The sequence below is a fragment of the Tyto alba genome, unplaced genomic scaffold (genome assembly GCF_018691265.1).
Source record: "Tyto alba isolate M040663 unplaced genomic scaffold, T.alba_DEE_v4.0 Super-Scaffold_38, whole genome shotgun sequence".
Lineage (NCBI taxonomy): Eukaryota > Metazoa > Chordata > Aves > Strigiformes > Tytonidae > Tyto > Tyto alba.
This window is the reverse complement of record NW_024881313.1, coordinates 19,759,809-20,336,524: the sequence shown is the minus strand read 5'-3', so window position 1 is coordinate 20,336,524 and position 576,716 is coordinate 19,759,809. Positions and strand designations below refer to the sequence as shown.

General features: G+C 36.8%; 5 protein-coding genes across 30 annotated transcripts in view; 1 reads left to right on the top strand and 4 right to left on the bottom strand.

Moving 5' to 3' along the window:
- The window catches only part of MALRD1 (MAM and LDL receptor class A domain containing 1), a 274,148-nt gene extending 170,882 nt beyond the window's left edge, over positions 1-103,266 (bottom strand). The window contains exons 1-20 of the mRNA XM_032991470.2: positions 103,107-103,266; positions 98,872-99,012; positions 95,292-95,383; positions 95,050-95,211; positions 89,411-89,504; positions 82,940-83,083; positions 77,861-78,018; positions 71,628-71,720; positions 69,225-69,432; positions 60,818-60,964; positions 57,611-57,720; positions 52,246-52,413; positions 51,558-51,678; positions 39,818-39,970; positions 39,561-39,666; positions 38,015-38,382; positions 35,988-36,400; positions 19,458-19,545; positions 16,031-16,207; positions 13,403-13,580 (exon numbers count right to left, since the gene is read on the bottom strand). Of these exons, the coding sequence (XP_032847361.2) occupies positions 13,403-13,580; positions 16,031-16,207; positions 19,458-19,545; positions 35,988-36,400; positions 38,015-38,382; positions 39,561-39,666; positions 39,818-39,970; positions 51,558-51,678; positions 52,246-52,413; positions 57,611-57,720; positions 60,818-60,964; positions 69,225-69,432; positions 71,628-71,720; positions 77,861-78,018; positions 82,940-83,083; positions 89,411-89,504; positions 95,050-95,211; positions 95,292-95,383; positions 98,872-99,012; positions 103,107-103,266 (3,281 nt within the window). The remainder of the gene's footprint in view (positions 1-13,402; positions 13,581-16,030; positions 16,208-19,457; positions 19,546-35,987; positions 36,401-38,014; positions 38,383-39,560; positions 39,667-39,817; positions 39,971-51,557; positions 51,679-52,245; positions 52,414-57,610; positions 57,721-60,817; positions 60,965-69,224; positions 69,433-71,627; positions 71,721-77,860; positions 78,019-82,939; positions 83,084-89,410; positions 89,505-95,049; positions 95,212-95,291; positions 95,384-98,871; positions 99,013-103,106) is intronic.
- Positions 103,267-195,946: 92,680 nt separating this feature from the next.
- On the bottom strand, positions 195,947-218,384 carry ARL5B (ADP ribosylation factor like GTPase 5B). 7 transcript variants are annotated; one of them, XM_032991761.2, is made up of 9 exons: positions 218,169-218,384; positions 210,151-210,211; positions 207,706-207,853; positions 205,126-205,209; positions 203,269-203,420; positions 201,241-201,280; positions 198,678-198,702; positions 197,907-197,983; positions 195,947-196,293 (listed from the first exon to the last, which is right to left on the bottom strand). In XM_032991761.2, the coding sequence occupies exons 1-8, from the start codon at positions 218,212-218,214 to the stop codon at positions 197,946-197,948; spliced, it is 594 nt and encodes a 197-aa protein (XP_032847652.2). In that variant the 5' UTR covers positions 218,215-218,384; the 3' UTR covers positions 195,947-196,293; positions 197,907-197,945. The 7 variants fall into 7 exon arrangements, with proteins under 7 accessions (XP_032847652.2, XP_032847649.2, XP_032847651.2 ...); XM_032991760.2 differs by lacking the exon at positions 195,947-196,293 and adding an exon at positions 196,733-196,880; XM_032991759.2 differs by lacking the exon at positions 195,947-196,293 and adding an exon at positions 196,919-197,022.
- A 797-nt stretch (positions 218,385-219,181) lies between these two features.
- NSUN6 (NOP2/Sun RNA methyltransferase 6) lies at positions 219,182-243,511 on the top strand. 3 transcript variants are annotated; one of them, XM_032991579.2, is made up of 13 exons: positions 219,182-219,221; positions 219,641-219,824; positions 222,892-222,989; positions 223,723-223,878; positions 225,549-225,628; positions 226,813-226,922; positions 229,622-229,775; positions 231,395-231,476; positions 232,718-232,837; positions 235,729-235,873; positions 237,726-237,874; positions 238,822-238,947; positions 241,873-243,511. In XM_032991579.2, the coding sequence occupies exons 3-13, from the start codon at positions 222,915-222,917 to the stop codon at positions 242,083-242,085; spliced, it is 1,410 nt and encodes a 469-aa protein (XP_032847470.1). In that variant the 5' UTR covers positions 219,182-219,221; positions 219,641-219,824; positions 222,892-222,914; the 3' UTR covers positions 242,086-243,511. The 3 variants fall into 3 exon arrangements, with proteins under 3 accessions (XP_032847470.1, XP_032847471.1, XP_032847472.1); XM_032991580.2 differs by having other exon boundaries at positions 219,188-219,221; positions 219,663-219,824; XM_032991581.2 differs by lacking the exon at positions 219,641-219,824 and having other exon boundaries at positions 219,199-219,221.
- Positions 243,512-249,505: 5,994 nt separating this feature from the next.
- Positions 249,506-506,754, bottom strand: CACNB2 (calcium voltage-gated channel auxiliary subunit beta 2). 10 transcript variants are annotated; one of them, XM_042802216.1, is made up of 15 exons: positions 506,619-506,754; positions 494,712-494,804; positions 336,377-336,496; positions 289,832-289,954; positions 285,310-285,446; positions 283,439-283,515; positions 279,442-279,575; positions 275,931-276,011; positions 275,545-275,603; positions 272,345-272,454; positions 265,336-265,344; positions 257,022-257,173; positions 256,192-256,287; positions 254,745-254,930; positions 249,506-250,385 (listed from the first exon to the last, which is right to left on the bottom strand). In XM_042802216.1, the coding sequence occupies exons 1-15, from the start codon at positions 506,712-506,714 to the stop codon at positions 249,894-249,896; spliced, it is 1,965 nt and encodes a 654-aa protein (XP_042658150.1). In that variant the 5' UTR covers positions 506,715-506,754; the 3' UTR covers positions 249,506-249,893. The 10 variants fall into 10 exon arrangements, with proteins under 10 accessions (XP_042658150.1, XP_042658152.1, XP_042658153.1 ...); XM_042802218.1 differs by lacking the exon at positions 265,336-265,344; XM_042802219.1 differs by lacking the exon at positions 265,336-265,344 and having other exon boundaries at positions 249,506-250,382; positions 506,619-506,753.
- A 29,790-nt stretch (positions 506,755-536,544) lies between these two features.
- SLC39A12 (solute carrier family 39 member 12) lies at positions 536,545-572,976 on the bottom strand. Of its 9 annotated transcripts, XM_032991744.2 has the most exons (14): positions 572,792-572,975; positions 571,560-571,678; positions 571,326-571,435; positions 567,147-567,428; positions 564,541-564,748; positions 561,908-562,110; positions 556,115-556,286; positions 553,260-553,432; positions 551,871-552,023; positions 550,535-550,645; positions 548,123-548,186; positions 544,276-544,434; positions 542,671-542,858; positions 536,545-537,552 (listed from the first exon to the last, which is right to left on the bottom strand). In XM_032991744.2, exons 3-14 carry the CDS (start codon positions 571,413-571,415, stop codon positions 537,424-537,426), a joined length of 1,932 nt encoding a protein of 643 aa, XP_032847635.1. In that variant the 5' UTR covers positions 571,416-571,435; positions 571,560-571,678; positions 572,792-572,975; the 3' UTR covers positions 536,545-537,423. The 9 variants fall into 9 exon arrangements, with proteins under 9 accessions (XP_032847635.1, XP_032847632.1, XP_032847630.1 ...); XM_032991741.2 differs by having other exon boundaries at positions 544,327-544,434; positions 571,326-571,678; positions 572,792-572,976; XM_032991739.2 differs by having other exon boundaries at positions 571,326-571,678.
- Between the last annotated feature and the right edge of the window lie 3,740 nt (positions 572,977-576,716).

Sequence of the window (576,716 nt, the reverse complement as noted above, 5' to 3'; positions counted from 1 at the left end):
GCCTATGCACATAGTCTTAGGTAGAAATTAAATACATGTAGTAAAGTAGCAGTCATGATCAGAGTTAACATTTCTACTGCCACCTATAAATAGAAAAAACTACTCAGAAGAATTATAATCTTTCTTTCTTATAAAATAAATGCCCAGTAGTTTATAGTATAATTTTGTCTTCCTGAGCCATATACAAGTAGATATTTTTGAAGGAGATATAATATGTTTTTAAATATATTTTAAAATGTGGGGCAGACCTTCAGTTGGTATAGGAAAGGCATGTTAAATGCGAAATCACTGAGGACTGTTAATAAAGCCAAGATGGACCAAATTCAGTCTGGTGGGATTCTAGAGGGAAGAGTAATGATCTGGGGAAATTGAGATGTCCACAATCATATTTTTCTTTACATTCATAAGCAGATGAGAGAAGTGTTGCTGAAGCTTTTATCACAGTATCCTGGCAGTTCAGACATCTTTATAATTACTACAAGCATTTACATCATCCTTGAGACAGTAGCTTAAATATTCGGAAGTGAACTGTTGCAGAAAACAAGCACAAAATAGGGTAATACATATGCAAGCCTTAGGGCAATTAGGTAAAAATAATCCCAAAATAAAAAGTAATAGAGCATTTTTGATAAAACAGCTTTTCTTAATAAACTGCATGTACTATAAGTGATAATTGAAAACTAAATAGTTACAGAACTTTCAAGCAAGTCTGCATTTGGATTGTTCATTTATTTCCCTCCTTTCTACTGAAGAAAGCTGTTATTTCAATGTAGAAATTTTTAGTTTCTTTTTTATCTTGGCGCTGAACATTCTACCAGAGTCTTGCCTGGAGGTAAAAGAATACCCAGTTCTCTTAAGGTTTTCAAAAACATTTAAAAATTCAGAATTTACTCAGCTTCTGGGAAGTCATGCCTTCAGTGGTCCAAGAATGTCAGCACTGTATTTACAGTAGCATTCAAGAGGCCTATAAGAATCAGAATGATAAAAAGCTCTGAAAAGCAATAGCACTTAAAGCCCTCGTATTTCCCAGAGTATTCAGTATTATGTCCAGGCCTCTCAGTGAGATTAGTTTGAAACAGTGGTAGGGTACGATCAGTACTATGATGGTAGTTAAACATCCATCTCTTATTTGGTGTTTTCTTTCAGATACATCTTTGACATGAAGGCATGTCAAAATCATATTTCTGACTAGATACTACTGGTTTCATAGCACATCCCAAGAAGGCAAGTGTCATTGTAAGGATTTTTGCCTTTGTTTCAGTGTTTGCTATAATGTTACATTTAAAACTAGTAAACCAGATGAAGTCTCCTGTATGATAAACTTCATGGACTTCTAATCATTAAACACGGTGGTAGTATGTGATTGCAAGAATATTAAGGATGTGTGGGAAAGTAAGGGGAAATGGAAGGATCAGAAGGGGCTGGATAAGTATGTGTAGAGCATCTGTGTTCACTTCTATCACGGAAACTTTTACACTTAGGACTGTGAGTGATATACTCATGACCTATCCATGTTGCTGTTTAAAAGGAAAACTTTCTTCTAGTGTCTGTAGCTAACATAAACCTGCACCATGTTTGCTCACAGAGCAAAGCAATCTCTCTGTCTTGAATTCTTTAAGCTTTCTGGTATAACAATCTGTGTGGAATTTTACAGAGATGCACATGCTATAGGGGAAAGAGTTTGAAGAAAGTAATAAGAAAACATTCTGTATATAGTTTACATGCTAGAGAACCTGCACATTCTATGGATAAATCTTTTGTAGAAAAGCCAGTTAACATACATGCAATCATCTGTTCAGTTTGTCAAGCTGTAACTTTTAAAGTAAAATATTTCTGAGCTAGCTTACATATATTTTAAACCAGTAACTATTATACAGTCACGAGGTATTCCAAAACTTTCTATAAACCTAAATTAACACTCTCTCTTATTCTGCTCAGAAGTTGTTCTCACTCCCCATCTTTGTTCTTTGAGTGATCTTCAGACAAGGTAGTAGTTTCTTCAATGTGTTATTTAATCATCTGACCCCTCCTTAAATTCCTTTCTTAGTACTCCATAAAAGTACTCCCCCTCTTTTTTTTTTGTTTTTCTTTTCAAATAAGACCTCAAGAAGTCTATGATAACAAGTGTAAAACAAGATATTGTTCAACATGAATAAATCTGGCTCTCAATGTAGATCTTATGTAAGTGCTGAAATTCAGCAGAATATATACAGGCTCCCCTGCCAGTAGCTGCAAGATCTCAGGCTCATTTGGAAAATTATCCCATGGAAAACCTCTTAGTTGGCAGCTACAATATGTGCCATTAAAACCTTGATATTTACCCTTTGAAAATAATTAATTTTACCTCTGTACTGCAAGCATTCCGTATATGGAGACATTCCTGTGCCAGTGCAATAATCCTAATTAATTTCAGAGGGAAATTCACAACATTTTAATGACTACAAAAAATTCAACATAAGCAACTGAGCTACATTTCGATACTTGACTTTGTTACCTGCTTAATATTTCAGGTATCTTTTAAAATGTAGTTAACAAAGAAGGGGCATTCATAAAAGAATCTTCACTGTATTTCCCCCTTCAAAGCATTCAGAAGAACATAGGGAACTGAATATACTGAATGGGAATAGGTACTGAGGGAAAGATTAGGTGTATTAAAAAGAAGTTGGAGCCTATCCAAACAATTAGGCCCAACTTAAATCTGAAATTGTTATCAGGTAAAGTCTCACACTATGAATTACTCATTTCACAGTAGTAATTGTTTATTGCTGTAATGTCTGAAAGTGGATCAAAAATGAATCAGCTGAACTTTCTCTTGCAGAAAGTTGAAGCTCTGATTTAATTAATTGTTGGATATCTATCAGTTTTTAAAGTGTTTATTCCTTTATGTATCTTCTACAGATTGTTTGATAATCCTTGATTAAGCACTTAGATTGATTTAAAAAATACCCTTTGCTCTTTATTTTTCATTTAGAGTGAAAACTAAATCTGGTTAGAAAACAAACAAGTCCATTTCATTAAAGAGTTCTGATTTCCTTCCAAATCTCACCAAAAATGAGAAAAATAAACAAACAAAAAGGCAAACCAGAGAGGGAAATTGCTGTTTCCTTAGAGTGATAAGCATCCCAGTGATTAACGCACCATACTAAAATTTGAAATTCAAGAAGCAGCAGCTCCCACATTCCTTTCCATTTTTCCTGCATATATATGTCCATAAACACTGTGTATCATCTATATAGCAAATCAGAGCCCTATAGACATGTTGGACCTATTATGTGTTCAAAGCATTATTCTTCAGCTCTCCAACATCATCTGTCCAGGATCTGCCAAGTTAGTGACCTGCTATTAGTCCACATGGGTTTCTGTACAAAGAGAAACCCCAAGCTACCGGTCAAAAACACAATAGGGCACTAGATGACATCCAAAACAAGCGCTCTCTTGACCAAAGGGGAAGGATTGTGGGATACTAGTTATATCAGGAAAATGTGGGACATCAAAGCTTAAGTTGATGGTTTGAATCAGACAAGGCAGTGGCTTCATTTTGCCTTTATCATATTCTGCACATCCTTTATCAGGGTAGTGGGGCTGAGGGAGATCAGTTTCTTCTCTATTCCATTTCCTTCAAGAGCATAGGAACCAGATGACAGTTTTGCCAAAGTTAAGATGTTTGCAGGAGAATTTTAGTTTTAGATTAGATAGGTTTTCCTAACTAGAAAATATTTAATCCAAAGGTTTCTCTGAAAATTTTTTAGATTATTGTTTCATGAGCTGAGAGGGAGTTAAATTCTCCCCTTTTTCTTCCTAACATCCATATTTATGAGAAAATATTTATACTGGTGACATTTTTTTTCTTGTACCATGTCGTCATAGTATTGGTATTTTAATGCCTTATGTATTTGACACAAGATGGTTGTAAACTGTGATACTTTGATCTTTCCATCATGCTAGCTCCATTTTATGTTGATTACTATTATTTCTTGTTTATAGTGTCAGAAACCAAGTGATATGAAAGTTCTGGCAAAATTTTAAGCAGGTATAAAAATAAAAATCTATATTAAAAATCTTTGAAAATATGCTAACATTTCATATTTTCTAGCATTGTTAACAAAGTTGCAATAGAAATACAAAGTATCCAAAAGTCATTATCATTACAGTATTCCTAAAGAAACAGGCAAGGAACAAGGAAGGCTTAAGCTTTATCTTTGTATGTGTCCATATAGGGTACAATGTAACTTCAATATATGAACTGTAAAATAGGAAGGCTGTGTACACATTGTGCCTATAGCATTGCTTACTTGAAGTTTGGTTTTACGGTGGGAAACCGCTGAAAGGTGAGTAGAAGCAATGTAGAAATACTACAGAAAGTATTATAAAAATATACAGAAAGGGTAAGGTTAATGTAAAAAAAAAAAAAAACAAAAAAAAAAACAACCCACAAGAAAACAAAGTAAAGCAAACACTAACAGTTCCCTCAACATTGCATCTCCTTGTGGAAAACACAAAAAGATGCTAACAAATTTCAGAAGTGAAAGAAAATTTAATATTCAAGCACTCATTCAGGAAGAAATTTATCACCCCCTTTATACTCTAGGTAACAGCTACTCAATGCACTGCCCGTTATACCCATTGTTTCAGCCAGAAAACAACATGTGATGTAGGAAGGAAGGAGAGGGTATTCTATGGACAATGGCCTAGGTTTTACTCAAGATGTATAATTATTGTGAATCTGAAAGAAATGTGGCAGAGCACACTTCTCTAGGAAGCATAAGCTTTATGAGGAGAAAGAATGAGAAAAAATTTACCTTGTTTCTTTAGTGTTTGTATTTGCTAGATATTCAATGTCTGCACCAGAAATAGTCTGACTGCTTATCCTTCTGTAGATAATATAGGATGCCCTATTACAGGTCACAATATATGAATGGATCTTTAACAACCCCTGTCTTGCAGTGACCTGCACATATCCATTGGCTTAATTCTTTCCTGAATAAAGCATTACAGCTGTGAGGATATTACTGCAGAAAAAGAATCTATATACAAAATTAAAATTCCATAAAATGTGTAACTTTCAGTAATCTTAAAGAACAATAAGAACTCCAACATCCTAATTAATTCTACTATGTATCAGAGAAAGATTTTCTCCACTGAACACTTCTAACTACTTAAATATTAATAAGCTTTAAATAGTTAGTAACTCAAATCTGTATTTATCAACTAGAAAGAAAAGAAAAATGAAGGTTTCAATTAAATTTAAGTATTTCTGTAAACATTAAAAAAAAAAAAAAAAAAAAAAATTGAAAACAAACAGTGGTCAGGAATTCAGATCTTCACTTACAGCAATATGTGATAAATTTTCAAACAGTGGTAATTCTGAAAATAAGTTCTTTTACCATGATTCAAAACATATTTTTTATCTAGTAACCTCCCACCTCCATTAACATTTAACTCTAACACATAATAAACTCAGAATCAAAAAGTAATATGATTGCCATTCCATAACAAAGTAGAAGTAAATTTTTTGGATGACTCCTTTCTGAAAGGGTTTAATAGAGCTTTTTCCTTTGCAAAAATCATCTAGCTGTTTTTACAGACAACTGTCTATAAATTGCTGGATGCCAACAGACCTAGTTATTTTCACAGTGCTAGAGACAAAATTTTCTGTCTTGAGCATCTAAACTTTGGCACATGAATACTGGATTGAGCTTCAATGGTTAATTCAAATTGAACAGAAACAAAGGTGCTTAAGACACCAAAGCACTAGCCACATGCTGAGACCTGTAATTGGGCACTGAGATTAGAAAGGTACTCCAGAATAAAACAGCACAAATGTGAGAAGGAATTCTTGCACTAAATCAAAGTGTATTATATTTATTTTAACACTCTAAGAGCCAAAATTCCAAAATAACCCTGCTATCTTTGACCATGATACAAGCATACCACATAAAGCTTTAAGTACAACTTTGATGCCTTATTTTATGTAACATATATGAATTCCAGAACGAAATGTGCTGGTAAAGTTTTACCCCCACAAAATGATTAAATTCTTCACAGTTCAATCTATTTTCATTATGAGATTAATCCCATGCTCTGGCATCCTAATATATAGAGCTGAAAAATACTTTGACTACAATTTCTTTCTTCATACAAAATTAGGTTTGATTAAATTAAAATTACTTGAAATAGACTAGCTATTTGACATAATCGTGCAAATTGTTTATTACCATTAGTTTCTTTTTAAAAGTAAATAATATTTAACTACATATTTAAGTTGGACACACAAGTAATATGAATACTTTTGCTCCCCAACTGGATGGCGCAAAACTTAGAATTACTTTTTCATCAATTTCAAACCCAAACTTCTCTTTTCCTAAAAAATAATGATTATATTTGCTTCAGTTTCATTAAACACACAGTACAGAGATTTCTATTATAAAAATATAAAATATATAGTCTTTAGTGTTTAGTTTTTAATCAGTATATTGCTTCAGGTGATATTGATGTGTGTTATCTATGTTACTGTGATTGCTGTGTGTACTTCCTTATTATTTAACCACATGCATTCATCTGAACTTTGCCACTAACAGTGTAACCAGACACTAACCAATGGATTATGACAAAGTCAAAAGATAATATTAACCTGAAGTCTGACGAGACTCCAGGCTTCTTTAATGAAGGTGGCTCATATCTTATAACTGATGATGGAGTCATCTGATCTTCAAAATTGAATTTATTGTTCCAGTTCTAATGAGACAAGAGGAGGGTGGAGAAACCTTATGCACAGTGTTACAGAGGAATTCTTCTCAGACTGTACTGCTACAATACTTAACCTTCCATTTTTTCACTAGGTGTAACAAGAGGAAATATTAGATATTCTCAGAAAGTGCTTTTAAAGTTGGGGAGGGGGATGAAAGTATGTGAATGAATAAATCTATAAATATATAAAAATTAAATCTGTTTTTTGTTCTTTATTGTTACCTTATTCCTCTAGATGTCCTCAAGTCTTTATTCTGATCAAATCTACACCCATTCAACTCAAGAATCTCAAGATTTGCACATATAGAAGCACAATGCCCATCAGAGCCTGTGATAGATAGGAACACGGTAACGTGCTAAATAAACTCATCTTTACAAGGCTGAAGTATCTCTTCCCTCATTCTCCATTGGCTTTAAGAGTATTATAAGCATTTTCTTAGACAGCTGTGGAGCCTATGGGGCTTAATGCTGTGTTTCACTTTCCTGTCAATAAATTCTCAGACATGCACATGCATTTGTCTAAAGTAAATAATCTACTGAGAACAGATCTGTGGTGTGTAAAAGCATCACATAAAGCTCATACTTTTCCTCCACTTCTACATAAGTGTAACAAACTATAGTACTCTCAGGTATCATTTATACTCTCCATATCTAAAAGGCTCATTTAAAAGCATTGTCATTAGTTTCAGTGTCTTCAAGCAATTCCTGCCTAAAGCACATTAGTCAGCACAGATGAAATGGAATGAGACAGCAAGTCCAACATAAATATATGGTAGTGAAGTATGTCGAACTCTTCGGACACTCATCCTTATACAATGACAAACACAGAATCTGTGTATTAAGCATTTATTGTGGTGTATTGCAACCAGGCTTGGTTTGTGCCTTCAGAAGGTGTTTTCTCTCAGGAGCTTTTTTTATCCTTTTGGTTGGAATAACGAATACAGCTTTGTGTTAATGTCCATCAGTCCTTTAAAAATTATTCCATACATTATAAACACTTTTAAGATGTTTTTGGGATTTCCTTTACAAAGTAGAGATTCTCATTACATGATAAAAATTTAGATATTTGTTTTTAAAGGAATTCATGGGGAAAAAAAGCTATATGGTAATTCCATTGCTCTGTTAATTAATACATCATTTGCTAGAGGCTCAAGAAAAGCATAAATCTTCTTTATAAGAGTTTTGATAAAGAAATTTAAAACAGAAAGCACATATAAACTGCCCAGAGTATATTCTGAACAAGGCTTTACAGGAGAAACCAGAATTTTATAAATGAATCTTTATTACTTCTTGCACATTCATCTGGCAGTATTCAGCTATGGGGAAAAGAATACAAATGATTCTGCAGACTTGGTTGGAGAACAGACTGGAAAATTGGTGCACATCAACGTAAATCCAGTGTGTTAGAGATATAGTGTAATCACAGCAGAGTAGAGTGAGGTGTAACCAACCAAGTCTTTGTTTAGCACTCCAGGACAATTCTGTGTAGCATGCTGAGTGGCACACTCCCATACTACGTCAATCAGAACCAGTGGTAGCTAAAATTGGGCTAGAGCAGGTGTATCCACATCTAATCTAATCATACCTGAACTGTAGCACAGACACAGTTTATAATCAGAGGAAAGTGCACAATGCCAATGGACTGTAAATCTGATGAAGCACTTCAAATCCCATTTTCCTTCTCTTACTAACTGAGCAGAACAACATTTTTGAAGTAGCAAAAACTGTTTAAAAAAACAGTTTTCTTGCTCAGACAAAACATCATCACTGCACACTCCTTAAATACAGATGCGCTTTTCTGTATGGATCATGCATTTGCAAATTTTGCAAATCTCTACATCTCTGAGCTGTAGGTATGTCACAGATGTGTCTGTAGAAGAGCAGAAAGTGCTGGGTCCTTTAAAGCAGAAATTACATCACTGGTCTGAGGCTACCTTAAAATATCAGAAGGTTAAAATAACAGAACAGCTGATATTGAAAACCAAAGCCTCATGAACTTAACTGCAAACAAATAAACCTTTGTAGTTGAACAGTAGAGCACAGATTAATATGTTATTAACAAGTCTAATCTCCTTTTTTTTTTTTCCTTTGTTCTGTCAGCATCATTATTCTCAGAGAATCTCTGTTCAAACTCTCTCAAGACTTACCAGTGACACTTAAAAGCATTGCAGCATACCAAGCACCACACAAAACAAATGGCATCAGAGATGAAAGATTCCATGTTTTGATCATAACACAACAGTCAGTGACTGTTAGTTGGATTTTCTCCATTGGAGATTTTAGTCTGATGGCTTCTGACTGACACAGGGCTGAGAATAATCCATGGTGTTTCCATGGCTCATATGAACCTGCTACATCTCATTAGCATTCTGTCATATCTCTGTAAATTCTGTGAGGTTAAAGGCAAAAGGAAAAAAAAATAATGAGTTTCCTTCTCAAATAACCAAGTTTGAGGTGAAGAGGCCACCAAAATTTCTAATCACAATGGACTTTAGTTTTAATTAGCAATTTTCTGCATTACAGTTTAGTATAAAATTGTGTGTTATTGTAGAAAATTCCTTAGTAACTACATTTTTACTTAGCATCAAATGTCTAATATCTATGGTCTTGTTTCTTGCCTTATCATGGCCCTGGATATTTACTGGTGTGCACAATAAAGTATTTTATTACCTGTCATGTTTTGCTAATACTTTAATGAAGTACGGACACAAATTATTCCATATTTCACAACCACTTAGAGAACAAGCATATACTAAGCTGAATCTTGTTCAAAGAAGACTGGAAAGGAAAACCTGTTTTCCGAACCTTGATTACCTGAATTCTTACTCTCTGAAAAAATCCTAATTAATGAAAAAATGATTATAGAATAAATTGTCACAGATATTTTTATTTTTTTGCAAATGACCTAGTCCAGACTTTCAACAAATCTTTAATTATTTGTGGTAATATAAATATAATAATAAATATAAAAATAACAATACGTTACTTTGGTCTACCTGGGTAGATAGAAAGGCTAACTTTCTGGGTTTGGAAAAATATTTTTCTGAATCACTTTTATAAGAGAATATATGCTTTAAATATCTGCTGGGCTAACTGTAAGCATCTTCCTGTAACTTCTGCACTGTAAGTCACTCTAGAGAAGATACTGTCTCCATATGAGTACATGCGTTTTTGAGACACATGTAGGATGATCCAAAAAGACATCTTCTAGCCTTTGAATGAGATATCAGCATAAAGCACACAAGTGTTTCAACGGCTATATCGAAATATCCCATGGACAAAGATATCCCAATATTGAGAAAGGATTTTAAAAGGTTTGCTTTTGGATATAAAGCAATCCTTGAACCAAGAAGGTGACTGGAATGAAGAATGAAGTACTGTCATGAAGCTAGGGGGAAGACAAGACAACTTCAGGAAAGCTCTCCTACAACAGTCAAAGAAGTAGCTGCTATGCTGAGAGTGTTGGGAGGACTGAGAGTTCCAGCTGTCTTTTTGGTAGCACAAAACAGCTACTGAAGTGACTGGAGGAGCCTTGCTCCTCTCATCCTCCCATTTGTAAAACTACAGTTTGCCTTTGACTTCCAACTTTGCACCCTTCCAGCTAGGCACTAGGAGGCTGCTCCAGCAATGATGTTCCCTTTGCTGTTCTTATCAGCTGTTTCATGCCCTCGCACCTCACAAATCCTGAGACAGTTCAGTCCTGATGAAAACTATATAGCTGTTATGGAAAAAGAGTTATAGGGGGAAATATGCTGTACTGGAGAGAATCCTCATCTGTGAAACAGCTTGTTGCTTCTCTTCATCTCCGGCCACTGGAGACAGTTTTACTTCTAAGTCTTTTGCTTTTTACAAAGAGAAAATCTTACCATTAGAGTCAACATATCCATCTACGGATGCTCCAAATAAAGCTTTGTGCATATAAGACTGAGTCATTTTTCCTTGCACAACACTTTCCAGGTCATAGCTGATCATGTCTCTGACCTGTTCACACAAGCTGTTCCTTAACTGGACTTAATTATTTTGGAGACTACCTAGTATTTACCATATACTTAAAAATGCATTCCAATGTGGATTTCAGTGCTCCTTTTATCATCTCTTCTCTGTCAGGCTCAGTGGCACAGAACAAGGGCGATTTGTAGATACAATATAATAGAAATGCTTTTGTGTTGTGCTTATATCAGCTAAGTGAAATGCAATATGCAAAAAAGATGTGCCTTCAAGTAGTTAAATTCAGCTTTCTCCTTTGCAATGTTTTATGAGTAGTGTCTTGTGGGTTTACAATTTTTTTCACCCAATTTGAAGTTCTTAGACTCTCAACTTTAAAACATTTCTTGACTGCTGAAAAAACTACAGGGCTTAAGTATATTACTTAAAGCCTCTAATTTTTCCTAATTTTTCCTGTGCTAAATTCTGTTAACGATTGTCAGAAAAGCAGACGCGAGAGCAAGACAGATGTGTTAAACATATGGTTATCAAGGGAGCTATTTACACAGCAATAATTATCATGTGAGCTTAGAATTTTAGTTCCACATCCTTCTTTGCTTTGATTCATTAGTTTTGATGACAGATATGGGTATGAATTATTATATCAATTAAGTGTTACAAAGTTTTCAAGTAACAGTTGTACCCAAATATCATTAATAACGTCAAAGAATTTGCTACATCACTAACCAGTTTCTCTAATATGGAAATAAATTTATGGAGTTATCCATTTGGTGACTTGTCTAAGCCTAAACAAAGTGATGCTTTCATTATTATATAATTTAGAAGCTTAACTGCAAAAGAGAATTCCCATTTTTTAAGTGCAGAATCATGCCATTCATATACACATAACAGTTTTTCAGTGCACAATGCCAATGTCACCTAGTTCTGTGCAAAACATGTGCCAGCCTTTCTCCAACATAAGCCAAGGACTGTCAGGCTGCTATAGCAGATTCACATAACGGCTTCCATTCCTCCAGCGTTGGGCTTATATACTCACATTGTTTTGTCCTCCATTTCTGAAGTAATTATTTTTGCTCAATTAGTGTAATTACAGCTTCAAAGACTCACATCTAAATCTTACAACTCATCAGCCTACATGTGACTAGCCCAAATACATATTCTGTGGGAAGCAGATGGTTTGAATCTCCACCTATTCACAGGTATTTCTGCTGAAAGAACTCACTGTAAGCTTCATGGTCACCCACTCTTGCATCAGAATGTATCTAAACATTTCTATATATAATCCTGTATGTTTTATTTAATAAGCAAACACACGAGATTACAGGATTACAATTTCTCTCATCTAACTCTTTGGAAATTTGGGGAAAATGGACGAGAAAATAAAACGAAGTGTTGCAGAGTTTTGGTTCAGCAAAAATGCTGCTCCACATCTCCTTCTGTAATTGGAAAGCATCATGCTTCCGTTCTCTTCTATAGGCCAATAAACAAAGGGAATGGCAAAACAGTACAACCAATTTACATCTCGTGAAAGATCACAACAGCAACACATTTCAATGTTGCCTGAAAAATGCAATCTTTATGGATCATTTACTTTCCCTTTTCACCAGTCCTTTTCAATATACTGTTAATTGCATTAAACCCTGAAAATAAGTTGAGGAATGGTAATACAATTTCATGTATCACTGTGTCAATGAAAATCTCTAGTGGAAAGGCTACGAGATTTACTAAGTACACATACAGAGCTGGTATCAGCAGATATACAACAATTAAATAGCAGTCAAAGAAAGATTTGACAGCCAATTTATCATAAAGAGTTGCTCTTTTTTATGGAATACATTTCTTTTATACATATAACGTAAAGACCTTGAAACAATTAGGTAGTACTGTAATTATTTTCTGTTATTCTTGAATTGGGATTTTTTGTGATTTTTCCTTTTTTGCTAAAAATATACAGCAATTTTAATGAAGTACGCAGTGAAACTTATATATATTGAGCTGATTCTTTTATAGTGATAGAAATATTCTCAGGCTGAGTAAATGCAATATAATCTCATTTTAAACTAGTAGAAATATAACAAAGATTCTGTTGGAGTGATTTTAATTTAAAGTTCATATTTGCACTCTGTGGACTATTGTCACAAAAAGTAAACATGCCTGACACTAGAACTGGGCAAGTATTTTTCTCTTCAGAATAATGATGCTGTACAGAAATTTCCTTATTAAATGAATTGAAGTTGTATGACATTGAAAATTGTTTGTACTTAATACATTTGCTAGTCACCTGTAAGGATTTTATTTCTATATATCTGAACTGTTACTTTTAACTGGAATATAAATTGCCATAATGCATTTTTTAAAATCACATTTCTTTCTTTAAAAAAATAACCCGTAAGTAAACCCAGCTCTCCATGGAAACACGTGTCCTCTGGGAGAAGGAGTGCACATGTGCTTCTCTGGATGGGGAGGTATGGAAACTTTGGGGAATTATTTATAGAAGGGTAATTAGAAACTTGTACCTGTTTATTAACATTTTGTATTTTGATTAATCTGTTGTATTGATGATATTGATTCTGCATATCTACTTCACTGCTTGCCAGTTAATTACATGCCTCAATACTTTGAACTGAGCGATTTTTCCCCCTGACAATCCATACATGGCTAAACTCACACCACCCAAGAAAGATTCAAGTACCTGAATAATTGTACTCACGTAGAATGATCGATTAATGGGCAGTGTTTTTCTTGGCCAGGATAGAGATTTGCCCCTCTTCCAAGTTCCCACTGGAATATGTTTGTGGTATGGATGGAATAATTTCCTGACATCTGTTCCAAGGCTGGTTGATACCATCCACACTGGTTTTTATCTTCAAAGTTGCAGACCTCCATAACTTTAGATATGAAGAGTGAATAGTTCATGTTTATATAAAAATTTGAAATAATTAATTGCTGTTGCAATAAATTAAACAACATGGCAATAAAAAAGATTCAATTTATAACATCCATGAATACTGCCACAGTAGTAACAGGCATAGTTTTTCCTCTGCAGATAAAATATCAATTATACTTCCTATCTTCTCTTCTATTAGGCAGATTCTAGTTTTGGGAATATACCAATTCTTTTGCACCTCCATATCTACCTTCCTATGCATTCTGACCAGCTTTCAGGTCATTCTAATAATGTTATGTGATATATACTGAAATGCATGTAAAATTCATCAGCCACAAATCTGCCAACAGCTGCATCATTACTTCTTCAGTCCTGCAGACTGATTACATTAACAACTCATTGCACATTGTGTACAAAGTCCATGACCAAAACCCTAAAGAAACAAATCAATATTTTAAGCAGTCCTCACAATACCTGAAAACCACATAATAATCCAGTTATTTGGTATTGGTGTCAAATACTGAATTGTTATCTTACTAAATAAATATGCAGCTGACTGTGCCTCAGTTTTTGCTTCTTGAACAACTGGACAAGAAAAGTGATTTCACTTCTCTTCCTCCCTCACAATGCATCCCCCTGTAAGAATATTTAGAGGAAAGAAACCCACTTATTTTTAATTTCTGCAATGAATATTTATTCTCCAGTACATCTTCCTGAATATTTTGCAGAAACTTTGTCTAGGTGATCCAAGGTGATTTTTGTCACTTGCCAGAAATTTGAAACAGATTATTACAGTCAAGTCTAAGCAACTGCTGTGAGAATTGTGAAGGGAAACAAAAATTTGTTTTAACTCACAAAGCTCAAATGCTAGCATAGCTGAGGTAACCTACATCAAGAAATCATAGTGTGTTAAGACAATGTGCATGATGCTTCCTTCCTTGGGGGCTTAAAATGGTAGACTAAAGAGGGAGGGAGTTTTGATTTATAGCTTGTATATTTCCAGTAAGGAAGCAAACCACAGCCAGTGTGATTTCATGAGTTACCCGTATAAGATTTGTGATGGTTCCTTAGAATGATGAGTGGCACAGTATCAAGTGTTTATTCCACCTTTTAAATATGTTTTATAAACTTTATGTTTCAAATGTCTCTGAGAAAGATAACACCTTCCTGAGAACATATTTCTGCCCTCAGTCAGGACATCCTCAACTCCTATTCCAACACTGTCATTTGAGTGATAAATTGCCATCATTGCTATAGTGATGGGAGACTTCAGACAGAGCAAATATGTAAAGGCGTATTCTCCACAGCATTTATCTCTCTCAGAAAGAAAGGATGTTTTGTAAGACAATGTAATTTTCTGAGGGGAAAAAAAAAAAAGAATATATACAAATGACTCTGCATTTATTTTTCAGTGAAGAATTTCAATGGTTGGTGTATTTTCACACTACAGGAAATTACCCAGTAATATTTATATATTAGATTAATTTCTTCCAGAGTTATTTCCACATAGGAAATAGACAGATGGAGTCTAACATTACTCTTCCTCATTGAGCCCTCAGACCTGAGTGAGGTGATTGAGTTCCCTACACAATGTATAATGAATACATTTTTGATCTTCAGTGAGAATAGTTTAGCTTGCAAAGGCTGATGAGGTCACTGTCTCTAGGTGTCTGTCCCCTTCATTAAGCAGCTTCAGTGCAGCAGTATTTTGAAGTACTGGCTTCAAGGCAAAACAAAGTCATGTACAGTCTCTTCTAAAATGCTATAGTGTGAACTGCCACTGCAGCTCAGAAGCTATCAAGAAATGTCTTAGAACTCTACAGAGAACATGTCGTGACCCCGTCCGTTGTTCCAGTTCCAGTGTTCCCATCTGATGACCAGAACTTTAGGAATTTACAGGCTGGACTCAATTCTGTGTGAAGCAGGCTGAATTTCACAGTCATTGCTGCTGATGAAAATACTTTGCATTTAAAAATACCCAATACCCATATTCACTGAAGTAAGAAAAAAGTGGACCCAAGTCTCTGAAATGTGCACCCCAAACTTGAGATTGTAAAGTTATTTGCTCTTTTGGTCTGGAATAGTGAACATTTGAAAAAAAAAAAAAAAAAATATGTCATAAGTCATCTAATTTGAGAAACTATGCTCACTTTAAAAAGTTGTCATGTATAGCTACCAATCACTGGGGAACTGAGTTTTCCTCCCCCCACACCCTAGTTCAGTAGTATATTGAATTGGAATGTCAAATCTGAATCAACCCATTAGAAGGCAGAGAGCACATAACATCTCAGATTCCCACATTAAGAGCAAAATGTTATTATTTAGGGGGGGTGTGGGGGGGAAATCACCTTAAAAATATCATCTACATGCTAATACTAAATTACAAAAGTAAATACACTGTAGTTAAAGCAATGTGTTTAACAGCTGCAAAGCAAGGTTTGGTACACTCACCACAAGCTGATTCATCAGACTTATCAGAGCAGTCAGGTCTAAAATCACACTTCTGGATCACCTGAATGCAATGGCCAGAAGTTCTACAGACAAACTCCTTCTCTGTGCAGTTGTTCATGGGAAGTGTGGGAGGAACTGATGTTCCTGAAGTAGTTGTAGAGATTGTTGGCAAGTTTCCTTTGAAAAACAAACAAATAAAATTTTGAGTGATGGGACAGAGGAATTCTAGTTTTGTAATTTATTTCTCCCCTTGTCAAACCCACCCTTTGTCAAGGGTACAGCTATACTGGAAACATGTCTGGGTGGCCAAATTGAATGACATAAAGGCTGCCCATCAGGAACTGAATTGAGAATTTCCTTGGTGGAAAGCACTAGGTTGGTCATGCTAGCCAATCACCATTCATACATTCCTCAACACTTGCAGGAATTTGTTTATACCTCTTACCTATCTTTCAAATTTGGAAAATTTCAAAGAATTAATGCCACAGAGACTGACAAAACAATCATAAAAACCTAATTTCCCTGTGAATCAAGGGCTAACAGATTATTCTAATGATAATGGATTTTTTTTAACACATCTGTTATTGCAAGTGACTGTGGAAATTATTATGTAACATTCTTACCTGGTAATTTCATCATTGAAAAAAAATATTTTTTTTTCTCATTATAAAATTTATTCTGAGGTCATCATCCTGTTCCACCACTTTCTTTATGTTTCATTCAAACTCATTACCACTTCTTTCAAACCCACTGTCTTTATGTTCCTCCTGTTCTTTACTAGGCACCTTTCCTAGGCTTACTCTTGTTTCTTGAAAACCCTTTCTATTATTGTCCATAAAAGGAATTTTCACTATATAACTCCTTTAAATTTAAACATTAATGAAATTATTAGCTGTAGTGCACAATGCTCATGAGTAATACATCTGAGTTAATTACAAAGTACATATGAAGACTTTTTATATAAAACAACTCTGGAACTGCAAAGATTATTTTTTTTTTTTTCCCCCAGGAGACCTGGAGCACTAAGACTGATAATAAATACTCCATGAGCAGGAACTATTTATATTTCGTCATCTATGACATCAGATGAATGATAATCTTATAATATCCTAGACTAAAACAAAAGACTTAGGGGAAGGAATATTTTGAAGGAAAAATTGCATGGTATAATAAATGTATCTACAACTGATAATAAAAGGAAGGATCTTATTGGTCAGAAATTTTTAAATATAAATTCCACATTCAAGTCTCTGCTTCTAACTCACTGGAACACGAGAAGAAATTTTGAAGTACCATAACCTTCCCAAAACCTCGAAAGAAAGAAGAATATGCTCCTTTCTCTCTTTTGAAATAATTTACTTTCTCTAATTTATGAAATATCATTTTGTCCAGAGCAAGCATCATTGAATAGCCTTTGATTAGGGCATTCAAATGATGGCATCGGAGCAGTACACTCAAGTTTTGACATATTTAATATTACTTATGAGAGACTTTACCACCAAGATATCATGTCCATCTCTCCCTGGTCAGTATTTGGTTATTTGAAGCGGAACAAGAGCAACTGGACAGTTACGGCTTAATTCTAGGTTGTGGAGACATGGGAGCTCTGATTATTTTCCTTGATCCAACTTGTGTTAAATACGGTAGAATATGCCATAGCTATTGAGTATTTTGCAGACTATTCCCACAGTCTCTTTGATTCTTTTATTGTTGGTATTTTTTTATGGTGTGGAGGAAGTAAAATAGAGACAGGACCCTGGAGGATGTCATCCAGAGGGACCTTGACAGGTTTGAGAGGTGGGCCTGTGCAAGCCTCATGAAATTCAACAAAGCCAGGTGCAAGGTCCTGCACATGGGCTGAGTCAATCCCAAGCACAAATACAGGCTGGAGGGGCTGAAGGACCTCTCTTATGAGGACAGGCTGAGAGAGTCTGGGTTGTTCAGATTGGAGAAAAGAAGGCTCTGGAGAGACTTTATGGAGGCCTTTCAGTACTTAGAGGAGGCTACAGGAAAGATAGGGAGGAACTCTTTATCAGGGGGTGTAGTGATAGAAGAAGGAGCAACAGTTTTAAACTGAAAGAGGGTAGATTTAGATTAGATAGAAGGAAGAAATTCTTCAATATGAGGGTGGTAAGACACCGGAATAAGTTGTCCAGAGAGGTTGTGGCTGCCCCCACCCTGGAAGTGTTCAAGGTCAGGTTAGACAGGGCTGTGAGTGACTTGACTGACTGGAAGGTGTCCCTGCCCATGGCAGGGGGGTTGTAATTGGATGATTTTTGAGGTCCCTTCCGACCCAAACCATTCTATAATTCTATGAGTGTCTCAATAATTTCTCTCAATACTAAAAAAATTTTAAAAATATACAGAAAACCGAAACTGTTTCCAATTCCGATCTGACCACCATTATACTGGAGTATTTTTGTTTTATCTTTCCACACAAAATGAGGGCTTTTTTTCTTATTTATGAACTTGGAAGCTCTGACCATCTATACTTTCCTACTTTCTTGTTTATTTTTAAAACCCTTTTTCACATCTCATTTGAAATGTTTTCTTCCTTGAATATAAGGCATTGTACATTAACTGAGTATTTACAAAAACTTCATATTCAAAATGTTTAAATGTTTTAACAAATTTTGTATACTCTATAAACTTGGCAAAATGTGAGATAATTATCTGTAGAAGAAACATGCCATGCACACTTGATATTCTTAGTAGACCTAATTATATCTACAAGAAATTTTTGGAGTACCAGAATAAAATACATCTGCACTAGGGAATTTTAGAGTTACTGCTAGGATATGAATATTCAGACACTTTTCTAAATTGTTTGCTATTCTACAGCCCTATTATGACTGTACATCAACTGTCACACCATATATAACATGGTAATGCCTGCTGCAGCTAGCACTAGTTCTCTTAAAAACCCTTCTGTGATGAAGTGACAGGTCTGGAATACCTGTGTCTTGGAGCACATGTATTTTGGGATATAATATTTTACAATTATGTAGGTATTGTACTACCCAAGGTAGCAATCACTTCTTAGGACAGGCTGCACTATCATCTGAATTGTTTGTGTGCCGTAACGTGAGAGCAATTGGCACAGAAGAAAACATTAAGAATTATTGGTGGGAGGCACCAGGCTGTATCAAACTGAGTTTGCTGAACGAAAGGCCAGTTTGTTTACATACAATTAAGTTTCTTTTTCCTTCTAGGAATCAAGATCTCAAATTGTTTGGAAGCTGCACACTTCTTACTGAGGGTCTTTTTTGGACCTTAAGTGCACAGCAAAACCTATTTTGTGCTGATGACTTTGTCAAGCATGAGTCACAGTTTGATCTCATTTTTGCTTTTCCAGTAACAATATTTACAAATAACAGCAAAGAATGATCTCACAGCTGGGAGATGTACACTTTCACTCTGTTCTTACCACTGTAAAGAGTACAGCCTAGAAAAGACATGTCATCAAGGCCAATGTCTCCAGTGAAACCATCTCCTACAGTACCTTTCACCAAGATCTGGGGAAACAAAAATTACAAAAGCATTTTTCAGTGTATAGGAGACTTCCACTTCTCATTAAATATTTCATATCCGTTGACAGAGGAGTTACTTACCACATTTCACACCTAAAATAAGATTAAATTTGTTCTAGGGGATATATTCTATTTAGTGACACTTTAAGAAGGAGACTAATTATTATCAGCTTTCACTGGTGGTCACATAAATCATAGCGAACCATAACAAAATGGTTGGTTTCACAATCATGTAAATCCACTGAAACATCATTGTGATATGAAATGATGGCAAGACATTATCATAAGTGGCACATTATGATTAGCTCCTTTGGTACTTATTGTAATAATATTAGTTATGATTAATTATAATAACATTCATGTGAATAAATTATATACCCTTATACAAATCCCACTGTGATGAAAACAATTAAGTAGGTTAGAGATGTGCTATGGAACTTTTTAAAGAAAAACATTCTACTATTTCATTAGAGTTTTCAACGCTGTATAGCTTACTCTCTCATTATTGCCTATTGCCAAGGAATGTGAGAAGTTAGTATTTGTGAAATAATCTCTGGATCACTGAAAAAGCCTCTTTTGTCCTGACACTTGCTGAATAATAAAAATCCAAACAGGTGATTAGAGTAAGATTTAGTAAGAATTTTCTTAATTTAACTATTTTACAAATCCTTATTCATACAAGAAATAAAGCCTCCTCAAACCGTACATTTTAAAAAAGAAAAGTAAAAGTTTTTGCTGATCCAGTGGAGTTCAGATGTTGAAGTTATTTATTTTCTCTCTTTTTTTTTAAAAAATACTTATGTCACATCTTACAGACACACACACATTCAAGCTTCCAGATTATTCTGGAATGCTCTATAAAATTTCAAATACATTTTTCACCGTTTGTTCCTCAGTTCAATCGATAATTTCTACAAAGCACTGAAGTATAAATAGTGGCAAAAATACTGAAATACTGTTTCAAAGTAGTGTTACTTCTAATATTTTTGTTGTAATTTACTTATTTGCAACTTTATTTGTAAAAAAAGCTTACTTTCAACAAGTAATGAAGGACTACTCCAAAGTCAAAGATGCAAAGATGTAGATAGGTATCTCAATTCTTCTAATCATTGATAATTCGGAAGTGTCCTCACATCAAATGCCATTTCAAAAATATATGCTTGGATTTAATATTTCAGTATTTATTTTGTCCTATAATAAATGAAGTCCTGTAAAGGATTCACAGTTTCAGAAATCAGCACTGTGTATTAGACAAGCTTCTCAACTTGAGAGAAATACGAGAATTCTACACACTAAGAACCATTGTTCACCTGGTACATATGCAGAGCTTTTATGAGTCACACTTTAAATTTATTAACATGTAACGGGAGAAAAAATATTTAAAAGGTGCAAGGAATGGCCTTAACCCTATAAAAATAAGAGAATAATATCAGTCTTAATATGTTAACCCTGACAAATTTGTTTCTGCCATTCTGAAGTTGCATGTGAATAGCAGATTTATTACTGATGCTGGCTTCACCAGCATAAATAAATAAAAACTATTATACTTAATTTATAATCTAGGTTCGTTAGACAAAATAAATGAGTATGCTAAAAGAAGATGGATATATGTCCCTTTACTAACGATATGCTGAAGACAGGTTATTTTAGCATAAAGTATATCTAATGTGAATGACAACAGTAAATGACAATACTGCTTCTTACTGATCTCATCTCAGTATGAGATTCTTATTTTTCTCTCAGAATATCCACAGATTTTTACAATATTACCCAGTCTTTTGTTTCCTGTTTAGGTTAAATGGAAGCAGTGCTACAGTATTGGTACCAATACAATAAAATGTGTTTAGAAACAGGACAAACCAAGACATCTATTATTTGGAAATGTCATGCCAGAAAATCTGTTGTTCCAAAATGACAAAATTCCTTTCAGTATAATTTTGACTGGCAAACACACAGCAGTTTAAATAAAATTTTGACTTTTTTTTTTTTTTCAAAGCATGAATGATTAACTACTCATAAATAATTACTCATAAATGAGCTAAAATTCAAAGAGGCAGAGGATTTTCTAACTCAACTTACATATTTATTACTAAGACAAACCTAAGGCCTCTCAAAACTACACTATTTTTCTATGGGATTGTGTTATACTCTGATGGATGTTAACCAGTAGGTCGAGGCCTTCTCTGCTCGTAGCTCCCTGTGTTCATCTCTCCAGCTATAACATTCACATGGTCTGAGGCCACTCTTATGTATCATCTTCCACCAACATTTTCCTGGAGGATGTTGCACTCCTTCACCTTGAAAACAAATACTCTTATCAAGAGCATAAAAATATCTAAAGAAAGAAGTGGCAGGACACAGTTCTGCAGGAGTAATTCAATTCAGAATTTGAATTACTTAAAATCTCCCCAGCCAAATTATTTATTTATTTATTTATTTATTTATTTATTTATTTATTTATTTATTTACTTACCTGGGGAGTCTGAAACTTTGGCATATAGCATAAACTCAGTAAGTAACACAGAAAGTGTAACAGGGGTGTAGGTATAGACTTAAAACTGAAAATAGGACCATTTTATGAGTTAGTGCTGCAGTATAAAACTTAGTCTCCCTGCAGCTGTGTTTAAATGTTGACCACTTGAATTAACTTGTCAGATGAAATTCTGCAAACTTCATAAGCTGTTATTAAACAACCTCCAGGGAACTCATCTACCATGAAGTTTATTTCACATCTCATTTGTTATTTGAATGAGGATAAATAGTTTTCAGTTTATCCAGTTTTCAGAACTCTAGAGGTCTAGTCTCAATGAAATCTATAAAGGTAGCAAAGGTATGTTACATAAAGAAAGGGGAAGAAAGAACACCATGAAAAGCAAAATGTATTAGAATGATGCCTTGTATACATAAAAGGATGGATCCCTTCGGATTTTGAACCAAATAGTTTTTTGAAGAGAGAAGGGCTATTATGACAAGCTATGACATTAGTTCTAATGTATTTACCTTGTAATATATCCAAACAACATCTCAAGTTTGTCACAGAAAGTGTCAACCGTGTTACTTATTGATTTTAATGGTAGTTAGAGCATGCTCATTTTGACTAAGTTTGCTATGATTATTTATGGCAAGAAACCCTGTAATTGGTTTTCAGAGGAAAGAACAACCGCACAAGTGGATAATTGCACAAATAACCTACAGAACACTTTGTCATCAGAAACTTCTGTCATAACTTACCAAAAGGAAATACATGATTGAAAATCATATACATTTATCTCCATATCTCTAAAGTAAACTGCTCCTATGTTTTAATGCTATGTATAAAGAAAGAAAAATGTCTTATAACTTTTCATCAAGAGAAAACCCCAATTTCTTAAGAGATAATGGTACTTTTGTAATTATAGATAAAGGACAAGCCATAGAAACATGAATTGTATGAAATCTGTATCAAAATTTCTTGCTTCAAAATTTCTTTTATCTTCATCCAACAATCATGTCACAATAAGTCTTCATTATAGGATGATTTTTTTCAAGAACACATGAATATATTCCTATAATGATATCTCAAGTACATAAAAAAGCGAAACAGTTTACCAAACACATTTTTTTCATAAAAATTGTGATTTAAAAAAGTCTGATAAATTTAGATTTAATTTTGACTTCTTGAGTTTTTAGTTCATGTCAAATAAGACTTACTGTCTTTGATAAGTGGGTCCAAACATGGTAATTTATTCCTCCCTGGTTTTGTTTCTCTGCTTTCTCAGCTGCCATCAAAGTAGGCACTGTGGGACCAGAGACCATTTCTGAAACCTCTTGTCTAGGTGTCCAGTAGTTACATCCTGACTACATGGCACTGAAATTTTCCTCTGTACCTTCCAACCATGGTTTCTCTTGGGAAAAAAACTGGGTGCAGTGGCAGAAGGGGTGTCACAGTATGTTCCAGCTTTCCCCCTCATGAGCGGAATGACTAGGCAACCAGGGCTGCTACGTGTAGTGTGGAGCCTTTCTGCCCCAAAAAGCAAGCACAAGTGGAGACAGCCCATCAACTGCTGGAAAGATTATCAACATTAGGTCACCAGAACATTTTAACAATACACATAGAAGAGCTCAAGACTTCACTGCCCATCTTCAGAGCCCATTAGCCCCTTCCTTTTGTATCTATCCGAAATGCATTAGCAGTTAATGTCTCAAGACTTCAAAAGTTGAAATAAAGTCTTTTCACACAGATGTCCAAATGAATTCTTGCCAATGTTCTTAAGATTATACACATAAACTATAAAAAATCTTATGTCAAATATTTGATGTTTTACAGCGCTTGGTTTTACAAGACACTGAAAAACAGTAGTTCTAGTTCAGTAAAGCATTCTATCACACTTCACTATAGGCTTGTGAACCCTCATTCTGATTTATGATATTTTTCCAAGCATTTCTTTAAAGTACAGGGAAGAATCACACTTCTATCCTGTTTCAGACTCCTCACTGATGTCAGTGGGACTGCAGAAAAGCATAGTATTAATAGTTGTTTGCATATTCTCAGAGTCAGTATTTTGCTGTATAAAGGGCTCAAAAGATCATTCGAGAATAGATCCTGTTTTCACTTCACAATATTAACATTAGAAGAATTATTGCAGGAGTAGTATGTAGTCAGTGCCTAAAAATTTCTGCAGATTCTAGCTTTATAAAACAGCATGGTTAGCCTGCTCACTTGGGAAATATCTATATAGAAATTATGATTATAAATTTATATTTAATGGAATTTAAGGTCATGGTTAATTTTGACTTCATCTACAAAGACATACAGAGGTGTCCTCTATTTCACAAGGCTATGGCAGAATGAGATTATTTTCAAAAGCAACCCAGATTATAAATATGAAGTGTTAAAAAGCAAAATAAAACAAAACAAAAACAAAAAACAAAACAAAACAACACACCAAACCCCACAAAACCCACAGAAAAATGGACAAAGCTCCCTTTTGATATGAAGATATTTTTCAGTCTCAAAATTATTTTAATTTCTGTTTCTATATATTCTTCAACAATTCTACTTTTTGTAATATTAAAAATGTAATTATTTTTTCCTTAAGGAGGATGGATAATGATTTTTTTTTTTTTTTTATTACTTAAAAATCACTAAGTAATGAAAATACTTGACAGATAGGGATATACTCACAGACAATACTAAAACATCCATGGTAAACTGGGCAAGGCCAAATCTAGTCCAAAATAAACCCTCAAAAGATGCTGTAAATTTCTCCCACATCTTAAGTACAAGCCCCTTTAGTGTTCCTGTATGGATTTATGGGGTCTTTTTAGACCATCAGTAATTTTTGATAGCCTTGTAGTTGATTATTCAGACAGTTTAAGGATTCAAAGGCTGGATCTAACTGATAGACAGTTTTGACAAGGATACATAGAAATTAAGTTGTAGTATAGGAATAGTAAAGCAATGACAAGGCTGATGATGTTCTTTCATGATCAGCATTTACTGACTCTAATCATATTACAGTACCCTGAACTACTTTTAAATGAAATCTCATCACCAATCCTTTACCTTAAATATGTTTTTGCTGCTAGGATGATCTTCCATGACAGGTATATGCAGGTTCAGTAGTTTACACACATATTCACTTATACACTCCATGGATTCTTTCTTTCTCCTCAACCATCATTTCTACAGATTTAATAGATAGATAGGTAGGTAGATAGATAGATAACAGGATTTTGGCTAACTATCTCAAATTCCTGGTACTTACATCCCTAAAAGATGTGTCCCACATTGACCAGGATGGCTTGCTATGACCTGAGTACTCTTGTCCCTCCCTCTTGTATCCTTGAGAAGGTCAAGATGTCAAGGGCTGCATAAAGATATCTCTACATCTCTATCCAGAGAAGCCTGAATAGGGCCTTTGTGGACAGACTTGTATCTGACCCATGCAATGCTTACTGCTAAGGCAAGTCTTCCATACTGACCTAAGGAGTATCCTGAGAGAAGACATGCTTCACTTTCTTTTCAATGCTTATGAAAACATTTGTGCCAGCAACTGAGTCAATTATCTGTTTAGCAGCAAATGCTAGTAAGCAAGGGGATCACTATTACATCTTTTGCCTAAATATACGGGCCATTCCTTATCCAAAGGATTTTGCCTGACTGAATTAGTAAGTTAGACAGAACTGCTGTTCCTACATCAACATATATGGCCTTAACATCCCAAAGTAAAAAAACAATAACATAGGGATATCTTTGTAACATATGACTTGACATGAAATCCTGTCTTCACTAAAGATAATGGAAGTTTTACTCTGTACTTCAGAGGGAGTAGAATTTCTGCACTGTTTCTTAATTCTGCTATAAGCATATTCAATAAAAATAGGAAGATTATAAAAAAAATATAAAACCACCCTGTGTTTGATGTAAAGCATAAAACAATGTAAGAAGACTTAATTAAAGCTTCAGTGAAGTGCTGCTTTCATCTGATCTTCTTACCTTTTCAAAGATGGCTTCTAGATCCAGTAAAGGACTGATAAAAACGTTACTAACATTTTCCTTTTATTTGCAAAATTGTTCAAGTCTCATTTTCCTGTTCATCAATTCCTAATAAGTAATATAGTAATATCAGTAGCAAATTTAAGGCACTACTCTTAATTTTCAGGAAAGCAAAATTCCTACTTTACATGATTCCCTTCAAATTCAAATGACTCAACACAGTCTCTCAGTGGGTTGTGAGTTGTGAAAGGTAGTGAAAACCTGCCATTAATTCAGGGTTTCTGCATTTAAAATGTGGGCAGTACTTGACAGTTCACTGTCATATAGAAAAGTTATTTTTACTTTGTGCAATTTCTTTTGAGCTTCCTGCATATAAATAGGGAACAAAAGTAAAACACACTCACCTCTAACCCCTTTGTATATTTCTCTTCCCCGCCTCCAAAAAGAAAATTGCAAGAAAATGACAGATGTGAAATTAAGAATACAATTTTGACTGGAAAAGGTATTGTTAAGATAGCTTAAAAATTCATATCCTTGGTCCCCTTTGTGCATACACTGTGACTTGATGACATCATGACAAGTGTTCCACTGCATACCAATAAAACAATAGCACAAAGAATAAATTATTTCTATTGCCACAGAGTGGATTATAGCTTCATAATATTAAGTACTGTAATTGCACTGAACAAAAGGGCAATTTCTTTCCCAAGGAACTTAACTAAATCCATTAAATTATCCCTGAAGGTTTGCACAATGGACAATATATTTTTCTGGCTTCTCATGTGATTTCCTTGTTTTCACACTGTTTTCTCTACTCTGAAAACCTCTTGTCAAAATTGACAATACTGATGTTTAGAAATGACTTTTTTAAAAATCACACTACTTTTTGCCTTTCAAATATACTGCATAGGACCACACATATTTTCAAGATAGAAGTTCTCTGTATTTCACTTCATACTGTAGGTACTGAATAGTCTTCACTATCAACACAAATTTCACCACCAACAGCAAAGGTCTCGTGATTGTTTTTTCCTGTTTTCTACAAGTGTCCCAGTTCCTTTATTGTTCACTCTACATACATATTGTTTCTCATCTAGATTGTGGACTGTTGAAGAAACCTGAGTATGAATTTTCCAAACTAGAGTCTACACAAATTCTGCACGAAGTATGAACATGAGATATGTCAGCTTTTGTTCCTGGCCCACTACAGCCCTCCAAGGCAGTCCTTGATCCTAGTCATGAGGAGGGACGATAGTAAAGGACCCTAGGTCATACAAGTATTAGAACTGTCATATCAAAAGGCATTGCAACTTCAACACTACAGACAGGAAGTAATCCACATGATTTGGCCTGACATCAGCATCCTCTGGCACAGCTCCCAGACACCCTGTAACCATTTCTGCACACCACATACTGCCAGGACACATTCTAACAAGACCTGAGAGTTAAATATGAGTAACACAGCGACTCTTGGGTTTGGGTGAATTTTTTTTAACCAGCCTACAGAGATAATGTAGGCTATGACCTGGGCTGCGTAAAAAATGCTAGGCCAGCAGGTCAATGGAGGTGATTCTGTGTCTGTACTCTGTGCTCATGAGAACCACCTGGAATACTGCATCCAGCGCTGAGGCCCAGACATAAAAAGACATGAACCTGTTAGACTGAGTCCAGAGGAGGGCCACAAAAATGATCAGGGAACTGCAACATCTCTCCTATGATGAAAGGCTGAGACAGTTGGAGTTGTTCAGCCTGGGCAAAAGAAGGCTCTGGGGAGACCTTATTGCAGCCTCAGTACTTAAAGGGCGGTCATAAGAAAGGTGAGGACTAACATTTAGCAGGGCCTGTAGCAATAAGACAAGGGGCAATGGTTTTAAACTGGAAGAGGTTGGATTTAGATTAGACATAAGGAAGAAATTTTTATGATGATGGTGGTGAGACATTGGAACAGGTTGACAAGAGAAGTGATGGATGTCCCATCATTGGAAGTGTTCAAGGTCTGATTGGACGGGTTGGTCTGGTTGCATCTACTGCAAGATGTCCCTTCCCATATCAGTGATGTTGGACTGGATGACCATTAAATGTCCCTTCCAATGCAACCCAATTTGTGATTCTATGATCAATAAAGAATTAAAAAGTGTGAATAGCACTTCCCTGCCAACATTAATTTATTAGGCAATTAATAAACAATTTCTCCAGAGGCAACTGCACACTAAACTGTATAGGTGAGCCAGGAACAACAGACTTTATATTGCTACTGTGAAAATAAAACTGAGGATGATGACTATAATCAGATCAGAAAACAACAGCACAATATAAATATGAAAACCAGAGTAGCATGCAATATACAAGCAGGTATCAGGGATGAAAGATGCCAACACACAGATCAGAAATGAAGAAAAATAGTGCCTAGAAGGAGAGCTATCAAGCTGCAGCAAATATAGCTAGATATCCATAAATTTGGACTAGAATTTGAACAGTAAGAAACAACAGAAGCATGTGGTAACCTTTAAAGCACAAAAAAAACCCAAAACAAAACACCAAAAACCAAAAGAATCCCAACCCCTCCCCACCCCCCCCAACAAAAAACAAAACAAAACAAAAAAAATAGAATCCCTGAATACCCTGAATACAAAGCTTAGCAGATTATTACAGAAAGTGCAAAGGAGAAGAGTAAGAGAGGGAAAATGAGGAGTCACAAATTGAAAGTTGAAATTGAAGCTGTTGCTAGAGTGGAAATCCATGATGAATAAAACTTTGTGTGAAAATTGCTACCAGGGAATGGATCAAAAGCAATAATAGAAAAATGATCACAAGTGAGTATTAGAGGTGTAATAAACATCTTCGATAAGTCCTTTATAAATTCAGAGATGCTTCAACACCATATTTTAATGAAAGATATGTATCTGACCAACTAAATATTAACAAACTGTTGCTAGTGTGTCAGCATGCTCTGAAAATGAGGTCCTGAACAAGGAAGCAAGCAGACAATCAAATCAAGACATAAGGCTAACAACACTTGACAGCAATAAACCTGGTTCAATAGGGGTGAAAATGGCTGCGGAAAATCTGAAACCTTAGAATATCAAAAAAGGTGAACCTCTCAATGAACCAAAAGCTGTCTACAGAACAATGGCTCAGAACATGAGGACAGATGTACCAGAGGTTAGGTGAGCTGTCCAGCTAACTGCCATGTGTGCCTCCCAATAGGTTGCTGCCACATCCACAGTGACAATAAAACGCATGCAGTGGTAGCTCCCACACTCTTGGCAGTATATCACAGGTGGGAGGTTACAACCACATTGTTGTGCTTAACAGACCTTTCTTTCAATAATTTACCAAGGTACTTATTGATCCCATTTATACTTCCTCATACCCAAAACATCCCTTGGCAATTATTTGTAACAGTGTTTCCTTTTGTTTTAACTGTGTTGCCTAATAATTTCACAGAGTAGCTCTCATTATTTTTATTCAGAGAAACCATTAATGATCATTCTGTGTGCAGCTTCTCTATGGCACTGTTGATTTGATGTTTCTCTGTTACATCTCAATCATCTCTCTTTTTAAGAGGAACACTCTTTATCAAAGTATTTGAGAAAGGGTCAAACATTTATACTTTTATTTTATTTTATTTTCCAGCTTGAAGTTCCTAACTTAAGGGCAAATACACAATTACTTTAATTTGTTTTCTTAGAATATATAGAAGAAAAGGCACAAACTGTTCAGAAACAATTCCCCTCTAACAACTCTAAGTGGTAAGGATAAGTCCTAGCTGCATGTGATGATATGTAACTGTAATAGGCTGAAATATGGTCTTGTCACATTGTTCTTAATATTAAGAAACAGTACTCGTCTTTGGGACAATAAAAACATATGCACATTCTTTCAACAAAGCTGCAGGCAAGAAGTAGAATATGACTAATGTTGGTCAGCTCCATTTTCTGGAGTATACCAGTATAAGTCCAAAATTTCAACCTGACACCAGTTAATGATTAGAGAAGTCTGAAAAACTCCCACACTTAAGTTGATCTACAGAAGTATTGACATTACAAACCCCACTGAAAATTTCTCTCAGAGGTGCTGTGAAAGGTGATATGAGATCTAGAACTAGTAATTTTAATAGTTCTGTTGCTTGTTATGTAGGAAATTACTTTTGAAATGTTCTAACTTTAAGGATATTATAGCTGATGAGGAAGCCTAGCAAGTCATTATCTTTTCTTAAATTGATACAAAGGGTATTTAGTCTACTGTAACAAGCCATGTTATATTATTTATGTATGAAATATAATTATCACCACTAGAGATGCATGAAATAAAAACAATAAATTCTGAAATCTCACAGTTGGTCATAGCACAGGCTTTTTGTTTGAAACAGAACTCAAAACCAGTTTAAAAATAGATTTTGAAGTAGAATTATGTCAAAAAGTCCATTTTCCACTATAACCCTGATTTTTTAAGTACAGAAATGGTAGAGGGGTGGGGTGTTGGTCAACCTGTTTTCTTCTCAGAAAAGTAATTATAGGAAACAGCTAGAATTGTAGAAATAACTGAAGAATAAGATTTGTAAACCTGTTTCACTTATTAAATATCAGATCATCAGAATCAGTGAAGAGGAATCACTATCTCATCTCACTGGGGAATGAAACGGGAAAGAGTAAAGAGTGAGAGAGTAGATACTGCCTATTTGATTGTGACCAGCTACCTGCTAGTGCCTTAAATACATTTTTTTTAGCCCTTCCCATCTCTCTTTACATATGAATGGCAAAAGTCTGGATGCAAATAACCTATGTTTACCACACACACATTTGACACCAAACTGATCTTATGTCAAGGGCTTATTAAAACCATAATACAAGAAGTAGATGGGTATAATTAAGGAAAACCTAACTCAACGCTATAATTAGGGTTAAAAAACTTAACTGTAACTCTGCACCTCCACAACTAATTCTATGGATAAAAGATAAAAGTAACTGAAAATAAAATGTGCTCGTAGTGAGCTAATTTGCCTTTGAATTTGAAAATTTTTGTAAGAAAAGGTATAATATGCCCTATATCTCCATAACAGAAATTAAAAGATGAAAAATCAAGATTTAAATTAATGTATTAAAACACAATCACCTTAATCTAGCATCTCAGAAATTAAGAAAACTTCCTTTAGATTCTTTTCTGTCTTTAGACAAATTCTGCTGCTAAAAAATAGTCAGTTCTTGATTTAGCACCATTCAAGAAGTATACTTGAAGATTGATGTGTTGGAACTAATTATGAGTAACGCTTCACTCTTCTCATTTGAACAGCCATACAACTGATGTTATATTTGATGATTTTGTCACAGATGACAAAAAATACATTATTAGGGTTGTGACTAACTTAGAAAATAATTTCAGAAGCAATTTTCTCTTTCATCTAAAGTGTTGTGAAATACATTAATTTTATTAAGGATTTCGTTGGAAGTGACCCAAGGCTTCCTCTTCAACAAACTAACAGCTCTTAGGGGTTAAATTCACAAGGTGGCTGTCTGTCTAAATTAGGACTGATGAGCCTTGTAATGTTTTACTCGGTGAATATTCTGTTGTAGAAAAGTAAAACAAAGCCTTCCCGAAGGCTGGCCTTCATTGCTTCATGTCTGCAAGGGTAAGGGGTCCATACCGATTCTCAAAGATGTTTCCCATTATCTGATCTAGAAATGATGCTCAGTGATTGTAACAGGGAATGCCTCCCAGTTCAGCACCAGGTGGCTACAACATCAGATCTTATAAGCTAAGGAACTTAAAAAGGATATGGCATGTGGGAATCCCTAGAGGTTCTAGGATTTACAACAACAACAACAACAAATCCCCAAAACTTTAACTAAAGTGATATTGAATCTTTCTACCTTGCAGATGCTGCAAGAGATGGCTCACATCATACTATGTAACACCAAATGAGACAAATGGATTTTACAAGACAACTAAGTTAATTCTTTCTGATACATTTACAACCCATAGTAAAATGCCAACATCAAAGTCCTTTATGTGAGATTATCTGAAATAGGCCTGGTCAGCACTTGTGCTTTAATAGCTCAGCCTACATAAGAGATGGGGGTATTCAGAACAGCAGAAGAATGTAAAATTGTCTGTCTTCCCATGTTTGGGAAGCTATTTCCAAGCCATTATATCTAGATTAAATACCACTCAAGAGCTTGAGAAATTCAATTTGCACCATTATCAATATAGTCTGGCATACATGCTTCAGAATCAGGCCCTTAAAATATAAACAGTTTGGATTCTACACTGAGAAGAACATAAAAATAGCACAATAGGTACTAAAAATAGTAGCTGGAGAAAGAAGGTTGGCTTGTATTTGTGTTTGTAGAATATAGTGCCATTCTATATTCATAGCAAATGTATCATTCTAATTTTCAATCAATATTCCATTACTTTCTAAGCTAATACCTAATTGATAATAAAAGTAAAATTATTACGGTGGATTTGGTTGTTTACTTTTCTTAACCACTTGTGAAATAAGAAAATACCAAATGCATTTTATATCTACTTAACTGAAATATTATTTTGCATATAAACTTCCATAAGCTAGTAATTTTCAATAACTTTTCATTATTTATTTTATCCTGATTTTGGTCCTTGCTTTTCACACTTAAAGGGGAAACCCATCTATATTTAAAGAGAGATGTAATATTTTATATATGATACTCAAAATACTACAATTCTTCATAATTATAATCAATATAGCATTAATAAATTATCATGTAATTAAACAGTATATTTGCATTTTTAAGTTTCATAACAGTCAACTTGAAAAAACTAGACTGATAATTATAAATTAATCACAGTGCATTGGACTCCTTTATGTATTACTTATGCTTTGGAGTATCAAAGACCTATAACCATCCTTGTTTACAGAGATAAAAATACCTATTGTAGATGAGTCAAAAAGTGAATTGGATTGGGGTAATTTTTTGGTTGGTGGGTTGGTTTATTTGTTTGTTTGTTTGTTTTTTAATAATAGGTTTTGCAATATAGTAAAGTTACCCAAGGTATCTTGTGACTGACATGGTAGATATGTGGTTTATGTCATGACTATAAGGAGATTACATTGCCCAAACGGATTGAGATACAGAATTTTGCTGTTATTCACACAATATCACCATTTCCTTTTTCTGTTTCCACATAAATTTGAATGAATAAAGGAAGCTAAGACAGCAACATTTATCTAAGATGTTAAAATAGTCTTTGCACCTTCTTTCAAGCAGAAACTATCTCAGCTATTACGATTATTCAAGAAAGATAAAAGCAAACACTATTCATCATCAATATAAGTAGGCTAGCAGAGACAGGTTCCTTTTTTACTACCTTTTCAAATATACTTTTAAGGGAAAGACATGTAAGTAAACTTCTCAGGGAGATGAAAACAAATGTAGATCAAGTAAAGAGACAAGTACACTGAACAGTATTCTTTTTCATGTTTAAACAATTGTCACATATAATAAAGAGGAATATCTTGAAAATGAATATATTTTTTACTTGAAATTATATATATATTTTAAAAAGTGTAATTTCTTGCAGATAATTAAATCCTGTGCAGATTTCTGTCTCATGTCAGTTCTGAATTCAAAGGAAAACTCTAGATCACTAAAACTGCAAAACTGAGTTTTATAAGCATGTGTATTTTGGACTGGTTTTGTTACTTGTCTGTATTAGTATTTGAGAGAGGTGCTTAATCTTAGCTCAGAAAACTGCATTCCTTTTGTTTAAATAAGTTACCTTTAAATTTCCCTTTTCACTCATCCAGCTACTCCTGTTCTGCTCAATGATGTCACATTTAACACTGATTTAAAGCATCTGATGGAACAGCAACAAACTTCAGCCATGGTTTGATGGCAGCTAGAACAAGTGTTTCCTGAGAAATTTAAGATTCTGAGACTTAGTGGGAGCTGGTGCAAGCAAAGGAAGCCTCCATGTACTGTTCCCTTTGGCTTTCTGCCAGAGCATTTGGTTAAAAGCCCTACAGTTTCATATCATAGCTTTCCAGAGGATCCCAAGTATTTTTCTTTGCTGTTTTGAATTTTTGGCTGAGAACTCCTTTTCCTAACAGTCAGTATATAGGCACAATTGCTTATAGGCTCCCAAAGTTGGCTTATCATGCTAGTAAATAAACTAATAATGTGAATTTGAGGGATTTACTATTCATAGTGATTCTTTCTTGGAATATGGTAAACAAATAACAGAGTTACATAGATGGAAAAAGAGGTGGTATGAGGCATCTCAGATATATGATCATCTCTTACATTTAGAAAAGAAAAAGCAAAACAAAGGTCTGTGTTACAGAGACTTAGGCCACCTTCAGTCCTTGAATCTAAGGTTTTCTATTCAGTAGGAATCTCTGAAAGCCCTAAAAGATCTGTTGAGACGTTGTGCGGAACACAACATAGTAAACATAGAGGCGACAACTTTAATACTGTTATCCAGACAGCAGACAGCCAAAAACTAACTGGGAGGCTATTCTAGCACACATTTCAGTAGAAATACTTCAGAGAAAAAGTGGTAACAGAATGTGAAAACCTTTCCACTGACTCGTCTTTGGCCCTGGAAGCATCCAAACACTAGGCACTTAAAAGGAGGACTGGAAAGAGGTCAGCACTTGGCAACTTATTGGCAACAGAATAACAACTTGTTCTCAAAATTTCTGAGTTTTGAAGGGTCATAGGCTGTGATACAGCAAGCTCCATCATAACAAATACAATACACAATAAAGAACATCAGATCTTGATCTCTTTCTTCAGAACAAACTATCAAATTATACCTTACACCTCATGGCCCTCCAAAATGACTACGAAAAACAAGACTACATCAAAAGAATAGAAGATCTTTGCATTCCCTGCACAGAACTGGGCAAATACAATAGAAAACCATACAATGTTAACACATTAAAAAAATTTTCAGTTACTGAACAGACCTTCCTAACCCGCAGGAGGTCAAATATAGGGAATGAGGGCTCATAGGTTCTTTAGACAAACTACCAGACATAGGATATGTTCTCTTACTTTTTTTCCTTTTTCAAAAAAAAAGAAGAAGAAAAAAAGGCCTTCTTAGCATTATGTTGATACTCCTTTGCATTTCTACAAAGAGTCTTGACAAAAAACAAGCACTCTCCTTCCAGCTGTCTCCATGTAACCACAGTAATGTTAAGGCCTTTTCCTCCAAAGAGGATAGAACTTCTCCATCTAAAAATGATCTTTTGAGAATTAAATGTGGGACAATGGAAATAAAATATTTCATTATATCAGATTTAAAAAGAAGGTGTTTCTTTTTATAATATATTTTGAGGGGTTTTTAAGTTAATTTTATAACCAATTAGTAGACAACTGTAGTAATGTCTCCTCTAAAAACTTGCAGGTTCATCAACCTGACCAGAATAAACAGACTACACATAGTGAAAGGTAAATAGCATAGATAATTTTAGAAAGGTGAGAAAATAAATCAATTTATCCAAATTATATTTGATTGTTTACCTAGCCTTGCACCCAAATATTTTGAACTGACATTCTTTTCTGGCATCATACAATTCAAGATTAACATGTAAGTCTGTAAAGTAAGGCAGAGAAGAGGATATTCTTTTTCACGAATGAATCAAAATTTTTGCCAAGCTGTTCTGTAACAAATTTAGATAAGTTTTCTTCACCAAATGCTTGAAAAATAAGAATAGCATGTATTTTAAACACCAGAGGTTCCTTTTCAAACATAAATTTCAAGTGTTTTAAGGGGGAAAGGTAAAGTCAACAAAAAATAAATATTTGAGACATATTTCATAAAAATCCCCCAAACCCTACAAATGTATTTCAAAGGAAATTTGACCGGACAGTTACAAATAACTTTGAGATTGCACAGTCAATTATATACTCACAGTGTTCTACAATGCAGCAGATAAGCACTTTGCAACCTAGAAGAATCATACCTGAAATGGCTTAGAGCTGCTAATGTAGAGTGTCTGTCTGATCCATCTGTTTCCTTGATTTCCAAACTTGTACCACAACAGCCATCCCTTGGTATTGCTCACAGTTCTCTGAAAGACCGACAGCTGGTAAACTTGCTTTCCAAACATATGATAATGAAAGCGGAAAACGCAGGTTCTGTTGCCAGAAGGGTTGAAGAGAGGACTAAGCAAAACTGCTTTATCTTGGAATTGGTGTGGTTCAGAGGATTCCATGTAGAGGTAGTGTCCCCCAGCTGTGCCTGTCGTGTGATCCTTTAATGGCCCTGTATTAACCGTGGGGGATGGACCCTGAATTCTGATCCAGTCAAAGTCATCCTCAACATCCTGCTCCCAATTGCACAGCCCATTTTCAAAGTCACACTGTAGGTCAGGGTCTGAAATGTAAGCAGAACAGACTGTCAAGTGAAAGCAGTATCAAAAAGGTGATCCTGTTTTAGCATCTTTTTCTCCTTGAAAAAATTTCTTTCTAATATAGAAAAAAACATGTATCATCTTCTCCTTGCAAAAATCCCCCTTTGAAGAATAAATATACACTTGCCTTGTCAAAAAAAAGTAGAATAAATCTTTACTTAATGACATCCTCTTTCAATACATATTTGCAAACTGTACATAATTAATTTATTGACTAAACAAAACTATGAAAAACATGTTATTGTCCATATTATTAAATTTATGCATCTTTATAATTAAAGCATGCAAAGTTCTTTAACTGAAATATAACAAAAAAAAGGAATTAAAACTGTGGTTAACTGGATGAAATAAATCACAGAATACAGCCCTGTAGATATGTGCAATAAGTGACCCAATATGCTTTTGCATGGCAGAAGGAGTCTTAAAAATGGGCTGTGTTTTAGATCTTTATTATCCTCAATAATAGTAACATGACAGCTTTATCAAAGCTAAGTTCAAGAGAGGCATTTATAACACAACTGCACTTTATTATTTGATATGAAGGCAAAATATGTTGATGAGACCAATTATTTCTAATGTGAAAAATAAGATGTGTATCAGAGGTGGAGAACTTACATTTCATCTTTGCATATGCCCTTCATGAGCAGTAACTGACATAATAGCAAATTCTTTTTTTTAATTAAGCTATTATTTTTTATGATATTTACAACTGCAAGTCATATAGTATTTTCTTATTACAGAACTCAAAATGGATTATAAGGAAGATAGACATTTTACAAGTGGGAAAACTGAGATAGGCTGGAAAGCCTTCACTTTCTTCTAAATTTGGATCAATTTTAAGTTGATATTCAGCAAATATCAGTGCAGGCTGGTATCCCCTCAAGCATGTAAAGTGACCCCTGTTTCTCAATCTCCTTGTGATTTGCATAATTTAGTAACTTCAAGATGTGATAAAGCAACTGCTAGTTAATTTTATTTTATATTAATGTTCTTGAGTTCTTAAAATTGACGGGTGCATGCTTCAGGGAGAAAATCATCAACAACACCCTTCAGCACTGCAAGGTGAATGTCAAACATGTGAAAAACCCATAGCCTTCCTCAGTATGTACAAGTTCTTTCTTTGAAAAGGACAATTATTTTTTAATGTTTTCTAGATAGAAAGGCTATAAGTCACAAAAATACATAGGATATACACTTATATATGGACTCCCAGTCCATATATGTCTTCTGCTATACTTCCATCGGTAAAATCAAAGACAACATGTTAATCCAAATCAGCTGGAAGACCGTAAATTCTCCCTTTTAAAATAAACTTGTAATGCATATGTGTGTTTTACAAAAGTTAAATATGATTCATCCGGATAAAAGAGATTTAATTCCATTTACCCTCAGTGGTAACTCATGATATGAATTTAAGTTAAAAATTTTCAGCCTGTTTCATCGGTAACTATGTTCAGTTGAATCACTGGCTGTAACATTGATAAGCTGTAACAATACTATGGTTTTTTACTCCAGGGATGAATTTGGCAATTAAATTTTGATTTGATATAAAGTAAGCAATAAAGGGAAGTACTTACTACAGTTGTCTTCATCTGATCCATCTCCACAGTTATCCACAAGATCACAGACCAATAAATTGTCAATACATGCTTTTGTGACTCTGCACCAGAAACTATTAGGACCTTCACAACTTAATGCTGGAGGTGGAAGAGCACAATTTTCAAATGTAATATCATCAATTGCTGAGATGCCATCATAAAATCCCAGACTGATTTTATCAAGTGATAATTGAAAAGGATGTGGAAGGCGTCCAAGCTGAATGACTGCCTTCAACCATTGATTTCCCTCGTTGTAATATGCCCTCCAAAGGACAGTAGGCTGTTTCAGCCCATCCACAAGCAATTGCATCTCTGCTGCCCCAACTGACTGTCCGTAATTGTAATACCTAAAATGATCAAATAAAAAAAATTCAGGGTGGGAATTGTGAGGATGGACCACATCACCTATAGTGGCCAATATCTTTTCTGTCATAGCTCAGCGAAATATAGGAAGTCCACAGCATCTATTTCCAACTTACTGTAATTCAATCCACTTTCTGTATGATGGTAGTGTAGGCTGTTGTATCAGTCTAGGGCTCATTTCAAGAATTGAAGATTATGAGAGAAGTATATTTCATTAAATTAAACCCCACAAGTGAAGAGACACATGTGCTTTCATATTAAGCAACACTGCTCACTCAAATGCATAATATGTTTTTTATAAATTTAATTCAATACATAATTGTGAAGTTTCAAGAAGGAAAACCAGAACACACACTGAATGCAAAAGTACACCTTCTATCTATGTTAGTTACTGTTAACATGTTGCATTTCACAGCATTTTTGGAGGATCTCAAAGCATTTAAAAATCACATATACTTAGGTGAGCAATCGTACAACGCAACTGGGAACAGAACCAGGAACAGAACCATCAACTTGTAATTTCCAGACCTATACTCCAACGTCAAGTCTTGAGTCTTTGATAAAAATACGTTTCCTCTTTCTATGGTAAATGTATTTGACATTACTGAGAAAAACTGCACTTAATATCAAAGTCATGCCAAACATTTATTTAAACAGTAGCACCACTTTTGACCTTGGTAAACAAATTATCACAGGTTACTTTTTCTGTCTATCTCTGACAAGATTGTGTAAATACTGAGATAAGACAGTAACTGAAAGTTGGGTTTTTTTCTTATATATATAAAGCAAGCTTTTGCTAAAAGATGATACAATCTGATTTTGGATACTGTAGGTGACTCGAGGAGCTACTAGATTTTTGGATGTTTTCCTGTTCTTGAGCAAAATTCCACAACATTTTCAAATTTATCTAAGGAAAGTAGAGATGTTAGCAAAATGACTGTGATATTTGTCTCTGTATACGCAGACACAATTCTTTGCTATAATTTTGCTCAAAGCCTGACAACAAAGTCATCCCATGTTTCAGTCTGTTCTCCAAATACTTCAGCTTATTTCTGCATATTGTTCAATACTGTGGAGGAAGGTGCAAACTATAACCTCAGTTTCAATCCAAGACACACAATGTGAGATGATCCATGATTTTTAAATCTAAGTTATTTCATACCAAAAGGCCAATGTGCAATTTGATCCAGTTTGCCTGAACTTTGGGCTTCGTAGACGAGCTACCTGTGAAATGCTGCTGCTGTTTTTCAGAACGAACATAAAATGACCTATCAAAATAAAACAGAAAACAACTTTTCAGGCTAAAGAAATTAAGTATTTCTAAAGGTTTTTAAAGCATTCATGTCCTCCATTTAAAATCTAATTAAAGATCAGGTATATCTATTCCACTTCTCTGTTTCTAGGCCTGGTTTGTCTTACCTTCAGATTTGTTGTAGGTGTGATCATGCAGAGGAGCTTGCTTCTGAAAATCGGGTGCAAGAGCACTACTGGAACTTCTTACCCAGTCAAATTCATCTGCATTTGCAGTTTCAGTCCAACCACAGCTCTCTCTTTCAAAGTCACATACAGCAGCTGAAATGAAGAAAAAGACACTTTATCTCTGTACATGGCATTACTAAACAAGCTTTGCAGTATGAAAAGAAAGAAAATGTTTCTAATATGTCACCAATATTCTAGAAAGAAGCCTAGGAAAAGGGCATGGGAAGGCAGAGTACAGGATATGGTATATGTTTGGCAACAGTTGGGTAAAACAGCAGTCCCACAGGAACAACCAAGCCATCATTATATACAATGTGTTCAGTAAAACCAGTCCTTCACTCTAAAGGCACTGCAGCCAAAACACTCAAAGCAGGCAGGGAGGGGCTGAAGACAGACCTCACAATCCTCCTGTTACAGAGCCAGAACAGAGAGCACACAAAGTAGTAACAAAATCAATGTTGGAGCCAGAAATCAAATCCCTTATTTCCTGAATCTCAGCGAGTATGCTAATGATAACAAACCCCTTCCTCTAGTTATAATTGTAATTAGGTTAAATATCAGTCATTACTGAGACACTATGACATTGGTAAAAGGAGGAAATCTCTGGAACAAACTACTGCAGTGGAAAAGATCTGAAAACAGTCAGCTGTATTCTTCAATTCTTCATTTAAAAGAGCAGGAAAATTTTAGAAATTGTGTATAATACAAAATAAAATAGTTTAAGGGCATCCTGTATGAATGACTGTAAATTAACAAATATTTATTATGTTAAAATGAAGAAACATCAGGTTTTCCTCTTCTGCACTTTAAAAAAATCCTCTTTAAATCACAGAATTATATTTCTGAGTCCTGTAATTATAACAGGCTTTTAATGGAAAACATTAAGAAAATTATTTCAATATTTTTAAGCATTAACTTATTAATTGTATACATAGAATAAATTTAAAAACATATTCAGACATGACTGTCAGAATTCTACAATTATTTTATAATGTCTTATCATAACTTCCAGTGGTCATATCTTTACAGTATAAAAAATGCACACTTCAGAATCAAATATAGTCTCTTTGGAGAATAGGTTTACATAAATATTTATTTATGGAAAATATAGGAAGTTTTTTGATTATTCTTTTTTCTTTAAAAACTGTGTCACATTAAGCTAGACATCTTTTGTTAGAAAGAATGAAAAAATTACTAACCAGGGAAGTTAGTATTATTGTTGGTTAGGGCTTCTAAAAGCCAAGATTTTGTGGATTGTTAAGCAAAGCACAAAGAAATCCACAGTTATTAATGCTGCTCCAAAAAAATCATTACACAAATAAGGAAGACCAAATAACATTTAATAGATCAAAGCAAATATAAGTTGGCTACACATATGGTGTATAAGGGTGAGAAATGTCAATGATAAAATGATGTAGATCAAATGTGAGAAAAAAAAAAAAAGAAGGAAGAAATTTTTTGATAGAATATTTTGATAGACTAAAATGAAGACAAAAATTATTTGCAAATACTCACAGAACTAGGCATGGCAGAAATGACTAAAAATCCACCAAAATAAAATAACAATAAGGGAATATGGAGAGCTATTTCTGTTTTGCTTTTTGCTCAGTAGAAGAAACTCCCATATTCCCAGGAGAACTGCAACAAATGGGCAGAGATGGGTACACCAAAAGAGGCAATAAAAAAGATAAAACTGTTAGGTCTGAGACCAAACTTCTTACTTCTGTAACTTGTAGAAGAGTCAAAACATAAAAGAAAGGATGCACCTGACCATGAATTTAACTTAAGTATGGTTTAATACACTGAGATAAAATAACCCTGAAACCTTCAACTAAATCTTGAACAATTTAACACCTAGGGAAGATGTAAGAATAGAGCAAGCTAGCAGATGATGGGTGAAATGCATTGGTTCTTGATGCTTGACAATACTTAAATTACCTAACTGTGCCATAACCTCTCTGAATGGCACTTCCATTTCAGACAGATTATGCAGAAAGAGAGGCTGTTGCTTGGGTACCTCTGTAGTTTCTTTCACAGTGAACACACACAAACAAGCCAAAAAAAGGTGCACAAATCAATGGGACCTGATGAGGTGCATCAGCAGGTCCTGAGGGAACCGTCAGATGAACTTTTAAAGCCACTATCCATCATATTTGAAAAGTCATGGCAGTCTGGTGAAGTTCCTGCTTCCCTGGAAAAGGGGAAATGTAACCCTCATTTTTAAAAAGGGGGAAAAAAGAAGACCAAAGCAACTGCAAGCTAGTCAGTGTCACCTCTGTGCCTGATAAGATCATGGACTGGATCCTCCTGGAAAATAGGCTAGGGCTCATGGAAAATAAGGAGGCCATTGGTGACAGCCAACATGGATTTACCAAGGGCAAATCATGCCTGACAAACTTGGTGGCTTTCTATGTTGGTGTTACAACATTGGTGGGTAAGGGAAGAGCAACAGACGTCATCTACCTGGACATGTGCAAAGCATTTCACACTGTTGCACATGACATTCTTGTCTCTAATTGGAGAGACATGGATTTGATGGATGGACCACTCAGTGCATAAGGAACTGTCTGGATGGTCACACTCAAAGGGTTGCAGTCAATGGCTCGATGTCCAAGTGGAGAGCAGTGGTGAGTGGCATTCCTCAGGGGTTGGTACTGGGACCAGCTGTTTCACATCTTTGTTGGTGACATGGACAGTGGGATTGAGTGCACCCTCAACAAGTTTGCACATTGACACCAAGCTGTGCAGTGCAGTTAACACGTTGGAGGGAAGTGATGCCATCCAGAGGAACCTTGAGAGGTGGGTCCATGCAAACCTCATGAAGTTCAACAAGGCCAAGTGCAAGGTCCTGCACATGGGTCAGGGCAATCCCAAGCTCAAATGCAGGTGGGGCAATGAGTGGGCTGAGAGCAGCCCAGTGGAGAAGGACTTGGGGGTATTGGTGGATGGAAAACTGAATATGAGCCAGCAGTGTGCACTCACAGCCCAGAAAGCCAACCATTTTCTAGGCTGCATCAAGAGAATTGTGGCCAGCAGGTTGAGGGAGGGTATTCTCTCTCTCCACTCTGCTCTCATGAGACCCCACCCGGAATACTGTGTCCAGCTCTGGGGCCCCCAACATAAGAAAGACATGGACATGTTGGAGCGAGACTAGATGAGGGCCATGAAGATGATCAGGGGGCTGGAGGACCTATCCTATGAGGACAGGGTGAGAGAGTTGGGGTTGTTCAGCCTGGAGAAGAGAAGGCTCCAGGGACACCTTATAGCATTCTTCTAGTACTTGAAGGGGGCCTACAGGAAGGATGGGGATGGACTGTTGTTCTGTCAAAGCTACTATTTGCTAATGTCATCACCTATTCACACTTAAATAACACTGTTGTTTGTAGGTGCACTGTCCTAAATTTCTACAGTAAAAAATGAAGAATGGTCAATTAAAAAAAATACTGCAGAAGTGCATTGGTAATAAGCAATGCTAGCCAGAAAAAAAAGACAAAATATAAGTTGCTATTTGAAGATCAAACAATTTTGATCTTTACAAAATTCCAGTTAGACTTCTCCTTTCCTCCCTTTCCATCATCAAATATTATCTGCTACAGTTAAAACAACACAAAAACTACTGTCACATAAAGGTTTAGAGTAAAAAACCTGAATGTTAAACTGATTTGCATGATGACATTCTCATATATATAAAAACATAGTTTAAATCTAAAAATTGTTTCAGACAGACAGATATGGTAGTCTCCTCTGTGGGTGTCTAGTGGAAACAAAGCACTTCAAAACATTTTCTTCTGCTAATTTCTGTTGGGAAATCCTTTTTTAATAGCCATGAAACTGCATAGACCTACTTGTGATTTCAGCCATGTGGGCTTTTTAATAAGACAAACGTGACTTGTACATAAGACATAGGTGTATATATCTTGTGAAATGAGTAATAGTTTTACATATAAGACTGGCAAAATAAGCAGAAGCAGAAGTTTTTTTATAAATAAATCTAGTGATTTCACTGTGCACCTGTACTTTTAACAATCTAACTGCGCTACAAGACTTCTAACACTAATTTAGCTGTAGTACTTGCAAAGGTTGAGATTCTTACAGGGGGAAAGTAAAATTCTGTGTGTACACAAACAACACTAATCAAAACCCTGCACCTAACTTAAATATTGCCCACAAAAAATCTGTACTGTCACATATAATTGTTACAATTTCGTTTTCTAAATAATTATATGAAAATCTCCAGAACGCAACTCTGATTTTGATGGCAGTTCATTCTGTGCAGTGAGGCAGATAGGCAATCATCTAAGTAAAGGCAGTTTCATAGCAGCATTTTTAAGTTAAATAGCATCCAAAACCACTGGTTTATTAAATCTGACATTTTTTTGGAAATCTCTGAGTTCATATGATGCTGCCATTTGTAAATGCTTCTCAGGTTCTGAATATGAGTGATTACAGTGTATTGATATGGGAAATAGTCCTAAAATAATAAAAGCCTCCAAAATAAACAAATTACATTTGACTGACATTTTCATTGGCAATATAGCAAATCAGGTCTAAACTTCTCATTCATTCAAAAATATTAATGAAGTCTAAAGAGAATTAAATTTCTTAAACAACACAAAAACCTGGTGATTTAGGCTGATGGATACCCAGGTCCAGGTGAAATAAAATAACAGAAATTCATGTATTCTTTAACAATTAAGTGCTTGGCTTTCTAAGTCCATTTGAAAGCTCTTTCTGTATAACTGAAGGGGAAGGTTCCTGTTTTGACTGAACTAAACAAAAATAAGATCTTGTGGTCATTATTCATGCAATCTTATTTGCCCTGTATTCTCTGCCACTGGACTCATGCAATATTTTTTGTCACAGTAATTTGCAAGAAACTACATAGGAGTAAACATACAACAGTGGAATATACTTTTTGACCAAAAAAATTACATAGATATTTGCTGACAGAAGTAGAAAAGTTAGATTCATGCCTTCTGGGTTCTATAGAAATTCTGGAAGTATGTGGTCTCTGGCAGAAAAATTCCCTTGCTCTTTCCACAGTGTTCTTTCCACAGCCTATTCCCCTTTTTACCTATTCCACAACTGTTCTTCTCTGACCCCTTATCTCAGTTCTACTCTCACTGGAAATCTGGAAATACTTACTGTCTTTCTTCATTTCACCAGACAGCTCCTCGCTCCAGGTTCACTCATGTGGTTTCAGTTCTCTGTCACTTACTGCTATACTTTGTGCTGATCCCTCCCAAAGCATCACTGTTCCACATCTGTATACTTCATTCCCATTCTCTTCGTTTTATTCTTTCTTACCAACTTTTTAATCTTTTATTATTGTTATCTCTCCTGACACTGTATCACCAGCTTTTTGACCAGCTAGTCTTAATCCTTCTCCTGCAGCAGCCTGGGTCCTTCCTGCCCTGGCTGCCTCCAGTCCCCTGGTTACTTTTCTCCCTCACCAACAATCCCAAGCAATGATGCTTTTGCACCTATTCCTTGTTTGCAGCCAAAAGTGGTTTCCTGCCTCTTTAATGTCATTTTAGTCCCATCCCTTCCGCATCTAACTTCCACAAACTGATGCCAATGCAGTTGTCTATGCACTCCCAGTCTTAAGTCCCTTCTCCAGTTTACAAGCTGACAATCTTTTCCCTCCTTGAACTTCAGCCCATCCTTATGAGCTGGCTGTTTTTCCTGGCCTCACCTTTAAAAGCAACTGATTTGTCTGGCTGAAATGAAGGAGAAGCAAGAATACGAGACAAACATTTTGGCATGCAAGATTTTGACTCTAAAACTGAGATTTTGGAAGAGTTACCACATAACTGTAGCAGAAATTTTTGGTTTGGCAAGATTAATAATGGGTAATATGGGGAAACTTTCTCATAATACTAAAGAAATTTTAATTACTTATGCAAAGGTAGGCAGTAGAAACCCAATAATGTTTATAGTTAAACAATTATGCCACAGAAATAGTTTTTAAGAAACAACATATGCATCATTCTCTTTGTTTCCCTTCTAAATCAAATTAAGCTACATAAAATTCTGTACTAACATGCAGAGTACGTTCAGTTTATAAAATACTTAAAGAATAGCCTTATCATGCTTATGTTTCCCTAGATTGTACACGATAGGAATAATAACTGTTAAATGCATATTTCATTTATAAAGACATAACAACAAAGCAATATTTTGTGTATATGTTTTCATCCAAATTTAAATTATTTCCTATTTATTTCATACATAAAATCATACAATTACTGCTGATAATCCTCACCATAAGTAGACAGAGAAAAAAAACACAAAATACAGAGTATGAGGGATAGACTGCCAAAGGTCAGGCAAAATACCAGGGATATATTCGTGTCACCAGACTGCTTTCCAATCTGATCTTATTCCCCATTCCGTCATCATCGTTCTTAGGTTGGAAAAAAGAGAATTTAGATTCCACCAAATGCACAGGATGCACACCTTATAAATTATACTGTACGTTCATCTTCCAGAGGACAAACACACAATGTGATAAGTATGTTATGGCGCTGCTGTAAATTTGTAGCTTGAAAAAGGCAGTTGCTTTTTTCCTCTGTTTTAATGCATGGAAGACATGCATAAGAGCTTTATAGCTGTAGTAAATTCTTCAACAATGGAAGAAAAGCTATGAGCTAATAGTCAGGAGTAGCAACATTCAAGAAAGGGAACATTCAATACTATATATGTTATATTTTTTTTTTTTACTTTTCTCAACTAATTCGAATAAATTTCATTATTTTTTTTTTCAGTCCAAGACATGTATTTTTGTAAAATGCAACTAGAAACTTAGCAGAAAGAATAATCTCATCATGCATCAATATAAAAAAACCTGAATGTGGTTCTAAGAACAAAGTGGAGCAAACAAATTCACTGACATTCTTGTATATGACGAGAAGTAACAAAGATAGTTTCTTGCAAGAACTGGGAGCTCAGAAGTCTACAGTGGGATGAGAAATACAGTGAGAGAAGTGGAGATTTTCAACTGAATTCTTCCAGTCCTGACAGAAAGAACTCATTTGAAAGGTAATGAAAATCAAGAGATGACTCGAGGACTGGTTATGTGAGTTGAAAAAACTGCATGGACACCCTGCTCGTTCAGTGAACTTGGTGGACCCAAGCACCTGAGGAAATCATCTTGTTGGAATTTAAGATAGAAAGATTTAAAAGAAAAATATTTCAAAAGATATTTTAAGCCCGTGTAATATCCTTGCCTGGTTCTCATATCAAGAAAAAAACCTTACATTAAGAAGGTTAAGGAGCATACAGTCACCAGCAGATGGAACGTCATGGAAAAAAAAATGTTAATATTGATGAAAGGAATGATGTAGTTGTAGATAGTGAAGGCAAACAAACATCTGTGCTTAGCCAAACTAAGAAATTAGGAAAAGTGACTGAGAAAAAGTAAATGTTTGCATCCAATTGTAAGAATATACATAACAAATTATAGAAAGTAATGGTACACTACATAAGAACAAAGATGGTGAAATACCATTTGAGAAGAATTATAAGAGCTATTCATTCTAGTGCTGTAGGCTAACACGCCAAAAGGCAAGTTTATTGCTTGGAAACAGTCAACCTGTCAAACTACTTGCAGAGACACTTGCATACCTACATTCTGCTTCCCACATTACAAGCTGCTGTGTTTGCACACATTGAGCCAACTCAGCTGTACAACAATGATTTATAAGTAAGTAATATAGTTAGAGCAAAGATCACCATAAATATACTTATAATGGCTCTCAAGTTTAACCTTTAACATTGTATTGTTAATGTATCATCTGGGCAAGTTAAGCTTGGGTATAATAAAATTTTATTCAATCATGTAATTATAGAAAAAAGAAAGAGAAAAGCAGTTGCCATATGGGAATTTTGTCATTAAGGATAATCTCGGACTGGTTAAAAAACTAACTGGACATTTGTCTTCACTTTTAGGTATAATGTTCAAATGAAAACAGAGGCTGAAGCTAAAAAGAGGGGTGTTTTGAAATAGAAATGAATTATAAATAAATATTTGAAGTGAGAACAGTAGATTTCATTTTTCTTGATTAAAAGCTACCACTTAACTTCTATCTCAGAGTAGTGAAAGAGATGTTGCATGCAGCTAAATGTATTTAGAGTGTTTTTAACTAAACTATTGCTTTGGAAGTGTTATTATTTGGTCAGAGAACAAAATCCTAGTATCTGAGTTTAAGAGCAGTAGTGTGAGAGCAATCCAGACTATCATAACCCAATAATACATAGGATGTATAAGCACATTTAAAAGAAAAGTACAAAAAACATGAAATAAATCAGAAAGTGGTAGAGTGTAATAAGAGTTTTAATATGACTAACATGGGCAAGGAGGGAGTAAAGAATAAAATCTCTTCCCAGTGGTGCCCAGTGAAATGAGCAGAAGCAATAGGAGCTTATGGTTGTTTTACTGTAAGGGTGATCAAACACTGGAACAGGTTGCCCTCAGAAACTGTGCAGTCTCCATCCCCAGAGATATTCAGAACCTACTGGGTCCTGGGCACCCTGCTTGAGTGGACCCTGCTTTGGGCAGGGGGGTTTAACTGGATGATCTTCAGAGATCACTTCCAACCTCAACTATTCTATGGTAACAGCAGAATTTTTTCCCCATTTTCATTCTGGCCCACAAGAGGAAAGATTTTCTCTAATGAACATTTAATAGTTATTTCTGGTTTTAGCTAATCAAACAGTTACCAAATAAATCCGAATGCAGTTTCCTAACTTCCAGCTCTGTATATTATGGATACAAATCTTTCTAAACAAGTAAAACACTGGACACCAGTGCTCCAGCCAAGAAAGATAGGATATAAAAACTGTAGAGAACTGCATGAATACAAATAGAAGATGTAATTATTTATTTTATCTGCTAAAAGTCACATAGAATTTTGTTTATCTGAGGAACGTCTCTCAAATTGCCTAATAAAATCTATAAAGTATAAGCACAGAGCTTGGATTGCATTAGCACCTGTGAAGAAGTTTATGTTTTGTGATGTATGACACAGCACAGTCAGAAAATAGTATAAGGATCCGTTATTTGTGGGAATGCTAGAAAACATAATTCTCTGTGTTTTTTTTTAAAAAAAAGCCTGTACTAAGTATTGCTTATGGCAACTCCCTTTGAAAATGCATCCTGATTTTTATAGCATAGTTGATGTTGATAATTCAATGCAAATGTAAGGGACTCAATTTCAAAGATGGAAAGTATAACCATGATTTCTTATACAGGGCAGGTAATTGAATGAAGCACAAAGACTTTTGAAGCTACATATTAGAGGGCCTGAAACATTTCCAAGCTTCTTTCTGATTGTACAATGAAGAGAGACTCTGAGATGCACTGCCTCCATCTACTTTCCCACGTGTTAGTTTCCATGCAGAGAAAACGCAGGCACGTAGCCCAGACAGGAGTCACAGCACATCCAAACAGAAAATGTTGACACAGCCTAAATTATATCTGTGACCATGTCTGTGCACAGATATCGTATTTACCAGTCCAGCTGGGGGATCTTCGCAGCAAAATTAAGTACACAAAACATACAATTTGAATGCAAGTCTGTGACCACTGCATTTTTCACGTTTCCTGTCTCACTGTTTCTCAGGTCTAACTGACGCACCACCTAACATTTAAGAGGAGGTATCTCACACAGAGCTGCCACAGAATTTCCAAATTTGTACCAGTGTAACATATTTTCCTCTCATGTTTTTAGTATCATTTTGTATGTGTGAGAGCATGTGTGTGAGTGTGTGCACAAGTTCTGTTTGGTTTCTTTTACAATGGCTTCTTCAATCAGCTTTGTTATCTTACAAATACTTGCAAGATACAGTAAGATATCAGATACAGGTACCTGAAATTTAGCATCTTAAGAGTTACAAAATAAAATACTGCATTTAGGAAACTTTTTCTACTAAATAATTAATCAAAGACCTTTTTTCTGGTTTTAATGATAAGAGAGAAGTAGTTGCTACAGAAAATAAAAGTAGAAAAATTCAGAATAGAATCAAAATGAAGTAACTATTTCTCAAGAGCTTTTACTTTTAATTAAATTACAACTTTTATGAAGTCATGAAAGCCTGGCAAATAGGAAAAACAAATATAGTCACAGGAGCCTAACAACCTAGATTTTTAAATTTTCACTTACGGCACTTGGCTTCATCACAGCTATTTGAACAGTCAGGTGTAAAATCACAAAATTTGTCAGATGAGATACATTGTCCATCCCCACATGAAAAAAGTCCCGGTGAACAGTAAAACGATGAAGAATTAGCATATGCAAATTCTGTTTCCCCTTAAAAATCAGAAAAGGAAGCATAAGTAAAAACACACACATATATATAAAATTCTAAGAAGTGCTTTTTATCATCTTTGACCATAGTAATGTATTTAGCACAAGGACCATAGCATCACCTATGAAGTGAGATAGGTTATATCACAACTGATAAAAAAGACAGCTGATATTAATGTCTGATGCGCTTAAACTATATATTATTTCTCCACAATATATTAACTTTTGTGTGAAAAATTATCAAAGCCATCTTAAAGTTACAGGGCCAGGCTCCAGCTCAGATGTGAAGTGCTGTGTACAGCAGCCAGGAGCAGGTCTTTCACAAAAGTTTTCTGCAATAGCAATGGTTTCTCTGCATTCAGCTCACAGTGAAAGTTCCAAGGAGCCAAAAGTTTGATGTGGCACCACTACTAGCTTGCACCACAATCTACACATTACAAAACACCCTAGATTTCAATGAATGGGAAAATAAAAATCTGAGGATTACTGGTTTTACTTCAGTAGATTTCTGGAATGAGAGCAAGTGAGAGGAATGGCAGGCAGTTTTTCATCTTTTTTGTTTAACTTGTTTTTTTTAGATACTCATATTGCTATCCAGACAGAGCTTTTTTAAAAAAGTACTCCCTTCTATAAACAGTGTATTTGTGACTGATCGGTAAATAGGGGAGTTGTAGGGAAAATAATTAAAGCAAATTAATGTTTGTTCAAATACGTAGTTACCATCAGTCAGACTGCATATAGGGATCAGAGAAGCCCTAAAACCACAACACTGAGGGTTTCTATTATGCCTTTAAATTTTCCAATAAAAAAGAAATTTGGGTATCTGCCACTGACTGTGTATGTGCCTACACCATTTTAGAAAATTAGTCATTAATAGTCAAGACCACCAGAAAGAGCAGTCTGACAGAAGGTTGAATTATTTTATATTTCCATCCACTTGCACTTCAAGATTACAAAGTGTGAGTATACAGACAAGTTTGGTGGACATTTACTGTATGTCAGGTATTCGACTATGATAATTGGAGAACCCTCTTGACCTAGGGATAATGCAGTGGAATTTGCCCTTCAGTGGAAGATATAAGACGTTTTGCTTCTGTCTCTATGTCCACGTGTGAATGTGGACAGATACTACGTAGTAAGTGGTATTTGAATATACCCACCACAGTTCACTTCACAGAACTAGTGCAAACTACTTATAGCAGCTACTGTGTAACACAGGATGAGAGTCTTCATTATAGATGATTGATTACAGCATATGGACATTTTCCTCAGATTATCCCCTACTATCTTAGAGGTATCTTGAAGTTGTCAGTCAAATCACAGTTATACATAACAGATGTTGGGGAAAATGTATTCAAAACCACAGAACTTACTTTCATTTTCTTGGCTGACACCTGGAAGTGTTTTATTCACAAATACACACTGCCCTGTTATACTGATGTCGTCAACAGCAACAATAGCATTTGTTGTTAGAATAGTAGCTCGCAAAACAATCTGTAAAGCCAAATAAATAAGTTAGCTCATTAAAGGTGATATGATAAAAAGACATATAGATGACACAGAAAATTAAGAGACCAAAACTAGACTTTTGGTTTGTTGAATCCTTATATTGGAGCTGCTGATTCCCCTAACAGTTCCGTTCTAGGTTTTAGTAGAGTGTAGCAGCCTGAGATTATGTAAAAATAAAATTAAACTCAGAAACTGCTGACTGTTTCTGTGATCAGTGCTGTACATTGAAGTATCTGCACTTCTGCCTTTAGCTGACATAATTAGGCCCTCACTCTGCTCAACAGCTTTTATAGCAAGTTCATTTTTTAAAAGCTACTGCACTATTGCTACTTGATTTTTACTACAAAAAGGTGATTCTAATGCATACAATACTGATACAATGTGATGTTCTTCAATAGCTACATCTATTGAAAGAGCTGAATAGAATTCTTTTTTATATGAGCATTAAAGAAAAGAAATTCTATTTTTATATTTAATTATAAAAGTAAAGTAATTCTAAAGGCCAAATGAGAATAAATTTTTGAAAGCAATGTAAATGTAATTTCTAATTACCTGAAAAGGTAAGTCCTCAGATGTACTTTCTATAGGAATACGCACTTCTGTCCAATGCATCTCAGGTAATCCTAAAATGTCATGCAATTTTTCCCAACTTTGATTGAATGCAGTCCTCTTAAAGACAGAAAGCTGGGAATCCTGAGATAACTGGTACCAAAATCTTACCTGTTGAAAGAATTTTTAATGAAACCCTTTAAAAAGTATATCGTCAATTTGCAATAAATTCAATACCAACTCATATATGTACATTCTAACACAGAATGACATAACAGGTCTAAACACAACCCCGTTAAAAAAGAAAGAGATGTATGAAACTATGGCATGTTGAGCAGTATTACATCTAAAGATAAAACCATAATTAAAAGTATAGTTTATTTTTAAAACTGATTTTTAATTTGTTGTGCTGGGTTTGTGTGAGTGTTGGGGGTTTTTGGTTACAGGGGGGTGGGCCCTCTGAGTTCAAATCATGATACTTTTATCTCTCAACTGATCCAGACCTAATGATATGACCTCCCTTAACTCTTTTTAGTTTAGAAAGGACTTAGAAACATCTAAAAAATTACTTCTCTTCACATATGCTGAATATTGGAAAGCTTCATAAACATGTTAATCTCAGAAGTGCAACAGTTGAGGCACTTGTATGAAAGAAATCTTATGATCTTCTATTTCCACAAGCAATGCAAATGAAAATTATCTGAAGACAAATGTTTAAAATAATCTATTGATCTCCTGAAACAGGTGGATTGACCAATATATGGGAAGAAAAAAAAACTCTAGGTGGATGAGCTTACAAAATACTGCTTGTCAAGCAGAAAAGATCAAAAAACAGTGAGAATACCAGTTCACTATGCCTCCCCTGCAAAACAGAGTAAACCTGATACAATTATTTTTTTTTTTAAACACTACTTGGACAAAAATTCATGTGAGAACTGTAGGGAAGAACAAGATCTTCAAAGACTGTTGTTTGGAGTTGTTTTTGTTTTCTTCTTTTTTTTTTTGTTATTGTTATTTGTTTTGTTTTGTTGTTGTTTGGTTTTGTTTTGTTGCTGTTTGTTTCTGTTTTTTGGTTTTTGTTTTTATTTTTTTCCCCTGAGTCCTTCCTGCTTCTTCACATAGGGAAAGACTAAAATTTCTCCAATGGCAGACTCTACTTCCTTGCAAAAGCCATGATAATACTTGAATCTCCGTGAAGGTAAAACAATAATTTTAAAAATAGAGCTTCCCACCCAGTTCTCTGCCCATCTCTATATGATCTTACTCCTTGAATCTTGGATCATCACACTACAGAGAGAAATTTTCCTTTTATTTTTTCATGTTATATCAACTTTTAAACAGAGTTAAAAAATGCAGACCATTTTGGGCTAACAGACAAATGAAACACATATTTTTTTGCAAGACAGAAACAAATAAGAGAAAACCCATCTTTAGCCTCAGGGCAAACACAGTTGCATGTGTTAGTCAGCTTTCAGTTAGATATGAGACGATTAAGTCTTTGATTTGAGCAAGACAGGTGACACAATAGGCTGTACAGGTCATGGAAAAGCATTATATTAGAGACTGTAACAGGCAAAACACCCTTAGGGTAATGGTATAATTTTTACTTAAATTAATTTATTGTGAAATAATGTAATTTTCTAATCACTGGTTGGGCTACCGAGAAAAAAAAAAAGAAAACAAAACAAAACAAACAAAAAACAAACAAACAAACAAACAAAAAAAAAAAAACCAAAACCAAACCACAAACACTTAAACACAAACTTGAGTAAATACGTTTTCTCCCCTTTTTCCAGGCCAGTTTAAGTCAAACAGTTAGCCTGCCCCTTCCTAGACTTAATTTCCCTACATTTTGTTGCAGGTACTCATTCTAGTCTGATTCCTTTGGTAAGGCAACAGGTAGAGAAGGAGATTGGTCATGTGATTAGTAGTTTGTTTCTGATGCTCCCCATGCATTCCCTTCCTCTGCTCATTGCTTCTTACTCTTCTTAGCCTTCTTCAGCTCAGGGCTTTGAAAGGTCACAGTCCATCTGGGGTGTCCCCACCCCATCATGGGTCACCCACAGTTGCAGTCCTCTCAGAGCCATAACTCCTCAGCATGGACAACCTCCTTCTGTGGATGCATCTCCAGCTGTGTTGCCTTGTCCCCAAGAGATTTTTTTTTTTTTTTTCTTTTTTTAAGGGGAGTAGTAGTTTAAGAGTAACCAGAATTTGAGAGGAGTCTCTTCAGTAAATTATCACGTTAGGGTCTCTGTTAAAGCTGCAGACCCTTAGTGTGCCAAGGAAGTTGAAGAACAGGATTGATGAATTTGAGAACTCCTTATATTCAAATCATTGACTAATAATCTGAAAATCATCATGCATGTGGATTCATTACCTTTCACTTCTGGCCCTGAATTTAATCCGTAAACACCAAAGACACAACATCTGATATGTATGAAGGGAGAGTTTCTTTTTGTTTGTGTTTCATAGTACAAGGTAGATCAATGGTTAGGAAATATTCTTGTTACAATACACGGTTACTATTTTCCAGCTTCATGCCTGGTAGACTTGGTCTCTCAGTTTCCCATAGTGTTTCTTATTTTCCCCACTCATGAAAATCATCTGTTTTATGAAATAATCTCAAGGCTTATTACTAAATTTAAATACTTTCATGTAACTTCCTTTCCCCACTAGAAAGCTTAAGGAATACAAGACAGCAGGTATACAAACACTTTTCAAAATGAGCTGTCTGAAAAACTATACCCTAAACAATCTAGATGTAAGGTTTATGTTTATCAAACAGCTTTTCAAACAAATTTGTGTCTTTATTACATAAGTAAAATTACCCTCCCTCTCTATGTCTCAATTTTCTATTTTACAATGACTACTGTGTCCATTAAAGAGCCATAGAGAGCTAGGACTAGAAGTTTACTTCTACAACTCTAAAACCTTGGGCTAAATGAAGATGTTTCTTAGCTGACATCTACAGAAAGACTCAGCTACAAGAAGCTGCAGAAAGAAGTTACTTCTAAGCCTCAATTAACCAGTAAGGCACAATATAAAACTGTTATCCCTCAACTCCAATCTTCTTTCCTTTTTCTTCTTTTTGTTAGAAAAACAACTGGAGCCAAAGAACTTGTAAAACTATTAATAAACATAGATCTCTTTATGTAGATCCTTTTATCCTCTCAGTGGGACATCCAACAGAGGGCAACATCTCACATTTATACGCAGAGAGCATAACACACCAATACACATCCTAATGAGCAACCCCTAGTCCTTGCTCTTTCCCAGAAATAAAAGTCTGCAGGGAAAATGTGGCAGAAAGCCAGGCTTCCAGTCTTCAAAAACACTCTCTCTTCAGACATGTATAGCTGGATAAGAACTTGCCCTAGTTTTTGTTGAATCTTGGGAACTTTAATACATTCAATACTTTCATACTAAAAATTAAAAACAGTTCCTTCTCTGACTTTGAAATAGAGGAGTGTATGTGCATCTCCACTGCATTTGTATTTCTTTTGAATGTAGACCAAACTCTGCAATAGATATAACCAGAATGATTCAGTGATTTACATACTAGTTGTGCCCAGTTTGCCTGAAGGGGTTCTAAGAAAAATTAATATGAACCTGAAAGGTGCTTATCTACTCAATATCAAAGTCTACAAAAGAGATATGAAACTGCCTGAAAGAATGCACTGCGTGTACAAAGGCTGTTGGTATCCCAGGAGTAATGCAACACACAGGGCTCTGACGGGATGCTGCGAGGCTGCCTGTGTTCCCTGCAGCAGCACTCTGATTGATTTCATTCTGCATCTATTTTATTTCTGATTCTTTACAACACTAAGAAGCTATGTGAAAATTAACAACTGAGAGAGTACAATTAAATGACAGCAAGGTACTGGTTTTAATTGTTAAAGAATCTTCTTCTCCTCTGTTGCAAGTTGTAACTATTCAGCTGAGATCTGGTAATTCATTGACGTGCAGAGTCCATCAGCTAGTCTTAAGTAAAACAGGTTTATCTAAGTCTATATTTGTTTCGGGTCCCTTGCACTAGAAAAAACCTAAGAAGCCTAGGACCCGCTGGAATAAAATTCTGCTATATGTTGGGCCTTCTAAGTGCAACTCCTCCACACATTGTTTTTCTGACATTCTTAGTTTTGAAAAAAAGTTTGCCTAAGTGAAATTACAATTCCCATTCTATAATGACTCTTGAAAAATTAAGTAACTAGTCTAAATTTTATTTTGTTTCTCTAAAGCCTCTGAATGTAATAAAATCATTTTGGCAAACTTTTCCTATCTTTTCCTTTTCTTTTCTGTGACTTCTTAAATCAGGAAGCATTATGCAGAAGCAGAAAAAACATCACATTGTAACTGCACAACTTAACTTCTCCACCAATGTCATAAGCTTTAAAAAATTATGGAATAGAAAACAAAAAACTCCTGAGGGAAAACACCCCAAACTTTACATAACTGTACAGCATCTATTAATTTTATTCAGTGGCCAAAAGGATGAACAAAAATACAGCTAGGAATCTTTTCTTGTATGTATATTTCTTTAATAAAAATATTATATATATATATTTAATATATTTCTTCAAGTTCTATTTTAAAATAATGTATTTTGTTGAAAATTCCAATATTCTAGTTATAAAACTGTATTTTAATTTTTCATCCAAGATTTTTTTGTTTATTAGCCCTCCTGACACATTTTCTCCAGGTAGATTTCCAGTTTCTCAAATCAACTGCCATCCTGGCTGGTTGCTTTTGCATTCCTCTGCAGAACCACAAGACATTTGACAAAAAAAAAAAAAAAGGATTTCAAAGAAAAGTCTCAAGTACTGCACTGATCAGCTTAAAAAGCATCCTCTTCAAACCATCAATTAAAATTTAGTATGTGTCTGGAGTATGGTAGCTAATTGTCTCTGGTCACACCGGCATAGCTAATCTATATAGAGACTTCAAACCACAGGTCTCCTGTTATGGGATGTTGGATGTGAGTCTTTCCTGCCTACAGACAACAGCATGACTTTTCACCAGCTTTTGTTCAAAAGGCAGGCTGCTTTGACTGTGGGTTAAAATGTCCCTGATATTGTTATCCAGCTAGGTTTGTCACAGCATACAAAAACCTGAAGCATATCCTTAAATCTGAGTCACCTAGTAGAGGTTTTAGAAAGAATAATAGTCAGATATAAAAATTTGGCAGCAAAGCAGTAAAAAGCCTGCTGCATCTCCTTCCTCCTGAAGAAATAGTCTGTAACTCCTTCCACTGATACTGAAATGGAGCCAGTTTTTCAGCAGCAACATTTACAGCATGAAGAATATGATATCTGCAGATCAGGTGAGTGATAGCTTACAAAGGTGGGGACAGATAATATCAAACTGTTACCTGACAGCAGGAAAGTCCAGGGGACAGCTTGACAAAGAAAGGGCTCGCCAGATGAGACGTGGTCATTTTTGTATTCATTTGATGTGATCCACTGAAGTAAATAAATGCTCCTGTAAACAAAAATCAAAGAAATACTAGAAACGTGTTATATTCCGATGGCAAATAGCTACCTCAGAGAGGTAACTATGTGCTCCATGTGGCACATAAAGCTTATTCATAAATGTAAATAAATGAAACATCTTTGCCATCAGTTCAGTCTCTGTGGATTATGAGGAGGGTCTTGTAACAGGCTGTGACAACCAGTGTCTATGTAGGCAAAGACACAATAGAATTGTTAAACAATTCTGCCTCTTTCATCTGCAGTAAAATTAACATGACTGAGTCCAAAGATGAGGAAAAAGGGAGAAGAAGAAAAGGGGTTTGGGGAAGTCATTGCTAAGACTATCCTGTCTTGGTGCCCGGCAAGCACTAAACCTGAGGAAATAAATACAGAGCCCTGCAAAGGGAGTTCAGATGTTGCTTCTGTGAGGGTTTCATTGTGCAGACCCATTGGATGTATTTTTCTGTCTGCCCTCTTCATGAAAAAACCTTAAGACCTCCATTCTTCAAACACTACAACTACCCATCAGCTTTGCACGGTGCCCATCCACTCTCCACACAGCTGGGGAAAGAGCGAAGGGACTTCAGAAGCTGCAACACAGAGCACCCTGGAGATCAAACAGCATAGACCTCAGCTGGGATCCCTAAAGGACACATTTTAATTGGCTTAAATAATGTTTCAAACAGAATTTAGAACAAAAATTAATTTCCTTTAGGGTACAGTATTCACTCTCAGCACAGCTCAGCCAGTTTTAAGCATGCTAACAATGTTGCAGACCATGGGAGCCAATGGAATAAGCTATATTTTCTCATGGGGTCCACAGACTTGACATTGTTGTCTGTGCTAGTGGGGATGAAAGCTTAATTAAAGATCTAATCTGAACTCTGGCAAACAAACTGCCTTTGGATTTAAACTACAGCAGATGTGCTTCAGACAAAGGTAGAGAAGGATAAACATCTTCAAGGGGCCCTAAAGCAGCATATTTTGAATGCTGCCAGTGCTGCCTTCACTGAATACTGAGACTTTTTCATGAAAGTCTGTGCAAAGCAAGACTAAAGACTTAGTCTTATTTGCGCATTGATATTACACATATTGCCTTACATCTTGGAAAATCAGCTATTGTGCTGCCACAGTCATACTCCTTAGCCATTTATTTCCCATGGATACATAATGAAGCAGAGGGTTAAGTCCAGCCCCACATGAATAATTGCATCGTTTTAGCAAGGCTGACACAAAGAGGTGACCATTACAGCTTCTTGTACAAACAGGCGTGCTGGGCTCCGCAGCACAAGGGAAGCTCCCCTCATTGGAATGCAAGGGTACTTCAAAGGATCCTCTTTTAATTTGCAGCTGAGGCTCTACAGTAGCTTTGTTAAGATCTTCATTAATCAAAATTTGCTGCTGCCCTCCCCAGGAGAGAAGAGAGACGAACAGTCTGAGGTACCACAATCAACTGCTGTAACCTGAAGGACCTGGATTTAATGTCGGCAAAAACTTGATCAGATTCTGGAAGCCTAATTCTAAAGGTGAGACGTGGCTGTAGCAGGCTCAGTGATGGATACAAAGCACCTCAGAAAGATGTTTTCACTAACTTGTATGTGGAATGCATCATTACTGGGCTAGAGAGGTGCTACATGATAACCTCAAGATCTTCTGGAGGCTTCAACCTGCAGCAACATATAAAAATATGAACTGAACTTGTAATGATTCAGGTATCAAAGCACCTTAAGTGCAGCAGTACGTAGTTCCATATGAGCTAACTCAACATGCTGCTTAGGCTGCAGAGCAGGTGTTTCTGCCAGCAGCCTTCATTATGACCATATTACACCTCAGATCTCACAAGCACCTAGAATAATACACATAAGAAAGATACAAGCATATCAGTGCCCTCCATTGGAGTTCGGAAGCTGTGGCACATTAATGTTTGCAAACAATGAAGCAATGCAGTAATCCAGTGCCACTCTACAGAGACAATAAAAGGAAGTATCGAACAGCTGCTGAGAAAAAGAATAACAGCTTTGATGCACTTCATCACGTGGAGACCAGTGGTAAAAAATACACACAATCATGTAGTTATTCTATAGTATGGAAACACACACTCACACCCCACTAGGGTTTTCTCAGGCAAATTTTAATCCTGGAATTCCTCTATCTTTGAATGCGCAAGGTGTAATACTTAATATTTTATATACCTTTAACATGAACATGAGAGAGAAGTATGGAGGTCTGGCTGTAAGATAATATAGATAATAAAAAAACAAACAAACAAACAAACAAACAACATTGGCCTGCAACCCAGAATTTAAAGTAATCTAACCTCCACTGTAAACAGTGTAATAGATACAATTTAATAAAATTAGAGCTGTGGAATATTTGCCAATATTATTTGTCAATGACAAACATGCTAGGCAGTTTTAGTTTCATGCAGTACTCTGTAATAACAATTTCATTTTTGAAAAATACTTTAAAACATCCCTCTACTGGAATAAACTTTTTCCAACTGAATGCATTTTATGCCAATTATATGCTGAAGTAAGAACTGTTCAAAGTGTACACTCACTCTACTTTTCCAAGACAAAACTGATTAATTTACCGCACTTTATAAAAAGCTACAGTGATATTTTGTCCAAATAATATTTTCAAAAATGGCTTCTGTGTGATTACTGAGTACAAAGGTGCTTATGATATGCATGAACAAAGTTAGCTATGTCAGTTCAAAAGTCAGTATCTCAAAAAATTTAAGGTTGCATCAAGTCTCATACCTCATTGATTGTCCCAGAAGAAAATTAAGGTTACAAAGGCATAGTAACCAAATGACATCTAAAAAAGAGCATCCCCAAAAGACTAGCTTTCTGTAATATGTTACCTATGTTATATACATACTAAATAACATCCACTTCAAATCTGTTTTTATTTTCAGTCTGTCACCATTTACAAGTAGAAATACTCATCACAAAGGGAAGAGAAAAAAAAACAAAAAACCCCAACCAACCACAAATAATAATAATAATAATAATAATAATAATAATAATAATAATAATAATAATAATAATAATAAATAAAATATTAATAATAATAAATATTAATAATAATAATATAAATATCACCATGTCCAGTAATAGTTGTATGACCTCTGTCAGGCAGTCTTTTGTCAAGGAGAGGCTGTTCTTTCATTATGTTCCAGTCAGCATCACCATTGCTTAGTGGCTTCCATCCACAGAAGTCAGTCTCAAAGTCACATATAGTGTAATTAGCTGTTATAAGAACAACAACAGTAAGAGATCATTAAGTTGAATTTGATGCAACAGTTTAACACCACAACTATGACTATTTTGTATTTGGATGTACAAGGAGTCTTAAAGATTATTCAGATGGACAAAAATTTCTATAATACAAGTAATGGATCAGGCAGGTTCTTTGCTTCTTAATCAAACTCATAATCATGAAGGAAACCACATATAAGACAATAAACTATGTTATAGTAAAGATGAGACCTGTACATTGCCTGCTGATAGATTATGAAAGTAATATTATATATATGTTAAAAGATGAATTCTACTGGAAAATTAATTATGAATGTGTGAAAAAAAAATCAAATGTATTTAGTGCTTTAAATACAGTGAAAGTAAAGATGAATTAAGCTTCCACTTAATTTAGTTTTGAAAATGAGATTTAAATTTATGAATAATTTAAGTCTCCTAGGAATTTTTATTGCAAAGTAAAAGCCCATTTTCTCAGTTGATATGGATTAGACCAACTTAAACTATATAAAAATCTCACACACTTTTTCATTTCTTGGGTGCAATTTATTATTTTGCTAAGAAAGTTGTATAATCTGAGAGTTTTCTTTCCTTGTCCAGAACAGCATCACAAAGAGCTACACTTACCTCTTTGGGTCACTTATCGCAACTGTAAACATTATTTTGAACTGTACTTGGCACTTTCCAGACTTCATGGCACATTTATCCTATCATAACATCCTCGGACATGATTATACATATTACTCCTATTTTCAGATTGTACAAAACCAAAATGAAATGCATCTTTGTTGAAGCACCATGGCAGTAATGCCTCACAGTAAAGGTCTTCCTGATATAAAGAAGTTAATTGAGCAGCTAAATTTTATGGTACAAAATATATCACAAATATCAGTAGCTTTTAGATGGACTCACTATATACATTAAAATTCAATGGAGCATGTTTTTCTGTTTAGTGAAGTATATTAGTTAAAACATGAAACTTGGTTAACTTATTTAATTACAGAATTCTCATGCTTTTGACAAGGTACCTTGTTAATTAGACTTCAATTGTTAACATATTAAAGTAGAATATGTAAATTGATATCCAAGTCTAAGCCGTTTTGCTGTACAATAATTAATATTATGTCTAGGTATTGTACTTTCCTTAGTTAAGCAGTCTTGAGAGAACAAACATGACACAAAAAGTAAATATACTTTGCTTAAACAGCTCTTTCCTCTGGCCTCCCTACACAATGCAAAAGGTCTTCTGTGTAAGAAGCTGACTGTAGTGGCTGCATAGTAATAGTAATATCCAAAAAGACATCAATAAATGAAGACACAAAGAATTTCATTTGTTGTTTACAAAGCAACCAAAAATCTGTTCCTGGAAGGAAAATGTCAGGCCAAAGTTAAAATAATGGCTTAAATATGAAAGAGATTCAAGATGGTACTAATGATTAATATTTTAGAGCTCAATAAGGTATTTGGCATGGGTTTGTTTCAGGGTTTCTAATTATTATTTTCTTTCAACTAGACCTACTTAGGACCACAAGAAAACTTGTTATTGCAATAGGAAGAACGTCTTTCATGTGCTGATGACACCAAGTCTGTTGTCATTCCATGTGGCTCAATACCAGGCTCAGGGTTTTTCACCAGCTCATAATGAAAAGTGGACTGCTGAAGCTAAATTTGGAAACTGGACACTAAAAGAACTGGCGAAGCAGTAAAGCTGTGATCAGATGGAGCCCATCACTGCCATTGATGGTCAACAGAAAGAGAGAAGTCTAGTGAAATCACCATTTTCTACATTGGTAGTCACTAGTAGAATTTCTTCTAACACTGTGGATTTAGAAAGAAACATATAAACATCATATTTTAACTTGAATATACAAGCAGTGGCGGAAAAAAAAAATATATATATGCAAACACAGAAAGATGCAATTCCAAATCAAATTATTTTGCCCAGTCATTTTTTCAAACTATTCAAGTCTGAACACAATTATAAATGCAGGAAGAATATTCATGGTGTTGTGCTTTTGGGTTGCTTTAGGTTGCATTGATTTTTTTTTTGGAGGTAGGAGAGGTGGGAATAAAAAAGTAAGGCTCCAGATCACTAAATGTGATAATGTTGCCCATGTCTTAGATGCTACTTTTTTTTTTTTTTTTTTCATTCCACCTGTCCATTAAAATTACAAACTCTATACAAACATGCAGTCATGCAGACACACTGGGTCAGAATCACTTGCCAAACCAAGTGTTCCACCATACATAGTTTCTAGAAGTGATACGTCATTTTTAAAAGTATTAATATGTGAGGGAACTGTTAGGCTGTAAACATGAGTGAAGCCTAATTGTCTGAGCTAACAGTTTGACTTAAATTTTATCTCTACTTAATTCTAAAAACTTTAGGGGTATAAACTATCTGTATGATCAGCAACCAAAGCATTTCTGTGTGGTTACTTTGTCATTAATATTTTGTCATTTCTAGTTAACATTTAATGTTATTTTGGGACAGGGAAGGGCTATGCATACTCTTTCTCACTGACTATCCATGCACATTCTCTATGAGTCTGTGATTATCTTTATTTATTTAGAATTTGTTAAAGGATTAATTCAGAAAGATCTCAGATGGCTACAGTTCATCTACCCTGAACTGCCATATGTCATTAAGTCATTAGACAGATCTCTCATAATATCCTAGTTCCTCAGGTGAGATAGCCTCATCTCCTTCTGAAACTACTCAGTCACTTTGCTTAGCGTTAAGAGTCTGGTGGTGTTAAGAGAAACTCATATTGACTCTAGGTCTGCAGGGGATATGCTGTCTTTGAGTTAATTGTTCTAATGAAACACAAAGGCAACGCTACACACTGTTCAAAAGCAATGAAGAAGTCTATGAAAAGAACATGGGCATAATTTTTTTTTCTCCCCATGTACATACAAGATTGATGAATAGATACTGACAATTCCAGTCAATTAATGTGCCGCAGGAAACTCATAAATGTCTAGTAAAACAAATATTTCAGACTGAAAAATGCTCTTTCTACTTTGAAGTTGAATGATAATAAAAGGATTAGCTTATGTATTCATCTGCTCTAGAAGGTTTCAAGGATCTGTAACTGTAAATTACTATACTGTAAATAAAATGCAGTAAAAGGTACACAGCTTTAAAATTTACAAGTTTCCATCATTCTGCATATTTTCTATTCACAAATTATACAAATCTTATGAAATGCTGAGAATATTTAAGCTAATACTAAAGATACAAAATTAAAACCAGAAGAGTTAGACAGGTGTTTTAAGGAAGCTTTTGATTAAGCTATATGGAAGGTGATGTTCTTTCAGAAACAGCTGTAGGATGTCGCAACCCGAAATCATTTTGAATCTACTTGAACGATGATGAGTAGGTAATTTCCAGAAACATTACTGTATCAAAGTGCAATATCACTTGAAAATAGCAAGCACTTCCTAAACTTCTTGCCAGGTTGCTAAGATTGCTAGCTACTCATTGATTCATGATGTTTTCATATGTATTACGTATGTTACATACAAATTATATATAATCATAAGTGTAATGCCTGAAATATTTGTTATTTGGTATGGCATTTAGTGCATAACTTCCTTTATATTAGGTAGGAAATAAAGAAAATGTACCAGTAGGAAAGGGATCTTTTTAATCCTTCAAATGATGCAAGTACTGTATCTCACTTTCTCTGTTTTGAACATATTAACTAAGTTTTGATAATTTATTATCAGTCACTGTGAAATAAGTTTATTATAAGTGATTTAGAATTGAGAAGTGATCTCAAATAAATGATGTCAAATAAGACATAATGAAAATATAGATTTTAATCCTAAAAATATTAATATCATAATTTGTCACTTCATTAGATTCATTGATTTCAACAAAACTACTCAAATAAAGGTGATTACTCATGTGTTTAAGTGTTTCCTAGACAAGTTCCTAATTTTTTGAGACTCTTCTCATAAACTTAAATATATATTTATATAAGTGGGCAGAGATTAAACAGAAAGTTTTAAGGTTTTTTAAGTTATAAAACATATATATGTTTGTTCTTGTAATAAATTGAGTTGTTATAAAACTGTTCATGCCAAGTTAACATGAAAGAGAATTATTATAATGAAGGAAAAATCCTCAAAGAGAAGGGAAATCCTTCACATTGATAAGTAACACCTGTCTGCCATTGTTTTCATTCAGTATGGAGATCTGTCAGCTCCTTCAGTATGAGAGTACTTCATCAAAGCAAACTACTGAGGATGTGTCCAAGGATAAAAGCTAAAATACCTAAAAGAATAGAGACTAAAATATGCATTATTGTACCAGATAGGAATTTTTACTGAAAATTAATATGAAAAAAAAATGTAGTGCACTCTAAATATCACGGAGAACAATTTCAAGATCATGTAGAAAATGTACATGATGGGAAGAAAAGAACAAGGGACAGAAATAAAGGATGACTTTCATTTAGGTCTCTTGTTAAAGACTACAGAAAGTGTCCGGAAGATTAATCTTTTAAGATGACCAAACTGCTGAAGAGCTAAATTCCACCTTTAGGGTCCTCTTTCCTGATAATGAAGGCATGAAGTAGCCAAGGCAATATTAACCATTAAAATGGATCAACTTTAAAAACAGCTGTTGTTATTTTAAAGATGGAGATTTTTTTTCTTTTCTTTCTTCTCAGACAGTAGTCAGAGCAACATGCCACTGATATGGGTTAATTATATTTTACAAAATCACATTTTTTCATCCTTTTTTGAGAGGATGAATATACTTCTATGCACTGCTACAACAAAATTATACATCTTCAACCTGTGACTACCTCAAAATGGAGAGAAGCACACAATCCTTATGTCTCAGATTCAACTGAGTGTGATACTTTCTTTAAATTGAAATACACCAGGAGTTAGTGGAGAATCAGTGCCACATGGCAAACCAAAGTTAACTGCAGAGGCAGCAACAGGTGGTGGAGCACTAGGCAGAGCTATTGAAGAGGGTTTTGCACTGGCTGGGACTCCTGTTTGTCCTTGACCCAGCACTCTAATTCTGGAGATGACACAAAGGACAGTGTTGAGACTCCCAGGCCATTCTGACTTTTCTTTCTTCTGCCCACTCTCCAGTTTTTCTGACCCATCCACATAAGCATGATAGAAGCAATATTCTCAACAGTGAGTCCCAGCATGATCTTCCTTTAACTCTACAATGCTGACTATATCTAGGATATTTGTTAAAGTTTTGGTTACTCAGTGCCAATATCCAATGTCTGAGACACAGGAACAAAAATAAGGTAAGAAAGTGTAATGCACTGAATGCAAAATATAATTGCCTGTAAGGGTTTAGAGCTATCTTTATTTTTCACTTTGCGTATCACTATTAACAGCTACACTTCAACTGGGACAATTATATTTTATTCTCTTTTTAAACCTTAAAATTATTCTTCTATATTCCCAGTCATTACTCATCACAATTCTCTCACATTGTTACTGAAGTGGGAGCACTAAATTGCTGAGATATGAAGTCCAATATATGAAGTACTATTCCCTTTCATTACATTCCTTCTTCTGAAGAGCATGAGAGGACTCTCCGCACTCCTACCAGCAAAACACAGAGCTAGCAGCATAGGGTCAAGTCTTGTAAGAAAGGAAAACAGATCTCAAAGAGGGAGCCCCTGTAGAGTTCAATGTTGGCTTAGATTCCACCCAGAGATAAAACAGTATAAACCTTCCTATTTAAAATGTTATTTTAACATTTGCACAAATTACATATTTCAGAGATGGCTCCTACATGGTTATTTAAGTAATTAAAAAGATTAAAGGTTCAGACTGGGTTTAAAAAAATACCCTCGTAGTCACAAATAGTTCTAAAGTCTTCTCAAGAAATTAGAAAATAAAACATCAACAGTCTTCTTCATCCTGTTATCTTCAGTGACGCAAAATCTTAATTTGCACCTCCCAGCAGAAATAGATATCATCACTAGTATTTAAAATGAGTACAGTTTTCATCTGCAACACACATTTACTACCACAGGCAAACATACATACAGATCTACACTGTATAATATTCATTTTAGAAGTGATAGGGTCTCTAAAGCTATTTCAACATGGAATACTAAAATGTTTCAGCATTATTATAGACATCATCCAGTAATGTAAATTATTTTCTTTTATTCTTGATTGCACAGAAAAAACTGTGGTTTCTAAGCAAAGTTATGTTCAACTGAAAATATCATGAATAAGATAAGGTTTCTGATCTTAGCCAATTTGTATGGTGATTTATATCAGCACACAAATATCATAGAATGGTTTGGGCTGGAAGGAACCTTAAAGATCATCTAGTTCCAACCTCCCTGCCATGAACAGGGATACCTACCAGTAGATCAGGTTTCTCAAAGCCCCATCCAATATGCTCTTGAACACTTCCAGGGAGAGGGCAGCAACAAGCTCTCTAAGCAACCTGTTCTGGTGACCACCCAACACAGGGAATAATTTCTTCCTTCTAACTAATTTAAATCTACCCTGTTTCAGTTTAAAACTGTTACTCCTCATCCTATTACTACACTCCTTGATAAAGAGTCCCTCCCCATCCTTCCTGCAGGCCCCCTTCAAGTACTAGAAGAATGCTATAAGGTGTCCCTGGAGCCTTCTCTTCTCCAGGCTGAACAACCCCAACTCTCTCACCCTGTCCTCATAGGATAGGTCCTCCAGCCCCCTGATCATCTTCATGGCCCTCATCTAGTCTCGCTCCAACATGTCCATGTCTTTCTTATGTTGGGGGCCCCAGAGCTGGACACATTATTCCAGGTGGGGTCTCATGAGAGCAGAGTGGAGAGAGAGAATACCCTCCCTCAACCTGCTGGCCACAATTCTCTTGATGCAGCCTAGAAAATGGTTGGCTTTCTGGGCTGTGAGTGCACACTGCTGGCTCATATTCAGTTTTCCATCCACCAATACCCCCAAGTCCTTCTCCACTGGGCTGCTCTCAGCCCACTCATTGCCCCACCTGCATTTGAGCTTGGGATTGCCCTGACCCATGTGCAGGACCTTGCACTTGGCCTTGTTGAACTTCATGAGGTTTGCATGGACCCACCTCTCAAGGTTCCTCTGGATGGCATCACTTCCCTCCAACGTGTTAACTGCACTGCACAGCTTGGTGTCAATGTGCAAACTTGTTGAAGGTGTACTCAATCCCACTGTCCATGTCACCAACAAAGATGTGAAACAGCTGGTCCCAGTACCAACCCCTGAGGAATGCCACTCACCACTGCTCTCCACTTGGACATCGAGCCATTGACTGCAACCCTTTGAGTGTGACCATCCAGACAGTTCCTTATGCACTGAGTGGTCCATCCATCAAATCCATGTCTCTCCAATTAGAGACAAGAATGTCATGTGCAACAGTGTGAAATGCTTTGCACATGTCCAGGTAGATGACGTCTGTTGCTCTTCCCTTACCCACCAATGTTGTAACACCAACATAGAAAGCCACCAAGTTTGTCAGGCATGATTTGCCCTTGGTAAATCCATGTTGGCTGTCACCAATGGCCTCCTTATTTTCCATGAGCCCTAGCCTATTTTCCAGGAGGATCCAGTCCATGATCTTATCAGGCACAGAGGTGACACTGACTAGCTTGCAGTTGCTTTGGTCTTCTTTTTTCCCCCTTTTTAAAAATGAGGGTTACATTTCCCCTTTTCCAGGGAAGCAGGAACTTCACCAGACTGCCATGACTTTTCAAATATGATGGATAGTGGCTTTAAAAGTTCATCTGACGGTTCCCTCAGGACCTGCTGATGCACCTCATCAGGTCCCATTGACTTGTGCACCTTATGAATTATCATGTCATCTCCTGTATTTTCTGTCAATAACTCACAGACAGTCTAAATTAGGAAGCTGTTTAAACAACATATACCAAGGCAGATTTCAGTACCTCTCAAATTACGGAAGTAGACATTATAAACATTGTGTGTGGGGAATACACTTAGGCAACAATATTCAAAATGTATTTGTGCAGGTACTTTAAAAATTACGATCTGGATCGAAAACATAGTGCTGAGGCCAGACAGAGAAATAGAAAGCAATGGAAATAAGAAAAATGCATGACAGAAAATGCTATGAACATTGTTATTAACCTATATATCATTAAATATTCTGGGGAAAAGAAGCCATATAAATAAGTTTTCTTGACATTTTTTAGACAGACTTGTTTAGGTTTCATAAAATTTTTCAGCACTGTGTCCTTCTAAAGCTATGTAATTCACTTACAGCAGGCTGCTGGATCCTCATTGCTGCCATCAGAACAATCGGGGTGAGAGTCACAGGCTGATCCATGCTCCCCGGACTGCCCGTCAGTGCAGGTGAATTCTTCTGCGGAGCACAAACCTGGTGGCTCTGATGGTGCAATGTCCAATAGCTGAATGCTACTCAGACAGATGAAACTTTCACTGCTCTGGAGTGTTCCTTTAAACATAAGCTGTGGATCATTACAGTTAAAATATTTGTATTAACAGACAGAAACTGATTTTTATTTACATGAAACAGTAATGCTCTTCATGTAAAAAGCACAGCCTACTATCTACTAAAAAAACATGACAAATTTCAAATCAGAAGCTGAATCTTTGTATGATGACCTCAGGTTGAAATTTCTGAAAATTTCCAACTAAAATGGTTTGACAAATTTCAAGAATGAAGTAAACAACTATTTTAAAGAAAAACTCCATCTCATAACCATTTGGCTAAAACGTTGCAATGCCCTTGTACTTTAGAATAATGACCTGAAATCTAGTAACCTAAGGACTTCATCTTTTGCTCTGAAGTCTCTCCAGAACCTCATTTTGAAGATGTTCAAGAGAAAAATTTCCATTTAAACTCACAGGTGAATAAAATAGGGACTGTCCTCAGACACCAGTTAGCACAGCATAGCTAAAGAACTGATAGCCATTTCATCAGTTAAGAAAAAATGGCTGCATTCAGTATATGCAGTGGGATTGGTCCCTGCCTGCTGGTAACCCTTGAACGGTTCCAGTCACTGTCTGGGAGATGGTCAATCTGTTTGGGTCAAAACCTTGCTAGGGACAATGATAATGTTTCAATTATATGGACTATCACATGTCGATCTTGGGACTGTGTCCTGGCCTTGCTCATTTTGCTGCTGTTTGCATAGACATGGAGATTCAGGGATTATTTCTCTCTCTGACAGAGTTCCCTTGCACTGTTTAGATTTTACACAAGCTGTTTTAGATCAGTGAAGTTTCAGAAGAACATTTCTTGCTCCTGGTCACTGCGGAGCCCAACTCTACTGGGTCTCAAAGCAAGGAGATTACCGCACGTGTGGTCTCCAAGTTTCTTTAACCTGAGCTAAAGCAGCAAACAGGAGGAAGCAAGCTTGGATTCATCAGAAAGATGATGACTGCAATGAAAGAAAGCACTGAGAGACAAGAGCAGGGGTTGGAGGCATAAATCAAAAATGGAGTTGGCGGTTTTGACAGGCCTGGAACATGACCAGAGAGTGAGTCTCAGACAGAAAGCACACTGGAAAGAAAGCCGGACAGGAGTATCCCACAAAACAGAAGGAAACTAGAACAGACATGATTTGGGGCATAAGCAGAATGATCTAACACACACTCTGAAGCCAGGCAATTAGTTTGGAGTGAAATCTCAAGAAACATTTTTCTTTCTAAGAAATAAGAGTTATATATGTAATTATCTTCCACTAGAGACAATTTCTTCAAAATTACAAAAGCCTTCTAATATTATCCATTTTCTACCAATTCAAAAAGCGGATTTCTATGCTGAAAACATTACATCATCACATAATTAAAGATAGTATCTTTCCTTCCCTAAACATGACTGATCCTTGCCATCCTTGCACAAGAATGCATAGTTTCAGCTATCTACATATATATGTATACAACCTCAGTAAACTTTTTTTTATTTATTTTTAGATACTATACATAGTCTTATTACACATCTAGTTGCTTATTCACACTTGTCCTTGTGGGAAAAGGAGAGACAGGCAACAACAGGTATTTACAACCTTGTAGCTTGCTGAAATGCATTCATTCTAATATATGTTAAAATGTCAGTTCCTGCAGTGGGCTTAGTATTTGTCCTTTCACAGAGATTCCATTTTCAGCTGATTGTTGAGACAGTAAAATATGACGGTTATTTACAGAATCATGAAAAGTAAATGTAAATGTAAAATTACTTAAAATAAAAACTTGAAAATTTATTTAAGAATTAAGTAGTTGCAACTTTGTGTTCTTCCCTATGCCTGAAAATTCAAGGGAAAGATATTCTATCACAATTACTGGTTTACATCATTTCACTGAAATCCCACTAACATCATTTACATCATCTCATTTAATAGTATTTATATTTAAATGAATTTCTAACACCTGAGATGGACTCAGATGACTAACTAAAATATGGTGAGATTTATATTATTTTTGTTGCATGTTATTAAAGACCAGCAGCTTCGAACACATGATGTTTGTGTAGAAGTTTTGTTGAGCTAGAAATAGAGCATTACTCACATTGAAGAAATGAAGAACAGCAAGACCTTCAGGATACATATAATTTTAATACATTTTTAAGTTTTCTAGAACATTTATAAACAAAAAGGTAAAGCATCTTCAAAAATTAAACATGTGCATTTTTCATTCATACCTTTAATTTTTCTAGCCTTGTTGGTAGCTGTATATCCATTTTGACCCATTCCTTCTTAGTCATGATGTTGGTTTCCCACAAGACATATTCCTCCTGTGAAATATAGAATACAATGTTATAAACTAATTTTCATTCCTCTATAAATTATCAAGGGATTTTTTGTCTTCAATCTTTTCATATTATAGCCCAATGACCACTACATACAAACTTGCTCTATGTGAGTAAACAGAGCTTCACATGCTCATTTGTAATCTTTGCACTGAGCTTTATGGGAGAGAAGGGAAACAGGACATGTTTACTGTGATTAAACAGGCTAATAATGTAATTATCAGGAGTTGGCCTGGTAGAATTAAAGTGAATTAATATGCAAATTAAATCATGTTATTGCTGAATTTAACAATATGTTTCCATGGTGCTCTCTACATTAGTTTCTTTTTCACAAATAACTTCTTATAATATGTTGTGTTATAATTAGATTTACTTTTCTTAGAACTACATTTGGGGTCTGTCAAAATTACCCAATCAACAGTGTTGTTTTTTTTTTTTTTAACCTGCAAAGCAAGCAGGCAGAGCACTACCTAAAAAATCCTAGTTATTTTCTGAGCTACCTCAATCCTCATTTGCACCCCACCTCCTAAGGATAACACTACGAGTGCCAAATATGGTAAATCTCCCTTTATGTAAGCACTCCAAGCCTTTTTCATTTAATAATCTGACAAAAACAGCTCATGTTCATTTTGCTTCTGGTTAGAATTCCGACTAGAATATGCTGAGGCCAGTATAAAAAAAAATATATATATATCAATGTAAACTCCATATCCCTAAAGGAGATCTTTTCAAGGATCAGTTCCAAAATAGAGCATAACCAGAAAGACAGAAAAAAAAAAAACGCAGGGAAAGGTTATATAGGCTATACATACAAACTAACACTGTTAGAATTATCAATAGTGAGACACCTTTTAAGATACTGTGCAAAGTCCTGGTCATACCTTTTCCACAAAGGATATTACAGAATTAAAGGCAGTTCAGAAAAAGATGTGAAGCAGGATAAGAGAAATAGAAAGTCTCTTTTATGGAGAGAAACTGAAAGGATAAAAACAGTTTACCTTACAGGAGATGAATAAAAGGGGATATGAGAGGTATGTGAAATTTTATCAAGAGAACAAAATGTTATCTTTTTTCCTGTCTTGCAGTATAAACGAAGAAGATGTTATCTATAGTTTGATAGACCAAGAGGTCTGAGCCAGCAGAACAACATTGATATTATTTGTGATGAGTAGCCAATTACTTATGCTCTTTTCCTACTACGTCTTCAACTGTTATGACATATTAACAAACCTGGAAGACTAAATATCTATTGAATATGTGTTTGAAGGTCAGTTTTGGAAAACTGCAAGACAGGGCCAAGCCAAAACCCTAATTCCAAACACTAAATGACATGAGAGATCAAATTTTGATGAATGTTGTGGTTTGAGCCTGGTCAGCAGCTAAACACAACACAGCCACTCACTCCTCCCTTCTCTTCCAATGATAAGAAGGGACAAATGAGCCAGGCTTAGAGTTCGAGATAGGACCAGTAGGGGCAGATCACCTATTATAGTCACGGGCAAAAGGCAGACTCCTTAGGGGAAGGAAAAAAAAGAACATAGATTTCTTACAGATATTAACAACAACACTTAACAGAGTAGGACAGTAAGAAGCATTGCCACATCTTGAGAACACCTTCCTCCCATTCCTCCCTTCTTCCCAGGCTCAGCTCTGCTCCCGATATCTCTACCTCCTCCCCTCAGCAGCACAGGAGCAGGGAATGGGGGGTGCAGTCAGTGCTGCCACTTCTTCCATCTTCAGTGGGGGGAGCTTCTGGAACTTCTTACCCCTGCTCCATCGTGGTCCCCTCTCACAGGAGACAGTCCACCACAAACTTTCTCCAACATGAGTTCCTCCCATGGACCGCAGTGTTTCCTTACACTGCTCTGGCATGAGACACTAACTTTCTCCAACTGGAGTCCCTCCCACAGGCTGCAGACCTTCCCGAGATGCTCTGGCATGGGAACACTCTACATTTGTTGTTTATTTGATTGGATGCATCTGGATACCGTAATTTTGTTCACATTCAATTAACAGCTTAGATACCCATCTCTGTGACCATCTTTCTCCCAAATTTATTTTAATAAAAATAGCTTGCAGTAGTAACCTTGAGTTTTCTGTGCATGTGCCAGTATCCAGACCTTCTAGGGCTGGGGTTTTTTTATGGCACTGAAAGCTGTAAATCACCTCAGGTGCAACAAACTGACTATTGTTCCATGCAACAGACATTAGCCTCTGATTTTATACATCTCTACTAATGGGTTAACCCCTCCAGCACATTCCTTGTGACTCTAGACTTCTTTTAAATGTTGAATGTATTGCTTTTCCAGTACTTTCCCTCAAGATTTATTTTGGTGATGAATGGGAGCAGTTGCTCAAAATACCTTCACTCTATTCCCTTTATTGTGATATATTTCTATCTATAAACAATTTTTTGTAAAGCTAAAATGGGCAAGAATTGTTTCTTTTTCCTGCAATAGTTTTGTGGTTTTTTGTTTTTTTTTTAGATAATTCTACTCAGCTTTGAAGGATGTAAGAGACAATCATGACTTTTTCTTATCAACTGCATTTATAACATATTTTTTTTTTTGACATTTCTCTACAGATACATTAACTGCTGTGCAACTGCACTCATCATTTTGTCCCTGCTTCTTTCATTTCAGAGAGTAATTTGGAACAAATGCTTATTTATTCCCCCACAGTGATTAATAGATAACCTTTAACTTCTGCAGAGGACTATACTTGCATGGTTTTTGCAAGTGTTGTTGAAGACTGACAGAAATTTTAGTGCATTAGGGTACAAATATTCTTTCACATATAAACATCAGTTGAAATTATCTTTTACTGTTTCATTTCCATCTGTTTTGAAGCCATACAAGATGTAAAGTTTAAGAAGCTAAAAGGAAGAAGTATAAGCCCATTACTTAATTGGGAGGAATGAGCAAGTGATGAATGGCAAATGATAGACTGAGGTCAATATTATCTTTTTTGGTTTCAATTTTCACAGGAAAGTTTAAATTTATCAAATAGTTAATAGTTAATATGGTTAATATTTTATGTTATTGTACAGTTAATATTGTCAAATGTGAATGCAAAAATGGACCAGAATAGAACATTATTACAAATATAAGTCAAAAGTACTGAAACTGGAAGGGAATCAGGAAATTTTAAGTAAAGGTTACCTAATGGAAGGAACATCTTACTACCAACATCTCTGAGAACCTGAGGAGAATGTGTGGGAAACTAGAGAACTGGGAGAGCAAAGGATATATATTACAGTTAATGCAAAAATATAGACTATGCAATTATAGCTCATCAGATGAAAGTTTACAACTCATAAGACAGTGGAACAAATTGCTAACAATAATCTTGTAAGCAGCTGGAGAATAAGAAAGTGAGAAATCTACATTAACCGCTTCTGATGAGGAACAAGTCCCATTCAGCCAGTGTAATTTTTTTTTTTTATCATAAACAGACTTGAAAAAGTAAAACTTACTTTACTTTATTAAGGCTTTTAACATAATATCATAGGACATTCCTTAAGCAAATTGAGGAGACTAGGTGCAGAAGGAATTACTGTAAAATGGGTGTACAAATGGCTGTACATATAGGACTGCAACCTTATTTAGAAGAGGAGCTGTCTATAGTTTTCTGCCAAGATAAATGAAAATTATAATGGGGCTCTGCATAGGTCTGTTCCAGGGCCTGACATAATTATAGTCCTGACTGTTTGGATAGTGGAATGAAAAATAAAATTTTTAAAAATGTGGATAACACTGAATCGGGAGGAATTACAAACACTCTGAAGGACTCCATTAGAATTTAAAATCATCTCTGTATACCAAAAAAATCAATTTCAAACCAATAACATAAAGTTCAAAGACATATGAATCACAGTTAGGAAAGAAAAAACAAATGATCAAATGCAGTAGTATTGAATGAAGACCATCTTTGCTAGGCCAGCAATAAAACAGAAAAAGCTGCAGATTATCATAGACTGTAAATTAAATATAAATCAACAACAGGTTACTGTTGATAAAAGAGTCCGTTTTCCCTGTCCTTCTTCATACTCAATAGCAATTTAAATTCCTTGTCTTCCAATTGATGTCATAACGTCTATATTAGAAGATACTTTCACTCCTCTTTGACCTCTCTGTTGAAAGGGTGAGGAAGGCTAGGGATACATTTGCAAAATGTGTGGTGCTTGTCCTCTAAGAACAGTACTGAAACTGTACATTAAATGTAATCCAGTCTCTGTCTGCCTCAAGCCTGGCAATGCTGGGACACAGAAAGAGTTGTTATTCAGAGACAGGAGGTTCTGACCAATAAAAATAGTAAAAGTGGGTGCAGGGAAACTGTATGGTAGTGGACCATGCAATTGAGAAGTTATTTTGAAAGACAGCCTCCGTGACATCATCTCTGTTTTCTTCCAGGGTCAGAACGAGCACTCAGCTCTAACTTCTGTTTCTCAGTATTTGTCTAGTTTTTCATAAATATCCTAATGATTCAGCAGTAAAATGTGTAAGAGTTACCCTTCCCTTAATTTCAGTTTAAGAAGTCTTAAATATGAGTCTGTAGGGTTTTGTTTTTGAAGCTACCAGTAGAAGCTTATGTTTCTGCAGGTGTTTCTGAAAATTTTGCAGTATGAGTAACTCCTATCAGCTTTAAATAAGTCTATGTGCAATAAATACACTTCTGACTGAAAGAGGAATTCAATAACTAAAATATCAAAAGGCTAAGAAAAGTTGTGGAAACAGAGTGGACTGAACTGATGTAATAACTGACAAAAACATTCTTGTAATGCATATGTAAGGAACTGTTTATCAATTAACTCAGTTTAGTCTTCCAATTCTATGGGAGCTCAAATGCCAGTCTTCTTATGGTTTTGGCTCACATAATTTGCTTTATTTTCAGGAATAGGAAACTCTTAAATCAAGTCCATTGATGATATTAGATGAACAACTGAAATCAGTATTCCTAGTCTGTCTCAAGGTTGCATGGGCCTTTATTGGCAATTGGGATTTATGGCACAAATCTCCATTCATTCTGACCAGAACACTGATTATGTTGCAATTCCCTGATATGGTAATGGGTCATAGAAATATACTATTGCCTTTTATAAATGAAAAATGAGCAAGAGCTTGGAGTTGTTTTCATGAATACTTGAAGACACAGTGGGAAAGAAAAAAGGTATTTCCATTACCTATTCCTATATTTAGACCCCTTAGTAGTATTACACTTCAGGTTTTTTGCATCTTAACTTTGTGGATGAAGTGGATCTGTCTTTTTAAATACTTATATTATTGGATTATAATAATTCAACTCCAACATCAAGGTGTGAGAACCATTAACAATGAGACCAGCTGTACTGCTCTTGCTTTCATTAAGTAGTAGTACAATATCATCAATATTAAGTTAGAGTCATAGAATACCATGTTGGAAGGGACCTCAAGGATCATTTGGTCCAACCTTTCCTGGCAAAAGCACAGGCTAGACAAGATGACCCAGCACCCTGTCCAGCTGAATCTTAAAACTGCCCAGAGTTGGGGAATCCACCAAATTTATTAAACAAGACTTTCAAAAGAAAACATTTTAACAGCAGAAAGCCTCAACAAGGCAAGGAAGGTAAGAAAGATGGAAATAGTTATCATTGCTCAATGCATTTGTGTTTCAGTTTGACATGGTTATTTTATCTAGTAATAGGTAGAAAACCAGGAAAATTACTGCTCTAAAACATGAGCACAACAAATCAAGTGGTTAAGCAAGAACTTTCCTTTTTTCTGTGTCTCCATAGAGAAAAGCACTTATTTTCCCATTTCCATAATGGGAAGAAGGCTAGAAAAAGCTGTTACTATAGATTTTTTTCCCCTGAAGTCCCCAAATTCTTTAATTCTGTAATAGCGTGAGTTTGTTCTTCACATCTTTTTTATAGAACATTCACTCATTTAATTAGTTTATAGCTGAGTCAGCAAACACCCAGGCTTTACAGTTGCATAGATCAGTGGAACAATACCAAGTTACTGTTTGGCACAAACTAACTTAGGAGGCAGGCATATGTTAGCAGGCATATTTCCTGGCATTTTGGCTGGTAACACCTGCACTGCCGTATCTTTACCCTTTAAAAATGAATGCAAGTTTCTTCTTACTTGATTAGTAAACAGTACCACTTTGAGAACGCTGTTATCTGCCATGGAGTAATGAAACTGAAAACGGCAATTCTTGCTGGAGCAATGGCACATGGAGCTGTTAAGATAAGTGCTTTTATATAACGCGTTGTCATCAGCTTCTAACCACTCAAAATGTCCTGAAAAATAAAATAAAAGGCACTTTTTCACAAAACATGTATTTTATTTCTTATTCTATTAAAATAAGAACTGCTTTCCTGTAATTAAATGACTGTGGCAACAATGCAATCTAGTCATCGTGCTGATGATGTAACTTGGCTGTCATGTGTTTCCTATTAAAAAGATAGATATACATCTTAATTCAATTCACAGATGGCTCCAGCAACCAAGAATTACATCAGTTGATAGCATCTTGAATCTGTTACTTTGCATGTTAAAAACTGTAAGCAGTCCCACATTCAGCTCAGCCTCCTTACATTTACAACCATTCAATACCTAACCGCAAATATATTTGGAAACCGGGCTTTCTTCCTTCTTCCACTATGGTTTCCAGAAAAATATTCTTTTTACAGAAATACTTCTGTAGACAATTCAAAAATTAAAAAAAAAAAAAAAAAGGTGAAAGGGAACTGTATTTCACCTTAGTGCTACAAGAGGCAGTAGCATGTCCACCATGTAATAAAGGTCTTTATTTCTCAGCTAGAATTTCTGCAGCAAAATGTTGGAACCATATTGTCTTTCTTCTGAAGCAGAAAAGCAATTTGTACTCTTCTTAACCTACTGTCCCTCATAAAAGCGTTCCTGCAGAGATCTAAAAGAATACTCCATCCCCTCAACAGTGTCTTTTATTTGTCAGAAATAAAAAGGCTAAATGCATTTTACCAAATATATCAGGTCTTTTTTTTCCCCATCCTGAGTCACTGACGATTTTCCTGATTTCTGAAGCTATTAAATTAATAAACAAGGACAGATTAAATGTCTTAAGTCTGCTCTTTCTGTGTTCATGTTTCTAAATACAACTTATCTCAAATACAGATGTTACAAAGTTTATTTCAAGCTGAAGGGAGAAAGTGTCATTTTACAAGGAAAACGTTTGGTTTTATTCTTTTCCTTTGGTTGCCATTTTATTCTTTGTGTTATGCAACATTTTACACTGAAATACATGGTTATAATTTCACTGAAATCAGGTTTGCAATTTCATGCCACAGCAGCTAGCCTTGATATAAAGAGACATTATAGATTTAACACAGCATTGTTTGACAGAGATCAAGAAAGCATCTACACTTCTGTGCTTACTTCCTTGTGCAGAAGAGAAATATGCATCAGCATTAAAATTTGCGCTATCAGTTCTTTATCTAACTTCAGAATTCTGTGATATTTTATAATACACGAGCAAACGAATTTATCTTCTGAGCCTAGTGATAATTAACATTCTTTTTCCTCTGTCAGTTTAAATTCCTGAATCTTTAAGAGGGAGAAGTGGAGTTAACATCATTTTTAGATAAGAAAGCAAGTGAACAGCAGTAGATAGACAAAAGTTCTATGAAATGTCCAAAATAATCATGTGTCCACAAGGGATACTGACTGTTCTTCAGGGAATATATTTTACTCAAGTATTGTGAATGTTTCCGAGACAAATTGAGGCCTACTTTCAGAAATGAAGACTCCAGAAGGCTCTTGTCCTGAAAAACACTGATTTTGTATTATTATTTTTTCCCTCTTCTCTACAGCCTGCAAAAGTAGAACCATGTCAGTTTAACTGGACAGACAATAAACTATGCTAAAATACTTATGTTTCCCCTCTGCCAGGGAATTTTTTTTTTTATTACCTTTAGCCAGCATTTATCAAGTATCTTTCTAAAGATGAACAGTATTGGGAAATTTTTCTTTCATTTGCTACAAACTTTGCAGCTCTTCTCTAAGGACTGAATTTCTCTCCGTCCAATACATTCCGTAGCATATTACTTTGTTTATGCTCTGACCTTCTTTAGGTTGTGCTCTCTTAAACTTTCCTGACTTTGATTCTGAAGTGCCAGACTTCCCCATGTTTTTACAAGTAGAACAGGAATCCCACAAAACCCGCTTCATTCCTGAAAATGTGATAGTATGGCTATTGAGTCACAGAAATTTGTGTTTCTGGCAAGATGCAGTGGGATGTTGGCCAGGATAGAGCGTAGAATTAATATTATTCCATAAGGCCTTTTATTTTCCCCACATGGCTGCTTAATCAAGTTTTAGATAGATGGTCTTATTTCTTTCAGTTTTGAAGAAAAATTTTGTCTGTCATAAGCGAAATTTTGGAGTCCTGCAGAAAGATCAGCCACTGACTGCAATGGAACCCCACTACAAGCAGAACTTCCAACTTACTGCTGAAGTGGGCCAGTGTCTTGTTAGACCTGGGGTGGGCTAGTGAACCTGCCTGCATCCTGCTACTCTGAAAACTCAGAGCCTATAAATATTTAGCTGCTTGGCTCCATCTTAACCATTTTCTGACGCAAATCTTTTGTCACTCCTGATTTAATCCATGGCTTGCTTCTTATTTCAAAAACTACAGTACTTTGAATCTATGCTATTAGTTTTATGTAACAATTGAGCCTTCAGTTAAAATTGAGCCACAAATTGTGATCTTTCCTTTTCCGGCAAATTCTCTTCCACAGCAGAGAACCGTTCAGTCTCCGAACTAAAACACCTGCAGCCTTCCCACTCAACCATTTTGAAGAAAGAAGAGGTTAAATCTGAATTGTCATTGTTATTGCTCTCTGAAGGTGAATTTTTATGAACTCACAAGTCGTGGATGAAATCTTGAAGAAAAAAAAAAAAAAAAAGAGGAAAAAAGAGCAATGGTTATATTTTTCATGTTTAAACTTGAAGAAATGTTATAATCAGATACCTGAAATGTTGGGTTTGAAAGCCATGACACTTCCTTTGATTACTTTTTGCATCTCATAATATTTATTTTTATTATGCAGAGAATTGGTTTCATTAGTTTATTATTGAAGAAGTGCTACCCCAGCTGCAGGAAACTAGATTAATCCAATGTAAGAAGAATAAACTATGGAAACTACATAGCACGTCTGAAATATCAGTAAAGAAAACAACAACAACAAAAAATATTTTCTGAACAATATTGCAGGGGAATTTAAAACCTCTGTAAGAACTTCTGACACTACAGAATTCAAAAGAAAATGTTACAGAGAAGGTGCCTACAAATGCAACACAGGAGAAAAGAAGCAATAAAAGAACAAAGGAAAAAAAGTCTGCCAAGGACAGAAGGTATTTTATTAAATTTAAGAATACCAGGAAAGGAGGATTATTCAAAGCCTATAAGCAATCCTTTCTTTATAAATATAATTGTCTAGACTTCTGCTTTATAATTTAGTTTCTTACTTCTATTTATAGTAGTGAAAGCTTTGATCAAAATAAAAAACTAAAGCTTAGTCAAGCTCTATTTGCATTGCAAGTTTGAGCCCTCAGGTATGGTATTTTTGCAGTTTGCATACTATTTCTTTAGTTTTTAGAATTACAGTTAATATTCAGTCTCTTCATTTACACATCTACAAATCTGCATGAATAGAAATACTGAATTTATTGAGAGGTGAGCAATCATAGTTCAGATTTTTCAATACTTTCCAATATTAATGATAAATTGTCTATGTTGTTTCAACACTTATTTCTTCTCATATTTTCTTTTTTCCTTTATGACATGGAAGCACAGGGAATGTCCCCAAGCAGTTGTTTGTGTTATACGTTCAGCCTATTGAGATACCTGGGCGCGTTTATACAATAATGCCTGAGTATCTATACAATAGACATTTCAAAACGTGGTCTGTTTCAATAGACATTGCTTGTGACCTGGCCACTTACAGAATTTCAGTATGTTTTCTGTTAGCACAATATTGCCATAAAGGGGAAATCCATACCCATACTAGCCCTTCAGGTATCATGTTAAGGTATGGGACTAATAAAACAGCTTTCATGAAAGTGTTTAAAATAAAATCAAATTAAAAGTCTAATATTTTCAGATATCCCAGTGGAAATTGAAAGGTGGTGTGACTTCTTTGACTTCTTTTCTTTCTTTTTTTTTTAAAGATGAGAAAAAATCTGCTTTACTAGTCTATATGCTCTCTGTTGTACAAAAATGCTAACATGTAAAACTTTGTCCTAAGAGTGTGTATGCAGTCAAGCACTTTTTCTTGCTATTCCATTATAATTTGAGTTATAGTTACTAGAGTGTGTTGAAATGAATGCCAAAATGTATTTTTAAATATCTTTACAAAATGAAAACAATATCTAAGCATTCATTCAGCTGCTATCAATGAGATGTACTCAATTTCTGTGGGCTCAAAGTTCAAGCAGTAATCTCCACACTATCAGTTCTTCAAAGCTACATCACAAATTATACTATTACAATGAGTTCTACTCAGCCCCTTTGAAGACATTCTCAATAGATAAGCCAAACACTTAGCTGACAAGGTGATTCCATTTCACATTACAACACTTAGACATTTATATCCTTCACAAGCTTTCAAAAACCTTTCCCATAAACCCATAGATAAGCATTACACAACAACTTCAAAAACAAGTGCTGCTCTTTACTTCTGGAAAGTGCAACTGGATTAATTTTGTTGGTTTTGAGAGTAATAAACTATTTTGTGTAACAAATGTTTTTCTACAGATCTCCTATTTAAGAGTTTAAAGTGAAATTTCTGACTGTGCTCAAACATAGTAATACAAGTAAAACTGACAAGTGTCAAAACCAAAACAGAACAGAAAACACACACACAAGGGCTGTGGGCTTAAATGGATTTAATTTAATTTCACTAAATTGTTGCATAGATCTCACACAAGGAATTAACTAGATAATAAATCAATTATTAGTTTATATGGGAATACTTACATTAAAATCTTTCATGTTTCACCAGCACGTGTGTTCACAGCATCTTTACTAAATGGTCAAAGCAAAAGCTAATTTAAGTACAAAATACATACAATTACTTTTCATGTTTTTGTTCTGTTTCTATATTGGGCCACCATCTTGTCCTAAGATGCACCATATGCTTCATGACAGCTAGTAACTGTGCATTAACTTAAATTTCCCACCTTTAGTATTGTTGCTCCAGTTATTCAGGAAGGAACAGGAGGCAATCTTGTGTCCCGCTTGCAGTTGTGCCCATATAGCAAGTTCAGCTAGCCGATCTGAATGCCACTCACACATGCCAAGCTCAAAACTGGAACTCTGTGGTGCTAAAAGAGAGAAAAACAATCAGTTCTTAAGAAGTCATTATTTATGAGACTACTTCCCATTAGAAACATATGCTCATTAAACTACTTGTCAGCCTTTCTGCCTCTGGTTACTTCAAAAGCACTGTGTATCACTGAGTGCTGTCTAGTATTTCAGGCTGCCATCTTTAATGATACCATTTAAAAAAATCATTCCCTAAAGATAAATGCATCTTTCAAAGCAATGGAGTGCTATTTATGCTTGCCAGTTGTTGAAACCTTCATGAATTCACTTCCACAATGAGAGTTGCCAGGAAACATAAAAAATGGCATGTCATAACAAGAAATACTCATTTACTTTTCTAGATGATAGCTACAGAAAAATCACTTCTAACTGAGAGGTTAAACTCAGCAGCATCTCCATAATACTTGCAACAGAATGCTTCCTTGTAGAACCAAAAAGTTTTTGAATACATCACTACATATTTTCAAGAACTTTTTACAGGTAAATCATGCTTGACTAAGCTACTGGCCTTCTACAATGGATGGACTGCATCAGTGAACAGGGGAAGACCTATGGATATCATCTAGCTGGACTTCTAAGGCCTTTGATATGGCCTCCCTCAACACACCTCTAAATTGGGGAGATATGTGTTTGATGAATGGACTGTGAGATGGATAAGGAATTGGCTGGATGGTCGTGTCCAAAGAGTCACAGTCAATGGCTCAATGTTTGTTTGTAAACCAGTAATGAGTGATATCCCCTGAGGGTCTGTGCAGAGATTAATACTATTAAATATCCTCATTATAGCATAGATAATGTGATTGAGTACACCCTCAGCAAGTTTGCAGATGACACCAAGCACAATGGTGCAGGTTATATGCTAGAGGGAAGGGATGCCACCCAGAGGGACCTTGACAGGCTTGAGAGGTGGGCCCATGTAAACCTCATGAAGTTCAACAAGACCAAGTGCCATACACAGAAGGACTTGGGGGTATTGGTGGATGAAAAATTAGACATGAGACAAGAATATGCACTTGTAGCCCAGAAAGCCAATTGCATCCTGGGCTGCATAAAAAGAAATGTGTTGCCAGCAGGTTAAGCGAGGTGATTCTGCCCCTCTATTCCATTCTGAAGAGAGCCTATCTGGAGTACTGCATCCAGCTCTGGGACCCTGGCATAAAAAAGACGTGGACCTATTAGAGTGGGTCTAGAGGAGTGCTACAAAAATTATCAGAGGGCTGAAGCACCTTCCTTATGAAGACAGGCTAAGAGATTTGGAGTTGTTCAGCCTGGAGAAGCAAAGACTCCAGGCAGACCTTATTGCAGCCTTGTTGTGGAAACTCCCAAACCAATAGACAAAAAAAAAAAAAAAAAAACCAAAACTCTTTTTATACACAATTAATCAACACTCTACTGTTGTGGTTTGAGCTCGGTCAGCAGCTAAACGTCACACAGCTGCTCACCCACCTTCCCCCCACTTGGGAATGGGAAGGGAATCGGAGGGACAAAGGGAGACTTGTGGGTTGAGATAAAAACAGTTAAATGACGGTAACAGAATAATACAGTGACAGTATCAACAGGTAATGTAACATACAGCTGCTCACCACCCACCGACCGACACCCACCTGCTCCTGGCCATCGATCCCGAACACAAAGGCCCCACGGCCACACTCCCGGAAGTGAGATCCCCTCCTGGCCCACTCCTGCCTTTATATAGTGAGCACAGTGTCACATTACATGGTATATCAGCCAATCCGGGCCCAGAACTCCAGCTGTGCTCCCCCCAACCCTGCACACAGGCAAGGGCTCTTGGACCTCAAGAACCGCTGGGATCTCAGTGTGCTGCAGCACTCCTCCCGCTGCCAAAATGAACACGAACTCTATTCCAGACCAAACCAGGACATCCGCAAACATACAAACAACAGGTCCAAATGTCCGTAAGAGGAGAACAAACTATCACCACGCAAACTTCCAGGGTTTAACAACAACCCAAAACACCAACCAGGGATATAACAACCACCCAAAACTCTCAATCACTCACCTAAGGTAAGGACTCTCAACCTCAAGGAACATCTCAGGGCAGTGTCCCAACCCATAGGAACCCTGAGGAGTCTCCCTGGGTGGCGTCCCAACCCAAGGGGAGAGTTCTTACCTGCAGCAAGCTGCTGGGGCTGGACTAGCTCAAAATGACTCCCCCTCAGGGACTCCATTTATACCCGAGCCAAATCTGACCTGTGGTCAATATCAGCCCCTGTTGGCAGAGGACCCCAACTACCATAAAGCCCTGAGAACAAGGGCACAGGAAAAGTTCAACAGCCAGGGAGCCACATTTTCATCGGGCAGGTACACCTGCCACAAGCTTTTTAATATTTAAAGGAGGTTTATAAGAAAGATGGAGAGAGACTTTTTACCAAGATCTATAGTGACAAGATAAGGAGCAGTGGTTTAAACTGAGAGTAGATTTGGATTGCATATAAGGAAGAAATTTTTTACAATGACAGCGATAAGGCACTGGAACAGGTTGCCCAGAAAAGTTGGGGACACCCCTTCCCTGGAAGTGTTCAAGACCAGGTTGGGTGGGACTTTGAGCAACCTAATCTAGTGGAAGGTATCTCTGGCCATGGCAGGGGGATTGGACTACATAATTTTTAAATGTCCTTTCCAACCCAAACCATTTTGTGATTTTACGATTCTACAAAGTTTGAGATGCCAGACTGTAGCTGCAAATTTTTGTGTAACTAATAATGACTACAGAAATAAATTATTTTAAGCAGAATTGCACTACCATAATGGAATTTCCACCTCTTAATATTATTGCAGTGGAAAGATAACTTTCTGGTTAAGACAAACTTTTAAATAGCAGTCAGGGTATCTCAGAGAAAACATGGATATTCCTAACTGTACAGGGGAAACAATTTTATGTCAGTATACATTGACATTACTGTCTACTGAATCTCAGAGTTACTGTGCTATTCACATTACTGACATCTCAGTGAAATGCCCTGTCCAGCTGATGCTACAAACCTCTAATTTCTTCCTTGTTCCAGTGTTGCTAGTCATATGCGCTTTTTTCAAACCATATGTATTAAGTAAGAAGGGCTTGTGGAAAATATTTCCCATGGAAAATGCAAAATTCTAAAATAGTCTAGAAAATGATGGATTTTGTCAAATTTCAGCATTTGAAAAAAGTTGTAAATATGCTCAAAATAATCAAGGTTTTCTTTATACACTTTTTAATTAATGAAACAACTATTTTGATTCATTTTGCACTTTTCTAATTTAGTTGTAAATATTTCTGAGATAGGTTGTTTGATTTGACAAACATTCTCAGTCTCAGTTTTGACAAAAATCCCAGTCTCTTGGGACAAAATACCCATTTTCCAGATCTTATTTGTGCATCATGGCAGACAACAGTGAGATAAGTATTTTTAATTTTCTTCCTCCCATCCCTGTAGCAGTTCTGAACCTGTGATATTAAAGTCTACAACTCTGCATGATTGCAATTAACTAAGGAATTAAGTTTGAGATTTTTTCAGTTGAAACTTTCATACTGGATTTTTATCAGAATTTATACATTATAAGTAATACATATATTTTTACCCCAGTTTTGAGGAAAAAAAAAGCATCTTTGCAAGGAAGATATACTACTTTTCCATTACAAGGGACTTAAGGAGGACAAAAACCTCATTCTCCCTTATAACATTACACTCTCAAGCCTTGGGGCTCTTGACTTTCACCCCTATGACAAGATCAGAACAACAATCTTATTAGAGTTCTTCACATATATAATTCGTCAGGAATCAAGAAGGAATTCTGCAGGGCAATCAGACACTTGGATAAGAATATGAAACCTTTGAATCGAAGGTCTACTAAAGGTATAATTAAGGAAGATTTTGTAGTATATATGTTTTAGAGCATAACTTTAATATTTTCTATCTGGCAGCTAAAATATTTTACCTACAGCACATACACAATTGTATAATAAAAAGCTGCAGTGTTTTTGAGGGATAACTGAAATAATTTGTCAGCAGTGGGGAAAACTACAAAATGTAGAGTATCTTAAATTGATATGCTGAAGATAAGGGGTATTTTTGTTTTTTCGTGTTTTTGTTTGTTTGTTTGTTTGTTTTTTTTTTTTAATTTAAGAAGTTTACTATCTAGCAAAACTGGACAAGAAACTGAAGGGGTCAGTCTGAGAGACAGGTGAGAGAGAGAAGGGAGGAAAAAGCTTAAAACTTAATGAAAATACATTTATATTTAGCTACCACAGTTTGTATCAAAAAACTCCTGAAAGCACAAATACTTCAGCTATTTTACTCATGACCCTAAAAGCACAGTCATATGAATGGATACAAATGTACAGGTCATTTCTTAGGTGCATTTACAGTGGGATTGAAAAATCACAAATGATACATTCAAAATGCAAATTTTAACTACAAGTTTCATGCAATTAAAGTGGTCTTCATTTAAATTCTTCTTATCCAGACATTCCATAAGGACTAGAGAAAAAGCTATTTCAAATTCAAAGAACCATTAATCTGAACTTTTGTTTTAATTATTGGAAAATGTTCAGTAGTAAAATTCCTCTTTCAGGGAGAAAATTAAGATCTTTTGACCCTGGTTTTGCCTGCTTTGAGCAACTTAGAAGCCACCTAATGAAGCTGACTTTTCCTAATGGGGAAGCACAGGATAAGAACTGGCTTTTATTAGAATATAACTCAGGTACTTAACAGTGCTCCAGCTCAACTTTATGCCACACCATATAATTCAACAGTTGCCATGTAAGGTGAGTTTAACACCTTAATTTATAAGTTTTAATGAATGCATCCTGTTTCTGTTTCAATTTTTTATTTTTTCATCTGAGACAGTATTTCACCTCTATAGCTGACTTTTTTTTTTTTTCAATTTTTCTTTGCTTTAGAAGCACTTTGTTTATCAAAATAGCCAATGTATTTGTACAGAGAGATTTATATCCTCCTGTAGGAAATGGTTAAACAATTATATAGGTTGCTAGGGTCTAGCAATGCATTTTTTTTCCATTTTAAACCTACCCTTTCATTTGCAGAAATCCTCCAAGGAACAGAAAGAAGTTTGGAGAATCACATTTCTGTTCTCTTTTCATTGTCAGTTTCATATCCATTTTTTCAAAGAAAGCACACTGTAAACTTACCCAAGTTCATAGATAAGTATGCCCAAAGTTTTAAATTAGCATCCTTGCTCACTAAGTAGTACTGCTAGAAAACTTCTACAAAACAGAAAAACAAGATGGGCCCTGGCATGAAGATGTTTATATAACATTTGCTTCTATATCTCTCCATTGCAAGACAGTTGAAACATGGAGAGACTTACATGACCAGGTTTAGTTACCTGAAACTTCATTTCCCCAATACAGGCTCCCTTTGAAATAAACATATATACCTGCCTGAATCATTACACTGGGATTTGTATCTTACTGTGATCTGCCTATAACTGCTCAGCACTCTAATATGTTAATAACCATATGCATCTATTCTCAATAGTTTTTCCTACTGGGAAATCTAGAGAGTTTTATTTTAGACCACAGTACACAAAACCAATCGTGTATTCTAGCTTCGTCTGTGTCAAACACTGCACTTCATACCTCAAGTTAAACTTAAAGACTGAACCCTCAGTGCCTGTGCTACAACTCAGAGGCAGGAAAACAAAGGAGGTGCTTTGAATCAGGACTGTGGTCACCTAAGGATGTGACATAGGCTCCACAGTGCAATCTTCTTGTGTAATACAGAGCAGCAAGCAATCCAATTTATGCTAGGATGGGTAATATTTCTTTCCCATGAAAATACATTGAGTTGAAAAGTGAAATGAGAAATGTTTTCCTAAAGAATCCTGACATGTGAAGATGGTCTGGCTGCAGAGCTGACTAGCCTGACATTACAGCTCTTGGATGTAGTAGAGTGGAACAAAATAGCCCCACTACACAGCTGAGGATCAGGACCTTCACGCATTTAAAAATACGCACAAGTGCCCTCGTAATCTTTCTAAAGTCAGCTCCAAAGCTTTTCCTGAGCTGGCTGAACACATCGATTCTTTGGCCAAAACCAGTAGACCTTTACTACCCACTGAGGCATTAGTGCTCTTGGGGCTGCAGGAAGCTACATTTACACTGTACCAGATTTCTTAAGGTATTTATTGTCATTCTTTGTAACTATGTTTAGATGTGATAAGACAGATGATGTTTTAGAGAAATGAAAATGAGCCAGAGGAAATCACTTATACAGTTAAGAAAACCTTTCTTTCGTGTTTTCTCTTCTAATCCAAGGGAAAGACAAAGTAGAATGATCTGTCTCCTGAAAAACGGGTATTCTTACCACATGCCAGGGAACATCCTTTACTGAAAATAATATCATCGATGGCAACACTTTCATCTTGCCTCTGGGTCTCCACCATCCCCCGAAAGATAACCTGCAGAGATTGACAGCAAATCAACAAGGGCATTCACCAGTGTCATAGACAAGAGAAAAAACATACTAAGATATGCGAGTCTAGTCCATAGACTTTCTGTTAGAAATATGAGAACTCAATGCATTTAATTTTGGAAGATTACCATCCTGGCTTTTTCACATATCTGTGGCTTGTCAGCACAGATATATAGACTAATCATCTAACTCAAGAGTGAAGTAGCCTTTTACAAGAAGGATCTGAAAACCACAATAAAATACATCAAAATCTAAACAAGGATCACAGAAGTTAAGAAATACAAAAGATTTTGTGTTTTATCAAGCTATTATTCCACCAGAGACTGTAAATATTAACCTTTTCTGGTCATTTTTGGAATTTATTGGAGACCTGGAGCAAAGTCAGAGTAACAAACACCATTACTCAGAAGACTTCCATCAAGTTTTTAGCCAAAACAAACCTTGAGGAGCACTTGGCCAACTGTTATTCTGCTCTAATGTTACAACAGTGATTTTCTTTTTTCCTAACAAAGTTCCAACATAGAGGCAGATTTCAATCTACATTTGTAAATGTAGCGACTACCACAGTTTTTCAGCAGTAATGTAGAAGAGGAATGATCAATGGCAGTCCTTGGGAAAACCCAACAAAAAACCTCACCAATCAAAACAACGCAACAAATCAATCATTTGAATTACATTCCTTAAATGATTCCCTAGTCATACCTTGGGATGTTACTGTTCCAGAATTTTGCAGAATCCTGGAGGCATAATCAACCTAGAGCTACATTCTAGCTCTTAATAGTGAATGTACAGTGTTAGCTATATAATAAGTTTTCAAATATTAGTTTTAGAGTTCAGAGGCAATTTTGTGCACAGTTTAAGAGATTGTAGCAGAAAACCTGCATTTATCCTATAAATTAGCACTAAGAGTACAGTTTTTCTTTGTACAAAATGACACAAGTCAGTCAAGGATATGACCGTTATGTTATAAGGGTTTTTGGTTTTGTTCTTTTTTTTTTTTTTGGGGGGGGGTGAAGTTACGGGGTTTTGTTTATTTTTCTTATACTGCAATTGACCTGCAAAATAAATATGAAAGCCTATAAAGTCAAATTATCCTGGTATTATACAACCAGAGAGATATAATTTTATCTGTTTATCTGCCATAGCACTAGTGAGAAATCCATGTCTAGTTTATTTTTATATATATATGTGCACACATATCTATAGTTATTTTTTTAACACAACAAAGAGAAGGATGACCAGTAACCACTTTGTCTGGCAATTATTCCATGAAAACCATCATTAGCAGACAGACAACTGCATTTTCTAATATGGTATCATTAAGAAATAACGTCATCCTCTGTGTTCATACCTCTTCGGTTAGCTGTAGCACAATGAAATGAGTACGTTTATTGAAATCCAAAAGTTTTGAAGGAACAGAGTTAATCCTGATATAAGATTTTGTTTTAATATATTTTGATATAAAGATGTTTATTTCATTTCATGTTGGTATCTACTTGGAAAGAATAACTCAGTCACACTGAATCTTAATGGCATCGTATCACATTCAATAATATGTTTACATGACTGAAAAGCAATACCTTAGAAATTTGTTAATTTGATTTGTTTCAGAAAACAGTATTTTGAATTATTGAATGTTGCTGCAACATGTTGTTATTGTGTATTTTGGCTACATCACCAGTAGAAGGACAAATAGTATATTCATATTGTCTGTTTCTATGATTACTTGGTTTCAGATAAGGTTCTAAAGTAATCCAGTGCAATGTTTTGTAATTAGAAACGCAACAAATAATTTTTAATAGCAAGGATTTGACAAATATGTGACCTTATCACAGTGATTTTTTCATTGTGAAGTCAAAATCTATTTATTAATAACTTCATTTATAATATATATTTATATATAACTTGCAGTTAAGACTTCATAGTCAGATTTTATTTCCACATGAGACAAAGCAATTTAGACAATACTAAAGAAGTGCTAGCTCATGTTCCTGGTGCAAAATCAGAGGTGGAACTTCCAGTGGAGCACACAAAGTATTTAATTTGTGTTTCCTCAAAACCCATGAACAGTTTATTTACTTGGTCAATATAATAAAAGAATGGATTTAAGAGATTTGCTTTAAATGTGTGTGTTATCAGTGTCTCTGCAAAGAGCTTCCTGATGGCTGATGTTGTAGACATTCAATACATTCTGGTATTCTGAACACCTGGGGAAGTTTCTCCAATGATAGAGGAAAGCAACTATTTCTATCTAAAAGTATTTGACTGCATGAGAGGAGTCAAATGCCCCAAAGTCTATGAAAGGTTTACTACTGACTGAATTAGGAGCAAAGTCAGTGCTGCTACTCTGAACCCATCTCTCTAGAAAAGTCAGTTCTACTTCTTATTTCATCATGTCTTAACCTCCCCACTTCCCAATGACAGAAAATCATGCTAGATGCTTCCACCTGCTCTCAGGCCTGAAAAAAGATTACACAGGCCTCCGCCAGCACAGACACCCATCTGTCTTCTCCTGAGTTCAGTCTAATACTAACCAAACTGACTCCCATCCACATTTATTTGAGCAAAAAATTGTTCAGTTTTCCCTCTCACACAAAGTCTAGGGTTCCTTCAGTCCAAAATTCTGTAATGAAAATGTCTACTTAATGACATTTCTTGCTCATAACTAATTAATAAGTGCTGCCTAAATATGCAAGATCTATGGCTATTAGAACAAATTAACATTGCAGCTCCATTAGCGGCAAGGAAAGCTGTAATGGGAATGTAAGGTGGGATGTAACACAGGCTGGGTTTCCCTCCACAAGTGCAGCCACAGGGGCAGATTTCTAGTGCAGCAGCAAAGCCCAGGGTAAAACACAGAGACATCAAGCACCAAAACAAAAATGAACTGAATAAAAGCCCAAAATATTTCCCCTTAATGAAGCCTGGGAAACAGAAATTTGTTCTCAGCTCCATACAGGTGCAGATTTTTTGAAAACCAAAACCAAATCTCTTATTCCATAATGATAATAAAGACTTTTTATTTTTTTTAGGAAGAGACAAAAGTAATAAATAGTCAGCATTGAAATGAGCAAGGAAAATCAGCAGCAAAGGTTGATTTTTAATGAAATTTAACTTCAGGTGTGCTTGCAAAATTGACAGAGATACTCAAGCACCCCCTTTCAAATAGGTTTCTATACCCCTCCCTCCCCCCCCCCCCCGAAAAAAAAGGTATTTTTTCCTATCCAATTTTTTTCCATAGAAACTTTATTCATCAAAATTTTATCTTGAAAAATCTCACAGGTAGTCCTGTAGGCTAAAAATCTTGTCATATAAAAAGAACAAGTGCAAAACAGCAAGTGAATTACGTTCACTTGAATGACCAGAATCTTGTAAGTTGACACGGGAAGAAAAACGTTCAATCAAAGAAGAAAGTTTGCTCTGCTTCAGGCTTTAGGTTTGGCAAGGTGATCAGCTATGTTTCTTTAGCCAATTGTAATGATTACTGCAGTAAGTCTGGCACTTTTAAGCTGGACTGGGACTATCAGTTCACTTCATAGAAGGCAAAGGATAACAAAGTTTGCAATCAATAACCTAATTCGCATTTGATCCAGCAATTTATAAGAAGATGCCATATCATATTAACCATTGCTAGATTCACTCAATTTTTTAAACAATGTGAAGGATGAAAAAGTAAATCTGGAAGTAAAACCTTCCAGTACAGTCTCAGATTGCTATACATACATTTATATCATGTAGAAGTAAGCTATTGACACATAGCAACATTAATACTTATGTTGAGTTAGGTATAGTTATTTCATAACGTATATTCTCGGTCAGGGCTGAGCAGGCAAATATTACTTCAAAAATCCAGATCCTGTTGGATGCTTTAGCACAATGTTACTTCTACAAGTCAAATAATGTTATTCATATGGTTTATTGAAATGAGGTTGTATTCTCATGCCTTCAGGTTTGTATGTTAACAAATTCTTCACAGCAACTACTATAGGAGGAAATACTTGATATTCTTTTCTGCTCCTCACTTTCCCTCCAGTGTTATGCATAACAGTGAGTATACATCATCCACAGTATTACAGCCCTAAGTTACATTTCCTGTACTAGCGCTTTGTGTAAATGCACATGTAAAAACATTTAAATAGTCTATGAGACTTGCATTGTTTTTCAGCAGCTTTGAGCAAAATAAAACCATATGCATGCGTTCTGTGACAAAGGCTCAAAGCTACAATGAATAGTTAAATATAGCATTTATCACTTGAAGCATCCCTGTAGAACAGTATCTCATAGTATAGAATGATATTTCCTATATAAATTAAACTTTGAGTTTATTGATACAGTTAGACTGAGGCTAAGGGAATACTGTACTGAAAGTTAAGATCCTGCATATATCATCTCTATGGGCAAGTAGATAATTTACAATGCAATGAGACTGTTTTATTCAGGACAAACTCACAGTTTAAGTAAGGTTTGGCATTAGTTTTAACACCACCAAGAGAGAACAACAAAACAGTAATGGTTAATGCCAGCTATGAACTTATGTCACATCCCAATTTCTTGGGACAGCGACTCAGATTTGTTGATTCCCAGCTCAGGAGTAAGGTGAAATGACACAAGGGATTCTTCAACTCAAAAACCTAGATTTAATTTGTTAACAACAGATATTGGCATGGAACTTTGTCAGTTAGCCTTGCAACTTCTGCAACAAGTGGTAAACCCCACAACTTACACCAGCAAGCCACGAGCCTTGCAACACACACTGTCAAGCCACAAATTAAACATGCCCCAGTAAGACTTGTCATATATGAAGGGATATAGGGATAAATAATGGGAGAGAGAAAAGGAGAGAGAAAGAGGAAAATCAGGTGAGAGAGTAAGGGAGAGAGACAAGAAGGAAAGATTTCACCAGTTCTTGTTCCAGCATGGTCCAGCCAGACTAAAGGTCCGGGTCCAGAGAGGTGCCACTGTTCAGAGTTTCATTTCCTTTTCTAATCCCTTGCTCCTCCTCTGGACAGGTACTCAGACTCACTAGGCTAATTAAGCAGCCTATGCTTCTAGCGTTCTCTTGATTTTGTTACATGCATAGTTTGTACCTTTAGTCTTCTGGAAATGAGTCGGTGGGCTTGGGGGTCATTGGGGAGTTACTCCCCGCAGGTATGCCTGGTGTCTCACCTTTCTTCTCAACCCATGAGTCACAAACTGCTTTTCTATTGGTTCTTTGTGGAACCACTCAATATAGGGAAGTCCAGCCTCAGAAAAGTGCAGTCCCACCTCCATGGGACGCCCTCTTCTTGATGCGTACTTCCCATCACAGCCTCATTGTTTACATAGAGACCGTTCCCTTTACCAAAGTTCTTTACTAGATGCTTAAGACATTAACTGTGATTATGTCAGACCATCAAAACTTCCAAATGGCTTCTCTTTTACCTCATGATAATTCTTTTGATTTACAAAATATTTAGTTTTGATTTATTAAAAACCCCACAATTTATCAGACATTTAACAAGTGCAATTTATGGTCACTGCAATTTACCAACCTCATACTTTTCAGTGCTATTGATTGTGATGGTATTGGCTTTCCACTGATTTTTGAGTTCTCCTGAAACTTGCCAGATGTTTGTAATAGTATCTTCAGAGTGCTTTTGAAGTCCAACCATCAATGTTCCACTCATGTGACTGATCCAATAATGAAATGTAATCTAGAACAAAAAAGAAGTCTGATTATGTCAGGGAAGTACTATGACTAAAAATGAAATATAATGACTGTGCATCCAAATACCTGGCAAACGTGTTCTTTGTCAGCTGGAAGAAAAACATTGGTCCTTAAAGTTGCAGAAGATCTCATTTCAGAGGACAACGAGAGGAAATATGCTGTTAAAAGATGTTAAAAATAAATCTTAGAAGCTTGGAGAAAAGGTAAACAAAATATAACAACAAAACAAGAAGAGGCATACATAGAGGTATGAATTAATAACTAAAAAGCCAACTAGAAATCTTTCCCCATAAGAGATTCATATTACATGTGTACCCATGGTGTGCTAAGCTTTTGTTCATATTAGAGATTGACAAATTTTTGCTCCATGTTCCTGATGATATTTCAAGCAGTGTTCCAAAATGTTTCATGTACTGATGGCTTGAATACTCAATTACTACATGCAAACTTTTGGGATGAAGTGAGACTAACTCAACAAGCTGATCAAAAAGTTTAAACTCCAGTTATTGAATAGATCACATATTTCAGGCCTAACCAACAAACCGGTGTGACCAACAACATGGATTTATTATAAAAGTTCAAGTCTCTAAGGAGGTGGTGGAAGATGGGAGAGGATGTTACGGTGTTCCTCTGTTCCACAGGCCATGGGTCTGTTTTTTGGCTGCTCAGAAAATTGCCTCACTGCAGAGAGGAGGTGATGGCATCCCTGTACACACTGCCAATATAAAGGGTTGTCTTCAGAATTCCACACCGATTAAAGATACCTTTATCTTTCCATTTACAAAACAAATCCAAATTAAATCTTCACTTTACTTGAAAGCATAACTCATCAATGAGAGTCAGTGAAATATGGTTGTCGATATGTCTTTTGACCAACTCTGTCCTTCCTGACAATATCGTTTCAGGTCTTCTAAAAGATGGAAGGCAGCCACTCTATTTTAGGATATTAAATACTGCTAGTTAAAATTTGGTTCTTCCTGAACATGAAGATTTCAGAGATGTTAAAGGATGCAAGGGGGGGAGAAAAGGCTCAACTTATTTTTTTTTCCTCTCCTTTCCCTTCTCTCCTCCTTCCCAAACTCCAAGCACTGTCAGGTAAACTACTGCCCTTTAACATGTAAATGAAAGGAGAAAGATGAAGGAGCAAAAAGCCAAGAGGAACTGAAAGAATAAAAAAAAAATAGTCCTAAAAATAAAAGATTACTGCAGAAACCAAATATCAGAGGAAGTGTAGGAATATCCAAATACTTTGTTTATAAAAAGTACCCACACTGACCTCTCATCCTTGCACGCAACTGGGAAGTCACTGACAAAGGACCCTTAGATTAGCTCAGTGCTGGAGCCAGCTGAGCAACCCCCTAGAGAAGCATTTTGGAGCCTGCTACCAGAGCAGTAGCCATGCTCCCCCCTCCAGGTTTTAGGCCTTTCATAACTGCTCAGGTATCACTCTCAGAGCCTGCTAATTGCAAGGATGTTTTTCCTACCTGCAACAGATAGCTTGGTGCCTCAGCAGAGCCCTAGCCACGACTCTAATCTGTTTCACTGGTTTTTAACTTCCATAAAATTTTGAACTTTTTTTCTTTCCGTTCCCTAAAGATAAATGTATCTAAGACACATAAACAAGGTCAGATTTGACCTGTCACAGGAATTTTAAGTCTTACACAGAGAGAATAAAATTACTGTTTCTAAGATATTATTTGAGCAGTAATTTTACATTAAACGTCTGTATAGATAACAGGTTTCAGTTAGTAAAAACAGGTTGCGTTTTGTTTGGGGGGGTTGTTTTGGTGTTTTGTTTTTGTTTTTTTTTATTTATTTATTTTTGTTTTGGTTTGTTTTTTGTGTGGTTTTTTTTTTTGTTTGGGGTTTTTTTGTTTTTTTTTTTTGTTTGTTTGTTTGTTTTTTTAAGTAATTGTCACTAGTCTGTTCAACTATATTTTCAATGAAAATAAGAACCATAAGAAGAGACAGAAGCAAAAAAATGTGTTGAGTTCTGGTAAATGATTATATAAACCTTCAAAGGAGTTACATCTACCAAGTGATCTTTGCTCTTCTCCTAATGCATGTGTAATTACTTATCCTGATGGAAGGAACCCTTCCTTTTAATACTCTGCCGTACAGTAGAATTCTTGCTCTTTAAGCAAGAACCAACACAAAACTGATTACGCAGTGTTGAGTCACCAGCAGTGAGAAAGATGAATAGCTGCTATAAGGAGATAAATATTTCCTAAGTGATTAGAACCAGTATTCAGAAAATGAAAGTACAGTTTAGCCATTCTCCAAGTAGAAAACCAAAATAACGAAATATATTTAAATCTCCTTAGCCACTCAGTTCACAGATCTCAGTACACAGTCTCTCAGAAGTTGAATACATACAGGTATTCAAGCTTTCTGTTACCTGCTCAAAATAGCTTCAATATGGCTAGTGCCCAATTCAGACCTGTAGATACAGTGGTGACTCAGCATCAAGAACAAGTCTGTGGGAATATGCAGGTGACTGAACAGTCTGCCTCCTCTGTAACAAACACCTGAAGCTGATGGTTTCTCATTCTTATGCTGACTTTGGGTGTCCGCATAAATTTGATTTTCCCCTCCCCACCAGTTCCTCACAAGATAAGAATAACCTTTTTAGTTGGTTATAAGCAAGAATCTTTCAGGTCTTTGCTACATCCTGATGTGGTGTATATTACCAATCAAGCACAAACCCTAGAAATTTCAACTAGAGCAAGACTATTTCCTGGTTAATTAATTTCAATTCTAGCTAAGTGTGCTATATTTTTATTCCATAGTGTTTGTCTTATCTGCTTCTTGATGAGAAGAGCTGTATTATTTTAAAGTGTTTCACAACTTACATAGTTGAAATAAAACTTGTGGTTATGAAAAAAGTTTGGTAGTTACTAAAATTCTTGTGCTAATGTCAGTTTAAATCAGCTTTTATTTAAGCAGGAGAAGGCTTACTGGACCTAAAAATGTTGGCTCAAATAAGCTAAAAAGGTATGAAGAGAATCATGTATTACAGAAGGAAAAATCCAGGTTTTGGAAAGTAGGCTTAACTAAGCAATTGTACGAGTATAAGGGACATAATTTTGTCTGAGGACAGGGACAATGACTCGGTTGAATCTTCAATTCAAAGCAGAATTGTAATAGGATTTAGAGAGGAGCTGGCTCAAGCAGGCAACCAAAGTTGTTCCTGTCCCCAGATCCAAAGTCATCTTCTCTCAAAATATTTGGAGCAGTAATATTAGCCACGGATAACAGATACACACACTCCTGCATTCATCAATTAAAGAAGAGATGAAAATACATCACACAATGGGAGACTGAATGCTTATTTCTAAATTTGTAACCATCAAGACCGAATTATCCCCCGATGTCTCCAAAACAGGTAAGGGTGACTCAGGATAACAGGTTACATGCTCCTCCGTGATAACAAGAATTGCTTTCTGGAATATTGTGGGTTTTTTTTTCTGGAATGCTGGGTTTTAGTAATTACAATCACCTAAAAATCTGGACATAAGTGCTCGGAAAACATTTGGCAGAATACAATTGAACTATCAAGTAGGTAATAAAAATTTAGCAAATAAAATAGAGAACTGTATAAGTTGTAAGAGCCCATGGTTCTTTCAAAGAACATGAGGATTTTTACCACTGTCATTCCCATTGTGGTCAGAGTATGGTGGTCCCATGTTAGATACACCATTTCTTCTTATCCATCCAGGCTGTAAATTCAATTTATAAAGAGCTTTGCATAGATCAGTTTCAAAATCACACTTTTCACAGAAGGAACCTGAATTGAAGCAAGAAAACAAGAAAATTAAAACCTCAAAAACAGAAGCAAAAGGGTATGTTCTCACCATTGCTTGCTATTTGGTTACCACACAGAAACACTCCAAATGGCCTAAAAAAAAGTAAGGAACTATAATTTTTAACTCATGGACAATGAGAACAAGGCAGTGGGAGACAGACAAGAGAGAAAGAACACTAAAAAAAAAGAAAACAACAAAACCCCTACTAAGCTCTCCCCATGACAAACCGAACTCAAACCAGTCCATTTATATCATGACTATAGCATGTGCTTTTTACTTCATAAATGTATATGTAGCTACGTACTTGTAGAAAACAGCCCGAGCTAACATAGCTTATATGCAGTGACTGTTCTTAAAATATACTGCAGCTATCAGCTGAAGAATTTCATTATATCTTCTGTTTATCCATGGTCTTTACATAGAAAAACAAAGATTTAACATAAAGAAATAACCAGATAGCAAAAATGTTTTTTATTCCTATACTGTTTATTTCACCATTTTGCAACCTGCATTTTTCAGGAATATAAGCCCATTCCCAGGATCTCCTCAGGGCCTAACAATAGAACGGTGAGGCTCTTGTCATCTGACATACTCCAAAGTTTACCAGTGACCATATTCTTTACCAGGCTGCTGCATTAAAGCAGAAACCACATTGTTCAGAGAAGAGCTGAAACAAGTTGTTAGAATGACATGGTCTCCCCATTTGCCTTTCTTCTGACCTTATTTCTTCCAGTGCACGTAGCAATGTGGTGGGGAAGGATTGCGTCTCCCCCTTCTACATTTCCCTGTAGGGCAGCATAGGTTAGAAAAGGGAGGCAGAACTTCTCTTCCTGGCACAGGACACAGTTTGCTGTACCAGTTCATTCAGAGAATTTGCGATGTTTGTGTGACCTGATAAATAATTGCTTACTGAGAGGGAGGGACAGATGTTTCTTTCTGCTCTGGTGTCAGACAGCCCTTTTTGCATTGCATCCAAACTGAATGAAAGAGCTTACATGTGCCTGGCTGGCTGGACAGCCTTATTCATTGAACCACTTACTGTAGTGGTGGAAGGATTAAAAAAATAAAAAATTACATTTCTAATTAGATGCATCTGTAAAGAGCAAACTTATTTCAACTTCACCCCAAGAAGAATGACTGGTATTTGGGACCATCTCCAGGTTTTATGAGTTGTGTGGAAGCTTTCAGTCCACCTGCATTTTCTCTTACAAAGCAGAGGAGAATAGGTTAAGACTCTGCCTTCTAATCAGGATTCTGGCTAGGCATGAGAGCCACAAGGCATTTGCACTCCCCCTTAAATTGGTGCTCGCTTCAGGCCCCTGCTTTTGGTATATTCCATATTATCACAGTTCACTAATCATTTTAAATAAAGTTGCAACTACAGCATTTCTAGTCACTCTATGATGTCCAATTCCATGGCTTTTATATTCACATCAACTTACTGTAACAATTAATTATAAGGTGAGAGAGGGCAAAACAGATATTTCACATAAGCATTCCAGACTCAAGTTAATGCGCAGATTGGCTGATCCATCAACCAACTTCTCATTGCTGTTTTTATTCCTTAGTTCTTCAAGTGGCTGAAAAGCATGTCAGTGGTTTATCAAAAGCACAAACACTAAGGCATAACTGCTTCACATTACACAAAATGCACCAAATCGCTTTAAATATTTTCTCAGGAATTTTCTCATAGCCGAAAAAACAACCCAATTTAAAATCAATATGTACAAAATAATAAGAACAGCACCTTTTTAAATTTAAAAAGATGTCTTGATCATTCATTATTTTCTAAAGGAATAGTCATTTTCACAAAAAATATAACTTAAAAGCAAACCAATGTAAATTTGCTGGAAGTTAGATTTACAAAGATAAAGTCACTGCTTAGAGAGTAAAAGGCCAGAAGGAAGAAGTGTGTGGGATGTTCTACATATTTTTTATATAATTTCCTGTGAACAAAACAAATATTTAAAATAACCTCTAAGGAAAAATTCCAAGTCTTACAGAAACAGACTACAGTTTAAGGTTCTATTTCAAGTGTGCATATGTATAAAATCTCAGTTTAGGATATTATGGGAGCAAAATATTTTTAAAAGTAGTTAACTATCATTCATTCCCTAGTGAATATTTTGCAATAGTACTTCAGAGATAAAAAATGACTCTAACATTTATTCTGCTCCTTTTCCAATGCTGTGGCAAAGCACAAACCAACATTTTGAAGTCCAAAATGAAAATAACAATGCATTATCAGAAATTCCAACTTTGATATATACTCTGTGCAGAAATATGCTTAAACCTGGATAGAGCCCAAAGAAAACAGCAGGGACTTGTCATGAACATGAGATTGGAGAGCTGAAACCACAGTAGAAAATTAATTTTGCAATAATCCTCAACCAGAAGAGTGGGTGGCAGCAGAAAGAATCTTCAATTTGACACCCTGATCTATATCTTTATGTCTGACATCTAACTTCTCTCCTGGAGTGATCCAGCGCATTATCCAAGTAGTCCCAGAATCCACAGACTGTCACTCGGAGCCTAGTTCCATACCTCTTGTTCATCCATACTTAAAATACAACATTATTTGGTATTTACAGCTTTTAGAGAGCCAATGGGCTCATTTTTCTAAACTAGTCTTTGGAGCAAAATTTAATTTCTCTACTTTCATATAAGCATTTGTCTACAGCAGTATTCCCTCAACAAACAAGCGTAAAAACCCTCCATAAAAATTAATGAGAGAATGCATCTCTTGCTGCATATTCTGCAATCGTAATAGGAAGTGCTGCCTGGAGGATATGTTCTTTCTATGGAAACCAAGACCAGGAACAATGAGGACTTCAAGTCAACACAGTGAAATGTAGCATAACCATCCCTTGCACAAGTGATTAAAAAAAAAAAAAAGTACTAACTTGAGATGTGGTAGTCACACAATCAGGGGATTCAACAGACATAATTTCCAGTGATTAGTATTTAATACATTTTAATAGAGCATAATAAAGTAACAAAATGTATTAATATCCAATACAGTCTTAACAATTGTTGTCTTTGCAGAGGAACAAAAATCAAGTATCCTAGAGTTGATTCTAGACTCCTGTTCCAAGCAGATATCTTCACTGTATTTGTATAAACCAGGGAGTCATATTGGAAGAAGAAAAACATGTATCTGGGCACACAATTGTTATTTGAAGAGTCTGGAATTAAGTTACTGTTCTTTCTCACAGATTTCAGCTGAATTCAGTGATCACTAACATGCTCTAATTAACATTTTTCAGTGTGCACAGAAATACACAGGATCATCTAAAGAAAAATCTAAATTTAAAACTAAACCTTAAAAATCCAAATACGGTAGCTTCTTTTGTTGCACAGTGAGTGGGAGAACTGAGATAAGGTTTTCATTAAAATTAGATATTTTGATAAATCCAAGCTCTTTGCACCCCAGAACAAAGATCCTCCAACAGCAGAACTATCTTATATATTGTATGAAATCAACCGCAGCATCATTTTGTGTTACAATATTCTGGAAATAACAGATTTCTGATGTAAATTTACTCAGACACTAACAGTTAAGTCGATTCCACTGGTTAGATATTTCCTTTAAGTGAAACAGCAGCAACTGTATTCATAGCCTCTGAATTTGACAGTAATTAAGATAGAATTATCAGTTCATTAATTCAAGAAAATTTTCCCTTTTATCTAGACTTAAAAAAGAAAATGCTGTTATAGCTCTTAAACATTGATCTAGGTATTTTGGATGAAACCTGAATTTCAGCAAACAATTTTATAATGAATTAAGGGGAAAAAAAGTAATATTTGTTAAAACTTAATTGAATTTGAGTGGGGAAAAACTTGCTTTGCTACATAATACCCATATGATTTATTAAAGACACTGTACAGACATTGAAAGTCAAGCAGGAAAAAAAGTGAAGCAGGAAGAAACTGTCTTAGAAAAGTCAAATGAAGAAGGGGGAGGTGAGGGGAAGAATTCCTAAACATTTTCATAACAAAAAAAAATTACCCCCTCCCCTGTTACCACATTCAGTTATGAAATCATATCACACTTATGAAGTACACCGAGAGGTACCTTGTTTCTCATCACTGCTATCTCCACACTGGTTGGTGAAAATGCACAGTTCCCCCAGTGAAGCAGAGGAGCCATCACCCCGTTGGCATTCACTCCCTGTAGATGACTGAAGGTCTACTAGAGCAAAGCAATATAATGCACAGAATATGAATCTGTTCATGAGCTATGTTACTATCCAAGCTTTCACTTGGAAAATTACTACTTTAACTGTCTATTATTGGTCATAAAGTGTCTTTTAAAAAGCACATATCTCTCCGAAAGACTTTAGAACCTCATGTTCTGAATCTGCAGCTTAAGAGAAATATGGCTTCTGCAAAGCAGTGACTTTCAACCCATTTGTCTCTGGATAATATTTAACTGAATTATAACACTGTTTTATGACTAAAAAATTTGGTGCACACTATGCAAGTCAACTGTATATCATTAACTTACTGACTGGATTTATTGCCCAATAGTTTGCAAATAGATAAGAAAATATCTGGAAAACAGATTAGAATTACTAAGTGACCAACATTCATAAAGATGCCTCTTTTCCTCAGATGGAGTTGGCAAATGCTTACAAAAATTATGAAGAGTTTTTGCATCAGAAGTAGAAAACAGTTGAGAAATTCAAAGTTGATTTTGCATCAAATGGATTCTAAGTGACTGATCTAGAGAAAGAATTGAAATTTTCAGATCTTATAGATGTGCCAATAGTTGAAAGTGGTATTTATTTATTATTATTTATGTGGGCTACAACTGTAGATAATAACTGAATTACTTTAGAATACTTGGTTGTTAATGGAATCATGTGCAACCGTAATTTGCGTAAATGTATGAATGGACTGGCTGTTAATGATTAATTTCCAAATTACTAGATTCCTGTATTTTCTGGAAAAGTCATTTTTTCTGTGATACTAATAGTGTTTCCAAGGTTAGGAAAAATTTAGACATACCTAGTATCACATATCTGAATTCTTATGAACAGTGAACAATATGATCACACAAACAAGCACAGTCAGAATTTGTCAAAATAATAATAATAATTTTCCACCCAGTGCAGGAATGCATAGTTAGGGGAAACTACCATCAATATCAACCCCCAATATATTACCCTACTAACATATTCATTCTCTGTCCAGAGTTATTTAGTTATACATATAATCCCCACTCCTCATAACTTGCATAATGGCTATTTCTGAAGTAGTATATTTAGAAGAAAAATTGTGTAGTCAGAGTTGACACAACAGTTCCTTATTAAGCTGTCAAGAAGAGTGTTTGCATTGTGTAAATAGATTTACAGTGCATTATATGGAATGCCAGTCAGGGATCACCCAGCAGAAATTGGCATTACTGAAACATCCTCATACAAAAAGACTCCACAGTACAAGAGATTGAAGTCAGTGTGCTGATTTACAATCCCTTTGATGCAAAGTCAACTTTGAATTTCTCAACTGTGTTTCACTAAAACACACCAGTTCTGACAAAGCTTTTACATGGATGAATCGAGGATCTTCAGATTGAGGAGAGGGAGTGGGGAGAGATATCCAGCCGGTCCAAAGAGTCAGCCTTGTGAGAGAAGATTGATTCAATTTGTTTCACTGATGACTGCAAATGACTGTCAAAACCAGACAAAATTAATCTGACAATCATATAAGCCTGGCACTCCTATAACAGGAATAGTGGGATGAAAAAAACATAACCATTTTTATCATACAATTGTGCAAGTAGCAGGTTGTAATAAGTAACTGATGCCAGCAACTCTGGAGATTTCTTCACCTGTAAATTCCAAAGATCAAGTAACTGGAATGCACATACCACTGTGCATACCTCCAGTTTGCCTGCTTGCCCTGCTGAGAAGAATTAAGACAAGGTATATCTCTCTAACTAAAGTATGCTGATTAGGAAGCACAAGTGCTATAGTATCTACAAAAAGAAACATACAACCTATGTCTGGAGGCATAGCAATCATTTCAGATCCGTATTTTTGCAATGCAAGTCTCTTGTCAAGGTACAAAGACTACTACTCCAACATTGCCTGAAGGCTAGCAGTCCAAGGTCTGATGCAACTTCTTATTAACTCCAACACCAGAGGCAGGCATATGGTTATTGTAATAAAAGTTACAGTTCTGCCTAGAAAGCATTTTCCAGCTCATTTGGTTCAACTCCACCCTTTTCATCACTATCCTGTGGACATCATTTTATTGTTTTGTCCTCAGGCCATAGAGCTGATAGGAAAACTTCCTGATGAAAAACAGAGCTACTAATAAATGAATTAAGACTTCACTGATACATATACATCTATATACACACATATATAATCAGATTTCATCAAAAATATATATCACTGAATTTCTTGCTTCCCTTATGTAAATTCAGATTAGAAGCTTATATAACAAAACCCCCACTACTCCATATAATATGTCATATTGCTACATTTGTAGAGACTTAAATATTTTACACTATTCAGCTGTTTTGTTTTCCAATGTATTTTCTCTATCATACAATATTTCATCTTATTCCTTCTTTTCCCCTACATCTTGCAAAACTCCTCCTCACACTGTTGTACTTCACAATTACAGGATTTCCCAGTCTTTCAAATTTCTCTCATTTTACTAAAAACTTTCTGCTGCAATATTCTAAGCTGTTCTGCTCTGGCTGTAGCATAAAATCCATATGCAGGCTCTGTAAACGTAATTTTTAGCAGAAACCAGCATCCATTTCCATTTTTATTATGCTCTAAAACATTAATAAAAAGCAAAACCGCATAACCCAAACAAGTCAGAATCACCATAAGACCTGTGAGTGGAAATAGATGAAAAATGCATAAAATATTCAGAAAATATTTAAGGTGCTATCCAAGGATTTTTAGTGAAGAAAATAAATGGTATTTCAGTGAAGATCTAACAAAGAGTGCAAAAGCAAAGAAAAGGTGTCTTTTTTGCAAGTGTGTGGCTATGTACAGCTAGGAAAGTTTCTTGACAAGTGCAACAAGTCAGTCTTCTTGACAACTAAGAAGAACACCAGTTTTTCACAGCTCTGAGAAACATAAAAAAGGACAAAATAAAAAGGAAGCAAAAAACTTGCAGAGAAAGTCAAAAGGACAAACACTCTAAGTACTGAACTGCAAGAACCCTGAAAGCAAAAAGAAGAATCAAGATTTAGAAAAAGGAGAAGCAGAGAGAGAATGAAGATGTATAAACCAGTAAAAATATACAGCATGTCAGTAAAGCAGGATGGGCAATAATCAAAGCAGGTTTTTGAAAGCAGTAGAGAAACTTTACTGAAAAACTAAAGCCTAAAAGGAGAACAGACAGGCACTATGTCTATTTTAAAAGTTACTTCAGCAAACAAGCAAGTCTCAAAAATGAAAAGAAAAAAAAAGTTAAAGTAAGATACTGCTTGAATTTACATCAAAGCTGGCTTTATCCAGTTTAGCGTAATTAATTTATTTTAAGCCAAGGCAAAATACATTTGCTGTAAGGGAAAAAAAGATTGCTCTCAGTTTTTCCTACTGCTTAAATAAATCTGTAGAAAAATGTTATAGATATTTAATCTAGGATTTTTAAAAAATAAGTCTTTTAAAGAAGTTCAAACCGGCTCTGAAACAAGGTCAGAAAAGTTTTCATTTGTCTTTTTTCATGTCAGAGAGTTAACTGCTTAAGCAAAAAATAGATTGTCATTAGTAATTCTCCATTAAGTTTTCACAGAGTCAGTTATTATCAACACATGAAACAGAAGAAAGAACTCAAAAATGGGATATTAGTTTCACCGTCTGAAAACAGTGTTCAAGTTTTGCTGTCACTAACTTACTTTCAGAGAAAAGAAGTAGAAATACAGAATAGAAAACCTAGTCAGTTCTTCAGAGAAATAAAATTTCATTAAATTTAATATAACCTTTTCATGGCAAGATTATAACATTTTTGTGTGATCAGAGTAGGGAATATTACAGGACCAGTCTATATACCTTTAACATGTATCTCATTTTCTCCTAATGTACAGTTTTAATAAACATAATTAATTAATACAAACAACACTCCAAATTTGTTTATGTATGGTCAATTTTATCTGATCATTAAGAAAACCACCAAAATAGTATTTTTAAAGTAACTCACAACTATTGAGCTAAGACTTCATTTTGAGAGTCCTCTCCCAAAGATACGTTATTCGTATTATCATACTACTACTATAGTTCAAGTGTCAAATTGGAACTGAATGGTATCTTCAGAATAGAAGTCAAGCAATCATAAGAACCCCAAATTGTTCAGTTTTTAACAATAATTGACAGAATTATTTACTTTGATGTGAAAGGCAATAATTTTATACTGTCTGCTTCCAGCTAAGTGGCACTAATTTTATAGTTAGCTTGAAAGAGGACCAAGGTAATAACACATTTGATTAAAAAGGTTTCCGGGTAAGTGTTCTTACTATCCATCTCATTTGGTAAAATAAATCAGTAAAATCAATTGAGAGGTTAAAACCAAACTTTATATTGATCAGTGTAAAGCATAAACACTGCAGTTACAAATAGTGAAGGAAAAAGCCATAATATATTAATATAAGGTGTGATGGACTATATAAAATCAGGTCAAAGTCCAAGATCATCACAGACTGAAATAAAGTAACATATAAGGAAAATTTTCGGTAGCATACTTTCTATCTTTGTAATGACAGTCCTATATCACATTTAAGAAGAGATGACAGGAGCTGAAAGTAAAGAAAATAATCAGAGAGACATAAAAAACCCTAATCTGACCCCTATGGGTACAGTGTGCAAAAATTTGTCTCAGCACCAAGAATCTGGAGGAAAAAAGTATTTCAATTCTGAGCTGTCAAGAGCTCAGTAGAACTGCCCTTCTCTCTCAACCCCAAAGAGGGGGGAAAAAAAAGATTGCTGAAAGTGCTTCTAATCCATAAAGCAATACCCTGTCAGAAGACAAAACTATAAATTGTCATAAAGTAACTCTGACCAGCCAAAAAAAATTTCTACATCCTACCTACTATCTGCTTCCTCAGAGAAAATGAAGCAAGAGCAGAATAATGATTTTCTCAGCATTTGCTTTTCATTCCAAAAAATGTCCAATAGAATCCAGCACATACTGCTCCCACACAGTCTTCTCCAAGTCAACAGGAAAGTCTTTCTTCCATCACATCATTCTACTGAACATTTTGGTTCTGTTCTCTGCTATAAGAAGCTCTAGTCCTCTAAGCCCTCTTCAGCTGCAACTATTTTATCAACTAGCACTGTCACAAAAGGGTAGAGCTGTACAGTGAAACCCATGGGGATGAGGACCTGATGTAACATGAGCCAATACATTACATGACTTAAATGCATTTCACAAGGTGTTGAACTCCTGTTTGGTCCCATAGACCAAACACCCATCAGCAGTGCATTAGGTGCACTCCTGGAGCTTATCCTCTAGTCTCATGCAAAAACATCAATTTCACACTCTCCATGGCTGCTCTGCCTTAAGTCACACAGTGTGCAGGAATAGTTGAGACATTTCTTTCAAATGCACCCCTCACTGGAACAAAAAAGCTAATGTGTTAAGCCTGCTTAATAGCTCTCAGAACTAGAACTGGCCTTCCCCTCACCCCCATAAAATATAAATACATCTATCTTTATTCATCTATCCTAACCTTGGTTGCTAGAGAATGAGCCAACGACCAAAGGTTTTGCAGGTATCAGAGTCAAACAAACACCTTCCCAGGGCACATCACCCAGAGATGTCCGAGTGAAACAACTCCTTTAAAGATGTTTGGAGTTTTCCATCAACAATAAAACAAGCTTACTCTTTGATATCACTTCTAGGTATGCAAGTGAAGGTAAACAAATCTGTCTGCCTGCTTTGGTCTGTTAACATCAGTCAGAAAAAAACACCAAGATCAGGGGGAAATCTGGAAGCAAGCAATCTCCCTGGGCTTATCTCCCATAACTGGAGCAGAATCAGCCCAGTCCAGAGCTGTGACTGCATCAACATTCATCTTTAGTCCCAAAACATGGGACACATGTCCATGTGTCCAAGAGCCAGAAATTAGGCTGTTAAAACCTACAGGGATTCTCAAAAGAGCATATATTTTAGTAACAAGATTAAAAATAAATAAATATCCACCAGGTTTTCCCATATTATTGATTTTGGCTTTTAGGCTCCACTGGCACAACACTGCTCCTGAGAGCTTCTCAGTAGTCATGCTTGATCCACACATTTCTAGAAGTTAACCCCACAAAAAAGATACAGGAAGTACATTACTACAAATCTTTCTTGATCAAAACTCTCATTTATCTCAATTTCCTCATCTGTAAACAGATAAGTTGTCTGCAAATTTCTGAATTGCTCTGATACTTCCTGATAAATAAGACTAAATAGAAACTAATAGTCCCAATTATTTTTTTTCCACCAACCGTAAGTCAACCTTCAGTATAAGGGGAGTATCTGAAGAAATAACATTTCACTAAAATTAACAGAGGAATAGTTTCCAGCTCTGATTTTCAGAAATGAAATTAAAAGGTGGCAATCTTAACAGAAGATAGCTCCTTCAAAACATACTTTCAGTGCAATTAATATGAAGTTGAACTTTATGCAATAAAGGCACATGTCTGGTTTGGGAAGAGTTAGGAATTAAAGCTCTTGGGAGATTAAAGATAGAAGCTTAACACTTACACAATGAAATTACATAAAATTCAGAGTGCATGCTTCATTTGGAGAAAAAAATAATTAAAATAAACCACAGGGTCACTGTGTGCCATCTCAATAAAGCAGCTTTATCCTAAGCTTAAATGCTTAGTTACACCTCTTAAATTAACCCAGACAACACTAGAAATTGTATTTAGAGTAACCACTTTTCACTTGGAGCTATGCAATACTTAAAGTAATTTCACACTTTAAGGAACTGGAGGAAATACAACACTTATAAAATAACTAAAAAATTTGTATCCTACCACCACAACAAGAAAAAACATATTTTAAAAATAAAAACAAAAAAACCCCACTTGATTAGAACTGGTGATTCATTTAATCCTAAAATCCAAGTTAAATTAGGATGAATCTTAGTCTAGATACATTAGTGATTTAATGTGAAATGTAGTACTTTCTCATAGATCATCATCATGTTAGAATCTCCCTTACAGGTTCTAACCTCTTGACAACATTGTTTTATACTTTGAACAATTCCGCTTACAGATCCTCAATGGGATAAGCATAGAAATGAAAAATCAAAATAAACAAAAATCCTTCCTATGCTCTTCCTAATTTGGCTGCCACTAAGACACAGTAATTTCTCTACTACTGCAAAAACTCTCATAGAGCAGCAGCTGTATGTAGAGACCAGAGGAATCTTGAAGCTACTCCAAATGACATTTCTAGAGCCATATCAGGTAGAGAACAAATCAGAAACACCCCATGACACTATTCCCATCTCCCAATCACACAAAGCACCTCCAGAACTCCTGACTACTTCTAAGAAAAGGTGGGGAGTTAGCAGACTAGACAAGCCCCAAACAGCAGAAGAGAATACATTATTCCCCCAAATCACAGGGAAAAGAAGAAAAAAACCAAACCCATACACAGTCTAAAACTCCCAAATACCTTAATCTAGCATGCAGCCTCCAAATCTTCCTGATTTCTTACCCTTCCACTACAATCCTCATCCAGCCTGCTGCTTTTTCTAGCTCATTCATTGGGTAGTGATGCACTACACCTGCATTACACCAAAGAGCTTTCAGCTGCTCTCCCAGAAAAAAAACACCATGATTTTACCTACAAGTTGCCTAGAATATTGATGGATTTTATTTTCTTGCAAAAGCTTGAAGTCTTAGAGTACAGATGACTGAGAATCTGCCATGGCAAGGGTGTACCACCATGGGAATAGTCCTCCTGAAGCAAGCAAAACTAGTTCCAGAGTTGCTTTGAATACAGTTGCAGTGTACCAAAAACTAAGATAAAAATAAATGTTTTCTCATCTCATCCACTCCTCTATGAGATGTACTGCACATTGTCATACTGCAGCTGACAGGGGTATGATTGAGGTTTTACATCATCCAGTGTTTGTTTCCAAAGTTTAACATGGTTGCTGTTTTTCAGTTATTTATTACATATCAGCAGAAATAGCTTTCAGTCCTTATCAGACTTACTGGATGTTTCTGTTTAATTACTAAGTTTGAAATGAATGTATACAACAACAGTTTACTTCAAGTATGGTAACAAACTTCTTTTGTTTTTCCTTACTGATTAAAATTCTAGACAGCTGCTATTAATTAGGTACTTACCACATCTAAAAGACAACACATCTGAGCAAACAAATTCCTTCATGTATTTTTTTTTCAATAATGTAAGCAGGAGCTCCATTAAACAACTCTATTGAAGAATTTAGCCAAATGGTATCAAAACATTCAGGAAAAAAATTGAGTCTTGAGAAGTTCTAAGTTAGGCCAAAAATTTTGCCAAACTAGTAATGTTTAGAGGTCTACCACACTAATGAGAGTCAGAATTGTTCCACCCACTCCTGTGGCTGTATTTCAGTATCAAGTAACTTAAATCTGAAATATATCAAATGGTTACACTCAACAACTTGGAAGACTAATAAGGAAACACATAAATGTGGAGCTAGGAATTTTAAACAATCTAATTTCTTTTTTAATACTCCAAATTTTCTAAGAAAATCCTCATTAATCCAGTTATTATACATGACCTTCCATCTATCTAACCCTTTTCTTCCTGTCATGTTCATCTCTGCAATGGTCCTCTGGGTCCTAACATCAATAGTTTCAATCTCCCTCAAGAATAATGGGGGAGTATTGAGGTGAGTCATCATCAGCCTGAAGTCTTCACCAGGAGGGCAAGTATGCCCTTCAAGGAGCATGATTCAGAGAGTCTTCATCTTTGGTCTAGGGTACATTTGGGTCTAATTTAGCATGTTTTCTTACAAGAGCTTTTTTCCTTCTCATTGGTTCCCAGGTGAAGTCACTGGGCTTATACCTCCTCTACAACTGTAATTTTACCTGATACTGACTTATGCAAATATTCTTTGATGAGTTAGAAGCCCAGTGTAATGTTTCACAAGCACATAGAAATTATTTTATAACAAGCAGTTAATTATTTTTTATATACATGGTAAATATATATATACCACACATTAGAGTCCATCTTCAACATTCTACTAAGATTAAACAACTATTACTAATGGTAATTAAATTAAAAAAAAAAAATCTAATGACAAGGTCATAGAAAAAACAACAACATTTGAGATGAAATGACTAGTAAATTCAGGCTGGCTTGTAAATAGGTACCTACACAAGCTTTCTTTAAAATTAAGTTTTAATATTGGAAGTTTTCAATTAAGAAAAGGAGTTAGAAAAAGTATCATCATTTTTCCAAAGAAAAAGAATATACCCAAGTACCATGGTGAACATTTACCTTATTGATTGCCACTTCACAAGTGGGAACAAGAAGTTAGTAATGTTCCTGAAGCAGATTCTCAAGAGATTTAAAATGTCAGAGCTCCTTTAGATTTTTGCCAATTTACTGACGACTTTATCACTCTTCAGTTCCTTTGTTCTTCTGCTGATGCTGTTGCCAGCAACGTACCAGTTTTGATTGTAGTAATTTCTGAGGCATAAACCATGGACAGCTTTGTCATAGCTGACCCATTTAATGGGAGAGAAGCAAACAGCAACTGACAGAAACTAATGAATTTCAGTCTCTGGTGGCACAAATTAAATGTTCACAGCAATGGGAGAAGATATGTATTGAGAAAGTAGGTAGCATAAAAGTTTGTGGTACAAGCCTACCGATGCAGATCTGCAGTGTGGCTGGCTGAAAAGTATGTAATAACATCAACCAATGACTCAGGCAAAATTAGGGGTTTCTTTTCTACTGGAAACTCAAAGAAGTTTTAAATAAATAAGTCAAAATCAACAAGGTCAACTCAAAACCTAATGCAGAATGGTTGACCGGAAATAAGAACAAATGTCTGGTTAAAGCCAGGTCCTGCAGCTGGCTGGATACAGATGCAGGAAGTATTGAGAGAGGTTAGACATCTCTTTTAGGTTGTCCCTTGCATGCAACCCTCTAGCATATCAATCACTGGCAGGATAACTACACTGTCAGCGTTAATACCTACCAAAGTCTAGAAAGTCTGTTTGGAGGCAGACAACAGTTGCCAGGTGTCTCAGGTGTCTTCTAAGACTATATCAGAAGGTCCTGTGATCTGACATCTCCTTCCCTACAACACAGTGTGAAATGTGTGCTCTCAACATTTTTATACTGAAAAAAATCAGTTCTGACAAGAAGTGAAGAAACACCTTATTTTTCTCAAATTTCTTTTTGCCATTATGACATCATAGTGGCAAAGGCTTTCCAGTGAAAACTCAGACACTGTGGCAATGATTAGTGTTTGCCTGGAGGTGTCCAGGCGGGTGGATGTAAGTGCAGGCACATCTGGACAAAGAAGCACAGAGAGATTTCCCAGCATCTTGGAATCATGTTTGTGCCTGCAGGGTGGGCAATGCTTTCCTAGCTGAGAAAACTGCTGGCAGGATAGACGGAGCCCCAGGGCTCCAGCTGCAGCTGGCATACAGCTGATTACACAGGCACCCTCCAAGCGACTGAGACCAGTACTAGGACAGGAGGCCACCAGAGTCACTTGTGCTCTGGGACTTGTTGGCTCCATATCAGCCTGGAAAATCTCAGCCTTTTTCTGACCACATCAGCCCTTGAGCACTCGGGCAGAAGGGATAACCAATCTGTCAAACTGCTCACTAATTCTTCTTGCGCTGCCAGGATGGTGGAAGGAACGAAGGGCAGTTCTGAGCTCCCCCGTGGACACAAGCTCCTCACCGGCTGGCCCTGAGCTGAGGCTCAGCCACTGCCACACCTGAGCTGTGAACCAGTTTCTCTAAATAATCTCTGTAACCTCCATAGAGAAACGCACATGAGACAGGTTAACAGAGGTTTCATTTGGTCAGGCATTCACCTTTACAAAAGACATAAACATTTTTACATTAGAACACATCTCCCTCCTAAATAATTTTAGTGGAAGTTATAGACTTACAAAAAATGCTTGTGAACATTAATGAAGCCTTTGAAATTCTGAAGATAGTAATTGTATATTAAATGTTATTTCACTCATAGGCTCAGATGCCTATGCTGCAGACATGGTGAGACTGCATTGAACTATACATACAAAAAAAAATTTGAAACTAAAAACTCACAGAGATTTGTTATTTATGCAAAAACGTGGTTTTGTATGTGTTTGGTTATTTCTGGCGGATTCACACCAAAATAAGCAGCAGCTTGTTTTCTTGCTCTTCTCCTGACTAATTGTTAGTTGTTTTGGACTTTGGTCAACAGACACTACACCAAAGTGTCTGATTTTGTACGTTTTTATCTTTACCTCCACTCTTTCCACAACTGCTGCAGGGGATCATCTGAACCAGAAACCACAGGTAAAAGGAGTAAGCAGCGCAGAACATAGAGAAGAGCCATGGACATTCAAAAGGATAACACCCCTGAGAAGTGATAGGAACAAAACATCACTATGGAACACAAGCCAAAGTGAGACAAACATTAGATGTTCAATGAATAGGACTTTATTTTGAAATTTTAAGTCCCAGCAAGATAGAAAACAGGGATCAAAAACCTATGTATCATGAAGAAAATTAAAAACTATGGTGGTTTGCATCGAATACAATATGATACCTTCTATTCCAGCCTATGGACTCTGAGGAGGTTTTGAAAATGGGAATTTAAGTGGAAAATTTCTTCTTGCTCTCTGGTGATAAATTATGTTCTGACAGTGTAATCAACAGCTGTAGAAATTAATTTTCTCTGGATTTTTTAAGAATAAAACAAAGTCAAAGGTTGCTGGCAACATCAAGCTGGGTCCCAGTTTAGACCTTAATTTTATATTTAGTCTTATTTGGTGGAACTTGTTTCCCAGGGTTAAATAGACATGGATTTTTTTTGAGAGAAAACATTCTTTCTGGATCAAGAGAAGGAGGCTGCAATCTGAACTGCTTCTTTCTAATGCCTAATTTGTGACTTCTAAGGAACTGAAATCCTTAGTAGCCCTATATGCAAAATGAACATAATGGTATTTACTACAGGTGCACAACTGCTGGATTAAATTACTCTGGACAGTCAGACTAGATGATCAGAACAACCTGCTTTGTCTTAAATTCTATCCTCCCTTAAGTTACTGCTATCATAGAAAACTAGATTTATTAATGTTTTGATATATCTGTAAGACTCTTGGAAAGGCACTAGTAACACTCATTCGAGTCATGGCTTTTTCTTTTTTTTTTTTTTTTTTACAGAGTATTTCTGATGACAGGTGACCATATTAATGACAGAGACCAAATGATACAAGAGTGGAAAGGATTTAAAAAAGGGAGAAGGATTTTAAAAATGAGACAGTGACAGAAAATAAAGCTAAGACTGGAAAGAGAGTCTTAGAACAAAATCTCATGAAACAAACAATAAAATTGATCAGAATTGTGCCAGAATGGACAAGACAGATTGTGTAAGCTTTGTTACATTTGAGTTCCACACAAATGTCCAAACAAGTAAATTAAAACTAGTTATTTAGGTGACAGGAGGAAACACATCTCTACTAGCAGATCCACCACTAAAAGGAACAGTCAGAATTCTCCATGTTGCAATATACAGTTAATTTAATTTGTTAGCAGAATTACTTTCTTAAATTTTAAATAATACTGTTACATGCCTCCCACAGTCACTCACAGCTAAAAGCACTTACAAAATGAAAGCACTGTGCAGCAAATTGAAAAGAAATCTGTCACCCACACAGAAGTGTACACATCTCCAAACCAATAGAAATGGGCCTTTATCTAAATAACACTAGAACACTAAATTAATCTTTGATTTGGTTCACTTTTGAAAAAAATAAGAGAGATTGTTGTTGAGCTGGACTTTCCTAAATTTAAATCCTATTGGGTTTTTGAGAGAGAAAAGCAGGGACAGCAAGTTGTTGCACAGCTGCCTCTGCTAGGAAAAGCAATAATTTCCCACTGTTTTCTTAAATCTGTATGAGAGACAGTGGCTGAGAAAATGTAATATTCTTTTTTCATACATTGCAAAACAAAGCGAGTCTCCAGGTTTTCCATCTTCTTTTCACAGGCTGGTATGTATGTTAATGACTATACTTTCTCCAAGTTTTTGTTCAGGTCTGGTAGCAGAAAACCCAAAAAGAGAATGCAAGGGAAAGCATTAAAAAAGAGCTACATAACTCATAGCTACATCTCTTATGCCACCTTGAGCACAAACAGGGCTATCAACAGGAATACACAGTATATGCAAGTACATAAAAGTTACTCACAGGAGGCAAGATTTGGCAAACATCAGACTTATGGAGGATGGAGTGGGTGTTAGTTAGCAATAATGTGTCTGTGTGTATGCACGTATGTATATGTTCACATGGTATAACACTGGGAACACTTAGGTTCCCAGATTTGTTCCTGAATGTGAACTTTATTTGAAGTTAAGGTTGTTAGTGGAACAAGTCCTACCACATGGATAGACTTTCAGATCAAAACAGAAGGTTTGGATTAAATATATACAGATAAAGAATCTCTCATGATTCTGTAGAAAATCAACATCTTCCAGTACCATCCCAGTGTAATGCTGAGAAGGCTAACCAGGTCCTCTCCCATCAACAGAACTAAAATTCCTATAAAATTAAGTGGAATTAAGATATGAACTTAATTATGACAATAAAAAATAAACTTTAAAACCAAAATAAGTGTTCTTTTAATTACTGACATTAAGTAGAATATGAATGAATGTGGCATAAATTGGAAAACCATTCACTGTGTAATAGGAGCCCCAAATAGGCTTATAGATGAGAAGTAAATGAGCTGGAAAAGAAAGAACAAATGTGCTGGGAATTCTGTTTTTCATATTATGCATTGTGTGAATCTGAAGAGATCCCACTGTACTGGCTTTTTCACTTCAGTTTAGATGGAAATGTACCAGCTTAATAGAGAAACACATTTGCATTTAATTTCTTAACCTCTCTAAGCATTTAAGAATATTAAATCCATTTCCTTGCCAGAAGTACTGAAAAACCACATATTTAATTGTCAAAATCATATACCCAGCATTATAATAATATTTTTTCCAAGGCTCATTAATCTCCAGGTACAGAAGACATTTGATTTAAATATTAAATAATTTGCTTTGTTTTACTGAGAACCGAAGTGAAAGTATAAAAATGAAAAAGAAATTAAATCTTGGTTGGATCTGACTTTAAGATCATATTAAATTTTAACTTTCTATAAATTAAGAGTATTTTAAGAGTAACAAGAACCCCCAAATGAATACATGTAGCAGAATGCAGCTAGCATCTTCTACCTCCTCAGCCAATATTTAGGACAGGCTTTAAAGCCCATGCAGGCAAATGAAACCCTGTCAATGATTTCAAAAAGCTTTGGATCAAGCCCTTCAGAAGTCACCAGGACTACTCACAAGTATAACATTACAGTGTAGTCCTAGTCTTAACTGCTTTGCTAAGCCAGTGTACCATTCTGTTACTGATTGTAAAAACTAAGCCTGCTTTTGCCATAGTGTGAAAAAGATTGATCATTAGCTCCTACCTCCTTAGTACAGTATTTAACTGGGGTAACAAATGCTTGCAAAAGTCCTATTTTTCTTCCTCTGTTCATCTTTCTCTGTCAGGCACCCAACTCCAATATTTACTTCTAAATTTTTATAAGTTACACTGTTTCTTTTTCTTTGAGTATCTGTCACTACTGTTTTCTTACCACAATGCAAAAAGAACTGTGTAACTAGTGTAGGAATGCGTGTCTGAACACGCTCCCTCCAGTCTCTCTAAAGCTTTTCATTACACAAAATTGATAATGTTTTCAGATTGACATGCTTAAGGTAAATGAGATTTTTATTACCATCAATGAAGATGGTTAAGATTTTCCTTTCCTCTAGCCCCTCAATGAGTAACTTAAGATTGTGCAAAGCCTTTTTTTATCATCCTCATATTTTCTACCCAAGTGAACATTGGATGAACCTAGAACATAGATAAAAATCAAAAGTCAAAAATTAAGTTGTCAAAGAACAGTGTTTCCTGAAACATTACAAAATAATTATGGATTAGGCAGTCTAACTTCATGTGTCTATTTTTTTTATTATTATTTTAATTTAGTTCTTCTTCTTAGTACCAGGCCTTTTAAATAAAATTCATAGAGGTAAATCAAATAAAGTCTGAGTGGTTGCCCAGTGGGGCTCAAATGATGCCAGTCAAATGACAACAATAACCATTATTTTTGATCCAATTCTTCATATTTCTAAATAAATTGAGACATCTTGTTTCTCTGAATACACCATGAGTCAAGTACAGAAAATATTCCCAACATTTTTTCTCGCTGTGGCTTTGATTTTCACTGCTATATCCTCAGTTTTTTTCCTCTTTCTCTCAGATACAGACACATTCATCCACCAAGAGAGGGACAGCCAGCTGCATTCTTGGTGCCTATGTGGTTTAGTTTGTCTGAGTTTTGGATAGTGACAGTTACAAGTACTGTAGGAGAAGGGTTTTGGTTTAGCTACCTGATTACATGAAATAAATAATATTTTGTTTCATTTACTGTAATGAAAATCTATTTCATTCACAGCATGAACAAGTTTAAACACCTACAATTCATAAAATTCATACAAGTATAAAAGCTAACTGGCTTTAAATTGCTCTGCTCACCTACTTTGACTGCCAGGGGTGGTGGTAGAGCTTAATCACCTCAAGTATGGCTTATGTCATTGTGTCCATTCCAGGTATAATAGAGATAATTGGGTGATTGTTGGTTTAATACATGTGATTTCAGATGCTTGAGGTTTTTCTGAGTACATTTATTATTAGGATTTTGGCAGGTATATAATGAATTATAAAATAAAATAAAATATTGATTAATCTCCTTAGACTTTTACTAATGCAGTGCTAAACTTTGAATTGCAGAAATTAATTTTTTCTTTTAATTATTCAAACTGACATTTTATCTATTCATCTTCTCCTGTCAAAGAAAGGTCCTTTATTATATCTCAATTTTTTTATAACTCTCTTTTCTCAAATATTTTGTATGTATGATGTTATTTTCTTCAGCATTTAAGAGAGCTTTTTACTTCATATATTGTTTTCTTTAATTAAATATAAGGATGGGGAAAACAATTTTTATATGTGTGAGACACAAAATAGACAGGCTGTCATTTGTATGGATATTTTTACAGCATTGTCATATCTTTTCTTGTCCTAGAATCAACATGTGCTTAACTCAGGATGAACACAGCAAGAAAAATATGGCTGTTAGCTTCTCGGTGTTTTGTTTCAATGGATGAATTTGTCTCATGCAAAAAGATTACTGAGGAAAAGCTAAAATACAAGAATGGATCTGGCATTTAGTCCTGAAAATGGTTAAATCCCTGCTCAACATTCTTCTCACATTTCTTCTGAAAGACATGAAACAATTTTCTGAGCATACTGAAAAATTCACTTAGCTATTCAAACCTTTCACACTTTTTAGTTAGTGATTTTACTGCTATTGAGTATACGGAAAGTCAGCTCACATTCACTTGGTGCCTTCAGTGTCAGAGTACATGAGCACACTGGCCCAAGGGGAATTTTATTCTGATGTAAGGTTGCAGTCTTACGCTTTATAATAGTAACAAGAAAATTATGGACAAAGAAGCTGACTTTCCCCCTCAAATAAATTAAATAATAGAATGGTAAGGTAATTTGCAATTGATGAATATCAAATTATGCTGACAAAGCACAATTTATGCGTTCCATAATGATAAATACTAAAACATAAGCATTAAACCTACATCAAAACAATACTGTGTTCTCAAATGCATCAAATTCTAAAGACCACCTTCCCTAAAAGTTGTACATACTTCAGCTATGACTCCTCCTCCAGGAACTACAACATGCATAGAAGAGAGGAGTCCAAATCCTGGCCTGATTTACAATAAAATTAATCAAAAGCAGGCAGTTTAGCAAGACAAATCTGATGTCATCACCATTCTGAAGGAATGACAATTTTTTGCTGCTCATCACTTTCTTGAAAATTCTTTAATTAGTAAATTAACTATTTTGTTACATAATGCGACAAACTTGCCACTGACCAAGAAGTAACTGGATATTTATTTAGGAAATATAGCAGAGAAGAACACATCTTTCTACTTCTCTATAGAAACCAAAAATTCTGTTCTAATTCCATTCCACTAAGTAGAATTTGCAGCACTGAAGGAATGAGCCCCTAATGTCAGGTTATGCACTGGCTGAACTATTAACATAATTATAATCATCAGAGCTACCCTGCAGATGGTCCTGCTGATACTGTTTAACACAACAAGAAGCTAGAAATTATTATGAGTTTTGTTGGAATTCTTTTTTGAACTGCATCACTTTGCCAGTAAGAACTGTATTGGCTGCCTTTGTCTCTGTAACAATCAATTATGGGACCATTTGCCATTATTCCATAGCACACACATACATTATATGACATTAAAACTATTAAAGTTCTTCTGGGGAACTGATTGTTATTCTTATTGCTATAATTCAGGTAGATAAATATTGTAAGAAGTGCATATCCATTAATTATTGTGTCTTTGTTGGGTGCTCAGTTATGATTACTTTAGGTAACATCACAATAACAAAATCTGTGAAAGGGAAAGCTTCCTGTCACAGACGTGTCCAGGTAAACCAGTTTATTTCTTAGGTCATAAATTGGTGTGTGCATATGCTCTTAGTGAAAGGTTCATAAGCTATAGGGCACAGAACCAATTTCAAATCATCATATATTACATATGAATAATTTTTTATGCAGTAGAAGACTATTCAATGAAATTATGAAAAAAATAAAATTTGTTTTAATAACAAAGAAAATATTACTGGCACTATATTTTACTGTTCAATCCTAGATAGTAGGAATGCAATTAAATGTCTGATGAAAGAACATTTTCTTCTTGCAGGCGGGTAAAACTAATTAATTAAAAGGCAAAAAACAAAGCATTTCCAGTAATTTAACTAATATAAAATGAACAATAGAGAGATTTCTGTTTAAATTTTGACAGTGGTTTATTCATTCTACTTACAATAATGTTTTTTGCCCTTTGCGTTAACTTACCATGCCTAAAATGATAGTGTCTTTAAAGATGATGCCATGTCCAGCAGCTTGGATTCAGAATGTCACATTCACGGAGAGGAAGAAGACTCCAAATGAAGTATTGAAAACCACAAATATATCTCATCAACAAGTCAAACTTGGATATGGAAATGATTAGCTGTGTCAGAAGAATTAACATTCTGCCTTCAAGGAAATAACAAAAGTTGCATAGAATTTGCATACAGTATATGAAATATGGTAATTTCTCTGTAAACAGATGTGTTTTCAGCTTTGATTTACTGTCATCACTAAATGATGAGGATGTGCATGAATACTAATATTATAGTATTGAATTATTCTTTTACTAGAGAAAGGTAGAAGAGACATTGAGAAAGGAAATGGTCTTACATTCATTGAAAGAACTCTTCTATTTGATGAAGGATTAAATAGATAAACAACTTGATGCTGGAAAAGAAGTTAGGATGTTCATGCAGAAAATTTTAAAATTATGTGGACATGAGTGCTGGAAATAAGGGATGGTAATGACTGAATACTGAGAGAAAGGGCACTGATGGTTTCAGAAGTGATGTACAGAGAATTCACCTTCTTTTTGCAGCTTTCTCTAATATGTTTTTTATTGCTAAAAAATTTTCAAACACTTCTACATCTAAGAATGTTATTACAGTAGCTGGTAAAAATATTGTACATTCCTTATGTTTTAGGCTCAAAGGTTTAAAGAAGAATTTTAAGTCTTAGAAAACTTTTGTACCTACATCAATGGACAGGCATGTAAGTCAATGCAGATTCATTTTTCATGAATGCTGATCATCCTCATATTCATTACAGTTAGCCAGAATTGGAAGTGTTTAGGACTTCTGACATAAAATTATTTGTATTTTTGTGCCTAAATGAAGAATATATGCCTTATAGTCAAATACCAAAGTAAATAAATTATTTGTGATGCAAAACAGGGGCAATTGGATGAATTTGAAGAGCTCACATTGAGGGTATTGGTCTGAAGGTCCATCTTAAAAGCTTACATTTTCTTACATTATTTAATTACTTCATGAGATATAAGGACTGTGTTTACAGAAACTAGGGGCTCTGCCTTGTTATGTCCTCCGTGACATATTTTTAAAATTATGTTCTGTTATGGTTGTTTGCATTGGATAATGCTGACTCCACTGAAGTTGAAGAAAAATTTCCCATAGAGTTCACTGAAGTGCAGGATTTCATCCTCTTCATTAAGAAAACTGTTTCTAGAAGGGAAGAGGGAATCAACTGAGATTTTAAAATTATTCAGTTGTAAAAGTGAGTAAGGTTAAAGTTCTAATATGAACTTTATACTTGTTCTCATAACTCTTTAAAATTATTTTTTAGTCCTAGAAACATGCCCATGTAGTCAACTCTGGACATGAAAAACTTACCAATCTAAAAAACCCCAACTAAGTTTGAATTTTTAAAATAATAAAAATATAACAAATTCCAATGGAGATGAAGGAAAAACTTCAGAGAAACAATGACATTATGCTTTACTTTTGACATTCTTGTATACAGCCAGAACCACTGAAATATGAAGATTCTTGCCGTATATCAACATAAATTTTGGTATTGGATTAGTAATTGTATTGGCTGAATTTCAATATTGAAGCTTTTATAGGTTATTGTTACAAAATAATGTGGTTTTGCTATATGGCTGAAGTTTGAAGAACACAAAATTGATATCCATGCATTCAAAAGATAGATCTTTTTTCATTCTGTGACAGATATTTTCATGTGTTCTGGTCAAATCTTCTCAAGAAATGGCAATGGGAAATGATCTGAACCTATCTGAGATTTTATCCAGACTGGTTGACCTGTTTGAATTTTAAGACATATGAATGCCTACTTCTATCTTTAGCCTATGAAAGTAGATGTCAAGGTACTACTTAAATGAATAGTGTGAAATTCTAAGCAGTGTTGATAATGTCAGCTAGACCAACTGCAAAAAGGAATGAGAAAATAAAATATAAACACACAATTATAAGAGAATAAAGAGGGTCTTAAAAAATGTTTTTACACCAGATTAATTACAAAGTTATTTCTACAAAGTCATGATCATTTATACTGCATCTGTTTTATTCCAATTTTCTCTTTTGTCAGTTTTTGATTATTTTCAGTCATTTCTGTTCAGTCATTTTCAAAGTCCTCTTGTACCTCTATCTACTCTTCCAATGAATGTACAAGTAGACTCTAGACAAGATTAAGGAGAAAAATCTGGATAGTATCATGCTGTAAGGTCATAGGTTTGTATCCTGGTAAACTAAACACTATTGGAAGCTGATCTTGTGCATATGCTGATTACATCGGGAGCAGACTTGTTTAGATCAACAGTAAAAATAAAACATTCACCTAAAACTAATCAACTTTTAACTCAATCGCCCGAATAAATTCTGTTTATATGACTTTTATACAGATAGACAGAATGTAATCCTCTGAGAATGTCCAAATTCTTCCCCACATGTAGAGCTTTGGATGTGCAAAAAAATCTGTCTCAGGGTCTTTTGCAAGAAGATTAATTTGTTTTTCATTTCTCGAGTCCAATAAAGTATGACTGTGATTTTCAATCTAGATATGAGGATATTTATATATTTCTTTGCCATCAAATTGTGCATCTTTCCTGTCCTCTCTCTGAAATACTCATTCCAAACACTTATTTCCCACCTTCATTAATTTATATGAAGTGATTATTCAAATAGATACATATTCTTACTGAACACAAACAAGATTTTAAAATTATTATGGCATAAACTTATTACATCGGTTTCCACACATATAAGTCTTTTTGGAAGAGTTATACTAACTGATTTTAAAGCAGACTGTGGAAAAGTCAGAAAAGGTACTTGAGAACATGCTGAATATAAATAGGTAAACATTTAATACAGGATTTTAAACATATATTTTGTTTAAATAAATTAGATGTCATTGTTGGTGATTCTTTGGTAATGAAATAACAGACTTTATAGAACATTACAGGTCTGTGGCTTCAAAGACAGTTTTTAAGGTATTGACAAGAAATTTTGTAATGTTATTAGCAGTATTAGTGACAACTCTGTTAGATGGAGATCAAACTCTTCTTCTCTGATTACTCATTTTGACATTTCTGTTTTACAAGGATTATTTAAATTCTCTGTGTATACCAAAATGTTGGGCTAATACCTCCAGACTTAGTTTTGTTCTGTCGCAGAGGCATACACAGAGGCACTTAACTTCTCTCTTCTACAGAGACCTGTAGAAAGATTGGATCAGATAATTTTTGACTATGCATCACATTAGTTTTGTGAGAGTTAAATCACTCATATTTCAATCCCAGACTCACTAAGAAAATAATCCTTCCTTCAAAAAAAAAATTCATAAAATAATCAGTCTTCAATTATTGTCTGAGTAATGCTCACTGAGGTTTCTTTATATGTCATTAAAATCCAAGATTTGAAAATAATACAACAATAGCAATAAAGGTCCATATTGGAATGACAAATGTTGTCTGCATCACTAACTCAGATATTGCCTTTAGTGATATCATCAGCTCATTCTGAAGTTTCTATCTGACATTTCAGTTAGCTATTAAATATAACTATGGGAACCATCTGGAGAGCTATTGCAGATCAGAATCGCCTAATAAATGTGATCTGCCATGATAGCATGACTTTAGATTATTTATGTTCTGTTTGTTTGCAGTCTGAACTAGTAATTTCTTTACTAATTTTAGAAAATTCAATTTTAAAGCCTTGCACTATTGCTTACATATGATTGTATTTGACTACAATTCTGTCTGGAAATCTGACTCGAGAACTTGGACTCATTAGCTGAATAGGAGACTAGCAATTCAAATTTGTTTACAAAGTGAGCAGTGCTCTAGTGAAGACAGGTTGATGTCGCTTGGTATCTTCACCTTAAAACATGTAAAAATGGCAGTGCAAAAGCCAAAATACTAAATTAAGAGATTAAGTGAGGGAATAGTTCTCACACCTTCTTACAGACATGAAATGAAATGTTCTCTCTGGAAACAACAAAATAAATTAAGCCAGGAATTTCATGTTTAATTGTATGTGGTCAGTCACTTCAATATTTAGAATACCTTACAACAAAGTGAAAAATTAAGAAATAATTACTGCTGATTTCTTGGCCCAAACCCAGCAATGATTTTGCATATACACTGAATTCATTATGTGAAATTATTTGAGAGAAGGGAGAAATTTCCATTATCTTTCTACATTTGCCAATTTCTCCGTTAAGCAATAAAATATACGTTCTTGATATACCCATATTAATCCTGTGAACTGAGCCTCCTGAAATTCTGATCTCACACTAGCCCCTGGTCACCACTGGAGTTCTGCATATTATCTCCTTCCTGAGGGATCCAGCACCTTCAATAATGTCTGTAGAAACACTAACTGGTTTCTCTTCCCCCCACGTTGGGGGAAGGAATAAATCAGAAAGCCTGACTTTCCTGTAACTATTAAATATGTGCTGTTCCATTGATCTTGCATTTCAGAAATTATTTTTCTAGGTCTATGACCCACTGTGACTCGTCAGTTTACACTCCAATTAAAATTCCACAAATTGTGGCTGAATAATCTTTAAATATCTTGGGTTCATATTCCTAGTCAATTTAAAGTTCTTAAACATGTCACCAAAAGTTATTGTAAACAAAGCTATTTTCATTTTCACTTAGCTGTGCATGTGAGGTTTGACCATGTCAGCCCTGACCCAACAAGTAAAGAAAGAAAATCACAGCCTTTATCTTGGCTCTGTTCCAGATTCCAGCTGGTGGCTTAAATTTCATTAGACTTAGATAATTCAATCACATTTCATTAGACTTAGATGCTCAAATGAATCTAGCCACCATTGGTTTATGAATCATTAGACACTTTCTGGGCATTTCAAAGCAAGCCACACATGCTTACTAACAAAAATAGGTGCTCCAAGAAGCCTGAAGAACCCAAGGATGACAATGAATAATGGAAGATGATCACCAGAGACAGATAAGTCAATTTAAATCAAGTAGTATTTAAAAAAATGATTTGGTTCCTGACTCTGTTTTACCTCTGAAATCCATTCTAACTTGTAGTTAGGTTTTTAGAAATAATTTGAAATGTACATCTTGTACATAAGAGAATATCACTGATGCATCATTGCTAGATATTCTTTGACCACACTCTTGTTTTCTTTCTTCCAAAAGCCCTGAAGGAACAAAACCATGCATATTAAAAAGAAGAAGAAACTGTAACCCAGAAAGCCATAATATACTGTAGCCTTTTCAATTAATAATGTCACAGGCAGTTGAGCACCACGGAATTAGAAACTTCACAATGCTCTACTCCACATTTCACAAGCAAAAAAGTATGACATATAGAGTCTTATTGCTTAGAAGAACACTGGAGCTTGAAGCCCATGCGTTAAGTTTGAGCAGCCTTGGTGAAAATGAGATCTTGCTCCCTCATTATGCATCCTTCATCTAAAACCAAATGAGATAATAAAGTAAGAGAGATGAGATATATTTTCTGCATAAAGAACCATATAATCCTTTATCTCATTTAAATAATAGATTCATAAAATCTTTTTTTAAACATCCAACTAAATGGTGCAGTGAAATATTAATAAATCTGCATATTTAATAAAACTAATACCACATGCTAAATTATATCCAGATTAATTGATATCCCTAGCTATCCCAAACACCACCACATGGTTGTGGCAGGTTCTTGCATCTGAAGTTTGTAAAGGATTGTATATAGCAACAGGTCTTAGTATTGTGTAAATTTTGTGAAGTGCTGTGTATTAGCACAGCATTAAAACAATGGCTTTATTTTATGCTTGCATATATTTCCATTGAAGAGGGGACTGTGCTGATGTTTGAGTACCAAGAGGCAACATCTGCTTGTAAAGATGCTTTACAAGGCAATTTCTTAACTCCTCATAAGAAAGGAATCTCAACAGTTGCTGAGAATCAATGTGATGAGGTGTTTTCAGACGTATTGAAGGCATTTGCCTCACACTTGTACTAGGAGTGGGGCCTAAATAGGCCCTTTTCTCCTCTCTGACTTCTTTGTAGCTGTGTCAAGCATAAATTTCTGGTAAAAAAACCCAGTATGTTGGATAAGAGTATTGATTAGGAAGCAATGAGCCATTAAAGGCAAATCAAAATTATCGTGACTTTCCCTGGAGAGGACTGAGTAAATGGGAAATGAAGAACCAAACACACTGCTGGGCAAATGCCTGACAAAGTGTTCAGAAATAACGGGGTCAATAGGAGGAAAATATTTCCTGTTCACTTCTGGCTATAAAGGGGTTTGCATGTCTTCTATCATTTTCAAGTACTGCATAGCCAGGAATTGATTTCTTTCCATAACAACTCTGCTATGTAAAGGAGGGTCTTCAGGCTTTTAAGAATGGAGAACTGAGGCATGGAATTTAAGGCTCAAGTCTAAAATAGACTATATCAAAATATCTATAGTGAAAATTAAGCAGAATATTAGCATGTAGTTTCAAATCTGAAATACTTTAAGCCCTGGTCATTCACGATCTATTTCTGGAGGTCCCTAAAGTGCTAAGTGCTTGATTCATCAATATTAATGGCTCCTGTTTGTCCAAAGAATTTTTACTCTCTCAGAAGTACCTTAGAGTTAACAGTGCAAAGCAATCTGATCAGCTAATTAGTCCCTAGTTCCAGTCATGATCTTTAACCTATCTTCATCAGATTTACTGGGAGTGGCAAGGGGAGTGTCATCTAATAGGTTATTGGGCTGTCTGCAGAATTTAACAAGAGATATCACATACTTCAAAAAGGACAGTGGAAAATACAGATAAAATACATAAAATACAAATCCTTTGGAAGAAGGACTTGATTTAGCAGTCACTGTGTTAACACCTAGGGAAGTGTCCTAGCAAAATGTATTTTAACTTCCCATTACAGAAAATAACAAGCACTAGAGACTCTGAAAAGGAATGCATTAGTATAGGGTAAAATGACAGTGCAAAGCACAGCATTATACGAGTTTCACTGATGTCTAAAATACAAATTTAGTGGAGATGACAGAGGAGGAGAAAGACTCATCAGCTTTCAGTTAATGATGTCATGTATCCACAACAGAGATATGGTGAACAGAGCTAAGGAAGTGTAACTCCATTGTCCAAAGCGCTAGTGGCAGTGCACAGCAAATGATTTGCAGAGCATTAGTCCTTCATTAGTCCTAGAAGAGGCATGAAAAGATAACCTTGCAAAAAGAGGCTAAAACGAGTTGAGGTAGAAAACCAAGGCAAGTGGGGATACAATTGCTTTCAAGGAGTGCATCAGCAGGCAGGGGGTTAAACACATCTCATTGAAAAGACATGCTTGAAATAAAAGGGTGTTGAGAGAAAAATAAACAGGCGTAAACTATCCATGACTAATAAAGATCTCTAACCTACAGAGCAGTGTGGTTCTGGAATACAAACTGGAGATGAACAAAGAAAAGTATTATGGTGCATGGTTGTCTGAAATGGCAGGGGAGTGAGCATCAGCATCCCAGGAGGCCACTTTTCATTCCATTTTCCAAGATACAAGTGGAGAATTTTCAAAGTGAAGAGTTTTCCAAGACTTCTGAGTGAAGGTAAAAGAAAACTGCTTGGTTAAAAATCATAAAGTTAGTGAAAGATAAAACTGAAGAGAACAATATTGCATATTGTGATGCTTACAATTAAAAATATAGAGAATGTTAATATTAATATAATATACTGAGCATACAAAATGTTGTCCAAAAACTTAGTCTAACATTCTTGACATCTATAAATACACAAAAGCTAGTAAATACATGCTGATTTTCCACTGTTGATACTTACATTCTGTACATTCCATAATATATTTCAAATTTCAGAAAATAATGTGTATTTAAGGATTAATTTTCAAAGATCTGTTATAAATTAATTCAGTTACCCAAGCAGAAAAGGCAAAAGATGATGAACCTCCCACTTTTGTGGCCTGATTCACTATATCTGATTCAATATACTATTATTCACTATATCTGATTCAATATACTATTATTCACTATATCTGATTCAATATACCTTGTAATTTCAGTGTAGGTGTACTTCCAATGACTGTCTTTTGATCTCTCCTTTTTGCTTTCTGGTAACTTAAATAAATACACATTTGTGATTATCCAAGGTAAAATTTGAGAATTTTTAATGAGACATCACAGTCTGATGGGTCCTAATTGGATTTGTTATCTAAGCAGGAAGATAAATGGTTTGATTTCAGTGTCTACACTGAGTATACAGGTGTGGTAGTTCTAATGGATTCTTTTTAATGTGGAAGTGAGGTGATTTATTACAGTATCACTGAAAACCTAGGAGCTTCTAAGTGTTAGCATTGCTGTCATTTTTTCAAAATCTAAAGACTCTTCAATCTGATGCATTACACTTTATATTACCACAAAACACAGAGATGCTTTATTAATATATATTATAATTATTTAATGGCTCTCCTTTCGTCTAGCAATACGTTCTTTCAAAAGTGTGTTCCAAATTGTGTATGGCATGCCAAGGAGTAACAGAACAGTGTTTTAATCAGAAGGAATTCCTTTTGGCTAAATATGGTACATGTCAATGTATGTATCATCTTAACACATTCTATGGTATAACAAGTTATTTGTACAGGGATGATTGACAGTTACACTAGAGAGCATTAAATGAAACAGCATAATTGAATATAGGGTGAACAATAGCTAAAACACTCATTGGTTTTGAATTGCCTGCTTTGCTTTTGCTAGCATTTGTTGTGTCATACAGTGAAAATGCCAAGATGTTTCCCTGAGCTCATATTGAAACTCGGAATGATTACTCATGTTCTATGAGCCAAAGATATGTTTGTCTGTAACTCGGAATGATTATGTTTGTCTGTAAGCCAAAGATATGTTTGTCTGTAAGTATGTACATATATATTTATGGTTTTCATGTATTTGTATATACATATATACTTAAGTGTACACTTGTAGATGGATGTATATATTATTCTTGGTGAATATACAGAACTTAGTTATTTGTTTGCATATTATGCATGTAATACATGTAACAACATATACAGGAAGCATGCAAAAAGTAACTATACAGTCATAACCTTAACTTAGAATTTATTACATATTATGAACAAAACTATATGATATCTGGGAAATATAAAAACTGAGATCTGTACCCTTTTTCCAGTTCTTGATATCACTTAGACCAATGTAATCAGAAATGTCCTAACATCAGAGACCTTTCTGGAATCAGACATGGATGCAATTTGAGTAGCTAGAAAGTGTTTTTCTAAAGAAAAAAAAAAATGCTTTTGATTAACTGTTAATGAATCCATTAACATTGTTACTTATGAAAAATTCAAATTTTAAACAAAGCTAAAAAAATTCAAACACTAGCTGATTCACATAAGTAATGAGACAACATTAAAAACAAGGACTTGTTTGTATGTAAAAATAGTAGATTAAAAATAGTAAATTTTTGCCTACCAAGAACTGCTCCCACAATCATTTGCAGCACTAAGTCAAAATATTTTTACCCTCACTAATCACAATGAAATACTAGTAAAATATTGCACATGTATTTTCAGCAGATGGAATTATTCTAAAACGAAATATCCTCAGCTCACTTGCAAGCCCACACTTAACCAAGACACATATATTTTCTGTAGAATATTTCCCATGAACAAAAAAAATCCTGTTTATAAAAAACGTAATGATGAACTTATTTTCATTCCTTCAAACACTTCACCTACAACAAATGTCATTTGCGTTCATAATATAATATCATTATCATGAGATATCTTCATATCTTCAAATCAAGTAGTCACCGTAATAGCAACTTGATTGCATGAAGATTAGTGGCTATCATTATACAACATGCACCTGAAATGAGGCAAATTTAAAGAAATGTTCTACAATTTCTTTATCATGATAAATGAAGACAGACATTTTACCCCGACATTCTCTTATATAACTTCAAAAGGGCTCAAAGCGTACAACAATTAGTACCAATTTAGAAAGATTCTTTTTCTTTAGTAATGCATTATGGATGGAGTCAACTTAAGGAAAGAATTGCCTGACTGAATTGCACTGTGTCCTGGGTTGAGTGAGTGGTGGGGTTTTTTTGGTGGCAGGGGAGGGGGCTATCGGGGCGGCCCCCTGTGAGAAGCTTCTCGAAGCTCCCCCAGCTCCAAGTCAGCTCCACCTCTGTTTGGAAAACTGAGCCAATCAACTGCGCCTCTGCAATAACGTATTTAAGAAGGGACGTGGTGACGGGCAGTGGGACTTGTGAGGAGGAGTTTCTGCAGCTGCGTGAACACCAAGGCCAGTGATGGAACGGAGGAAGAAAGGAGGGGGGAGGTGTGCCGGAGAAGAGACCCCCCTGTATCCTGTGGTGAGACGTCAGGGCGGCCCCCCCTGCCACCCATGAAGATCTACGGTGGAACAGATGTTGATTTATGGACTGTGTTTTGCCTGGATGATCAAGGTTCTGTGCCCGAAGAAGGCCGGGGTCTTGTGGGAAAAGGTAGCCCTTCTGCTGTAATTCAGCGCTGGGAGGATTGCAGCATGCGGGGGTGTCCCACGCCGGAGCAGCTTGGGAAGGGCTGCAGCCGTAGGAGGGAATCCAGTTGGAGAAATTTGGTGACCCACAATGGAGCAGTGTGGGGAATGCTGCAGCCTGTGGGAGGAACTCATGTCAGAGAAAGTTTGTGGAGGACTGTCTCCTGTGAGAGAGGGACCACGATGGAGCAGGAGGGGAAAGTTCCAGAAGCTGTCCCCCACCAAAGATGGAAGAAGCGGCAGCGCTGACTGCACCCCCCCATTCCCTGCCCCTGCGCCGCTGGTGGGAGGAGGTAGAGATATCGGGAGCAGAGCTGAGCCCTGGAAGAAGGGAGGGGTGGAGGGAAGGTGTTCTCAAGATGTGGCAATGCTTCTCACTGTCCTACTCTGTTACCTGTTGTTAGTGTCTGTAATAAATGTATGTTCTTTTTTCCTTCCCCTAAGGGGTCTGCCTTTTGCTCGTGCCCATAAAGGGGGATTTTTACCCCATCCCGGTCCTATCTCAAACCTCAAGCCTGGCTCTCTGTCCCTTCTTATTGCTGGAAGAGAAGGGAGAGAGAGAGTGGCTGCGTGGTGGTTGGCTGCCAACCAGGCTCAAACCATGACACACTGTTATGATTACACTTTAGAGCGGCATATCTTCTTTTTCAGTAGTTCAAATTACATGACAGTAAGAGCAATAATACACATGTTGTCTGAATTAACAGTCCTTGTCTTCTATTTTTAACACCAAGGTGATGGCACTATGTTGTTATCATGATTAGCAAATAATAGTTTTTAACACAATTCAGGAAGGATCTAGTTTGAAATATGCTGCACCCTGCAATGAGAAATTGAACCAAGTTATAACAAAATATTGCTGATATAAAGAATAAGAAACAAACTATTACTGAGATATATATTCCATTGTCAGGTTTTGATGTAAATTACTTAACACATGTTTAGGTGTTTCATCCTTTTTTAAAAATAAATATCAGAAAATATTATGGGAGTGTTTATCAAAGACTAAACATTAAACTGAAAATTGTTTGCAAGGCATTTGTCATAAAGTATCCTATTTCTGAAGAAAAAACATCTTTTTTATATAAACCATAGATACAATTCTGCTAATGGATCATTAACTTTGTGTTTTTATATCTGTATGAAGTCTCGCTGATAGCACCATGTTCAGGACTGAGGTGTAACTTTAGTAGTGATGGTTACTTCACTGAAAGTGGACACATGCCAAAACAATGGAACAATAGGCATTTCTACCCCCACCACTGTGAGCTTCAGATCCTCATCATTGCTTCAACAGGTCTGGTGGGAACTAGTGCAGTAATGTTAAAACACATGGTAGCAACATTACTAAACTGGATTGTTTTAATCTGTACAACACAAGTAATAACTTATTTCTGTTGTTTATTTGACACCAAATGGAACAAACCAAATTATACTGGTACGTTAGTGAAAATAATAATCACAGAGTCACATTAGAGAATGAACTTGTTTCAACAGTTTTGATTAGATTAGTGGATACAATCTCAGAGCTCTTATAGTACTCTTGTATTCAAAAACTCTTGTGGAAATAGAGTTTAAAATCATTCCCTTGCATATTCACATGATAAATTCTAACTTCTTTGCCAGGCAGGATGTAGTGAACAGAAATCACTTTACTACAGCTCCAGTTATTAAAATTTATCTGTATCTCACAGCAAATGGAGGATCTGAGCAGGTAAAAGTGACTAAGATAAGATTAATCAAGTGAGGCATTTTGTACCACTAGCTACACAAATTATTAAACATGCTGACCACTTTCACCAGATATTCCTCCCTTCTCTCAAGGGCACAGACCATTTTCTGGTAGAGGAAAGACAGTGTTTACAGACCTCTCCCCTGGGAATCCAACATACAACGGCAGAAAAGAATCTGACTGCATCCCTCCCAGTCCTGCACAGATTGGATCATGAGTTCTATAGTTTGAGAAAAATCATTATAAACTGAAATCAAGCCAGAAATGTATTCAAATGCATAATTTTTGAAATAAAATAAAATAAAATTCTAATTGTAACATTTCCCAAATTCTCTCCTTGTAACAGTTCACCAGCTGTTTCTGATGCTATTTCTTCATGAAATAGTGAGTCTCAGAAACTTATCCTATACTTCTTCAGTTAATAAGATATGAAATAACAATATCACATGTCCATTCACCCACCCAGTTACAATTTCTAAAACCAGGTGGAGAATGGACCTGGCCAACCTTCTCTTGGTAAATCAGTGAAAGCAAGCCAATGGTAGTTGTTTACTTGAACCCACAAATCCATATTCTCACCCCATCTTCTCTCAGCTTTCTGTTTCACTTATGAGATCCATTGCAAGCACAGCTTCAGCAATCACCTGTTTGCTAGGACTTGCAGATCCATTTCTGTCATCAGATTTGCCTCCTTATACTCAAACCGAAATCCCTGCCAGGCCCTCTGACACTTTTTGTCTCCCCATCTAAACAGAGTTTATTTACCTCAGGAATCACCTCTTCAGCTTATATTACTCTGGAAAACTTTCGTTTTATATCTACTACTTGTTCAGGCCCAATAATCTAGGTGTGATTCTAACATCTGTCCTCAAATCCAGATAATCTGCACACTTCCCATTTTTTCCTGAAACATGTCTTTAAGACATAGGCTTTCCTCATGATTCATACACAAAAGTATCCTTTTCAGGCCTTCCAGTTCTTCCAATCTTGACAAGCACAGCTTCACTCTGTTTCAAGCTATTCAAAGTAGTTTTGTACAGATGACACACCTGAATTTATCTGAATCATGCTAGTTTTCCTCTGAATCTCTAAAATGTCCTAATTTTTTCATGGCATGTATAAACTATGCATTTTTATCTGAAAGCCCATCCTACTTGCAGTGGAAAAATTAATGGAGCAATTAGAAATAAGAAAGCAATTAAAAATAAAAAACTGAGGCAAATAGAAAATGGAAATTAAAGTAAATTTGAAGTTATGAGGCGTATAAAATTGACAAAGGATAATAAGTACATTGGAGAAAACCAATTGCTGGCAGAGCAAAAAACAGCAACAACAAAAACAACAACAAAACACATTTTAGGCATGTTGGGAAGAAATAAATCTAACATCTTGTATTCATTATCAGATGGAGATTATAATGATAATAACAACAACAAGTACTGAACAAACTGAAGTGTTTAATAAATATATCTATTTTGCATTTGGGAAGAAGGAGGATAATGTACAAATCAACAAATGCGGAAGACTTCAGAACTAGCAATAGCTAAACAGGCTGTTAATCAACATTTAGTAGTGATACTTACTTTCAAACCCGTGGACAACCTCTGGTCTGTATAATCCTTCAAATAAATCTAAGACTCCAAGGAAATGCTAAAATATTGCTAGAGAATTAACACTGGGCTAAAGTCATAAAAGTCAAAGAGGATGACAAGGATAACTACTGATATTAATGGAGACAAACTCTTGGAAAACCTGTTACAGGAATCAAATAATTTAATTTTTAATTGTTTTACAGGAAATTGATCTTGTCAAGGAAAATTGACTCAATTATTTGATGAAATGGCAAATTTGTTTAAGAGTACTTACTATATAAGTGTAAGACTCTGAGAATAATAAAGGCATTTGATTTAGCACTGCAAGTACATAATGAGAAGATTACAAATTGGCCTATTAGCTAAACTTGAAAGGAATGTCTGTGAGACTCATCAACAAATGAGATTTTTCTAAAAACATCTAGATTTAATAGTATTCAACTACTGATGATCAGACAGGAATATAAAGGTGTTGCTTACAAGATAACCATAGAATCATAAAATAGTTTGGGTTGGAAGGGACCTTAAAGGTCATCCAGTCCAAGCCCCCTGCCATGGGCAGGGACATCTTCTACTACACAAGGTTTCTCAAAACCCCATGTGCAGGGTCTTGCCCCAACCCATGTGCAAGACCTTGCACTTGGTCTTGTTGAACTTCATGAGTTTTGCATGGGCCCACCTCTCAAGCCTGTCCAGCTACCTCTGAATGGCATCCCTTCCCTCCAGTGTATCAACCACACCACACAGCTTGGTGTCATCAGCAAACTTGCTGACGGTGCACTCAATTCCACTGTCCATGTCACCAACAAAGATGTTAAACAGCGCTGGTCCCAATACTGACCCCTGAGGAAAGCCACTTGTCACTGCTCTCCACTGGGACATTGAGCCACTGACTGCAACTCTTTGAGTGAGACCATCCAGCCAATTCCTTATGCACCAAGTGGTCCATCCATCAAATCCATGTCTGTCCAATTTAGAGACAAGAATGTCATGTGGGACCGTGTGAAATGCTTTGCATAAATCCAGGTAAATGACATCAATTGGTGTTCCCTTATCCACCAATGCTGTAACGTTGTAGAAGGCCACAAAGCTTGTCAGGCATGATTTGCCCTTAGTGAACATACAAAATAATACATATTTTTTGGTTAAAGATGTCTTTATAAAACCTTTGATTTAATACAGCTAAATGTAAGCATTTAGAGCAAGAAACATGGAATGTAAGCCTCACTTGGGAACTTGTCTAGGAATTGCAATAGTCAGCTCCCAAGTAACAACCATGAGGCAAGAAGGACTTAATACAATTGTTACTTGCAAAAACAAGGGCTAGCACTAAAGGAACAGAGATTATTATACTTCTGTTTAATAAGAACAAAGCTGAAATATTCTGAAAAGAGACTACCTGAGAAGTAAAAAGTCTTCTCAACTAAAATATCACTATTTTTGAAACTGAATTAAGATGAAAATAAATAAAAAAATAAAAAAGGTAAACAACTTCATAAGAAGAAATTTCTGCACAAACCTGTCCACAAAACAGAAAACCAAAATAAAAACATGACAAAACAACTTCTCAGCTGTTGTGTATTTGACAGACATTATCTGAGGCTCTAAGTTAGAAGTATATCAGCTATCATATTGGTTTTCTCTACTGTCTGATACATTTGATACGGAAATATATTTGTGGAAAGTTTTAGTTTTACAAAAAGAAATACTTTTTAATTAGATACATTTCATCTATATCTGGTATTTTAGAATAAATGTTTTAAAACTGCAGAAATTTAAAAATAATAAAAATAAAGCTCCACTAAAATATTCAAGTACTTAGCACCTCAGTTGAGAGAAAGCACCAGATATGAAGGGACCACTTAGTTTCATGAAAGAAGCTGAAGACTGCAGCTGAACATGAGTGAAACAAGGAATAAAGATTTTTTATAATCAGGGTGATTAACCACTGGATGACATTTCCCCAAGACAGTAAAAGAGTCTGCAATTCAGTTTCTGATGTCTTCTAATCAGAAGTGTTGAATTTTCCAGGAGATAATTCTTAACAGATACCTCACTGTCAGGTTGTTCCATGTTCAATATCTGCAAATGCCATGATCTGTTTTCATTTAGCTTTCCTTGGAAGGCAGCTTTTGGCATTTCAGTACTGGATTAAGGCAAAACGAAAACAAAATATGTTCTACTCTCAGATTGGAGTTTGCAGTCCTATACATGACGTATACTTAAGCATATGGTCACATGGGACTTGTCACCTCAGAGAAGGATTCTGGAACTACAGGCTAAAAATTTCTAAACCAGGTAGACACTGGCTCAAAACGTATGATGGCATGAAAATGCAACACCATATGGTAAAAAGGAGGTTCGACTGGATGGTCTACTATGATCTAGTAATCTATTCCAGCCATAAATTTTCAGTCATTTGGCAGCGTTTCTCCCTTACTGGTCACTTCCGCACACAATTTTACTTCTGCTAATGGGATGGATCTGCATAGCATCCTATATCTGGGGTCTGTGATAGGGGTTGTCCTTGCTGACACTGACAGTTTTTTTCCAGTTGTATGCAACAGTATACAAAGTACTAATTAAACTCCCCATTGCCCTGTAACTGCCAAGGTTATTTCAGTAGCTGCAGAAACTAGCATAATATGAATAGAAAGGGTTATATGTTGACATATGAGTTCAACAGATTTCTCCCTCTACTTCAAAGATGAAATTATAACAAAGATCATTCTCCATAGGAGAACTGTAGCAAAGAATTACATATACTAGTTCAACACTAGGAGCCAAATTCCCCTTCTTATATGTAAAAAAAATAATAATGGAGTTGATCTGAATAAAGAAGTTATATTATTCCATGTGGGATATGTCCAAAGACTTTTAGTCTCCTTTGCTGGAGCACAGGGAAATTCACAATTCAAAAAGAAATAAATAGTTCTCTTGCTGTAATATTTGATTAGCACTCCACTAAAGCAAATTCTATACTTCATCCAAAGAAAATATCTTTATTTTGGTTGAACAAATTAATCAGTTTGATCAAGAGGGCATAATAACAGCAAAATTGTCATTCTGTCATACAACTCTCATACCCATGTCTCAGAAAAAGAAAGGAAATTGCACTTATTTTAGTTATCTTGCTTTATGTACAACCCTCATATCCTCCTTCTTCCTGTTATCATGTACATTCTCTTGAACATCTCCTATTTCTGCCTCATGGAGCAAGGCAACTCTTCTAACACCAGGATACAGAAGAAATAAGATGGATTTACATCTGAGTTACAATTCTCATCAAATTACCATACTTAGTAGTCATTTTCTTACATTTAAAAAAGTTATACTATTTTATACACCTTTTATCAAAGTATCAAAACCACTGAAATGGCAAAAAAAAAAAAAAAAAACAAAACAGTGCTTTGTCCAATGCTTACTACAATTGCTCCTACAGGGCTTTAAAAACATTAAATTAAGCGTCAACATTCCTTGGGAAATAAATGAAGGCAATACTATATAAGTAGATCGCTCACCCACTGCAGCATTGCCTCTAGACAGCAATTGCTCACGACAGCCAAGAACAGATAGTAAGAAAAGAATCTCATATCCAGCTGAAATGGCACAGGGAAATTGGGAAGGCAGGACACAGTTATCTGAGATGGAATTTCATCAGAATGAGAAGGTTATACCACAGGAACATTAATGATGACTTTAGAGACTCCTTTGAAGTAGAAAAACAGGACTCGGGTATAATAAATACACTCAAAAAATTCAGGGTATAGGACACAGAGAAATTTCAGTTTTCCTGCACACGCTAGTTTGCACACTTGAATACAGCTTGTCCCTTCTGAGGCATTTTTTTCCCTCCTAGTGATCATCATTATAGTACCCGAGGGACAGACCTAAAAGAGGACTGACATGCCAAGAGGGACATAAGCAGAATTTAGACACACAAGGAAGATAGAACTGCAAACCTAAAAGCCTCCTGACTAATCTCAGCAGAAAGCACATCCAAAATCCAGAAGGGCCTTGAGAATGTTCAGGGGGATATGTGTTGTGGAGTGTACATTGACCTCTTATGTTGCACAGACCTTGCAATAGATGACATTATGAACTCTTTTCAAGACTCCCTCCTTCTTTATCCACCAACTCTGAACAGCCATGAAAGAGGTAGATGCCACACAGACCCAAGTTAAAGAAGCTCTCAACTATAAGACAGCTTTCAACACTTCTAATAAAGATAATAGGATTATGTTCTTAACTGGATTATTCCCATTGCAAATGTTTGATTTAATGTCTTGTTAGATGTAAGAAAAAGGAAGTTGCAGCACAACACATCACCACCTCACTACGGTGTTAAGAAGCACATAAACTCTTTGGATACGTTATTTCCTTGACGTCTTAGATTACAACGTTATTTTTTCTTGGCACTTTTAGGAACTAGAATATAATGAAATTTTGATGAATTGGAACAAAGTCTGTTGCTTCTAACAAATCACTGTGACCAAAGCTGACCTTATTAGAAGACTATTTTTTATACAAAGGACTAACCATTGGCCAAGTTCAGTCTAGATTTTTGTAAGCATTCATAATGAATTTAAACAGCAGTTTCTGTGTAAAGACAAACATAACCTTGACTGAAGAGGAGCAAGTAAAAAACTGATTTATTACAGATTAAATTTCATCCTGAGAACATCTTGCCAGCCAAGCAGAAAATACTTTCTCTATATCCTCCAAAAATATACAACTATCAGTCATTTTCAGTCAATAATAAAGCTGCAAATTATCTCTGCTAATTTGGATACTTTCCATAACTCCAGAATTCCACACATACCAGGTGTTTTGTATACACCATTTCACTTCTGCTCAGTTGGAACCCTCCTGTTTTTATTGGATTATTTGATTCTAACATCATTTGCTGGTTTATAGACAAGACTGTTGGCCATATACTTATCCAAATTAACCCAGATTTGAATCGCGCTGATCTTAAATCTGATATACAGAGGGATCAATATTGAGTCCGTAGAGTTACCATTGTAAAGTAATGTGGAAGAAAATCTTCATAATACACTCTGCTTAGTGTGATACATTGCCATGAACATATTTTATTTGTTCTTTATCTGGGCAATTACCTCTGGTCTTTCCTTTAGGATTCAGTGTATTGGTTCTAATCTGTAAAGGTCTGTACATTTAAGGGCCACATTTCATAGAACTCATTTCCCAGAACTTGTTCCCTATATACTAAAGCAGGAGGATAACATAGTCATCCTCTGAACAGTTTCTTATTTCAAGACTCTTTCTCATTCTTAGGAATAAAATAATTGGGTTTTAGATTTTAATGTAAAACATTATTTTGGTCAAAATTCTGTATCAACAATATAGCATAATGTGAAACTGGCCTACTTCACTGAGAAAAAATGCCTGGTTTACTCACCTTCAAAGCTCTTGCAGTCTCATGAAAAGGTGAAGCTATGTCTGGATATTGATCCATAAGCTCTTCCGTGGCAAGGATTGGCAGTAGTTGGCAGTGACTCTGCATTTATCATGAGATAGAAAGATAGAAGTTCTAAAGCATACATGGTGTTATTCAGCAGCTTAATGACTACATAATTTTCCAAACAGTCTTTTTTCCACAGCCTTTGATTTAGGGTAGCTTATGGAGCTATTTGGAGAACAAAAACTTCTCCTTCTTGGAGACCAAAACCCTTTTGCAGTGACAGATTTATGTTATGGGCAGTAATACAAACAGTCTGAATTCACATGGTATATTAACTATATTCCACATGAAGCTAAATAAATTAAACAAAATATGTTCCTTTAAATCAGATATTATCCCACAGGAATTAACATCCCCATCTTTGGATTGATGAAAAAAAATACACTGATATTTATGAACAAATGAATTTCTGGCAAACACTATCCAAAGAAATACTGATGTTATTAATATATCTTGTCTGTAAATATACTTCTAGTAGACTGTATCTTTATTTAGTACTCACAGAAATTCATTTATAAGTGTCAAAAGTTCTCCATCCAAGTCATTTTGCACTCCATTCATGGGCATAGTTGCTTTTTCTAGTTTGGTCCAGTGCTGACTAAAAATGTGCTGTCTTTCATTATTTCATGTTTTCTTGATCCTTCCTTAGTCACTGTATTGAAGGGAAAATACATTTGAAAAAATCTCAGAATTCGATTTCTTAATGAAATATTGATTGAGGTTTCTATTTTGGTATATGCATATCATAATGGTTCCAATTAAGAATGCCTATAAATATATAACTATAAATGCATCCAATAATGCAAATAAACATATCCACCAACAAATATATATGCATATAAAAAGAAAAGGTATTTTTAAAAGAATGAGAACTCTGATGGAGTGACATTCACCAGCTACTAAAAATAATAGTGTGTACAAAGAAGTCCTAATGACCAAAAGAAGATAAAGTAAACATTACTTCGACCATAATTCATAGCTATAAGCTAGGACAGGGACCATTCAACAGATGCACCTGTATTCATTGAAATTCAATATCACTGCACCACTGTCTAGCGATGTCCTTAAAAATCTTTAGCTTTATCCCCTAAAGACCTTTTGGAAATTGAACTTCTTGACCCCATGCAGTCTTCTCCAGGCATACACATCATTCTGGTTATCTATTACCTGAAAAGGTCCTGATGGGGTCAAAGTCATTATCTATAACTTCTGAACACTCTAGATAGAGATGGAAAAAAAATGGTACAACTTTTTCATATCCCTAAAACATAGTTTTGGATAAAGAGTATTTTTTCCAAGTATGAATAAATATGATGCACAGCTGACATACTTTTAAACACAAAGTAGTCTATGAACTGAAGCACCTAACTGAACATATAAGAGCTAATGATATCAGGGCTAATAATAAATGCATAATAAGTATTCTGAAATCAGAGATGAACAGTCTGTGAGGCCAGAAAATTAAAGTATAAAAGAAGTTCTTAAAGAACAGAGGTTTTCAAATCATGTATACCTGTAGTCACTGTAAAGATAGAAAAGTTTCCATGACTGAAACTTTCTTTACTGAAGAATCTGTCTCTGACAAAAGTGTTAGTAGAAGACATCGTAGAAAAATACAGAAAGTGAAAAGACAGAATTCTAATATCAGAAAAAGTTCTGAAAAATTGGAAAATAAAATCTCAAGATTATATACTGTGCTGCTAAACTATATTCTTTAAAACTGTATTAGTAGCAGCTGAATAAAATATAGCAAAAAAGCAATCCATTTTTGAGAGGTACTCAAGGAGGACTTCAGCGACTGTAATATCTGTTGGAGGAACAACACATCAGGGCACAAGCGATCCAGGAGGTTCCTGTCATGTGTTGATGATAACTTCCTTCTCCAAGTCATAGAGGATCCAGTGAGGAGATGCGCTAAGCTGGACCTCGTTCACACCAACAAGGAGAGGCTGGTGGGGAGTGTGAAACTCAAGGGAAGCCTTGGCTGCAGTGACCATGAACTGGTAGAGCTTGAGATCCTTAGGGTAGTGAGGAGACCACACAGCCAGCTCACTACCCTGGTCTTCAGGAGAGCAGATTTAGGGCTTTTCAGGGATCTGCTTCACAGAGTAGCATGGGATAAAGCCCCAGAGGGAAGAAAACTGGTCAATATTCAAGGCTTTCCTCCTTCAAGCTCAGGAGTGATGCATCCCAACAAAAAGGAAGTCAGGTAAGAATGCCAGGAGGCCTGCATGGATGAACAAGGAGCTCCTAGACAAGATCAAACACAAAAAGGAAGCCTACAGAGGGTGGAAGCAAGGACAGGTAGCCTGAAAAGAATACAGGGAAATTATCCAAGCAGCCAGGGATCAGGTTAGGAAAACCAAAGCCCTGATAGAATTAAATCAGGCCAGGCACATCAAGGCCAAGAAGAAAAGCTTCTATAGGCATGTTGGTGAGAAAAGGAAGACTAGGGAAAATATGGGCCCTCTCCAGAAGGAACTGGGAGACCTGGTTACCTGAGATATGGAGAAGGCTGGGGTATTCAATGAATTGTTTGCCTCAGTCTTCCCCAGTGAAGGCTTCAGACACACTGCCCAAATCACAGAAGTCAAAGGCTGGGAGAATGAAGAACCTCCCACTGTAGGAGATCTTAACAAAGATGTTAAACAGCAAGTTTGCTGATGACACCAAGCTGTGTGGTGTGGTTGATACACTGGAGGGAAGGGATGCCATCCAGAGGGACCTTGACAGGCTTGAGAGGCAGGCCCATGCAAACCTCATGAAGTTCAACAAGACCAAGTGCAAGGTCTTGCACATGGGTTGGGGCAATTCCAAGCACAAATACAGGCTGGGTGATGAGTGGATTAGAATTAGCCCTGCAGAAAAGGATTTGGGTGTATTGGTGGATGGAAAACTGAATATGAGTCAGCAATGTGCACTCACAGACCAGAAAGCCAGCTGTATACTGAGCTGCATCAAGAGAAGTGCAGCCAGCAAGTCGAGGTAGGTGATTCTATTCCTCTACTCTGCTCTAGTGAGACCCCCCCTGCACAGCTCTGTCCAGCTCTGGGGCTCTCAGTATAAGAAGGATATGGACCTGTTGGAGCAGGTCCAGAGGAAGGCCACAAAGATGATCCACAAAGGTGTTGGAGCACTCTCCTATGAGGACAGGCTGAGAGAGTTGGGGTTGCTCAGCCTAGAGAAGAGAAGGCTTCAGGGAGACCTTATATCAGCCCTCCAATACTTAAAGGGGGCCTACAGGAAAGATGGGGAGGGACTCTTTATGAAGGAGTGTAGTAATAGGATGAAGGGTAACAGTTTCAAACTGAACGTGGATAGATTTATACTAGATAGAAGGAAGAAGTTTTTCACAGTGAGGAATGTGAAGCACTGGATCAGGTTGCCCAGAGAAGCTGTGGATGGGGGAGGGGGTTGGACTGGATGATCTTTAAGGTCACTTCCAACCCAAACCATTCTATGATTCTAGCAAGGAAGGTAGTCAATGTGAAGGTACAGTACAGGTAGGCTCCTTCAGAGGACAGTTAAGATCCCATTATATTATCCTCAGTGATTTTTTAGGAGTCAGAGAAAAATGTCTCCCTTTAATTAGAGGCCTCCAGCTAGTTGGGATGAACAGACCTTTGCAATGACAGGCATCATTTCAGCTGGTTGAATATGTATCTTGCCCTTAGCTTCTAAAAAGGAAAACAACATCTCAATATGATGCTTTTATTATTGCTGCCTGGTTTACTGTCTGAACAAGGTAGGAAAGTATCAGCCACCGAATATCTCTATCCCCCAGTACTAGCTTTCAAATCTAGCAGCGCCATCTTTGTAATGCTTTCCTTATAAAGAAAATTATTCAAATGATGACAATGAGAATATACTCACCTCACTTTCTAAACTTTGAAATAGCCTATTTTTATGTTGTTGTTTCAATTATTTTCATAAAAGAAAAAAAAAAAAAAAGAAAGAAAAGAACACCAAGTAGTTCTTTGCTGAAGTTGTTTTTTGAAGAGATGTCTTCAAATGAGACAGTCTAAGCATGATGTACAGAAGATGCACAGATTTAACTCAGGAACACTTCAGGGAAAGGAGTAGTAGCACATATGAAACAGTCGGACATTCAAATGCCCTGTATTCTTTATTTCACCAGGTATCTCACATGTCTATGTGAGTAAAGGAGATACAGAGAGAGGTAAAGAGACAAGACTAAAGGACAAACATGACAGAGTATCGTGTCTGAGGAGGGTGCATACCTTGTTTGACCCCAGAAGACAAATATTGAGCTGTAAATCTGTGATGAACAGAGAAATGGAGAAAGGCCACTTTCTGTAGTGGAAATACACCTTGAATATGGGTAAGGAAGATGCAGATATTGAAGTAAAACTACTGGTATATATTATATAGTTATTTTACAAGTTTGGGCGATTTTTTCCTCCAACAGAATGCCAAAACTATTTTTGATTTTTTTTTTTAAACTGCCTGATTTAATGTTCCATGTGTCCATCTTGCCTCTGGTCTCTTTTGTACCATTGAGTCTGAAGGGATCTTTTGAGAAATCTGAGGTGTCATAGAACAGTGCTAAATAACATCACTATACATCTTTTCTCCTTCATTTTCTCTTATATTTTTCAGCTTTGAAGATCAGAGTACCTCTTCATCTCCATCAGTAAGTAAATGAAAGTCACATCTCTCTTTGTCTTACAGAAGGTGGCATAATCTTTGCCTTTTGCACTCTTCTGCAGCATGGGCTGTTCCACAGTCCAGGGAGACACTTTTATCTTCACAGTGGGAAGAGCTCAAAAAGGCAGGAAAAGTTGAACAGCTTCACAGAGCTGCGTGAAACACACTTTGCATGTAGAATACATGTTCCTTTGTGGCACATGGAAAAAAGTGCTGCAAGTCACAGGATACGATGGACTCCCACAAACCAGGTATTTTAACTGATCTGCTCGAGCTCAAAAAATATGGCCTTTGCCTTTCTTGAAATTGTTTCATATTTCCATATGCTTATGTTTCAGGATAGTATGTTCTCTGTGCAAGTAGGCAAACCAGAGTGTCATTAAATGTTCATGACATAAGCTTACCAAGAGAGCTAAAGAGGCTGGGCTCCATCTTCTCTGTAGCATGGTCCAGTCACAGAGATGGCCCTAGCCCTGCTGCTTTTGGATGGATCTGCAGAAGTTCCTGATCAGACATGATTTAAACTGTGAGGGATTCAAATCTGAAAATTATTCAAGTTCAGGAAGGTCACACAGGGAGCACAAAAGTGTTTTGAGTGAAGTCACAGAATACCATCACTAAATGATAAATCCAAATAGAAGAAACTATAAAGCAAGTGACACACAAGTATTATCTTTACTACTCAAATCTCCATTTAACAAAGTCTAAATGTAGATAGAGCAAGCTTCTCTGGGTCCTCTCTCACTTGTCCTCCTTCATTTAGATGAATCTGTTTTGTTACTTCCTAGGGTTTAACATTCTCTCAGACTTGCCTTATACACATAAACAGCAACTAGAAAACGAAGCAATGAAAAAAAAAAAAAAACAAAAAAACCAAAAAACCTATTTTCTTTGCTCTGTTAGCAGGCAGTTATGTCACTGTATATTTACTGGAGCAGAAATGGTTAATTTTGCTTGGGTCACATATTTTTCTCATTATTTTGCTCGTGATTTTCCTTTTACTTGCCATTGATCACAAATTCATTCTTCCTTACATAGTTTTTTTAAAACATTCCATCAAAGTTACTCCTAATGTCTCTATGCTTTGGCAGATTTCCCACACTGAAATCGGAGTTAAGGAGGTAATCTGACCCGAATGAAACTAAATTGAACCCCCCAGAATGGTCCATATGATAAAAACCTACCAACTGGAATCTCCTCAAACCACCGGAGACAAGGAGACTTGATCAGTTTTCAAAGGGTCCTGATCCCCATAAGGACACTTTAGGATGTTCTGAAAACTATGAATTGGTAATTCCTCAATCTGTAAGAAAATATCAGTGACTAGATAGGTTTCCAATGCTATATGCAATACAACACATCTCCGGCTCCCAACATTGTCCAGAGTGGAGGGTCTCTCAGAGCAACTATAGTTCCTTTCTGGCTTGTGTGCCCAAAATACCTTCCCACTGGTATAAAGATATGGGGAAGAGAGCTGATGAGCACTTGGATGTCAAGTGATACAGTCAGTTCACAGGGAAGGCTCTATGTGCTCAGGAGACAGGCAGTGCTCCTGAGGGACCAGCACAGACTTAACTACTGCATTGTGCTTCCTCCCTTAAGAAATATTAAAGAGCGTGACAGCAAGGAATGGAAACACATACCCTTTTATTATGTGTCCAGCTGCACAGCACATTACAGTGACCTTCTCGGGTTTTCTCTGTTTTGATTGCCTGCTGTCCCATCCACCTAATTTCTCAAAGGTTAATGAGGCTAAACAAAAGAGAAACAAAAAGGTCAGACAACAAAATGCTGATCTATTGACAAAGACTAAGTAATCCAAAAGAAATGCAGAACTCAGATACTGTTGCTCCTGCATTACTGCTACCATGCTAGAGCAAACCCATACACACATCTCCTTCAGAAAGTTTTGCTGTGCGTAAAGTAGAGAAGTGACCCTCTCTCTCGGGTCCAAAAAACTGAACCAATGTTATTATACCCCAAAGGCTGAAGTTTCTATTTCATTATAATTGTGTCATGTTGAAAAATGGCAAAGGGGAAACCAGGGATGAAGTCAGGAAAATTACTCTACATGTCTAATTACCCACTCATTGGAGCAGGCATATGTTGGAGAAGACTGAGGTTTGCATCCCTCTGACCATGTCACCTCTGCTCCTAACCTCCAGGCTCAGATCTTTTACCAATGTAAGTGCCTGTTGTCACAGAAACTCTGCTGCTCTTGGGGATGGTACAAGCAAGTGTATTACAGCTGGACTTTTCACTTCCTGTCACCAAGGCTGAGAGTAGAAAAGGGTAGAGAATCTATCCCTCAATCCAAGTGACAAACAAGAATAATGTCTGAAGAGCAATTTATGATGAGAACATTTTTCATTGTAAAAATTTGATCACTCAGGACCCCAATTTTTAATTGGAAATGGCACTTCTATCAATAGAAAGAAATGTCTGGTCAAAATGAGCAAGGGAAAAAATATATATTCCTTCCCATCACCGTCTAAGCAGGGACTTAACGCTATTTTTAATAGGAGAATAGAAGAATATTTTTAATAGAAGAAGGGAGAATTTGTTTCAGATTCAGAACACAAGATTTCTGGAGTTCTGATTTGTTTCAGAAAAATGTAAATTTTTAACTTTCACAAAATTTTTAAAAATCTATTCCTATTGTTGGAAGAAGAATAAATATTGTTTTAATCTGCTTTATTTACCTAACACAGATCTCTATCTATTCAAAAATGTAATTTCTTTTTTTAGTTACATTTCTTTGACAAGTAACAGTTTAAAAGAAAGCAATAGTTTGCAAAGCCCTTCCCGGACTCCCCTAATGAACAATGATGCTGAAGAAATTATTACTACTGAAAACTACCAGCAAGTTGTGGGACTACAGAATTAAATCAAAATAGCTAGAGCAACAGATTTGAAAGAACAGTCTATAAACAATGCAAGAATTATGTGCAAGAGTTATGTAGAAGGCAGATGTGGAAAAAATATTGTACCTTTACGCTTGAAAAACTGTCCTTTACAGTTAAATTAAAGAGTTTAAAATGTTACCTCAGCATACATCTCCAGCAGTAAAGCTAAACTGTGACAAAAGAAGAAAAAAAAAAAGAGAGAGGATTTAAAATGTGTTTTCTTAAAAAAGTGAATTTCCTTCATTCTTTGATGAAATTACAGGATAAATTTAATTATCCAGACCATGTTACAAGCTCTGGGATAAAAAAAAAAAAAAAAAAAAAAAAAAAAAAATTGAGTCCAGTAATTACAAAGCATAAAATCACATTATATATCTGAAAACACTGTCTCATGTTTTATGGCTCTCCACAATCCCTTTCTGTTTTTTTGCCTTTTGTAAAGATGGTAAGTGAGGTACCAGCCCCTGTCACTAGACTGCTAAACAAATATGTGTCTTCCCTTTGCATGGACCACTGGAAGGAAATTGCTGCCTGGTGCTCCTATTACTTCTCCCTTGACATAAATTATGAGCCACTTACAATGATGTAAAAGGATAGACTACTTTTCTTTGAGTGGAAGCTTACCTGCTGAATACTCTGGAGCTTTGATTAATGTTTCTGCCCCATTTTGTATGAGATCTATGAAACTAAATATAGTGGTACTCAGTAACTGCATCATTATATTAGACAATAATGAGTTGTGGCTAGGAATAACTGAAGGTTTCAAATTGCTAATGACATAAATGAGACCTGTTACAGATCTGGAGGCTGAATCGAAATGAGAACTCCTCCATCCTCAGTCCCAATAGTGATGAAATAAGCTACTATATAGTCCAAAATTTTTAGTATGGAACACTAAATGCAGCACTGCATCAGTAGTTGTGGGATCCATCTCCTACCTCTGGGAAGTACTTTACTGAGGTATTTATTTTGTTCTAAATTATTAATAAGAGTTATATTGTCTTGGGCAAAAAGTGGATACATGAGGCAGTCAGGGCGCCAGAGGCACTAACCAATAGTGATCCTTGTGTTTGGGGACCCCAGGCAGTGCAAACATGGCCAGCATCCACAAGGAAATTTAAGCTTAAGGAATTATCTGCACTAGTTTGTACAACTATGCAGGGACATCAGTTTTCATACAGAAGCTGGAAATTACAACAGAAGGAACACAAAATAGGTAAGAGAGGGTAATATTTTGTTTTGACCAACGGTAAACACAAAGGCTAAGTTCATAGACAACTACTACAATTACAAACTCCTCTTTTTGAAGAAAAAGCTGGAAACTACTGATTATTAATATCTATTCAACTACAGTAATATTACTGACACATTCTTGTTGGAAGTAAATTTGATTACTTTTCTCCAAGTTACAACACCCTGCAATTTAAGTGACATTTCAAAGTCTAGTTCTACAGGCCCAAACACGTACATTCACTGTTTCCCCGTGACCAGAGATGGATTCCTGAAAATCCACAAAACAATGTCTGAGGCCAAATACTCAGGGCTTACTGTCTAAGGAAAACCTTTACTGTGTGGAAGAGGAACTATGAAATGGCACTTGAATGAGATGAAGTAGCCCATCTAATCCAGCCCTCCATATGGCTGTTGTTTTTGGTTCACAGGTGAGTCTCCCTCACGTTCAAGTATTTCCTTAGGCACCAGTTTCCTCTGGAACAAAGTCTGTACACTTGTCAGTTTTTACAATATATTACTTTTTTTACCAATAAACACAGATACACACCCTTCTATATATGCATTCAAGCACATAAATAAAGATTATAATGAGTATGTATGAAGCAGGAGTTGAATGACACATGCAAAAACATAATTTAAAAGATAAAAAGACTGTCAAGGCTGCTGAAAAGAATGTATGAGGTTATACTACAAGGTTACTTGGCCAGGTGCAGGCAAGAATATTTATTGTTTCATAGGTTTTATGTACAAAACGGACCATTAGAATTATTTAGTCTAAAATTTTGCATAACAGAAGTTATAAATGTTACATTTCCCAGATCTTAGTTACAGTCTAGTAGCATCAGCCCAGAGGAGGGGCTGATGGAAATATTTTTCTATTGTTTTAAGGAGACAGCCAATGCAATACAGGTCATACCACATCAGTTAGACCACTGTTGCAGATACCTTCCTGTATCCTGTCAGAGAAAAACATGAATACAGTTAAAAGAAAATTATGCAAAAATCCATCTATGGGGGGAAAAATTATTTTATGCAGTTATTGCAGGTTTCTTTTAGGGAACAGTAATTGAATTGTCCAAATAGAAATCTCATCAATATCAAAAAGGCTATATTAATTACAAGATAAATTACATAATTCTTGTTGATTTGATTAAACGTAATAGAAAAACTGAGTCAGTCAATGAAAATGAGAATGAGGTAAATTAACTGGTTTTAGACATACCTTCTTAGGGCATGACTGTGTCTTTAGAGTACACAGTGAGGCAAAAAAACACATCTGAACCATCACCTTGGGCATGGCCATTCTGAATACCTTCCTTACTCATGTGCGAACTTCTAGTTACAGTTCTTACAGCTCAGCATTAACCCAATATTAGAACCTTAGCAATTTTTGAGGTTGCCACAACAAATTCACTTAAAATCCACTAGAGACCCTTTTTAATAAAGGTTGTTGTAAACATTTAACCTGTTACAACTGGATTTGCATTTCATTGTGTATAGCAGACTTACAATTACATTTGTAGTGATTGACCTTGGTTAGCCACCAGGTGCCCATCAAGCCACTTTATCACTCCTCTTTCTCAACAGGACAGGAGGAGAAAAATACAACAAAAATCTCGTGGGTCAATATAAAGACAGGGAGATGGCTTACCAATTACTGTCACAGGCAAAACAGACTTGACCTAGGGAAATTAATTTAATTCATTGTCAGTTAATCAGGGTAGTATAATGAGAAATCAAGAGAAAACTAAAAACATCTTACCTCCCACCCCTCCCTTCTTCCCAGGCTCAACTTCTCTCCCAACTCTTCTATCTCTTCCCCCCAAGCAATGCAGGGGGATGAAGAACAGGAGTTGTGGTCTCTGCCACTCCTTTCTCCTCACAGTCTTCTCCTCCTCGAGCATGGGATCCCTTCCATGGAATACAGTCTTTCATGAACTTCTCCAACATGGGTACTTCCCATGGGCTACAGTTTTTCAAAAACTGATCCAGCATGGGTCCTTTCCATAGGGTACCATCCTTCAGGAGTGGACTTCTACAGTGTGGGTGTCCCACAAACAGTCACAGGTCCTGTCAGAAAAACTGATCCTGCATGGGCTCCTCTCCACAAGGCAACAGTTTCTGCCAGAAGTCTGCTCTAGTGTGGGCCCACCATGGGGTCACAGCTTCCTTCAGGGCACATCCGCTTGCTCCAGCATGGAGTCCTTCACAGTCTGCAGTGTGCATGTCTACTCTGTTGTGGTCCTTCATAGGCTTCAGGGGGACTACCTGCATTACCATGGCCTTCACCATGGGCTGCAGGGGAGACTCTGCTCCAGCACCTGGAACACCTCCTCCCCCTCTTTCTTTACTGATCTTGGTGTCTGCAGGGGTGTTTCTCTCATTTTTCTACTTCTCTACTCCAGCTTCTGTCATGCAGCATTTTTTACCCTTTCTTAAATATGTTATCACAGAGGTGCTACCAATGTCGCCGGTGGGCTCAGCTTTGGCCAGGGGTAGGTCTGTCTTGGAGCCAGCTGGAACTGGCTTTGTCTGACATGGGAGAAGCTTCTGTGTCTTCCCGCAGAAGCCACCCCTGCAGCCCCCCTGATACCAAAACCTTGCCACAAAAATCCAATACAACATTTTAAAGTTATGATCAGCTATGGTCACTCATTCATAAAGAACTGGAAGCTTTTTTATATTTGCAACATATTGTGCTTTACCTAGGAAATTCCTGCCTCTGTTTAAATGGATGATGGTTCACTTCCTGTATTAACTAGCCTCATCCTGTATTAACTAGCCTCACTTTCATGACTTGAAGTTTATTGTTATCTCAACTAGCAAAAAGCATTTACCACTCGGGGACTTCTGAGAGGAAAACCACTCTTCATTTCATGGCATCAGGTGATGCTCCTTTCCTGCAACACTATCATGTAGCTGCTAAAAAAAAGAAAAGCTTCAAGTATTATATTTTTTCCAATATATCATTATATATGAAAAAGTATCCAAAATCTGTATTAAACCACAGTCCTTAAATGGACACTGAGAGCACTTAGGATACATTTGTATGTAAACAAAGAAAATAATTATTAATGGAAGACCTAGCATCTTCCTTGGTGGTTTTCAATTCCTGTTTTGATAATCAAATAGTGTTTTTCAATTGCACTATTGAGGCTCCAGTTAAAGAGCCTCCATTAATCTCATGGGAGTCCAGTCCTCTCTTCTGAAGCTTGAAGCATGTGCAGCATGTCGCCCTCAAATTAGTGACTTGCTTAACAGGTCACTATCTAAAAACTATGCTGTGGCACTCTGTCCACTCCAAACCTATAGCAAAAGGAAACAGTGTCTCTTAATTTAATCTTGTTTAACTGTGACTTAAGTAGACTTAACCTGTGACTTTTCATGTGTGAAGAGTGCATGAATGAGCAGTTATCATGGTTGAGTTGACACGTCAGGCTAACTTGCATGTTTATTCCATAAATTAATATGAAATCATAATTTGCCTTGCTTTAATTAAACTGATTTTTAAATTATTGCATTAGTTAAGACAAACACATTCTTTTTTATGTTTCCATAACAATGAGCTAACTGGCATTTCTTCAGGGAGAAAACATAATTTACACAATGATTTAATAATAATAAAAAAAAAAAAAAAAAAACACACACAAAAAAAAAAAAAAAAACAGAAAGGGGAAAGAAAACTGAATAAATAATTGAAATAATAAAAAAGAACGTGGGTTATCACACATAGAGAAATATTGGTTTTCTTTGCAATACAACAGTTTCAAATAAACAAACTCCTCTTCCTTTTGAAATAAGATCTGTCTTTGGAACCTGATGCTACCAAATAATTTATGTCTTCATTAAACAGCTATTTAATTTTGACCTGCTGATCCGCTAAATTTGTGGTTGCATAATTGGCACAGTTCGGTAGGCTTTGAGAAAACTACTGATTCCTAACTGATAAAGAGCCAGGCAATTTCTAGTCATCATTTTCATAGTGATTTTTATTTTCTTGCCACTTTCTATCATCTAATTTCCTTTTTCTTTCCTGTTCTCAGAAATATATTTTTTTCTTACTGAAAAAGAATTCCTTTCAGAGATAAGAAACTTTCTGATACATTTAATTAATATCAAACAAGGTAACACTGAAAATGGAACCAGTCCCATATGCAAAAAAAGAGGGACTATTGTAGGTCAGTACAAAAAGGAAGGCCAATATAAAACTTTAAAACATATGCAATAAAAAAAGCCCACTGGATTAAGATGTGACTACATTAACTTAATTTCCCTCAAACAATGTTCTATTTCCTCCTCTGCATCTCAGTAACTATTCCCAAATTCTGTTTTAAGCAACTCCACTGCAAAGTTTCTGCAGTAATCCAGAAGGTAAAAAAGCTTATACCACTGCAGCCCATTAAAAATTGTATATACAGTAGGATTATTAGAAAGACTTCAAGCTATTGCTGTGTAGTTAGAGCATCAAAAACTATGAAAGCCAGAATGTCATGTGCCAGGTGACTTGTCTCCAGGATAGCAGTCCGTACCAGGCTCAGTACTTTCAGGCTTTCTTTTAGGGGAGTCAGGGGTTCTTAGTACCTTGAAAGAATAACTGAAGCAAAATACAACTTCTTACCAATTTTATTCATAAGGTGGTTTCATTGCTCTTCCAATGCATGTATGAAAGACCTCATCTATATGTATTTTTATAATATATGCAAGGGAGCTTTGGGGTTAAATATTTGTATCTACCTTATCATGACTATTAGACATGAATAAACTAGACTGAGAGAAAGACATGTCTTGAATCAAATTCCTAACAGAATTTTGTTTTGCTAAACTAGCATCAAAGAGATATTTGGATGGATGTCCCCTTTATTTAAAATCTTGATACTCAGGGAGATTCTGGTAGAGTAGAACTTCATTTTGGGTCAATGTAATTAGTTAATTAATGGAAATACTTTATCTGCTTTATCTGCAGGGATATGAGTACATTTATTCAATAAAATTAATATATTGATAAAAAAAAAAAAGAAAAATCAAAACTTTAAAGCACATTTACTAAAAGTCATTGAAGTGACAGCTGGTGGAACAACTGGGTGGATTGAAGGCTCACATTATGTTTGAGTTGTTCACATTAATGAGTTTCAATTAAGATGGTGTTTCATGCATGTGTATATTGACTTTGGCTTTTTGAGGTCATTAAGACAGTGAGGACATCATAGGCTTCTTTGTAAATAATAGTTTAAATAGAATTGCTAAGGAGACTTTACAGGTGATTTGGGGATTTCGGTAAAGACATTAGCTCCTGCTAAGCACTTCTAGATTCAAGGATACTCTATGTCACTATTGGCATTTATGAGTAGTTTGAACAAAACTCTTATAAATTCTGACATACTGGTATTAGTGGAGTGACTTATTCCTGCCACTACCAGTCTTAAAAGTTTAGAATATCAATGAGAAAAAATGCAGTTAAGCAAAACATGACCTGAATTAGAAAGAGGCCAGTGTAGGGTAATATAGAGTGTGTGTTACCATCAGTTATAGTATGTTGCAAAAAACACTCTCTGAGAAAGGTTACTGGTAAATGCAGAGTTATAAATAATAAATAGAAAATCTATGTATTACTATAGTGCCTTTCTGTGCTTTTAACCATGGAAATCATTCCTTTTGTGCTGGTGGGAAAGCTGATCAAAAAAGATATGCCAATCAAATCAGAAATTTTATCACCTACTCCTTGTCCCTTGAGGACATGCCTAAAATAGTAGAATCTGATATAACTAGATTTATATCCAGACACAAACATACATTCACACTGATTTTATTTACACACACAAAAATGCACACAAAGTAATGTTAAGGAGGGAAGTCAGACTTTATGATTAATTTTTTAATGAGAAGTCCCAGATCCTTTTTCCTTGCAAAGCGTAATCACTCAGCATTCGTTCATCCTTTTGCCATGTAGTGGTCTGTGTTATCTGTAGCAACTTGTATGAAATGAAGCTTACTGTTTCCTAGTTTGTACTCAGTTGTTGGACTCCCCTCATCTCAACAGACATTTTTATAGTCCTACTGGATCTGTTTCTTTGGATGACACGTATTGATATTAAAGTGGAAGTGTTGTTGAGACCAGATATTATTTTGGGGCCAGGTGCACCAGCTGAGATTTTTTTCCCTTCTACAGCATTGATCTTATACACAAAACAGGGAATAAGCCAGATAAAGAGCTGCTGAAGAGCCACTGAATGCAGGTATCTGCAGTTCATTGACTCCATCACTTTTCACATCAATAAAAACATTCAAAATCAGACAGGGGAGTCTATTTGTCAAAATAGTTACCCAGACCAAAGTGAGAAAGTAAATTAGCTAGCAATACTGAACAAAATGATACAGTACAACTGAAACTGCAAGCTCAGTAATGTTATTTAACAGTCCAGAAGAGAAGTCTGCATGTCTTTCAAACATTAATGACTGAACCACCCTATTCATGATGAGAGTCATCATCCTCCATTGAGTGATGGAAGTATGTGCTCTGCATTGTGAAATGACAAAGTGGCAATTTCAGATGGAAGTCAGAATTTAGCTATGAGTCTGATGCCACTTAACCTAAGAGAGCCAGTGGACCTAAGAAGGTCCATAAAAGAGAAAAATTATGACTGCATCTTGCAAGAACAGACAGGACAAAGACAGCAGAAGAGAAAGAAAAAGGCAAAATTATAACAATTAAAAAAAAATAAGAAAAGAAAACAAGAAAGCAAAGTATTCTGAGCTAAAAGAAAAGGTATAGAAAAGCCAAGGAAGGCAAAAAAAAAAAAAAAAAAATGTGTGGAAAAGATAAGAAAAAAGGCAAGGGAAAGTTGGAGTATTAGGTCATCTAGTCAACTTTGAGGTGTCATATTGGTAGGGGTATAATTTTCCCCAGAGGGAAAAACATTTAGCAGGAATAATTAGGGAGCGAGATTAATTCATATTTTGTCCAGGAGCAAAGTAGCCACCTCAAACTGAAAGCCAAACAAATTGAGAATGAAACATGGAAAATTCAAGGAAGCTGTTCGGGCTGCATTTGACACCTTCTCTACATAGTTTACTGTGGAGGTTTCAGAACATCTTATATTAATACTATGGAAAGCACAAGTTAAAGTTTCTTCCATAGGAAGAGTTCAGATTCCAAGGAGTATTTTTGCTATGCTTATGCCTGTTACACCATACTAAGATTGTATCGAATCTTTTTTCATTAACACTTTGAAAGATTTCTCTACTTCCTCTATGAGCACAGGTTCATTAATGGACTAGATTTCTGTAGTAGGCATCTGTACTTTGATCAGCATATCATAACAAAAAATGAATACACTGAGGTTTGTATAGTAGTTAATTATGATCTTTTTGAATGAGGTCTATCGTGGTTCTTTATTCAAGTACTAGTGAGTCCAATTATCCTTCTATCATATCAAGCTGCACATTTAGACAATTTTAATGTCCTTTACTAGGTTATCTTGTTGTTCAATGAAACTTCAATTTTTCAATAGTTACTGAAATATCCAATTTCAAAAACGTCTTAATAGCTATCTTTGACTGTTGCTTTGAGAAGGAACACAAGTGTATTTGGGGGATCCCATCTTGCTTGTACTTCCACTACTCTGTTTTCTATTTGAGGAGCTTTTAACCAAAAAGAAAAATGTTCTAGTTATGAATAGCACAAATTTCTCTGTGCTGGTTTTTCTACATCAGTCCCACTACTAAAAGCTGTACAAATCAAACTACATCTGCTCAGCTCTACTGATAGTAGCATTTCCACAAACTGCTTTCTGTTTGCATGACAAGTGAACAAAAATGAAAGTAAAGCTGTTGTAGGAGATGGTGACACTTTCATTTTTGTAGCATGCAGCCATGCTAAGTTAAACAAGCATGGAAGCATGTTTACCTTCAGGCTGGTGTTTCTCCAGTAGAGTGCTTCCAATCGGACTTCCAGTTCTGTGAACACACCAACCATCTTCTTTGCAGAATACAAATAATCAACTTGTTTTGAAGATGTTTGTTTGAAGAAACTTTTGTCTGGGTTTTTATTTTGTATGGTGGATTGTTTTTTACAAAACACATTTTAAATGTGTTTATAGCAAATAGCACTAAGTACTCATCAGTGTATCACAGTAAATAACACATGGACACATGAAACCAGTTTTTCAAAGTTTAATGCTTGTCCTTGAAGGCTGAAAAATTCTGAAGTTTGAACTGTCATGGCTGTCAGAGATACAATGTATGAAAAAAAGATGTCAGCATGGCTCTACAGGCAGAAAAAAAAAAAGCAAAGTAAGCTATAGAACTTCCAGCAAATTTATCAGCAGAGCAGCATAGATTGTGAAGTATAGACTTTTTTTATTTTTTTCCATATGCATGGAAGAATTGATTGAATGTTTTTGATTGCTTTTTGACAGGTGTATGTTGCTTATCTAAATAAAACCTTTGTTTGAGATAGGTTAAAGAAAAAAAAGCAATGTACAGAACAGAGACACTGAAATGAGAATGAGCAATTTCCTGAGCTGTTTTTCATAGGCTCTAAAATAAATTTGTTCTGGTTTTAACAAGCCTTTATTTACAGTTCCCAAGCTTAGCCTCTAAGCAACCAATCAAGTAGCCTTGTATCACCCTGGCACAAAAAGATTTGGGAATAGTAATCCTATAAATAAGAATATATCAGCATTCGGAAGCATGCAGAGTTATAATAAAAATTTCCACTTGACTTACTTAGTGCATTGTTTCTAAGCCTTTGCTTGAAAATCCCTTTCCACTGCAGAAATTACTACAGTGTCTAGACTTAGTGGGATCCAACTACATCTGGTGCTAAATGGTATTGTCCTCAAAATTTCAGCTGAAACAAACCAATTGACTGTAGCTGAAACAAACCAATTGACTGTAGCTGAATGTTTTGCCTGATTTTTTGTAGCTGTATTTACAGACAGAAACAACTATACATATTTCTAACTACATGCTCCTTACAACTTACATGATCAGTCCAATTACTTTGTTTTATAACCTGGCAGTTATATGGATTTTTCCACAGAAGCTACAGAAGAAGATTGCTGGCACATCATGTGCACGACGTGTCAGTTCACAGTACAACCCTACATGTGCATTTTATGATCATTCTTTCTCTTGTGGGCTGCAAGCAGAGCAGGTGTTGCAGGGCACATAATTCTCACTAGCTCTAGATGGGAAGATCACATTTCCAAATACTTTTGTTCCTCTTGCAAGTCATATAGTCAAGCTTCTTTTCACTAAATATGCTTTTGTTAGTTGAACACAGTTAGGGATACTGCAGAAGCTTCAGAACTGAATCAAACTCTTTATCTCTTCATCAAAAGTTTAAAGCTTTTGGAGTTCACCAGTCTGTACTGCTTATTAATTACTGTTCAATTATACACTTAAAAGAAGACCACTAAATATATACTAAAAATTCATATGATAGTTAAAAGAACCCATTATCATTACTGTATAATAATGGATCGAGTTTCATTTAAAAAAAAAAAAAAAAAAAAAGAGTCCGTTTCTACATTTTACACACCATTAATGTATTCATTTAAGCAATTTTATTTTTATAAAATACACTGAATGTCATCAAAGTTTTCAGTTCTCAGAACACACCATCTTAGAGGAAAACAGAAATTCCACATTCAGCTCTCACATAAAACTACATCTTTTAGTCCAACCAACAGACATGAAAATTTTATGAAAGAAGAAAATACATTCCTCACTTTAAATACACTTTTATCTTGTTCTTTTCAGAAAATATGCTTTCTTCTAAATCAGGGTTTTAAATTTTAGGACATTTCCAGAGCCAGTAGCTAAATTAGTGCTTAAGTCATTTATCTGCAGTCATCACAATTCCAGTTAAAAATATTCAAAATAATTTTTTGTCTAATGTCTTAAATGTTTTATTTGCTAGACAAGTGCTGGGGTTGTCTTCATCTAGATCAGAAGATGTGCATAGTCTAGTAGAGGGGTTGCAGCTACCACTGATGTGTGCAACGTCTATCAAAACTCAGGTTGTGACTATTGAGATGAAAAATAAAGGTAAAAATTATGTGGAGCACAACCCCAGCCAAAGGAAACTGCTAACTTCTGCAGCAAGCTATTATGCAAAGAGGAGAAAGAGTGATGGAAAAAGAACATGCCTATGCTACAGAGGCCAATTATCTGACTTGTCTTTAGATTCTAGAAACACTGGAGCGTGGAAAACAGTAAGATGTGATGACACAATAAAAAAAAAAAAAAAAGTATGAAAGGAACAGAGAAGTTTTATGAAGCTAGTGTTATTATGCTAGTTTTATCAACTTCATAATTACAAATTATATCCTTTTAATTATTGCACTAAGTCTCAGCACTTTAAAAATTGAAATTACATGGAGTGGAAATCTCTGAGTCATACAGTGTTAAACTAACAGCTCTTCTATTACTGTACAAGATTGGGATCTCTATTGCTGAAACAAATAAGAAAATAAAACAACCACAGCTGCTGCTTCTATCTTTACATTATAACGTCAAACTGTTTATTTCTTATAGACAGGCTACATAGAAATCATAACTGAATTTTATAACTTTTCAGGTATTATAACCTGTGATACATCTCAGATATTTGGATCACAAACCTGAAATGTTTATTAACCATTATGGAGAACACATCCAACAAAATTGTGTGAACAATGGACAGAATTTCTACATCTTGCATGTCAAAAATCATGAAAGGTCCTGTAATATGCAAATCATTAAGGAATCCATACTAATACAGCCTTGAGTACAGTTTGCCAACAACAACAAAAAGAGTGGCAGCAAAGGCAAATACATACTAAAATAAACAAACAAAAAAACACCAAAACCCACCATGTATCTGTAATGCAAAGAAAAGTTGTAAGTCCATGTAAAATAACACAAGTGGACAAAAACTACACTTGCATAACAAAGAGCTGATCCAAATGGGGCCACTAGAATGCCAAACCAGGGAGATTTTTTTTCTCTGCAATTCCCTTTACCGTGACTTAATCCACTGCAGTCAATGCACTCTTAGAAAAATGACAGTTTTAAAATGTAGCTTTGCATTTGCCCTTGGAGAAGGAATTTCACCAGAACAAACCTACACAGCTGAACTTCACCTAGGAAGAGTTTCTACTATTTGTGGCAGAAAAAGACCCGTCAGCATCAGTGATTCCTAGTAAGACTCTTAATATTCAATCAGTGGTGGTGGAGGGGAACGCAACATGTAAGAGCCCAATTCCCATCAAGACTAATACACAGGAAATGGCAGAGCCTCTAACAATTGCACTGCAAAACTATAGCACATGATTTCTGGTGAGGAAGGGAGGTGTTGAACTTTTTGCAGTATATACCTTGTAGTCCATTTAGAAAAGCTCAGATAATTTATGTCAGGACACACATTGAAATAGATGGAATTACTAGCTAAACAATTGCAAAGCAATGTCAATCATACCATGTATTATTTGTGGCTTGTGCACTTTCTTCTCATATAGAAATGACTGACTGAAGAAAAAAATTGTAAATTTGTGTTGGTTTCTGTTGTGTGGCTTCTGACCTACCCTTTTGCCCTCAAAGGCTGGGAGCAGCAAAACAGAAGAGGAAAGCTTCAAAGAGCCAAGGATCTACAGGTGAAGGGAGCTTCAGCTGTAACCTGTGGAGCCCCAGACAACTCTGCATGTTGCCACAGTGTCTTCTCCATGTCCGCTCCAATTCCTAGTTGAAGTATATCTTGAGACAGATGAAGTCTGTCTTAGTGAATCCTCATTGCTTTGTTTTTTCTTTTCTACTAACAATAGTGGGGAGCCAGACCAGTGCTGCAGGATGCAGCTCAATTGACTGGCACACACCTCAAGTGAGATAGCCAGATAATGTCAGACTCCAAGAAAATGCTTTGCAAAGCCAGCACATTTATTTTGCAAATGAGGAAGGGATCAAGAGCTATGGCATCCTCCCCAGTAACAGTACAATATACAGACCTAGGAAAGTGGGGAATCTGGCAGGGGTTTGCTGAGAACAGCCAGTTTGAGGAGTCAGTCTTTCTGCTAACTTTTCCAGTGGAGCCTATGGAGTCACCAAAGCTAACAACATCAACTGTGCTAGAGCGTCAACTCTATAATTGCTGTTACTAAGGAAATGTTTTGCTCTGAACTATAATCTATAAGAAATTAATAAAGTCTTTTTCAACTACCCATTTTGCTTAAAACTAACCACAAGTTGAATAGAACAAGTAAGCAAATCATTCCAATATAAAGCAATATCACACATCTGGCTAACTCCAGTTCCTAGTCTCCAATGTTGCCTAACTAGTTGGGCATAGAAATAAGTAATTCAAACTGCATCTTGTCACTTTCACTTTAGCATTTCAGAAACATAAGCCATTTCTCCAGATACTGAAGGGTATATGAGGATATGTGAAATCCAGAGTGAATGCTCCATCTCGTGGCAGATCATTATGTTCCCTGATGACAAAAATATACTTAAAAAAACAAGATTATATAATTCTGTTAAGCCTGAAAATGTAAAATAGATACCTTTTCCCAGAATTAGAGAGGAAAAATCTGAACATATGTATATGGTGGTAGAAAGCAATTACCGTTTGCAGTAACTCTTCGAAAGAACCAAAAATCACAACAAACCAAAAAACAACAAACAAATTGACAATAAAATTGAATTTCTGGAATATAAACCAACATAAATTCTTCACAACTTTCAATAAATGTACAGCAATATGAAATCACAACATTAGTTAATCTGACATTTTGTGTATTATATGTCTTTAAGTATTGATCCAATACTCTAATACATACATGAAATATTGTAGTCTCTCAAAACTAAAATCTGTGCTCCAAGGGAAGAACATGTGGTGCCACCTTAATTCTCCAGAGATACACTCAGCTAGCTATCCCCTGATCCACACATAAATAAAAAGAAAATCAATCGTCAAACCATTCTCTAGTTCATTTGCAGAACCAGCATTGTCCCTCATTCTAAAGAGCAAGATAGAAACCCTTGAAGTTACTTGGATCATATCAATACCAAATTAAAATACAGAATCACTCCAAGTAATCAGAAAGTCAAAGAATTTGTAAAACCTAACAATAGTTCTCTGGCTATTTGGAATATGGCACGAAAGTATTATTTTCCTGACAACCATGTGAACAAAAAATGACAGTTATGAAAAGTCCTGGAAAAAAAAATCAATAATAGAAAAATACTGCCTTGAAGCTGTTTTTTATATATAGGTTGATACCCTTAAAGGCTCAAAGAGATACTGTTCTTTGTAGATTCAGATTGTTTCAATCTCTTAGTTCTCTAAGAAGTCATCATTTTCCTTCGAGAACTTTTGCTTCATCTCCACAAAGTGCTTCAGGAGATATCATAGGTAGTAAACACCAAGAATAATTTAGTTTATCCTCCATGATATCCATTGTGAGAACATATCAGGCTCCATCTGTATTACTGAAGCTCCATCTGCATTATCAGACAAGCATGTTTTCAGGTTCTCTGCAGTTTGCTCTAGCTATATACCAACTCTTTATCAAGGTAAGATTAACAAACACTAGTCCCTTACCCATAATTTTGTTTCCATGGAAAGGAAGGAACTATAAATCTTCAAATTAGATGGGAGCTTCTGCATACTGGGAAAAGTGAGTTTGCAGGCAGCCTGAGTGCTTGCAAGACTTCTGCCTCTGCTTCTGACCAGTTAGGACCTTTATCAAAGAAAACATCCATGCTTCAAAGGAAAAAATCTATTATTAAACACCCATGCACTAACAAGCAACTCTAAAGAAGATTTCATACTATTGATGCTATTAGTTCTTACTAACTAAATGCATTTTCAGAATAATACCAAACTGAGAAGTTTATAGAAAGTCTGCTACCTTATCTGGACACCCATTTTCCTGAAGCACACTCTGTCAGACTCAGATGAACATAGGTTATAGCACTGCACTCACAGATCATCTCTTCCTTATCCATTGTGGAACACAAAATCAGAATTCACCATTACTGCCAGTGGTAGCCAACTGGTTAAAGTTGTTTTAGAGGTAAAAAAAAAAAAAAAAAAAGAATGTTTTTTTGCAAACTGAATCCAAAGCTTGACTCTTGCCTTTAATTTCCAAGATCTTCTTTAAGGAAAGTACTAAGCCGACAGAAATGCATGTGAAAATCATCCAGGTGTCTTGTTATATTAAATATGAGGGACCGCATATTGCAGTCCATCCCCACTTCAAGACTTGATGTTCAACAACTGACTGAAAATGAAATATCAAGACAGAGAGGCAGAAACAAAAATAATGGGGGGAAGGGTGTTTGGGTTTTGGTTTTTGTTTTGGTTTTTTTTTTTTTTTTTCCCCCAATATCACACAAAGTAGAACTTTAAACTTGGGATTCATTCTAAGTTTTTACTATTTTTCATTCTCATTATAGCTATGGTCATCTGCCTCTGAATAGAAAGCTGTCCTCACCATTTTAGATACATACAATTGTGTTTCAGACACTCATGATCTTCAGCTGTAGTCATGACTATAGCTCATAGCTCAGAATGTCCAGAAATAACAGCAGCCAATATTAAGAACTGTAGCTGTCTACTAAGTGTCAGAGATTACCATGAATGTACCAGACTATTACCTCACTGTCTACACTGACTCTCCAAAGCCTTTTTCTGATATGCACAGCCCCTACTCATTTTAGAACCACTTGTTTGATCCCCCAGAATTGGTACTGAAACATTGATTAAAGATTGTGAGAATAGCCATCAAGAGCCAGTTTCATTTTTAAAATATTTATCCCAGGAATCTCATATGGAAAGTATGACGAAGACATTTATAACAGAAACAAGGAGAATGCCATATGACCTGTTTGTGATTAAAGCCTCTCAGATATCCAATAACTGGATAAAACTATAAAGTGATATAGAAATCAGTATTCAATCAAGAGTTTGTATTCAACATGATCAGCTTAACACATTCTTTCTCGTGTGGTAAGCCAAAATAGTGATTTTTCAATAAATTATATATTTTTGCCATTAACTGTTATTCCAAGAGATAATAAGTAAAAAAAGAGTCCAGTCATTAGTAACTAGTCATCTCTCTCAAACCCGTTACTACCCATTACTAGAACTTTTAATCTCAGCTGAAAGAGTTACTGAAGCTTATGAAAAAGTGAAGTATAAACAAGAAGTCAAATAACTAATGGAACCTAAAATTCAGTGGTATCCAAGAAAATCAGTGCTCTGATTATGTAAAAGATTCCAGAGGGAGGATGGGAAGGGAGGGAAGCTAATTTAGAGTTAGAAAAAAACCCAGAGCATTTATAAATGTTAAGGAAGAAAGTTTACCTTACTGATTTTTAAAATTATCAGGAGCAGATTGCACAGGCAAGCTAATATAAATAGGGTAGCTTCATGAATTCAATATGACTTTTTCTGATAAAATCTGATTAAAGATAACCGTAGAAACATCTTCAGTAATGTAAGCAATCTATCAGCCCTATTTTATCTGCTATGATCTTGCTTCTACAGACAGGGCATTTTTTAACTTAACTGAAACAAAATTAAAACAGCTTCAAATTACATTCTGTCCAGCTGAATTTCCCTTCCTATGTCAATTAGACATAATGTTAATCACTTCATGCTCCCTTACTAAACAGCTGATGCTTACAACCCTAGAGCGTGTCATATACCAGTGCAGGTGAATTAATTTCTACATACATAGTCTGCAACATAGTTGGGATGAAAAAGTGCCACGTGCATAGAATTGCTATGGATGTATATTTTTCATTTGTGTCTCTGGACTTTCACAGACATCTGGAGACTTTCTGCTGAAGGCAATACAAGTAACAATGTCTATAACAAAGCACTATGAAAAATAACATAAAATATGAATATGTAGAGATGTCAGAATAATTTTCCTCTTACCTCCTGGAGTAAAGTAACTCCTAAGAGGAAATAAAAAGATTAAACATTTTCATGACCTTCTAGTAGAAAGGTCAGCTACTATGAGATGTGAAAATGTGGTTGTCAGCACATTTGGTTTATTGGTGTATTAGTGAGAAGTGCTTATCTGTCTCCACAGGTGTTCAAATAATCTTTGATTTATAAAGGTGATACTAGCTATTCAAATAAAGGTGATACTAACTATGTTTCTACTGGACAGCAAATTATATGTCTGATATTCCTGCTTAAAATATACTGGGATTTTTAAAAACCCAGAGAAAAAAGGGGTTCCAAGGTTCCCCACTATCAGCTGTCTATTACCCAAAAAATTAGTTTTGATAGTGCAATTTATTATTTATATTTTGCAGTCTAGTTGTCCAAACCATTTCAATTAAAAAAATTTAAGTTCTGACTTTGTATATTATTTTGTATTCCACTATACTGTAATTGTCTACAAAGAGGTCTAAGAATTTTTCTGACAATCTAAGGTAAAGATAAGATAATAAGAAATTTCATTACATAAAACTCACTGTTCACTGATTTTGCTACTAAAATTATTCCTTCCTAACTAATACAAGAGCTCATAAATGATACACAATAGAATATAGAAAATAAAATTCTTCCATACATTTTAACTGGATGCTTCAGTCTCCTCCCTGTCGTGGTTTGAGCCTGGTCAGCAGCCAAACACCACGCAGATGCTCACTCCCCCTTCCCTTCCGGCAATGAGAAGGGACAGATAAGCCAAGCTTGGTGTTCAAGATAGGACCAGGAGGGGCAGATCACCCATTATGGTCATGAGCAAAAGGCAGACTTGTTAGGGGAAGAAAAAAAAGAACATACATTTATTACAGACACTAACAATAGGTAACAGAGTAGGACAGTGAGAAACATTGCCACATCTTGAGAACACCTTCCCTCCACCCTCCCTTCTTCCAGGGCTCAGTTCTGCTCCCAATATCTTTACTTCCTCCCACCAGCGGCGCAGGGGCAGGGAATGGGGGGGGGTGCAGTCAGTGCTGCCGCTTCTTCCATCTTCAGTGAGGGGAGCTTCTGGAACTTCTTCCCCCTGCTCCATCGTGGTCCCCCTCTCACAGGAGACAGTCCTCCACAAACTTTCTCTGACATGAGTTCCTCCCATGGGCTGCAGCATTTCCTTACACTGCTCTGGCATGATACACTAACTTTCTCCAACTGGATTCCCTCCCACAGGCTGCAGCCCTTCCCAAGCTGCTCCAGCGTGGGACACCCCCGCATGCTGCAATCCTCCCAGCGTTGAACTACAACAGCGGGGCTACCTTTTCCCACAAGACCCCGGCCTTCTTTGGGCACAGAACCTTGATCATCCAGGCGAAACACAGGCCATAAATCAATGTCTACTCCACTGTAGATCTTCATGGGTGGTGGGGGGGGCCGCCCTGACATCTCACCACAGGATACAGGGGGGTCTCTGCTCTGGCACACCTCCCCCCTCCTTTCTTCCTCCGTTCCTTCACTGACCTTGGTGTTCACACAGCTGCAGCAATTCCTCCTCACAAATCTGACTCCTCCTTATCACGTCCCGTCTTAAATACGTTATCGCAGAGGCACAACCGATTGGCTCAGTTTTGGTGCAGATGTGGAGCTGACTTGGAGCTGGGTGAGCTTCGAGAAGCTTCTCACAGGGGGCCGCCCCTATAGCCCCCTCCCTTGCTACCAAAAAACTCCACCACTCACTCAAACCCAGGACACTCCCTCATTTTTCTCAGCCATTAGAGTCTGGAGCTATCAGCAGACTTTCTGAACCAACTGGACATCTCAGTGGTAGTGACCACCTCTTATTCCTCCTATTCACACACCATTGCTGCTCCAGGCTTGCTCAGCACTATCTGTCCATCACATGTACACTTAAAGATAATAAACCTGAACTGACGCCACATCTCTTGCAGACACTAAGAAACACTAAAAAAAATACATATAATCTAAATTTTAGGACTTTATATACTAGTGAGTTCTGAAAGAGTCCTAGTTCTTTGAACATCTTCTGTGCAAAAAAAATCTTGTGTTATACATTCATCACAATAAATGCTGTTTTATAGCAATAAGTCAAATCAGTAAGGTGCCTTGGCAGAGATACAGCTGATCTGGATATCTGACATGCTGATAGAATTTCAGTGACATCTTCTACTAAGACAAGCAAGGATAGAAGTTTTTTTGAAGGTTCCAAATCATAAAAATTACTTCCCTTTTTTAAAGTACAGAATGGTCACTTTGTCTAGAAAGGAGTAGTGTCCTTGTAACTGCATCAAGACCTAAAACTAAAGACTTTTTCACCTACTTTTCAGGAAGGCTTTTATTATTCATGAAGGCTTTTATTTTCACTATTATTCTATAGTAGCACCTGCATCCACACTACATACTTATGCTATTCTCTGCATATTTATACAGTAATTTGGGAAGAATAGAAAGAAGAAGAAGTTTAGATCACTATCTGAAGTACTAATGAACATTTCCCTGGTGATACCACATTCCATTTCTGCTGATGTTTTAAAAAAGACATTGACATATTGCAAAACAATCAGAAAGAGTTGCAAAAACTAGTCCAGATTTGGGAAGGCTATTTAGCTATTAGCTATTTTTAAAGTCTGTTTAATGCAATTTAAGGAAGGTTACAGTCCAGAGTAAGCTACCTAATTAGAAGATGTTTGACAGCAGAAAGCCTTCTGTGTTGGTCAAATGCCTCTGCCACCCCAAAAAAAAGTCAGCTGAGAAGACAAACATTTCCTCAGTCCTTTTTGTGAACTAAGATTATAAAAAAGAGGAAAGAGGCAGGGAAGAGAATGCAATAGGAGTTTGAGTAGAAGGGAGAAGATGAGAGATGGATTACTGGTTTTAATATGCTAATATAGAATGACAAATAACTATGATTTTGGTACTAAACTTCTGCTTGTCTTATTAAAATAATCCTATCATTTGACCCAGGAGGTAACAAAATTGCTTATCATATCCAGTATTCATAAATCTCCATCCTTTCTTAAACTGCAGTTAAATCACTAATCCAACTTATTTTCTTTTAAAATGATTGTACAAGATAGCCCATATAACACAGGACACAGGAATTTTTATCCCTTCTTCTGTCTGACCTTTTTTTTCCAGTAAGTTCATCTTTCTCCTGCTTATTTATAAACTGCCTGTACTTTATCCTTCTTCTGTTTTTTTCAGTCCAGTATGGGGCCTGAGGCTTTTTCCAGCTCTGCTGCTAGGGACAACTGTAAGTGAAGAACATCAAAGACATTCAGGACTGTAGAAAATGAGGATAGTAGATACTATCTGCAAGAGGCAAGAATGAAGTCAAGAGAGTCAAACGTGCTGTTGGTCAACATCTACAATTCATGTCAGTTCACAGAAACTTTAATAATCTATGTAGAAACGTACTGGAAAACAGTTTCAAATAACTTTCAAAGACCTGAAGGTTGCTGGAAACTGGAAGATCATAGGAGTGAAGAGCCACTTTATACTTGCTCAGATCTGTCTCATTCATGGGTACCTGTTACAATTCCTTATGATAAAGAGTATACTTGGGTGCAATTTTTGTTCTTGTTCCATACGGCCATCAGGGAAAACACAAAATAAAGAAGGGGAGAGAGATTAAAATAAAATGCATAGATATTTCTACATCAACTTGACTTACACATTTCTCATCAGTTTCTTTGACTATCTTTTCTCTTGCATCCTTAATGCTAAATGAATTCCATACCAGCTAACTAACTTATTCTCTTTTTGATTTCTGAATGCTTTCATGAACACTCACTTCAGAGAGCTGTGCAGACTGTGGCCAGAGTGAACTTTTGCTGTCTTTAGAGGGAACCAATGTAGGCCAAGCTACAGCAGCTGTGCTGAGTCCATGCCATGCCACATCAATCATTTTCGCTTGGAAAGAAAGGGAACAGAGACTCAATACCTGCATTCCGCCAAGTTGGCCATATTTTATTTTTGTTGAATATGTTCTTTTCCCTTTTGATTCTCATCACAGATCAAGACAAGTTTATGAAAAATGGCTGAACACACTTAAGAATCAACAGCACTCTTTGCCATGAAGCAAAGGAGTATTTTTGCGATACTATAGTTACATAGTTACACAAAAGATAAAATAGGAGTTTTTCCTAATGAGTTCCTTATCTGTTCCTAACTAGAAAAGCATGCCTTTATGCAAATCACATTGTAATTCCAAACTTCATACTTAAATAGGTGGAATATGTGAAAGTCATGATAGAAAACTTGATTCTCAGAAGTAACATTCTAACTGCTGCTGTGCACAGCACTGTAGGAAATTCCTAGAGGTCTCTGTCACAACACACTTCATAACTCAGCATTTAGGATTATTCTGATGTTACAATGGTATTACAGAAATCTAATTTTACATAAAAGCAACAGAACCATTATCACAAGCTTATACACCTTATTGTAGATCAAGTATTTACTCCATCATCTATTTCCTAATATCTATTTTCACAAGGTTTCAGAAACCATTTTCCTACACCTTTGTCAGACATAACAGAATATCAATGGCCCATGGGATAACTCCTGAAATATTTTTTTTCTTACAGTTTCTTGGAATAAAAATCAATCAAACAAACAAAAAACCACTAAGATTTATTCCTTTATCAACTGCAAAATTTTGTCAGACTTCTAGCAACACTTAGGGTTAGTCTCTTAGGGAATCAAGTATGAATTGCAATGAATTCCATTTTAAAAGTAAAAAAATATAAATACACAAATATATTTCTGTACCTTCGTTAAAGGTGACAAAACTAAATAAGCTGAAAAGGATCAAAACACCGAAGGCAAACACAATGATACCAGTTTATTAAGTACATCTTTTTATTTTAAACCTCATGGCACTCAGGCTATTCATGCTGATTTTTAAGTACTCATGCTTCAGCTTGGCGATACATTGATTATTGTAAGTTAAAGCTGAGTGTGTAAGTTAAAGGTATAAATGGAATATCTACCCACTAGGTAAGAGAGAGGAAAATAAGATCCATGCATCTGAAGATGATTGAACTGATTTGGAAAAAAATAAAAAAATAAAGAACTTTAAAAAGATCCTTTTGAATTCTTACACTAATGGACTTAAACTAAAATGTTGAACAAAATATCAGTGTGTGGTCCTTCCATTTCCACCTTAACTTTTGTTTCACTGCCCTTTTCCACTACTGTATTCTAGATGGCATTTTAAAAATGTCCTTAAAAAATTCAAGTAACTCCAGGAGCAGCTTCTCTTCTGTTTTTTTTGAGGCAAACCACTCCCCTCCTCCCTTTAAGTAAAGATGGAGTCCTATTAAATTCTCAGCAAAATGCTTGCTACACCCCAGGACACGGTTGGCTGGTTTTGCTGCCAGGGCACACTGTTGATTCATCTTGAACTTGACATCAACCCAAAACCCTAGATCTCTTTCCACAAGGCTGCTCTCCAGCCTCTCATCCCCCAATATTTATGCATAACCGGGATTACCCTGTCTCAAGTGCAGAATCCAGCACTTGCTCTTGTTAAATTTCATATGGTTGGTGATTGCTCAGCTCTCTAGTCTATCCAGATGTCTCTGTAAGCCCTCCCTAGCCTCGAGGCAGTCCACAGTTCCTCCTAGTTTAGTATCATGGGCAAACTTACTTAATGTAAGATCATTTATAAAAACTTTAAAGAGTACTGGCCCTAATATTGGGCCATAGGGAACTCCACTGGTGACTAGTCACCAGACCAATGTTACCCCATTTACTTAAACTATTTAAGCCCAACCTGCCAGCCAATTGTTCACCCAATATATTACGGATTTGTCTAGCTGTATGCTGGACATTTTGTCCATAAGATTATTGTGAAAGACAGTATCAAAAACTTTGCTAAAATCAAGAAAATCCCACATCTACTGGTTTACTTGATGATAGGCTGGTCATCAAAGGCAACCTACTGCTTTGAGCAGCAGCATCAACACCAAATTCAGACCTTGCTGTAATAACTGGCTTCAAAGTCAGAAAATACATTCCAATCAATAAAAAGCAGCCCAGGGAGCACTATCAGCCAGGAGTGCTGCAAACAGAGTGGCAAACAGAGCATGGCATGTCAGCCAGGGCCTGGTGTGACAGTTTGCGCAGGAGTCCGTGTGGAAGGGTGCGCAGGAAGGGTGCAGTCACCCTACCAACTCAGGAGGTCTCTGTCTTAATGGTGGGCACTCACCTCAGAATTAAAACTGGTGTTTCTACAAAGCTCCTGAGATGTCTGACACTTCCACCAGATTGAGCTGGTAAGGAAGGAGACTTCAGTACAGACGGTAGGTTGCAATGAATGCCCAGACTCTTCTTCTGGAGAAAAGGTAAGTACCTACAACAGATGTACACAAGTTGATGATCTGTTGCATCAGGTGGCCGAGTTTCAGGAAACAGTTAAAAGGCTGTGCAGTATTAAAGGGACCAAGACAGAGAACGAGCATGCTGAAGGTTAGTAATAAGGCAAAGGTTTTAGATTTTAGAATAGCAAAATTCAGCTCGCTCAGAGCTCAGCTGAGAGGGGTTTTGTGGAAAATTTCCATGGAGGATAAAGGAACTAGCAAGTGTTGGGAGTTTTTCAAGAATGCTCTCCTAGAAGCACAAAAACAGTTGATCCCATTTAAAGGTAGAGGGAAGTAGGTGGAGCAAGAGACACCCTTGGATTAAATGTGAGCTTCTGAGTCTGCTCAAAACCAAAAGAGAAACATACCAGAGGTGGGAAAGTGGACAAATACCCACTGAGAACTACAAGGGCACTGGCAGCGTGTGCAGAGATGCAGTTAGAAAAGCAAAAGCTCAGCTTGAATTGAAATTGGCCAGAGATTTCAAAAACTACAAGAAAGGATTCTTCAGGTATGTAAACAGCAAGCAGAAACAGAAGTACAATATTAGCCTGCTGTTAAACAGGAAAGGTGAACTAGTCACCAACAATGCTGAAAAGGCAGAGGTTCTCAACAATTTATTCACTTATGTTTTTATCACTCAGCCACTGTTGGGCCCCACGCCTTGGGAATAGAAAAACAGGTCAATGCAGACACAGACCTACTGTCAGTGAAGGAAGAGTGGGTATGCGAACTATTACAGGAGCTAGAACCCTACAAATAGATAGGCCCTGACATTATCCACCCTAGGGTGTTAATAGAGCTGGCTGACATCATTGTGAGGATGCTCTCCATAATCTTTGAGAAGACATGGAAACTAGAGGATGTCCCAGAAGACTGGAAGAAGGCTAATGTCACCTCCAACTGCAAAAAAGGGCTTAAAAGAGGATCCAGGGTACTATAGGCCCATCAGTCTTCAGTCCCTGGGAAAGTTATGGAACAATTTCTCCTGGGAACTATCACAGTCAAATGAAGCATGTGATAGGGAAAAGCCAGAGCGGGTTCACTAAGGGAAATAGTGCTTGGCAAGCCTGATTGCTTTCTATGACAAAGTAACCTGCTCGATTAGCATGGGGCGAGAAATGTACTTTATCTACCAGGATTTCTCCAAGGCTTTCAATACAGTTCCCCACAGCCTCCTCCTAGAGAAACTGGTGCATTATTGTATAGGCAAGTGGTCTGTGCAAGGGGCGGGGAACTGGCTGACAGGCAGCACCCAGAAGGTGGTGGGAAATAGCTCTTTTTCAAACTGGCAACCTGTCACAAGTGAGGTCCCCCAGGGCTCGATATTGGGTCAAATGCTGTTTAAGATCTTCATAAGTGATCTAGATGACGGGAACGGGTGTATCCTGATGAAGTTTGTTGATGATACCAAACCAAGTGGGGAGGTGGACACTTCAGAAGGGAGAGACACCCTCCAAGAAGACCTGGATAGGCTGGAAGAGTGGGCTAACAAAAAACTTATGTAGATCAACAAGGACAGGTGTAAGGTCTTGCACCTGGGAAAACATAATCCAGGAGTGCATCACAGACTGGAGCGTACCTGGCTGGGGAGCAGCACCGTGGAAAGGGACCTGGGGGTCCCGGTGGACAACAAGCTCAATATGAGTGAGCAATGTGTTGCAGCAGCAAAGCAAGCCAACAGGATGCTGGGTTACAACAACAAGGGCACCACCAGCAGAGATAAAGGAGTCATTACCCCACTCTACTCAGTGCTTGTCAGGCCACACCTGGAATACTGTGTTCAGTTTTGATTCCTGCTATACAAAAAAGGCATGGACAGGCTGGAGAGGGCCACAAAGGTGATCAGATGACTGGGAAGCCTGGTGTATGAGGAAAGCCTGAGAGAACTGGGTTTTTTCAGCCTTGGGAAGAGAAATCTCAGGGGAGACCTTATCACTATGTTCCAGTATTTAATGGGTGATTACAAAGAAGATGGAGACTCTCTTTTTACAAGGAGTCACGTGGAAAAGATGAGGGGTAATGGGCGCAAGTTAGTCCTGGGGAGATTCCAATTGGATACAAGAGGAAAATTTTCACAATGAGAACAATGAGCCACTGCAGCAATCTCCCCGGGGAAGTGGTGGATTCCTCAATGTTGGACACATTTAAGATTCAGCTGGACAGGGTGCTGGGCCTTCATCTCTAGACCGTGCTTTTGTCAAGAAAGTTTGGACCAGATGATCCTTAAGGTCCCTTCCAATGTGGTAATCTATGATTCTGTGATACTAATTTTCATATGGATAGTAGATTTTTAAATCAAATAATTGACATCAAATATCAGAAACTCCATTCAACACATTAGGAAATATACCTGGACAACAAAAGATATATCATCTTTAGCTAAAGTACTTGCAAGGTACCCTCCTTTTTTTCTTTCAAAAATGAGATGAACTTGCATCGTTGAATACAGAGACAAATCATATATGAGGGTTGTGCCAAAATTTATCTAAGCAAATATAGGCCAGATCCTGTAGTACTGTGAGAGCTCAGTTCACAGTAAGTGAAGGAACTAAAGACATAAAATCTGGTAGAAAAATTTCTTATTTTTGTAAAAATTGTTTCATAACAGAGGAAAGCCACATAATTGACATTCTGCACCCAAATGTTTCACCAAGGCCCAATTGACTGCAAGCCCTCTGTCAGACAACAGAAAGATATCAATTGTTTCAGTACGAGCAACTTTCTTTTCTAGCATGAAACGTTTTTCTAGAAAAATTATTTTGCATTTCTGGATATATTTCCAAGTACCAAACATTGTTCTATTTAGGTTTCAGCCCACTATCTCTTTTTTCATGTGGGTACATTTCTATGGAGAACAACAACCATTATTTTTAGTTCTTCAGTTCACTAAAATGCAGCATCATTAAATGAAAAACTGAGCTATCATTATGTGCCAGCTATCCCATCCAGTGATTAGATTAAAGATAAAAATAGCCAAATGGTTTTATATACAATAAAAAGTAGAAAAGGCATATTGCTTATAAGATAAAAAGAAGAAACTCTAAGTCAATCATGAGCAGAGGAGATAAGAGCTAATGCATATTGGTGTGATGAAGAATGACATGCCCATTACCAAAGTGGAACAATTTATAACAGTAAAAAGATTAAGCATGATGGCATGAAATAAAAAATTGACCAGACTTATAAAACATGGAAGTTCAAGGGCTTCAAAAGGATTATTAAAATCTGATGTGAACAGAAGCCTCCATGAGTAAAAAGAATCAGAGATATTATGCTATCCCATAATGCAAGAAAAAAATTTACAAACTTATATTTTCTATACCAATGCAAAATACAGATAAATTATTTATAAGTAAAAAATAGTAAAATAAAGATTGAAAAAGAATAGTCAGCTGCAAATTATTGCAGAAGAAAATTACAAAAGTAGAAGATAAGTGCTAGACAAATACAAACCTCAGCATTGCTAACTACGGATCTAGAACTTGAGGAAGATTCTTTTAGTCACAGGTGTACCAGATATTAATTTATTGGACTGCATTTTAAGTAGTTGATCATCTACTGCTGATCATCTTATCAGAAGCTGCAACAGGTGTTATTTTGCTGTAGAATCTTCATTTGTATTTATATTGGATGATGTTGTGAGCAGCAAGTGCTCTATCTTCAGAGAAACACATGATTGCTGAGGACAAATGACATAGTCCCTTCTGCACTGGCACCATGAGCCAACAGATTTCCACAGCACTGTGGCTTTTGATGTGGTTAGTGAACCACACACCAGTAGATGAAGGAAATAAAGGGCTTAATGCAGCTTTAGAGATGCATCCAAAATGAATGTTTATCATTTAGTTCATTCCCATTCATACACTGAACACAACAGAGCTGGACCACTGTATGAAACATCACAAAACTTATGCCATACTGACGATTTATACCACCTGAGGTTCAGACCTTTTATTCTTTTTTTCAGATTTTATACTTTTCATTAAAGTGTTGATAAACTGGATTTACAAACCTTTTGGTTTAACATCTAAGCCAGTCATCAGGAGGAATGTTTTTTTTCACTATTATCTTTACACTTCTAATTATCACAATTTCCTTGTGTTAGAAACAATCTTACAAAGTTTGAAGAAAACCATACATCTTACACTTGCATCTTACCATGGTACAGATGTGCAGCTTTCTTTTCAGGCATATTTAAAAGGTAGATCATAAAAGTGGTGATGCATGGATCTTAGAATTTATTTCAGGGGGTTTATTTTAAGGGTGGGTGGGAGCAGTGAAGAAATGAAAGAAAGCATGAACTTCGAGTTACAGATTAATTCCCTGTCTACCTTTCATTGAGACAAGAAGGTATGTTGGAGGAGTAACGTGTAGGATTAGTGACTGATTTGACAATTATTGTCAGCACAGCATAAAATTTCAAAGTTAGTAAAAAAGTTATCACTGAATATTTAGATTGTTTGTAATGCTATTTTGAATGGACAATCACCTAACATAGTGTCTATCATATCTATGATGTCAAAGAGAATTCAATTTCAATTACTTTATTTTTCATTTTATTTATGAAAGCACACCTGTTAAATAGATCCCTTAATGGTACCAAAGCAGATTCACAGAGCAGTTACCAAGTTTTCTGGTTTAGTATCAATCTCACACTGCTAAGAGATTATTTATTAGGTAGTTCTCTGTCTTAATAAAACCTGTACTTGTGAATCAGATATACACAAATGCTCTATGCATTGACTTGAAGTTACAGAATTGTAGGCTTTCCATTTCAAATCATGACCTTTTAGTATATTAATTTACTTTGTTGAGTTTTCTGTAGTACATATCGATACAGTATGAACACTTCAAGATGTCTAAGGAACCCTCACCTACCTTAGGGTTTTAGTCCTTTAGATCCTTAGGGAAATGTTATTCCTTGTAGAAATTCATTATTTACTCCTTTAAAAAAAAATCTTCACATTCTTATGAATCGTACACAAATGCAGTAAACCAAGCATGCTTTTTAAGCCTACTTATCGATAAACTAAAATAAAAACACCAAAAAGGCATCCCTTTCAGTGGGATTTCAAAAAACTAATGATGGTACAGGGTGGGGTTAATCTGATATAGTATAAATGTCTACACCTGAGCTAACCACCCACAATTACCCTCAAGAGACAGCTGGTAGATATAGTCAGAGGAGGGCAAGGCAACAGTCATGTCATCTTAAAGGTAACATCTAACACAGGTCAAGTGAATCACATGCTAGGTTTTTAGATGATTGCAGAAGGATCAGAGTGTTACTAGTTTAGCTGTTAGCAACAATATTTAAATGTCTACATTTAGGATTGATGACTGTCACCCACAATGTCTACCAGGCATTTTTTCTGTTTGTGTGGATTCATCTAGCCACTGTTTGTTTCAGAGTTGTTAATGCTTAAAAAATGCAGTCACAAGTAAGGATGGATGGAATGAGAGTGAAAATCTCAGTTGTTCTAAAACTCATACTAGTCACAGATCCTCAGTGCTTGACTTTTCCAACTTCTGCAGGAGTGTGCTAACCCCTCATACCTTGGTCTGTAAGTTTAAAAGTGTGGGCTGAAAGATAGATAAAACTGCAGAGATATTGACCTCTGGATTTCATATAACACATAAATATTACTTGCAGAGAGAACTTTAAGTTTTGCTGAAGTAGATCTTTAAACTGTTTTTTTGAATCACAGCACTCTGAAATATCTTTAAAACTGAGATTTGCTTCAGGTAATAGCTATTAGAAAACAGAGAACAAAAACATAGAAAGGGAAAAACAATCTTATATACTACCATAAATAGTAATTCTTTCATTGAGATCGGGTTAAATTGTTTTCATTGAAGAACTGGTAGGAAACTCAAGTTTATATTAATATCAAATAAGAAGGAAAACCTTCAAATTGGTGAAAATACTGAGGGAAACAAATTAGTTGCCAGAAGAACACAGTTACAGCAACTGAAATTGTCCAAATGGTTTTGCATTGTCAAATTTTCAGTCATGATGATACTTTCATTTTAGTGTGTGTAGTAATTGTGGGTCTAATAAGCACAGTTGCCTCAAGCACATTCCTAAACCCACTAAAACCAGGCTGAAACAAGTGATAACAAATACTTCTGCAAAACAGTGTATTCTTTCTCAGTTTTCAAGCTTCTGGGTGAAGTAACAAATCTCATTATGTGTGGGGTTTTTAAAAAAATATCTCAGGGACACCTAATGCCCAGTCTGTGCAAATACCAGATCTCCATGATCCATCAGCAGCACACTGCAGAGAGCATTGCCATTACTAGCACAGTGGAAGTGGTTTGGGATAGTTCTCTTAAAAAAAATAAGCCCCAGAAAAGTAGGAAGCAATTAAAGCTTAAGTTCATGAATGTAGTCCATGACTACTAAAAATAAAATTCACTGCTTTTCCCCAAGGGGGGATCGAGTCCCCATAGCCTGCTCTGAGCAGGGTTCACTTCCTCTTCCACACTGGGCTGCACTCACTCAAAGGAGTATTCCAACCCAATGAAATGAGTACAGCCACACATATAATAAATACGTTAATTCTAAGGCAAATTATTTTCTATTTGAACAGGCAAAAATAAATTTTCAAGAGTCTCTGATAAATATAGGTTCATCAAGATAAGATCTGGGCTTTAGTTCTCACAGCATATATTATTGCCTGATACTCCCTACTGTGTGGTACAAAATAGAGTAAGGCTAAGCCTCTCTCTCTATTTTAGGGAAGGTATGATCTCAGCAGACATCAAAAGAAACATGTATAATTTTATTTCTTTATATAGTGTATGTAATGAGAAGAAGAAAGCCCAACTCCACTGCTTCCAAATGAGACATTTTTATTCAAACAGGAGAGGTAAGTCGGGTCTGTAACATACCAAGCACTCATTTCTTTTTCCATAATTAATTACTTTAAAAAATAACAGGATAGATGTTAGTCAAAGAACTGTAGTGAAAGAATAGGGGCTGACATGCATTTCCTGAGTAAGTCCACAACTGAGAACTATAATTATTTTCTTTTTGTTCATAGTAACTTTCCTACTAATTAAAGAAACAAGAATATTAATCCTATTGGAACTGTATAGTTGAAGCAAATATCAACTCTAGTTAAATTTTATTGACATTTCCTGTCATCTAGGCAACATACATTAATATTTAGTGGTCATATGTTTAATAAATAACCTTTTTTTTATTTCTTTTTTCTCCGTATTGTCAGAAAGGTTATAAAGCTTTGATTTTTCTCTTTGCTTGTTACAGAGATGAAGGTATAAAACCTGTATCGCAGTCTAATATGGGTACATGAAAATTCTGTCAGTTCTTTGTGCCTTCCTGTGATGTCTTTGACTGATCTAATGCAATAATGTCTATTAAAAATAGACAAGAAAGCTGAAACTTCATAAGTACAGAAAAATTGTTTTATTAAGCCACCTTGGCTTTCTCTTTTTCTCATACATAGCTGATGCCATTTTTTGAAAAATATCTGTGGTGTAAGATCAAGATGCAGGCAGTTATAGCAACAACATGCTATTAAGAATTATTTTTTCCTATCATCATGAAGAAAAAGTAATTTAATGTCCTGTTGGTTGAAACATTCCAGCAGTTCATTAAGCCAATAAAAATGCTCATGGGAACCTCTCTCTCTTCTTCAGAAAACAAAACAAAACAAAACACCCAACAAAAATACAGAAGTAACTTTTAACAGCACTAGCTTTGCAATCAATCCTCTCATTGACTTTGTGTCATGATCTGAAGACTGAAGACAGAGAGGCGTTACGCTACTGAATTACTTTACTGGATGTTCTGAACATCTGAGGACTGGGATAGCATCTAATCTGCAAAGATGAGGGATGTTCCTGTTGTAAGTGTCGCCTCTTCCTCTGGCTCTGAGAGGATAAGGATGTGTGCCCGGTGCTTCTGCCTGTCTTGTTTGGGCTGCTGCAGCCTAACCACAAGTAGGACTTGGATACCCATGGGAGCAGGTCAGACCTCTCACTGCTTCCCAGGCAGGTTCCAGCAGGAAGGTGGAGAGCTAAGCTGGCACAACAGTGAAAGCAGGGAACGGGGTTTATTATTTTATTTCTTATCCAGTGGCTCACTTTGCAATAAGCCTGTCCTCTTCATATCAAGGCAGAAGAAGAAAGACATAAAGAGCTTCCAAGGATTTTCCCCTTTGACTCTGAAATGTCCAGGAAAGCTTTGGGATAAGCATCCTCTAAAGTCTGTAAAAGCTCCCACATCAAACTTTGGGGAACTTCTCTTGGACAAAAGGATATATGTAAACTGTCTGAGATGTGACCAACGTTACATCTTTAACTGCAAATAGCAGGACTAAGAATTAATTACTTTATAAATGAACAGAATGAAAATTAAGTTTATTCAATGCCCACTAAAATGATGACTAAGTTTTATTAACAGCAGTGGTGATGTAGGGGTTTCAGCAATTGATTCTGAGAAGAAAAAAAAGAAATTGTACCCTGAGGAAGACTGAATATAAATGTAATAATACTTTTTTTTTCCCAAACGTTTTCACTACAGACTTGAGAAATAAGAGGAGTCAGCTTTCTCCCAGTAGAGATTCTGACAACCACTGTTTTAATGTTAGCAATTTAACAGTTTTATTCAGGCAGATCACTGATTCTGGAACAAATCAGTAGCTACACAGGGTAATTTGCAACCACTTTCTACCTATACACAGGTCAAAGCACAAGAAACGTTAATTCTACAATCATGTTGCATCGTGGAATGACATACTATTGCTAGTGTGATCTTGAAGAAGAAGTTTTTGGGAAAGATCAGAGTTGCAGGTAATGGTGATCAAAAGCAAACAGAAAAGATAAACAGAAAGCAGCATGGGAACTACAACAGCACACAGGATCTGGACCTCAAGCATGTTCCTTAGCTGGTGAGATGTCATAGTTTGACATAGGTTCCAAATGTCACAGTTTCACCAAACACGTCCCACAAGTTACCTGCAGTTTTGTCATGGCTGCTATTATAGTTTACGTTTGTCCAGGGTTTCAGGGACATCCCATCAGCCTTTCTCAGACACAACTACTATGCAATAGATTCAACTAGGTTCCTGTTTTGAATGTGGAGTTTTCTTACTTTTTTTTAGAAAAACTGAATTTACAGTCCCGACATGCACATGATAATAGGAGAATAGAGACAGAGAGAGGAGGAGGAAGCAATATCTCTTGGGGTAGTGATATCTTAGGAAGGAACACACAGATTAGGCTGAAAATCCCCTCAGCAGCTCTGCTGCACCTGTCAGCCTTAGTTCTCTCAGCAGTTTCTAAATTATCATTATTCCCTATTTTTGAGAGTTGTAAATAGGCCAGAGAGATGAAGCAACATTCATAGACCAAGTCTGCAACACGAGTAGCAACGGGTACTCTTACTAATGTAAGGATTTTAAATTCAGTCATTACTCTAATTTGTTTCCTAATTATTTGACTTTTTAGAAGCGATCAATAAACTTTTTACATCTTTAAGAGTATTAATCTTACCTATTTACTTGCTGTGGCAAACCCACTTGCTAGCCCAAGGGGAACAAAAACAGAAGGAAAATTTCTTTTAATATTTCTTTTATTTCTACTATCTCAATAGCTGTTCTTCATTATTAGCAACAGTAATTTATTGGAACGCTGCAAAACACAAAGTCTTTAATGTGACATGTTAGGAATAACATTTCAACAATCTCACCTTGCATTCTGATTCAAAAAATTACTTGGCTCTAGCTGACATCAGTTAGCTTTTAGCAATTTGACTGCAAGCTTCAAACTAAAAGCAAAATTCCAAATATTTCCCTAAATGTGATTTTACTATATGACGAAACATTAGGATGAATTTTCTGAGCATCACTTTACTTTGCAAGTTTAGTATAAACATGTAATTACTGACAAGCACTGATCTGTGTTCTTCCCTTAATTTATGCAAAACTGCTCATGACCTGTGGCAACCTATTCAAAGAGGTGTTGTGTGACCGAGACAAGAGTTTATAACAGCAGGCCAGCTGTAGGACTCTTGCAGGCCAGGCTTGGCTGTTACAGCAGCATCCCAGTGGAGTGGGCTTCCTCTCACCGTTCGAAGTCCTGTTGAGCAGGGTGTGCTGGGACAGGGGGGGCACAAGCTTTACTTTTGGTGTGTTTGCAGATGTGAGACCAGGCTGCTCGATTCTTTTAATACTGACAGTCCGTACTGTTTTATGTTTTTCAATCTTTCATTCCAGGAAGGAAAGGTAGAGACAGTATCAAAGCCAAGACTCCTTTTATGGGGTCCACAGGCTAAGCCTTCTACAAAGTGCTCAACAACCTTCTCACGTTCATCTCTTCAGCTTGCTTCCAAAGTGACAAACCTCTCCTCATTCACATAGCTCCCTCCATCACTCAGACACCTACTAAAAACTCCTCCAGACAGTTCACAAAGGCATAGTCATCAGCTCCTTCCTCTATACCTCTGATTTTAAGAAGTCCCCTTGCCGTAGACTAGAACTCCAGTGCGTATTTCCAGCTATATGTTTGAAAGTCTTCTGAACAGCCTGCTGTATCTCTCTCACAGCATGAAGCATCTCTGCTATGCTTAACTGGTGTTACATTAAATAATGGAAGCAATGAGACACTCCTAAGAAATTGTTCCACACTGATTAATTCAAGGCTTACAAAATAATGCACCCCTCCTGCCTCAGACATCAATGAATCCAATGAAAAAAAGTTCTTTTGAATGGAGCTTTAACTAAAACAGTTTTCAAGTAAGTATCAGAAAGGCTACATCACAAAATGTTTACATTTTAAACTCTCTCAAGACTAATCAATGGGTCTTTTTCCCTTTGAAGAATCATACCTTGCTACTTCTTTTAATTTTAGAAAGATTTAAATAATTCATTTATTGTTTTTTTGTTGTTGTTGTTTTTTTCCTCCTCTGTTCCCCATATAGCTATATCTTCATGTATTAATCCCTTATTCCCTATCTTCTGAAACCTCTGTCACCTGTTTGTGAGAGAAAAGTTAGTCAGATGAAAGCCTGTTTGTTTAACATATCCATTTCACAGCACCTCCGTACTCTAAAAGAAATAAGAGTGAAAAAAAAAAAAAAAAATTAAAAATCCTAGTCTCCTTTGATACATAAGGATTACCTGCATGGCAAGTAACATTTAGAAAATAAATAACAGTAGGTTTAGAAAGTATTCCCATGCAGTGATTCCCCAGTAGTAATAAGGACAAATTAAAAAGTGTTGGTGAACTTCATCTTTTGGAAAGTGGTGTGAACCACATCCCCTGCCTCCATTTTCCTATTTTCATTCACTCAAGATAAGTGAAAAAAACCCAAACCAAACAAAACCAAAAAACCAAAACCCTCATTAATAGTAAAACAGCTGGATTCGGGGATACAAGATATGCTATATTTTGTGCAATGCAACGGCATGGAGACACTGAAGAAAAACAGGGTTGTTTGAAATTGTAGGTGATGATGAAAAGCTGGATAATCTGGAAAAAAAAGGCTGCTACACTTGCAATCTAGGAGACAAATGCACAGGCTTAGGCTGTAGGAGGATTCGGGATGATGAAAATTTGTTATGTAGGAACTTCACTACAGGTGTTCTGCTTTACTGCACTTGTAATTGCCTTGTCTCTTCCTTGGCTGACCAATGCTCAGGCGATGTCCTTGGCACTGTGTCTTCACTCCTGGCTACCTTTGCTACTTTCTGGCCCTCCTGAGCAGGGAGGTAATGGCTGCTTCACAGGCAAGGAAGAAATGAGCAGCTCTGAGAGGGAATCTGGAGCTAGTAGCAGAAAAGTAATGAAGGATGGGGAGTGAGGTACTGAGTCATGTAGATTTTATGAGCATGTGGCAGACATGGCAACATGCTTGAATCTCTCAGGGCTAGATATCTAGGATCCACCCCACTTGGTTCGGTGAAGGAAAGCAGTTTTCTGGTCTGAGGCAACTGCACTGTGACCAGATGCAGACACCTCTTTTGGAAAAAGTGTAAGAATCTGTCCCTGTCCTGAACACTGGAAATGAGACATACGCCAGCCACAGCAGCTACCTGTACATAATAAATAGCACCAGCTACTGTTATTTTCTGTCATGCTACTTTGCTTCTGAAATTCATCTGGTTGGCAAAGATAACAACCTAAATAATATTTGATCAGAGTCTACAAAGTGCTGTAGAGATAGTTAAAGGGACAATTCAAATGATGCCTTTCAAATAGCTGTACTAGGTGTGCAAAGAAATCAACACAACCAGTTGGCTTTGGATTATATCTGAAATAAAAGTCTACTCAGGAGGAATCTGATTGCTACTTCTTAATTTTACATGACATTTTGAAGGAGATTTGATGTACAAAAGTAAAATAAGATACAAGGAATAGATAAAACACTTCTTTTTTACTGTTTCTTCTTGAGTGGTGTTCCAAGCTCTGAGCTTAGTGAAAATAAAAACACCCATCACCTATGTATTTAAATCATTAAATGACTCTGTACAAAAAGCTACAGTTCCTCTTTGGCAACACTTCTCTTTTCTTCTTTTTTTTTTTTTTTTTTTTTTTTTTTTTTTTTTAATATTTCATCCTCATGATGAATGAGACTGATTTTCTCAGAACTGATTTCATGGCAAGAGAATGGCATACAGGGCAGGCAGCCACCGAGAAAGCTTTTTCACACCGCTACTGTGCCAAACTGCAAGGTGGCATTGGCGTACAGAAAAATGTCCCCCTGGGGACAAATGTGCAAACTCATTTTAACTTGTGACCCAAGCCAGATTTGAATTTGAGCTGGTACCCAAATATATCAAGCTGGAAAAGCTCCTCATACACGATTCTGTCCCACTCTCCTCAGAGCAGCTAATTTCAGTCACATCAATGAGGTCTTTTAAGCCTCAGTTGTGCCTGCAAATAACTCCTAACTGCTCTACATCCTTCTGATGAATAAATATCTCCAGCCTTTTCACATGACATTTTCTTCACATTATTTCATATAACATTCACTGGTATAAGGAAATGGTTGAATAAATATTTCACTATGAGAACTGAATGGGAGAGTAAGTAGCCACATTGGGAACAGAAAGTGAACTGAGTCATCAACATCCATACATAACTTCCTAAGAACTACATCACCGGTCTAGTCTACTGCTCCTTGTTTTAACTCTCACTTATCAGGTAACGGTTATATTAAGAGAGTTCTCTCCTCAGAGTAGCAATTATCTGTTAATGTCTCTATGAAATACACCCTGAACATCCCTATGTAGACTCAGAACATAATTAGCAATGAATATACTGGCTCTAACATAAACATTTAGGAACTATCCAACCAATTTTAGAGACATTCCAATGCAATGCTTTCACCATCACTAGACCTACTATCTGCCCTTAAGGCAATTCCACTTATTTTAAACTTTTTTGGGGCTAGGTCACATGTCTTTGGTTGGGGTTAATGAAGACAGAAAGTCTTAATTTACTCACAGGAAGTAGTAGGACTGTTAATGTGTTTTAAACAAGCAAATAAAATAATTTCTCTTCATCCTATTTTCTTATGGGAGTGAAGACAAATGTAAACCTACAGGGAGGGATAGTGAGAAATAATACACATGCAAACACAGCTGTGTTTGTTCGTGATTTTGTTCACTTTTAAACACAATTTAAATTTTATGCATTATGTATTTTTAAGGAGGCACTGTCTCTACAGACAGCAAAATCTGAAGTGCCAGTAAACTCATCACAGCTGAACATGTTTCAGATGAAGCTCTCTTTACAGAATACACCCTCCCATTAAGCAAACTCACTAGAGAACATCTCTTAAAGCTATTAATTATACATTGGGTAGTATATACAATGAAAATAAAAGAGGTTTTATTATTTAACATCTACTTGGTGTTTAAAAATGCATGCTTGATAGTTAGACAGTTTAAATGGCACTCAAGTTTCATACACTAAGTCAGATGCAGTACTTTTGTTAACTCTCAATGCCAAAACACAAAACCAATGTTGTTTGTCTTTGGTCTGTGTTTAGCAGAACCTTGAGAGTTTTAAGAAGGTTGATAACTCCTGATAAACTTAGTCTCTATCTCAGCAAAGCATAAGACACTGGAAGTAATGCAACATATTAAGTTTTCACACATTATCTCACCAATGTGACCTAAGGTTTTCAACAAGTGATAGGATATATTGTGTTTACTTCATGAATTGGGTTTCATTTTATTGTTTCCTGTTCACTGTTGTTTCTTTAAACTGATGGCGATAAGCAGACAGTATTATGTGAGACCTTTGTAGTTTGAATAATTCAGTATACAGTGCAAAATATGATTATCTGACAAAGTAATTCACTGACTATCATTGAAGATCATTGATCAGTAACGGGAGTAAAAAATCTGCAGCTTGAGTGGAACAGTCATCAGAATTGAATGAATTTTAGATTATTAATTTTAAACATCACATGCACACAGAACAAACCATGTAAATTCTGTCAGAAATCTCATTACACAAGCGTAGCTATTGTCAGTGTATCTGCCGAATGATAAATTCATTCCCAACTGAAAGAGGAGCTGACTTGACATATCAATCACTCCTGCAATCCTTGCTCTACAGTAGTGTGAATGTTTTTTTACAGATGCTTGACATCTGTAATTTTCACAGTTTGCAGCAGTTAATATGTTGTTCTTCTAGCTTTGAACTTCTATTGCCTCCAAGATATTCAACCCCAAATTTTTCCAGCTTCCAATTTGCAGAGTTGAAGTCACATATTGAGTTTAGATTGCTGGCCATTTGAAGGGTCTCTCTTTAATATCTTTGTAAGACCTACATTGTGTCTTCTGTTCTCAAAACGTATTTTGGTGTTACAAAAACATGCAGTGAATGTTAACTTCATCTTGAGCTGTATTTCCAATGGCATTAATATTTTTCATCTTAAAGTCATGACTAATAGAATCCCTAAGGGTTTTTACCATATGATTATTTTCATCAATATTCCAAAATCTATTTTACTGTACTCATTTGCAACCAGACATTTATGTACAGAATATGGTTTGAACTAATCTACATAAGAGGCCACTTGTTCTGTGATAGTACAGAGAGGTCTCTTCTTTCAGGGAACCAGTTTATAATAGATGTTAACACTTCCTATATTTTTATGGCTAATGGAAGGAAAGTTGAGTTGGAAAAATAGGCTGAATTAAAATATAGTTAAATTTACCAAGCTTCTTTAAGGTTTTAAACTTTAAAATCCCAATGAAGCTGGGTGACATTAGGTGACAGCTAGGTGACAGTAAGGCATACTGGATGAAATAAATTGATAAAAAGGAACTATGTTTCTTTGATCTCTAGAGGGAGCAACTGAGATCAAATGAGAACATAAATAATACTACTGAACAAACCAGTTTAAATCTTCAGAAAAAGATCTTTTACATCACAAGTCCATCTCCTTTAAACTTCATCTAGTATATGGTAGGGGAAGAACAGAAGGTAGGACTGGTACAGTCAGGAAGAATTTAAAATGCATATTGCCTATGTTTGCATAGGTCTCAGGTTATTAAGCACTATTTTATGTTGAGGAAACTGTTCAAATGAAAAATGCATGCAATACATAAAAAATATTAAATATATGAGAATAGCATTTATAGTTATAATACTCAGTGTTATTCAGATGGCACAATTTATTAAGTTTATCTTCAGGTGCACTGTAATATACAAATCTTGACAGGAAAACTCAAAATCTTCCAAGTTGATGCTTCACTTAGAATATTAGGAAGAAAAGGACAGAAACAAAAGGAATCATTGAAAACATTCAGAGAATGACAATGAACAGAAAGAGGTCAGAGTTCAGTCTTCCCTTCTTTTTTTTGCATACTATCTACAGAATACCACCTTGTGTAGCTTTACTGTACCTAAAGCTTCCTCTTTTGTCACACACTCCCCAGCTCCAATCCCACCCTCATTTCCTTTGACTGCATTGGTTTCATCATCTCAACAAGGGCAAAGATTTAAATAAGAGAAGCACAAGATCTCTGAACTAGAGCTGGTTATTGAATTCAAAGTACTATTGATAAAACTTGGATCTCCATGATGTTTGATTGTCCTATTATGCTATATGCTTCAAAAACCTGATGCAGTGCAGCAGAAATCATTTTAAGGTTATTTATAAACAATATAAAGCACCGAATGGCTGTGAGAGTTAGCAGATTGGCACATAGAATCAGAGTGAATGTGACAGCTCTCCACTGCAAGTTCAAATCTCCTAGAGGCCAAATTAAAGTTTTTTCTATAACAAAGAATAAACCAGAGTGAATACTTTGGCTGTCATAGAGCTTTATATTAGGCTGTGGAAAAGCTGAGCTTTTTTATGAAAAAGATCAGGGGTGGGAAGGTTTTGTGAGGCTTTTGGTTGTTTAGTAAACACCAGGGTTTGTATTTTACATCTATTTTCCACACGAATTCCAGACTTAGAATTTGAATTGAACAGTAGCTTCCAGTGAGCTTTGAGAAAATGACAGCAAATGCTTGTTTTTTCCACCGTGTTTTTACATGGAGCCTAAATTTGAGACATTGCTGAGAAATGTACTTATACATTTTTTAAGATCTGTTTTGAGGGTTGTTTTGGGAAGTAAAAAGAATTTAATAGCTTTTGATTGTGTTGTCTGTTCTTCCAAAGCACAATTTACATTGATGAGATTTCTCACATGTTTAAATGCAAGAGGTTTCCTACGTCATTCACCTGTTTGTGCATTGTGGGGGGGAGGAAGAAGGGACAATTTTGCATTTGCAAAGTGGTTGCTTTTTTTCCTGCATCTCTCTACCTCACTTCCTTCAGGAAGAGCCAAAGGAGGATGTTAACATCACTGTTTCAAACAACTAGTTCTGAAATAGCTTAAGCACACTTTAAAATTGATAGTATGAAGAATAAGCCAAGGTAGAAGAAGTCTCCTTATAAAGACTGAAAAGATAAACTTATAATTTTTAAAGTTAATCTAGAAGGGATCATTAAAAAATGAGTGTGGGACAAAATGTTAAAGAACTAGATCCAGAATTACTCTTCAAATAAATAATAAATTTCCCAGTCTAGTCAACTAGAAATGAAGCTTACAATGTACAGAGCAACCTACAGCACTACAAACATGACAAAACCCTCAAAAATGAGAGAGGAGCAGAAGGCCTCACAAAGGTTAACACTGTAATCAAAACAAGTCAGAAAGTTGCACAGAACTTTAAATTGTGCAGCAGGCTCACAAACCAAGAAAATATGTACACTACTTCAAAATAAAAGTAAGACAATAGAGCGGATCCCACGATTTCACAAGGAAATGCAAACATTAGGAGAGTATAAACAGCATTAGTAACATATTGGAAGGAACGAACAACATTGCAGTAAAAAGTGAATGGGCTATCAATTTTAAAGAAAGCAGAATATTAATTTCAAATTGGACACAGATGAACAATATGTTATTATCAGGACACGGTGATTCTTACTCTGGAGAGAAAATCTGCAGGAAAATGGACTCAAATGTTATAATAAGGATTTTATTCCCAACTGAAGAAGTTTATGAAATAAATGAACAGGAAACTAAGGCAAGGGAAAAGGTAGAACCTATATAGAGTATTACCAAAGGGAGGAAAAAAAAATTTCTCAGAGTAAAAGATGCACCATGGTCTATGCTTCAGCATTGGGAATCCCATAAGAGGGGCATCAAGCAAAAACAGCTATGGGAAGAGTTTGAGGATGTTCCTGGGGGAAGATCCTAGGGGAAGATCCAGAGAGAGGACCTGAGAGCACCCATCTACTTCATGCTCCTCAGGCACAGAAAGCATGTGAGGCTTTTGTTGTGTGTGGCACTCACCAGCTGAGCTTAGACACCTGAAGCAAAACAGAAAAAGAACACTGCCTACTGGCTTCTGGACCAGTGGACTGACCGTTTACCATACCCCTATTTCGTTCAGCACTGCCTGATTTGGCCCACATACATTTAGTTTGTTTCTACTTCATCAAAATTCCAACCATGATAGAAATAGGGCTTACAGAGATGCTCAGGTACAAAAACTGTACACCAACCTTTAACTACTCCATATATCACACAATGGCATTTTACAGTCAATGTTTTTTAAACAAACAAAATGCAAAAATCCCATAAGATTCCACCCAAACACAACTGATAACAGATACGTAAGTACTACTTGGAAGTGAAGTGTGTATATCCATAGAATTAGTACTATTTCTGTGCATTACTCCAATGGAAATTTCTTTAATCTCTGTGTTTTTAAAAATAGTCAATAGGAATTTTATTTAAAAATAAACATTATTCTGCTCTCAAAAGTTTTATTTAATGTTTTTGGATGTTTTCATAATGTCAGTACCACCCAAAAAGGTCACAGTGAGGGGATAATTGACCTTGCCAGCTAGAAGCAGTCTTCTCTTTTCCTTGGAACATTTAACTCATAGATGCAGTCAATTACCTTCAGGTAATGCCCACTTCACGGGTTTTATTGCTCTGCTCCTTTGAAATGAAATAGATTGACTAGCCTAAGTTAGATCTGCTTTGCCTGAAGTTCCAATGGCATTTTAGCATAATTTTAGCAATATTAAATTCTCTTATTCCAGTACTATGCTTTATTTTTAAAGCCACTGACATCTGTGCTTCAAAGCAATCAAATACTTATGAATCTTGCAAGTATTTTTTTTCAATAATCCTGAATTCATTACTATGTATATTAAAGCAGATTTATAGGTTCAATGGCTAATTTTTACTTGTTGCATAAGTGTATTGAACAACTTATAATCTAAAACTGTGTCTATACCTTATAATTGGTTGGGAGAGTCTGAGTCTTTGGCTTAAGCCAGAAATCCTGGCAGAGTGAAAACTGGGCACAGCAGTATGCCATGGTTTACTGCTTTGTCACCAATATAGTCTCTGCCCAGGAATCTTAGAGAGTTCGTGTTCAGTACTGAGAAATCCCAGCTGACAAGAAGTCAATAGAACAACCGGAAAAAAAAAAAATAATGGTTGGAATGTAAAGCCCATGGCTCACACATGGGCCCCTTGTCTGGTAATTTTTCAGCACAATTAAAAAACTCAAAACACAGCAGAAAGCAGACACAGATTCTCATGAGGCACAAATGATCTGACCTTAGATGAAAGTACTTTTGTCCCTTCCTTATTTCAACTCATATATAGTTAAACATTTTTCTTCTTCTTTAGAAATATTTATGAATCCACATAGACACTAGCAGAAACAGTCTTGACTGCACAGAAGAGACAATCAGACCAGGAACTGAATTAAGTAGGTACTGAATTTAATTGCTTATTGTCCAGATATACGCAATTCATGTTAATGTAAGATCCCATTTTTGTTGCAGCTAAAAAGCAAAGCAAAAAGATAAAAAGATTCACAAGAAGCAAAAGAAACTGTCTATAACACTTGCAAAGAATCTGTGTGGAATTGCAAGCAGTCCAGGATTTTGTTCATTAACTCCTAATTAGTTAGTTCTATAAAGAAGAATTAGCACTGTTGGATTATGCATCCTACCACAAGTCCCCAAACACTTCTTATATTGTGTTTATTTTCACAGAAACAATAGGATTTAATTCTACAGTAACTACTTCCCAATTTTCTTCCAGAGCAGAAGTATATTACATTTCCTACTAAACTGAAAACGGATTCTATCAATAAGCTGCTGTCTTGCAGTTTACTGATAAAAGGGCAAAGGGAAAATATTTTAAGAGTTTGTGTTCATCTTTGAAAAGTGCTAAATCCAAGAGCAACTGTTGAATGGGAAAAGTAGGACTAAGAACAGTGTTTGGGCCTTTGTAGGATCAATACTAATGTTGTTAACTATTCACTGGACAGAGTACAATATGTACCTGCATCAATTTCCTTTACATGTAAGACAAATTTTATATCCATATATATATATAACTTTTCAGAAAATAAAAAACTATCCATTCATATTTTCCTACAAGTTTCCACATTATTCTTTCAATTGGTTTCTTCAACTTATATCTAACTGCAGTGTACTCAGCTGAAATCTATACCAGATTTCTAGTTATGCCATTTTTAAAAAATGCATTCAAACTTTTTCCCAACCCTGGAGTTTCACGTATTAGTGGTGACTGAAAATATATTGTTGTCAAACTTTAAAACTTCACCAAAACCCCATTTTCTCAACATGGGATTAGAAGAACAAATCTCCAAGCCTAATATCTGACAGCAACTTCCTTTTTGACTCTGGTCAAACTAGTGACCTTTCTGCTCTAGTTCTGTTGTCTGCAGAATGGAGTAAAACCTCCAACAGGATGTGGGAGAAGCTGATGGAAAAATTATAAGCACTCAAATGGTTCAGTGAAAACACTGCTTAAAAAGTGCAACCTTGAAAAATAAGAGGTCAGAAACTGGAGTTTTGTTTTGTAAAGAAAACAACCATATTTTTCTAAAAACTGTCATAGAAGATTTTGACTAGTATTAGCCAGTTACCAAGATTTTCTTAAGTAGCTATTAGTTTTAACAGTACTAATTTTGAAACATGTTTTCTGAGATTCTTTGGCAGAACTCAGTAGAAATTTTCCTGACCAACTGTGCCTTTTTATTCATTTAATTCCAAAAGGTCAGTGGTTACATCTGATAAATGTAACCAATACTTTCACGTTTTATCTTTATACCTTTTATTTCAGCTTCCAATGTCTTCACTGGTAATTGTGGCCATTTCTGGAGAACAGTGCAGCGAGACCAAAGTCATCTCTGGAGGCAGATCCATCTCATCTTTTGTGGATACAGTGACTGGTACCACAGGCCACCGTACAGCGCAGAAGCCTCTGCATAGGGCTTGGGGGACCAATTCTGAGGGCTGGACAATCCAGCCACGGTAAGGGTGTACCTACACATTCAGGGTGTGAAGATCTACAGGTCAGCTTTCTTAGAAAGCACGTTCACGTCTTGAAGGTTTTGACACAATCCTATGCTAGTACATATATCTGAGCAGCTTTGAGAGCAGAATGGGATCTTGCCCTACAGACTCAGAACAGAGCTGAGCTAGGTCACAACTGCTCCTGCCCACCCTGACAGATGTCTAAAGTTTTATCTTTTAAACTCATTGGTACAACTTGTACATAGAAGTCTCTTCTCAACGAGTTGTGAAAGATGCACTGCAGAAACAGATAGAAAGTGAGTTTCAAGTTCTTGCTCAACATTTCATTAAAAAATATTCTTACAGAAGAGCTGAAAGAAGTTATGGTCTTATAGACATCACTCTCTCCCCAGGTGCCCTACACTGTTTACCACTTCTTTGCTTTTTCAGTACTGAGGATGAGACCTCTGAGACCATACAAGTCAATCCCACCTCTAATGAAGCCTGGCCAAATGAAGCCTGGCCAGCAGTAACTTTCATTGTGGACATAAAAATTAAGTGCTAATTATTAGAAAATACTCTTGTCAATAGTAATAATGTATTTTTTTTTTTAAATATATAAAGGGAAATAAAAAAAATATGAGACCATGAAACATAAAGAGAGAATTATAGATCCCCATTTGCATTTATATAAGAATTTTTTCCTCTTGTGCATATTTCAAAGTATTTTAAAAAAAATAATTTTAAATTCTGCCCATGTGCTGCCCAGCTGAAGATTGAACTGTTCCATGATTAAATATGATGACACTGGGCTTTGTAAAATCATGACGGAAAGATTTAGCAGGGACAGGAGGAGAGCTATTTTGCTGTCTTTGCAAAATTAACATTGCCTCTACCTGTGAACAGAGCACTAATTCTAGTCTACCACTTCAACTGCAAGATCTTTGGCTGCACTGCTGCTACTTTGTGCTAGGTTTTCTGCTTCCAGACTCATTCCATCTGGCAGAAACTCCACGTTTTAATTAGAGAATGAAACAGAACTAGCCAGCCTGAATTCTGCTAAACGTGCAAAGAGAGAAGTGGAAGGAGTGATCAAAAGGATGAACTGAGGAAATATAAAGCAAGAAGCAATGGCAGAAATAGATGAGTAAGAAAAGCATATTTTCTTCATGTGCAGCACTGCTCATCATTGAGTAACTGCATCCTAGCACTACTGTTGCTTCCCTGCACTTCCTCACACCTTTGTCTTTGTCCTCACTGCACACCATTCATCTTGAAACTCCTCTGACATTGCCCAACAATTCTGAGTAAATACTTTTTTTCCCCCAAGTATTTTGAAAGGTGGCAAGCACATGAGAATATAACTGACATTACACATACACACAGAATTAACACATTCACATGTATAGCTTGTGTCTTTATAAAAATACAGTTAGACCCAAAATTTTCCAAATATTTTCATATTTGGAACAGACTGCAATGTTTTGTATAAATCTTTCTTCAGATAAATAGCAACAGTAGCTTGTGAACTACAAATAAGCTGAGAACAATTGTTTTGAGATTAGTTTGATTTTGTTCATCAGAGAAAAGGCAGCTTTAAGTGCCAAATGGATAGACGCTAGCGGGGCAGATATGGTATAGTACCTCCTCTGGGTTAGTCAGAGAAAAACAGTGTCCCTTCTGTGTCCAAAGTGTACTTTTGGTAAAAAGGTACTTTTTTTTTTTTTTTTAATATATATATCTAGAATTCCATTTCATACAAGAAGTACAGTTGAAGATATTTATCTCACCACCATAAGGAGGTGAACATGAACACTCATCAAGAATTCACACTAGCAACCAAACCTCAGGTACAACCCAAGATTGCCCAAATTCTACTGTCTTCAAAGTCATCATTAAGACACTCCTTAGTAGAAGATGGCATCCTATTCTGTCAAACAGCACTACATATTCTTTATTATTTTGAATTATCAAATCTAAAACAAATGCATACAGCTTTCCAAATGACATAATTACTGAAGAACTGGTAGCATGACATGTCACCATGCTGTACTATTTTGCTCCATTCCAACCTTTCCTCAGCAAGAAGCGGCATTTCAACACTTCAGTTTAATCTTTGTTCTAGTTTCTCCTCTCACCCTTATCTGAATTTCAGAGAAAGAAAAATCTTGCAGGAACAGCTGTGTCTCAGATACTGCACTTATTTTGACGAACCTTGCACTGTTTGGTGTCATCCTACATTCCTTAGCTCTCTAATTTCATACATTTTTGATAAACACTGAATCACCTAGCAGCAATTGTACAAAATAGTGAGAATTAAGCACCATTTCACAGAGGACGTGTATTATATCAACTACAACAGAAATGAGATGGTCAATGAAAGACTGTTGGTACTGCACACTAGGCCACTGCTATCTCAAGCACTGCATATCATTAAAGAGAATCTAAATGTTGCAAAGAAACTGTCATTTTACCTGAATTTAGCCTTCATATGTAACAAGTATATAGGAAAGACTAGAAATAATCATCATAGCTAAACACACAGGAACGTATTTTTTAGAGGTACAACAGACAGTTCAAATGTTATAGACATTTGCATTGCAATTTCTGAGGTGTGGAATATAATTCTAACCATAAATGATGAAGACATAATGCTTTTAAACTACAGAACCAAGTTTCAAATTTATTTAAAACTCACCATAAACTTCCTTCCCACAGAAGTGATTCAACTTCCCTCTCCTCTGTACTTTCTCCCCTGTATCTAAGCATGGTCCCCATGATATAGCTAGTGATACACAACTTCATTTTACTGAGGGATTTTTAAAATTTCTCACGCCGATATTGAAGCACACGAGTTAATGCAGGTTTGGCACTGTTAAAGTGATCCTTTCCTGCCATCTAGGGGACACACACTGGTGTGCAAATGGAGGAACAGGGGATTGTCTTCACGGCTACATATAGGAAAACTTTCTATATGAAATGTTTATCCCTATGCAGCAAAACAAAAATCAACCTAACTGAAGAGTAGCACAACTATCAAGAAACAAATCTAACTGAAGAGTAGCACAACTATTTTATTGGAGACCAGATGCATAACCCTAAAATTTTCTACAGTAAATTTCACTTGAATACACAGCAAAAATATTGAGTTGACAACTTAAGCCTCACTTTTATGACACACAGTCATGTCTTCTGAGCCACCCAGCTATACGAAAAGCCTTTTGATTTTCCTGCATACATCAAGAGAGCAAGATCTATGCTGCTATAAGCAGTATGTACCCATCCACAGCCAATACAGAGATAAAAAGAAAGCATCATGTCTCTGGTTCCAGAAATTAAGAAAATAAGAAAAAGCAAAATTACATGACACCTGATATTATGAAAACTTAGCTTGATGTCAGAACTTGCTTTTCAATAAATCATTTACACAAAGCACTAACTTTCTCAGAGCCTCATTCTGCTGCCTGTACTGTGGGCAGGGCAGAAACTTAGTATGTACCAGTGTGCCTCACACACTGTGCAGACAGTATTCACCTTTAGATTGCTCTACCCTAAGAAATAAAACATAGAAACACTCAATGTCAAAAGTTCATCAAGTTCATTTTAGAAAAAGTTAAAGGTTGTTCAAAGATGAAAGTTCCTGTTGCTAGTGTTGGCACTGGGGTCACATTTTTTTGTATTTGCTCTCTTCACTGCTGCCTTTCAGGCTCTGTCACACAGCGGATTCTACAAAAGGAAAGAGCAAACTCAGCTAAATGCTACACGTTGTCAAATGCACACACAAAAATCCAAACAAGTTTTTTCCTTCTCTTCCATTTGGATTTGTTTTGCTCTTACTTTGAAAGGGAACAGTCCACTAAAACAAACACCCTTCACTAAAACAAACAAAGACCCATGCTTCCCATGGCTGAAACCATGTGAAAGTCTCTTTAGGATCCAAGTTGGAGCTTTTCCTGGGATGAAAGGAAGCAGGTGTCCAACCAAGATGTTTCACCAACTGGCTACAGTTGCAAAAGATACAGGCCCCGATTCTGCCTCAGTGAAGGGACTTAAGATGAAATGCCTTCCCTAACCCCTACGCTTAAAGTGACAATGTTACACTACTTTGATACCTCTTCAGCAAAGAACACGCACAAACAAAAAACGCCCGAATCTAACAGAACAACTCTTCAATTAATTTTATTGTGCTAAAAAAAAATTTTGAGAAGCACTGTCCAAGTCATCTTCCCATTACTGTGTGCAGTGTGTTTAAATAGCTGGAAAGAATCACTGGCTTGGGAATACTGAAGCTCTTTACCACCCTGCAAGAAATTCTAAAAAATAAACAAAATAAAAGCCACATGTAAACCCATTTACAGCAATATATCTTTATAAGAAACTTTAATTTCTTGAACTGGAACATAATATATGCTTGCACAGCACAAACAGAAGTTTGACACTAGACCAACACCGTTGCTGAAAAAAGAAAAAAAAAAAAAAAAAAAAAAAAAAGGGAGATAACTGTAAAATTAAGTTGGATTTAGTAAAACAGCTGTATGAAGAAAGTGCTGCTTACTTGGTAAAACCTATAGTGTATAAGCACTTTATTTTGTATAGTGCCTCACATGTCTTTGTCGGCATCTTTAGACAAGAGAGTACAAGGCAATAATAACTCGGGGTGGGGGGGGTGGGGGGGAAGAGGGGTGAAGAAAAAGGGGGCAAGGGGATTTGGGGGAAAGAATAATGGCTCGAATTAGAGACAGGATGAAGAGGTAGCAAGGCACCATTAAGAAATCAAGACAGCTTGTTTCCTAAGCCTGACCTCCTCCAGTGGTGAGTACAGAGACTAAGATAAGGTACAACCCTTACTGCAAGCTGCCATGAACACACTCACGAACAGTGAAAAAACCCTATGGTGCATGTTCAGAACCTCTCAAAGAGATTGAACATTGCACTTAATGAAGTAAATTACAAAGAAGTCACGTTCAGCCAAAAGAACTTTTGTGTCTATGAAAGCTGACATGTTCCAGCTTTCGTTTTCTGAAATTAAAACAATTCTATGTTGGATTTGACTATCTAGTGACAACTGTGTAGTCTTACAGAAGTTCTGAACTACCCAAAATTTCATCGTTCATTGGCTTGTATCTACAAAGTTTTCTCTTCATTTAACAACTGCTTATCTTTCCATTAATTTAAGAAACTAAAGCCAACAAGCATGTGTGGTTTCTGGGTTTGTTTTTTAAATGTGATAAAAAGTATGGTTTCAGGAAGGCAACTGTATTCACAGTGTTTCAGGAGGTGTATTCCTATGTGAGAGATGCACTGTGTCTAGGTAACAGCATGTAAATATAGGCACATACTCCTTTTGGTACTCTGGCCATTCTCCTTTGAGATCATCTTCAAAACCTTTTATTCTTTGGGAAGACTTTTGGAATTGCTGGGGAAAAAGGAAACGTATCATGTTACATTAAGGTCAAAATCAACAAACTTGGCAAAGTCAATGAAAAAGTATCTACTGTTTAAAGCCTATCCTTACAAAATAGTGTTGGAATTCAACAGAAACACAGTTCAACTGGCTGTACTTCCCACCCCTTCACCCCCATTTCCACAAGTCAGCACAAATTACTGATCTGTCTGTAAATATTTGTCTACAAGTCATGTTTTGTCCAGAAGCTTATTTTTAACAACAAAAAGAAAAAGAACACAAATTAAAGTACAGTCTTAAAAAAAAAAATAATTACTTGATTAGCACAAAAATCAAACACTTAAGTAATTTTTCATCAGAACTTTTTTCCACCCCGAACCCCTATTTTGGTGTCTGTTACTGTATTTATTTACATAGGGAAATGATTACCAGTTTGACAGTGGAATTTTATTTTCAAAACTGAAAAAAATTCAAGTTGCATGTTTTACAGGGTGCATTTCAGTTTACAAAGAGCAAATGAACTTTTCAAAAATTTAATGAACGATTGAATATTTGCAAACTACAGTAACTGTGAACTGTAGGGAAAAGAAAACTGTTTCCCTCTCAACCACAGATGACCCACTTTAACATGCTAAATGGTACAAAAGGAAAAGCAACTTTTTATGAAAGAGGTATTTTTTTTCCTTAGTAAATGGTTTTCACTTACCATATATTATTGAAGCAGTTAAAATCTGGCTGGACAAAAAAGATAGGAAGGATAGTACACTCACTACTCTATTAGCCATCTTATTTTTTCTAGTACTTATTTATGCAATAAAGCTTTATTCAGTCTTAAAATTATTAACAGGGAGGAAAATTTTAAAATTATTATTGGATCTACTTAGCAACAACAGTTAACTAACAGACGAACACATCAGTGAAGGGGTAAGGGAATGTCTTATTGCAAAACTTAATTCTGCTTCAAATAAACTAACCAAATTCAATTAAGCAAAAGAGCTTAAAAGCCTGCAAAACTACTTTCAAAAAGCGGATCCTACCAACCTCATCCAAGCATGATAAAAATTGCTCAAAGTTGCATTCTCATAGAGACTGCTAAACAAATCAGAACTATTTATCTCCAATTATGATGCATGATTATAACACAAGGGGTCTGATTTTATAAATTAAGACTATAACCAGATAGTGCTTTTTATAAATATTCAGGACCACATTCCGAATTACACAAAAATAAACCTGAAAATAAATCTAAATTGCAAACTGAAATTAAGTCACCATACAAGAAACCTCATTCACAGTATCATTTTATTATTTCCATTTATAATTTGCTTTCCTAAGAACAAAACAAATCTTATTTTCACACACTGGAACAGTTGTTAGCACGAACGTTGGAGCAATAAGCTTTAGTTTCAGATTCTGACCATGCCTTGCATTCCTCCTCTTAATTTAAGCTCTACTTTTCACTGATGTGAATTATTTCCTGAGCATTTTGACTTGACACTCAACTTAGTCTTTCTCCTAAATGTGACTTTTGCTAACCAGCACTAATACATAACTTTATTCAACCAATCACTGATTCCATATATATTCAAAGTCTTCTTTTTAACACTTATGACAACGTACTTGTTGATACTTTTAAAATTTCATTCAGCTTTGTTCAAATAAAAATGGAATCAAATTGAAATTTAGAAAAAAAAATTAGTAGACAAAACTCAGTGTGCTTAAATTATCAAAACAAGATTTATCAAAAACATTTTGTCATTAAGGACTCTCATAAATTAGCATAATGGTTCTAGTAACAAGACTCTACGTGGTTTTTAGGCAAGCTAAAGTGCAGAATGGTGCTTTTGGGAAGCCTGTCAAGCATTTATGTAGGTTAGATCCTTGACTGCTGCTGGGATTTCACCAGGAATTGAGTGTCCCCTGTGTTTGTTTTATTTTTTCCCTCAGATGTTTTTTGGGGAGTTTGGTGTTTGTTTTTTTGGGGCATCCAATGCTTTCAGTTAACTTCATCCATAGCTTTAGATTTTCTTTACAGATCTAACTTCAACCCTTTCATACTGAACTAAGTTACTAGGTCCAATCTTTCAACACCTGTTTTTCAAATGGAAGCTCTCTGCTTTTTCAAGTTTCCATTCCTAAATTTCAGGTGAATGAATCTAACTCAAACACCATCAGAAGTTCTCTGCTCCTGTAAATAAGACTAAAAACAAAAACTAAGGCAAAATATTTTCTCTGTAACAGAATCTGAAAACATATTTAATAGTAGGCAAATAAATGTAAAGGTTAGCTTCACTCCGAAGTCTACAGATACAGCACCATGATTCTGTTCTGTTTACAAGTCTGGCTTCCCTTTTGATTTTTCATTAATTTAGAAAACAGCACTCACTAAAAGGTGAGGAAGGCTCATGTATACAGTATTTAAAATTTTAACAGATTACAGCAAGTCTACACATAACACTGGCTGCTGTAATTCCAAATGTAATTATCAAGAGGTTTATTTTTAAAAAGGTATTCAAGTTCTAAATGACTAAACCAGCACTTAATAACAAAATTTTTATCCACTGTACAGAGATGTATTTTCAAGTAAAAGAAGAATCATATCCTAGAACTACTTACCAGACAAATTGAGAATAGATTTTTTTTTTTTTTTAAGGCAGAAGTTCAATTTTATACCAGGTTAAAAGCCACCACAATATTAAACTATAACTAACCCATTCAGCATTTAAAAATTTTTATTCATAACTATTAACTCCCATGCTGGCTAGAACTCTACTGATGTTCCAGATAGCTCAGCTGGAGATCTGATTATCCTTAGAGGCTAAAGCTATGCCAGACTAAAGTCAACCTACTCACTACTTTTTCATTATTAAATAAACTGCGCTCATTTATGTTAGTAAGTTATATAAACTACTTAGAAAGAAGAAGTATGAAATATTGACAATGACAAAACAGACTTTAAAAAGCTATCATTGAAAAAGTTAGAATACATATTCAGAGGAATTTCAGTGCTTAAAAAACAGATTCACATATGTTCATCCAGTTGAAGATTAGTGTATTAAAAAAAGTTAAGAAAATACTTTGTGTTTCAGTTCAACTGCACTTGATTCAAGTACAGCTTGGGGGTTGGCTGATATAAATTAAACATGGTCACTGCCTCAGCAGTCAGAAGTACAGAAAAATGTACATGTTCACAGGATAAATAGAAGTCTCTTCTTTAGGAGGAGAAAAAAAAAAAACAAAACCAAAGCAACAAAACAAAGCTATCTCACTCCAATACGGGAGGTCATCCACTCCAAGCCTTGGCATAATCTGAAAGATAAGAGATGTTCTATTGGTACTAGTTCTATTCAAACATCTTTAAAGTATTTACTACTTGTTTTTATGTTTAAAAACATCTACTTAAAATAAGTAAAATCAGCAGAAATTGATATTGAAACTTGAACAGAGTATATAGTGTTTTAAACTAAGCTTACTTAGGCTTTAACCACAAGAAGATGGTAAAGCATACTATTGTCTTGAAGCTTGGCACTACTTCAATTTCTTTTCCTTGTAAGTCTGAAAGACACTATTCTTAATATGCTTACTAAAAAGTACATGGAACCAAATAAGTTTTTCTTTTTCTACAGGTTTCCTGTGAAAGACTACTTACTTGAAAGCTAGACCTTTACATATTAATACAAAAAGACAAGAGACAGGTATTCAGACTGAACTGGTTCATGAAAAGGCAGTGTATCCAAAATTCCAGAATCACATTACAAATTTTAAAATATGTTTATATTCAATACCAAGATTGCACGGGATCTAATCTGCTTACTCACTCAATTTGCATCTCTATGAAGTCTCCATTTCATAAGATATGTCTTCCTTTGGCTTTCTGGGAATCTAGTTACCTACTTTATGCCATCTTTAAACTTTACTTTTGTAAAGCATATCATACCTTAGCTATCCAAGAGCTTCACTCATATGGGGCTAATCTCCCGAGACATCCACCAGATCTTCCCAAGGAAGATTCAGCTCAGCAATCTAACTCGGAATTTTTTTACGAGTTCGACTCACTATTGTCAGTTTTAGGTATTCTAATTACTCATCTTTTTTTTTTTTTTTTTTTTTTAATAAAAAAGAAGCAGTGTAGGGTGTCCAATGTTTCTAAAATTAAGTTCATATTCATTAATTTCTACCTTCCTCCAAATGCCAACTTATTTGAAGATCTAAGTTAGTACAAAAATAAACACTCAAAAATGACTTTGGCAAAACTAGTAGGAGGAAAGCAGAGTTAACTCTTAGAATGAAGCAATGCAATCCAAAGACTCAATCAAAAAAAGTTTGTTTTCACTCACACATCCCACCCTAAGGAAGTGAATACTACCAATCACTACAAGACATCTCCATTACATTAGAAAATATTTCATGTTAGAAGTGAGGGAGATGCTCTCACTTCCCAAATACTCAGTCGGATTCACTATTTTTGATGTTACAAGACCATATTATTGTAAAGGTTGTATAATACAGCTGCAAAAACCCTCTAACTATTACACAATAGCAGACTGTTTTAAGAATCAAGATGAAAAATTAGAACACTTCAAACCACGTAAGCAAACACTGTCCAATTTGTTGCAGGCATCCAAAAATGATTTTTGATCTTTACAGACAAAGGATCTAAGTAAAGCTTAGATTTCCATGTTAGAATTGCTGGCATAATCTATACAAGTTACAAAATTAGCTACGTCAGCCAGATATAAATAAAAGGTTTAATATTGGTAACAATTTTGTTTTATGCCAGACCTATTTACCTTTTCATCAAAACTATGATTGAACGCTTATCAAAAAATCAAACCAACAAAAAAAAAGCAAAACACCAAAACCACCCCAACCCCCATCACCACGTTAGAAGCTTACAGCAGATCATAATGTAAAGGAAGTGACAGTAGCTTATTTCTTTAACTACACGAAAACACTGAACAAGAGTAGGGCACAGAGAGTAAACAATTATGCCAACAGCTACATATTTGGATGTGTGTGTGTGGGGGGTGTTGGAGTTTTTTTGTGTTGTTGTTTGAGTTGTGGTTTGTTTTTTTTTTTTAAAACAGTAAGTTGAAAGACTTTCATACAAATTTGGAGTTTGAGCTAGGGAAAAAAATCCTCAAGGCTCAATAAAGAAAAGGAAAAATTCAAAATGTCCCTCTGACTGCAAAGATCAGAAAATATGTTCATTCAGGAAATGCACATTGGTGTCAATAGGCTTCTAAATCAGTATTCTTATTTACCATATACTACTATAATAAGCAGTAAGCATTTACCCTTCTCCTGTCAAAGCACAACAGGACTGAATGTGCCACGGGTGATCCTTTATGGAACTAAGCGTGAGGTATGTAGATATCTCAGCAGCTGTCATGCACCCTTTCATGTCCTGCTTGTTTGCAAAAATGAGAACTGCAGCCTTCCGTAAATCCTAGAAGTAATTTGAAGCATTCGTAAAAGTTATTATAAAGAACTAAAAGGCAACTGTGTTAATGGAATTTCTAAGAACTGCATTCAAGATAATCTAAAATTACAAAGCAGCATGGAGTTTTAACAGACTTAGCGCATTAACAATTAATTACATAAAGATGAAGAAACCAATTTATTTTTAAGTCTTCTCCACCACAGAGAATCAAATTATAATGTATTATATGACTACACTTTTGGTGTTGACCACATGTTCATATGTTAACTAATGAGAGTCTTGTTAAAATTTATTCCATAAAGCTCCAAACCATCCATCCAGCAGAATTATTACTGAATAAATATTTCAAAATCTAGATTAGATACTATTCAAATGAAAAAGCCTGCTAGATATCATTCCCTTGAAATTATTTTCAACTTCATTAAACAAGTTCTGTAGTGATTAAAGCAGTAACAATTTAAGAAAGCTATCTAAATTCTTTTAAATTCTATCCTATTGTTCCAAAAAGGGAGCTCTAATAATGCTGCAGCAGCTTCAGTAAAAAGAAAAACTAATGACAAGTTGGTCTGTTCCTGTATGGAAATTAGGATTCCACATAGCAATGAGAAAAGAACTGGGATGTATGGTTCTAGGAGTGCAGAAGGGTAAACAAATGCAATACTCAGGAAGCTGACAGTTGTAATTAAAAGTGTTCAACACATTTAAATGTATATTAAATTTTGCGACTACTTCTCCATCAAGAAAAAAAGCCCAAACCTTTATGGTCCAAAGTTGAAGATTCCCTCCTACAAGTAGTCTAGTCTAGGCCTACTGACTGTTTTCAAGAGATGGTAGATCACAATCTCATAAATTTGTAACACTGGAAACTAATACGTTATATGGGAAAACTTCACCACAAAAAGTCATCTTTCCACCTTTTTTGGTAGTGGATTTGCTCCTTACTACCAGACCCAAACTACATTCATATTAACTATAAAGTGAAAGCCTCATTCATTTGAAACAATGCAAATCTCTCAGAGAAATGAGCTCCACAGAATTATTTGCATTATACTACATCCTTTTCCTTCGAAACGAAAGGGAGATACTTAGATTTAAAAGAATCCTAATTTAGTTTGAGGGTGGTCACAGAAGTTTTAATGTACTTTAGCTAATCCAATGTGGATGTTAATTTAGGATGTTTGAGACAGTTGACCCAGTGTTGAACAGTTCTCAATACAACAAAATCATAAAACAACACGCAAATTAACTCAGAAGGAAACTGAACTGAAACTAATTTATCCATCGTATTAGATGTGCTCCTTATTTTTAAGGAACCAGATTAAAACAAGAAAGAGAAATGAATTGCCTACTTTCTAAAATAAAAATTAAAAAAAAGCTTCTTGAAATTTTAACCATTTAACTGAAAGAAGAGAGATAGTGGTGGTGAACAATAATACCCAGTTACACAAATACGAAGGTTAAGATATTTCACAATTTCAATGTGAAGTAAAGAGTGATTTGATTACAATCAAGCAAGACCTCTAAGAGTGCTTCAAAGTAATTTTCCTGTTTATCTGTAATTTACATGGTTTTAAAATGTGATGAACATGCATGCACATTCAGGCTCAGAAATTTTGTTGTGACAGTATTATTTTTTCTAACATAGGAAGCATGTAATGTTATTTGACTGGTCACAACAGAAGAAAACTATTATCTCAACTCCTCGCCATACCTCATGAGCCAGCATTCTATGAAGTTCTTCTTTTGTAATAGAAAGTCGTTCTCTATCAATGCTGTCAACAACAAGAATGATGAACTAGGAGAAAAAACAATAGTACAGTATGTAAGTACAAAGTATAAATTACAGAAAGCATATTTTCAAGAGGCCATTGCCACAAGTCTTCCTATATGAGAAACACACAGGCTTTCAGAGCATGCTAGAAAATAGAACATGAGGTTCATTGTTACAGTCTTTTGCTAGAGCACTGGCAATCATACATGAAGATTACAGTTTAAAAATAATAAATTATTGTGCTTGTATATTTCAGCACTATTATTAAAATCTACTTCCATGTAGTATAGTTAAATCTCTTTGGTGGATTTTCAGGCCCTACATCATAAACGAAGTATTGATGTAGGTACCAAAAGCACCTACAGATAGTGGCTTACATTTAAAATGTGGATGACAAACTTGCTACACAGTTATTAATAAAACAGCTATTAAAACAATGTTTTGTACATGTTTTGTACCTTCCATTTTATAGCCTTATACTAGAGAGGAAAAAGACATGGCATTACACAGGTAATACTCAAGTAAATGCTTGTAAGCATTACACACAAACCATAACAACTGATCAGTGTTCAACACTTGTCCTGCCCAGAGTGTGCCCCAAGCAGTGCTAACAGCATCGTAGGTGGGAACAATGAATAGGGAAAACAAGCACACTCTGATGAAAATTATACAGATACTGTAAAAAAAGAAAAAAAAATTACAGGGAACCCATGCTGCACTGGAGAGGAAACCAAGGAGATTACATTCACCTGACAGACTTCTCTCCCTAGATGGGAATACTTTTCCGTCCTTTTTCTTTTACTGTAGCTCATACTCTGCCCTCCACCCCCAATAACTTAACCATGAGAGCTTCCTCCTCTTTCCTCTCCTCCCAAATCCTGTGTCTGTAAGCCTGTCTCAATGCCCTTTCTGCAAGAATACTGACACTTAAAACAGAATTGCAGAATTAGCAGTGTTAATTTGAAACTAATTAGAACAGGTATGGACTGAAAAGCTTATTTGTAGAATTTTTACATTACTCCAAAGATTTTGTTTAAATTGCTTCAATTTACAGAGAGAAAAGAGATATTAACAAAAAAGTAGGAATACAAGTCACCACTATGATTCTCCTACATATGCTCCAAACCACTTTGCCTTATAAAATGAAGGAGACTCATTACCCATCAAAAATTACAACAAAGTATGAAAAACTAAGTCAATTTAATGCTGCTGTGATTTTGAGATGTCTAGCAGATGAGGAAGAACAGTAAAGAAATTATTCTTATCAGGGAGGCTAGGATTAGCATACTAAACAGAGCCCTTTCCTCCCTCAACTGTTTCCAGAAGACAAAGCTTCTAAGGGAAAATTCTTTCCAAGTGCTAGAAAGCACTGGATTTCAAACATTAACTAGCCAGAACATGATGATGAACATCCCAAAATGATCAAAAAAAAAGAACTAATACATGCATCTACTCAAATTCCAAAATCAAAGTTTCTCAATGGACGAATGTCAAGAACTTATCGTTATCATACCCCATAATGCTGGCAGAAGTCTCTTTACCCTCATGTCTGTCCTAGATGTAGCCATACTATTCTAGATAAAATTAAAAATAAGTTTAAAATACTAGAGATGACGGTTGAGATGTTATCACCAGGCTTTCAGTAGATAAAAAGTTTCTGAACATCTGGGGTGGATCACTAATCTCCCCTCTCTCAAAAGGGGGCATGGGACAGAAATCCTCATTTTACAGGAGGATGGAATGCTTCTACAAAGAGTAATACCTACAAGAGATCTCTGCTTTTAGTACAAATGGTAAGAAATTAAGTCTAAAATCTTTTACACCGGTGTAGAAGTCTCAAAGTGAGGCTACGGAGATTTTATGTGCCTGTCATGTTGATAAGCTTTTAGCATCGAATGACTAGCATAAAAAACAAACTGCCAAAAGGCAACTGTTGCCGAGTTCTACTCCAACCTTTCCAGCAATGGCAGCTTCACCTGTACCTCATAAGTACTGCACAGCTAGACTTTCCTTTATCCTTTGGATAAAAGCCACAAGCTGATAAGATTTTTAAATACTGCTGCCTAGAGAAAATGTCATTCTTCATCCTTAATTATCATTACCGCAAAAACATTTCAGACTAGATGTATAGAAGTTATGTAACCATTGGCAAATACGCATCAAATTTGCAAAGCACACTGCCATTTTTTTTTTTTAATCTACTTGAAAAAACATGCAAAACACCTGTTTGATCTGAAATGTATTTTGATATCATTTGATTGTCCAGGAAAAAAGTCTAACTTCACATTTTATTACATAGATCAAACAATATTACTGTAAAGTATACAGGAAAAATACTTCAAATATTACCAGAAAATTGTCCGCATACCAGAGACACTTTACACTTTTTGGATTTGTTCTTCCTCAAAAATGTTTAAAAACAATACAGCTGAAATATTTATAAAAATCTACCAATTCCTAATAAATAAATATAATTTCAAACAAACTTGAATTTGCAGACTTCGATGCAACATCTCATACCTCTGTGTTTGAGTAATAGGTATTCCATGACGACCGTAATGATTCTTGTCCTCCAATATCCCACATTAAGAAATGAGTGTTTTTCACCACTATTTCTTCTACATTGCTTCCTATGGTTGGAGAAGTATGAACGACTTCATTCATTAAGCTAAAGGAGATAATATCACACCATAAAGACCGGCCAGTAAAATCCACAAGGCTTGTCACAGCTCAATTGCAACAAATTTGTTGTAGAAAAAGTAAATATGTGTAACACTGACAAAAAAAAAAAAAAAGGGCAAATTTCAAAGATTTATGTATTTGAATTTTTAAGCAAATACTTAAGAGCAATTCTTTATTAAAAAGATTAGTTCAACCTGAATTTGGACTAAAAACCATGGTTGATAAAGTTCTAGTGTGTTTTTGTAGCAGAGACTATAGACATGCTTGAAGATATCAGCAACGAAAAATAAGCACATAAAAGGCTTACAACAAATGGATAAGCATCTGCATTTTCAGAAGCTTCTCTTTTTAAAGGACACTCTAATGTATACATAAAATGCACTTGTTTCAAAGTAGAAGCTGCTATTCTAAAGATCCCAAATAAGGGGAACTCTAAACTGTGCAAAATGTAAATCAGAACATAATTTTCAGAGCACTCAATTTAGTAATTCAATATTAAAACAAATTCCAAAGAACTGTTTGCTTACATAGCTGAAAAATTATTAGTTCTACATTTAAGCTTTGTGAAAAGTACTTAGAAAAAAGAGTTTTTTTGGAAAACATCCTCTGCTGCCTTAATATCAAATATATGCATAGTAATTTGGCTATACACTACTCCTTTTCCACAATTACAATAGTAATTATGTCCCTGCCAATATTCTTGAATTTATCACAGATATTCTTGTAGCAATGACAAGACTTGGGTGCAGTGATGCTATTGAAAATGCTTAAGGTAGGACCCAGGCAAGATGAAATACTATGTTGAGGAATCTGCCATCTGTCATGGTTTAGGCCTGGTCGGCAGCCAACCACCATGCAGCCACTCTCTCTCTCCCTTCTCTTCCAGCAATAAGAAGGGACAGAGAGCCAGGCTTGGGGTTCAAGATAGGACTGGGATGGGGGAAAAAATCCCCCTTTATGGTCACGAGCAAAAAGCAGACTTGTTAGGGGAAGAAAAAAAAAGAACATACCTTTATTACAGGCACTAACAACACATAACAGAGTAGGACAGTGAGAAACATTGCCACATCTTGAGAACACCTTCCCCCCACCCCTCCCTTCTTCCCGGGCTCAGTTCTGCTCCCAATATCTCTACCTCCTCCCCCAGCGGCGCAGGGGCAGGGAATGGGGGGTGCAGTCAGCGCTGCCACTTTCTTTATCTTCAGTGGGGACAGCTTCTGGAACTTCTTCCTCCTGCTCCATCATGGTCCCCCTCTCACAGGAGACAGTCCTCCACAAACTTTCTCCGACATGAGTTCCTCCCACAGGCTGCAGCGTTCCCCACACTGCTCCATCGTGGGTCACCAAATTTCTCCAACTGGATTCTCTCCCACAGCTTTAGCCCTTCCCGAGCTGCTCCGGCGTGGGACTCCCCCACATGCTGCAATCCTCCCAGCGCTGAATTGCAGCAGTGGGGCTACCTTTTCCCACAAGACCCCGGCCTTCTTCGGGCACAGCACCTTGCTCATCCAGGTGAAAACAAACACAGGCCATAAATCAGTGTCTGCTTCACTGTAGATCTTCATGGGCAGCAGAGGGGGGGCGCCCTGCCATCTCACCACAGGATACAGGGGGGTCTCTGCTCCGGCACACCTCCCCCCTCCTTTCTTCCTCCGTTCCCCCACTGACCTTGGTGTTCATGCAGCTGCAGCAACTCCTCCTCACAAGTCTGACTGCCCGTCACCACGTCCCTTCTTAAACACGTTAATGCAGAGGCGCAGCTGATTGGCTCAATTTCCCAAACAGAAGTGAAGCTGACTTGGAGCTGGGGGAGCTTCGAGAAGCTTCTCACAGGGGGCCGCCCCGATAGCCCCCTCCCCTGCCACCAAAAAAACCCCACCACTCACTCAACCCAGGACACCAACATAAATTTTAGACATGGGAATCAGGAAACATTTATGGATTTTTGCAGAATGACTAGAATTTCCATTAATTTAAAAATCAATTCCTTCTCTGTGGTTCTTGGTGACAGGATAGGCTTTGATGGCAAAAGAATTTCCAGTTCACTTTTTGTCTGTATGTAAAATTTTTGTTATTCAATTTACAGTTCAGTTTTAAAACGCTGCAGTTCCTTCACTTATCATTTAAATATTTACTCTGTTTAGAATGACTAAGACTATTAATGGGCAAACTGTGATCTAGAACCCCAGAGATTTCACCAGTTTGCAAAGCTGAATTTTCAATGATTAAACAGTAACAAATACCAAAATGCAATCAGAAAACCAAAATAGTTCATATACTTACAATTGGTAAAGAATAGTAGTCTTTCCAGCATTATCAAGTCCCACTATGATTACTTTATGCTCTGCATAAACACAAAAAAGACAAGAACAAATTAGCGAAAACATCAATAATTATAATTCTGATTAATCACTTTTCCTTACTGAAGAAAGTAACTGCTTGTTCGTCTTATTTCAATAGCTTACACAGAATACTGGTGACTTCAGGACAGAAAAAAAAAAATCCATAAACCCTCATCTTCTCTTGAGACTAAAGTTTTGAGAAAAGTCAGTACTGGAAGTCTTCATAAAGGAATAGTTACTAATATGATTATTTCATTAAAAGAATCTAGTTTTAGAAAGAAAAGTAAAATGAAAAAATATCACTTAAAGCAGTGTATCATCTTAAGAACATCACCAAACATTTAACTGCACAAAATATTAGCCTAACTTTCAAGGCTCAATAACAACCACTTGTTAAGGGACCACCATAATTAGCACAATAAAAATTAAGAGAAAGCTGTATTTTTAATGGATCACAAATTCCAACGTTGCAACTTCTGAACTGAAAAGTCACAAAATGACAGAATGGTCGAGGTTGGAAGACACTTTTGGAGGCTGTATGGTCCAGCTCCCTGCTCAACCAGGTCCACCTAGAGCCACTTCCCCAGGACTGCATTCAGACAGCTTTTGAGTATCTCCAAGGGTAGAAACTGCACAACCTCCCTGGCCAACCTGTGCCAGTGCTCAGCCACCCTCACAGTGAAAAAGTGTTTCCTGATATTCAGAGAGAACCTCCTGTGTTTCAGTGCCCACTGACTCTGGTCCCGTCACTGGGCACCACTGAGATGACCCTGGCTCTGTCACTTTTGAACTCTCCACTCAGGTATTTATACACATTAACAAGACCCCCCCTGAGCCTCTTCTCCAGGCTGAACAGTCCCAGCGCTCTCAGCCGTTCCTCATGTAAGAGATGCTCTTGTCCCTTCGTTATCTTTGTCATGCTTGCTTGGACTCTCTCCAGTATGTCCACGTCTCTCTTGTACTGAGAAGCCTGGAAGTGGACACACTACTCTGGGTGAGGACTCTCTAGTGCTGAGTAGAAGGGAAAGATCACCTCCCTCAACCTGCTGGAATGTCCAGCTTATAGAATAATGATCTTCCAAATGCTACAATGTTATTTTTCCAGCCATAAGGGAAACAAAAACAAAACCAAACAAAAACAACAGAAAAAACCCAGAAGTTATATGCTTCTCTGTAGTTAATACTTAGAACATGAAATACATCAGGACAGCCAGTTAGTATGGTGGTTCTTTTGATACATGCGTAAAGTTAGAAGATACTGATCCACTTACTGACACAAAAGCAAATCAGTTAAGAGCAGAGAATTTAAAAATGGATACTAGAAGTAAAACTTACATAGGTCTAAACAGGTTCACTTTTGAAGGGGTAGTATTTAAAATTCTAGGTCACTTATTCTAGAGCAAAACATGGTTCACAGCTTAAAGATTTCCTCTAAAATACCATATTCATTCTATAAGACTTATAACAAATTACTAAAAGGTCATAAGACTTACCTTAAATATCAAGTTGGTGGGTTTTTTTGCCTGTGAGTGGTCAGTCTAAGGAAGAATTTAAGTGTTTGTTTTCTTTTTTTTTTTTATATCTATTTATATGTAATAACATAGGTCTTTTCATATTGAAAGTGATTTTAATAAAACAAACTCTTTCTTGAGACTTTTAGAAGTTTTGCTATGCGATATGGCCCTAACAAATGATAAAAGTTATTTCCTTGTATCACTTCCCTTACTACTGCATCCTGACATCACATTCTAAGGAAGATCTTTTCTTAGCCTTAACCCCAGTAATACTTTTAGCCCCATAAGCAGCAGCATCAGTAATCGATAACCTTTCCCAATACATGGATGATATGAAATCCTCTCTGCTTTCAACTCTAATACATGTCACATAGCTATACTGTCCATGTCTTCTTCAAATTTAGTTAAGTTTAAGGGCTTTCAAAGTTCAAACACAGAAATACTCCTGTGTTGCTTCCACAATAACCATGTTGTCAGCTATTGCCCAGAAGAATATGATTTTGCTTTTGCAACATTCTGTTTGAGTTATTTTCATGGAAGAAAAGACAAAAAATTCCAGTCAACTATTACAGTGCTCTTTCCTACCTTCACATCAGAATATAGAGTCTTAGGAATTAATGAGAAGTGTTGGATAAAACAATATCATGCTACTTAAAGTAGTGGGGGAAAAAAAAAAAGTCTCCATTGAGGTGACTGTTTTTGAAAGCTACTAAAGTGTGAATGGTTTAACACTAATTGGGAGAAAGAGGCACAGCTTACCTGTTCTACTCCATAGTCAAATGGTATTTTATACAGTAACTGGGTAAGCACAAACAAGAAACAGTCACACAAATGTTAACTAATGTTGATTTGGGGATGAAAATAATATGATGAAAGCACCACTATCTTACAAATAACAGTTTCCACCTTTTATTAATGGCAGTTGCTTCCAGAACTGTTATCTAAGGTAATGGAAAACTTTTTACTTAGAAATTCAACTTTTGAATATGTTTGTGTCTAGCTTGGTTACAGAATTTTTACTTATATGTGCATTAGAGGAAAAACATGTGAACTTAAAACCTGCTAAACTAAGACAGAACAAAATTTTAGCAAGCCAAGTACTTGTTTACAAGAGCAACTAGTAGAAGATAGATGCTCCATTTAAGAGAAAGGACAGTTATGAAGTAAAACATAGGCAGTGATTTATGCTCATATTTGTGTTCTGTACTTACGGACTAACCCAAGTTTTTCCCTTTCACTGGCTGGTATTAAAATTCAGTTTGGGTTGTATTCATTATTATCTTCCCAATCCACTATGTTCTTGGGAAAAGAAGAAAATCCATAACAGAGTTGCCAGAGCAGTCTTTATAAATCAGGTTGAAAGGGGGGGAAAAAATAAGTAGAAGAAGTAGGCATATGCGAGGGGAAAAAAGACAGTATTAAACTAATGTTTAAAAGAATCCAAAGAATTCTGTTATATCAACCACTCCTGACAGACTATTAAAAAATATATATATATATATATTGTATTGTTAAAAAAAATCTCTGGCAGTCCAGTACCACAGAAATTATAAGATATTGAAGGTGATATTTCAGATGTTAGAAGGAACACATAATATGCTCTTTTCTTCACTTATTTTTCTAAATTCCTCTGTGGTAAAAGGATCCCAAACTAAGATTAAATTTTCACAACTTTGTCCTTTCCTCTTTCTCATTTGCAAAAATTAAAAAAAAAAAAAAATATGAATAAAGATGAGCAAGGCTCATTTCCAACATATTTGAAAGAAGAAATGAATATTGGAAAAGGTATCTATACTTTTCAGGCTGTGAAACACAAACCCCACATCTAGTTCCAAAGAATAACAATCTTGGAGGCTTCAAGGCTGTAAACAGAATGCAGACAGAAGTTTTCTAGGAAGGATGCAGAAGGAATAGTATTTTACTGAAGTTCAAACACATTTCAAAACAAGGATTCATACTGCACACTAGAAGCTGCCTTAGAGTCTTCTTTTAAGCACAAAAAAACTATTTAAATACATCTTTTATTTCCAGACTTGATTACAAGAAAGTAGCCTGTCGTAGCCACTGGAACAAAAATCCATTTGGTTTTACAGGTAATGGTCTCTGATAACCTGACTGTACAGTCTGGGAACCCTTAGGCTTGCTGACAGAAGTAAACTGGAGTTACAGAAGTTTTACCACCTTGACCTAGAGCTTACCATTATTTTTCTTACAGCAGCTTTTTAACACCTGTAGCATTTATACAGAGTAACCTGAAAGACTTTGAATGCCTATTATTCAAAAAAAATTAAGATACAGATTTGTGAACTTCTTAAAAAACTGTATCAGCCACACACACACACAAAGAAATAAGGTACTGTCAACTGTCAGAATTGCCAACATTCATTTCTGTTTTTTCCTTATAGTTTCATTAAGAGCAATCTTAATAGTATTGATGGAATGATAAGTCAAGCAAGTTTTATTCAGCTATGTGTTAACACAGGCAATAAGCTAGTTGCTCCACCATTTATTCATACTACTACATGATGCTCAGAAGACTGTGCCATTTGAGTACTGAATCATACCTTAAATGGGTCATTTTTGAAGTCCGATTTTTTATGAACACACTTTTAATTATTTTCAAAGTAAGTGCAAATTCAATCTGAACTAATGATACTTTGTAACTAGACTTTAAAATGTCTGCAGAGCACAATATTTTAAATGAAAACAATGTTCTTTGTCAATTTCAAAAATAAGGAAAAATAATCAGGAAGCCATCAGGAAGTCACGTAGAAAAAAAGACAAACTATTTTTAAGCCAACTGTTTCTCTTATGAGTAAAGTATCTCCCAGTTCACATTGTTCAATTACCACTTGATTAAGAGACAATATATATTGAAATCTGAAAGAAACAGAAATGCTTATTGTCTTCCTCCAAGTTTTAACCTCTGCACTGAAAGGGCACAGAGACCAGAAAACAATAAGAATAAATAAGGCACTGGAACAGTTTTGACCACTAGTACCACATAAACAGAAACAGCCACTGTTTAAAAACTACTGCCAAACTCAAACTGGAAATTAGCCCTTCCAAACATATCCACAGAACTAAATAGATTGTTCCCTGTTGGACTGTGCTCACTCAGGGCAGAGACCGATAGCCTTCTTCTCTTCCATTAGTCCTTGACTCAGATCAGCACAGGCATCACCCAGTTTCCTTAAAGTGGTGTGCATTGCAGTTTTTCTTGTTCCATAATCCCACATACCAGATTTGGAGAGTAGATGGTACACTGCAAAGGAAAATCAAGTGCATTCTGCCAGGGAAACAGGAAAAAAAAGAACTGAAGGCTTTTCCCTTTTAAAAGTTCCCATCACAGGTCAAAGCCACACAACACTATTTCAACCGTTACATTTTCCACCATGAGCCAGTCTGTGTTTGCCAAAATGGGCTAACCATAATCAAAATGGGCTGAACCAACTGGAACAAATTCTGCTGCATGTACAGTGAGCTCAAGCAGAACTACTGATTTATCTCCCTGGTAGGAACACACAGATGCTACTCAAGTCACAGGGCTGAAACAGTTGAATACAAATAGTAAGAAATGCTCCTGGAAAAGGTCAGCAGGTAATATCAGTTAACAAACACTTATCATTGAATGTCTTTAGAAACAATTAGGTGAAGTCTCTTGACCTTCTTTTCAGTACCTCATCCTTATAATTGGAAAGGATGGTAAGAGAATCAAAGAGCAAGAGTAGCAAAGATGATGTGTAAATTAATAAAATGACATCCAGTGCTTTCACAGGATCTAAGGTACCTTCATTACAAGGTTTTCCCGCCAGGCAGAAGTCACTGAATAAACTCGATTTTCTGTACCTTGCGCATTTACTCTAACTACACTGAACCTCTAGGCACAAAAAACACATGGGGCTTATTTTAAGATGTTAGGTATCTTAAGATGTGCATTTTTCAGAAATCTACCAATATATCAACTTCCTGTGAGTTAATGGTATTAGATCACCAGTAGATATTTCTTTAACGTTGTCCAGACATTACTGATCAAATACCTTTTAGATTCGGCACTTTCAACAGAGCTATTATTCACATTTATGTAAAGCAAAACTGCAGTGCATAATTAATATTCGGTGAAATGCCAACAATTTCCTGTTCTGTATCTTCTAGTACTCAGGCATACCTCCTCACCTCCTCCCCCATGCTCCACTTGATGGAAGACAGATGGTAATTTCTAAATCTTTGTTTTGTTTAACCTTTAATTTTGCCAATATAAAGTGCTTCAGACTATCAGCACAAACCACACCAGCCATGATGAAGTGATGAAACACACTGGGGTCTATTTGTATCTTTGGCACATTCCCTCTAGATAGTGAAAATCATTTTTTAAGCTACTGTGCTAGTCTGCTCAACAAGCAGTTTCATGGGACAGGCTATGAATTCTCCAATAAAATTGTCTAGATTTGGTATAACTAGAAGAGCAACTGAAACAAACTCGCTAATTACTACCCTTTATTATTTACAGGAAAATAGTAATGAAAGTAGAGAATCTTTTCCCACTACATGGTTCAAAACTTTCAGTTTGAAGAAAATTTTCTAGGGGAGAATTTTCTAGGGTAGAATTTCAATTTTGGCCCTGAAAATAAAATCACTTTTTTCTATATGGTCACCACAAGAAGAGGGGGCAAAAAACACCTGAATAAACCAAACTGAAAAGAACCCCAGCAACAAAGGATCAGAACACATCTCAGAAGCCTCTCATTGGGATAAAAGCCAAATGGTAAGTATTTCACGCTAGTGCCTCATCAATCTTAACTGTGATACTAATTTTTGTGAATATTTTAAATGTATGAAGAATAACTTTCCTTTCAGGAATTAATATACAGTAACAAAGACAATGTGTTTTCCACTAATGAAATAGAATCAAGGTAGTCTAATGTTGTCATGTACTAAAAAACCAAGCAAACAAAATGAAAACAACAAAAACACACCTCTTCCTTCCTTCTTGAAGATAAATATTTACACCATAAGGTACCATATAGACCAACACTAAAGGCCACCAGAAGTTAGTTGCTGACCGGTTGTCTGCTTATAGACATCTCTTGGACTCCTTCACAGAAGGAAAGGAGTTGCAGATTACAGTATGTAGTGAAAACCAAGACAGTAAACAGTTTTCTGGAGAACAGGGGGATCCTTGAATCTTAACAAATGGGTTTTCCAGCTCAGAAAAACAAGAATCTTGAAATCAACAACAAAAAATTCAGAAGACTGTTGGATGACTTCAGGAATGATGTGGTGGGATAGTGTATGTGGGGAAAAGATAAATGGTCTGGATCTCCCTCACATTCATATCCCGTGAAAATACAGTTTGATACATAGATCTTAATATGTACACACACTGAGGTTTACAATGGGTTATGTACACTCACAGTGACAAGACTATTAAAGGGACACAAGGTGTACTTGCCTCCCAAAACCTGCAAAACTGTATCGGCACCAGTGTTGCACAAAAACCTTAACTACATTCTTAGTAACTTTAAAGTGAGAATGAAGCGTATGTTTGGAAACCTGATGAGAGAACAGTAACATTAACATCAGTTTGCTTGCTCCAAATGCAGGGCCTCAAGGAAAAACAACACAAATGATAAATCCCTTGACTATTTTATTTTCTAACCAAATAAGTCTAGGTAAACAAGATTCAATAAAATAAACAGATGAAATATAATTTTATGTTTTTATTGTAACTGTCTGAGCTGAGGGTGGTGGCAGCCACAAGTTTTGAACTCTGGATTAGAGCATGAGCCATTACTGTGGGGCTGGGTCCACTAGGTAGGAGAGAATGGAAAGCTATCCCCTTATGACCTTTCTATTCTTGCCTTGAGAACTGATTTTCTTGGGTCACAAACTGTATTTAACTAGCATCTCTGCCAACACAGACAGATCTTTACGTCAAGGGTCCCAACAGAATTTTGGTGTTTTTTTTCTAAAGATAAAAATAGCATGATTTTAGCGGCAGACCGACTTAAAAACGGAGTGTCTGCAAAGACAAACAAGACTGCCATCCATCAAAGCTTCAACGGTGAAAAAAATCACGTCTGAGAGGCAGCTGCATTCACTACTCACTACGTGAACTCGGGAGCACACCGCTTGAAGGTCTGTCCGGGATAAAGGAGGCGCTTAGAGCGGCGAGAAAGGAATGGGGAGAGGACGGGACCACCTCAGCCAGAGAAACAAAGCGACTCCGAGCATGAGGCACCGCGGCACCAGCGCTCAGGGCGCTGCACAAAAAAAAAACCCAACTTTTGCCCGGGCGCGCCCTCAGGGGAAGCCCGGCGCCCAGAGCAGGCCCCCGACCTCCGGCGGCTGCCTGCGGCCCCCTCAGCCTTGCGGGTTCCATTCGCTCACCCTCACCCTCCCCACCAGCGGGCCGCCCGCCCCACCTCCGGGCCCCCGCGCCCACCTTGGCTACCGAAGAGACTCCACAGCTTGGCGAAGATCAGGCCCATCCCTGGCCTCGGCTTCCCGCCGAGCCCGCAGGGCACCCGGGGCTCAGCCAGGCAACGACAGCAACTCCGTCGGACGGCCGCAGCCCGCCGCGTCCCCGGGTCAGCGGCCGGGAGGGGGGCGGGGGCACGGCACCGCCCCACCCCCGGCCAACGGCCGCACCGCGCGAGGGCCGCCCCCACGCCTACGCGCGGTCGCGGCGCGTCATCACGTCGGCCCGCGGCTGGCGGCCTCGGCGGGAGGCCGTGCTGTTCACCAGGGCGCAGCCGGGGCAAAGGAGGAGTGCCGCGAAGCACGCTTGGCCCCCGCCCCGGGTAGGGGCAGCCCCCGCCGCAGTGTGGGAGCGTTGCCGGTCTGCGCTGGCAGCGCCCTTTTCCCGCTACCGGGCTGTGCTGGTCCACGGGCTCAGCTACGGCTAGGAAGGGGGGGTGGTTTTCAAGGCACTCGGTTCTTTCCTGTATAGTAAAGCATTTGAAAACAGAGGACTCGTTTTCGGTGCTGTAGTATAGGTCCTTGCGTATTGAAGCCGTGCGTGGGTGCCCCAGCTTTGTCACCCCGAACACCATCACCAACAAAAAACCGCCGTCAGCAACGTTTTGTCAAACGATTTTCTTTATATAGTGGAACTGTATTTTGAACTTGGGGCCCGAGCTGCTTCAGCGTCTCAGACTCGTTGCTGCCCCATAACGCCGGGACGCGCCGCTCCAGCGCGCGCACCCGCGGGCAGCCGTTGGAGACATAGACCTCGAAACCTTAGCGAGGGAGAAGGACACGGCAGCGGCGCAGCCGCCAGGCTCCGGGCCGGCCCTGTTGCCGCCCTTCCCTTGCCCTAGGAAGCCTCCGGCGGGGGGCGGCGGCCTCTGCCCGACCCCGCTGAGGCGTGCCCGGCTCCCATAGTAACAGCCTAGCCGGCACCGCCCTGCCGCCCTCCAATCAATCCCCGGCGGCCGCAGAGGCGGGACTTCCTGCCGCTGCCCCGGCGGAGGCGGGAGCGGCCCAGGGCGCGGCGGTAGGTGGGGGCCCGGCGGCGTGGCGGGGGTCTGCGGGCCGCTGCGGGAGGGTGGGACGTGGCTCGGCCCGGCCTGGCCCGGCCCCTGCGTGCTCCGCTTTTCCCGTGGTGTCCCGAGCTCGGGCCTGCGTCTCCCTCGGTGTCTGCCGGGGCTGAGGGGGCAGTGGCGGCGGAGCGTCCCCTCCCGTCCCGCCCCGCTGAGGTGCGCCGCGTCCTGGGCTTGAGGTGCCGCGCAGGGCCTCCCCACAGTTGGTGTTCTCAATAACGGGGCAGTTGAAGGAATAAAGGAGGGAGCCCCAGATTCCGGTGCCCACAGCAATGAGCCCACTGACTTTTTCCTCGTGTGGGAAGGGTTGAGGAAAGGAGGCTTGAAAATTAAAACTTGATTGGCATATCTGGGACCTGGCTATGTTTGACAGTTTGCAGTGCTTATGTGTGTAGTTAGATCGAAGCCCTGGTCCAGTGTCACGTCCTCTGCAGCAGCTCCCAACAGAAGCACAGGGAAGTCCGTAAGAAGACGGTGAACCGGGGGGGATGCTCCCTCAAGGGCTCTCTTCTGAAGTCTGTCAAGCCTTTCCTGGAGCGAGGTGTACCGTGCAACAGGTCTGTGGAAAAAAAAAAAAAAAAAAAAAAAAACAAAACAAAAAAAAAACCACCCAAAAAAACCCCACTTCTGTTTGTTCTGGTTTTGAACCTGCCTCTTGCAAGCCCTGTTTCAAGTCTATCTCTGGTGTTTGAAGAGGCACTAGGCAGTCTCCCTCATCAGCCTTTCTTCCTTTCACATCTGGATTTACAAGCTTTTATCCTATCCCACCACAACTGTGTTCTGCTGCCTGGAAGATTGCAACTGTGTAGTCTTTCCTAATTTGGGAGCCATTCCCTCTCAATAGGTCATCGCTTTCCCTGAACCTTTCAAAGCTACATTGTATCTTTTCTGAGCTAATGGACCCTGAAAAGGCATACATACAGCGCAGAAGCTGCAGGTTGTGTGGGTGTACTCTGAACTTCCAGTTATGTGGCTTTAAAATATACAGGCTGCTTATGATGTTTTTGTTGTTTTGACTATTCTTTTTCACTGAGAAATTGCTTTTCACTTACGTGTTGTTCCTCTCCCTGAGCTAAGCACAATGTCAGTGGGTTTCTTGTATTTGTCATTTGAATGCGTGTATTGAGTCCGCGTGCTTTACAGTTGCTGTGACAGAGCAGCTATTCTGCAGTAACATTTCATACCAGGCCCTATGAACTAGTCAGGATCAAGTCTTAACTTCTGTTATGTGTTCACTGACTTCCTAAAGTGTTCTTTAACTCTGCTTAAAAGCACAGAGGTGGCATCATGCTTCTGTGTGACATTTACCCTCTCTACATGGGGAGAAGTCTTGGCTTTATTCTTGCTTTTCTGTTGGCCCTCATGATATTATTGACATTGTAATATACTTGCCATCCTGTTTAGAAGGATAGTGGTTTCTAACACAGTATAACTTTTCTATTTTGGTATGAAATTTCAAGCCATCGAGATTCTGCATTATTTGTTGACATAGTTGTTTTGTTAACTTGTATCATGGGACTACTTTACCTTTTATAACACATTGAGGGAACTTCATTGCAGTTCCGTCCTTTGTGTGCAGTGTTTTTGACCAAGAGTTTTTGGTTTTGACCACCTACTGTCTCACGTCTCACGGTAGCCCTCAGTCACATTTCAAAAATGGGGTGGAAACAAGTTCAGTTGCCAACATGCTGTCAGATCAGTGGTTGGTCTTCCATGAAGAAGTAACTGTAATTGTGAGATCCCCTCCATCATTCCATGGGATTCTGTGGTTATCATAAAATACCATTTAATGTCCTAAAAAGTTACATTCATAATACTAATACTGAAGTCACTTGTAAGGCTCATAAATAACACATTTTTTCTACCAGTTTTCAAATTCCTGCTTGATTCTTTCAGGATTAAAATTTTCTAAAAAATCATCAGGTGAGGGATTTTTTTAAATGCTAGTTTATTATGCTTCTGAAGAAAAAAATTTCCAAATGTGAGCCGTACAGGGGTTTTTTTGGGGTGATTTTTTTTTTCCCCCTTAATGTACGTATCATAAGACAACAGATCAGAGGCATGATATGTCACATTGTCTGAACTTTGGTAATTTCAGTTGTAATATGAACTATTGTACTATGAGATTAGTAGAAATATCAAGGTAAATTCTTTTTGTGCATTTTGTTAGATTATAAAAAAAAAAAAAAAAAAAAAAGCTAATTAATTCCATTACAGTTTTTTTCTTTCAAAGACTGCTAATGTTGGGGATCAGGCTTTGGAAATCCTACCCATGAAACTGAAAGTTGCCTTTGGGCTCAAAAGTGAAGTCTAAAAAAGATAATATTCTTGCAGCATTAAAACGCCAACTGATTCTGAAATACCAAAAAAAAAAAAAAAAAAAGATATTTTTGTGAGGTTTTGTATGATAAAAGTGATAAATAGCCTCTTATTAAAATAGACCGAATACCAGACTTTCCAGTGTGTTTTCTCAAAATGTGTTTAATACAATGAAAATGTAGTATTTCAGTATTCAAATTTCCTTCTTATGGATAGAATAAACCTCACTGATGGGGGATGTTCTCACTTTCCCTCCATTTTAGTTGGTGGAAAGAAACTGTTAAATTTTTAGGAAGTCTCATTTTGGACTGAAGTGTATATAATCACTCAAAATACAGACAGGTGGGCAGATAAAATTTGGGAAGATAACTGTATTTTATTACCTATAGACAAAAATAAACAGAGAATAATTACGAAGAATAAAAGCTGCATCAGGGCTGAGCTACAATAGGGACTTTATGGCTGGGGTCTGCAGAAGAAATTAAAACAGCATTTGGAAATTTTCTGTACCTTTTAACGGTGTAAACTTTCACCAGACAACTTGAAGATTTTCAGTAAGAATCAGTAGAGCTTCTGTTGCATTAATGCTTCACTATTCATATTGTGAATTAAACACAAACTCAAGAGAAAACTGTTACTTATAGTCCATTTTTAACTTTTCAAGTACTTATGGCAACAATAAAAATCATTGTTCACAGTCATGCACATGTCCTCCCATTATGAATTTTGGATAATTTGAACTATGGAGGAAACCTAACAGGTTAAGCCTGAGAAAAAGAAAATTGACATGGAAAAATTAGAATATTATCTCTAAAAATGAACAGATATGATGATGTAATAGAATAAGAATTTCAAAGATGGGACTTAGAAGAATCAAAGCTAAATTATTTGAGGAGCCTCTGTGAGTGAATTCTAGGTCTAAACAGCAAGTTGTCCCCAAGTATAGCTTGGGGAACTTTAGTGGTACAGGATTTACAGGTGGTGACACTTTCTTCACATTTTGAACATTGATACTGTAGCCTTGGAAGGCATGGCTGGGAAGGATGTGACAGCAAGGAAACCAGTAGCCTCATTGTGAGGTGATTGCAAATGCTAAACGTGTTAATGAGCATATTTTGAAATGTAATTACAGTCATACCGTGGGTAATATTTAGAATTTTGAGTGCTGTAAAATTACATAATTAAAGCAGAAGAATCAGAAACTGAAGCTTAGTTTGTAGATACCTCTTATGTTACATTTATAAACTTGTAGAATATGATAAAAAATGTTAAGAAAATATTTTTCTTATTTCATTTCTTCTACAGCATATTTTAAAAACTAAAGGAAGATGTCTTTTTTCCCAAAAATCTCTTTCCAACATGAAGTTGAAGAGTATCTCACCAAAATGTTCAGAAATAATGAGGTATGTGAAATAGTTACTACTAATCATTAACAAATATTCATTAACTGAACACTGATAATATTCCTTTGATTTAATATTTTGTGCGACTTTAATACCTTAAAATAAGGTATTCACATTAGACACAGATTTTTATATATAGTTCTATTTAAAATTACTCTTTTTACTTGTTGGCTCAAAGTAACATAAAGATATTTAAACTAAACTTGGCATAAATCTGAGCCTTCCGTTTTGGATCCCATTGAAGAACGATCACAGAGAAAATTAATCCCTTATTAACCACATAATATTGACAAGAAATACTCCCTTACCCCAGTGTAGAAACAAAAATACTATAGATAATCTATGAATTCCTAATATCAAAGGACACAAAAATGACATTTTTATATATTGGGATAAGAGTTATTAATTCATAGTTTTGAATCTACTCTTCCATCTCCTTAGCACTGTTCTTTGTACAGTATCATAGAGCTCACTAGCAGCTACTTTTGGTACTTGCTCCAGCCTGTTTACAATGGCTTTGCTAATATGACTGTTTTTCCAACAAGTCCTTTTCAAGAAATGTATGAGTTTTTCGCAGGAATTAGGTCTCCAGACGTAGACATTCCTCACTATTTCACACCACACAACCATATTCTTCCCATTTCTACAGAATGCTTATTCAGTGCTTTTCTTTGCACTGAGAAAGAGGCTGCTGCGTGACTCTCTAATATGAAATATCTTCTTTCACTTTCAGCTTATCACTGCTTCAGGTATACAGGAGATGGAGAGTAAATATCAGTCTCTGTTAAGTCATCTATCTCATCCACCAGGTTTCACAACTGTTAGAGTTAATATCCACTTGGCCTCAGTGAAACATGTGAAAAAATTACTGTTTGAAGAGATCCAGAAGGTTTGTTCAATTTTTCTTTTACAGCAAAAATAACAAGGTATTTCATCTTTTGCCTGATGATGAGAGCTTTTCATTACTGGAAACTATTTCTTAATTTAATACATGTCCACTAGTATTATCATGATGCAGTTATATTGATTTCCTGACAGCATTAGATGTTATATGAAAATTCATTGCCTAGCACTATTCCTCATCTAATACATTCAAGAAAGGCAGTAAAAAGGGGGAAAGACAACCAACTCGCTTTCATATGGCAGATCCAGACCTTTGGTAGGATTGGGGTACTAACTGTAATAAATACTGTAAAGGCATTATAAATCTAGAGAAGATGGTGGAAAGCGATAAAAACTGTTGTTCAGTGTGCTGCGTTCAGCATGTTTAGAACATTTTTATTTAAGATTAAAGGAGAATGGCTCTATGTTTCATTGCACAAACCGTTTAAGAAAGTGAAAAAATCTGTTTGTTTTAGAAACTGGAGCCAGTAGTGTCCTGCAGCTGATGTATTTTCTTCTTTTAAATTTGTTTTTAATTTTTATATAATTTTCTGGATTTTTACTTACTTTATTTAAACACTTATATATCTAATATTATGTAAGCCATTATGCTTAAAAAGTAAATTATTTTAAAATTATATCCTAGATCTTCGCTCTGTCTAAAAAGTTCCAGTTCTTCTTTAAGTAAATTGTTAGTGCTAATGGGTGTACAGGGAGCTATTGCATGACAGGAGCCAAGATATTTCTGTGATACAGATGCAGTTGATAGTATTCTGCTGGCCAGAATGGTAATGAGTTATGCTAATTTTATCTTGATTGTAGAAACATGGAAATGAGTATTGCAGTATGATATTTTGCTTCAAGGGAAAATACTTTGCTGAAAACTAAATTAAGATTGGCTTTTTGTAAACTTTTTGTATTTTGAATTGCGATTATGTTAGAAAAGGGAACTACATAACTGTTTTTAACAAAAGTATGCTCATGGATTGTTTTTTTTCTTAAGAGAAGGTACTTATTTATTAGGTGCAAACTCATTTATGGTTTTGCTTGTTTTAAAGTTATATTTTAGAAGTCTCAGGTGAGAAGGCATCATCTTTTCAAAGTCCAGGAACAATTTTAAAATGGCAAGCTGTCATTTTTTTCAACTATATGCACAACTCAGCTCTAAGTATCCAATCAAAGTTAAGCTGAAAAGAAAAAGTGTTACCAACCTGGCATATTAAGTAAAATGGGTAACACCTGAGTAGAGTTAAACAGTGGTCTATAATTAATAACATTAAAAAGATAACACAGATTAGACCCAAACTTCTCTGGTGGTATTACTGTAATCTGATGACAACTTGACACAACTTTCTTCCACAAGAAAGTAAGAACCAGTGGTAGAGTTATGAGTGTCAGAACACTGTCCCACCCCCTGAAGTCAGTTCTCAGTGAATCCCTTTGTGGCTATGTTATTTGTCAATTTATTAAACATTTAGTCTTTTACACCAGTAATTTTGACACGGAGTGTCTCCTTACACACTATTTCTCAACATTTCTTAACTGTTTTCACTACATTTATTTTTTTGTGCTCTACAGCTATGTATTATGAATGGAAAAATAGTTTTCAGTCTAATTAAGTACTTAAATATTAGGTTTTCTAGTATTGCTTAATAATTATGTTTTTTAATGAAACAGCAATTTAAAGGACTATGTGTTCCAGTTCTTGAGCACCCGAAACTCCAGGATACCTTATTAATTCCTGTCATTGGACCCAGGTTTGAAATTTTCAGTATTTAGTCTTAAAACGTCACAACACGTATTTTACTTACTGATTTCTTGTTAAACAGTTATGATAACTAACTCACTATAAATGAAACACAACTTCATTTATATTAAGACCTAGTGGACAGTCCATATCCTAACCAGGCCAGAGGTTTAGTCCTTAAAAGATGTAAGAAAACATAGAGTTCGCTCCTTATTTATGAGATTACCTTTCATAGGGAAAATGCAACAGAAGTACATCTTCTCTGGAAAGCCAGGTAGGTGAGAGACAGAAGAATAAAGCTTTGTGTTGGAATACAGAACTATCACTGAATACAGGCAGGATTTTCTTCCACTGGAATTGAGCAAGACTTATAGAGGCTGGATCAATAACGCTGAGAGGATTCCTGAGTCAGTTTTATCCCCTACAAAATGACTATTCATTCTTCATTCTTAAGATATGTTTGGATATTTCCCATGATGCACCTGTGTCTGTCCCTGTGGAGTTTCTTCATTGTCTAATTGAATTCACTGATGAACATTTTATTTAAAGTATCTTGTTCATAATGAAGACTAACATACCTCAGATTCAGTTTATACCATGGTTAGGTAGAGATTGGTAACAAGTAGTACTAGTCCGTAAAAACACTCTAAAATATCATTTAATGCTTTTATTTATTTGTCACTAATTCATTTAATTATCTTTTGTATCATCTTTTCCTAAACATTCTGTTCTTTTTATATAAAATATATTTACTCTTTAGTAAGTTCAAGTAACTATCTTCATCACAATTCTTTCTGGTAAACTTCCTTGTGCCTGGTTATACATTTATTATAGAAGTACTTAGAAGTTGTTAAACACAAAAAATCATTTTACAATCATCTGGCGTAGGAAGGGATAGAGTATAATTTATCCATCCCAGTATAATTTATTTGTGTTCCTGTGTCAGGTTCATAATAGTGACAGAATGTGCCAGAATCTGCTTTATTCTGAGGGCTGGTTTCCTTCTTTGCTATTTCCTTTGATTCCTCTGGGACTAAAATAAATCTTTTAGATGTAATACATGACAGTTAACTACTTTTTCTATGACATTGTGACAAAGGCAGTATTTATGAACTAGACTGTTTGTTTGTTTGTTTGTTTCAATTTACTTTTTTTTTTTTTTTTTGTAAACTGAACTATATTTTGTATTTTTAGGCGAGATTTAAAGAAACATGCATCTGAAGTCATTGTTGGAGCCCACTGTGGATATGCAGTACTCCGAGGAGCACATGTTTATGTCCCTGGAATCCTATCTACCTCAAGATGTAAGAGTTCTCTAAATGCACACAGTTAAGTTGTAAAGAGGATGGAAAAAATGTCACCCTTTGATGACAACTTCCAATAAATATTAGTGGCATTAACCTTTTTCTATTCACAGTTGAAATTAATCCTGTAGTTGTAATTTATGATAGATACAATTTTTTGAAGTGCTTCTGTTTTGTTTTTTTTTTTTTGAGATTTTCACTGGTTTTGCATTATACTTGAAATAAATTATATGTAATTATTTCTTACCTGGCCTATTTTAGGTTCCTTTTTCTGTATGTAATTCCTAGCTGAAGTATTAGTTCTCAAGGATTTAAGTTTCTTGTTTTCATTTGAAAATCTTTTCAAAGAGCATGTTCAAAGTAAAACCTGGCTTTTTAAGAGTTTTTTTACTACTGAATACTGTAACTTTTAGTATGGATGTTCAGCAGAATAAGGTCACAGAAATATTCCACTTTCTGGCCTTGTTAAAAAAAAAAAAAAAAAAAAAAAAGAATAAAAGAAATGCCACAACAGATACATCTGGATGGTAACTGGATGTATGCTGATTATTTAATAGAAACTATTTCCAGATATGTTATTTCTTCATTCAGTCACAAAGGCACTTGCTTTCATGATCCTGTCAAATGAAGTTACAGATCTAAAAATAATTATTTTAATCCATTAGCTATTCATTTCATATTGTTTGTGTATGAGAGATCTAGTAAAATGTTTTTTTTTTTTTTCTACTGATGAGAAAAATCTTTAATTTTAGTGTTTTTTATTTCACTGTCTGTTAGACAAGATAAAAAATCTACATATACATGCCTAGTGTTCAGCAGTTTATTTGCTTTTTATTTAAAGGCCAGATTAACTTTATGTGAAACCAGTATGATTTGGGATGATTCACCTCATTATTCTATTCTGATGAGATCTACTAATCATCATGGTTCTTATTATTAAACAAAGTGAGTCAGGAAAGCATTTATCTAGCCACTTAATTTCATTCTCTTTCAGGGAAAAACCTTTAAGAAGTTTTAAGCATGTGTTTAGATCCAATTCACTGAACAGAAATGTTTTTCAATCTAGGACTTAATAATGAAATAAGTATACTGCTGTAGCAGTTGTTGAAACTGCTTATTTAGACAACCCCATAAATATTCAAATCCCTCTTTGAGTCAGCTAGTGATTTATCATAATTGCTGCATGTAATTATGCATGCAACATCAATTCAAAGAAAAGCAAAGATACTATAAAGCTTTAGGAATACTTCAGGGGAATTGCAGATAGGAAAATAAAATAAAAGGGCATGCTACTCACATGAGGCCAAATATAATAAGGCTGTATTAAGCACAGATGGTCTAACTGGGGAAAAAAAAGAATACAGCAGGAATGCACATTTAATCACTGAACTTGCAACCCAAATAGGGGTAAACTAATTATCAGGGGGCTTTGAGTTTAATTTAACTAATCAAACTCTAAGCTTTATGTTTATGGAATGCCAATATAAGCTACAAAAAGCATAAGAACTCTACACAGTACTAATGTATTTTGAAAGGATGATTGTCAGCAGAGAATGAAATAAAATCCTTTATGGTTGAATATTGCAAAAAAATCACTGGCAAATATGCTTGATGGAAGAGTTAAGTTGCTGTAAGTTTTTGTTCAGTGAAGTTTAAGCAGACAATAACAGTAGGCTGTCACATTGTGTAAAAAGAAGATATGCAAAAAAGAAATGTTTAATGGTTACCCAACAGATATTAACATTTAAGAATTCCAGGGCATTTGGTCATATTAAGGAAGCCACTTGAAAATGGAAAAAAAAGTTCCTATATACAATTCAAAGAATTCTTGAGAAGCTGAACTGTCATTAGTCTTACTTGAATATCTTCTTCTTGCTTCAGCCAGACACATCAAAAATGTAATTTTGGAAAATTGTTTATTGCTGTCAGTGGAGGCCTTTATTTTTAAGCATATTTTTCAGCAAGTCAATGCATAGAGCTTGCTCACAAAATCATCTAAACCATCCCCTTTTTCATTGATTTTTGTTTTGGCTCGGAAAATTTAATTCCATAGGACTACAATTCTAGAGTTTGGTGTATATTTGCATACTTTACTGACCTGAGGGTTTTAACTGGAGTCATAAAGCTGTTTTAGAGGATTATTGAGAATGGCAGTTGCCTTGGAGGGAAGAGAGCCACACCAGAAAAATTGTTTCAACAAGAATATATAATCACTTGTATCAAAGCAATAGAGAAAAAGCAGCCGTAGCTATGTTCTACTTAGATATTGAGAGGTTGTTAGACAAATTTAGTACTATTGTATTTGTACATTAAGTGTGAACCAGTGTTGTTTGATGTACTTGCATGCTTGGAACACACACAGAGGACTGAATCCTGAAGAGTGATCTTAAAACTTATGGATGATCATGCTGTGATAAAATAAATAAAATGAAGATTTGTCTAGCCTCTTAAAAACCAAGACACACTGTCTGATTTGTAACCTTGTGTCCCTCAATAACTCCAGTTATTTGGTGGCCATTGTTCACCCTGTACACTTTCAAGCCTAGTATCTGTTAATCTTTTTCTTTGATTACATTAAGAAAGCTTACATTTTGCTATGATATAAGAGACAGTAGTCTACTGAAAATCCTATATTATTTGGTCGCTACTGTCTTGTCAAGCATAATATTAATCTCAAAATTTCTGTTCTTTCTGCATAGTTATGAAAGCTGGAGATCTGGTCTCAGTGTATTCAGATATTGAAGGGAAGTGTAAAAGAGGAGCCAAAGAATTTGAAGGAGTCAAGGTTTTCCTTGGAAATGGGATTTCGGAACTGAGTCGCAGTGAAATCTTTAGTTCAAGTGGCCCACTGAAGTAAGTCTGTAGTAACTGCAATCTACACCTACAACTTTGCAAAGAAAGAAGATGGGAAGACATTGTGAAATGTTCTGTCCCCTATGTGAAATCACAAGATGGCTTTGACCGAGACCTGTGTTGCATGTTGGGATTTCCAGTAGTCTTGGGGAAGTGTTAGCTTCTGGGAATATAATAGAATTGTGCCTTCTGCTCTCTTCTGTAACTTCACAACTAACATAATGGCAATGTGATGGCAATTATGATTACAGTACTGGAGTAAGTATTAGCAGACTGAATGTTTGTTTTCATAGTGGTACCCAGACACCAGTCTACTTGAGAAGTAGGAGGAAATGAATGGGAGCCTTTTCAGAATATATGTTTAGCAATACTTCAATAATATAGAACAAACAGAAGTGGCAAACATTCTCACTGTGGCAAAATTGCATTTTGTTAAATTATTCTGTATCACTTTCCTATTTGGATGGAACAGAAGTGCAGAGTTGTCAATTTTTCCATCTCCTAAAAATATTTGTAGGGGCTTTTTTCGGTGGGTCAGGGGACAGAACATAACGTCAGATATGTTAGAAGATTATTAGCATTTGCCAAGGTAGTTATGTATTTTAAGATTACTTTCTTTTCTATTTTGTTGCCAAAGCATTTGCTTTGCTCCTCTTCTGCCATCTAAAACATGTATAAAAATAAGTGTAGAAGAGCATGGACATCAAATTAATGACTGACTTTACATCCCAAGAACAAACTACAAAATATCTAGTAAAAAAGATTATATTGTCAGAGGATTTCTGATTTATTAGAGCTTAAATTTAGTAGAAGCAGTGGTAGGATATACCTGTTGATGGCATGGAATGGCAGAACATAACACTAAATCTGGTGTCTGCAATTTTGCGTTATCATATCCTTCCTTCTTGTTGGACTGTGCAGTGCATATGCAAAATAATACTCATTCTTGTTATCTTCAGTATTTTATTATTTTCAGGCTCAGTATTGTTTTTTCTTGTTTTTCTTTTTATTGTTGTCCATTTCCTTGTGTGTTTGTCTTAATGAAATCTGTGTCAGAACTTCACCCATATTTAAAACTTTTAGGTTGCTTCTAAATTCAGACCTTTTCTTTGCAGGCAATGTTCCTGTAAGGCTTTTGAATTAGAATTTCTTTAGTTATTTGACTAAAATCTCAGATAGTCTAGAAAAATAGAGGAGGATCTAAGTAGGAAATCATATACCAGTGCCCTAGTGCGTACAAGGCTAGCCAAAAGCAGTTATGGATTGAAATTGACATATTCAAATCTGGTTTTATGCATTTCTTTAGATTATCAAGGCTTGGATTAGATCTCAGATTGTTTTGTGTACAACATTATAAATTTGCTTTATGCAATTTTTGCAGATAGTTCCAATTTATAATGTAGTACATTTTTTGTTATGGTTTATGCAACTTAATGATGTAATTTTAAAGGATAACAGATTACAAAATTGTAAAAGTATCTTTCTTGATTTATAAATGCTTTCATTTTTGTAGGATAATTGTTTCAAGTTTCTATTTATAAGCATAATGATTTTAATTGAGTAGTGTTACAAATTGTAAATCTGAGTAGTTGAATTTATTTTTTTTTCATGTTTTTCAGTGGGATGGGCATAAGAATGATAGAGCCAGTCTACCTTAGTCCTTCATTTGACAATGTGCTCCCTAATCATTTGTTTTTACAGGTATGCTTGTTACAGAAATAAAAGTCTGTACTATTTACCCAATAATGAATATCCTCTAAGCACACATTCATACTTTATATATTCATTGTGTATTATGGCACCTAATTGACTCTTTGTTTTTAAGGAAAACAAAGTGTTTAGAATTAAGTCAGTGTCTACATGTAGGCAGTTTAATCATACAGTTTTTGAGATATGATAAGGGACTTCAAAGTGACTTAACAGATATTCACTTAAAAACTTAGAAATTCTTTTTGCCCAGATAATCTGTTTAGAACTTGTAGGTTTTGGAACCTGCCTATGAACTCTGAAATATGAGCCTCTTTTGGGTACATCCTTCTGTAGATAGTCAGAGAAAACTCCAAATATTAGGCTGACTTTAAGTTGAAGAGAAAAAAACATCTTTTTAGCTCTAATGAAGAAAATCCACCTGAATAAAATAACCATGAAAAATCTTATAGTAGCACAGCTTTCACTACCTCTTGCAGTAAAACTGCACAGCTCCCAAAGAATGACAATTTTTTGTCTAGTTTTTATTGTAAAATTTCAGGCCTTATTTCAAGCTATATTTTCCTTTTGCATCTTTAATAATGGTGACACTTATACTCCTTTTCCTTCACAATAAAACTAATTAAAAGCAATATTCAGACATGACAATTGGCCATCTGTGCTATGTTGAAATGTAGGACGATGCAATCATGGAACTTTCTAGTTCTCTTAAATCAGGTAAAATTCTGTATTTCAGTTTACTGACATAAAAAGGTAAAGTGAACTCCTTAATTATATTTCTAAAACAATTAGTGTGCCAACAATGGTATTGTATTTTTTCTTTATATAAATAGGATGATTTAGAAAATCGAACAGACTAGCCTTCAAAAAAAAAAAAGTTATGTTAATCTTCAAAGCAAATGAAAAATTTATCTCAAATATACCCTTGTTCAGAGATATTCTCTGAAATTCTAAGTCTGTAAGCACTGTAGTCTCTGTAGTCATGATCTCTTAAACTTCAGTCATAGATATTCGTATATAGATTTAAATAAAAAAGGAACCACTGGAGGCTTCTGACCTATACTGTCTCTTTTCTATAATCCTAATAGTTAATTTTATTTTAAGTAACTGACAACAATATCCTGGGTATCTTCACTGCTGAATGAATTTTTGTTTCAACAAGTTTGTCATTCCTTGATACAGGACTTGATACAGGATGTAAGGTTTGAATTCCCCCATGTTTGTTTTTATGATAGAACTTGCCTTCTGTGGTTGTGAGCCATATTTTAAACCCTCAACCAGGAGAGAGAATTTTGGATATGTGTGCTGCACCTGGAGGAAAAACAACACATCTTGCAACATTAATGCATGACCAGGTAAGAGAAGTCACTGTGTCAGTAAGGAAAGTCTGACCACTGTTCATATGCACAGCTAACTTCACTTTGCTGTCAGAGTTCACAGATGATTTACAACAGGAAACAATATTTGAATGTTCTGCTTACCAATATATTTTGCTACACACCAGAGTTACTGAAATGGGCACAGACTATCCTTATCAAATAGTCACCATCAGATTTGCTGATTTGCTGCACATTGACCTGTTGAAATATGTCTGATCACACTTTTAAATGTTATTAAATTATTTGTAATGGAAGAATTCAAACATGCAGGACAAAGTTATGCAGGAATATGCTGGATTCTTGAAACTGAGTATACATTGAAATCAGAGGTTACTGCTGTGTGCCAAAAGAATGCACAACTCTGTACAAAAACATATTAAAAGTTCCTAATCCAATTAACATTATTATCAGTAAAAATTATCAATTATGCAGTACAGATATGATTTTAGACTGAATTTCTAATCTGAATTTGTCATTCTAAGGCAAAAGGTCACACAATCAAAAACATCTCCTGAGAAAGCAACAATATGAGAAGAAACAAAAGCAATATTTAGAGAAAGACAAAGGAAAATAACATACAAGCCAAAAAGAATGTGGATATAGGAATAACAATTTGCATATATTAAATTGCTATATGCAAAACGAAAACAGAAATGCAGGTTACCCTCTTCTAGCAGAGAGGGGAAAAATATGCAATGTTTCCTTTAAAAATTTTGTAAGGCGTTAGTATTTTCATTGGAATAAGGTTATTATGTCACTTAGAAATCTTGCAGTTATATGATGCAGTAGTTCAACGGTTGTCTGTGCACTAATGGGAAGGTACAGTGGGCAATGACGTGAACGTATTTAGAAAAGACATATTCAGTTCTGTGACTGCTTACTGAAATGTTTCTTTCCTCAGTATGGAAAGTTTGCAAAAATGCATTAAACATGCACTAGATAGTCATTAGACATTTATTAAATAGATTTATAAAGCTACCAGTAAATATTTTCAGTGTAATAAATACAGGAAGTCTGCAAAAACATATTTCTGTCATGGATTCATTTACACCTATATTTTTTCCATCTATATGGGTACATTTTGTATAACTTTGCATAACTGGTTTTTTTTCCTTAGTCATCTTAGGTATTTTGATTGTGCTTACCTCCAGCTGAAGTGGTAAAGATTAAGAATAAAAATGCTGAAATTTATCTGATTGGTTTTCCTTTTTTGAATATAAAATTTTAACTTAAAATATGGAAAAAATATGCTAGTAAATTTGCATTGCTTTTTGGTTCTTAAATTCCATTCATGTATTTTCCATACTGAATTTCCAGAGACAGTATATTAAATCATTAACATTTCAGAATGTTCGAATCAATCTTATATTTTTTTGTGATTTAGTTGTAAAAATTATTATATTGTTTTTAGATGAGATAATCCAAATGTAAAATTAGTTTTTTATTTTTAAGATCTTTTAAATAGGAATTGGGAATAGTTAAAACTTGAGAATTCTTTATTATGGTCTGGATCCCAGTCCAGACCACCATTTTTCTCAGATGTCTTGCAGGAAGTTGTTCTGGCAGTGACTGGCATGGGCCAGATGGGGGAGAACTGTTGTCTTTCAGCTTGTTCTCTTTTTTGATCCACAGTACAGCACATGCGCAGCAAATCCACTGCTTTAGCAACCAACCCAACTTTCCAGCACAATCAGTTTTTAGTGTGCTTAGGCAGTGGGTTGAATGGTGGCAGGGGAGAAGCAGTGGCACCATTCAACCCTGAGTGCTCCTGTAAGAGCTGATTTGGCTCACAGTAGATGAAGGCTGGACACCATTGACACAACATAAATCGTTTTGGACTTCTCAGTTCCAGACCTACATATTGGCTAACATGACATACAGCCAACAGCGTATCTTTACAGAAGGTTGTTTTTGTTTTGGTTTGTTTTGGTTTTAATTTTGTTTGGTTTGGTCTTTTTTTTTGTTTGTTTGTTTGTTTTTTATTTTTTTTGTGTACTTTTTTGTGAGTGGGTTTTTTTAGTAGGGAAAAAGTTGTCATGTTTTCTCAGCAGGTTCTATTTGATCTAGAAAGTCTAGTAGAGATTTTTGGGTTTTTTTTGAAGATAGTTTTACTGTTCTGGATTTTACTGATGCTACTGTTTACTTTCCTTTGTGTTTACGGATTTCATCTAGCAGATGGTGGTGTGCGTCTATTTTGATTTATCTTGGGAGAGGAAAAGAAAAATCTTATTTTTACATAAAAGGAATAATGTGTAATTGTGACTCCACTCCCCCCATGTCTAAATTTATTCTTTTATTTACAGTATTTCCCAAAGTAACTTGAGTGACAACTACTGCAAGTATAACAGAATGTTATGAGTCTGAGCAAGCCAGAGGCATGGCTGTGGGCCTCATTTCCTCAGGACTGAGCTATATGTGATCATGTTTCCTACCATCTCCATGCAAATTTAAAACCTGTTGATCTATTTTACTATGTATTTGAGACTTCTGCCCTCTTTCAAATGATTACATTTTTACCTAACTTAGTGCCCAGTAAAACAGTTCAAAAGAAACAAAAAGAAACAAACCCCTTGCCAGAAGTCAGATGTTATAGGGTCCCTCAGGGAGTGACAGTGCCAAGCAGCTAGTGACAGTCAGAATGCACACAGCTTCAGACCAGTGTCTAGCCTAGTGTGGGTATCATGGAAAATATGGGCAAACAAGGACTACTGGAGTGTGGATTTAAAAATAACAAAATTCTGCAGGGAAAACTAAGCTTCATTCATTACACTGCTGATGGAGGGCCTGGAGGGGTAGAAGTCAGGAACTGAACATCCATTTAATTCCTATGCTTTTGATAAAAATTTCAGGTTTTTTTTTTTTTTCAGGGTGAAGTAATAGCCATGGACAAGACAGCTAACAAGGTCAAAAAAATTAAGCAGAATGCTGAATTGCTACAGTTGAATTGCATTAAGACCTTTTGCTATGATGGAACAAAGGCACTTGCAGTTGAGAAGAGAGAGGATGAACAAGGTAAAGTAAACAACTTGGGTAGTAGTAGCTTTTAGCAGAAAACAGTAATCAGTTTTGCACTAATAATATTCAACTTGCCACAGGTCTACAGGTCCTTGAAATCTTGGCAGATACCTAAGTTGCTTCAGCACTGTGAATACTCTATTTTCTTCTCTTTCGTGACTATCAGCTTCTCTGTGAAGCAAATACAAGACTCAGAACTATCTGTGCTTATCACAATTTAATATGCTGAAAGGAAATGCATTTCTTTCCCAGATAATATCAAAGACTGAAGAAACCTTAAACCTTCTTTCATGATAATGTTTAACCCCATACTTTGTTTGACTTAATCTGAAAAAAAAATATATATATTTTTGCAGAATTACTTGGCTTTTCTGCATCAGAATCTTCATCTGTAAAATGAGATTATTAATACCTAACTCACAGGAGTGCTGCAAGGTTTATTTCACTGATGTTTGTTCAGCTGTTTAGGGGAAGGTTCTATAGAAGCACAGTGTATTATTTTAAGTTCACTTCATTTGCCTTTCTGAAGTGCTGTATTTATGATACTGGTTCTGTTCCCATGATGGAACGATTTAAACAGTATCTGCCGTCTTGATTATTTTTAGTTTGTTGTACAAAGTATGCTGTTCTTTCTCACTCTGTTTTATCCCAGTCACTAGTTGGCCTAAGTAGGAATCAAGTTGCATAATTCACCTTCTTTGTCCCTATGCCTTGCAGTTATTCCTGTGTTGGAGGAATAAAGGTACTTTCTTAATAGTCTTTCTATGAACATAAAATATTGTAGCTGGTATGTAGCACACAGATGAACAAGATTTAGCTGTAATACTGAGAGATCATGAGGGCTTTTCTATACCTCTCTGCAATTAAGATATGACATATTTTGAACATTGTAGTAATGGATCAGAGGTAGCTAGCTAGCTAGACTTATTTTATAGTGCTGGAACAAGCTAGGTAGCAGTAGTATGAAGTCACTCACTTGTTTTCACTTGTGACCTAACTTGAATATTTGAGAAACAGAAGGAGAAAAGGGGGTAAAGCATATATATGTCTCTCTTCCTCATTGGTTACTCACAGATACACATATGGAGCCACTTTTGTCTTGGTGATGATGAGCTGATGAGTCTCTCTAGTGCTAAGGCGATAGAATCTTTTGGGCTGTTGAGCTAGTGGGATTCGGATGAAAGGATAAGCTCTGCATATAGAAGTTACATATTCCCTTATCTATCTACATAATACTCAGAAATTGTTCTTGTCTTCACAGACCTTGTTTACTGATTTGTTCTGCTGTGGAGACAGCATGTGTCATGCATTAGAACTTGTAATATTTCATGTTATTAGGAAGTGCTTTCTTTTCTACAGATATATATGCATTGCAAGAAATAGTTATTATAGAGACGGTTCAATTATTATTATTTAAGGCAGTCTTAATGATTAACTACAGGCTTCTCTCATTAAAGATTGGCATCCTTGGTTCTGTTATGAGCTGACTGTGGTTCATTGCAGCCTATACGTATGACTTTGTACCCAACACTTCTGACCATTTCAACCATTTTTTTGATTACTTTTATATTTTACTTTCTAATTATTAAATTAAGGTTAAAAAATATTATTGCCTAAAGGGATCGTGTATGGTTTGAGTGCACAAAACTAAAACTCTTTAGTATCCTGGGAGATGAAATCTACCACCAGCAGTGCTGAGACTTGTCTCTAGCTGAGATTACTTTTGCAAACACTATCTATAGTACATAAATGTTTCATGTCAAGGAAGTTGTAACAGCTTGTCCTTATGAATTATGAAGTTTTAAGGAAAGAAACAGCCACATTTTATATTACTAACTGCTTTTTACAGAAGGACCTCCATTCTTACCGGAGTCATTTGATCGAATTCTTCTTGATGCTCCATGTAGTGGGATGGGACAGAGACCAAACATGGCTTATTCCGCAACTTTAAAGGAAGTGACCTCTTATCAGCCACTACAGCGCAAGCTTTTCACTGTGGTATGTATTAATCATTAAGTAGATCAGCCAAATTGGACATAAAGGCTTTTGCAGCGTAAAACTTCATATTGAAAAATGGTGCCTCGTTTTCCCTACCTTTTCAGCAGTTAAGTAAAGAAGATAGCAGTAGGATTCAGTTTAACCTCTCAGCTCCACTATATCTGTTGCTAGGTGAAGTCAATTCACTGAAGCATAGGAAGGGCATATGTAAGCCACAGTAAATAAAAACATTTGCGTGTGTTTTTATTCCTTCAGATTCAGTTTTAATTTATAATGATCGCAAGGATCTAAGTCATAGAGCAGTCTAAAGTCTTTTCTCTGCAGCAGCACAGACTTTTAAGTTCACTGCATAGAACTCCTAGGTAGTGGTGCTGTGAGTTACTGTATGGGATATGAAATGAACTACAAAGCCAGGAGGTCATATTACAACTTTTCATGCTAGTAGGAGTGTGCTTGGGCTGATGCTGAAAGATAAGATCTCAGGAAACTTGTCTAAATCTGAATTATATGTATTCAAAGTGAATCACAGCTTGAAAACAGCAGCATAGATATAGCTTCCATGCCAAGTATGTGGAAATAGTAGACAGCTAATATCACTGATAAAAATATTATGTATCCATGGTCAGCAGCAGGTGATGAAAACAGAACTAATCTGTCTGGGATATGCAGAGCTGAACAAGTAACAAATCTTACAAGGTGAATCATCTCAATGGTGTTAATAAACTGCATGAGCTATAATGCTGATTTGGAAAGAATCTTTCTAATCCATGGGATCCTTTACTGTATTCCCTGAGAAGAATTAGTATCCTAAGGCCTATCTTAGAAAGATTTGAGTTTAAGTCCCAAGTTTTAATATTATAGCTTAATGGTTTCCTGGTTAATGTTGCTCAGTGTGAAAGTTTTTCCATTTAAAAACAAACTGAAGTATTGTTTATTTCTCCCTGCAGGCAGTGAAACTGTTGAAACAAGGAGGTATTTTAGTATATAGTACATGTACGATTACACTCTCTGAAAATGAGGAGCAAGTTGCTTGGGCCCTGAAAACTTTTCCATGTCTCCAGCTTCAGCCACAGGTAATAGTATTTTCAGGGTACTTCAACACAATCCAGTGAGCTTGTTTTGGCACTGTAAATTTACACATTATATTTACTATCAGTAAATCTCTTTTTCACTGCAGACAATTTTAACTGTTGTGGATAGAAATAACAAGGATTTCTGAGGCTCTTTTAAATCTATTTTCATGTTTAATTGAGCTTCATTTAGAGATCATTAAGTAGTTTCCCACTGAGTACTATGGTTGTTTTGATTTCTACAACAGTAATTTAAAATACAACAGGGACAAAAGATAGTTCAGATAAGTTAAAATTTCTCCTGCAATTGTTCTTTAATCCATATATTTTTTTGCACATTCACAGGAGAAGTGAAAAATTTTTTATTAATGTCATAGAAGCAGTGAAGACTTGCATAAAGGATGGGAGACAAATGGAAAGAACCTTATGTTTTGAGGAAGGAGGATTTTATATGTATGTGAGCTAGTTTTGTGTTGTGTAAAGGAATAAGGGAACAAATTTATTTCAGTCTCAATGTCCCAAGAATGTACCTTGTCTTTTCTGGAGTCAGTGTCTACCATTAAGATGTCTGGGAAGAGGTAATATGTAGGGAGATACTAGCATTTTTTATTTATACTTCATACATTTAAAAAATATCTGTTGCCTTTATTAGTAACTTGAGAGAGTTTATTATCAGACTGTATGTATCTCTTCCTCTTTGTTGATATGATGAATTGGGTGGGTTGGTTGTTTATCATTGTGGCTTTGAGGAAAAGTCTAACTGATAGCTGTTTATCTTGCTTATATATTCTCTGATGACTTGTAGCTGTCTTAAGAAGTTTAGATGCATCTTTTAACTTAAATGAAAAAAAATATATACAATAGGTGTACAATGAAAAATTATATGAAGGCTGTTAAAGATTTAACAGAACTGAAGTTTTTTTAAAAAATATTTGTATGTCAGGGTTGTTCCGCCTGCTTTTTCACCATCCATTTACTAGGAATTTTTCAGTTCCAGCTGTTTCAAATGAGACTGTACATTTTACATAAGAGCATAAAAATTGCCTTCGATAGAATGATAAAGCAAAACACAATCCCTATCAATTCAAATGCAAGATTAATTCTAGTTTAATAGACTTTGTCTCACCAGTGATATCAGTGTTGAACAAAGCACTAGTTTTCACACACAAATGCCGTATCTATAAAAATTCTTTTGTATACAGTATATTTTAAATGAGATGACACTGAATTTTTTACGCACAGATAGTTGATAGTATCTTATAAACAGTTCCCCAGTAGTGTAAACTATGGTGATATTTTCCAATGAACAGGAAACTGGAGTCTAAGGACAACTTACCTCATGTTCCTTTATGCATTTCCCATATTCTTTAGTTTCACAGCACACACCTCCTTATATACCCAGTCCACTGCCTCCCGCTTTCTGTGTTTGTTAACAGATCCTGGAATCATGTTGGGTAAGGAAAAAACAGGAGATGGAGCCATAGGCGTTGAACTTGTAGATGGAGGTTACTGCATGGCAGCTGATCCTTTGTGCAGACTGACTTCCTTGAGATGCTGTATATCAGCTTAAATGCAGTAACTTCACTGAAAGGAAAAAGGAAAAGATAGAGGAAAAATATTGGTCTGTCTTTGAGCAAGTGTCCTGACCCTGTGTAATACTACTTTCCATCCTTCTACTGTGTTACTTCAAGTTGCTACCCCTGTCTCCCTTTGTGTTTGTTTTTCTCAATTTGCAATGGACACCTTTTTACGTCGCTTACTTGGAAAGCACTGAAATCCTGCTGAGGGAAAGGAAGAGAAGCATCAGGCTGCAACCTCGCAGCTACCCAGCTTTACAGCACACAGTATATGGTTAAGCAGTTAACTCCCATCATGTCCTGGCTGGGTGAGCTCATGTGTTAGCAAAGTGTGATGGCTCAGAAAATACTCTGCTGTAGGCTGCATTATAGACTACATTAGACTAGATTTACAAAGGAGATCTATTTTTGATATTGCAATACCAGCTTTTGCACATTTTGTTCTATCTCCTTACTGAATGCATTGAAAGAACAATCCAGCTAAGAACTAGATTTTTTCCAGGAATCAGTGTATTAAATAAAAAGCAGTCGTGGCTACTCGCAAGAAATGCTGAGAAAAGGGCTGTGATTTTAATCCCTATCCCCTCCAGGATTTTGATGCTGAATGTCATCTGAATTCAGATACCTAAGCTGTTCCTTTCTTTCTCTGCCTCATACACATAGCCATGTAACAGTAGTCCCATTTACCTGTTAGTCTAACTACATGACATGGAAAATCTGAAGCTCAGATTTTTCTGCTGCATCATTGTCCAAAATGATGCCTCTCCAGGCAGTAAAGTATTCTGGAATGGGGCTTTCAGTCTCTCCAGTTGAAGTTTTTAATGTGAAGAATCCAGGTATTTCTACTACTGTTACTGAGTAAATTAATAACTGTTTAAAGAATCACTGTTTTTGACTTAACTTATAGCTATTTAGTATACAAATGATGCAGAAGTGCTGCATCATTTAAAAGTGGCAACCTAAAACCTTTAGACCTTCTTATCGTCTGGTGATAACAGCTTTCTTGTGATGTTTCAGTCCTTTGAGTAATGGCTTGATTTAGAAGTGTGCATGTGTCCTCAGTAAGTGCTCTGAACTACTGGGCTAAAGAGGATTAAGCGCACCACCACCTCCTCAAAGCACTTTGGACTTTGTATATATGCTTGTATACACACTGGCCAGATGAAGGCAAGAAAAGAAGGGCCACATTACTTCTAAATCCTCCTCGGGTGTGAGTGATATAAACCCAGCTTGTCTACATTACCAGTTAGGCAGCTCTGCATATACTTAATGGAATACATTCAGGGCACTTAAGGTGCTGATGCAATTAAGAACCGATGCAATAATTTGCTTTTCTTTGTTGCTTGAAAAGGAACCTCACATTGGAGGAGAAGGCATGAGGGGAGCTGGACTGTCGCTTGATCAGTTGAAGCTGCTGCAGAGATTTGATCCATCTGCTGCGACACTGCAAGGAATGGATATTAATTCTTTGCAGGATTCCAGGGAAGATGATCTGATTTCACTGGCAAATAAGGACTGTATAGGATTTTTTATTGCAAAATTTATTAAATCGAACAGTAAATAAGCATTTAAAAATGCAACCTGAAAAAATACGTCTGTGAGTCTAAGAAGAGTGCAGACGTGAAGTGTGTTTCTTACGGCTGCAAGGTTGCCAAGGCAACGGGCTGACGGCAGGGTTGCCATGGCAGCACGAAAACTGCCAGCTGCTCTGCTGGGAAAGAGCCACAGGTTGCAGAAGGAAAGTCATGCATGGGGGAAGGGTAGTATCATTTTTAAGTCTCCATTTGCTTTTGTATTTACAGCAGGTCAGTGCCTGAACAAGTCTGTTCACTCACACGGCCGTCCCCATGCGAGCTGCTTCTCTAGTGCAGCAAGCGTAGGAACAGGGTTTCTCTGGGAGGGGAAGTAAGCTACTTTATGAAATGCAAACATAAATCAAATAGATGGGAACTGCTATTATGAATTTTGGAAAAGGTAGTTTCTATGGAAGTTTACCCTTAGTTAATGTTTCATTAAATAGTGCTTCACAAAACACTGTAACATTTTACAAAGAACTGTTTTATAAATTGATACTTAGAACCTCATTTCTCTTTTATTTTAATACAAGCAAGATTCTCTGTACACATAGTATATACACAAATACGATTAGGCCTTGTAGCATGTCTTTTATAGCAGCATGAATATATTAAACCATCTCACTCTGGGAATGTAAATAAATATTGTTTCAACATCAAACTTCCCATGCATAAACTGTATTGGTTCTGAAATAGCCTAATGGACTGGCTGACAAGTGACAATTTTAAAATCAAACATTTGCAACAGAAGGGGCTACAGTTGTGATTAATATATCAAAAGACAAAAAACAATGCATAATACCATCTGAAATGTTGCAAATCACCTTTCAAACAACTAAGAATAGTAAGTCTTTATTGGTTAGAAAGCATCACCAGCTAAAATCATATGAAAATTGAAACTGGGGAAGCATGCTAACGAGAACTGCCTTAATACACTGCTCAAAGCTTTAATAATCTGAATTTTTTAAAGGCGGTAGTTGTATTTAAAAATTCTGCTTCAATTCCAGAGATGTTCTCCATTTGAACAGTATTCTCGTATCTCAGTGCTGCTGGAACTGGCAGTAGCACTAAAATTAGAGGGAAAAGGTAAGTACAATTCAAAAACATAAACTGACATCTGTGTGTGTTTGTTTTTTTCCTCTCACTCATCAATTTCTAGTTTTTAAAAGCATTATCCAATAACGTCTGTCTCTTCACACAGAACTGTTTGGTTGGGTTAAAAAGAGAAATGCTGCTTTTATAAATTGTCTTTATATTGTCAGAAGTGCTTGCGCATTTGCTTGCAATCAAAACAATTTATACAATTCTGTGTCTCAGTAGTCTGGTTGTTTACTTATATTTGCTATAAATGTTTTGTAACCATATGTTTTCTACTGTTCTTAAATAAAACAAATGACCCTTTTTCTGTTCTGTCAAGTTTGACTAGCACATCCTCTGTAAGGCTTACCCTAGCACAGCAGGATGGAATCCTTGTCTACTACTTGTCTACTTTTGTTGGTCACTCCTTGCCATTAACCACAATGTGTCTAAAGAAGATTTTAAGTCACTTTGTTTCATCAGTAGTAGGTGAGATATCCTATTTAGAATCATGAATGCTCATACTATAAATTACAGCTTTTTTAGTCTAAATATGGCTAAAATAATTACTTGGTAACAAAAGGGATTAGTCTTTTACTGTAAGTACATGTTGAAATCTTTAACTCAGTGCTAGTAAAAAAAGCATTTCCTTTTTGCAGAATATATAAATTCTGTAAACGTTAATCAGCACACATTGACTATACACTGAAATTTGCATATGCATATAAAGTAAGGAACTTTGCCTCCAGTTTCAGTAGCAGGATTTGTGCAATGCTGAATTTGAAAGAATTAAGATCGCTGCATTTTTAGTGGAAGATTTGTTGAGACTTTCCCAGATTTCTTTGGTTTTGAAAAACAAACAGGCTTTTCAAGAAGGTGATCTCCCTTGATTTTGTATGAGAAGTTTCGGGGGTGGGGGGAGTAACTATTTGATTCCAGTGTAATTGCAGACCAGACTTCACCTGAAAAAAATCACTCTGATATCTGGACTTTAACTACTAGAGCTGATTCTGCAAAAGGCAATTGCTAGACTTAAAACAACACTTGGCATACTGAAGGGGTAAGCCTCAGTGGTTTCCCCTATGCCCCTCTCTCCGTTGGGAACTGAGGAGTGGGCGGCGGGAGAGACCTCTCCATCAGGCAGTTTAGAGCAGAAACTCAATTAAGATGCTCCAAATCATCCCTCGAAGGAGCCAGAATCCTTCTTTTGACTACAGGCTTGGCTCAGTTAGATGACTAAAGTTGGAGGGATGCCTTCTTTTTTTCTTTCCTTTTCCAATCTTACTGTGACTTCATATAGAAGTGCAGGAATACTTTCTCATTGTCACAATTTTGATATATGGTTTATATATATTTTTAATACATAATAGGATTACTTTCCTGATAAAAATGTTTTACACACTGAATCATTATGCTTCAGTGTTTGGTGCTGAAGCACAATTGAATATATAGAGATATTTATATATATACTATATATTTATATATTAAATTTAAAAAGTTATAGTCATTGTAATGAAAGATTAACCCTACAAAATAAATAGATTAGGCATGCAATCAGATCTTGTTTTTAAGAAAGTCTGAAAAGTAGTTTTCTCTATTTGCAGAAATAGTGACTAGTGATAGTGCCAAATCTAAATATTTATCTTGGTCAATATAAAGATATTAAAATAGGCAGCCTGGTATAGTATGAAATTATTATACAGCTTTTTCATGTTTCAGTGTCATGGAGTCCACCAATTTTTAGATCATAGGATTTCATATGCTTTTTAATGAAAAGGGAATATTTTAGTAAGAAATAGGCAGGTGATGGTCATCAACTAGAAATTACTTTGGAGTGGGTAGTTTAAGATGTAAGGAAAGAGCCTTCTTTTTATGTTTAATTGTTCATGACTAAAAAAAATATGAGCAAATCCAATTTTGTACTGGTAGAATTCATTGCAGAGTAGGTAAGCATGATAGATAAAAGAATAAAGTAAGAAAAGAGAACACAGATGAGTTAGAAGTAGCAGCTTAATCTCTATTATATCTGATATAAATCTTTTTCTGGGCTGCGTAGGAACACATCTCTAGGGTGGTAAGTTATAAAAAGAAACTGTCTGTAAAACTACTGTAAGCTCATATGTAACGGTTTGTTATATAAAAGTGGGGAAATAAATTATAGACAAATTGCCAAGCAATAAATTTGATTGAATAACATTTGACTAAAAACATTCACAATAAAAATGGCATCTACATATTTTACAGATGATAGAACTACTAAAATTTTGGTGAAAGATCTGCATTAAAGTAATAAATATAAGCAAATGTACACCAGAAATGTTATATTGCACTCTGAAAAATAATCTCTCTGTTCTTTCTCTAGACTCTGTAATAAAGTTTTTTGCAATGTGCTTTATTTTCATGGATGGAATAGAATTAAAGTCAAAAGAATTTGGGAAATAGCTTTCAGCCTGATGTGTTAAAGTAACCAGAGGTCAAATGTAACCACAAATCAAAATAAATCTTGAAGAGGCTTTAGCAACTAAACACAGGAGGTGGTTTACACTAATCTTTTTACTTTGGACAGACACTGATGAAAAGCAATCAGACCACTCACTGCATTCCAGCTAAGGGAAAGATAATGGACCACATGAAAGCCTCTGCAGGTGTCACAGAACAGGAACATGACTTTACAAACCAACGGAGATTAAAAATGTTAATTTCATACAGGACTGTATGTAGTCAGGGGCAGGGTATTAGACCTGGGCAGGAACTGCACGTTTAGGCTGAGTAACCAGATATGGAGAAGTGAAAATGGGTATCTACTTTTATTCAGTGTTTGATGAGTGGAATTTCATTTCCTTATCCTCCATTTATAGTAAGGGCTATAGGTTAAGAGTTTACAGATTTCTGTAAAAACAGAAATCTCCACTAAAACTCATTGAGACTTTAAAACCTGTCTTCATTATTTAGGGCCAGATCCTTAGAATAAACTATCTAGAAGCAAAAACTGTGGAACTCCTCTCAAATTCTGAACTCCTGATTCCAGACACAGAATCCATGAGTAGTCTAGAAGAATTTTTAAATTTCTAGGCAATAATGTATGTAGCAATTTAAAAATAGTTTCTGCCAGCTCTTAACTCCTCCTGATGCTGCCTTTGTGCACAAGCCTGTTTGCTTACTCATCCCCACTGTCCTGTCCTTTAACAGGCCTGGAGACTGTTACCCTCACCTCCTCCCCATCCCTCCTCGAGAATTCTTTCTCCCATGGTGTCTGTGTGACACTAATGACAAAGGATAGACTGGGGCTGCTGAACAGCACTGATATGTATTCATTTGAAAAGACATACAAAAATAAGGTTAACATCTAACATATATACAGGTAAATGTTAAAATGCATCAAAATTCCTTCCATATACTGAAGTTCTTTAGAAAAATATAGAGCAAGAGCTGACAGGATCTATCACTTAAGTATTGTATCTTACTCCCTTTTCTTCTGCCTCACTGGTTTTATTATCCTTTTAGCTCACTTGAATAGAAATTTTACAGGTTGTTTTGTACCACGCACACATAAGACAACTCTGGAGCTCGCTGCGACCTCTACCATTCCTCACATTCAAAGCTCCTGAAACCAGATACAGTAATATGAACTCACTGGTATCCTAATGCAAACAATAATATTAAACTCCCTACTGGCAAAATTTTGCAAAGACATTTCATCACAATAACCTCTGATATGTTCTCCCGTTGGAGTATTTTTAAAGCTTCTTATTGAAATCTGATAAAGTGCTTGTCAAAGTAGTGCTCAGCAGGCAGGTGGTATTGTGCAATATCTGTAGTACAAGCTCACATTGCAAATGATTTGTCACTCTTAAAACAATAACTGAAGGAAAGTATCTTAGCAAGGCTAATTAAAACCTACTGAGTGAGTCTGCCTAAGAAATCCATTAGTAAGTTGTACATAATTAGCAGCACTATACAAAATATGATTCTCTCATTAGTTGGATCGGGACATGCCCTTTTTGGTGATAAGATATTTATATGTCATAAATCAATATATAGGCTGTACTTAAATACTAGGGCTTGGACTATGCTCTTTATTTTCTCATTTATTTGTCTATACATGGCTACCTACTCCATGGCTTTCATACACTACTCAGTGCCTTTACATTCTGCCACACTTTCATCAAAAAAAACTTCAGGGAAGGTGGAAAATAAATGCTCTGTGGAGCAAAAGTTGTTTGTGGTTTTTGGTGTTTTTTTGTTTTTTTTTTTTTTTTTAAAGAACAAAAAAATTCAAGGTATTGAAGTGGAATCCATAGATCACTTCTTGGAGGCCATAGCTGTCATATAAGAGTTGTAGGGAGCAACAGCAGTTACTGAAGCTGGTAAAATAGTTAAAACCAGGCTATATAAAGCAAGATAATATAACTTCTCTTCCCATTTACATGTGATCTGATATGATTCAAACAACACAGTCTTTCAATGTAATTTTCCACTGACACCCCGAAAATCCTCTTGTATCAAAAGCCACTGTTTATATACTTTTACATATCCATTTAGTAATACACCAGATCTACTTACCTATGCTTCCTTTGTCTATAAAGTCATTTACAGTTGGTTAGAAAAATGCTGAGAATTTTATTTCTAGAAAAACTCCCTTTTCCTTCTGTTCCCCATAGTTCATGCTTTGAGCCAAATACCACCCTTGAATTACCACAACAGTCAGCAGCACTGGGAGGAATGGCCAGATATCCGACAGGAGAGTTTCACGCTCTTATGTTGTTATAAAAAATGCATATAAAGCATCAGGGAGAGGGGCAGAAGCAGGAGAGGGAGAACAGAATATGTTTAAGGGAGTTAAACTGAATTGCTTGGATGCTGGAATAGGAGACTGGAGAAAACATGCACCTGCCATATATCTTATCCATTTCACTAAAATGATATTTAAAATCAGGCAATGCTGATATTCCCAGAATTAAAATAATAAATAAAAAGAACTTCCAGCTAAATTAATGATTATCCCACTACAGTCTTTACCTAATGTGCTATTTACAGTGAAATACAAAAAGTATTTCGTTCATACAATTACTACAAAGACTATATGTGATGCAGAACAGCTTTTACACTAGGCAAGGGTATGGGACCTGTAGTCAAAAATAACATAGAATTTCCCCCCACTTACCAGTGCAACAGGTGTTCAATGCAAAACAAACTGTGTTTGCTCCCTTTGATTTCAATGCATTTTCTCTAGCAAGCTTGTAACAGCGTATTTTGTCACAGTCATTTTTCTAAGTTCTCACCAGCAGCACAACAGTTTAGGTGAAGGAAAAGCAGTGAGCTGGCTGCAAAGTGGGAATGCAGAGGAATTGGCAAGTGTAGAAAAAGTGGAGAAGCTACAAAAATTTATTTTCCAACAAAATAACTCTCCACAAGCTGTGTAAACTTTTCTTACTAAAACAAATACTCTAAAACACAAAGGTTTTACATTTCCAGTGAAACACTCACAGTAAAATTTGCCTGTTTTTACTCTCCTGAAGTCTCAATAAAGAGCCAGCAGATTTATGCTTTCTCAATTACCTGGGTCACTAAACTCCCTCATATTCCCTGACTGCAATTTTGATTTTTAAATTAATAGACAGAATGAAGAAACAGACTTGTTGGGCTTTTGAGTAACCTTTGTTTTCTTCAGTAGATTCTCACACTTTGCTGCCTAACGTGCACATTCACACGTACACCCATCCATCACCCACCCACCCACCCACTCACATACACACCTCTGTCATGTGTGCTCTATTATTCTGACAATAGAACAAATATTAACCTGTGTCCATTGCAAGTTTGTAACCTGTACAGAAAATAATAATTTATAGTGGTAAATTCATTATCTTTACCATCAATTTAAAATGCAAAGTTGGGTTTGCAAGGACAGCATAAGGTATAAGAGTTAGACCCTTTATCTCAAGCACTCATTCGTATTTACAATAAGTATAAGCTTTCTGCTACAGAAGAAAAAGTATTTAGATTGAACACTGTTACAGATTTCCTAAATGAGGCTAGTTCCAGTTGCCAGTAATTCAAAAGCAAATCTGCTGACTTGGCATTAGGACTCTAAAACAGTGTGATCAAACTTAGATAGTAAGAAGGTGTCGGCAGAAATAACATTTATAAACTGTATATACAGTACACAGTACCAGTACATAGAAAATAGGTTTCGACTTTATGATCCCCTGTGTGTAAGGCAAGACTGAATTCTGTCTTCAAATGGAGTCCACCAGAGGTACAAGCAACAGATAGTGGCTCTTAAATGAATATGCAAATCAAGTGCATACAAATTAAAAATCAGAGCAGACAAAAAGTTTTAGATTTTTTTATGTGCTGATTCTGGTTTGCTGAATACACAGGAAGTTATTAAACATCAAATGTACCTTTTTTTTAAAAAACACTAACAACACCTTGATGGCAACAGATATTGTTCAAGTGGCAGCTACCAAAAAACAGCTTGAAAAATGGCATAGTACAACATCAGGAACTCTGCAGTTGTACTACGCTAATTCATATAGCACTAACCAAAAAAATAAGTATATGAATATTCTATTTCATGCTATTGCTATGCAAGCAACAGCAATACAAATCAGCATACAGAAGGATACCATATGTTCTGCAGTGAAGAACCCAAAGATATTTTCAAGGGGCATTGTTACAAGACTTCAGAGAAACACAAGACTGCTGGAGGCAAAAGTTACTGACGGATGTAAACATCCCTGTTCCATTCTCCTGTGTCGTTACGTTTTTTTGATACCACTTCCCCATCCTTGTCACAATACTGGTCCCTTGATTTATGACGACTACGCTGTTTGTTGCATTCATTATGGTCCTGCTCGCGGTCCCTCTCCTTTGAGCGATGCCTTGATTCTCTATGTCTGTGATCACTGCTCCCGTGGGACTCGTCTCTATGATTGTGATCCCTGTGAGAATCATAGTGGTCACCGTGCTCATGTGAGTAGTCCTCCTTTGGCTCTACATAAGCCGAATCTCTGCTGTCTTGTGTTTCTGAGTCAAAAGTTTCTTGCCTAGAAAGGCCTCTAACACCACTGCGGTGGTTGTGGTGTTGGCTTGAGGAAGAGCGATGCTGGGATTTCTTGATGGGTTCAACCCGTGCTTCCTCTTCAATTTGTGAACCACCACGTTCAGAGGCTGAATGGTCATTCCTCTGGTCTCCTTGAGATCCCTGCTATCACAACCAGCAGTAAGTTCATATACATGAAGTACACATTTAAAAACTTTCCCCAATATCAAATTCAACTAATAAGTGCCATGAAACCAATAAAATTTAAGTACACAACAATCCACTTTGAATCGAAACTAGAAAAAGACATTAGCATTCAACTTTTACTGAAAATTCAGTATTATAATACAAACAATTTCTTTCACTCTCATCAGAACGGAGGGTGGCACTTGGGTTATTCTGTGACACCTTCTCATGTCCTGTGATATTTCTGACTATTCCAGTTAGCAACAATTGCCTACCACACTTCAGACAAAAAGAGAGCATGCAGAAGCAGGACAAACTGCAGAAAAATTAAAGAGGACATATCATGCCAGAAGAGGGCAGGTATCAGCTGAGAGTTTACAGACACCTGCTTGGAAACAGCCACTATGGGAAAATGATTTTAGAGGGATGAGGAGATGGATTCCAGCTGAGAACCAAAGTACAAAACCTTGGCTCTTTCAGAGTAGCTTTTTTTTTTTTTTTTTTTTAAAAAGGAAAAAGATGCAATTGAATCTGGTATGAATAAAGTTTGTATTATGATACCAATACTATCACTGACCTTCTGTTTTTCTCAGCAGTGATTCCATTTCTTCATGGTAATGAAAAATTAAACTTTGACTTCATAATTTTAAGAGCTCAAGAATACACACCATTGACAAGAAAATCAGGAGGGGAGCGATATTGTCATCTATAGAATTTCCTAACACACCACTACTATTAAAAGACTGAAATAAAAATTACCAGGTAATAACAAACCTACTCTTCACCAGTATAATGCTTTGAAATCACTGCAAAATGAACAAGTGTCATCATTTAACTCATTTGGGGGTTTCATACATTAACCTGCTTTTATTCCCAAACCACAGCCAAAGACTTTTCATGCTTAATTGCAAAATTTTAAGAAATACATTATGGTGAAATTGAATTATCCTTCTCACATGAGGTGAAGAATGTCAACATGAAATCACATCTACTGGCACAAAATTAAAGTTGGTTTTACTGGAGTTATAAAGGCATTTGTCTGTGAGACTGTTCTGAATTTACCAGAGTTAGTCTAAAGTTTATCTTCCTATGTTCAGAGTTGTCTAAAAATAAGGATTGCCTCCAGGGAAGCTCACAGATGTATTTTCTTTTTGTCTTTCTATTTTGTGGAAATGAGCTAGGGGAAGGAGGAAATTCCATCCTTCAGCCACAGAACCTGGCAGGTGGGTTTCCTGGCAACACAAAAAGTAAAATGGCAGGAAATTGGATAGGAAGAAATATGTATTTTATCAGAGACTTATAGAAAGGAACGTATTTCAAATCAGCAATTTGATAAAATTTGACAAATCTTTATTTTCTACGATAACATTGTATTCTGTAAACTTCCCAGCGACTAGCTGGGTTGCTCCATGTGTTCTTAATTTGAAATAAATGGTATTCATGAGAACAAGGTAACAGAAACAGTAGTAGAATTTCTTTTTTGTTCTTGTTTTTATGATTCTAATGATTCTGGTTTGCCAGAAAAGGAATGTAGTAATTGTAAACAGGAATATATGTGTTCAAGGTGAGCAGAAATGACTCAATGGAGGTGAATTATAAATTAAATCAAACACAAAGCTAAAGAGCCCAAAGCAATGCCTGCTTTGGATGTGTAAACACATTTTTATTAGTTCACAGCCATAGCTGGTTTTGAGGCACATAAACTGGGTACACACATGAAACCCTTTAATTCTCATATAGTCAAATGCCAAAATGTATGTATCTATATATATAATCATGACTAATAAAATCTGTCATTGCTGTGGTTTGAGAACAAATGCAAAATTTGAACCTGCTTTGAACAGAATGCTACTTTTACAAACTCAGATGTATCTTCCCTGATATGATGAGTACATGTGGAGGAGCGCAATGAATAAATTTAGAACCCATACCTGCAATTTCAGAACAGTGTGAGGGCTTTATGGGATTTATGGACAAATTCATTGTCAGTAACTTCCCCTAAATATTGCAGGGACACCGGGCAGGTAATGTTTGAACCTGGATTAGTATCTGTCTTTGTGGTTCATAACCAAATTAGGGCTCTGATTTGGATTAGATTCCACAGTGCAAGAATTTGATGGCCCAATCTCATAAAGTTTTTTGCCTAAAATAGAGAAGGTTTGAGATAAGCCCATTTCATTATTCAGGTTGTAGTTTCAAAGAAGTAGGGGTTCTTTGAAAGAAGCTTAAGCATTGTTGAAGGAGGAGAGAGAAGACTGTGTCCACCAAGTTAATTTGGCTTGCTCCCTATTTCCATCCAGTGGTCCCTAATTGCCTATACTGTATGTGGGTGAGGTTGCTCTAGTCTTCTTTTGGGAATTAGCCAACTATTTCCCTACAAGAGGAAACCTGAGAACAGTTGTCAGGACAGTTTGCTCTTAAGCTCTCCATCAGATAGACAGGAGGTGTACGGTCTTCACTGACTTAATTTTAAACAGTCCCAGGAGGCCTCACACCTTCAATCACCTCGTGCCATGCAATGCATGCAGCCAACATCATCCAATAAAAATACCGCTCTGGCAGCTGGCAACACAAATCTCTCATTACAGTGTACACCCGGGACTGCAAAACCACAAAAACCAACTGTGCCTCATGGCAAAGGGGTGCTGCATTGGACCCAGGGGAGAGTGACTCAAATGCTTCGCAGTGTGGATGTGGCCCCTCCAGGCCAAATGGCTGGTGGCATGTTTTTTCTCTACAGAGCAGCCCACAAAAAAGACACAGACATAGTCTTTAAATTCTCCAAGTAGAGGGTCTTCACCCTACCTAGAGAATGGGTTCAGTCACTGTGACTAGAAAATAAACCCAATCTACTCCAAGACTGTGACAGGCTCAGGTTTGAGATGTCACCTGAAAATGTATTATGGGAAAACAAAACACAAGTAATATAGAAGTTCTATGTTCCATAAGGGACCCCCATTGCTTTGCACTTTTGGATTAGTAGACCTACAAACAAACTGTGAAATCGCAAATACATTCTAATTTTTAGTCCTTAAAATGAAAATCTGTTAATTTGTAAGGATAACATCACATTCAGAGAAGTGTTATTAAAACTCGGTATAGTTCCTCCAGAGAATGTGGTTAATAAAATGAGTATGTGAACTATAAATCCACACCCAAAAGGCATTAAAAAACTTGAGCAAAAGTAATAAACACATCTACAAAGCAAAGAGAGTTTATCTAGAAAGTCTGCACACAACAATACTGAATTTCATACTCAGAAATTCTTCCAGCTCACAGTTTTTTCAGGGTGTTTCAGCTCTGAGGACAGAAAAAAAGGCAGAAATGAGCTACAGCTTACAGTCTCTTTTCTTGCAACTGCTTCTGAAAGCAAGAGAATGAGATACCCTGCAAGGTGGCTGAAGCAATTTTTCTTATTAAAGAACAAACTTGTCAGGTCTCTGGTCTTCTAATGGGAAATAAATTATTGGACATAAAAAATTGTTTTGCAAGATCATAAAAACAAAAAGCAAATTCTTGGCATTTTAATTTGGGTGCAGATATTTTTTAATTTGGTTTGCTAAAAGGAGGCATTTTTCTTAGCAAAAGTTATGAATTTTAACTGACAATGTGCAGTGGGACTTGGGTTTTATGTAAGAATTCATCTTGAAGTAAGTATGTACTTTTCACAGCAATGGCCAATGAATAATAGAACAAAGGAAACACCGGAAGGGCCACTTTGACCTTGAGACATCACTAACACAGTCAGTCATTCTCCACCTCTACAACTCTATAGCCTGTGGGAAGATAATAACAGATTCCCTCCAACATTTGTGGATCTGCTCTGTGCATAACCCAATTTGTCATGCAGGGCCTCTGGGGCTGGGATTTTCCTATTAGTGATAGTGTGCCCATCAGTCAGAGAGTTACCAGAGGCTGTAACGTGCATAGCATTAGCTCAGTTTTATTCCTCTGATTGGATTACATATGGCCAGCTATAAAAATGCTCGTGGCTGGTACACATATTACTGGAACAGTGGTGTCCTGGGCACAATAAAATCTTAAGTATTCCACTTCACATCACCATATGTTTTCAGTCAGGCTGGCTTAGTCCTTGGAATCAAAACCAGCCCCCCAGTCAATACGCAAACACATGTTACTCTGAATACAATAACAACAACAATAATGTGCCTGTATTTGCCTTTTACATTGAAAATGGGTGAATGTCTGCTGAAAAAGCTCTTATTCTATCAACAACAGTAAGACATATTCATCATATTCTATCATCGTACTACCACTGTGCTTTGGAAGAGGAAGGAGTTGATAGGAAAAAAAGAAGAGATGGCATAAAAACTGTACCTGTAAATTAATATTTTGACCTGGGCTAACAGGAAGAGTGGCTGTTGCAAGTGTGCGAGTGAGAAGCTGGTTAGGAGGATTGCTGCTATGTGGATGTGTGGCCTTCCAGTAGGCTTCCAGATAGTCAGCAAGGTGCTCACAAGCATCTTCAAGTTGGTTCTCATCAAGAATTACATCGAACATTTCCTGATAAAGGAAAAATTTTAGTGAGAACAACCACCAGCTAATGGGAGATCAGCTAGAGACACTGATGACCACAATTTCCATTCATCAAAAATGAACCACTTTCCTAATACTTGTGTTAAGATATTTCACCCTTTTTTTTTAATGCATGTGATACAAAATATAGCAATCACAACTAGCACTAATGTTACACTTGCTAAAGCAAGTCCTCATGACTTCTATTAGGAATGCACAAACAGTCAATGAAGATAGGAAGAGGCAGCTTGAACAAATCAGCTTGAAAAAATCTGAAAGAAAAGGGATTTGCTCCTCATTTCTAGAATAATTAAGAGAAAACTACGATAAACTATAATAAGAAACACAAGCAAACAAGTAATACAGATCATTCAGTTTCCAAGTGTTGTACAAATATTAGATAAGAGATTAGTCACACAGTCTAATATTAGGTACTAAAGTTAGGAGGTGAGTTTTCTCCATTCCCTCCCTGGTCAGGGAGACAGAAGTTCTCCTGAACACAGCTTTGAGAGCCTACGGAGGTCTCCTGGAGTCAATTCTTCATTGACTTCTTGGGGACCTTAAATGAGATACTTGAACTTAAATGATGGAAACATCCTCCTCACTCAGCTCCATAACTATAGCAAATTTCCATATCTGCAACTGAACTGAACGTTCATCTTCTGGTCTTTTTTACCCATACTCTTGACAGCTGAGTATGCAGGTAATAATCCTTGCCATGTTTAAAACATAGCTGAGGTCTCATCATCTCCACTTTATAGGTGGAAGTTGAAAGAATTTGCTTCAGTGCACATTAACAGAACTTCAGAGCTCTCAGTTATGCAGGACCCCACACCTCTGTCAAAACAGTGACCAAGAACATCAGCAGTGGATGGGCTGTGGTGACATACGCCCAAGGGGTGCTCCTCAAATCAGTGGCCTTACCCTAAACTGACAGAGATAAAGCGCAGTCACTAGGAGGGTTAATTTTTAGACCAGTAACCCCAAAAGAATTATCAAGGAAAACAAATGCTCAGCTTTTTTGAGTGGCAAATATATTCAGCACATATCCTAAAAACTGCTTGTGATTATGGCTGTTCTTCCTTGAACCCTTGTGCAGAGCCCAGAGACCTCAGGAGGCATTCTGCAAAAAAGCAATAGTGAAATATGGCCAGAAGAGGGCAAACATTCCCAGGAATTACATAATTAACCTTGTGCTTGAACAGAAAGGTACCTTTCAAAGGGGAGACATAAATTAACAGTAACTCACTGGAGGACACTGTGCCAGTTTATCAGCTGCCACCATCTGAACATTTAGGTGTTTGGCCTGAGATTTCCCTCGAGATTTTATTAACCTCTGTAAAACCTGTGAAAAATAAGACATTAATAAAAGTGAGCAGGTCTGGATTTACTGTACATATATAACCACCTAAAATGTTTAAATTTTTAACTGTTCACTTGAGCAGATCAAATTCTTCATTTGCTGTCTTCAGGAGAATTTCCCATGCTGTTTACATCCAGACCAAGCTAATTTTCATTTACTTCCCAACATCTCCTTTCCGGCTATGAGGACTATAAAGTTCCCCTCCTATTTTCCTTTGATGTTTCTGGATTTCTTTGTTTCTAAGCTGAAATTCTTTAATTGTTCTCCTGAGTTCTCTTCCCATAATTTGATCTTCTCTTTCAAATGCCTTTTCACAAGGTCTATGCAGATTTTTCCCAGGATGCAAGAGTATATTACCAGGAATGTTAAAGTTTACCAATCAGTCTGACACTCATTGTGTGAAAATCTTTAATTTCTGTATTAATTTGATTCAACAAACTGTTATCATTACTTACGTGCTTGATACTAAAAGCGAAATCCCAACTAAAAAAACATTGGAGATAGAGCATCTTTTCCAAAATTGATTTTGGTAACACCAGAGCTAAGATACTTTTTTGATTAATAATATTTCACCATCCAAAGGGAACCAATAACAATATATATCACTCTGAACTTTAATGAGGACATTTAAGTACATCTGCATTTAAGACCAAAAAAAAGGATGGAAAAAAAAGAAAAAAAGACTGAATCAACATGAATATTGGTAAAATATTTACCTTAGGAGAAGAAATCTTTACATATACTATAATGGGAGCCAAAGAGGTTTTGCTTAGTTGAGCTGGGTGGTTAATGGTATCAGCATCAAGCACTACCAATTGCAGTGTCCTTGCTAATTCAAAAATCCGTTCAATTTCACTTTGAACTTCAGCTGCAGATAAGTAGAAAATTAGAGTTATGAAAACATTAAAAGGCAATTAATTTTAAGAAATGTCAAAATCCTGTGTTGCTCCTCCTCAGGTTGGAAGGGGTTTTAGCCATGCACGGCCCTGGCATGCTACAGAAACAAATGCAATATTAACAATAGCATTTTGCCCCCAGTTTGTTGCCCTTGCAGGCAGCACTGCCTGCCTCTCTCACCTCAACGGCTTCCTGCAATCCCAGCCTGGAGAGACACTTTCTTACAAGACCTCTGTCCATGTATATGAGAAAAAAAATGGTACAAATGCTTGCTGCATCACATAGTAATCTTACTATGCCATTAATTTCCTACATGTAAATAATTTCAGCTCAGACTTTAATCTTACGTAGCACTCAATTTGCTCAAACTAGAGTGCACGAGATAGACATTAAGATGTACTGAGGTGTCTATATTAGAATAAACTTTGGTTTTTCCATTTACTTCAACTTATCAAAGCTCTGGAAAACAATTTCCTTCATATACTGGCCTCAGTATGGTACCACATGGAAAATCTGATTACAATGTGTAATACACTTTTTAAACAAAAATAATTCAATACTCCAAATAATGGTATGGTATCCTACTCATAGCCCTGAAATTCTGGACAGGTGATTTTCCCAGAAAAAATCATCCTGTCTTCTGGTAACTCATGCTCCCAGCTCCTCAGCACCCTGCCTTATTGGCAGGAGTTTTCAGGGCAAACCTCTCCAATCCAGATGGACTGCATCCACTTTCACAAGTGATGTAGAAACTGTCTTCATTCCCAAATGAAACAAAACTAAATCTTTTAACAGTAAAATCATCCTTGAAATGTAATCCCATTTTCCTGTTCAAATCTTGTGATAGGCCAACTTCATAAAGAAATTATAGAAGTTGGATGATTTGTGCAAGTCTATAAAGTTATTGAGCCAGATAGGATTATAATTCATATAGATTTCCCTTTAAAGGTCGTGTACACTCCCGGAACCAAAATCAGATTAGATTATCTAGTCCATTCAGGTAAATACTAGAAGATAACCAATAGAAGCTTAAGTGTCAACAAGAGGTACAAAAAACTTATTTATTAGAGAGTTTCTTGAAATTACACTATCAGCATTTCATCTATTATGCTGACAGAAGCATTATATTTGCTTGAAACCACAGTCTATCTGATCTGGCTAGAGAGAGTTTTCTATAGCGAATGGTCTCTTTCAAAAGGTGTGAAGAGATTGGTATTTGTTTTCTTAGAATAGCAACTGAATAAATTAGGTTCCATGATAAGGTTGCAAAATTTCCAAGAGAGAGCAAAGCATCCCAGCTAGTTTTCATTTAGCTCAAAGTCTTTTGGTTCCAAATTAATGGGTGAATACTACAACCATTTTCTAAATGAAGTAACATCTTAAATGGCCATCAGAAAATCTATATATGATGCTCTCTGCTGGAGGAGGTTGACGTTGTTTTGGACCTATTAGAGATCACCTCCATCTGTTTGTAGTTATCCCCAATTTTGGCTGAGTACATGCCCATCAGTCTTAAAAGACGGTAGAGAACATGGCAAGTGGTGTACGGCATGCTGGTATGGAAAGCATCGGTGTGTGCTTTCCTGATTGTCGATAAAAGCATCGTGGCCCAGCTGCTGTCTGAATTAGGACCACATTTTTGAAGACAGAACTTCTGATGGCTCTTGGCACATTCATGATTACATTTTCTGCAACTTCATTGCACAGAGATATTGTTGGAATGACTGAATACCTCAGTGATTTAGAAGATAGTCAATAGTCTATCCCTAATTTAAGTCCAAATGACAACTAGAATAAACATATCAGATATAATTTGTCATACTTTTCTGATGATGAGTTTGGATTGCTTTCCTGCAATTTCAAACCAGGCTCAACACTTCAGTCGCCATAACAATATCAGTTAATGTATCATTTTAAGACCATTCCAGACTGCTAAAAACCCTTGTTCAAGACAATTTATAACCAGAAAAATCTGTCTCTTTTGCCAATGTACCATCATTTTTTTCTGGGGAAGCAGTATTTGCTACACTGCTGGAAGCACTTCTCTGCCAGTATAGAATACATCTTTGTGAACTACATTTCCTGCTATACTTTTTGAAACAACCCTTTACCAGGGCAGAGCATGCCTCAGAATATCTTCTATTGTGAAACATACTCAGGGCAATAATTACAGGGAACTATGGTCCTATTAACCAATAATTTCCACCGGAGTCTGAGGATGATTGGATATCTTCTCCAGCAATTAAAAAGTATTTCAATATTTATTTTTCTTAACTTAGGTATAGGAGAAAAGTTGAAGGAACTACACTGCATGGTTGGTGAACTAATAGATTGTACCTCTACCTCTCCAGCCAAAAATAGATGGAAAAAGTGCCACAGAGATTGCTGAAGAGGTCCTGATCTCCTGTCCTTTTCAGCTTCTGGAAAAGCCTGCATTTTGCTTGAAATCTTCGCTGTAGTCTAACTTTTTACTACACATAAGATTGTTACAATTACTTTAATTCTAGTAGCTTCTAGCTTCTCTTATTAGATGACAAAGGCTTTATCTACTGCTGCAGCTTTGGTTTTCATCTTTAACATCTCTCAAAAAAACAAATTTTATACCTGTAAAGATTCTTTCCCAATAAGACTCAACACAAATTTTCTCTCAGACTTTGGTCCAAAGTAAGCAAAGAACCCTAAATGTCATGTGGGGATAGTAACACAAATGTCACTGGTAGTTAAAATAGGGAGCTGAGAACAATGGTAGTGTGGTATCTTCAAAGCAGTACGGTAATAGCTTAGAAATCTTTCCACCTCCATGAATATGATCTATTTATAATTATGTCCCTTTCAGTGTACTGGAGAGGCTTTAACAGTGAGGCTGTAGCAGTTAGAACCAATAAATTATATTTGCCAATCATAATGAGAAGCATAAGCATATTTAGATATACTGTGACAACCATCAAGAAATGCTGGCAGCCCAGCAACAACACTCAAAACCAGAAAAAAGCTATCAAATTTTAAAGCAACACATATAAACTATTTGATATGGCCTGCCTGGTAATCAGAAAGGGAACATATTTTAAATGACAGGAGCACTCAACTACTTATTCTATACAATAGGGGGTCAGCTCTAAGAAACAAGAAGTACACATCTCCCAGCCAACTTTAAATATTGCACTTTAACTTACGCCCATATATTAATTCCAAATATCCTTACTGTACCTTGAAATGAACAGAAATTCAGTGCAACGAGAACACAAGTAAATGGCTTATCCCATTACGGCGGCAGACAGATGTTCTTTACACTAGCTGGATCTTATAAGTGAATTTCAAGCAAAAATCTTTAACAGTTCATTACAATAATCTCACCTAAAGTAAAGTCAAAGACCCTGCAACACTGTGTTGCATCTATGTCAATTCACTAAAAACAAGATGAACTATGGTGGAATTTAGGGTCAGTTATACAGTGCCATGGTAAAAGAACATTCTCTACTCTACACAGTTGGAGAAACACAATCCTCCTTCAAACCTGGGCAGAAAGCATCCATAGCAGCCAGGAGTCACTGAGACACCCAGCCTGACAGAGCAGTGGCTACATCAGCACTATGTTTTAGGAAGACCCTGATGAGATGGCAGTTTTGTGATGGGGATGTGATGCAAAATGGTCATGCTTCTGGACTGAAAAGGCCAAATTAGAACCATAAAATATTGCTTATATACATCAAAGAGGTTTTGATCTTCAGGGGGAACAGTGAAGTTCACATACTGTCAACTGAATACAGTTTGACTTTAATATTCTATTTAATTTGACGTTGTCTACTTGTCTATGCTAGCAGTGGCACTGTTTTGTTCATAGAAACAGATCTGTAAATTATTGCTTGGACTGCAACAGCGACAGAGACAAAGCATTCTATCTTTCTAAACAGAGATCTTGACATTACAGATGTATAGCATGAAAAGAACATACCTATGTCAATGCATGTCATACAAAAATGATTAGGAATACTTTGAACAAATAGCTTTCAAATAATTTTGTAAATGACGGAGAACAGACATCACTAGCTGTGATTTTTCTTATGCCAATTCCTTTACACAAGCACACTTAGGTATAATTAATCACTAAATTCCAGGAACATAACTAAAGAAATTAGAAGTTTAAGGCAGCCTCAGGAATTCCAAAACAAAGGCAAAAGAAACAACCGTGCTATATATCCCCAGTGCCTTTAAAGCACACAGAAAGTATTACACCAAAAAAACTGCTGAGAAATGGATAAAGGTCATACCTGAAATCTAAGAAAATGAAAAAAGAAAACCAAAAAGGAAGCTAAGACTATTGAGTTGTGCCCACGCATCTCAATTAAGTCAATCATGAGATTGACCGACAGAATTCAAATCTTAAATTTCAATTTGTGAGCACATGTGTGTATACACATGCTTATTTTGCGGGCAAAATCACCGAAGTGTCTACATTAGGTATTGCACTAACCAGAACGCAGGTACTGGGCCACAGCAGGCTATCCCAGGCTACGTTAGATACCTGTTCTCACTGCATACGAAGTGGAGAGACCAAGATGCTACCGAAAGTGATTCAGAAAGCTACATGCTGTATGAGCAGTGTGGAGCAAACCAATAAGAAACCCCACAAGTGCATAAGTGCTTGGCCTCTTTCTTCTCAACTTCCCCTTTCCCTCCCTTAAGCACCAAGGTTGCTCTGGGGAGGCAGGGAGCAAACAGTGGGGTCATGCTGCACAGGGGGCAGCTGGCTCCATCCCCTTCCAGCCAGGGAGGTTCAGCCTCATGGTCTCGAGGCAAGATTAGGTGTCCCACCCCACACTGGTGGCAATGCTGGGGAGCAGAAGCCTCTGTGCCTTCCCTCCAGTATACCCAGCTAAGAAGGAAAAAGTCTTGGAGGGGAACAAAAGAGGAAATAAAAGCTCTATCTTAATCCTCAGGCAATGGGCCAGATGATACCTGGATTACAGGTTTTAATCAAATTCCTAACATAAATGTAATTTTGTGAATATACTTATATTTCCCTGGTTTCAACCAAATCCCCTAGCCACTATCTTGTTACATAAAAAGGGGAGGGTGGGAGTGGGAGGATGACAATATTTTCCAGGGAAAGTGGCTGCATGTGTTACTCATGCCTAACAGATGGGGCTCCTGCGAGGGATAAGGCAGAAAGGAGAGGAGCATGTCTGCTGCTCTGCCTGGTGCTCCTGCCTGGGCTCCTCTGAAGGGGAGCTGTGGGGTGAGGTGCTCCAGGAAAACAGGGTTTTCCTCTTCCTGTCTGCTGAGGCTCAGTTTAGACAGAATTCAGATGGCTTTGAATGCACACACATGTCCAAGTGGTATTTACAGATACAATGTGATGTTTGGAAACCTCAGCATAACCAAGATCTATTTATAAAGGACTAACATCTCCTAAAATGAAATACTGTAAGTATGTGAAAATACAAAACAGATAGTGTCATTTAAAAACACAAAATAGAACATGAAAATTTCTACTTCCTTCTCTATTTTTCTGGGCTAGCAAAACAATAGCATTTATGGAATGATGGTTCTTATGCCAGGTTTAAACTGGAAGTAAATTTTAATGGGATATGAATAGAAAAGCTTGAAATCAGTGGATTGCAGCAGAAACACGAGTGGATGAGCACTGCACAGGGGAGAGCTGCACTGAGTCGTCTGCGTGAGGTAGAACTGCAGCCGCTCCAGGAGATGCCATGCAGCAGCACAGCATTGCTCCCATCATTAAGCTCCCCTACACCCTGCTAGAGAGTAATTGGGATAGTAAGACTGGGCAAAGAAGCAGTCTAACATTTATTACGCCCAGGGGACCAAGCAAGTGTCTCTGCATAGTCCAGAATGGATATCATCACATCAGGCTGGCACTAACTTCGATATTTCTGCACCATGACTCATTACTCAGTGCAGCGCTATAGGTTTTTATAGTTCTAGTCCATACACAGACACTAAGTGAGTGTTCCTTCGGTCTATTGTTTTATTCAGAACAAACATAAAAAAAATGCTCAGCCTTTCTCAGAGATAAGATGTGGAACCACTCCATCTCTGGCTATTCAACCCCTCCTTGCTGATGGTGTGCCACTCGCAAAACATTTGTGTATTCACTGAGTAGGAGGGATACTGACTCTGCAGCCTGATGCTTAGAGTGGGAGGCAAAACACGTGATTCCAGTTCTTTCTGCAGGAAAAGTTTAATTATTATGTAAAGTGCATAAGACTCAGCAGGACCGACTGACAACCATCATAAAGGTGATCATAGCCCTGTCATGGTGATGGAAATTACGAGTTCACTTCTCTGTTATCAGAGAACAGAAATGAACCCAGACTTCTTTGCATTCTGGTTACACAACCCAAACCCTTAATCTTGGATAAAATGAGGACACAGTCACTAACTTTTTATCAGTTCCATGAGCCTAGGAGAAAAAAACCATACTGGATCAATTCAACCTACAGGTGTGAACAGTTTTAAGGGAAGCAAACTGTATTCTTAAGCAAACAGCTAACTTGTTAAAAATATTTCATTCATCTATCCAGGTATCTTAGTTATTATACAGATATCTGTAACCTTAAAAACTATTCTAACACATTGCTATATTGCTTTGTCTCTAGCTCATGTTTTGTTTCAATATAGTTATCAATCATACATATTTCAGTGCAGCACCATGAGAAAATATAATGACATGTTGCTGAGAGCTATCTCTAATTCACAGAAATCAAGAGTTATTCCCTTCTCCTCACCTTGTATATCCTTTGGAAACACTCAGGAAATGTCATTAAGATACTTGCCAATACTGTATCAAAAATTATTTGTAATTTAGAATTTTGGAAAGGTAGTACCAAACTGCTAACACAGGACTACCTGGAGAATTCATTAGAGAGAGTCTGACCTTAGATGTTAACAAAAGCAAGGCTGGCCCAGCAGGATAACATAGCATTTTGAGACAAGTGAGGCTGATAAACTGTAACACGTTCAGGACCTTCAGGCTACTCTTTCCCCATCTGTGTGCAAAAAGAAGTGTAGCCACAGACACATAATAACCCAAAAGATCTTGGCTGCCATATTACAGCATTCTGGCTCCAGACAACTTCAGGTTTAGGAGATTACCATATCTGAGGATTTAATGCCTGCAAGTGAGAGTTCTGAACATTTGTCCCAACTATCTTGAAGATAAAATTATAAAGGGACAATCAAGATTTTCCATAACACACTGAACACCCTTTTTCTTCTCTTTCGAGTTGAGTCTTTGGAATGGAATGGAAATACACTATTGGTTAAATCCCAATTTGGCTTTCCTGTTCCATGGCCTCTGTAAGTAGGGAAAGATTTCTATGAGGCTTAGCTAGCATTATTTTATTTTTAAATTATAGTCAGGGAAGCATTTACTTGAAACTTACCATATACAGCAACTGTCATTAAATTACTAACATGGAGAATACATAATAACATTATCATATATATATATATAATGTGTATATATATATATAATAAATTGTTACCATAGTTTCAAGCATTCAACTGACTTTTCACAGATATCAAGAAAATAAAAACACATGGCTGAAATTTGCACTGATAATCCACTACTAGTTCTTCAAGCACTTGTGCTTCATTTTTAAAACTCTGGAATATCATCCTAACAATGTGAATGGGAGCTCTATACATTTTCTAGAGACAGCTTTCCAAAGGTAGGCACACAATTCCATGTGCAAACTGGGTGCACGTAATCCCTGACAGATTAATGCATATGCATACAGAAAGTAAATAAAGATTCCCAGCCATTTGACTGCAACTGATTTACCATATATACAATGATATATTTTACATTATCATTCACCTGCCTGTGTTGGAATATGCAGATTAGGTGCACACACCTTAGAAATTTACAGTGGAAAACCTAATCTTTAGCGTTTACTTGTGAATCTCAACGTTATTTTTAGAATTACTTGAAAATAAATAAAGAAAACCAGCAAGATTTTCTAAAAGAAATACATAGCAACACAGTACAGGGTTGGCTTTTGTCTATTAGTGAGCCAGTTATGAGAAACACACGGTGGTTCTGTGAGGTACAATAAAGCACTAAACACAAAACAGCAGGAAAAGTAATTTGCAAGCTTGTATACATACCCAAAACATCTGGAAAGGGAGAGCATTAATGAAGCAAAGAATGGAAAAAGCCGAGACAATCAGGTGCTTGTACAAAGAATACAGCATGAGGTAAGGTTATAACAAGTGTAACATGCACAGAAACAACACAAAAAGAGTTTGGGTCCTTTTGACAAAGAAATGCAGCAAAAGCACAAAGCTGGTTCAGCAGTTTCTGCAAATGGCATGCGTACATACAGAAATTTAACTAAGCCAATTGGGATTGATTTTCAGGTGAATGAGATTTAACCATGTACTCTACCTTCTTGGAAAGAAAATAATTTTCAAAATTACAGATTTCTTCTAGGCTTTTACAGAAATTAATCAGTTTTCTTAAATTTAGTTCCAGCGTTTCACATATTAAGCATATAGCAGTATTGACAAACAAACATTTCTCTTTATATACAAACAAGCTTTCATATAGGAGCGGAATAAAACTGTATTGTCCTCCTAAATCTTTATGAGCCTGACACTATTTTTATAAAATTCTTGGAAACATAAATTTTACACTAGAACATTCAGTGGCAGCATTGGTTTCCAATGAATCAAATCCCAAGTCTATTTTTAGCTAATTCCTTTACAGAAGCAAACTTTCAGTTGACAGGTGTGTGTAGCATTAAACCCATCAAGACATCCCTATAATCCTGTAAATCCCAGTGCTCATGGCAATTCCTACTCCTGATTATCACATTGTTTGTCTATGCCTCCTTGAAATTAATTCTGGGTTATCTATTAAATCAGTTCCAAATAACGCCGCTCACTCTACTGTTTACTGTGCCATGCACAACTATGAACAATATGCACAATACTGCAAACCAATATTGGGTGAGAAGGTAAGAGTTATACTCAAAAAGAGGTTCGTTTATTTCCCAGAAAAAAAATATTTAGTATTAATATATAGAAAACATTACCTTTGTACTATACCGACTCATTGATAGAACACTTATTAAAATAAAACTTACATAAAACCCAACAATATATTTTCAAACGTCTATGAAATAGCCTTCTCTGCTGCAGTTACAACGGCTGCTCACAAATGTGAGGATAACTCAGGGATAAATCAGTAGCTTGACTGCCTCGCTGCATCATGTACCACTACCCAAAGCTGAGTGAGCAAAGGAAAAGCTTCCCATTGAACTTGGAAGGGGGAGGGATTTGTATTAGCATAAAGCAGTTCTGAGGAGTTGTATTTGATGTAATAAAAAGCTGTTTTTAAATGATACCGGATGTAGAAATAAACATGTGGGTCTCAGTCCACACACCACTGACTGTCCACAGAGGAAAAAGACAGCCAGCCAGCAACTCATCTCCCCCATGTCCCACAGCTGTGCAGTCAGGAGACACATTCAGAGCAAAACAAAACAAACCCAAAGAAACCCTGGTTTTCATTAACAAGATCAAATTTTATTGCAAAAAATACTATTTTTAAATACCTGAACCAGAATTAAATCATTGTTGATAATCTGGACCAAAAAAAAAAAAAAAAAAAAAAAAAGCACAAATTTAGTGGTTGCAGAAATTCTGTCCTTTTTTTTGCAGTGATTTGGAGAAAAGGCCCTATTATTCTTATTTTATACAAGGAAAAATGTATGTAGGCAAAGAATTCACTTCCCAGGACCCCTCAGTAGACCTGCAGCAGATACTAGGAAAGAACCAATATAACTTGAATCCTCACTCTATGATTTATCTATGACTGAAACTTGTATTAGAAGAGAGTATTATTGGGCTGCAAAGCTAGTACTAATAAAGCAGGAAAAGCCGAGATAGCTCTCTTAAATCAAACCTTCTGTGGTCTGTATTATAAGACAGCATGCTCAGGAACATATAATAAAGTTGTTTCTGCAGGGCTGCTGTCTCAATCAGTATGCAGCTCCATACACTGTCAACTGATAAGCAGCTACTGAGTCATTTACTTTCTCTTCATTGTCAAATATGTGTTTCACATCTCATTTAGAGCACACTGGTCTAATCTTTCTCTGAAAACAGAATGAATAAATTATTTGTGGGCTATTTTATGGAACTTACTGTGGTGGTATTTTATTGATGCAATAAAATGATTTTTCACTCTGAAACATCCTGGTTAGGTGAGAAGCTGGAATTACATGCGTTTTCCAAACAGAAAACTGAATCACAAAGAATAATCACAAGTTATCACTATTTTGGGGGGGTTCAATTTCAGAAATGTAGTGTCTGATTCTTCAGAGGAACTACCGTAGTAAAAATTACATTCAAACTAGAAAAATGGAAGTCATCCTACAGGAAATCCTGGCTTCTGGTATTCTTTCTTCCAAAACATAATCTTGAAGCTTCTTTTAGAAGTCAGTACTAAGACTCAGGACATTCCTGATGCTGCTCTGTACTGTCATGATATCAGTCCTGATCTGAGAGAAGGGAAAAATTTTTTGAGCTAGACTGGGAATTAAAAGAATAGACCCCCAGTTAAACGTCTGCAAAGAGAAGAGCCTAAGATTGGAGGACTTCTGGGGAATGAGGAGCCATAAGGCTGGTATTTTACAAGATACCCAACAGTAGCTCTAGTAGTCCATAAAGTACTCCCTGGTTCCCATCTGCATTTTCCAAACCAGTGCATTACCATGCAGTGGGCTGATTTTGATGACCTACATTATTGTTTGACAGTTTCAAAGCCTGAATCTCAGTTTCAGCCACAATACTTGGTACTTCTACAAATCATGCTCGAGGCACGCAGAAAACACTGGGAAAAAAACAGCCACCTTTATGAAGCCTGGAAATAACTACTCCAATATTATAAATGAATCTTGTATCAGAAGCAGCAGACGCGACTGTTGCATTGGGCTCTTCAGTTAATCCAGTAGAAGGAGAGTTTCCCTTTCCGCCCCTCAGCACTGCACCTCACCTCTGACTCAGAGAGCCAGGCCTGCTGGCGGCGGGGCGGGAGGCAGTGTGGAGGGGCCTGGCAGGACGGGGAGCAACGGGATGCCCCTTCCCTCCGTGCTTCCAACCTGGCTGGCACCGACCCTGGCTCCAGGTACGGGCAGTCACCATGCTGCAGGCACGGCACGCTCTGCGCTACCTTGGTGAGCTTTGCAGGGTGCCACCTCTGACACCGAGCCCTGAGGGGTGCCGAGGGGCTACTTTTTGGCCCTGGGTAAGGTCTGTAGGCTGCTGGGATTCAGAAGCGAGGCCCATGGCACATCATGCTGCGGTGCTGTAGCTTACAGGCTATCGGATCATAGGCAGCAGACCCCCCTCCCACTGGGGCTATCGCTTTTTTCAACAGAGAATCAACACCTGCTGAACCAACAGAGATAGACAAGTGCTTAGTATGCTTAAGACCAAAATTCAGGTCCCTGTTCCAAACCAGATACAGTAGAAGTTTGATTATGTGTCATACATACCAGATGTGTGTTTTAATTACTGGGGTATGAGCACCTTGGAGGGTAGAAAATGGGTGATGAAGGAGTTTCCTCTTTGTGAGCAGGAATTCAGTTTTGGATCTAAGAAATCCTTCCTGTTAAAACCCACTGATGTACTGCCACAAAAAGTTTTGGTCAAATCACTATTTCCTGTCTTGCTCTCCATAAATTTAAATTTAAAATGTCCTATTATGCTTTTAGAGAACTTAATTTGCCTTCCTGAAGTTTCTTGCATCATACATTGTACAAGTTCTATAGCAAGAGAAACAGCAATTCATTGAGCAATTCTAATTCCCTGCACTAGTTTGTACATTAAAAAAAAAAAAAAAAAAGGCAGAGGACTGGTAGAAAAGTAGTCTGCAAACACATAACCAAAGGCTGAATCACAGCATAGGTAACCTAAAGATACTGCGAGGTTGCACAGTTAACCTTCTTTTTGTTACTTTCTAACCTTTATTTTGCACCACTGGAGTTTGTAAACCTAATAATATTCTTTTAATAGTATTTTTTGTTGTCTTACAGCAAATTCATCACACAAACTGAAAAATAAAAATTCCACTGTATGGTATGATATTGTCACTCACTTTTGCTACTTGACCCAACTAATAAAGCAGTGGTATGCTGTCATCTTTGTGAACCGCTGCTAGAAGAGGTCATCTACCAGCAGGCTATAATGATTTTTTTCTGATTCTGACTCTATTTCTACCTTGAGGTACGCTGCAGGAAAGCAAGGAAACAGGCTGTAACACTTCATGTACTTTCTTTCTTTTGCATTGCACAAGAGTTTCCCATTGTCTTACAAAAGCAATTCTGTTTTCTGACTCCAGGTTGTTTTATCGTATCAGTTTTCCTCCTAACCCACTGCTACCACATTGTTTCCCTCCCTGACTTCCTTCCTGGCTGACTTTTGTCCTCCTGTGGTTTACCCCATGTCTGGAGCACAGATCCCAGAGGTGCTTCACCAGTGGGTTCAACTATTCCAGCTCCTACTCCGCGACTCCAACCTTTTCCATATGGATTTTCACCACTTGCCTTTTGCCTCTAGCCCAGCCACCTGCTCATCCAGTTGAACATCTTTAAAGCAAACAACTTTTTACTTCATGCTGCACAGCAAAGTAGGGATTGAAAGCTGAGGTATGAGCACCTTCTCATTTTAGTTCTGCTTCACTGACTTGATCCAATCTGCTGGGAGCAGGCTCTGCTCAGCATCATTGCTGGACCTTACCCAGGGAGAGCTGAGTCTTTAAGCAATTCAGATGCAAAGCTTGGCATGTGTTAACAGCAGCTTCTAATAATTTGCTCAAGTTTTCTCATTATTTTCATAAAAAATGCCCAGAAACATGTAACTGAAATACCGTTCAATTCATCACCAAATTTCAAACCCCTGATAGATTATGGGAGTATTACAGTTTCTGAAATAAAAGGTTTTGAGAATATTTTAACATAGGTAAAATTATTTTTTGCCCTAAATTCATTGTTAAAATGACCTAGTTGCTCTAACGAATATTTCCTAAGATAATTCAAATTATTTTATAAATCAGTTGATTTTTAGAACAATTATTAGCAACTGAAAACCTGATATATAGCAGGAAATCTCAGGTGATAATAATAGCCCTGCTGCAAAAACTAGAGAGACATATCTATCTATCCACATATTTATATATATACATTATCACTGTCATCTTTTGGGTGTCTCCAACCAAGGTTCTGTCAGAACTTCCATTTTAAATATCTCTATCAAAAAAATGCCTTGACCCAAAGAAAAGATGTTGCTGTTCTTAAGGGAAAGATTCTCCATGAGATAAAGGTGTAAATTATTGGGCTGCATTTATTTTGAATATATTCTTTTTCCTGTATAAATTTTTGTGATAGCTGTTTTACATGTATGAAAATATTTTAGCACAAGCAATAGATGATATGCTTTTTACTGCTGCATGTATTTGTGCAGTATTGCACAAAATTGCACATTCTTTGATGTTCAGGTTGGGAAATTAATCACCATGGTTCTGTTTGTTCCACAACTCAGTGACCTCCATCCTTATTATCAATTTTCAGTTCTATTCAAAACAAATGACACTTTATCTTTTCATCAGATTACTAAACAAACTTTGGTGACAAGACTGAAATTCATAGAGAAGAATATTCATGTGTGTAAAGATATTCATTATGTTGTTACAGTACATTGAATTTTGATATCTGAAAACAAAATAAGACATACTTGGAAGCTATCAGATTACCTGCCAGTAAAGATTCACAGCCTCCACATAGCTGAAAGCAAGGGTTTTAAGAAGCAAATTTTCAAGAAAGGGAAGTCAAACTCTTTAAGGCAGAGTTTGTTCTAAGAGGGTTTTAAGAAGCAAATTTTCAAGAAAGGGAAGTCAAACTCTTTAAGGCAGAGTTTGTTCTAAGAAGGACAGCTATATTAGACAAATCTTAAATATTCAAAGTACAGGTGTACTCAGAGATTTTGTTATAAATCTGGTACAGAACCCATTTAGTAGGATGAATGAGACTCCTTTCCCGTTCCACACAATTTACAAGATTTCAAGATACAATCCTGTGTTTGGGGGAAAGCAAGCTCTCTCAAAGGCTACTAAGAGAAATCTGCAGCCTTGTAAAGACAGAAACTTGGCTGTCGCATTCACCTGAGATCTAGGACATTTGAGTTCAGGTTCCTTCTTTTTTTGTGTTTGAGCAGGGTCTTGAACTTGCGTGTCCCTGTGCCTCAGCTGAGCGCCCTAACACAAGTATGTAGACTCTTGGCAGGATTCATCTTGGCTACCTCCAGGTATCTCTACACAAGCAATGAGCCAGCGATATAATACACCTCGTGCTAGAGGAAAGGCTGAGGTCAGTCCACATAAGCTGAGACTCCAAAGTGACCTCCTTTTCCTGTTTTCTCTAAGGACACCTTGAGAGCACAAGCTCCAGTGTAACCACCTGTACTGTAGATGGTGACATTTAGTTTCAACTTCCCAGCTCAGCTTGTTTTTCTTTCTGGCAAATAAACATTTAATTATGTATACAACTGGACAAGCTTCAGTAAAAAAAAACTCATGTAAGATGATGGTTATGTATGCTATGAACCTAGCTATATAGCTTTTTAAAAACATCTCCCCTTTTCCATTCTTCATTTTTTGTACCAACCTCAGCATTCATTTAAACTGATACAAAATTCAGAAGATGTGTACTTTGGCAATTCTTATCAGGTCCAATATCAGTAGCTATCACTACTAGTAATCTTATCAAAGATAATACATAATATCAATAATTTCCATATAATTTCAGGTATTCTGAAACAGTCACTTCTACTTAACCAGAAGAACATCTCTTCAGATTTTATTTACCTGAGGGATGGCAATTTCTCCCTACTGAGGCAAACAGCAAAACTTGAAAACTGAACATAAGCAGGATAAACCAAAATCAGCACTATATGAAATTTACCTGGTAGTGATTTTAAAATAATTTCCAGTGCCAGGATTTCTGAATTCTGACTTTCTCACAGCAGAGAGAAGGCTATTTTTAGCTTACAGATATGAATAGAAAGTAGTATACTTTACAGTCAATTTGTAGATAGCATCATTATAAGCACTTACCTAAGCTTGATCTTGTGTTAGATCGCTCTATTATCGCATGCTTACTGGGGTTGTTTAATACTGAGCGTTTGGCAAGCGAAATGTCTGCTGTGACTCGTGTAATTGATATACTGAAAAAAGAAAATACAGTAAAATAGAAAAGAATGTTATTCATCTTGCAGGGATGTGGGGAGAAAAAGAGACTGGCTTAACACTAGAAGATGGCTAGGACTACAGGAAAACAAGTTCTCCTCAGCAGCACAATATGCTTTGTACAATGTGAACAGAGAAGAAACTTTAGCTAAATAATACTGTTGCAAGAACTATTGATAAGACATCCCCCTTTCTGCACAGTTCTGAAACTTAGTATGACCCCTGACTGCAAAGCTAGATGTGTCTGGGGAGAGGGGAGGCAGGAGGACAGAGACGTGCCGCAGAAGATGGGATTTCCTTGGGGGCTCCAGGCCTGACGTGGTTAGAATTTGCACCAGTATCCCCAGTATGAATAGGCTGGTTTCTCCGTTCCCTAATTTTGATTAATTTGTTGAAACATACAAAATGACAACCTGGCTTACTTTAACCATATGTATAAGGCACATAGGGATATGCACAGTTAAATGGTAAAGGCAAGGCTTAGCAGAGAAATTAGTACAGCCACGTAATGGTTATTTTTATTGTTCAGCTTACTAGCATTTGTTTTCTAACAGAGTGCAAGATTTACCTATAATTTTCCAGAAACATCCAACAGTATGTAGGCCACCTAAAAATGGGAACTGTAACACAGAGAAGCATTCAAATGAAAACTCTGGGCTAAGTATCTAGCAGGCTCAGTTTTGTGTTTATGAGAAAAGATCAGCCAAAAAAGAAGTGGTTACTTCCAGTTGTTTGCACTGACCTGCTACATAACCCTTTGCATATTCTTCTTCCTAGGAAAACAGCTAACTTGGTTTGTTTTGCTTTAGAGGGTCAAAATGCACCCTTTGGATAAATTCCCTTTCAAACTCTCTGGTCTAATGAGATTTAGGGGTCACATTTTTCCACTGCTGAGAGTTAAATCAGACTGATGATATTCCCTTGTTCTTCCTTGTATGATTTTACTTGCAATTTAAAAGGCGGAAATGGATTTGCTAAGAACAGGGAGGGCTACTCTCTGGCAAGCACAGTCAGATGCTGTTCATCTGAAATGTAACCAAATAGGTCATTTCCCAATGAGCTCAACATGTGTATATATTTATCTAAAACCCTTCAAAATGTAACAAAGCCAGAAGTTAATATGGAAAAACACAATTATTTTCCCAATACTGATGAGCAACGTAATTTGGAAATTTAGGCATGATTTAACTTGAGCTAAAAACATAACCAAAGGCTGTGACTTCTGGCACAGCTTCTCACAGATAAGGCCACTAGTCTTAAAATGAAATCTAACACATAATTTGGGGTACTTATTAGTTATCTTTATTTGCTAATTGATGAACACTACAAACTTTTACAGCTTTTTTGTTTTGGTGTTTGTTTTTGTTTTTTTTTTTTTCCTACTAGTCTTCCTTCCTAGATTCTATAGAAAATAATTTTTCCCTTTTTCAAATACAATTATGGTATATTGAACAAAGCTAGATTTATCAGCTTAAAAATGCTGGTTTTCATGTTAAGATCTTTTAACATCTTTTAAAGGTCATTTTAATGTATTTTGAGATGTGTAACACCAGAAATAATGAGTATGCTCTCAAAGCAAAGGATATGTATGTTCATATAGCAATATAATTGCAATGAGAGTGGGGACAGCTTTACAGTAGAGTGGCAGTGAAAGCAGTAGCATGAATCTAAGAACCTCCTGTACAAATTTGTTGAGGACTTTGAGTACCAATTCAGAATGCTACTCAAGTTTGGGATGTCTCAAATCTGTTACTACAGACATCAATAGTATTAACAGTGTTAGTGGAATCACCCTGCCATAATCTGGTCTACAACTTAAAATTAGATATGCTCTAAAATACTTTAAGACATAAAGATGCAATAACTTTCTTCTGCTTGTAACACTCATTTTTTTGTTAACTTTCAGTTCTGAAGGTACATATTTAAGATTTGATAACCCTGACTAATAGAAAGAGGGACTAGTAAGTGATTAAGTATCAACATCATCATTCTGACTGAGGAAATCCAAAAGCCTAAACCACAGTGTCTTGTCATCCGAAGAGCTGAAGCTGCTGACAGAAAACCTCAAGCTCCCTCTTGAAAGTTTGACAGCAGTAGGACAGATAGAATAGTGTTACTGCTCTGCCCACTTCCAAACTAAATAGAACATTCATTGAAGTTACAGATAATATAACAAGACCTTCCTGTTTTATCAATTTTTCCCCCTAAATGCCAACTCACTGGCACATATTAACCTGGGGCTTGATCTGGTAGCAATATGATCACATGTGGAGAGTGCACCTGATGCCTCTGATCCATGGGTCTGTGATGTCTGAATTACAGAACATGCTTTTATTTTGTCATTTGTACTACAGTAATGTCTGGAGGCTCAAATACAAATCAGATTGGACCTTGCCTAGTGTGCTGTAGGGTCAGGCTGTAACAGCACTCAGATCTAAATGCAGAGAAGTGCAGCCTTTCTGCTACCAAGGACAACCATATTTCAGCAAAGTAGGGGGCTGCCCCCCTCCCCAGCAGTCCTTTTCAGACTTCCCATTATAGACTCCAGCACTACTGTCAAACCAAGCTCCCACCCTGAGCGATGAAGAGTTTGACAATTATATACATTAGGTAGTCCGAATCTCATATCACTCTTTCAAAGTTAGATGCCACTATAAGGAACTAGAGCTGAGGAGGAATGGTGGCCCTTGTCAGCTCGTACAGAACCCAGGAAGCACTGATGAGGTATCACTTGGAAAATACTTAAGCAAAATAACATTTTAAGTGTACACGTTTATTAAATCTCTAAATATCTATCTAGCAATTTGGAGTGTGGATGTCACAGTCATCAAGAAGAAGACATGTCTTTTTCCGCTCTCAACGTACATATGACCCTGAACACTTCCCACTCCAACACAACCTCAGTGCTCTCTGCTGAGGAAACTTCCGATCCACACTATAGTCTACTGATCATGGAATTAGCTGTCATTCCTAATTTGATACAATAAGAATGTCAATTATTTATTAAAAACCTAGCAGTATCTAAACAGGATCTGAACTCCAGCAGATTTGCATTGCAAGGTACTTACCGCCCTTCGAATCTATGTTTTAAAAAATCAAATAATGCTTTCTGCATCATATCTGTTACCTAGAAACAAGCAAACAACAAAACAAAGAAACAACAAATTAATAATCATATAGGAAATTCATAATACTTGATGCTAATATTAGTATGTAATAAAGTTGACAGTAAATCTTATATCTGAACAGCAGGATTGGAATGTAATTTATTCTTAATCTGAACTCTGTATGAAATAAAATACAAATAAGCAGCTGTCTAGTAGAAGTAAAAGCTGTCTAGATTTTTTATCCATGATATAAATTAAGTTTTTCAGGTTAACTACCTCTGAACATTCAAATAGAAATGAAGAACAATATTTTTGGCAAAATAAAACCATTCACAACAATCACTTACTTCATATCCCTTCAGAGAAGGCCCCACTAAAACTACTGGTCGCATAGAAGGCACTACATCATAGGGAGGGATGTGCTCTGTCTGCAAAACAGAGAAAGCTTTCAGCATCACAGCACCTAGAGAAAGTGTTACACATTACTTACAGTATTAGAAACTCTGAATTTCCAGTGATGTCACCAACACAAGAATCATGGATTTATTAACTTTTCCTGAAAACTGCTAGTACAAGATAAGGACATAACAGGCTCAGGGAATACTTTTGAAAAAGCTTTCTCTGAATTTTGGTTTTCCTACTGTTTTCATATTTTCTCTGGATAGCAACAAAACTGTTATTCTTCAGACATTCACATGTCCCACTCCATAATTCCTAACTGGTAAATTGAAAAGGTTATTTCCAAGAGCTAATAATCTGGAATGATTGACTCCAGATCTGTGACATCTGTTTCCCACCAAAATTTTATGTAGGCAGATTATGAAAAAGAAAAATAAAACCAAAAGGGACAAGAAAAGCATAACACACCTTTTTACGTTCAGATCTGCCCACTGCTTGACAAAACATTGTGACACCTCTGCAAATTCCCATGGGAGCACTCATAGTCTGACTTTCACATTTGCATCTGCAATTCACTTGCAAATGAAATCAAAATAATGACTGATCAAGTTAGTATTTCTAGAAGTTTTCATAAACAGAGCTTGGGATAGCAATCCTTCCACTTTGGGAAGTTCCTGTCATCACCCAAGAATGGATTCTCTTAGTGTGATATTCACCAAACTACTTACTGATGTATCATGCACAATTTATAAAAAGTATTTAAAAGCACAAAGATAAAAATATTGCCTGCATTGAACATTTTTATATTGTTATCAAAATTAAATATAAACAAATTAAGCTGGGTTTATTTCTTTAATAAATGGCTATTTAATATATAGCACCAAGAATGAGTCTTATCAGAAGAGTTTTTGTTTGTAAGGGAGGGTTTGGTTTATCTTTGTCTTGGGGAAAAAATGATTGAAATCCAAACCCAGGAATGTGTGGGTGATATGGAAAAAGGTATATCAGATCTATTTTTCAAATGCCTACATAGTACAAATACATCAGTCAAGATCACAGAATAATCATTGTTCGTTGTTTCAGTACTCAACGTATCCCAAGGTGTTTCACAGTAACATTAAAATAAGTATATACATTCCGAAACACAAAAACACAAAGACAGACATTAATACAGTGACAGCACAAAATGCTACACAAGCAACAGTCTAAAGCAGTCTAAAACATGGAAAATATTTGCGAATGTTTTGCAACATAATTTATCTTATTTTTTGTTACCTGTAGCTTCACCAGATAATTAGTAACATAAGAATGAATACCAGTGCCCGAGGCATCATAAGCATGTGAAATGAATTTATTTTACACAATGCAAAATCTGCCTCAAGACATTTCAAAGCAAAACCTTGCAATTATGCTGTGCCAGTATCAAAATGCAGTCCTCCACTGTTCTTGCTAATATTACAAATAATCTGATAAGCATGTTAGAGATAGTTCCTAAGAAAAATTCATTACAGATGTGTAAGTGCTTATAGCATAAGTGTCCTGATGCAACAGATCTTTGTCTTAAAGTGGCTGACTCAACCAAAAGCATTCATGCTAGAAGTTAACCGACTATTTAAAAATTAGGGAAAGCACAGAAATCACCTTATTTGATGGAATATGCGCTATTTTTAAAATCTGTTGAAATAGGCATTTTTTTTTCTCTAATCTCTACAGCTTGAAGTAAAAAAACTGTCAGAAAACTGAGTACAAGTTATCAAATGGAAGCATTAAAGTTCTTTAATTTAGCATTAGAGAGTCTAATATTTTATAAGGAACTGGCACTGAGCTATACAGCTTTCACTTGCAGATTCAAGTTCAGATATGAACTCAGAATAAAAACTAGCATAGTTTTGACCACCTGGCTTTTGCTCTGTGGTTCGACTATGCAGATTAGTTTGGGGTGCCCATCCATCATTTACTGTAAATGTCGCTATTACAAAACCCACTATAACCAGTAAGGATTCTGAATTGGAAGAAAAGAGGCACCACAGAATAAAGAAAGAGATGGGACTAGCCACCATCCAGGTCCGAGATGGTTTATCTAGAAGCTGCATCTCTGAAAGATGCTCATGCAGACAGCATCCAATACACATCAACATGTCTTATTCTTCCTTAGCATTTATATTTAGTTATAAATATGATTAAGTAAGAAATTACTAAGAAACCATACACTGCTGTTGATTTCCATAATAGGCTGTGAATGATACGGTACTTAACAGACTCTACTGAAGCAAATACTGGTGACTTTGGAAATGAGACGAATCTAGTATTATTTCAAAAAGTTCAAGAAGAAAAGAGAGAGAAAAAAAGTTTTATATACTAAACATGAGAGCATCCACATCATGGGCAACAGTGTCACTTGGCACTGTTTATAAGCACTATAACAGTCTGTTACCTGTTGATTTAAGTGAGTTGTTAAAATCAAATGAGTAAGAGCTATGAAGATTAAAGATTTAAATACAAAAAAAAAAAGTAGAATGTGGTATTTCACTGCATAGTTTTGCTGCTACTTAATGTTTTGACAACTTATTCCAGGAAAGATCTTAGAAATGTATTACAGTTTGCTGCAACTGGGTAACAGTTGCATAATTCTGTAGTTATCTGGGTTATCTACGGAGAGACATTGGCTCTCCCGGGAACCACCAGTACAATTTCCAATAGTTGAGATACTAAAAAAGTCTCACTGAAGGATGGCAAGAACATTTGGCTGATAATTTATACATGACAACAGGAAAAACTCAAAGTAAACTGTCAAAACAAGTCTATGGTTTTCCACTCGTCTTGTTTACCTGCAGATTTTGCACCTACTGAATGCTGAAGTTTAAATACTGACTAAATTAAAAATATGGTGGTTTTGACTATTTGTTTTCTAAGTACAATCTGAGTATCTGATTAGATTCCAATAATGATTTCAATAGACTAAGTTACAAGGAAAAATAAAACTTGAGAAAGACAGAGGTAGAAAGAATAAGCATGCACTAAAGAGGTGCAATATATGGATTGTTAGAATTAAATTTCTTGAACTTTTAGAAGGTCTTCTAAGTGTATCTTATTATTCCATCAAAAAGGATAAGTACTGTAGCAGAGTTTCACAGATGCACTGAACTTGGTACTGTTTGTTTTCTTGTACTGAATCCACTAACAGCTCGATACATGTCTTCCTTAATTCTAGAACAACTGCATTGTTAATCTGGGGTAATAATGCTAATGATGCCAGTGGCAGGATAAACACAGGTAATGTTGATATAAACTTACCGATTTCTGCTTCTGCTTAGCTACAGCAGCATGGAAAAGAAACAAAGAACAACAAAGCATGCATGTTATTGGCTTGTCAAAGGACGCAGACAATTAACAGGACTAGAAATATGACGCAGTGCAGGTGAGCAGGTGGACAGATGGGAGCTTGGAAGTCGGTGTTACCTTCTTAAAGAAGGGCATTCTTTTCTCTTTGGAGTGGGGTGATGTTACACTGTTTGCACTGGGTTTGGGGGAGCGATGGTTTGCTGGAATATCATTTTCTTCTGCATCTAAGCCAGTGGCATCTATGTCTATAGCTATATACAGACAAACAATTCAGAATTATCAGATGACAGGGAAAGTAAAGATAGGTTAAAAAGGAAATAACAGGTAAAGGAAAATAAAACTGTCCAGAGTAATAAATAAATAAATAAAAATTTAAAAATCGACCATGAGTACAAAACACAATAAAACAAAGGGAAAAATTTAAAGGTGCATTACATTAGGATTAGAAGACAGAAGGTAATCTGTAACAGCTACTATAACATTTTCCTCTGATCCACCTTTCCACAGCTACATCAGACATACACAGAATTACTCTTACAAAACAGAGCAATGGCCAAGTTCGTTCCTGTTACACCAGTGTAAATCCAAGCTAGTTCACTGGGATAAGACTTTCACCAATGTAAACAGAACTTGGCCAACAACATTTGAAGTATTTTATAGCAATGAACATTAATTCAAAATGGGCATCATCAACTGAAATTTGAAATGTCACTAGTGTGTCTATAGGAAATTATGAAACAGAAGAAAATACACTTCTGAAGACAAAATCAGCCTGATAGTAGTACAATGGTATCTACATTTATCTCAGGGTGGACTAAAATTGGTATGTTTAACCATTTTAACTAAAAATGCACAGTAGTTGTAAGATACATTAATTAGAAATAATAAAAACAGACCCACTAATAGTGAAACCTAAAAAGAATGGGTAGCAGAAGAGAGGAAATTGATCCCAGCTTGTCTCAGGACCTTGATCCTGTTGTAAAGAGCAAGGATGTAGCCAGGGCAAAATGGAAGTGAATACAGTAAACCACTGCTGTTCAATCTCTGCCCCAAAAGATTATACAGCACATGATGCTTATACCATAAATATAAAATATTTAACTCTTCAGCAAGTAACAACAGTTTAAGCAAAAATCATTATAGACTCTGAAATAAATGTATTTTCAAAATGCAAAGCCATGTCTTCCTGAATGCTGAGTCCAACAGACACCTGCTAATTACATCCTAAACAAAACAAAAACAAAGCAATCAAAAAAAAGCTTTCTTGTTTACAATGCTCAACCCTGATCTTAAATAACATATTAAGTTGGTCTTCAAAAAGCAAGTACACACAGAAAAGTGATCCACAAACATTCTGTACATCATCACCCTTGCATGTAAAGATCTTACCCACCTCTTGACACACTCTGGTAACACAAGCTTACCTTGCCGTGCCATTACGTCAAACTGAATCAAAATCTAAGTGGATCTATAAGCAGTATCGTTTGCATTGACTTTATGCAAACCCATAATTAATAAATTCAAACTATTATGAAACCACTGTAGTGACCTGCTTTCAGCTGCTTGATGAGTGAGACATCAACTAATACCACGGCATGTGCTATTAAATTATGCAACAAATAAATATCTCTGCCAAGCCCCCATGCAGCTATTGATTTAAGAGACACTAGGGACACTGATCTCTTCTGTTTGAGTAAATTATTAATATGGCTACTGATATACAATTATTATTTTCCCATTTGATTTATCCACCCATCTAATGCCATGATGCCTGACAATCCTTGAGTTACAGAACCGTGCCTTTGAGCCTGTCCTTGCCAGGAAAGCCTGTGAGTAGATCTGCACCTTGATTCTGCACTCCTGCTCCTAAAAACAGCCACAGAAATCACATAACATTTTCTTCTAGCAACACTGTTCCTTCATCCTCTTCACAAGTATAAAAAGAACATATTATCTTTTCTTGAATACAGGCCAGAATAGATGCTATAAATCACTCATAATAAGGCATATTAAAACTCCTTCAGTTCTATGTTCAACTAAAATTGTCGGTAAAGTTAAGTTTTTCATGTAGAAAAGAAACACAGCATTTGATCAACTAGATATCAATATCTCATTTTTTCATTCTCAGTCTTCACACTATGTAACATCTTCCATGATAGTTCTTTTACTGTTAATTATCTTTAGATCATTGGGTTTTTTTTCAAAGTAATTTTCACCATTATCCTCATGCTGTTTGGTAGCCCATGAGGACTGTATGGATTGATTATATATAGAGAGATAATATTGATTATTTAAATGGATATGAGCCTCCTTTTGTTTTTCACTGATTCTTCATCTTGTTTGTTATTTTTTATCAAAAAATTAAGTTAATTTATTCAGTTAAAATCTCTTCAACTCATTAAATAATTTATCTGTTTGTCATTTATTATACTTTCAAAAAGAGGAGGCCTGGGAATAATAATTGAACTGTACTTCAAAGTCACTTGAGCTCTTGTGTTAGTCACAAACTATGCCTTTTTCACCCTGCTTGGGATGTCTTAAGCAAAAAAAATATACTGCAGACCCAAAGTCTTAAGATCATGGAATAAGATAATGTGCACTATTCATAAATATTCTCCAAATCTTCAATGTAACTGAATAACCTTTACGAGATTTCATTCTTTCTCCAGAAATCCATGTTTCTGAAAACTACTGTCTGAAGAAACAATTCAATGCAATGACAATTACAGATGGCTAGAAATCAGTCAGTTGGTAACCTAAGTATGCTATCTGCTCTCTTAACTCTAAATTCTGTGTAACATTCTGGAAATTTCATATGTACTGATTTCCAAGTGTGTTTAGGATAGAAAAGAATATTATAGCATTTCAGATGCTCTAAATATAAAATTGCAACATCGGACCATGGACACTTTTACTGCAAAAATGCACTGTTGAAAAAGTGGGCCTTAACAGTACATATGACAGTTTAAAGCCATAGTAAAATAAAAAATTAAGGTGTGTTCTACAGACTTGTGATGAACATATATTAGCAAACTAAAAATATATTTTCCACAAAAAAAGAGGGGCAGGGAACTTAAGTGAAATTTTGATAAACAAACTGCAACTGTCATGACGTTAGTTGTTACAAACAAATTCATGGTTTCACAAGACAGACAGATATATTTTTCAATTAATTTAATCAAATGAAGCTACTACCATAACTTGACTGAATTCCTCTCTTGCTCTCTTAATGTCCATGCAAATACTTTAAAATCTTCGGGTTCATTTTAAGATGCCTGCTCTGTAGGCCAGGCTCCAAATAAACAAATATGATTGGAAAATAGATGTTTTTGCCTCAGTAGACAAGGCACTAGCAACATTAATTAATATTTTCTGATTTTGGATATTCAAAATGTACATTTTCTCTCTCGGGAAAATATAAATCGTTCAGCACTGCAGCAGCTGAATTTAGAAGGTTTGGTGGTTTTTTTTGGTAATCTTCTATGTTTTTTTCAAGGAGCTAATGCCAGCTTCCTCCATCAACTCACCATGTATTTGCTTCATACCTCTTGAATCCAACCTAACTAAAGTTAAATCTGTCCCTTGATGCTCTAAACACAAACGTGTATTTGTGAGAAATTTGTCACAAGAGGCAAAAGATATCCAGTATGCTAGAATTATGTGAAGCACATCCTCATTGTCAGAACTGTGAAACTATAAGTTCCTGTTATAAAATAATGCCATTCTTGATGCTACTGCAGAAAGCTCTTGGGAATTTTTATTCTTATTGCTGCTTTTTATCCTGTACAAGAAGGTATTTCTTATTCACCAGACCAAACCTCTAACTGTCCTGCTGAAACACAGTCTCATCATTTTATCATGTCTTTGCTATAAAACATCATGGTAAAAGCAAAGAGGAAATTTTGTGCATTGTTAACAGTCCTATCATTGCCTGAACTCGCCGGCATTGACTCCATTACTTCAAACCAATCCAAACCATCCTTACAGGGAAATGCAGCCACCCAACCTTATACCTATGAAGTACACGGAATAAGAAAAACAGGACTAAATGTATACAAATTTTAACAGATTAGGTGCATGAGTCCGTAAACTGAAGGGTTCGTGACCTACTCACCAGATGATGGAGGCGTCGATTTTCTGGAACTAGGAACGATGTCACCCAAACTGGATGAAGAGTTTCCTCCTGATTTACTGGAGTAAAGCAACAAATTAGTTTGAAGTTTCATAGATTTTTCAGTATTTATTCTAGTTTATTTATTACCTGCCTTCTAAATATGCTGCTAGCCAAGAGACAAGCAGTACTTCTGGCAGTGGTATAAAATACATACCTTACACAAAATGCCCACATATTTTGAGGACTGAGGACCTACAAACATGAATCATGCTCTTTGTTCTGCTGTGCAACTTCATTCTGCTGCATATGCTCTCACTACTTCATGACCTTAATGCAATCCAATTATTAATATGACTACTGATATACAATTGTTAATATTGCTGCTCATTACTACAACTAATTCTTAAGCCAGTGAGCATATCTGTTTATTTAACAGAAGAGTTATTGATAGCCCTCTAATGAAAATGATAGTGTGTTTGCCTAATATCTTTTTAATTTAATGAAAGTACAAATTCTTTTGCTGTCTCAATACAAGGTAGCATTTAGGAAGAAAAAGCCTCTCAAATGAAGATAAAGAAGTCTAGGTTTTTATCAAGTTCTGCTTTGTGAAAACCTACTCAAGTTGTGAAAATGAAATAATATTTTTAGTCACTTTATTTCCATTACCGTAATGAGAAAAGAACTGGAAAGAATGTAAGAAAGGCTATTTCACTCTTCAAATAATTCATGTGCTAGTACTAGTTTCCACTTTCTCCATCTTAAAATATTAATAAGCACTAAGTAAATGCATTTGCAGTGTAGGACAGTGTTATCTCCAGTGAGAAGTTGTGGAGAATGGAAGCCTTTACAATTTGGAAAGGGACCGAATCACTGGGTCAGATTCAGCTGTATCAGAAGCGTCATGAGAGCAGTAAGGAACCCAACGTCCTCCTGCCGAGGATGGCACACCCGTAGGTAGGCAAGGCACTCCAGGGCTGGTGAATGCAGCGCTGCAGCACCCTGGTCTCCTAGCGCAGACATGCTCTTCAAACACTGCTGCCCTTCCTTTTGAAGCGGGCAAGCCCTTCTGGCTTCCCAAATGCTTCCCAGCCGTTTTCTCAATTTCAGGTCCATCCCACTCAGACATACTGGAAATATTTGTTTCCTATATACCCAAAGGGAAGCAAGGGGCATTTGCTTCCATATGTGTTAATGTTTACTGGAAAACTACTTTATTAAGAACTCTACAGCAAAGATGACATTATTACCATCTTGCCGTACTGTTCAATACATTTAGATAATGAATCTTTATTTTTATGTAACGATGGCTGCAGTCAGAGACAACAAATGACTTGACATGAAACTTCCATCATAAAATGCAGTATTCATAAAAGCTGTATTTGCAGGAAAGGAACTTGACAAGACCAGAACATTTTTTTTCCCTAAGAGCTAATTAACAGGCACTTGCTTCAACTTATAAATAAATTAATATTAACATTTTCTGTAATTTCTAAAACCAGATTTAAAAGTGTTTAGAAATTGCAGGATCATGATACCAAGAAACAAATGCTAAAGAATTTAGGAAGATCAATTTTTAAGTAAAAACTTGCACTTCCACATAGTAAATGCACTAACTGCAATATATATTTGCAAATATCTTATGAAAATAAAATGGAATAATAGCCATTGTAGGCCACCACAGACCACCAGTCTAAATATCTACATCTTCTCTTAAATGACAATGACATTAATTATATAAATAATTATTTCTACCTCCATTGATTCAAAATGTTTGTAGCTGCCAATTACAACAATTAAACAGAGCTATAGCATACACAGCATTAACTTTCAAGTTGTGTCACAACCAATTACACTATTTATGTTGTTATTACCTGGAGTAGAATTTTCCTTGTTTTGCCTTTTGTTCATGCTGCAGCCTCATGTTTTCTAGTTTGACTGGGCTTGGTATGAATCCTATTTCACAGCCTTCTTTTACCAATCGTCCTATCCACCAGTCATTATTAAATTTCTACAGATAAAAAAAAAAAAAAAAAAAAGTCATGTACTAAGAAATTACTGTATATGGGATCATTTTGTTATTATTTTTAATTTGCAGCTAGGCCATTTTATGTAATTCTTCCCTGCAGTTAATCACTGTACTATGCAATTATGGCAATGAAGAATTGTGGTAATATTCAGAAATACATGAAAATAATTATATCTTGGAAATTATTAAAATGCTACAGTACTTAAGCAGAAACCTTCCTTCACAGACTTCATGATTCTCCCTGGCTGTTATTTCCACCTGTTTTACCATCTTTATTTTCTTCTGCTTCACATTCTTTTCCCCTCATACATGCGAGCTGCTTTTCTTCTCCCAGACGTTTCTTCTTGTTGGACACCAGAGACTTCTTCTGATCTGCTTCTACCCACTGCAACAATTTTTACAGCTCTGTAATAATCTATTTTTTTTATTCCATTATATTCAGTTCTCTACTTAAAATAAAAAATACTACTTCTCAAACTCCCCTAACTCTCTGAACTCACTAAAATCTTCTGAAATATGACTACGTTCTGCTGTTTATATATGCTCTACCGCATACAGCTCATGGGATTTGCATCTTAAACATACAATGATAGATACACACAGAATGGATATATTTGGATAACTAAAACCTTACAATTGTACATATGCGTAAGATAGTCCAATTAACTGAATTTCAGCTATATGAAATATGAGATAATGACTACTCTAATAATTTTTATTCATATACACACAGGAGTTTTTGTTTGTTTGTTTTGCAGAGGTTTGTAGAACAGAAATATTTGCTTTTTCCTTTATTATTTATTCACTATTTTTGGATGAGATAGGTCACTTATGTATGTCCCCAAATGCAATAATCTAGCTGTTCCATGGGAATAACTACTGTCAAATATGAATTTTGGATAATTTGGATTATTTATGACACTGTAAGAGAACATCCGAATGGGAACAGAAGTTGCCTTCTTGAATCTGAAGCTATGAATGTAGTGCATCATTAACTATTTAATGTAATTTTAACAAGTGTACAGTTACGAGTAAAACATGTAAAAAGTGTGGGTTCCCATAAGAAGGAATTAATTTCACCAAGAATGCAATGTTGGTGGATCAATTATACACAACCTAAATCACAGTAATATCTTTAATTTTGGCTACTAAAGAAATGTTGTGATGCTTGAAACCAACTTTAAGATATTAAGCTAACAAAAAATAAAGATTTACATAAACACACTTTTATGCTCATAAAATATAAAGGGATCTGTAACATTCATCCAATGAGATGCCTTTATGAGTACGAATACCAACATATAATAGGGAGCTAATCCAGAATGGCAGTTTCTCAAAGCTGTATTAGACTGAAACTTATCACTAAAATATTAACCTTTCATTGCAAAATGCTAACTAAAGATACGCATGTGCATTTAAAATACATTGTAGGACAATATAGATGGAGGAAGACTATAGCAATTGAGTCAATGGAGGTTGCCATTATATGGATCTGCTCTATGGTATACATGATGTCTGCAGCAGTAGTATCATTAACTTGGTAAAAGGAAGAAACTGATAACTAAAAAACACCATTAAATTAAAATCTGAACTGCCACTGTTTTTATGCTGTCCTACAGTACAACAGACTACACAACAACATCAATTTTATTATAACTGATAGAAATGCTAAATCAGTAGGAATTTTTTTATCATACAAAAATAAAAGCCTGTGGAACTCACTCCATCAAAGTCTCAAAGATAAATGCTGGGTTGGTATATGAAAAGGAGGATAAGATACTTCTCTAAGTAAATAATACTGCACATTATACTTTCTAATTTTAAAAAGCAATAGCAGAAATCTTGGTAGCGGAGTGTCCAGCTCTCAAGATGCTGGCTCAGGTGTGTGATTCTCTGCAATTTACCTGTGCTTGGAGTGCCAAGGGAAACACAAAGACTAATTAAATGCAAAGCAGAATTATGGCCATGCATGAAAGCTTCAAAAGATTCATGAGTGACTATGATGCAGCACATGTTTCTTCATGAAGAAAGCACTCCTTAATCTTTATATATACTGAGTTTTAATGAATGTAACCTAATAATGAAAATAAATTTCCCTCATACTCAATCACTGCGGTACTTTTCACTATTGCCCATGTACATCTTGAACTGAGGTTTTCCTTGTTTGAGTCCTCTCAGCGGCACAAACTGGAGAACACTCCTCATAGACAAGAAGAGGACAGCATTGATCCAATACAACATTACTATGCAGACAAAAGTTATCAGAGATTAATTTACATTTCTTTATTTCTCGCAAGCCATTAAGTGTAAGATATAAAAGTAACACTGCATTTTATAGTCAAATATGGTTTTTACTTTTCATCTGCATAAGTAATTAAAGTTTGGACACTTCAGTTCTCCTAGCATTAACTATAGAGAGCACCAAAATTACTGAATGAGCAAAAACTGATGGGATATAAAGTCCTGTAGAATGAGCAGGGCACAACCATGGAAGATGGAGGAGGAGGACATGGCTGTGCAGGAAAGAGCTGCTGCTCCCTCCTGAAGAGGTTCAACCCACCCAGATGCAACAGACTCTGCTAAATGTAGGACCAGAGCGTCCAAGTCCAAATCCGACTCCTTGCAGGTCCCTTCCCACCTCTTCATCCTGGTGCTGTACCTGGTCCAGGCACAGGGTCCCTTCCACAATCCAGCTCTGGCCTAGCACAGCTAGACAGTCAACTTTCCTTAACTGCTTAGGGAGAAAACCAGGTATTTTTAAAGGCAATTAGCACAGAGTGGCTGTTCTATTACAATTGAATCTACAAGAACATTTTAATCTGTTTTTCCATTCCTCAGTGCTATATGCAGCCACGGACAATTTAACAACTCATCTGAGCTAAGCTTCCTTTCAAGCCGTTTCTGGAGATCCAGAAAAGTTCAGGAAACTTTTTCTTCCTCATTTTGTCCCATGCATATTTACATCTGAGTCTAAGTTGTGCTGTGAGGAAAAAAGCATAAATTCTAGCAGAAAATCTGCAAATACTGTGTTTCAGGTTCATATGGAAACAGGGGAAATACTTAACGTGAGGTCTGAGATTACAAGCTTATTCAAAATGCAGATGGAATAGATGACTCTACAAAATCATTCCATCTAACAAAACTGAGCTCTATTTTCCAGTGCTTCCATACTCACTGGAGAATGCTGACAGTTTTCTTTTGTCAGGATGCTGTGCCTGCTCATCTCTACTTTTGTCACAAGACAGAGCAGAGCAATTATTTGGTACTATCATCAGACAGAAAATGTATTTCCTTCATTACCTACAGTTTGAATCCAAATTATCCCTCTTTGTGTGTTTAATATATATGGAAAATGATGATCATTAGTCATCAGTATGAGGGCACTATAAACCCATTTGTGTTTCTTTAGTTTCTGTCCACTGTATTTCTACCTGTGTATTAGGAAAGTTTCTTGCTTCTGCAAAGCACCTGCACTAGCAGAATTATTGTGCATCATCAATCATAACTACTGAGTGATTTTTCAATAATCTAAAATGGGGTAAAGATATAATTTGAAATGCATGGCCAAGTTGCTCTCATCCTTAAGCTAACTTTCTAGTTCTTCTGCTATAAATTTCCATTTCCAGATGGATCATTTTTTGACAAAACACAATGGAATATGACCAGAAGCTGGGAAATCTTGTAAAATGAGGAAAACATTCAGAAGGGAGCAGCGGGCTGCTAAGGAGGGTCTGTATAGGAAAGTTACCAAGTTATTTGCTTTGGATTGTCTTGCAAGGAGCAGAGAAAAAAAATGGCTTTAGCCTTTTGTAAGAATTTAAAATTTTCAAAGCCAAACTACAGGAAAAGAAAACCAATGCAGTAAATGCAAAGCACCTTTTTAGACAGTTGCAAAGTGCATCTTGAAATATCACATCATGTAACTGTTAACAAAATATTGTCTGTGCCAGGGAAGTAACTTCAGTGAAAAAAATGAGACCTGAGGACTTTGGGGTTAACTGAGATTCAGTCACGTAAATAAAAGAGAATCAACCCTTGGCTGTTGAATCACAATGAACCCTCAGAGTATTAGAACTGTAAAACCCAGAAATATTATATCCTTGAACAGGCAGATGTACATTTTTAAAGCTCTAAATAAGCGAATTTTACTAGAGAAGAAAAGCACTTAATTGTAAGGAATTTGTGCCATTGCTTTTATAAGAACAGTATTTCAAAGAACATTAATTTCTTTATACACAGTTAGCTTATTTATATAAGATTTGTATAGTGATTTGACAATATGAAGTGTAATCTTAATGTTAAGAAATAGTAGCACTATTACTCAAATAGACCCTTAAGGAGAGATTCACTTCTCTAGTTTTACTTACTTCTTTAACATGAAGAAAATCTTTAGCTTCAAATGAGATGGCCATGCCTGGGACCGGAACATCGTCATCGTGAGCTGCACTGTATCCAACATTTGTCCGAACTGCAAATGCAACAGGTTTTGTCTGCAAAACAAGAGATAAATAGCATGAAGATTTCCCTTGCAAACACATACAAATGTACAAACATATACACAGAAGATGATTTTGATAAATTATCTTTTTAAAATCATAAAAATTGCAGAGAACTCTCAAAGCATCCATCTAAAACATCACGAAGCATTACATTTACTTACCTCAGTTATTAATTTCAACACATTTGATAGAATACAAGATTTTTTTTTTCTAGCTACTAGTGCTCTGAATTGATTTGGGGTAAGTCAAGTTACTAATGAGAAATCCTAAAGCAGTTGGCAAGCCATATACTATGCTCAGCTTTCAGTTCTGCTGCCATGCTTGCACAGAGCTATGGCGGAGCATGTGCCAGCCCCCAAGCAGTCTTCAGGGAAATCACAAATTAGGAGGAGCAGTGTCAGCAGCTGCCAGTGCCCTCTAAGTAAGATATCTCACTGCAGAGCCATTTCTAAGAGTGCAGTAATGTGCCCTTAGATCACCAGGTCATTACCAAACCCCAGCCACAGAGAGATTTGCTGGTTCCCATAATTCATACTACAACTTATACTGGTAGTCGATATCAGTGAGTTACAGGATTTTCACAAGTTTAATTTTCAAGAAGCAGTTGCAGGAAGAGTCATACTGGTGCTGAACACTGTTCTGCCTGTACAGGTATGGGCAAGTAGGTAGTAAAAGCTGACATGCAGCTCAGCCCAGCCTACAGCTCTAGAGGGCTTTCTTTTCTCAGAGGTACAAACAGAATACAGGAGAACAATCTTTATTATGGTTTATTCTGTGCCAAACAACACCTTGAGCTTGCTCTCCCACCAAGTTATCACACAGCGTCCCTGGGACCCACTGCTGTCCTACCCCAGGCTAAACTTTTAGCCCACCTCAAAATCCTCCATGCTGCTCTTATGATCTAGTCTGTAGTCCCTATATGTTACAGCTGGTAAAACATTTTTAAAGATATGAACTGAGTCTCAGAGTTGCTCACAAGTGATTGAGGAAGGCATGACATAACTTTTCATCTTAAAATATACTAAAACTTCTACCAGACAACAATTTTAGCTTTATTAGTTGGTATCCATCATCACCTCGGCTTGGCTAAAAATACAGTATTTTGCCAAGATGACAAGCAAAAATAATTTTCTACATAAGGAATTACTTCAATTTATTCTCAAAAAAGAGGGCATGAAAATGCATCCCCTACTTCATGACAGCAAACCTGAATACCTGAAACCAAAAATCATGCTATATTTTTCTGATTACCAAAAATCCCTGCCTGCTCCACCCAGGATTACTCTGACAACTGGCATAGTGTTAGAGGACAGAAATCTGCCACATTAAAATACATGATAAAACAAAGAGGGCGATATATAAATAATTCTAAAGACAATATCATGCCACGTGGCCTGGAAAGGACAGTTGGAAATAAAGGGAGAGAAGGTTCCCTGTTGCTTAATTTATGTCTAATGTGCTGTAAAAGCCACAGGGTTCCAATAAAGCAGATTTTAAAACTCCTTAAATGGGCCTGTATTTGAATGAACTACCACAGTCAAGCAATTTACATCTAAGTGCACATTCTAGGAAGGCTTTTTAATTTAGGAGAAACAATAAGCTCTTGCATAACACTAGGGTCAAGAGAGTCTCTGTGTCCAGAAGTGAAACAGGCAGTTTTAACATAAAGAAATTTTGGAAGTGGATTGCAGAATGGGCTTTATGTGGTATTCTGGATCTAAATATGTATTTGTACAATGAGATGATAAGGAAATTATTGGAAGAGGACTTTATTCTGTCTGTTCTTTCTTCTCGGATTAGTGGAAAAATCTCAAGAATCTTAAGAAAGGTTGGTAGAAGGGCTCTAAAGACTAAAACTGGTACCATTAAACAGGCACTTCTTTAAACTGGATAGCCTATGGCAGACTGAAAAATTAAATAGAACTGAATATATTTATGAGTTGATATAACACATCCCAAGAGTTCAATGTCTGTCTTAGTGTTTAGTCACAATTAGAATATTGCAAATAGTCGATTGCTTTTCTTTCTAGGTCACCTGTTCTAGAAAAATAAATAATTAACAAAATAGAGTACTATGTGAAAATCAATAATAAAATAAATAGACAGTAGTTATTTAAGTGTCTATTTTCTTTCAACATGAAAAACGCTACTGCTGTTGGAACATGCTGAAGATGTTACTCAATAGATTTAGTTTATATAAACAATTTGATTATATTTGCACTGTGCAATAGAAAAAGGCTCAAATCAGAAATATTATTTAAAAAATACACACATAAGTGGATAAGTGGATCAAATTAATCCATTAACAGAAGAAAATGTAGAAGAACATGTATAAAAAGAAGGAATTCTTTTAGATGAGTTTACTAAATGTTCGTATTAGCTACCATCCTGTGTTAGAAAATAATAGCCACAAATTTTTTATATAAAACCACAATGAAAACCCCCTAGCTGGCTGAACTCATTGTGTTGGGCATCTTTCTCATACCCTGAACTCTTCCAGTATGTTGCAAAAGGAGTTTAGGCATCTAACAGAAATTTCTGGACTCCAATATGAAAGATATGTAAATACTAGGCACACATGTCCCTTAATAAGCCTTTAATAAGTTCACCTTGTCATTACACAGACGAACTGTTAAAAGGGCATCAAGATATGATTATGCATTCATGCTTACATTTCTGAAAATTGGAATTTATGAGAATGATCATCCAAAAATTAAAATGTTGTGATTCCTCCACATCAACTTAAAAACCTTGCAGTGTTGCTGCAATGAGGGTATGTCCACATCCTAGCAGCTCAAATTCGTATCTTATTCAACTCTTCTACAATTCTCTCAGTTGTAACTATCACTCAAGTTACCCTACATAAAAGACAGTTAACTTTTGCAGAACTAGGCATGCCACAAAGAAAAATTGTAGTCCCATAGGCACTGAATTTAGTGATATCACACATCTTACTTGAAAACAAAATATAACATAAATTACTGGGGTTTAATAGTCATACAAAATCCCATAACTTTCCTGAATTTAAAAATTAAGGACTGACAGATTTGATGCTTTCTATGCTACTACTCATTTCAATACCAAAAATACAGATACGAATAAGCATTAAATTGTCAAATCTACTAAAAAATACTTCATCGTTAAATAGTACAGAATGGAATAAATCATTGTTATTAAGAATCACCTTTTTGTAAAGCATAGTAAACTAACATTGTAGAAATGTATCTCAGAACAAGAATGGAAATATTAAGCAACAATCTTTGTTAAACACTGATGGGGGGGATAATATGCTTGCTTATCCATTCTCACATTTGCTATATCCTCTAGAGAATATAAAAAACGCTCAATAGAGTATTGTGACTTACTCCTAATAGTATCAGTGGATAAAAGACTTTAGGCTGACTAAAGACTTTAAAATCTCTGCTGCACTGCAACAAACGGACATGTTCAGCCAGTTAATGTCCTTGACATACTTCTTAGAAGTGATCTAAAATTTCCTATTGGAGGGCAACACCTGACTACCCAAGAAAAAGAGAAAAATGCAAAGTACTCCAGAAGTATCTTAACATGAAAGATAAGTATCAGGTAAAAAATCCTTTGTCATTTTCTGCTATTGAAAAAATAATGTAAAGCCCTGAGTAGAAAAACAAGGCAGAACACTGAGCTACAAATATTCACAGAAACTGTATGTCCCATTTTAGATACTTGCCATATTGGTAGAAAGGGAGACTGAATTACCATGGGATTAGACTACAATAATTCATCTAATTGAGTATTTAAAACCAATTAATGTATAAAAGTTAAATGATAGCCTTTTTACATGAATAAATAATTCTGAAAGTTTCAGACAACTGTCAAATTAACTACTTTTCTTGAACTACACTATCTTGAACTAAAAAAATTCAGTTGTTATGTAATTAGGGCCTTATGCAAAATATTTTTTTTTACATATGTATATGTATATTTTAAAATATAACTAACAATTGCTTACATATTCTACAGTTCTAAAATTAGACTGGGTCAAAACAGTTAAGCACTTCCTGTTCATTCTTTAAATCTCCATGGAAGTTTAGGACTGAGTCAATCCACAGGCTGGACTATGAGGACAGACGCTCCCAGATGTTAAACAGTTTAACATTTAATGCCTCTCAAGGGAAGTAGCACAGCCTAAAAAAGTTCACTTATCTTCAGAATGAACATTTCCACCTTGTTTTCCTTTTTTACTCTGCAAAAATACAACATTCAACAGACTGAATGACCCCACAAGCAGAACAATAACCACACCATGAACATTACCATCATCTGTACCACCCGGGCAGCAGGGAACACACTCTGGAGTGGGGTTCCTCATGAACCAGTTTCAGATTCTGATTTAAACTCAGAATATAAATCAATGAAACTTTATTCACCAACTGTTAAACCAACTTTGGCTGTACACTTTTGGTAACAGACATAAATTAAAGTGGGACTAAGGAGACCTTAGTTAATTTTCCCTTTCAGTCTGGATCTCACTTCTTCCTTTTGGTTCACAAGTTACATTCACTTTATACATTGTCATGCCAACCCTCAGTACTAAGTCAATACTATTTACAGTATTATTATACTCTACTACCTATATTCCCTCAGTCTTGTTTTATGACTAACTTGTATTCAATGCATACATGAGCATTTGTACATTGTCTGTCTCAGTCAATTTGTCAGTATAATTTTGCACCTGCTTGGTTGAATTTGTATTCGAGAAATATATCATACAATAAGAGAACAAAATAATACAATCTATTTTCTAGTAATTATACTTAAAACATGTCAGGACTCTTTTTTTTCTTATAACTCATTTCAGATTTTTTATGCTGTGCCATAAACCCAGTGGATGCAGCCCCTGGGGATCCCAGCCAAGGAAGCAAATTTTCTGACACAGAATTTGCTCACAGAACAGGTCATCTCCTTCACGGCCACTAGGTTTGGGAATATTGCTTGATAATCAAGGTATCTCTATTCCTCATCCACTACCAGAATGTAGAAAAACAGATTAGAGCATTCTCCAAACCATTTTCATATACACCTGAGGTTGTCCTATGTGAAGCAATGACTAAGGCTACAGAAATACAAGCAAGGCTTAAGGCGGCCTTTACTTTCTTCAGCAGCAGGTGATGAGGATCTAGGTGATCCATCTCATTTCTTACTCTATTACATCATTCCCACAGTAGAGGTACATTGCATTTACACCAGTTTAAATGAAACCAGAATGCTAAGCAGAATGCATCTTTTATGAAGGCAATGCCAGCTAAGTCAAGAACTGACTCAGAAAATTACTTCAGTTATCATTTTGACAAAGTGCTTGTTGAAGTTGGCATCTGTGTTAAAGTTTGGAAAATTTGTTTCAAAGCAAGTCTCATCTATCATTATTTCTACATAATGCTATGCATTCTTCATATCCACTATTTTCTGATGTCTGTAACATTATCCTGGAAGCAAGGAATTATTTTTTCTCTTGGGTAACGAATATAATGGGTCTCTATTGAAACACTAGTAGGTTTGCACTCATGTAAATTTAAAAAAACACACTATTTTTTTCAGCTGAAGAAAGATGATACTACTACTGAACTTTTCATTAGTAGTCTTAAGAGGGAGTAAATATGTCAGACGATGACCTATGTTTGGCACTATTTCCACAGAGTAGCCCTGTACATAGTGTTTGGGCCATAAGCAATATTAATACCCCACAAAGGACAAAGATCAATAACCAGAGTAATGGCCTGGTAACTGTCATCTTAAAATATGTCTCTTAAAAAAAAAAAAAAATAAAGAAGGTTGAGGTACCCAGTGACTTTTTTGCCTCAGCCTTCACCAGCAAGGGCTCCATCCACACCACCCAAGTCACAGAAGGCAAAGGCAAGGACTGTGAGAATGAAGAACCACCCTCTGTAGAAGATCTGGTTCTAGACCATCTAAGGAACCTGAAGGTGACCAAGTCCATGGGGCCTAATGAGATACATCCATGCGTCCTGAGGCAACTAGCAGATGAAGTGGCTAAGCCACAACCCGTAACATTTGAGAACTCCTGACAGTCTGGTCAAGTTCCTGCTGACTGGAAAAGGGGAAACATAACCCTCACTTTTGAAAAGGAAAAAAAGGAAGCCCTGAGGAACTACAGGCCAGTCAGTCTCACTTCTGTGCCCAGGAAGATCATGGAGTAGATCCCCCTGGAAATTAGGCTAGGGCACATGGAAAATAAGGAGGTGATTAGTGGCAACCAACATGGCTTCATTAAGGGAAAATCGTGCTTGACAGATTTGATGGCCTTCTACGATAAGGTTACAGTGTTGGTGGGTAAGGGAAGATCAACTGATGTCATGTGCTTGGACTTGTGCAAAGCATTTGATACTATCCCACATGGCATTCTTGTCTCTAAATTGGAGAGACATGGATCTGATGGATGGACCACTCAGTGGGTTAGGAATTGGCTGGATGGTTGCACTCAAAGTGTTGCGGTCAATGGTGTGATGTCCAGGTGGAGCACAGTGATGAGTGGCATTCCTCAGCGGTTGGTATTGGGACCAACACTGTTTAACATCTTTGTTGGTGACATGGTGCACCCTCAGCAATTTTGCTGACAACAGGAAGCTGTGTGGTGTGGTCAACACACTGGAGGGAAGGGATGCCATCCAGAGGGACCTTGACAGGCTTGAGAGGTGGGCCCATGCAAACCTCATGAAGTTCAACAAGGCCAAGTGCAAGGTCCTGCACTTGGGTTGGGGCAATCCCAAGCTCAAATACAGGCTGGGTGATGAGAGGATTAAGAGCAGTCCTGCAGAGAAACACTTGGGGGTATCCATGGATGAAAAACTGACTATAAGACAGCAGTGTGTGCTCACAGCCCAGAAAGCAAATAGTATCCTGGGCTGCATAGAGAAGTGTGGCCAGCAGGTTGAGGAAGGTGATTTTCTCCCTCTACATTGCTTTCGTGAGACCGCACCTGCAGTACTATGTTCAACTTTGGGGCCCCCAAGGTAAGAAGGACATGGACCTGTTGGAGTGGGTCCAAAAGAGGCCATGAAGATGATCAGAGCTCTGGAGCACCTAACCCACGAGGACAGGCTAAAAGAGTTGGGGTTGTTCAGCCTGGAGAAGAGAAGGCTCTGGGGGGGCCTTCTAGTAGTTAAAGGGGGTCTACAGGAAGGATGGAGAGGGACTACTTTATCAGGGAGTGTAGTGATAGGATGAGGAGTAATGATTTAAAACTGAAAGAGGGTAGATTCAGATTAGATGTAAGGAAGAAATCCTTTACTGTGAGGGTGGTGAGGCACTGGAACAGGTTGCCCAGAGAAGTTGTGGATGCCCCCTCCCTGGGAGTGTTCAAGGCCAAGTTGGATGAAGCTTTGAGCAGCTTGGTCTAGTAGAAAGTGTCCCTGCCCATGGCAGGGAGGTTGGAACTAGATGATCTTTAAGGTCCCTTCCAACTCAGATGATTCTGATTCTATGCTTTTGCACTGCTGTTGACTGAGAGTGAAAGATAGAAAGCAAAACCAGTTCAAAACCTAGATGTTTTACAGAATAACATGATTTTCATGATCATTTTAAAGAAATTTACAATGTTATGAAATATATAATATTACAAAAGCAGCTCAAGAATGGAAAAATACACAAAAATTAAAAAAATAACTTTCTTATTTTATTTTTTTTTATTTTGTACACTAATTTGTACATCTGTTACATAAGAAACAAAAATCAAACCCACCTGCAAACCTGAAGAATTCGCAGGAAAATTACATCCTAAATGCTGTTTATTGCTGGAGCCTCACTACAGATAAGTAACTGTCCAATCTCTAACACCAGCATCTGCTCAGCAATCTCATTGCTAAGAAAACAACAACAATTCACAGATTTTGCAACAGAAAATTAAGAATATACCTGCTGTCACTAAAAGTAGTAATCAATAATATGACTTCCCTGCAAAGATTAGGCCTTCTTTTGTTGGTGTGGGTGTATGTATAAAATGAGTCTGGTAGTAAGACAGAATCACAGAATAACTGAGATTCAAAGGGGCCTCTGGTGTCACCTAGTCCAAACCCCTGCCCAAAGCAGGTCTGCTTAGATCAGGCTGCTCAGGACTGTGTCCAGAAGAGTCTTGAGCACCTCCAAGGACAGACATCACAACCTCTCTGGGTATCCTGCTCCAGTATTTGACCACCCTCAAGGTAAAACATCATCAGGAACTATGGTTCACTCATATATGTATGAGTGAGTGACATAAAAATCTATAACGGACAACAAATACTGGATTTTATACTCCAGTACAAGGAAAATGAAGTGTTATTACAAGTGGAAATCACTAATTTTCAGTTTTAATTGCAAGTGGTCTAAAAAGAGGGGAGTTTTTTAACCGCTAGGTTGGGGGAGTCATGTGTGTGTGGCATATACCATTATTTCAGATTAAGATAGAAGTTGTATTACTTTCCTACAGCAGATAGCACTGCCTGAGGCTCAAGTCTTGGATTAGTGCCTCCCTGTGAAAGGTGTTGTACTTAGCACTTCCAACAAAGTGAAGGAGCTGAAAAACTGAAGTACAGTGGGAGAACAAAACACAATAAAATTGTAGTTAGTAAGTAGCAGCTTGAGTACAACACTGGTGAAATGAGATTCAAACTCTTCTGAATTATTAAGGCTTTTGGTAGCATGGATCTCCCCGAGGGATTTGGGAGAGAAGTGGTCAGCCAGCACATGTAGTTCTGGAGCCAAACTTCAGTACTGACTCAGGCACTGAGAAATTATTTGATCTGAGCACATGTAACCATCTATTTCCAAAACTAAGGCAATGTGAACTATGCCCAGCCATTACCAGCTCTTGAACTGCGTTAGCTCACCAAATTCTTGCCGAGGAAACATCACAACTGCTGCTCTCCGGTGCCTCACACAAATGTGAACCCTCCTGCAAGAGTGTCCAGCAGAGACATGCCCATTACACAAGCCACCACCTCAGTCAGCCTTCCTCTTGGACTCTCCAAGTAGGCTGTAAGTGTTGCTGCACAGAAACTCAGTTATTAAAGCATAAGTTTGATTTTCCTCAGGATCAAGGCTCATTGGTGAAATTTGCTGAGGAAATCTCTGAACCCTTCCATTTCCTTCTTATCCCTGCTACAGCAATGCTGGCTCTCAATGTTAAAGAAAAAAAGGAAAATTTAACACATCCAGCTGGTACCAAAGAAAGTCTGCCAGATCCACTTTTTCTTAACAATAGGTAAGCTTAAGAGAAATTTTTTTTTGTCATCTCATACTCTCTAGAGATACTTTTGTTGCTATTTTAGCTCATCCCCACACACAGCTTGAAAGTCATGCTTCCTACTTCCTTTTACGAAATTGTATTTGAATAGAGTCACCGATGTTGGTTTACATTCAGCTCAGGAGGCAGCAAAGACTGAAATAGCTTTAGTGACGCACACGGAGCTTTCTCATATGAGCATGGCCTTTTTTTATTAGAGCATAATGCCAAAACTCATCGGTGGCCATGTGTTGTCTGCATGCAAGTGTGCCAAAAAGGTGGCTCTTTGGTACCACCCACTTGGGGACTTAATGGGAACAACTGGAAACAGGCACAGCTGAAGAAGTCTGTTTGTGCTTACTGAAAACATGCTTATTCTGGCAGCAAAAGCCAGCAGATGAAAACTGTCATTTGCAATAAAAATACTGTGCTGGGATTTCAAGTTCTTTTTTTCAGTGTCACAAGTGAGGACATTTTATGCTTATGAGACATTTTGAGCTTATGAGATAGCATTTTAGTAGATCTTAGTTTTTTGGCTAAATTGAGGTTCGCATAGAGAAAAGATCTGCAGTAATATTTTCACGCTATTCCCCCCAAAAAATTTTCCAGGAAAAGCATAAATTTGTGACACAGCAAGCTAAAGTAAACACTAAATATATCAACAATGCAATTGTTGGTTAAAAATGTAGATAGTATTATCTAAAGCTCCTAAAAAAAGCTATATAATTGAAAATGTTTCTTAATTCAGTATTATGCATGCAATTTTTATTACTACTTCCAATTTTTAAATAATTTTGCACTTCATTTTTTCAATTGTATCAGAAAGTTTCTATGACTGCTAGAGCCAAAGGTTAATGTTGTTAAAATGTTTCACTTTTACATAATATGTTAAGCATGTGTTTTTTAAGAAACTATGATGAAAAATTCTTCCTTTATTAGAAACATACATTTTGTAGCTAGACTGCTCTATTTCCAGGAGTTATATGAATATATGTTCCAAGGATGATATTTTAGAGTTTGAAAAGTCAAATGTTACATTGGCTCTTAACTAATATCCTGAACAAAAACTGAGAAGTTATGTCAGCACACAGTAAACACTACAGCTGACTCAATGCTCCTGCCCTTTTCATGTGATTACATTTTATGGCCATAACATGTTATCCTACTCTTCAACTACAAACCTATTGTTTCTGTAGGCCTTGCATTATCTGAGATACTTCTCATATATAAATCTAAATGAAATGTCTACTGCAAATCTCCCTGACAGCCTAGATACAGACTACAGAAATTATAAAACATAGCACATACATTTAAAGTTGTGCTAAAAGAACATTTATTGAAGTTGAAAGTTAAACATCCCAGACTTGGGAAAAGTAAAAATGGAGGTACCTTTAATTTAGGGGAATGATGATATTATCTCTGACTTAGTCTTCACTATGTACAATATTACAGCTCAATCATTAACTTCATAATCATATATTCTCCCCTGCCTCAGCAGTATTTCTTACTTGCATGCAGGAAGGATCTCACCTTGTGACAGATCAAGTATGTATTAAACACAAGGAGCTCTCTATAGTATGCTAAACTCCTCCAACAGCTTAATTTTTGCCATCAAAGAGTGAGGCTCACCCAGTTCAACAGAAAAAGGCACTCAGTCTCTAAAGGATGATTTATCTCTCTTAAAATGGCATTAATCACCTTTTGCCTCTCCCTATCCCCCAATGAGAAAACTAAAGCACCACTCCCTACTCATCCAGGCATACCAGATCATACTCACTACTCAGTGTTTGGGATAGAATGTTTCTTAAATTTGTCACTCAACATTAACGGAAACTTTTGATCAAATCTGTGACTTAGTGACCCAGCTGCAACACTATAAGAACAAATAAATGCTCACACAGCATTCAGGTAGCTTCTGCACAAGGCCCCACAAACACAAGAAATCATTAGAGAAGTGAATACTTCTTTCTTCTTAATATGCCATAAAGTCAACACTGGGCCACTACAAGAAAGAGAACAAGAAAGGAGAAACAAAATAACCAACAACTAGTTGTTAAATATAATCAGACTATAGAGAAAAGACTATAGCATTATATATCTGCACAGGGAAGTTAAGCTAGCACAAACCACTTTACATCTTTTGTTTTCTAGCTTTGGAGTACCTGATATTGTATACTTAATTTGCCTTTTTTTTTTTTTTTTTAAATTCAATTTTGTGTATGTACAATTCTCTACATTTAAATAAACAACAAAAAGATCACTTGATTAATACATTTCTAGTGTCACGCTGACATTTTCAGACACTATCAGTACAACTGAAATCTATATATCCTTGCAACTTCAATCACAGAATTAACAGACTACAAATGGTTTAATATTATGTAAGAGGAATGGCACTAGAGTTGAGGCACACAGAGTTTGTACTCTTCTCTAATATTCGCTGAAAGCAGAACTGTGAGACCTGGGCACTAGAGCTATTTAAAGTAAAGTTAATCAGAAATGTAGTTTTATCTGAAATTTTTAATTTTTAAAAATAAATTTTACTTGAAGCTGATACAAACCACACAGAACATTAGGCCAAATATCTTATTTTTGGTGGAATGACAAACAAAAGAAGAATAAATTCTATGACACTAACTTCATCTATTATAATCCTCCTATATTTATTGTAATCCTCCTTTCACCCTTTGAGCAAAACCACACATCTTACGTCCTCAGCCTAGCCATCACTGTGGCTGTGCACATCTGGGAGACCAGTGAGCGCTTATCTCTTCCCCTTCTCTTTGCGTGGAATAGTTCCCAGGAGGTTTAGCACCCGCAGAGCTGCTGTTGCACTGCAATTCTCTTGCCCTGTTATAGGAAGGGTCATGGCCTAGCCCATATGTTCTGGAGTTCCCTTTCTGCCAGAAAAATCCTCCAAAGATTTGGAATTAAGTTAGAGCAGCTCTAGTGCTTCTCTGACATAAGCCAGGAACCAGACAGAATCATGTGGGGGAGAAGCCAACATAGGAGTGGCTAAAAGCCAGGCTTTGGTCCGTTCTTTGAGCCGTGCCAAGAGCAGCCCATAATCAGGGCCTAAAGATTTATGAGAATTCTTATCCCATTCCTGTCCAAAAAGTCTCTCACTGTAACATGCTATAAATGGAATTACTTCTCTTTAATATTTTCTAATACTCTTATTTACTTTTCCTTAAGACATCTAATTTGGATTCCTTGCTCGGAGAACAAGATAAAACAGGTTTCCTGGTGGGTGTATGAAATGCAAGAGTGAAGTGCTGTGATGATGATATCCTTACAGAATATATTATACAGCTGGTACACAGCTAGTCATCTAGCCAGCAGATTAAATACTAGCTGGCAATAAACCTTACTCTTATTATAGCTGCAGAGCTGCTAAGGTTTAATTCCAGGTTGGATGCAGCAAAGGTTCTTACAAAAGCATGAAATAAAATAACACAGAATTGTAACAATTTTCTCTTTGTTAAGAAAAAGAGACATTGCATCAAAATGTAGAGTGATGATAAGAATTCTAATTTGGGTTTCTAGGCATTTATAATTTACTCTACTTTATTCAGTTCAGTGGATGGAATTTTCTGTGGGTATGCAGGGACGTACTTCCTTAGGCTCAACCAACGCAAGTGTAGCAGCCCATGCTCAGTCTTATCAGGAAATCAACCTGAGCAAGACAATATTCCCATGTGATACTGTTGCCTATCTACACAAAGTTGTTTTATCCACAGACAACAGGTATTACACATACTAGCATCTTATTCATAAGCAGCTCTCATTTACGTGCTCATCATTACACAGGGCTTTACACGCCTTCACCTGCTGCTGAAACAGGTTCTCCTGGGAAGTGACTGCCACTGGCTTGAGATTCAGCCCCTCTCCCCTCTAACCCCCAAACTGTTTTGCACTTATTCTGTAGTGTTTAGTTTGTATTAGAGAAACCCCAAATTTAGCTTCTTTCTCATTGCCACATACTGTAGAGGGGAGAACACCCAGAGGAGGACAAGGATGCTCATCAGGGGACCCCATGCTTCTCCAGCTGGCCAGTGGGAGTCTCCCTCTACCTTTTTTTCGACCCTTTCCTCTCTGTTTTTTCCTTATTTTCCCCCCAAAGTACCTTTCACTATAAAGAGTTGATGTATGTCATCAATTATTGATCTGGTGATACAGCTTTGGGCATGTAAGCGTACCTCAACACCCTTTGTGCATCAATGTGATTTACATGCAATACGAATAATTAGTGGACAGCAAATATGGTTTGCTAATAGGCAGCTAAAACTCTGCATACTTTAAAGCTTCTAAAAGAACAATTTTAAAATCCTATATCTTTCCTCTAGTACCAAAATTATATAAAATTCACGGCTATAATACAAAGAGATCTGCAATACTTTTTGAATTGCTGGTAGCAAACCAGAAGGTTGTAAATGGCCATTACGACATAACTCGTGCACAAAGTGATACTGGCGATACAGGAAAACTGATGGTAGAATTCTGTTCATTATTTATTTGTTTAATCTAAATTAATTTTATTAATAGCCATAATATATTTCCATATTTACTTAAAGAAATTAAGAGACTGGAGTGAAGCTTAAAATACTAAGCTGCAATGTTGCTAAAACATTCTATTTTTGTGAATAAAACCTTTTTACAAGAAATGGAGAATAGAGAGACAAAATAAAATCACTACTTATTATTTAAATAATATATTTTAATCTTGTTTTATATTTGTATTTCATCCCAAAGAAATACTCCTCTTTGCTAGTGTGAATAATTTTTTTAATTTGTTGATTGGTATCAAATTCAAGATTTCTAGTACTTGCTTTTATGGCTTTGTTCATTTTTTGAGTCAGACGTTGGAAGACAAAAGCATGTTTTACTGGTTTTCATCTAAAATGAACAATTTCCTGCACAATGGGAATAAAAACTACTTAAAATGAATAAATATAAACACAATATTAACTTCATGCAGCTTTGTAATTTTTATATTACTTTAATGCAACATTAGGTTAAGTTTTAGAATATTCATTGTAAACTACCATTTAATATAGTGCATGATATCATGTTGGGCTTACAAATGTTGGATTCACTTGAAAGAATACACACTGTGTACCTAATTAATATGCATCCTTTCATTTGTTAGAAAATGAAGACAACTCAACTGTTTACATATCACTAAACAATTTACACAAGTTATTGGTTGTCACTTTGCCTTCTCACCAATATGGTAACTGAAAGGAATTGGAAGCCCACTGCATAACAAAACTCATGTCTTAATTAACAAAATAGAGTTGTGTGATAATTTGCATGATTAGAATTTACCTGAAGGAGATAGCATTTTCTGGAAAGAAAAAGAAGGATGCTTCCTTGCATAACAATTATGTAGACCTCTAAGGTTCAGAATGCTCTGTGAGACACACTGTTGAAAGTCTCTGATTTAAGGATAAAATTAAGGAAAAAAGAAAAAAAAAAGCCAAGCAAGGGAAACAGAAGAGACATGTTATAAGCAGTCAAGCCGGGAGAAGAAAAGGGGTTTATTTGAATAACTACCAATAATCTAAAGATAGGTCATTGTCTTAATGGCATATTTAAACTACGTAAACATTTACTGAGAATGCAGCCAAGCAGGATAAGAGTAACACCTTTCAATGTGTTGGAAAACACAAGTGGGGATAACAAAATAAAAGGGGTTCTTCTAGGTTTGTTTCTAACCAATTGGTAGAAACTGTTAAAGACCATGAAAGTGGAAAGAAACAAGTGCTCATGAAATGGAAAAACTCATCAACAGTGAGGAAAGAGTGATAACAGGAAAATGAATGCAATAATCTCCAGGAAAGCAGATTTTAATATATTTTCAGTATATTCTCAAGTATATCTGCTTCCCATGAGAAGCAGTTCTCAAGGAAAAAAACTAGTTCAGGAAAGTGACAGGCCCTCAGTGATATAATATTAAGGGCACAAGCACAAACTAACCTACATGAAAAGATAGAAAGTATATAACCTGAAACTTAAGAAAGAATGCTAAAGGAGAAATTAATATGAATACAACAGAACCAACAAATAGGGGGGAAAAAATCTGTATAAAATTATATACAATTAGTTAGCAATATTAAAAATATATTTTCCTCCTGCTTTTAATATATATTGATACTGAAAAGCAGATCAAGAAAAGAGTTCTCTCACCCAAAGGAAAAATCTAAAACTCTATGTTCCTGACAAAGCAGAAATAACATATATATTTGGTTCAGTCTTCAATTTTTAAAAAGTTCAATATTACTGCATATTTAAAGGGGACCAAAAAAAAAACCCAAAAAACACAACAACAAAAAAACCAACCAACTAACTGATAAAAACAAAACCCCAAAAAAACACCCTGATGATGAAAGAGTGAAAATTAAAGGTAGGGAAAGAAAAGCACAGGTGAGACAGAGGTTTAGTAAAACTCCAGCTATAGCATATTTTGCTTTGATGATCTTTGAGCCACAGGAAGTGGGGAAAAAGGACTATGACAAATGCAAGAATAGTCATGATAACTTCAGTTTCTAGAAAAACATAATTAAAATAAAACGCCTATACAGAGAAAGCAGAAGATAAGGAAAACCTCTATAACAAAATGTGTCACACAGCCCTAACATCCTTCTATAGGAGAATACACAGACAGGAGAGAACCCTCTTTCTGTGGGAGTGACTGATGCTCTGAGCTTTGCTCCCCACATAGTCTCACAAGCAAGCTTTAAAAGTCTTGCTGAAATAAGGGGACTGCACAATGGATTAGAAAAGTTAATGGTAATTCGCCATCAAATATGGACGATGGATTATTTGATTTTCTGCAGCTTTGCATCTCTTGCCCATTACTGTTCAGTACGCCCATTAACTATTTGGATGATGGGATACAGAATGTCCTCCTTAAATTTACAAATGATACTGAACTGGAAGAAACTGAAAGAACTGTGGAATAAAGTAGCAAGCCTTCAGAATTGTCTTTCTAATCTGGAAGAATGATCCAAATGAAAAACAGACCACAATTTAATCAGGAAAGCTGCAGATGATCAGACAGCACTCATCAATTCCATGTGTAAGAAATGTTAACTGACTCAACAGTTGTCCTAATGACAGGATCTAAGGACTGGATCACAATTAGAAGTGACTGTCATACATGTGTGAAAGACAGTACACCACGGAAGATGACCAGACAAGAATACAGCCCACATGGCCCAAAACAATCTTTCCACACAATCTGAGAGCGGCTGAAGCCTCACCCAGCACATGCTACACCATCTTGGCACGGTGCTTCAAGAGGTGTAGGAAGAAGAGAAATGGTTTGAACAGGAACAGCAATGATGATTAGAGGTAAGGAAAACAGCAAGGGGGACACAGAAACATTAGTTATCTCCTAACTGACAGAGTTTTTAAGAGTAAGTTATGCCTATAAGGATTTATATACCTATAAGGAATTGCTTAGGTACACTCATTCTGAGTTGATGTATAAGAACAGATTTCCTGAGAATGCCTTGAAATCCCTTTAAGTTTTAATTTTATTTTTCCGTGTGAGCTCTTTCACATTTACATAAGTTTATTTTTAAATCCAAAACATGTAATTCTTATTAAACTAATTTAATTTTAGACATTATCTCCAGTCTTTTCTGGATATTATGTGAAAAGTGTGATCATTTAACACTATTTAAATATTACAAAGGAAAAAAACAAAAAAAGAGAAGAAAAGTAAAACAAACCAGAAAGATGACATCAACCACCAGGCTATGGACTGTAGAACTCAACATTCACAAAACACTCAAACTCTCTCTCTGTTTCACTACTTCCACTTGCTTGGTTAAACTCATGCTGGACTTCATGGAGTCACCAGCACAGCTAAGCACTTCTCTTTTGCATATCTCATACTATTGTCTTCTATGAATAGAGGCATTTCTAGTTAATTATTTTTTACTTATTTTTTGTCCCCAGAGCAAACAGACAGGCTCTATATACCTATATATTGGGTTAGTTAATTATCATTTTCTGTTACTCCAAGAACGTCTCCTGTGTTTATTACTGTGGCTTCTAAGTGCTATATATTAAAATTCATAAAAATCTTCATATTCAGCTCACAATGGCAATATGCAGGAGAAAAGCATAAAAAAAGGCTAGACCCAGAGTGACAGAAAGAAAGTTTTTTTTTTTCTTGGATCCTAAAAGGGACAAGGTGGGATTTATTTCAACCAAAAAAGTTACTAACTTGCTGGTCAGAAAACAAGCCTTAAAGAAAAGAACAACCCTACTTGGGACAGAAGTCACTTTTCTCATTTCAAGTTTTCTCAGTTTCATAAAGTTTGTTGTTCTGATTTTAAGTAGTTTAGGGAATTCCAAGCAGACTTCAGGAAGAAATTTTTTTTGTTTTTTTTCTTGTTACTGTAGTAAGATGGATGAAAGAGGGCCATGGCAAAAGACCTGAGTCACCAGAAAGGAAAGGCAAGCCTTTGTGCACAGGCAGATTGCTCCTACAAGAGCTGACCAAGGACTATTTGCTGCAACTGCTGCTCAGTCCAGATGGCGACAGTGCTAACTGCAGAGGGTGCAGCTGCAGAATATAGACACAGTAGAGATGGAAGGAACTGCAACCCAGGTAATTTGGGTAGTGAATGTGGTACATCATCTGCTGGGGAGGAGTAAGATGGCACACAGGCCAAACGCCTGGATATTCATCACTTCTAGGCAACCCAGATCATGAGACAATACAAACTACTGACAGAGAGGTTTCTAGGTGTTGTGGCAGCATGGAGAGAAGATATGCAAAAGAAGGGAGCCCATGCAAGGGTTCTGGATGCCCCCAATGGCACTAAGCTGTTTCCCAGATATAAAGAAGTACTTACTACTATCAATTTTATTTAATATATGACAGGTTTGTCCACTGTATGAAACTGAATAGAGACAAATAGTGATGTGCTGCCTCCATAGTCAAACAAAATCTAGATGTTTTTAACATGTCTCCAGATGACACAGTTCACACCAGTACAGTTTACACTAGAAAGTACTTCTGCCTGTGCTGCAATAGCCCCAGAGTACTACTGACTAAGTTCTGGGCAAATGAAACTGTAAGGAGGCAATCTGGAGAACTAGCTATAGTTTATGGGAACATCTGGGAAAACAGAAAAGAAAAGAAGGGAAGAAAATAAAGAAGTACTTGGGCATCTTTTGTGACTGGAGAAATAGCACGTTAACCTTCAGCACAGAGGTTGGTTGTAGGTAAAGGACAGCACTCTGCCTTGCGTGGGAGGCTGCCACAGAGGCTGACGGGTATGGGGAGGATACATGCCTTGGTGGGAAGCACAGGCCAAGATCCCCCAACCCCATGAGGAAAAGGGTTAGATTAATACTGAAGAGACGGGCCCCTCCAGGCACACACAGGGCAAAATCCACAGACAGAAAATGTCACTCTGTAGTAGGTCAGGTCAGGTAGCAACTTACTGAGACACAGCAAGTGTAGAAAAGTGGCCCATAAAGCCTGCCTTGGTCACTCACAATGAGGGGGCTGCCTGTGTTTGTAGGGAAGAGAAACAGATGAAGCCAGCCACGATGGTAGCAGATGTATCTGTGACCATAAAGGTCACAAAAAGAGAGAAACAAAGTGGCAAGTATGCCAGGAGATGAAAGCTCAGAGGAGTCACAAAATCAGCCAAACATCCTGGATTGCTGAACCTGAAGGACAGTATCAAGAAGTTAATGTTAATATTCAGCCCTGCCTCCAGAGTCAACCTACAAAACCTAAGGCACAGAGAGAAAAGCATCAGGTATCTGCTATTCCCAGGCCAGTCTCAGTCCTAAAGCCACCACACAGTGCAGTGATTTCAACACCCACACTCCCAAGAAATGGGCAGGGAAAAGGACAAGAGATGTGAACAAGGTGATACTCTGTAGGGCATTTTATTTCAGGATTATCTGCTTCAGGGAAGTTAACACAGGAGGGTCAGGAAACCATGCCTTGCGCTCCGTAGGCCAGACAGGGAAGTGTTAGAACTTGCTGATCCAAAGCTTTTTACACCCGCCAGAAATGTGAGATTTAAAGCACCCTGAGGACTGAAAAAAACTGTCACAGAGGAAAAATAAATAAGTAAAAAAGGCAAAGAAGAAAGGAGTGGGACAGCTTTAGCTGTGAAAGAGTGTGTTAGGAGAGAAGTTTATGGAATGCTGTTCTGTCACTTGTCTTTGAGCAGCAGCTGACTGAGCTCGTTGGGGTATTGGAAGCAGTCCCAGCATGTGAACTAGTACCACCCTGCATCACAGCACTGATCATGAAGAAAATTAGTAGCAGTAGCAGTAGATCTGGCCTTTATCTTTACTGTGATTACTACAGAGCTCTCCCTAACTGGCAAAAGGACAGCAGCCAGCAAACTAAGGACAAAGCCTATTACTCAAAATATATTTTAGAATTCATTCCCCCCCCTCCTCTTCCCTCTGTACTTGCCCCCCATCACCCTCAACTGTTGTGCCAAGCATTAAAGGAAGGTCATAAGCATATCCAAAGTGCAAAACTGTTCACTACGTGCCTGCTCTATGTAGCCTGGCAGACCTTCTTTCTAAAATGTGTATGTGTTAGACCCAAGGGTCACACAGACGAAGAGAAATCTACTAAGTGACCAGAATCTTAAAAAGCTCAGTGTGATAACGAAATGCAGCTACCAAAGTAGCTGAGGCATTTTGATGGACAGTCACCTGGCTTCAGTTAGACATTTTTGTCATGCCCCCTATCCTCCCTGGCTGCAGACAGGTGGGCATGAAACAACTGAAAACTGGCCTGGGTGGCAGGACTTGCCCTGGCTACATTCTCAGGGCTAGACACACCTGCTGGTCAGGCAGCAAGTCTGACACCCTGTGTGTTGATTGAGAGATTTGGTTGTATAAATCTAGTAAAAAAATAAATTTTCAGTATAAATCCTATCTTTCCCAGTTGTTGGCACCTCTGCGATTGAAGGTACAAAACAAACACCATGTAACTTTGCTCATCAGTTACAACTGTAAATTGATTCCTCTTATTTATTTTCATTTTATGTTACAAGTCAAAGGCAAAAGGTATACACAGAGTTTAAGTTGGAAGTAACAATTTTGTTCCCCCTTCTTTACAGTCCAGTTCAGTATAATGTGTTCTGGCCATGTAACTCAATGTTCTCATAAATCCCTTGAAGCCCAACACTTTCTGACTTATCAGCACCAGTATTATTTATTCACATGTTTTCTTTTTTGTTTTCTTTTTTTTTTTTCCCCCACAGAGGATCAAATTAGCCATTTCTGAATTCAGAAGGAATAAGAGGATATTGGTTTAATATTGGTCTTTGCATTGAGTCTGCATTTTTCTTTGCTTCTGACATTCAGAAGCACTGGAACGATGGGAAACCAGCAGACCAAAGGAAAAGTGTTTCTGAGAGTTTTACACTGGGTGCCAAAGGGAATGAGGCTCATGGCATCACACTCAGAGGCTACATGTGACTGCTCTGGTGCTCACTTGTGCAGCCATCCCACACACTAAGACCTCTGCACCCAGCAAGTTTTAAGTCTTTCACACAAATTTGATAGAGGGAATAGAAGTCTATGCATAGCAAGTTCTCTTAAGTTTTGTGATGATAGGTGAGCAGGTAAAAGCAAAAAAAGGTGTAAACAGTGCCACTAAAGCACAAATGTCAACCACACTTTGCAATCAATCAAAAGTCAAAGTCACAGAAAAAGAGCATTTAGTTGTAGTACTGGAGAACTCCTTTGTTTTGATGGTAGTACAGTAACATGACAATGAAGAGAAATTCAGTATGAAAAAGGATCTGGGGTCTACAAACTACATTTATTATCCTAAATAACAAGTTAAGTAAAGTACTAAGCATTACAAAAAGTAACATCAAGACATTCTGTGAAAAAACTTGTGTTCTTCCAGGGAACCTGTGAGAGTGTTTTTCTGCTCTGTGTTACAAGCAAGCAGTGACGAGCACGCTGTCTTTCACTGGCTTTGTATGTTATACCGGATTTGAACCATAGCATTGAAACCAACCAATGAATTCCTCGGGAAGAAGAAGCCATAGCTGACCCAGTAACCCTCGAGAGGCTTAGAAAAAGCTTAGAGCCTTTAAAAGCATAGCAGACACAAGCACCCGGCATATTCTCCATCATCCATGGGAGAAGCACTATCCCATGGGATGCATGAGGGCAGGGAACAGCGGGAGGGGACTTTAATTCCTGGGAAAATGCCTCACGAAATCAAGAGATTACTGCTGATCAAGCCAAGATAAGGGATGCAACTGTTCCCAGAAGAAAGAGGGAAGGAGCAAACAACATGAAACCTTTAACCTTCTTGTCCACCAAATCAAAGTGGTCAACCAAAGGGTAATGGTAGCTGACTAGCTTTCACATACCGTAACCTCCCAAACCACTACATTCCCTGGCCTTGTCATTTCTCTCCTGTCAGCTTTTCAGGAACTGTGCTATCAGTGTCTGAATTTAAAGAAAAAAATGATTCAGTTCATTACAATAAAACTTGTAGGCAGTGGCAAGAATAGAAAAAGGCCACAAGGCCAGGAAAGTAAACTTCCATGTCAAACCAGACCTGGCATTTCTGTAAATGGGCAACACATATGAAAGAAAGAACTAAAATCTTCCAAGGCTTAGAAATCACTATCCTTTCCTCTGCACACAAAGGACAATGAGAACATTCACAAGAAACTGGAGTCTGTGAAGTACAGGCTAAAGGCTATCCTCTGAACAGACAATATGACAATATTTTGATATTAAAGAAAACTGTGACTTACCTACCTTTATTTTTTATTTTTTTTTAACATAAGCTACAGAAGTCATGTGACTTGTCTATTCACCTTTAAAGGCAACTTACATACAGGCTAACTGTATTCCTGGACAGAAGACATAAATGAAGATAGCAATGAAGGTATGCCAGTGCAGTGATGATCTGCCACTCCTATGCACTTTACCAGTTCCCATCCTCAAACTGTAGGACCCTGTAGCCCTCCACACAGCATTTCTTCCCTCTTCCCACCAGGACATCCAGGAGCTCTCCAGCTTTAACTACATGCATCCTCTTGGCCCTCACAGACTTTTCTGCAGCTTAGAGAAGTTCCCAGCAGGCTCCTGGATATCACTGTCCTGACCCCATTCCTCCAGCCTACAGCAAAGCAGCAGCCAAAACCTCAATTGCTCTACCGGCTGCCAGGCTGTGCGGGGGAAGGACACAATCACCCTCCACTGCCCAGTCCAGCTTCAGCCTTTCCAAATAAGCTGCTCTCTTTGTCTCTGGCAGTCCTTTTCCTCAGAAATCTCACTGACTGCTGCAGTGCTCTCACATCCCTGCTCCTTCCTGGCTACCTGGTTTCAGAGCAGATGGGAAGCTGATAGTGGTTTTTAAGCTAAATTTCATGACTGCAGCATTAGACAACAGATTACTCAAGAGAAAAATCCAAGTATGAACTGTAAAAACAACTGAGGGAACACTGTATTTGTTTTGACCAAAACACAGGTTATAAAAATCCTCATTGAAATTGAACTTGATTAATTGTGAAACAGCAAGGTGACAAAGGAGGAAGCCCAGATCCTTGGAGCACAGCCAGCTCCTGCCCAACAAGACAGGGTGGCACGGCTGTCGGAGGGTGCTGCTCTGCAAAGGTGCCCCCACGGCAGCAGCTCCCAGAGGCTGCGGACTGCTCAGCCTCTGGGGGGGTCATGCCTCCACCTGGGGCACAAAACTCTTCTTCTCACCATCCTGTATAATTCAGCTAATATACAAAATTGAACAGATATTATGTGCATTATGTAATTATTTAAGAAAATACTGTACAGGATCTTAACCAACAAGACTGTTTAGGGTTAAGACTAAGCAGGTATTTCCACTAGAACTATTAAGAGAGATGCTGGTCTCCAACCTTGGCTATGGCATAGGAAATGCTGCTGCTGGAAACTAGCTAAGGGAAAGCAATTCAGTATCTTCTAATTTTGTAAGCAGTCCATAAATGACAGACCCCCCCAGCCTCTTTGACCCTGCCTTTTGACCAAGCTTCTATTCACAATTTTCTATTTCTAACATAAGAACTGAAATTGTGCTACAGGCTGTGACTTTTTATTTCATTTATTTGTTCCAAGCACAAGTAAGGTGTACTAATCAAAAGTTATAGACTTCTTGCCTCAAATGATGCTTATAAATTGATTTGGACTAGGGAGTCATGGATTTTAATCAAATTATCGGCAAATGACTTTTAGAAAAGTCTAAGAATAGTTTTACTTGAGTTACATAAGCATAAATAATAACAATCACTTTCCAGAAGTTATTCTAGTTCAGTTAATCTCACTTTTTTTTTTTCTTTTTTTTTTTTTGGGGGGGGGAGTGGGTGGGGAACAGAGAGAGAGAAGGAATATAATTTTATTTAAGTAGTTTCATCCAAACCGGTAAGGAATTGGAAGCTTGATTTTGCCTCTGACACGTCCTGGTAGAGAACTTTTATATCCATCAGAAAGTTCCAGGACAAGTGGAAGTACAACTCATTAAGATACAATAACCTATAGAGTAAAAATCAATAGTAAAGTATCCTCTAAGGTACTATCATGACAGGAAAACATACATAACTAATTGACTGTTTTCAAAGTGTGATAAACCAGCTGCTTTGAAATCATATCTATTTCTAATTTAAAATAAAAAAGTCTTTTATAAAGCTGTAATAATCAAATGAGAGTGCTTAAAACAGAAAAGTCTCTTTTTTTTCATTGCATTAATTCACCAGTAAAAATCTTGCTTTTAATACAAGATTCTCGATTTTCAATTAGGTATCCAAGTATATGACTACATAATCAATTTCAATTTAGAAGGGTTACTGTTCTCCATTCAATGTTACTATTTCCATTAGTAACTGTTGCAACTAATATTCTAAAACATAGAAATTGAGAAGGCCATTACTTTAATGCAATAATCGTAAACTGTCTTTCATTTGACATTAGTCCTGGACAAAAGAATGACCAAGAATCACAAAGGGTACTTAAGAAATCACATATATAACTTCATCAACAAAGAATATCACATTGAAGAACCAGTCTCAAAGGGGAAGTTGGTGAGACAGAAATATCTTCCAAGGAGGAAAAGGTAAGTCTCTTCTTTAAAAATACAAAATTACTAACATACCAAATTCTTACCAGAACAACACAAAACATGGCTAACCAGTAACTGTGCATAGAATAAGACCACGGCAAGAAGTTTTATCTTTATTCTCCCTCTGATGTGTAAACAGCTTATAGAATGGGAACATTTCACCATGGAAAAATGTTGCACAGGTCTAAAAGGCCACAACAAAGAAGCTTATATTGCTACTTGCATGCATTCATGATTGACTAAACCTTGAAGTTCACATTAGAAACTGTGAAGTCACAGGTATTAAGATCTGTGATGTGCTCTAAATATAGGCAATTTAGGTCATAACTATAAGAGATAAAACCAGTCCTCTGAGATATACCTCATGTGACACTGGTATTACTTTAAAAGGAGTATTTCTATAATAACTCTTGATTAAATATAGAAATATGAGAGCAGTGACTAAATCTAGATGTTGTATGGCTTTTCTGCAAGGTTCTTCACACAAATCTGGCTGTGCAGTCACTGGACAGACAGCACTAAGGCTGACCACAACAATACTGGTTTCCTTCTTGGTAAATTAAAGTCTCCTTTCCAGGCATTTGTAATTTTTAAAGATGTCTTCCAGAATGTTTTCAGTGATACAAACTCACATCAGAAAAAAAAACAAAAATGAGGCTACCTATAGGCTTTGTCACAAAATGGAAACAGACACTTAACATTTCACCTATTATCTTCACAATCTCCAGTAATTCTCAGAACCCTTGAACTCATGAATTCAGTAATGAGCTGCAGTATTTAAAGTCATTCAGATAAGATTTGAAACGCAGAAGAGATGTATAGATGGTTGCATGCACTAGGAGACAGGTTTTAAAACATAAAACAATAAGGAACATTCACTTTTCTCATCTCCCCTCCAGCTAATGGCTTTGTGAAAGCAAGTAAGTAGTGTTGCCAATATGCATAATTTTTAAGTCTTGGATTATTTAGTCTTTAAAGTCCATAAAGTCAGATAATTTTATTATTTAGTTACAATCTCAGCTTTCATTAAAAAAATAAAAATTAAAGCTAATATTCTAGTCCTTACAATTTTGAAACAAGCCTTGAAAATATTTCCCAGACTTTGCCTAAAGGCTCAGAAACTTGGGAGCACACTTAACAAATGACATTGTTTTTAGCGTTCAGCTTGTGAGTTCTTGAGGTCTGCAACTATGCAAACTGCATTTACTTCTCTGATATTTTCCCCCATTTATTTCCTTCTCTTCACTGCTGCTTCATCACAAACCATGATTCTCTGTTCTCCTAGATTTTGCTTTGAAGTTCTTTGGGCTTTTCTGCTTCCTCTCATAAAAAGGGCACGCACCACATCCTCTCTCCCTTCTCCCACTAACTCTGTCAGGATTAATTGGATAAAACTCTGCCTGGCCACTCAGACCTCAGTACTAAGTTGATGCCAGCCTAGTATCTGTGCAAATCTGCAAATCTTCTCTTTCCACAGGTTCACTGGAGAAGGTGGGAGAAATTCCACCTGCCAGTTGAAGGAGTATATAAACACCAACCTTCTACTCCAGCCCTTGGAGACAAAGAAATGAAGTGCTTCTGTTTCTTGTGACAGGCCACAGGCTTATTGTTAAATTAATAACACAGGCCTGACGGCCTTGTCTCCCCCTGCCTGGACACCTGCTTTAGTTCCTAGCAGAAATTATCTGAATTCCAGGTAACTGCTAGGCACTTGGCTTTACCTTTTGCCTAGCTTTGTACAACTGTGTTGTGTAATACCTATTAAATATATTTTTGCAACTAACAGACAGTAGTAACAAATAATTAACCTATGCAGAGCGGACTGTCTGTGACCCTACAGTAAAATGAAGCAGAGAGGATACAGGCATGGGATGAAGGCAGAGGTCCTGAATGACCCTGGAGGCCCAAGGGCTAGAAGCAACTTGTCTAGTGGTCTACAAATGGCCATCAAACAAATGTAACTTCAGGCACTGGGCACAAAACCAGTCTTAGGGGTAAAAAGAGAACAAAGAATCAGTAACGTTCTTTTCAGAGAAAACTGCATTGGGAAATGTGGGCTAACTATTGAAAAAGCTATAATTTTTAAAACAAACTAATAAATGCAAAGAGAAAGCAAATACATCAGGAACAGACCTAACCATTCACATGTCTCTTAAGCTATACTTGTACTCTGTTTTCTTTTATAAAACATTAAATTTGAAATTATGTCTTTCCAAGCACATATGACATGGCACTTAAACCTCTCCCTGGTCTCCTGAAATTTCAAACCAAGCAACGGCATAAAAATAAGGCAAAAGTTGTAATAAATTCTGCCCGTGCAGGACTATAAATCAGTTTCACTTGGATTTTTTTCTCCTGTGCATGCTCATACAAGTGGAAAGGAAAAGAATAAGAGGAATCATTTGGGTGAAATATTGTTCAGTTTTACATTGCCAAGAGCTATTTTTAGCTCTTGAAAGTACCAAACGTTCCTAAACAGAAGAATGAAGATAGAGCTACATCCGGAATTCAAGAGGCAAATATTGTCTCTGTCTTTATTCTTTCCATGTTGTTGTGGTTTAACCTGGCAGGCAGCTAAACACACAGCCATTCGCTCACAACCCCCCAGCGGGATGGGGGAGAGAATTAGAAAAAAGATAAAACTTGTGGGTTGAGATAAAGACAGTTTAATAGGACATAAAATAAAGGGATAAAAATAATAATGGTAAAAGAATACACAAAACAAGTGATACACAATGCAACTGCTCACCATCCGCTGACCAATGTCCAACCAGTCCCCAAGCAGTGCGCTGTCACCTCCTGGCCAACTCCCACCACTGTGATTGTTCAGCACAATGCCATATGGTATGCAATATCCCTTTGGCCAGTTTGGGTCAGTTGTCCTGGCTGTGTCCCCTCCAAGCTTCTTGTGCACCCCCAGCCTCCTCGCTGGCAGGGCAGTATAAGAAGATGAAGTGTCCTTGACTTAATGTAAGTACTGCTCAGCAACAGCTAAAACATCGGTGTGTTATCAACATTATTCTCATCCTAAATCCAAAACACACTATACCAGCTAGTAGGAAGAGAATTAACTCTATCCCAGTCAAAACCAGGATACATGTATAATGTTGAGGGCTATAAAATCAGAGTCCCTCAAAAATGTCTGCAAATTCTTTACCTCAGCACAGCGAATAGTCCTTTCAGTGCTCCTGGTTTGCAAGCTCATGCCAACCACTGTGAACTTACAGAACATGTTTGCTGGTTAGAGTGAAGGAAGGCAGTACCTTTGCAAGCTCAGAAATCCAACTATAAATCAGACATGAAAACGTGAAACATGTTTCACACTGTTATTTACTCATGTTGAAAGGTATATCTATAAAAACATGCTTGATGTATGAACAGTTTAACACCTCCCATTCCACTACATTTGCAATCACTGCACTTGCTTTTTTATGGAAAGGCAGTATTCCTTCATCACTCATGAAAAATCTATAAGCAAAGGAAGCAGGACAAGGGAAACTCAATAATAGGAAAGCAAATGCAACAGAGATGGCGGAGGTGGCATTATTTGCAATAGTAAATTGCACTTTAAAATATTAGAAATTTAAACTTATCTGTGATTTTTTTCCAGTCGAAAAGAACATTGTCATTTAAAAGCTATTAACTACAGAGATGTCTTTTTCCATTTAGTAGACATGTAGATTACTGCATTTACCAATATTGCCCATACGTTGCAGTCTTTGTTATCATAAAGCACAAACTGGACACAAAGAAATACTTATCAAGAAAGCAAGCAAACAAACAATAAAGCAGCAATAGCAATAGTCCTCTCATACTGTGGACCAGTGGTCATTGACACGGCAAGGAAGAATGTCTGACACACTAGAAGATTATTAAATAAGTCAACTGCCAAAAAATATAAAAATAAGTATCAGTAGAAATCTATTAACAGCTTCTAAACCTTGAAGAAGCTACAGGCTTCCTGAGAAACATCCACAGCTGATTTTGAACACACTATCAACAATGTTTAAGTGGATGACACATGACAAGAAAAAAGGTGCCAAAAATCAGGACCATAGGGCTTTCACAGTTTTGGGGATTCAGTGATTTACCATGAGAGATTAATATACTGCAAGCAGTATCACCAAAGTCATCATCAACTCACTGTCTTAAAGATGCACAGAACAGCTGCACATGTATGTGCATGCTAACTCACATGTTATGCAAGAGGGTTTCTTATCTTGAAAATCAGCCTTCGTAGAAAAGAAACCCACCACAACTCACCATGTTTATGTAATAGATTGAGATAAGACATGCAGGATGGCCAGAAAATTGTGTTTGAGGTACTACAAAAGAAGTTAATGGTTTTCAGAGTGTATTTCTCTAGGATGAAAGATGGATAAGTACTAAACATCACAAGAAAAATACTACAGCATTTTTAAAATCAGCAAGGAATGAGAGAACTACGAAAAGTCTGCAAATGAAACCCAAGAGAAACAAGTCTTTAAGGAGTAGGAGACAGAGTTCTTGCACAGCAGATAGGCAGGAATTAAGAGCACTGGTCACTCCAGATCTACCTAAGTTATGACAAATTCACTTAAAAGTCTCCACTGAATCCATCACATACATTGTGCTAGTCCCGATCATTCATTCAAACTAGCTAAGATATCTTATCTGGAAAAAAAACAAACACAAAAACAAAAAACACAAAAAAAAAAAATCAAACCACACCAAAAAAAAACAAACCAAAACAGAAAAATTCCAGAGATATACAAAAAAATGAACATAAAATCATAGTTTATAACATATACTTGTGTTAACTGTTCAGCAGTAGCAAGAAATAGATGCTAAGGAAGGAGTAGTATATAGCCAGAGAGATCTAGGTAGTGAAAGAAGACATAAGAAGAACCTACTTTAAAAAAATGTGAAGAGGGGAAACAACAAAAGGAAGAAAGAATCAGCGATGATTACAAAGCCTGAGCCCAAAAGACTGCTTCACTGACTTCCTGTTTGGTCAGCATACAGTGTCCAGAGCTCTCAGTCTTACACAAGTTTTGACTAAATCAATTCAGGTACCTTTTTTCCTTTATTTCATCAAATTCTTCATCAAGGAAAAATCTATGTCCTAAAATAAAGGTCAGCACATCTTTTTTAAAGATATGGAAATAGCTCCTAATTGTGATCTATAAAACATTATGAAACACCAGGGAAAATCTTTACTACATTCAGAGAATTCAGCACTGAATCAAGTTAGAGCCATCTTAGAGGGAAAAAAAAAAAGAAGGTTCATGCCTTGAGAGGGAAAAGCATTGTTAAACAATATAAAACAAATGAAAAACACTGTGTTATATCTGAGATATTTACTGACTACATTTACAGTTGATTTTTCTCTTATGCTATAAAATGGAATTTGTCATTTATTACACATGAATACAGCTTCTTTTTCACAGAGGACACCACACAGGTGTGATCCGACAATCTGCTAGTTGAAACATGAGTGGTCACTTTAAAACATTTAAGACTTGATACTTGAAAATAAACTAAACTTATGTATATACAGACACACAATTTTAACTCAAGATACGTGTCCACCTTTTCGAAATATGAATCATATATTAAGTACAACTATTTTCTACAGGTTAAAAACAGCCTTTGGACAAAAGACATTCTGAATTTAGAGAAAATGCTGATGACTCTTACAAATATGCATTTGGAAAGAATTAATGTATTCAGTGATCCCTTTTCTCACTGCTGGCAAAAAGAAGGAAGTTCTTGCTCTGTCTCAAGGCAGCTTAGTACATTCATGGTGAATTTTACCCAGCTTGCTGACTGATTGGCAAACACATGAATGGAGGCAGTTAAGAAAGACCCCAGCAACTAGACTAGACATGAAGGGTAGATGATACGTGCTGTCTGCACAGTTGGTTTTATTTCCACAGCTGAGGAGCCATATCCTGGTGATGAAAGAATTTCTGCAAAGGAGATCACATCCTTCCCTCATAATTTTGTCTCTCCTCTTTAACCTCAACACAAGAAAAAGCTCTCAAGATTTGCAAAAATTACATTTTATTACTGTGATGATTGGCATGTAGCAGGCAGCAGCTCCCAGCCCCTCCTCAGCCCCTGCATCACTACCTGCCTGCAGAGATGCTCCAGCTGGGCATGGAGCAAGGGAGCAGGCTGCCTGGGACTTAATGTACCTCATCACCATGACTACCAAGAAGAAACTGAGGAAAAGGGGACAGGAAAAAATTGGAAATCTGAAGAGAGTAACAGGCCATGTAAAATACATAGCAAAATAGAGAAACTTAGGGTAAATCCACCAGCAAACAGAGATAATGTAGTTGCCCTACAAACAAGATGTTGCTCTGGATACAGTCCTCTGTTGTAATGAAATCTAGACAAACTCTGCATTTTAGAAAGTTAGGCCTGGTCAATTTATGTCTACATATAAATTAGCTATCCCCTCTATAAAGTAACTGTTTAAGAAATACAGAGGTAAGTAAGATGAATAGCCTTGGATCAGATGTCACATACCGATTACTTATGAAGTAAAGCAGAAGTATTTTAAAAGGTACTTTTCAAGGCTATTTTAATAATGAAATTGAACTTTAATTCAGAATGTCCTTCAGGCCACGGTTTTATGCATACTTTCAATTATTTTCAGCCAATATTTTCACCCAAATTAAATATTGTCTTCCCATGACCCCCAAACTAAGTCTTCTTACTCCTGTGCAGTCCCTCTCCTGGTCCCAAACCACAATTTGGATGGCAATGGGGTAAACAGGATCACAAAACTGATATTATTTGTACCTACTTTTTCTCATTAGGTTACATATAACTCTAATAGTTCTGTTTTATTTCACCATACAATCACATCAAAGGTTTTCCAGCAAGAGGGCTGCACCACAGCATTCATCTATAGAAAATATTGTGTAAAGTTTACATCATTAACTGATTAGTGCAGTCCAATAAAAAAATAAAATAACTTAATTAATTCTGCTTATGAACCTGTATAAATACCATATATTTAGAATATGTTTCTTTTTCAGATGTACACTATTTTGTTGTTGATTTCATGCTTTTAAGTAATCATGGGATAAAAGCACTTTGCTTCATTGACTACATTTTGATGTAAAGTTGAAATAATTTCTTTTACTATTTAATGTGCATAAATTTGCTGCAACCTGTTAACAAACAGACCTCTTTCATGGTCAGTGCAGGTTCATTTCTTTACCTGTATCTACTATTTGCATACATACATTATACATATAATAAGCGCCTGCTTTGATAGACATTGCAAACTGATCAGAGTAATTTTAAAAACTTGCAAAAGCCTATCTGCTAACTTCTAATTTAACTGGGCTAAATATAATGACTAAGCCCCGGATCAAATACAGAAATCATATTACAATTTAAAAACTCAACAGTAAACAAAATATGTTACTCAAAACTGGCTTTCTGCATATGCAGCTTACCACCTCACAACTTTAGGGAAAGTAGGAGTGATTTAGGGCCCATTTAATATGTGACAGATTTTTTTTAAAAGTTCTAGAATGACACTAAAATATACTTCTATTTCTCTGAATTTGACTGCAAGATGAAATAATAATTCAAACATGATGTATGTGTTACTAAATAGATCTATAAAATTTACTTTGTAATGAAGTTGATCCAAGGAATTCTCCCTCTAATAGGGCTGAAACCAGGTCTCAAAGCAGCTGGCTGGGAGCAAGACAGTGCCAGTATTGGTCTAAGTACCATCCACTGGCAATGGCTTGCTTTTTTGCATGCCAGTCTGAGGTGGGTTTTAGCAGGGTTGTTAAATCTTTGAGCTGTTGGTCAGGGAGTGGAAAAAAATTAAATCTTTGCCATCTCTAAAAGCAGATTTGAGGTAAATCTGGTGTTAAAGCTTCTGTTGGTCATCCCAGGGGGGGAGACACTGAGGGAGTGTGTGTTGGGGCTCAGAAGTGAACAAAAGACCAGAAAAAGATCAGAAACATCTACAGAACATTCAAAGAAAATCTGTAAGATTTCATCCCCCTTTGTCCTCTTCTAAAACAAAACAACTTTCTGTAAACACAGAGACAATGTGCAGTGAACCACAAGTATCTGGTACACCTACAGACAATGTCAAACAAGAATTTGGCACCGGAAGACACCATAGATACAACTCAACAAAAACTATCATGCAATATACATGACCCTACAGTCATACAAACAGGTCTAGTTGTTCTGAAAAACTAAAACAGAGCAAACATGTAAAGATGTTTGCAAAGGATGAGCAAGGCACAGGTGTTAACACATTCGTTACAAGTGCATTTTATGCAACAGAGATGTGACAGAGGCAGTGGCTGGTTTACTATAATTATCTTAACTGTGTTTTCTATTTTTATTATCTTTTTTTTTTTTTTTTATGAAGGTTACCCAAATTCAAAGGGTTGTGAAACAGCCAAAGTGCAGAACCAGTCTGAGGTTCAGAGCTGTGGGATACCCTGCAACACCACTGACCACCACACCCAGCAGTCTCCTTAATATGATAGTGATCGATGCACTGAAGCAGAGATGCTTACTGCAATAATATAGTAATTAGTACCCATCATTTTGCTTTTTACAGCTAATTAGAGAATCTTTACTCTCCACACATGAAATTTCTCTGGGTGTTATTCAACTTACTGCTAAATTTGACAGTGTTATGCAAGAACATGTGCGTCCCCCACCTCTGCAAAAGGTTTCTCTCCTGTGCATACTTGATACTGATTTCACACAGGGCCCAGCATTTGCTAAAGCTGTTTGTCCTTAATATAGTTAAAGCAACACACAGCAGCTACTCAATGGTTGCTAAAACAAATCATGCACTTAATTTCCTGGGTCTTCAACAGTTTCTCTTCCTTTTACTGTACGAAAGACCTCATACTTTACTGAAGATCTCAAACCTCCCATAAAATATGAAAAATCTAAGTCACAAGGAATACTGTATGTACTGAAACTGCTAATAAAGAAAAAAAAAAAAAAAAAACCAAAACCAAAAACTTAAAGCCTCTTTATTTGAGCAAGAATCTACTACAATAATGAGATGTAAAAATACATTTTTAAGGCTTATAATTCTGCAATAAGTGACAAAATTCTATAAAAATATGTTTTGACTCTCTTGAAAAGAGTATGTGTGACCGGACTGCTTAATCAAATTTACATTATTTGAACAAGATAAATTTGGCATCTTAGACTTTGAGTAGCTGCTTAATTTACAGTTAAATTTAAACAGCATATTCTGAACTGCCCCAAGATGTTGTAAGACATTATCTTCTATTTCCATTCAAAGTTCTTCCACTGAAAAAAGAGCATCAACAGATTTCAGCAATTTGATAAGACCTCCTTCCTCTTTTATCTCCGCCTAAACTTTCAGCTTGTTAGAAAATGTGTTAAACAAGTTAAAGAAAGAAAAAAGGTCAAGACATTCAAAGTATACCACTTGTTTCTGCCAACTTATTCAACGGATTATATTCTATTTTATCCAAGCAGAATGGCTTCAGAAGACTGAAAAAAACCCAGACCAAGAGAAACAAATTTAATTCCTTGCTATAAATCAAGAGAAATGGTGTCCAACCTAGGTCTCCCATATTTCTCATAAATGCTGAGATATTTCTTAGCCCTGAATTGGAAAAGGGATCAGTACCTGAACTTTTCTCCAGCTGTATTAATGCCACATGAAATATTGTGTGCACTTTGTTACTTGATTTCTTTTATTTCTACTTAAAATATTCAGAGAAAAAAAATGTGGGTTTTGACATGGAGGTTCTTGAGTTAGCTGTGGTTTATAGAAATTTCTGAAAATAAATTAGTTTATTGATGAAAATCAAGACTTCTTTTTCAGAGCTTCTGAAAAGAATTTGCATTATTTTTTTTTACAATGTCTAAAGCTTGATGCTATATGGATAAACAGAATCTGAAGAGACAGTATCACAGCAATAATGCCATTGAATACTCTATATGAGCACCTAAATGAACCAACTCACAAAACAACCATATGTGTTCTGCAACAAGAAATGGATTTAGGACTTGAAGTTATCTTGTTTTGTATACATGTATAAGAAACTTGACTATATCAGCAAGGCATTAATTTTTTATCGCTTTTCAAAAAGAGCTATCTCTGTGTTCACAATTAATAAATTTCTACTATTAATATACATACGATGAATTTTCATTTCCTACAAACATTTGAGAATAAGATACAGTTATGGCATATTTAGTAGCCTCTCATCTCTGCTATTCCAGGTTCTCATAAAGGAGTTTGCTTTAGTGGGCATGGCTTATTACACGTAGTGTTGTTTTGGTTTTTTTTCTGAAAAGACCACTGGGGTGAGAACTTTCTATCAGGATTAAAACATTCAGGGAGAATCTGTGGGAAGCCATGTACAAGGACAGACATTCATGGTGCCTAGAAATAATGATCATAGCTTCAAGAACCCAGTGATGAATACAACACAGAAAAAATGGATCCAAAAATGTCTTTGTGATGACATGAAAGATGCATATAGGATAGTATTGATATTCTATGTTCCAGCTGTTGGCTGAGTGTGCAATAGTCCTGCAGTAACAGCAGAGAGTCTACAGCTCACGAATACAGGAAAATTGCTGCAACACACACTGTAGTTTAAAGAAAAAATGCAGGTTTATTTCTGATGGTGGGAACACAACTATCCACCAGATTGTACTAGGCAAAATTTCTAGCCTAGATTTGACAGGGGCATTCAGGAAGAAATACTGAGACATGTCATTTTTGAGACAAGAGTAAGATCTTCTCAATTCATGACAGAGTGAAGCAGATAAAGCAGATACATTACTTTGTGCTCTTTTATGTCTTGCTTCTTTTCCTGAGATTAAGTAACAAGAGTGTAGATGTGTCCCTGTTTACATCAGATAGCTTCTGAAGGTAAGCCCTGAAGAGCAATTAAATTCATTTGTGACCGATGAACAGCCAACAGCGTGCAGTGCTGCATCAGAAATTATCAGTAGTTTAAGTGCAAGATCCTACCCCAGGCAGGAGATGGTAGATTTCTCAGCTGAAAAGGGTACACTTACTTTTTCAGTCTTGTGTTATGGAGCACCCAGTCTCTATCCACATCCCCATGCCACAACACACTGCTGACTACGAGGCTGCACCGTGCTCACTGTGGTAACTGGCCTGGCTTAGAGATAACCCTACCAAAAGAAATGAACCAAGCAGTTGCAGATGGAAATCTCTTAAACTAATGCTTTGGAGCCAAAGCCACTGCCATGAAACTACATTGCCAGAGAGACACAGCACAATCAAAAGGTGCGAGAGAAAGACTGTCAAGTTTGAAAAGCAAGGTGTAAGTCAAGTCTTTCAAACCTGTTCAAGAATGTCAATGTTCAACTCCCTGTATCTCCTCCTTCCCACCAGATTTTCTTCAAGATGAATCACAGAACAAGGCTGTGTGATTCAATCTACATGATGTCTGTTCCTTTCCAAAATTACTTTGCCCCATTTACCCTTCCCTAATCTCCCCTCATGCGCAGGCCTGTACCTCAATCACACACTTTCAAGAGAAACTCTAGGTCTAAGAGCCTTCCTTGGGGATTTTACCAAGCACTGAGACTAATACCAGAATAATCTCTTGCTCTGGAAGGCAAACAGCAAGGATACAGTTATGTGCTGGGTGATTAAATCTGGTGATTTTATGCTGAAAATAGTTTACAACTACAAGTAGGGAATCCTTCCCTTTCTGAGGAACAAGTAAGGGCTTCAGCTGCATTTCAGTTCATAGATACATAGCCGTATACAACAGCCCAGCTCCATGGCTTTATCCTCATGAGGGAGAAGCACTCGTTTCCTTTGTTGCAAGCTGCTGGAGTTATGTGGGTCCCTGGGTCACTGCCAGCTGAGCTGGGACAGGCACTGGAAACACTCCTCTTCCTCACCTTGCTATCAGGGAACCTACTGTCACATCCCTGTCCTGCAGCAGATGGCTCGAGCACCAAAGAGGCAGCAAGAGAAGGCAGGCCCACGCTCAGCCCCCATCAGACCAGTTTCACTGAACACACTGGGTCTACTATAAAGGCAGAAGAGAATAAGCAACACAGTTGAGCATCTGTGTGGTGGCTCTGTGTTACATCTCAACTGGATTAACCTACCAGACAACATCAGGGGAGAAGGCAAAGAAATTTGTACTTTGTTGGTGAGTCACCTGCCTCACTGCAAAAAAGGAAATAAAGGGTCAAAATAATGAAAGACCTGGGATAAATGTAGTAAATTCCCTTACAGCTCCTCTGGGAAGGTTACTTTCAGCTGTAATTTGACTGCTACTAAAAGTCAGAAACATGTTTGCCTTTCCAATTACTGCTTTTATTTTTTATTTTATTTATTACTGCTGATTATTAAAAGCAATGTGCACAGCTGATTCACAAGATGGCAGGTACTGAGCATTTCTTCTCATTTTTATTTCAGTTAGGAATTGTTTCTCTTAGGACAGACAGAGGTGATAGGGAGTTACAGTAACCCAAAGTGCTTCATGTTTGTCTATTTTGCCACAAGTGAAATATTACAATCCAACTTTTTAAAACTCAATTTTCAAATAATTGGCAGAATGGATGGAGCCAAAAAGCAGCAGGCACGTCTCTTCTCTTGCTTCAAGAATATGACATCTCCAGTCAAAATAATCAAAGCAGCTGCAGTTTGATCCTTCGTCTTCCCTTTCAAGATACTTTTCCCTTTGCTTTTTCTCCATTCACTGAAAAAGGATGGCTTGCATATCAATAACACAAGTATATTTACACAATAAAAACCCAAACCATGGGGCGCATCCCTGCTTTCCATACTTGTCAAATGCAGATCTCTTCAAAATACTGAAAATAGGGCATCAGTTTTCAAACTGGATTTTGTATTCTAGACACACTAAACATCAAATCACCTTGAAAATCGCTATCTGCCTGATAAGATTCCCAAAATAAGAATAAAGGACAGTCTTGTTGATACGTATTTTAGTCATATATTTACCTTAAATATTTTATTTTGCTATCAATGTACTGTCACACTTTTCTAGGATCAAAGAAGTACAAATTTTACCCTCATAAGCCAAAATGGGTTAAGCTGTTAGCACAGAAAGATCAAGAGTCTGAAAGCTTGGAAAATTTTATTTCACCAAACATTCCAACAAGCAAGAAGGGAGTCTTACTTCTAAGAATAATCAAATGAGAAGTTCAATTTTTAATGCCAATTACTGGGGGTGACCAAAAGAATAAACAAAAAAGTAATATAACAATTACAGTATGCTAAAATTACCCAAATATGGACAGGAAGGAGACTAAGTAAAGCTGGAAATAGTAAAGAAAAATATAATGGGAGAAACCATTTAATTCTCTCCAGCAGTATTAAACTGAATTGTCTGCATAACTGTATCACTTGACACTGTATCACTTTTAAAAACTTTGTATGTGTCTTGCTACCAATCAACTTGGATTTAATTAAAAAGTCCTGTATGAAATAGATGCTCTAGGTAGATCCTCTTTATCTGTTTAGCAAGGAGGAGAAGGGTTTTCTAGAAAAATAACTGCAGGGAGTAATATTTCAGTGGGTACTATCTCATCTAAAGCTAGATAATGCCACCTGAAACTTACATGTTAACATTTCATATCAGATCAAATAAAAGTATTTGATTGATTGATTGCTATTAGAGCTGAACTTGTTCAAACAAGTAAGTAAAAATAAAAATAGGTAGTTGTAAAAGTTGTATGACTAAAAGCCATTAGTGACATTTACATCACAAAAATGGAGGGAGAAGGGTAACTGGTTACCGATACTTTCACAAAGGATAAACATCTGTTTAATCTTTGATATTTTGTGGCCGCCTAAAATGCACCTCAGATTGATTATTTTAAAAATACAAAATAGAGGGTTTATGCATTGCATATTCTGTATCATACTGAAATTGGAAATACAACTCAGGTGACTATGAAATGCTAGAGGAAAATATCAGTGCAGGATTGGGGATTTAATGTACAGAGGAGGTGTTCAGAGGTTTCTGTAGGCTCCACAGGTGAATGTTAGGGGAAGTTCACGCTGGTTTTTTGCTCTAGGATGTGCACTGGATTTACACAGAATATAGATGGAAACATGGGCTCCTACTGACTTAAGTTTTATACAACCAGTGACTACTTTATGTAACTAATATTAAATTTTCTAAAGGAAACGCTTTTGAATTATCATCTAACGTCAGCCTAATTTTGTACCAAAGCACTCTACATGCAAGATGCCAATGAGTTCTAACTATAGGTAGCAGCAATGTTATAAAATAAATTGTAATTATGAAAAAAAAATAATATTTTTGAAGCTTCCTTCAATTATTTTTTTTTTCTGATTACATATAAAACCAAAACTACAGGTACCTGTTGTATTTTTTTTTTAATTCCTTCCTGGTTTTTTTTGGAAGAGTGGGTTAGTGAGGAGGGAAGGGATTCAGATCTTTTCCAAGGACTCAAGAACTGTCTGGGGATTTGTTTTCATTACAGATGACAAGTACTTCCCTGCATAATAACACACATCAGCCAAGTGTCTGCTGTAACAGAAATCAGGTTAGCTCCGTAACTGGTTGGAAAATAGTCACTTCAGTATACCAGCAGAAAGCATAAAGCTTTTGTTGTCCAAACTAGTCTTTCTCCAAGGGTCAGTGTTAGCTGGGGAACCTCTGCAAAGTGAGCCATTGCTGCCTGCACTGAAGTCCTCACTCTACCTCATTCCTTCTCCCAAACAGCCCATGGCAGTCCACTGCCAGCTCTGATCACAGGATAACTTTGTTCTCAGATAAAGCCCTTTTATTTCCTCATAAGTTAATCCTTTGGTACAACAGTTTTCCCTGCGTACAAAAGAAATGGGAAGTTACCAGCTGTAACTGGTAAATGGCCAGTTCAAGTCATGAGTGCTAGTTATCCAATACATGCAAACATATATACACATGGGTGTGTATATGGATATATATATAATGCATACATACATGTATAAGCACACACATATATATAAACACAGGTCCAGATTCACACACATTTAAAATCCTATACTTTACTGAATTCAAGAATAACTAAGAGCCCAAAGACTTGTATAAACCTGCATCAGTAACACCTACCTTGAAAACATTGTACATGTTTAATTTTAGAAAAACGAAAGACTTTAAAAAAGATAACCCCCCCAAAAAAAAATCTCCAGACAGATTCTACATTGAGCTGAAATTGAAATGGGAAACATACATCAATCATTTAGAGTAGAAAAGATAAAATTATGGAAATTATCCCCAAAATAGATATTACAGATGCAAAAAGCTCAACATTTTTGTTAAGGTGGTTACAAACATTTCAGCTACCCTTAACAATGGCCTGTGTACTGAAATACTATTTTTCCCTCTATTTTTGAACCAGTATTCTCTTTTAGGTAAAAAAAACATATGTTAACCGCTTAAAAAAAAACAGCATTCAGATAGTTGGACCAGCTACTGAGAAAAGTGAAGGTCTGGATTACAGCATACTGTCTCAGATGTTGGCAAAACTAAACCAGACCCTATAAACCTCAAGAAAGTTAGTGAACCAGGTCATATATGTCTTAACTGGAAATTACTTTGCTTAGAGCGACCAGCAGTGTCTACCTCTATCTAACACGAGTGAGAATGCTCATCTATGTGCCAGGCTGAGCAGCCTGCAAAGGCATACCTTAATTCCTCCTTTCCCAGGGTCCAGCAACCGCACTCACTCCCCACCGGTGACAGAGAGCATCCCCAAAACCACTTCTCATCCTGTCGTACGATTCCCACGACCCTCTGCAGCCTCTGCTGACCCCCACACCAGCGTCTGGCCCAACACCCAGACCCCTCGGTCACCACCACCCAAACCACAGCACACTGCAGCTTGGCTCAGCAGCGACAGGTAGGAGGTAGCACACGGCTGTCACCATGTGCAGCCGGCCAGCAACAGGCGTACCACAGTTTGGGAAGCTCTGCTGCAAGCTCTGCAGTGTCATCCATGCAGCAGAGGCTGGCAGCTAACAGGCTGTGTCTGCCACAGAGACCTGAGCAAGGAGGAGCAGACGAGGATTTAAGATGCATGTAGGTGTTTGCACCTGTTTTACAATGCTTACTTTGGTTAAAATATTTCTTCAACACTTTCTTTAATAAAGAACTGATTTAGTTTTACAAAACATGTATTGTATAAAGCACTTGTATTGCTGTGCTTTATACAGTAATCTAACCATACAGATAAAGTCAGAGCAAGGACATGTCATCAAGAAAGTGAGCAGGCACATGTGAAAGCAGCAGGTTAGAGCAGGCAGAAGAGCTATGCTTGTCCTCAGGACTTTTTTTCAGTATTGTCCCTCCATTCCTCAGAGACAATCTATCTCCGCTGACTATCTGAAGAAAGTCAGGATACTAAAGGATCTATCTACTGTTAGGTATCTAAATTTAGGCTGTGTTAATATCCTTCTACTCTTTTTTTTCTACTCACACCCAAAAAACAGAAGAGGAAAGGCTACTTGCAAAACAGATTTGCTCACTCCATAATCACAGTATGAATGGGAGATGACCGATGCTTTTTAATTAGAGACAGTACTATTTCTGGAGCATTTGACTCCAGGTTACATGGGACCCCACTGGAAGAAACAATTCCAGGCCCCAAACAATGCAGCCGAACAGTGAGAAGAGATAAACAGTTCAGGGAAATAACCAACATAATGACAGGAACTAGTGTAGAACAAGTGTATACACTTAAATTGAACACAAAATTGATCATGAATATAAACAAGAAAAACCTATAGGTCACAGACAGTACTATAAAAAGGGAATTGCTTTACATCCCAATGTTACAGTCCTAAGGAAAATCAGCAGAAATTAATTAAGAAAATTAAGAAAAAGAGTATCTGTAACTTGATTCAAGCAGATCCAGCAATGTAGAACTTGCTTGCAGCTAAGTAACAACCAGATTTGCAACTGTGCTTTCGGATCAGCAACTCATTTATCTCTAGCTAGACCACTGTGCCAGCTCCCACGTAATCCCAGCAACTCTGATACGTCACATTAGCTATCGAAATTATAACATGCAATGAAAGTATTCTAAAACAAAAGCGCAAATGAGAAGAAATCAATGAAAAAAATACTACTGTACACAACAGCTAACACAAAGTACTATGCTATGTTGCTATGGCTTTGGGTGCTGTTCAGCACCATGATGTTCTTGTAACTGAGAGAAAATAGTCTCCTTGATATAATATAAGGACACTGATATAATATAAGGACACACATCCAGGTGATGGGCACTTCTGGTCTGTCAAAAATGCTAATGCAGCTTAAGCAGACATACCTTAACTAGCTTTGCAGCTGCCTGCTAGCAGCATGGGGTCATTCAGAGGCTGTGAAACCTGTCTGAGAGTGAATAAATACTTAAATAACTAGTCTTGGCACACTGCACTGGATAATTACATCTGACAATCTTTTTCATGCCTTCAGCCTTGCAGGGATATGTAGGCATTATCACAGCCTGCTACACATTTCAAGACTGTGGTTCCCCACCCATGCATGGGGATAATGCATTACACTTAAGACACTGCGTTATTACTCGCAATCACAAGCCATCACCACTACTACAGCACACATCAAGAAAGCAAAACACGACAATTTATTGCCTAAGAGTCATCAAAGGGATGTCTGGTATCAAAATTTCAGTGGTTCACCATCTTAATGTAAAAAATTTTTAAATGGCATATTAAACTAGGACTACGGATATTTCAAGTCTTAACAAAATCCTAAAAGGATGCTAGCAGTTGAGCATTACATGGAGTGCAAACAAGCAGAGCTGAGAGGAATTGAGATTTTCTATTATGGACAGAATTACTGACTTCTGGAAGGCCACAATCTGACTTTGACAGCCATTTAAGAAGTTTCAGGACCAAAGGATGTTGAGAACAATCCTCAACAGACAGCAAAGAGGATAGGGTTTCCCCCCTAATCCCACATGAGAAACAGAATCTGGATTATTAACTGGCACTTCAAGAACCCAATGTATTAAAAATAACCAAAAAAAAATTATTTAATTTACCAAAATGCTGAAAATATTCTATAGATCTCACTTGAAAACTGTCTCTGCATAAGGAGCTCTAAAGCCATGGGAGGAAAAAAAGAGGCAAAATCTAGAAATTTGAAGAGAAGAGCCTGAAGAGAAGAAATAAGTTATTCTTGCAGAAGAGAAAAGGTTTATAGACCTCTCTGATTCACTGTATTTCAGTCAAAAACTAGTTCATAACATATGATATGCTTGAGGCAAAATAAATCAACATAATATCTGAATTGATTTTACTGGGACTGGAGAGGGCCAAAAATCATTATTGCATCCCCTTTCTGATGTACAAACTTTAACTCATTTAGTACTGAACTTAAAGGTCTAATACTTGTACCTAACACTGTTCCTTTGATCTCATCCCTGTCAGTCAGTACAGTATTTTCCAGTATAATTAACTGAATACTTGCAAGGAATGGACAAAAAAAATTTATTTACTTACTATCACTTATTTTTAATCCTCAACCTTCAAAACTAAAAAGCTTTTTTTCTGTAGAAATTGCAATTTTAAAAATATTAGCACTAAAAGCAATTCATGTCTTTGGGTTTCTTATTTATTTTTTGGCTTGTGAATGCTTAATGTTCTTGTTTTTATGAAAATAGGAAATTCAGTAAAATATCAGTACAAGTCCTTAGATTTGGGCACTGTCAGCAGGTCCTACTCAGGTCCTCTTATCCTAGAGATAGACACATGCTATGGACTATGAGGAGTATACCAAGAAAATCCTCAATTCCTTGAAATGTTTTGTTTTGTTTTTTCTTTTTTTCTATTAAAAAAAAAACAACCAAACAAACAAACGAAACAAAACAAACCCCAACCTCTCTCCATTTGCATTGCTAAACTGTTTTAACCAGGAACATTTAATCTCAGCTGCGAGCCTAACAGTTTAATTTGAAGATTTGTTTCCTTTGGGATTATCTGCTGGCCTGCAGGTAGCCTCAGCAGTGGCCTCTTAATTTTCCATCCCTGGACAACTCTGAACATGTGCCTGTGGCCCCACCTTCCTTACACTAAGTCACATGCCAGAGTGATTCAGCAAAATATGCTTAACCATTTTCCAGGGAAGCAATGCTTCTATTAAATAAATAAACAAATAAAACTGGCCAGAATATGTATTTTCTTACAAGCTTGTTTTTATTTTCCCTGTTTGAATACATATCAGATATGCATAATATATTCAGGCTTACTGTTACACAAACACTTCAAATCCATCAAAATCCAAATTTAAAAATCTTAAAACCCTCCTAACAATTTGCCATTGTGTGCTTTATTACTGTATTTTTCTCTTCAGTTTAAGGTGTTTTCCCTAGCTGTAAGGAATGAAAATGGATGTCATTAAACTGTTTTCATTAAGTGCATGACACAGTTCAACAGTTTTTTTATCTACCCTTAATTCACTATCATTTTCCCTCCACCGCGGCATTATTCATGTATGTCATCTTCTTCTAATTCCTGTGACAAATGCAATTGTAATGACTTTATTTAGGATCAACACTTCCACTCACAGTATTAAAAGGTGAAAAGTTAAAGCAGCTGCGTCACTTGGCTCTGCCTGACAGCCGGCCAGGATGCAGGCGAGGTGGCCACGGAGAGCAGGCAGCAAAACCCGCTGCCTGCGGGAAAGAGCTGGGCGCACGTAGGAGCCAGGCAGCACCAACAGAAGTTACCGCTTCGTTAGTTTTATTAGCTGTATTTCAGGGAGTTGAAGGACTGAAATATTTTAGATCTATTGGGTTAGGTTAAACTTACGTCTTTTTAAACATTTATTTCAAATGTAAACACCAAATGCATATAATATTTTATTCACTATTATTAATTTAAATATTACACTGCTATGGCCACAACACAAAATCATTTCCATATATTACAGCCTGGAGTGATTTTTAACTTTTGGCTCAAGAAAGAAAACTGATAATGTAGTTCCAGCTTTAATCCATTATAGAGCACAAACAATTTAAATAATTCATTTTGTGTTTTCTATATGACTAGAATTACCCATTGTTACAGCAGGTTGATTTTGGCAGTGTCTTTGCTACTTTGACTGTTCACAAGTTGTCTTACAGTCTCAGACAGTGTCAGACCTAGAGACTGTATCTTATGCCAGCTGGAGTGAGAACATTGCTTTGATGTACAGAAATACAGTTTTAAAAAGTCAGGGTCTGCTAGCAGTTTCTGTACAAACTACAATGGCAGCTGTGCTAGAGGTCATGAATATTACATAAGGGCAGTCCATGCATTCAAGCCAGCATCAGTAAGCCAAATTCCCATAGCAACACTCGCATAGATTTACTCATTGCTAAGAGATGCATCAGTTCAGCAGCAAGTACTGTACTGCTACCTTGATTACTCGGCAAGATATTATTACTTCCACTCTTCTTTTAAAGATTGTGCATTTACTGATAAAATTCAACACTTACCTCAATTTCAGGGCAGCCCCTATTATCTTTTCTAGGAGCAAAGAAATCTCTAACTAGGAAAAAGCAACCCTGATAAAACGGAAACTCTTGATTATGATCAGCAACATCTCTAAGATACAAGGTGGAAAGGGAGAAAGTGAGTTGCTTCTGTCGAGTTTCTGCTATACCAATCCCAGGACAGCAGGACCTGACTTCAAAGAGATGTTCAGGATCTTTTGGCAAGTTCCAGCATCTCATTAAAAAGCTGCTTTAGGAGCTCTTATTAAAATACCAGTCAATAATTACATTTGAAAAAAAAAAAAAAAATCTTTGTCTTCCCTGTTCGAGCTTTCTGGCCTGATGAAGCTGTCTGCTTATGCATTACAGTACTGCATTATTTATGGAGCTGGCCCTCGCCATACCGTCAGGTGCATAACAATGATCTGGACTCCTGAATTTCTGAAGAACCCTTGTAAAACAGGTGGTGTAAATGGGCAGAGGCAAAGCTGGCAGCGGAAAAGGAAACAGAATGGGAGACGGAAGGGAGATAGGCATATTAAAGAACACAGCAAAATGGAGGAGGGGGGTTGGAGAGAAAGTGAGAGAGAAATGTAGATCAGGTAGATCCCAGGTGGGATCTCAACAGGATATTTCAATATTTAAATATGAGAAATGAAAAAGGATAACAGATCTTGGAAAACAGTGATACACCAAGATCTGGCAGATAGCATATGAAAAACTGGAACGACATGATAAACAAGTGATAACAAGTAAGATGAGCATGATTTTTACAGGTACAATAATATTTAAAGATACATCGCGGATGAAAGAAAAACAAGCCCATACCTTTCCACTGCTAAAACCCTCACAGTCCTAAATGCATCTCGCGGAAAATATATAAACATACAGCAAGAACCCAAAGCTCATTTAGTATTTTCTTACTAAACTGTCGCTATCTGACAGGAGCATAGAGACAGAAGGAGAAATCTTTACAAGTCCCAGAGCATATTACTCACAGGGTCATTTAACACAAAAACTGTAAAGAAAGCCAGTGAAATCTTGAGGCAAAAAAAGACCTTTGTAACAGATTATGCTTATTTACATATGACTTCTAGGGACCAATCCTTCATTGAAGAAAGATGAATAGGATGTTTGAGGGCTGATTTCTAGAACTGTAAGTTTTGAGTGCCATAGTGATCCATGGGCAAACTTCCACAAACATATTTAGTAAGAACTCAAAGCTTTGACCCTATACACTGCAAATAAACATGTATATTCAGTAAGAGAAAAAAATGCACACATTTAAATAAAATTATTCTGAATAATCTTATGGATTCTCTTAATAGATGCAAACCAGTCAGGTGCCTTTAGAAAACTGATTCTAAGTGCTTTTTCCTGGAAAATGTATTTTCTACTGTTGTCAGGAAAATCTTTGTAAGAGGTCTTATGCTATATGTTAACATATTAAAAACAGTAACAGATGACATGACAGTCCTTTAAAGCTGAACATTTTACGAGTCTATGACATGAAGTAACACCTTACCTTTGCTTTTTCCAGCTGTGCCTGGGCCTGTCGCTCTGCCTCTCTCCGCACTGCTTCCCTGTCTTCTTCCAAAGATACATCTGAATCAGATGGACGGCTGGTGTAGGAGTCCGCCGAACCCTGCACAAGAAAAGGAAAAATGTCACAAGTTGTTTCAGTGTTAAGAAAAAAATAAATAAATGTAGAAGTGGTTATGCACCTTGCCTTTTCTCCTATTTCTGTATCCCTGAAAAGAGAGTAACTGCCCAAAAGGGAAAGTCACTTAGAAAAATTATGTGTAGGTAAGCGTTTTCTTCTGGAGACTTTCCAAGAGTGCAGGTCTCTTCCTCAGTGTTTTATTTCCTGCACCATCCCCATCCTCTTATTTGTGTGCCTTTCAGCAAGCAGAGTCAGTTGCTCTGTAGAGTTACAGCAGTGGTGCAGTGCAGGGCTGAAGGACACACAGCAGCTTCAAGGATGGCTCCATAAAAATTAAAACTCTAAACAGTGACAGTATTATCAAGGAAACAGACTTCTTATAATCAAAATGCAAATTCAGTATCAATAATTGCCATTACACAATATCACTGCTAACAGATTTAATCTCTGCTATCCATCTTTATATTAGGGCAACCTCTTTACCTGACACACTTTCCCCATCAGAACTGCAAATGGCTCGTATCCATCTCTGCCCTTCAGCAAAACATGCAAATGACCACAAATCAACTTCCAACTAATAAAATCTGTCTGGACTCAACACATGTCCCTGTATCACCACAATGGAAGCAGCCACAATGCCAGAACAGCTCTATAAATAATGACAGTTATGCTTTCCCTCTGCATCTCCCTGCATACAAAACAGAGTTCTGCTAATTCAATCAGAATGAAAACAACTGTCCTCTCCTCACCATCTTTTTTTCTCTCCCTCTCTGCAATACATATAACATACGCTGATAATGAAAACATAGGGCTTACACAGATATCAGAATTCTTCAGACGTCCTCCTTTGGCTCTTTTCAGAAGCCTGATCCAGGTGGCCTTCATTAGCCAGACTGCTCAGTTATTGTCCGCAGCTGCAGCGCCCGGCACTGATCTCATAAAACATGTGCACACTGAGCACCGCAGAATCACTGCTCCTTTCCTATCCATGCTCTGCTGTGAGAGCCTTCCTTCTCTTCTCTCTGCCTTTCAAGCTTGCAGCCTCACTGTTTCGGAGTATTCTACTGCAATTAAATTCTCAAATTTGCTCATGCCAGTTAAAAAAAAAAATTAAAAAAAATCCAAAAAATCCACACCACCTCCAGAAATCTCAACGTCAATGATAAAAATGTAAACCAAACCAGGCTTCAGGTAAATGTTGTGAGAGATGCTTCAGCTGATCATAAACTGAGATCAATCACAGAAAAACACCTAGGGTTTTTTCCTTTCTGTTTTGGGGGGCGGATTTGGCTGTTAAAAATAGTGCTTATAGGAGAACCTTTTAAAATCCTGTGCAAAATGTATTCGGTGACATTTGCAAGTGCAAAGTTCATTTCATCTCTTCCTAGATTGGCTGGGGGTGGGGTAACAGGCTGTTCATATCACTGGGCATGCTCCATATGTGCAGCCTTTTACGCAGATGCTCACATCACACCAGGTTGTTAGCCTATGCCAAATTGCCATTTTAGATCTCAAGGGTAAACAGCTGGAAAACACAAGGTCCCTGTGAAACTGGAAAAGTTGGTACAGCGTCTCGTTCCCGTCATGTATGTCTGCTGCGAGCCACGTTTCCCTTGGACGCTCAGTTCTGTCACACAGCGCTTCCCTCCACTGCAAAGCACTGAGCTCTGCTCTCAGCTCTCTTAGAAAAAAACGTAAATCCAGAAATATGCCTGTTGAGCAGGAATTTAACCTCCTAGTTACTGCTTATATTTTTCTGACATTAGCAGAAGAAAGAAACAAAGAATAACTGCAACATACCACTTCACACATAAATATTAGATCCTAATATGGCAAAAGCCAGACAAAACATTGAATTTATATATTCTGCTTTTCAGAGTCACCCTCCATCCTTTCATACATTGACATGGGAATAACATGATAAGGCATGGTTATCTAGGGCATTTATGATTCACTGACAGATATGCAACATTCTAGATGTAAAAGATCACTGTAGCTGATTGCAGTGCCTGCCTTCTATATAAACTCACAGTTACAAGAATAGTAGAGAATAGAGATTACAGCTGAGAACAGTAGTTATGCACGTGTATGTATTCCTGTAGTATGTCAGCATGTCTCAGGAAGGATCAAATCCTGCCATGCTTTGTGTCTGCATAACAACAAAATCGCCCAATCCCAAGTGATCCAGCAGCCTACATTTAACCAGTATGAGAGCAAATAATAGTTGTCACTAAACTGACAGTTTAAACTAAAGGTAAATTTTAACTTTCCTAATGTTTAATTTTTTTATTTTCCTGAAGCCCATAATAGTTACAGCAAGGAGTTTAATAAGCTCTCTTTGAACTGAAATAAAGAAAACTCTTCTCCAAGGGATATTTTGTTTACAGGAGTCCAAATATATCTGCTATGTTACAGTGATCTTAAAATGCCTACTGAACTAAAGCAAACGGAGCACAAAATAAAAAGAAAATACACTCAAACTTTTCTGGAACTTTTTGAAAAATCTTGTCCATTAGGAAAATACCCAGAGGCCTTGTAACCTCCCTACTGCCTTTCAAATTTGGCTATTCTTTAAAATTTCCCTTTGCCACAAATTCTGACACAGCTCCCTGATGGAAAAAAATGGCAAAAGATGAGCAGCAACAAGCGGGCAGAAGTTTACTGTAGTGTTTAAATCCTAATATGGTTGATACAACAGTGGCCTGTGGTCAAAATATTGATGTTAGCACAGCATTAATGAAAGCTGAGACTGTGACGATCGCCACCACCACCATAGAGTCTCATCCCCCGGGACACTCTGGGGTCCCTCAACACTCAACTCCCTTCAGAAAGGGCATGTCCAAACCCTTCCCCACCTGTGCTGCGGGTCCTCGGTGCCACTCTGCCACCAAGTGAGGCAGTGTCATAAACCAACCCTAAAGCAACACTACCTGTAAATAAGAGGAAAACAAACAGACCACTCATTAAGCCTGACACGGCAATCGCACAACAGACAGTGTAGGTGTTAGCTTCCTACAGCATTTCCATGGTGAATACATTGTATTTTCCACTGATCAAGTGGCATGGCAGCACTTTTACTATCATTCATTCTGCTGTCCCGAAGGGATGCTGCCTAACTGGTCCTCACCCTACTGAAAAAAAAAAAAATCACGAAGCACAGAAACATAATTCCGATCTCCCCTAAGGGGGCAAAGTGACTTCTGCATCAGGCCAGAATTGCTAAAACTGGAATTTCATCTTCCAGGCCACAAAGATCATTTACAGTGTTGGTCATGTCTTGTGTTGGCCACAGTCCCAGCACACATCCGAAAAATCATAATGATTCAATTTATTTTAATTATATTGACAAATCACATGAATCAAACTCAACATTACATTTATTTTCCCAGTGGGACAGACATGGTCATGTAAATGTTCTGTGGAATGCAGAAGTTGTGAGCTTCTTTGCTTCTTGAATATGGGAAAAAAAACCTCAAAGCCTGACATCAGAGAAATCCAGGAAGCAGGGGAGCATACAATTATAATTAATTAACTTTATAAACCACTGAGTATTTTTATATGAGCTAAGAATGTCTTTGACCACTTTAAGACAAAAAAAAAATTCAAACTTAGATAAAAACTATGTTAAAACTCAGTAGAAATACCTTGCCTATTCAAGGAAAATGGGGTCAAGTGGATGTATATTGTCATTCATGACAGCTAAGGAACTACATTTCTTCCCTGGGTTACATGAGTTTTTAGGGTTGCTCTGGAGAACAGTATGGATCTTTTCCCAAGAGTTTATGAAATTCAGCCTTTCTGAGATTCTTCAGGTCTTCATCTCCTTCCACTGCAATATGGAAGATCTGCAGTAATACATGTATGCAATAAATACTACTGTAGCCCCCAATTCATCTTTCATAGGAAACTATTATAAGTGAAATAAGTCATGCTAATAATTACCCCATCTATTTATTCTTCTTCCTTTTCCTCCTTGCTTGGCAGGTTTACAAATCCAGTTTGTTTGAAAAGTAATTTTTTGTTTTATATGATATGCTTCATAGGTATCTTACCACTTATTTTATATGAGTAGCTTCTATGAGGTATTCCGATAATACGAACCCATGCTTTTCAGACTGCTAGTGATCATATGTGATCATATTTCAGCTCTTTCTTCTTCAAGACCATACATGTCTTTAGTACTGTAGAAGTGTATCATCTTCAAGAGACTGAGTCCTTCGAGTAAGAGGAATTTTTATTATTTTCCTTTACTTGCAGGTAGAAACTCCTTAGTTAAATTAGGTGATGCCCATAGATCTCTTACTTTTCTTGTTAGTTTTCTGTACCCGTGCTTAGCTTTGGTCAGTACAGTTGGAGCTTAAGTACAGATTTTGACTGCAGTGTTACATTCATAGTGTAAAATCTGTTGATGTTTGGCCTGTTACTGTAATAAATCTTCAATGAGTTAATATAACTATCATTACACTTGCAAATTCAGTCATGGCCTTTATATTATGTCTTCCTTATAAAAAATAAAAGTGATCCTCTGAGTACAATGATTTTCTCTTTAATGGGGTAATCCACTTATGAATTGGATATCATTAGGACAGATAACCTTCCAAATTACTGACAATTCTCAAATAATTCTCCTCTTAGAAAGATCAAACAAGTTCCTTCAAGCAGAGACTTTTTACATCATTATTTAACAAATGAAGGCATGAAGTAGTAAGCAAACATACAAGATTTTACAGTGAATAAAGAAATACATGTGACTGTAGATATATATTTAAATTCTTCATTTATAATACTGGGTTTTCTTCCTAGATACATTTTTAAACGCTTCATTCATTTAATCCTGAAGAGAATTTTAAATCCAAAAGGGGAAATAACTTTATGTCTTCATTTGATTTATACTTTTAACATGGCCTCACTGTGCCAATAAGAAAACAATTAATTTCAATATTCAGAATTTATACAGAGATATTGCTATACTGCTTATCTTCTAATCTTGTTGAAATAGTATGAACAACATCACATGTCCTGCCAAGACATGATTTGAGATGGTACATTATGTCCTTGTGATGTGCTACTAGTTCTTGAGTGCTACAAACTAAGGTAAAAGAAAAAAAAATGTTGAGAGGTTATTTCCATAAAATTTTAATTTCACTTAAAATCTTTAAAACTGATTCAAAACAAAGGCAAATTGTGAAATGTTGAAGTTTAGCATGAAGTGAAACTGCTGACATTGGCAAATTGTAATATGCCAATAGGAAATTCAAATTGTCCTGTTTCATCATAAACTGACCAACCTGAAATGTATGAGCCACACAATTAGAAAATCAGAAGCACTTCCACAAATGCACAACCAGTAGGGACCTCAGTTTGACAGTGGTCACAGCTGGTGAGTGTGAAAATTTCTTATCTATGAAGTTTTCTTCAGATGTCTAAGCAATGTCATTATTTTGAATGATGTTGTAGAACGCACTAAATGCTGCTCTAAGAATGCTATACAATGTTATATTGATGTTAATTATTTGCGGGTAGAATTTTTATGGAAAGACTAAATTAATTCCAATTAATTGTTGGGTGTGTATGACAAACTGAAGAAATACATTTCAACAAAGGAAAAAGGAAAGAGACCATGTCTTCATTAAGGGCATATCAAGCAGAAATTGTTGACTCCTTGTGTTAGGGCTGTGGATACTTCAAAGCCTGACAACTGCCAAGTTGAGTCCTGATGTCCCCTCCAGACCTTGGCATGAGCCCTGAAGTGCTTGGGCAATTGTGCACTACATACACATTTACACTTAAATGCTGTAAAACTGTGCTCTCTCACAATTACTATACAAGGAATGCTACCAGCTCCCACAGTAGTCACTGAAATCCTCTACTATGTTTGCATTTAAAAAACAAAACCAATGTTGATTAGAATTTTCTTCTTCTTGTTATTGTTTAGAGCTAATTGGGCATTGCTATGGCATCTTCAGGCATGAGGGACATTCAAATAATAGGAGTGAAATTTTAGAACAGCTGGGAGCTTTAGGGTGACAATATGATTAAAAATGAGATTATATGGGAAACCTGTCTTCTTTTTACCCTCAACATTACTTTGGCAAGTTTGATCACAGTATGCAGCTCAACATTAACAGGTTTCCAAGGTGCTAATCCAACCAACAGCTGGATGAAAGCAGAGTTTTTTAAAATAACCCTTAGATTTGCAGAAGTCTAGATTTTGGCATTTATGAATCAGGTAAACAGTTGTACCGGGTGCTTTATCAGGGAAAAATAAAACAACAAAAACCAAAATAACCCCCCCACACCAAAAAACCCCCACACATTTGTACTCACATTTCATGATTTTAGCCTAAATGTTTGCTTTCCTGTTGTTTTGCTAAGAAAAAGTAGCACGAGTAGATATTTTTTAGAGGAATGATAGTCTTTTCATGATGACTCTTCAGAAGACCTTTGGCAATATGCAAATTGTTTCCAAAAAGGCAGCTGCAGAGATCAGCCTAGTTAGGAAACAAACAGACTGAACCCTCAGAGTCAGAGCTAAACTTTCTCCAAATCTGTGGGATGCTCTGGTGTATTATGGTTTACCATTTTCTGCAAAAAACATCTAAGAGGGAAAACTACTTGAGACCCTATTGTGCTAGGCACTGTACAGTCACAAAGTGAATGACAAACTCCTTAGAAGAACTTGCAGTCTGTAAAATGAGAGAATATAAACAGAAAAAAATGGAATAAGAAAGGGATCAAGGTAGAAATGCAATAGAAAATAAAGCATTTTAAAATATTTGATACCAGCATTATGACTCATCCCTTGCATAACCACAGTGGGTTGTTGTTTAAGTAAATTTTCTATATGTATTACGGCAGAGATTAGTTCTGTGAAAGCCTCTGAAGGAGGATAATCTGGTAGCTCTGTATATTCTGACAGATTCTCACATTTATGAAACAAGAGAAAGTGCTTTTGAGGAAGAGGGCAATGATAGGAATGTGAGGAGGTCTCTGACCTTATCAAAATATGCTTTATCAACAATATAATCACATAATTGACAACTTTAAAAACAAAAATAAAATCCCCCAAAATGAAAAAAAAACCAGGATTTGATTTTTTGAGCCAATTAATTGGATCTAGATGATGGGATTAAATTATTGATGAATTTGAGCTGTAAGGAAAAGTCAGAGCAATGACAAAGCTAAGATGTTGCCAGTGGAACAACTCAGAGATAGGTGTCAAAGGAAGAAAAATACACCAAGGAAATGATTGGAAGTTGCATGAACCTGAATCAATTACTTTTGTCTCAGACTGTCAGCACACACATGGGTTTTGACACAACTTGGTTGACTCGTCGTAACTTTTTAAAGCTCTGGTAACTTGATTATATATCTAAGCCCTTAGGCAAAAGTAAATCAAGATTGTTAGTAACAACAAGCTGAACTGTTGTGGTGCTTACTGGGACAAAAGCCGGTAAAAAATTAAAATATAATTTTTGACTGTATTGATTAATCAACAGCTGATATCACAAAGGAAGGGCTTTAAATTGCAGAAAGATAACGCAGAAAAAACAATTTTAAATATAAAATGCTACGCGTTGATATAAGAGCACAGAGAGAAAGACAAAGATTGAGTCAGCCACAAAATTACAAGAGCTCAATTAAAAAGAGGAGAAATGGAAAACACGTCTGGGATGACAACACGGAAACAGAAAGACAACTAGAAAAGGAAAGAATTTGAAGGAAAGCATGGCAACCATCATCTCAATTTGTCTCAGCTCAGTTAAAAGTGCCAATTTAGATTTTCTGTTCCAGATTTTCAGTATATTTTTATCTGGGATTTTGGTTCAAGTCATTAAGATTTTCTGCATGTTTAAAAATAACTTCCTTGAAAATTTAGCATGAAATTCTGTTAGCAATGGAGAATTTTGAAGGAAAAAAAAAATTCTTTGCATTTTATCAAATTATCTCTGTGTGTACAATCCCTACTTGATTTTCATATGTAACATTTTTAATCTACTCCAGGTAACAAATGGAAGGTTTGGGGGTCTGTTTGTTTGTTTACTTTTTAACTTGTTAAAAATGTTGAGGTTAAGTACATACAGAGAAATCTTCCCTATTTTACTATTTCAAATGTAACAACTGCTTTAATATATATTTTTGCTTGCTACCCTTCATTTCTATACTGCAAATATAGTATTCAACTGTTTAAATAATTATCTTTTTTCCATGTATCTTCATGAGTTAGTTTGGCAAGTATGTACTCTGAAGAAACTGCTCTCAATACAGTAGTTGTCTACAATATTTTTCAACTGCTGATAAATTGATTTTCCAGGCCATCATCTACTACCAAGATCTTGATTTTCTAGTCATGATCTTTTATTAACAGCAATCAATGACTGTCATGACACAAAACACTGCAATTTGCTCACTGCTTACATTAGGAGAAGTTTTATCAACACCTGTGTTAAATTACACACAGTGAAGAATAAGGAATTAATTAATTGAATTTCCCTAACCCAGGCTCACTTAAATCTCAAGCTTATCAAACATCAGTTCATTTGTGACTCAGCCCAGGTACCTCTGGCAGGCACGATCATCCTTTAAGCATCTGCAGCCTTGCTCTCTGATACCACCAGAAACACCAGCTTTCACACTGCATGGCACCATTTACTTCAGGATAAAAACACTACATAAAACACACGTCCTCATCAGTGGGCTAAATGTAAACTTGGTTTCCAAGCTCAGTTTCCATATAAATCCTTGTGGTTTTAGGTGTTAGTCCTTTGTTCCAGCCTTCATCCTCATGTACACTGCTTGAAAAATATCAGGACAATTTATACCCATTACCTACCCTCCAGGTCTAGAATACACCAAAGCAAACTACTTGCAATTTTCTCAAGAGGATGAGGGTTCTTACACCATTTAGGTACTACACTTATTCTCATTTGAGTTCAAGAATACAACAGTCCATAGTACTTTCACATCGATGGAAAAGTCTTTGGAAAGGCCTTTTGTCCCTCTTGTCTATCACACTGCAAACCAATCTTGGAAAATTCTCCCTCTCCAGGATATATCTTCAGGTTTCGTTCTAAAATGAAAATATATACGAGCTAATGAATAGATTGCATGATGTCAATAGTTCACATCCATTGGCTCATTGGCTCTTTTAGATTTGACTCTAAAAGATATCTAACCTAGTGCATCCACACAGAAAGGGTGAGAGTATCAATTGTGTGGTGCGTGATATTCATCCAAGGGTAGGAAGCTAAAGCAAGCACTGTATGCCTGATTCTCCCATCCCAAACCACGTGGCCAGCACTGCTTGTACAGCTCCACCAACTGCCTTTTGAAAGAGGGAAGAACAAGATAGGGTTCATGATTCTGACTCATGAATCCTTTCTATTGCACATTTAGAGCACTCTTCCCACCTCTTAGAACCAAGACTGAAGTCTCTGTAGGTCACTGCCTCGGTTTTCCATCTGCAAGCGAACAAAAGAATGTGAAGAGTATATGCATTTGTTTACAAAAATGATATTAATGAAAGGTTGTATGAAACCATCTCTAACAATGAAATAAAACTAAGTATATTTTCTTACCGCTAAAACAGATCTTGTACTATGGATTTATATTAACACTACTGAAGTATGATGACTTAAATAAAGATGGGAGACTTAAAGAGAAGTATATGTTTTAGGCAACCTGGAAACAGAAATGTGCCTACTTCTTGAAGAGAGTGACAATGATCGTATGCTAACCTGAAGGAAAACAAAATATAAATTAATTGCAATAGAAAAATTAAAGGAAATCATAAAAGCAGCACATGGTCTTGTGATCTTTCCTAATTCAATGTTGGAATATTTTTTGTGTTCTGGAACATTCAAAGCTTAGTAGAGTACAGAAGCCACTTTCTAGAATAATAAGTGAACTCTGTTTTTTAAAATTATTGTGACCTAGAAGACCAAATATTTTCTGGTTTTCAGATGTAAAAGAAACATCAGGAACAGACTTCTTTCTGATTCAGAACAGATTTTGTCTGGGTCAGGAAAGCACATTACAGCATATCCCTCTCTGAGCCATTTCCTCCTCCAGCGGCACGTAATTTTGGACCACTGGTTGTTCTTTTATCTATTGTTGCAAAATTGAATATCAACACAAAATACATGTTTGATTTGCTGATAAATTCAAAATCTTAAAAAAGAATGCCTCTCCTGTGTCAGAGTTATGATGACGTACTACATCTTGTTCTCAGCACCACAAGGCAGAAACAGGGCTTAGGAGGTCTCTAGTCCAACTTCCCGCTCAAACTGTGAGACCAGACCAGCTTGTTCAGGACTTTATCCAGTTGGGCCTTGAAAACTTTCAAGGACAGAGACTGCACAACCTCTCTGGGAAAACCTGTCCCATTCACAGACTATCCTCATGGTGAAGACGTTTTTCCAGTGTTCCTCTGAAGAGCCTGGCTCTATGTTTTTGATAACCTTGTAGATGCTGGAGGGCTTTTGTTTCCCCCAAGCCCCTGTCCCTCAGCCTGTCCCTGCATGCCAAGGGATCCAGCCCCAACCATCCTGGGGACCTTTCACTAAACCCTCTCTGATTTATCCATATCTGTCTTCTGTTGGGGCACCAAAACCGGTCACGCTTAAGCAGGTATGTTCTAATGAGTGTTGTGCAGAGAGGGATGATCACCACCCTGGATACAGTGCTTGTGCTCCTGTGCATACAGGACTCATGAGTTCAAGATTTTGAAAGAATCTGCAACTTTGGAAATATAATAGAATTCTCCTCAAAAAAGAGCCAACATACACCTCGGGCAAGCCTGTATTTATAGATGTGCTATACAACAGTCAACTCATTCAAAAATTTTAAGAGGAGTAATGCCTCACTTTGCCGTAAAGCAACATTATTAATATGCTACCAGGATCAATTAACTTTGTAAAATCCATCAGATAAAGAGATTCCTTCAAACACATCCCTAGCAAGTTTCTGGTCACAAGAAAGACTCCAGCACCTGCAGCAATGAAAGACACAAGAATGGAAACTTCAGTTCTGCAAGCCTTAAAGTCTCAAAACATGTTGTGCTAACTCTCACCAAAGAAATAAAAACAAACCCATGTCATCCCTAACAACTTGTTTTCTTCAGGAACTGCACTGGCTAAGGCCTGCTTTTTCCTCTCTGCTCCATTGTTTGGAAATGGAATTAATTCTCTCCTGAAACTTATCCAGTTATGCTCAATTAAAAGTCATATTTCCTCCAGTTCACGACAGAATTGATTACTGCTTAAGGAATTACCACCCAAACTTATCAACTATACCACTGCTGCTATCACCACTGGACTCCTGCTGAGGGGACAGGAATATTAAAAAGATGATGCTGAGATTGCTGGTCTGCTGTGCTGGTTAGTAATGCAATTATTGTTTGGATGAGACTCCTAAAGATAAAGAAGAGAGTGAACACAGAGCCAGCAGAAAGTAGGTAGGTAGATGATGGACTTCATCCATACCACACAGAAGAGGAGCACCTATGACAAAGCAGCAAAGAAGGACAAGGCTTCAAGAGACAAAATATGAAAGAAAGATTTCAATAATGTAAGAGACTGATGGCAGGCTAACAAGCATTTCTGAACTTTTACTAATTCTTGCCACTCTCCATTTTAGCAGCAGAGAAGATCACAAAATTTGAATCATTACAATAGCAGAAAGGTAGCTTTTCTAAGATGAAAAATATTGTATAAAACCACCATCAAACAAAAAACAATACCTCAGTGTTATTTGTGCTTATATATGTGGCACTACCAGGAGAGTTATTAAGTTAGTATCTGCTTTTTTTTAAAACAGTATACATTTTTACTACCTCTAACCACTTCCATCTCCATATTTTATGCAGTCTTCCATTACAGTAAATAAATATCCAGAGGTTTTAGGCTTTCAAATTGAAGCATATAAGCAAAAAGCTAATTCTACAACTAGTTTTTCTCTTTACAATCATGCAATGATCTCTTTGTGTTCACCTTGCTCTACATGAAGTCGGTGCCCAAAGTATTCATGGGTAGATAAGAATTATAAAATGATAGAGAAACCCAAGCTGCATCACGTTTTCCAGGTCCACACCTATTGCCCCCTCAGTAGTCATACAGATTGTATATGTGCTGCTATACCACAACAGAAACACATTTGTACTCAAACCCTCTCAAAGATTCTCCAAAGTCACAATGCCAGGTTCCTTGGCCAGGTTAAAGTCAGAAGTCAACACTAAATATAACAAGCTTTTCTTACTTTAAGAAGTCTGATTCCTACTGGCTTTCAATAGTATTTCAGTTCATCTCCATTTTGGAAGAAAAGGAGTTTAGTATCTTATTTATTATTTTTTGTTATTTTACATTTATCCTTAACCGATTTCAATTGGGCTGAAACACTTATTATGAAGTATTGTAAACTTTCATTTAAGGAAAACAAAATTTCACTCTAGAACTGCACTCCTGGCATTATCCCTTCTGTGATAATCATTCTATCTATAACCAACAGTAATTCATACACTTAGCATCTCCCTTCACATTCAGAGTTTTAGAGTTTACAAAGGGTAAACCAAAAATGATGGCTTATTGTTTCTTTCCTCACGCAGAAGAAAAGGAAATGTTTGTTGCTGAAGTTGGCACAGTAACACTAATGTGCTCTTTTATAACCCTTTGTTTTGTTAGTTGTCTGCAGGCATGGATCTTGTGATTTGAAAAGGCATCAGTATTTTTAAGTCCTGTTCATTTTCAAAATCATCACAGCCTATGATCTCAGTAGCAGCTCCTTCTTGTTTCCTCTTTGATTATGCTAAAATAGATCTTATTTAAACTGAATAGCTTTTCATTCACGTCATAAAATCTACCAGAGAAGTGCAGGGACAACGCTGTCAATTGTCACAAGGCAAGCTGATCCACAAAACATGTTGTGTAACTGGCAGGTCTAATCTCTCCCACCACACTTACAGACACAGATGTCCAGGTTTATTTAAAATAGCCTTAAGCAAAACAGAACAACTTGTGGTGTTTTTTGTTGGTTTTGTTTGTTTTGTTTTATTTGTTTAACGTATGCATTTTACTTGGAGGCACTTGATTACAGAAAGATCTCAAATTTTATTCCTGTGCTTATAAGGCAACAACAGATAGAGGAAGCAGTATCTGTTGGATTGTATTTTCTCACTCAACACACTAAGGACAGTCTCAACAGATCATTTCCCAGTTGTTCTGGCCTGCAAATTCCACTGAACCTCTGGATTCAAATTGATCAGAATATTATTTTGTACTAACAAGATACAGCTGAACAGAATTATTCACTTATGCTTAGAAATCTGTTACTAGAGGGGGAGGAGGATAACATTCACATATGCATGGGAAAACTCTTTTACTCAGAAGACAATACAGTTTAAATTACTAGCTGATATCATATTAGCTGCTATCACCAAATAGGTGCATATGATGATTATTTAACAAAAAGAGCTTTTTCTAGCTGTTAAATTAATGTCAATCAGCGAAAGCAAAATTTCACATATGGTACTAGAGTCTTGTACAATAAGCCTGATGATTTTGTTTAAGCATCTCTGAAGGCCACCCATGTTCTTGCCAGGATATCCATATAAAGAATACAAAATTACAGCAAACAATATGAATAATTCCATTTTAGAAAGACCACAGGATAATTAAGGGAAGCAGAGTACAACTTTCTTAAAATTATGGGGTAAACCACAATATGACACATACACTAAATTTGAGCAACAATATAATGCCCGTGCCCTTCAGATCTCACTTTATAGATACATCACTATGTTTATATGGAATGCAGATGAAGGCAAAAGAATGACAGTGAATTACAGATTAGAGGCCTAAAATTTCAGAATTATCTAGGGCATCCTTCAGCAATGGGAACAAAATCATGGGCAATTGCTGGACAAGATGAAGACTTCTCAGAGTTTTGATTTATAACATAAAACATGGAAATTCCTACGTTGGTGCCAGTAAGATTTCTATATAGCCAGTATTCTCTGAATCACAGAAGAAAATAGGTTGGGGAGTGGACATCTGGAGGACAGGAGATCTAGTCCAACCTCCTGCTCAATGCAGTGCCAGATTCAAAAACATACTACCTTGCTCAGGGCCTTGTCTAGTTGAGTTTTGAAAATCTACATGGATTAAAATTTTGGAACCTTATATAGAATTTTACTTGTTAATCTCATACACCAGAAAATATATAAGGAAATTCTAAGAGTAATCTAACATTTTAATAAACTCAGAAGTTATATGACATTTAGCGTCAAAAATTAGATTGCTGAGCTGCTTCTACAGGTAGACAAATACAACTGTATCAAGTTCAGCACAAAGCCAATTTTAGTAAAGCCTATTTCTGCACATGAAACAACCTTAATTACTTCCAGTAAAGAAAAAAATAAGTTTTTCATTTACTTTCAGTCAAATACACCTTATAAAAAGACATGCAGAGACTTTTTTTCTAGCATATTTAGATGTTCCTTAAAGGAATAGCCTTGCAATACAGTTATATTCTTAGATTTTAATACTCTAGTAATAGCTATGCATGCAACAGCCTTGCTCCTATAAACAGGCCTACTATCGTTCCCTCAGCTTAAAATTCCTGTAATGGTCTACCTGTCCTTAGACTTAACAGCTCAACTGAGTAGGGTGCACTCTCATTTTGGATTTCTGCATCACCTTTGCTTTGATTGTACCAATAAACAAATACTTTGATTTAAATAATTTATTTTTAATAAAATTTATCAAGATATTTGGAACAAAACACAGAAACTGCCTTAAAGAGAGGCAAAAGCGTATTTAAACCAATGCTTATTAAGTCCATTTGGCTTGCTTGTAAGATCTAACAGAACATGAAAACTATACTGTATGTCATAAAATAACAGTACGTTATTCTACCATTTTAAAAACATATAGATTCACATTGAGTTGTAAATGACAATGTACAATGAAATGTGCACAGGAGAACTTCTCAGGGATTTCATTCTTTCATTTCTCAGAGAAAAGCTTTTAAAATTGCTGGTTCCTATTGTCCTGTTGTTACAGCAATCATAACACACAAGTTTCACTAAGTTTTCTCCCTGTAGAGATGTTAAACATTAGTCTGTCAGAGATGCATAAAATAATAAACAAACTTGTCATGATTATCATTACCTGTTTCTGTGTAAATAAAAGATTTGCTGAAAAAAGAATTAATGACTCCTATGGATGATGAGGTAACTATCCTCAGAATTTTGTAATTCTTATTCATCAGCTAAAGTTGTTATCTGCAAAGTAACGTGTGTAAGTAAACAAACAGCACTTCATTTAGTCAGTCCAGTAGCCCACAGCTCGTTTATAATTTAGGGAAGACATGTCTTCATGAAGACAGATGTCCATGGCTTTGGTAGAGAGGTAGATGGATTTTTTTTTCTGCAGTAGACTTCCTGAGAGCCAATACTGAATAAAAATAAATAATAGCTTTAGCATGATCAGCTGTTTCTGAACTTGTTCATCAGACCTACTTATTGTAACCAACTGGAAAACAAAAATGTATTCCCAAACAGACGTAAACACACAGTCTCAACTGTAAAAGAGGAGGAAAAAAAAAAAAAAAAAGAAAAAAAAAAGAAAGAAAAAAGGAATTGTGCCTGGAAGAGATTATCAAAGAAATTTCAGATCAGATAATCTGAAACAGGATTTCTGGCCCTTGGTTTCCCTGTGTGGAAGGTTCCTATCAAAATGACATTGGACTATAGCCAGCCTACCTGCTAAGTGTGCTTAATTGAGCTGTCATAACTACTGTAGTGTTCAAAGGTCAAGAGTGACAGCCACCACCTCATATACCATTGATAGGAGAAAATTAAGTGCACTACCCAGGACAGAGCATCTAAAACATGCAGTCTGCTGCACCAGGCAGGCACATATGGCAGAGAGTGTGAACATACCTTTTTGACTTCAGCTTTCCCTATGTGCTGCAGGGGAGTCATGATTTCAATTTTTCACATAAGACTTCTTGCATGTATACCCCCTCTGCTAACTTACATCCATCCACATACTAAACAACATAGGCCTCAAAATGCATGTCACAAATACTTAACTGGAAAACTGACTTTAAAATAACTCTATTGTTAGAGGCACCACATTGGGGCCCCTGCAAGATCTGGAATTTTCTTGTACCATATTCATGTACAGCATATACAAGTCCCATTTCTTTAATTAGAGACATTCAGACCACCTTCTAACTACAACTGTTTCATGTAGAGCTCCATCCTGAGAGTTTTAAGTTTATGACTTAAAACAGGCATGCCATTACTATCTTTTATCCACAAGACTTCTCCAGCTTCATAGGTCTCCTAACATCTAATTAAAGAAGATACATATGGCCAGGGATCAAGTTGTAAATAACTCCCCAAAGCCTGGAGACATACACACACATACACACGCATGCAGAGGAAGACGAGATAATTATGTTGCAGCTATATAAATCAGAGAAGCACACTAAATTAGCTTGTTGCTAGCTCTGTAATGCCATAGCTAGATTACTGTACTGCCCCTATCATTAACACTTCTTATGGCTACATTAGGGTCCATTCAAGTTCTTCACTGAAAAATAGCCATGTTTTTTATATCAAGACCTGTAGAGCAGATGACAATATGGAAAAGAAAAACTCAAGTAATCCTGATAATGAAATTATTTTTTTAAAAGTTCATGCTGATTCACTTCAGCGAGGTAAACCATCCAGCATGAGAGGTTGATCAGTGATTTGCCAGGTAGTAGGCAGTATTACATATTTATTTCCTTCAGACAGGAAAAAACTGAAACCAAGACCAAGCAATTTAAAGATTTCATCAGGACTCTGTGCTGGCGACACAATTAGAAGCCAACTATTCCCAGATCGATCCTGAGCAAGACTTACTTCCCTCCTTCTACTGCTGTCCCACAAATGGAAAAGCAGCCAAAGGGTACAGAGCTATCTCAAGCACTTCCGTGGAGGGCACACAGAGACTCCATTCCCTTTGTTTTTTTTTCCACTGGCACTTACTATGAGCTGGAAGATGAAGGTGAGAAGCAAAGGAGAGAGCTACAATAAAACACACACAAACAAAATACACAGCATTGGTGAGGCCACACCAGAGTACTGTGTCCACCTCCAGGCTCCTCAGTACAAGAGAGACATGGACATACTGGAGAGGGTCCAATGAAAGGCCACAAAGATGATGAAGGGACAGGAGCATCCCTTACATGAGGAAGGGCTGAGAGAGCTGTGACTGTTCAATCTGAAGAAGAAAAGGCACAGGGGGGGATCTTTTAAATGTATATAAATACCTGAGAGTGCAAAGAGGATGGAGCCAGGCTCATCTCAGTGGTGCACAGTGACAGGACCAGAGGCAGTGGGCACGGAAACACAGGATGTTCCCTCTGAACACCAGGAAGCATTTTTTTCATTGTGAGGATGACCAAGCACTGGCATAGGCTGCTCAGGAAGGTTGTGGAGTCTCTAGCCCTGCAGATACTCAAAAGCTGTCTGGTTACGGTCATGGGTAACTGGCTCTAGGAGACCCTGTCTCAGCAGGAGGTTGGACCAGATGACCTCCAGAGGTGTCTTCCAATCTGAGCCATTCTGTGATTCTGTAAAAAGCATTCACAAGGCTGGTCGCCCACACTGTCTGTGCATGCCATTTGTACATATTTTGGTTTCATTATTTTGTCTTCATATTTGTGAACTGCACTGGTCCTGCCAATTCAGGACAATTTCCACGTTCCACATCTCCTCCATGCTAATCCATAAACTGAAGTAAACTTCTCTCTTGATGTTTCAACACCTGGAGCTGGTCAGTGTGGTTGATTTCTAAATGCCAGAAACCATGTGACCTTTGCTTACTTCACAAGGCTCCCTCCCACGCATGCCTCAGGTACAAAGCTGCTTCACAGACATGGTGGCCTAACCATGATCCTCTTCCACAGAAAGAAGTATGCTCATTCCCTTCCTTCACTGCCTTCAAGCACCACTTGGCACTAAACCAGTATGAAAGGATCCAAGTTAATCGCAGTTGTTGCTTTGCCTCATATTTTCTGTTGGAAATACCTATTTATAGAATTCCCAAGGGGGTAATCCTGTCTGTAACCTCTGAGAGTACCACATATCCCAAGTCACTACACTATAAACAGGTATGCTGTGCTCTATGTGAGGGACAGCTGATCTACCATTCACAGACTCACATAACAGGACTTACAGCTCAGTGCTTCCACCTATGGCCTCCACAGAACTCCTCGCCTTTTTCTTGCCTGTTTCTGTGTTGGTTCATGGGGACAGAGGTAGGGGAAGGCCAGACATAGTACAAATCCCTTCAATATACTGTCAGTAATCTAGAAGACTCCACCCTCAGTCAGTAAAATTCAAATTAAAGAAAGGAGACAAGGAAAAGAAAACTATATGAAGATCCAACAGTAATACCATTATTAAAGAATCTACTTTGCATACACTGCAGGAGGCTAGAGTAAACACCGTTTTTTCTCTGAGGAAAAAAGTACAGTCACTACAATTGCACAAATCACTAACTGGAAAGCACACTGGGTGTCTTGAGAGTAACACAGAAGTGACCAATACCTCTCTCTACATGGGCTTATTAGTTTTCCTCTCTAGTGTTTCCTTCTCCTAAACTGAAATTGCTTCAGGAGCCATTCTGCTACACAACTGAAGACAGTGGCTTTCCCAGGCTTCCGTTGGGGCAATCCCAAAACTCACATGCAGTGCATAAAACACAGCTGAGATGCCTCTGAGCTAGTCATGGGGAATGATGCCATACAGAATGGCCCTATTTTTTCCAATTTAGGAAAGAAAATCTGTATTACTTTTATACCTTGTCTGCTGCAGATAGTCCATGGGCAAAGGCTTACTAAGGGTGATTTTGACAAACCTACATCCAGCTCTGGATGTGAGCACATCTGTCTTTCACATAGAGCTCTTCTCACTAAACATCCAGTTTTAGACATGAATAACTCCAGTCCTAGTATACATATACAACACTTGCAGTTGAAAATGAATCAAATAGTAGCATTTGACATGTGCAAAGCAGGTATTTTTAAAGCAATTTAGGAGCTTTAAAAAGTTATACATCTGTAGCTACCAGAAACAAATATCATTTACAATTTAAATGAAAATAATCAAAATGTCAAGTGAACTGTTCAGAGACGGTGTGATGGGTTGACCCTGGCTGGATGCCAGGTGCCCACCAAAGCTGCTCTATCACTCCCCCCCACTTCAGCTGGACAGGAGAGAGAAAATATAACAAAAGGCCTATGGATTGAAATGAGTGCAGGGTGAGATCACTCAGCAATTACTGTCACTGGCAAAACAGACTCAGCTTGGGGAAATTAATTTTATTTATTGCCAATCAAATCAGAATAAGATGAGAAATAAAATCAAATCTAAAACCACCTCCTCCCTACCCCTCCCTTCTTCCTGGGCTTAACTTCACTCCTGATTTTCTCAGCCTTCTCCCTCCAAGAGGCACAGGGCAACGGGGAATGGGGGTTGTGGTCAGGTCATCACATGTTGTCTCTGCCATGCCTTCCTCCTCAGGGGAGGACTCCTCGCACGCTTCCCCTGCTCCAGTGTGGGGTCCCTCCCATAGGATACAGTCCTCCACAAACTTCTCCAACGCGAGTCCTTCCCACAGGGCTGCAGTTCTTCATGAACTGCTCCTGTGAGTATCCCCTCCCATCGTCTGAAGTCCTTCAGGAACAGACTGCCCCAGTGTGGGTCCCCCAACGGGTCACAAGTCCTGCCAGCAAACCTGCCCCAGCATGGGCTCCTCTCTCCATGGGTCCACAGGTGCTGCCAGGAGCCCGCTCCACCACAGGCTTCCCATGGGATCACAGCCTCCTTCAGGCACATCCACCTGCTCCAGCGTGGGGTCCTGCCCGGGCTGCAGGTGGGTATCTGCTCCACCATTAACCCCCCTGGGCTGCAGGTGGGTATCTGCTCCACCATTAACCTCCCTGGGCTGCAGGTGGGTATCTGCTCCACCATTAACCTCCCCAAGCTGCAGGTGGGTATCTGCTCCACCATTAACCCCCCTGGGCTGCAGGGGCATAGCCTGCCTCACCATGGTCTACCCCACGGGCTGCAGGGGAATCTCTGCTCCGGCACCTGGAGCACCTCCTTCCCCTCCTTCTTCACTGACCTTGGTGTCTGAAGAGTTGTTTCTCTCACATAGTCTCACTCCTCTCTCTGGCTGCAATTGTGCAGGTTTTTTTTTCCTCCTTTCTTAAATACATTATCCCAGAGGCACTACCAATGTCTCTGATGGGTTTTGCCCTGGCCAGCGGCAGGTCCATTTTGGAGCTGGCTGGCATTAGTCTATCAGACATGGGGGAAGCTTCTGGCAGCTTCTCACAGAAGCCACCCCTGTAGCCCCCTGGCTACCAAAACCTTGCCATGCAAACCCAATACAGATGGACTTATGGTTCTGAAGTAAACCTTGGAGATTTAGTTTTCTTGCCTTTCAAATCTGTACTTCAACTTACACTCACATGTTCCACACAATTTATTAATCTGAAAATACTATTAAATGTTGTTGCCCTAGGTTGAACTAAGGTGAACAAGGAAAAGTCATTCCAAAAATTTAGGATTAAATTTTTACAGTGTTCTGCCACAGGTAGTTTGCAGAACTGTGCTTGAAGTAACAAACTTGCAATTCAAGTGAGAGATTTCCAAAGAAGCAATCATGAGTTACAATTTTTAGACCTGTTCCTGTGTTAATCCACAGTATGAGAAAAAAATACTGTTGCTAAACAGTTACACATGACTCTCTCCAGTCTTAAACAACACCCTTATTATCTTTTCTCCCTTTGCTCAGTTTCTGAAATAAGGTAAGTAACGATGACTCAGAGTAAACACAGAAAACACATCAATGTGTTCTCCCTACTGATTTCTAGGACTTACAGTAGCATATTTCTAAAATAGGTGGGGTTTTCCCTTCACACAGCAAAATTAGCCCTATCAGCAGTATGCCTGCTGCACATAGAATCCGGGTTTGTCTCATTCACAAATAGCACTCAAAAAGTAACTCTTCTGAAACCTGGCTGTCATTTGACTGCTTCAAGATCTTCCAGTCCTTTAGAAATTTAGCAGACAGATTTTTATACTTTTGAGAATATAATGCTACCCTGCAGGAGCCACAAGTATAACTAGCATCTATCATCATCATACTTAATATTCCATAAAAAGTGTTTCATCCTGCAAGAGAACGTAGGCAAACTCAAGGGAAGTGAAGATTTAATTTAAATAGACAACTTCAAAACTTTTGCCTGGAGAACACAAGTGACAAATGTTGGATTTCCAAGGCAACCAAAACATTTGCTCTGGACACCACAACAAATTCACTGGAATTATAAAGAGGTTTTCCATTCTGTGTAAGGATATTTTCAAAGAGAAAAGTCTGTGAAGAGCAAAAGAGCAGAGTTTTGAGTTTCTTAAGAAAGTTAAAAACAGCTACTTGATCACAAAACTTTGAAAGTTACATGCAACAGATTGAATGAAATTCAGTGATTTTTCTTAAATGACCAATCATCAAAAGTCTTCCCTGCCTCTGAATTACTCTGCTATAAAATAGCCTTCCATCAATGAGGTATTTCTCAAAAGAAATACTAATTAATCCTACACTTACCATCACAATGTCTGATCATCCTACTACAACAGAGCCCAAAGTTTCTACCAGGAAAGACTGCTGGGAGGGAGGAGAGATAAAATGATGAGGTGTCCTATGCCCAATTAGAGACAAGTTGGTGCCATCAGCCCTGGCCCACATACTCACACCCAGGGTCCCCTGGAAAGGTAGTGGTGGGACGTGGCTGGAGATGTCCAGAGCCCACAGGCCAGGCGAAGCTGATCTTGAGGGTACAAGAGCAGAGGTTCTGCAGCTATGGGAAATGCTCTGCTTGGCCAAGCGTAGCCTGGGGGCACAGGAGAGCCAGGCAGGCCTCCCAAACATGCAACCACTACGCTAGATACCCATCATCCTTCATGCAGCAACTCAAAAGACCATTGGGAGTAAGTTTTACATGCTTTTGCTTTGGGAGGTTAATGCAGAGTACAGTAACAGGTAGCTGTGAAGAGAAGCTCCCACTTTCTGCCTTTTTAATGAACCATTCCAATTCTGCTCTGTTATCAGAGTTTTATATTGCAAACAAACAGGAAAATCCCATCACAAACAAGTAATAGCCACAAATGAGACTTCTTGGCCTGTAGCTTTTTATACTTTCCTGTATTTATGAAATTAAATCACTTACTATAGTGAAACCCCTCTACATTTCCAGGTATATGGCACAAAAAAATGCCTCAAAAGATCACAAAAGATACTGTACGTTTGTGAAAGACATTCAATATTCCAAGTCAGAACATTTATGCAAAAACTCATTCAAACAGGAGAGGACCACAGCAACATGATTTTATTAACTATTTCAAAAACATAGCATTTGTCACTATGTCATGAAAGTACACTTTTTTTTTTTTTTTTTTTTAACATGAAGTGGTCATAAACCCCAGCATTGTCTCTTGATAACTGATCCTTAAGCAGTATTATCTCTGTGTAGCAAGGGTTTTCAGAAGATGGCTGGAAAATTTATTATCAGTGCTGTCAGATATCTAGACTTACTATGTACTCAGAGCAAGCTAATAATCCAAGCTTGTTTATATACAGGAACAAAAAGGAAGCAATAGAGGAACAAGCTGGTTGTACCAGTCTGTGGAGTTTTGCTATTAAATTTGACTGAGTTTGAGTATTGCTTGAGACACTCACGTTTCTGCAAATGTCTATGCATGATCGTGTAGATATTCATGTCTATCATACATTTCATATGCACACAATCATCACAGAAAGTTCTACTTCTCTATTACTCTATTTAAGGGTTGGGTTTTTAAAGAGGGTATTATTGAAGTCCTCTAAGAGATGTTTTAATCATGCTATGTTTCATTTTACTAGTAACCTTTTTAGAATAAAAATCAAGTTTTATATATGTTCATATGTATTATGAGCTAGAATGCCTCAAACTCATTTAAAAATGAAATTAATAGTGAACTTAAAATTAAACCCCGAGATTCTTCACTGTCACTCTTTTCACTCACTTTGTTCTTCAGTGACTCAGAAGTAATTGTTTGTGTGGGAAGATAAAACAAATGCCTTTTCCACAGTGCAGAGCATATGGCTTCGTGGACTACAGATCTGTACAGATAGAAGTTTTACACTGATTCCAGCTTTTACTGAACATGAAAACTGTTCTTCAAGTTTTATGTAGGCCATCTATTCTATCTTACTTCTCACGGACTAAAGAAAACATCTTGGTAAGTCTGGCTGCCAAAATAATACCAAAAAAGTGCATCCACATTTTCCCCTGAATTATCTTGCTTTAAAGAAAAACTAAGAAGAAAAACCTCAAATTATATGTTGGTTTGGACTGAACACAACATTTTGTTTGAACAGATCATTACACTTCAGTTTCAGGGACCTCTAGAGATACCAAAGGGAAAAAAAAAAAAAAATAAAAAAAGGAAAGGAAGGGAAGGCAAAAAAACCTAAACCCACACAATTCATGGTGGCCTCCTTACTTTTTCTCTTGATTCTATTCCACTTTGCTTAACTATATAGTAGAAGAATGACTGGAATGAGATATCCCACCTGCCTAGGAAAGGTGTGTTAAACATTAAACTATTTTATATGACACAGAATTACTTCAATACTTTTTAAAAGCTGAAACAGCATCAGGAAAAGAGATTGAGAGATACATTGGAGTCCAAAACCCTAACACCATTCTTCAGTCATCCAGGCTATTTTCAAGGTACTTTAAAATTTCAGACCCAAACCTTCACTCTATAAACCAGTAACTACACAGGGTACACAATGGAATGCAGAGACTGGGCAAAAATCTATGAAGAAAGATCTGCAATCCTTTACAAGTATCTACAAAGATATAACAATTAAAAAAAAAAAAAAGAAATCAGTCCATTATAAGCTTTAAAGTTGGAAGCTTTCTTTTGCTTGTCAATTTTTATAAACAAGTAATGAATCCACAGCATAATTACTGCAATGCCAGGTTGTTTACTGCCTTGGAGAAACTAAGTTCTTTTCAGTTGCCATGCTTGGTTTGTGAAAGTTTGTGCGAGTTGCACAGACAAATGAGTTCAATGTGCAGACAGCTGCGTTTAAATTATTTTCCTCAACAACTTCTATGCTTCCTGCATCTCAAAAACATAGCTGGTTGGAATTAAAAAAAAAAAAAAAAAAAAAAAAAAGGAATAAATCCAAAATAACTAAATTAATTCCTTGAAATGCATTGTAGAACCCAGACTGCCATAAAAGGCGCTTTCATACTTGAAAGAGCAACTTCAATAATCAAAACAAAACATTTGCAACTCACAGTTATATGCAAAGAATGTGCCACTTTTTAACATGTGAAATTTATTTTGATGTCCTATAGTAGAGTTCATACACATTTTTTGGTCTCATTGTATTTCCCCAAAGCTCCTCAGGTCTTGAGTCAGTCACAGTGGTGTGTGGGTGGAAGAGTCCATCCATTTTGCTTACATTGTAGCACTTTCAGCCTCAGGCTGAAAAATGGCAAAGTTTTATGTCAGATACCAATGCCATGCAACAGCGCTGAGCTATTAGTGGTTTTCTTCTCATCTTCTCGGATATCATCAATTTATTTCAAATGTCATTTTACACAAATACTTAATAAAGAGTGTTTTAACGTGGGTGTGCTTGTTTGTTTTGGTTTTGTTTTGTTTTTTTTAAGCTAGCTCTTTTGATGGACATTATATTCCATTACAATTACATGTTTTGAACTGTACAAAATAAATGGTTTGGCAACATCCCCACAAACATACAATTAAGGGTAGTTCTTTAAGCTCCTTGTAGGTTATCTACATTACAAAGTATGAGAAAAAATCTGAATTATTTGGAAGCATGGTTGTGCTTAACCCAAAGGCTGAATTGACTCATAATATTCAGTACTTGAGTATTTTCAGTATCGCCACAATGTGATAAACATGACAAGGAAAGTAAATGCAATTTTATCTAGCAAATAATATCTCACTACCTGAAGAACTTACAGAAAAAATGGCATTTTTTTAAAAAAGGAATGGAATTGGTGAGTTCTAAAGTTCAACTACAGAAAGAACAGCACTGACAGAAATTCAAAGCTGCCCAATAAACTTAGAGACAGGAAAAACATTAAAAGTAAATATTTTTTCTTTTAAAAAAAACCTTAGTTTACATCTTACCACTTCGTAATCCTCACTGCCAAAAAGGTACATAGCTACACCTCCACAGCCTGACACTAGACGTCCAGAGAGCCCAAAACGCCTAAAGTAAGGTCTTCAACTGCATCTTCAACTTCAGCTTTTCACCCAGGCAGGCTTCAGAGCTGCGATCCCGTCCCAGCGCCCGTTTCCCACGCTCAAACTGCTCTTTAAGTATTGCTCTCGGGCACGAAAACAAACCCTCTTGCTGCGAGGGGCCGAGGAACCGACGGTCTGGCAAAGTGCTCCGAAGCCGAAGCTCCCCAGACGGGGAGAAGCGGCGGCGAAGCGGCGGCCCCGGCGGCAGCGGCGCTGGGGCCCGGCCGGCGCGCGGCCGCGGGGCCGGAGCGCTCATTCGGGCTCGAGCGCCCCGTCACGTGCGGCTGGCGCCGCCCCGATTGGCTGCGGGGAAACGCGGGGCCGGGAAGGGCGAGAGGGGGCGCGGGGCGGCGGGAGCGGAGCGCCGCGGGGGCCCGGCGGCGGCCCGGCCCGAACCGGAGCGGGAACCGGAGCCGGAGCCGCCCTGCCCGAGCGGGAACCGGAACCGGAGCGGCCGTGCCCGAGCGCGTTCGCCACCGAGGGGCAGAGGGAGCAAAGGCTGCGGTGGCGGGAAGCGCTCGGCGCGAGCCCACGCGGCCAGTTTAACTTGGAGGAGCTCAGAAGCAGACAGTTCGCGGACCGGGCTACCCGAGCTCATCTAAATCTATCCCTCGCTCCTCTGATAGTTCTGCAGGAACCCAGGGAGCTCCCTCACTATATATCGCTATTAAAAAAAAAAAAAAAAAAGCCCAGGATAACTTTCCATTGCTATGCTTTGCTCACTTCATTGCTTCCTTCTGCTGTAATCCCGGACTGCTCTGCTAGCGAAACATTCTGCAACTTTCTCTATAACACGATGGCACTTGGGCAACACAAAAATTATACCAGCTACCTCCACAGCATGGCAAGCAGGTCCTGCATACGATACCACTCCTTGACAGAAGAACCTGAGGGCCTGCCTCACTCCTGGCCAGATTCCAGTCCAGGTAGAGCAGGCAAGAAAGAGTAAAAGCAGCCAAAGAGCAGGCTAAACTGCTAAAAACTGAAAGACTTCAGAAAGTAATTGACTGACAGTATCCCCAATCTAATATTAAAATGGGGCTTTGAAAACAAATCTCATTAAAGATGGTTTAGGAATACCGCATAAAGTAAGCTGGGCATACAGAAATATTGCCCTCTGGGAAAGGCTGTCCTTCACCAGTGGGGAAGAGGCCACCAGTTGGCATCCAGTAACACAAACCCAGTCAAACACAAAAACAGCTTTAAAAGAGCACTAGGAAACCCAACCCTTCTCTGCTCAGTCCTCTAAATTCCTTATAGTTAATATTGCTGCTATCACTACATCCCATAATCAGAACTATACATAAACTCTAGGAAAAGTTATGGAATATGCAATGTCTGAAGGAGGAAATGTGTGGGTGTATGCTTGCCCATTTATATCTGTAATCATGTTAATATACACAACATCATGACAAGATACCATGAAGACGTATAGTATTGAAAAACAGTTTGTGCTACTCAACTTCCTTCTCTTCCACAGAGGAAGGACAAGACCTCTTTCCTAACAAAAGCGCCACTGAAGCAATTCAAATCATCATAAACACCATCTCTGTTCCTCCTCCCTGCCTCACCCCTTGCTTATTTTAAATTGATCTTGTCTTGACTACTTCAGTTCCTTTGCATGAGTTAGTAGGACATTCTCTCAATCTGCCTTCTCTGTCAAAACAGACCTTTGGTCCTCTGTTGACTATAAGTGATGTGACTCATGAGTCTAGATTTTTTAAGTTCTTGTATATGTTCATAAGCACAGTTATAACCAAGCTATATACACTTGGAAGGAGCAAATTAGAAATCAGAAGACATTAGTTTTACTTTCAACCATATGTTTACAAAATAGCAGTAGTTTAATCTGTCAGCCAAACTGATCACTTCACATTATATCAATTGCAAATTACACTTCAGACAAGTAATAACATAATATTGTGTTCCCAGAAAGTAAATAAAACATGCACCATTCCTGCATGGAGGTAAATAACAGACATAAGACACCACTAGTGGAATGTAATAGTCACTTGTCCAAGTTGGTTACCACTATTGATGCTGAATGCATATGGTTACATACAGTTACTAGTTTTAATCTAATTGCCTAAGTTTTACTGCACAGCTTTTTTAGTATGAAACCACATCGGTCAATACTAGGCAAAGCTAGTGTCATCACCCATTACTTTGCTTGTCTGATACAGCTCTTATAAGCAACTGAAACTTGGGTGCCATAGCTTGATTGCTCCCTTACTGGATGCAGAGCTCTCAACTAAATTGGGAAAAAAAAAATCATCAGGAATGTCACAACTACTCTTACCATCAAGAATAGGTAAAACATACTGCTTTCTGTGTATGAAAAATTATGCTGATTATTTTTTTTTTTTTAATGATTTAATCAGCTTCTGTACTTTGGGCATGTATATGAAATCAGGGAGGATTGCATGTCACGAGTAATTCTCATTACAGACAGCACAAGCAGCCAGAGTCTGGAAGCTTGGATGGTAAATAAACTGAATTGCTCATTGCTCTCTTGAATTGAAACATCATGACAGGTACCCAAATCTATCTCAGGGCTCCACAAAGCAAATCTGCATATAGCTTTTATGATTCCACAGTTCAAGTCTGAAAAAATGCTACTCCTGTTGAGGGTGTTTAAACTTAGCACAGCACTTTTGGATGACCTGTGCTCTACTCCCAGCTAAGTGACAGCGATGGGTTTTCTCTCTGCTTCCTTGCCCCAGTGGCTCAGTGTGGCATGGGACTGGCTAGCAGAGGGTAGACAGTGTCTCGCCACTGCTGACCCTTGCAGCAAGGCAGTATAGACAAGAATCTCGATCCGCATAGAAGCAGTGAGCACAGAAGCATAAATGGGAGAGAGAGAGAGAAGTAGGTTGGAAAAAGCAATCTGGCAGCGAGGGGACTGGAGAAGTGGTGGGAATGGGAGGGGCAGAAACCCAGAGTGCAGAAGGAGGAAGGAAGCAGTGTGACTGCATGACCTACAGGAAGGAGATGCCAAAAGCCTGTCCAGAAGACATGCATTAAGATTAGACAAGAAAAATATTCATGGTAGACAGGGAACACAATAAGATTTGAAAAGATCTGCACAGTCATAGTTGGCTACCTGGCTAGCTTGATGCTAGGAGGTAACCAGGGAGAGGGGAATGGTGAGGAGCAGAGCAGAGATGCTGAGGTGGGATGCCTGGGCAAAACTGGCTCACCAAGAAAATAGAGGCTACTAAAAAACCTGTAGAGCAGAGACTTCAGCAAGAAACAAAGTTTAGGATAGCAACAGAACTGGGATAAAGGCAAAAAGTGTCAGAACCACAGCAATGGCTCTATAAAACAAGGTGGAAACAAAGCTAAGGGTAGAATTGCTCCTCTCCTCCACTGGTATTTTCCAGCAGGATGTGTGCTTAAAGGTATATGACAGAGAGCTACACGGGTACACAGACCCAACTTGATGAAGACTAGGCCTTAAGAACCAGCCTTCAGACTAAAGAAAACCAAACTACCTGGAGGCTTGACTATGAAAGTTAAGATTACAGTTTGAAATGATGAATAAACCACAAGAGTATAAGAAATCACTTATTTAGCTTTCTACTGTACACAAGTACTTTTAGAGTAGCCCTTACTCATCTGTAGAATCCAGGACAGCGGTGGCAATATTAAACATCTGTTAACAGAGACAAGCAGGTACAAATGCAGGTGTGTCAGTATGTGTGGACTTCATTTGCTCTGACTATTTCCGTAAATGTTGTTCCTTCTTTAAAAATCTATTAACGTGTATAATACCTGATGGGAGAGAGCAAAGAAGACAGAGCAGACTCTTCTCAGTGGCTCCCAGTGAAAAGGTAAGAAGCAATGAGCATAGATTGAAATATAGGAAATTCTATTTAAACAAGGATTTTTGGGGGGTCGGGGTGGTGTTTGTTTTGGTTTGTTGTTTTTTTTTTTTTGTGTTTTTTTTTTAATTATTTATATTTTTTTTTATTTCACTTTGAGAGTGACTGAAAACTGGCACAGATTGCCCGGGGAGGTTGTAGAGTCTCCATCCTTGGAGGTATTCAAAAGCAATCTGAACCTGGTCCTGGTCAACTGGCTTTGCTCCAAGCAGGTGACTGGACTAGCTCCAGAGGCACCTTCCTACCTCAACCATACTGTGAAGCCATAAAAAATTCATATAAAAAATATCTGATTCACATTGATACTTTAGTGATTCCGTCTCTCCATTTTAATTTTAAAAGATTAAACATAATGACTTTTCAAATTATATAGAATGATAGCATGTAACTCTGGTATTTAAACTTTGACCCGTGTCTTTTAAGCATATCTATGAATTGTCTACACTATAAATAACTTTGTATATCATACTACTTCAGCATAGTGCCTTTAGGAAAACAAACAAAAAACTGCTGACATGGTTGTCAAGGTTAATAGACTAAACAGACCTTCCTCAATAAACAAGAATCCTTCAACTGGCATTCAACAGTTAACAGCAATATTTTCTTCAGGAACTCTAATGGAAGGCAATTGACTCTCTTACCTAATTCACATTCAAATTCACATCCCAGTGAAGAATGTCAACAGCTTGTAACTCTTTTGCACAGCTAGCAACAAGAATTGTCTCTTGTAAATGCAAGTGTTTAATTTTTAAGGGAACATTGGCAGTGCTCTTATTTTCATTTTTCAATTACCTGTGTCAAAAAACTGAAGAACTTGTCCCCTTTCACATATGGGACCAAAGAGCAAAAGCTATTTTGCTTGAATTACCTATCATCCAAACTATCCTATCCCACACCAGCACTAAATAACTGCTTATCAGTGTTACTCAAATGGGAAAATGATGATTAACAAGTATTTTTCCAGTTTTTCCAGTGAGTTTTAGCTCTCCCATTGATTTTATCCAGCGAGGGTCAGGATAACTATGGGCATGACACTTCCAGCAGCATAAACTGTGGCTTGCTTACACTTCCAGGAGTGTTAATTGCCATGAAAGAGCTACAGGAAGGCTCTGAAGCCCAGACTTTGTTCCTCTGAACAGCAGCATATTCTGAAGGATGGGTCTTTTCCAGCTCTTTTCATTGCCACTGTCACTCTCTGAATGCACTATGGTGGTAACCACAGTGTCTTGGCAGTTAAGAACAACGAGGAAATAAGTCTCTGTATTCTCAGAAACATCCAAGCGTTTTATGAAAATGATAGGACTGTCTCAGCAAGGGAGACTGAAAACAGGTTGACCCAGAAGAGTTAACAGTTTGATCATAGCACCATGCTGCTCATATACCTTCATGACAGGTAAGTAATTTGGTTCAATTTTCCCAGACTCCTGCTGAACACCCCTACCTATATGTGGGGGGAATGAGGGAGATGGAGGTGCCAGGACATCATTTGGACTTCCACCTTCACTTCTTTTGAATGACACCTTCCTTTGTTTTTAAAGCACCCCCAAAAAAATAGCATGTTTTAGTTCAAGTTAAAAGGGATTATTTTGTTTGTTTGTTTTAATTTTCAGATCACCAGAAGTGTTGGGCAGCATCCCAGAACTTGGTGCAGATTCCAAACCATCAAGATCCTCTATGTTCACCTCCAGCAAACTTTGTATTTCTTTTCTAAATGTATTGGTTTTATATCTAGCCATAAAAACAAAGTCTCTCTCCTTGCATAACATTCCAAACTTCATATAGGGTGTTTGTAATTCTCCTCTACAGACAGTGTACATCTGAAAGAGGTTGATAAGTAACATTTTATTCTATGAGATTTAATTTAGGTATGTAATAAACCACTGTCAACCAATTCAAGATGCAATAAAGAAACACTTCTTTAAGATTAAAGTCACATCTTAAATCTCAAAAACAAGCTTAAAATGAATTAATAATAAAATAAAATCTGAAAGCATGCCCATGGAACTACTGGAATGATATTTAAATTTTATTTTTAAACACTAAAGCTGCTTATCATTTGCAGATTGTTATTGGTTATTATGGTTACCATTCTCTAACACAATCCAATCTGCCTGCAGCTTTCTATTTCAGGATACAGCAGTGATAACATTAACAGCAGACTAAACTTCTCAACTTGCAAACATACATACATTAGGGGCACATGCTATCTCCTCCTGCATTGAAAGATAACATGAGTATGTTCTCACAGTGTCATAGAAATAACAAGCTGACAGTCTTCTTGCAGTCTGATGTTGAAACATTTAACCCATCTCACAATGAGTGTCAGGAACACAGCAAAGGTTTGAAACTGTTTGTATCAGGAACACATAATACAAATACCTGTTGTATTATGGATCCTCTACATCACTTGGATATTGTCGAGGTGCTATAAATGCTATAAAGTTGGAAGATCTGCCCAGGTGATTGTTCCCATGTGTTGGTAAGATTTTTTATTTTTATTTTTTAAGTGTAATGCAGAGTCATGGACAATGCTGTCTCCTTGTAGCCTTGCAGCAGTGAAGCACAGAGAATGGAGAATACTGACAGAAAGAACAAGTCAACTGCTCAATATGCCATTGCTGGCCTAGGACGCTCAGACAAGTTGCCTGCAACTGAATGTGCAGCCAAACACTTCTGAAACAACTGTGAATTTGGCAGCACCTTAAGTGGTTGGAAAAAAAAAAGTTTTGGATAACCACATCTAAAAGAAATAATACCTTCAAGATTAAAACAGAAGTAATGATCATTTTACTATATTTATTAATTGCATGAAGGGAAATGCATATTCTTTTGAGCACAAGCATGTCAATAATAGAACCAATCTTCACAGATAGCACTAAGATATTGAAGTAAAATATATAAAACTTACCCAACCCTGGAAAAACAGCCTGTGGTGGTTAAAGTTCCTTAAAACATGCAGCTTTCCACTGAAAGGTTAAATTAATAACTCTATAATCTCACCACTACATGCTGCTACGCTGAATGCTATATTACATAAACACTGGGATTTAATCTCAGTGAAAGGCTTTTAACTCTCACACTCAGCATGTATCTGCTTCTGGGTGCACTGAAATATTTCAAGTGCCACAATCAGCTTGATGATGGCCAGATGCTGATCTCTGAGGGCTGGTGACTGAGGAGTAACTTTGGCTTGTAACTACATACAGGAGCTACCATGAACTATCAGGGATATTAACCACTTCTGGCCATGTCCATGTCCTGAAAACTGTGCTCAAGTTACAGGTTGTCCTCTGGTTACTATTGCTGTGCAATTCCCATACTCGGTACATTGACTTATCAACCGATACTTTTCAGAGGAGAGCTCAAAGCCCTTGGTCCTTTAGAACTGTTTTGGTTTTTAAAATGAGGTAATAATTCATGTATGAAATCCAACCATATCTCAAAACCGCATTTATAAAAATGCTTGTGAAACTTGAACAAATTCAGTTCTCATTTTAGAAACAGAAGTGCATCTGATCAGCAGAGCCACAACAGCAGTCCACAGGAGGTATTTTGGCACACTTCACCCTTGCTTAGGCATTTTTGGCACAAGCCACCATTCCACAATTCCATCAGTTTAAGTTATTGATTCTCACCAAATATTGTGGTTTCTTTGGCCTCATCACTTCTCCAAATCTCAGTTCCTATTTCTCATTTTTGGAACCTCAAATATTTCTAATGTTCAAATTTTTGACAATCCTAAAAGCTTTATTAATTATGTTTAATTTTTGGTAAAGACTGGCTTGTACAATTTAACAAGCTCCAGTGAAATGAGTTCTGGTGAAATATGAAAGCTGGAAAGTCTCTGCAGAAAGGACTATGTACCACTTGAGACCCACTTCAGAGCTCAGAATAGGAATTAAGTGGAATTTAGGCAGCATATGTGCTTTTGTAATGGCCTCTCTCACCTATGAGGATGGGTGTCACCCTGGAACTGAAGAAACATACTTCAATTTAACGAGCAGGGAGCCAGATGTGTAACCCTGACTAATAACTCTCATTGTGCTGTGATGAAAACACCGTCAGAAGAGCCAGTATGTTAGCTAAGTAGAGCCAGTAGTTTGCAATGTAATGGATGAAATACCTACAATCAGTTTTTCCTTACAGAGAACTAATTCAACACATTACAATGACGTTTTCAGAACTGCCCTGATGAGACGCAGCATGAAGGTAAGATATTTTTAGTCAGTCTTCCTTGTACACTCAATTAACAGAATCTTGTTAGAGAGTAAGAATGTGAATAATTAGGGCACAGTGGAAAGGTCTTCCCTTTCCTACATTGAAATGATACATATTTTTCCCCAGTTATTTCTGATAGATGGGTGTAAAAATGTTATTTTTCAATTACATTTTTCTGTTTGGTACATTTTTTCCCCTCCCTCTTGCTACAACTCACAATCATTGTTCATAAAAAGAATTCTCTGGGCAGCCTGGTTCCCCAGTGCTGACAATACTGAAAGCTCATGCATCAAACCAAAGAGCATACCTCAAAGTGCATTTCTATGTTGGGCTTGCCTTCTCTGTCCAAGACTTCAGGGCTCTGATACTCCAAGAAAAGCACTCCAACATTTTCTACATCCTGGTTAGAGTTTTAAAGGTGAACCTGTTTGATTCAGCAGTCATCCCCCACTACCTTCTCCAGGTTCAAACCTATGATACTAAGGTGAGCTGGGTGAGGATTTCTGAAGTCAATGAGAAACTTCCTAAGTATGAAAAATTTACTAGGCAATTGATTTACCATGATGACAAAAATTCAATATAAGAATTCTGATCAAATCCATAACTGTTGATCTTAATATGGTAGTGACCTATAAAAAGGCAGTATTTTGAATACCAAGGTACAAGAATTTCTCCTCTCCTAAATTCATAAAATGGAACCTAAGTTGCATACCGTGTTGTGCATGACATGAATGGAATATGGGTTTACAGTAAACTAACATCAGTGCTGAAAGTTTCTTTTAGAATTTAAGAAGGAAATGATTCTCTCAAGCAGTTTAGTTCAGACACCTTAAGCTTCTCCTAAAATGAAAGACTTCTGCCATTACGATGCTAGTTTCTTTGTTTAAGTCTATACAAATTCTAATGAAGCTGGGAGATCCATGTGAAAGCACAGCAACAGAAACTGATCACATTTTCTTCATAGAAAATATCCAGCCAGAAAACATCATGATGTTCTGGGAACTCACTGATTTGTTTTGAATTTGGCAGAAAGTTATCAAAGTGCTTAGTTTGAAAATGACTTTTCCAGCATTCCGCTGTAGCATAAGCCACTGAAATTATTATATAATTAAGCGCTAGCCTGTTTCTTACATACCAAAGTGACCCTGTTTCCAAGATGAATTGGAAATATTGATAAAAATCAGTATTTAAAAAGTTCAAACATTACTTTTTCCAATGCCTTATATGTATTCATTTACTAGTTTCTAGAAAGCAAATACTGAAGAGATTACACTTTCAAATAATACTGTGATTTGAAAATACTTATTTCATTGTCATATTATTAAAAGGCAAGAAAGATATGTGTATTTTACTATCATATTATGATAAAGTACATGTAAACGTGACATAAAAAGAAACAACCAGAAACTTTAAAATAAAAAAAAGTCACTGAATAGTGCTTAAACAAAGAAGCAAAATCATAGAATAGTTTGGGTTGGAAGGGACCTTTAAAGGTCATCTAGTCCAACACCCACCAGTCATAAGGCTCTTAATAACAGGGGAAAATGGAAAGCCCAGGCATGTCTGAGTCACACAGATTTTCAAAGAAACTCTACCCCAATGAACGGAGCTGCTGAACTGCATACTTACAAGACTGCCGAACTGCACAGAAATTATAATACCTACTTGACTGAGGACTTTGCCAAACTGAGAAGACACTAGATTACACTACAACTATTGCAACTGTGGGCCAGTCTTTCTTCTGAGATGCTGTGATCAGCATGAGCCTACTCAAAGTGAAATTTAGATTTTATATCTAGAATTGCTAGCAGAGCTTTAAAATGATATTTTTTTTCCTGTTACTAATATTTTACCAATACCATTAACCAACAAGCTAATATTTTTTAAGGGATGAATATTCTAAATCATTAATCCATCAGCATTCTTTCAGCAGCCTCAAAACATTCAGAAAAACCCAGAAATTTATATCCACTAAAATACTGCAAAATGCTATGTATCATTAATGACAAGGTGAAGAAAAACAAGTTGTTTTGTGAGGAGCAAAAGTAATGAAGCCTGATTTCCCACACACACCTCCACAATACCTTCAGCGCTCTCTCATTTTCCCTACACACCACATGCTCTGTACTCTCGGTTCTCCTCCTCTCCCCAAACTTCCCTTCCCTTTCCATGAGTTGTTGGTTGAACAAGAGGCAGCATTTGTTTTGGATACTCTGGAGTTAAACTTGTGCTCATCAACTGGCTGGATGCTATCCTTTGGATGCCAGAGGAGACCAGACAGTGCTTTGACTCTCACACACTGGCACGTCGAGCAAATGGCTTTAACAGCTCCGTCCAGCCTCCAAGTAGGTCTGTTATAAGCACTCCGCACTTCTGAGACCTCTGCAAGACTGATTGAAATTGGCCATTGTATTGAATTAACTGAGAAGCACAACTAACAGATGGAAAGTGGGATTGCATAAATCTCGTTTTAGGAATTCAACATTAAAAATCAGAGCTGTTATACAAAGACTGTCCATACGCTTTAATATTCAGCAGCTTGTTTTAATATAAGATGATAGCATGAGCAGCAATCTAAACATTTAGTCTTTCAGTCAGTATGGACAATTTTCAAACTATCTATTTCACAGAACATTGGTTGCTGTCATTAAACTGTTACAAGTATGATACAAACCACAGACATTCATGCAGTGTACATGCAGCACCAGTGGCACATAAAAATTTGCAAAGAAATACTGTACTCATAACAAAGAACTTCAGGGATCAGTAATTAAAAGATTGCAAAAAGTCTTAAGTGCTTATATAATTAGAAAACCTACTTTCAAAGTTACAAGACCTTCTGTGTTTTGGCTCATAACTCAAAAAAAAAGAAAAAAAAAAAGCAGCCCAGTGGTTTCATAGCCTACAAAATGGATATGTGAATGCAATGGAAGTTTCAAGTCACTTTACCTTCCCTCCATTTACACCCTTTTTATGCTGTATTTCCACACTATCCATCCTGGGAAACAAATAGCAGAATTAGCCCTTTCGAGTTTATGAATACATAAACTCATTCACTGCAAGTTGAAAGCTAAATAAAAAATAGCAGCAGTAATTATATATTCCACTGATGTTAAAAACATAAATTCAGGAAAATATGGGTAAATTGGCAAAAGGCAGGATGTCACCTCTTTGCATAGTGGGTGAGGTAAGGACAAAATGACAGCCTTAGGAAACTGTAAGGAATTACTGTGCCTGATGTGCTTACCCTTTCTGGCAGTTACTGAATTTTCCATATTGAAGAATTTCTATGTCACAAGGACTGTGTTGGTGGTGAAAACATGTCAGTGGTTATGCAATAAGTATTATTTTGTTTCATCCTACTGTAACATTTTAATTGACTTGAATACTTCAAGGGTCAACTTGTTACAAGGGACATCCTGAAATTTGGGAATTCAGAAAAAAGTACCCATCAAATCATTATCTGAATTTCTGTTCAGTTATGCAATTTGTATTCACTTTTTATACAACATCTGTCATTAAAAGACTATCATGAATAGTCAATTTACTTCATTATAAATGTCAGGAAGTATGAAAAAGAAAGTTCTCAAGCTATATCTCTTTTTAAATCTTCCCAATCTTCCCATTACTTTCAGCCATTTAAACAATTCCTTTTTCAATTAGATAATGTTTTAGGACTAGTACTGCTAAAAACGAGTGAATCTGAAAGCACAGCTTCCTGTAAAATGTTTCTGAAAAAGAAGTGACTACAGCCAACATTCACATTAAAAAAGATAAGTGGTCTTCTCCCCCTCATGACACATCTAGAAACTAGGATAGAAACTGAGGAAACACGAAAAGAATGGTTATCAACCATCACTTTGAGAGAAGGGTTCACCAAATGTTCAGAAATCCACATAATATACACAGTTGAATCCCTTCAACCAAATTTCATTCCTTCCTGCCTGTGTTCCACTTCCCCTATCCTGCTTTGTGCTGCCTCTCAGTTCACACGGGCTGTACATCCACAGCACCACCCTCCATGATCCCCTTACTGGGTCAAACACTAACTTCTTCCTCCATCCACTGGGACCTCTATAACTGCGCCAAATAGAGCTTGGGCTTCTTCATGTGCAATATGAGAAAACAACTTTGTTTTGTACTATAGCCCGGATAAATCAAACTTACCTTCCCTTTGATGAAATTATTTGATAACCAGGAGATAAAAAGATTAAATGTTGCATGGGAACATGGACATTATTTGTGCTAATTTCTAACATCGGGTAACTTCTCTTTAGGAAAACAATATTTTCCAAAGGATTTTTTTTTTTTTTGCTTAATTTTATACCCCTTTCCCACAGAAAAAGTTATTCTCCATTTTTTCCCCATTTATAATTGTATCTGGATTGTCAAAGAACCCCAAAACACATTAATTCATCAGAAGTCTTAAGAACTGTTTGGAAAATATATATATTAAAACTTAAAGACTTAAGCTTCTAACTATATTAATTGCATAAGAAAAGGCTAAACACAGCTATAACTCCAGTTGGACTTGATGACCTTAACAGTCTTTTCCAACCGAAATGATTTTGTGATTTTACTAGTAGCTGATTTCTGCTGTTCTGAACATCCATTCTGAAAACAAGTGCAGTGGAGTTGTACGTGGTAGTTGCATGCCTTCCTACTTCATGGCACACTTCCTGTAAGACCCGTTGTTGCATCATTTCCCCCACAAACATATGAGCATGTTCTAATTTGAGTAAAGAATAGTTGTCTGTAAGAGGAGTACAGAATGGATGCTAGCAATAACTACTCAGTTTCCTATGTGGAGATCCCTAACTAATCCAGGAATATAAATGATCCAAATCTGATTTCGTTCTAGAAGAAAGCTGTGGAGCAGCCCTTACACAAGACATTGTCACTGGGTTTTCTCAGAATAACTCTGGAAAGCTGCTCTTCATGACTATGGTACACTTCTTTCACTGCAGCTATATGCAAATCTCTCATAAAATTTATAGAAAGTAGCAAGTTTAAACCAAACATTTGGCTAAAGTTTATGCCCATGTTACTTTTATTGTTTTAATCTCCATACTTTGTTTTCTACAATGTAAAAAAAAAAAAAAAAGAAAACAAAGCACATTCAGTATTTGTCATCTATTTATATTTTATTTCACAAGCACAGCTGTAGTGGGATATCTGCTACTGTAAATCCCCAGCCCCAGGATACACATAGCTGGTCAAAGGCTGCCAAACCAAAACTCATGAGTATGTTACAACCTAACCCAAACCAAAAATAATACAGAGTGTAACATTTGTATCTGTAGAGAATGTACCAATGTACTTCAAACTACTGCCAGCAGAGAGTCCCATTGTCTCGTATTGAGGAGAAAACAATTTAGCACAATCCCCCAAAACACGGAACAAACAGCAAGCTACTTTGTTTTTAACTATTTTAATAGGGTTGTAAGACAGAAACGCCCTCAGCAACAGCCACCTGTGAGTGCTTTCCCTTGTTTTTGCAGTTTTTCAACATGACAGCAAGTTAATACATTTTTAAAAAGGAAGATCAAAAGTATAATTTAGACTCCCAGAAAAAGGCTGGCACATTTTTCAACAACATTTGAGTTTGGCTAGATGAGAGCAAAGTGAAACAGTTTAACTGTAATTAAGTTAACTCGCAAGCCAGCCTGTACATTGCATTGGAAAATTAAAGGGCTCCCGAGCATCTGGCCCGCACTCCTTCAACGTATGCTTACCCCAGGAGTAATGTGCTTAGTTTGAGGAGACATCAGGCATCTGTCAAGCATGTCAGCCTTGCACCAAGCGGGCCAGCCCTTCCAGCAGCAGCAGTCCTTCTTACAGGAGCAAAACCTCCGACACGAAGCGGTGCACCAGTGAAAACTTCAGCAAATCACCCTGCATTAACCATTATTTGAGTTCCTTGTCCATCTAAGGCCTGGTTTAAAGTGTCCAGCTTTTGTCTATATGGAGTGACACTGTTTGCTGGCGATTCCTCTCAGCTGTTGATCTAATTCAGTCCCTATGTTAGGATACAGCTAAGCAGAGAACCCGTCACCATCAATTACCAAGGAGGAGTGGGAGGGCTCCGTGCTCCCGGTGACGTCAGCCATTTTAGGAACGAAGCCTGCACACTTGCTGGAGTAACATAACATTTTATTAATCTCATATGCATGCCTTGCAGCATGCATGGCCTCCTGTTTATATACAACAACTGGCTGTACAGCCAGAAACAAATCATGGAGAAGTATCTAAACGTGAACACTGGATAATCAGACTTGTTGACGTTTGGGGATATGGATCTTTTTTTGTTTGATTTTTTATTTTTTTTTTCCTCCTCCTCAACAGAGATATTAGGCACTGGTATTTCAAATTGGAAATCTCAATTCAAGTTGGAAAACTCCTCTGTAAAAGAAAAATTAAGCTTAACCATAATTAAGGTAGAAGATACATTCAAATGAACCTTAATCATGGTTCTTTGTAAAAACTACAATCCTAAAAAAATCCTCACTAGACCCATCAGCATGGCAGTACTTCTATGCATTAGCCAGTGCACTGAAATCATCAGGGAAACTCACATGCATAATATTACAGGCTCTAATGAGCTTAAGAGTTTGCAAGTTAGGGTCAACTGGCTTAAAATAAGAGTATAGGTTAAATATAAATAAGAAGAATTAAGGATACATATCTTTATTGGTCAGAGGCTTCTGGAGGCTTAGTAAGGAGGAGTAAGGAGCAAGCAGTAACAAACAGGGAATGGTATGAACAGAGAAATAGTTGCAGAGAAGCAGCTTTCTGCTCCTGCTACCACTGAGATAATAAATGTCGAGGCGGTGACTTCTGAGAGTAGCAACAAGCATATTGGTTTTGGCTCCAGCTGCTCAGTGAGCTAGGCAATCTTCTCTGCTTATGCCTCGAGACTGCGAGACCAGTCTTTAATAGGCATGATAGGCAAACAAAACCCCGTAAAGTCAAAACTCTGGTCCATGAGAGCTGAAAACATTGCCTATTTCCAAAAGCCAAACTCTTAACACTAACTTTGTAAGTAGCCTCTGTAAAGTTGGTAGTAGGGAAGGGCATACACCACCTATATGTCTCACAGTAAGAATCAAAACAGATTTTTTTTTTCTTTTTTAATAAATATTTCAGGCTGGATTCCATTTATATTTACTGGTTTCTACACATATTTTCACACAGGCACTTTGAAGGTGTACCAAGATCAATATAAAGTTATCCTCTTCCCTCTCCCTCATCACTTAAAATGTGATTTCTTATTTATATTAGCTGCATAACATATTGTTAACAATTCTAACTCAGTTAAACTAGAGGTGATTTTTGGTTGATACACCATCAGGTGTTTGGTGGTTTTTTTGTTTGTTTGGGTTTTTTTTTGTTGGGTGTTTTTTTTTTTTTTTGCAAGGGGAGTCTGGGAATGAAGGATTGTTAAAATTTAAAATTTTATGACTCTTTCAGAAAACAGTAGTCGGGTTCAGTTCAGATGCCAAAACAGAATTAAGTAAGTAGAAGCCCTGTATAAGGGTTTATTTTTTGTTGTTGTTTTTTTTTGTTGTTGTTGGTTTTTTTTTTTTTTTTTTTATGATAGCTAAATATTCATTTCTCATTAAATAGATATTTCTATTTACCTGAAATAGATTCAACAAAGAAAAATTCACAGAACATTGAAGACCTCTTGTATAATTTACTTTGACTTCCATAAGGCACTTCTAGGATGCATTATTAAACTGGAAATTAAACTGAAACAACTACTGTGCAGAGGAAGCTTACAGTAAACTTCACCAAACACAGTTTTAGAAGGCTGTGAGAAGTAGAGCAATCTGATGCAATACTGTGTTAATAAAGTTGAAGGGTTTTTTACAGTACAATTACTGAGATAGCTTTTTGGCAAATTTATCATCCTTAAAAAGTTTAACACATGATGTGGGACACAAATACCTTGGGGCAAATCAGAAATACTCTGAAGAATACATAATCACAGCCCCAGCTGGAATATCACAATTAGGACAGGGCAGCTCTGAATCCAGAAGCTTATTTTCTGCCCTTCAGGAGATTTTACAGAATACTGTAACTAAATGTGCAAGACCAGGCTGTCATCATGGCAAAATTTGGCATCAAAATATTAAAACAAAAGAACTTTGTACTAGAAAACACAGTAAAAAGAATATTTAAACTGCAGAAACAGCAATAGAGAAATTCCGTGGTACCAATCATAAAGTTTCAAAAGCTCCCTAAATCTTCTAACCATAGAACAGAAACCACTTCTTTTTCCTTTCTTTTTTTTTTTTTTTTTTTTTTTTTTAAAAACTTCTGAGTAGCATTCACAAAACCAGTGCACAGTGAATGCTAGGTGACTTCTGCCCTTTTTTGCCCAAGAGGGTGAATCATTACCTAACAAGTACCAGATCTGTTAAAAGCTGCATGCTGTGTGTATCTTGACAAATTAAGGTTCCTTAGAAGAAAAGTAAGTGACCTTCAGCCACTTACAGAAAAATATATGGTCTTTGATAAGAGAACAGGAACACAATTCATCCAATGATTACTATTTTCATTCACTCTTTATTCCTGTATAGCACTAATGCAGAAGGAGTTTTAACATTAAATCTTAATACTCTATATTTACAGTGTTTTCACCAGAAGTCTCCATTAATTTTAAACAAAACCTTATGAAATTTTACTCTATTTGGACTATAAATGCCATTAAGCACATGAGAAGACAGAAGCACTGATTGAGTAAATACTCTGTAATATACTGATAGAATCTTGTTTATGAATTTTTTTTGTTTGTTTTTTAAGTTTTGTTTAACAGAGCAAGGTGTCTGGACTCTGCCTCTTTCCATCTTTCCCAAGTTGAAAATGGATGTCTGTCTAAAAAAAGTTCTTGACAAATCAGATCAGAAATGAGTTGTTAGAGATCACAACAGTCAATAACTCAGAAGTAATAAAAGCTTAGACATATGAGTAATTTTTCTCATCACCAAGTTATTGTGCATCAGCTGATCCATATGTGGATATGTAGGCATGCTTAACATATGGCAAAGAAATTAAGGCAATTTATTGTAATTCTACCTCATTATGGATTATGTTATCTGGCATTTGCTGATGGATAAATTAATGAACAGGTAATGCATGGCAACTTTTAAATCCATGTGTCTAAATCTTATATACATATATATATATGTACACACAGAAGAATTCTTCTGTTTCTACTTCCCTTCTCATTTTAAAAGGAGATAATGCATATGTTCTTCTTCAGTTATCCAAGGTACCACATTTGCTTTTATTCAGTCATCAAATACCTCATCAGTCTTACACAGTTTCTCAAAAGACAATTTAATGATTCTGAGATTCCTCAGCCAGCTCTTTAGGTATGCAAGTGTCCCATACAATGACTTCAGGTTGAGTTAAATATGATCCAAGCTGTGACATTTCCATATTTGAAGGGGAATACTTAACCATTTGCCATTTGTAGAAGTTACATATGTTATCAGTGCTTCTCACTTGGTAAGAGTCAACTTTAGAAGAGTTTCCTTTCCCCTTTTGGAGGACCCAAAGTCTTCCAAAAGGCATCAAGGTATTAAAATCTCTCATTTATTTAACATAACAAGACAGTAGAACACTTTGCCTACACAAAGTTGATATAAATGAATTTTGACATCTACAAAATTTTTGTTGAGAAGACATGATAAATTAGTCAAAGCTGAGACAGAGCCAATGATTCAGTAGCAAACAGACCCAAACTCAGATTTCCTAAATTGCTGTAACAGCCTTTCCACAAAAAACATTCAAATCCACTCAAGTCCTGCCAGCAGGAGACCACTCAGTTCCCTAGCTCACATTCATGACGGTTTCTCAGGTCCGTCATTCCCTCTCAGATCTTTACCAAAGCGCCAGTCTGCTTGGTGTTTTGCACACTGAATACGGCCACTCATACAGCAGAGTCCTAGGTGAGATGCTGAGAGAATGGTTGGTTGATATTTCTAGCAAAAGACAATAACCCAGCCTCTCACCCAGCATGGTGGGATCTGAAATGCAGAATAGCCGACTGCTTCCCAAGTACCCTCTGCCCAGTTTGAATAAAGGACACCAACAGGGTCTCCTACCTCCAAGGAAAAGTTTCTTCACTACCAGATATAAAGTCAATTTGTTGTTTTTCTCTCTGTGACCAATAAAAAGTCAACTATTTTCTGTAAGTGGGAGAGGGCTCAATATGAAACATTTGTCACAGAATAAAGGAGAGAATTCTGTAACACCTAAATATTGCAAAAATAGGTTTGAGGGTTTGAAACAGATGAGTACTCAAACCGGCAGGGTTACTGGTTATAACACACAGGGAAGATTTATTTATTTTTTAGTAAGGGAAAGCTGAGTTGGTTTGATACCCAGTGGAAGAAAAAGGTTCACAGCTATTTTTTACAGTTAAAATGAACTATAAGGTTGCCAGGCTTACTAAAAACTGCACCTTCATATTCTTAATTTTTGACCAGCTAACCTGAAGATTCTGTCTTGCAAACTGCTGCTCCTCAGAGCAACAGTTGCATCTAAGAGCAAACTGCTGAATCTTCATGGATGCTGATCTTCCTGACTTCAAGTACACACTGCTTTGCCAAAAATGAATTTCATGGAAAATGTGGAATTTCACCAGTCTAAATTCACTCCCACTTTTCCATGATATTTCCTCACTGCAAGTTTCACAAAGCAGAATCAGTGTGCAATGGTACTTCAAGGTTAAGTGTTGGTTAGGAAAGCAGGATTCACAGAGCACCTACAGATCATTTTTAATTTCTGCAAAGAAGAAACTTCAGCACTAGATGAAAATTTAAGTTCCCTGATGGTCTGAAAGATGTGTTAGGAACTTTACAGGAATCTGAGTGCAGCATATAGAATATAAACATCACATAAAAATGCTAAACTAACAATTTAAATAAGTCAGCAGCAGAGCAAATTAGGTCTGAGAGCAGAGCTTTAGGTCCCCTCTGCTCCTGCCCCACTCCCCCTCCCGATGGCTCCAGCAAGGCCTTCCCTCCCCGCTGCTGCTCCCAGCACTTGTCAGACCCCTCCAGAAGGAGAGTGATACCTAACCTGGTAGGAAACTATTTGTTTATTTTTTTCCACTGTTGCTTTTTTTGTTTGGTTGGTTTTTGTTTGTTTGTTTTTTGGTTGGTTGGTTGGTTTTGGTTTTGTTGTTTTTTTTTTTTTTTTTTTTTTCTGTCAGGTCAGTAAAATGAAATAGCTAAAGGGAACAAAAGCAGATGAAAGGACACTGGTAGTGGTGGGGCAACAAGCCTCCACCACCCAAACGTCACTGTGAAACATTAGGAGATAACCCACCAAGGTCCAAACTCCTTTTATGAATTTAATTTATATTTTGTAATGCATAGCAATAGCTATGAAATGTAATTCTGTATCCATTTAAAAGCAGAAGAAACATCTATTTCAAAACAAGTGTCTCACACTCAAAACATTAATAATTAACCACCCACACACAAAGAGTTACTCAAGTAAACAGAAGAAATGACAGCTTTAAGTTACATACATTTGTGCTTAACATTTAAATAAAGCCTTTTTTTATTAATGATAATCCATGTCACATTTTTCCCCTTCAAAGTAAAAATTTAACTCCAGCCACAGTGAATAAGGCACACCCCTCCAGCCATACATTTTGATTTTATACTTACAATAGCTACAAGACAATGTTAGCTTACTTCAATATCCTTCGATGTTAATTCTCCTGAAAATGTTCTTATTGGCATGATCTGAAGCCCACGAGGCTCTCTTTGGTTGGCTTTAGATTAGGCCCTTACATAACTGTAACATCTGGGGCCCATTTCTACTATGCAAGTTCCAACAGACGCAATTTCTGTATGTATAAATTCATTTCTATTTAACAGATGTCTGTTATTTTAGAAAAGCAGAACTGATACACAATTCTGTTCAATTGAACAGCCAAGTTAATACATATTCTCCCAGAATGAAATGAAATAAATAAAGCAATTTGGTAAGACATACACCCTTAATGTATTCCAGTGTGGTTTTTTTAACTTCTGTGCTTTGCAAATTCATGTCCATCTTTGTACAGGGGATAAAAACCACAGCAGACCATTATTACCACAGCTGTAAATACCAGAAAGGAGAAGGTGCAGTGTCAGTACTCTTCTCCCACATTGTTTTTATACAAAGCACACAAAGTATTACATATACCAGTCTGTGAACTTAAGAGACAGCAAGGCAATTTAATACTGCAGTAGAAAAGATGCAAAGTATCACTGCATAGCGTACATGAAGCAATTGTCAATATGTGAGTGAATGCACATTTTTTTATGTGCAACTCCACAGTGAAGTTTGGAAGGGATTGCTATGAATTAGTGAAAACTCCTCATACAATAGCCCATTAGGATATATGTACTGAAGACGTAAGATAAACTGTTATAATCTACTTCCTTCTTAAGCATAATTTTCCCCCAGTGAAGAGCAATTACAATTTCTTGTTAAATCGCTTCTTTTCTATCAACAATAAAAATATCATGCAAGGATATCCATTGTTGTAATTGCATAAACATTCAAATATTAACAGGATTATAACTAAATTCTTGTGAAGAATTCAGCATTACTACTACAGAAAAAGTCTTGCTGAAATAAATAGATGAGCCACAATTACTACCTAATGATGTGCACTGGTTTATAGGGAATCAGAGAATGGTCTTCAGATTACAGCCTCTAAAATTATATCAAAAATAGTCAGTACAACGGTTCATTAAAAGCACTAAAAGTAAGTTACTTTAAAATTGTTTTCCCAACTTCTCTCAACCCAATATAAAGTGGATTATTCACACTTTCATCTACTGTATTTCATGTTCTCTGTTGGAGAACCACTTATCACAGAATACTGCAGCCTACAAATACCTGATATTATCTTTCAGTAGTGATAGAAGAGTTTATTAGGCTGGCAATATAGAATTTTCAGTGATCCCTTGCAGACAACAGTAGAGTCTCCACCCATCAATCTAAAAGGTACTGGATTTTGCAATTCACAGTTCAACACTACTTATGTGGATTAGGCAAGCAATTACTTGCCAATTAAAACATGTAAATAGGCTCAATAAAACAATGTAATTCCACAAAAAAAGAAAATACTAGCTTACTCTTTTTAAAAATAACAAACACTGTAATGATTATTTTTTTTCTTATAGGTAGGGAAAGAATAACAAACACATTAGTCATACCAAGATTAAACTACAGTATATTACACACAGAGCCTACTTTGAAAGAAGATTAGCAAGACTGAAAAATAAAGCAATTAAGCATTTGATCAACTTTAATTGAATACCCTTTGTCCTCACCTACATAATCACATTCTGATTTCCAGAGAGTCACATTTTTCAGCACACAGACAAATGTTAACTGAGCTGCTTCCATCTATACATTTTTCTACTCTTTGTCCTCCCAAGTGTTTGGGCCTCAGGCCTCCTGTATTGCTCTGAACCCTGTATTATTAATTCTTTGAAATTCAGAGAATTCAATTTTTCTGAGAAGCTCATCACTAGCATTTTCTACAGCTTCAAAAGTAATTGATCTTCAGAAAAATAAGCACAGAAGGATGAAGGGGGATTTTTTCCCCGTTTACAGATGAGAGCTAAGGCACCAGAATATGGGCAGAAGGGGCCACTAGTTCTGAAGGCCACGGGAGCATGTAAAATTTCATTGACTGTGGCACCAAAATTTGGTGTGGTAAGAGCACACTCTTGCTCCCAGTACCAGCACATTGTCATGCACTTACAAAATAACCAAAAAGAAGAAAGATTTTTAAAGTAGAAGTGACAATGAATGGTTACAACAGAGTTCAAATGAAGACAAACTCCCTAAGTTAGAAGTATCCTTCCTGTAGCATTTTGATCTCAAAGATCAGTCCCCAAGGAAGAACCAGAACCATCCCAGCAATCCCAGCATAAGTTCAGAAACCATACTTCTGTTGAGTAACATATGCAACAAATGACAGAACTGGAGCTAAAAGCCAGTGGACATGTTCTTGGAATACAAAATTATTAAGAGTCAGTGAACACACATTAAATAAAACTTATATATAGTGCCACTGCCTCAGTTCTTGTGCCACACTGTGTAAAATAAACTGTTTTGTGGAAGGGTATCAATTCACACTTGCTTTGTGTTTATCTTTCTCCTTATTTCTGCTACTGGCTACTATTGGAAACAGCTAGATAAAATTTTGGTCTAACCTGGTACTGCATGTTTTATGTCAAGTGCTAAATTAACAGATGAGGGGAAGAAAGAGAGAAGAAAAAGACATACATGCTAAGATTTTCAACTGCCAAAGTTAGTGTAAAGGCTGAATAAAGCATGACTCCCAGGAAGCATCATGGTGCTAAGCTGCCCCTAAGTCTTCATGGCTGACACATGCATCTGCAAAATCTTCCAGGGAAGGAGGTTGGTGTTTAACATACTTAAGATTACCTTTTCATTGATTTTATTATTTTCTTTTTTAATTCTGGTTCTGTTTTTGTGATCAAGGACTTAACCTTTCCTCCAGTAAAATAAAAAGCAACCTCTTGCGTTAAAGCACAAATTCTCCAGAAATATCACACCCAAATGTTGGGTACTAAGTGCAAGCAGTCCCTTTAGATGACTATGCTGGAGAAAAAAAAAATGAACATTCAAAGAACAGTTGTGCATTTCCATTAAACTGCATAGGTCGGTATGGATGTTAGTACTGTCAAGAACCAGGTTTTGGGAGGTTTTCCCTAGGGCATTACACGGTGCTTTTGACCATGAACTAGGCAGCAGAGAGACAGCCCATAACAGCAGGAACTGCCCAGAAGGTTACATTATATCTGCAAATAGAGATTTCAGCTGATAAGGTTATTTTATTTTCCTCCCTAATATAATTCAGTCTATTTCTTTTTCATGATTACCTCCTTGATATTCTCCAAGAGCCAAGGACATGATATATCCTACTTTTAAACGTGATTTTGCCCATAACAAGAAGTAACAGTAGACACTGTTCTTCCTATTTAACTTTGCTGTATAGCCAATGTCAGTATTTTGTTTGAAAAGTTTTGTTTTCAACACACAACATATTTGTGAAAGTACTGTTTTTCAAAAGCAGAAGAATATGGAGAACATTTTAACCAAAAGAGTCTTAATATTTTTTAACAGACAGTGTAATGCCACTGATTGCATTTCAGATCAGCTGTACAGTAAAAAAATTAAAATTACTGTGCAAGATGGCTACTGATCTATGAATTATCAAACACAACACAACTTACAAATGATTGCTAAAATGTAGTCTTCATCATGCAAATATTCATCTTTTGTACAAGGGCAAAACCAGAAACATTTTTTCAATAAACATGGAGGCACCTCCAAGGGTTGGAGGAAGTTCAGGACCTTCTATCCTGGCTGATTTGGCTCCTGGTCTACTTCTAACAGTTATCAGAGCAAACACTGCAGGGCCCCAGGAGATAAATCGGTGATACTAGCATGGGACAGTATGCCTGGCTCCTCTTACTGGAGTCTAATGCATCAAATATGCCTGGACCATTCTCCTGAACTGAAGCCAACTGGCTTGGAGTTGCCCAAGTCCATAGCATTAAATTAACTCTCTTCCCCTTCAAAAGAGGATAGGTGCATCCAAACCACCCTGCAGGAATACTACCTGGCTTGTGCTGTCTCACAAGTAGTGCCAAAGAGCTGCCTGGAAGACTGTGAGTTTCTCCTGGCCAAACACACACCAAGGACCACTTGAACAACTCTACAGAGTTGCGCTCCTGTGCCAGGAATCTTCTGATGCTCCTCAGCTCCCATGTACAGAAACAGCCTTAGCGCTAGACAGCTTCAGTAACTCCTACAGGCCAAGCCAGGCCCCATTTATGGCCACAAATGTACTTCGAAGTGTACTCAGGCTATCATTTCCCCATTGTTTCTAAGCCAACTCAAATATTTCCATTTTATATCCTCACCTGCTCATCTGGAGTTTTCTTTCAGTCCAGCGCTACACAGCACCAACCCAGACAGACACCATGCTGCTAAACCACTGTGCTGTCTTTCCAGAGCCTGCCCCATGTCCCTGCCTGGTGGGACAGCCATCCGTCCCCCCAGCAGGCAGGGCAGGGCATCTCACATGGCTCTACAGGCTTTGAGACTTTCTGTCAAATTTAAGCACCTCTAATATTAGCTTATTTCTGTTCTGAGTCTTCTTCCTCTCTCACTTTAACTTAGTTAATTATTTCCACAAAGCTTTGGCAAAGCATGTATAAGGAGATTTAGAAAACAAAACTGTTGGATGCAGCACTGTCATTTAAATGCCTGGTTAGTTTAATGCAGTCGATGTTTGTTTGAGACCTAGGTTGTGTACACATCCACCACACTTCCAGTTTTACATGTGGATTTAGGATTGCTGATGGAATCTATTATGAAAAATACATACTTATCTCCCTGCAACTGAGGTTACTTCTCTAAATCTCTTTAAGACAAATTTTTGCTGATACTGACCCATGACAACTACTGTTTCCCTTCTCATCACCTTTCTGCCCCAAATCCATTACCTTCTAGACACAGAAAATATCCAGATCAGCATAACATAATAAAATTTAAAGCACATGATCGCTTTGGACCACCTGGAGAGAATTTCAAACTTTATGTCTCCCCAACACTGTGCTTCCTCCTGTATAACTGCAGAAAGAACAGGTTTGGGTGGGGGTGGGTGTTTTTTAGTTTAGTTTTGTTGGTTTTTTTGTTTGGTTGGTTTGTTTTCGTTCGTTTTTTTTATTATTCTTGGCCGATAAAAGATTTCAGTGTCATAGCAAATCAAACATACTAAATCTGCTTGCTTCAGCTCCAGAGACTAGACAGAAGCAGAAAGCAATCAGAGATGGGAATTAAGACAATGTTTTTGTGTCCCAGATCTAGGGAATGCCACAGGATTGCTGGGCAATATTTAGACAAGAAGCTTCTGGAAAGAAGCTTCTAGGAAAAACAAACAAACAAACAAACAAACAAACAAAAAACCCCCAAACCACCAAAACAAACAAACAACAAAAACACAACACAAAATCAAACCAAAACAGAACACAAAACTCCCATTTGGTATTTCTGGTATGTTACAGATATTTTGGGATTAGCTCATGATGAGAGAGGTGAACACACTGTAGAACAGAAAGAATGTGAATTATAATAGCAATTAGGCTGCTTGTGTAAAAGGAATAAAAGAAGGGAATAAAAGAGAATGAAGCAAAATGCAAGGATTTTCTAAAAGAGCATATTTTACTACAGAAATTATTTTGAATCTGATGCAGGCCTGCAGCATATTCAGTGCTGTCCTGCCCACCCAAAACCCTCTGCCTGCCCCACAAGCTGAGGCTGAGAGAGGGAGGAGGAACGTTCTTTTTCCATCTCCTAGATGATAAAGAAACATGGAATTCATCTTTTATACCTCTTCCTTCAAGTATTAGAAATTGAAAACATCTTGTAGATTGAATTTTGAATTATTACTTTTTTTTTTTTTTTTAATACATTGGTTGCATATAGTAGTCAGAGACGAAGCACTCTTCATGAGGCTGTATGTTTTTTCCATGCACCATGCAAATGTTACTGGCAACACGAGAAACAACAGTTTACACGGGTTTGTGTTGTCTGACAACAGAGAGCCCTGAGTTACAGGCACTAAAACAGTATTCAGTTGTATCTGATTACCTGATTATTTGAAACCCAAATTTCACTTGGTACATCACAAAACATTAAGATCTCAACCATATCACCTTAGAGGAATATCTACAAATCAGATGAATTTTTAAGAATTTAGTTATTCAAATTACTTCTGTTTTACATGACAACTGCCTTTTTGCAACCACAGCTGTTATTCAAGTTGACTTAAAATATCACCTTCAACTCTGGATTAATTATTTTCTCTGCCTTCCCTCTGCTTCCATCTTCTGTCACTCACTCATATACATCATCATTCTCTTCTCCCTCTACATCACTTGCTGCTCTCATCACATTTTTTTTTTTCTTAATGTTTTTTTTCTTTCCAATTGTCTTTTAATCCATTTTACTTCAAGTTTTTCTGTAGTTTTCCTATATTTGCACCTCTCAGAAAACAAACAAACAAAACCCTGCGAGGAAATCCCTGCTCCAGACCCTACTTCCTCAAAACACCCAGGAAATTAGAAGTTAAAAAACCCAGCATCAGTCCTTTTGTTTTAAATAGTTGAATCCTCACCTGAGATCTGTCAGGGAATATAGTTTCCTTAAAAAAAAAAAAAGAAAATCTTAATCATTTTTTCCTTATGAATTCCAGTAAAGCTAAAGAAAGATTAGCTACTTGCAAAACTATTTCTGTAGTAAATCTATTAGATCAGCCCTGACAAAATGAACTAATTTGCAGTGGAGAACATAAATCATTCAGGTACTTGGAAAAGTCAGGTCATTTGGAAGCTGCTATGTCTCTAGTATTTTTGGTTTAAAGCTGTTTTACAGGACATAATGTGACAGATCACATTTGATGGAGGGTTCAGAGCTCCCCTCTCTCCTTGGTCATGCATTTCTGTTTGCCTGACACACTTGCACATTGGTTTAGGTGAGAAAGAATGCACGAGAGAATGGGAAGACCCAGGTATCAGTTTGCCACTGACAAGCCCAGTAGAGTCATGAAATAGGTCATGTCATGGCTGAAAAAACACCAGGTTTAATTATTTCTGTAAAGTGGGACAGTGAGGTATACTCACTGTTAAATAATGTAAGTTCAATTTTTCCCCCTCTTTGCATGGTCAGCTTGCTTAAAGGAAGCAGAATGCTGCAATTCCATTCAGAAACAAACAAAAAACTCTGCTGGATTTATTGATCCATTGAGGGAAATTCCCATAGAGAACAGAAAAATTAACTCTCTGTTACGCTTGTTAATTTTACCGTTTACTCCTTGTCTTATTATCAGAGCAAATTGAAGTGCAGATGCATTTTAAATCATCATTTAGACCCAGAACTTACTCCCTTGTACAGCCCACCCAACTCGGCGGCAAAGGCTATGCACAAGGAGCACAAATGGAGGGTCTGATTGCAGCTCCTCAGCCTTCTCACTCAGCAAACTGCCTCTGGTAAGCACAGGCGGCGCAAGGCATGCATTTGTCCTGACAGTGCTCTGCGTATGAGAGGAGTCTCCTGCCCACCCATCCCAGCGTGCCTCACAGTGACTGTTTCTTCCTAAGGAGATTTAGGCAGTTTGCGTCAATCAGATTTAACAAGAGACATAAATGCCATTCCCTCTTAAACAAACAGCTGCCAGCACCTTCTTTGATGAGCTAAGGGTGCATGGGCTGCTGGCAAAAATTATAGAAGTTAGTCATTTCTAGTGTATTCTCCCCTTTTAAGCATACTACCTAATCTTATAATTTCATTATAGGACTGATTTAAAAGGTCCTCATTTTTCTGTGGTACAAAAAATATTATTGAAAATACTATAAAGGCAGATAGAAACAAAAGGGGAATTCTTATGAAGAATAACAGTATTAGATGCCCAGAATAAACAGTTATATACAGAGTACAAAAACCATAAGCAGAGGAAGCACAGAGAATCATTAAATGTTTCTCCAACTCCAGCTGTTTAAATGAGGAAGCAGATAAAACTAAAATAATTAATTATTATATAAGGCTTGCTACTTGGTCCATCGTGTATATCCATATCAGAACTATGGCTGAAATTAGCACCCTCATCTGGCTTCAAGTCTTGTCAGGTCTTTTTGCAGTAAATAGAATGAATAATAACACTAAAAAAAGTAATGAAATTAATTGTTTTGAATTGCAATATCAACACAAAATATGCTTGATCTTGCAAGCAATAATTTCTGCTTTTTAAACCTGGCCATGTTCAACACATACTTGCAAACCAGAAAATTACATAATGGAATTATGAATTCTTTAAAAACTGGCCCATCATTCCCACAATGAACTTCAGGAAATTAGCATCAAATTAGCAGTTTGCCAGAAACGTAGTAAAAGGCAAATGAGGAAACATCCCTGCCCTGCAAATGATCTCCCACTCAGTGACGTGGCAGCAGGGCTGGATGCATTCCTCCTCCTCACTCCTACACTCTTCACCACCAGCACACATGCAATTTTTTTCCAGGTAGAAATGAAGTAGCCAAAATACAGCTCACATTGTCTTATTTCCTCATAAAATAATTTAAATCAAAGTACTTCTTCTATGGGCTAGATTCTCCTTTCAATAGGCTCCCACTAAATACTATTAAATCAATCGCAGTCATCCTTCTGGCAGCAGTTCCAAAAGTTCACTTCACAATGTTAGAACCTTATTACAATTATAGCACCTCCTTGTGCTTGAACTTTTGATCTGATTTCTTAAAAATAGCAGACTCCCAGATCAAAAGAACATTATTCAAAACAACAGTATTAATGCTCTTTAATCAGCTCCAATTTGTTCTACCCTCTTGAAGAAGGCGGCAGCATTCTGAATATTCTATTCTACATTCAGACCAACTGGAAATTCAAAGTTGTGTCTTTGAATATCTCATTCTGACACTGTTAAATAGCAATTGGGGAAGCATTTGGGGATAAAGCTTGTCCTTCTTAACTTCCAACGTTCTTCTGCTGACAGGTTTGAGGAGTCAAATCTAAAAGTTTCACCATGAGTTTCTTTTTTCCTATGCCCCTGAGGAAGCAGAGATGGCTGTGGGACAAGGCAAACTGCCTCACAGGCTTAGCACCACTCTGTGGCTTCCTTAAGAGTCTTCTTGCTTTTCTGGAAAACATCTGTAAACACCATCCAATTATGATCTAAGGATGTTTTCAGAAACCTTCAAAACTCTAGGTCCTGCTCAGAGGGTTATTCATCAGAGTTTCTTAGTCAAAATTTAAATCGCATGTATTTCTCTTGAAAGCAAGGTCCTAAACATATACTAAATTTCTGAGAACAAAACAGATGCTGTGACTTTGTAGCAAAATTTTGTCAGCACATCATCTGATTGTGGTTGATAATGGTTTGGCTGTTGGTTTGTTTCTTTTTTTTAAGGAAAAGGGGTATGAGCCCACTCCTAGGCAGCCCCCCCCCCAAAAAAAAGTCACAAAAATACCACAGAGATTTAAAAATAAAATGGCAATTGCCAGGACAGTTCTTGTCCTCACTTATGTTCAGACAATCCTAATTAACACTGGGCAGAATTTGGCCCGCTGTGCAAGTCCCGTCAAATCCCTGCACTGTCATCTGCCGTGCCAGAAGGTTATTCCTTGAAACACTGGCCAATAAGCCGGATAATTCTAGAAATGACATTTCAATGCCACTGAATCAGTTTGCCTTGTGCTAGAATTTAATTTTTAAGCCTTTTCCACTTGACTGTACTTATATTACAACATAGGAATGTTGACAATTATATATTTTTTTAGAATGAAATCAAATACAATGACAACTATAATTGAGTCTTTGTGAGGGTAGCATCATCCGTCATTTATTATATACCTACAAGGTGCATCAGAAATTATACAGGGCAAAGAGAGCATTTAGAAAGAGAGTATCAGAGAGCCAGAGGACCACCTAATGTGCAAGACAAAAATAACAAACCCATTTGTTTGGTGTTTTAGGACTGCATAAAAAATGAGACACTGGAGTAGCGGGAGCAGAGCAGCTGTTTTTACAATATTTAGCTCCTGGCTCGCAGAAAAAGGGCTTGTGAGGGCAGGGGAACACAGGGAGAAGTGATAGACTGAGCATCCTAGCAGCTGCTGGAGCAGAGCTGGGGAAAGTTTAGATTAGGTCACATCATTGTCCCAAGGCTGATGGCTCAAGGCCATTTTGCACCTCCTCACCTGAGCTGCACTTACGGCTCATTATCTGTAACCCAGGATATAAGACTGAAGGTTTAGCATAGAAAACTAAGCTTTATTATATAAATAAAAACAGATCCTGTAAACAACAGATCTTCCCTATTAAATGGAAACCAGTTTTATAAATATTTCCAAGTTCAGCTCCTTGCTGTGCTGACACTATAATCTACGTGGAATAAAGGGCAATCTGGAATGGTGCTGTGTCTGGGAAGAAGTACTCCAAATTCAGTCTCTGATTTCCTATTTATGCCATGTAGGAATTACACAGGGCCAGCATCTGCATCAGGTCCAGGGTTTTGCTCTCTTTGGCAGCCTGGCTGTATCAGCTCCATGTTCACATCCAGCTGCCTACACAGGCAAGAAAGAGCTCACCCAGCTGTGTTTCCTATTTCTTCACAGCTCTGCAAAATGAGCAGCTCAGAGCAGGGCTGAAAGAAGACACTGCTCTGCTTGATGTTAAAGCCAGCAATACCGTACTATGCAAATAAATACACCTATACATTTCAGGATATTCCTGTCCTCATGACATAAGTAACATAAGTGACATGACATATCTTCATTTTCACTGATACCTCTCCTCAGAACACCTTGGTACCATTCAAAGACTACTGGTTTTGTTACAGCTTATTTTCCAGTTTCACTCAATTTCTTCACCTGATGTCTCCTGCTTCGTGTAAAATACTCAAATTCAGTATCCTTCGTAAAACTCATTTTTAACTCTGTCACTTATGTAACTATTATAGGGTTTTAATTTACTTTTTTTTTTTTAAAATTATTATTAGCAAAACAGTGACATACAAACCTTGAAATAACACACTACAGAAGCATAAGAAATTTGTATCCTCTCCATAGCACTCTATTCTCTTTCACACTTCCTTGAAGACTATTTTAGTAAGAAAAATCAAAGACTATCAAGTCTACTGAAGATTTAAGTATGTGGTTTTCTTCAAGTCAGACAGATAGCTGAAGAAGTACTTAAGCATATGTGCAACAAAACAGATTCTGATGAGTATTTAATTATTTCATATTCACCATAGACCAATTTTTTTAAAGTTGTCTCAGGAAATAAATTGCATTTGATTTCAACAGAAGTTTCTAAGCTCTGCTATAGTAACACCAATACAGTTTTATAAACCAAGAACTGCAAAAGAACACCAAACCACAAGTGTAACACTGACATAGAAAACACTGAAAGACTTTTGGCATGCTCCTCACCACATGATATATCAGACCATTTATCTATAAAAGCCCAGAGGACATGGGAGGGTTTCCTGTACCATCAACTGGCAACTGATAACTTTGTATCATAGAACACTGCAGCAAACTATAAATATCTCTGAAGCTCACCAAAATCCTTAGAAACGGGTCAGGTAAGTGAAGGTTGTGTGCAATAGAATGAGAAAATACTTCAGAGCAGAAAAAGAAGTAGGCTTCAAGAAGGTAATTTTGGTGAAGCAGGCAAGGCTACTTTTCAGAGGAACTCAGGATGATGTTTCATCCTTGGGATTACAATACAACTACTTTAATAATTTTTTTCTTATGTGTATGATTCAGACTATTCAGATTTACTAAAGAAAATTTAAAAGACATGTTCTTACTATAATCTCACTAGAATTTATCTAGAAAGTAGGACAATACAACATACGGATGGATAAAAACATGAAGTGCTGCCAGCAGCATAAACTTACTTTACAGCAGAATTTTGTAGAAGGTAGAAGAAAAGAGCAGATTAAGGATCTGATTCCACAACTCTCAGCACAGGCCAGGGAGCAGCCCTGGAGGGTCCCTGACCACAGCCGCAGACAGCCTGGGTAGCCTCAATGCTGGCTGAGAAGCACTGTTTAGATTTCTCAAACATATAGAAAACTTCAATTAAAACACCTCTCTCTGAAAATTTAGGGCCTGAAAAATATGACCTTAGACTTTCCAAATCAGTTTTCAGCTGAGTGCTCTGCAGCCCACTGCCATATCAACATGGACACTCCACTTCAGCATGCCTTTTTGCTCTGAAATACATTCGATGTTTTAATATTTTTCTCATGTCAAACTACATGTAAAAGAGAAAATCAGAAGCTCAATAGAAAATAGGCATTAAATAACATCTCAAACTATAGTTTTTATAAGGGCGGAAACACTATGGAATGTTTTAAGCTTAACATAATCCTAATATTTATTATACAGCATTTTTAGATTGAATTAACCTTGAAAAAACTGTAATTCATGGACAGTGCTAGAGAACCAGCCTATACACCCTCCCATTGCAATAGGCAGTGCCAATTACTTTTGGGCACAGTTACACTGAGCTGGATTTTCAGAGTGATGCACAAGGGGAGCATCACTGCATTGCACTTGGCTGAATTTCAAGCTGAACCCCTTGACTAACTTCTGAAGTTACTGGTGTTTCAGGCTGTTTCAACTGGATCCACATCCAGCTGTGTCAGGCAGGCAAGGCCTGTGCCATGGTACTGGATGGTCGTGAAGGACGGGAAGCAGCAGATCCAGAAAAGGATCTGTCAAGGGTAGAGGCCAAACACAGCATTTCAACCCTGAAAGATCTTTTGTACAAGGCTCTGCAATTTCTTATGGGAACGAAGCATCTTGAGGCAAACAAGAGCTCAGCTCCTAATGTTGAGATCCCAGAATATCTCTGCTCTGTTACCCTGCCAGACTTCATCTGGCAGCTTCAGAGCATGCACAAACAGGAGCAAGCTACTACCATCAAACATGTGAAAGATTGAGACCAAAATACACAAAAAGTTTAAAAGGATAAAAACTATGAACATGTAGCTGTATGGAAAGTAGGGAAAATCAGCAGATTTCAAGCACCTGGTCTGCCAGAATGGAAAGCAGGAAAGCAATGCTGAAAATCATGTTCTATCACTCCTAGTTAGAGCTGCTTGAATAACTAATTTTTGGGAGCTGGGGCCAAATCAGTGTCTTGTAACATTATGCAGTGTCTTGTACAATACTAGCAATACAACAAATTTTTTTTTTTTAGTTTATGTTTACTGAAATGCATGAACAAAATGAATCATTACGGTTTAAAAATGTATTTCTAATTTAATTCTAATATTTCTAAATCAAAACTAAGTTTGAAAAAATGTCTGAATTAAGATTATACGTTACAAGTACAACCCCTTGTCAGAAACTTATAATTAGTTGGGCCTGGGTAATGAACTGTGTCATGAATTCATTGATGATTTCACTTTACATCTCAGTAACAGTTAAACATATATCCCATCTGCCAGACTGCTGAGATTTCAGCTTCACTTTCCATAGTACATACTCATTACCACAGTTAATACTAATTGGTGATCAAACAGAAAAGCACTTGAAACAAAGAAACAGGACAGAAATAACCTTTTTATTCCCATCAGGCAAGAACTGAGACATGGTAATAGGGCAGTATGTTTACCATTTATGTTTACTCTGTACATACCAGAAGACTTCATCTATCAGAGTGAATAGACATTTTTCATCAGCGCTTTTGTCCTTCAAATGGAAGTTTTTTATTATATGCAGAATTGCATTAAGCATGGAAAATTACTTATTCAGTGATTTGCATAAACGTCTTCCATGGTGTGTACAAGACCCGACAGCTGTGGTTTGCTTTACCCATGCATAAATAACAATAAAATTGGCCCAAAGACTTTTACTTCACATTTTAAATGTGAAGCCTAACAGGGTAAAGAAAAAGGTTATCACTTCCTGAAATACTGGAAAAACACTTAGCCCAGACCTAGTAAGAAAACACTAGAAAAGAAAATGGGACAATAAAATGATAATAAATAAAAAATACTGAAATTCCTAAATCTCAGGAGATTTTTATCCTATTGACCTCAATGCTGAATGGAATATAAATATAGTTACAGGGACTAAATCAATAGATATTTCTTCTAAATGGTAAAGAATATGTTTAAGTGCTTTGAGAACTTAATATTTCAAATATCCAATATCTGTATATTTGGAGAATATTCAAATATTTAAAATATTAAACTTTAAAAATTAATTTAAAACTTAAAATTTAAATAATTTCAAAATACTTTTAGAACTTTACAATAATTACAGTATTTTAAAATACTTTGATTAACCTATTCTACAATTATACTTTAAGATATTTTATTTTAGTCTACAAGGAGTAGCCCCCGCTGGAATTTACTGAAGGTTTATTATTTGGTTCTTTTTATAAGTATTCAAATTTCTATTTTGCAGTAAATAAATTGCTTAGTTTCTAACTATGCAAATTGTGTGTAAACATAGTTTTTGTTTTAGTCTAGGTGACTACACTGTGCCAATGAAAAGGCAGGTTTTTACTCTGAGGGGATGATTTTCTTCAGATTTAAGCAATATTTACAAGGTAGGAGGATATGGAAGAATGTTACTTGTATTACTTGTACCTGACCTTTGCCTTCTTGCAGTATCAGATCCAGACCATTTAAATACTTCGGTCAAAGTATTCTCTTTAAATGGCACAGGCTTTATTTAGACAATAAGCTGCTTTAACCAGACAGGTTTGTTATTTGCCTTCAGGATGATATGCACATTGGTTACAGCTGAGAATCAAAACTACTTTTGGGGTAAGTTCTACAAAACAATACTGTAAGATGAATATAAAAGTTAAAATAGAACCATAAAGCGAAATTCATTCTATACTAAGTCTTAAATATTTAGAAGGAAATAAGTCAATATAAATTTTAAAATATTCAAATAATAATCTTAACAGAAATATAACCAGCAAAACATATTCCTTCATATGTCATGGAAATAATTAAAAATTCTGCAAATTTATCAGATCTAAAGGTTAACCACTCACATTCCAATTTTTTCCTTCATTTTTATTTATGGCTTTTACAAAATGACTTAGCTATTTTTAACTTTTTTTCTTTAACTTGTGAGAACATAAATCAGGAGAGCTTTTGGATAGCAGTATCTTGAGTTTCTAAATATTTACTTAGCTAGTTGCATAGTAGGAAGGTAGCAGAAATTGCGTTATCACCCTTATTCTAAAAAAAAGTTTAATAGCATTTGGGATTAAGCACAATATGGCCTTGACAGTAGTTTGCTGACTTGTACCGGAAGGCATATAGTATAGCACAGGAAAACAGCCTTGAGGCATTTGTGTAATCCACTGAGGTTAAAGTAGGAAAGCTAAAATTATTGAATACATTTTAAATCCATAGTATAGTAAATGGTTCATTGCTAGGAAGAAATCCTGGATAAAAATACAGCTCTTTTTAGTATGCTGATTCTATGTCTAAAGAATACCAGAAACAGGTCTTACTGAAGGTATTTCTCACACCCCTCCTCTCATTCAGTGGAGTCCCCAATTCACATTCATGAACGTATGAAGCTGAAGAGCTTTTGAGCCTGGAGGCTATGTTTGACCAGGTAAAGGTAAGCTGAAAAGATGGATGATCTTTACTAACATCTTGTCAGGAGTGCCCACACGCAGGAGAACCATGGAAATAACTAAAAACTCTTCAAAATGATCACATTTAAAGTTCTGATCCCCCACTCCAACGTGGATTGGCCACCCATGACTTTCCCAGCCAGACACCCCAGACCCCAGGCACAGACTGACTGCCTGGCGAGTTCCCCTAGGGGGAAACGAGGGATGCAGTAAGCAGTCCCAAACCCCACCCTATATGCTACGAGAAATTCCCATGAAAAAACAGCATTTGCCCTGTTCTGTGAAAACAAATGCATTCAACTGTCCTAATTTACACCTGTAAACAGATGAAACAATGCTTATTCATGCAAATTCAAAATTAAAAACCTCAGAAACAGAAAGCAGATTTTGTCAGTAACAGTGCTGAGGAGTTACATCCATTTAGCTAGAGAACTGGCCAGTTCTCTAGTAATACTGGACCAGTAAATTCAGTACCATTAAGGAATACAACATGCCAGAATACAGCTTGCAAGGGATGAAAGTGCTATGAATAACTTGAAAAATGGGAACCCACTCATTACAGAAGGCTCTGCACGAAGTCACAGTTGTTACACTTTGTGCAGCAGATCTACACTGTCACATTTCAGAGGATTAACAATATAATAATGGAAGAATAAAATAAATAAACCTAAGCACAGAATTGTAAAGGCATTATGGATTGCAGTAAACAACTGGAAGACTTTGATCACAAAATATTACACCTGCCTATTCTACAGCATAACTTTACTCAATGCATTAAGTAAACTGTGACACAAAACCTGTGTTTCTAGTAGCTACATAGTGTCCCTGAAAATTAGTGTATGAGTAGAAATTGATAATGGCCTTAAAAGAGCCAGTAAATAATGTATAATAATTCTTTTTAATTACTAGATACGTTTCTTGTTAATAATTACTGTTATTGCTGAATTATTTTCTAATTAAACTTTATTTTTTTTATGCATCACTCTAAAGTTCTTTCTCTTTTCTAGGTGGTTTTTTGCTAGAAAGGGAGATAGATCGTTTCTGACTGCAGTAGTACTTCATCTACTTTGCTACTCTAACCCAAGCAGCTGCAGTTTAACAGGCAGGGTTAAAGAGGAAAGGTTCAGAACTTTGGTGTACCTTTTTTGTCGCCTTAAACTAAGTTATAATGGGAATCAGTCACTGTCTCAAAGAGCGTAGAATCAAAGCAAGGTCTGTTGTATTCCTGAGTCTTAAAAATTAAGCCCTGACTCTAAACATTTGCTGTTCTCCTTGGTTTCTTTTTTGGCTATGCTGGATGCTGCAGAGGAGAGCTGGAACACCTTTGGTGGCTTTACAAGGCTCCAGCCCATAAATGGGCCAAGTCCTTGCATGAGAAATGGCCCACCATGGATGCTCACAGTTAGCACAAACCAGTTTAAGATAAAAAGGCAAATATTTCAGCATTTCTGAATGTCCTCTGCCCTCTGGATGAACTTTCTTCACTTTCACAGACAGTGTCCCTTTTCAGATTTTCAACATGTTTTTGGTTAAACTCCTTTTCTTCTGTCTCATGTAGAGAACAGCCTGCCCACCCTTTTAAATAACAGCCTGTCCCCTTCCAACAAATAGATAAATGTCTCTGTTGTGTTCATAGACATTACATTTGGAGTCATGCACTTATTGGTTAGTAAGCAGCCCTTTGCATCAGTGAGGTATAAAACTCTCCTTTTTCTCTACAATGACTATTTAACATCTTTAGGGAGGAATTTTTTCTCTTTCGACTTTATATTCTCTATCATTTTGCACATTATAGCCACACAAGATATGAACATCTAACTAGGCTCATTTTTGTGTAGCTCGATACAAGTGCATGGCTGGTATCAGAAATAATAGACATCAATCACTTTGGAAGCACAATGGTTTTGAATGGATTTTCCTCAACCTCCTCTTTTTAGTCAGGCACATTCATACAAGAAAAATCCTATCAGAATGCATGCATTCTGATAGTTAATTACGGGCACATGCCGAGTCTGGTTTTTAAAGACTCTGATTTCAGTGAGAAACACTAAAGCAGTTTTTACTGTCTGGATGTGAGGAATTATCTATGGATTTTTACCAATTACACAGTTTGTCAAGTCTTGAAAGTTTCAACCCAAACTACAGTTTTAACAGCACCATTAAGTCTCTTGTTAATGATGGATGAACACCAAAACATAATGTACTTCAGAGATATTTTACCCTTTGTTTCCAAATGTGCTTCAACATTATTACCATTGTTAATATTTATCTTCTCCTATGTGCATTACATCTGAAATAATTGTAGGAAGTTAACTCCTCTCTTTTCCACACCATTATCAGATTTGGCCTGGAATCTTCACTAGTTCAATTTCCTATGCAGATTTAGAAATACAATTCCATTCAGTAGTAGCAACAATACAGTGGTTAATATAACTGTCCAACAGCTATAAATTCACACTTCTAAAACCCACCAGTAAGACATTAGCACACTACAATGTATCAAGAATAAATCAGCTACTAGCACTTGAAGAAGAACCTGAGTTCAAAGACCACCACACATTATAATTAACTAATCTGGAATGCCTGAGCTATTGCTAAAGAGCTTTTTCATTCCTTTTCCCTTAAAATGCAATATTTACAACAGAGTTTACACCGTCACTAGGAGAACACAGTTCCCAGAGCCAACACGTTCATTACTCATGATGTAACTCACAGCATGAGGAGTTCCTTGAAAACTGTATACTACAAGAATACAGTAGTTTCCATTGGTGTGGGAACATACCACATTTCTCATAGGATTCAAAGTATTTCCCTTAGCAACAATAAATCTATGGAAAAAGATACAAGGGAGTAGTTAAAAGCATTGGCTGTAAGTGAAAAGAAGTCCTTAATTCACTGTCATGAACTAGTCTAGCACTGTTCAAGCTGTAAATATGTAGAAATTACTTCAATAGCTTAGACCAATTGTGGTTTAGATTTCAACTTTAGAGATTTTTATTTAAATTATAATTATTATTTTTAAAGGAGGCAATGTGCAATTTTTAAGGTTTAGTTTAGTTACAAACACATTTTCAAAGGAGATACTTTAACAGAAAACCAAATACTTTGTCCCTTGAAAGAGGTCATCTACAAAACATCTCTTAAAATAATCTCCTTCCAATTTACCAAGACATTAAGGGAAATTTACAGGAAAAACTGCAACTCAAAAGCCATTTCTTCATGAGTGCTTGAATCACCCACAAATATAGTACAAATTAAGACCTGCATGTTTACTTGGATCGGATTGCTTAGCACGTTGTTTTCCCACTAGCAGTTCAGATTTAGAGAAGTACCAGTGCTGCATTTACCCAGCAATATGTGAACCCTTCTCTGTGACCACTGAGCTGGTCATGCATGTAACACAGCAAGTAACTCTATCAGTAAGGTGGTATGAGGCTATATTGCCTGGGCAACATTGTCAGACATACGAAAGTTGGGGCTTATTGGAAAAAAGAAGTGATTAGGGGATGACTCTTTATTTGGTTGAGAATGAGGGTGGGAGAGGGGAAGAACTTGGGAGAAGAGAAGGGAAAGTAAGGGTCAGGAAATTGGTGCAGTGATTCATGGTCTTTAGGGGTACTTACCAAGAAGCCCCAGACCTGTAGGCCAGGTTTGCCTGCAGAAAGCTTAGAAATCATAGTGCTGGGATAAACAGCCATGCTGCTAGACTATCAATAGGGACTGGCTTTGCTTCAGACAGAGAAGTATCTCCCCTCCTCACACCAATCTCACTCCAGACATGCACACCAGCTAAACACTCCACTTGGGTTTCATTCCAAACCCGGCAGACCAGCACTGCCCAGCCACACCACTCGGGTCGCAGGCACAGGGACTGCAGCCCCGGGGGATGCTACTGGATCACTGAACCTGCTCATATAAAGTAAACTTCCAATTGGTTTTGGAAATGTGGAACTTTGGTTTTATTAATTTAAAAAGACCTCCAGTCCAAGGGTGTACAGAAGTGAGATCAAGTGAGATCACCTGATGGAGAAAAACAAACCCAATAACGCATGCATTGCAGTGCAGCCCACATTCCCTGTCATCCCTAGCACAGATGAAAAGACTGAAATATCTGCTCTGGTGACCATGTAGAAAGATGTTGTGTGACTGATGTTATTTTACTCATCATAAATATAGTATAATCATACCTAGCATTGCCCTCACACTGTTATACAGCACACAGAGGTTACATCAGAGCATATTTAATGACTTCAAACAAACATTCAGAGATAATTTCTTACCCTTATATGACAACATAAAACACGTGACAGAGCTGATGACATTTGAAAGGATACTTGAGAGTACAGTTTGTTCAGAAGAAAGTTGTAAAGTCACTTAAGAGATTTTGCTCTATCCTTGTGTCATTTTGCCAAGAACTAAAGAGCACAGTTTCATTCTGCCCTGTCCCCTCTCTGGCAGCTTTGTTGGCTGTAGCACTGGGAACACTGAAATTTCTGGCAATCCACCACTTCTCAACTTACTCTTCATATCAAAGCTCATAGGAGAACTTAATTTAAGTTTATGAGATTTTGTAAGTGACCTTGCAAGAGCCCAATTGTCAGCGCTGAAATAGCTGGCACACAGCTTGTTTAATTTCTGTTTACAATGGGAAAAATCTCTTAACACAAGTCTCCATGATATTGAGAAACATTTTACAATTAAAACAAACAACAAGAATTTGTCAAAACTCTTAAAAATAAAACTCCCTAAGAGAAACTAATTATAGACATTAATACTACATTAATGATACATTAATATTATATTAATACTTTTTAATGGTTGAAAATATATTTGAAATTAGATGTTTTAATTTTCATGGAAGAATACAATTTATCAGTTACTGAATTGAAAAGCTGCTTTAACTGGCAAAGGATGATTATGTTTCTTATTCCTCTACAAAAATCTGCTCCTAAAAATAAGTTATTTTAAGAGGAAATTAATGTTCATTCTGTAGTCATATTTTGCCTCATTAGCTTTATTCTCTGTTGATTCTTAATGACTCCAAAGAATAACATTGTGTATTAATGCCTTCCAAGTATGGTATTCCACACGCTTATTCACACTTCACACTTCCACATTCCTGTTTTGTCAGTGTTCAGAAAGAGACTAAGTCATTAAATAAAATCTTTATTTCCTTAGAATAGAAAGTATGGAAAAGTTAGAAGAAAATGCACTCTTTCCTAAGTGATCAACCAGACAAAACCAAAAAATTAGTTTGGTCTGTGAGAAACAAGTCATGGTATATGACCAACTACTGAGTCTTCAAATCAAGATTTTTCTGAGAAGGTGGCACAAGTTCTTGAATATGGGGGTTGTCCCATGGTGCTTTTGCTGCATCTTCATCTGTCTGAATCAAAGCAGAATGTATTAACTGCTGCTCTAATTTCTGACAACTAATAAAGGCCATAACTATGCTGAAGCATTATTGTAACATCTCATTTTCACCAATAGGCATGAACAACTCTAGGACTAGATTGAGATGATGGTTTACAAAGAGGAAGCAGTTTGTCAGAGGATGTCATATCTGACCCACGCATTCTAATAAGAAATAAATAAAGAAGTAGATATCAACAGCTGAAACAACATTACTTCAATTTCCCTCTTCCCTTTGTGCTTTTGGGATTTCATTCTGGCTTTCCTGATGTCTTCAGACATTCTTGCATCTTTAAGGAGGAACTTTAACTTCAAGGACAACTGCATGTCCCTTACTCCTGAAAGGCCCTTGTTAGCCAAAGAAAGAGTAAGCCAGAACTTTTGGTACTTATAGTTTAACAACAGGAAACCATATTCAGAAGTACAGCAATGAAAAAAATCTGTAAAATAGTATCTTGCGTATTAGTGTGCTCAAAGGACCCAACACAGTTACATAACATTTTTTTTTTAATAACAACATCCTCTCTTCTTAGTCTTAGATAGATTATGTTCTTCAAATGCATCTCTCTCAAATTGTTTACTAGTCTTATTTCAAGAATATTTAATATTATTTTAAAATATTATTCTTATTCACCATAATAGTACCTAGTGCACTAGACAGTGCTTTATACATTTCATAGCCTTCTCTTTTGGTTACTGTCTCCTATGGTGCATATGAATTCTTTATTCAACACAGGGTAGATATAGAGAGAAATCTGACAGTAAAACCTCAAAATGACTGGAAGACTCAAAGGAAATAATGTCAAAAAGTGCAATTCACAGTTTGCTACAGGGTAGATTTCAAATTGGAAGCAAGTCTTCCAATGGAATAAAAAGCCCACAAGACAGTAAAACCTGCAAGTATTGTACATAGAGGAGTCCTGCAATAAAATAATTCACACCTGAAGAATATGGCATTGGTTTGCAGTGCTGAATATTCAAAAACTGAGGTGCTGTTTGCAAAGCACCTCCTATTATTTTCTTAAAATTTTGAAGATAACAAGATATTATTACAGTAACTATCAAAGTGCCTGTTGAAGTTTATCAAATTAAACTTACATAATAAATTCTCCCAGAGTAGTTATGAACATTTTGCATTCAAGAACCAGGCTTGAATGCGGTAAAAGCCTCATAGAGTGGGATTTGCCCTGAAGAGTGGCCAAGGACACATTGAAATGAGGAAACATTTGGCCTGGAAATAGAGCAAGAATTCAGTATATGGTATCTGATAGAATGGAATCTATTATAGTAGCCAGATACTTCCTTACCGAAGCCAACATGAAGTAAAGGAAATCAGGAAGCAGAGACAGTGGGAAGTCAGACATAAAGGCAATCTCTTAGGCCTCTGAAGCAAAGGCGTCACCGATTGGCTCTAGGCACAAGTCTAGATTTTTGAAGTATTGAAACCTAATGCTTTTACACCTGTATTTGCTTCTTTGATCTTTTTTTAGGGTAAATTATTTTGTATCTCGAATGTCTTTTGAATCTCTTTTCTCATTTCCAAGATGTTTTCACTTGAGATTGAAAGCATTTAGGAATCTTGTATAATGGAAAAGAGAGAGATGTTCACTGCCAATGTGTATCTTGGGAATGTAACGTAAGCTTCCCCATATGTAACTTTTTTGCATGTTATTTGTACATATATTTTTTTCCTGTGTGACATATCTTTGCATATTATTGTCCAGATTTATCTAGTCTGGCAACCAACTGTTATAATCTGTGTTAACAAGTGATAATGCTGTTTTCATCCTATGGAAGATGTCTTACTGATACCTCAAGAGGCAATAAATAAACACTTCCTAGTAACTAGGTAAGCATATTCCTGACGATCGTTCAGAGAAACTATGGTAAATGTGTTGTTGGGTTTTTAATTGTGGTAATCTTCATCATAGTTCTCTCTACAACAATAAATAATAAAAAGGCATGCTTTACTTGGTTTAGTTTTCTGCACAGTATCACTAATTTTTCTTAATACTTATTATTCTGTACAGCCAATTCAGATTGGCTCTAAATACTCAAAAACAATTTCCACAGGGGAAATCTTGTTCTTAGTTTCCTTCAAGAACAGGCTACCTAATGAAAATGGAACTTAAGAAGGCTGTCAGTGTAAACTGTAGCCCTTTTGAATTCAGTATAAATTTATTAATGGTTAGTTATAAATATCCTTTTATGAATATCAGGAAATAAACAGATACAGAAAAATTTGAGCATATAATTACTAAATTGCCATGAAATTCTGATGATCTGTATCCAAAACTCTATAACTAAAATATGGACACATTTCTTGAATATGTCTCATGAGCTTTTTTTATTGTATGCATAGTTTTTGTTCAGCATCACACACTACTTGAAGGACAGTATATCTTGATAGTATAAAATAACTGCAGGACATTACAAAATCTATACCCAAACAGAATTCCAGTTGAAATTTATCAACCATTATGCACACAAGTATTTTTAAAAGGGAGTAGGATGAATCCAAACAGAAAATTATACAGCCTTAACATACAGCACTAGTGTGTTCAATACAATATAACATTTCTATTAAATCTATAACATGAATCAAACATGAAAGGGTTAAAACTTCCCCATCTTCCTTGGTTTTTATATAGTCTTCCTAGTGTTGTAGTATGTTCCTAGCCCTAAATGTCCACTAGTTGCTCTCTTGGCTACCATATCTTTAGGAATAAATCTCTCATTAATGTACTGATGATTTGAGTGAAGAACTCATAAATGCTTATGGAGTTACATGTTTAAATCTCTCTGGAAAAATAACCATTTTATATTTTATACACTCTGGACCCATTTATGCCTCTAGAAATGCAAGATATATCTGGCAATTTGTCATAAATTGTAACCTCAGTCAGCTTTAATGTTTGCAATATAAATACAGGAAAATTACATTGGAAATTTATATTGCAAGCTTCTCCAATTTTAGCAGTGGTAAAAAACTTAGAAAAGAAAAAGAGAAATGACAATAGAAAAAACTAACCCACTGGAATATACAGCTGGTATTCTTGTATCCAGATTTTAATGTCAAAGGCCAGTACAAATACTGCTGAGAAAGACATAATTTCTTTTTATCCACATATGCTTCTGTAATTTCGCCTTCTATTTAATCTCAGACAACATTACCTTCAAAGTCAAGTTTGTATTTTTTCCTACGCTCTCCTCCATCCCAGACTAAGCTGAAGGTCTAAAAATTTCTCTTCATCAAGGTAGTTCAAGGCAGCTCAACTTGATTGTGACTAGGTCAACTGATAACAACTTCTGCCTTTTTATTGACTTGATAGTGGAAAAACCCCTAACTTTTACATCTTAAAAAGGGGAAAACACATTCCTCTTACCTTATAAAAGTCTGTAGAGATTAAAAGTAGCAATTAGATGTCTGTGGTAAATGTTTATGTATGCTATTACACAGTATTAAGAAAAAATACTCTAGGAAAGTTAACATCTCATTACTGTATGAAGTCAGTCAACAACAACTTTCTACTGTTAACATAAGTTGTCCTCCGTCTTCTTTAAAAGTGCTGTCTGGTAGTCACAAACAGTGCACTGCACATAAAGATGAAGTGCTAAAACTAATGATACATTCCAATTTGGAATGTATCATTAATTTCTTTTTCAAACATGATCATTCAATTTTAAAGATCAAACAATCTGCCTGAGTCAAGCAGTGTTATCGATAGGGATGTATCACCTACATCCAGCCCAGACTCCCAGTGCCAGCACTGAGTGAAATCACAGCCTTGCACATTTAGGCTACTACTGCCTGCAGAAACTGCCACCGGTGCAACTCGGTTTGCTGGTACAGACCAGCTGCTGTGAGGATGTGGGCAGAATCCTGGTTCCCCTGATTCAAGAGAACACTTTCATAAATTTCAAGGGAAGCAAGTCCTCTAGTTTACAGCAGACTACTTTAAATTCTGCATGCCCTGATGACCTTTCTGCTAATCGGATTATGCATGTAGGTCCAACCAAAATCAGTGGGAATTACACTGATAAATAAGTACAAGAAAAAACAGGAGGGGATAATATGTAATTAAGCTCTTTGCCTTTTGTTTCCTAGTGCTTTGAATCCCCTGAACTTTCTGTAGCACACCACTTGAGTCCTGTGCAAGCAAAGGGAGTCAATCTGGCAGCCACAGGAGCTTTCCCACAGGTTTGTCTCTGAAGGATGGAAACAACTCAGGCCTGCTTCTGTTAATAAAAAAAAACTTGGGCTGTCAACAGGGAAAGCCAAAGCCCCAATCAGAACCTTGCTAAGGAAGTTTGCTCTACCACCCAAGAATGCTAAGAGCTGTTTCCAATAGAAACTATGCACTTGAAAACAACCAGAAAGAAAGCAAATGACAATGTCATTTCAGTCCATGATTATTTGACAGAATGAGTATCACATTAGCACACATTAGGCCACACGGAGATAAAACCAAAACAGTACCCTATTGATTTACTAAAAAGAAACACCACTTCACAAGCAATGTAACAAACAAAAAAATTTTTTCTTTTGCTTTTGTTTTGCCAACAATAGTGCATTTCAGCCAGAAATATCTACAACTGTTTCAGATATGACGATCTTTAAATGTCAAGAGCTATGATTTATCTGAGGACAAAGTCCTTCATCCAAGCCAGAGTAATCAATTGCCTCTTGTTCCATAGACTACTCCAATTATTTCATGGATACATCTTTACACCCTCAGAGATATTGTTGGAGTCAGCAGTTCTCTACTTAGACCTTCCATCAGATCGTTCCCTACTTTCTTTCAATAACATCTTAAAACAGCCTTATGAAATGGACAACAGCTTTATCATTGTTCCACAGGTATGTGACATTTCCATCTTTAATATTTCCTGGCTTCATCCACTTTTGCAGTCTCTTCACAAGATCTATACTAATCCAAACCAGCATAGTAGCATGCCTGTAAACAGCGAGTGCTTCTCTCCAAGCTTTCCTCTCATCCATGTACCTTGAGAACATCAAGCAAAAAGAACTCATCCGAAGGAACCTTTTGTCCTCTCTGTTAGAAACACAGGAAATTTAATTTGTATTATCGTCACCTCCCATGTTTCAGAGTAAACCCATGCTCAGATAAATTTCCAATTATTTTCAAGCTTTTTCCACTGTCTTTTTTTCAAAGTACTTGCTTAATTTTCTATTTTCAACTTGTCCCCAAATGCAGACACAAAAATAGAACTCTTAAGGTAGCCACACCCTCCTCTTGGTGTTTCTGCATTTGTTTAATCCTTCCTTTCTAATACTATCACATCTTTTAAGATTCAGAGCTCTAGTTTCTCTATCTCCCTTTTCACACATAATTTTATCTTATCCTCTCCTTTTTTCTTTGATCATTTAATCCTCCTTTTTTTTTCAAGTTATTCCATATTTCAAGAGTTCCCAAATCAATGTAACCGAACTGTTCTTTACATTTTCCAGAGATGTTCCATCCTCTCTTGAAACATTCTGAGCTGGAACAAGTATATTTCACTATTTACATCCCACCTTTCTTCTTTCATCCCTCACTTTCTGTACCACTGTAACACTATGTGTACCACCATGTAACTTCTTAAGTAATAAAGTGAGATAGACACATCAGTCCCTTTTATTAGCTTAGGGAGTTCACCAGGATTTGTAGTTTAATTAATTACATAAAAGTCAGTCTTCCTCCTCTGTAAATTCTACTCCTTTGAATTTGATTGATATTAGGTGTGTGACAAAGAGTGTTAATAAGTAAGAGGACAGAGATAATGGATACTGTGCAATCAAGAAGATTTATCACTTAAATACCAAAAATGACAACTCAATTTAAATATTAATAGCAGCAGAAACATACTGTGTATGCCCTCTTAAACACCCTAAGTACCCTAAGTTATGGTAATAGCAATGCAGCAAATTTCCTACCCATCCAAACCTGTCTTTCAGGGAAGAAGAGTTACTCTACCAAAGTGGTACACAGACTGTTCTTTTTTTGCAGTGAGTACCACGATCTACAACTACTAACAGCAGAGCATGGCAGGAGACACCACAGCTTTCAGCTAAAGAGCTAGAATTTATTTTTGGATATCTGTGGCTCAGTGACCTTTCTGCTCAGTAGGTTGCCTTGGCACGGAGTCAAGGTTTGCAGCCCTCCCACAGGGCTTGCATGGCTCCAAAGGCCTGAGAACATTTGAATAGGAAAACAGGACTGTATCTGGAACTCTGTAAGAGCATGTCACCATTGAAAATTACATCATCTACAAAATTATCTGGAACTCTGTAAGAGCATGTCACCATTGAAAATTACATCATCTACAAAATTATCTGGAACTCTGTAAGAGCATGTCACCATTGAAAATTACATCATCTACAAAATTATATGTCTTTCACAGAATACTTAAAGGTGTTTACTCCTGTAATATATCAGTATAACAGAGTGGCCAAATAGTTTATAGGAAATATAGGGAAGAAATCTTTCATTAACATGCATAGACCCTATGGTACTTCAAATGTAAAAGTTTCTTTAAGCTCAAATCTCACCATCATCTGCTGCTTACATCAAAAACATAATTTAATAAACACCCGCCACGTCCCAAAGCTGCATTCATTGTAATCTACTGGCTTTTTCACAGATGTAGGCCCGACACAGAGGTCAACAGAGCTCAAGGACAGGACTGCTTGTATCTACACAAAGAAACAAACAGTAAAATTGATTATATAAAACAATAAAAACTAAATTCATGTCAATAGGAGTCAGTTTAACAAAATGATTCCATTAGGGATAATTAAATGGATGCATTTTGCAAATCAAATATTAAAAAAAACCCAAGGCATTAGATGACAAACAGATTTTACAGTCATCTTGGCTAGGTCAGCCTTAGTTCTTCTCAGTAACTTTCAGGAACATTCACATCTAGCAGCACCAGCAGCTTTTAGAGAGGTAAGTGAAAATATTCTCTATGTAATTTAAAACTAAAGTCACTGCAACTTCTCCACAGCCATTTAATGCACTTTAAAAGCAGCACACCTTGTACAGCAGTGATCAAAGCTTTCCTCAAGAACACATGCACAAAACCAAGGCTGTAAGTCACATGTCTGGAAACCCCAGAGTCTGTATCAAAGTCATGCAGAACTAGCAAATGGAATCTGAAGAGCTTCCAGGGAAGAAACAACTCACTAAGACGTTGTTGATTCCTCTAGTCCTGCAAGTATTAAGAAATTAATTTCTCAACCTTCTGATTTTTGAGGTGAGGGTCCTTGCAGCAGTCAGGGGTCTGTCAAACACATTAGTGCAAAATGTTGGCAAAGGTCCCAGAAGCTGCCTAGTTTTTAAACACTGCAGCAGTTTGTTGTGGTTTTTTTGTTGTTGTTTTTTTGTTTGTTTGTTTGGGGGTTTTTTTGTGTTTTGTTTTTTTTTTTTTTTTTTTTGTATGGTTGGTTGGTTGGTTGGTTGTTTTTTTGTTGTTGTTGGGGTTTTTTTGTTTTTGTTTTTGTTTTTTTTTTTCCAGAGGGGAAGGCACCCAGGTAGGCACTGTAACGTCCTAAAAGGGAAATATGAATTATGTAGGTAGCAGTCTTTTGTACAAAGATATACCAGCATAGTGTGGTTTCTGTCCTTAAGAACTTGTATGCCAAAAACACAAGGATCAAATGCCAACTTTAATTACAGAATAACATAAATTTAGTAAATACATCAATTCAGCAAAGTGGTTGACCACAATCTTAAATATTAAGCAGGTGAGAAATAAACTGAAATTTCAGCAGATGTTGAAGTGGTTTGCTAGATTATGGCCAAAAAATTTTTATTACACTCACCCTTGTGATTCATTCTTGGACCCTCACATTTTCACTGAATATGCACAAAGGTCAAGATCAAATCACTAGACAGGTAAAGTTTCCAGAGTCAAACTCCAGATTTTCAAGGAGTTGGAGATAAGCTCCACTTGCTGGGATTTAAAACAAGTGATATTTTAATCATGCATCTGATTCTGTAAGGTGCCCTTGTACTCCACTGCAGGGTATCTCAGGTTTTCAAAACATAAGAGCACTAAAAAAAGTCACTATTATTTTCTGAAAAATTCTCATAACTTGTTTTAAACATCCTCAGTGCAATAGCTATTCTATTTTTTTTTCATTAAAATATCAGTCACAAAATTATCTTTATACTTACTAAAGAAATTACATCTTAGTACCACTTAGTAGTGAGTAACTTCTATACCGTATTGTCAAAGATGGTTGAAAGGATTTAGCACATCCCCTCCCACAAAAAAAAAAACCGAGGTGAATGCAAGCTACAGAAAACTATCTTAATCTTTTTATAGAACTATGAATTTTTTCCTTTTGCTCTCTGTGTCTCAAATAGATACCCAGCCACAACCATTAATTACTAATAGAATACACTTAACTCAAAACTCAGTCAGAAATTCTTACAAATAACTTTTTCAGTTTTATTTATTTATTTTTGATGGGGGAAAATCTTACATAAAGTAGAAGTAACCACAAAAGCTACAGTGGTTTGGATGCTGCATCTATTTCTTTATATAGCACACAGTTGCAATCATGTCAGTTGCCATTTTTGCACTGGAATTTTCAATTCCATTTGTAGTTTATACATTTCACCTGTGCAACTACAGGTTTAGTGAAACAATTAAAAGTCATTAATGTCTGCAACATAGGGATATGCCATGATAGATGAACTGTATCAATCATTCAATTGCAACAATTACCAAAATTTGCTATTTTCATGACAGCATATATCTATTTCCTTTCATATGCAAACTGGTAGTGAAGGTATGGAGTGGGAAAGAGGTCTTCTTTATTTTATTCTTGGTGAACATTCCACAGTGCAAAAGTACGGGTATGAGAAAGTACCTTGGCATTTTCCAACATAATCACCAGAAATAGGTATTTTAAATACTTAAACCTGGAGACAATCATAGTTGCAAACATACGAGCTATCTACCTCCAGGAAGGCACACTGTGTATGTGAGCAGTTTGTCTCTCATTACCTAAGCTGGGGGATACAAACATCTATCAACTACATGAAATTTCTAAGTAATCTGAAACTTAACGCATTTTCATAGCTCTTTGTAATTGAGCAGTTGCAGAGAAGGGAAGGCATCTGTTTCCTCATGTTTGACAGTGATATCCTTTATTCCTGAACAACCTCAACACTGTAGACAAGGTAATACAGTTATGGGTAACACAGCTAGGGCAAGATTTGGGACTCAAAGGTCACTGAAGAAGCCCTAAAGCCATCTACTGTGCAGTCGCCAGCATGCTCAGGTTTCGGCGTGGAACCAGGGTTTGACGATATTCTGCTTGTTTGGTAGAGCCAGCTGTGTGCTGGCAGTGTTGTATAATCATATGTGATGGGGGTTAGGAAAGGGCACTGTTACTTACTCTGGAATTGTATTTTGTGGTTTACTTTATTCCCCAACAGGGAATGCTAGTCTGTGACACCGAAATAATGTATTAGGACAAAATAACAATGTATTATCTTAGTAAAAATTAAGGAAGTCAACGGAAAAGACACTGAACATGGACTCCTTCATCCCACTGTGTATTACAGCTTATTAAAACATACTAAAGCAACTCCTGGGATGTTTTAAATAATGCTTGAAGATTTAGATCATACTACACACAAGAATACCTACAGCCACAAACCATTAAAATATACAAAAATAGAAATTAAAATATAATTAAAATCATTAATCCCCTCCAAATCTTTAAACGTTACTCTTAAGGCCTTGATCTGGTATGCTGAAAGCTACATCAATTTTGCAATTGATTTAAAAGTACGTAGCACAAACCCTTTACTAGCATAGATGAAAAATATATATTAAAACCAACTAAGTTGAAAGTCTATAATTTTAAAATTTCCAAATAGTGTTCCTTCAAAATAATGGTGTTCCAACTAATGTATTTTTTATTTTTCTTAATTCTTAGGAATAATTTAAATAATTATGATTAATCACTTGTAATTTTTTCATCTACCTTACACCACAGCCCATTTAAATTTGTACTTCTACATATATATAGAGAGAAGCATATTCATATATATCTGAAGAAATGCATATGTATAGAAACTTTGTTCATCTTTTTGTACTTACCCAGGACACATTTTTAGCTTTGGGTGTTTTTAGCATGGCAACATGCAAGGCTGAGATGATCAACAACAGCCCCACCAGCATGGAAAGTCAGATGGAGGGGTAGTCCAGGTGCCTCTGTTACCCCAGGGTGTACAGTCCCTGAGCCTGGCTGACACAGGCACACTGAGCATGTGGTCAGGTAACAATAAAAAAAGTCATTTTTCTTCCCGATGTATAATCCAGTCAAATAGAGACAAATCTTTGCAAAATATCTGTCTCCAGCAGCAGCTGGCTGTATTTCTGTATAGCCATGAAATCCAAAGTTGGCTCTTCTCTTGGAAAAGTTAAAACCAGAAGCCAAAAAGGACCCACTCCTACAGACACTTCCCTTCCACAGGCAAAATGCAGAGCCCAGTTACCCACTGAGTTTCCATCCAAGCACCGAGGTTGTAGGAGAAGGAAGCCCAACACTGGAAGCCACTTGCCTTCAGATGATGTTGAAGAGACACGCAGTTGCTGGCTGCACCGCTTAACTGCTGCTATGCCTGAATATTTCACGACTCCAGGATCTTCTGAGTAATAAAGAGAATTAGGACCTCAATATCCATAAATAATGCACGCCAACAGCCGGCGCGGGTGCCTGCTGTGCCGTGTGTGCCCGCGGCGCGGCGGCTGCTGCTCCAGCCCTGTGGATGGTACCCGCTGCCCTGGCAGCCAGCCAGCACAGGCCCACGGCCCATGAGGGGAAGCGAAAGCGGAAAATCACTCCCCTTGCTCCTTTCTCTTTGTTCCCCTGCCCTTCTGTCCCTTCACTTTTACCTCCTGTCAATCTAGATTAGCAGAGCAGATCCAGGCTAAATTTTGCAACTATCAGTAGTGATTAGAGTGAGTTGATTGAAATCGGATTATACAGGAAGACCTCTGCTTCCCCACTCAGCACGCGAGCCAGTACCATTTGCAAAATACTTATGCTGCACCACACAGTATGAGAGCATTTGGAGCAGTCCATTTTAAGAGAAATGGTGCAGTAAAAACAAGCCAGACTGCACGGTCTTTAAAAAAATAGAAGGGAAAAAGGATCCCGTGTTTAATAGCTGTATGAATTTATAGGGGAATGTTTCAATTCATTTCCAAATGGAAGAGTTTGCTGGAGTCTCACGGATTCACCAGAAAGTGTGATATATCAAAGAGCGGCGTTACGTACCTAAAGCGCTCCGTGTACCTGATTGCTAATGCTCAATTATGGGCCCAGTTCAAGCGTAACTGCGTGGTGTCTGAGCACCAAACGTGGGAGAAGCATCATCCTTCCCCAGGGTAACACCTGCAAATCCTACTGCTGGTATCTATGCAACTCACAAACAATCTGATTGAAATGTGCTTTTTCCAAAGCATATAATTAAATGTATGAGCAAGTGACCTGCCTGAACCATATTCATATATAAATATTCATCTTTATAAACACATACAAGAGCTATCAAGTCAAAAGGTAGGATGTATTATAAAATTATAGTGCCATTGTAAAACTGTGGTGTCGAATCTTGAAAAGAAGAAAAGAAAAAATAAAATACAAAAGGAGACTGGAAGAGCAGAAAAAGTAAGGGGGCAAGATGATAAAAAAAAAAATGTACAAAATTCAGTTAAGTCTAGCTGACACACACTGTGAATGTGACACACACATGCAGTTTGCATTACAACATACAATTTTTCTAGGACTTCCTAAATAAAAACTTAATATTAAGTTTTAAGTATAATAATATTATTATCTGCTCACAATACAGACCTAGATTATGCTCTAAGCATAATCTGTCACTTTACACCCATTATTTAATGTATTTGTATAAATGCAATGAGTTTGTGATTCCACAAATTCATTTGTGGATGGTCCATAATTTGTTTGCAGGTAGTTAAAGTAATATTAAGGTCTTTCCCAGGATGACAGCATAAACTTTTTATTTTATTAAAAGAATCTCTAGCAACTGTTTACCCTGATTGGAACAGACAGAAAGCAAAATACATGTATTTTCCTGTGGGAATAACCATCCAATTTCAAAATACCTACAGTCTCTGCAGATTTGTAGTCCACACTGAAAGTAACCAAAACAAGTTTGGTAGACTCTGCTTTGCATATGCTAGAATGAAGGCTTGTATGCACACAGTTTCCTAACAGATCCTCCCTGTTTTTAGTAAGTCCTCCTCATCTTATGGAGCTGAAGCACTATCTGTTACTGGCTCATCAGTGTCTTTAACTAGAAAAATCTGTAGGCCTTGATTTGTATCTAGGAAATCAGCAGCTGACAAACTCTAGAAGTTGATGAATTAGAACCATCTATTTGATACAGTATGAAATACTGGGTATTTTAACGGTAGATTTTTTTATTTAAGAGAAACATCATTATTCTACTGTAAATGTTCAAATATAATCCAGTAGGTAGAAATCCTGCCAGATTTAAGAAAACTGTTACTCACTTCTGAAAAAAAATTGCAAGGAATAAAACTATTAAGTGTTGTTTATATTTGATAAAAAAAAAAAAAAAGTTGCTAGCCTTTTCAAAAATATTGAGATATAGAATACCTTTGATATGAGAGAACAAAATTGTGAAAAACTGTATTACTGTGTGTTGGCAGCCTTACATCAGGACTCTGGGCTGTATAAATCACAGGTCAATACACATTCCAGGGAAGACAACATTAGAAAACAGCAGATTGGACTCTGTTCCTTCAATGAAGCTCAAAGTTGGATATATGTTTGTATCCCTATGTTGCACTAGTACTTTTCATGTCATCCTTTAAACGAGGAAACCATTTATGAAATACATATGTTTTGAAAGTTTCAGTGAAAACCACAAAGATCATGTTGAAATACAAGGTCAGGTACATCCTGCTTTCTATTAATTGCATAAACCAGTCAGGTAGGAAAATTTGAAGATTCATATACAGGTATATGCACACCTCTATCTATCTTGCTAAATCATGAAGCATTTCTTCTGAGTTACACAGACTGTCCAAAATCTTATAACTGCCCTTTTATATGGCATATGGAATAACTTTACTGTGTCAGAACAGCTCTAGCACTGATTTTCACCAGTGAGGCACAACATTCATGGGTACATCTTTACATGAATAATATATCAAAGATACCTGTTATCCCCTTTGTTGTTCGTGTTGACTAAAAAAATCACTTGCCAGAAAGCAATTAACCAGTCACTGATGATATATCAAGTTAACAGATGTAAAACAGCAGACAGCATCTCAAGATTTATGCAGTTTCCCTATGCTGATTTTCCCCTGTCCAAACAAGCTGTTGTATCACCAGGAGAAGGTTTATTCAGATAACTGATATGTCAAATGTTGATGGAAAGAAGTCAAAGAAAGTACCGTTGGTTCAGTTTTAATCACAGAAATAATTTGTACTGATAATGTTTTATCTTTTCATACAAAGAAAATAAATATTCCCTTTTCTAAGAAAGAAATTATAAATTTAAAAGACAACACTGAAAGGCAGAAAGAGTAAAAATTCTCTGAGGTAGCAATGTAATTAAGACAACCAAATAAAGACCTCCCCCTTAAAAAAAAAAAAAAAAAAAAAAAAAGGGGAAAAAAAAAAAAAAAGGAAAAATGCACAGGCCACAGATGGCAATGGGCAATGCACAAAACATAGCTGTCAAGGCATAAGATGCCATAGAACAAATCTTGTAAGCTAAAATTGTCTGGACACAATAAACTACAAGCCAATCTTCAACATTTCAGCACTGCTTACTGATTGGAGCTGCCTTGCATTCATCAGTAATATATAATCAGGAAATGGTTTGTAGGTTGTGCTTTTGTTCCTGTTAGAGGCATATTCTTAAATGCATGGGATTCAACTTCAATACCAATGAAGACCATGGTATTTCTTTTGAAACATTTATAATCTAATATGTGCTCCTCACCAAAGACAAAAAAATCACGCATGTTATGAATAACTGTGTGCTATAGGTCTCTACTTTCTCTTCTTATCACTGGAATAGATCTCTGATAAAATACAAATTATGTGTGTGAGATGAATACATTATTTCATCTCATATATGGTTGTGTTAGCAACAGAAAGCTGCCACTGACTTTTTTTTTTATATTGACAAAATATCTCTTACATATGATATTTATAGTATGCATGCATACTTAGTGATACATATGTAACACAGGAAAATATTACAACAGAATTTGCATATAATTTGATATCAATTTATTATTTCCCTCTAACTGACTTTGACCATAAATGATAAGACACATGTAAATAACAGAGTAAGAAAAGCTCACAAAAACATTAGTTCTGAGAGGAACAAAACAGATGAAAATTACAGAAATAAATGCAAAGATTTCAATGCCATTCTGCAACAAGTTAGTTCTTAAAACGGAAAAATAACTTCAGAAGTTAATTTGCTTTCCACTGATTGGGAATCAAGCAGATATATTAAACTGTCAACACTTGTTTTATTATGTTGTTATTCTGTGCAATTCCCCCAATTCCACTGGTGTGAAACTAATAAATTGATGTCAGCAGGAGCATCCTGAAGTACCCTAAACAGACTTGAACTTGTGGCTTTTGTGATCTTCGCTGAATCTGCACTACAGTCAATATATAATTGATAAAGGAACTGAGCTGAGAAAAGTCTGCCTACAGCCGATACCTGGGAAGAGGGAGCACTTAAAAACACAAATCTCTTTTTAGTGCTGTGAAGGGGAAGAAATGGCACAAAACAGTATATATAAACCAAAAGAAACATTAACTTAAATAGGTAGGCTGTGTCACATAAATGAGGCTGCCACTGAGGTAATCTCAGTTCTACTTAATTAAATTACCTACAAATAAAACAGAAGGTAACAATTGCTGGGCTTCTCAGAACGCTGAAGGTAAGCATCTGCATGTTGCATGCTTCCACAAACAGAAACACTATGAACATACACTTACAAAAGCATCAATTTCTACTTCCCAGTTAAATTTTCACAGTTTCTATAGTTTTAATATATCATACACGTATGCTCAATGAAACAATCTAAGCTAGTGAGTCAATTTAGATGCCAACTTACACATGTTAAGTGAGTCACAACCAGCACAGCAGAGAGCCAGCATGTCTTTTCTGAAAGTCCAAGTACTATGTACGGACACATACATATGCACGGACAGGATGCTGTGTAATAAGTGCCTGTTGCGACACACACCGTGTACCAGGTTCTCGTCCAGGTCCCACAGCACGAGGGCAAGACTATCCTCTGGAAGAATCTGCAAAGCTACGCTCAATATTTAAATGTTTTGGGCTCAAATAAAACTATGGATGATTGCCTGCAGTAAGTGCACTGAGGTTCAAATTCTAGCAGTTGGACAGGTGAAATAAAAGGGTAAAGGAGTGGACAGACATCCCTACGTGGCAACTTTCTGCAGTGAAACACTTAAAAGTACAAGAAAGAGTTTCAATGAGATGTTAAGCAGTTATTAGAAATGGTTATGTTTCAAATATACCATGTCTAGACATATTAAAAGAAAATATTTCACAGAGAAATTAATTACTTTATTCCATTATGAAAGTTAGAGGATATATGTATAGAGTTTGTTACATTAGTATTTAACACAAAGGTATCCTACAGTACTGTCACCAGTGGTAGAACAGATTAGATCAGATCTGACCCTATATACTATACCAATAAACACAAACTTGGTCCCATACAAACAAGCTGAAAAACAGCTGGCATTTGAGTTTTTTCCTTCTTAACTCAGTTCACAGAATTTTAGAGCAGCAGCTGCTGATGGCTTGCCAGACATGTGATCAAGTAAAACGAACTAAATTTATTCCCTCACACAGGAGGATTTAGAATACTGAATTTTACTTGCAGCAGTTAATTTACTGCCAATGGGATATATTTAAAAGTCCTCCTGCAAAAAATAATGAATTAAAAGACAACAGAGGTGGAAAATTTAAATGCTAACAAGACTAGAAAGTCCAGAAATTAGCACTGTTCTATGTAGGACCTATGGCATAATCTTTAATTCCGGAAGACACAAATCTCATTGTAGAATACAGAAGGTCCTCATCAGATGAACCAAGTTGAACAATAAACCTAAAATGACAGACATATTCCATATGTGTTCATCATGCACCATCTCCTTCCTGAGGCTGCATTTCTTCTACAGTAGCCACTGCAACATCTGACAGTTACCCCATCTTTAATGAGCATATTTTCAGAAGATGCTTGTGAGGGAAGATGCTACAGTTATTCTCATTTGATAGCTGAAATATCAACTCCAGATGAGTCCATTAGTTAATGAGGATTCTAGTCCCCTCTAGTGAGAGGATTCTGGTCTGATCCTTCCAAAAATTTACCATTCTGTAATACTTTCTGTATTTAGAACACACTTGTGGACTTCTGCTGTATTGCATACTCAGCAGTTCTGCAAATAAATCTTGATCACTTCAATTTTGACATCACAGAGCTGTTTTAAGCCAGGTCTTCCCAAATGGGGGTACTCAAGACACTTCGAGAATGATCTGAATCTCTGATTTAAGCAAAATGTCCAGCCTTGCCAAAAGCCAAACAAGCACCAAATCCATTTCTGCCTTATTCATAAAACTACCCTCTCTCTTCCTATCAAACAGTCACTTACAGAGCTCCTACTTGAGCAACAGAGTGATGTCTCACATCAAGAAAATAGCTTTTGGGGTTTTGTTTTTGTCTTTTTCTTTTTTTTTTTTTTTTTTTTCCTGAGTATCAGCCATTCAGTGATGAATTTAGTTGTGATCTTAGGAAAAAAAGAATGTGGTTCTTGGTCTTTAAATACCACATTGCAGTGTATAAACAAAATTCTAGGGTGTTCCAGCTTTCAGATAACTAAGTTTGCAACACTTTATATCACTTTATAATGCAGGGGGTTATCCTTTATTTTTTAAGGGTTTTAATAAAAGTCCCAGCACCATCACCACCAGAAGAGTAACCGTATGAACGAATTGAATAATTTTGATTGCAACAAGCTTCATGTTACTGCCCACAACTGTCCTCAGTTCAGACCTGTTGTTGAAACAGGTGCGTGTTGCCAGAGTCATTTCAATTTGGCTCCTCAAAATAACTAGACACTGGAATTAACATGTTTGCTCTCTAGATATAAAACAGAAATAACAACATAACCTTGAAAAGAAATGCTGTAAATTTGTTCATTAAAGTTTGTGAAGCAATTCAATGAACATTATAGAAAATTGTACTGCTTAATGACAACCATTAAAGAAAAGCCTTCATATGCAACACATGGGAATCTGACTTGGGCTGCCAAACTGTAATTGTTATTCTTTCCATAGGCCAGGCCCTCAAAAAGGATGAGGCACATGGTCTTCTGCTTACTGATATTGGAAACATACTGCAGCTAAGACACTGGTCCCTCCTCCTGCTGTCCCTGACAGCTCTGCAACGTGGTGGTCATCTCCTCCCTGCCACCAACTGGCTTGTGACTGCACAGCCCAGTTTCTGGCCTCCCCTCCACCCTTCTCTGACTCCCAGTTTCACTGTCCTTTCTGTCAGTCCCAGCCACCAGCACTGCCACCATCCTGCTTGGACAGCCGAACAGTCAGCAGCAGACCGACAGTTTCCCAAAGGTTTCTTTAGTGTTTCTCAGAGGATCAGCTTATTTCCTCCAACCTAATTCTAAAAATCCTCTTCTGGAATAGAAACTGTGATTGCAGAAAATCTCCAAGTTCTACAATTTCTAAGCCAATATGTATGGGATGAAAGGAGAAGCCAGGTAGCAAGGTGAGAAGCTTGCTGTCATGCTGGTACAGCCCAGCAGGCAGAGAAGAAAATGGGATGGGTTACAAAGAGCCAGAATCCCCCAAACTACAAAGCTATGGAACCAACCAAAATTCAGATAACTCAAAGTTTGATTTAAAAATACCTCTTCGGCAGCTGTCATAAGGTTATAATCATCATTCATATTTGCAAAATTTATTATCTGAGATGCTACAGCTGACTGTGATTATGTTTCTCAGAACAGGAAGAAATTCTATGGATATTAATAACATGCAGTATCTGTTTCCAGTAGTTAGCTTCTAAGGCAGGTAGGACAACAAACTTATTTCCATATCTGTTCTATTCAGCTGTACAAAGAACAAACATAAAGGTTTCATAGTAATGCAGAAAAGTGTAAAAAAAGAGGTTCACTGAGAGAAATGGAAAATTAAAAATTATCTATGATTTTTACAAGTTTCTGCATGATGCTTTAGAGGTTACTGAAAAGTGCACATTAGATATTTACAAGTAGAAAATTAATGACACGGTCACAGCAAAGGAAAGCTCGGAATGTAAATGTAATATTTCAGTGGTGTTTTGGTTCATTGCATATAAGTAATAATAGAAGTACTAAAAATGCTCAAAGACCTGAGTTTTAATACTTGTTGAGTGTAACATACTAAATTGTATTGGAAATCACAAAGAAAAATCATCAAAAACATCAGTCAATAGTCAATTGTAAGACAAATTAAGCCTTTCTGTGAAAGAAGAAAATGTATGACATGTTAAGAAAGGTATCAGTTACTGAGGTAATATATTAATTCTAATAATACTTCGATAAACAAAATTCCTGAAGTCTTGGTGAGCAATAGGAATTCTGGCATCTATGACTTTTTCAACAACTATAGATTTTTTCTACATGCTTGAAAAGTTTTGTTTAATTCTTATATAAGGAAATCAAAAGTACAGTGAGCACACTATGAAACCTACTACCACAACCCCTTTGTATGTATCTCTCAACCAAATATAAATATATTCAAATTAAATAAGTGCTTTTCACTGCATTTATTTATTTGAATAGTTGGGCAATATCATTTACTATGACTTATTGACATATGACTTGAATATTTTCCTTTTTATTTTTCTGTTCTTTGCCTTATGACTACTCCAAGAGTTCCTTCACAACACATACACACATGCACATATAAAAAGTAGCTAAGATGACTCATTTGTACTATTTTATATAACAAAAGAACCAGAACATTGTACACACATATTCAAAGCCATGAAAGAGTATAAGGGTGCTTGGGGAAACAAAAATTCATTTTAAATTTTTATTTCCTTCTAACATTAACTAAATACACCATAAGATGATACTGTTTTCCTGTGGCTGCCTCTTGCATTGATTAAAAATTCACTGACTGAAAAGTCAAATATTCTAGACTACAGTAATAACAGAGATTATAAAACCTTCAAGTTACATTCAATGCCTGAGGAGGACAGGATGCTGAATTTATTCAAAGTTCAATGGTTTTGTTTGGGTTTTTTTGGTATCAGACAGTGGAGACAAATTCAGCCTTCCTATCATTGGTAGGATTTTCTTCTCTGTTGTTATTAAACATCATCAAGCATCTCAAGCCCAAATTGCTAAAAATGAGCAACAATTTTTAGAGCAGTGATATTAAAAATCACTACTAGAACTGTGCAAGCCTTTCAGAGAGACAGTTTAATTTCAAACTCACACGATGTTGTGTTTTAATCAATGAAACCATCAGTGAAAAGCCAGTACAAATAAGAATCTGTTCTATCATGTCCCATTATTCTCAGGGACAAGTAACATAGTGTGAAGCAAGGATTTCAAAACAAAAAGTGCTCTGAAACATGCTCTTAAAAACAAAAATGACAATATTTGCTATCTTGAAGACTATGCATCAAGAAAAATACTGGCTTGTACAGCCTTTTTGATCTCACTTTTCTCATGCTTATTTATATTTGCTATAAGAAAAATTATATGATGGATCTGTATCTCTGCTTCTCATGTAGTAGCATCTACATGCAGGGAAGACAGCAAGTGTGGTGTGAGCAGTCAGTCCAGGACAGATCAAGGGAAAACACCTGGCTCTGGCTTATAATACCTTTGTAGTTAAAGTCAGTTAAAGGCTCTGAGGAGAAAAGGCAGAAATGGGAGACAAAGAAAAGGTAATCAAATAAAGTTCAGCTTCTCCAGGTAATATTATGTATTACATATGCAGATTATCCTCCTGGGCTGCCCAACACAATCCAATATAATCAAAAGTATTGTACTGGAGAAAGGCCACAAATTACATCATCTTTCATGCACTAAATGTTCCAGCACCAGAGCAAGCTTGGGAGCATCTCGGGCACTGATGGATGAAAGCGATGGGGACTAGCAACTGGCAGAATGATGTTCAACAATTTCCAGTGTCTGTTAACAGGAGTGTTGGGTTGTGAGTGGTATCAGAGAGAGACCTCCTGAGCTGAGAGGAGAGCCAGTGGGTAAATACATGAAGGAAAATGAGAGAGGTTCTTATAAACTCTGTAACATAACACAAACAACTCTATCTCAACAAGATTCACAATATATAACACTGGGGCTGCAATATACCTTAAATTTAAGGTAATGAAGAGGCGGAATTACTCTAGTCTCCTCCTCCTACACAGGGAAGACTGTTTCCCACCTTGATGCTGCCAGGCCGCAGCAAAAGGCGGGCAGGAGGCCGCAGCGGCAATGGCCTCTGGTGGGGTCTCTCCTTTGTTCTCCACAGCAAAGTGCAGCCACTGGCAAAGCTGTAAAACTTAATTTTTTAAAAATTTTGTGAACTCTGATAGTCATGTTTATCTCCAAGACTCTAGAGTGACATGCGTGTGTAGATGGGTTTACCTTGTGCAGCAGGGGCCTGCAGGTTCCTTCATATTGCTCTTGGTACCACCGAGGTCCCTGCTGCTGGGCTGGCACAGGTGTCCTGCCCCAACAAGCTGAAACTGAACCAGGAGAACCAGGCTTGGTGGCTGCAAGCAGTCCCGATTGTACCTTCTCCAGCTTGCAGGAGCCTGCAACTTGTTTTGGCAAGCAACGCTATACTACAATTCCCTCAAATAGGCCTTAAATTCATCTCATTCACTTGCTTTGGGCAAGAGATTTTACCCTCCTGAGTTGTGAATAACTGGCACGTTTACCTTCTCAACCCGGTTCTGACTGGGAAGTGTAAACAATTCTCCAGTCTAGAAAGGAGGAATTTCTTACAAATCAGTTTTTTCTGGGTCCGAACATTCACTATCGCAGGCCAATCCTACTAACTAGACAAGTCAATCTGTAGTGTTATGATAACAATGTTACATTGTACCTATACTGTTGTGGAATTAAATTGAGAAATCTCTGAATTTCAAACTGAAAAAGTAAATCTATTGAAATCATAGAAAGAGTTTTGTATTTAGTTCAAAAATTAGTTGCTTATATTAATTCTTACATTAAGATTTCTCTAGTTTTCTACATCAAATTAAGGAACCAGAAGGTAATCATTTGTTTAAGAAAAATTTTTTTTTCTTCCTTCTAGATCAGAAATACACATTTTATGTGATGATGAAGTGACAGAGAAGTTGTTTTCAATTTGTCTTTCACACAACTTTGTATTTGGAGAGTACCCCAGAAACTTGTCATGTACACAAAAAAAGAATGCAACCTCTAAAGAAATGACTACAAATTTCGGTTTTATTTTGTGGTCTAATTTGTCCTCTTTTAGCATGCTTTCAATTTTGCAGCATGAAAGTACAGAAATTAAACACAACCCACAAGCACACGAACATGTGATGGTCATTTAATCAACAAATTGCTTCGGGTCTCACTGATCTTGGCAGTTTTACAATAATTTGTATTTCCAGCTGGTTGAAGCATTCTTGAACAACTTTTTTCTACTTCAGTAGTCACAAACTGTTTTTTCTGTATTGCCTATCATCAATGATCTTTGTCCAAATTTTTTTTTTTTTTTTTTTTTTTTTCAGAAAATATATGACTTCCCTAACTCAAAACATCTACACAGTTCCTTTGGTATTTTTATAGTATCCTAGGAAAACAAGGAATTCACCCCCCATACTCCTCCCATAATCATGCCATTTCTCAAAGGGTACAGAAAATATTTCTATTCAGTGTTCCTGCAACAAAGCCTCACACTAACAACTGTTACTGTGAGCAAGCTTTGCACATGAAGGCATAGGGATTGTCTTTGAATACAGACAGAGCTCATCCATGAGTGACTGCAGAAAGCTCACAGAACAAAAAACACATCTGTGATCTCTGTACCATAGGTAAATATCATTATTTCTGGAATGAGGTTTTATCTTCTTTTTCTGTCTCCTTTTCATTTCTCTCTTTTAAGAAAGTTATTTCAATTCATGTCTGAGGTTTATTTTAATCTATAGTACCTTGGCATTTTTCTTTAAAATTTACAAGGATCACTTCATCGACCTTAGAAATGTAGCTATGACTGGGGTCAACCGTTTAACCATAAGTACCAGTACCAGCACAAAAAAAAATTTGAGATGTTGTTATATCACTTCGAATCCAAAGCAATTTCAAAATTCAGTATAAAATAAGAGGAGAATACTTGACCTAAACACATTTGCAAATGCACACCTGGAGGAAGGGTGCCCCACAGGAAACCCTGTGCCAATGGCTGGCATGAGATTGGCAATGGCGAGGCCAAGCTTGGTTGCTACACTTTGGACAAGGAGAGATTTGCTGTTCAATCTGCCAGATTTCCTTAGAGGTCATCTTAATTATTTTCTATTCTGTTTTACTTAATTTTTCAAAAAATCTTTGTAATTTTAAAGAAATCCTACTCCATATGGATGGGAGGGTATATCACCATAGATCATAAAAGAGTTTTAAAATATTTTGTGACAAGCTCACTGAAGACCTGCTCAAATGTTGCTGTCTTGGTTCCCACTAGTGACTGGGACACACAGACTCACCTGACTGTGGGACACTCTTTTCTATGGCTGACTTGATTGTCTTTGAACACTTTGGAGGATGCATTGGACAAATAGAATATTTCATAAAATATGCAATGAATACATTGGAATGTTTGACTGAGAAGAGGCTTGAGTGAAACATGTTTGTCTAGACACAGGGCATACCCCTTCCAGGTCTTATGAATTCTGCTCTTTGGTATCCTCTCTAAATTTCTCTTTACCCTTTCCCTAATTCTTTCATCTTGGATAGTTTATTATTCCACACAAAAACAATCTATATTAAATTCACTTCTAGTCTCATATTTGTACTTTTGCAAATAAGTTCTAGTATAATGATATATGAGCATGGGCATACCTCAGGTATGTTTTACCAAAAGCTGGAAAACTCAAGATACAGGAATTGCACTGACAACATAACTGCTAAACAGTATTTCTCTTTTCTAAAAATCTATAGCCTAGTAACAATGTTTCATCACTTGTTATTTTAATATTATTATGTGGTAATAGAGATTCTACAAAATGGATAATAATCCATTGCTTTATTTCTTTCTGCTCACAAGACAGATAGGTTAGCATCAGTCGATGGATAGAGTCTTAAAGTAACTGTATGACTAAGCCCTTCCTTCCTTAGCTGCTGGGGACCAAGAACCAGCATCTTATATTTATTTACTGGTGATGGTTTTGTGTAGGGCCACACTATTTCAGCACACTTTCACTATTCTGGGAGAAAAAGAGGACTAAAACCCATGAGATGAACTTTACTACACCATTTTTTCTTCTTTCTCCTTTGGACAACCTTTCACCATGCTTGACTGTGGTTAGGTAAATAATTAATCAAACTAATTTACCTTTCGAATCTTTTAGATGGCCTACAGTAGGCCAAGACTTGCACATAAATGCTGCTCTTAGAAATTGTAAATTATCCAGTTTCAGTAAAATATGTGCCTCCCAGATTAATACAATAAAAACAACATCAAAAGTATATTATGTAGTAAATTTAGCTCACATTTACAACTGGGAAGATAAGAGTTAAATGGACCCACTTATTTCCAACTCAGATAAAACCAGAAAAACATTGAAAAAGTTGTGTATGCAACTTACTGAAAAAACCCACATAATCACCAAATATGGAAAAAACATTAGTAAAAAAAAAAGAAAGCTATTTTAACGGCGATAGTTTTTGGAAAAAAAAACAAATGGAAATAGAGAAGCAATAAATGAAGCGAGATGTTTTTACTGAAAATAGAGGTATCAATGCCTGGTATAGTAGACCAAGTTCTATGCACAAACCTATAAACAGAAAATATTATAAAATATGAAGATGGTGAGTCTAACAGTCTGGTTAAAAACTCTGAAATAGACTTTACAGAGACAAGGGACAAGATGAAGCAACTGATTGTATTTTGCCAGATGTAGAATAAGTAGGTCACTATTCCGATAAAGATTATAGTTTTCACTACACTGTAACAGATCAAAGCTTGCAAACACAACCTTCAAATTATTTCTTTCCAGAAGCAATCCAAACCCCCAAGACCATTCCTTTTTTGCATCACTCCTCTAATGCCACACAGTATGCTCCTAGCCACATGTGCGCACTTGAACATAGATGCATGATTGCAAGTACATGCTGCAGCGATTTCTTCGGCAGTTAAACAAATAGTATTTCAGCCAAGTGAAGCAGCAGAGTGGTTCCATCTAGAGGTAGAGTGTGTAAAAACTACTCATTCCTCACGACTGGCTATTTTTAGATAAACAAGCATAAACCATTAATACAGCACACTCAGTATAAAGGGCCTGATACCTGGCACCATAGCTTCATGAATAATCTGTTTCCTACAGCAGTGTGTACTTGGTTGAAGTGGACAGAAAAGATAATGCTGTAATCATCAGAGTTATTATCATCTACACTCTGGACAGTCCTGGCAATATGTGCACCCACGAATAATGTTAAAGCAGGTGTGACTAGTAGAGCTCTACAAGTGAACTTATTCACTAAGGTGTAAATTATATGTGCAAACCAATGCAAACAAAAACACCTCCTTGACTCTCAGCCATAATTTTGTCTTGCCTTGACTAGCAAAACCTTTTAAGGACTCCACAAAAGCCAAAAGCTTCTTTGTCTGCTACATATAAAAGGGACATTAACCCATTAGTTAAACAAAATGGATTCTTTCAGGTCTTTTAGGATGAAGCAAAGAACTGGCCTTCTTTCAGTAATCTTATTTGGCTTCTTCCATCCTATTTTGATCTTGACTGTCTCTGTTTCTTCTTTCATTCACTAACCAACAACTCCCTTTTATTTCAACATTCCTGATGGAAAGATATGTTTAATCACACCAGAACCATCACAAGACTTTTTCCAGAAGAGTTTCTGCTCATTGAAGCATTCTTGCTATGTTCAGCACTTCACCAAATCTATCTTTTCAATCCAAACCTAAAACTATTTTTTTTATTTTCCTCTCATTTCCCTTTTAGTAAGTTATTAATTTTGCTACTCTGGCTTAGTACAAAGATAGTAAAGAAGACATCAAATATGACAACCTTCCTCAGAGAAGTCAGGAGACTCAATTAGTATTGTAAGACAGCCAGTGAATTTATCATGACTTCATAGTCTCATAAAATTGTTATGGAATGCCAACTCATAAGAAAATGTATTAAAATTGCCAAGAAGAAGACTTAAATTTTTCCTCCAACACTGAAGTCAGTAATCATTGTACCCAAAGACATTACACCCAAGAAGAGCAGAAAGGAAAAGCAAATATTGAAGGGAAAAAATATAGTCAGGAGAGAACAAAATAAACAAACCAATAAAAGCTCAAGAAAAAAAGGAGAAAAACATTTTTACCAAGCGAGGATAGTAAAGCCCCCTGTGTATGAAGTGGGAGAAAGGGCAGCGGGTAAAAAGACTGTGAGCCAAAAAGAAACTAAAGATGAAAACTTACATTTTACTTGTAACAATCTCTTAAGTTAGTTTTAACTGTTTATTTTTAAACAAATAATATTTTTTTTCAGGTTTTGTAGGAAACTTTATAGTTCTGGACATCTATTTGTGCAGTAGGATTCTCCTTCCATCAAAGAATTGCAGTTCTGTGGAAAGGAAGCACCTGAAGCCTCTTTCCATATGATTTGTGTCCACAACCACAGGATGAATCACTGGTGGGTCTGAAGGCAGAGTTTACAAGTCCTGATTCCCACTTGCTAACTCCAAGAAACTAATAATAGAGAATACAGCACTCTAAGTGTATGACTTACTGCAATTTGCAACTTATATTCATGAATATACATAGAATTTTTAAGAACAACTTATTTTAAAAACAGCTTCAGAAAACTCTACCATTATAACAATATGCATAAAATCAAAGTAAGGGGTGCTACTGGTATAGCAGGTGGAGGTTATGAGGGAAACAGAATGGTTTCACAAGTATGAGATTTTCTTGCCAGAAACAATGAAAATAATGTCACTACTTTGATATACCCAAATTAGCAGAGGGTAAAAAAATAATGCCCCAGTTTACCAATTAGTGATAGTATTGCCAATGGAAATATTAATTCAACCTTAACAAATGGAGATAGAGGAAAATAACTAAAATGAGTTCTCTATTTCAGTATATTTAAAATTGTGATATTGCGGCTGACTTGAAACCCAAAATATTTAAAACCTAATATTCAAGCAGTTACATTACATAGAAAATGAAAGACAGAAGGCCCTTATTGCATATATTGTCACAATATTATATCTCCCAACCATATTGTTACATGATTTTACTTCAGAATGCACAATAAGCTATAAATGTTCCATCTAATTTTCCTAAATGTAAGAAAGTTTTTCAAAAGAAGACCCTTTTGCTAGTTAATTAAATTCAAAGATTGTGCCTATAGTATGCAGCAAGAAGAAAGAATTTCAAGAAGGGGGACAAGAAAATACATTATCATTTTGTTTGTTTAAACAGAGGCTTTGTATTCCAAACTCTATTCTTGTAAAATGGAATGCAGTAATTTAAACACAGCTACAACAATAAAAATAAGAACTTATGACCACCTAATATGTAAAAGAGAAAAACCAAAACAACTTGAGCAACTATGTGAAGCTTCACTTAGAAGGACTGGAGCTGTGATGGAAACAGTTTAATTTCAGTAATACTCCTCAACATAATGAATACAGGCTGTTAGACAATAGTAGTAGAGTAAATGCAGATAAAGGAGATTTATTTCCCTTTAATTTAGGCAATGAAAAGTTTGTCCTGGTTTGGCTGGTATGCAACAACTGACAGTCTTGGTTCAGGACACTTTCCCTCTAAATATTGCCACACGAGTTTATTCCAATTTATTCACTTACTGTTTTCTTCCTGTGCTAGCAAAGCAAAATATTAGAAAAGTAGGGTACAGAAAAAATGCAAAAGGACTTACAATAGATATTTAAAATACAGAAACTGTCTCTCAAATCCAGATAATGAGTTGCTCCCTAACAGGTTTATGTCAGTCATAGTCTCTCAGTATCAAGGACAGTCTGGTCACTTAAAGGACTGTTCTGCGAGTCCAGCCGATTCCTTTAAGGTGTAAATATACTGTGTTTATGCTAAAACATGTCATTTCTTTCTCATCATCAGAAAAATACAACTTCTTTATACTTTCTTTCCTCCTTCCCAGCATGTTGTTTTTCTGCCTACAATACACAAAGAAGAGAATAGTGGAGGTAAATCCTGGTAATAATAGTTCATCAACAGGTACCTTAGCCTGCAACTTTTGCTTGTGAACAGCTCAAACTTCCACTAACATTGACAACAGCAGCAAATGAGACAAGAATAGGGATAGATGCAAGGCTAGGGTTGATGGCACAGGAGTATTAAGAGTCACAAAAATAGCCCTGGCAGGTGCAGTCCTGGGAAGGGAAAATACAAGGCTGGGACTAATGTCAACAGATGGAAAAGAAGTTTGCAAATTTGAAGTAAGATTTCTGCATGTCAAAACCAGAGAAGCATGGTGGAGAAGAGGAAAAATCTAGATATATCTGGAAGAAAATAACCCTATAAATCAGCAATGGAGAAGTGATAGGGATGTAGAGAGCAAAAGGAAGAAGGAGGACAGCATCTGCTATGATAAAGAACAGTCTAGTGAGAAACATGATTAAGTGATAGATGGAAAAGATTACAGTCTCAAGAGGAACAGACAGTAAACCCGACTCCAAATCTAACAACACCAAAAAGAGAACATTCCCTCAGGAGGTCTGAGATATCCTCCAGACACAGGCACAAAAAGCCTGCTGTCTGGATCCTGCTCACTGCTGCAGGCAGAAAGCTCTCCAATTACAGTCCCTACCATTAGAAAAGAAGCATCTTGAAACAAAATCATACCAAGATCCTTAATTACATTAAACTAAAATACACAGTTCAAGCCATACCATAAATTTCACTAATAATCTTTAAATAAAGTTTATATTGTTTTGGAATGCATTTTTCTTAATAGTGAATTGCAATAGCCTTTTGCTAAGGAGCAGAGTCAGAATAATGAATAATTGCCTTCCAGACATCATCTCCATGCTTTACCAAAATAGTTATCTATCTGAGGAAAAAAAAAAAAAAGTCTTTAAAACATCGGCTCAGACTTATTCTGAATAGTCCTTCCAGCTAAGCAAAAATGTCATTTGATAATACTAAAAAAAAAAAAAAAAAAGGCAAAATTTCAAAAGGACAAGAAGATGAGTTTTCAAACTACTAAATAAATAAGTATTAAATACAGTGTTGGAAAATACAGATAACTAAAGATTTTAAGATGTTATTAAAAATACAACAGGTTCCAGCCTATGTCTTGCCTATCCAGATAATCCATATGTTGGCCTTCCATGGCTACATTCACCTACCCATTGTGCAGCTGTAACAGTGGCAATAAATATGTCCTCTGCAAACACACCTGCACTGTGAGAAGCCAGGAGGCTTTGCAGTACATTAAGGTGCTTAATGCGCTTGGATTTGCCTCATCTGTATGACTTGTACCTGTCTTGTACCAGCCAGGGCTATTTCTGTGACCCTTAATACTCCTTGCATAGGTGACTTCCAGCCATGCATTAGGTCACTTCCAAGTTCATCATCTTCAAGAATCTTTCAGGAAACTATACAGACTCTTCTCCTGTACCTGTCATTGCTTTCATCTGCCATGGATAAAAAGTTCAGAGTCAGCCCCAATTATGTTGCCATATAAGTAATTTTTCCAGTTTTGCAGGTATGTTGCACCGCTGTAAATGAGACCATTCACAGCAGTAAGAGGAGACAGTACGTACAGTAAGGCAAAATGGTTGACAGCTAATTGCTTTGTCCAGAAACATGCAGACTCTGGAATTACCTTGGACTATGTGTTCAAACAGCCTTTGTTTCCAGACACTTCCAGGGAGAATAGCAGAGCGCTGAAGACAGTGTAAGATTTCTGACTTCCGTTAGATTTCAACTTCTCCTGAATGCTGGATCAACAGGTGGGTAGACTGGGCTGAAGTTTGAAAGCTGAAATATACTGGTCAGCCTTCAGGCTCTGGTGCTTTTAGGCATTTTTGGGCAATGTACAATTAGTATTAATGTTTTAGATTCCATGTTCCATAAAGAGATTAGATTGGCCACTGGAAGAACTGCATCCAGCTTCTCCACCATACTACCTCAAATGGATCTCTCTTGACAAATAGCATGATCCCATCTCACAGACATGACTAAAGAAATAATGTGAAGATGTTATTTGGACTTATCTCCAGCTTTTGCCATGAAAATGTCCAATATAAGGGTCTTTACTTCTGGAATTGAATATTAGTATGCAGTGGTAGCATTCATATGACATACCCTACCATGAGAAGCTGCAGATTATGCCATACCATATTAAACATATCACATTATATGGCCTCCACATCGCCCTGATTACCCACCCACAGAATGAAACTCACAGAAGAGGAAAAGAAAGAGTGGAAACTTAGTGGATGCAGGCAGTACATGGTACAACTCTGAAGGAAGAGTCAATGATCAGGAAATCCTGGGGAGAACACCTGAGCCAAATTTAATCTTCTTAACATTATGTGGTCTGCATGTCATTCAGGAGCAGCAAAACCAGTAGAGAAGGTAAAGGTAGATACAATACATCCAGGCCTTCAATTTTATCCCTGCATACAGATGCAGGACTAATCTCTGTGCATAAGAGTCTAACATGCAGAAGATCTTAGAGAGGAGAAACATAAGAATACAACCATCTTCACCAATGTTGCTCCTACACAGAGATAATGTAAGTCCATAAAATTAATTGTGGTGATCCGTCTATTCCTGACCCAAAAAGCCATCAACGATATTGATTATGACTAAGATCTGCATAATTTTTAGGACCTGGACCAGAAAGAGCTGTATTGGTTGCAAAACAACGGTCAGTTAGATTTGGTCGTAATTTTTTGGATACATAAAGTACAATATCTTAAACTCCTCCAAAAATAATTTTAAAAACCCAAACAACTCCTAAGTTGGATCATTCACCACTACAATTTATAAGCAACTTAAGAACTGTAAAATAATAACCCAGAATAGAAGTCTGATGTTTTTCCCTAGTGAGTCAGACGTTAATAAAAAGGGTCATATCTTGGCTTACTTTAATTTCAGTGCTTTCATCCCAAAAGAATCGCACAGTACAACCTCAATTAGCCCAATGCCATGGGGAGCACCAAAAAAATTCAATAATAACAGGTTTGGATAATCAAGGGTTCGAACAACAGAGAGAATTTTCATTGTAATTAAGTTATTTGAGAACACGGTCATCTTTCACGTAATGGAGTTCGGACCAAAAAGATCAAGGGCAAACTCCATTTCAGTTATACTAAGACGGAGCAACCTTCTTTTTTGTAAACAGTTAGTGAGGTACTCAGAATACCACAAGGTCCAGAATCATTGCAAAATACCCTTTACACAACAATTATCACAAAATAAGGTACAAAGCTTTCACTAATCATATTTCTCTCCATTACCCACAAACATCCAAAAAATGATGGAGTTCATGGTGTTTAATCTGAGACTAAACCTGAGTAGATGTTATGGTGGTTCACAGACAAGTATTCTGACACTTCCAGATTATGAAGCACACTTTGAAACAGGCAAATATTTTATTCTGTCTAGATAAAATTATTCACAATGGCTAGTGCTACTATAACAATAACAAGGAGAAATTAAAAGGTGGGTGATGCATCTCAAGAGGTCATTATTTTCATATGCCCTAATCTCTACAGCCATGAGAGAGCTAACAAATAACAGGTGCTTTTAATGTAGTCATATTTCAATCTCTGCATAATAGTGGGAATAACTATATATCAAATAAGTATATGCATAACAGATTACCAATTTTGATTTTATACTGAATTGATGGTTAAAATGAACTACACATTGATTTTTGCATAATTTATGCAAAATACTGTACTGTTTAAGTTCTAACCTTGAGCAAAGATCTCAGCTGAATCTCCATGCTTATGCCTGCTTCTTACAGAACAGTATCATCTGTTGCACCAGTGAGAACAAAATACATCCAAAGTCAAACTATCTGTGCAAAACAACTGACACACTGATTTCTATTTGTTTACATCTCTGCAATATATTCTGAAGGAGAGATTCATTTTCTTTTTAATAGTTTTATTCTCACCATCAATTCCCTACACAAACTTTGACTTAGATCACATTTATGCCTTGCTTGTTCTGTGATCATTTTTTAATTGTTGTGTAAAAGCTCTTTCTATGACACAGAGAAACACAGAGCTTTCCTGACAACAGAACTATTTCTCCTGCTATATTTGCTCTTTTCTTGTGCAACAAGATACAAGCTGCTTGTTGCAAATACTCAGCAATTTCAATTTGCAGCTTAGCCAGATCATTTCAACCTCCTGTTTCTTATCACATCTATCTGACAACTGAACAGCAGAATAGAAAAGGAATGTTAAAACATAAACGAATTACTTAGAAGATTATCACATCAGCTGAGACATATTTCAGCTAATTCCCAATCTTTTTCATTACTAGTACTTAAGCTTTGGCACTGGCCTTCCTTGTGGAATTTATTAGAGACAGCCATTTTGCAATACAGAGCAGTCTTATCATACCACGGTATTGAAATACCCTGTTCTGGAAAGCAAACAAACCATGCAAACCATCAGGCCATACTTCTACCACTGTGCTACTGCTCTTTTTCAAAAGAACTACCTCACAAGATGATTTTTATGTTCCTTGGGATCTTTCAAATAATTTTTGTGCCAGATCATAATTGCTTATAACTTTAATTGATTTTCAATTATCATATATGGATGAATAGAGACATCCTTTTCTTATTACTCCACTTACACAGACCTACTAGCGAGAGAAAATACACAATTTTAAAAAGAAGTCAGAAGGGTCAGACTTTCAGTCTTTTAACACTGCAGGTTATTTTGCCGTAAGATATATTCTTGATATGAACAAGTTCTGAAAAAATAGATGACAAGAAACTCATACCTGTTAAAACAATTCTTGTGTCTCTGTGCTGTAAAAACTTATTTCACAGATAGTTAGTGCTCTGGTTGGCCACTCAGATAGACATTAAAATACCTGCCTGAGGCATACCATACCATCTAATATATTAGGAGTTGAACATAGAAGTTATCATCATTCTAATACAAATAAAAACTTACATAGGAAACCCGTACTCGCCGTCGGTGCACCAGCCCACAGCACTGCATGAAGAGGACAGCAGACAACAATCAGTGTATGCTTTCACCAAGCTTCAGTCATTCCTGTCTCATCTGAGACACTGTCCATCTCTCCTCCCTTTTCAGCCCCAGGTGCAAGGAAACAGGTAGAAAAACAGTCACCCTCCAGCTCCCAAGCTGTCCTTTTAAATTATCTTGAAGACTAATGAAACTTACTTTGTCTGAGTAAATCAATCTCTTCCGTTTCAGATGATTTAAAAAAAAAAAAAAAAAAAACCACAACAAAAAGCAGAAAAAACCTCAACAACAAAAACCCAGAGGCACGTCTTTATTTCCTCAGCATCCAGTTATTACAAAGCAAATTCCATATTCATATACATCTTTTACTACATGTGGCGTAAGGTTTGTATCAACCATTCTGAACTTGGGGAATACAGAGATGTAACAGGATCTTCATATCTCAGACTACTGCAACACCCGGCTTTCCGAAGGTCTCGCTGCTGCTGCTGCTGCCGCTGCTGCTGTTGTTACTGCTGCTGCTGCTATTACAGCTTTCTTTCCAGTGCACAAACCAGCAAGAGCATCCTTGCTTCAGCGTTACCTCTGTTCTATCTTGGGCATATCTGATTTGTTATTTAACCCTTCCCAACAGCCTGAAAAAATGACGGAGTCTAGACTTTAATTCACTCTGAATTCTCAAGACTACAGAACCACCCTCCAAATAGTCAGATGCTTTGTCTGGCGATACGTGTTTCACATGAATTGTAGGCAGGACTGCTGAGTGGCCTTACAACCTGACTAGCATCAGAGCCACAGTCTCCTCTGCTGATGCTGTTTACGAAAAAAACTTGAGAGAACATCATAACTCAGAATACACACTTAGACGTTGGGATTAACACCCTCTTTTTTGGGAGTAGGGGTGGGGGTGGGGTGGGGGGTGTGTGGGAGGGTGTGTTAGTTTTTTTTGTTTTACCTAAAACACTGACAGAGCTAATTAAATACTTGGTTAATTGAGACTTATGGATAATGATATTGGAAAGATAAATATAATGAAAAATTATTATCCTTAAAGCTATAAGGGGACACTTCTGAAATCAGGTCAGATTAAATTAACCTGTTTATCATCACAGTTCATCACTCTTCTTCTGGGAGATACTGAATATTCCAATACTGAAAAGTCTTAATAGCTATATTACACCTCAGAATTAAATCCTTCAGTACTTTATAACAGTGGTCTAAGAGTCTCAAATGTCTCCAGTACTGTACATCTCTGTCAGATGAACACAATTCACTTACTTTTTTAACACTGAGGCAAAATTAACTATTTCCCCACCAGCATTTTGCTAAAAAATAGGATACACAGTATGCTTAAAATAGTAAAATAAGAGGACCGATATATTACTTTTAAAACATAAAGATAAAGGTACTTTTGTTTTTTAATTTCATGACTGACTTTATTATTAAAATTGGCAATGAAAAAATTAGAGATTATACAAAATACTTCTATCTTTTCTTTTATGTAGGCTGTGTGATGATATCTAATGACAGGGTAAAATCTTCTCAAAAGAGTAAAGAAAAAGATATGGTGCTCCTCAGAGACTAGTTTGGCTTCCAAGATTGAAAGAGAGAACTCCAAAGAAGACAAGTTATCTGTGTGTAGGCAAAATAGAATCAGGTACTCAAAGTGGCTGAATGGTCAGGAATGAGTTTTATTCCAGTGGCAGATAAGGAAGGTCTGCATGGGAAGCCCTCTGACTCTGTGCTGAAATCATGTAACTAAGACAGCTAATCATAGAACATCAGGTTGGAAGGGACCTCAAGGATCATCTGGTCCAACCTCTCTGGCAAAAGCACAGTCTAGACAAGATGGCCCAGAACCTTGTCCAGGTAAATCTTAAATGTGTCCAATTTACAGTAACCAAAGTCTGGCAACTAAAACTCAATTTACGCACCTAACTCCTGCCAATTTCAAGTACATTTTTTTTCACGTGCAATTTACTTCTTAAAAAACAATAATAAATCAATGGTGTTAAGCATCTATGTGTCTTTGGAGATCAAAATTCATATTCAGCTACTCAAATATGCTAGCTTGGACTGGTTTGGGGTTATTTTTTTTTGATAGTTTTTTTTTTCTAGACCATCTAACAACCAGCAGTTCTTATGGACACCAGTGTGTTGATGGGTCTTTCTAAGCCAAATGTACTTTTGGTGTAAAGCCACAACTGTTAGTGAAGATATATTGCTGATAATTCATCTCATCTGGACCTGCAGATGCTCTCAGCATCTTAAAAAAATATAATAAGACTAATAGAATTAAAACCAGGAAATTGTGGATGTAAGGATCTAATCTATACACCTAAATTTAAATTAGCTTTATTTTACCTCCTATCACACAGTCAGATTGGTAATGATTTATCTTTAGCAGAAGGACATAAGTTGGTACTGCACAATGACACATAAAGAAGTGTCCTTGTAACAATTTCACAGTCCAAAAGCAGTATACTGGACCAATAAACAATGCAGACCATTCATCTCTTTAGAACAGGACTGTTTAGAGCTATTCCAACAAAACAAATACATACGTCAATATGACAACTAGCAGGAAGAAAAAAGCATTTGGAAGTCAGGACGTATTGAACATTAGCATAAAAAATAATCACTCGTTCAAAACATCTAATCAAATAAAGTTAGAAAGAATAATACAGCAGTTGCATATATACATGAGTAACAATCAGTTCTCCATATTCTCTCATTATAATGACTATTTACTCTTGGGGAAGAGCCATACATAAACTAACGCCAGTATGAAAGCCATGCTTCATCTGTATGTTACATATTTAACTTTTTTTAAAGATTTGTGAAATTTATTTGTAAATCATCAATAATACTGGTTTCGCATAAGTGTTTCTTGCACCAATAAGGCAAATAATATGAAAAAGTAGCTATTAATTTTAGAAGTTTCAATTGCTTCTGAAGAAGATAAATGCACCTATATTTCTAACTCTTCCTAAAGCTCATCAAGATGACCCATAGCAACCATAAGCATCCCTTACAAAACCAGTATCACAACTCTTACTCAAATTACCATGCATCTACTCTCACAGCAAAAGGTTTCACAATCCAACCATAAAACCTCTCCTCTCAACACAGGTAGGAAAACTGTTTGGTTGTCTCTCTCCTCTCCTACTCCCAAATTACTGAAATACTTTGTCATGACCATGCTTCAAACAATTACCAAAGACATTTTTTCCAATGTGATTCTAATTTTCTTTTTATGGAGGGGTAGGGGAGGGATGACTATTTTGGGGATAGAAGGGACAGAAGTATCTCCAAGTCAAATTTATCTGTAATTGAAATCCAGTAAACTTTTATGTTCAGTAAATATGACTTTGTTTACAGTCCCTGTGGGAGAATGCAGTGAATACAGAATCAGACCATTTACATCTTCTGTTAAATTTTCTTCAGCGCACACACACTAGATTTTACTTTCTTCCGTCTTCCTTGTTACCACATTTGTTATGTTTAGCAGCATTTATTGCATTTAAAGAAACAATGATGACTATTCAGACAGCAAATTTTATCAGCATCCTGCCTGTGATCTCTGGGTGAGCTTAGTCTTTAGGCAAACTGCAACAATCTAATCTAATGATTCTTGGCAAATCTGCAAACTAAAGCCCCTTTAACATTGACACTTTATTAAAGGAATCTCCATGCTAACTTAAAGTGAAGGTGCAATAAGACATCTAACCCAAGATTATCTAAAAATCAGAAAGACAGAATACTACCAAGACAGTAAAAGATACTTTTTCCATGTTTTAGCATAGAAAAAAAATAGCTCTATGAACACATCAATTCTTTTAATTTTGTGCTTTTCCTGTTATATTTTTGAAATGAACTTTTAGTTATCCATTATCATTAAGACAATACCAAGGTTAATGTTCTCATTGAATAATTTTATTTTTGCACACAGAGCAAAATAATAAAACCTTCAAAAAAGAAGCTTATCAGATACATATAAAACAATATTCAAAAGACTGGTGTAGACCCTTATGGAGCAGGAAAAAAGAGTGACACAGTGGTGACAAATATACCAACAGGTATGATAAATAAGGAGATATTTTAGAAGTTTTGTGAGGTAATCAGTGAGGTTGATTTTCAAATATTTAGAGGCAGCTTCTCTAATATTGAAACAGCATGAAAGAAAGGACAAAAGTTTTTATCTCAAATTAAATTAATAGGCTGGCATGAAAGGTTGAGTAGGAATGAACCCTTAGAGGTTAAATGTGTGGTAAAATTATTTGTATTCTCCTTACGTGCTTCATTTCACGGGTTATATAAACTGAAAGGTGAGAAAAGAAAAAGATACTGTCACATAATTTTTATCATTTACTCTGACTGGCTTCCTCAGCTAACCAGCACTATCTGGGCAAATCCTCTGCCAGCTCACAGTCACACAAAGCTCATGGCCAGACCTTCCACAATCTGATCAAGTGACTGCCCAGAGCTAACAAGATGGATCTGAATTGTTCAGTGCCAGCAAACTCGAGGCATAGCTGCCCCAACAACCTCAAATGGCATCGCATTCATTCCAAATGAGAGGGATGACAGAATAAAGCCATGCTGAATGCTTTTTCTGGATTAAAAAATCACAGGACACAACTCCCCCTCAAAACAAGTCACAGAAAAATGACTGTCTACCCTATGCTACTTTCAGGATCCTTTACAGATAAATTCCATTAAGTTATTATTTCAGTTTATCCACAGAATCACAGAACAGTTGAAATGGGAAGGCACTGAGTCCACCCCCCTACTCACAGCAGGCTCAGCTACAGCAGGTTGCTCTGGGCCATGTCCAGGTGAGTTCCAAATTAACAATGAGGATTTAAACTCCATAACCTCTCTGGGCAACTTTTGCCTATATTTCAATTTGTGTCCATTGCCTCTTGTCCTGTCATGTTGAACCACTGAGAATAATCTATCCCTTTCTACTTTACTCCTTCCATTCAGGTATTTATACACATGGAGAAGATCCCCCTGAGCCATCTCTTCTCCAGCTGAACAGTCCCAGACAGCCCTCTCAGCCTGTCCTCATATGATACATGTTCCAAGCATTTTATCAAGTTTGTGGCCCTTGGCTGGACTCACTCTAGAATGTCCACATCTCTCTTGTTTTAGGGAGCCCAGAACTGGATCAAGTACTACAGATGTGTCTCACCACAGCTGAGCAGAGGGACAGGATGACCTCCTTTGACCTGCTGGCAGCACTCTTCCTAACATAGCCTTGGAGGCTGTTGGCCTTTGCTGCAAGGACACGTTGCTGGCTCGTGTTCACTTGGAGCCCACCAGGATGCCCAGGACCTTTTCTACAAAGCTGTTTTCTAGCTGATCAGCCCCAGTCTATACTGGTGAATGGGGTTATTCTTTCCCAGGTGTGTGACTTTGCACTTTGTTGAACTTCATGAGGTTCCTGTCAGACAATTTCTCCTGCCTGTTGAGGTCCATCTGGATGGCAGCATAGCCCTCTGATGTATCACCCACTCCTCCCAGTTTTGTAGCATCTGCAAACTTGCTGAGCGCACACTCCACTCAATCATACAGACTATCAATGAAGAGATTAAACTCTATCAGCTCCAGGACCACTCCTGGGGCACAAAACTAGTGACTGACCTCCAGCTGTGCTGAACCTCATGCTACTGATCACAGCCCTTTGAGCCTGGCAGTTTTGACAAATTTGAGTTCACTTCACCATCCATTTATTTAGTTCATCATTTTGTCTATGATGTTGTCCTGGGAAACAGCTTGGAAAACCTTGCCAGAGGCAAGATAAACAGTACCCACTCTTCCTCTCTTGTCTGCTAAACCAATTATCTCATTGTAAAATGCTGTCAAGCTGGTCAAGACTAATTTGACCTTTGTAAATCTATGCTGACAACTCCCGGTCACCTACTTGTCCTTCCTATGTTTAATAATGGTTTCCAAAAGGATTTGCTCCATCACCTACACAGCGATCCAGGTAAAGACTGACCAGTCTGTAGTTCCCCAGATCCTCCTTTTCACCCTTCATGAAGACTGTGGTTATATTTGCTTTCCTGCAGTCCTCACAAATCTTCAGCAGTCACCATGACCCTTCGAAGATTATTAAGAGCTGTTTTTCTAGGACATAAGCTTAGTGGTATGGGATACTCAGTGTAAACCATTGCCCCTCAGAAAGACCTCTCCCCCTAAAATTTATGATCACAAATATTTAGGTCTGATTTTCTCAGTTGCATCATAACAACTTCATTTTAAGTACTTGAATGGATTCCTAAATTTACATCAAAATGTTTAATTAGCCTTTAACTGTAATCCATCTTCTAAAGCTTTTCAGGCCCACTTCTTAGTAGTTTATCTGAGTCAGCATTTATGAAATAATGTATTATTTTTAGCTAAAGGTTTTTGACATATTAGTCAGTTGTTAAATAGATTAATTTGCTCAGTACCATTTAGCATTCTTTCCATGCAGCATTTCAGAGAAACATTTGAGATATTTTAAGCCACTCAGTTATCTACAAATAAAGCATTTTTAGCATCCAAGCAAAACTGTATGAGGGGTCTATGGTGACAGAGAAATGGCAAAACCATCTCAGACTTTTTGGCAAAATAAGCTGTTTCTGAATCCCTTGGTTTTGTGAACTGTAGAGAAAGTGATGCAGTTCTTCCCCCTCAAAAATCAAAACAAAACCAAAAACTTATTTTACTTATGAAGTTAGTGGTAAAAACCTATATGAGATGCTCAAAACCCATCTAACTGTTATGAAATGTTTGCCATGTATTCTGCAATACATTACACACACACAAAAAAAAAAAAAAAAAAAAAAAAAGATGAATAATCTGGCTCTTAAAGTGCTGGAAATAACCTTAAGAATATGACTTCTCTAGTGGTGTAGTCTTTCTCCATATGACATTTTACTGATCATAGACTGTACTCAATACCTCCCAAGACTTTTTGAGAACCTACTTTTGTTGATGTCTAACTCTTCCACTGCTCAAAAGAGCACAAAGCTGTTCTCTTCAGTCAGAATTTTTAGTAGTATTCCAAATGGATAACTCTACTTTATCATCCATATATGACCTGTATTCGCCAGAAAAAAATCTAAGTAACTAAATTTAATATAAAAAATATGCAATACTGGTTCAAGACTTCTGCATTCAATTAACATTCTCAAATAACAGTTTGTTGATTTAATCACTGACAATGAGTTTTTGCCAACTATGGCTCCCACCTTCCTGTCTTCCACCATAAATTAATGTTGTTGACTTTCTATTAATGTTATAAACATCCTCTTCTCTCCCAGCCTTTCTCTGGAAAAGAATATTAGCACTAAGAAGTCTTCATTTTCATTAAGAGGGCTTCATGATGGCTGGCTTTACTTCAGAGCTGTACTGCTCAATTTTTAATTTATTTTTTCTTATAAAGCTGCTGAATTTGAAGACTATTTCTCAATGTAGACTGAAAAAGAGAAAACTTCTTTTAACCTGAAATCTTTTGATTTAGTGATCTATCTCTATGATATTTTCTGTTAGTTAGCATGTATTAATTAGCAATACTTAAAACCTTCTTGTTTGCATCATCTATGGATACATAATTTTTGACTAAAAATAAGTTAAATAACTTTAAAATTATATTTTAATAAGGCAGTCCCTCATTGTTATCATGGTTGATCCTGAAAGATACAGTATATGAAAACCTTACTGTGCCTGTTAATCTAGAGAGATAACATAAACTGTAATTCCTTCAAGCTCATTTTTCAACACTTTAAAAGCTCTCCAAAGACAGATAATAAACAATTTGCCTGAAATGATCACTAACATTCGTTTGAATTAATCTGTCAAGCTATCATCCTAGCTATAGCTGTAGTTCTTTTCATACAGATCTACCTCAGAGAATCATGATCAGCAAGTAATAGTATAAAACTTCTAGGAGATCAGTTTCAAACAAGTAAAACAAAGTAAAACAAATAAAATAAAATACTTTCTACATCAGGCATGAAATTCCAGAATTTGCTGCCACTGGTGGTACCACAGACACTACTGGGGAAGAAGGGACTGGACAAATTCAAGGACAGCAGATACATAAACTGATACAAACGCAAACAGCCTGAAATATACCCTCTGACAAAACAAGGAGAACAAGGGATTTCATAAAGCCAACAACTCTATCATAGCCCCTCTAGCATTATTTTCAACTACAGTTAACTACTGTGCTAAATGGACTGCCACTCTGATGCAGGCGAGAATTTTATGCTATCCAAACCATCTAGTCTTCTTTCAGGATTTCCACTCCCAGTCACATGTTGTCTTCTTCATGCCCCATCGTTCCTTTTGTCTGCGGTTCATTCTTTCTCGTTATCCAGAAACATTAACTGTACTTCAACTTCTTTTCTTGTGATCCTCTACTTGTATCCATCATCCTCTGTATCGACAGCCTGCTTTTCAGGTTTTCCTGTCAGACAGCTATTTGAGCATACCATATTTCTGTGTGATATCCTCTCTTCTTTCCCCCAATTTGTTTACAATCCTACCGTTTCAATTCGAGAACTCTAATTCTCAGGTATGTTCTGTCACCAGCTCAGGTCATACCATATATATACAGACATTATCACAAATCTCATTAGAAACGCACATTTGGCAGCTTCTACACCTAGTCATCTTTGTTTTCTCCTTCAATGTGAAGGTCATCTCTAGGGCCATCTCAGACACTATCAGCACCTCTCCCTAGTCCCCAGCTAAAAAGTCAAGGATTTGTTTCTTTCTCATTATATATAAAGTCTGCACCACCGCCCCCTTTTCTTCTGCTCCCATATTTAATCACTTCTGTTCTTCAGGGATTTATTAAACATATTCCAACAGTTACATAATTTGCTGTACTGAATCTGATAATACAAATGCTATGACAACATTAACAAGATGACTATGCTATTTTACTTTCTCATTATATGCAGAATGCTCTGTAGGCCATATTTTGATCAAGATGTATGGTGGTCTCTCCCATAGCTTTTTAGATTAGGTTACTTAGGGAACAAAGCTTTATGTAATTGTATGATCTTTTCTTTCATCCAGGAGTTCCTCCTCCCTTTCACCATCTCATCAATTTCTGCACCTGACAGTCAATTTAATTCAGATAGTGGAAGTTTCAAGGATATTTCATTTCTACAGACTCAGCAAGTACTAGAAGGTGAATAAAATAAGAGACACTCAAACCCCTGATAATTATAAATCATACTAAATTATAAACAAGCATCACATGCTCTGCCAGGCCAATTATACTATATTGTGCCTATATGTGTAGGAAGTCACCACATATATAACTTGGAATCAGTCACAATGCATGCTGTCACTTGCCTAGAAATAATTATTGTCATTGGGATATATAAATTCAAAAAGGACATCAAAGCTTCTGTAACTCTGCTGCTCAGAGAACAACTACTATTTTCCTCTGGAACCTAAAAGGTAGTGAAAGTGTCTAAAAACCAATTTGCTGCAATTGTGATCATGTCTTCCAACATTAAATACCACTGTTAATTTCAAATGCCCATGTTATGGCTAGAGATGCTTTTTTCCTGTTGAAAGAATTATTTTTCCTTCAACACTTCTCTTTAAATTTAGTGAAAATGTATTAAACAAGGTCACCTTGAAGCATTTGCTGAAGAAAAAAAAATGGTAATGTTTCTATATAAAAAAAATGAGAAAGAAAGAAAGAGGAAAAAATAATTACGTTCAGATTATGAACTGGGGAGCTGCCTTGACTGTGGCTTGCTGTAGCCTAGAGAGGAGACAGCACTTGGACCACCGTCCAGAGGTTTTAGGGTTCATCACTGCCCCACACATTTCTTGCCTACTACAGTTGGTATCATGTATGTCATCACAGAATATGGAAGACTGAAGAAATGGCTGTTGCAGAGTTTCCATTTTAATTGCATTTCATAGAAATAAAGGCACTAAAACATACAAAATTACAATTTAGGGCCATATTAATTTCTATTTCTTTTTGATCTTGTTCTGTATCAGAACTAGGAGCAAGTGAAAGGGGAGAAAACAATACTTACACAGTCTTTATTACTCCTACTATGGATTCAGCTGCCTGGAAGAATGCCTATAAAGCATACTAGTAGCAAAAGCACTGTAGATGCAAGTTTCTCCTTTCTTTATGATGTAGGGATGATATCTGAAGAAGGATAATTTATTTTGCATATGATACCAGGATATTAGAGGAAAATCAGTCTGTAGTACATACAAGCAGAGGCCTAAAATTACAACTTTTCATGAGAGCTTTTAACAGCGCTTACAGTTTTTCTTTTTATTCTATTATAAAAAGACTACTTTCTTAAGAAAAAAAAACTGTCTAGTATTAAACATTCTTATACTTGCAGTCACTCGTTTACTAAGCTTTTAAATATTAGAAGATAAAGTCCTTATTTTCATAAGTATATTATGAGTGGTTTCAGTTGCATCTGAAAATTATGCTAACTCTAAACTCATAAAATATTCAATGCAAAGGAAAAAATACAGCAGTACTGTGCTACATTACTCTTTAAAAAAAAAAAAAAAAAAAAAAAAGTGAACTGTTCTGTTTAATTATAGCCGCTAGGTGGCAAAGTTGGCCAAAGAACAATTACCAGTAGCTAAATAATCTGAAACTTAACTTTGCATCTTTCTATTTAAACATAGAAGGGCTTATTTAAAAATGCCACAGAAAATAAAAGTGTAAAATAATAAAAAGTCAGTAATCAGAAACCTATTTTATGACACTGTAAATATTATTAAACTGCTTCATCTATGTATTAAAATTCTTAAAATACTGAAGGTAAAATATTTTTGGCAAATGTTCTTGAATTCACATGGAGAAATTACTGCACTGCAAAACAACAAAAATATTGAATACAGATTTTAAGTTTAGAAAAGAATACCTACGAACATAATGAACATATACACTATGTTCTGACTTGACACCAGGCACAGTAATGCTAACAACATTTGACTACAGAAGACACAGAACCCCTTATGTTTCTTGACATAAAAGCTGCTTTTCTTCCTTTCAAATCAGCACAGTCAGACTCTCTATATGGTTGAATTCCAGCAAATGCTTTAGAAAGACAGTCAGTCTTCTAACCTTTTCTTGTAGTACTTCCTTCTCCTTAATATTTTCTTCCTAGTTCTTATTTCTCCTCTTTATTTCAGCACATCTGCTTGTTAAGTCATGCTTAAAGTTAAATTCCAAGCTGTCTACTATATACACTTACACATCCCAGTGTACTGGAATTAGTGGTACCTGCAATGCGGGGAACAGTGACATGAAATATGTTATATTAGTTGATCCACAAACTCTCTGAAAATATACCATAGAGCAAAGCCCATCTGAGTCATACGGGGACATGTTAAAGAAAGGAGTTTGGAAGAGCTTTCCCGTCCCCAGTCATCATAGGACTACTGAGCCATCACTTAATAAAAATCTACTCCCAATATTAGTACATTCCTTTTCCAAAAAGATTAATGGACCAAGAGCATGAAGTGCCCAAAGATTGCACAAATTGAGGAGAATCCTGGCTTGTTTTCTCATGTTTCATGGGACAAATCTGTCTAGCTCCAAGATAGAAGTATGGTGAACTCCACAGTCAAGGGCTTTTGACTTGACTAAACAACTTACCTAGTCAGAAAATTATAAGCTTACTCTATCAAGTGGGTGTGCTAACAGTAAGATCTTGTCATATCCAGCTTAAGCTCTTTAAAGTCCCTGGGGCTACAGCATCACACTGTCAGGGGAGGGAGACTGGAGAGAAGAAGGAGTGTGGGCATCAAAGGGGAGCCAACCACTGCAGATACTAAATATTTGACAGCTTTAATCTTATTCTTTACAGAATGGGGAAGAGTTAATGCTGAGTACCTACACTATTTAGTTTGCACTTTCTTTTAAGTGAAAGTCAACAAAAAACCATCCCACTCAGAATGAGGAGAAAACAGGATAAACCAGGCTGAGAATGAGTCATTCCAAAGCAATGTGCACTGCCCATTTGTTAAGTTACCAGCTACACACAGTAGATGTGGAATGTATTTTTGCACAGTAGCATCCATTCCCATTCCTAGATGTGTGTCATTTAACATGTCAGTAAAACACTGATCACAGTGACGCAGCTATAAAACCTATGAGCTTCTGTGTCATGGGAGAGGTTAAAATAAACAGCCAGAACCACACTGAGTTTGAGTCCTGCCTTGACCCCAGCTCAAACTGTGAAGTTTTTAACCTAAACTCTGCAACTTTCTGTCCAGAGGACACTGCAAGGGAAGGAGGGGATGGGAATGAAAGAACAAAAGACAAGCCACCTGCTAAGTATATTTGAACAGTTCAGTTTCTGAAGCACACAAGAGAGAGAGAGAAGGTGCTCCCACAGCTGGCTACTTGTGATTTTCAGCTCCAAAAAAGCAGGAGTCTGCTGACAGGACACTTGGAAGCAGCTTACAATGATGTCCACAGTGTGGGCTCAACCTGAGTTCCTGGATCTCCGGAGAGCTCCAAACCACTCCATGGCACTTCTAAGAGGGGGAGAGCTCAACACACATTTCCAACAGGGCATAATCTTGCAAATCTTCTCCCCGAGAGAAAATTTTCCTCCCCAGAGAAACACAGACTCATCAAGACAAACATGGACACACTGGAGTGAGTCCAGCCAAGGACCATGAAGGTGATGAAGGGATTGAAACATCCAGCATGAAAGGAGAGGACAGCCTGGAGAAGAGAAGGTTTAGGAAGATCTTATCTATATGTATACATACCCAAAAGGAAGCCATAAAGAGCCAGACTACTCAGTGGTGCCCCATAACAGGACAACAGGAAAAGGGCACAAATTGAAACACAGACAATTCCAATTAAAGAACAGAAAATTGTTTTTTCATAGTGAGGGCAGTCAAGCACTGTAACAGGTTGCTCAGAGAGACCATGCAGTGACCATCCCTGGATATACTCAAAACCCTCCTGGACACAGCCCCGAGCAACCAGCTGTAGATGAGCCTGCGCTGAGCAGGGTGCTGGACTCGGTGACTTCTAGTGGTGCCTTCCCACCTCAACCATTCTGTGATCCTACAAACACTAAATACATAAAATTCCACAGAATTTTGCCCAAACATAACTTGCAATAGTCGTGTTGTTTAAAGAAAGAATTTACAATCTCCATTTCCTATACTACTTAATGCTCAGCATTTCAAAAACAATGGGAAAGTAATCCTCTAATACTTGTGAATTTTAAATAATAAGCAAGGGCATAACCAGTGTAATTTCTATTGAAAAGAAGTCTGGTTTTCTAAATCTGTTCTTATTATGAACTGAAGAAGAAATGTATTCAAAAGACAATTACACAATGCTTTACAATTGTTTTGTCAAACTTTTATAGCTATTAAGATGGTGCTGTAAAGTTTTAAGAATGTGCTGCTGTGAAAAAGTAAACATAAGCTACAGCATTAAAAAAACTCCACAACAAAACTTTCCTTTTACAGTAGTTTCAGTATCTTGAAAAGCCTTCTTCAAATATTCTGTCCATAATTACTAAACTTGTTGGACTCTTGGGAAACAGCTGTCTAATATATTTCTACTGGATTTTGCTGTTACTGATAAGCAAACCATAAAACCATAACATAAGGAATGCAAGTTCAAATGCAACACAAAACACATTTCTTAGGAGGTTCAGAGTACTTAATGACATTTCCTGATAGTTCTTTCTTACAAAGCAAAAAAAAAAAAAAAAAACCAAAAAACAAAAAACAAACCAACTTTTCTTTTAAATACATATCACAGCTTATTTAAAAATTTTCTAGAAAAATAAACAGAATCTAACACAGTAAAAGCAGTTGTGCATTATGAAGTGGATTTTCTGCAGATGATAGATAAGATTTCATTATTTCCAAGCAGAATTAATCGAATAATAGCCTTGTAGTCTAGCTTCCTAATAAAATAAAACTTATATATCCATCTGTGTACTGGGATCATTTGTCAGTTTTGATAACATTTGACTGAGGGGGAGAATGTCACTAAATATTGATTTCCTATAGATTTGCTTAAATAAGTATCCAAGTAAAAAGAAACTGTAGAATTTGTAGAGAAGACTGAGGGATAAACACTGCCACCATTACACAGAAGTCACAAAGGGCCTCAATTTTTGAGACAAAAAAAAAGCTTAGAAACTAAGGCTAAGTAGGTTTTAATAGATTTTTAAACAGCAAAATAAATCTTGTTTTATTACTAAAATTTCAGCATACTTCATTAAACTCATTCAAGAAGTTCTTCTCCAACCTGACCCAAAATCCAAAAAGGATGTCTGAGTTACGCAATGGTAAGTGATACAAACAACATGCTACTCCCCGTTTTGTGGCATCCTCTGGGCTTTGTCAGTCTCTGTGGGGATGAGGGTTTCCCAACCCCCTGGCTCCATGGGCAGCTGCCATACCCCAGATCATGAAATCCCTAGAGCCCTTGAGGTCCAAGGCTGGAGCTGTGGGGTAGAAGGTGGAGAGAGACAGCAAAGCACAAGGTACACCTCTGCCATATCAAAGTCTTTTCCCAAATTCACATTTCCCAGGAAACTCCTAGCTTGCATCCTAGAAAACATATGTAGTGAAAACCAGAACAACTACATGGATGTCATGAAAATGTCACAACGGTTGTGCCGAGTGTGCTTGTCTAGGGTTGCCAGTGTTCCTATGTGGACCCCACTGGAGCCTCTGGTGGGTAAAGCTTTGAGGGGCAGGAAAAAAGAGAGGAAAGGATACCCTGCTGCCAGTGACCTATGAGGACAACTGTGTGAAAAGTAGAAGGAAAAGAGGCAGTGCTTGGAGTGTAGTAGTATGCAGCAGCAAAGTTTGGACTGGCTTCATAGCTGAGCACGGTAACCTGGGAAACTCAGATGGAAATAGATTTTTTAAATTTTTATTTATTTTTAATGATGACTTTCAAATATTTCTCCCCACTTTATTTTGGGCACTTCCAAAGCAACTCAAACCAAGCACCTTGGAGCTCTTCAGTGTCCAAAAAAGGCTGCAGCGTGTGAATTAACAATAATTTCCAGATGGCACGTCTCATGAACTTGAATAAGACATCCCTAGGGTATTAAGTAATGAAATTTCTACTTCCTCCAGCTACTTGTTGTCTGGAAGAATTCAGATGGCACCAAAGCATTTCAATGGAAATGAAAACATTTTAAACCTTGCAGTCTTACTTTGCTTGAAACCTGATGTGGTGTCAGGAAGCCCTTGTCTCCTGAGACAGACTGCATACATGATAACTTAAGTCTGACTAATCTTGGCTTCTCTGTTTGGATGGTATATTGTTTTGATAACAGCGCGATGAGAAGCTCAAACAGACTGGAACGAGGGAGGAATAGCAGAACAGGGACTGCAGCTTTCATAGCTGTGTAATGTATATATGATAAAGAATATAGCACAGTATTGTGAAATGCAGCATGTCGCAGCTATACATTCTTTTGCTTCTAGAGGCATAAGAAGTCAAAAAAGTGTTACTAATTACAAACAAAGGTATAATACAGAAAACAAACCGTAGTGCTATGTGCCTTGACATTCCCTTGTAGATGCCACTTTGATTCTTAAAATGAAGATAACACTAGACATGAAGTGATGGCTAAAATAACAGAAAAATAGAAGCTCCATTCTGAGAAGGAACAAGATCAAATAACTAAAAAGATGACAGAATTCAAAAGATATCTTGCAAGAAAATAGATTTTGGACTGTTACAGATTAAGTAAATTGGGTTCCAGTAAAAAGAAAAAAATCAGATTACTTACAAAGATATGAACAGCTCAGGAAATGGAATATTAAGAACCCCAAACCTTTTGTGTGATGTATAATGAATGTTTAGTTTCTGTATTCTTAAACTATTTAATTTTATTTTTTTTTTTTTTTGGAGGGGAAAAAAAAGTGGTCAGCCTTGAAAACAAAAACATTGTTTCAAAGCCAGAATTTAAGCAGCCTTTCACCAACTTCACTAATTTATAATGTAGCTTAATGTACTGCAGGGCCCTGCTGGCAGCCAGCCCAGTGATTTCCCACTGCGCACCTCCTCCTTCCCAGGGAAGGGCCGGGAATCAGCATCAGCATCACTCACAGATGATCAAACGTAGGTCCCTTCCCGCACCCTCCAGCAGTCTAACCCGGATGGGAGCAGCCGCTGGGATGACAGGAGAGCTGGGGATGGAAGACTTCTCCTCCCAACCACACACTGCCCAGCGCAGTCCCACGCGCTGCTGTGCCCCTGCTGAAGTCTGCATGAGGAGCTCCAGAACTGGGACCTACTCCTGGGCCAGATGGACCAGTTTACCCCCACTTTAAATTAGCCCTGGAAAAAGGCTTAGAGTGGCCCAGGAATGTCTAATTTCAACCTATTCAGCACCACCACTGAGTTTCATCATGAATTGTTAAAAAATGGCAGAGGGGCCAGCATACCCTTTCACACAACTATGGCATACACAAGTGCTGGGAATGCAGAGCTGGTATTTCAATCTCAGCTGCATGAAAGTCGGAGAACAAATCTTTATGCAAAAAGGTGTTCCACTATCCCCCTCCAGTCTCTCACTGACTCTTCACAATGCATAGAAACCTTAACTGCTGCTAACTCAGGCGCGTTGATCCTTATTTAAGGACGATCTCTTCCATAAATGCTATTACTCTTTTTAAAAGCAATACAGTACTTCAGCTCTTTTCATCGCAGTTTTACCAGGTTACTACAAGCAGTTACATAAATCTTACTCTCTCCCATCCTTTGACATCATTCACTCTTTTTAAGACTTTTCCTTTTGCAGGAGATGACTGTCATAGTTAGACTTGCAAATTTCCTTCAAATATTGCAGAGGTCAGAAGTTAGGTATCACCTAATCATATACAGTACTTAATACCTTTTGGAAACTGGACTAAAAGACAAGAATAACTTTTCATGTCCATTCGTAATATCCTCACTGCTTTTCCACAGAGGATGCAAAGTGCAGTTTACCTCATTTACAAAATGGTTGATTTAAGACTGTATTTGCATATTGCTTTGGTTACAATATTAACAAAGGGTGCAGTTGGATTCAGATCAATTGTAGACGTGTTCCTGCTTAGCATCAGGTATACTATGTCTTGACACTTGGTAACAGGCTAAGTATCACTACCATACAACAAATGCTTAGTCCTGGACAAGTACCAGCTTGGTTTCATTCACAGAATTAAATGATTCAGAAGGGTTTTCTCCAAATTCTCTTTGTCCAGGAGGATAGACACAGGAAAGTTTATACATCTTATGTTTAGCCAGGCTCTCCAGTTTGTCCATAACGTGCCACCAGTATTCAAGTCAGTGAGCTTATTTCTGAGAAATCAGACATTAAAAAAAAAAAAAAAAAAAAACAAAAAAAAAAACACAATAATCAGAAGGGTAATTAATAAAATATTTTTAAACTTTATATTTTTATATGAGTGATTGAAACTGGTTCTGAATTTACAGCTATTTCTCCTTCAAAACACAACTGTGGTTCCTCAAGGAACTACTAATAATCAACAAAATGAAAAATTGTTACAGCTATCCATTCTCATATTTATCTTATAGAGATCCAATGTCAAAAAGACTAAAGGAAAACAAAGCTAGAAGCTAAAATCTATACATTAATATACTCCCTGATCTTCATAGAAGTAAGCAGGGTAAACGGGAGATAGAAAAAAAGAGTCCAACACATATTTCAAACTTTGAACATCTTGACAGCTTTTCAGAGTAGGTGAAAGAGGATGTGCCTCATACACACTAAGCTGTCTCTTCCCTCAACAAAATTAAAGACAGAAGTGACAGCGTTAATGAAGTGGCAAACAGGTCTGCAATGTGGAGAGAGATTCAGCTCATGAAAAAGACAGACATTTCTCGACACAGTCCTACATCTTAGAATAACCAAGAACATTCCTCACTATCAATGACTCACAGAGATGAGTATCTGTTACACCGTTCACAGATGTCACGGTGTTGGCATTGCATTCATCATAAGGATAGCAAGCTTCTGGCAGCACAGCAACTTTCAAACTCAAGACACGCTTATCTTTTCAGTACCCAACTACCTTGTCAAAGAATAGAGAAAACAAACCCACAATTACAATTCCAATCCTGAAGCATTATTTTTTCCTCTTCTCCCTTCCCCTTCAGATGGCACGAGGCTTTTTTTCCACCAAGGGAAATGATAGCTGCAGCAATTAACTACATTCACAATATAGGAAATCATTTTATACAGCTGCTGCCACACACACAATAGGCACAGAATGATTTCGGCATCAAACAAAGGAGAAAGCATTCTCTTGAATGAAGAAATTAGTTGCCAAACACATTTATGGACTTACTGTTTGAATTTATATTATGTTGCAGCAAATCAGGTAGATTTAATTGTCACTAGGAATCTCAACAGTATATTCATTATTTCTGTTAAAATACAGCAAAGCAAGTTTTGCAAGTTTGTCTTGTAATTTAGTTGTGTGATATATCTTACAAAAAAATTGTAAAAGCTGAAAAATGGTGGGGATGCTAAAGTTAGTCCAAAGTGGGTCCTGAATTCTGGAAGAAAACAAGTAAGGATATTTTGCCTTTCTCTCTCTCTTTTTTTTTTTTTTTTTTTTTTTTTAAAAAAAAAGTTTTATCTATATTTTCCCATTTTATTTCCTTAAAAAAAAAAAATCTTGTCTACTTTTCAGCATCTAGAATGTGAATTTAGGTATTATTTGTATTACTTCTTAATTTTCATTACACCCGATTGTGTGAAGTACTTCAAAGAACTTAAACAGAGCAAAGCACATGTTCCAAAGAGATTACAATGTAATGTTTAGAAATATCACAAAGGAAAGGAAAAAAAAGTTTAAGAACAGAAGGAAGATATTAGTAAAATCAACCGGAACTTTAATAATGCATAAAACACAGTAGTCAACAAACTGACAGAAAGGCTGTTTAGTTAATATTCACAGCATGCTGAGCCATTAAAGTAAATTCCACACTCAGAAAAAAAATGATGGATTCAGACCTGGAACCATTTTCAGCAAAGAAGCCATAAACATATAATTTCAGGATCAGCTTCATTCCATTTTGACTCAATTCTTCAAACAGAGAAATTTTCACATCTAGAAATACAAGTATATGCAAGAACCATGCTACATCTGGTTTTCTGTTAAACCAAATGTAAAAGAAACCTGCCTCCATGGTTAACCATGAAACACTACTACATCAGCATCAAATGTCTCTTAAAAAGAAAAAAAGATTCCTGTAGCACTGGCAATATTTTGCCTACAATAAAAACTGACCTAAAACCCCCAAATCACACAGGCATGATTTTGTGGTCTCTTTTTAAGGTGCTATTTTGAGTCTAACCTTCTATTTCCATGCTAATTTGCAACCAGACACTAGATGTCTCTCCCTGAAATGTCAGCACCAAGCTCTTGCTCCTCTTCTTACCCTATAGTGAGATCCTGCAGTCCTACTCCAATTTTATGGCAATATTCTCAGGTTTTTACAACCAAGTACTGCTCATCACAACTAAAGAAGCCAGAGATGGATCAGCCTTCTTTAGGGTAAAATGGAATCTCTGTAGGAAGTAGTCTTGCACATAAACTATAATGACTATGCTTTTAACAAAACTTTTAATTTATTTTTTGTTATTTTTTAGGCATTTTTACAAGTCACATAAGAACCAAAATAGTACAAACAGGCTTAACTTGTAAGAAATAGATGAAAAATACTTAATTGGTAATTAAAGATTATCCAGTTGCTAAATAACTACAAAAACTAAAACTATACTCAACTTTATCAAGACATGCCTGAAATAATGCAGTCAAATGCATTCCAGTCAACAACTGTGATTTATTAATGCCACCATGATGCAAGTAGAGTTTCCTGATCAAGGAGACATTAGATGTGACTTGGTAATAAACTGTGACTTCTAATGGTTACTATGATTTTTCTGTTTTCCTTAGGTAACAGTGATACTAAGAAGCAAGTCAATCTGGACGTGCAAAATAAGAGCTTAATGTTTTAAGAACAATGTTTGGATTACATTTTATATGATATCATATGACCATGGCCTAATTTAATCTTCCTTCCAAAAAAAAAAAATAAAACAAAACCCACCACCAACAAACAACAACAACAACCAGAAAGAAAGAAAATCAAGACTGCTCTGCTATAATCTTCACAGACAGCATTTTGTTGAGAGGACTACAAACAAGTGCACAGTCCCGCACACAAAAAAAAAAAAAAAGATTCCATTCCAATGTGTTCATGCATTCATAAACACAGAAAAGGAGTCTTGCTAGTGTCCTTTAAAACACAATCACTTAAAATAAAAAAAATAATATACGCTGATGTTTCCAAATGTCAAATTCTCAAAGCATCCTGGCTAGCATGGCTCCGTTATCTAGATTAGTGGTTTTCCATTTTCATTAGCTCACATACAATCGAAAGAATGAATGAGGTAGAACAAAAACATATTTTACCTTCCATTTCAGTTTTGACTATTACTGCAAGAGCTTCAGACAGCTTTTCGCAATGCTGTAATGTCTTGGGTGATTTAATTTTTAATTAAGCAGACTACTTAGGCAAGAATTTAACTTCTAACATGAAGAATTACGCTGAAATGTGCATCTACTTTACTGTTAGAGGGTCTGCAATACAGTATTGGCTCTTTAATGACATTTATCCTCTCCTTTGTAAATGTTAATAAAGTATTACAACAGGACCCCAGTCTCACAGCAAAGCACATATGTGAAATACAAACCCTGCAAGTGCCATTTGTACATGTGTGTGTTGAAAGTGTGCAATTCAGAAATTAGTTACTACACGGTAAACATATCTCTCTCAAAGAATCAAGAATTGTGCTCTGCACTTACAGCTATGTGACCCAGTGTTTCTTCAAGATGCAAAAAATATTTTTTTCTAAACAAAGGCATTAGAACTAAATCAGAAGTTTCAATTATTTCATTATAAGCTTGGTCACAAGAAAAAACAGAAAGAGAAGCGATAAAAAAAAAAAAACAAAAAAAAAAAACAGTGGAAAGTGTAAATGCCATGACTATCTCCTGATTCAGCTGCTCAGATGGTAGGTAATAGGCATATGTGCTATTCAATTTCAGCATTGCAAATCAGATTAAGAAAAAATTCAATTCACCACATTTAACTACATATATTTATTATGCAAATGCCTTGAAAAAATTTAAAACAAGATGAAATGTGAGCTGCGAGGCAATTAGCTAGGCTGAAGACTAGGCTGAAGACCTGTTTAACTTATACCAGTCTTTAACTCTAAATACTTAACCACAATCAATGGACTTACACTAACATAAATAGTGCATAATATATAAACTGGCAGAGGGATCCAGATGTTTGCAAAGGTTTATCTTCTTGTTCTCTTAAGAGAACAAAGAATTTCTCTATATTCCTCTTTACTGTCAGTTAAATAATATTAAAGAAAATTTCAGATCTGAAACAGGACTGTCATTAAGTTTTACTGTATCAAAATGAGTTCTGCTTCATGATTCAGTCTCTCACCTGAAACAACTCTACCAAAGCCATATACAGATGCACCCTGATGGTACTATACTCCCATCTTACAGACAGAACCACAGAGCAGGTGGGGGACAAAGCTTCAGGAAATAACTAATATCATCTAAACACTCCTTGCTATTTATTAGTGAAACAGTCCAGGGAAAGTAGAATGAGAATTTTGGAGCCTCTCTGGGGTGCCAAAACTCGGAAACAAATGAAAACCCCATGAAACTCACTTTACTTGACCAGAACGTGTTGCTGGGGAGCAGATGGGAGCTGCAGACTGAGAGGTGTTTCCAGCCCACTGCAACGGCAGCAACCCAGTTCCTGACCCTCACATGGCACAAAAGCCCTTAGAGGGGTGGTTAACCCCAGATAGGAGGCGAAGAGCCACCACACTCCTGTGGCACAGACTCCTCCTGATGCCTCAGATGAAGGGCAAGCTTTGTCATTTTTACACTGCACTGGTGTCTCCATTGTGGGGTGTGAGCAAAATAAATCAAGAAGGAGATATTATTAAACTATGTCAGACAGCAGGCAACTAATCACTGAACATTTGCTATGGGATGTGGATATGCTCACTAACCTGCTTCAGATGAGGCTTTTGTTCTGGATACAACTATTCTGCATGGAAAATAATCTGACCATCTCAGAATAATGACAAGACCATCATCTTCACCAAGGACTTGTTCATAACATCCTTAGAGTATTTCCTGAAAATTTGTAATCTAATAGAAACTGATTTTTTTTTTTTATTTTTATTTTTAGGTGCCAAATCCAGCAAATAAAACTGCAACATGGAAGTATTACAAGTGTTACATGCTACCCCGGAATGGTTTTACTTAAGGCTAGCGGAAGGGTGAAGGTTGGAGGCCAGGACATCTGCGTTCAGGCTTATTCACGCTCAGTGGTCCCAATTACTGCTGCCTTCAGGAACCACCGGAAGGCTACAGCTGCAACTAACAACTGCAGATTGCAAAACCAGCCTCTTCAGCTGGCATAGCGGCTGCACTGGGGCTCCCTGGAGACCAGAGGTCTCTGCCTTCAGAGGTTCCGGGTTCCTTGGATACACTCGTCCTCTGATAGGGAGTGTACTATAGCAAGAAAAACAATTCTGCCTAGCAGTGAGTTAATGGAGTTATTTTCTTCTAATATGAAGCATTTAAAGAAAACGGTATCTGCAGAATTCATAAAATTAACTTTGCAACTAATTTCTGCCCAACTGTTGTATCAAACAGTTGGTGGTAGAAAGCATTAATTACTGTGTCATGTTACTCTATTCGCCATTAGAGAATATTGATTGAAAGTTATCTATTATATGGAGTATCAAAAAAAAAAAATCTAAATGACACTTTACAGATAGCAGCGCTCTGCACACCATAGCAACAAGGAGAGATTGAAGTAAAATGGTCTGGTTTCTATAGCAACTATCACACAGACCATCTGTAATCAAAAGAAATCCTAGCAAGGGAAACAAAATGGGAAATTTTGCATACTGGAAGATTATTCACGTATTTAAAATAAGACACTCCTTAATGTTCAACTCTAGCATTAATATATTATTTAAGTGCAAGAAATCTACATAAGCTTCTGAAAAAACTTTTTACTTAATAGAATAATAATTAAAGTTCACCAGCTCTATCTCCCTAATTACAACAGACACCTTTATAAAAAAAGCTAATGTTTTTCAGACATCAAACATATATGATCTTCAAGATCCATAATTCATGTGCTCATCAAGTATTTGGTTACTATTTTATTCTGAAATTCAAATGCTGTAAGGGGGCGACTAGCATAGTACTTCTTACTGTCTCCTATATAGAACTGCTTTTAGAAAGATATCATGACAGACAAAAACATTTAACCAGCCTGTTTCTAAAATATAAAGGCTTATCCAGCTTTTGATAAAACAAAAAAAAAAATCATGATATGAGAAAACAACAAATGAAAAAAAAAAACCTAAACCCACCTATAATCAGAGAGGCATTTGTGTCATGTGGTTCGCGTGCTGAATTGAACAATATTGTATTAGGGCACACCACACATGAACTGGAGGCAAGTTCAATGTTAGCAATGCAGGGCAATCTCTTTTTACCTTTTGGTATTTTAAATCCTGAGAAAATAAAAGGGACAATTATACCTAGATAGGGGAATACTTTTGTACTAAATGTAATTTTTGGAGGAAAATAACTGGCTATAAATAGGCTTTTGATAAATTACAGAACCAGGAATCGGTGAACGAAAATTAATATCAACATCAGTCCATTTCTTTTGCTTGGGAAAATTCTGATTTGCAGAACATCAAATCACGCACACACTAAAGGCAGGCATTACAGCCTCCTGGGTTCATGCAGAGCAGAAAAGGGGCAATCTACAATAATTGCAAAACCACTTCTCTCTTCAGTATGGGGAAGGGGCACTAAGGAACCACCGTGGTGATCTTACACTGTCAGAATTTTATTCTTCACTAGAGCTTGTGTGACAGTGGCTTAAACCCACTTCCTCACTGTTAAGATGGACTAGAATCCAGATGCTCAACCTACTATCTGGGTGTCTGTATGTCCCTCTGCTTACTCCCCTGGGACAAGACAGCAGGACGGCTGGACGGCAGCGCTGGTGACTGCTGCAGCACACACCATCCTTCTCTGCTCTGCCTGAGGCACTGGGATGAGAAGAAACAGAAGTCTCTGGGCAAGATAGCAGCAGAGAACAAATCATTATGGCCAAATATTCACCAAGCCTGGAAACCTACTTCCTGCTTCTATCTAAACAGCGCTGGAAAAAAGCATACAGGCTAGATGAACTGCTGTGGCAATGGCTGCATATTCCCTGCCACCATTCTTTCCACTCTACAGACACAGAAGAGAACAGCCCATTTAGGGGGGTTGTGCAGCTGGTCCTTAGGTGGCACAAAAGACACCACACAAGAGACCACTGTCTGGTCTTACACCATATAAAAAAGAAACATGGTCTAAACCAGACAGCAAAGTGCAATGGGAATAAAACAATTAAACAATGAGATTTTAATTGTTGAGATGCTTTTATTTTTACAGGAAAAATGGGTTGCATTGGCACTCAAAGCCAGAAGTTGCTTGAGTGTAGCTATAACAGAATTCAAAATGAGTCTCATAAGAAGAGTTCAATGCAGTGCTAAAGAGTGTCTATGTTATAGACCTTCAAAATCCATTTTGTAAGGATATCTGTGTTTGTTTAGATGTGAAAGTAATCTTAGCACTCAAGCCATCTTAGCATGGACCTGTAATAATCATGGAAAATAACTAACAGCTGTAGTCACTATATACTGTTCTTTCACAGAATTAGGCAAAATTAAATAGATTTAAAGCATTGTTTTCATAATTTTGCCCACAAACCAATTTTGTGAGTTTATCACATTACTGATGTCAGTGAACAATGAGATAAATGTTAGGATGCTGTACATATATTCCTGAGAATACATATCTGTAGGTAACAGCTTTCTAAAACAAATCCTCTGGCTTTACAAGCACCTTGTACTACTAACAATCCTTTTTCTTTTTTTTTAGCCAAAAGTCAAGGCAATACCATATCTTCCAGTAAGTTTGCACAGCATTCAAGGAATCAAAGTCTAGAACTAAAAAAAACCATCTAACTCTGATAGTAACAAGTTTCACAATATGTACTAGAACTTATACAAGGAAGAAGTGGGGATGTTGTGGGATGCTAAGGAGGAAGACTTGCAATGGGTTATTTAAGGAAGTCATTAACGCTCATAGGAGATTATATTCTTGGCTATGCCTCCATTTGCAGCACAACAGGAGTCATTCAGTAGATCGAAGATATTGGTGCCAAGTCCTCTATAGGCCTCCACTATATGTATAAAGCTTTTTATTTCAGACAAGATTTAGTCTGGTATCTGGACAAAATATTTGCAGCACAAGTATGGTTCAACCATTGGTTTCTGCACCCTTCCAGATCCATAAAGGATTGGGGTACATTTCAAGCACACCTTGAGCTTCCACTTTTGCATACAGCTTCCACTTTAGTTTCTTGTGTAAGGAATCTGGTTCATGCTTATCAAAACAATTCTATAATCAGGATATTCACTTCCATATCAATTTTAAAGTACCATCAATATATAAAAAAAGAACCTGAAATCTTGCAGTAAACTAGAGTTCACTTGTGCCGCTAATAATATCACGCAAAATTATCAGAATATATCTTTTACCAAGTTAATGAACATTAATACTAACTATATCCTCAGATGCTCACAGTACAGCAGAACTTCTTCCCTGCAATTGTACAACTAACATACAATTTATAACATCTGAGAATTCTGTATTGCTTTATCCATTATGACTTATTTGCTTTAGTGCTATATCTATGATAAATATAGAGGCACTGCCAGAGAAATTAAAATTTATACAAATTTTAAAAATAACATGCATGAATTTTAATCGGAAAATAATCCTGTTGGAACAGAAATCTACTTCCAGCACAGGACAGTGAAGTATAAGACAGAATCAAAACTATTCTTATTAGAAAGTTTGTCTTCATCTCTGACATCTGTAAAACTGCAGCACGAGACATACTCCATTTTAAATGACACTGCAAAAGGTCAGAACAATTCCCCTAACCTTGTCAAGGCTGGCAAGATTGATACTTGTTTTAGGTAAACTTAGCATCCATGTCATGTGTATTGGACTAAATATAAAATTCAGAGAGCAGGGGGAACAAACATATATTTAGAAATTAAAAATGGTATTTCATTTTCCAGACCAACAAAAGAGCAATAGTTCTGTATCCAAGCATATAATTTTGTAAATATTAACCAGTTCACTGTCATCCGATTGTTCTTAAAACTTATCTGGAACTTGCATACAAATGCATGGAAACTGAGTCAAAACATGATTAAACTCCTTGCTGGTCTACCCTTTATAACTATAGTACATTTTCTTAAGAGTTCCTTTTATTTTTCTGCAACCCTTTCAACTCCAAAGCCATCTCGGCAAGTCTACAAATAATTAGTTATTGTGCTTCATCTTCTCTCTAAATATGCTAAATAGCCATTTAATACTGTTTTCTGCATATTAAATCTTTATTGTAATTCAATAACATTTATTTACATAACACAAAAGGCTGTTTTCAATATTCATTAACAAAATTTCTTATGTCTTTAACTTTTAACTGCAAAATTTAGAAAACATTGAAAACATTTGCACTATAGTCAAAACCAGTTTTCCTTTCATCAGATCATCAATCAGTCAATACAACTGACATAATTTTCTAAAACCATCCTTGAAACAGTGATTTAGTACACTATATGTACTTGCTGCAGCCTAATCCAAATAGAAGTGAGTAATAGCCATACTTCTGTTTATTCACTGTGTTGAGAAACTTTATGAAACATTAAACAGTGAAGGACAAAATCAGAATTCTGGAAGCGCATTTTTATGTATTTGTGTTCTTAAGCTTAGATATCCCTTAAGCCATTTGCAACATTACAAGCATGAAAAAGTATAACATTTGGGGTCACTGAGAGAATATGTTCTGCATATTACAACTATATGCAGCAAAAGATTTATCCTCAGAGGATATAGGAAAACACAAAATAAAGAATCTGTTACGCACATGCTGCTGGCCAGAACATGCAGCAGAATACATATTTGGAAAAAAATACATGCATTCTGGCAGTGCGCAGTAACTTCAGTTCTACCACATTTATCTCTATGCTACTCTAATGCAAAAATGACAAAAGATAAACATCCATAGTCAAAGGGACTTATACCTGATTGCTGAGTGGAAAAAAAGACAAACTTATTTCACAAAGAAACTATGCAATTTACAATTTTAAAAAGTTTTGGGTTCATTGAAATGAATAAACAACATCCTCTTGTAATAATTATGGGCACAGTACCTTTACCATTATAAGGTACATATATTACATATTACGCTTTTCTAACAATTACTTGTATTTTAGAGACTATGCATGACCACATTTTCTGTTTCCCTGAATACATGTTGATGAGATACAAAAAAACAAATTACCCAAATAGGACATTACTGTTGTTGGCAGAAAAACATTATAATTTATTCTTCAGTAAAGCTATTGTACTTCTACTTTGAATATTATTGCATTCTGAACTTTTTTTTTTTTTACTTATAAAGTATGGTATGAAATTTTAATGCTATTTTACTCCATCAATAACTTACAAAGCATGGGCAATAACAATCATTAAGAGCTATTCCTTGTGCGATAAACATGGGGACACACAACTGTTTTTCAGCAGTTACCATGAAGAGAGAAGGAATTACAGAAACCAGCTCTATCAGTCTCTCTGAAATATGTCCCTATGAACACTTGTTTGGACTGTATTTTGCATTTACAGTATGAGTTGCCCAGTTATTATTGAAGTGGTGACAACTTCTTATCCTCCCTTGCCCATCCATCGCTATCTTTGATTAATGTAATTAACCTAGTTGACCATATTTGCAATCGCAAGAATAAAAATAATTCAAATTAACCAAAGTGAACAAAAATACTTTATAAAACCTCAAAAAATAATACTGATACTGTCTTCCCTTTCTTTTTTTTTGTATGGTAATTTATCCTGTGTACAATCTTTTTTAATGTGTCGGTCAAAAAGAAAAAAACAAAACAAAACAAAAACCCAAACCTAACTTTATATTCAACACATGAATCCATTATGATCACACATCTGGAATAAAGCATCCCTGTCATGTCTTTCTGCCTTCTTACCAACTTCCAATAACACTTTTAAGCACGTTTTATCACTTTCAGCAGGATTTCCAGAAGATGCCAATTGTATCATGTAGCTCAACTTCATGGAACTTACACTTGAATGCACAATACTTGACAAGAAATTAAATGTGAATTCTGGTGAATTAATTGGCATTCACAGAATAATGTGCATTAAATTTTATTGCCCATTTTTAAATGTGACATTTTTTAGTGTTTGCTTTTTATATGACTACAAAATCTGCTGAAGCAGGCCAAAAGTAGATCACTGGACACTATTCTTTACAATCTGATTATTTGAACTGCAGAAACAACTGCTGGCAGCCACTTGTTAGACCACCAAAGTGGTGTGCTTTGCCAATAGGTGAGGTCATGTATTAATAACACCCAAAAAAACCACTCCAGAAATCAGAAAATCAGTCTTGTTTCTTCAATCTAGGTCTAATGCCATCACATTCCAGCTGTGAAAACTCCCCCTGAAGGTCTGACAACTTATAATTCAATCTCCTTGAATGGTAAAGAGATATCTTTAAATTAATCTCTTAATTAATTAGATTAAATTATTCAGGAAAAACAGGATTCTTGTGGCTATATTTTGAAGTGTCAGTAAAAAACAACATTAAATTTGTTGTGTTAATAAACTAGAGGAAGATAAGCTGACTGTCCAACCAATCATTACTAATAGTAGGCATAGAAAAAACTTAGCCTAAAATGTCATGCAAAAGTTTAACAAACATCAGAGTCTGATTTGTTAGACACTACATAGACAGAAATGATACAATGCTGGCCTTAATGGACTTAAAAATATTCCTGGTGTTTCTACAGAGAAGGACATTAAATCTGCACAGGACCTCACGGCTACCAAGTAAAACAGAGTAGAAATTAAAAGCATTTGGATATTAGTGGATCACAGAAGGCTGGGGGGAGATAGGACTGACCCAATTTCCATTCCATTAAGAGAAACAGTTTTCAGAATAAATAAAATACTCCTATGTCCTGCTTTTATAACAATTTGCTTTGTTTTCATAAGACAAACCTACCACAACCCCAACTGTCTTCAGTAGTACAAAGTAATTTTATACACTCAAACTGAACATTTGAGTTTCACAGTCAAATACTTCATGGCCCAGTGTCTTAATCTTGTCAAGTCCCACCTTTATATAACCATAACAAATCTCCTGTTATGTCAGACTTGAGAGACATTATTAGAAAGTTTATTCGAGCAGTGCTTGGACACCAGCAAAATATTTATAACAGATATCTTTGGTAGAGCAAATTCAATGGGCAAATCATTTAAAGACGACATGCAACATGAGTTAATTTCTTTATTTATATCATAATGCACTATTATTTAGAAGTTATTATTAAAAAAAAAAAAAAGGCAACAGAATGTAACACAGAAAAAGTCAAGTAATCTAGCCTGTTAACTTTTTTAAAAATTCTTCTGAAAAATGTCATTGGAGGCCATCTAATATTTTTATCTGTTCCTTCTTTATATACATGTTTACAAATATTTCTGCTAGAGTACTTTAAGGAAAATTATTACTTTGATAAAAAAAATCAAATACAAAAGCACACAATTATTTAATGATGTTACTTGAAACTGAACCACTGTTATTCAAAAATTCAACAAAAATTAGTATCTTCTCATTGCCATTGCCTTTTTCCATTTTATAGTCTGGTAGTTTTCTATACAGCAGAGGATGTGGTCTAAAGTGCCCAGTAACAGCATGATGTTGGCCTGATCATGTTTCCCTATAGCAAGCAATGGCTAGAAATACTAGATAGTACTGCTCTGGCCAACCATATGTAACTATCAGTAGAAATCTATACCCTTCCCTAGTACCACATGCTTAATGCATTAGCTGCCTAATCATGTAGGATTTATCTTTGAAAATACAGGCTAGGTCTCAAACAGCACTCTAAACAGTTCTGCCATACAGTACCCAAAGTAATACAACACTAGGTTTTTTCGGCTGTTCTAAAAATGCTTGCTTAGTGCTTCTAGCTATGACTATCTCCTATTAGAATTTCTTCATTGTGAAAAAAAAGGATAGTACAGTAATTTTTAACACCTAAATAAAAATATTTTTTTTCAGATAGATTTGGGTGTTTAGTACTCTGACAAATAAACAACATTTGACAAGAAAGCAAAAGTGCAGACAATTACATTTCAGTCTAAATTAGCCCAGACCCACAACGTATCTAATATGTGAACATAAGAATGGCTAAATGGGATCAGGCTGGTTCAGCGAAGCTAATGGCAACCTAAACCAGGAAAACTTATATTTGTCTGTCTTAAGTTCGTACACATTTCCCCATCACAACCATTGCATTTGCTCAGTGACTCCAATTCCCTAAGTTCCTTCATGAAACAAATCCCCATTCTCAGTGGCACCATAGTGCTCCCGGTTTCCACCAATATCCTCTCCCATCTGCACAAGGGCAAGCCTCAGAAGACAGTCCTGAAGCTACACATGTGCTTGTTGCCCCACGGTGAGCTTCACATTTACTGACCATCCAGTCATTGTCATATAGAGTGGGCAGATTTTACCTGTCTGCCACTGTGAAACCATACATTTCTGTCTGCTTCACAGTTTTTCACAAAGTCATCATAAAATTAACATTTTAGGGATCTCCACTGCTCTGCCAAATTTGATTAAATTAGCCAATGAGTTTACAGGAAAAAGGTAATCAACAAAGTGGACACTTCACTGGTAGGCTGATCTGAAAACTCTAGGACATAATAAACAATGACAGAGATGACTCATGTATGTAGAAATTAGACTAATTTAATTTAATCAGGCTAAGCCAAACATACAGATCTATTTAAAATGGGGGACTAGGTAATAGTAGAGTACCTAGGAAAGCAGCAATCTAGAAAGGATCATGAACAGTACTAGTTTCACACAAAGTCTCTCTGCAAGTCTGTAGCTTAGATACACCTGATCTTTGAAACTATAAAGAAATGTCAAGAGAGAGCAGGCAGGTGGTGGTACAGCATTAAGAAGATTACCAGGATTATATGTGCAGGACACATGTCCACACATCTTTCAGGCTCCCACTGAAAACTGTAAAATTTTAGAGAACTGCTAGAAAAATCACTTTGGGCATATTAAAGTTGTTGAGTCTGTTTATGGCAGTGAGAAAGTTAAGAGGTGACTTGAACAAGGATTACATGTAAACTAGAGCAGGAAGGGCTTCTAATAGTAAACAGGTCTTTAATCTAGTAGAAAACGTCACAACAAAAGCAAAGGATTAGAAACTGAAGCTAGACAAATTAGGTGAGAGTAACTGCATTTTGAATAGTCTTTAAGAATAAAGGTAGATGGTACAAATTTTAAAAAACAGTAAAGGCTATTTGAGGGGAGAGGAGGAAGGGGGGAAGAACAAAGTGGGTGAAGGAGGCTTTTTTAGCATTAAAATGAACAGAAGAAACTTGCAGAGACCACTGTTAAACCCATAAATGCTGAAATGTAGAGAAACATTTTTGATATGCTTAAGTACTTTAGATAATGTGAGGCCTAAATTAGTGTTGAGATACAATAATAAATCAGATTCACAGTGCTATGATGTCTAAAAAAGCCCTTTTTTTTATAAACTAAGGTCAATTTCACACTTTCTTTTCCTCCTTGTTATTGATTTATGGAACCTTATTTTCATCTGGAATCTGAAATCATGCATATAATTTGAGTTTGTGTTTTGGATCGTTTGGCATTTAATGTTGTGTGCATTTTCCACTTCTTGGTTTGCTGAAGTGAGGTTTCTGGGAATTCAGCTACCTGCCCTTTGAAACTAATCTGCTGTTCCCTGTTTTCACATTCACAAGGCCCCCTGAGTCATCACTTATATTTGCCTAAGTTATGGCTCCTCATTATGATCAATGATTCATAATTCTCCAGCTGCTCACCCAGTTTTCACATAGGGACTTGGGCAGGCTGTGGTTACAAAAGATTTTAGCACTGTAAGTTATGCAGTGCACTTGCTTCACCTCTTTTAGCACCAGCATACCGACCACAGCAAAACCCAGCTTGAAAGAAGCAGCAGTTTTCTGACGGACTACTCAGTTTCAAAACCAATGGCTTACCTGGGTTCAAATACAAAAAGTAATGTGCCAGTAAACTACTGACCAGTTTGAACAAGCCAAACTCATTCTCGGTTGCTGGCTTGAGATTATAGATGTGTGACAGGCTGAAAACAGGACTCATCCAGGACAGGCCAGTGATGTAGGGCAACATCCCATGTCAAGCCTGTTACAACCAGTTGAAGTAATCATTAATGAAGACTAGAAAAAAGGCCAAAAATCACAGGACCTATCTCAAATACAATTAAAAGAATTCATTGAAAATCCAAAAAGCATTAGGCAGTCTGGCAAAATTTGGACGTGAATCCCCTTAAGTAAAGGCATCACAACAGACATTGCAAATTTTTACAAATAAGACGCTACTGAGAATAGAGAACAGAAATCTGGCTGCTTCAGATGCAGTATATCCATCACTACATCACATTGATTTTTTTCTTCCTCCGAGAATATTATAAATCTAAATTGCTCTTGATCACAAACAGAAACAAGAGCTGCATTTCTTTGAGAAAGAGCAACAGCCACACATTCTAATGTACTCTGAACATATGTGAAGATGATACGTGACTGCACTCCCTGAAGAAGGCATGATGTAACAAATGTTGGGAATGAGCCAATGTTTCAGACTCCAGGTCCTTTTAGGGTTGCTTTCTGTTTGCATCCAAAGAAAGCACCGATAGAAAGTACTAGTGGTACGAATGTATATGTTATACCAAGGAGCCGGTCAGAGGCAAACATTAGTTTCTTTATACGAGACCTATTAGACTAACTTGGAGCAACCAATGAAGTTATTCTCATTGAGAAAGGGAGCAGAGCAAGCAGTGAAGAGTGGGAAACCACAGTTGGGGTGGTGCAGAATAACACCTTGAGAGGAATGCTGAACCAGCAGCATCCCAATTGAGAACAATGCCATAGGTGATCCAGTCAGAGAAGTCTCCCACCACTTTGGGGTTACCCAGAAACCCAAATATTTGGCTAAGCATTTCACTTGTTCTTATGTAAGCACACACACACTTTACAGGGAGAAATGCAGTCTGTATAGGAAACAATCTTCTCCCATGTCCAGTTCAGTCTGGGCTCCCATTACAGTACATGCTTCTGCTGTTATTAGGGGCAGCCATTTGCCACTAACGACTCCCCATTCATAGGCTAAGATTGCTAAGAAATGGTGGCTTTCTCTTCTGTATGATGATGCTGGGCTGGCCACTGTCTATCCTAGATTGGTTCTAGAGATAAGAAACCAGAATCTCCTAGTCCATTAGACTGTCATTTCTTGCACTTTCACTTTAAAGAGAGAGTAATTGTGGAATATCTGAATCATTACAAAATTATGCCAGAGAAGAAGGGGAGAGAGACAGGGTGAGAAAAAGGGGGGGAGGGAAATAGGGAGGGAGACAAAGAGACAGAAACAAAAAGACACTCAAGATCCATAAATCTATTAGAAGTCTCTGAATATAAAGGCTGGGGAATGAATGGCATTCATACTGATGTGTTAGAAAACAAACTGTATTTAGTCCAGGCATCTAATGAAACTGCAGGTTGTAACTTCTGTTTACTTTCTGTCACCCGGCAGAATCTGCTGTATCTCAAGTTGAAAAGTTCATAAACTAAACATTAATTTAAAAGTTCAAGAGCTACACACACATCATAATATAATGCAAGTACTTAGTTTCCAGAATACACTGAAAGTTTGCCTCTTGACATTCCTAAAAAGGCAGAAATATTTTTAAAAGCATAGATTGAGCATTTTGTATCATTACTAACAATAGCATTCTTTAGTTCTTTATAAATGGCTCTTTACTTTTATTTACCTCACATCAAAACACTAATGGAAATCACTTCTAAACTTATTTATACCGAGTTCAAAGTATTAAGACTGAGAAATTTCCTAAGAGAGCACATATTTTCCAATGAATCATCTTTTTCTTTTTAGCTAAATTAAATGTCTGCTAGAGACTTTAAAGAAACGTTGGGGTTTACTTTAGATGAATTTTAAAAACAATAAAAAGAGCTTCTGAATGTAAGCAAAGAACTTCAGTACATGTGCCAAGATTTTGCAACTTTATCAACGTGATTAATAGTTTCATTTTGAAAGGGGCCATGTACACATATAACCCCATAACATATGAGGTCCTGCACACGCAGTCAGAAACAGCAAAAAGAATTCTGAAAACATTACAGAACTGAACAGTAAGAACTGTTCCCAGCTATCAGATAAAGAAAAATGGAGGGCTATGCCAAAGCCAGTGTTTTCATGGAGTTGTATTTCTGTGGTCTGAAACTACATGTTCAGCAGCATCAGAGCAAAGTAATAAACTATGCCAAGATTAAATCACAAGGTTTTGAAACTAGCCCTTGTCTTTTTCTGACTCACATACTTGAAGACACCAATAGGGGTTGTTTTCCTGTCAATTCAGCTTTACAAACCAGCCTGAAGAATATAGGACACATGTAATGGGATCACGACGGCTCATTAATCAAGCACACTCTTACACTCAACAACACTAAGTGCAAACATGTGGTAGCATGTGTTATATGCCATTCCAAAAACAGAGCTGTAACTATGGTACATGTGCTTCTGTGGATTATTGCAGGAGAAATTTGGTGAAAACTGCAAAATTGCACAAAATGTATGGTAAGGTGAGTAACCGATGTAAGCAACAGCAAAACTAGATGGCTGTTATATTATTAAAATAATGACCAAATATAGTCACATTTCATTACTAGTGATTTATAGAAATATTACCTGGATAAAAAGCTATAAAAGATGAACCGTTAAAGTGGAATTTAAGGAATTTCCTCGTGCTGTAACCTTACAGATGGATTAACATTCTCATGTAGTAAATAATCAATATATTTGACAAATAGGAAAATCAAAGACTAAAGACTAAGATTTATAGTGAAGTCTGCTCAAAACAAGAAATAATTTTAGAAGAAAAGCCTTTCTTCAGCGGTATTTATTCTTCAAAATTTTAGTACCTGAGGTTTTTCATGTCACATTAAGAAGACTACCATCCCATCCTGACACTTCTCTCTAAAGCTCAGACAAACCTTCAACAAGAAAAAAGAAAAAACCCTCTCAACTTCAGAAGTTAAGAATTTTCTGACAGAGTCAAGGCACTCTGTAAAAAATATTTTTAGATTCCTGAATTGTTATAATGTCAGACACTTGTTAATTTTCTTGTTGCATTAAGTATTCTTTCATCCAAAAACAACAGTAATCTTTTCATTCCGACAAGGAATTTTTCTTAACATTTGATTAAGAGCTTTTTCAAAAAAATGACACTGTATATAAGAGCAGTCAATCTGTCTTTGCAGACTCTTTCAACAATATGTTATTTTTAACAGCAGTTTCTTTGGGACAGACTTCTCAAGTTCCAGATAGGACTTATGGTGAAAATTTCAATTTCAAAAACCCCAAAACACTCATTACAAAAGAAGTATTCAAGAACAGAAGGACACCATGCAGGATGTAAATAACCAGGCTGAGATTCGGCTTCTGGTGCATTTGGACTATTGATTTGGAGAAAAATATATAGACCTGGTAGCCCACTGGGCAGGACACTCACTTGGAGCCTAGGAGATGTTTCAACTGCCTGCTGCAGTGAGTGCTGAACAGTTCACACAAATGGGAAAACTTTTCAGAGAAACATTAAGAGGAAAAAATTTCTGGGTAAAAACACAGTCCCGTGTTTAGGATATGTCTGCTTCCTGAAACACAGAAGAGGAAGGACTTGTGCTGCACAGATCACCAGGACTGTTCATCAAAACCTGTCTCTCATTCCTGACATCTTTTTTTTCCCACTTTTTAGGAACAACATTGAAAAAGATTTTAAGTTTGTTCCAATGTAGAAAGGTTATTTTATATCTGTTGTGCTTGAAGGCCCCAATATACATGTATCCCCTTGAGCTGTGTGAAGGCATTGTGAAGTGCAATTTTCTGCAGAGAAACATAATACCACAAAGAAACCAAAGAGTGTTGCAGGTAGAAACAATCGTATTTTTAGCCTCACTCTAAACAGAGGCCAGTAATCTCAAATTACACATAAAAGTCCACCTTATATTAGGACAGCTTTAATTTATCCACTATGGATAGTGCTCAGCATTATAACCAAAAGTTAGCAATGTAGGTCAGCTTGCAATAGATACCCTCATTCCGCTCAATCCACCTGAAGATGACAGCAGCATACAGAAACTTCTGCCAGCTAAGGCAAAAAATGTTTTCACGGCGTGCACCAAATAGCTCTGTACCACAGGCCTTGCTGGGGCTTCACAGACCCTAGCTCTACAGAAGTAATAGGCTGAATCCGTAAAATCCAAGCAAGCTTTCTCAAGTATAACTGAGAAAACTATTAAGTTTGTAATTGCTAAAAAATACATTACGATAACCAAAAAATGCCCCAAACCTTTAACCTATAGTACCCCTTTTCTGTACCTGCCCAGTCTCAGTTTTAGTGTCCTGCGTTGCTTCAGCAGGAGCAGATTCCTGTAAATCCTCAGGGTTAAGGCCTTGAATTTCTTCCACAGTAATTGTTTCTAGCTCATCCTGTGGTCTAGGACTTAGAGTGTCCTTTGCAAAGTCTGATATATTTGTCTCCAGCAGACTGTCAGGCGTTGGGCCCTGTGTCTCGTCTCCAAGAGCCGACTCCATCGGTCACCCTGGTGCTGAGAAAGGCAAAGTGCTCCCTGCAGAAGCAACCTGGTAACGATAGCATCAGCGCTGACAGGGAAAGATTACAGACACCTGAACCCTGCTCCCAGCAAGTAAATAAAACAAGAAACACATCTGTCTTAAAATAGTCATATTTGAAAATACCCACTCTAAAAAATCTTTTACTTCACTCATGAGCTGTATCTATTAAAGATTATATTTCACGTTACTTGAAAGAATTATTTTAAAAGTGACTCATGGGTAAAAAAATAGCACAGTGAGTCCTATGAGAAGAAACCTCTAGGCATTGCAGTGGTGAGATAGAACCAAAACTGATGCAAATGATTCAGGATTACTGAGCTTCAGCTCACTGATACCTGTGTGGTCCAAAGAGTATTTTTAAAGCTTCCAGTAGCCAGTCCTAGCTTTCAAAGGAACCCCAAGATGGGGCCAGGAACAGAACTGGGAACAAACTTCTTCCAATGTGCAAGTATCTGCAAGAGCACAGGAGAGCAGATGGGAAGGAAAACAGACTTCAGACTAGATGTAAAGAAGAAATCTTTTATGGTGAGGGTGGTGAAACACTGGAACAGGTTGCCCAGAGAAGTGGTAGATGCCCCATCCCTGGAAACATTCAAGGTCAGGTCAGACAGGACTCTGAGCAACCTGATCTAGTTGAAGACATCCCTGCTCATGGCAGGAGGGGGTGGACTAGATGACCTTTAAACATACCTTCTAACCCAAACTATTCTATGATTCTATGAAGCACTTCATACCAAACCCTGTCCAGGGTGATGGACCTGCAACAGTGTTGGAGCTTTCAGGCTCAAACATGAGTAACCTGAAGGATAGGTAGCCAAATGGTGTTCAATTTAGTGTTACATCAAACACATGATACTATAGCAGGAATTTGCTGATTAGATTTATCCAGTTTAACTAGAAGACAAGGCAAGGTTCTGCTAAAGGGATTGTCTATTGAAAGAATGTGATCAAATATGTAATATTAGAAAAGAAGAAGGGAAAGAACAAATGGAAAAGACAAAGGGCAAAGATAGGCCACATCTTCAATCAATTATATGTATTTAATTATCATTTTTCTGAACTACCTGAATCTCGATAAAAACAGATATCATTTGACTTTCTGGGAAAAAAAGAAATGTCCCTTTTTGCCACATTTCTTAAGCTAAAAGCATATGTATAAAAAACTTAAGTTACACAAATGAGTTCTCATTATGAAAGTATTATGGCAACGTAATAAAGTCAGTACTATTGGTTATTAATGATATTGCTATTATTGTTCAAATATTTTCCTGTAGGATTAATCAGAAGAGGAAGTGTCTGGTAGATGATTAAACAATGCATGTAGACTAACAGATAGTAAAACAAAACATTGCTATTTGTTTTAATTACTGAACATGAAAATGAAGCAATAAACTAACGTAGGTTAAATTTTAATCAGTCCATGATTATTTCTTCAGGACAACATGCACATGTCTCATGTCGCCTGTCACAAATTGTCTGGACAGTTAAATATCTCAGAATCTGTATCAATATATGAAAAAAAGTAGGACAATTATTTTCTTTTTTTATCTGCAAGGACCAAGATAAAATGTTACCTGGTCTCATAAATAGTAATGCCATCAAAACACACTTTTGGCAATTCCTCCCATATCTAGAAACAGATACCTTTTATGTTAAATTTGACATTACCAAGAAAACTTTAAACTCCTCACTTTTTATTTTTTTTCCAGTTCATATCCACATTGCTTACTTTTGGAAACAACCACACACAATTTAGAAAACAAAACACAGATTTCTGCATAATATATTAGGTATAATACATCTTGATCTCAGAAAAGAGAACATTTTATTTTCTTGTAGAGTTAGGTTTCTTTTATGCTTAAGTAAAAACAAAACCATAAATTTAAAGCGTCACAACTAGAGCCAATCTGTCTATCTAAAACCCCTACAAAAGTAAGCATAAAAATGAAATATGTCTAACTTTAACAATCACTTTTACAAAGTAGTGGTAGCCTTTCGTAGTCTACTATGACAGCCAGCATCTTTAGATAGGAGTGGAAAGTCCAGGTTATCCCACAGGTTGAATAAAATAAAATAACTAGCATAAGCTTTGGGTAAGGAACAGAAAAAAATATGCCTCCAGAATTAAAGATATATTAAGTTTATTTATAGGGAAAAAAACTACTCAATATCATTAATTTGATCAATATTCTGTGAATAGCTGTATGTTGTCAACTAAAGAATCAGATGGACAACTAAATGTGGTATGGTGGCAGCAAGACCTAGAGCACAGCAACTGTGGGGCAATGTATAAAGCTTCATGTAAAACTGCTGGAGAGCACTGGTAGATAAAACAGATTTTTTTCCAAACCTCTTGAATAAATATATATCTATTCATTAATAAAAAATTATTTTTCATGCATAAAATTTTAGATTTTATGACAGACATTTCTTGCACTACTGTTCTTAACATAGTAGCTAGATTTTTAAGTCACACGATAAGAGTCAAAAAAAACAATGGCCTAAAACACTATAAAATGAAATAGGACTCAAAAAGAAAGATTAACAGTAGAATGTAACACTTTGGAAACCACTGCCTCTACATCCAGTTAACGGACAGCTGCTCACAGCTCATGCCAGAAATGTAACACTGGTCACTGTGTGGCACTGGATGCCTCTGCTTCAAGAGGGTAAAACCCTTTGCTCCGAAACACAGCAACGCTCATTTGTGGCTATTAAATCTGCATTTCATCAGGATGACAGAAATTCACACTCATGAATACAGAAGTTCTCAGCCTTTGCAATACTCTCATACAACTTTTGTACCAGGGCACTATTTCAGAATCTCCAATATAAATAATTCAAACATATGTGGAAAAAAGATATAAAGTCATTTGTGAGGGCAGTAAATTGTGTCTTTTGGGCATTTTTTTCCCTCCTCAAAATAATCCAGTACTTACAGCCTAGATGACAGCTCCAAAAGGGAAAAAAATGGCTGTAACAATTCATACCTCTTTAATCCTGAAATTTCTAGGCAGATAAGCATATTAAATACTGAATGCTCCTGTCAGCTGTTCAAGCACTTCATATTTTTCCATCTCTCCCTGCTCATATAACACAATTAGCAGGGCCACACATAGAAGAACCCCCTCTCTCGCTACTCACACAGTAGACACCACATATGCTGATAGAGGCTGTAAACAAAACATTCCTGTTTGCTTTTCAAGTTGAAGAAAACAAAACACGGCATACATTTTCTTTGCTTGGACACCTACCCACAGCTTGCTCTTCACAGAGCTGGCCCCACACTTGTAGGACACTAAAGAAGTGGCACAGAAGGCCACACTTCCCCCATGTTTGTGATTCCCAACCCAAATTTATCTTCTCTTTGCCTGTTGATGTCACTGCTCAAGGCCAGGGCCCTTGCCAGCCCCTGGGGAAACAAGGGCCGAAGTGGGACACAAGGACTTGCTCAGGGGTCCCACTCCTGGCACGTGCCCCATCCCCAATCCCTGCCCACTCATGGCTGCTGCTTCCACTTTCTTCTCACAGGCTGGTCCAGGGGTTGTCCTGCTGGCTGTGGAAACTCACCCCACATCTCGCACATCATGAAACCCATCCTGGCGCTGAAGCACTTGTGTCAGCATCTCACTAAGTTTTAATCATGTTCTGACTCCATCTCATTCCTCTAGGAACTTTCCTTGCTCCCAAATGTATGATAGGTGCCTATTGCCTCAACCAAAGCTTCAATGTCAAAGGATATTTAGTTCACATTTTAATCATCTAGGTGATAATACATTGCTTTTTTTTTTTTTAAAAAAAAAAAAAGGACATGAAATATATTAGGAACAAAATGTGTTATCTAAATCCAGCCTGAAACACTTTTCATATCTGAAGAAACACAAAGACAAATCTTAATACTGGAAATATTACTATATAATCAAACAACTATTACTATATAATCATACAGTTTGTAAATGAAAAGAAAAAAAAGAAAGAAAAGGTCCAAGAATAGGTACTTTCCCAAAAATTTTGAAAAAAAAAAAAAAAAAAACTATTCTAATTCACATTAGTATTTTAGAGAACAGTGAAAGTATGTGTCCAACACATTCTAGAAAGATTATGTATTCTATTTCACTGTCTGTAACACACAGAGGGTGTTACTAATTACAGTTAAAAAATAATTTTATATGGAAATTTAAAAACAATGAATCTTGGATAAAAACTGCTCTTTCAAACATACATTACAAGCATACCTACAGTTATTTATTCGGTAATTAAGCAAGGTATAGGATGGTATATTTCTTTTTTGTCTTTTACTATAAAGCTGCTAATATTTGGGACTTAAATTTCTGATAAAATTTTCTTGTTTTACTCATGAGAACATTTATTAGAATTTATCCACAGACCAACACTGTCTTTTAATATGTGAAAAAGAGTAAAGGTTTGGATAGAATAATAATATAAAAAAAAAAAAAAAAAAAAAAAACAAAAACAAAACAAAACAAAGTAATTATTTTGGCATTTATCTTAGCCTAGAGTTTAAGAATCCCAAGCAGACAATGGAGACAGGCTGCAGAGGAAATATCCAAGGTTGTTTATGGACTTCAGGTATCTAAAAATCCATTAATTACAGGTAATTATGTCCATACAGTTTACCTGTTGCTCATCTGTATTTCTGTATCTTGAACCAAGATGTGATAAAACACCATCTACTAGATTGGATTGCATGTAGGTATGCTCCCCAACCTAAACTGGAGGTCAAAATCTGAAGTTATAGGAAGTTAAAGAAATATTTCTTAAATTGGAGTTTCTGCACCCAGTCTTTTACTTGCAATAAACAGAGAGTCCCTGGAATGCATACAACGTTGAACAGAGCAGATATCATTTACATGAGCCAAAAAAAAAAAAAAAAAAAAAAAAAAAAAAAATCACTGTGACTGGAGGAACACTGCTTTCCATAAACCGTAGGGCAAATTCACACATCAGTTGCCCACCAGTCTGCCCAGAACTTTCAGGATAAAAAAAAAATATTTTTATGTCCTCTGGAGTAAAAGAAAATAAAGCATGTATACATACACTGTGGGTAACTTTAGAAAAGCAAAGATCTTTACTCAGTTTGCACTTGTAACTCATCGTGCTAACTTCTTACAGTAGGAAAAAATTACAACCAGGGAGTTTGGCTTAAATTGAGAACTGCCCATACATTTTACCACAGTCTGAATCTCCATCCCTGGTATGTTACAGTAGCAACTTGACTACATCAGAAAGTATTGCTCCCAGAAGATAAACAAATATTGCAAACTGAAACACTCGCTGTGAAGCAAACACCAAGCTTTTGCTCCAGTTAGGGAAAATTCAAGTTCATGTGGAGGTGGGTTGCCCAGATTCAGGAAAACAGGCTGCTCCTAAACCTGGCCTACTATTACTGTCTGTGCAGTGAGAGGTTTGAAGCTTGACTATGATAAAGTATTTTCCAGTGGACTCTCCACTGGTTTTGCTTCCTACTTTTTGCTTGTCGTTTCTGCAATAGGCACATTCCACTACAATTAATATTGGGAACGATTGTTTGCCAAGATGCACATTACCTTCAGTTTCTCCTCATTTTCAGAATTTTTTATACTGCAAAAATAGATTTTATGGACCCTTCATTATCTCTTTTTGGTTTAGGTTTTTCTGGAGGAGGAGGGAAGCCAGAGAGACATGGCACACTATATTCCAAGACAAAGTAGAAAGAAACAGTCAGTGAAACAAGAATATAATCAATCTAGTCCTTCAGAATTTAAAAAGTAGCCCAATAGCTATGCTCTGCATTAAAATTCTTGTCTAAATGAGACTTGTAAAACTACAGGGAAGCAATGCTGTATGAGGTTTTCCATTTGTTTTATTCTTCTGTATCACTTTATGGACTATCATTACATAAAATAAGAGCTTTAAAATAGTTTTCAATCCAATGTCTTGCTGAATCAAGTGGCTGTCACCAATTACCAAGCTTTATATTGAAAAATAAAGAAAAATGTCACTGCTCAGAAAAGCAACATGGTTGATCTCAATGACAACGAATGGTATGACTAACAGAATTAAACTGCAGCCTTTTAAAAGTCTTGATCCAATGCTCCCTGAGGTCTGAGTTCCAAGACGCCACTTTCTGGATTCTGTAAAAGAGTCCTTGTATTGTATTTTCATTTGCTATAAAATTATACCTAGGACTGTTACATGCAGACCGTGGTGTTATCAATAAAGTAAAGCTCACCATGCACCATCTGAACAATAGGCTTTTTCACTGTAATGTTTCTTGGGAATTACAGTATTAGATTAATGAGATGTGCAAATGTTTTATCAACTAAATCTCCAGAGCAATGAGTCACTCCTCAATGCAAAACAGCAATAAAATTAAAAACAGCTTATGTGCTGCTGTATTCTACACCCCACAGGTATAGACCATATGATTTCAACAAACTAGAACAGATGCAAAAACATTCCAAAGAAATAAGAAAGCTTCACAGACACAGAAGACACTGTAGGAATGTGCGCTGAATCTGTGCTCAATAGCTAAAGAGGTGCTAATAATTCTAAACAGCTGCAGAAACATCAACTAAGAGAGTTTGACCATCAAATACAAGTATGATCAAGAGAGACTCTTCACAGCAAGCAACCACAGGCAGCTAAAGGATAATGCTGGTTCCCTGACGTTCCCCCTGTACTCAGTGGGACTACAGTTACCCTCTTCTGGAGAGTATTCAGAGCAGAAGACTAATTTAGGCAATACAAATCAACTTCTCGAAGAGCTGGTCTGCCTCCATAATCGTCAAGCATGAACAGAAATGCTGCTAGCTCGGTTGAGAGCTCAGATGGAACTTTCTGCCTTGGCTGACACCAACAGCATCCACTGGAGGCATACAAAATTTGCTAAGCAACAGTGAGGGTTGACTTTGTACCAGGTTCTCCTTTCCTCCTAGGAAAGCAAGATAAAAGCGAGGAGAAAAATATTCTAAAATAGAATAGTACAAATTGTACCCTATCCTGTCATGAAAAAACAGACAAGTTTGCAAAGTGGATAGTAATTAATAAATACTCTCTTGGATGGTAAGGATGTACCATATAAGGAAGAAGCAATGTTTATCCAAGTGCCTCAGTCACCCTCATTTATGGTGCCTAGAGACCTAACAAACAACAGACTGCTAGCAATCAGATAAAACAGTTCTATTCAGAAATCCCTACTATATGCCATACAGCAAATGGGCTGTATAAAATGTTTGTAGGCACAGTGGGAAAATTTCCCATCATTCACTCCTGTATTCTGGGTTTTCTGCTTACAATGGCTGGGAATTATTCTCTGCACTGATATATTAACTTCATTTCCATTTCTGTCTGTTTCCAGACCTACCCCATACTGAGGACCTGCTTACCTCACAATTTCCAATGCATTTTTTAGTCGAAACACTATCTCCTTTTAGCAGCTGGGGACACCCATGCTGAGACAGGTGTGAACCTGTGGGAGGAATGTATTGCAGCTCCAGGGAAAGAATGGTTCAGTCATTGCCCAAACTCACAGCCTCCTGAGAACACACGGCAGGCTGGGTCTCCTTGCAAATTCATTTCCTTCCAGAGATACTACAATTTAGGGGTGAGGAAAAAGGCAACGTCATCCACCCACACCTTTGCTTGCCACAGTGCAGGTAGGGTGTGCTCCAAACCTTGGGGCTTCCCAGAGTGTGTGCAAAACCAGAAGGACTAAGGTGTCCAAGCTTGACTGTTTCTAGCATGGCAGGGACTTCAACCACACTCTTCAGCCCTGGGCTGTACTGTATACAGTATACATCCAAGTGACTACTCTTACAGTCCTCTGTGGTTGAGTGGCACTTGACCTGAAACAGAATGCCAGCAATGCACAGGCCACCTGGGGCCAGAGAGGAAACCTGCTGGGACACAGCATCCAGACCCATCCCCTCCCAGCCAGCTGAGCAGCCTGTGCAGCCTCACTGCCCCAGCAGGCCAGCGCGAGCACGGAGTCTGGTAACTGCCAGCACTGGGAAATTGATCTTCAGCAGCTCCTGAACCTGCTTCTCTGAGGGGTATCCTCCTTGCCCCGGTGGCTGGCAAATGCTCTCACCAGGCAAGTGCAAAACAATGAGAAGCACTTTCCCACACTGGCAGAGATGGGTTTAAACAGATTGCAGATTTTCATAGTGTTGTGGTTTGGGGATGACTTACATAATAAAACCAATTATGTATTTTGAGACAGATCCTGTCTTACTGGAAAACTAAGGGCTATTGTATTTCTAGCTCTTGAGTGGTCATTAAAATACCACTTTCACAGGAAAATGTAATGATGCATACACAGTTAAACAGACTTGAAAGGAAGGTCCATTAGTACAAATAGGACCAAATCAAGGTCCTGTTCCATAGCTAGCAGAACCACACTGGTGAGACCTTTCTTAAAGCCTTTTAAAGGGCTAATAGAGAAAAATCCCTGAGTGATACTCAGAGTAAGCAGAGGTAAATGTTTGCCAGATTAACTGTGAATTGCAGCTTCTTGACTTCAAGTATGTGTTCTGAAAAACCATGAATAATACCAGTCTTATAAATACAGTGAACTTTTCTAACATGACAAATAAAATCTTACATGTGCTGCCAAGAAAGTCTGCCTAGAAACTTTCTAGGCAGAAGTTTTGTATAAGCTAGGAGTAGGATTTCCCCCAAGTCCAATGTGTACCAAATAGTCAGGCAATAAGAGGAAGGCATTCAATACCTAAATGAAGAGCTCTCCTTCTCCAGTATGTGAATTGATTCAGAATTTTAAGCTGACTGACCACAAATTTCCCAATGATGGAAAATTAAAACCACCTTGGAAACAGTAGAGTTGATAATTTCATCTGGCCAAGGTCTGTCACTTTTTGCAAATGGCCTACAGAACCAATGGTACTGGCAGGCCTGAACAGGTTAGTGTTTTAGAACACAAAAACTAGAAAAATGGAGTAGATCAAAGTTATCTTCTAAACAACATGCTTCAGTCTTTAGTCAGGAGCACAGTACAAGCAGACCCAGTTCAGAGCAACCCTAAGAGAACTATCACTCCCTTCCCAATTGGGGCTGGGGAAGCTGTGCACTTTTGTTCTGCAGAAGCGATAAAAGCACAAATGAAGTGAAGATCTGCCAGAATTATACCACCTCAGACCCTGTTCCCATGGATGAACTTTCCCTCTTTCATTTAATGAAGCAAATGCTGCAGATGTGGGTTTCATTATTATTTCATCTCTGTCTCCCCAGGTGATTAGAAACACTTAGCTGAAGTGCTTCCCCACATCAACAATGAAACATCTATAGCTATAGTTACAAGCTGGAGATGAAATACCAAAGATAGATTTTTCAGTGGTTTTGGGCTCCATTTACAATTTTTAAAGCGAGAACTAACAGAGCATTCTCCAAAGCATATACAGTTGATGCATGCTAGAAATAAACCCTAGATTTAGCTGACCCTGCTTTAAGAGAAAGTACATGGGGTAGGATAACAAAAAGTGAATGACATCACATGTTAAAGGACATCAAAGGATCTTCTGGGTATCATGTAAGGATTTAACTCTGGACTGAAATGATGAATACTAGATTAAAAGCCAAATTCTAAAGTTGTATTAAAATGGATTTCACCACGCTGACTTCCAGGCATATAATGGGGTCCAAATTATGTAAATTCTGAATTGCACTCTGCATAGCAAAAATTTGCAGGAAGGATAAAATGTGATACTGTTGTATACTTCAGACTGCCAGGAGTTTTGTTAATATAAATAGACACATGCATACACATATATAAAGTATCTATAATTTATATATATATATGTATATTATTTATATATATATATATATCCATAGAAAAAAACCTTTCTACTTAAAATGTTCATGTTCCAAGTGGAAGTATTTAAGATTTCTAGAACTACCAACACTTGTAAGCCCTGACAGATTCAGAGGAATTCTCCAGGCTCTAGAGAGAGAATTGTTAAGTGCAAATGTAACCAGAGTTTTATTTTGTCACAAAGCTTCAAATCTTCTTTGGTCCAAGATGAATGCTATTCATTTTTTTCAGTCTTTCGGAATGAATAACTGTTTACATTAAAACTCTTTCTCTTGGTATCATAAAGTAATTATTTAATACATCAGGCTTTGAGATATGGGTCCTTCAAAAAGCATGGCACGACAGATGGAAGTAGACAGGATGTATGTAAACTATCCCAGTGTGATTATAACACATATTAATTGGTCTGAGTTGATGAGAGTCTACAGATACTTGAAGAAAGTTAACCGATTGCAGAAATAATGGACAGGGATCCTCTGAAACAATGATCTAAAAATTAAGTAGCAGACAAAGGAATTATTTCTATATTTTCTAAAATTACTACTTCCTTATAGAAAACTCTGCCAAGTTCCAAAGAGGCAGGGGGAAGTGGCCTGCTAAGGATATATGAGATAACTATTCGGTAATACAACACCATTCTTTTTAGAAATCGAGTTTGGACTTTGATGGAGTAAAGCATAGCTCATAAATGGTTAGACTGAGCTGAAGGGTTTGCAAGCACTCTGCATTCATTTACTTGTTCAGATGACAAGTCCCTCACAGTGTCTTGAACGTCTTGGTCAATACCACATCCATGAAGCCCACAAAACTTACCACACATCATGACCATGAGTCCCATCAGTTAACACAAGATGTATACATCAAGCAGACTTACAGAAACCTTAGACGTAAATTTTAAAAAACAATCTTTTCATCATTCAAGAGCAGTCTACCAACAAAACTTTAATAAGTTATATTACTCATCAGAGGCTTATAATAAATGTGACTGTGGGTCATAAACAGTTAATGGGTATTATTTGCATATAAGGGAAACTGCAATTAGGAGATATGATGCAGGCAGTGTACAGAATATACTTTGTTTCTCAATTCTTTGTTACATTTTTAAATTGTGGCTTAGATTATTCATTTTCAACTGTGCCACCAGAGATCCTAGCTGTGAGTGGGAATAAAAGAATCCAGACCCACTGGAAGAAAGATGACATTTCTTGGCTCTTTTTCAAGACAGAGTAACTCACATAATCTGTTCATAGGGTTTCTGCAGGATTTATGATAGTTGTGTCTATTTGACAAGCTATTCTGACAGATACATAAAACCAAAACGTTGAGCAAAGAGATGAAGAAACACAAGAGTCTACTGGGTTGAGATGAGACTCTTGAGGAAGACTGGAAAAGGAAAGCCACTGTTCTTTGGGGGAGAAAAAAATAAAATTAAAAAAAAAGACTGACTTTGGACTCCTCTAAATTCATCTTCTTCACAGGTAGCCTCCTAAGAGCACCTGATGGTTGATGCAGAAGTTCAGGAGTTTGTAGACCTGGACCCAAGGGTAATACTTTTCATTGCAAGCTAGTTTAGTGCATACGGAAATTAGATACCTCAAAGTGCAGAGCAGATCCTCTGCATCTCTCAGTGAAAACCTTGGATGCAGGCCCATATGAACCCCAAGCTTTGACACGGATCTGGTGATCACACATTTTCTGGATGTGTAGAATTCCCCTGCAGAGTTTCCATTCACTAGCACTGTTTACTTGCCTGCATCTGAGCCCAAGAGACTTAGAATTAGTCACTCGGGTTTAAGAAATAGCATGTTTTGTGGTAAACAGTAAACTTTCAATACAGAAGTTTTAATACAGCATTAATAAATCATCTATCTAGTTTAACTAGGGATTTTAGGAAACAGATGCAAACAGAGAGGCATCAGACCATCATAAAATGAGTATTATCAGATTTGTCTCAGAGTAGATGAAGGGAGAAGAACCTATTCTGTGTCAGACTGATTGGCACAAACCGGACTCATGCCCACTGTTTGTCTCAAGGACACCCTGGCAGAGTGACTGGCTTCAACTGCCATAGCTAGCCGGGGCTGCACTGCTGAGAGAACGGCAAAGCATGCATTTTAAAAATTAAATACAGATATAAGTGGTGGTTTAAATGAGAACTGCATACTGCTAATATGTATAGGTGCTCTCGAAGTTCAAACACTACCTATGGGAGGTAATCCCAAAATTTTCTGAAAGTCTGCCAACAGCATTATAACCTTCAAGCAGTTTCTCTCTTCAAAACATTCAGCAATATTTTACCTAACAAAGCAAATTCAAGTTATTTTAAATTGCATGCAGTCTTTCTAAAATAATTAAATAACACACATAGGCTGAATACTGTGCAAATAAATTAAATACTGGTCTGAGTAGCTCTCGCTTACAAGCAATTAATCAAATAAGATTAGAAAAATCTTAAACTTTTCAGAGTTAAGTTGTTTCCATAAAAAAACCCACACAGTTTACTGCCAATTATTCCAGACTATCTCCAATGAATCATTGCTTCTTAGGCCTCAAACTGATGTTGTCTCTCTTCTACTTGGCTGTGTCATCTCACTGGTAGTCTTTATCTCAACACAACACTTTAACACCACACTTATTTATTATATAAGGTGTTGACTCATTTTCTACATTCAGATTTCAAAGTATAGTAACAGCATAGCTGGTCAAGTCTATGAATGTGCTTTCATTTCTTTGTCATGTCTGTAACAGCATTTTAAATACCGTTCACTTTTCTCAGATAATAGCAATATAAATATTTTGCAAATTTACCCTTTGATATCTTCGAACTGCTAACAGAATTTGAGCAAATATTATTTTGCCTAAGCATGAGAAATCTTATTTTAACATACTATTTTAGTGTGTTATTTAACAATACAAGCCATTTAGCAAAGCATCTTATTTCCATTTCAGTATAAATGGCAGATGATGGATAAATTGTAGCTAATGTCGGGAAAAGATGTGTAAAACCAACTGACTTCTGATTATATTCTATTATTAACTTTGGCAATTTCCTCGACAATTATTTCAAGGACAAGGCTGAAATAATCTTTAATCTTTTCTTATTATAAGCAAATCTTTCCTTGGCACATTACTGTTTTCAAAAGAAATCATAAGTAGTAAATAAGGTTAAAGAAGGTGGACAAAGAATGATTTATTTTTCAGAAAGCTGTGCACACAATAACATGTTTTTAGAAAAGTAGTAAGGGGAGATTACTGAACATATACTATAACAGTCATAGTTTGTAGGAAAAATAAACCTAACTAGCCATGTTTCACTGTTTCTATAGAAACAATGGCTCCTGCCTTCAGCTCAGTTCCTCCAAAAGCAGGATCTGATAATCAGACCTTTGAGAGCCAACTGATAAACCATGACTTAAAGCTGCATTTTTCATCCTGCAACAGCCTTCCCAGACTTCAGAAATATCTTCTGGTTCAATCTGCAAAAGAACTGAAAACTCAAATATACCACTGGAGACAATAGGAGGAGAGATATCAAAGGCATATATAGATCTATTTCTCCCTTTTTCACTTCACACATCCTTCCCTCTTTCAGCTCCCCACTTGCTTGCAAGTACCATTTCTCTTTCCTGCCCAAGACTTGATTATCCTGTGAGTAAGCCATCTGATGATAATCATTTATCATATAGGAGACTACAGGTTTATGTGGCATTCAGAATTAATGTTATGCATCTCAATAGGATTATTACTGACCTCCTTTGGCAGAGGTGGAAGAATTCAGATATTCTACAATATCAGATTTTAAGGAAGGGTAGCTTTCCAGCTTTTCATATACTTAAGACTGCTTCAGATCCTACTATTTTTCAGTCCAGTCATGTTTGGGAACTAAAACATTATGTGACCATCAGCAAAAAAAATGTGCACTAATTGTGCTCACACAGATGTCACTCTGCAATTCAATACCCAGAAAAAAAACTTTATTGTAAATTCCTTAGAAGACTTATAATTCATTTGAGAAGTAAAGGAGAACTAAGCTTTTCAATGAACCTAATGTTCCAGAAAAGAAAAGTCTGACTGAGATCACACAAAAAAAGCAACATTCAAATCTACAGGAACATAGACTCAGTGTTGGAAGTACTGTCTAAATATACAGCTCAAGAAAAGACAGCTCTCTGCTGTGACTGCCCATAAAACTGGCAACTTCATGACTAATTGTACAGAAATGGCACTTGTATATGCTGCAACATATCTACTTAGTGAGGTACAAATCCAAACACTCTTGACTTTGAGCAGGAATGTACTGATGGGGTATCATGAAAGAGAAAATATTCAGTATAGATCTCTCTGCCTAATTTCAAAGTATCTTTCTTTACTCTGAGCCCTGCCAGTGATGAGGAGCATCCCAGCTCCATGCTGGAGAGAAACTGAAGCAGCTTGCTGCATATCAGCCAACCGGCAGTTATTTTTCCTTGAAACCACTTGCATTCTGGAGCGGAAGATGACATTTGCTTTACATAGGACCAAACTGTTCCCTTGTGTTAGGCATTCATTCCCAATCAAAACCATAAATGCAAACCCTTAAAATCAGTGCAATATTTAAAATGACAAAAATCACTTCAGATTTACTTTTCCCTAAAAGGAAATAAGTCAGCAGCTTTGTTTATGGTGCATTTACATATAATTATAAACTTGAATTTTGCAAGTGACTTAAAACATCTTACTTCTAAAAAAAATCATCCATATTTTAAGGCCTTGCTAAAGGAAAAGAAATTCCAATGGACTACTCCATTCAAAAAAAAAAAAAAAAAAAGTATAAAAAACAACCCTAAAACAAATCCACTCCAAAAAAAATGGGTCTGTAAGAAAACTTTGTAAAAATACTGCATTTATCTTCAGAAATTATTTTGGACAGTTTTTGCATTAGCTATAATTAAATAAATGCATCTGAACGCTTGCCCCATTGCAGATACTTTGTATGTCTGTGCTTACTATAAATAGAAGACATCTATGATAGCATATAATAGACCCTGCATCTCACCACAATGTTCAAAATAATTATTTTGAGTAAGACAATGCTGCACATGAGAACCGGAAACCACAGTGAATTTCCTGGGAGAAGCAGCGGACAAAATAAAACAAAACACTTGATTCTCATTCAATCCTATTCCTAATTTTGATCTTCACTGTTTACAACTGTGTAGTTTTTTTCTTGGAGTTTCCACTATATCCCACCCAAAAGACCAGCAAATATAGGCAAGGAGGTTCTCGGTGCATCTGTAATGCTCTGAGAGGTTCAGCTCATGCAAAGTGCACTCTGATTAGTACAAAACTGCAAGACAAAGACTGCCAGAGAGCAATTGCCAATCATGATGGTATTTGGCCAGTCAGAAAGCCTAATCACGCAGTTAGGCTTAAGCCTTGCTGCCCATTCCCTGTGCCATGAACTGCGATGGAAGAGTCTCCAACTGTATATATATGTCGCTCAAACAACAACAAGCAGAGTTGCAAAGAGCGTGCTTTACCTCCACTAGTTTGCCTAACTGCTTAAAAAACCCTCATATCTCTGACTGCCTGAGCACCTGAGCCCTTGCCACCTCCTCCTCCTCCACAGTGTGGAGGCAGCCCTGTCACCTGCTGAAACCCCATGCAGCTCAGGGATGCACAAGTCCCAAGTCCTGTTACACCCTTCAAACGACCCACTACAAAGGGATGCTGCCAAGGTGGAGCACAGGCTGTAGTAGTTCCTGGGCAGCTGGGAAGCCCCATTTCTCCTCTGCCCGGCAGAGCCAGAGCAGAAGCACGCAACCAGGTGGCACATGCAAGGCAGCAGCCATAGGAATGCCAAAGGAGAAGGTCCAACAGCTGCCACCAGCAGGAATGCCACCTTCCACCTCACGGTTTGCATCTCCCCTGTCCACTCACAGGAGGCCGCGTATGTGCTCTCAGACACCTCGCAACACCCACCCATCATCTTAGCAAGCTCAAAAGTAATGCTGGCAATTATCTCAGCAGCCATCAGATATGAGCCCCATCTTCAAAGTTTCCACTGCTGCTTGGAAAAGGACGTGTTGACTTCAGCTGCATGCAAAATAACAAACATGTACACCCATTCAAGTCTATAAAGAGCACTCCTATCCTTCAGTTTTTAAAAAAGTATTATAATTAGTTGTTCTGTCCTGTAATTTTCTCACACCCTGCTACAAGAAGAATAAACTGATGTGTAAGAGCAGCTTTATGATGTTTTGCCTGTTTGTTTCGGTTAGAGGGTGTGTGGGGATTTTTTTTAAACACATGGCAGCATTTTGATTTCTATTCTTAGAAACTATTTGAGGCAAAAAAGGGTCCATGAAAGAATTGAAGTCTGCAAATGAACTTCCTTTCCGCTGGGTTTTTCTCAGCCATCTCTCCTCCAGTCATATCTGCCAAAATCCCATGCTTTATAGTGGCATCTGTTCTATTCTCTCCAGGCCAAAAAAGGAGACTTTTCAAACCCTTACTACAGCGGAGGAAATCTATAGCTCAATGAGCCTAATGTGATTTTCCCATGTCTAAGAGCCTTAAGTGCAGCTCCACAATGGCCACCAGAAGGGAAAGTCCCTTTCTCCTCCCTCCAGCCACACATACCCATTCTAATCAGGCCTCTTCTAAAAGCTGTCCTCCTCCCACCACTCCCCACCTAACTGTTTTTTACCACATGACTGAGGAACTGAGATATCAGCCATGAATGAAACACTACATCAACAGCTGAACTGGCATATTCTTATGAATCTCTACACTGCTCTAAGTGCTTCACCCACTCTTCCACTGTGAACTTGGTATACTTCATACGACAAGAAGTATATTAAAAATAGCCGCTTTCCCATACTAATACTACTCCTAGAGACTTTATCCGATTTTGTATCATAACAAATACAGACTCACTGGATTTGACTGAAAACTGATTAGCATTACTTGACACAAACAGCACATCAACCTGAAACTACTTTGCCTGCCCATGATTTAAAGTCACACACCAGCCTTAATGGAAAAGTTTGGTGGCTCTTGTTAACACCAGAACACAGCAGTACAGATATCATACTTGCTATATCAACTTCAGTGTAAGGTGGCTTTATCCAAGTGCAATATATTTCCTTAAAAATCATAATTTACAGTGAAAAACATAGAATACCACAATTCCATCAAATTAAAAACCCATGAAATAACAGTTTTAATGTGTTTCAAATAAGCAGATGTTCTAGTACGTATCCCTTGTGTAAAGCCTCAATGCAACCACAATAGCAAGAATAGCAAGCACAGGCCACAAGCATCACTGTTGTGGCTTTCAGTGAAATCAGCAGAATCAGACCAGAAAAAATCTGAACCTAACAAAATACACCCAGACATTAGCTTCAGAAATAAAACATGAGGAAATTAAGCTGAGCAATAGGTATACATTTTCATGTATTCCAATCAGCATTTGCACAATACCTCTAAAAATTTCTGACATACCTTGTTTTGTTATGTGTAAAAGCTAATGGCAAGTCTGAAAAGTTCCTTTTTTCTCTACAAGCCAAACATGTCTCATAATTAGAGGCACACAAAGAACGTAAGAATGTATTAATTTGCAAATGAGCTTTTTTTTAAATTACTTATTTAGATTTTCTGTCTAGACACAATGTTGTTCACATATAGGCCTCAAGAAGCAGGAATAGTCCTAGCAGAAAAAGCATAATCCAGTTTTCAGCATAAGATTATTAATACTGTGTATTAAGACGAAAGCTAGTATCTGTGCCCACTCTAGACCAGCAACTCACAGCTCAGCCTGTAAATGCATTGCCTCACTGGCACGCTGTGTGTATGAGCCGAATACATAAGCTCTTCCCCTCATGAAAAGGAAAAAAAAAAAAAAAAAAGAAATATCAGAACCATTCTCTATCTCTGAAGAAAAAAAGAAAAAAAAAAAAAAAAAAAGACAATTAAGAGAAGAGGAATACATTTCTGACATGGCCCAGTTCTCTGGTAAACTCAAGATTAAGAGGCATGTTTATGAGCAAAACCAAGTCAATATTTTCAAATCATTTTTCAGTGCAAATCGTAGATTTACCTTTCATAAAATTCAATAGGTAATTACACAGCTAGGCAAACGTCCTTAGAGGAAAATAGAAGAATAATGAATTCTCTACATAATTATTTGTAGCTGTGTTTTTTGAGTGAACACAGTGTAACAGGCATCAAGCCAATATTTAAAGGCAAAAAAACAGGTTTGTAAAACCTTAAATATTTCAGTAAGCAAGTCCATAGTCTACAGTCTATTTCACAATCTAATCTCCCTTTGCAATATGTAAAAATCCCCAAAATTTAGACTGCCTCTGTGATTAATCATTAGGATTTAAAATAAAAGCTTGACAAAGACAGGTCCAGAAGTGCAACCACAAAATATGTAATACTAGCAGAACATGCAATTTGCTTAAAATAATGTTGCTGGGAAGTGCCATGGTGTTGTCTGCAAAATATTTTGTCTGATCCGTATTTTGAAAAAACCCTTGTGAACAAAATCATTACTATGCATCAGTCAAAATGGCAGCAAGTAGAGATCAGATCCAATTCAGTCTTTCATAGCTAACCCTAAGAACAAGCTGCTTATCACTCCAAAGCTCAAAAACAATGATGAAAACTATATAACACGATGTTCTTTAGCTCCCTACAGACAACTGATTAGAGTCAATTAGGATCTGATTGGTGTGCAATGATGCTTCTGATTTCCAAATACACTGTCTAAATGCCACTACTACTTCACAACACAGAGGGTAAAAAAAATTATTCCCTTTCCTGCTACTGAAAAGTCAAGCAGTAGCTGCTGGCAAGTGAAAGGAAGGCCAAGTTGTTGTTATTTTTTTTAAGGTCCAATATCATCAATAATATTTTGGAGACAAAACTAAACAAACAGTATTTTGTAACAAACAAATAGAACATGTTCCAAAACATTCTCCTAAAATTTCATAGGTTTTACAGTGTCATAATAAAAAATAGAAATAAAAAATCTGTATCAATAGATAAAATTCAGAGTACAGAGGAGGTTTAACTGAATTGAAAAGAATAGTTTTTAAATTTGTATTTTATATATATATAAATGCTCTTGCTTCAGTTTAATGCTTCTCCTACATACCTTCAAAACGATGCTGGATAGATTGCTCTGCTCTATTTCAGCACTCTGAAAACAGACTTAAATGGAAGAGATCACTGTGTACAGGGCTGTACAGAGTGCATTTCATTCTCCTCATACAACAGCAGGAATTTTCAAGCAATTTGAATAAAACATTACTTTGTTCTCTCTCATTCAAATAAAACTAAGTTGGCATTATTTTTACTACTGTAGCATTTGGTATGCGTTGCAGGAAACTTGCCAGGTACATATTGCAGCCAGAAATGCGTATGTCCTCAAGGAAATAGTAAAATGCAGACACAATAAAGCTTTGTCAATGTAAGTAATAGATACTAACTCCCTCCCTCCTGCAGCCACCTTAATCTAAATGGCCAGTGGCTCTGTGGATTCAAAAGACTGAATCCTATATCCTTGCTCTTGCACAATACCTCCACTGCCATCCACATGCATAACATTTCTTTAGGACTAAACGTATTTGCCTTCTTTTATGCAGCACCAATATATTTCTCTGTTAGGAAATGTTCACTTTCCATCAATGCTTACAGCAAGAACCTGCATGCCTCTTGCAGCTCTCCCAGTTTAAGGACAGGCCAGCTAAATATGATGCAAAATCACCTTCCGAACATTCTTTCTTGTTTATGAGGAACGTAGGCAGAGCTCAGAAATAAGTGCTCAGGACAATCCCAGGATTCCTTCTTGAGTGCAGAAGGGAGTACTTGTAGAGATGCACATCAAAGTTGCAGGGCAAGTTAAGAAGTAAACGTGAAAGGAGGCAGGATTGGGGGGGGGGGGGGGGGGAAGGAAAGGAAGTCGAATGAAATAAAGGCAGCTATAGGCATCATAAGCATCACTGAAACAAACAGGTTGTGTGTATCCCTTGCCTAGATCAAAACCACTGCCAAAACCCCCCACAAACCCTTTTCCAAGCAAAAATTGACCTCCTGGTTTTAAGATGGCCCTGAAATACAATAACAGAAAATAAACAAGTATGCCATTGATTCTACTGCGTTTGGATTCTTTTGCCCACTCTAATTTTTTGCAGCTTTCATCCATTTCAGGAGAAACGCCAAATTCTTGGAGTCACTTTTTCTCCTGCAAATAAATGGTTAAGGTAAAACAAATATGTTCATTTATATTGTGTAAAATATCCTCCAAGAAAAACAGAGAAGCAATATGCAGAACCAAGATAGTTTCTGGGAAGGGCACATAAGCTAAGCCAGTAGAAAGCAACTGCACCCATTCTGTTTAGTATCTGGGACACTGGGCACCCTGGTCATGCTGGTAGCAATTCTTCCTTAGTGCAGAAGAAAAACAAGCTGTCCCGGGAGAAGAATCAGAGCAGGAAAGTCAGTTGAAGTTGTAGTCCAAGCTCCGAAATAAAGCAGCAACTGTGAAGAGACACTTCTCATAAATCTGCTACAACTCAAACAGCTCTGCCTGTACATTATTTAGTTGGGATGTTTTGTGATGATTTTCTTTTTTTTAAATTTATTTTGAACAATGTCAAAGAACATATATATACCCATTAACATCCCTTCAATATATTCAGTGACAATACCAATTCAACACTGAGTTTTACTTCATCAATCTATTAATTTTCTAGTCTTTCGCAGAAAAGTATTTCACTTTTCGGTCATTTGTATTATATCACTTGAGTAACTACTAAATTTGGATTTATATCAGGGAAATATATAAATCTCTTCTTTAAATATCTACACTTGAGGTAGACATGCTCAATGCTCCCTTTAGAGCCTTGGACAAGATATAGACACTTTTAGACTGTAGCTCACCAACCTTGTTTTATATGTCTGTTTTGAAGATTTGATAAATCATGCCCCACAATCTATAGATCCAACCGTATCTCCACTGACTACAGGAGTCCACCTCAACATCTATACGTAGTTTGATGATCTACCTTGTTGTGCTATATCCTCTTTGCCCTGGTCCCCCTCATGACAGCAAGAAGAGGTACTTTAGACCAACTTCAGACTTCATTTAGGTAAACAAAAAAGGCAAAGAACCATGTGTAGCTGGTGTAAAATAAACACTCATACTCTGCTAAAAATGTTCCAGGCTGAATTCGACATCCATGAGGAGTTAAGGAAAACAGCAACACAGATTTCCTTACAAAGATTCATTGGAACTGGAAGATCCCATTGCTGCTCTCAAAGACTACTTGGACTGCTTTTTTCAGAGTATTTTTAAACAGGACAAAACATCACGAATAAGTAATTTATTGATCCAGGGTTTCCACCTTGATGTCGTTTACTGACACTGAAAAATTCCCATGACCAAATAATATTTCATGCCAATGTCCAACAGTCACTGAAATAAAACAGAGGTCTCACTTCATCAAATCCACAGCCTATCACAAGACCTGCTAACATGATTGCAGCAGGACAAAGTAGAAAAACTTTGCAAACAGAAGAGGTGTACTACAAAGAATACAACAGCTGTGGAGCCATTTAATGTTTTGAGGTGGAGTAACGTGCAAGACAATCTGGTACAGAAGAAGGTCTGGTGCCTGTTTATGGCAAAACCAAAAACTCTGCAATGAAACCTCCCAAATTCCAGAGCCCCTCCGAAAAAAGATGGCAAAGTCTGCATTTGCAAAACCACAGCTTGAATCAGCAGAGCATGAAGAACTGTATTTCACTCTGCACAGGTGCAGTCACTGTGATACTCTGGGTGCCCTTCATGCTCTCCGAGTTGTTGTCAACCATAAGCACATCAAAACACACTCTCCTTCCACAAAAGCACAGCTTCAGTAGCACCATTTTACAGCCAAAGACCACGCTGGTCTCTGGATAACCTTCCCTGCATTTTTTTGTCATATCTGTCGGCCACATTGAGCTGTCCTCCAAGCACCCAGACAGGTCTGGGATCCCCATGAGGCTCCACTTGGGACTCTCCCTTTGAGGGAGCAGCACAGGGGTATAGGCTACGGGAGCCTATGGCACCACTCCATCTTCTACAGACCTTTCAGCATCAGTGCAATGGGGATAAGCGCTGCCAGGGATTTCCCCTCCAACCCATGGTTTAAAATAACACTGGGATGTGGGAGGAAAGCATCTAAGATAACACTGCCTCACACAGCACTATTTTAAGCAGGAAAACCCTGAGGACTGGTAGAGTTTCGATGCTTTCTCACAAATGTTGCCACTTTAGGTGCTCCCATCAGACTCCTCCTCCAGCTTTAATCACCTGACAGCATTAGAGTAACAAAAATAATGAAAACTACTATACATGGAAATTAATGAGAAATGAAAAAGTATTTTTCTGCCAAGATCATAACAATAGCAGCCAGATATTTTTCATTGTGCCGCCAAAGACTTCTGCTGTTTCTCAGGCTACAGTATCACTCTTTGATTTGATAATTTACAAAAAAAAAAAAAAAAAAAAATACTTGAACACTAACATCAGCAAGTCATACAGTCTTTTAAAAGCTGAAAAACACATACCTGACGTACGAAACTGTTAGAGGTAGTGTCAGAAGATGTACTCCCATCTGATCCTTTAAATCGGTTTTTTCTTCTTGCCCCTTTACCGTAAGACTATTGAAAAAGGAAAAAAAAAAAAAAAATATTAGGGGAACAGTGTTACTTTGTGTTGCACAGAAAGTTTTCAGTACAAGAATCACCGATATCTCCTAGTCTAGCAGGGATTCAGATGATCAGCTTCATGCCACTTAATAAGTATATATTCAGCAGTAATTAACTGATGGGAAAATGTGTGCAAGTGCTCACCAACACAGCTAGGCTTGGCCAATTGAGGACTGAATGTTTTAGTGGTTTTTTTCATGTTCATGTTTGGAGAAACATTTATAGACTTGTATAGTTGTAGTATTGTTCACTCAAGTCACAATGATTTAAAAGTACTGTTTGTTTTGCAGATAGTTTATCTAAACAAACTAGGAAAGGAGATATGGGAGCAGTCTCCAGTACATCACAGCTACGAGCCAAGTCAGCTGAGGGAACATTAAACAGCAAGAAGTGATCAACAACTTGTTGATTCAGATATAACCTTACAATCAAGGAAGAACTTATAATAATAAATTTTTTTTAAAAGTTGAAGTAAAAGCAGTATAACAATAAAAAAAGAATAAACATGTAACTGGAAAAGGGATAATATGCAACTAAAAAGAAAGGCATCATTTTCATCTTTCTGGAAATAAAAAGACACCAGGAGAAAGCAACGGTGCTGAAACAAAATTTATTATACTATGGTTTAGAAACACAGCAAATGGCCCAGTCCCATCCCCCCCCCCCCAAGCTATTTGTTCTGTGCAATGAATAAGAACCATCAATAAATATCATAAAACAAATTTCAAAAAACAAGAAAGAGTTTGAAACTATGCTATTTGCAACCACTTATTTTTTGTGGTGACTGTAAATCATGCCACAACACCAACTCAGACCCTTACCAGGGCATCCCTCCCAGGTACAACAAAATCTCATGGATTTGCTCTGTGCAGCATTGAGACAGCCCTTCCTACCCAGTCACATTGCTTAAATTAGTCTAAACTTACATCAAAATCATGTCTGGACAATTTAAAACGTTATTTTCCTTGAGGTTGATAAATGCAATTTTTTTCCTCACTCATCATGCTGCTGTAAAGGTCATTTTACTAATCCATCTCTCTAGATCATGTCTCCTGTTTTTAAATACCTCCCACAGTTCCCTGCAATAAACAGGGTCTTTGTCTTCACTTTCAAGGTCTGCTTTGGCCTATTCCAAATCTTAGCTCTCATCTTGTATGCAGCACTGAACTTTTGAGTTCCAGAATAACTCAGGAAAAAGCACAAGACCAAACACCAGCCACCATCACCTACATGCTAAATTTTCAGAGTAATTTCATTTCCTCCCTCGTACTAGCTCTCAAACCCTCTTTCAAGAATAAAAATTACTTTACAAAAATCTCATTGTTCTCTTTAAAATATATAACAATAAAAAAACGCTCTTGATAATAATTAACGAATGTGCTGGTATCCCAAAATATTACACTAATAAATTGTATTATTTATCCACTCTTATTTCCTAGCATTCCAAGTCCTGCTGTTGATTTTGGCCATAAGCTGCTGTTGGTCCTGGGTCTAGGCACAATGAGAAAATTATGACCAACTTATTGGAGAACACGGTTGTGCATATGTTACAACACAAAACTCCTGACAACCTGGCCCTGATACAGCCAAACCTGGGATAAAACTCTGCCTGGGTGCAGAAAGCGTGTCCTTCCCCGGTCTTGGGCAGTCTTCAGAGCACCATGCTGAGCGCGGGGCCTGAGTCCCACCGGTTCTGGTGGTAGGGAAGGGTGGGCTCCAGAGCAGGCTCATACGCACACTAAAAACCTCATACGGGCATATTTTTAAGACCATGACTTCAAAAGCTGAGCTGTAGCTCTTAGTAGTAACACATATGGTAAGTATGATGAAAGATTTTAAGATTTTGCAATCTAAGAGTAATTGAGGAGAACAGATAGCTGCTGCTAACTTCAGATCATTTGTCACATTGACAAATCCAGGTAACTTGCCACCATGAGATACAAGAGAACAATCTCAGGCTGCATCTGGGACATAAGTGTTGATTCGGGGCAAGTTCAGAGAACTGGTTGAAATCTAATATTACCCCAATCTTTTTGAAAGAATGACTCAACTAACAATAGATCTGTCAGCCTGACACTGATTCTCAGCAAAAATAATTTAGTAACTGTTATGTCACTGAACTAACAATGACTTACAAGAAAAGCAATGATTTTCCCCCAAAATACAGATTTATGGGAAAGATATTTTGCCAAATTCATATGATTTTTGCAAAACTGTTGAAAAGCCATGTAAGAAGTTTCTGAAAGACACATGAATCGATATTACCTATGTTCGTTAGGCCAGAACTATGTAAAAATCAGCATGCTACACATTATGGGGATGAAAACAGGACTTTCTGATAAGTCTAGAACTGTAATCCAGTGGGTCACAAAATGTAAAATAAAAATTGGATGAGGAATCTCTTTACGTGGTTGCATTTCTGAATGCAATCTTTGATAATAGAAGAACTTTTTGATAATAGAAATGTCTTCATACATCCATAAGAATAAAAAGTAGCTCAGAACCACTGTTACTGGCAAATTATTCAAAACATTTTCCAGTTACTGTTAAAATAGACAATTCTATCAGAACCATCTTTTTCCATCCAATACAATATAATATCCCACTTAATATTATATTAAGGTAACTAAGATACATAAAAAAGTGTATTTGACATCAGTAGTCTTCAAATAAAACATCTTTAAATCAAAATTTACCTCTTAAAAAACATTCTTACTGAGGTAATTGACCGCAGTTACCCACCACTCTGACCCTCTTTTCTCCAACTTTTGTGGAAGAATATTGAAATATACTTACAAAAAATTAAGAATTCCAAACATTCACATAACAGCTCACGAATATAAAGCATTTACATAAAGATCACACTATCTAGGCAATTTCATAAATAAAGTACTATAGATTATTTTGTAATCCCCAGAAAAAAAAGAACACATATTCACTTTCACAGTCATATTTTTTTTATTTTTACCCAGTTTCTACAATATTTTTTTTATTTACAGAATCACAGCATTCAGTTTTATAAGGCAAAAAATTACGACAAAGGCATAAGAGGGACTGTGTCTAGAGTGATGAGGATAAAGAGAGCTGAATAAAAATACATTACAAGCACAGATAAAATACACACTTTACCTGCATAGCAACACCTAAAACATTTATTCTGGGCAACATCACACTGCAAATCCAGCTCAAACTGAAATTTACCTTGATTATTCAGTTTGGGTTTGGTTTTTTATTTGTGCATAGCAGCATGCACATTTTTGTTCTAGTCTTCTATAAATGAAAACTATTCAGGAACACAAGCTAAATATTAACTTTAAATAATAAGAATAATAATAATAAAAAAAAAAAAAACAAAAAACAAAAAAAACAAAAAAAAAAAAACAAAAAAAAACCACAAAAAAAAAAAACAAAACAAACAAACAAAAAAAAAAACAACAACAAACAAACAAAAAAAAACAACGGTTGCCATGATGGTAGGCCCTGTCTACACAGCATAGGGAAAGTCAGTTTTACGGCTTCTTCTGTGCACAGACCAACTCTCAACCAGAGAAAAGGGGAACAATTCCAGCATGTGGGAAAAGTGGGATTTGATGACTCTTCTCATTATTTTAAAGGATACTAATCTGGGATTATATTTGTCTTCAGGCCTTTCAAACTTATTCCCACAGTCAGAAAAGACTGAAACTGTCTTCTAAAAATGAGATAAGTCTTCTATAAACAAAACAGATTCTTACATATTTTTTAAAAAAATATTAAATGTCTGTCATGTGGAGAATCATGAATACTCATCCTGTCACATTCATTATGTTTTGCTTCAAGTGTATTTTTTCCGTAAGACCTTAATGCGAGAACAAGACCTCTGTACAAAATAAAATAAAATAAATCTACCAGTTACTTTCTATTCTAGAAAATGAAAAAGAAGGTTTTTTCACAATGAATTCAATATGTTACTGTGATTTTCATATTAAAATTAGCTGCCTTATCTGTGTTCTGTGCAGCAGCTGGCTGCAACTACGTAGCTAAAAATAAAGGGCTGAATCATGATATGCGGACATTGGCCAGTAAAAGCAGCAACACGGGGCAGTCATTCTTAACCTATACAGTAGCTGTACCTAACAGAACAACCATAGGGGACCAAACGTCTCTGCACCCCAATGTACCAGACCCAGTGGTAACGACCTTGAAACCCAGCATAAACAGCTGCCTATGGCATACCATCGTTTGCCCCAGTTAATTTTAATAAAACTGAGTCCAACCCTACAAACAAGCCTGTTCATATAAAAAGTTTGCTGACGGGAACATTCTCACTGGATTTCAGCAGAACATCTTACACAAATAAAGTTATGTATACATGTAATTGTTTACAAGATGAAAACTGTAGCTTGGTATATTAGTCAGATGTGTGAAGTTCTTTTAAAATTGGCTGAGTTGCCAGAGACGAGAAACACAACACATGCATTTATGTTCTACAGCTTCTTAAAATACCTGTCAGACAATGTGAAACCTTAAAAAAAAAAAAAAAAAAAAAAAACACACAAAAAAAAAAAAACACAAAAAACCATACCAAAGTAATCTTGTAAAAAACATTTCATCAAGTCTTAATAAAGCAAAGAAAGACTGCTTTCCAACTCTCACATGAAAGTACACTGTACAGCCTTTATTCAACCCATGTAATCAAATGGAATATGGGTATCCTATGAAGCATTAAAGGCATGCATAGAAGTTTCCTGATAATTAACAGTTTCATATACATTACTCGTTATTGCAAACAGATGAGATCAATGTTGCTCAGTGAAACCCTTTAATTTTAACAAGGTTCAGCCTCAACACATGAAAAGCATGCATCCATAACATTTAATCCTCTAACACATACAACAAGCAGAAGGCATGGTTTATCCCTGTAGGCAAAATACTATCATCTGAAAAAAGAAATATAAAACATATAACATTATCAACTATCTACAACCAGGGAACTGATCTTCAGTGGCAGTCTTAAAATGCCCTTCACCAGTAACCATTCCAATGGTATGGTTATACGCAGGGTGAGCCTGAACCTTTACTAATTATAATAGGTAAAATATCACCAGTCATTAATACTGATGGCAGGTGGCAAAGATAAACCCTTAAAAACTAGCCTACTGGTCTCATTCAAAGAACGAAGAAGGAAGGGTGCAGAAGATGCAGGCATCAGAGTCACTGATGTCAAGTCAGGTCTCAAAACAGAGGTGCAAGAAATGAATTAGAGAGAACAGGAACAGAAACAGAAAAAGAAAATAAAAATTCACAGCTGGGATGAATTTTACACAAACTCAGATGAACAAATGACCAATTACAAGGATTAAAAGAATACCTAAAGAGTGACGCCCTGAAGGATTAGAAAATTGCTAGACAAGTCAGAAACGAAAGAATGCACTAAGCGTTTTTCCTTCCCATGCAAAAGCTTTGAAAGATATTTAAAAACTCTCATGTCCCAGACAAAGAATAGCATGCCGGGACAGCACTGAACATGCACATCCAGCTCCACCCACCTCTTAGAAGACTAAGCCATTGCCACTTTAATCAATTCCTTACAACAAGGCAACAGAATGTTCCTGTAGGTCAGACCTCCTGAGTCCCCTCTGGTTGATGGCCAGGCTTGCCCACCACTCAGAAGCAACACCCTCCAGCTCCGGGGTGGTGCAGCCCCCAGCATTGGCTGCCTAACTATAAACCCCCACACCCGCACTCAAACAATGCAAACTACACGACTTTGGATAGAAAGGGTCAGCTACAGGAAGAGACATTAATATTCCTGATCTTTGTACCATCAATCACAGTAATGGCATAAAGGAGGGGATGTCTGCCTTCTGACAGTACAGTCAAGAGCTGGAAGTCATACATAGACCTTGGTGAAGACCTCCCTAGCACTCCACAGCTCCATTCCACAATGGCAATGGGAGCAACATGGCAATATATCCTGGCATGCCTCCATCTCAGGGCCAGGGTTTCAGGTCACCCTACATCAGCAACATCAGTGCAGGCCCATGACAGGTGCTCAGCCCTGTGACATACCTTCAGCAAAGAAGTTGCCTGAGGAGCACAGACTCATGTCCCTATAGCAGAGAAGAATCCCACAGTTGGGTCTCAAAACCTGGATTTCTTCAAACAAACAGCAGAGAATAATCCCACAGTTGGGTCTCAAAACCTAGATTTCCTCAAACAAACATAATTTGCTATCAGGATACAATTCAGAAAAATACAAGGCTTCCCTTCAGGAATCCTATCAAACTGAGGATCTCCATATACAGTCATCGAGTTCGAGCAAGCTACAGTGATGAGTCTGCTAAGTCCATTCCACAATCCTTTTATAAAATCCTCCACTTACACACAAAAAAAAAAAAAAAAAAAAAAAAAAAATCCATCCAAACGAACAATACCCTCCACAAGTAATTTATTTATCCAAACTTGCATACATAACCGAAAAATAAGTATTTGACAGATGCTCCTTTTTCCCCAATAAAAACAAAAAGCCATTTCTGCTGAAAAATCTCTAACAGGGTTAAATCTTTGATGCTCTTTTCTGTTGGCCTGTGATAAAGCCTTGCCAATACTGCAGCTAGAAATAGTGCAGTTCTCACCAGTTCCTACACTTCTAAGCCATCTCCCAGTGCTCTCACCCCAGCCTCAGACCAGGCCACCTAGAAGTTTCTACTCGCCAGACAAGAAGTAGGGGACCTGGACTGCTTTCCTCCTCCCCAGGGGCTTGGGAACCCACCTTGCTGCAAATCTGCTGCACGTTTCCCTGTAACACCAGTGATGAAGAAGTCTGCTTCCAACTCAGCAAAACAGGAGCACACAACAGCAGAAGGTGTTGAAGCTCATGCCCAGACCCCACTGTGCCTCCTGCAGCCTTTTGAGATTGGCAACTGCAGTTGTAGGCCACGTGCCTGTTCCTCCCCACCTGCTCTCCAGGGATTTCTGTATTCCTCTTATACAAGTAAACAGAAAAAGAGATCTGACTCTGTGGCAGAAAGATATTTGCAGGGAGCAACAGCAAACTATGGGAAAGCTTCCCTCTGCTGAGGGTCTGCTGCCCTGCCAACAGAGACTAAGGCAAGCCCTTGGAAGGTAGAAAGGGTGATTCTGGTTGTTTTCTGTTATTTTGAAACTCTTCTATCCTGGCACAGGTAAGAACTGAGTAAAATAAGCAGAAGAAAATTAACTGGCACTCCAGAGAAGCCAGCCTTGGAAGAGTACAGGAACTTTTCATCCATAACATTTTAAAATTATAAACCTAGAGACAAAACAAACAAAACCAGAGATTACCTCTAGAAGATGGTTACCAGTTATGTAAATAAGTTAGGACTGAAACTGCTGAATTGTTTCAGAGGGATATTACACTCTAGGAAAAGGTAGAACACGATTATTATAGCCCATATATGCTGATGATGTGCAATACTCAAGCGGCAAATAAATGTCTCTGGAAGAGATGAGATTGCAAGATCACCTATTACTGATAGAGTTCAGGACAATACAAAATAAACCCAATGAGCAGACAAGAATCAGCAGAAAAGTAACAGCTAAAACTTGAAGGGCTTTCTTCAGTGAAGAACTATTAAAATTTATTTTTGTCAGTAAGGAGTACAACACTGAATGGAGGTTACCACCTCAGGAGAGAAAACACTACCTCTTGCTGAGGACCATGAGAAAGTCCAATGAATGGAGTTGGATTTCATCTCTTCTTCATTTGTGTATACTCCACTGAGCTGCTGCCACATTGGGTCTGGCTTCTAGGGATGCTGCCAGAAGAGAGTAAAACCTTCCATGCCTCTATAATGAATGGCTATTGTTATTATTTAAGTAAGCAAAGGGATATAAATTTTGTTTGTTTATGGATTACAAAGTATCCTTGCAAGACAGTACTGGGAAATACACTGTTGCAAAATGTTTATTTGAAGAATAGGTAAACAGGGTATGAACTGTGATAAATCAACTCAGCTGAAAGAGAGCAGCAGAGGGCAGTGTGATTAGCTGAGAATAAATCTCTGGCTATTCTTTCCATTCCTCATTACCACAAGAAAGGCAGTGAAGGGATGGTGTTATGCAACTTAAAAAGATATCTGGAGATCCATGAAGGACAAGTCAGTGCTAGGGCAAAGTAACTAAACTGATATGCTGGAGTTACCACATGTGCATTACTCTAAAACTCACGTTAACATTAATCGCAGTCAGTACAGAAGGAAAACTGAACAAGCCTGTCCCTAGCCCTGCCTGCAGTTTACCCTCAGCAATGCAACCCGACCAGCTGGAGCCAAGCGCTGCTGGGATGATGAAGCCTTTAGACTTGGAAGCGGGAAGCACTTAACGGTATCAGGGCACGGGGGAAATCTAAATGCAAGTGAAAGAGCTGAGGAAAACAATCAAGAAGAGAATTCTTTTCAGCTAAAATATGTCAGGTTGTTAGGACCTGCATTGACAAATGATGCATAAGGCGGCAAGAAGATGAACAGGAGGAAAATAACAACAGGGAAGAATTCATCCAGGTTAAGATACTTTCTCCTTCCACAAGGCAGTCTGTAGTTGCTTGATGTAAGGTTTCATTATATTTTCTTTGGAACATCTTGTATAATTTATTTATCTGATTTGCTATGACTGTTCCTGTGACACAACACAGGAAGCTTTATGATGAGAAAATAGCAGTAGAAATTGAATCTAATGATTTCTGGGGACTGAGGGACTTTGATGTAGATTCAGAAAAAAATTACATGGGGGAGAGGGAAGAGAAGAAGAGAGGCCAAGAGTTACCATGAAAGGCATTAATATGCTATGTTATAATTTATTCTAAACAAATCAGCATAGCATCTGGGTTAATTAAAATTATTAAATTGAATATTCTACTAATTCAACTTCCTAGAATTAAGAAATTCTTGAAATAAAGAATTAAAAAGAGGACTGGAGTTGATTTAAAAAAAAAAAAAAATCCTGATCATCAAACACTGATGCATTTGAACAGAGAGTATGCTTGTTTTACAATTTCAGAAAATCAAATGCTGATTTTATTACAAAAGAGCCACACCTAAATATACCACTTTGCACTGACATATACCTGGATGTTGTGAATAACTCCATGGTGTAATTATTACCATGTGCATTCATCTGGATAAAACTGGACATCTGAAACTACCACAACCCCATCTGGACTAGGATCACAGCGAGTACCTAGAACTACAATTTTACAGTAATATGGACCTAAAAGACAGAGAATGTTAGGTAATACAGAATAACACACCAATACCTTATCCCTGTTGCAACGAACTTCTCGGGGAGAATACAGTATAACTGTCATTTAAAGTCACGACATAAAACACCTAAAGGGATTTTATTTTGTTTGAAGATCTTCTTATGAAAATAACAAATACATTTTACACAGAGACTATCTAGGATTATTTCACATATTTAACTATCTTTTAAGAGTAATTGCTTCCAGAGTGTTAATTACATTCACTCCTCTTCCAAGTGGTGACAAGTTTGGCCAAAATGGATGGACAGGCACGATCCAAAACATCGACCATGATGTACAGCCAGGTTAAATGAAATCCTTGGCTTTGCAAAAGTAAAGTTCTTGGATAAGAGAAATTTTGAGGGTTGTTACAACTGTACAAAGGCTCTTCAATTATATTTCACTAAATCATAATTCCCAGAAGGAGCACTTCAGACAGAATACTTTTAGGAGTGATATCACTCCCTAAACTTGCATGTTTGTTTTTTTGGTTTTGTTTTTTGGGGATTTTTTTGTTTTGTTTTTCTTCTGATGCATTACTTGGCATGAAATGTTTCTAGGATTGATACCTTAGTGAAAGTGATAGCAGTAGGCATAACTGAAGTACCTGTAGGCAATCTACTTGATGATTCACATGTTCTCATTAAGCCTGTCTTTCTCACTGTGAGAGTATGTTCTAAAGCAGCAAGATCTTACGGTATTGAATTTTTGGAAATCATGTTAATGGAGCAAAATTCCAATCAGAATAATTGTCTCTCAGTACAGTGCATGCTAAGGAATTAACTAACATTATTATTCAAAGGGCTCTTTTGCTTCCATAATCTTATTTCCGCTACACCAAAGGTTTATGTACAACTAGAATATGTATATATGGAGAAGATATGATTCTTGTTTTGCCTAATGGCTTTGGTTCTGAAAACTAAAAAAAAAAAAAAAAAAAAAAAAAAAAAAAATTCCCTAAACTAAAAAGCTGCATTATTACTGTCTCAAAAAGTGGACTTTTTTGGCTGTGAGCATTCAGAAACCAATCTATAAACCAGAATATAAGTACTTTACCTGAAACACAAATAACACGGGTCTTAGCAAACTATCCTTCCTCTCTGAACAGAGGTTCTTTTTGCCTAGTTAAAAGGAGGGGTGAAAATCAATTTTATGATCAGTATTTGACATTTGTCCACAGCAAAAGCACCATATGATTTGACAGTTGCCAATTCTGTGCTAAGGGCTGAAAAGATATAAAAATGGGGGGGGGGGGGGGGGGGGAGGGATCTGTAGGTCAGAAATTAGTTCCCTTGTCACTGCTTCTGGAGAAGCTGGCAAAGCATATGGCCCTACTGAAATGTCTGTTCTTCACTTGGAGGCTGCAATCAAATTCACATCCAAAAGAGACACTTTTTCTTTTTTAGCTTAACCTAGTCTCTGTTTCACTGCCTGGATTTTGTTCTGCTGTCACTGGTCCCCAGTAAGTAAGGATCAATTAGCGAATCTTTTGACAGACTGGCAGCATTTTCCTCTGGCAATCAAGCACTTCTGTGACAAAATTGGACCACCTTCTCAAAGAAAATAAAGCATCAGAGATAGCTTTGGCAGCATCAATAAAAACTGCCACCCCAAAAGGAAAAAAACTCTGTCCTAACAAGAACAAGCATGTTTGTAATTTAAAACGCACGCAATCAGATTTTACCACCCTTTTACTGGGTTTAAAAATAGCACTGTAAGTCTTTGTAGCCAACTATTGCAAACTCGAAGATATTATGCAACATTCATATATTAAACAGGAAGCACCTTTCAAAATATAAAGTCTTTACCAAGGGTGCAAACATCCATGCCCTGACTCCCTCCCTTCATCCATCCACCTGAACGCAGTGCACATGGGCCGAGTTGTTAACATTTCAGAGATGACTGTACAACCACCTTCTGCATGGGGATCGAGGAGCTTAAATCTGCAGTGTGCTCAGCACCTTCAGCCTCCCCAAAATCACTGCTCAACAGCCAGCGTGAATCACCTTCCCCCACCAATACAGACTGTTACCAGAATGTGTAACAGATGAGGACGGTTTCAGCAGCGTGTGGTAAGCATCAGGTACAGATACAACAGGTTACTGGAGCAGGGAGAAATAGCCACAACCTGTGAGTAACACGCGCACGGAAGAGCACCTTAATGGCAACGTATTCTCACGTATCCCCCTTCCAGATAACCACAAGGTTCTTTTGCGTTAGGAAGCTCCTATGGCGCGGAGCATCCCACTCTGGGTGTTAATTAAATGGTATTTGGGGGTGGGGGCGAGGAAGGGAGTTTCGGGCGTCTTGGAAGAGCCGTCAAACTTTTCTGACGGCGGGGAGCCGAAGCTGAAGGGCGGGGAGCTCCGGCAGCCCCGCCGCTTCCCTCCCCACCTCTCCCCAGCCTGCCGCCCCCCGCCCCAGGGCGAAGCCCTCCGAGCCCGGCCCGGCCCGGCCCCCGCTCCGCTCCCGGGCCGCCGGGCCGAGCCCCTCCGCCCCCGCCGTACCTGCGCTGCCGCCGCGGGCAGGGGGTTGTCCAGCAGCTCCATCTGCACCTCCTGCGCCGGGCTGGGAGGCGATTTGGACATGTCGCTCTGGACCATTGGCGAGGAGAGCGGGCGGCCGGGCGCCGAGCCCCTCGCCGGGGCAGAGCCGAGCCGAGCCGAGCCGGGGCCGCGGGGCGCCCCTCAGCGCCCGGCCATGCCGGGGGAGGGGGCGGGCGGGGGGGGGTGGGGGCGCGGGCGGCGGAGCGGCGCGGCCCTGCCTGCTGCTGGCGGGGAGCGGGGAGCGCGCGGCGCGGCGCCGGGGGACGGGGCACCGGCGGCGGGCGCGGGGGGAGGGCAGGGGGCGGTGCGTGGGGAAGAGGGAAAGTGACAACGAGCATCTCCCTCCCGGCAGCACCGGGCGGCGGGCACGGGGCGGTGCCTGCCTCCCTCCCCGCCGGGCGCCGCGGGGCGGGGCGGGGGCTGCGCGGCCGCGGAGAGCGAGAAAGTTGGGGGGGGAGGCAGGAGGCAGGCCCTGCTTCTCCCCGCCGCTCGGGCGGGCCGCGGGAGGGTGGGTCGGTCGGTGGGTGTGCGCCGGGCTGGGTCAGCCCCGCCGCGGCCGTGGCCGAGGGCGGGAGGGGCTCGCTCCCGTCTGCCGGCGGTAAATTACTGGCAAACGACGCTCCCCGCCGGACGGACAAGCCCGGGGGGAATGGAGCGCCGGTTCCCGGGCGCAGTTCGGGTGGGAGCGGGGGGAGAGGCGCGCCGCGCCCACTCAGCAGCGCCCCCCCCCCCCCCCCCCCCCCCCCCCCCCCCCGCCCAGCCAGGTACGGCCGGGAGGGCGGGGGGAGGCAGGGCACCCCTCCCGCCGCCCCCCCCCCCCCGGCTGCTCGGCCCCGGCCGCGCGGCATCGCGGCTCCCAGCCCGGACCGAAGCCCGAGGCACGCGGCGTGGCTGGTTCTAGCGGACAAACCTGCGCTTCCCAAAAAGAAAGTTCCATAGGTCTGTCTTGTTGATACGGTTCCTTCCTGTACTTCTTGGATATTCCCGTGCACAGATCAGCAAGGGATGAGTAATTCCAAACTAGCAGGTGAAGCCCAGTGTCTAATTTTATATAATCTATAGCACCACGATTTCAATCGTGCTATCAGGTACCCCACAGGAGGCTTTTGAAAGATCAGGTCTAAACCCAACCTGGGAAAATCCCCCTCCACCCCTGAGATGATCTGTTGTTCATTTCTTGGGAAAAAAATCCCAACTTTATGACTGTCCTGACAGAGATTAAACTCTCTGACCACACAAGTACACAGTGGATTGTGTCAAAGATTTTGTAGAGCAAGTCTTATTACCGCTCGTCGTCGGCTGTGGCTTGGACTGAGCTGTGCTCCATGCAGCACAAGAGGGAAACTTATGTTTTCAGTATCAGTTTGTGATTGTTTGGGAAATATTTTATCAATTGATTGTAAACAGTGTAAAATCAATACAGAAACTCTGAGTGACCTAATGTCATATACTTCAAATCACAGCCATTATGAAGAGCAATATAATAGTCACGTAGAGCAAAAGAAGCCAGCGAACCAAAACCAGCACAAAAGCCAGTTCAATTTCAAGAAGTACTTTCAAGCTTTCTCCCAATTTCAGGGTTGATTTATCACATTTATCATAACAGCTAATAAATTTCCTCTCTGAATTAGCTTACCCCTACAGACTTTCTCATATGAATAGTAAAAATACTCTGCAGGAACTACCCGTTTTCTGTGAAGGAATTGTCTCTCTCTGCAAATGGTAGTGCTCCAAGGTTTGAAGAAGCTTAAGAGCTTTCGCTTGTCGAAAAAGTTTCACATTTCATTTTGAAAAGTTGTCATAGAATTCCTCAAAAATAATTTCTAGTATTTTGTTGAAGTTGTCTATAGCAAAACACAACCTTAATTTTAAGTGAAAATAATGTCTTTTACATGCATATATTTCATTCAAATAGTTTAATAGACATGCTGAATAATCTTGAAACTATAAAGATGCTAGAGCCTGGACTGATACTCTTAGTATCTATAACCAAAAAGATATTTTCTCTTTGCACGTTTGGTGGGAAGAATACATATTTCACCTTCTAGTATAGGCCTTGAAGTAGTTATTTCTTTGTCACTTCCATATTAGATTTTTTAAATAGAAATACTTTTTTGTGATCATCATAATAACTAAAGAAGGATAATACATAAGTAAATATTTACTAAAGAATGTTAACACAGTATTCCTGCTAATGATTGCTAAGTGGAGGTGTTGTTATCAAAAGATGTTGGCTTTGTCTTCTAACACCTCTGTAGCTTTGGAACCATTTATCCTTCTGTTTCAAACCATTCTCTATGGAAGGCACTTGATTCACTGTGATTCAATACATTTACTTGGTCCATCAGAGATCACCTGTTCTATCTCATGCAGAGAAGGGAATGGAAGTTATGTAACCATATAACAGTGGCCCTTCATACAGCCTTCTGGATTTTTCATTTTGTAGAAAGTATATAGATAACATGGCATTTTTTTTGTCAAATATACCATTCCTCTTTAAGAGTAGTAAAGTTCATTTTGGAAGCATTACAGTTTCTAAAACCATAAATTGTGTATCCGTGTTGAAAGGGTATTTCTACTCCCTCATAGATTAGAGCTTGAATATATCAAATGAAGCTCATTTTTTTGTTCACTGAGCCTTCTGTCTTTTATGATTACTTTGTCTTCTTTTCTTTCCTTTATGAAAAGATAAAGCTAATGATTTTGCTTGTTTATATACACACATACAAGAGTTGTAGAACAAAAATTCGGGAGAGAAGTTCTTAAGGCACAAATACACAAATGGAAACTCACTGACTTAAAAAAATAATTAAACATAAATAGTTGTGTTCTACAGCTTTCTCTTTAAAAAAACCCACAACAAACCCCTCCCCCCCCCCCAAATCACCTCCAAATTTTTAGTAAATTTATTTCATTTTTCCTCCTGATAAAAAAATATTCTACCTAATTCTTCTTCAGTAGCAATTATAATTCGTTGCCTTGATGTAATGAGTGACTGGAAGATTAGCTTAGAAAAATAATTGTAAGTATCTTACTCTGGTTCACTCCTTTTATTTAGCAGTTGAACAGAGTTCTCTAACCTTGAAATGTGCAGGGAAAATCCTTCAGCTGAACACATGCGCATGCAGTCATCCTTCTGCATGCTGTTTTTGGCCACATCTGCTCCGGGTTAAGGGTCAATGTGTAAAAACAATATGCAGAGATTCCAAATTGCTCGTTCTTTCTCAAGGGGAAAGCAACCTGCTATGCCTAACCACTTCTCAGCAGAAAACCACTCTGCTGCTTTTTTTTTTTTTTTTATGCTTTTATCTGCAATGGAGAGGTGTTGTGCATGCTTATTTGTATTTTTCTAAATGTGTAAATGTTAGAAGACCAGAAGAAAAGAGAAGCTGTTATGTTTGTTTGGTTTTTGTTTTGTTTTGTTTGGTTTGGTTTGGTTTTGTTTTAAAAAAGACCCCCAAACCTTAGGCTGACAAAGAAGATAACCTGATTTAGGTACCAAAAAATAGCTTTTTTGGCTGTATGAAAGATTGGTTGTTCTTTTAGAGCAAAGAGCACTGCATTACTTAGCATGTTTAATTGTCCTTTACCACCAATATAAGAATGTGGTGTCAGCATCATGTCCTAACGTTTTTACGTGTGTACAGTGACTACAGGATTGATTTTATCTATACCCATCACCTGAATGTGCAAAAATAGGTCTAGGATGGTTGGCTGACATTTGTGCAAATGCAGCTAAAAGCTAATAACTAAGTTCTCAGCCAGACCATTAAAAACTTACATAAATGTAGGCCATTGAGCTTACAATGACTCTTATGAAACTACTAAAATGTTTCTAATTGAGCATAAGTTTAAAGCCCTGATGCAGCAAATTTCTTTAGGAATATCAGTTGAATAGAAGTGCTGGTCATCTATTACCCTGTGCCACCTCCTGCTTAAAATGCATTGTAGCTAGAAATTCAATATTGTGAAAGCAAGATTTTGCTCGGTTACCTGGATTTAATATCTCAGAACATACACAGTTCATCTTCTTCTCTAATGATGAACTGGAAGATGTCTGTCACAAGTGCAAACTAAAGAGATTCCTTTTATTTTTGTACTTTATCTTTCACACAACAAGTCTTAACAAAACCACTCCAGACAGGCTCGCTTATGAATCTATTATCAGTCTGTATCAGAGCACAACACCACCTGCCTGGATTTAATGAACTGATCCATTCTTCCAGCTCGTGTTTATTATGCTTTATTCTTTAGGGTATAGGTGCCATGCAGGAAAACCTTGATTGATATTGTTATATTTGGGGAGAGGGGTCAGGACTGGAAGGAGCAAGGTTTCTACATGATGGAAGATATGAGCAAGATACAAACAGTGGCAAAAATGCTCCTAATGCACAGGAAGGCTAGCAATACTTGCAAAAGCCACAACACCTACTAAGCACATATTTTCATCCCTTTGCAAAACGTGACCAAAAAAAGCACACTCCCGCTCGCAAGCTGTTCACTTTGCAAGAGGTAATTTTGTTGTCGATGGGTTGTATACAAAGTTTGTGTTTGATTAAGCACTTCTGCAGAAGTTGCTGGTTTCAGTTGATATTTTCTTTTCTTTTTCTTTGCCCCCCTGTCATAACTGAGACCACATACCTCCTTTTGTATCCCCAGTCCTTACCAACTATGGTGTTCCTATTTATAGTGTTATTGCTCTCTTATTATTAAATACTTGAATCACAAGAGCACAAAAAGGGCTTTATAGCACTCTCACCCACAAATATGCTTAGCCCATGTGAGTTACTGACACAAGAGAGAGCTTTTAATAGACTGTGCGGCCTGTGTCCAAGGATGGCATCTGAGTTCTTCTCAGCTCCTTGAGGTTGGCCTTTCCTCTACCTTTCATTAAGCCCTGTGCTCAGCTTGGGCTTTTCTGCTTTAGGGAAGACATATTTTTTTTTTCCACCCAACCATCACTTATTCGTGGCACTGAAGCAAAACTTCATTCACAATAAATGGTGTAAGAAAAGACAATGACAACCTCTAATCTGTATGAGGATTGCAAAACCATCATGGTTGACAGTTAACTCATCATTACCAAGGTTGTTGGCAGAGTTATATACGCCTAAGAGTTTACAGATTCTTTGCCAATTTATACATGCACAGATCTGAAGGGCAGATTGCTGATGGCACGGCTCCATGTTACCATCAAGTCAATTTTAACAGTGAGCATTTGCCAGAAGTCATTTCCCTCCCTCCTTGCCTTGGCTGCACTAACCTGATCCTCCATTGCACACCACTTGTGCCTCTCTGAGAATGAGGGTCTCCATTCAAGAATTAAAATTGAAATGTAGCAGAAAATTAATTACTTTTGCATAGGGTTAATTCTCTGCTCCTTTATTTCCATGAGCCATCTTGCATTAAAGTCCGATAACTGCAACTTCCAGGGTGAAAGGGGAAAGGGGGTACAGCAGGAATACACAGCTTGGAGCAGAGTTGCAGGAATTCCTTCCTGGCAGCACACCAGTCCTTAGAGCAGCTTAGCTGTAAACATCAAACTGCAATCAGCGTCAGTTCTGAAAATATTACACCAGAATAACATGGTTTGGCTTCTGAAAAGTAATTATTGGTAAGTACTCTGAGTTTATGCAGCAAAAGGAGGGCGAGGAAAGACAAATCTTCAAGCTTTTCTTTGTTCCTCCTTTTTCTCCCTCACTGCTAAGCCTCCTTTACTCAAATGCTCCCCAATCTTTACCAAAATTGAAGTTCTCATTTTGTAAGAAAGTAATTTTCAATAAAGCTGTAGCAGCCTTCAAGTTTCCTAAGAAAAATTATTCTGAAAAATAAGATATCAGCAGTCACAGTAATACTGTGATGTAAATTCTGTATTTTCAATAGTCCGTTAACTGCCATCAAAACCATCTTACTTATTTCCAGAGTAAAATTTCAAGAGAAACATTTGTCCTCCTGAAACATGAAACAGTGTATAAGACTTCACCAGCTTCCTCTCTGATTCTGTCCTGCCCTACATTTGATTAAGATAATTGTCCTTGAAGTGTCCTTTAAAAAACTAAGAACCAAGTTTGTACTGAGATGATAGTTTTTGTTGTAACATCGCAATGGTATCCCATATAACTTCTGTAGAAGAAAATGCAAGAAGCCTAGTAGCAACTTTTTGTTCCTACTCATATACAAAGAAGAAAATGATGGCAAGTATCAATTAGATTTACTATACATTTTTGTATACAATATGTACTTTAATATTATTTTGAAACCATGTATTTTATATTCTTAAGTACTTTCTATGACATGTTTCTCAAATCTGGACTGTTTCCTTATATCATTAGATGCTAACAAAACAAATTTCCCTTCAATTTTGCCCTGGTCTATTTTGTAGGAAAACTAGCTTGAAATAGACATAGTATCTTTTTTTTTTTTTTCTTGATGGAATTAGGCTGATAAAAATAATAAGAAAAGATCAACATTTAAAATGATGTATCTGTTCAAAACCAAACGCAAATGTATTGGTATCCAAGCCTGTTACACTCAGGACATTAAAAATCAAACAATGCCATACTACACCTGCTGGGTAATGCAGGAGCTGCTGCTCCTGGTGAAAGCCAAGGTGAAACACATCGACGTTTGCTCTTGGATTAGTTTCCTGAATGGGTATTTCTGAAAAAGGCAGAAAAGAGCAATAATGATGAAGCATTGTTCTTTCAAGGAGAGAATGTCAAGCCATCAATGATCCCACAAAGTATCCCATGAAAAAACAAACCTCTAATTTTACTTAAAACAATCCCATAACAGGAAAACTGAGCAGGACTTGCTTTTCCTTATGGCCTTCATGAAATTCTGTGGTCATTGGAGACACATGTTAGTGACAGACTAAATCAACTTCAGTATGCCATCTGAAGTCTGCCCAGGTGAATTCAATAGGCAGAGGCAGCTCCATGGCAACAAATACTAAAGAAGCAGCCTGTTAGCCAGAGCTCTAATTCTAATATGTCAAGCATATTCTATCACAACAGGAAGAAAAATACATTTCAGACAGTGATAATGAGCAAAGCCTTAAAAAATTTCCTTCTCAGGAATGGAAACAGATCATGGTCTTTGGTAATTAGTAATTTTTCTGTACATTAGGTGATTTTTCCTGAGAACAAAACAAAATCAGAATGAGATTTTACAGCCTTTGTTTGGGCAATATTTAAATCAGTTTCATCCATTTTTTTTGTTTGCTTTTTTTTTTTTTTTTTTTTTTCTAAATATAGTCAATGTGCATGTTTATTCACTCACATCTCATGAAGTCCTGAAGCAGGAGTTACTGTAAGAACAAGAATATTGAAGCTATTTATTGCTAGACTAGTACCTGTGGACTGTTTCTTTATGAGGAAGCAATGACGATAGAAAGATTGTTCCCGAGTGTCATGTTAACCAATGCCAACATTGAAAAATTATCTGTAAAATAAGATATGTCTTAATTTTTTAAATTTGAAACTCAGATTACCCTATCACAAAAATAAATGTGTTCTAAATCTGATGTTGCAGCTTTCATAATAGCATACATTAGTCTGTGTTTACCAATGACTGAATCACTGTAGACCTCACAAAAGCAGAGAAACTCCATCAGTCTCTTATTTTCTTCTAACATGGTTCCAGTGAGATGGATATATTTCAAACCCCTAAAATAGCCAGTCAGAGACAATTTTAATGCATAGCTTGCTTAAGTGATGCTTGACATGCATATAAAGTTAAATTAACTTAGTTTTAGAGTTACATAAAGACGTATGTGAAGGTTGCTGAAGTCATATGGTATTTTCCAAATCAGTCTTTAATCTTTTTGGCTTCCTAGCTGAGCCATCTCTCAGCAGGATCACCTGTTCCTTTGCTGACATCCAGATTTGGCTAGAGAAACTGGGGGAAAATTTAGTCGTATTCTAGTGGTAAGCAAATTTGGATGCAAACCTGAAACCCAGCCCTCGCTACTATTCCTACTGACTGCAATGCAATTTTTCGTGCCCATCTGAAGGCAAAAGCATCAAAAAAGGGACCAGTTCATGTTCATCTATTACTTAAGCTCCAGTTTTCCTAGATTTGTTAGTGAGCTGTATATAAAGACAACAAAAGGAGTCCTGAAAATTATTTATGTAAATATTTGCATTAGCTTCATAGAACCTTTCATGAGTTATGAAGTGATCTACACTAGTTTTTAACCGGATGACAGAATCCCAAACAATAAGTTTTCTTTTGCATTGGATATATTTTAGTATGGCTTACTTCATACAAATATTCCAAAGCACTTTACTCAAACTAATTAAATATTTACTGCAGTAAATATTTTGATATCTTCCAAATGCTCATCTACTATTCAACACGTGGCAAAAACCATGTTTTGTTTTATTTTGGTTTTTTTCTACAGGCTAACACAAAACAGTTAGAGTAGATCAAACACACATGAAGAAAAGCCAACACTGTGTAGTAGAGCCTGTCTCCTAACAACAGAGTAAGACATTGGTGAATGGTTACTTGCAGAGGTAATATGACCAATGCTGTAAGAATTAATTATCAGTGTGAATCTCATGATTAACTGCTCAGGGATTTGCAGTTTGGTGCACTGTGAGGTTGTTTTCTTTGAAAAAATTCTCTACTACATGCTTTTACCAAAACCAATACTGTTTTATTCAGTTTTGCTATATATGTCACCCAGCATAAAGGAAATAATGACAGTAAACACAGTGAGATAGTCAGGATGAAAATTTTAGCTGTTTGCAGCCAAACCATTGTTCATGAATCAACTCTTAAACTCCTGCTGTTTCAAATCCAGTATGCTAATTTAAAACAAGATTAATTCTTGTTTCTCACTCGTGTGTTGAGTACAATAGTTCCTCAACCAGTAAAATAGCCATTTGGTCATCTTTTTTGCTGAGGCAGTGATTTCCCAAAGCAGCAATGTGGCCAGTTGAGGGTGGTCACCCATTCAGAGATTCAGCTTCATTTACTGTGTAGTTCTTTCTGGAGGAAGCATTACTTTGACTGCAGTGTTTGTTCAGTCACTAGTGTATGCTAAAAGGGCTTTTACTAGGAACTTTTGCCAGTGTGAGTATACCAGAGAATCTTTCTTTCTTTTTTTTTTTTCCCCCTAAATAAACAAGGTTAAAGTTGCAATAAGGGTTCTACATGCCTTTCTTACCAATTAGAAATACAAACTGAGTGTAGAGGATGAAGATCATGTAGAAGAAAATTCTTATATCCTTCCCACTCTGAGACTTGAGAAACAGAAGATTAGGTGCTGATCACAAGTGTTCCTCATAAAGTGCTGCTGTCAAAACGCATGCTACTCTAGAGTACACAGTTCACTACGTAGCTGAGTCCCTGCTGTTTTACTTGTATTGCACATATGCTGTTATGCAATAACAGTCTAAAAACTCTATTTGATTAACATTCATATTGCATTTGCAACTGCAATAGAAGTTTATCTACCACAATCTAGTATAGTGTTTACATATAATCTCTTCATTTGCATAGCTACATTCTGTGTTGTAAGAAAGCACCACTCTTCTACATTTGCTACCGTGCTTCAACTAGAAAGGGAAAAACAACTTCAAGATAAGTGTTTTTCATGCACATGTATGTGTTCCAGTACATTCAATGCTTTAATTATTCTGAATGTCTGATAGAATCAGAGATTTTGCTAAGTGTCTTGCACTGTACAATTTAAATGTAATATTTTTTTAAACGTTTTTATATATACTGTTGATTAGAAATCATAGTATAATAAAACAGTGAAATTATAACTTACAGATCAGGAAAAAGAAGTACAGAACAGTTAAATGTTTGCAAGGTGAGACTATTCTGGATTTTTAACCAAAATAACCATTGGATGAATTAAAATGTCCTTTAAGAACAGGAATTAAATCTCAAGACATTCCCATCTTCTTGGAATATTTAACCATTAGATTAAAAACTAATATTTATTCTTCCTTTTGTTCCTGGTCCCAAGAAACCTTGTTTTCAAATTAAACTGTTTGTTATGGTTGCAGGAACCTTGTGACAGATAAATAATGAGGATCTAAGCATCCTTATAAGTGTTTCTTAAGGAAAAATTTACCTAGTCTTTGCTCCCAGGTGCAACTTAAAAAAGTAATATAATGTCTATTGAGTTCAGTGCCTCTGAGGGAACTTGGCACCCCAGCAGAGCTTTTCAGGTTTGCTCTGTTCTACTGCAGAACCTCAATTCAGATCACATTTTATGAGACTAATCCTATTTTCAGATGAGACCTTACATTTTAGTAAAACTTAAATTTTAGAGATATGACACAACATCTGTTAGAGGAAAGCCAATCTGGTTGTCAAATCAAACAAAAAAATCCAACTCCAACCAGAAAAATAAGACAAAAAGTATTGAAAACAAAAGTGATAAACTGATACTGTGAGTGGTAAAACTGATATTGCACACCTAAAAATGTCCTTTTGTGTTTTTTGGGTAATAAAACAGATACCAGTTTATAAACCAAAATGTCTTTAAAAGCAGAAACAGGTAGTCTATGCACTTGCATATTTTTAATGATGAGCAACATAAATATTAAAATATAGATTGCTTGTAAATGTAGCATACAAGCACAAAAACTATAAATGCAAAATGTTTTAAAAATAATTCCTTTAAAAAAAAATTGTCTTTGTCCAGGAGTCAAAATGATGTATGGAAACTTACAAGTGCGAAGTAACATGCAGCATTCACTAATATTTCCACATCTTTCTTACTAAACATATGCTTCAGTAAGGAAAGTACTTAAGAACAAGCTTAAATAACAGTTGATTTCATTATATTTTCAGAGCTCAGAGAGTTAGAAGTAGCATTGTGTTACATTCAAAGTTACTGATCAGATTGCAACGACATGTGCAAAAAGTATATAGAATCAATTTACTATAAAAACGAAACAAAAACTAACTATTTCAAGGTTTAGTATTTTAAAATTGTTTGGTGCCTAACCACTGTCATCACCCAAATGAGTGGAATCAAGCATCTTTAGAATAATTCAATGCAATTACTCATTAACTGTTTATCATTTGTACAAAAAAAAGGGAGGACTAGATTTGACTGGCCAACTTTACTGACAAAACCATATGGTAAACCCCACTTGTAACCCTTAGCCCAGGTTCATATTTCTGAGATCCAAAGCAAAGCTTATGAAAAAAATAAAAGGAAACAAAGAGAGAGATAAAAAAAAAAAATGCTGATAAAATAAAAATAATGATGGCCTGTAAAACTTGAAAAGTGAAAGCACAGACAGAAGTGTTATTTGATAAAAAAATATTGTTTATTATTTTCTATAAAATATAAAGTCTTTTCCAAACAGTTTTAGTCTTCACTTAGCCATCGAGGCTAGCAATAGGAAAATGACATTGTTAACATGGACAGGCTGTGAACTCTACCAAGTTGTCGCATTCCACTGGTATGGGAGCAGTACTGTAAGTCCTCAGAAAGTGTGAAGCCCTGAGGCTGTGCTGCTGCAGAAGTACAATCAGCACCCGTCATTGTTTGTTAGGTGTTTTGGACAGGGACCACATGATCTTGGAAACTTCTTTGTATCTTTGTCAGTAAGAAATTACAGTTCTCTATGGGACCTGTGATTAACAAGTACCAGCCTTGTCAAGGGGCATTTTCATAATCTCGATATCATCTTACATTGCTCTCTGTAAAAATACCACAAGTTATTGTTAATATTGTGAATAATTACTCCTGCAGATAGATTGTGTCTTCGCATTTCTAGCAAAAGACATAGAAATTGTTAAATATTTGTCATTTGGTGGCTTTGCTGAGAGCAAATTGCTGCAAATTTGAAATCCAAATTATTTCATCAGCTTCTCCGCTGCTTCAAAATGATTTTGAAACACCACTGCTGATCCGCAAAGATTTATGAAGCCAAGGGTAGATGAAAGCCTGCTGTGGAACGACTGGTCTGTGGCAACATGGTTTAGCACAGCGTGTGAAGATGTCTCAACGGCGTGTCCCCAGGCAGCAGAAATCTGTACTGCAAACTGCCGAGGTGAGTCAGCACAGGTAACAAGAAAGGAGTGGGGTTCAGCGAGGGCTGTAAATTCAGCCTGGGCAATCTGGTAGTACTCAGGTGGCTGGCACGTGCTGCGCTCTGTCCTGCTGCAAACATGCTTCTTCTGTGCTGGCCAGCTTTTGTGAAACTAGCTTTGATTTATGGCTACAACCTGTGTGATCCTTGGCTATAGCAGGATACATGCTGAAACTCAAAAGTAAGCTAAAATTGTTTTAGAGGGGAGATGTTTTAACTGAAGATTGCTCCATGTGGCTATGACTACATATGTGGAAACTATGAGGCCAAAATGCCCTAAGATAAACACAGCAGGATTTCATGAATGGGAAGTGATGCTTCACTATTCTTTGGATACTGAGAGCAAGTCTCACATGCAACTTCTGTAAACACTAATCCCCATTCATTTAGAGCAAAGACAGATTAAACTCCTGTGGTAGTACTTTCCAGATTGCACTATAATCAAAAGAAACCATACAGACTTCTCATGTTTCCTGTAGCCTAAAAATGCATGCAGTAAAATCAGTTCATGCAAAAAACCTATGTCACTGCAGCCCTTGAAGCGCTCCAGGAAATAATATACAGTGCCAAAAATGCAACTACCACATATACCACAAAGCAAGGACATCAGGACTGACTCGACTGATGATAAAGTTCCTGGAACATCTAGTAATTAATCTCAGTTTGGAAGGATTTTTAAATGTTGGCTTATATGACTAATTCTGTTTCACTCTAGTAAGTATGTATATGCCAAGAGACTTTTGCTTCTACAGTTCCTCAGCTGCTTTTCATGAAGGTTAAAAGGAAAACACATTTAGAGCTGTACATCCCACTTAGGAAAAGGTCAAAATGTCAAAAGGCTACACTGTGCTGAGAGGTACCATGGAAAAAGTTTTAGCTATAAGGGGAGCAGGATCAAAAAACAAGATTCATTGACACAGATGCAGTATGATTCTCCATTTCAGAATCTGAAATTTATCTGATGTCTCCTTATACATACCTACCAGGTTGGCATGTTGAGTACCAACCAATCAAGTATCTGTGGTTTTGAAACAGTTTGATCCAATAGCCATTAAAGCCATCATATAGAACGAAAACATATGTTGTCTAATAAATCTGATCACTTCCTTGAGGCTAAAATTCCACAGTCTGCTCTCTGGTGGCTCCTACCTTTTCATCAAAGTAGCAGTTGGTCCATTGCTCCATGTTGTTCCATGGTATTCCATGTTGTTCCATGTCCTTGTATTCTGGTATTTATTCTGATTTTAATTTGTGTTATCAATGCACTTCTACTTGAGGATTTTATTACTAGAGCGTTGAAGTTGCACCCTGGTTATTGTAAGCATATATGGGTTGCAGCAGTAATGGCAGCTTCTCAGATTAACAATGATGCTGTGAACACACTCCTAACAGCACTAGTCTCATGCACAAAAATGTCGCTGGTAAAAATGCTATGTATAACAACATTACCAAAAATAACATTTCACCAGTAATACCTGTGAGGAAAAAAACTCTCCTGAGAGACTTGTAAAAATCAAGTCTAATAAAGAATATCTTATCAAGCATAACAATAATCATCATTGTCATCATCATCATCATCTCTCTGTGATATCAGTTGTCCTAGAATGACCACACCTTTACCAGTAGGTCAGCTGGATAACAACCAGTTGGAATGACTTATGTTATTTTGATTGATAAGCTCCTATAGGAGAGGTCTGAATTGAGGCAGAGACCATTCAAAATCTAGCTCTTTTGGTAATCTTTTAAAACAATCAATTATTCTTGACACAACTCTTCTTATATATTTTACATGGATGAACTATTTTGGAATAATTATAAATCTTTAAGAGAAAAGGAAAATATTAACAATATAAATGCACACTTATTTATTTATAAACAGACATCTCCTTTACAGGCCATAGGGGATGTTACAAGTTATGCATACTTTAAATATATGCTAGCATTGTAATTATCTTTAAAGTGATGAGTCATTTGGATTCCTGCTAAGACATCTCAGTTTGTAGAGCTGCCTGCTGGGGTAATGAGATAGGATACAGACACAAGCCACCCTTTACCCCTGAGATTTTATCAAGAATAGTTTTTAAGTGCTCTTATCACATTTCATATTAGCATGAGTGTAAGAAGGGCTGCTGAAATTAGGTCAGGCTGTCCGAGCATTGCCAGATAAGTCACTCCAGAGAGATGATCAGATTTTTCCAGTGTGATTTTTCCAGCGCTCTAGGCTTCTATCAAGTATTAAAACTGCCATAAGATGAAGCTGGTTTATTGCAGTTCTCTATATTTGCTAAAACTATTACTGTTTGGAGAATTTATAACACTGACAGCTATTACATAGACCTTTTTGCATAGTAGCCTGAAAAAGGGGTTGGAATATTGAGTGTACATCTCTTCCCTATAAGGACGACATACTGTAATACTAAAGAATCAAAATTTGGCTCATAATCATCAAACCTGAGTGACACATTTATCTAATTCCCCCCCTGACACAAAACATGGGGAAGTAATGTAGCAGTGCACAGCATAGCCCTGAGCTGGGCACTCCAAGCAAATCCACTGCACTTGCTCTGATATCTCTGACCCTATAGACTGATGAAAAAAGCAGGAAACACTCTAGATACATTTATTTCCATTTTTTCGGTTTCTCAGTAGTAACTTCATGTGAATGCAATGTAACTTACTTTGCTTGTGATCCTCCTAAATAAATAAGCAAATAAATACAAATCTCACTTCAAGATTTTGTACTAGCCACTGTTTAAAATACCAAAACCCTTAAAATTAGATGTATTCAGATAGATATTATTAATTCCTTATAAAATATCCTCACTGAAGAGACCTGAAATATCCACCTAAGCTTCTGAACCCTTATAGAATCTTGGGTAGAAAACAAGTTCACAGGATAATAATTTGTTTGCCACGGCAGCTTTCAAACTTCCTCTTCCATTATGCTAAAAGCCTCAGACAATTTGATCTTAATATGAATTCCCAAATGAGAAGCACAAATACAGTTAAAAGAAAGGAATTCTTTAAAATGAGAAAAGCTAAATATTACTTCAGCATTTTTGAAGCTTTAAAGACTTTTTCTCATGTGGTCTTGGCACAGTGCTTTATATAAAACAACAAATGTAAATATTTATTGTAAAGCCTGGTTTTGTATATCCAAAAATTGTAAGGATGACAGCCAAATGTCTTGTCAATTCACTCGGAGAGCCCAAATAGGAATAGCCCTTCTTTGCTGTGATATCCAGTGTGTAATAATGAAGTAAACTCTTCTGCCAGAAAATAGCTATAAATTTTCCTTTCTACTATCTTGGATCTGGACCACGCCATAGGTAAGTGGTTAGTATGAGATATACAGTATTCCTAAGAATGAATTTGCTAACCACTTTCATTATCTCCAGATTTTCTTCAGAATATAAATGTGTTCTGAGGACAAATATGCAATATACAGGTAGGGGTCACTTCACTAAAAATGTTACTATTTTCATAAGATTTATGATATGAACTGTTATTTGCTATGATTTTATGAGCAATATGTATCTGACCCAGAAAGAATTACAGCATTTAGAAAAAAGCCCAAACAACTAGTCTAGAGAAGTCATATCATCAATTTCTGTTTTATATTGTTTATAACTAAAAGGTGTCAAGAAACAGTATCTAAAAAATGTCATAATGTCACGGTGAAATCAGACTGGATTACAAACCAGTGAGTTTATAACGGATTTTATGCTAAACCCACTAACCTGTGTCATGAAAGATAGGAATTACAATTCTTAAGGAAATAGCATTTTAAAGATTTCACATTAAACAAATCCTTTGTTATATTTCCTTGGGATTAAATGTTATTGAAATACATCATTCCTTGGGTGAACTGGAGTTGTTTACAATTCTATAATTGTTTACAGCACAAGAGAGAGGTTGTTTTTCATTTTACCACAGTAAAATATTAGTCAAATAAAAGAGCTTTTCCTGGAGAAACTGAATGTTGAACATTTGGGAAAAAAGTGAACAGGAGCAAATATTGCTGCAAAAAATCCACTGATTATCCTCCACTGTATCTTGTAGCACCTTTGTGAAGTGCTAAGTAGTTGTAGTCACCTGATAAATCTTTGAGAAAGCATATAATCTAAGTACTAAAAGTACATGAAACAGAACAGATTTATATGTTTGTGAACTTCCAAGGAACTCATTTCACTGTTAAAGAAATAATTTAATTTTGGGTTTCTACAGAGGAAATATTGGGCAGGTAACTACATTTACAAACATAAATACTGATAGATTTTTGATAGCAAGAAATAAGCAATTCTATTTTTTTTGGTGGAAGAATAAATATATGAACTGACTGCTACACTTAGAAAGAGGCAACATTTTCCCTTTATCTTTTAAAATTATCTTACCATTTCATTAGTCTCATATTTTTCTAGACCAAAGCAAAATATATTTTCTTTTCTTGCATCTAGAATTATGAGCTCAACTAGAGACATACCGTTCAGCTGAGAAAATGGGAGACTGTCACAGATGAGTGTTTTATGATCCTTCCAACTTGTCATGGATCCTGATTTGTGATCACTTAAAATGACTTAACAGTTTTCGATGGCAAAGTTCTTTTCTGTTACCTCCTGCATGAAGGAAGAAAAGAAAAACTGAGCTAAAATCAATTTCAAATTATTTACACAGATATTGGAGGTGTAAAAAGGTAATGGAGACCTTCCTGTTGAGTCATGAGGTTCAGAATAGACCCCCTAACCTCCTGAGGCAGTCTAGGTGTGGTTGGATCCAGACTTGGTCCCAACTTGTCAACGGCTTATGTCTAAAGAATGATATGAGCACACTTAATCCTGTATATCACTTAGCTATGATTTTGAAGTTTCAGCATGCTTATTCGCAATTCACTTAACTTCTGTCTGGGTGTGTGGTGTTAGTTCACTCCAAAGCTTAAGGATTCCTGAAACAGAATGTCAGGAATCGAGTCTTATAAAAATAAATAATTTAATAGTGTGATACAGCAGCAGGGTCAGTTCGAGCTGGGTGCCTCCAGAGAGGGAAAGAAGGACCTGAACAAAGAAACTCCAGGGCAATTATACCCTTACAGACTATTCACCCACCCGTCATGTACTCTCTTCATGTGCCTTCCATGCGCCTTTTGATTCAATGCTGATTCTGGCCTGAGCTCTTCTGACAACTTATTGGATTCCTTCATTGTCTCCAGACAGGCCATTCATTATCTTGTCTAGTTGCACATGCTGTTGATGGTTGTAGCCTTGAAGCCTCCTTACCTTCTGATTTGCACTGACTCTGGAGGCCCCTGTTTTGACTAAGTAGGTGCAAGTTCAGTAAGTCTAAATGGAAATTCATAGCTTGCAGCCTAAAGCTTCAGTAAATCTAGCTAGTCATGCTAAGTAAGTAAAGCTAAGCAAACAGCATACTAAATCACACAACATTATAACTCTAAATGATTAATTCTATCAAAAACTTACTTTAATCTAAATGACTATTATCTCTTAACACTGAGAGGCGTCTGGGCTCAAGGGGAGATTTTCCTGGCATGCAGTACAATTGATGTCCAGGGAAAACTCAAATTGGGCTCATCGAATGATCTGTCATTGGTAAAATTTCTCTCTGCCTTGAGGAGCAACCTTGAGAGGTGTTCCAGCTCAAGAGAAGATCACCGCCATGCAGCCATGTTGCCTAACAGGGAGAGCTCAAAGAAAGGTCACTTAGGCTGTCATATTTATGGGATAAAGTGGTTGGCTCATAGTCAGATTGAATAAAATGGGAGAAGTATGCATGAGACTCCTTCTGCCCACAACTTTATTTGTTTACTCTGCTCTTTTATGAGTTTCCTAGAGGAGTTCTTGGCCTGGATATGGCTCAGGTCTTTACCTCCTTTGGAGCCTGTACGAAACTACTGCTGGGTTGGTTAAGGCAGAGAGTCGAGTGCATCCATGATAGAATCTAACAGCACTTCACAAAGCAAAAACAATATGAGGTTACTTAGTGTTTGCTCCTCAGTCTACCAAATACAAACACAGCACCAATACAACACAAATCTTCACCAGAGTTTCAGCAAAAACTTGATTTTGCTATTTTAGATAACATTTCCCCTTTAGACTTTAGCCAGACTAGATGGACACAATTTGATTTTTAAAATTTTTCTTTCAAATCTGAATTTGTATTTTGATAATTGAAGTGTTCTTTTGGTTATTGTCATATTTGAATAGCATTGTAGAAGCTTGAGTTGCCTTTAAACAAGCTTTCCTGAGTAGGAAGATAGTAGCTTGGAGTTGCTTGTTGAAACTCAATCTGCTGTTAAAGCCTTTGATGTCAGGGTGAAATACATCCTACAGTGATACTTTTAGCTTACTTTTCAGGGGATGTAAAAGCTGTATGATCAAATGATTTATTAACCAGTCTGTCCCTTGCTTCCTCTCTCAAATAAATTAGCCAGAGTTAGGGATAAGTAAGTTGTAGCACCCCTTATGAAAAGACTAGACTAGGTAGAGCAGCACTACCTCAACGTCCGTCTTTGGAGAGAACAGCAAGCCAAACTCAGCTGTTACAACATGGGCTGAAGAAGACAGTGGATCAAAACCTGATGACAATTTATCAGCTTGCGAAGGCAAGAGAGTCATCATGTGTTCAGGAGACAAAGCTGTTGCTTGTATGGCAACCATTTTCTTATGTACAGTCTGCCTTGTTTAACACCTTCTGGTCTTCTCATGTTACATATTTTACCTGTTTATCTTCTGTTCTGATGAAATACTAAATAAGGCAAAAATCATGCTTTCATTCTGCCACAAATGTCTGTGGTCTTCTGAAGGAATGACAGTTCTGCATATTGTCCATTTGTACTACACCAATTCTCTTAGATGTGTACAGATTTTTTATCTTACATTTGGACACTCAAGGGCACCAGAGGAGCTCTGAAGTCTGCTCAGCTGGTATTTCTGTTAAAATGATCACTTTGAGTCCCTGTGGAGATGCAAAACTGTTTTGTGTAGATTCATTTTAATGACTTCAAACAGGAGTCAGGCCTGAAATTGCTACAGAAATGAAGCAGGTTCTCTGAAAACTGTTCTAATTAAGGGTCTGTGATTTATAAAATTTGTATTAAATTAAATTATACAATTAAAATGCATTGAGATCACCTTTGAGATACCTTTGCTTCATTATTGTAGTTTGCTCATGTTTATCTTTAATTTCTTCCTGGTTTCTCTCAGAGCAATCTCTGAAATGTAAGGGACTATTGCTTTAACTGAGGATGCATTCACACAGATAAGAAGACATCCTTGTTCCAGAGTTATGAACAACTTTGGAAAGGCAAGAAGTACTATCCAAATAGAAAATTTTATCTGATGGGCACATTTTGGTTTGAACAAAAGCATGGAAGGCTCACTGTACAGTCAGAACTGTGCAGTGAAGGAAATTGAAGTTCATTGATAGTAATTAGACTGTTAACTTATGATGAGAAGATGTGATTCTTTGAATTTCAAATTTCCAAACTATCTTATTAATGAAATTATGTTTGAGTACTTCACATATTCACATAGCTTTGGCAGAAATGGAGGTGAGTGGAGTTGATAGGTAGTAAATACTGCTTGCAATTTTCATTTTTCAAAAATGCTTACTTGTTTAAACCTTTAGCACAAAAATCTGTAGCTCTAATACTCTTTGTATAACACAAATTGTATTAATTTTCTGGGATGTCAACTGGCTGGGAATGTTAGACAGGATGAAATAACTGTTCAATATCTGTCTCATGTCTCATTCTCCTCCTTTCTCTAAAGTCTGCAGCAGTAGCTTGACAGTGAATATTGTGCACTGCGGGGGCTGTATAGGACTGGATGGAAAGGACAAAGTCAGGGTGAAGTTGCTATATGTCAGATCCTTGGACCAAAAGCTTGTGACATTTGCTTTCCCTCCATAAGTTCCTCCAGAGCCCATAGACTATTAAGCTATTTGGAGCAGGAGTTAAGCAGGACCCAAGCACCTCATTTAAAGGTTGCAGTCCTGGAGCATCCACTCATTTGATGCATAATTTTTGGATGCACATAAGCACACTGAGTAACTCCCATTTGATTTGTAAGCTCCCTAAAATTTGGTTTCTGTTACAGTCTGAGCAAATCAGAATGTATACCTCAGGGATTCAGGATCTAGAAAATAAGTAGTTCTAGAGAAAGCAAAGAAGGAATATGTCTCGGAGGTGGTACAAAACTGGGAGGAGTAGCTGATATACCTGGGGGTCATGCTTCCATTCAGAGGGACCTTGACAGGCTGGAGAAATAGGCAAACAGGATTCTCATGAAGTTCAACAAATGAAAATGTCAAGTCTTGCCCCTGGGGAATAATAACCCCATGCACCAGTACAGGCCAGCAATGATCTGGAAAGCAGCTTTGCAAAAAAGGCTCTGGGGATGCTGGTAGACAAGTTGGATGTGAGCCAGCAATGTGTTCTTGAAACACATAAGGTCAAATTCCTCCTGAGTTTAACTAGGCAGAGCATTGCCAGCAGGCTGAGAGAGGTGACCGTTCCTGTTTACTCAGTGCTGGTGTGACACATCTGGAGTGCTGGGCCCAGTGCTAGGGTGCCCAGGACAAGAGAGATGTGGACATAAAAGGTCAGTAAAGATCCACAAAGATGGCTAAGGGCTTAGAGCATTTGCTGCATAAGGAGAAGCTGAGAGAGCTGGGACTGTTCATCCTGGAGAAGAGAAGGCTCAAGGCCATCTTATCCATGACTATGGATACCTGAAGTAAAACAGTAAAGAAGATGGAGCCAGACCCTTCTCAGTGGTATCTAGTGATAGGACAACAGATGATGTGCACAAATTGAAAGAAATTCTACTTAAACATAAGAAAAATCTTTTTTTTTTTTTTTATTGTGAGGGTGACTGAGCACTGGCACAGGTTGCCCACAAAGGTTATGTAGTCTCCATCCTTGGAGATTCTCAAAACCTAGCTGGACACGGCCATGGGCAACGTTCTCTAGCTGAGCCTGTTGTGAGCAAGGATTGTTGGACTAGACAGTCTTCAGAGGTGCTTTCCCACCTCAAATCTCCTGTGGTTTTGTTACTCTCCAGTCTGGTGAACCCGTTTATCACTTGTGAACTCTAGTCTTTGCTCAAAGGACTGTTTCTGTATTTACATTTCACAGGCCCTGAAGAAAATGTATAAGCAGTCTCTGGAATTGGGACTAGCTAGTTTCAGACTAGCTTTTGAGTATTCTGATGAAGTATTTCATGCTGCTTTATGAAATTTGGCAGAACAGCTTCCTTGAGACAATCTCTAAAAGAGAATGACCAGGTTCATATCTTTGAAAGATAAGGTGTGTGTTCTCAGGAGAGGATTAGATCCAGTTTGCTAGACCCAGACTGATTAAAGGATTATCCCTGCAATCTCAGAGCCCTCTAAACTGTAGAGAAAGGTGGAATTAAGATATTTTGATACCTTTTGCATTAGCCATCCCCAGAAGTGGCTGGTTTCTTTACAGGATATTTGGGGCTTTTCAGTGACAATTCTATTCTGTTCTACTGTCCTCATGCTCTCTTCCAAAGTTTAGTGCAGAGATCAGACCTTGCACCTAAGGAAGTGTATTTTGTTCTATCTAACTACTGATAGACAAATTGACCAGGCCCTAAGGGCTATCTGAAGCACCCACAGGTGCTGCTTAAAACTGTTAGGAAATCCCTGAGTTTTGACTATTCCATTGAACTCTTGTAGAAGTCTTTCTATTTTCTTACCCTTCTGCAGAGCTGAACTGGTCAGATAATGTGATAGACAAGGCATGGAAAAATCTCATTTGGTTAGGAACTAACTTCATTAGATTTTTCTGAGAGAGCTTGGTCAATTATTTTCTCATTAAATAGGTAATATGAAACACTGTATAATTAGAGTGAAAATAGTAGATGTAGCTAACAGGAAGAATTAAAGAGAAGCAACCTAGTGTCAAAACTGTTATGTTGTCATTGATGATTATTGTCTAGCAGTCATAGAGACAGCAAACACTGCATCTTCCCTGTCACTGCATGGGGTTTTGTTTTCTTATTTGTCTTACCTTCATAAAACTAAAAATTGCAAGGACCCACCCTGCAGTATCCTATCATTTAGAAGTCCACTTTCAACTCTTTGTTGTTTTGTTTTGTTTGTTTGTGGTTTTTGTTTTGTTTGTTTTTTTGTTTGTTTGTTTTGTTGGGTTTTGTTGTTGTTTTTTTTTACCCCCCTTTTGGAGCAGATTAATTATTGTAGAAGTATTTGCAACAGCCTATCTGTCACCACAAAACAATAACATAAGACAGACAGAACTTACTGGAAGGGTATTACATGATCAGGTTAAACTTAAAAAATTTGATTTGCTTCTGTTTTGTTGAAAATCAGTTCCACAATGGATTAGCTAATGAAATGTCATTGAGGTGACTGAAGGATGTAAACCAAATATAGAGATGTTGAGTATGTTTGTAGAAAAGATGTTTATATCTCACATTTTAAATAGACATAGGGGATAAATGAACATGCAATGTGTTTTTCATCAAAAAGACTGCCTAGGAACTTTTAATACTTGAGAAACAGTGCTGGTTGCCAGCTGTATTTCAGATGATTTCCTTGTCATGTAGATCTCAGCAACAGAGGTACTGTGCAGACTTGGGTTTTTAATTACAAATAATGCAAAAACTTGTTTTCTTTTGTTTACAGTAGTATAAAGCAGAAATTACTGCTTTTAGTAAAGTTTCACTGGTATAAAACTAACCTGAGAATTCAGAAGTGGCTTATGTATTTACATGTTACAAAGTAAGTTCCTCTGATTATAAGAGCCTTAGAGAGTCTGAATCTGACACCTGATGCTATTTTGTAACCATGAATATAGGGAACACGAATATCTCTTCTGCCAAGACTGTCTGTGTCTTGCCATGTAAACCACCAACTTTGCAGGGAAACAAGCTTGACAATTCTTTGTTAAAGGTGGCCATTTCTGAAATAAGTAGGACAAAAGTGCAGAAGAGAGGAAAGGGCTTTTTAAATATTCAAATAGCCATTTTGAACATACAAAAATTTAATTATTGAGAAAGCTAGGGACCCGACGGTTTGTTCTTACTGTCTTGAATCTCAGATACCTTTTGTATTGTGAATTCTGGAGGAAGAGGGAAAGGTATGAAATATCCCTTATATGACATAGATATGAGAGAATCAAAAGCAATGCTTGTTAATGCTATGGTTTACATTCATATCAAATATGCAAACTGCAAGAGCATATTGAAAGTTCATCAGTATCTACTTCACACCATCAGGAATTTTCAGTTTATATTGCCTAAATCAAATAACTATCCATTATTAGAAACTGGTTTTCTATCTCTTCGTCTGTAATACCAGTAGGCTGTAAAGTGAAAGTGGTTAACAATTATTTTAGAATTTGCATGTGCTCAGTGTCAGGTAATATGTCACAGCTGCAAAGCAATAACTTTACAAAAGAATGATTGAAGATGTGCAGGACATCTGATCACTTGCAGTCTGGTGTAAACTGTCTGGTGAATACCAGTGTTGGTATTTGCACCATACCATTTGTTTGTTTGTTTGTTTTTCCTTCCTTTAAAGCTGGAATATGTTTTCTGATACCAACAAACAGTGGGTAGGAACTGCTCTTGCTCTAGTTATGCTTCCTTAGAATTCAGACCATCTTTTCTGAGGTCCCTCTTGTCCATGAGCCAACATACACTAAAATGATGAAATATTTGGAAGATATTCTTCTGACAAATTAGTTTTTCTCCACCAGTACTGAAACTTAACACAGCAGAAATTATATTGGGGGGAGAAATTAAATGAGAGGAAGGGAAGGAAACAAAAAACCCCACTTCAGTCAAATGAAGTACACTATAACTACTTTTAAAAAGCACAGCTCCATGAAGGAGAATCAGTGTCAAAAATGGAGGGTTAATTAAGTGCAATCCAACCTAAGAATTTCAATTGCATATTAAAAAATTATGGGCTAGAAAAGAATTTACAACAGTCATGTGCTTTCTTAGTCCACCTTAATAATGTCAGAAACATTATGCCAGGCAGTCAGATACTCTGTTGTCTAGACAAATGGCATATTCTTGCTAATTGCAAGTACAAAAAGCCAAATTACAAAGTAGATTTTATGGTAGTAGGAAATTATAGAAAATGGATTATGCTCTCATAAGATTTTTTCTTTCTCATTACTTGAGATGGAATTGAAATCCTGCACATGAAATTATACTGATTTCATAAACTATGAATATGTATTTTCCAAACTATATGGCTATGAACATATGGATTGTATTTTCAATGCATGTCTCAAGTTTAAGTGTTATTAGAAGTCATCTGTTTTGTAATATTTAAACTATTTCCAGTGTTAAAGCTCAACTTCTTAGACACGATATTTTCCAGCAACCTTTGCAGAGAATTGTGTGGATTTTGTGTTTACAAATTAGAATGAACTACAATGAGAAGGGGTTAATATTCTTTACATATTTGTCATTTGTTTTGGCATTTACGCAGTCATCTACAAGAACTGTCTTCTGGACACTTCCTTGTTCTGTCTTTCCTGTCATATATCTGTTTTGCCCTGATTGTCTTGAAGTGAAAAGGGAGATGCTTTGTGTTTGTGCAGGATGATGAATCACTATGCAATTTAGAGTGCATTGCCATTTGTATTAATTTCATTACCAAATTACAGAAGAGGCCATATTCTGCATTGCATGTTTTCCTCTGAAGCCTGTGCAGAGTGCACAAAAATTATCATCAGTGAAGTGCTAGAGTATGCCAGGATGATTCTAATACTCATGGGACTCTTCATGTGGGTAGTGCCTGGGAAAAGAATTGCATTCATGGCTATAGCTCAGTTGTGGATGACGTTTTCTGAATGCTGCTATGCTGTCCTGGGCATACTAAACCATCAGATGTATATTGTCCACTTACCCCTTTCTAAACTTGATGATAATTGCAGCTACTTGCTACGGAGCTGCTGTATCATGTATATAGATGGCTTTTGCTCATATACGAAAGTGCAATACCCACCCACTTCTGGATTGGGATGGTAGCCATAAAGTAGGTGTACCCTTGCTCCAGAGCTCATGCTAAACTGTTGCACAGGAATATGAAAACGGCCTTTGATGTCCTGAAGTTAGGACACACTACCAGTTGCTAGTGATAAAACCACCCAAGACCACCAAGACAGCAACACGCTTCAGCGTGGAATATGAAAAAATGACTTGTGTTTGTGTTCAGAACTCACAGCAGTATCTCTCAAATAAGAAGAGTCAAATTGCTGGTACCACAGTGTAGATAATAGTATCTCCTTCTGTGTGGTTCTCAGTGACATTTCCAATGTTATCTTGTCCTTTCTGAACATCAGAAGTCACAAATAGTTGCAACAGATTGCAACTGGTATGCAGTGACAGGGACACCTGAGATACTCTGAAACAATTGTTAAGACTGAGATATGGCTGTTGCTTGCAGCCATGTACCCTGGTGAGGACAGCCTGGGCAGCTACCCAAGAGACCAGTGCAGATATTGTCTTGGTGCCTTCTCTGCAGTATGAGAGTCCATGGAGAGACAGCAGAATTTAGTGTGGTCTTAAATTAAAACTGGTATGTGTCAGAATAATTGACTAGTCTATTCCCCTATGCATATCTCTTGTCATCTCTCTGGGATATGTTGTTAGTTTCTGCTGGCACCTGGGAAAAAGATGAGGGAGGGTTCCCCAGCCAGCTTCAGTGGGACAAAATGATGTCACATATAGACATGCCTATAGCACTGGGTTAGTGGTTGGTCAGCAGTATCTTGGGCCAATATGTAAATAGTTACTAGGCACATTTAGGTTGCCAGCTAATCCTGTGTTTAACGCTCTCTGGCAATGTCAGAGCTGAGACCCTGGGAGGGGATGACTTCCACATCATGCTCCATTGGGGTGCCCTGCAGCTGTAATGTGGAGATGGACCACCCTGGTCATGACTACATGCTTTATCCTTTATTTATGAGAGTATTGTGGGAGGTTCCTCTGCAGAGAAGTGGCATTCCCTTGGGTCACCCTGACTGCTGGGTTCCTGTGCATTATTGCACCAAGGGAGCCTGCACCAGGGTTACCAACCAGATCGCTTTCACGATATCCTTCATGTTCAAAGTCAAGACAAAGTGAACTGTCTGAGAATTTGCCCTGAAGTGAGGTCCTGCAGGATGATACAGAGACAGCTATAAAACCTTTGATCTTTCTGTTACAACTGTTGGAGTGCTGCACTGAAGCATGCCCCTCTGAAGTGCTCTGTTTCCTGTCATCTCTGCAAAAGGAAGCTGCACCAGCCCTCAGATTCCTGCACCCCCTGCACCAGGATGCTGTTCTGCGCTGCCACCAGTGGGAGCTTGGCAGTGACTTCAATGCAACCAGATGTCTATGCAGGGTCTCCCATTGTGCTTTGTCCTGTTATCGGAGACATAAAAGGAATAAGGCACTTCTTACATTCCCCTACATGATCCAGAGCAACAGCTCCCTGTGTGTTTTTTTTTTTGTTTTTTTTTTTGTTTTTTTTTAAGGGAGAAGGGAATGAAGGTGTGTCTAGTATAATAAATTGTAGGACTTTTTGTTTTGATTAAAGCCATTGTGGAACTACTGTTTGTGTTTTTTGCAGTCACATTCCTACAACTACACTCACAATAGAAGGCAGCTGATTTTTAAGAAGAAAGGAAGACTTGACAAAAGGTTACAGTAAAGCAAGAAAAGGTGACAAAATTGATAAAGTATGCCCTTATAAAATTATCAGCTTTAATCTTTACTTTGATATAAACCTGGTTTTGGTTTCTAGCTGCAGGCTAAATACTGTTGCAATGTTAATATGCTTTCTCAAATGCAATGACAAGGTGAAAGAAAAACAATTCAAATATACATATCAAAACTAACCATGTTTTCTTATAAGAAAAAAAGTATATTTTGTCTCTGGAGAAATGCCATATTCATGCCTAAAGCATAAAATACAGTGAAGGAATAGATGGCAGTGTTAAAAACATGCAGATGAGCTCCAGAAACTTCTAAGGGCATTAGCATAGCTGGCTGCAAAGAAGGTACTATTTATCTTAGGAATCACTGGGTAATGTGTAACATATACAGAAAAGAGAGGTACAAGGTCAACTCTCATATGCTTACGAGCCTTGGTAGTTTGGAATTGGAAGTATTTTTTATGAGGCCCTCTGCCATCTAACTGACAGGAAAAAATACTGTAGCAAACAAATTCTTTCAACCTTTCTTTTTCTCTCTCATTTTCTGTGTAAGAAAGCAAGATATTTTCTACTTTTTTTTTTTTTATCTTGAGAATGTCTGAAAACTAAGAATAGATGAAAGAGAGAAATACTAACCAGCTTCTTCCAGAAAAATTCCTGTGTCTATAGATTCATATATTTTAGGGTTTCAAAGGAACATTATGATTATCTAGTCAGAACTGCCTGACAGGCTGTAAAACCTCACCAAGTAATCTCTCCATCAAGCACATAACATCTGTTTGAGTAATTGTATACGTCTTAGAGAGATACCTAGTCATGATTTAAGGGCTGCAAGTGATGAAGTTCTGCAGTCCTTACTCAGGATTTGACTCAGTGAAAACATTGGCATATTATGCTCTGTGTCTGTTAGGTTTGGAGGAACAGAAAGAAATACCTGGCTTTAAATAGAGTCTTGTTTGAAATCTGTATGAATAAACTCTACAGAATTTAAAACAAACAAAAAGAGAAACCATCATAAGAATACCTGTGCACCACCTTCTCTTTTGTAAGGACACAAAGCCATATTATTCTGTCCTTTTCCTTGGGATTTTCAGAGATCATTGACGGAAAAGATAAATTGTGAATGTGGATCTCTTTGGGTTTTGACTCATTTACTTTTCTAATTCAGTGACCTATAGGAACAGTCTCCAGTCCTCCGTATGATGAATTGTTCTTAATTTACAGTCTAGTCTTTTTTTATGTGTGGTAATTCCCCACCTTCAGTATAATTTTAAAGACACTAATGTCAAGAGAATTACAGCAGAGACAGCAGCTTTAAATAGTGAGATAAGTTCTCTCACAAGTGTCATAGGAATTCAAACTTCCTTACACTAACAGGACTTCAGGTGTTCAGACTTGACACCGTGGCAAAATAGTGACTAAACTGTTCACTTACTGAGAAATACCACAAAAACATACAAGCTCTGTGGCAGAAATAAGGACTAACTGGAATTCTGATCAGCATAATAGTATCTGTGATCAAGAAACATGATAAATATATATTTATGTGCCAAAATACCAAAAGATGGCATTTTCTGAACAGATGAGGATACAGTATGTTCACAGATCATGTCGGGCTGTGAACCTATGCTTGTATGCACCCTTAAAGTACACACTGCTGGAATTTACTTGTCCTCTTTCAGAAACATTAATAAATAGTAGAAAAATATTTCATAATACAATAACATTCTTGTTTTCTGTGGTAGTGAACATTATGCATACATAAACATGCAAAATATGGTAGCTTTTCTCTTTGAAATAACAAATGATTCCAATATTTATTTGCACCATCTGATACAAGAATAGATTTTGCTTACGTCCAGTGGCGTCCTGCTATTGCTTGAATTGACTGTCACACTGAAGGTCGTGGAGTGACTCGATGCCAATACAAACAGATGAAGTACTGGGAAACCACTTCTAAAAAATCTTACCTTACTGAAAGCAAGCACCATCTCCTGAAAAGTATAAACTTTGAAAAGAGAAGCATCAGTCATGGCTTCTCAAATCATCTTTTGAAGTTAAAGTAACAGAAAAATCAGTCATAATATTTGCACACCTAAATAAAACAAGCTAGGATTTTACTTCCGGGCTTAAAACATTTTAGTCCATTTTCCTAGTCAGATTAAGACTTCCTGTGTGACAGTGGATGAATTGTTTGTGACAAGGATTTGAAGGTATCTAAATGCCTAGATGTATATTTAGAAGTGCATTGGGGCATTTGCTAGATTCTCATAACTAACAGGCACTGAAAATGAGCGCATATCTGCCTTTAAAATGATCTTTAAGTGTTTTGCCCAAGCGTGAGTCTGTGGATGACCAGGGCTTCACAGGCTCATGAATCTGTGCTATGATAAACAATGAAATTCAGAATTATTTTCACTTTACATTTTGTTGATAATGTAGTAGGGTGCTCATGAAACCTTTGAGAACTGACAGTTCTGACAGTCTACTCTGGGAGAGTAGACTCTGTTCTCCTTTGTAATATGAGAATAATTGTACCTTCACTAGAAGCTGTCAAATGAACACAGGACACATTGTAAGACAGTCATATCATGTCATAATGTAGCCATATTTCAAGCTTGAGTTAAGACACAGAAAAGAAAATATCCACTTCCTGCATAAAGAATCGATGTTTGTTCTGTAACCTGTTCTCCCTATTTCCACAGTTCATCAGAGGTGGGAGAAAGAATGCATCTTAATTCTTATACAAAGATATAAATTAGGTAGGGGGGAGTCCTTACACAAAAATTGATATTGTATAAGGAGCAGAAATTGCAAAACGGAGTGTTGCTCAGTACCGCCTGGAAGTTTCTTAGCACGTCAGAATCAGGGCAGAATTTTTATATTTGTTTCAGGCCTGATTCTGCAATACTAAATTAAATGACTCATCTAAATTTATGAAGAATTCCCTTGAAATCAAGGGGACTAATTACACAAAAATCGTTCAGGATAGAAAAGCAGCAGTGAGGTCCTAAGAGAGCACAGCTACATGCTCTTTAGGCAATTGAAAAAGCTCTTTCTACAATGCACACCGTGTATATATGAATAAACCAACTGCTGACAGGAAGGCACTATTGATGTTTATTAAACATGATGGCTCAGAAGCAGTGTCCGGCTCAAGGAATCCATTGGTTTGAGGAGCCTGGAAGGGATATCAGGGAAAAACAATTTAAACATATATGCTTATGATCCTTCATAAGCGTTTACTATGAGCAACCATCAGAGGTGAGATAATGTAGAAGGTGGTTACTCTGACAGTTACTATATAGTCCAATGCTTGACTGTCACAGATTCCATTGCACATATGACAAATTATATTACAGAGAGAAAAGGACATTCTCAGATTTTTAGATCATAAACTTCAACATTTACATTTGTAATTTTTTACCTGCCACAGTGGAGCAGGAAGATATGATTACTGAGGATCTTTATGCTGACAAAGTAGATAGTGCATATAATATGAGATTGCTGTATGCCATTTAACAGTTTAGCTTTGCTACACTTTTTAGTTTTATAGAAATACATTTATTCTTTGTACTAAGAGGCAAAACTCATTTCTGCTTCAAATTATTCAACTATGGTTAGTCCACTTCAATTATTGCATATAAAAGTATATTTTTCTTTTCTTCAATCAAACTGGCAAAGATCACTTAGAACATTCAACTAGAACGGTCTCAATAAAAACTAATCAAAAGCTCCTGTGAGTTTGAGCATGGGATCTGGTAAACTCAATAACAAATAAAACATAATTCTAAACATTCATGTTTACAAAAAAGATTACAAAATCAGAACAATAAGTTAATAAACTGAAATAGTTATCTACTTTTCAGATATAAAAATCCCAGCAACTTTATATGTCACTATAGCAGACATGACAAAATTGTGAATAATGCTATCCACTGTTATAAGTGGTACTTCAAGATTTCTGATAGAAAACTTATATTTTAATTTTCTGTTCATATATAGCCAAAAGTAGGAGGCAAAGCCAGCCTAATAGTAATCCAAGGTTCTGTAGGAGAAACATCAACCAGGGTCGCCGCGTCTGAATATGAGTCATTTCAGGAAGCTAAAAAAAGAATAAGACACCAGAATGAGATCCAGATATATTAATCTCTGGGAAAAAAAGTCTTATGGGAAAACAAGGCAAACTTCATTAAAAAAAACTTTTAAAATGTTGAGTTTCTGAATATAACTATTAATCTGTACCATGTTCTATACATTGTAACAATGCCAATCTTGACAGTGAACTATTTAAATTAATCAAATTCTACCCATTTTGATTCTTTTACTAATATCAATGAGAATTATGAATGAGATTCCAAAATTTGTTAACTTCTTACTGGTTTTTAGTAATTTTATACAGCTGTCTGTAAGAAATTAGTGATTCCCTTTCGTGGGAATAAACTACTTTGAGATTTTTTTTCAGTACTATATATAGGGTCAATTCTGCTCTTACTGAAATAATTGGCAACATTCCCATTTACTTGTGCTTTAGTAAACATAGAAGTAGAAAAAAGTATTTTTTAAATATGATTGAAAAATTTAAATTTAATATTTTTCTCTGTGAGTTTTAATTTATGTAAAGTTGCATCAGCTGTTTATAACCATATTAAAGGCTACTTATGCTGACCTTCCACCCTACATGGTCTCTTTTATCAAAGTTTTAAACAAAATGTTTGTCCTAACAGAGTCTGTGAAAATGATGCCTCAGGCTCAGACTTTCTTAGTATTTATGCTTTATATATTAGAGACAGAAGGGGAGACACTTAAGACTGCTGATAGTTTCACATCTACTTTCTGAATAAATATAGAGCAATGACCTGGTACTGACCTTTGGTTTTGGTTGTGGTTTTTTTGTCTATTTGTTGTGAACTTCAAAACAAGAGTGAGTGGTCCTGACACTCTAACATTATCCCTTCCTGCTCCACTCACAGACTGCGCCTCAATGAAGCTACTTATTTCCTCTCCTCCTGAGAGCCTCCTCATGGGAGCTGTAACACCATCAGCCACTGGGAGACAGTGGAGTGGTGATGACCAAGGAGATTAACAGGGTATGTTTACATCTATTTGCTATGCTTGTCCTTCTCTCTGTGAGAAGGGGGTCTCTGGGTCTGCTTTTCCTGCACTCTTCTTTCTCTGGAAGTTGGCATGGGCCCAAAATAAAACTATAGTGAAAAAAAATCTGCCTCTGCTTTAAAGTTTTGCATAAAAATAACAGACAAACCCAAACATCCTGGATCTTCGTAACAATTAGGTAGTGGTTGAAATTATGGTACAAATTCACATCTTAGAAATTTGTGTATTTATATTTAATTCTGTATTTAAGGATCATCAGAAACTTTTCATCTAAAGCAAATGTAAACACCTCAAAGTTCTGATGTAAATCAAAATCTGAACTGACAGCTTGCAAGTGTTTGTAGCACGTCATTTTTGTTGTGTATATAAGTAAAAACTGTTAATTAAGAATTATGCCTGAATCCAGGACTCCAATATAGACCATTGGTCTTTCTTATTTATCCTTATAATCAGTTTAGTTTGTCTTCTTCCCAGCGCTTGAGTCAACAAGTTCTCTAAATAGGAAACTTCTTCCTCTCCCACTGTAAAAAGTAATATATTCTGTTATTGCTGTCAGTGCCAGTGTATGAGTTACAAACATGCACAGTAGGTTCCTAAGAAAGGTTTAAAAAAGAATTCTCAGCAGGTAGTACCCTTCCTATGTCCAATGCAGACATCTGCTCCCTCCACCTAACATATGTGCATGTTATCAAATGCACAGATCATATCTATAGCCTTACTTACTGTGACATCCCTGCTTATTTCTGAAAACAAAAGCTGATTGCTGAGACAGTATCATCTATAGTTCCCCAGCTCTCTCTGAACACAAATGTGTGGTACAGCAGAAAAAATCTTGTTGTTTAGGAAGCCTGTTCAACTGGCAGATGCAAAACACATCACAAATTAAGGGAATACAGTGCCACATCCAAGCTGTTGGATGCCATCACTCTTGCTAACTCTTGAAGTCTGTTGGAGGCAAAAGAGTTACTGTTAGTCAAGGGACTACTCTGTTCTTGCTCCAGCTCATATTATCATGAACACACAAAGGATATGAAGAATTAGGAAGTGACATGCTGAAAGAATGCATGAGGGGCTCTCAACAATGTGCTGGCTAAACAAGAGTTCTACCACCCTGGGGCACAAATGGCATGACTGCTGCGCTGCAAGAGCCCAAAAAGTCACTTTAAAATACTCCTTTATCTCCAAAATCAAAAAGATTTTTAAGGTTAGTCAGAGAAAACATCAGTTATTTTCCTCAGGGAGTGCTGGGCTAGCTCTTATTTCTTGATATCCTTATTGTCTTTCTTGCTTCTATCTCCTTCCTTTCAAATTAGACAGCAACTCTGGTCAGGAACCACATAAACCAATATGATCTGTACAATCACTTAGAAGTGATGTCTCAGTCCTTGGGGTTTAATACAATGCATGTGATTTCGCAAGTATTTATCCATAATGATAACTTCATAGATACTCATTTAAAAGGCTGACAGAGGATTTTCAAGTTTGTTTCCCAAAAGGAAAAGGGCATATGTTTTGTCAAAGAAACAATTCATTGGGAGTTGACCTGTTCCATTCCATATACTGGTGTCTCAAGTTTCATTCAGATTAAAGGTATGTTATTAATTAAAAGATCTTTGGAAACAGTGCAAAGTTATGATTATACTTATGACCTCTAAATGGATACCAAGTACAAAAATGTCACTGTATTGCTTATAAAAAGCTGGTTTTCCAGGGATTTAATTTTGGTTAGACAACAACTAAACCCACAATATTACAGGTGTTTACTCACATGTATATCTAGAAACAACAATCTACATTGCAATATTACACCTGTGAAACACATTTGCAAGACAAAATACTCCTCCCTTCCACCTTCCCCAATTACTGGGAAGATGAAGTTTTGCAGAATTCCTTGGTGAAAAATGATGAAGGATATAAATAGTTTTATCTTTTGTCCTTTTCCTCAAATTTCTAAAATGATTAGTCTACTCTGCTTGTTAATGGTGCTAGAATGCCATTTGCAGAAAAGAAAAAACTTGAATTTACCACAGAAATAGTTTTGCGCAACCTTGACTGCAATAGCAGTCTCACAGTGCTGTCCTGTTAATGAACCTCCACTTCATACCCCTGTATGTTCCCCAATGCAGAAACCAGTGAGGCTGCTCAGTTTTATTTAGCTGCTGCTCTCTTATTTCACTGCTGCTCTGACAAGCACATGAATATGTGAAAGCCCATAAAAAAAATAGTGAAAATTATAGTTAAGCTTTGTACACCATTAAATATTTATACACCATTGGCAGGAACACTGATGATTGCTGCTTGTATATGAGAATGCAGCAGAGAATAGAAGTGATTTCTGTGTAGAAAGATTAAAAATACATAAAGAATGGCAGATTTTTTTTTTTAGATGTACTATACAAAAATATGAATCTTTTCAGATCTATAGATTTCTTCAGTGGTATAGGAATATTTTTTTAAATAAAATAATCCCTGTGATATTCAACACTTGCACTTCTGACAAACATCGGTGAGCAACCCAATGGCAGTTCTGACAAAATGCAGAGAAAGGCTGATTAGAATCCTACTAACAAAAGGAAGGTGAGAGAAATGAGATCCTCCCCTCTCCCTCCCTTCTTTCTCCTCTTCACACCAAGAACAAGATTATGGTGACAAGCTGAGAACAAGGGAAAAGATGTCCCTGTCTCTGCCTGGAACTATGTTATCTCTTGGGATTTACAGCTAGCACAATTGCTTTGAAGACTTGGGGAAAAACATGGTGTTGTTCTAGGAGCTTGAGGATCCTGGATGGATTCTTAGCCACATTAGTAAAATCATGCCTATTGAGTAGGGAGGTAGCCTCACTTCCAAATTTCTCTGTGTCAGAACAAGATGCAACTTTGTACACATTATTCTTGTATGTTATTTACCACCTCAGTCAGGACTGTTGACACATCCACAGTCCTTAGGCTGTTCCCTCATAAACTCTTAGGAGCACTTTATGTTCACTTTACTTTTGTTACAGTAGCAAAATCAGACTAGAATATACCCAAGGTCTAAGGTCAATTATTACAAGTAGATTTTTAAATAGGTTATATTACTGGCATGGCATATCAGGTTTAAAGTGCTATGCTTGAACCTGGTAAATGAAATCTCAGGCATGAGGAGAGGGGTGGTAGTGACAACACAGAGACAACCAGACTTGGAAAAACAGAGTAATAATTTCTGAAGAGGGAGATCTCCTTTTTTTTCCATCTTCATCTAATCACCCAAAATATTCCATCTTTGTTCAGAAGCCTGAAAGCAACTTTACATTAACACACTCAGTTAAAGAGCCATGTGACAAAGTTGTCAGGGTAATTAAGTTCTGCATTGTTACAAGTGTTAACAGTTAGCCATCTCTTCAATAAATGATGTGGCCTGAGGCATCTGCATGAGTTATGATTCTACCACATTCTTCTACAGTCCTTAGACCTTCCTCCTACTGTGTATCTTCACACTTTATTTTTCTATAGGCTGATCTTTGCTGTTGAACTGGGATTATGAACAACATTGGGCAAATATGAAAAAATTGCAGCAATCTGATGGATTTTTAATTGCTTAGGAGCTCAGCCAAACCTCTCTGAGATACAAAGGCTGGACAGGAAGAGCACAGGATAAGCATCTTGCATTTTAGTTCAGAAAGAGCAAATTCATGTAGAAACAATGGATGAACAAGGATATAAAGAAAAGGTCAGTAAGAAGAAAAAATGTAACCAACTTCTTCAAAAATTTAAAATCCCTGCAGGTTCAAATGTTTCTTTATGTTGTACTAAGTAAGTCTATCAGCCCTAAAAAATATATTGTTTACCTTCCCCCCTTCAGAAGTCCTTTATGCCTTTCTTATATATTACACTCTTATTGGCCTTTGTTCTACCTCTTTATTACAAATTATACCTAGTATGTCAGTGACATGAAACAAAACCAGACTATTGTTCTAAGCACTATACACACACAGGGTAGACAATGTGCTCTTCCCAAGAAGCCTATGGACTCTTTTTCCCTTTAAGTTCATCCACCTACATTTGTCTGACATTCATCTGTGATGTGGCTACGTTAAAAGGAAAATATAATAATAGGCTGAAGTTCTCACCATTTCTGCTAAAGATAAATACAAGAACATTCCAGCTGTAACAGTAAAAATCCAGTTTTGAATGCATGAGTCTGTTGATACAGAAAGGCCAATATAAAGTCCTAAGAATGCTGTTAGTGCACTTATAAAATTCATCAAAATTGCAATCTTCGTGGGGAGCCCTGTACTTAGCAGCACAGCAAAATCTCCTGCACAGAGAAAAAGACAGAAAATTTATTATTTAGCTGATAAATGTATTTGTAAGACTCTTGGTAATAAAGCATGAGGAAAAATACTTAAGATATGTACGAAGATAGTGAATGATGGAGGACTGCCCTTAGTTTTCTGTAGAATTAGTTATAAATGCATCCTGTGTGGAAAAACAAAACCAAAAAGCCCATATTGACTTGTATTTGTTTAGCTGTTCCTAAAGATAGCATACAGTATACAGGAGTGGCTTTCTGTTAGTTCTCAATGTTCTGTGACATTTCCAACTTGGATACATGCAAAAGTGAAGTCATGTGCTTTCCCAGAGTTTCTAAATCTTTTTCGACTGGGAACCTGCCAGTTCAAATCATGTGAGTATATTTGCAGCATGGTCTCTGAGTGTTTTACAGGTGCTGCAATTTAGAAAAACCTATGTCAGTCTGATTCCAGTTGAGTTTAATTCCACTGATTTCACACCTAATTAACTTTGGTAAACTGTATATCAGAATCCCATCACAGATTTTACTTCTAAAATAAATTATTTCATAACAAGTCCACAGTAAAAGATTTAAAAAAATATTATCTGTGAGTGTAGAAATCCCACTTTGACTCTGTGGCACTACCACCCCAGAATTAAGAAGGTCTGTCTTTGGAGTTAACTGCTCAGTATTTTGGTAACTTCTTTCCTATGCAAACAAGAGTTACAAGTTTTACAGCAAGTCCCCATCCCACCTTTTTGGTTGGGGAAGTTTTCTACATAGACAGCACATGAAATCTTCAGTCATTTAAGAATAGAAATGAGAATCTGTAGTTCTCATCTCAAACTTGCCAGTTTATATATGTTCATCAACACAATGTCAGGAACAACTTAAGCCCTGCTGAAAGATTTACCACAAGGAGATAATTGAGGGCAATGTTCAATAGAACGATCTTCCTGTCCTGTCTGCTAGTAAAATGGGTCACACATCTTCTTTTATTATCTTGTTATTCTCAATTAGCAGCAGGAATGAGGGTAGTATGAGGAATACGCTGTTAAATGGCTCTGTTGTATATTAAAACTCTTGGATAGCCTGTTGTGTCAGGTATGTCCGTTATGTATGTGTGGCTCTTGCTCACAGCTTACTATTCTTTATGTCTGTACACACGAGAATAACGGGTCACTCTTGACCTGATGGCATTTACATTTGGAGAAGGTGTAATGGGATTACATCCAGTAATGAGGGCAGAAGCCTCCCCTTCTTTTTGTGAAGGGGAAAGAGAATAAAACAGCCTCTTTAGATATCTATCTCACATATTAATGTTATAGTTCATGATGCTATAAATAAGAAGAATTCTCAGTAATGCCTTACAGGAAAGAATTCTTTGGGAAACCTGGAACTACAAAGCCAATCAGAAAAAATACACATATATATTTCTTACCCATTTCATGAGGAATTTCATGGCATAAAATAGCAATAGTCGTTGTCACACCTGTTTCTGTTGAGGATGAGAACGCTGCTCCTACTACCAAGCCATCAGCAAAATTGTGAAGACTGTCACCCACCAAAACCATTATTGCTAACAAGCTAATTTTCTTACCTAGGAAAAAACAAACAAATAAACAAACCAACAAAAATAACAAAAAAAGTCCAGAAGTTTTAACACAAACAGATATTGTAAATTTTGCTATGTTATAAATTATTTGGGGTTTTTCACATACAACATTATGAATAGTCATAGTAATCAGAAGAAAATAGTGTTTATCTGTTTTGTTATTATAGTTCTTTCAATTCACTTGATACGAAAAAGTAGACTGTAGAATAATTCAGAGATGCAAATACCAGGAAGTAGCTGCTTTATTTTCACTAGGTCAACTTTTAGACAAAAACTTAGAGTTTGGTTTGACTCCAGTCTCCTATGTCCTAAAGGTTTCCATTCATCTTTCCTTTGTTGCTGAAATTCACAAAAGTTTTCTTGCATTCTAGGTGTTGAGTTTTTTTGCTTAAAAGCTGGGAGTTTTTCCATTGTCATTCACAGAATTGCACAGATATAATGAAGATGAATATTTAGTCTCATGCAGCTGATCATTTTAGTACTGTAAAGCATGTTACTACTGAGTAATGTTTTCAGGAGCTGTTTCTTATGAGATTGTGTTACAGTGAAGATAGAGATAAAATGCACCAAGCCTGAGTATCACTGTCAGTACAGCGTTACATCATGCTCATTTCCAACTTTTGTTTCAATCAATGGCCACTGTGCTCTTAGTACTCCCGTCTGCAGCATCACTCATAGATGCAGATGTCTGTTTTTCTTTCCCATATTGTTCTGTGACCTTGTTTTCGTGTGAGACAGTGCATCGAATCTTCATGATCAGGCATCTGATATGAGAAGAAAGGCGCTACTATTAATGAAAGTACTGAAATCAAACTAGGGAGTTAGGGACAGTCTCTCTGTCCAGGTTGTAACCCAGACAGAGATGTAGCATGCTGAATGGATCAATGGGTAGGGATTTTATCTCTTCAAGTAGCAATAAGGCTTTGTACATAGGCTCAATATCTAGGCTTAGCAACATATAAATGGCTCTCCTATCCTGTACTTCGTTCCATCTGTTTTATCCACAATCTTACAAGCAGGACCTTCTAATGTCTCTCAGGAAATTCAACCAGCTTCCTTTGATACAGTATGAACAGATCACTTTAAAAAGGGTTGCTTTTATGCCTGAAGAAGCAGGGTCATGATTTGGGCCCTAAACATCATGTATTTTCCAGGCTTTTGTTGGCCTGACACAGATGTGACAGTCTAAGGAGCTAACATGGAGCTGCATAGAACTGTCTGAATATAGTTATTACAAGGTTTCACTTCAGTAATGTTTTTCCAGAGATGACCATTTTATAGTGATGGGGGAGATGTTTTTCTTACAGAAACTGGCTAGAACCAAAGTCTTCAGACTATAATAAAAAAAACACACAGCACATAAAAGCCTAACAACTGTATTCAGAAAATCCTCCTTAGCTGCCTGGGAGCTCTGTGGGTTCAGAAAAATTGGCAGTCTTGTTAGATTTTCCTGCCAGCTTACAGAGCCAGACATGGATGTCCCCAGTTTGCACAGTTCTTTCTAAACACTATGGGCAGTTTATAATCAATAGTGCATAGCATGAATTACATAGAAATAATAGATTGCTGCATTACATTATATTTGTGATTTGTAACAAGCACTGATGAGGATGAAATCATGGCCTGCCCTGAGATATTATTAGCCTGCTTTATTCAAGTATCTGATTGTTGAAGAAGATATACCATAGTTACTGGAACTCACTCCAGTGTATTGTCTCTAATATAACATAGAGATCAGGTTAACATTATGGAGCAATTGCAAATGTAAGCTTTGTAAACTTAATTGACTGAAAGTTAAGAAGATGCATATATAAACGAATCTGAATGTTTATCTTAATTTACTTTCAGCTTATTTTAAAGCAACTTTGTTACTAGCAATTATCTCACCACATTATATAGCTGCAACAATAACTATTAACTTATTACCCTAACTATTTCTAAAAAGCCTCATCTTAAACAATCCTACATTTATTTTTTATAATTTTCTCTGCTTAAATATTGGATCGGAACTCATAGAAAATTCTATTCCATAATTTTCATAAAGCTAATGGGTGCAAAAATCCACCATAGATCACGCTTTTTAAGATTTGGGTAAGAGCTCAAAGCAAACATTTATCGAAAAAATATATCTTTTCTTCACTGTTTTAATTACTCATACAGCAAAAATATTTCTAGTTAATGTAAAGTCTCACTGAGTAAGCTGAATATAAAATGCTACTCTGATCTTTTCAGAGCAAGTGTGGATAAATGAGAGGAAGATCAGTGAGACATCTTTATTTCCAGTAGCTTCTTGTTTTCTGAGTTACTCACTGGCTATCAAAGGTGACTGACTCCTCTCACAGTTCTACTTGACATGTGTTTAGAGTGAAGTCTGGCATTTCTGGAGATGTTAGGCTTCTGTCTTACAGCTGCAAATTCCATTCCACTTTGGGAAAAAAACACCTAAAAGTTTAACTCAATGTCAAGGTACCCATGTATGGTTATGCATTTAGCTATTCATAAGAACTGTAACAATATAAACTTTTGAAAATATGTATTCTCAAAAAAAAAAAAAAAAAAAAAAAACACCTAAAATATACAACCCCCCTTCCCTACTGTGGTTTCTTTTACTGATTTCTAAGAGAGGTAAAACTGAGGTATGAGATAAAAATGGAACCAAACAGAGAACATTACTGAGAAACTATCCCAAATTTAGTTATACACCAAATGTAGTTATTTGGAACAAATAACATTGAGCTCACTAGAAATTTTTCTTTGTGCTTAGCAGGTAGTGATGGTTGAACAGGATGGAAACATCTAGAGATGGACTAGATAGTCACACTGAAACTGGCACTGAATTGTGTAGTGCTGGATAGGTGAGACTGAAGAAGTAGAAATCCAGTTTTCAAATGCCTCAGAAATAGAAATTTAGTCCACAAGGACAGAGAATATCAAAAACCTACAAGAAGATAATGACATTGTTAAATAAATCAAACTGACGACCTGAGATCTGAGATCACAAAATAAAGAGGAGTTGACTATAGTAAATAATTTGATTTCAATTAAAATGCTATTCCCTCAGTTGAATGACTGAAACTCTACTAAATTCACCAAGGTCACACAAGTACAGTCAAAGGCAGAGTTTGGCTTATGCTCTATTTTCCTGGTTTTTGGACTAAGGAGCAACAAAGAAGAGAAGAATTATCCTAAAACTAAGAGCCATCATGAGCCCGTAATTTCATACATGTAATAAATCAATACTGGTTTAAAGATGCTATTGCTTTTCCATGTAAGAGAGGAAGGAAGCAGAATTATATTAGGATAGTGAGACAACAAAACAATTGTTTCACTACTTTCAGAAATAAAAGCCCAAGCAAAGTTTACAATTATAAAAAACTGGTTTGTATTAAATTTTTAATATTTGCCTTTAATCAAAGGCTTTAGAAAAATGGTTTGCAACAGTAAGTAAACAAACACTAAAGCATGGACAGTATAAGATTAATGAAATTCACAATTACAGGGTTGGAAGCTGAAAAGGTCTTTAAGCACAGATTAGATTATGTGGCCAAGTACCATCACATGTGGTGACGTAGCACATAGCAAATGCAGAGCTAAGCCAGCTTCACACTTTCAATTCCATCTTAGGTCTGACAGCTTTTTCTGTTGCTTGTCTAGTGTTTTTATTGATACTAACTTTTTTTGCTGATCGCCTTACTCTCTGGAGGAACTTCAGCAGACTCAGAATCTTCTGGGCTTCTCTAGTTAAAAGTAAAGATAATGGATCAGTGTTAAGGGGTTCTTCCAGCTGCTGGTATAAATACAGGAAAATATCAAATAAATTCAAGCTTTTTGCATTAAAGATAGTTGCTGTTATTTGCATAGATATTGTTAGAATCATTTATTGAGCACTGGCAGTGTGATTGGTACTGCAGAAACACACAAAAACGAAATCTTCCTTGCCCAGAAAATGTTAAAGTCTAATTTGGGTAGGAAGAAAGACATTCATAAGCACTAGTGTAACAGAAGAAAATAATGTTTCTGCTTGAACACACAAAAATTTGTGCCAAATACAGAACTAAAAAGGACATTATAATTCAAATTGCATCTTTTGATTTTCTCATGACTAGATGATTGTAGTTTCCTGCTGGATAGAGTGTCTATAAGATTTCCAAGGAAAAATGGATAGACACCAAAGTCTCTTTGGAGTTCGTGTTCTTCAGTTACTCTGTGAAAACACAAGACTAAACAAGATGATCATAGGTAGGTTTCACAGCCTTTCAAAATATAGGTTTTTTGTTCTTCAGGGTGGTACAGACTCCAGTGTCTTGCCTCTTGGCCTTTAGTTAGGGCTTTGTCTTGGCGTCAGATATCATTGGCTGGGCATAGCAGCACATGAGTATACTCCACTGCAATGAGTGAAATTTAGACTATTTCAAGTGAAGAAAGAGACAGTATCTTTGTCCTCACCCTAGAGAGTTAATTTGATGCATCAGCCCAAATGTTTAATTAACAGAAACTGCAACTCTGAGGAGAGAAGGGAGAACAAGAACAACCTCTCTTCCCCTCTAGCTCTTTGGGGCTTTTGTTTCTGATTAGAGAAATTATTAGAAATTTCTGTGAGGGTGAGATAAGCCAGAAAACTTCTTTGCTTGAAACTAGAAAAACTGAATTTATAATCATGATCTTTTCTGGTTTTTTTGTTTGTTTTTTTTTTTTTTTTTTTTTTTTTTCAAAAAAACATATTAAAGCTATTATGGCAGCCAATGAAATGTCAACAGAAGCACGAAAGAGTGCTTTGTTAGGGACAGCAGCCACCACTCCAAAAACTACAGCAGAGATGTGTATTGGCTGAAAACAGGATATGTCTCTTGGCTGGTATTAGCTTGGTTGTGATGTGGGATATGTGTTGTAGAAGCATGAAGAGGGAAGGGAAAGGATTTGGGTTTTAAATTCTACATTTTAAAGGAAAAATAGAGGGTTTTAATTCCCATGACTGCAGCCAGTCATATGAATTCCAGTAATTGTTCCACTTCTCTTATAATATTTATTCACATGCCACTTCTTTGAACTTAGAGTCAAAACTGCAAGACTAATCACTGACCTGAACCATTTATAAGCTTTTCTTAGTCAACCAGTGTTTGTCTTACTATTACTCACATGATTTTGAAAAATTGGCTACTCTTGTACAAACTAGCTAAGCCAGGCTAGTTCATGGGATCTATAGATAAGTTTAGGAGGATCTTGCTGCTGAGAGGAATGACAAGGTCGTTCATCATAAACAGGAAGCTATGACGTGGCTTACAAATTAGTAAACATTCTTTACTTGTCTGTTTGCTCTGCATTCAGTTGAAAGTTTCCCAACTGAGTTTGAGAGATTAGCAGTGGCTCGTGAGGCTCTCACCCATCACAACTGCTTTAGTAAAATGGAGCTCACATTAGAGGAGATCCTTGGAGATTCTGCTTTAAATAACAAGGAACCTGTGTATCTAGATACTATGTATAAACTGAAGAAATTTGTCGGGAAAAAAAGAAAACAGGTTAAAAGGTATGAGTCAATTTAGTTTGCAAAGATATATCTGTCTGTATACTCTCCACAGACCAACATAAAATTATGTAACTTCTTATAGTAAGCACCAGGCCCAGATACCCAGCTTGTTTATGTTACACTTCAAATCTGTGGAAAAATGCCCAAGAACAGTCCAAGATTTCATTTGTTCACTAATTATGTGCTTAACTCTCACTGCAGAAAATCTTGAAGTTTTTCCCATGAGAAAGTCTGCCCTTACATATGAGACATTTTTAAAAAGAAAGGAGGAGGAAAATCTTCAAGATTTTTATCAACAAAAGGTAGTATAGGAAGTGTGTTGTTATATCAATCCGATACACACTTAAGAAATGCTATTGTAAAAATCTGTGTTTGAAGTCTCTGTAAAAGCTCATTACAAACTTCAAAATCTAGATTCCTGACAATCATATCATGTAATAAAGGACAAATCAATAAAGACTGAAAAATAACACTGATTCATTATATTAATTTGGTTCAATTTTTGAGGAACAGAGAAAGAAGGGTATAAAATTAGGGAAGTATGTCATAATGGTAACCTACCAACTGTATGGTTGAAGTAGATTTGCCTCTGCCTGAATGTTCATTTAATTCAGATTCCACTGGAAGATCATGGGAATGTCCCCAGTGCCCATTAACTAAAGAAAGGCCCTGCTGAATGAAGATGCTTTGCAATTAGTTCTGAAACCCAATGAACACAGGTGCAGTCTTTCTCAGCCTTTTGTGAAAGTTTAACATTTGTAAATAATTGTTTTTTTCAAAAAACTCCTATTGAAAAATATAATTTATTGTTGGCTGGCATCAACATTTCCTAATGTTTATTTGATTAAAAAGACCCTGAAAAGTGAACACATAAATCAGTGACAACCATAATGGTTTGATAAAAATGATTTTGTTTTAAAACTGAAGATTAAAATTCGAAGCCGAGATAGATATAAAAAAAATAACTTTAAGAATTCATCTAGTTCTCAGTAGAACAATTCTAAAAATTTTTGGGATGATAATAAAGCCCTTCTCTTCAAATAAGTAACAAAAAAGAACTATTTTTTGCCAAACAAACAAAATATCACCATTATCATAATATTTTCGTTCTATTAATCTCACATAATAATCTTGTGGCTGACTCAAAGACAGTGTGAATAGATACTCTTTGCTATATCATATCTAAATCAGGCCAGTCATTGAACACTCTCTATAAAGCAGAACAAGCAAAGGCTTAGCCTTCTTAAGTGACATTAAGATACCCTCCCATGCTGAGAAACTTAATGAGCCATCACACTTTGTGTTACATTATATTCTTGTGCATAATCATATTTTCAGGCGCCAGCCTCACTGAAATAAATTAATAGAATTACTATAAGAATGGTAGTGAGCAAGCAGATATTACTAGTATAAGACTGGGTTCAACTGACAACAACATGCATGCTAGATTTTCAAATCTATTAGGAGAGGGGTCAAAAACAATTTGGAAATTTTAAGATAGCATTCTTGAAATCATCTGGTGCTTACATCTATGTCTTCCTCCTCTTCATACAGAGCCTATAGTAAACAACTGTCATTGCTATTTCCTATGGATACATATTCTTCAACTGCTCCAGTGCTAGACATGAAAGCATGCTTATGAAACACATTCAATTAACTGTTCCCTTGTTGAGTTATAAATATATGGAACACATTCATGAAGCACACAAAATCTATAGAGCAAAGCAAAATAGAAACTGAAGGTCAATCTAGTAGGAGTACCTTGGAAAGCAATTTTTAATGCTTCATTTAACTCATACAAATGATATTTATTTTCCACATCATTTTAACATTTTGTGCACTGTAAAATCTCAAAATAAAAGAGATTTTTTAAAAGGATAAATGTACAAAGCTTTACCTGGTCACGTGTTGTTACCAAAAGAAAAAAGCACTTTTCTATCAGAAAAAATCCATGAATTCCTCCAATTATTCCCAAAAGTTTCCAAATGTATTCTTTCCCCTCATAGAAATGTTCTACTTCTTGTACTTCATGTTTATGTAAACCAAGAGTCTAAAAAAAGAGATAAAGTAAAAAAATGTTAAATGGCAATGTTTTAATTTTTGCTAGAGTAATCCATAATGTGCTAATTCAATTTAATCTCAAAATTTTCTTTTGCCATCTCTTTCAAATTTACATTGTTTTTCAAGTTAATCGGCTGAATAGTAGATAAATGAAATTCATTATTAGGAACCTTTGCTATACTTCATCATCTCTCAATGGTGAAAGCATCATTATTTTTAGAGAGAGCTTTATCAAATTGCCCTTTATATATATACAGAGAGAGAGTATATTTTGTTTAGAATATATTGATCTCTGAAGTATAAAAAGTTACTTGCATCATCTTCATATTGAAAATAATCCATAAAGCATTCAGCTGGTGGGTCTGCTTCCATTTTTTCCTCAGTGGCACAGCGTGGTAGCCCTCCTTTGCTCTGATAAGTGCACACTTTAAAGACTGCTGGACACGTCACTTAAAACTGGTGAAGGAGAGTACTTTCACACTCAAAAGTCTGACATTCACTGAGACTTGTCTTCCTTAAATCACTATCCCAGCTCTGCTTCCAGAGATGATATATTCAGTATGAAGAACATTTTGACCAGAACCTCAAGTGAAGGTGTGAAGCTCTCTTTCAATGACCAGCTGAAGTCTACTCATAATTGTTGTGCCACATCAGAGGAGACTCAGTCAAAAATAAATGAATACACAGTGGAAAATTTGGTTCTGTTTTACACACTATACTATTCATAAAATTTATTTTATTAATTTAGGAAAAAATCTTAACACCCATTTTATTACAGTTCTAGGCAGCAGAATTACTATGCTGATAGCCCTGGTTCTCTGGAACAATGTGTGCAGGGGATTGTGGATGCCTCGTACACCATTAAACAATTTCTCCTAAAATGTGTTACAGAATATGCCTAAGAAAAGAGTTTAGTACACATCTAGAAACCTGGTTTGCACAGAACTTGCAGGTTTACTGAAAACATATTTTGAAAATAGGAACCTTATTTTCTCTGAATTCATCTTTCATTGATTTCTACTTCTTACTACTTGGAATCTGTCATTGAGCTACAAAGTGCAAATGTAACTGGATTACTCAGTGGTTGGTTCACACATTTCAAGGAAAGCTTTAGTTTTAAACAGATGAGCATTAGTCAATTTTAAATGAAACTTTTCTATGTGTGTGCACACATGCGTGCACATATGCATCAACATTTAAAAACACAAAAGTGTGTACTACCTACCTGAGGAATAAGGTGTAGCAATGCATCTCCAGAAAGGGTCCCAACAGCCAAACCGACAAACAGCTGTAAAATGAGTGTATAGATTTCTTGACAGGAGTTAAATAAAATGAGGGTTGTACCAAACATAGATCCAATAGTAATAAGTAAAACAGCAACAGTGCTGTAACCATATTCTGTAGGGGAAAACAAATGAAACAAAACAAGGGCACCTTTAATCATTCGGTATTTGTATTTCTGTTTGAATATTTGTTTTGTACTTGTATTTGTTTTTGAAGCTATGTTTTGCCATCTCTGTGTACAAGCACACAGAGGAGAAGTGATTCATTGTGCCACATAGATTTTTCTACTCAGGTGTTATACAGATAACAGAATTGGAAGCCTAAAAAACATTAATTTTTGGCGGGGCTTTACAGCTAATACAGTGTAATGCTTCCAAATTTCAGACCTTAAAGAGCTAAACAGACCATGACTGTGCAGATTAGAGACATTTAGAGCAGCACAGTGAATGCTGGTCTGAATTTGTTTTCTCTCTTAAAAGATTTATGCTTGTTATTCTGTGTCTTTACATGCTACACCTGTGTATCTTTACAGTCAAAACCACCCTGTTAACCAAATCATATCTGGTAAACAAACCAAGGCCTAAGACCTCAGATTAATGCAGGCATCTAATTCAGGTTCTAAGCATAAAGCTTTTGGTCCAATTTATGTTTGCAAATGTGCTGCGGACATACACTCCCTTAGTTACTGTAATAGGACCACCAGCCTACTTCTGCCAGGTTACTGGGATTTTTGGAAGGTTACTTTTATAATTCTTCAGAGTTACACGCTGCTTACATTTCCAAACATTTGCACAACATGAATCCCGATTAATCTCTAAAAAAAGTCTTATGATGGAGGTAAAACACTTATGAGAAACAGACGTAAAGAAACTACGCCAAAATTTTCAAACATGTCACTTAATGTTTCACACTTTAATAGCACTGCAACTGCTCAGCACCTCATAAAATCGGACAGTAAATTTCACAGACTGCACATCCAAATACAAGGGTATAGTAGATATTTATGGAAGGTCAGGCCTTGGTGACTTAGCCAAAGCAGCACAGCCTGTCAGTAAAATAGAACTGAGAATAAAATTAATGAGCCCATGCTCAGGTCACTAGGTCACACATAGGTCAAACATGAAGTCCTTTGTCTGTCTCAAGCCAGCATAAGTATCCCTGTGGTCATGGAAACCTTCCTGTGCCAAAAAGCACAGGGAGAGGGCTGCAGAAAGGGCTCTTATTAATTCCATTCTGTGTTTGAACAGTTCAGCTCCTCCCATCTACACAGATCTCTCACCTTTATGAGATCACTAAAATGTCATTGATTGGGCTGATGGCCTTAGACTTGAAAGAATCTCACTCAACTGTGAATTTGCCATGAACCTTGTATATGATCTGGGCAAGTTAATTTATTTCTTTGTCCCTTGATTCCCCATCCAAAGAATGGACATATCTGTGTAGCACAGAAAAGATAAAAGCAGTAAAGACTGCAAGGTGCTCAGGTAATGAGAAGAGAGATAACATAAGAAAGAAAGACTGATGTTTTCTGGGGAGCTATAATGATTCTTCTTATTCTGTATGTTTTTTTTCTCCTATAGACATTCTTGGGATATCCATGAGTCCTTCCATGCCTTTATCTAACATGTTTTTTTTTCTAATTCACACTTACAGTTCAATTAATCTGTACACCGTGGAATGATAGCTCAGCTCATTCCCACAAGCTGCTTAACATGTGTATCTTAAAGTACAGATAGACTCCAGTGTTGGAAAGTGCTGTTCTGTAAGGATTGTTGGCCAGCAGGATGTGGGGAAAGCTTACTAGCTCCTAAAAGATCCTGTCATCTAGAACTGGCCATGTAGGTATTAGTAGAAAGGTACTGAAGGAATTGATTTGTAGCCTAAAAGTGATGATCTAGATGCAGGTGATTATGATTAGATGCCCATTCCTTTTTGCTCATTCCTGGCTCCCAAATTAATGTCCCCTGTAATACACCAGCACACCTAGGTTTGTAACCAGTTCCCAGATATTGCTGGTTTAAAGTAAAAACAAAACCAGGAAGCACATTAAGAAGCCCTTAGTTAAGATCAGATTCAGATTTTTTTTTTCAATAGGGTGGACTAGGGTTTGGTTACAGGAGAATTTGAATCAGCAGAACAGATGGGGCAGAAATCCCTGGAAACAGTGGCATGTGAGGGCTATTACTGTGACTGGAAACAACCTGATTATACTCTAACTCAGTTGTATCAGCTCTATCACACAAGTCCTACTTCCCATCTGACTGGTTTTCTTCTTGTTTTTCTTCCCACAATCATATCCCCAAAGCTTCTCTCCTGTAAAATATCACAACTTGAAAAGCCAGCAACATTCACACTGACTGTATCTATATCAAGCATTTGCCACATCACGGTATAAAATGTCAGCTAACATAACTTTGAGGCTATGTGTAAGAGCCATTAAATGACTCCAGTATAAACCTGGTGGAAATTTCACAAAATAGATTATTACTGCCCAGCAACCCACTGATAAGGACCTGTCATGGCTCACCTGCTGCCTACGTCAAGCAGTCCTCTAAGAAATTAAGAAAATAAAGCTTAAAGCCTTACACATTGAAACAGAATTCTGTCTAATAGAAAATTGGGATCATTGAATCCCCTCACTTCTCAATATAATACTATAAGATGTATGCTATGAAATTATAGAGTGCATAAATCTCACCATGTTTTGGTTTAATTAATGAATGACATGTCTCCAGAAGTTAAGCCCTCTAACTATCCAAATTTTCACAGTACATTACTAATAACAACATAACTCACTTTCCAAAGCTGTTGGTGGAAACTTTGTCTGCTTGGAGTCAGGATGCTGACATGAACAGCTTAATAGTTGCTGAATGATAGCTGGACTGATTTGCTTGAAGTGGTCCTTAGAAATGGAGGAAGAACTGTTTTTTAAAAAAATCTTCACAAGTTCATTGGCAGAGAAACAAACCTATGTAGAAAAGTATATACAGTTACTGAATGTTGCATATACCTGCATTTAGTGCTAAGGTTAAATATGGAATCTTAGAAGAACAGAGGTTATACAACCTGGAAAAAACTTGTTTTCCATATACTCTTTTCTGGTTAAATTACTTTAATTATTTCAATTACTTATAATTCTTTTTTTGTTTTTCCAATTAAAATTTGATATTAATATATATTTCAGAAAGACCAGAATCTTTGGGATGAAGTAGCACGATTCTTATTGAATCCTGTTAATATCATGAGGATCTGACACAATAACATCTCTAAATATTTTATTGTCATATGTGCTAAAAAAATATTTTAATGCTAACACAAATCATATTCTTGGTTATTAATGGAAGACTGCATTAATAGCAATAATATTCTTATTAATGTAAGATATTTCCTGTGTCAAGGCAGTACTGAAATTTGTCCTTGTGCTGCATCTTTGGTAAAATATGGAACTAAGCTGTTTTTTTTTAATTCTTTTAACAATGGCATGTCACTTTAAGGTCAGCAAATTAAATGTTACATAGTCTAAATTTAGTCTGAATGTTATTTAAGTATTCTATTATTAGATGTACTTAAGAATTTAATCTAGTTTTTGTTCTTGTTAGAAACATCTCTTTGTCAAAAAAAAGGAGGAACTTTTCTTGGGAACATCTATATTTTGAAAAATTTTCATGAAGAATTGGTTTTTCATCTCCAGGATGAAACTGCCAGTAAAAATGTGAGCAGATAGTATTGGAACAGTTCTAGTGGCAATTTCTGTAAGTATTTCTAAAAAGAAGAAGTCCAGATCAAATATGCTATTTTACTTAAAGGAATAATCTTCATTTCTTAATCTCATCTGATTAGCTGTGATTGAATTAAAAAATAAATATTTGTTTCTTTCATTTAAATTAGTCTGTATCTGAGAATCAAGGGATTCCTAAACATTCTATTTCTAACTGAAGCTTAGGTTTCTTTTGAAAGAAAATTTCTATTTAAATAAAAAAGTTGTAATTATCATTACTTTTAAATAACCCAATTAAAATGCAACACTTTCCTGTCTTTGTTCATCCATTAGTTAAGTAAAATATGCCTTGTAACTCACTAAGAAACTGAATGAATTGAGCACTGATACATTTATTCTGAATACCACATTCAAGTCTTCAGGATAACAGGCGATCTTGCCACATGGATCTAGTCTGTTCTGCCTCCCAGCAGAAGTAGAGCATGAAGACAATTCAGGAGCTACCATATTGGAAAAGACCTTCAGTTTGCCTGTTCTAGGCCGTAGTTTTGACTCCAGAAGTAGGAAACACCAACAAGTGGTATCAAGTTGGAAGCCTAGCTTGTGGCTGGTTATGAGCAGCATTCGTCACTGCCCAGTACCAGGACTGATACTATTTAATGCCTTCACCAATGACCTGAGTGATGGAACAGAGAGCACCATATCACATTCACATATGAAATCCAACTGGGACAAGTAGTCAATATGCTGATGGGCATGGCTACTATTTAGGGAGATCGTGACAAGCCAAAGAAATGGGCTGACAAGACCTTCATGAAGATCAGCAAAGACAAATTTATTGTGCTTCAAATAGAATAACCCCATGCATTAATAAAGGCTGGGAAAAACTGACTGGAAGGTGGCTTTGCAGAAAAAGTCCTTGAGGTCCTGACAGACCACTTGAACGTGAGTCACCAGTGTGCCCTTGTGGCAACAAAGGCAAACTGCATAATGGGCTGCATTAGCAAGAGTGCAGCCAACAGGTAGTGGAAAAAGATTGCCCTCCACTCGGGACATATGAGTCCACATCCAGACTACGTCCAGTTTAATAACCAGCAATACAAGGAAGACATTGTCAAATTGGGTGAAATTCAGTGGAGGGCCACCAACATGGCTAGGGAAAGCAGCACATGATGTGCAGGGAGAGGCTGAGGGATTTGGGTTTGTTCAGTTTGGAGAAGACTTGGGGGTATGTTAAGTCTTCAACTATCTAACAGGGGTTATAGGGAAAATAGAGCCAGAGTCTTCTCAGAGGTGCACAGCAAAAGGGTGAGAGGCAATATGTATTAGTTGCATCAGGGAGAATTTCAATTTGCTGTAATAAAAGAACCCAAAATGAGGGCAATAAAGCACTGTTACAGGTTTCCCAAAAAGACTCTGGAATCTCTCTTTGGAGGCATTCAGAATTCAGCTGGACACAGCCATGTGAAACTTGATCTGACTTTGATGTTGGCCCTGTTTTGAGAAGTAGGATAAACAAGATGAGGTCCAGGATTACTGTGAATTTAAATGTGATTTTATTATCAGGATTTCTAAATGAAAAAGCAAGATCTCATTTGGGAAAAAAAACCTGCACACCCACAGATAAAAAAATAATTCCTGATGGTTATTTAGTAAAATGTTCTTGTGAGATTTGAGGCATTAGGACCTGCATCTTTTCAGTTGCAATGCCTAGACTTTTAAACTTTTTAATGTGAGGAGGCAGAGTACTAAGTCTCCGTTATCAAAGCAACTATGTGTGTACTTGTGGAGGATGAAACTGAAGAAACAAGTAAATCAAATTTGCATATTCTCATATGAAAACCTGGATGGATGGATGGATGGATGGATGGATGGATGGATGGATGGATGGATGGATGGATGGATGGATGGATGGATGGATGGATGGATGGATGGATGGATGGATGGAAGATTTATGTTTCCAAAATCCATGTATCTTTAATGAGGAATAATAAATGAATACATAGATATTGTGATGTAGTTTAATATAACTTAATATTATTGCTCTTATTAGGTCATCTTGTCCTGGGTTGAGTGAGTGGTGGAGTTTTTTGGTGGCAGGGGAGGGGCTATCGGGGCGGGTCCCTGTGAGAAGCTTCTCGAAGCTCCCCCAGCTCCAAGTCAGCTCCACTTCTGTTTGGAAAGCTGAGTCAATCAGCTGCACCTCTGCGATAACGTATTTAAGAAGGGACGTGGTGACGGGCAGTCGGACTTGTGAGGAGGAGTTGCTGCAGCTGCATGAACACCAAGGTCAGTGGAGGAACGGAGGAAGAAAGGAGGGGGGAGGTGTGCCAGAGAAGAGACCCCCCTGTATCCTGTGGTGAGACGGCAGGGTGGCCCCCCCTGCCACCCATGAAGATCTACGATGGAGCAGACATTGATTTATGGCCTGTTGCTCCAGCTCGGCTAATCAAGGTTCTGTGCCCGAAGAAGGCCGGGGTCTCATGGGAAAAGGTAGCCCCGCTGCTGTAATTCAGTGCTGGGAGGATTGCAGCATGCGGGGGTGTCCCACGCCGGAGCAGCTCGGGAAGGGCTGCAGCTGTGGGAGGGAATCCAGTCAGAGGAAGTTAGTGACCCATGACGGAGCAGTGTGGGGAATGCTGCGGCCCATGGGAGGAATTCATGTCGGAGAAAGTTTGTGGAGGACTGTCTCCTGTGAGAGGGGGACCACGATGGAGCAGGGGGAAGAAGTTCCGGACACTCCCCTCACCGAAGATGAAGGAAGTGGCAGCGCTGACTGCACCCCCCATTCCCTGCCCCTGCGCCACTGGGGGAGGAGGTAGAGATATCGGGAGCAGAGCTGAGCCCAGGAAGAAGGGAGGGGTGGGGAGAAGGTGTTCTCAAGATGTGGCAATGGTTCTCACTGTCCTACTCTGTTATGTGTTGTTAGTGTCTGTAATAAATGTATGTTCTTTTTTTTCTTCCCCTAACGAGTCTGCCTTTTGCTCGTCATCATAAAAGGGGGATTTTTCCCCATCCCAGTCCTATCTTGAACCCCAAGCTTGGCTCTCTGTCCCTTCTCATTGCCGGAGGGGATGGGAGAGAGAGCTGCTGCATTGTGGTTGGCTTCCAACCAGGCCTAAACCACAACACATCTGCTACTTACTTGTTTTATACGCATTTTTTAAATCAATAGAGACAATGATGACTTAAAAAGAAAGCAGTGCCCTTTTTTTCTGTGCTAATGTTTTAAAATATAATTCTTATCTAAAAATGAAATTACAGATCTTAATTTAGTTAGCAAACACACGCCATAAATGAGTCAATGCTACATATGTAGCAGCATCTGTTACTAATGGAGCACAATGGCTATCATAGGTATGTGCAGAAAGCAGGAGACAAAATCAGCAACTCTGAAACACAAAGCCTTCTAACGGAATGATATATCAAAGAAAATAGACATAACTAGAAAGCAGAGGAATGGAATAAACCTGAGAAACTAGGAATCAATAATACAGAAGAGAAATTCTCTTTTCTCCAGATGTTTCTTTGTGATTTTTTTTCCATGTACATAGAATATTTGGCTCTCAGTTTGACTCCCAAGCCTCAGATAACTCTGTTGCACACTGATCTTTTCAGTTATAGTCAGTCTCAGAACTTCAAGAAATCAAGAACTGTTTTATAAATTATTCTATTGCTAGAGAACAATTTTATTTCTTGTAAAGATAGTATCAATACTGATTTCTGTCCTTCACAATTTAAAATTAATATGAAACACATTTAAAATGATCTTCATTCAAAATTATTTTGAGACACCATTAAATATCTTATCATGCTGATCAGCATGATTTTCTTTTGTGGTCAGCTGGAAAGAAATAAACATATTGATAGAGTAAATATTCCAAATGCAATAAAATTACACAGATAAATATCTATCAGAATGGCATTTAACCGGATGTCACTTGTCTCAGTTCCACATCAGAAAATGACCACACAGCAAAAGTCAATTGCACATCACTTACTCTCCTAAATGGAGAAGAAACATTGTCTTTAACTTAAATTGTAAAGAACTGAAACAATAGAAACATATTATTTGAAGTATATATTTCAAATGTATACATCAAAATATATACAAAGTATATACTCTGAAGTTTCCTTTTATGTCTAAGGAATGTCTTTCAGTCTAAAAGATGGAAGTCAGATACTATCTTAATTCATTGTTATAAACAAAATTTATTTATCTTCAGATATTTAAGATAAGGATAAAATTACTTGCAATGAGCCATTATCCCTCAAAGCCCTCAAAGAAGATACTGGGGAGCAGCAAAAGTTCTCTCTCATAGACTCTATAGTTTATAAAGGAGGCTTCTGGACTCCATAGAAGGCTATTAAAAGCATTTGGAAATGCCTAATCTTCAGTTTACAGAAAGTTTTTTTAAAAACAACTTGAGCAGAAACCTTAATTTAATTTTTTTTTTCCCTTAGTACAGAAGAGCACTTTCTTCTGCAAGGTCACTTAAGTGGTCCTAGAAGCTCTGCGACATAAAAGCATAATAAATCTCTAATAAATGTGTGAAAACATTGAAGCCATGGTACTACAGTCCTCTGTGTCTTGAAGAAACACCTGATTCCATGTAACACTAAACCTTCTGTTAGTCCCTCCCAGATACTTTAATAATATATTTAATATCCGTAAAGTTCTTCCCCGTTCTTCCCCCAATTACCATTTAAACAGATATGAATATATAAAAATGCAGTTTTATCAGTATCTACATGACTTTTTGAAACTAATAAATTTTACCTCAGAAATAATGTAGTGCTTGTAAACCAATCTGAACTTTTATCACTGAAATTCTGTTATTTATGCTAGAATAACATAAAAATTAATTAACCTGGTCCCAATCTGCATTCCTTTCATAATCTCCAAAATGACCTTTCAGATAGTCTCCTTCTTTACGGTCTCCTTTGACTGGAATATTTCTGGTTCCAATATCTCTGGTTGCCATACTATAACGTCTTCTTTTGTGACTGTGAAACTGTCCATTTACAGTGCAGGTCTTTTTGGCTGTAAGCACATTCAGTAGTCGATCTAGTTCTAGTAATTCATTAGAAAACAGATATGTTACCATGGGAAAATACACATTTAAAAAGATAAAAGCAAAAGTAATTCTTAAAATTTTATTAGTTATAACATTAATTAATGGCCTTATATTTTTTCTCTCCTCAGTTTGTCACTGTAGGTAATTTCTGCTTAACACCTAGAAGTACAAGACACCTATATACTCAGCCTTTCCTCCTTAACAGTACCACACTCAGATGTTTTGCCTATGACTATCTCTGAGGAAAACAGATGTGCCTGAAAGGCAATTCATCTTCCATTTAATTATTGATCTCTGCCAAAGTTATCTACAAATTGCTGCTAAATAACTTTACTGTTCTTCAAATTTTCCCATGTAAATGGAACACCAGGCTAAGATGCCATGCCCAGGTATTTGGATAGTCCAGAAAGACCAGGAAGACAGGTCCCTTTTAGGGCGTCCTGAAAGCAAGCTTCATGATGCTATGCTGCCCTTCGTGCTTCAGAAGTGGAACACAGGGCAACAGACTTTCTCTCTCCTTTGGTCAACCTTTAAGCACGCCTGTTTACAGCACTGCAGTACGAAGGGGGGCGTCAGGATCCCTAATCCAAACCTGAGACAATGCGGGGGTCTATCCCATGATATAGCTTAAGTGCAACGGGTGTGTCTGCTGATAAATGCCTGGCTACGCAAGGGGGCATGTGCTGTCCTATCTTCCTTATCACCTTCCTTCACCCCTGCATTTTCAAGATGAAGCCATAGTGATAGTTTCTGTAAACCTGAGTTTGTCCACTGAAAACAAAAGCAGTCCACAAATTAACTTCAGAGGAATTCAGATCAATGAGATTAAGAATGTTTTCATGTCATTATCCTTTATTTTTTAACGTTAATATTCAGAAAAAGTAAATGGTATAATCTTAATGATAAATCTTGCAAAAAGGCTTGTGATAAGATGTTTGTCTTCTTTGTCTTAAGCAAACAGATATGAATGGAGCTGAAGCTAGATTTGTTTTCTAAATGTAGTCAAGCAAATTTTTTTTCCATGTTGCTAATTCCTTGTTCTTTCCTGCAGATACTATAAAGAATTTAAATAATTTTAAAGGGACAATTTAATTAGTTTAGGCTTAAAATATAATTACACTCCAACAAACTGTTTAAGAATTCTTTTTTATTTCTCTGAATGACACCCTGACTCCACCAACCATAAAGTCTTGCTATTGTCTTCACTGGGGCCTGGATTTCACCACATATAGCTATTTAGTAGCACTGTGCCCAGATGGCTCCATCCATTCTTGTGAGTCAATTATTTTACAAGATCTGGCTTGGCAATTTTAAAGGAAGGGTTTTGCTGCAAAATCAATTTATGCAAGTACAATCTAGGAGTCCAAGTTGAAGGCTGAGGATTTTGTTCTTTTTTTTTTTTTTTTTTTTTTATTATTCACTTCTGTGATTCAAAGTAACTCTGTGTAACCTGAGTGGTAAAAATGTTTCTACCTATGTTTAATTCAATGTTTTGAGCTGTTTTAACCCATACTAAACCTTACTTTTTAAAAGTGACTTGAAAAGCTTGTAAGGTGCTGCTATTAGCAGTTACCACAAACAAGGAAAAGTAGATGTCTTATAATAACCTTCTAAATCCATAGTAGGCCCCTGAGTTGATGCTTTAGCTCCTTAAACTGCTAATCATGCAGAATCTTTTACAGAACTTAATAGCAGCTGCTGAGAGCTCAACACTTGTGTTTTCTTTTTTTTTGGACCACTCATAACACTCCTATATTTCTATTTATTTATGGTTAAGTAGCATTTCTGATGTCTAGCAACAGAGCTCCTGAAGAAAATGAACTTTGCATATTACAGACTCACTGACTGGGTACAAAGATTGGGAGATAGGGAAGCATCAACCATAAAAACATTTTCAGGTACAGCAGGCAGACATTGGAGAGCATCTGATCAAAACAGAGTTGCCTGTGGCTATTTCATCTCTTCTGGAGGTACGTTTACACTGAGGTGTGACTAAGGTGTCTAATCTGGCTACCATACATGAATTATGCTATCTACCCCTAAATGCATCATCCAACGTATAAAGGTCTGAATAAAGAATCATTATAAACCAGGCCCCACTTAACTCTGACCTCACAGCTAGATTGCCACTCTCAGACCTCTCTTGGATAGTTCAGACTGTGCTGAGCAATTAAGTAATAAGTTAATGTGATAGTACACATTTAATAATCTCAGTAACAACTTGTTTTATACCTCTCAGAGAATTATCAAAATAAGGAGTTTATTTTACAATCTTGTTTTTAAATTTAGAAGAAACTACTTAACAGCTCTAAAATGAAATGGCATTTAAATCTAAAATTAAGTGCAAAATGTCCTTTAGGCATTTAGAGATAGTTTACATCAAATGTGTGTTGCAAAAGACAACTAGAGGTTAATAAATAGCTTACCTGTCACTTGAAGCTCAGTGGTACTGTTCAGAGAATTGAAAATATATTTTATAAAAAATTCTGGGGAGGGCAAACTTGCTTTCCCCATACAAACTCCTTGGAGAGCCAGAGTAATGATTAAAGCAGCCAGGCGTGGAAGAGTGTTTTCATCAGCACCATCTCTGTCTATTATATCAGCATTTTTCTCCAGAATACTCACATCAACACACTGAAATCAGGAGAAAACAGCATGAATACAGCCCTGGTCACCTTCATTTAAATAATAAGAGTGACAGGAGAGAACACTTTCACAGACAGACAGAGCAGAAAAAATACTAAGATTAAAGCTGTAATTGACAGCAGGACAGCAAACGCAAAACAAGACATTTTCAGGGGAACAGGTATAGAATGAAAAAGCCTGAAATTTTACTAAGTGTCTGATGGGGAGGAAGTACAGTGCTTCATTCAGGGTATTTTTGCTTAGTGTTATTTTCATGCTGTTTCTATTATTCCTATGTCTTCTTCAACTGCATCTACATCTACTTCCAGAAGTGGCAGAGAAGGGAGGAATCCTTGTGAAGGCACAAGAAATTGACTCAGATAATACAGACTTTAACTCTTTATCTCAAAATACAGGAAGAATTCTCTAAATGTATTTAGTTCGCTATCTATTAAATGGAACCAACGATTTGTTATGGGTGAGTTATCGGGGGACAGTACAGAAAGATATAATTCTGCAGATGAAGGGCAACTTCTCTGCTGGGTGACCAAACAGGAGTAGTAGACAGTCATGTACACCCATGTGTGTAGGGTACAGTTTTCTCTGTTACCTGGAAACTTATCCCTGTTTTCTTCCATTTCTGCCTTTCTGGTTTATTTTCACTGCAAACAGTGAAACCTTCTCTAACCCCTATTAACTAAATTGAAAAGCCAACTAGATGACCCAGTACAATAATAATTTATTTTACACCTACTCATTTCTCTCTATATATGCCTTAAACACTGCAGAGAGGAGGCTGGTATTTCTTTTCCTGTCCATCCATTACACATTTAAACTTCCACAACCCAAAATTTCATCTCATTTCAAATCGTATATTAGGTGCTATGACTGAGAAGAGGATATTTTCTGTGAAACCAAAACATATAAAAGCCACTAAAACTGCTTTTCTTCTATTACTACCCTACATCATTGGTCCTTTTCCGTAAGTCAAGTGTGATTCTAAGCATTAGAATTAGTCTATAATGTTTTGAGTACCTTTCATAAAAAAAAAAAACTTTTTCCCTCATGTCAGTGAGCAGTAAAGTCTCAGTTACTGAACAGTCTTGACAACTGGTTATACTGCCAGCATAAACAAACAGACCACACAGTAAAGCACTTTATGGATTGTTATTCTATCTTGACATGCCAAATACCCACCGATGCCTCTTTACAGTTGCCCAGATACCATTGGAGTTCTCGGAAATCGGCACGTTCACCAAGACTCAGAACCAAAAGTACTGGTCAATGAATAATTTATGATGGGAAACGATTACACAAAGAACATAGAGGAACTGAAGGCCCTCAACATTCTGCTGCCCAGCCAGGACTCCTAGCCATCTTCTGTTTTCATAGGAAACTCTACTACAGTATGGTATAAATTAAAATCTAATGAAATGAAAAAGAAAAGGGCAAATTCAAACTTTGCAATAAACCAAGTAAGTATATTATGAACAGGTCTAAGGGGCTTCTCACAGGAGGTCAGCCTGTACTGTAAGAGTTATTTAATCTGGCAAATATTTTATTGCCTATTACAAGGAAAACAATTTGTGAACTCTATAATATTATTCTATTATTTTATAGACCCTAGTTGAGATAAGGAATAATAAACAGTGATAAGAAAACTCATTGCATGTTTCCTGACTTTAAAAGGATGTTTTCAGATGAATATACTCAATACACTCCTTTTTTTTTTTTTTTTTTTAACTTTAAATTTAAGCTTATCTGTATCAGTCTTTCTACAAGGCATATTCATGCTGGTAGATAATTAGTCACAAATGTATGTGTCCCAACTGAAGGAAACCACCATATCTTTGGACAGATTCCTTATTCCGCCCTGCTTTGGATGGGCATGGAAGCTCAGAGCTTGGCAAGGATTTCATCACAGCAAAATGATTTATAGTTTCTGCTACACAGCCAGATCAGTTTTGGAGCTTTTCTGCTTTGTACCATTTAAATACAGTCATTTCTAGTATATCTATACTAATAAATACAAGAGATGAGAAATTATTTTCTGTCCTTGAAGCCAAGTGCAATATCTTGCATCTACACAGCTATGCTCTTTTCCATCTGCCCTAAACAGGGCAACTGCACCTAAATGACCTATTGCTAATGGTCCCTAACATAGACTAATTCCCCAGCTGTGTCTCAGAGGACTCTGTGGAAGTGCTAGGCAGTGCATGCCAAAGGCAAGTCAAGGAGAAAGTATTAAACAGCACATACAACAAAAGACCACTGTTCAGTCTTGTGCTCTCACACTGTTATTTTCCAGTTTTATGGAGGACCATGATACTGACACAATGTCTGAACTAGCTTAAAGGCATTATATCAGTAATAAATATGAAATTATTTTTACTTATGTTTTCTTTACCTGGGTTTCAGAACTTTTAAAATGTTGCCTTACTGCAGCCAAAGTATCTTCAGTTTCATTCCGTGAAAAATAATAACAGTCTTCATCATGTCTTAAACTAAGCATACTCTGTAGATAAAATTTATAATCCTTATTATTCAAGCTGAGTTCTGGAGAACACATATCTCCACGATGAAGAATGTAGTAGAGAAGAATAAGAGAAATTCTCTCAAATACTTCTTCGCTGAGATGGTCTGCTAAATCTCCACCAGCTACTAGTATCAAAGCATCTGCTTCAAGGCACTGTGAAAAAGTAAAAAGAAATGGAAATTCAACTCAAGTAACACATGGCCAGTCATCTGCAAATACAATTAGAGAGGAGAGCAGGAGGATTCAACTCACATTTAAGGGATCGAACCTAAGCCTACACAGATGGAGGCTGATGGATTGGCAGGAGGAGGGTGCAGGTAGTTCATTGCAGTTCTATGGCTGCAAGATCACACCATTTTTCCAGAGCCCCTTCTGGTTTTAAGAAATGTTAAGCATCCAAGGGATTTATGATTTGCCACAAAACAGAACTAACTCATCAATCACTGTAGAGAACTAGAAGCCTTCCACTGGCTTCACAGATTATATTTCTGGTTATAAATATATTAGATAAGGGCTAGGGCTATTCATATTTTCACCTGTGCACTCTATAGCTGTTTATATTATAAGACAAAGACTATATCTGGACTGTAGGTAATTCAGGGTATATAAACAGAATCTACATCATATTCAATGCACTGTTAAGAGACTTAATTGACCCCACAATCTTATGGCTATTTTTATTTTTTCTCAACATTCTGATAACTGGAACAATTCGGTCCAGTGCAGAGAGTCAGCACAAGGTCTCAATACCATTTAGTCCTCCAAATGCATTTCAAGAGGGACTGAAATTATATACTCACCTTGTGCAGGATTTCTATCTGAGCACATATTTTTTTAATATATATATATATATATATATATATATATATATGGATATATAAACCCCTCAATTTTTCTTGATACAAAGACACTTTCCAGAAACTTTTGCCAGCTCAAGCAAAAGTTAGTCTTTAAAATTATACCAGAAGACTAATAGAACTCTGTGTCATGCTATAGGAAATAAGATACTGAATTCCAGAATAAAGAATCTTTCTTGAAGAGATCCCATAATGACTGTCATTCATTGTGTAGCCCTTTCTTCCCAACTGGCTCCTTTCCAAGAATGCTGTAGGTGTGTCAGCTAATCTCAACTATTATGGTAAAGCATCTGGACTGTATATTACAGAGAAGAAACTACAATACAGAAAGGTACCAAGGGAGGATCAGAACTGCACTCTAGTAAATTAACGAATCCAGACAGAACCTAGTTTGTCAGACTAAATTGTTTGTGGCTACAAGAATGATGTCTTGGTTGGTGTGGCTTACCTTCTGTGTTCATTTTCCTACACAGAAGCTGAGTAGAATCAAACACACACTGTCATGTTCAGAAGCCAATCTTCCTTGGAGGATTTGAGAGAGCTGCTACTTTTTAATAGAAATAATTCTAACAAAAATTCTCACAAATACTCAATCTAAACAAAAGAGAACTGTGGATGGTAATTGTTAAATTAAGTATTTATCCTCATAAGTAAACTAGATTACAGTATGATCACCATGCCCTGACTACATTGTCTGTCAAGGTCTATAATTCTAACCTTTTCTAATGCATGTCTTTGAGCATTAGTATTTGGGCTAGGAGGAATACAGCTATTTTGTTTTTTGTCCCAAGAGACATCAAGTTAGTCAGACATCCTTTTCAAACATTCAGTAGCAACACAATAAACATACTGCACACAGCAGATTTTCAAAGACTTCTATAACATTTTAAAACCCAGTGAGGATTAACGGTAATGACTGAGGCTTTTTGCTCTTGCAAGGAAGATGACTGAAAATTAAATTGCTAATTGGAAGGAGGCAGGTGCATTGTAAAAGATGCAGCTAATCCATAGTATATGGGTAGGCCATAGAGAGTGACACTTTAGGAGATACCAAGAGGATAATAAATTAATTGATCACTGGTTATTTTGCTGTTACTAATGTTTTACAGGTATAACCATCTGCATGGCCTTGATTGAGAAATGTTTATTTGCTATAAAAAAAAAGTCAACTTCAAGCCTTGGCACTGAACACTGATTTCTTTCGTTTAAGAGGCCAAAAGTTAGAAAAAATATTCTTACCACTGCAAGAAATATCTACGACTTTCGGGTGCTTAGGAGATAAAGAAGTGTCCAATGCCATTCAATAGGCATCATCCCCTGCCCAAAGAGTCTTGGGGCCAATACATAAAAACAAACCAAAAAAGGGTCTCAAAACTTCACTGCTTTTAAATATACATTGGAAACATCATTAAAACTTAAAAAAATCTGAAAACAAAGTTATGTGGTATGACTGGAATCCTGGATTTAGAAGGGAAAGTTGAGTCTGAAATCAATTTGTTATTCCCATCAAGTATGGGAAAGGACACACCAAGCTAAGGTGGGGCATTCTGTTTCAATTTTTGACGGTCTTGAAGGACAGTGATTCTTGCACAGTTTTTGCAATCTTGGTTTACCAAATTTTGTTAAATCATCTTGGAAGATTTCAGCACAGTGCCACGTGGGTTCTGTGTGACTGAAGGTGACACCTCCCTCTCATGGATTTTCTACAGACAACTGTGTTCACGTGACACTGGCAGCACAGAATATATGCAGTGTTACTGACACAGCCAACACTGAGAAATACTGGAAATGAAAGTCCTCAAAATCTTTCCACAGGAAATTTCCAAGATGAAACCTAAACAGAGTGGAAGTCCTGACCAAAGTAAGTCCCATTTAAGTTTCACTTAGATTTCTTCCATCCAAGGATACAGTGGGCATGCTCTCCACAAATACATCACAAATACAAGAAAAAATATGGCAATCCAGATAAGCAAAACAAAGAGGGAGAACAAGAAGGCCTAGGCCCCTGTTTTCTGAAGTTTAGGAGGACTTTATGCCCATTACTGTTTAATACATTCTCAGCTGTTGATCTGGGTCCATATCTGGCACATATGCATTGAACATATATGAAAAGAGAAAAACTGCACAATCTCCTTTCTAAAAATTACCCATTTAGGTAATAACATGCACCTACATCATTTATGCATGAAATTTCACAATGGGGCTCATATGAAAAAAGGGAGCATTTGCAGAAAGGGACAACTGAGTAGTTGTCTACTGCACAGGAGAAAAAGATCTCCATTTCATTGGCTTGGCACATTGCCAAGAATAGTATATTGTGAAAGTGTTCACCTTTATGACCGTCTTCATAATTCTAATATAAAGTGACACTCTGCTGTATGTAGGTCACTGAACAATGCCAGAGCTAGAGTAATATTAATCAAAGTCAAGACTGGCCAAGCCCTTTGTAGTCGCTTTCAGCTATGTTGCTCACTTACCACTGTCTCTGTCCTACCAGAACCTATGATCTTACTACACTTGTTCCCTTCTTTCTCAAATCAGGAATCAGTACTGAAAATATTCTCAACTCAACTAGAAAGCCAAACCTTCTGTGAAGCTGTACCCTGGACTATTTCCAGTTTCAATTTAGATTTGTAGATTCATTGTTTTGCCTTTGATTTTCCTTGACCTGAACTGCTTACCAAAACCCTCCCCTAAATCTTGAATATTTCAGTGAAGTGGCACATAAATCTGAGACAATCTTGTCTGGGGTTTATTTTTATGAAATAAAATCCAGAATAAAATAAAAGTGGCAGAACCCGTCCCCATTTTTTACCTATGTCTTTCCACAGCGGAAATCCTCTGTGTACCAAATTCAAGCTCATGCTTTTATAGTTAGATAAGGGTAAAATAGAAAAATCTTTGCTGGAAAATAAACACTTGACAACTTTGAAGGGAAAATTATTAGTGTTATGTGACTAAAGCATGCAGTTTTTAAGAAATGCCTATCATGTTTGGAATAGCTCTTCATGAGCTCAAACAATAAATATTAGTAATTCAGAATGAAACTATTAAAGCAGGGACAATTTCTTGCTGCAAAAACAAGCTCTTCACATGTTTAGGTTTTGTATTCAGGAGAGTATCACTCTAATAAATAATTTTAGAACCCACTGATGATCCTGTAAAGACATCCCTCATTAGTTGAAGCACTAACCAGATTACAATCCTCTTGCATGCCATAAATCCGCTGTGGGCACTCAGCTCTCTCCAGTAACATTTTGACCAGTTCTCGTGAGTGGTTCATGTGGAGCTCAGTGTTGTCAGCTGAAAGAACGCGTAAAACTTCCATCAGATAACCTCGGCTGGGAGCATAGCTGACATCCTGCCCATGCTCTTCCCCAGGCTGTCCTTCAGCAATGAGCACGCTGAATATGAGAGCAGAACATACCACCCCAAGAGCTGGATGCTTGGTCAGAAAACACATCTCCTCTTCCTGCAGTGCGTGATCTGCACTGAATGTTGGATTGTTGTTTGCACTTCACAGCTTAAACTTGAAACCTGAGGAATCTGAATGGTAAAGGGGAAAAAAACCCCAACCCTTTAATTAGTGTGAATGCAATATGTTTGAAAGGATTTATTAATTGGTCAGCTAAGCTGATTTGCAGTGACAAGCTGTTTTTGAACAACAGGGAGCCTGTAAGGGCTTTAGAGCCCAGAACAGCAGGAAACTAAGACAACCATGGCCTTAAAACTTCTGTAGAATTACCAACAAGAGGTTGACTCAAAGTGCCCTTCCCTCCTTATAAAAGTAAAGTGTACGGTTTTCATTTCAGTGTTACGTTGCATTCACTAATAATCCTCTTCAGTAAGAACAGGAAAATACTATAGCTTTCACTTTAATTCCATTATGAAACAAGCTTTTAGTAGCAAAAATAGCTGTAAATAAAGATTACTAGCGTAATTATGATATGAATGTGCACTAATTACGTTACATGGCAATGATATAGGACATGTTTTATTTTCAAAACAGTTTTCCATCATTACTGAACTCCAGCTATACAACACAAAACAAGAATGAACAGGATGTACTTGAAAATTAATGACATTTCATGATCAGATAAAAGAGTTACGAAATTGAGGTCATAATTTCATTCATAGATCCCAGTGAATAAACAAGACAAACACACCAGAAGCAACAAGTTAAATTTGTTAACTTTAGATGTAAATAACATTTTGTACTGTAAATCTGTCTTGTCACTATCCTTTCTACTATACCAGTGCCTCTGCTTTAATAATAATCTATCTCAATATCAAAGTGCAAGAAACATAAAAGTTTCACTTCTATTTTCCACAAAGAGGTTTTCATTTTATTGAAAGGCAGATGCTGGCAGTGACATATATTTTCAGATGATAATGCACATACATTAAACAGCCACACATCAGTTCAGCTTCTTTAAAAGCAATATAATACGTGTATGTCTTATTTTAAAGGAAACCCTACTAACTATCTAAAATGAAAAAGGAAAAACCTGCTGAATTCAAATTGACATTCACTTAGATAAAGTTTAGTATGCTTTTAGATGTTAAGAAATCTTTTGGTGTTTAGATATATTTTACTGTTAGAAGTTAGGAATATGTATCACTGTTACAAGGATGCACTTCTAAACATTATTTTCTTACCTTCTGAAGGGAAAAAGAATGCCTGTGCATCTAGTTTTGTGGCCTTCTGAATCCTCAGAAGTATTTAGCTGATGGAAGTCCAATGTTTTTAAAATTCCTTGATGGTGCTCTGGAAGCTGGAGAGGATTAGCTTATTGCTGCCTTGAAAAGTTTTCAGTTGCTATGGAGAGAGCTGCTCTTAAGGTAACAATGGAGGTGGATAGGAATTAGTACATGTTCTTCTTGGCAAGTACTAAACATCACGTAATTGAATACATTTCACATATTTTAACAGTTATCATTTTATGTAAACAGTCTCTATTTTAGCAGCGCAAGATGTATAAAATCTATTGAAGAATGTATTTCATTACAATGGATAATACATGCAAGCACTCTAACTGTTCTCTACATTACTACATTATCTGATCAATTCCACAATGAAGCTCGATTTCTCTTCTTCATCAGAAGATTACTTCTTTTTGCAAATACAAGTACAAAATAGAAATAGAAATCCTTTCAAACACCTCCATGGAAAAATGGTATTTTACTTTTGGAAACACTGTCCACAAAGAACAGGCTCTTTCATCCCCACTTATTCTGTGCCACATTTGCACCAATTAAAAAAGCTGGGATAGCTCAGACTGTGGTGAAAAAAAAATTTCTTCCACCCACTCAGTTTTTCCAGAGGGATGCTGTTACAAAGTCGACATTTACATCACCATGCCATTACAATATTACTGCCCTGGAAGTTAGTAAAAACTGTCATGACTGACAGATTTCCACAGTGACATGTACACCAGACATATCATTCTCCCACCCTCCAGACCTTCAGTGCGGTAATGAAGAATTAGCATTTCAGTTGGCTCAACAAATTCTGTGAAGTGGTAAGCCTGTAGTAATAAAAACGTCATAATTCTCTTTAAAGCTAGATTGATAAAACTGGGTTCTAAAACACCAGTGAAGTTTCCTATAAGGTGGTGAGCTCAAAGGGGACAGCCTTGTTTTAGTAAGGCTGAGAACTGGCAACTGATACTGACTATAAAAAAAATTAAACTGACAACACCAGCTTGAGGAAAGCGCAAAATGAAAACAAATGTTCTCAAAAATACAAAGTACAAGCACATGGAAGTATGTAAAAACTCTTGTGTTATCAAGGCTGAGCATTTTAAAAATCAGTCCTACTATTCAAGTACAAAAAAACCCCTTAGATTTGTATCAAATCATGCTTTAATTTTATTTCATAAATTACAAAAGATATTTATCAAACTAACATTGGCAAATATGCAGCTTTATGCAAACAAGAACTACAGAAATTTTCATCTCAAAAATTTATTTTTATATGAATGACTGTAAAACAGAAACACATGATAATACACATCTCCTCTAGCTTTTACATAATTTGCTTTGAGAAACAAAGCTAACTATGTCCAGATTTGTTCCACTAATAAAAATAATTCCTCAGATAATGACAGAATAGCTTCCAACATTTAATTCCAGGGATTGCTCAATCTCCAAATAAACATAAATAGGTTTATCTGTATATAATTTGGTGTTTTGTATATAATTACAAATTGAAACTAAGAATTAATTCTATCCAATTAAAGTGTACAGAGGGTGAATTGTTTCAATTTATTGAGAGAAGCTAACAGTTTAAAACATTTGATGATTTATAACTATTGAAAGCTGCTGGGAGAAGATTTACATAATAATACCAGCTATATCTTACATTAACATTTATATTACAGAGTGAGGTTAAAAAGGGAAATGTTCAGTGTATTAAAAAGTAACAGAAAATAATTGGTATGGGGTGCTATGGCTGATTTCAAAGGAGAATTCATTTCCCTTTAAGACCAAGGGTTGCAAACCTTCTCTGGCTTGTAAATGATTTTCTCATTGCTGGCAAAATCACTGATGGTGACTCAAGCCTCAATCTCTGATTTTAGCTCTGACACCAGAGTACTTTCCTGTGCTTTCAGTCATGCCACTAGCATCAGAGAATATCTCTGTCTACCCAGCACTCAGATTTCTTTTGAAGTAATTGCTAGCATCAACTGCAAATGTCCTTTTTTCAAATTCTTCTGTTATTATTCTCCTACTACCTACCCATCTTGATGCTGTGTCAACTGACAAAATGGGACAGTGATAATAACAAAGCTGTGTAGTTAGATGCCTATTAGAATCTTGCTGAGATACACATTCAGAAAAAAATCACTGGTACTGTGTAATGTCTTAAAAACTCCTGAAGCACCTATCACTATTATTGTTCTCTCATGTTATAACTTTGCCATTTCGGCTCAAATTCGATTGCATGTCTTGTGGTGATTTTTAATAAATGGGAAAAAGAAGTCCATGCACAATGCTCACAAGCCAGTAAGATACTCTGCTTACTGTAGAATGACAATATGCATGGAAGAAAGAGCCCTCAGAGGAACTAGAGAACAGAGGTAACTCAAACTGAAGTAGTTTACCATTCTAACGTTATGACAGACTGTACATAGCAAAACCAGAGGCATGATGAACTTACAAGAGAGTAACTGATTGCTGACAGGCATAGGTACATGTTCCAAGAAAATAAGTTCCAGAAAAAATAAGATAAAGAGAAGATTGATAAATATGGGAACTTCTCAAAACTCTTATTTTCATTTCATGATTGGATTCATGATCTCAGACAACTGCATATCAAATTTTCTCCACACACAAATGAAATCTTTTATGACTTAGAAAGCTCACATAGTAATATCCTAACTTCCATTCTTAGTGAATAGGAGTGAAGGGAATTTCCAACATCATAAGCACATGCAGCAAGCCCTCTTTGGTTACAGGATTTTTATTTATTTCTTTGGATTTAATTTTAGGTGAACCAGTCAGACCTATTGAGGCTTATCTTGTTGTTTCTCTCACCTACGCACCTGCTGCGAGAACAAAAGCAAGCTGCCCATTCACAAATGCCATGAATAACTGCACTCTGCAATTTACTGGTTTTCAAAGGATTGGTGAATAAATTGTGTAGGAATAGGAAAACTCTTTAGAGAACTCATTCTGAAATGACAAGGACATTCCTGTGAGCTCTACCAACCTGACAATTGGCTTAATTTTATTTGTACAGCAGAATGGGAAGAGGATGTAGGCATCATTTTAACAGGACCCCTACTGAACTTCACAGCTTACTGTGAAATGCAACTATATAACTCTTATTCCTTAAATACTGTATAACTTGTTTTGATGGACTAAGAAAAGGTCTTTTTTGCCCTTTTACTAATCGCAGCAATTACAGCAAATAGAAGAGAATCCTGTGGTACTGCAAATTTCCTCCATGTTATTAATGTGATGTATGCACATTGCTATAATTACAGCCATAGGTAGCATATTGACATATGAAAGGACTGCACTCTGCATGCAATTTGTGTAGAATTTCAATATATAAAGCATCTTTGCCAATGAATTAATGCCAGAGCGCTGAAATAAAAAAAGTCAGTTCTTTAAAATTACCACACTCTATTCAGCTTCATTTGCCTCACATGTCAATTCTAACAATAACACATATATTAAGATTGCCAATGAATTAAAATAAATGAATGCTATTGAAATTATCTGAGTTACATATATTAACATAGAGTTACATATATTAATATATGTCTCTGGAACAAGCCTTGTATTAGTTCAGAATTACAAAATTCATCAGTTAGTCAGCAGAAAGTTTACTAAGACATGGAAATATAGTTACATTAAAATAGAACAGGAAGAACTCATGGATTAATTCCACTCTATGCCAGCAAAACCTCTTATGTTTGGAGAAATGTACCTTCAAAAATGCTTTTTCACATATTACAGAATTAATCTGTGACATTTATTGTCCTAATGTATCCCTGGCACGAAAACTTATATGGGTTAACAAAGTGTTCATTTATATGGGAAATGTGATCTAAAACCTCATTAACTGCTGCCA

Bases quoted from the DNA above. Each gene is read 5' to 3' on its own strand.
- ARL5B (XM_032991755.2), bottom strand. From the start codon at position 218,214: ATGGGCCTGATCTTCGCCAAGCTGTGGAGTCTCTTCGGTAGCCAAG. The intron at 210,212-218,168 runs GTGGGCGCGGGG...GTGTTTATGCAG, and splicing joins GAGTCTCTTCGGTAGCCAAG to AGCATAAAGTAATCATAGTG. The intron at 203,421-205,125 runs GTATGGCGAGGA...AATTACTTCTAG, and splicing joins ATAGAATGCTGGCTCATGAG to GATTTACGGAAGGCTGCAGT.
- NSUN6 (XM_032991579.2), top strand. From the start codon at position 222,915: ATGTCTTTTTTCCCAAAAATCTCTTTCCAACATGAAGTTGAAGAGTAT. The intron at 222,990-223,722 runs GTATGTGAAATA...TTTCACTTTCAG, and splicing joins AAATGTTCAGAAATAATGAG to CTTATCACTGCTTCAGGTAT. The intron at 238,948-241,872 runs GTAATAGTATTT...TTGCTTGAAAAG, and splicing joins GTCTCCAGCTTCAGCCACAG to GAACCTCACATTGGAGGAGA.
- CACNB2 (XM_042802216.1), bottom strand. From the start codon at position 506,714: ATGGTCCAGAGCGACATGTCCAAATCGCCTCCCAGCCCGGCGCAGGAG. The intron at 283,516-285,309 runs GTAATAACAACA...GCTTTACTCCAG, and splicing joins CAAGGAAAATTCTACTCCAG to TAAATCAGGAGGAAACTCTT. The intron at 276,012-279,441 runs GTAACACCGACT...TCTGTTTTGCAG, and splicing joins GAATGCCCTTCTTTAAGAAG to ACAGAGCACATCCCTCCCTA.
- SLC39A12 (XM_032991739.2), bottom strand. From the start codon at position 571,595: ATGTGTTTTCTGACCAAGCATCCAGCTCTTGGGGTGGTATGTTCTGCT. The intron at 550,646-551,870 runs GTAAAGCTTTGT...ATCTTCATTCAG, and splicing joins TGGTAACAACACGTGACCAG to CAGGGCCTTTCTTTAGTTAA. The intron at 548,187-550,534 runs GTAGGTTACCAT...ACTTTTAACTAG, and splicing joins CTACTTCAACCATACAGTTG to AGAAGCCCAGAAGATTCTGA.